Source organism: Lissotriton vulgaris, chromosome 7, assembly GCF_964263255.1.
Source record: "Lissotriton vulgaris chromosome 7, aLisVul1.2, whole genome shotgun sequence".
Taxonomy (NCBI): Eukaryota; Metazoa; Chordata; class Amphibia; order Caudata; family Salamandridae; genus Lissotriton; species Lissotriton vulgaris.
In genome coordinates, this window is record NC_141695.1 from 213,042,206 (window position 1) to 213,618,921 (window position 576,716).

The 576,716-nt window shown below is 46.8% G+C and overlaps 2 protein-coding genes across 3 annotated transcripts; both read left to right on the forward strand.

Annotated features, from left to right (window-relative positions):
• The first annotated feature begins 57,948 nt into the window (after positions 1–57,948).
• Positions 57,949–62,600, forward strand: LOC147701230 (uncharacterized). Its single transcript, XM_086928601.1, has 2 exons — positions 57,949–59,088; positions 62,253–62,600. Exons 1-2 carry the CDS (start codon positions 57,949–57,951, stop codon positions 62,598–62,600), a joined length of 1,488 nt encoding a protein of 495 aa, XP_086784727.1.
• A 110,242-nt stretch (positions 62,601–172,842) lies between these two features.
• HAUS5 (HAUS augmin like complex subunit 5) lies at positions 172,843–481,834 on the forward strand. 2 transcript variants are annotated; one of them, XM_086929970.1, is made up of 20 exons: positions 172,843–172,928; positions 194,811–194,905; positions 208,255–208,317; positions 216,610–216,642; positions 218,689–218,704; positions 262,469–262,589; positions 263,259–263,418; positions 266,243–266,333; positions 279,805–279,884; positions 279,968–280,028; positions 281,587–281,714; positions 281,848–281,926; positions 282,422–282,579; positions 302,281–302,443; positions 321,814–321,894; positions 332,694–332,839; positions 334,636–334,750; positions 387,978–388,113; positions 416,118–416,250; positions 480,722–481,834. In XM_086929970.1, the coding sequence occupies exons 2-20, from the start codon at positions 194,814–194,816 to the stop codon at positions 480,828–480,830; spliced, it is 1,965 nt and encodes a 654-aa protein (XP_086786096.1). In that variant the 5' UTR covers positions 172,843–172,928; positions 194,811–194,813; the 3' UTR covers positions 480,831–481,834. The 2 variants fall into 2 exon arrangements, with proteins under 2 accessions (XP_086786096.1, XP_086786097.1); XM_086929971.1 differs by lacking the exon at positions 218,689–218,704 and having other exon boundaries at positions 262,456–262,589.
• The last annotated feature ends 94,882 nt before the right edge of the window (positions 481,835–576,716 follow it).

Consider the following 576,716-nt stretch of genomic DNA (forward strand, 5'->3'; position numbering starts at 1 on the left):
ATGCCAGGCCCGCAACGCCCATATGGCTCAAAAGTTTCAGCCCACCCCACTCCCCCATGTGTGTGTGTCAGCCTGGACTGAGACAGCTTCCTGGGCACACACACAGCCGCAGCCGAGTACTTAACAGGTCGTTAAAAGACCATTCACTTTTTAACGAGGCTTTATTGTATTTTCACTCCTTCTTAGAGCCCCTGCATCTCACGTCACTGAGCAAGAAGGGAAGGGGGCAAATGCGAAGAGGCAAATCACTAATTTCTTGAGCATGCTTCATTGATTGCCTGTTTTGTGTTTTTTACTATGAATGCAGTCCCAGGGAATGAACAAGCAGAGATCTCTTCTTAAGAAGAATGTTAGTTTTTCTTGGAATGAAGAGTGTACTAAGGATTTTGATTCAATTAAACATGAAGTAGCCCATGCCAGTCCACTTAAAGCATTTGATCCATGTGATAAGACCATAATTATGACAGATGATAGTCAAAAGGGTTTAGGTGCTGTTCTTTTGCCAAACAGGGATGGCAAAGATGAAGTGATTTCATTTGCATCAAGAAGTCTGCAAGGAGCTGAACCTTCCTATTCTGTAATCAAACACGAAGCTCTTGCATGCTGGTGGGGCATTATTCATTTCAAACATTACCTGTATGGCTCCAATTTCACAGTACGTGTCGATCACACACCACTTATTGATTTGTTCACTACAAAAGGGGGAGGAAAAGCAACTCCCAGAATTGCCAGGTGGCAGTTCAGGTTAATGAAATACAACTTTAATATTGAGTATGTACCTGGCAAAAAGAATCTTCTAGCTGATTGTTTATCGAGATTACCTGTTGATAACGATCAATCTGTTGAAGCAAGGGATACTTTTAATGATTTTGACTTAGTGTGTTTTTGGCCTATCTGAAGATGTAATTTTGGAAAGAGAGTGGAGAGTATCTTCCGAATCTGATAACGAATTTAAAGAAGTATCAACAATTTTGTGTCAAGTATGGTCTCACAATATAGATGAACACGATTGTGCACATAAATACAAATGTGTTTGATGAGTTATCTACAGTAAATGGTCTTTTCTACAGATCTTCATTATTAGTGGTCCCAGAAACCATGAGAAACAAGATTCTGATGTTAGCACATGAGGGTCACTTAAGTATGCGTGCCATGAAAAGGAGAGTAAGAGAGAATTTTTGGTGGCCAGCATTAGACAAACAGGTTGAACATTTTGTCAGGGATTGCATAGAATGTGCCATTAGAGATAAATCACAGGCAACATGTCCTTCTCCTGTTGAAGCTATACAAGTTCCTGATAAACCTTGGATTACAATTGGCATTGATATTATACGCCCATTGTATTTATCTGCCAATTTACATGAGTATGGGATTGTTCTCATTGGATTTTTATTGTTGTTGGCCTGAAATTAAATGGGTAAGAAGTGTTGATTCAACTTCCATCATTAAATATCTTCAATCACTTTTTGCCGGAGTGGGTGTTCCTGAAGAACTTCTCTCTGATAAGGGTCCTCTGTTTATTTCAATCCAAATTGAAAAATTTCGACATTCTGTGGGCATTAAACATGTCAAAACTTCCCTTTATCACCCAAGGAGCAATGGTGTTGTGGAACGTTTTAATAGGGTCATCAAACAGAATATGCAATTAGCTAAAGCTAGTGGATTGAATTGTAAGGCTGAAATTGAGAAACTTGTGGGCAATTTGTACCACTGCCAATTCTGATACTAATGTGTCTCCTTTTATTTTATTAAGAGGTCGCATACCCACTTCTAAACTTTTAAGGAGATGGATGGGCGAACAAAGATTTGTCTTGCCTAATGATAAAATTGATGAAGTTGGTAAGAAACGTGTTGAAGCACAGAAAAAGGTATGATCAGACATTGTCCGATCCTGTTCCCAAGCAGTTGAATGTTTGTGTAGGGGACATGGTAAGTATGAAATGTTCTAGGATTTTACCCAAAGGAGAATCAACATTTTCTACTCTCAAGCAGGTGGTTAAGGTTAACAAAGGTGCTGTCAAATTGAGTGATGGCAAGTGGTGGAACAAAGGGAAGATTTTTGTGTCGAGGATGGGTTTGAGTGTTCAACCCAACAAGAATATCAACAGTGACACCAATTCTAGGTCACAATGGGTTTAAGTGCTCAAATCAATAAGAATGTTAATGATGATACCAATTCCACTGTTCATTCTCATTCTTCTAGGGTCAATAAGTTACCTTCTAAATTGCACAATTATGTTTTGAATTCATTCCTGTGTTTTGCCACAATGAAAATTCATGTACTTAATTATTTTGTTTATCATTTTGGTTATTGTGTTGTGTTAAGGAGAAAGATGTGTTAGGTTATCTTCCATTTCCTTGATGTATGGAACTCCAGTGCGTCAAGGGAATGGAAGGAACTTTAGTGGGACCAGTATTCTGTAGGGGACAGTTGGAGGATGTGAGCTTCCAGGTCCGAGCGCACTTGATGTCCTGTTGACTTTAATAAAGATTTTATCTCATCTTATCTGCATCTGCGACTTCCTTATAATTATCTGTTAAACTATTACGAATGGCTGAGGCCGAAGAGTCTGACCTTCATCAAGGAGTCTGGTGCACATTCATGCTGTTTCCTGCCTTAAGTAGGTAGGGAGGGAAAAGCAGAGGCAGCAACAGCTGAAATGCTGACCCTCACGTCCGGTAAACATACCAGAAAGACCAGGAGACCACCTCCCTCTGCTCAAGCGGCACAAGCCGTGGCGGAACAGGGACGTATCACACGATAACATAGAAGCCTCTAAAATTCCAAATACAGCAGTACTGTCTACTACCTCAGAAGCCCTTCTAACAACAATTGTACACCTGCAGATTGCATTCTTTCTGTGTCAAAGAAGGGACTGACGTCTTGTCTAGTCAAAAGGAGTTGTAGTCATGTATTTTGTAACAATCATTTTCTTCTACAAAATCAGGGAGTGAAGACCCTATACCTCTTTGTCTGAGTGGTGCAGGTGTTGTGGGTGTTGGAGCTGGAAAGTTTCCTAGTTGTATATCTGGCTGAGCATCCTGATTTGTCAGATATGTGATAGTTTTGTTCAATAAATGTTTTGTTATGTATCATTTTACTTAAAGTTTGTTTCAAATAAAATTCTACATATATTATGAAGTTCTTTTTTGTCATCTGGTATGTCACTTTGGATAAGACTTCAAATTGCTTCATTTTACAACTTTATTTTTCTTATTGGACTTTCTGTCCAGACTCTCACCTGGGACCTTTGTCCCGGTTGTGGACTTACTGTCCAGACTCTCACCTGGGACCTTTGTCCCTGTTGTGGACTTACTGTCCAGGGTCTCACCTGGGACTTCTGTCCCCGTTGTGGACTTACCGTCCAGACTCTCACCTGGGACCTTTGTCCCAGTTGTTGACTTTCTGTCCATGCTCCTCCATCTTGTTACTGTCAATGCTCTCCATCTTGGTACTGAGATATTCCGCTCCATGTTCAGGGACAACCTTTCCTCCTCTTTGCATGACATTTATTCATATATTATTTTCCGGAACGGCCTTTGTCCAGTCCTGTTTCTTTTACCTCTGTCCCCTCGTTATATATATATAATACCAGGTAGGGCGGCAGGTCCGGATGGACTGCCGGGTGACCTACTTCTGCATGACCCTAAATTGTGGTCCGACCTCATTGCACATTTAATGAATTTAGTCATGGCTGGACACCCAGTCCCAGAATCCTGGAAAGGTGCCGAGGTCGTTACCATATATAAAAAAGGTGACAGAGAGGACCCTGCCAACTACAGACCTATAAGTTTAATTGATACAATCCAGAAGGTAGTTGGCAGGGTCATAGTTAATAGAATTGAGACATGGCTCTATGAGGATAACATTTTAACCCATTTCCAGGCGGGCTTTAGGAAAAATGTAGGCACGATGGAACAGGTTTTCAGGTTTTGTGCAGTATACTGGAAATCTGTGACCATCGCAAAGGGTAGCCTATATTTGGCCTTCATTGATTTAAAAACAGCATTTGATGTAATCCCCCGTGCTAAACTCTGGAAGGTTTTGTTGGCCATGGGGTTTCCATGTCATCTCCTGCAGTTCGTTGTTAGGCTTCATGAAGATACCTACGCCAGAATCCGGTGGGGTAGTCAAGGCCAACTTACAGAGAGGGTGCCAGTCAGCAGAGGGGTTCACCAGGGCTGTGTTATGGCTCCGACACTGTTCTCCCTTTTTATTAATGGGGTGGTAGACCATTTGAGGGAGGACTCTGCGGATGCCCCAGTCCTGGCAGGGGAGAAAACACCTACCCTCCTCTTTGCTGACGACACTCTCCTGATGTCAAAAACCTCTTCTGGTTTACAGAAACTGCTTGATCGATTCAGTGTGTTCTGCGATGAGCAAGGGCTAACCATCAACATCTTTAAAACAAAGTTGATGGTGCTAGCCTCAAAAAAGGTTAGGAAAGCCCATCTTACCCTAAATGGGGCCGCTTTGGAGGTGGTTGAAGAATTTGACTATCTGGGAGTCAGATTATGTAACAACATGAAATGGGATTCTCATTTAGCAAAAATGCTCCTGAATCTTAAAAGGGTTTCTGGAGTAATATTGAGGAACCAGCGCCTATCGATTAGCAGGCCAATAGCTCCGGCCCTCACAGTCTATGAGGAAAAGGCACTAGCCGCGGCAGTTTATGGCTCGGAACTGTGGGGAGTAGATAATACAATGGATTTGGTAAGAGGTGAGAACAAGTTTGTGAGAGACTTAGTTTCACTCCCCAATTCAACCCCTCTAAGACCCCTTTATATCGACTTGGGTAAGAGATCAATTGGAGACATAGTACGCCTCCGCCCCTTGCTGTTCTGGGTGCGCCTATGAAGGACACCAGAACTGGCTAAATACGCTTTGGTGTTGGATGAATTGATTAAATTGAATGTCTCCAATAAAATAAAATGGCTCAATAAACTAAAACAGTTGGTGATGAATCTAGGAATGACAGAATTTTGGGTTTCTCAATCACCACCTCATAAACAAATTGTCAAACAAATTTACTGGGAGTGGGTGGAGGCTAAGGAACTAATAAGTACAAAGTGGGGATCACTAACCAATCAATTTCTGGAACATACACCAACCAGGAAGTTAGAGCCACTCTTGGACTACATCCAAATTCCTAGAGACAGATCACTCTTTTTGAAAATGAGATACGGCACACTCCCGTTGAAAAAGTTCACAGCGGGGTGGAAAGGAGTGAGAGACTACGATGTTACTTGTCCAGGTTGTTCATGCAAGAAGGAGTCTCTACCTCACTTTTTGTTTGCTTGTAGGGCTTATAAGTTACCTCGAGCTAGGTGGTTAAAACCTGTGTGCAGAGAGATGGGTGTTAGAGATTTTAGGATTGCACTACGTATCCTTCTTACTGATACATCCTCCAAGTTCATTGTCTGTGGGATTGCAAAGTATCTCTCTAGCGCTTGGTTCATACGGACTAGGCTGCTAGATGCCACAAAATAGAAATCCTAACCCCATCTAGATTAATGATTCTTACTGAAAATGTATTTTAGCCTTCTGTAATTATTTTTTACTGTAAAGAGTGTTTTTTTAATCTTTTCTAAGATGAAAATGTATAATGTATGTGATACTTTTTGTATATTGATTTTATGTTTAATGAATGCTGCACTTTTATGATATGGAAATATCGAATAAAGTATTACTACTACTTGGATAAACTGAGGTTCATTAAATTGGGCAACAGTAACTTATTTGTAGTGCTTAGAAATGGAATTAGATCTCTGTGAAGTCCTAACACCAAGCTATTATTCACACGATATTTTCAAGATGGACTGACACCACTCAGATCACGATGCCTTTAAACAGTAAATAAACCCTAAACTATGAGAACCTAGCACCATCCTACTTTTCCTCACCAATATACTAAAGAAACTTTGTAAACAACCATTACTTGATGGCAGAGTACTGCCAATGAAGCCTTAGGGTATTGCAGTGTACCAGGCCTGCCCATACCTGCTGAAGGTGGAGCGGACACCCTCTTAGTGTCCACACACGCCCACGACAGGCTTCTTCATCACTACCGGGCCAATCAGTCCAGAACTATGGGCCCCCTTCCCAACTAGTCCAGGCAGAAAAGAGTTAACGCCGGGGCCTGCGGAATGCAGGGCCGGAGGGGAGGCTCGTTGCCTGGGGTCACCTGTGAGGGATTAGCCGGGCCCTGCAGACAGTTGTTTGAGAGCTGTCTGAGGGCAGGGAAGGGGATTTCTGGGTTGTATGGCGGAGGTGGGGGGTTAAAAGCCAGGTGGGGGTGCCTTCCTGTCATGCTGAGATTATACAAGCATCAGATTCCCAGGACTGTACACTGTGGCGCAAGGGCATCCAACCATGCCTAACACAGAGAAGAATGTGTGTGTGCTTACCCCTTCCCCCCGCCCCCACGCAAACATACGCCCCATGCCGGAAACAAGGGCAGGGTGAGCAGCCAATTAACCCTTCTGTCACCTGTGGCCAGTAAAATTCATGTTGTGCCCATATGCTTCTGTCAGACTGAAGAGCCAGGTCATCGTATTAAAATGATTACCAACACGAACAAACCCATAACAAGCCTTTGTAAAGCCTAAAGGGATCGCGCGGCAGCAGGAGGAGGGGGCCTGCACAATTCCCTTGCGGGAGCGTGCAACCATGTGGCGCCACCATATGGTGCCGTGCGCTTCCGCAAGGAAATCTCCACACGTGCACACGTTGCCGTTGAAGTAAGCATGGGCGAATTTTGCGGATCTCGCGTTCGCGAATTTTGCGGATTTGCGAACTCGCAATCCGCAAAATCCGCGAATTCCCGCGAATTTGCGGATTTTTTTTTTTGTGTGTTCGCAATTGTTTCTGCCAGTTCGCGAGGATTTGGTACTAGTTCGCAATTGCGAACTTACTTGTCGGCTCGCAACGGTCGCGACTATGTTGTTTCTACGTCTGGTTCATCATCACAGCCTCCCAGCACCCTCTGTTTCACCACTGGCACCCTCTCTTTGACCCATGCCACCCTCTGTTACATCAATGCCACCCTCTGGTTCATCATCACTGTAGAAGATGGGGGGGAAAAGCAAGCCCACCTGCCCTGCTTGAACTGACATGAATTAATTTGGGGTTAGTTTATTAACAACACCTGCCCTGCCCCAACTGACAATAATGAATTAGGGGCTAATTAATGTGTCACTGAAAGAATTTCAAGTTCCAGCCTGGCACCTGCTTGTCTGCTCCTTTAGCTGTAAATCAGGACCTTTGTGGCATACAGTTAAGGTCAGAGCAGGGTCACACAATAGTTGCAAGCAGGCAACCGAATTCTGGAGGGCCCCCTCAGGAAGCACTACAAAGAATCGTTACAAATCATGAGGTTGACCTTTTGCACCTGCTCATTGCTTTTGCTTTTGCTGAAATCGTTTTTCGTTTTTTTCGCGCTATTCGCGGGGCGCGGCGTCGTGCGAAACCGACCGCGGAAGCCGCCAATTCGTGCGAATGAGCATTTTATTTTTTTGCGGCTTGTTGTTTCGCGAGTTTTTTTGCAGTATTCGCGAGCCGCTTGCAGCGCAACACGCGAATTTACCCCAAGGTCGAGTACGGGCGCGGCCATTTTGTTTGCGTGACGTATTTCCGTTTCCGCCCGCTATGTATAATCTCGCGCAGTAAGCGCATTGCGAGTAGAGGTTCGCACGAGATCGCGCGGGAAATCTAGAGGTTCGCACGAGATCGCGAGGAAAATCTCGCGCAAACTTACTTTCGCGCTCGTGAACGGGCGCCGGCCATCTTGTTTTTCATTCATTTCCTGTGTCTGGGCATGGTGTTTAATCCTCTTGGTATCTTTGCCATCCTTTGCTTGTTTTCAGTTTTTTTTTTACGATTTTGCTTCTTATCTATCCCTCTCTTTTCCTAGCTGTATATTTTTGTCTTTTCTGCTATTTTTCTTTACTTTTAAACTACTTTTTTAAACTCTTTTCTTTTCTTCTTCCCTATCCTATTCTTTCTTAATTTTCTACTTCTTCCTACCTTACCTGCCCAGACCATGGTCAAGCCAGGCGCCGTGAAGCTGCCCAGGCACTTGAGGGCCGCAGCGGCGGCGGGGAGTAGTGCTGGACCCAGTGCCAGGACAGCATGCGGGAGATTGAGGGGGGAGCAGGTGACGCGACGGGAGATATTCAGCCCGGAGGAAGTGGGCGCGCTGGTCTACTTCGTCCAGCGCCGCCTGCCCAGGACCATCGCGGGAGGCGGCAGGATCGCGGCCGGCGGCTACAACATGCGGGAGCGCCGGAAGCGGTGGGAGAAGGTGTGCTGGGCCATATCCCACCTCTACGGGGTCCAGCGCACCTACAGCCAGGTCACCCATCGCTGGACGGACCTCCTGGACCGCGAGCGCGACCTGCTGGACCAGCTCGGCTTGGAGATCCCCGGGCTTGGTGAGTAGTAGTAGCCATTTAATCACTCACTACTATGATGTTTTCTCCTGCTCTGTGTTGTTGTATTGCAAATATTTGTTTTTTACATGGAGCAAGCCAATAATGCCGCTGATGACGATTACATTGTAGTTAAATTATATTTCAAAATCTTCTGTGCATTTCAGGTGCACTGCTCTCCTTCTCAGTGGCGTTGCTACTATGCTTATTTGTTTTCTATTTCGTGGTCTCATTGGCCTGAGTAACTATTATGTATGAGTGTACTTTACAGAACTGCGTAATGCTAGACACTAGGGGGCAGATTACATTTACAAGCCCCTTGCGCCACGTTTACGTTGCCTTGCGTGACGCAACAGCGGCGTAAACGTGCCGCATCCCTGCGAGTCATTTACAGCATGACGCATCTAGGGAGATGCGTCACGTTATAAAGCCATGGGCCTGCACCACAATGGGTGCATTCCTAGTATGCAGGGTGGGCGGTCCGGCGGCTGTGCGCCTCGCAAAATTGCCTGCGTGAAATCTACAAGATTTAACGCAGGCACTTCTGCGACGCTGCTACGTCAATTCAATTCCTTATGTCTGCTCGAAGCAGGCGAAAGGACTGACACAGCATGTTAAGTATTGGGTGGCCCTGAGCATTACTGGAGTTGCATTGCGTTGGCGACGTGACTCCAGCGATGCGCCGCTCTTACGTGACGAGATGCGTCACGCAAGTGCCTACCCTTGCCCCAGGGCGTGCCGCATTGTAAATGAGGCGCATCTGCCGTGTCGCAAGGGTAGTTTTGCGTGACGCATTTGATCTGGCGCATCTCTGGAGATGCGCCAGAACGGGTAAGTAAGTATGCCCCTAAGGGGCAGAATTGCAATTACCGTCGCATCCCTGCAAAGTAGCAGGGATGCGCCATTAATTGTGCGGCCCGCTACCACCACCAAACATGTTGCGCCGTATTTGCAATGCGGCGCACCATGGGCCCAAAACGTCACCGAAGCTTTACTGCTGGAGTTGCGTCACAACGATGGCGCAGCTCCAGCAATGCTCTGGGGTACCCTATCTCCCCAATGCTGGGTCAAGCCGTACGTCTGCTTCAAGCAGGTGCAGGGTTTGTGTGACGCATCATTGTCCTAAAGGTGACTGATTGAAATTTTGTAGATTTCCCTCAGCCACTATTAGGATGTGTTCCAGCGCAGGAATGCCCTCCCTTGCGCCGGAACGCCCCCTGATGGCGCAGGGCTTTATAACGGGATGCATCTCCCAAATGCGTCACGTTGTTATAATATTATACGCCGCACCATGGCGCCCTTTTTTGTTTAGCTGCTGCGTCACAAAAGTCACGCAAGAACGGCGCAAAAGAGCCGCAAGGGGCTTAAATCTGCCCCTTCCTTTGTACCCCTGACAATAAGAAAAATAGTGGCGGTGGATTGATAGTTTGACTATTTAAATGACTGGTAATGTAGCAGGCAACTGTTAGTGTTGTCACTGATCTGACTGAAATCACAATGGAGTTTGTCTGTCACTTTGCGTCTTGCCTGCGGACTGCTGCCTGCCAGTCCTAGGTGAACGTTTCAGTACTTTGTTTAGTGAGTTACGTGACTTTCGAAGTCACAGGTCCGCAAATAAATGAAAACTAACCCTAATCAATATAATTTCGCGGAAATATTTTGTTATTGTTCTTTTGAAATGTTTGATTTGGTTGACATTGACAAGCAACAATCATCCATGTTTTCTGTTCTTTCTTTCATGTTGTACGTCAGCTCCCCCCAGGGGCGAGAGGAGGACACAGGAGCAGCAGGCGGCGGATGCTGTTCAACAGGGCCAGGATCGGGCAGGCGAGGGCTCCTCTGCTGACCCCAGTAAGTTTTCATTTTAGACTAGTACCTATTTTTCCTAGCGTTCCTCATTTGACTTTTTCAAAATTGTCTTTGCTCTTCTTGTAGACTGTATCTAAATTCTTATCCTGCCTCTACTATGACTCCCTGTGGTATTACTAGATTATTCTTATTAGTCTGTCTGTGTAGCTAACTAAGATTGCACGGTTGGCGAAACTCCCATGATTCTAGTCAGCAATAGCTCTATCAACTTAGCGCAGTCCTCTGGGATTGTCCATAATGTCTTTTGAAGTGTTCTATCTGGACTCATGCTTGCAAAAATTGCAAAACCTTTCGCTCAGTCACTCTAGTCTGGACCAAAAAACACAGATTGTATTTAAGTTTAAAAGCTTTATTAAAAGTAAACACATTTATTAAAATGAAGTCATAATAAAACTAAACGTTTAACTGATAATGGAAAAGTGGTTAGTGCTGACGATTAATTGAAGACATTTCTTGTGGTCGAGCCGAGCTCTCACCTCGTTTCAACTTGATCTTGTTGTTAGAAGTCCATCTTCTGTCTGTGTGGAGAAAAATGGTGCGTGTTAAAAAAACAGCCTTCATCAGTTGTGCCAAAAAGTGCAGCAAGACAACCTTCCCTGGAAAAAGGGACATTTTTTTAAACTTTAACGTAGACAGTCACAAATTACATTGTTTTCACATGTCTTCATTCCTAGACCAAAGACTAGTGAGTGCTTTATTCTAACATTCTTAAATGTACTTTGTAGGTGGAACATCTGGTGGCGAGTGTGGAGGTGGTGGTGCTCGACACGGAGGCGGAGGGCGATTCTTCAGGGGAGGAGGCGGCGGCTGTGAGAGTTGAGACGGTGGTGGTGGCGGCCAGAGGTAAGCTCTTATATATTCCTTACTTATTGAGATTGAAGACTAGCTGGGAAGGCAAGAATATGAGATGCATGGCTGGGTGAATGATGAAGCAATGATGGGTGGAAGGACAACAGCCTGGGTGGGTGACACAGAAACTGTATGTGTCCATATACCTGGATCATGCTACTATCTGACTCTTAGATAGCATATGTGTATCTAGAGCAGGGGTACTCATAGTACGGCCCGCGGGCCGGTGGTGGCCCGGCAAGCCTTCCTTGGCGGTGCGCAGACCTTGCAGACAATCACTGCTCCCCCGGCCCCCACAGAGCAGAGGCTTTTTTGTATTTCACCTGTTAGCGCCCCTGCATCTCCACTCTGACAATCACTGCTCCCCCGGCCCCCACAGAGCAGAGTGGAGATGCAAGGCCACAAAGAGGTGAAATAGAACAAAGCCTCTGCTCTGTGGGGCCGGGCAAGCAGTGATTGTCAGGGTGGAGAAGCAGGGGCGCTACAACAAACAAAGCCTCAATAATATGTTAATGGTCTTTTAAAGACCTGTTAAGTACTTTGGTGTTGTTGTCTGTGTGTGCGCGTTGAGGAAGCGGTCTCAACCCGGGCTGAAGGCTGACACAGATAGACACACACACAGTGACATGACAGAGGGGGAGGGAGAGGGAGGGCAGGAGGGAGAGAGAGATGGAGAGGGAGGGCAGGAGGGAGAGCAGGAGGGAGAGAGATGTATGTAAATGCTGGGTCTGGTGGCTCAGTGGATGAGGGTATCTGCTGCAGGGACCTGTGTGCAACCTCATGGTCACAAGTTATCGTTTTGCTTTAGCCCCGCCCCCTCTGACTCCGCCCCCACCAGTGCGGCCCTCGGCCCCAAACTACACTGTAAATGTAGCCCCTGAGAGAAAGTTTGTGAGTACCCATGATCTAGAGAGAGTAGACGGTCAGTGGATGAACTAAGTGTAACTTTGAAGAGCATGTAACACTGCACCCGCACGTCCGTTCCAGTGTAGGAAAGGCAAGGAAAAGAACTTTTAATTTTGTCCAAATACTACCATCAATAGTAGCAGTAGTTTGTATTGCAAGCACTGCATAGATCCGGTTATTACGGTGGCCACTCCCTACCTCTCTTAATAAGTTTAGTAGTACTCAGTCATTCATGTGTGGATGTATCACTGGTCACTCAATAAAAAGCAAAGCACCTAAAGTCATCCCATATATAAGCAAAAACATCCCATGTGAAGTGATAGATAATCAGATTATTTATCTTCTTCAATTTTCCATTTCTAGTACTCATTTCCACTGTAGGGTGAAAGTTAAATTAATTAAGCAGTAGCCCTTGAGTTGTAACAGAGTATTCTCAGTGCCACCCGTAATAGAAAAGTAAGAGCTTCACCACCTGCATGTACTGGACGGGTACAGTAACGCAACGCAAGTCTAGGTCACTCCTCATGGCGTGCGTCTCTTTTTCTCGGGTGCAAGTTTACTGCGCTGCCATTATGCCGGCTTGCAGAAGATAACTTACCAATTTTCCAAAACAAGAGACAAGAAGAAGAATAAGACTGGTGTACTTTCATAGTCGACTCCAATGGAAGTCCATAGTGCTCGTAGAATTTGTTCCTTAAACTCCCACTAATGTTAGAGCAAGGATGAAGAAGTGTGAGGTTAGATAGATACTGGCCTCAATAGTTATGTAATGCGTTTGCAAGTTGCTAGTTGTAGTGCAACACAAATTTCTGCTGAATGATTGAGTTAATCTTAAAGAGCATTGGTTACAGACTATGTCTTTCTTTCTTCATATAGGTTCTCCTTCCAAACGAACAAGGAGGAAGGAGCTGGCTAGAGCGGCCCGGCAACGGCGGATCGATGCCACTGTGGCCGAATATCGGCGGCTGGTGGCCCTGGAGGACGAAGAAAGTGTGCAGTCGACCACAACAACTACGTCGTCTGCATCGGCCTCCGTTCCCCCACGGGCTACCAGTGCCACCCAGCACAGTGGTCCACCCAGACTGAGCCGGGCTGCCAAAGCCAAACGCCACCGCCGAGTAGCAAGGACAACAGCTACAGCTTCCTCTCACAGCCGTTGCACCTACAAGGCATTGAAGGCACGCCTGCGCCGCAGTACCCTGATGGTGTCCCGCCTCCAGCAGGAGCTCCACCACTTTTCCAACCAGTTGGAGGGGCTCCGCGTAGAGCACGCCTTGCTCCGCCAGGAGCATGATGCCCTGGCCCAAAAAGTTGACAGCATCCACCCATAGTGTCCCTTGCCCCTTTTTTAGAGACTTTTGGGGGGTGGGAATTGGGAGTTGGGTTTTTGGGGACTTTTGAAGGACAATCGTTGGGGTTAGGGAGGGTCTTGCGGGAGATTATTTTGTTAGGGATATAAATATACTTTTTCAAACTTTATCTGAGCATACCCGTTTCTTACTGCTTGCCTGGCGGGTGGGGGTTTAACAGTGACTTTGTTTTCCTGAAAGTTTAGTTCCATTTTCTTCCTTTAAGTGTAAATGCCCAAATGTTTTCAACACTAAGTGCCTCTCACAGACTAAGTGAAGTGAATCCAAGAGTCCTAGGACTTTAGTAGTACTACCTTCAGTCTCTCGTCTCTCGTACTAATACTCCATTATACCCCCAAACCACCAAACGCTTATCTTACCTGTAATTTGTGTTTGAAAGTAGGGCTAGACCCAGGGCTGGCTCCACGGGAAACAGCGAATAAGGTTGGCAATCTTGGTCGGATAAAATTTCCTCATAGCGGTGGTACTAGTGGTGTGACACAGTGGCAGTTGCATGCCTATGAAAAAAAAGAAAATGAAATCTGGTTTGTCCTCCTGAGCAATTCAACGGTACAACTGAGAATATAGCAGGTGACAGAAGTACAGTAGAACAGTGCCACATTGTAGCCTAACAAATGTTAATGTATAACTACTAATTCGGTTGAAGTTCTTTCACATTAGCAATGGTTCTTTGTCAAGCAGAGTAAGAATATATCCTCGGATTTCTTCACCAGCCTGTTGCTATCACCTTATCCTCCCCAGCAAGTGTGTGGATTTATTGCTGTAATTTAGTCACACATCAATCAAAACCACACAGCCCGGGGGAAGAGGGTTAGGGTTTGAAAAATGGATGGGTACGGGGGTTTTTGGGAAAGGTTTTGGGAGACAAGAAAAAATAGCACAGCATAGACAAAGAATTGTGAACATAAACAAATCTTAGGGTACAAACCTATCCATCAATCTTTGAAAGTGCATGCACTACTGCATGCATGTCAGTGAAAAGTAAGTAGTACATTCGACAACTGTGGAAGAAAGAATGCGACAGTACAGGGCCTGTGTGGAATTATTGATAACGATATTCAACATAAGGTCTCTGTAGCCAGATACCCGAGAGCCTTGCTGGTCACTATAAATCCATTCACAACAACACTCAGTGGGGTTGGTCTGGAAGGTATAGTAGATAGAAAAGGAGAAATTGCTTTTTTTATAGGTGTCCCCTCACTCACCAGGGTTGCCCCTTGGTGACATGCTTCATCATTGGGGCCATCCCAGTCCTCTACGGCCTGGGGCGTGCTGCGACTTGCGAATTACGTAGGAGCACTTACAAATGACTATGTGTGGTGCAGATGTGATAGTGGAGTGGACTAAGTGATGTGTTAAGGGATCAATTTAGAAGCAGAGAGAGATCCAAGAAATGCAGTCACAGTCAGAGAAAAAGGCAAGGGATACTGTATCTATGTGGTTGTAGTGGTCCTGTTGGAAGTGGTAAGTCAGTTGCCTGCAGAAAAAAAATCCTCCTATTAGCGGCACTCCTCCATTGCAGCCGACGCTTCGTCCATCGATGTTGGTCACCAGAAGACACCCTGTAAAAAAAAGCACAGCATAGACAAACAATTGAACATAAACAAATCTTTGGGTACAAACCTATCCATCAATCTTTGAAAGTGCATGCACTACTGCATGCATGTCAGTGAAAAGTAAGTAGTACATTCGACAACTGTGGAAGAAAGAATGCGACAGTACAGGGCCTGTGTGGAATTATTGATAACGATATTCAACATAAGGTCTCTGTAGCCAGATACCCGAGAGCCTTGCTGGTCACTATAAATCCATTCACAACAACACTCAGTGGGGTTGGTCTGGAAGGTATAGTAGATAGAAAAGGAGAAATTGCTTTTTTTCTAGGTGTCCCCTCACTCACCAGGGTTGCCCCTTGGTGACATGCTTCATCATTGGGGCCATCCCAGTCCTCTACGGCCTGAGGCGTGCTGCGACTTGCGAATTACGTAGGAGCACTTACAAATGACTATGTGTGGTGCAGATGTGATAGTGGAGTGGACTAAGTGATGTGTTAAGGGATCAATTTAGAAGCAGAGAGAGATCCAAGAAATGCAGTCACAGTCAGAGAAAAAGGCAAGGGATACTGTATCTATGTGGTTGTAGTGGTCCTGTTGGAAGTGGTAAGTCAGTTGCCTGCAGAAAAAAAATCCTCCTATTAGCGGCACTCCTCCATTGCAGCCGACGCTTCGTCCATCGATGTTGGTCACCAGAAGACACCCTGTAAAAAAAAGCACAGCATAGACAAACAATTGAACATAAACAAATCTTTGGGTACAAACCTATCCATCAATCTTTGAAAGTGCATGCACTACTGCATGCATGTCAGTGAAAAGTAAGTAGTACATTCGACAACTATGGAAGAAAGAATGCGACAGTACAGGGCCTGTGTGGAATTATTGATAACGATATTCAACATAAGGTCTCTGTAGCCAGATACCCGAGAGCCTTGCTGGTCACTATAAATCCATTCACAACAACACTCAGTGGGGTTGGTCTGGAAGGTATAGTAGATAGAAAAGGAGAAATTGCTTTTTTTCTAGGTGTCCCCTCACTCACCAGGGTTGCCCCTTGGTGACATGCTTCATCATTGGGGCCATCCCAGTCCTCTACGGCCTGGGGCGTGCTGCGACTTGCGAATTACGTAGGAGCACTTACAAATGACTATGTGTGGTGCAGATGTGATAGTGGAGTGGACTAAGTGATGTGTTAAGGGATCAATTTAGAAGCAGAGAGAGATCCAAGAAATGCAGTCACAGACAGAGAAAAAGGCAAGGGATACTGTATCTATGTGGTTGTAGTTGTCCTGTTGGAAGTGGTAAGTAAGTTGCCTGCAGAAAAAAAATCCTCTTATTAGCGGCATTCCTCCATTGCAGCCGACGCTTCGTCCATCGATGTTGGTCACCAGAAGACACCCTGTCCACTGCCTGCCTGATGCTGAATTGTGGCTCGCTACTGTGAAGCCTGACTCCATCCTTTTTTCCCCATTACAGAGACTGAAACCCGGCCTGTAATTATTCAACGAAAAACAGGAAGTGATATAATATTACAACACCACTGATAAATAAATATAAGGTATGTAGGCTGTGGAGTGCAAAAAGTCACAATTTGATTTTCCTAGTAGACAGTACAATATTTTTGAAAGTGCGTACTCTGTCTGAGTCACCTTTTGAAGGATAAATAAGTATGGGCAAATTAATGTAGCGGATCTTTACCCTCAAGCTAGGTGTACTGTAAAGTGTTTTTTAGAACAAAATTAGATCTTCCTAGCAGTGCTCCCACCCGGACCCTTACTAAAGCCAGTCGCAAAAATGTAGAAGACCCCCAATCAAATCTCAAAAAACGAGGCCTAGCAGAAAACTGGTGACAAAACTTACTTTGAAAGTAACAGTAGGCCGAAGTACCCCCTTCCTAATTACCCCTTACCCACCGTGGATTGCATTCAAACCACTTGCAAGCAACCAAGCAAAAGTAGCCATAGCCAGCATCGCTCCAAGACTCGAAATCCCCCCCACTCAAACACATGCAATAGAAATACTGCTAACCCTAACGAACCCTAAGTTAAGAATAGTGGCAAAGGCTTTCTTTAACTATGCCAAATCCCCCCTTTCCCACCATGGATTTTCTTCAAATGACTTGCAACCAAAATTACACATTCTCACGAGTGCTCTAAGACCCCAGAACTCAGTTGCAAAAATCTAGAACACCCCGAAACACATGCAATCCTGCTGCTAGGGCTAACCCTAACGAACCCTAAGTTACAAAAAGTGCCAAAAGGCTTTTCCGCCTGGATTTTGTCCCAACCACTTCTACCCGGTATTAGACCTTCCCAGGAATGCCCCAAGACCCGCCAACCCACCCGCCAAGAAGCATAACACCCCCAAACAGGCCAAAAGCAAAATCTCACACTTGCAATATTTCTCGGCCTTCGGTCCAAACGCGCTGCGTAGCTAGGCCATAAGTCGGGGTTGCCACGACGGATTTCCTGAAAAGCAAATGCAATCAAGATTAGAGTGTCCCAGCAGTGCTTCCAGAGCACGAAACTCACCCACAAACAGACGGAACCCCCCCTAAGAGCACCTCAAAGGCAAGCAAGTCATCAAAAACACTAAAAATTTTCCGCCTGGGATTTGGTCCAAAACACTTTTATCCGGTATTAGAGCTTCCCAGCAATGGCCCCAGAGCCGTCAACTCACCTGCAAAGAGGTACAACAACACCCCCACAAGTGCTGAGTCTTTCTTCATTGGGCGTAAACCAGCCCCCTGGTTTGATGGAAATAGGAGTCTGGAGGAGGAGGATAGAGGAGCATGTTCTTCTGAAATTGTGAACCTGAGGAATGCAGACTGCGGCAACTTCAAATCAATTAGCAAACCAGTGAAGACAGTTCTGCTGATGGGCTTGATTTTGTGATTATCTGATTAAAGTTTGTAATATATTAACTGTGCACAACAAAGAAAGACAGACAGACAGGAATAAAAGTGAATAGGGACGAAAAAGAAAGTTATTGATTCGTTGTCTCATTTTCAGGGCTCGGTATCACGGTCCAGGAATAAGAATAAGGCTTCGTCATCATACTCTGCGAATTCAGGCAGGGTGAGCTCAGTGTCACCTGACAGAGTAGAAATTCCCTCATCTATGTTGCTGGCCACCTCCTCTTCATCCGGCACGCTTTCTCGTACTCTGAAATCTGGTGGTATGAGGTGCTGATTCATCTTGATCATTGTTAACCTCTCCACATTTTTGGGCGAGAGGCGGCTCCGTTTGGGAGTTACAATGCCACCAGCAGCACTGAAAACCCGTTCAGAAGACACGCTTGCGAGTGGGCAAGACAAGTAGTTTAAAGCCAGGTTGGTGAGCTGTGGCCACAATTCTTTTTTCCCATGCCAATACGCCAATGGGTCAGAATTAACATAGACCTCTGTTGAGTCATTCAGATAGTCCTTCACCATCGACTCAAGGTCCTCTTCCAAGGTTCCTCCACTTTGCTTAGCTCTTGCTGTGCCTCTGACCTTTTGAGAACCAAACCCACGCAGAGCTAGCCAATCCTCTTCAGCCTCCAATATTCCTGTTGTGTCTCGTGCAGATGATCCGGTTGCCGGTGTCTTTAACGGCTGAGAGGTCACTTGTGCCACAGCCACAGGTGCAGAAGTGGATTGTTTTGACTGGGGATGGCCTGCTGATGTACTGCCATTTCCTTCAATTTTCAGCCGTTCTGTTTCAAACTTCTTGGCTGACAAGGCTAGCCAACGTTTGTACTTTGGAACATGTTCATCATCAAAAGGAAAGAATGCTTGGCCTGCCAGCGCCTTTTTGTAGCGTGGATCCAGAATAGTAGCACAAATGTAATGCTGTTCTGAGTGGATCTTTTTAAGACGTTCATCACCTTGTAGGAGCTCTAATAATTGCTCAGCCAGAAGCAAAGAGTCTTGGTTTTTGTCATCTTTTTCAAACACAGAACACACCTCCTTCAGTTGGTCCTCCAGCATGTACAACAATGGGATAGCTTTTCCCAAATTAGAGTCCTCCTTGCTGACTGCACGCGTGAAGAACTCAAAAGGACGAAGCATGCGTGTCAGGCCTTGAACTATGTTCCATTGCGGCCCACCCATCCTCAGCTCCTCTGTACCCTCTGTAAGGAAATATTGATCGAGTTCCATATACTGCTCATACAGACGCTCAAGCATGTAGAAGGTTGAGTTCCAACGTGTTACCACCTCCTGGATGAGTGCTTTCACTGGCATTTTACGTTGATATAGCAGGCTCCTCAGCTGCTTCCGGGCCTTAAAAGAATGGCTGAAATGCTTGCACATTTTTCAGCAGGTGTCCAATACACTGTACGCTGCACTGGCTTTATTAGCCAAGAATTTTTGGACAACCAGGTTTATACAGTGCGCCAAACACGGCACTCTGAAATAGTAACCGTCCCTCATGGCCTTAACTATATTGGCGCCATTGTCCGTGGAAACATAACCAACCTGGCGTTTTAGTGGGGACAGCCAGTTAAGGACCTTTGTGTTAAAGACATCCAAAATGTTTTCTGCTGTGTGACGTTTCTCCAAACCAAACATGGCTAGTGTTGCATGTTTCCGAGCAGCTTTAAAAACAATGTCCGTGTCAACACCTGCGTTTAGCTTTGCTTTAGCCCCTGAAAAAGAGACCCAGTGTGCAGTGATGCACATGTAATCAGCGCCTGCGCCACTGGTCCACATGTCTGTTGTCAGATGTATAGTGTGAACAGCACTCTTCTGCAAAGCTGCCCCAATCACCTTCAGAACATCTTCATGTAGTGCTGGAACCGCAACTCGGGCAAAATAGAACCGGCTAGGAACCTTCCATTTAGGGCAGAGCGCTGCCACTAATTCTAGAAAACCAACCCCTTCTACAAAAGAAAAAGGGAGAAGGTCCAGAGCTAGCATTTTAGCCAGCTTAGTGTTATACAGACGCGTCATTGGGTGGTTGCGTTCATATTGCGCTTCTGTAAACAACATCTTTTTAATGTTGCCCTGGACCAAGGATTTACGGGATGATGATGATCTCTTCGACCCAGTTACGCTCGCTGATGTACTTTTCCGCATTGATGTCTCACTCTCTCCCACACTCTTAGTGTGGCTCACATGGGGTGTGCTGCTGACAGGGGTACTGGGTGTAAGTGAAGTGTTTGAATCGTCTTCTTCCTCCTCGTCATCATCAGATGAAAAATCAACGTTTTCATTACGTGCAATTCTGGCTTGCATAAACGCCTCTAGGTGCGGAAGCCATTGGACAGGGTGCGCTCTCTTAAGATGACCTCTCTGGCCTCCGGTACCATAGTTAGAACCAAGCTTACCACGACCAACTCGAACCTTACAAAGGCTACAAATGGCTACGTTTTCCATTTTTGGGCAAACACTAAAGAAGTCCCAAACTGGAGACTTGAAATGTCTTTGGGGGCCGGAGGAGGCGGCGATACTGGTGGTGGTGGTCCTGCTGCTAATGCCAGATGAAGTGGAGGATGTGGATTGCCGAACTTCAGTACGTTTTGCACTTTCACCACCACGAATTGAGGTCGAGGACGAGGTGGGTACCTTCTTGCGAGGAAGAAATATGGAAGCGGTAGGTTTTGGTGTACTACTTAACTCCAAATCTAATGATTCCATTTCCATTGCCTCCTCGCCGACATCATCATCACGCTCAGCAGCTTCTCGGGATAGGGTCAAAATGTCTCTTTGCTGCATGCCCGGTGGGGCTGCAGTGACCTTTGTGATGACTGGCTCGTCGTCATCGTGAGAGGCTTCATCACCAGCAGTATCTGTCACTTCTTGTTGAGCCTCATCACACTCCATAGGTTTGAGTTTTTGGACGACCTTCCTTTTACGCTTAGGTACCTGTGTCAGATCATGGTGTGCCTCACTGTCAGACCGCAGTTGTGGTTCCCAAGACAGATCACTTGCATCAGAACGAGGTGGGCTTGAAGAAGATGTAGACACCCCCCTTGATCTTTTCCTTGCTAGGGATGTGGAAGACAATGAATGATCATCAGGAGGAGTGGCTTCCAATGATACCTCGGCTTCATTGTCGATTTCCTGATGTGCCCCTACTTCGGGAGGAACAACCATTGTGGGCACTTGTGAACCTCCATGCACCTTTGCTTGCGCATCTCCTTTTGCTGCCTCTCCTTCCACATGTACTTGGGCGTGTACTTGCACATGGTGTTGTTGTTGCGGCTGTGGTTGTTCAACACTTGCCAGATGAGTTACAACAACCTGTGTTGATTCAGGGACATTGCTGCTACTTTCTTGCGATGAGCCAACATCACTGGTCGATGGTGATTGGAGAAGTACACTGACTGCCTCTGAAGCACTCAAGGGCTTTGACTTAAGTTGGCGTGGTGGTGGAGGCACTGAACCCAATGGAGCAGGGGTGCTGCTCCCAGCTTGGTCCCCAGCAGATCCTGCTGCTGCAGGCGTACTTTTTTTTTTCTCCCAAAAAACGTGGCGGGTGGCACACCAGCCTCCTTGGTAACTTGCTTCTTCTGCTCCTTACTAGCAACTTTCTTGCTAGAGGAGCTACGGAGACCTTTCTTTGGGGCCATCTTCTTCAGAGCAGGTCAGACAGCAGGCCGCAGTTGCACGAATTGTAGAGTTGTCTGAGGCCAGACGTGACGTCGCGTGAAGTTATGCTGCACACACACACCGCTGCAGGACTTCTTCCTGGCACTGGTGGTTCTCTTGAGTCTTGTGCACCTAAAAAAAATGGAAGACAGAGGAACATCAGTTCAGTTATACAGCACAAAAAAATCGAAAAACACTGCAAAATCAGCACAATCCCAATCCATCCATGCCCTCCATAATGTTTAAATTCAAGACAACCCACAGAAAGACTAGGCCCATGCAAGACTCACTACCCCTGGGCATAAATAAAGGTTGAAAAGTAGTCAAAATGGTTGGAGGCCTAACAACAAAGCCTGCATTAAAAATGGCCACTTGCCTGCCAGCACATGGCCAGTGCCTGTAGCTGCACTCAAAATGGCCACCAGCCACATGGCCTGTCCCTCCCCATGAACACCCCCAAAAATCGAAAAACACTGCAAAATCAGCACAATCCCATTCCATCCATGCCCTCCATGATGTTTAAGTTCAAGACAGCCCACAGAAAGACTAGGCCCATGCTAGACTCAAATACCCCTGGTGAAAAGGCCACAAGTACAGGCCCAAAAAACGAAAATCACTGAAAAATCAGCACAATCCCATTCCATCCATGGCCTCCATGATGTTTAAATTCAAGACAACCCACAGAAAGACTAGGCCCATGCAAGACTCACTACCCCTGGGCATAAATAAAGGTTGAAAAGTAGGCAAAATGGTTGGAGGCCTAACAACAAAGCCTGCATTCAAAATGGCCACTTGCCTGCCAGCACATGGCCAGTGCCTGTAGCTGCACTCAAAATGGCCACCAGCCACATGGCCTGTCCCTCCCCATGAACACCCCCAAAAATCGAAAAACACTGCAAAATCAGCACAATCCCATTCCATCCATGGCCTCCATGATGTTTAAATTCAAGACAACCCACAGAAAGACTAGGCCCATGCAAGACTCACTACCCCTGGGCATAAATAAAGGTTGAAAAGTAGGCAAAATGGTTGGAGGCCTAACAACAAAGCCTGCATTCAAAATGGCCACTTGCCTGCCAGCACATGGCCAGTGCCTGTAGCTGCACTCAAAATGGCCACCAGCCACATGGCCTGTCCCTCCCCATGAACACCCCCAAAAATCGAAAAACACTGCAAAATCAGCACAATCCCATTCCATCCATGGCCTCCATGATGTTTAAATTCAAGACAACCCACAGAAAGACTAGGCCCATGCAAGACTCACTACCCCTGGGCATAAATAAAGGTTGAAAAGTAGGCAAAATGGTTGGAGGCCTAACAACAAAGCCTGCATTCAAAATGGCCACTTGCCTGCCAGCACATGGCCAGTGCCTGTAGCTGCACTCAAAATGGCCACCAGCCACATGGCCTGTCCCTCCCCATGAACACCCCCAAAAATCGAAAAACACTGCAAAATCAGCACAATCCCATTCCATCCATGGCCTCCATGATGTTTAAATTCAAGACAACCCACAGAAAGACTAGGCCCATGCAAGACTCACTACCCCTGGGCATAAATAAAGGTTGAAAAGTAGGCAAAATGGTTGGAGGCCTAACAACAAAGCCTGCATTCAAAATGGCCACTTGCCTGCCAGCACATGGCCAGTGCCTGTAGCTGCACTCAAAATGGCCACCAGCCACATGGCCTGTCCCTCCCCATGAACACCCCCAAAAATCGAAAAACACTGCAAAATCAGCACAATCCCATTCCATCCATGCCCTCCATGATGTTTAAGTTCAAGACAGCCCACAGAAAGACTAGGCCCATGCTAGACTCAAATACCCCTGGTGAAAAGGCCACAAGTACAGGCCCAAAAAACGAAAATCACTGAAAAATCAGCACAATCCCATTCCATCCATGGCCTCCATGATGTTTAAATTCAAGACAACCCACAGAAAGACTAGGCCCATGCAAGACTCACTACCCCTGGGCATAAATAAAGGTTGAAAAGTAGGCAAAATGGTTGGAGGCCTAACAACAAAGCCTGCATTCAAAATGGCCACTTGCCTGCCAGCACATGGCCAGTGCCTGTAGCTGCACTCAAAATGGCCACCAGCCACATGGCCTGTCCCTCCCCATGAACACCCCCAAAAATCGAAAAACACTGCAAAATCAGCACAATCCCATTCCATCCATGGCCTCCATGATGTTTAAATTCAAGACAACCCACAGAAAGACTAGGCCCATGCAAGACTCACTACCCCTGGGCATAAATAAAGGTTGAAAAGTAGGCAAAATGGTTGGAGGCCTAACAACAAAGCCTGCATTCAAAATGGCCACTTGCCTGCCAGCACATGGCCAGTGCCTGTAGCTGCACTCAAAATGGCCACCAGCCACATGGCCTGTCCCTCCCCATGAACACCCCCAAAAATTGAAAAACACTGCAAAATCAGCACAATCCCATTCCATCCATGCCCTCCATGATGTTTAAGTTCAAGACAGCCCACAGAAAGACTAGGCCCATGCTAGACTCAAATACCCCTGGTGAAAAGGCCACAAGTACAGGCCCAAAAAACGAAAATCACTGAAAAATCAGCACAATCCCATTCCATCCATGCCCTCCATGATGTTTAAATTCAAGACAACCTACAGAAAGACTAGGCCCATGCTAGACTCAAATACCCCTGGTGAAAAGGCCACAAGTACAGCCCCAAAAAACGAAAATCACTGAAAAATCAGCACAATCCCAATCCATCCATGGCCTCCATGATGTTTAAGTTCAAGACAACCCACAGAAAGACTCAGTCCACCCACCACTGAGTACCCCTGGGCAAAAGGCCCCAAAACAGCCCAAAAATCGAAAATTCCAAAATTTTAATTGCAGCAACTGTAATGCCCCAAACAAACTTACTTGTAAAATTTCTAATCCAACAGTGATCCAAAGAAAGTCAAAAAGGCCTCAAATCCAAATATCCAGCAGCATCCACAAAAAGTAAACCTTCCAGCTCCAGACCCAAATGAAAAGTGACCAGGAGATGGACAAAGCACTGGGAGGAGCCTGCTGAACAGGAACAGGAAGTTTAAGACTGTGGGGCACTTCCTTCCTCCCACCCCCCTGCCCCCCTCCCCAAAATGGACTCCTCGCTAAAAAAGTGCAGGCAAATGTCAAACTAAGGAGTTATTCAGATAAAAATCATCATTTCTAGAAGGTTTATGCTGCTTGCTGGTGGATTTCTTGTGCAGAATTGCAAATTTTATATTTTCGCTCGCCGCATCTCACATCTCGCAATTGCGAAGTACCGCGAGACGTGATCTCGCCGTACTCGCGTTGACAAACTATCGCTGGCAAGCCGCGATGACGTAATCGCGCTCGCCAATTCCCGCGGGATCACACAGCAAGATCCAAAATGGCGCAGCACTCGCAAACTATCGAGAAAAACAACTCGGCAAACGATGATAAACGCCGCGCGCCGCAAAAATTGTATCACCAACGCCGCGCGCCGCAAAAAAAATCCGCTGCGTGCGAATTTGCGGATTTTGCGGGAAATTCGCAAATCTCGCGGATTGCGAATTTCCCAAAAATCCGCAAAATCCGCGAGCGTAACGGATTTTCCGCCCATGCTTACGTTGAAGGCAATTGAACGCATGCACATGTTTGGCTGAAAAGCCGAAGCAATGGGAATAGGTCATTTTGCCTATGCAGCGTATGCTCGCTGCGTAGGCGTGACCTAAAAAGCACACCTTTACCATGGGAACGTTTTGCACAAATTGGTGCAGTCGAAAAGGCCAGTGGCACGGATATGACTGACTGATGTTGATGACGGACCGCCTTCGTGGCTGTGGCTACAGCTGTTTGGTTATTGGGGTTGAAGATCTGCACCACAGCAGTAGTTTCCCCCCGCAGTAGCTGGTGCTGATGTCTATGTGTTGTAAATAACATTAAGCAGGCAGCAGGACACAACTTCTTGTAGTTAGGGGTATTTATTAAGTTACAAGATAAGTTAAGACACAGAGCAGAGAAACCCCACAGCTGGCCAGACCAACTGCCAGGGCTGGAATCCACAACACCACAAATAGAACACAGACAGGTGACATGGGAGATAGAGAGGGTAGGAACACTAAGAAAGGACTTTACAACACATCTCCTTCCCTTACAAACAAAACACAAAACAAAGACTCAAGAAATAAGATGAAGATCACTATGAACAGAAATAAGAAATACAATAAGATAGTAGATATTTATACTACACACTCCATCCCCCTCCCTTGGTTAAACCAAAAACATGGTTTGGAAGAATGAAAATCAATTCAACAAGGAAAGGAGTTCACGCCCACAACCTCCCCAAGCACAGGTACACCATAGGGTAGGTACACTTTCCACAATGACCCCCAAAACACACAACAGGTGTAGACACAAACCCTTGGGAGAAACACGCCATATGGGTACACTATTGGGTAAAAGACACCGCCCTAGGAAAGTACAGCCACAACAGCTCTTTTACACTTTCCACAATGACCCCCAAAACACACAAGTTCACACCCTGGAACTAAAACTACAACATACCCTACATAGGGTATACCATGGGTACAAATAGGCCCCACACCCTCCCCAAAGAAGGGTACACCATTTGGTAAGAGACACCGCCCTAGGAAAGTACATCCACTCTTCTTACACTTTCCACAATGACCCCCAAAACACACAAGTTCACACCCTGGAACTAAAACTACAACATACCCTACATAGGGTATACCATGGGTACCAACTGGCCCCACACCCTCCCCAAAGAAGGGTACACCATTGGGTAAAAGACATCGCCCTAGGAAAGTACATCCACAAAAGCATTCAATACACTTTCCACAAAGACCCCCAAAACACACAAAAGGTTAAACAAACCAGGAAACATTATAAAAGCTCTCCTAGATAGCGTACATCAGGGATATTGACCCTTAAAACTAGAATAAAGCACTGAATGTTAGCACAACCCCTCCATGAAGAAAACTAACGGAGAACAGACCCTTGAAACAGGACGAAGAGGGAATAGCTCATACAACCTCCCCTAAGCAAATGTTTATCACCCTAACAAACTGTGCAACTTCCCTTAAATGCAAGAACAAACTGGATTGAGACAGAAACTGTCCACACTTGTCCCCTTAAAAAGGGTACCCATAGAGAAAATTACCATAGATAAACAAACAAAGGGAAAGAACCTGAACTTCGATTGAACGGCCCCTCACTAGAAGTAAACACTAATACAAAACTGCATCAAAGGTCGTTCTATGTAGCTCTATGTGGCTACATGAAGGTCGTCCTCCACCAATATCAACAAGTCAACTCAACCACTGACACAAGTATTGTGACCTGTAGCAGGTAAGACCAATCTAGTCTCATAAGTGACCTTGAAACAGTCAACATGTACCTGGTGTTAATCTAGTACGAGCACACTCATACCTCATTCATGCACCACTTACCAACACACTTGGTGACATAATCACCTACAACACAACCAAACAGGCATGACCATAAACAACACAACCCCCCATACACAAACCAATGAGTTGCCTAACAACAACACACACACACACAACATTTGTAGTGAGGCAGCTCTTGGTGACTTAATCGCCCACAACCAAACAACACAACCAAGGGGTGACCATAAACAACATAGCCCCCTCATAGACAAAATGATGAGTTGCTTAACAACTAGACACAACTCACACACAACATTTGTTGTGGGACAAATCGTAATCCTAGTTCCTCTCAGAACCTCTCCGTCACAACTCTCTGTCGTGAATCTGGGACCTTAAACCTGGTACTACTGTAAACCCCCACTGTCACAATCTTCCTCATGCTTCTGGAACCTTCTTCTTAATTCAGTCGAAAACTTCTCAGTCACGATCGCTCAGACGCTCAATCCTCTCCTAGATTCTTTGACTTGCTTCTTGGCTCACCGTCACATTTCAGATCTTATTTAAGTTTTGGAGTCACCAGACCAACAGTCATTACCCTTTACATTCTCAGTCCTGGATATAGGTTCTAGACTCTACACCGATCACTGACCAAGTTCAGAACTCACTGTTCTAGTTTCCGAGTCTCTAGACTCCACGCCACTATTCAGGTGTAAAGGTTCTGAGTCTATTCCACGGGATGTAAGCCCCTTGTTTTTTTGTTTTTTTTAAACTTTCAAAATTCCTTTAAAATTTCATTACTCTTGCGGACATCTTGCTTCAATCCTAAATCTGGAACTTTTGTCCCCTTCCAGACCAGAGACATTCAACTGTCCCCACCCAACACTCGGCTCAGCGGGTCCTGGAATATACACATTTCCCTTCCAGTCCAGAGACTTCTTCTGTCCCCACCCATCTCTAGGTTCAACGGGTCCTGGAAATTATTTTTGAATTTGCCTTGTTCACTACCAGTCCAGGGACTTTTCCTTGTCCCCACCCACCTCTTGGTTTAGCGAGTCCTGGAATTTGCACAGTTCTCTACCAGTCCAGGGACATTTTCCCGTCCCCACCCATCACTTGGTCTAGCGGGTCCTGGAATTTGCTTTGTTCTCTACCAGTCCAGGAACATTTTCCTGTCCTCACCCATCTCTTGGTTCAGCGGATCCTGGTATTTGTTTTGCTTCTCTACCAGTCCAAGGACATCTTTCTGTCCCCACCCATCACTTGGTTCAACGGGTGCTGGAATTTGCTTTGTCGTCTCTCTTTATTTATTTATTTTTTTAAGAACCTTTGTCCCCTAAACACAGGAGCCACCACCTAGATCCAGGGACAAATTGTTGTGACACTAGAGCGTTCGCCCACAGCAATTGTCCCCCTCAGATACCGATTGGTCATTTTTCTCCACTACTGGTTCTCGACCCTTAGATGGTTTCTATAAGTCCTGAGATAAACTTTGTAGTGATTCTGCAGGAGTTATGGTCCTGTCACATAAGACTAGAGATTCTTTACAGTCAAATACTGGACTTGCCAAATGCCACATTCCGCCATCCATCTTCTTATTGCACAACACTTTTACTGCATGAGTTTTGTGCCGGTTTTGACACTTAACTAACAAAATGGATGATGCAATACCTAAACGATCCACTTGATGGCACTCTTGCAAAGGATAGGAAGCCTTCAATCTCAACACGTTCGTTTTTCTCAAGCGATTACGAACACCTAGACGTTTGTCTGGTCCCTGAATAAAAGATTTTATTTGCTTAATAGCACGAAGCGCAAACGGTACAGGCTCCCTCAAAAATTAGGCACCAGTATTTAAAATACGTGCGGTCGCTTACCTTCACAATAGGAAAGTTGACTCTATGACAACACACAATTATTATGAGGAGCGCACATGCAAGAGTTTTGCTTTGCACAAGCCTGTTACCCCGCGTTGTGCTCCGGTAAGCCGTTGCCATGTAAACCAAAGTCCAACTGTGAAAACAAAATGGATGCTTACGTCGCGCAGTGACGTTTCACGCTGCACGGCTTTCCCTCAGCCCTCTTCCACACACTGCGATGACACTGATCAGAGAATGCTCCTCCAATGAGTCATGGAGCAATACGACAAAGTCATCATTGAAGAAAAAGGCACGGTGAAGAGCGGATCAGGTCGAGACAAACAACGGTAGGCATCAAACAGTGTCCAGAATCATATGAAAGTGTAATCACGTGGAGAAGTGTGGCTCACTGGTTAGAGCAGGCAGACCCTGAAGCAGAGGTCAGACCCGGGACCAGGGTTCAATTCCCGACGCGGCAGGATCTTGAGCTCAAATGTCCATGGACTCGATAATTCTCGCTTCGGTGCCTGACCTAATCATGGGTTCACACTTTGCAACTCTGGGCATTAAGCTTGCTTAATCTCCACAACGGCCCCCTGTGGGGGGATGCCTGGCTTTCACCTTGGGGATGCCCTGTAGGGGCTATCTCACAGGGAAAAACCAGGACGGGTTCCCAAGGCAAGCGCGGAGATACCCCTCGGGGGTCGATTCTGGCGCTATATAAGAAATGTAATAATAATAATAACAATAATAATAGACTCACTGTGGATGAACTTAAATGTTTTTCTTCATTTCCCTCCACTGTTAGTGTCTCTAATCCACTCGTTTTTTAAAGATTTTTACATTTAACATGTGTCCATCCGATTCACTTGACTTTCCCAGCAGATGCGCTTTGTACATTAAAGTACTTAATTTAAAACCTTGCTATTTCGGTGTCTAACGCTACATTGGTAGTATCACATAGAGCAAGGAGCAATATTTCAAGCGTTGCTGGTTTCTTCTCATTAACAGTTCTGGTTCAAATCACTAAGCATTTCAAAGATTCCTGGCAATTTGACAGCTCAGTTACTTGACAGATTAACCTTCGTTGGCACAACATTCTTACTACAGTGTTATGACGTCTTCTTTAAATTTCATAGCCACTCACAGCTTTACGTTAAATTTTCTCGTCAAATTTCTGTATTACTCACAGTTGATTAAAGGTTAATTTCACGCGTTTCAGAGGATTAACTTGCAGCCTGTCTTGATGATTTACCTTGACACTTATGTTTAAATTATTTAAACAGCAACTGGGAAATTCTTTTCAAATTTTAAAAATGTAATAACAGTCTCTTTATCCAGAGTCACTAGTCTCTTTACTTAAAGAAGCTTCTCTTCAATATGATGGTTTAATCACCTCAAAGTCGTTACTGCAATAATATAAAGTCTTTTGAAGTCATCTTAAAACACTGTTACTCACAGTTGCTTGTTGCATATGCTTAAATACACGCGTTTACAAACTTGCGGCTTGTTTTGTTGACTTTCACATGTAAATTCCGGTTAAATTCATCAAACCTTCTTTCTTAGGCCTGTTTCAATTTTTCTTCTTGTTTCTTGCCGCAGTTTGATGAGTTCTTTTTTTTGGTGAGGTACTGCTCTGGTCTTCCTGGTCTTCTCTTTTGGTCTGCCTCTGGTCTGGTCAGCTCCAAACGTCGCCAAAATGTTGTAAATAACATTAAGCAGGCAGCTTGTAGTTAGGGGTATTTATTAAGTTACAAGATAAGTTAAGACACAGAGCAGAGAAACCCCACAGCTGACCAGACCAACTGCCAGGGCTGGAATCCACAACACCACAAATAGAACACAGACAGGTGACATGGGAGATAGAGAGGGTAGGAACACTAAGAAAGGACTATACAACACTATGCTGGACTGGAAAGGAAATCCAGCAACCTCCGCAACGCCCATATGGCTCAAAAGTTTCAGCCCACCCCACTCCCCCATGTGTGTGTGTCAGCCTGGACTGAGACAGCTTCCTGGGCACACACACAGCCGCAGCCGAGTACTTAACAGGCCGTTAAAAGACCATTCACTTTTTAACGAGGCTTTATTGTATTTTCACTCCTTCTTAGAGCCCCTGCATCTCACGTCACTGAGCAAGAAGGGAAGGGGGCAAATGCGAAGAGGCAAATCACTAATTTCTTGAGCATACTTCTTTGATTGCCTTTTTGTGTTTTTTACTATGAATGCGGTCCCAGGGAATGAACAAGCAGAGATCTCTTCTTAAGAAGAATGTTAGTTTTTCTTGGAATAAAGAGTGTACTAAGGATTTTGATTCAATTAAACATGAAGTAGCCCATGCCAGTCCACTTAAAGCATTTGATCCATGTGATAAGACCATAATTATGACAGATGATAGTCAAAAGGGTTTAGGTGCTGTTCTTTCGCCAAACAGGGATGGCAAAGATGAAGTGATTTCATTTGCATCAAGAAGTCTGCAAGGAGCTGAACCTTCCTATTCTGTAATCAAACACGAAGCTCTTGCATGCTGGTGGGGCATTATTCATTTCAAACATTACCTGTATGGCTCCAATTTCACAGTACGTGTCGATCACACACCACTTATTGATTTGTTCACTACAAAAGGGGGAGGAAAAGCAACTCCCAGAATTGCCAGGTGGCAGTTCAGGTTAATGAAATACAACTTTAATATTGAGTATGTACCTGGCAAAAAGAATCTTCTAGCTGATTGTTTATCGAGATTACCTGTTGATAACGATCAATCTGTTGAAGCAAGGGATACTTTTAATGATTTTGACTTAGTGTGTTTTTGGCCTATCTGAAGATGTAATTTTGGAAAGAGAGTGGAGAGTATCTTCCGAATCTGATAACGAATTTAAAGAAGTATCAACAATTTTGTGTCAAGTATGGTCTCACAATATAGATGAACACTATTGTGCACATAAATACAAATGTGTTTGATGAGTTATCTACAGTAAATGGTCTTTTCTACAGATCTTCATTATTAGTGGTCCCAGAAACCATGAGAAACAAGATTCTGATGTTAGCACATGAGTGTCACTTAAGTATGCGTGCCATGAAAAGGAGAGTAAGAGAGAATTTTTGGTGGCCAGCATTAGACAAACTGGTTGAACATTTTATCAGGGATTGCATAGAATGTGCCATTAGAGATAAATCACAGGCAACATGTCCTTCTCCTGTTGAAGCTTTACAAGTTCCTGATAAACCTTGGATTACAATTGGCATTGATAATATACGCCCATTGTATTTATCTGCCAATTTACATGAGTATGGGATTGTTCTCATTGGATTTTTATTGTTGTTGGCCTGAAATTAAATGGGTAAGAAGTGTTGATTCAACTTCCATCATTAAATATCTTCAATCACTTTTTGCCGGAGTGGGCGTTCCTGAAGAACTTCTCTCTGATAAGGGTCCTCAGTTTATTTCAATCCAAATTGAAAATTTTCTACATTCTGTGGGCATTAAACATGTCAAAACTTCCCTTTATCACCCAAGGAGCAATGGTGTTGTGGAACGTTTTAATAGGGTCATCAAACAGAATATGCAATTAGCTAAAGCTAGTGGATTGAATTGTAAGGCTGAAATTGAGAAACTTGTGGGCAATTTGTACCACTGCCAATTCTGATACTAATGTGTCTCCTTTTATTTTATTAAGAGGTCGCATACCCACTTCTAAACTTTTAAGGAGATGGATGGGCGAACAAAGATTTGTCTTGCCTAATGATAAAATTGATGAAGTTGGTAAGAAACGTGTTGAAGCACAGAAAAAGGTATGATCAGACATTGTCCGATCCTGTTCCCAAGCAGTTGAATGTTTGTGTAGGGGACATGGTAAGTATGAAATGTTCTAGGATTTTACCCAAAGGAGAATCAACATTTTCTACTCTCAAGCAGGTGGTTAAGGTTAACAAAGGTGCTGTCAAATTGAGTGATGGCAAGTGGTGGAACAAAGGGAAGATTTTTGTGTCGAGGATGGGTTTGAGTGTTCAACCCAACAAGAATATCAACAGTGACACCAATTCTAGGTCACAATGGGTTTAAGTGCTCAAATCAATAAGAATGTTAATGATGATATCAATTCCACTGTTCATTCTCATTCTTCTAGGGTCAATAAGTTACCTTCTAAATTGCACAATTATGTTTTGAATTCATTCCTGTGTTTTGCCACAATGAAAATGTATTCCTTATTCATGTACTTAATTATTTCGTTTATCATTTTGGTTATTGTGTTGTGTTAAGGAGAAAGATGTGTTAGGTTCTCTTCCATTTCCTTGGTGTATGGAACTCCAGTGCATCAAGGGAATGGAAGGAACTTTAGTGGGACCAGTATTCTGTAGGGGACAGTTGGAGGATGTGAGCTTCCAGGTCAGAGCGCACTTGATGTCCTGTTGACTTTAATAAAGATTTTATCTCATCTTATCTGCATCTGCAACTTCCTTATAATTATCTGTTAAACTATTACGAATGGCTGAGGCCGAAGAGTCTGACCTTCATCAAGGAGTCCGGTGCACATTCATGCCGTTTCCTGCCTTAAGTAGGTAGGGAGGGAAAAGCAGAGGCAGCAACAGCTGAAATGCTGACCCTCACGTCCGGTAAACATACCAGAAAGACCAGGAGACCACCTCCCTCTGCTCAAGCGGCACAAGCCGTGGCGGAACAGGGACGTATCACACGATAACATAGAAGCCTCTAAAATTCCAAATACAGCAGTACTGTCTACTACCTCAGAAACCCTTCTAACAACAATTGTACACCTGCAGATTGCATTCTTTTTGTGTCAAAGAAGGGACTGACGTCTTGTCTAGTCAAAAGGAGTTGTAGTCATGTATTTTGTAACAATCATTTTCTTCTACAAAATCAGGGAGTGAAGACCCTATACCTCTTTGTCTGAGTGGTGCAGGTGTTGTGGGTGTTGGAGCTGGAAAGTTTCCTAGTTGTATATCTGGCTGAGCATCCTGATTTGTCAGATATGTGATAGTTTTGTTCAATAAATGTTTTGTTATGTATCATTTTACTTAAAGTTTGTTTCAAATAAAATTCTACATATATTATGAAGTTCTTTTTTGTCATCTGGTATGTCACTTTGGATAAGACTTCAAAATGCTTCATTTTACAACTTTATTTTTCTTATTGGACTTTCTGTCCAGACTCTCACCTGGGACCTTTGTCCCGGTTGTGGACTTACTGGCCAGACTCTCACCTGGGACCTTTGTCCCTGTTGTTGACTTTCTGTCCATGCTCCTCCATCTTGTTACTGTCAATGCTCTCCATCTTGGTACTGAGATATTCCGCTCCATGTTCAGGGACAACCTTTCCTCCTCTTTGCATGACAATTATTCATATATTATTTTCCGGAACGGCCTTTGTCCAGTCCTGTTTCTTTTACCTCTGTCCCCTCGTTTCTTAGGCTCAATTATGGACTAATTTCGCCCTGCTCTTTGACTTTCCGAGAATTCCTTGCACCGATAGTTATTGGACATTTGTCCATAGATTCTCTGTCAAACCAAAGTCTCCTTGATGCTTCTCTGCAATGCATTAGTATTAATTACAGCTGTAAAGCACTAGTCGAGATTATGAGGGACATGTCATGTGGCTCATGAAGAATAAAATTGTAGCTTTCTCACTGTAAAGTTTATTTTGCTTTGTTCTAGGCACTCTGACTCGTTTCTAGATTATTCCCAGATCTCTGTTAAAATAACGGAAAAAATTCACTAGATGGCACTGTTACACTGTCTTAATACTAGTCACTTTATCCTTTCACAAATCTGCTATAAACAACAGGATGACGTATTGCTTCGTCTTCAGACAGCATGAAACTAACAATGTTGAATTTCGATCATAGGAAAACAAAATGCAGTCCCACAAGTAAGTGATTACCGGCACACAACCATCTAAAGAAAAACACACACAAATAAAGAACACACCTTACACTTCTCTCACCATCCGATTATCACCTGCGTGTGACAGTTCTTTCCGGTTGGCGTCACGTTTAGGGCAGGATAGACATCTAGAGCCTCATTACTTGTTGAGAGTTGATGCACGTGAAGCTCCAAATTGGCCGCTTGACGTCGCAAAGTGACGTTACACGTTGCGCACCATACGTGATGATGTACCCAGCTTGGAAACGAAGAAGGAGGTTTCCCTACTCTGAGATGACGCTGTCAGCTGTGTCCTACAATAAATCTACATGTAATCAACTAGAAGTATCCCGTAATCTATCACCATCTTATTTACAACATAGATATACAACTACAAGTCCCATAATGCTTCGGTGAGCTGATGATCATTTGTGGGCTAGAGTGGATTTAATTTCAAAGGTAATTATACATTTCTAATAGTATTACTTTTTACCTAAAACATTTTTATATGTAGCAAAAACATAGGGCCCGATTCACAGAATGAACTTAAGACTAAATCCTAAACTTACTACAATTTGGTATTCACAGAATGCACTTACTACTTTCGGGATTCCCAGAGTGAACTTACTACTTTCGTGATTCACAGAATGAACTTACTACTTTCGGTATTCACAGAATAGATTTAAGACTACTAACTTTACGTCCGCACTCGGGCCGGAAATTCCGGCTCGGAGGCTGAGCTTCCGGCTTGGGGGCGGAGCGTGCGGCCTGGGGGCGGAGTTTCCGGCCCAGAGGTGGGGCTTGTGGCTTGGAGGCGGAGCTTCCGTCTCTCAAGTTGGGATTTAGCCATGGCTGAAATCTCCACCTCTGGGCCAGAATTTCCGGCTAGGTGGATAGCCCTTCGTCTGTTCGCCGTGCCTATGCAAGTCTGCTGCCACGTTTTCTTCCGTATTTGTACGAAGAACATACCAGCGCTTGCAAATTTCTTCAAAAGAGCACTGTGTTACACCAATGGCACTCATCTTCGCCTGGAGTTGCTCCCAGATTTTGCACTGCTCACTTTTTGGAACTTGCAGTGAGCTCTTTCCAAAAACCTTATCATCGTGTTGTACACACTCTTCAGTGAGCACCTCAAGTTCTTTTTTGCTGAATTTCAGCATTCTCTTGCGCTTTCCTGTATCCCTAACATTGTCATCTGCGGCCATGGTGAGTAGATTACTCCAAACACACCACCACAGAAGATCACGGTTTCTCTGCTGACACAGCCTTTCAAAGCCGTGAGCTACATGTTTAGAATCAAAACAGGTACGGCCCCCAAATACCTGCAGTCCCTAGTTCACCCCTATGTGCCTTCTCATTGTCTCCGCTCGTCCACCCAAGGGACATTTTCTGTGCCTAGAGTCAATAATCTTTAAGCTGGTATCTAGTCTGTGGGCTGGCCGGTGCTGGGAAACCCTTTTTGGGTAGCTGTTGTGCCTCATAAATTAAATTATAATAATATATTAACAGCCTGCCTTCTCCTATGGAGCTGGGTTCTGTAAAAAGCATGGGATGCTTTACCTATTTAGGGAATTGCAATTTGGTGATTGCTAAATTGCGATTGCGAATCCTAAAGGAATCACAAAATCTATATCGCTGACTATGACACATTAGTAATTGCGATTTACAAATTGAGATTAGGTAAAAATCGCTATTTGGCATATGGACCTTTGTCTTTTTCATAGACTTTTTCTTTTTTAACATTTCCTTATTAGAGTAATTGTGCAGCATTGGGGAGGTTGCGGGACCTGAACAGGAACCAATTACATTAACTATCAATGCTTTCGGCGTGGTATGTATGATTAACACAATGGATCTAGAGCAGTCCCTTCCTGCAGGATGATACCATGGGGCGGGTGTCATACCTCTATAACAGTGATAGGGCTCGGGATGTTAATTTGGAGGAACGGCAGAGGGAGGTTAAAGTCTCAATGTGGAGGCGGCTTCCCAGCCTTAAAATCTTATTGTCTGTCACTGTGTCACATGTCAAACATGGGGAGCACATCTGAGCGTGTTCAGCCCCAATCACGTATTTGTAAGGAAGAGATTTAGAGGGCAAAATGGCGTGAGTAGGATGTAGGCCAGTGACTCTTCTGCCCAGGATGCCTAGTCTACAATTAAGGGTCAGGGGGCCAGAGAGTGAGTTAACAGGAGTTGTGAGTCCTGGCGATAGTCCCTACAAGTGTCCTGGAATTTATGATTTTCATAGGCTTTTTAGGTGCCTATTCTATTAGATTTGGGAAATTAAAGAAAACAAGATAATATGTCTAAACATCCTTATTATAGACTATTCTAATACATAGAATTTGCAACAATAATGAGAGCATTAGCAAAGGCAAACAACGCAAAACTAAAAAATTGAACATTGTGTGAAAACCAGTCTAACACAATCTTACAATATGTTGAGCTGTAGAATGTACCCAACCCCACATACCTCAACCTGGGACCTGCAATATATGCAGACCTCGCTTTGTCACGAATCCAAGTTCATAGGCATGTCATAGTTTTGACCACGGAAAGGCTCAGCTTCAGCATTATCCTTTTTCACTATTGGCTAAAACAAATAGGAGTCTGTAGTATCTTAGCTTTAGTGTTGTTCATTTCATCCACTGCTCCACCAGTGGAACACTGTGGAGATGATGTAATATGGAATGTTGATCTCTGGTAACCACAGTTGGAGAAGGGCGGAGCGCCTGGCTGGTTGCTCCTGGTGGGGCTGTACTACTGCTGTATTAATGATCTTGTAACCAACTTGAATAAATCATCTTGAATCACTTCTACTTGCATGGTCTTGATTACCACAATTTTGTGGCGATGAGGACCTCAATGGACCATGAGTGTGTACCTTCCAAGACCTCCATCTTCAAGTGGGGAGCATCTGCTAACCTTCTCTCTAGCTGAAGCAACTACAGTAACTACTGCTGCGGTTAGTCTACTACTGGCACACATCAGCCCCATCAGTGACCTCCCACCGGTCGCACTCTACGCAAAAGTGCCAGTTCCAGTCTCTACGCAGCTCAAGCCTCTGCCTGCTGTTCCTACAGCATCTCAATAGGTGAGCCCAAGCTTCTTTCACTGTGCCAGAGGCTAGAGGACATATTTCAACTTTCGGACTACGCTAGCAGTGGGGGTATGCAGTGAGCAACAGTGTCCTCTCAACCCTCAAAAGGTCAGTTTCTGCTGCCCCTATCAACAAGCAAGGTACTGTCTTGTTTTGTGTTTTTCGTCTGCACATTGTCCATTTTTAGTGCCCACTCAGTACACTGCGCACACCATGCCTTTCATCATACTGCTTCTCTCAACGTACGCTTAAGTCTACAAACTGCGCACTTAACAAACTCTCTTCAAGCATCTACCGTCAAACCGTGCCCTATTATGTTCTTTTCCACATCAATGGCACATTCATGAAAGAAAGCTGTTGTTCACATTTCTTAAAGGTGCGTTTTAAGTTTGGCGATAATTTCAAAGTGTGAGACATTTTGACTTTCATTATTGGGATCGTTTGAGCAACTAACCTTTCACCTGGCTTGTGTTTGTTTTCAAATGGAGGCGCGTGTCTCTTCAGCTTGTTCACAGTTAACTGCATTGTTGTCTCGTGCGAAGCCATTCTTCGTTTTCAAGGTTCTCTTGCCAGGAACACAGGAGCTCTTCTGTGGACATTTTGGATCATGCTTACTTCGAGAGCCACCCAGCGCGACGTAGGATACGTCCCGCCATCTTTGACTCGGAGGGTGCAGTTGCCTGTTACGAGTCAGGATTCTTGTTTCCTGGTGCCATCTGCCAACCACGACGCTACGCTTAAGGACAGCCTTTCCCTTTATCGTGGTTTGATGATTGTTTTATTCATCATCAAAGCAACGTTCCACAAGCAGACTAAATGGCTGATTCTGTGTTTGGATGGTGGTTGCGTGTCTTTAACGGCCTCGGGGCATCCCAACAGACTGGACTGTGGTGGCACTACGCTTTTGGTTCATAACTAAAACCTTGGTCGCCTGTGGTCTCCAGTCAGCGTTTCTATGGATCTACTTGGTCTGAAGCTTCGTTGAGACATTCTTTCGCATGTCTCACTTGTCCTAGTGATATTTTCTCTTGTGACAAATGGTTTTCTTGAGCCGTGTACTATGTATGACATGTTATGTTATCTTCAGAGCCGTGTACTATGTATGACATGTTATGTTATCTTCACAATACAACATTGTTCTCCATGCATTTTTTGTCCACTGAACCAGTTAGGTTACAGTATTTTAGACCTGCACAAGGTTTTGCTGGATATTTCTCTTTCATAGCACTTTTGTTTGTGCACTGGTCTAGACGTACTTTTCTCATAATATTGCCCTACACAGGGTGTTGTGTGATTTGGTTCACATCTCTTGAGTACATAACGTTTTTGCCTCTATCCAAGTATGTCTTTACTCTATTTACAGAACAATATTTTTAGTATTGTACGGTGCAGAATATTTTTACCCTTACACAGTGCACAATGTCTAGGTTTCAGCCCTGTGTGTTTCTTCTCATTACAGTGCACAACAATCTGACACTCACCCATGGTCGTCGGTTCTTGTTTTGTCACCTTACATAGGGTGTCTAGGGTGTGTTTTTGGGTTCTTCGCCTATATTTTACAGTGCGCAACAACAGACCATGACTCAAGGTCGCCGTTTCTTGTTTGTTTCCCTACACAGGGTGTGTTACAGAATGTCCTTACATGGGGTGTATCGCAGGGGTTTTAGTCATGTTTTTACTGTGCACATTGTTTTTACCTCTTCACAAGGTGTTTCACGTGAGTTGTATTCCCACGACACTAGTGCACAACATTGGCCTCTTCACGAGGTATGTGTCTTTTATTACAGTGCACATTGTTTTTACCTCTTCACCGGGTGTTTCACATGGGTTGTATTTCCACTACTCTAGTGCACAACATTGACCTCTCCACGAGGTATGTCTCTTTTGTTTTAGTGAACATTTTTACCTCAAGTTTCACACATTGTGAGGACTGTTGTCCCGCACAAACATGCACATTTCTTGACCTCTCTGCGAGGTGTGTTTTTGGGGTTTTCCCTTTTTCTTTGTGCATATCTATAGACCTCCAGTTGAGATATATTTCAAGGTCTTACACCTTCACTACTTAGTGCAATGTATAGACCCCTCTTGTGGTTTCCTCTGCACGCTCCTTTTGTTACCCACATGGGTTTATAGTTTGGTTCTTGTCTATTAATTATAGTGCATTGGTTCACGTTAGACTGGGCGTTTTTGTCTCTCTACTCTGTTTTCTTTTTCATTCTCAACACTGTAGCCCAGTTCTTTTCTATTTTGTTTTAAATCAAATGTTTATTATAATATGGAGAAGTATGAGTTATATCAACTATTTCTCTTCTTCTCTGTCATCTTCTATACTCCTGATGTGGATTGCTCTCTCGAATACTTACCTGGCCAGTTGGTGTACAGAGAGTAGTCATTTATGGTTTTCTCTTTCTTTTCTTTATTTCTTTTTATCGTTTATAGAAAGGAGGATGGGAAACAGGTTATATTTATCTGTTTCTTCAAGATTCTTGGTTGTTTTCTTTCTCTCTATATTGGCCTTGTTTCTTTCCAGTACTCTCCTCTCAATTTTGCTCTTCTAGCTTCTACATCTTATCTATATTTCTCTTTTCTGTTTTCCTTCTGGAAGAAAGGAGAATATGTAGTAACTTAGCTTTAGTGTTGTTCATGTCATCCACTGCTCCACCAGTGGAACACTGTGGAGATGATGGAATATGGAATGTTGGTCTCTGGTAACCACAGTTGGAGAAGGGCTGAGCGCCTTGCTGGCTGCTCCTGGCGGGGCTGTACTCCTGCTGTATTACTGATTTTGTAACCAACTTGAATAAATCATCTTGAATCACTTCTACTTGCATGAACTTGATTACCACAGAGTCTTATACAATTTTACACCTAAAAAAAACCCTGCAAACACGTATTCCAGCTTACTCAGGATGTACATAAAAACAAATTGTGAGACTTAAACCTGAATGGGAGGCGATGATACCAATTCTGTTTCACAATGCAGACTACAGACATTATTGCTAATCAAAATCAATAATGATGATGAGACACACATATGTGAATTATGCAAGCATATAGGAAGGATCATTAACCTGCAGCCATTCATAACACAAGAATAATGGCAAGGCACATATTGTGACATCCTACTAAATTATTATTATTAATTCATTCTTTTTTTTTCTTTTTTTTTTATTCTTTTATTTTAGAAAGCAAAAAACAACAGTGGTGAGTGTCACAGTTAATCATTACAATATATACCGTTGTACCTTCAGACATCAGGGCATTTTGCCAATTATTAATTCATTCTTGATAGAGCGCATGGCTACCCTTAGGCATCCCAGCACTATGTGTGACAACGAAATGGTTCCAGTCTTACTGCAATTTCTGGAAGAGCCATGTTTTTAATTGCTTCCTAAACGCCAGATGCTGAGTCATTGATCTGAGCTGGATCAGGAGTGTATTCCAGAGAATGGATACATTGTATGAAAACATACGCCAACCCGACCGTGTTCTAGTGATTTTAGGGACCTTTACTTGGAACAGGCTGGCCGATCTAAGGCTGTGAGGTGGTCGATGAAAGGACATTAGTGAGCGGTTCATTTTCTGACCTGTGCCCCAGAGGGTTTTATGCGCAATGCAGAGTGGCTTGAATACTATGCGCTCTGAGACGGATAGCCAGTGAAATGCGTTCAATGCTGGTTTGGCTAAGTGTATTGTAGCGGTGTTGTGTAGCAGTCTGGCTGGGCAGTTCTGCACCACCTGAAGTCTACTTGTGGTGGTCTTCAGGGTGCCCAGGTAAAGTGAGTTACAGTAGTCCAGTCAAAGCAGTATCAATGCTTGTACCATGACTCTGCGTGCTGTTTCCGGGAGCAGAGCAAACTTTCCTTAATTGTCTTCGTATTCCAAAGCATATAGCTGCCACTTGAACTCCTTTGTGGTCTTGTTTTAGTGACCTGTCTAGCCAGATACCTAGGCTTTTGATCCTTTCTTTGGGGTTTGGAGCTGGTCCCAGGCAGTTCGGCCAATTCTGTTTTGGAGGAGTCCTCATGACATTAATAGGGATCATTAGCTCCGTCTTCTCCCCATTAAGCTTAAGGTATGATTGGTCCATCCAAGTGGCTACCTTTCCCAGGCACGATTCAAGGTCGACTACACTCTTCCTGGGGTCGTTGAGAGCTACTACTAGCTGAGTGTCATCCATGTAGGTCACTAGCCAGGCCGCAAATTGAATCACTATCTCGGCCAGGGGTCTCAAATACACATTAAAAAGGGTAGGGCTCAGCGATGAGCCCTGGTGAACCCCGCAGGTTAGGGGGATCTCTCATGAGGTATGCCCACCTTCAAATACCTGGAATGTTCTATCTGTTAAGAAGGACTCAAGCCAGGAGAGTGTTTTGCCTGTAACTCCCACCTCCTTAAGTCTATCCAGTAGGATACTATGATTTACAGTGTCAAATGCAGCACTCAAATCTAGCAGGATGATTGCCACTGTGCCTCTAAAATCAAGCACTTTCCGTGATTCCTCCATGACTGTAAGTAGTGCTGTTTCTATGCCATGGTTAGGTCTAAATCCTGTCTGGGAGGTATGTAAAATATAGTGGGACTCAAGGAAGTGAGTGAGGGTCTTCTTTACATGTTTTACTAAGATTTTACTAGTCAAAGGGAGTAGCGATACCGGCCTGTAGTTGCTCCATACCTCCGGGTTGATGTTAGGCTTTTATATAAGTGGTTTGGCCTTTGTGTGTTTCCAGGTTATTGGTACTATTGCAGTGCTTATGGACGAGTTGAGCACTTCCAGTAAGACTGGTAGTATCAGGATGTGCAGGGTGGGGGGTTGTAATATGCGGGAAACTGACGATTTCAGGTAAGTAATGGAAAAAAAACTAATTATGTTGCGCGCGCTGCATCGCATTTGGCGATGCAGCGCGTGCGACGAAAATTAGGTTGTTTTTTTCGCTACTTACCTGAAATCACCTGTTTCCTGCATATTACAACACCCCACTCTACCCCTCCCCCGCCCCAAGTCACAGCCCCATGGCATGCCCTACACTGGCCGTGGCTGTTTAACATGTGTTGGGCTGTTGACTTTTGGGTGAGTTGTAAGGCCTGCAGGTTTTGTGTAAGGTTAAGAGCCTCACCTTTATTGGGTTCCTCTAAATGCAGATTTAAATCCCCTAAAATAGTAAAATTAGGAGGAGTTTGCCCTGGTTGCAGCTGAGTCTGTGAGGAATTCGATAAATGTCCAACACGGGCCTGTGGGTCGATATAATGAGATTCCTGATAATGAGCTTGTAGGGGAGAAGGTGAGAATGAATCCCATGCTCTCACACTCCTGAATGCTTTCAGGTTCCATGCGTCCCATTACGTGCTCTTTCATGATGATGGCAATCCCCCCTCCTTTCCCTGATCTTCTGTCTTTCTTAAGTATATGGTATCCTGGGGGTAGTGTTTGTACCGCATCTGGTTCTGCGTCTTTATGCAGCCATGTTTCTGTAAGAAACAGTGCCTCCGTCTGCTGTTCACGGAGTAGGATGTTAATTTCAGGGCTGTGTTTTTCACAACCATAGGCATTTCTTTGATGGAGAAGATGTATCTTCCTGCTGAGACATCAGGGTGCCCTTGACTCATTATGCTTTGTGAGACTGGAGTACTATTTTCCATCTTCTCTTACATAGTGTATGTCTGATTTTAAAGATGTTATTTGAGGAAAACTGCTGACATTGAACAGCTGGTGGCAGTTCAGGACCCCTTTGGTCTGCCAAAACCTTGAGGTTTAAGATATTTATTTTTTGGGGAGCAGCATTGTCATGCCTTGTAGTAGGGATTGTTTTCGTGTCCAAAATAGATTTTCATTCTTCTACAGCTCTTTAAGACTTTTCAACTCTTTCATTGCCAAATCCTTTCAATCTCTTTCGTCCCTGCTGATAACCCATTGCCATAAATAGTTCTTATCCTAACTTTGTGGGTTTTAAGAGGAGCTCTTTGTCTACAAAGGTACTCAGGTTCATCATAAGATACATCTATCCCCCAATAGATGTGTTTTTAGGTTTGAGATTATTGTAATTTTAGTATGCCTGCATGACACTAAGGGTCTGAATATGAGTTCCTCCTAATTTTGTGAACCATGCATAAACTTCTCTTTACCCAAGGTATTTAACATATCCGATAATTACCGAATACGTTAAATAACTGAATTTTTTGGTAAATTTCAGCAGGTCAAACCTGTCGAAATTTAACAGGTGAAAACATATAGTATTTACGGTAGCATTTAATTTGGGTGTGCTAAACACCAAAAATCTTATGTTATTCCCATAAACTCATAATAGATGCTATTTATCGCATGCGATAAATAATGTACTCTATGATGTTGTTATTTATCAGCAGCGCTAAACAACAACTTAGCTCGTATTCATGGCCTAAGAGGGTTATTAAGAGTTTGACAGATGTGGACATGTGCCAAACGTGAGTAGATACCACAACAGAGCGATGTGCTGTTCTTCTCCTGCCTGTTCCATGCGTGCTCATATGTGACTGTTTCCTGGAAATCGGTCTTGAAATCCTTTTCAACCATTTTGAGACATGTTACGTATCTCAGTAGAGGAAGTGGCATCAGTTTCCTGATGGTGGTTGTAGCAACGTCAATTCTATGTCAGGACAGAGGCGGGGATTATGCATATCTTTCTTCACTTTATTTGCATAGCAGGTTAATGATTATAAAACAAAACACCAGTCAACATTACAGACTACACATCTCATGAACCATAGGGGAGTAGTCTCCATGGTAACCATGGTCCAATCAACTAACAGTCCATAATATATAATCTTCTGACATCCCTTCCGCTTCCTCTTTCTTCACTAGACGTCAGTTAAGTGACAGTCCTTTCATTCTACGCTTACCTCAGGTTTATTGTTGTCTGCTTAGCGGTTTTACGAGTTTTTGACTGTTGTATCTTGCTTTAATTCATTGAGTCTTTGCGCAGCAGGCTTTTGCCCAAGTGTGTTCGCCCTCAACAAACGCGGACCTCCCAGTGCACGCTTCGCGGTGTCTGTCAGGCGCGTCAAGACCCAGCGAGGCAGCTTTGTCGAGTGCTCCCGCTGGCTTTGACGTGCGTTTAGGAATTCGGACGCTGAGCTAGAAGCCGGTCTGATTCCTGACCAACTCTCTCCATTTGGCACGGCTTCCGGTGATTCTCCTCTAACGCGATCTGCTTGCAGCGCCACTTGGCGGTGACTGTTATATCTCCTTCAGGGGACGAATCTGAAAGCTTTAAGCAATTCAAGCTGTTTGAGCACCGGAGAGGGGGTTACCTGGCATATAATTAAGGTGTTTTTTGGTTTTTTTGGTGCTCACACCCTCTATGATCATGTCTTCTTTTGAGGACCACTTTTATTCCACTGTCCAGGAAGAGGAGGCGGAACGGCCCGACCAGCAGCTTCCACCCGATGTGGACCAAGCTCTTTCCCAGGCCATTTCTAGGGTGCTGGCCCCCGTACAGGATAAAGTGGATCAGTTGGCGAAAAGCATCGCAGGGGTGTTCAGCGACCCCGATTATGCGGGACGGGTCCCAGTGGCTCGCAGGCGGGACATAGAAAGGCCATGAAGCGTCACACATGGCACTTGGAAGGGTTTGACAGACTTAGAGAAACCTTACTTAAGAGTGCGCGAACGCTCAAAAATGCTGGGAATAGGAGGGGACCGGAGAAATCTGCAACACTGTCGCCCCAAATTTGGACCCCGACGGCGGTCTTTCCCTTGAGGGGAGGGTGAATCGGAAGAAGATCTCTCCTCCAATGAGGCTAAGGACTCGGGTAGTCCTTGGTGCCCAGGGTCCCACTCCTCTGAGTCCCAGGAAGGGAACTGGGGACCCTCCGACATGTTCAAACCTAGTTAGATTTATCAACCTAGGTCGGCAGAGTGGATCCCTGATGCCAAGGTGGCAGAGTATGTGGTGGCTAAAATCTGTCAATCTCTGGAGAGGGAAGTTAGGACAATTATGAGGGGAGAATGTCCCAGGCCCTCGCTTAAAGGGAAAATGGCAGATACTCCAGAAATTGATGAGAAGCTCTGTACTCCTTTCTTAAAATATATGAGAGACTCCAAAAAAGGAATAGACAGATCCTGGAGAAATTTCCAGGATAAACTCCTGGATGTGGTGGGTCCCGTCACCCAAATCATCCAATTGGCGGAACGTTCAAAAGAATATGGATCCCCTTTGTCTACGGACATAGTCACTGGTTGGACACAGCGAGCGATATGCCTTCTCGGCAATGCAAATTGTGCCCTGGCAGCCGAGAGAAGAAGATCCCTCCTCATAAAGATCGACCCCAAATTGGGGGACTTAGCTACCTCTGAAGCGGGTCACATAGTTCAGGGTAAACTTTTTGGTGAACCTTTCGTTAAAGAACTGAACAAATTTGTTACCACATTATCAGCCCTGGATAAGGCTCAGGCCTCCATAAAAAATATTTTTCCAGGGCGGGTTTTTTCCAGGGCCGGACGAGGTTGGGGACGCTCCTCCGGCCGCGTCTCTCAGCAAGGCTCCTCCAACAGATGTCAACAATGAAGAAGTAATGTCTGGAACGACGGCCGCCAAGGAACCTTTTATCCCAGCAGAGGTTCCGGAAGAAGGAAAGGACAGAACAACAGAGGAGGCGCCAACGATCCTGGAGGACCCTCTGGTAAGAATTATCCTTTCTTCCCCTCAAGATCTGGGGGGGAGGCTCCTACTCTTCTCACACAATTGGCGAAAGATAACGTCAGACCCGTGGATGCTGCAGACCGTAAGGGGATTTATTTAATTTATTTGGAAATTTTATAAAGCGCAACAGATGCCTCAGCGAAGGGGCGTCCCGGTGCTTCAGGTCATGCCAACAGAGTGCAGAAGCTAGGCCCTAGGAGAGGAGGCTAGGCCCTGGGAAATAAGAAAGTTTTAATAGCTTTACGGAAGGACAGAAGCCAGTCTAAATGGCGGATATGCACAGGGAGATTCCACATAAAGTTCTACTGTGCCTCCACTCAAGTGGCGCGGCCACGTCCCCTGGTGTTTTCGGCATAAGAGGAGAGTCTGATAGAGTCTGAAATTTCAGAACTCTTAAAGAAAGGCGCTATTTGCATGTCGGTACTACACCCAAAAGGTTTCTCAGAAATTTCTTCCTAGTACAGAAAAAGGATGAGGGTTTCAGACCTGTCATAAATTTAAAGGAGCTCAACGAGTGGCTGGTCTTTCGTCACTTCAAGATGGAGGGGATACTCCTACCACAGGACATCCTTCTACCGGGAGATTGGATGGTCAGACTAGACCTGAAAGATACGTACCTGACTGTTCCCATTTTCCCTCCCCACAGGAGATTCCTCCAGTTTGCTTGGAAGGACCAGGTTTTCGAGTTTCAATATCTACCCTTCTGACTCTCATCAGTCCTGTGGTGCTTCACAAAGGTGTTGCATCCGGTAGTGGAGCTGCTCCGCGAGAGGGGGGTAAGAATGATCATCTACCTGGATGATATCTTAATCATGGGTCAGTCTTTGGTACATCTCTCCCGCAACGGGAACATGACTATTTTGTTACTCCAGGACCTGGGTGTTGTCATCAACGCACGGAAGTCGGAGCTGCGCCCATCGCAACAGATGATCTTCCTGGGCTTTCTCATAGATTCCGCCTAGGCCTCCCTGAGCTTGCCAGCGTCAAAGGTGAACAAGATACGGAAGGAACTCTCGCAGGTTCTCCGGAGGGACAGAATCTCGCTGCGCAAACTAGCCAGGATCGTGGGACTTTTCTAATCTTTGATCCCGATTTTCCCGGGCCCTTCAGAGATTGAAAGCTCAGCACCTATGGAGGGGTCTTACCTACTCAGAGGTCATCTCCCTGACAGAGGAGGCCAGGACGGAACTCCAGTGGTGGATCGAACACATGGCAGCCTGGAATGGACGGGCGATATTTGGATCGACTCCGGATCTGGTGATAGAATCGGGCGCCAGCTGATCGGGCTGGGGACCCCTATGTGGAGAGATCTCGATGGGAGGCAGATGGTCGGAGGAGTTACAGTTGCACATCAACTGTCTGGAGTTACTGGCAGGATCCTTTGGGGTGAAATCACTTACCAAGGACAGGGTCTCCTGTTGCATCCTGCTGAGGATGGACAACATTTCGGCGGTACAATACATCAATCACCTGGGCGGCCCTCGATCACGGATCTTATCCAACCTATTGAAGGATTTATGGCACTATTGCCTCCAGAAACAGATCTCAGTAACGGTGGAATACCTTCCCGGCCTGAAAAACACGGTAGCAGATTGGAATTCCAGGAACTTCTCCCACTACAGCGATTGGCAACTAGATCGGGCAGTCTTCCTGGCTTTGATGAACAGATGGGGACCAAGCAGCATAGACCTTTTTGCTTCACGACTGAACCATCAACTTCCGCGATTCGTGAGCTGGAGACCGGATCCGGAAGCAGTGGCAGTGGAAGCCTTTCTCCAGGACTGGTCAAGGGAACACCATATGCTTTTCCCCCTTTCATGATTCCCAGAGTAGCGGCCCAAGTACGACAGCAGGCAGTGTCCATAGTGTTGATCACGCCGATTTGGAGGGCTGAAGCCTGGTTCCGTCAGGATTCGCGTCCATGGGCGCCTACCTGGTGTTTAGACTACATCTCCCATGAGCCTTAGAGTTGTGGGAGGTACTTAATGAGGAGACGCGCTGAGGCGGATGCGGGTAATTCTGTTTTCCTGTTGCTGTCTCTGCTTCCAGTTTTGCCTTGCCTCTTGGTTTTCATGCGGCCCCCTGTCAGCGGCTTTGCGTGGAGTTCCCTGCCTTTTGCCCGATGTCCTCGGAGCGGTAAGTCTGTATAGCACGGCTGCGCATATTGTAAAGAACGGAAAGCTGTGTGTCGGCCGACCACGCGTTACCGTTCCGAACTCCTTCCTGCATATTTTGTTTATACTGCGGAGCATAGTAGTTTTCGGCTACGTGTTGCCGTAGCGGATTGTGGATCTCTGTGAATTAAGTTGTGGAGCGCAGTGTGTGTGCTGGCCACGCGCTACCGTTACCTGAGGTATTCTTTATCGTTTCGTAACGCGGAGCTATGAGAGTCTGGAGGCCACTTGCTGCAGTGTTTTCCTTGCCAATTACTTGTGTGTGTATACAGCGGAGTTCTGTAGTGGTTACTACGTACTACTGTGTGTTTGAAAAGACATTGTACTATTGACTTGGATATTCATACCAGGACTCCAAAGGATTATGATTATACAATACTCCTGGAGCCAAACAGATTCCTGGGGGTGTATAGAGATTTAAGAAGTCATGTAAATCTCTGCTACTCGTTTGATTGTATTGCGAGTTCCTACCCAGTATAAAAAGCCTTGTTCTCTTATTACTTGGTTGGGATTATGCTTGGTTGCTTTCTGACACAATCTAAGTGTTGATTACTCCGATGGAGGTGTACTTCTGGTTCCTTTCAGGTATTTCATTATCTTAGTGAGACTATATGAGAGTAGCATTTTGGTTATATGTGGTGTATAACTGTGTTTCTATGCTTATGTCATTTCAGAGGCTTTTATCACAGCAGTTCCTTCCCCTTCCCTTTTCCCCTCGCCTAATGGTTTGAACTCCCTGTTACTTAAAGTCAGGGTGTTGGTAACATTTGGAGGTGGACACCTATGAGCAACAATCGGATCCTGTGGAGCGTAATCCTGACAGGTTCCCAACGTTGATGGAATTGTTGTGGGATTGTCTGATACAACTGCTCTCATTTTCTTCCATTCTCAAAGATCCCCAAGGGGGCCTTCACCCTCTGGTGCTTCAGGGGCATTTGCAACTCATGGCATGAAAGATTTCAGGGGATGCTGGCAGGCCAAACAACTTTCATTTGACGCTGCAAACCTCTGCCAACAGGCATGGGCATCGGATACAGTCAAGGGGTATCACTCGGCTTGGAGATGATGGCATCGTTGGTGTCTGGAGAGGCATGTGGATCCCATGGGGGAACGGTTACATACATTCTGAATTTTTTAGCAGAGTTATCCCATGATGGTCTGGCCTATCGAATGATTAACTCCTTTCGTTCGGCCATCTCTGCAGGGCTTTGTGAGATTGACGGCAAAACGGCAGGGGAGCATCCCTGGGTTCGTAAGTTGATGCGAGGCATCCAACTGTCTAGACCACCTGAGCCTAAACATTCGGGACTGAGGTACGTTAATCAAGTGCTGAGCCTTATTCTGGGTTGGCAGGATAACCAATATCTGTCCCGCAAAGAACTGCAGGCTAAGCTGGCTATCCTCCTATGCCTCATATCGTGTAAACGAGTTTCAGATGTCAGAGCTCTGGACATCACGGCACAAATTTATACCACGGAAGGGGTCACCTTTACCATTTCACGAAGAACAAAGACTAATACCAGGTAAGTATCTTATCCGTCTTTTCCGGAGCATCCTAAGTTGTGTGTGGTGAGGTGCATTAAGGCATACGAGGAGATGACCTCAGAGCTCCGGACACCGGGAGAGAGGCAATTACTAATCGCCATGCAGAAACCTTTTAAGGAGGTTTCCTCCCCTTCTATTGCCAGGTGGGTACGCTGGATCATGTCTGAGGTAGGTGTGGATGTTAGTAAATTTGGTGCACATTCCACAAGAGGTGCTATGGCATCTAAGAGGTTTTACTTCAAACCTATTTCGGAAGTGGCGTCTCTGGTCGTAAGTAAGCTTTGAACATGCATACCAATGTTGATCTCATTGAAAATTGGTTCTGTTGCTATCAATAGGTTATTGTTTCCAGCTTTATTAGGGTGGAGGAAATGGCAAGATTATTGAATTTTGGTATTGTCGAGAGGTTGCTTTTCTGCGTAAATCCTGTGACTCATGAACATTGTGACGATATTAGCATACTGAGGAATGGGATAACGGAATTGTCTCTATGTTATAGAGAATGACCAAAAGTTTGAATGAAGCCGTAATCCCAGCTTAACATCTTCCAGTGAAGAAGAGGAAGCGGACGGGACATCACACGATTATATATTATAGACCGTTAGTTGATTGGACTATGGTTATCATGGAAGCTACTCCCCAATGGTTCATGGGATGTGCAGTCTGTAATGTTGACTGGTGTTTTGGTTCATGTTCTTTTAACCTGCTATGCCAATAAAGTCAAGAAAGATATGCATAATCCCTGCCTCCTTGTCCTTGATAGAATTGAAGCTTTCCTTCTCATTAGCTAGGACATTTTTCACCCTGACATCTTCCCAGCGCCCTTGCAACAGTTTCCTGGCAGCCAGTGTTGTGCGGTGCGACGTCCATTTCCGCAGTGTTTGCGCTTCACCATGCCCTGGCAACTGGCAATGCCTATTTGTCTGCAGTCATCATTGTAGAAGGATTCCTCACTTTAGGGAGCGTCATTTCCTGGTGGCGTATTTGAAACGCTTGTACTTGTGTTTCGGTGATACGCACATCAAGGGTACTGTGACTTTGCTTCAAGTGCATGCACTTTTCGGTTATATGCACAACTTTTACTGTTAATTTGCAAATGTGCGTATCTGTGATACGCACACCAAAGGTCTTGTGAGTTTGATTCAAGTGTGTGCACTTTTCGGTGATATGCACACCTTTGCTGTTTAATTTGCATATGTGTATATTTGCATGTTGGTCCACTGTATTGGTGGGTGGTCATGATATCTGGGCACCTTTGCCAAATACCCCATATTCTTCAAACATCCCCCTAAATGTCTCTCCATGGTCTTTTGCGGTGAATCCTTACAGAGAACAGTTTCATCCTCTGACCAATCAAGGTTCAATGTCTCAATCCAGCACACAGCACTTCATAGACTCTAAACAAAGATATTTCTCCACATGCTAAAATCTTTCCCATGTGGTAAAAAGAGGAATAAATTAGATGTAAGCCACTGCATTTATTATAACACTAAACCTACGGATTGTTGTCAACCTAGACAGTGTGCAGGAGTGCAAGTAAGGACAAAAGGAGTATATTGGGCATCGCCAAGCTTACTCGAGATCCTACGTTTTCTTGAAACAGGCATTGTAACGCACAAGCCCTCACTGCAGTGCTTAGCTTTTGTGAAGGCTTACATCTTTCACAAGGATGCTGAGCACACAAGACACTCTTATGGCTCTTGAAATTGGGGTTGGGCAGGGCTTCATTCCAGCATTTCATACTGAGGATGTTTCTGTCTCTGAGATGCCACCCACCTCAAAAGCAAGACAGGAACAGAAACCGAGCCCACAGGATCCTTCTACCACAGCAGCAACGGTGACTACTTTCATTATTTTATTTTGTTGTTTTGGGAAATGTGGATGACACAGAGACTACTTTTGTTATGTGGTCTTTTTTAAATATTTTGGATTCACTGCATTATGAGGGAATCTCTTATATTTTGTGCTTTCTCTAGGAAAGTGCAGTAGTATTTTGAATTAATGAGGGAAAATAACCTGGACACGCTTTTACACAGTCTCTGGTGCAACGCCTGCATCAATGATTTCCACAATTTTGACCATCATTCACTGCTCATATCTAGATTTGGGTTCTTATTTCATTTAAGTTCATTGTTGTCATTTGCTTCATTTACTTCTTAAACTCATGGCTACTACACAGAATGTAATGCAACCACTTCCATTTTTACAAAGACCTGGTAAGCAGAAAATAAAGCAGAGACAATGGCTAGGTATCTTTGAGAAGTATTTAGCTGCCCTTGATGGTCCTACATATAATCCTATCAGGAGACTTGCCTTACCTTTGTATTATTTGGGGGTAGCTGGCCAAAATGTTTTTGATTATCTCTCTACAATACCAAATAAATGCTGGAAAGCTGTCTTACTTGTAGGAATCCTTTACTTTCCGAAGTTATTGGTATCACTAAAAGTATTCAAAGGTCAATTGTCTCAACTCAAGCATTAGCCAATCAGGAAGGACATTCTCCTCTGTCCTTCATATCTGAGGACTATACCATAGCCATTATCAAGGCTGGGAAGAATAATAGGTTGCAGACCAGGTGTTATAGCTGTGGCTCTAGAACTCATTTTGGCAACACATCATTCTTTCTGTCTATTGGGAAAAAATGAGGGAATTGCAGGAAAATTAGAATTTTTCAGGCTGTCTGTAGAGCTGAAAATAGTGGTACTCATTTTAGAACACATAATCCAGGTCCACAGACAAGTACCGGTAATGTTAACATAAATGAAACTGATGTTCAGTATTTCTCTAGTAAATTTGATATCCATGGCGTTGCGGGAAAGGTCAACATGCTTGAAACTGATGTTCAGAACTGTTCTAGGAAATTTTCCAATGTAATGTTTCCTGTGAACTGTAACGAAAAAGGTTTAGAGGTGGAAGGTCCCGAATGGCAAGCCGTGAGAGGTGGAAATATCATCCAAGTTATGGCAGACTCTTGTGTACCGGTCACTGTCCTGTCAGATAACATTTTATTTTCTCTTTGACCTGTTTCCTTTAAACTGGAAGCTCCTAAGCTCCTGATATTTCTCCTAAAGTGTTTGGGGACAAGGAAATTGAGTTGCTAGATTTTTTTCACTCTGATGTGGAAATATTAGGAAGTAGCGTATGTACAAACGTGTATGTTGCTGCCAAAGGTAAGGATTTGATAAGATGGATCGAGCTAGCTAAATTGGGAATCCTTTTAAAACCTGGTCACTAAAGCCCTAGTGTCCTTGGGGAAATCCCTGATGAGTGTAGAGTACGTTTATTGCTCCTCCCTCTACCTAGTGTGCCTTGGCACACTGTTGCTTTGGATTTTGCTGGCCAATTCAAATTTTTACCTTCTTGCGACAAGTTTTTATTGTTATTGATCAATCAAAACTCTAAATAGATTCATTATGGTTTTGGGGATTCTATTTGTACTCATTCCGTTCAGCATTTCCTTCAGGATGTTTTTAGTTTAGGAGGAACTCCCAAAGAAATTCTGACGACTTTAGCACTCATTTTGTTCTTAGGAATTTTCTTGACAAACATGACATTAGACATTCTCAAGTGGCACTGCATGGTAACTCTAAAGGTCTGGTAAAAAGAGCAATCTGCTTTCTGAAGGAGGGCATTAGTTCCGCTGTTTCTGCTGGTGCTGATTTGAAGGATATCCTATGTCAGGTTTCACCCCTTTTAAGCTGTTGAGAGGGAGGATTGTAGAACAAATGTTTTTGCTAATTACTTGATTTCCATGACCGGAAATTTAGAATCAGATTCTATCTTTCAAGAGGAGGTGTAGCCGAAACATATAAGACAAAAACCTTATTTTGATGCTTCTTGCCATATCGCCAAGGGAGATTTTGCTATTGGAAGTGGGTCCTCATTAGGAATTTGTTCGAAGTTAGGTAGCCAAAATCTGTTTTGAAGATTGAACGTGTTGGGAAGAATGCTGTCTTATTACACTGTAGGGGTTGGTGGAATAAGAGCAGGTTGGTTCCGATTTCTGATGCATGGGGTCAACCTGCCCTTGATGAAAAAATAAATTTTTATGGCTCAAACACTCACTCAGGTAATGACACGGCTACACTTTGTTTGTCAAAAAATGACTCATCCTCTGATACTTCCAAGGTACTGGATACAGAATTTTCTCAGGAGGGTTTACAAGACATTGGTGGAAAATTACATATCAGAACAAAACACTGTGTTTCTAACAAAGACTTTTCTTCTGATGTTTCTAGTGTGCAAGGTACTCTATGCACTCAGGGGCTTGTGCAGGATGCGGTTGGGAAAGTTGGTAATCCAGAATGTAACCAGACTAGTTACAGGTACCAAACGAAATTTGCACATATCCCCAGTACTAAACTCTCTTAAATGGTTGCCCTACGAAGCTCGAATACAGTTAAAGATTGCCGTTCTGGCGCACAAAGCCCTCCACTTGAAAACTCCCTGGTACCTTGCTTAAAAACGTGACCTATCTTGTGGGGGTGGGGCCTCAAGAAGCACTAACACTTTCCTCCTGAAACCACAAATCTTTAGAAAAAATGTAACTTGCCAGCAAGCCTTCTCCAGCGCCGACCCAAAGATATGAAACTCTCTTCCTCCGGAAATACGCAGAATCTCCTCAACAATTGCTTTCAAACTGGAATTCAAAAGATTTTTAATGAACAAATTCCTACCTTAATTGGGCTAGGTTCACATGCTCAAGATCATCGATCCTACAACCATTGGACCATCATTAGATGCTGCTCCTCTTTATCTCATAGTGTGCCCCCAGTGTAACCCTCTATGTACCTGCTTATTGTATTCCTCTCCTTTGACCCATGCGTCTTGTAATTATGTGATTCATCTTGTTTTTATTCCTACCTAATGTCGATATTGTAGGTGTTACCCTCCTTCCATCTTTTTTGTAAAGCGCTCTGATATCCTTTGGGATCTGTTTGCGATATATAAAACTTTATAAATAAATATTCCAAATATTGATCTTTCGACCGCTGGTCCAACTGTGAAGGATAATAAATGCTTTCAGGGAATGTAGCAAGATGTTATAGGAACCATTAGTCTTTATAACACTGACATTTTTTTACAGTGTTCATATTATACTGGATACAGAATGTGCCCTAGGACTGCAGCAGGATATTGTTGAGAAACTCACTGGTTCCAAATTTCCTGTTCCTATGTTGCCACATTTCCATTTTACTGCAGGATTGGGTTGCGCTGCAAGAAAGTTAGCCAGAGTACTTGCTATGTTTAGAGATTGTATTTAACACCTTCAATGCTTCTGACAAGGTCAACTCGTCATGGGTGTTACCTGCGCTGTAAGAAAGTTATCCAGAGTACTTGCTATGTTTAGAGATTGTATTTAACACCTTCAATGCTTGTGACAAGGTCAACTCGTCATGGGTGTTACCTGCGCTGTAAGAAAGTTATCCAGAGTACTTGCTATGTTTAGAGATTGTATTTAACACCTTCAATGCTTGTGACAAGGTCAACTCGTCATGGGTGTTACCTGCGCTGTAAGAAAGTTATCCAGAGTACTTGCTATGTTTAGAGATTGTATTTAACACCTTCAATGCTTGTGACAAGGTCAACTCGTCATGGGTGTTACCTGCGCTGTGCGTTTGATGAGTTGACCTTGTCACAAACAATGGGATTTTGAAAATTGCAGCGCAGTACGGGAATATATGATAGCAATGATGCGGTTAACTTAGTTTGTTTTTTCATAGAGGGAACGTGATGTAGTGTTTACTGTTTTCTTTTCTTCCACTGTTTTTATATTTCGTCTATATTTATGCAAAGTTATAGTTTCTGTGACCACGACATAGCATTGTAATACTATGATGTGGTCATTTTTTGTCTTGTAGAATGTCCAGCTTTGGTTGCTAGGGTGAGAGTCAGTTGTTAACTGGTTACTCATCCAGGCAGGCAGAGGTGACCGTGATTTGTTCTTCTTTTTATTTACTTAATAAACCTTCTCAATCCATCTTCCCGAGGACATCTCATTTGAGTGTGATTATCGGTTACTACGCCAGGCAATAGCAGCCAAAGCTCTCACTTTGGACTGAGACACATTCAAGCTACATGGTGTTGAGGGAAAGCTGACAAGTCCCCTGTAAAACAGTGAAAGCAATTACGGTCATAACGAAGATACCCAGTATGAACGGGAAGCAACCTTTACAATGCAGTCATTACATCGCTCTACCTTTACATAGCAGTCATTACATCACAACACCCTTTACATAGCATGTCATTACAACGCATGTCACTACAACGCAGGCATTACATTGCAAGTCAGTACAACGTATACCATTACAACACATAGTACCCTTACACTATCCAACACTTACCCTACTGTTACACTCACTGGAGTTAGAATAGTAATTTTTACTCCTACACTATCCAACACTTACCCTACTGTTGCACTCGCTGGAGTTACAATAGTACATTTTTCCCTTACACTATCCAACGCTTACCCTACTGTTGCACTCACTGAAGTTAGAATAGTAATTATTACCCCAATACTATCCAACACTTACCTTAAATGCAAAATATTGGTATGCATTGTAATGGTATGCGTTGTAAAGGTATAATGCGATGTAATGGAATGCGTTGTAAAGGTAGTTTCTGAAAATGCGATGTAATGGCATGCGAAGTAAAATAATGTGTTTAAAGGATGTTGCTATGTAAAAACTGCATTGTAAAGGCATGCATTGTAAATGTGTGCATTGTAACATCATACATTCGAAACACTATAAGGCTCACTGTGATCCCCAGCCATGAAGAGCAGGCTGCAGCAGAGTCTGTTGGTGGAAGAGCCATCCCAGCTGAACAGTGCCGTAAGTGTCACGTGTCTCCTAGTAGTCTGAGGCAACTACAGCAAGTCAAGACCTCCTGTTGACTCAAACAGTGACTGTACTTCTGTCATGGTGGTGGCAGGCAGAAAGGGTCTGCAAGTAAGGGGTACCCATTATATGTCCCTTACACCCCTCCTTTATTCTCGCGTGACAGGGAAGCGTGTGTGTTTGTAGGACTATGTCTCTGTGACGGGGCACGGGTGTCGGAACCTCAGACTACTGCAGAATGGTGGACAGCCACACCTCTTTTACCGTGCCCCTTGTCCCCACAGAATACTCCTTCGTCATGGACCGAAGAGGACGAGTCAGGCTGGATTCCGATCAGTAATTCAGACGGTCCCTTTAAGACTTCGGACCAAGGAAACGAGTCTCCACCCCCTGAGAGCGTAACGGCGTCAAAAGCCGGAAGGACAGAGACCTCAACGGACGGCGTTTCCCCAGGAGTGGAGGTACACGTGGAAGACGACGGGAGTTACCAGGACTCGGACCAGAAGGAGAACGACACGCCTGGAGGCCAACGGTTCCACGCTTCGCCCCGCCACGTTCCCACGGGAGGAGCGTGGCTCCAAGAGGTACGGGGCCGGGTAGTGGTTGGGTCGGGCGGAGGAAACAGCAGTGATTCTTTTCTGTAGCAAAAGCCCTAAACCCTCTGCCCCTTCACGAGCACTTCCTTTCCCCACCTTTAGGGGTAGATTTAATTAGTGCACCAGCTCACGGCGGTTCTTCCCTCACTCCCGGTCCCTTGAGAAGTATCAGTCCATTTCTTTGTCCTTACCCCCGTTTTCCTTTTCTTTGCCGGTACCGGAGTGGAACTAAGAAGACGAGGCCCGGTGTAGAATACGGCCACCCGAAGTCCCGAAGCCAAAGAATCGACGCAAGAGAAAAACACATTTTCTTTGCTTAATTTTCCAGGACTGTGTTTCATGAAAAAAACTTACGTCCCAATAAAGCCTTCGTTAAAACCGCTACTGAAGGCACCTGTGTTCCTCTTTTCACCAGCTCCAACTGTAGAACCGACAGTACCCAGTTCAAATCCCAACGTTCCGACCCCCTCGGGACAACTGGTGTCAGAAGTGGGATCACCATCCGTCTGTAAAGAAAAGATGGAGGCCCTAATTGACCATATCATTAAAGGACAGGAGAAATTGGAAAAAGCGATGGAAAATCAAATGTCGTCCGCACAGGCAGACCGGGATATGTTCACAACAACGATAACCGCACAACTGGAAAGCCTGAAGAGTATAACACCTTCGCCACAGGTCGTCCAAGGGGAGGTTAGAGTACATACCCCCCATCCCCCAGGTGTGGCCCTACAGAAATACGTTTCAGGTGAAGATCCGGACGCATTCCTTGTAAACTTTGAAAGGGTGGCCCGCGCACTGAGTTGGCCAGAAGAGAAATGGCCGTTCTTTCTAGCACCTCTTCTCACAGGCGAAGCCCAGTCAGCCTATCAGGCTGCTAACCCCCTCGGCACAACTCCTTATGCCACCATCAAAATGGTGATCCTGGATCATTTGGGTTTGGATCAGGAGGCCTATCGTGTGCGATTCAGGAAAGAAAGAGGCATCCAAGGTGAGAACCCAAAGACTCTCTTTTTTAGGTTAAAAATGTCAGCAGACAAATGGTTGCGCCCGGACGTGTGCAGCAAAGAAGACATACTAAAGAAAATATATCTAGAGCAGTTCATGGAAGCCTTGCCTTACGCTACACAGCGCTGGTTGCGTCAACATGTGGGACTTACTGTAGAACACGCGATCGAAATGGCTTCCCAATATGCTAGAGCTCAACCAAAAACCCTTACTTGGGAGCCAGAAAAAGTTCAGAAAGTGGTTCCCCCGCCCAAGATGGAGAAAAAACCTAAGGGAGGAGCAGAGCTGCCTCGGCTGCTACGCCCCACAAGTATGATCCTTCCACCAAACAAAGGACCCCAGTGCTTCGAATGCGGAGAGTGGGGCCATATCGCGAGAATGTGTCCCAAACGTAAGCCACCGGAGGAACCGATGGAGGTCGGCTATCTCCCAAGGACAGTGATGTACTCCGCAGAAATGGGCAGCACCTTCTACGTGAGTATGAGGATGAATGGTTACACGGTAAGAGCCTTGCTAGATTCAGGGTGCAGGCAATCAGTAATTCAAACCCGGTTTGTTAAGCCAGAACAGATGAATCCAAAAGGGTCCGTTTATATAAGGTGTGTACATGGAGATGTAAAACCGTACCCTGTAGCATCTATTACTATAGCCCTTCCAAATAGGGAACCCTGTACAGTTTGGGTAGGGGTGGTGGACTCCCTTCCTGAAGACATGATCTTAGGAACAGACAACCCTGAGTTTTTGTCCCTTTTTAAAGAGACCCTATCCCAATCAAAACAGAGTAATAGTCTTCCTTCATACCTGTCCCCCGAGCCTTGGGTTATTGATCGAAGCTTTCGTTTTGCTCAGAGTGAGGACAGGACTTTGGTCAATGCATGGGAAGCTGCTCATGCTACTGGTGATCTAGCATCTCCCTCTTTTCCTCGCTTTCTGATTAAAAACGATCTACTGTATAGACAAAACAGAGCGGAAGGAGAATTACAACTGCTTGTACCCCAGTCCTTTAGAGAGCAGGTTCTTTTCTTTGCTCATGCCCATCTGACGGCTAGTCACGCAGGGAAAGAAAAAACTACGGATAGCATAACCAGACATTTCTTTTGGCCAGGGATCTATAAAGACCTGCAGGACTATTGTGCGAAATGTGAAGTTTGTCAATGACAAAATACACGTCGACCATCCATGGCCCCGTTACAAAAGATGCCCATTATTGGAGTGCCGTTCGAAAGGGTCGGCATGGATATCATAGGCCCCTTGCCCAAGTCGAGTCGAGGATACCTGTATGCCCTTGTGATAGTCGACTACGCCACCAGGTTTGTGGAAGCCTTTCCGTTGCGAACCACCACAACTGCAGCCATCGCTGAAAAATTTGTGGAATTGTTTTCAAGAGTAGGATTCCCTAAAGAAGTGCTGACTGATCAGGGAACTCCGTTCACTTCAAAGTTGATGAAAGAGGTCGTGCTTCCCTTGATATTAAACACCTGAAGACCTCGGTGTACCATCCACAGACCGATGGTCTAGTGGAACGGTATAATCAAACCCTCAAAGCAACACTGAAGAAAATGCTGTCAGCCGAGGGACCCACCTGGGACAGACTTTTGCCCATAGCCCTATATGTAATTAGGGCCAAGAAACAAAGTAGTCTGGGGTGTTCCTCCTTTGAGCTCCTATATGGAAGGATACCACGTTCCTTGTTGGAAATCACCAAAGACATGTGGGAGAATGAAGAAGCAGAAGAACAGAAGACAATGTTAGAATACACGACCCAATTAAGAACCAAACTAGGGAAGCTGCAAGAGCTAGCATATTCTAACTTGGAAGTCCAGCAGAATAGGTACAAACGAACCTACGATAAAGGAAAGAAGTTGAGAAAACTGGAAAAAGGAAGCTGGGCTCTCGTGCTATTACCTTCTAGCATGAACAAGCAGAAACATGAATGGCAAGGGCCATTTCAGATAATTGATACCATTGGACTGACGACCTATAGGCTACGCCTGTCCCCGTCCAAGACCCAAACATACCACATCAACATGCTCAAAGAATGGCTGGGACCAGCGCCTCGGAAGGGACATTTCGTAGGACAGACGGCTGTGGCACGGACTTCAACCCTGGACCATCTGGTGGTGAATACAGAGCTGTCCACTCAAGAAAAGGAGGAGTTATCCGAGATGCTGAAACCCTTTGCTGACGTCTTCTCCGACCTACCCGGAAGAACTACTCTAGCTGAACACCGTATAGAGACCTTGCCCGGTAAAGTCGTGAAACAAAGACCGTACAGGATCCCGGCTGCCCGAAAAGATGCGGTCCGAAAGGAAGTCCAAGATATGCTACAACTAGGGGTCATACGGCCCTCCCAGAACCATTGGTCGTCACCCATAGTGATGATCCCCAAACCGGATGGGTCCAAATGGTTTTGTATGGACTTCCGTGCTTTAAACGCGGTGTCGCATTTCGATACCTACCCTATCCCAAGGGTTGATGATTTGATCGAGAAGATAGGTGATGCCCGTTATATAACAACTATCGACCTCACAAAGGGGGATTGGCAAGTGCCCCTTCGGGAAGAAGATCGGAAAAAAACGGCCTTTGTGACAGATGATGGGGCTTACGAATTTATGGTTCTGCCCTTTGGGTTACATGAGGCCCTAGCGACTTTTCAACGCTTAATGAACCTAGTGTTACAGCCCTACACTGCATTCAGCTCGGCCTACTTGGACGATATAGTTATTTACAGCCGAGATTGGAAAGAACATCTATTGCATCTGACAACCATCCTCTCTGCATTAAGGAAAGCGGGACTTCACATTAATGCAAAAAAATCAAGAGCCGCTTTTCACACTGTAAACTACCTGGGATATGTCTTGGCAGAAGGATCCATAGCTCCTCAAAGTGAGAAAGTACGAGCGATAGCAGCCGTCCCTTTTCCATCTAACAAAAGAGATCTACGAGCTTTTCTAGGACTGGTGGGGTACTACCGTAGGTTCATACCTCACTTTGCTGAGATAGCAGCCCCTTTGACTGACCTCCTCAGAAAAGACACAAAACCCAGTGAATTTAAGCAACCCTCACCAGAGTCCTTAAAAGCCTTTCAGTTCCTAAAAACCACCATGACTACGGCACCAATATTGACCTCTCCTGACCATTCTAAACCTTACATTCTAGCCACAGATGCCTCCAACGTGGGCATCGGTGCTGTACTGTCCCAAGTCAGCAAAGATGGAATTGAGCACCCGGTTTTGTATGTAAGTAGGAAGCTGTTTCCGAGAGAATGCAGGTATTCCACTATTGAAAGGGAGGCCCTGGCCATAAAGTGGGCTGTAGAAAAGCTTAGATATTACCTGAAGGGAAAACCATTCATCCTTCATACAGACCACGCGCCCCTGAAGTGGATACATCAAAACAGTAGCCATAACCCCAGAGTCTTGAGGTGGTTCCTGTCCCTACAACCGTATTCCTTTACCGTACAACATCGTAAAGGAAAAGACAATGGTAACGCGGACTTTCTTTCGAGGGTATTCCCTCTCCCCGAACGGGAGAAGCCAGGGGGGGAGGAATGTGACAGGGCACGGGTGTCGGAACCTCAGACTACTGCAGAATGGTGGACAGCCACACCTCTTTTACCGTGCCCCTTGTCCCCACAGAATACTCCTTCGTCATGGACCGAAGAGGACGAGTCAGGCTGGATTCCGATCAGTAATTCAGACGGTCCCCTTAAGACTTCGGACCAAGGAAACGAGTCTCCACCCCCTGAGAGCGTAACGGCGTCAAAAGCCGGAAGGACAGAGACCTCAACGGACGGCGTTTCCCCAGGAGTGGAGGTACACGTGGAAGACGACGGGAGTTACCAGGACTCGGACCAGAAGGAGAACGACACGCCTGGAGGCCAACGGTTCCACGCTTCGCCCCGCCACGTTCCCACGGGAGGAGCGTGGCTCCAAGAGGTACGGGGCCGGGTAGCGGGTTGGGTCGGGCAGAGGAAACAGCAGTGATTCTTTCCTGTAGCAAAAGCCCTAAACCCTCTGCCCCTTCACGAGCACTTCCTTTCCCCACCTTTAGGGGTAGATTTAATTAGTGCACCAGCTCACGGCGGTTCTTCCCTCACTCCCGGTCCCTTGAGAAGTATCAGTCCATTTCTTTGTCCTGACCCCCGTTTTCCTTTTCTTTGCCGGTACCGGAGTGGAACCAAGAAGACGACGCCCGGTGTACAATATGGCCACCCGAAGTCCCGAAGCCAAAGAATCGACGCAAGAGAAAAACACATTTTCTTTGCTTAATTTTCCAGGACTGTGTTTCATGAAAAAAACTTACGTCCTAATAAAGCCTTCGTTAAAACCGCTACTGAAGGCACCTGTGTTCCTCTTTTCACCAGCTCCAACTGTAGAACCGACAGTACCCAGTTCAAATCCCAACGTTCCGACCCCCTCGGGACAGTCTCCCAGCTGCCGGAGGGATTGTAGACAGGAAGGAGTTTTCAGAAGGGCTGGATATAAGCCCAACCTCTGCACAGGGCACAGGGCAGGTGCTTGACAATCAAGAGGTTTGTGTTTGTTCCAGTGCTCTGGGTTCCCTGTTTGCCTAGCACCTCCTAATCATCTGGATGTTGTGTATTGTATTATGTAGTGGAGCGTGGCGTAGAGCGTGGCATGGAATGCATGCTGTGTTCTACTGCAGGTTCCAGTCCAGGGCATATGTTACGACGGATGTCTTGAAGTGAAAGTCGTGCTGCCTGGTTCTTGCCTGTTTCACCTATCTGCTAATAAAACTTTATCCGGAAACTACTTTGGAGTGCCTTATACATAACAATTGGTAACGATTTGGATTGTGAACTTATGCGAACAGTGGCATAATATTGCGGACAGTGGCATGAATTTGAGATTTTTTTCCCAAAATTGTAGAAGAGGATTTATTTGGATTATCCTCCACCACGTCAAATTTCTATGTTTGGGTATTGACACGCTGCTGAGGAAGAAATTTGTGTGATTTCAAGTACCCGGCGAATTGAAGTTTTGGGATAAGACAAGCTTACTTGATTTTCAAACCGTTGGGGCGAACGTCCACCGACCGCATCTTTCGAGCGGCGGCAGTGTTCTGAATGCGTGTCCATTCTGGCTTTGACGACTTCTTCTTGTGACATAAGAGTAGAGTGCAATACCTCATCACGTGAGGTCACGTTGCGTGACCTTGCATGGCAGCCATTTTGGGTTTCAATTTAACATCGGAGCTGTGTCGGAATTAGAGCTGCCCCCCTCCTTCCTCTGTTCTTTTCTACATCGGAGGCAAGCATTGCAAGACTTTAATGCTGTTAAAAGACTTATGAAACAGGTGAGATAGTCGGGAGATGGCTATTCTAGTTGTTTTTTTTTATTGGTTCTCGTTTTACAACTAGTTGGACCACAGTTTTTATTTGGCAAAAATAACTGTCTTCTACTTGCTTAACATTTATCTTCTGAGACTTTTAAAGTTAAGCATATTCTTTATCCTTCAAGGGAGTGACTTAAAAGAATAAGGAGAGTGATACAAATATAATTCTAATCTGTTTGATCAAGGCAGTGCATGGAACAAGGAGATCAGGAAGTTGAAAGAGTCATGGCAAAGCAAAGTTTTACAATCATCCCTCCACATACGTTTTGGGCAGCAAGACCACAACCGACGATAAAATGGCTAGAATGGAAGGAATATTTTGTAAATTACATTAAGGCTGTTGATTAAGCCAGATAAGATGAAACCTGATCAAATGAAAAGGCACTTATTACACTCTCTAGGGCCAGTTGGATTAAAGACATGTACTAGCATGCCTCAGATCACCACTAGTGAAAATGTAAATGTGTTTGACGCAGCCCTGAAAGACCTAGATAAATATTTTGCCCCTAAAGTATGCATTGGTGTGGTACATTACACATCTTTTCAAAGGAAACAAAAGAAAAGAGAGCGTGTGGATGAGTACATTGATGATCTTAAAAAGTTAGCTATTGATTGTAAGTTCGAAGATTTACATGATGACTTCATACGTGATTAATTAGTCATGCACAATAACAATTGATACAAGACCGTTAATGGGTCAATGGGGATGCACCATTGGAAGATGTGTTATCTATTGTTAGGAAGGCTGAGATGTCTGGGAGACGCTCCAATGAACTAAAAGAATCCAATAAAGATTCTGGGGGAGTTTTCAAAGTACAAAACATGGGCAGAAATCAATACCAACAAAGCATGGGCTGTGTTCAGAGTCACCTACAGAGGAACACATGGAGAGAGAAGAAACCTGAGGAAAGAAGATGTTATTGTTGTGATAGCAAGGAACATATGGCGTTTAGCAAATATTGTCCTGCAGCAAAAAAGAAATGCAGTATTTTTGGTTTAATTGGTCATTTCAGTAAAATGTGTACGAGAAAGAAAGACAATGTTGAGTATGTGTGGGATGAAGAGAGTTGTACAGAGGGTGAGGGGGAGAATGAAAATCCTACATGGGATTGTGTGAAGAGTTTGCAAGGGTATTTTGTGTTGAATGTCTCTGATGACTCAGTAAAAGGGAAGCCTGTATGTGACATATCTATAGGGGGTGTTTCAGTCAAGATGTTTGCAGCCTCAGGTTCACTTTATACTATCATAAGTGAAGAGTTCTGGAAAGAGAAATTTGTAAATAACATTGGACACCATTTGTTTTCCATCGATGTCAACCCCATAACTATTAATGGTGAGAAAATTAATATGTTAATTTTTCAGATGGATGACATTTCTATTTAAAGGAAGGTCAGCAATAAGGAACTTTATGTGGCTAAATCAGGGCTATCAGTTCTTAGTTGGATGGATCAGAAAAATGTACCTATCATTTTAGTTCCTAACAGTGAAGAGAAAGTACTTTTTGTAGATGAGGTCAGTAAGATGGAAGAAGTTTTGGTTAAAAGATTTCCCAAAGTTTTTGGAAAGAAATTGGAAGCTATTAACCATTGTACTTAAAAAAGGATGCAGAACCTAAAGTTCACAAAGGAAGGTCAATTCCTATATTAATAAGAGATGAAGGGCCATATGTAGGAAGCTGTTTTGCGTTCGCAAACACTGTAAATCGCAAAACATCAGGGTGTATGAGATTGCAAAACAGACTGTTCCTATGTAGGAATGGTTTCCGCAGCGCAAAAAAGGGAATTGCTAACTTAGCGATGATCATTTTTGCATACCAACATTTCTGCGAATAATATTGCGATTTCGCAGTCTGCAGCACAGTATTTGCGATAATGGCAAATACTGTTCCTGCTAAATACGAATTCGCAAATTGAGATGTAGATAAAAAATTGCAAATTGCGATTTTACGAAAATCGCAATTTTGCACTTCTCAATTACCACCAACTCTGAGCAGGTGGTAACCAGGTGCTACCTATTTAAACAGGCCCACAATGCCACTGGGACTTCCCACCATGGCTGGCCTGTATGTGATAGCCAGGAGGCTGCGTATCAGAGATGCTGCACAGAGAAGGTTACGCCAGGAAAGGATCTAGAGAGCACGCATCACCCTCTTCCTGCAGACAGAGGACATCCATGTGAACTACAGGCTGCACCCAAACAGCATCCTGGATTTGATAGAGGAGCTGACACCCATACTTGAAGACCCCACACACAGGGCACACACCATTCCCATCCATGTCCAGGTTCTGTGCTCCCTGCACCTCCTCGCATCAGGGAGTTTTCAGGGGGTGATAGCCTCAGCAGGAGGGGTATCTCAGAGTGCACTTTTGCGCTTCTTCCACGCTTTCCTTGATGCAATGGTTCAGAGGCTGCATCACCACATCCAATTTCCCAGCACACAGCAGGCACTAGATCAGACCAATCAAGAATTCTACAAAATAGCCAAATTCCCCCACGTCATTGGCTGCGTAGATGGGACCTATGTCTCACTGTCACCCCCATCACAGAATGAGTATGTGTTCAGGAACAGAAAGTCATATCATTCCCTGAACATCCAGGTAGTGTGCAGCGTAAAACATATAATCACAGATATTGTGGCAAAATACCCAGGAAGTACACACGACTCATTCATGTTTCGCCACTGTGGATTAAATCGCAGACTCACAAACGGCGAGTTTGGAGAGGGCTACCTGCTAGGTAATTGCATGGCTCACAAACACACAACCAGTAAAGGTTTGAACTGGTAGGACAGTGTTTAACATAAAGCTACTTTTACCCTGCATGTCACAGTGCGTATGCTGTACGTGACTACATCCTCACACCGTACCTGAATCCAGCCACAGCAGCTGAGCGGAGGTACAACAGCGCCCACAGAGCCACACTCTGTGCCATTGAGAGGACCTTTGGAATCCTTAAGAGCCGTTTCCGCTGCCTCCATAAGAGTGGAGGTGCGCTACAGTACAGCCCTGAGTAAGCATGGGCGGAAAATCCGTTCCGCTCGCGGATTTTGCGGATTTTCGGTAAATTTGCAATCCGCGAACGCTCGCGAATTTACCGAAAATCCGCAAATTCGCACACAGCGGATTTTTTTTTCTTGGTGATACAATTTTGCGGCGTGCAGTGTAAGTTCGCAATAGCGAACATGTAGGTGCGGCGGGCAGCAACAATCTCGCACTCGCAAAATTACAAAAATTGCAATTCTGCACAAGAAATCCACGAGCAAGCAGCATAGACCTTCTGAAAATGATGATTTTTATGAGAATAACTCCTCAGGTTGACATTTGCCTGCACTTTTTGGGATTTGAGGCCTTTTGACTTTCTTTGGATCACTTTTGGATTAGAAATCAACTTTCACAAGTAAGATTGTTTGGGGCATTACAGTTGCTGTAATGCTGTTCTGCAGAAAAACGAGTTTTGCTAAACTGAAAGCACTCAGCAGCAGGTGCAAAAGTTCAAATTCATCATTAGTAACCATTCCCTGTAGTGCTTCCTGACTGGGGCCCCTCCAGAGTTCAGTTGCTAGTTGCAACAATTGTATGACCCTGCTCTGACCCTCACAGCCGGATCATAGAATCGCTACAAGTAGGCCACAAAGGTCCTGGGAAAAAAAATTGCACTGCAACAGAAAGCAAATTACAGATAAGGAAGCAGGTGCCAGACTGGAATTTTAAAACAGTGACACATTAATAAATCAACCCCAAATTAATTCATGTCAGTTGAAGCAGGGCAGGTGTGCTTGCTTTTTCCCCCATAATCTGCAGTGATGATGAACCAGAGGGTGGCATTGATGTACCAGAGGGTGGCATGGGTGAGACAGAGGGTGGCAGGGGTGAAACAGAGGGTGCTGGGAACCTGTGATGATGAACCAGACATAGAAACAACATAATCGCGACCGTTGCGAGCCGACATGTAAGTTCGCAATTGCGAACTGGTACAAAACCCTCGCGAACTGTCAGAAATCCTTGCGAACACACAAAAAAAATCTGCAAATTCGCGAGAATTCGCGGATTTTGCGGATTGCGTGTTCGCAAATTCGCAAAATTCGCGAACGCCAGATTTGCAAAATTCGCCATGCTTAGCCCTGAGACATGTTGCAAAATCGTCGTTGCCAGTGCAATGCTACACAACATCGTTACCAAGAAGGGCACCCCAGTGGATCTGACAGATTCAGACACATCAGATGAGGAGGAACCAGCTCCACAACGCAGACCAGCAGAAGGTGCCCGGGCGGCTGCCGGGGGCCTGAGACGAGATGAGATCACACAGAACTACTTCTAGGTGAGTAATGAGTACACAATGCCACAGAGTGGTGCTTAACTGTGATGTTTATTTCCTTTACTTCAGGAATACATATGTCATACAGCATGACTTTATTGTTAATGTTTGCACATGTTTGTGCCACAGTGCTAGAATTGCCATCAGTCAATGAGTCCATATGGAATGTGCTGCTTCACACATACCATGAGTCCCTGCTGTCTCTTCACCTCCTACGTGCATGCCCTGTTGCCCCTCGCTCAGGCTGCACACTGACCTCACTGGAGTCATCACCTACTCTCCCCTGGAGCGCACTCCGGCGTCTGTCTGCTGGAAGTGGTGGAGTGATGCTGCTCCTGCTGGACTGTTCGTCCGTATCCAATGTGCCAAGTGTCCCTATGCTACCTTTGGCAGCTGCGCGCATCTGGTCCACGGCATGTGTCATCTGCACCAGGCCCCTAACCACATCCTGGCAGCAGTGGGGCATTTCATGCTGCATCCTGACACATCTTCGGGCCAGCAGGGATGTGGCGGTTGACTGGCAGATTACAGCTTTTGTGTTCAAGTCCAGCCGGGTGTGAAGACGATGTTTCTCCCTGTGCCTAGCTGCATTGTCTCTCCTTATCTCCCTGCACAGTCCTTCCAATGCACTTTTCATGGCCATTACATCAAGCTGCAACTCTGCCATGTTGTGATTGTGTGCTGCTAGTTGGCACTGTATTGACCTTATACCTTTCACTTGCAGACGCTGTGCTTTCAGCATGCTGCCTTCAAGGCCAGAGAACACTGTGTCTTCATCGACAGAAGCATTGCTGGTGGAGGGCCGTGCCCTGCGTCTTGACCCACTCCCATCTCTGGGTTGCACAGGGGACTTTGGTGTCTGCTGTCCTAAACGCTGCCTCTTGACTGGCTGTGCGTCTCCTGCTGTGTCTGTTGCCTCTGCCTCCAGCAGTGGTAGTGGTGATACTATGTGGCGCCGACTGCCTGGCACAGGGTCTGCTTGTCTTGCTGCGCCCTGCTCCTCCTGCCCTGTCCTCATTTTCTGGTGTGTCCACCCCTTCTGCCAGGGTTTCCTGTGTTGGTGGTGGTACTGTGCATTTAATTGCACACATTAATTCTGTCCCCTGTTTTGCATTTGGTATGCATTAAAGTTTACAATTTTCTATTCACATTAGTACTATCTGTCTGTTTTATCCATTTCCTGAATGAGTCATCCCTATTGCCCCTTGCTATGTCTCACTGGTCCCTGTATCAGTGCATACTGATACCTCTCCCATAATGCAATTCTGGGTGTGCTTGTGGACATGTACTGGAGTTGCACTCAGGTTGGGTGTCTGGGGGTGTGAGTGGGTTGGGTATGTATCGGGGTTTTGGCATGTATCTTACCTTGTCTGGTGTCTGTGTGTTCAGAGCTGTCCAAGTCAGCCACGCCACTGGCACTTTCAGGCTGAAGGTTGCCCTCCACCAGCTCCTCTAGGATCGCGGGGTCTGGTGCTGTCGACGTCCCACCTCCGGTCTTTTTGGCCTCGGCCAATCTTGTAGCCACCCTCTCCTTTGATCTTTGCTGCATGCCGTACCACCTTTTTCTGAGGTCTTCGACTGTGCGTTGTGTGACGCCAATTGCATTCACTTTTTCCTGGATGTCACTCCATATTTTAATTTTTCTCGCCTCTGTCATACGTAGTGAATTTTTTCCAAATAGGAGGTCATGGCTGCTGACTATTTCCTGGGTGAGGACCTCCAGCTCCCTCTCACTGATTTTTTTCTTCCTCTTTCTGGGATTTTCTTCATGCTGCTTCTCAGTCCCCTCGGACTCCATTACTCCTGCTTTCAGTTGCTGAGCACAAACCTCCAACCCTCCTCACAGGCTCTCACTCTGCTTCTGGCTCTAACTCAGCTGCTGGCAATCAGGTGCAGCATGGGCAGTCACACTTCCTAGTTGTGATGTCATCATTCTGCACCTGAATTGCTGATTCTCTGAATTGCGATTCCTTAATAGCGATTATGCAATTAAGGAATCGCAATTTGAGTAATCGTTATGTGATTCTGCGAATTTTTGGAAATTGCAATTTTTTTGCAATATTTTACCTACATCGGAATTTGCGATTCTGAAAATGCGATTAGCAGAAAATAGCAATTTCAGATTTGCTAATTCTTTTTTACCTGCATATGGCCTGTAGTGGCTAAAGAGTTAGAAGGCTTAGTTGGAAAGGACGTGATTAAAGAGGTGGAGAGTTCTGAATGGATTTCTCTGGTGGTGATAGCACGCAAGAGCAATGGAAAAATCTGTTTGTGCATTGATTTACGCCACCTATATAATAATATTGTCGTTTAAATGTTTCCTGTGCCTAAAATCAATTAAATGGTGTTGTCTCTTAAGGGAACAACATGGTTTTCCACCATTGACTTATCAGCAGCATCCCATCAAGTGATACTTACACGCGAGTCAAGGAAACTCACAGATTTTATAACGCCGTTTGGGTGTTAGCAATTCAGGCGAAAGCGTTTCGGTCTTGCTTTGGCAGCCGCAGTATTTCAGCGATTGATGCATAGTCTGTTTGATAAAATGAGTGGTGTAAGTTTTTTTCAGGATGATATTTTAGTCTCAGCACGGCAGCACGGTGCAAGGAAGAACATGAACGCATTTTGTATGATGTTTTGGATGTGTTACAAGAGGTTGGTTTGACTAAGGAATTAAGCAAGTGCAAATTTGCACAGAGGAATGTGTCTTATTTGGGACATGTAGTAAGTGAAAAAGGTGTAAAACCCAAACCTTCATTGGTCAACTCCATTGTGGATTCGCCAGCTCCAACCTCTAAAGATGAAGTGAGGTCCTTTTTGGGTATGGCCGAGTACTGTGCAAAGTTCAGCCCAAATTTTGCCAGCAAAGTTTATAATATACGTTCACTTTTGAAAAAGAATTCAAAATTTGAATGGACTGCAGAATGTGAGGCAGAGTTTTGTCGAGTCAAATCTGATTTAGGTAAAGTGAACGCGTTGACTAGTTTTGACCCGAATTCCGAATGTTATTTGACAACTGATGCGAGTGCCAAAGGTGTAGGAGCGATTTTATCTCAAAATAGCACCGATGGCTGTGAGAAAATCATTTTATGTGCATCTAGATCATTATCCCCTACTGAATATAAATATCCTAAAATTGAAAGAGAAGCGTTAGCTTGCGCTTGGGCTCTAGAGCACTTTCATGCTTTTGTCTGGGGCAAACCTATCACTATTCGCACTGATCACCGACCTTTAGTGAAAATTTTGACTACAGAGGAGAGTGTTGGAGCTTCGGCCAGGTTGGCAAGAATTTCTATGAGAATGAAAGAGTACGTGTGCAAGTTAATGTGCCGAGCAAGGAGAATGTTGTGGCCGATTGCTTGTCAAGATTGCCAATCCCTATGGAAGAATATATGGACAACCCTTTGGGAAATTTCAGTATTGCATTTATTCATGATTCAGGAGTACCAGCTATTACAAAAGCTGAGTGGATAGAGCAACAAATTAAAGCCATTAATTTACAGGTGGTGTCATACCATATATGCAAGGGTTGGCCCAAGAAGAATAGTATACCTGAAGATTTAAAACCTTTTTGGGTTGCAATCGTGTCACGAAGGTCATTTTGGAGTTGTGAGGCCCAAGATTGTGGTCAAAGGTATTTTCTGGTGGCCATGAGTGGACAAGGAGGTGGAGAGATTTGTTAGAGTATGTCATGTAAGTTGTTCTCCAGACAAATGTTTGAAGACCTTAAAACCTCTTATAAGTGAGGGTTAATTTCTTAGTTTACCGTGGGAAGTTGTGGCAGTGGAAATTTTTAGACCAGAAGGTGAGTTTAAAGAGTATGGTTTGGTTGCCACTAATTTATTTTCAAAATAGACAGTTGTGGAAATTTTGGAAAGGGTAGACACTAATACAGTTCATGAATTTCTTGACAGACTCGTTGTGATGGAAGTTTTACCTGTTGCCCTTTTAAGTGATAATGGGGTGCAATTTACTTCCAGAAGTGCTAAGAGATATTTTGAGAAAAGTGGTGTTAAACACAAGACTACAGCTCTTTACAACCCTAGTTGCAATGGCACTGTAGAACGGTCTAACCGTGTATTGAAGGGTGTTATTCAAGTGCCCATGTGTAAGCAAATGGATTGGAAGTTGGAACTACAAAAAGCTGTTTGGCCATATAGGGTGACCACTCATAGTGCCACCGATTTATCTCCTTTTGTCATCATGAGAGGTAGGAAACCCAGGTGTAAGTTTAGTCCCAGTTGGCTTTCTGATAGTATGGTGGAGCAATGGTCTGCTACTGATGTCACGAACAATTTGGAGGTTGTGCACAGTAAAAGTAATATCTACTATGATAAGAGTCATGGTGCAAAGGAGGTAGTGGTGAAAGTTGGTGAATTGGTTTGAGTTAAGAGACCTGGTAAAATTCCCAAAGGTGAGAATCAGTTTGCTGCGCCACCAGAAGTGGCGTAGGTCTTGCGCAATGCGGTGAGATTGAAAGATGGTTGGGTCTGGAATCTTAAAAGCATTGCTTTAGGTTTTGGACAGAATGTTGGTCTTATGAGATGAGTTACAGATGGCCGACTGGTAGGAGCTCTGTGAAAGAGCTCCGTGCACTTGGGATCCCTTAATCGGAAAATCCCCTTTAGTGCTAGCTACAAATGGCACGGAACTGAACTGTTAATGAGGGGAAGAAACCAAGCGCAACAGGATTATTACTAAACGATTGTGAAGATTTGAAGCCGGAAAACGACACTCACCGGAATTTCCTTGGGAGCTGCAAATCCCGACGGGCAGAGCTGACCCTCATGTCTGGCAGTCGAAGCGCGATAGTGAAGGTAGGTGATCCTCGGCAGACACACGCACAGACGCTTGGCTGATGGAGTGCGACCCTCAATCCCAACTCGAGAGGGAGCGTGGATCGGTGGAGGCTGCGAGCTCGCTCCTATCGGCTCACAAGTGGTCTCTGGAGTGAACGGGTATGGCAGGTCCCGCCGACCTGCAGGGGCGGCTCTAGGCTCATGGAGGCCCTGGGCAGGGAGCGTAGGTAGGGGTCCCCGTAATAGGGGGTCTGGGCGGGGCAGAGCGCGTAGGCCAGTGAAGAGGGGGGTGTCAGGGTGTTTGGAAGGGGAAAAGAGCCAGAGGCCGCCAAATACCTGCCAGGGGCCACCACGCAAATATGTATCCATCCCCAGAGGATTATTATATTAAGGATATATATTGGCGTGGTGGCCCCTGGGGTTTGGTGGCTCTGTGCAGGTGCACAGCTTGCACATGCCTAAAGCCGGCCCTGCGACCTGTAATCTCCCGGCGGCCGCACGCCTAAATACAGCCACACGCCTAAAAGCATACGAGACCGGCAGCTGCAAAGACGCTGGGAGCTGCCCCTGCCTCGAGGGGACCGCATTGCTCGTGTCTGCTCTCACGCCGGTCCTCTCATGTGCTGATGTGGGTGGAATGTCGCTGAGGCACAGTGAGGGACCGCGACCATAGAAGCATTGGGGAGCCAAGCCCTGACTGGAAATTAAATCGGGCAAAGCCCGGAGAAGGCTGCCGTTTAGCCCCGCCCCCCCCTCCGATCCGTTCTGGAACATGGCAGAGAGCGCTCACTGAAATTAGATAACAGCGAGCTGGGGCACCGCGAACCTTTCATGTTGGTCTAGAAAGTTGCTTCTTATATTGCTTCTTTATTTTTTACCTTCGCTGCAATGGCACATCAAAATGGCACATCAAAATGGCACATCAAAATGGCAGCAATGGATGGGTGAAGTGAAAAAGTACAAAATAACGAGGGTGAGAGGCGCATACCACCTCCTTGGGTAAACATAATCCTCAGACCGTCACCTTCCCAGGCCAAACACCAACTACTGCAACTGAAATAGGACAAGTGCTCAGACCAAAAAACAAGACTACAACTAGCAGCCCTCAATCAATGAAAAAAGAAATAGGACTACACTGTTGAACAGGAGGCTTGGTACAAATAAGGCGGTCATATTGGAAAAGCACCACCACAAGGATATTTTTCGCTTCCTTCGCCAGCCGATTATAAAATCCAGCCTAAACAGGTCAGAATATCCATGTAACGCCTTTAACACCCCACCAATGGACCTTATCATCCATTATTTTATCTCAATAGCTGTCGGCCTGCTGTTCCTTTTTGCCTACACTATTTTATCTCAATAGCTGTCGGCCTGCTATTCCTTTTCGCCTACACTATTTTTCACCCTGCAGATCTGTTACCTCTCATCTTACCAACAGACCTTATACTCCATTACTTTATATCCCATTATTTTAGCTTTTTACTCATTACCACTATACCTCATGCCCTACCTCATACCCACTCACCTCCTCAGGCCTGACCCCCCATATCCCTCTCCCACACCCAGTTTAGTACCTCCCCCACTCCCAGATATCCATCCACCTCCTTAAGCCTGACCCCTCACATCCCTCCCCCACACCCAGATTAATTCCTAGCCACCTCTACAGCCGACACCCTCCATCATTTCCTCCCACCTCCCTAAACTTGAACCCATCTCCCTAAGACACTCTCCACACAATATAACACGGACTGCGTACAGAAACCCACTCACTAACTATTCTATACTTATGATGGAGCTCACAGGCACACACACTTACAGCATCACCTACCCCCCCCCGCCAAACTCTCTAAAAACGCAGCTAAACGCTTCAAACACAATCTTATAAAACATCATCCTGAAACACCCATAGCGGATCCCTATTGCTCAATACACAACTGACATATAACTAATTATATCATTTACCATACGAAGCGAAGAGTGCAATGGAGAAATGCATTTCTAACCCTATTTACACTCTCCGCCACCAGGAAAATACCACATGGTCTAGTTATCTATATCACCCCCACCCAATGTTTCCATGCGACGGCAACCATCACTATTAATAATAATGAAACCATCCTCATGCAATCTACAGATCGTAATCTAAGCCTCTTAGACAACATCTTCCCAATCAACAAGGAGCAAGTGTCTAAACCCCATATAGCCACTCAGGCCACCCCTTCCGCTAATACTCAACATACCACACGTCCTATCCTTACCGAAACAATGCTACTTCATTCCGACCTTTACCTGCCAACACACGTCAACCCACCACACTGAACCCCCAACTCAACATAGCCGAAGCTACCTACGCACCCCCAGCAAACACTGTACACTGCTTAACCACTAAAACTGATGCCCCTTTGGATAACCCCCGCTCATCCCTCACTAACACTCTTGCCTCTGCAACCTTCCCAAACACCGTCACCCATAGTACCACTCCCCCACGCTAAACCACAACCCTTACTTCAGCTGTTAGACCACAGTAAGACACCCCACCCAGAGGACTTAGAGGACACATGGCCCTCCGTTATCACCTTGCCCCCGAGCATACTTCCTAAACCCACATCCCAGCCATCCACTCTCACAATCCACCCACCGCCATACATAACTCTACCCACTCCATCAGCCCAGCTATCCTCCCCCACATTACAGACATCCACTCCCACAGGCCACCCACCATCATCCATAACTCTACCCGTACCATCAGTCCAGCCATCCTCCCCATAGACCACCTAACACACACATTCACACCTACAACACCCCTACCTTATTTTATTTTATTTTAATTTCTTCTATAGCGCAGGAATCAATCCCGTAAGGGTATCTCCGCGCTTTGCCAGCTAAGAAGGTATTAGGTAGAGCAGCCTAAGGTTTATGTGGATGGAAATGCTTCTAGGAAAAGAAGGGTTTTTAATGCCTTTCTGAAGGACAAGTGATTTATGGTGGTTCTTAGGTTAATGGGGAGATTGTTCCAGAGGGCAGGACCAACAGCGGAGAAAGCATGGTCTCCATGCCTAGTCTTCTTTGTGTTGGGAGGTTTTAACAGGGCTTGGTTGCAGGAGCGGAGGGACCTGCTGCGCTGGTACAGTTCAAGAGACTGGGCTAGATATTTAGGACTTGCTCCATACAGACATTTATGTACCGTGCAACAGATCTTGAAGTGGATGCGCTGTTGTATGGGAAGCCAGTGCAGTTCTTTCAGCAAGGGCTTAGAAGGAGTCCTGGCAGGTGCACCCATGACCACTCTAGCTGCCGTATTCTGGACCACCTGTAAACGGCCTACTGCATCCGTATTGGCTAATGTCAGCAGGCCGTTACAGTAGTCCAGGCGGCTGGTTACCAAGGCCTGTACAAGTGTCTTTCTACATGTGGCAGGAAGAAAAGGGAAGACACGCCTGAGTAGACCAATGGTGTGGAAACATAGACCCGCGATGTAGTTGGTGTGTTCTTTCATGGTCAGTTTTTGATCCAACTTCACTCCAAGATTTTTAACATGTGATTTGGGTACAGGTACTGGGCCAAGGTCGAGTGGCCACCAGTCAGGGGTCTAAAGGATACTTGCTTTGCCAAAGAGCAAGACCTCAGTCTTTGTTACATTACACTGGAGGCAGTTCCTCGCCATCCAGTGTGACACCGCTCTCATACCCTCAGCAAAATTCCCCTTGATTTTAGGGTCAAGGGAGCTGAAAGGGTAGAGGAGCTGAGTGTCGTCAGCGTAGGAGACCGGTATGAACCCGTATTTCCGCACAATCTCAGCAAGGGGGGCCACATAGACATTGAACAATGTAGGGCTAAGGCATGAGCCCTGTGGCACCCCCTTCGTGAGCCCCCTTGAGATGGAACGAAAGGGGCCCAGGCTGATAGATTGTGATCTCCCGGTGAGGAAACTCTCCAACCAAGATAGTGCTACGCCTCCGATTCCTACTCCCTGCAACCGGTTCAGTAGGGTGTTATGAGACACGGTATCGAAGGCTGCGGACAGGTCCAACAGCACTAGAATCATGGAGCCCCCTCTGTCTTGTGACATTTTGATCTGGTCTGTCACAGAGAGGAGGGCTGATTCAGTGCTGTGGTTGGGCCTGAATCCAGATTGGGATTGGTCCAGGCCCCCTGTCGCTTCAATGAAATTGGAGAGGGTGGTGTTGACGTGCTTCTCTGCCAGTTTGCTGATGAAAGGAAGGAGAGAAATCGGGCGAAGGTTGGAGAGTGTAGACCAGGGCAAGGTGGAATTTTTGCGAATAGGGTTCACTACCGCTTCCTTCCAGGCAGATGGGAGTTGGCCTTTGGCAAAAGACAGGTTAAGTAGGTTCTGAATATGAGGACCCAGTATCTCGATTAGCGGGGAGATGAATTTAGCTGGTATCAGATCAGTGGGAGAACCAGATTTAGTACCTTCCCCGCACACAGTAGCCCCATACCACACACCAAGCCAGTCCCCAGTGCCTACATCTATACCCTCAACACAGACACACTCCCCACTCTTAGCCACCCCCACAGCCCACCCAACACACACACTCCCACCCGCAGCACCCCTCCCATCCACACTCACACACACAACAAACTATACACCAGCCCAGACCCCACTGCATGCATCCAAACCCGCATCCAAACCCACACCCATAACACAGCCACATACCACACGCCCGCCTGCACATAACCCCAGACTTGATGAGATCATAATTTCATTGAACCAAATCAAAGGAGAACTTCAAGCTCTCAATGATCATTTAGCGAAACAACCATGGGGTATTAGAGCAACTAGACACCCCAAAATCAGCTGGCCCAGAAACAAAATTACCATTAACATGAATCCCTACTGTCCCAACTGGTCCTCTGTCCCCTCCTACAACAACTCATCTCGACCAATTAGAATCACCAATCTGCTCTCAGAGAGCGATTTATTCTCCCTGGTGAGCTCATACGATCCCGCTCCTATGAAGCTTACCACACCGGCATCATCGTTAATTCCTACTATCCCCCCTAATCCCCATAGGACTACTAAAGCAAACACTAGAGGCGTCACAAACACCAACCTTAGAAGAATCCCTATCACACAGGAACCCTCTTCAACCATCAGCGCGCCCAAACTCAAATGTATTCTCCTAAACTGCAGTTCGGCCGCTAGACATGCAGCGGACATTGCTGACCTCATCCTCACACATGAGCCAGACCTGATAATGGTAACCGAGACCTGGCTAAAAGAATCCTCCACACCAATCATTGACATTTTAGTTCCACCCAATTACAACATTATCAGATTTGACAGAGCTAGAGCCGACAAGTCGGGGGAGGCATAGCCTGCATACATTGTAGCAATATCTCTGCAAGCAGAGCCATCTCCCCATTATTCCAGTCATGCAAATACATGTGCCTTAACATCACTAGCAAGGGTAAACCTGTCTGCTCTCTGCATATCATCTATCACCCACCAGGTGAGAACCTCGCCTTCACCGAATACTTCATGGACATGGTATCATCATACACGGGGCGACAAAATACCCAAATATTTCTCAGAGACTTCAATCTCCATTGGGATGATACATCAGTGAACAGTCTTAAGAATTTCCTTGCTGACCTAGACCTAACGCAATTCTGCAACATCCCAACACACGACAAAGGATCGATTCTGGACTTATTAATCTCTAAAACAGGCTCCATTCAGCTAGAGTCGATCCTACCCTGCGGCTGGTCAGACCATCACATCATCACTTTCACCAGTAAGGAAACGGTGAAACTGAACTCAGCCCAATCCACAAGACCAAAAGTGTGGAAAAGAGATCTGAAAAAACTTAATCCCAACACCATGCCTACCTCCTGTTCCAACCTACTGTTGCTGCCCGCAGGATCTTCCACAGTTCACGATCTCACCAGCCACTACCTCTCGACCATGACATCAATAATAGACGAAGTAGCACCTCTGCTACTAAAAAGAGACTCTCTGAAAGATTCTAAACCTGGGTATAACGGTATACTCAACGAGGACAGGCGCTCACTCAGAACTGCAGAACGGGTCTGGAGATCAATACCATCAACCAACCACCTCAAGATTCTCAGGACAAAGAGAAACGCATATTTCCGTAAGATCAAGCGCATCAAAGCCGATTTTTTCAGCCTTCAACTTTACCAGGCAAGAAACCGTCCTAAAAAACTCTTTGATCTGATCAAAACCCAATCTAAGGAGGCACCTCATCGTCCACATGATATTGAATGTGAAGAATTCTCCACCTTCTTTTTTTTTTTTTTAAACCTTTATTGAGGCAATTATAAATTACACAGCTGTTTCGCCTACATCCTGCAAAGTCAGGCCGGCAGCTATTACAGTTTCCGCAATACAAATTGTTCATTGAGGGGGTTCATTTCTGACACAGCAAGCCACCTACAACCCATCATGGCCGGCCGCGTTAAGGACTATAGGGAGCTGTGTGAGGCAGCATTCAGTAGTGATGGAGATGACAATGTACATAGAGCAGAGAATGCATGAGGTTTTCGATTTTTTTGTTTTTTGTTTTTTATTGCCAACATTCAACTTCGACTTAGCTATGTGGTCCGACAACCCGGTGGGTCTAGTGTGTCTGGTCTTCCCTCCATGTACCCAAATTCTCCACCTTCTTCACCTTGAAGACCGACACCATCAAGAACGACCTACTAAAGGATATAACCTTATACGTGAGACCGAATACACTAACCTCTCCTGCTCCCAGAACCACGCCATGCCAACTCCCATCAAAGTCCAACCCAAAAAATAATGCAGACTGGTCATCCTTTTCCTCCTACTCCGAAGATGCTTTAGGCAAAATTCTCAGTGCATTGAACCCAGCCAACCCCGCTTCTGACCCACTTCCGGCAAATGCAGTCAAAGACCTAACTCCACTGCTTCTACCTCTCTGGTCCAAGATCATAAACAGTTCATTTCAACAAGGATGCATCCCAGATACCCTCAAAGTAGGCCAGGTTTCACCCATTCTAAAGAAGCCCACGGCAGACCCCACGCACCTAAACAACTATTGCCCTATCTCCAATATCCCTACCTTAGCCAAGCTGCTGGAAAAATGTGTGCATCTACAGCTAACGAAACATATTTATCACTTTGACCTTCTCAACAAACACCAATCAGGTTTCCGTGCTGGCCATAGCACAGAATCAGCCATGACACACATCATTGAGGATGCGCTGCAAATACTTGACCAAAATAGATCCTGTCTACTCATCGACCTTGCCTCTGCCTTTGATACGGTCAAGCATGAGAACCTGTTAGACCGCCTGAAACACAGAATGGGCCTATCTGGGGCAGTGCTAAGCTCGTTCACTTCATTTCTCCAAAATCGGACACAACAATTCACAGTCAATAACACCCTATCCAAGCCCGTCCCAGTAATCTTGGGGGTACCGCAAGGATCCGTACTATCCCCAACACTGTTTAATCTCTTCCTGGAACCTCTCACCGAAATTCTACAAACCTCTAGCGTGCAATATCACATGTACGCAGATGACACACAGCTATACCTCAAGATACACACCCTAGAGGACATCAAACTACTTAATACAGCTCTTAGGAATACCCAAACTTGGCTGGCAGAAAATCATCTTAAATTGAAGGTCCTAAAGACTGAATTCCTACTAATAGCTCCACCGGCTCAAATCCCGAAAATGCAAGATTGGATCAAACATATCACAGCATTCAACATACAACCTACCATTGTGGACTCAGCGAAGTCACTTGGAATAACTTTAGACAGTAACCTCAACATGCAAAAACATATCAACAATGCTACAAAGGGAGCCAACTTCCAGATAAACACATTGAGGAAACTGAAACCCTTCCTACCCCACAATGACTTCAAGCAGGCAGTACAAGCTCTGGTTATACCCAGAGTGGAATACGGTTGTGTCTCCCTCTGTGGCCTACCCAAAGCATCAACTGCACCTCTTAGAGCCTCAAACAACGTCGCAGCAAGACTCATAACTGGATCTAAATGTAGCTCCCACTCCTCCCAATTCAGTTGAAAATTGCGTGCATGACGCACAGAGCCTTACATCAAAAGACACCCAGTTACCTGGCACAGAAACTGATGATCTCTGGTGGGTCCAGATCCTCAAGAAACGCAGAAAAATTACTACTGAAACTACAAAAATTCCATAAGAAAAAAAGTTATAACAGATCCTTCTCTGGGATGGGATCCAGAATTTGAAATGCCTTATCCCCAGAAACCAGACTTAACCCGTCCACTACTTCTTTTAAAAAGTAAGTTAAATCCATCCTCATGGCCAAATTCACATGAGCAGGGTCTGCTGAAATCCTGTGACGAGATGCATTTGCGCTCCCAACCACTAGACACTTATTGATGCTAAAGCTAACTATGCTGTTTTTTCTACTATATTCTTTGTACATTTGTTTGGATCTGCTCTTATTCTCTGTATAAGTAACATTTACTGTTTGTATAGCGCTCTGATATCCGCTAGGATCTTGTTTGCGCTTGATAAAACTTTCAAAATAAAATAAATAAATAAATGTGTGGTGAAGCTTTACAAGAAGAAGGTAATAGGGACTTTGACTGGTTGGAAGATTACTTTGATTTGAGTGCCAATCAATCTAGGTTAGCTACAGACATAGTTCATGATAATGTAATGATTGAAGGAGGTGCGATGGGAAGCCAGGAGACTTCTTAAAACTCAGAGGAATCTGTAGATGGCACTGTTGCTGTGGAGGGGTGTGTTTGGAAAGAGTGAGGAGGTGCAGTCTGGAATAGCTGAACCAGTTGGAGGAGATGTGGAGGTTTGTGACTATGAAAAAAGGAAAAGGGTTCTTCAGCGATGGCTGAAATAATATGTAATGTGATTTCTAATTTTCTCATGTTCTTTATATCCTATCCATTTTGTTATTTACATTTCTGTGTTTGTTGTTGTTTATTTATTGTGTTGTGTATTGAATTATGTTGTGGAGCTTGGCATAGAGCGTGGCAAAGAATGCATGCTGTGTTCTACTGCGGGTTCCAGTCCAGGGCATCAGTTACTATGTCTTGGAGTGGAAGCCGTGCTTCCTGGCTCTCACCTGTTTCACCTATCTGCTAATAAAACGTTATCCTTGAGAGTTTTGTGTTTGTTCCGGTGTGCTGGGTTCCCTGTTTGCCTAGCACCTCCTAATCATCTGGACCCTTTGATTTTCCTTGCTGATTCTGAAACGCTCTCTTTGAGCGTTGTGGCATCTTGAGCATCTTGGTTATGCAGACTGTTGCCAGGTTGCCACATGCATTAGAATGCTCTGTACAGATTCTGTAGTTGTGATGTTTAGAGTATCTAGGCAGTTGAGCTTGGACCTTGCTACTGGTGACTCTTTATCCTGTGGATGGGATCCTATTCTACAATAAATACTTATTTCACCTATAATCCACGTTTGAACTTCTTTACATTGGCGACGGGACAGGATTTGTGAAGAAAAGAAGAAAGGATCTCAAGCAGTTGAGCTTGGACCTTGCTACTTGTGACTCTTTATCCTGTGGATGGGATCCTATTCTACAATAAATACTTATTTCACCTATAATCCACGTTTGAACTTCTTTTCAAGCGTGTTCGGTGCTGAGCCAGTCAGCAGCACCACCATTGTTGCTGCGGCTGCCTCTCTTGCCGCATGTCCCCTGCTTGGGTTCGGTGGAGATTCCCACAGCCGCAAGCCCCCTTGTTCCTTTCTTATCCCATCCGGCAACCTGTGGTTACCGGATTCTCGTTACCGGCCGCATAATTTACGGATTCCACTGCTATACGGTTACAGTAAGTAATACAAGGGCGCTGAGGCAAGCGTCCCTTGTAAATCATTGACTTCTGAAATTCTGCGTGCTCCTGTGATGGATCAGTGACCTTGGTCCCGCGACAAGTATTCACATAAGTGGTGGAGGCCTTCATCCCTGATTTATTTTTTCTTAACATTTTCTCACCTGTGTGGTACTGTTGTGTTTGGCATTCGCTATTATTCGGATTCTCCTGGAGGAGGGTGTATATTGTTCATCCTGGACTATTTCACACTTAGGTGCTTCTTGTCTTTGCACCCCAGCCTTCTGGAGGGCAACGCCCCTTGGACTGAACTTCTGGGGGATCATTAACCCGTCATTGTTCGCTGTTTGAGTTCTGGATGCAAGTACAATTGAAAGATATGGTATGCGGTATAGAGAGTAGTATTTATGTTTGAATTCCTTCTACATATCTGTTTACTCTCTTTCACACAGGACCTGCCCCTCAAGGTTGATGGTTCCCTGACAGCCTAGATGCCTGCTTATACAGGAGGGGCTCTAGAACCGCGAAATCCAGAAGCCCACTGCAGCCTTCATTATTTTTTGCCATTCCCATTTTTCCTGGTACGTTCTCTGACGAAGTAGTGATTGTAAACACTCTTTTGGTGGGAAAGTAGAAGGGAATAGTTGAACTCACTTCTCATCATCATCCCCGCAGGATGGCTTCCAAAGTAAGTGGTGCCCTGTCCCTCAGTGTGGGAGAGACGATATGCGGGCAGCACAAAAAGCGTGGCACTAGTACCTCACCAGGAATGGCAAGACCGAAGGTGGGCCCAGCACAGCAACAGTAGGGCATGCCCCTAGCTGTGAGCTGCAGCCTAGAAGAGAAAATAACGGACATTTCATTGGCGTAGAAAGTAGAGATTAGCCAAGAATGCTCCTGGTGGCTGCCTGGTGTTTGCAGAGGAGAGACTCCGAACCCCTCCAAGGCAAGTGCCCTAAAAAGCCCACAGTTGTCTCAAGCACCACTCAGAATATTTGATTCACAGATAACAGAAAGCTGCAGGCATATGGGCCGGGGGAGGGGAGAGGGGGCAGAGGTAAAATAGGGAGAATACTTACATTTCCTGATAAGGAGAGATGGAAGCATTTCCCACCCCTCAGCAGCTGTCTGCTGCCACCACGGGTGGGGAGCATCATGGGCAGCACACGCCCCACAGTGGCTGACTGACGCCACCATAAGAGAAAACCAGGAATGCAAGGAGCCAGCTGATTTCACCATCTCAAGGGGCTTAGAGACACTGCAAACCTGCACAATAAAGCCTCCAGAGAGAAGAGGCAATGCCAGCCAGCTGCCCCAGCACCGACTGGCCACTGTTGTCCCTGTGACATGCGCACCGTCATTGCGCATGTCACAGGGAGCGGCCGACTCTGTCAAGCATGTCCCCACTTAGGCAGGACCAAGTGCTGCAAAGGCGTAGCCTAGAGGCGCTCACTGTAGGCCCATAGTGAAGGAGAAGACGAGGTGAAAGAAGAAAGGTAACTCTCAATCCAGGGTGCGGAGTGTCAAGAAGATCCCTGAGATCTGTAAAAGGTCCATTTAGGTAGTGAAAGAGCGAAGTCCTTTCGACAGGACCGGGCCGGTGAGAGGCCACAATGAAGGGAGAGAAACAGTCCTATGAACAGGACTTGACCTGGGGGAACCCTATGAAGAGAGTACCACAGGCAGAGGCCTGGTCAGGAGACCAGATGAGAGTGACACTGCAAATTCATTGAAGAGTCAAGGAGAACAGTGTGGCAAGATGACACGTAGTGGAATAGTCAAGGAGAAGAGTGTGGCAAGATGTACCATTGCCACATCGCAAAGAAGATGAAAGAAGAGCAAGATGTGTGATAGACCTGTCACACGGAAGAGCATGGACAGTTTTTAGTGATTGTCATCATTGCCAAGGGCATCACTAGAAACACCTCGAGAGCACCATACATGGAGCACCATGCCTGCAAAACATACATAGAGTAACAAGGGAACCCTTGCACGGTGGGAGGCTGGCCACCCAGAAATCATCTGTGAGACCTAGTGAACCTGAGACCTGCTGAAGAGAGCATGCTCCACCATTATACCATAAACCCTTGTGGCTGCATGAGCGACTTGGACGTGGCCCTGTTGGGAGTTCAGCAGCTACCGCTTTGCATGGTCTGAGTGAGGCACCGTACACCCCATGCAGTACTGTGGCAATCCCGGGGCAAGGGCCTCAAGGGAATTCCGGCGTGATATAATCCCAGCATGGGAGATGCATCTGCAGCCATTCCATGACAGGCACCTGGATGCATTGAGGTTGCAGAGAGAAACTGTCATCCAAGGACTATTTGGTGGATGCCCGTGCAACTGAGTCCTGATGGCAAGAGTGTACAGACCACAAGACAACAACCGTTTGTGGCTGAATGAGCAACTGGGATATGATCATGTTGGAGATTCCTCAGCGACCCCTATGTGAGGCCACACATATCCCAGACAGTCCCACAGCCCAGCCAAAAGGGCCTCAAGAAAGTTTCCATGTGAGGGAGTACTGGCATGAGAGAGAAGCCTGAAGCTGGAAGACTGAAGCTGTTTCACCAATGGATATCAGGAAGCATCAAGGCATCCGAGGAAGGCTACCACACATCGTAAAGTTGTACTAAGTCTTTGAGGGGTTGCTACCCATGGAGCCCGGGGGCCTTCAAAGAAATCTCTAAAGTGGACTTCACTGTCACTCCGGATGCACTCCCCATGTTAAACTGTTCGAATCACTCCAACACTGTGAGTGCAGTTGGAATCAAACAACGCCACATAGAGGGACTGTGACCCCAAGAAAGAGGGATTTAGAGAAGGACAGACTTCGTCCGTGTTGCTTTTGTGCACAGAGTAATCTGGTGATTAAGTATAGGCAAATTTTGCGAATCTGGCGTTCGCGAATTTGCGTATTTGCGAACTCGCAATCCGCAAAATCTGCGAATTCTCGCAAATTTGCGGATTTTTGGGGGTTTGTTTGTGTTCGCAAGGGTTTCTGCCAGTTCGCGAGGGTTTTGTACCAGTTCGCAATTGCGAACTTACTTGTCGGCACGCAACGGTCGCGACTATGTTGTTTCTACGTCTGGTTCATCATCACAGGTTCACAGCACCCTCTGTTTCAACACTGCCACCCTCTGTTTCTCACATGCCACCCTCTGGTACATCAATGCCACCCTCTGGTTCATCATCATCACTGTAGATTATGGGGGGGAAAAGCAAGCACACCTGCCCTGCTTCAACTGACATGAATTAATTTGGGGTTGATTTATTAATGTGTCACTGTTTAAAATTCCAGTCTGGCACCTGCTTCCTTATCTGTAATTTGCTTTCTGTTGCAGTGCAATTTTTTTTCCAGGACCTTTGTGGCCTACTTGTAGCTATTCTATGAGCCTGCTGTGAGGGTCAGAGCAGGGTCATACAATTGTTGCAACTAGCAACTGAACTCTGGAGGGGCCCCAGTCAGGAGGCACTACAGGGAATGGTTACTAATGATGAGTTTGAACTTTTGCACCTGCTGAGTGCTTTCAGTTTTGCAAAACTCGTTTTTCTGCAGAACAGCAACTGTAATGCCCCAAACAAACATAGGCAACTGAACTCTGGAGGGGCCCCTCAGGAAGTACTACAGGGAATGGTTACTAATGATGAGTGAACTTTTGCACCTGCTGAGTGCTTTCAGTTTTGCAAAACTCGTTTTTCTGCAGAACAGCAACTGTAATGCCCCAAACAAACTTACTTGTGAAAGTTGATTTCTAATCAAAAAGTGATCCAAAGAAAGTCAAAAGGCCTCAAATCCCAAAAAGTGCAGGCAAATGTCAACCTGAGGAGTTATTCTGATCAAAATCATCATTTTCAGAAGGTCTATGCTGCTTGCTAGTGGATTTCTTGTGCAGAATTGCAAATTTTGTAATTTCGCGAGTGCGAGATTGTTGCTGCCCGCCGCACCTACATGTTCGCAATTACAAACTCTCGCGATGCGTCGCCAAACTCCCGCGGGATCCCGCAGCAAGATCCAAAATGGCACAGCACTCGCAAAATATCGAGAAAAACAACTCGGCAAACGCTGAATGACGGTAAGTGAACGCCGCACGCCGCAAAATTGTATACCAAGAAAAAAAAAAAAAAATCGGTAAATTCGCGAGAGTTTGCGGATTGCGAATTTACTGAAAATCCGCAAAATCCGCGAGCGGAACGGGTTTTCCGCCCATGCTTACTGGTGATATCAAGGGTGTGAGCCATGATGCCAGGTGCTCCCAGCTGCAGCTATTGGCGGATCCTGTATTGTCCTGCACACTGCCTGAAGGGACTCAGGGTTGTTTAGTTGGTTTTCCACTCACACCGTTTGGATTTTGTTTGTTTCTTTTCAATAATGTTTTGGTGGGATGTAGTGTTCTGTGGAACACGTTCTGCATGCCCTGGGACAGTTCCAGATACGGTAACTCTGTGTCATCCTTCTAGCTACACAAGGACCAGGCTCAAAGCCACCACGATATTCATTACATCTAGATGGGTTGTGAAATGTTGCCGTTTTAAAAAGCGGGTAGGGGTTCAATAAAATTTGGGAAGCACACGGTGGTAAAAGTGGGCGGGATCGCCAGAGCATGGCGTGCCCCTACTTCTCTACTTTCATAGAGTCCGTTCCCCAACTTTATTATTTGAAACAACATACCTCCCAGAAAGCAGAAATTGCAGAGGCCAATAGTTAAACCTCAGCTTTTGGGGACGGGCAGAGAAGGAAAAGGACTCTGTTTTTTCCTTTGTGCCCTGAGAAGACGAGAACAGTGTCCAGTTCCCCTGCTACAGCTGCCCCCCCACCCCCTCTCCGTGTTCCCCCTCTTCACTCTCTTTTTTCTAGCTCCTCCTCATTTAGCGAAAACCGAGACTTCGAGAAACAGGTATTAGCTTCTCTTTCCTCCTTTTATTTGCTCCCCTGTGAAATGGATCTAAAAAAGAAAAACAGTTTTGCTGGAAACGGTGTCTTTTACTGACATTTTTCAATTTCCACGTGCAGCCTGGGGGCGGAGAGAAATAAAACATTCAGAATATGAAAAATAAGCAACTAACGAAAGCAAGACAGAGTGGTTGCAAGGTGGCCACATTGATTTTTTTCACACTTAAACACTCTAGCGCCACTTTACAGTGTTTGCCAGAGAAGAGCTACATTTGTTTTCTCCTCTCTTTGAACAATATTGTTTTCCCTGGGTGAGAAAGTGCACCTTTCCTGGAGGTACTGAAATACCTGCTTGACTTGGATTGGAGAAAATGTGTACAGCGGCTGTGAGTTCATAAATATGGTCTTTTTAAACCAGACTGCCTATTTTTTGTAAGGATATAAAAAATGGACACTGAATCGGGTCCTTTCGGGGTCCTTTGGTCATGACCTTAACTTCTTAGGCAAAAGCACTCACTCATTTCTGAATAATGAGTTTAAAAGGAACAAGCATTGGCATAGCCAATAGGTCTCACTTTTGGGACCTTATAAGTATTTAGTTATGCAGCACAATAGCCCACATGCATCAAAGTCCCGTTTTGCGTTTCCAAATTTGCGAATTTTACCGAATCGCAAATATGGATTCGCAAAACGGGATGCATCATGGAAAGTGCAAAATATTTCCGAGTCGGTAAAATTCGCAATTTTTACCGACTCGCAAATATTTTTGTGACTTCTAAATTGCGAATTCGCAATTCCCATTGATTCCTATGGGCCAAAAGGCCCATAGGAATCAATGGAAATTGCGAATGGCACTTAGAAAATTTCATGGGTGCAGGGGGGGGTCCAAAGGACCCCCCCCTGCACCCCCGAAATGTAATTTGAAATGGATGTTTCACACACACATGTCCTAAGGACATGTGTGTCTGTAACATGACATCGTTTAAAATGTAAATTAGTACATTTTAAAAAAAATTCGCAATTTACCACGAGGGTCAACCTCGTGGTAATTTGCACTTCCAAACCTTGTTCTCGCAATTTCATTTCTGAATGATGCATTGCATTTAAGGAATCGCAAATTTGCGATTCCTTAAATGCATTCGCATTCTGGAAAGTCGCAAAATCAGCGAATTCCAGTCAGAAATGATGATGCATCTGAAAAAGCACTTTTGCATTCGCAAACGGCCGATTTTAAGGAATCGCACCGTTTGCGAATGCAAAAGTGCTTGATGCATGTGGGCAAATATCCTTGGTGCAACAACCTCAACTGTTGCATGGGTAAACACTTATAAGGTCCCAAAGGCGAGACCTACTGTCTATGTCAATGCTTGTTTTCTGTTTCCTTTGGTGTGTGTAGCCTGCTTGTTTTGGTAGGCAGGGGAAAACCGACGCTGGGCGCTTTATGGAATGTTTGTCTTGCGATTATCATTTTTCTTTATTAATACTTTGTTGCTACATTGGTGCACCGAAACGAAACACATGTGCTGAAGGCATATACAATTTATTTGAAACTTGCATTTTTCGTTTTCTTAACACTTTGTTGCTGCATTGGTGCACTGAAACTAAACTCGCTTGCTGAAAGCATTTACACTTTATTTGAAACCTTGCTTACCTCGCAAGATTAGTTACGGCTTGTTTTCTATTTCTTGGTTGGTAATGTGGGTTATGAGCATCTAAAAGGTAGCGTGTGTTTTCATTTCAATTGATGCTTTGAAATTGAAAACATTATGTATGAAGGCATACTGTTTAAACAGTGTACTTGCCTACCTAAGTTATGCATGCAAATTACAAATATAGATAACAACTAAAAGACATGCTGCCTTTCACATGCCCCTAATGGACATTAACTATATGTGCGTATCGCTTGTTTTATTTTATCCAGGGTTGTACCACATTGGGAAACTATCTATCCAGTGTTTACAGCCGTGTCAGCAAATATTTACATTATTATTATTATTATTATGTTTCTTATATAGCGCCTGAATCGACCCCCGAAGGGGTATCTCCGCGCTTGCCTTGGGAACCCGTCCTGGCTTTTCCCTGTGAGATAGCCCCTACAGGGCATCCCCAAGGTGAAAGCCAGGCATCCCGCCGCGGGGGGGACCGTTGTGGAGATTAAGCAAGCTTAATGCCCAGAGTTGCAGAGTGTGAACCCATGATTAGGTCAGGCACCGAAGCGAGAATTATCGAGTCCATGGACATTTGAGCTCAAGACCCTGCCGCGTCGGGAATTGAACCCTGGTCCCGGGTCTGACCTCTGCTTCAGGGTCTGCCTGCTCTAACCAGTGAGCCACACTTCTCCTCCCCATGCCACACAAGGCCCATATGTTGTGTAGAAAATGCAATGAAATGAATTTGTACTTGTAAAGCGCACTTATACTCCAACCAGGGTTTCCTGGCGCTGTACGCATACCGCTGTGTAACCCTTCCTGGCTTTTCCCTGTGAAATATCCACTCCTGGGCACCCCCAAGGTGAAGCCAGGCATTCAAGCGCTACTGGGGCCTTTGTAAAGATTAAGCAAGCTATTGGCCAGAGTTGCAGAGTGGGACCCATGATTAGAATAGGCACCGAGGCTAGAATTATCAGGTCCGAGGAAATTGAGCCCCAGACCCACCGAGGCGGGAATTGAACTCTGGTCCCAGGCCAGACCTCTGAATCAGGGTCTGCCACTCTAACCCATTGAGCCACACTTCTCTATAGAAGAGCGATAGCAATCTTTACAGCTATGCATCTGCTTTCAGTTCTTAACCAGAGCCTGGGCATCTCTTCCATTACTTCTCCCTACTTGTTTCACCCTTTTCACTGCCAAGACAATAAGGTGCCAGCCCTTACTAAACAGCTTGCATGCTGGCAGCCTGTCTCATTTCCCCGAGTGCGACATTTACGAAATAAATACATAGCAACAAACTCACAAGCACCTTCTCCTTGATATGTTGCACAAGCATATTACTAAAAAGCATAACAAAAAAACACGCAGTGTTTCAGTCGCACACAACCATATACAAACTCAGTTGCAATAAAAAGAGATGCTGTCTTGTTGACAGCACTTAACACAAATGCGGCATCCAGGATACACTTTTGTGATCAGGTGCATATTTTAAGGCCTACTTCTCTGTTTAAAGGTGGGGAATGTTCCAGAAGCAAGGCAGGTATGTAATAACGTAACCAAATGCCCCCTCTTTACCATACAAATGCATAAATAATCACTGGACCATCTTATTTTTAGAAATTAGTACACAGTTAAGGTGCAATAAAACAGTCTGCCCTTAAACTCACTATGAGCACACAAACTGAATGCGGACCATTTCGTCACCCTAACCTGCCACGCGTTTTTTTTTTAACAATTCAGTCACTGTGTGCATATAAGGTATTCACTTGTTCCAGACAGCTGCGACACTTTGATGCACCTCAATTTTTATTCTCTATTTCTCTAAAGAAAATATACAATATTGCTGTATTTTGGCTTTTTTCCCAGTTCCTTCTAGGAGACTCCACAAATCCTGGTTACCGTATTTTCCGGCGTATAAGACGACCCGGCGTATAAGACGACCCCCTACTTTGCTTGATAAAATTTAGGTTTCAAGCTATACTCGCCGTATAAGACTACCCCCAATTCCAGCGCAGTCCAACTTTCTATCTCCATGGACTGAGGAGATCACGTGGTACTGACACTCCCCTCCTTCCGATGAGCATGAGATTTCTGGAAGGAGAGAGAGATCAGCACATGTGGAACACAGTGGGGGCCGCCATCTTCAGAGCTGCCCGTTATATTTCAGGACCTCCTGCTGCCTCATCTGCCTGGGGATGTGGAGACACGTGTGCAGGTCAGTCTAGGCACTTTTGATCCATGTAACTTAACGTTTGCTTTTTCTAATTTGTTCATTTTGTACTATTACCTATTACCGGTATATGCTCGTAGTTTGGGTTTATGAAATAAACGGTTCCGCTCCACGGTAGTTGTGCCTGCAGAAACGCCTGTGGTATCCCCGGCTGCAATCTTTAGATGGTATGCGATTTTATATAGCGCGGACTTTACCCGTTTGTGTCGGATTGCGGATTAGAGCCCCCCTCACCCCCCCGCTGGGTCGGAAGCGTTGGCGGGAAATGGTGCAGCTCGAACTCGCATCCAAGAGTAGTCCGCGCTATTGAAAAACCCATAAAAACAAAGGGTCTAATTTGGCATCCGGCGTATAAGACGACCCCCGACTTTCCAAAACATTTTCAGGGGTTCAAAAGTCGTCTTATATGCCGGAAAATACAGTACCTTTAGGGTCCCCAGTATGGGGACAATAAAGGACGGAAGAAAACCTTATGAAGGCTTAATTCAACTCACAGGGCCCCAAATATTTAACCAAAAAAGGCTCAGCAGGGTGGGGGGGGGGGCGAAGCCTCAATTCTGAGAGGTTAAAGCTCTAAAAAGAGATCTGTATTTGACTCATAAAAAGGAAGCGCAGAGAGTTAATGTGCCTACTGCTAAGAACATGTACCGTGCAGATCACAAAGTGCACTTAAAGTAAATAGGTCAGTGGGTTACTGCTTTTGTCAGAGAAACCTTATTGTTACTTGCAGTTAATAAGTTAAAATCCTAACATATAACTGTGAGATATTAACTGTCATGTAAGAGCTGCATGCAAACTGCAAGGTATAAATTAATGTGTTATGGTTTTTTCCCCAGTCTTTGATTATCCTAATGTTGCAAAAAAGGGTTAATTTGGGTACAAATCAATTCTGATTTCTAAAGAGAACTATGGTATTACGTTTTGAATTCTGAGTTTGTGTTTCTCCAGACCAATCACTGTTAAACTTTCTGCCTACTAGTATGGTTGTCATGTGACTCCTACACCTTGTAGTCCTTTGTCTTATATAACATTTCCTATACAGTGATTTACACACGTATGAATGATTGTCTCTGTGTAATATGTATGATGAAAGTGCTCTGACACCCTACACTGTTATAAGTGGTGCTGTACATTTTCTGATACTTTATTTTGACATTTTTACACATGCTAACAGTCTCCAAGATGTTTCCTCATTAGTGCAAGTGGAACATACAACTGCTGTAGTGAGAAAGGTGATCAGTCAACTTTTGCAAAGGGCCATCCACTTAACAGCAGCACAAGTCAAATTTTTTAGTAACCTTTGATCCGTTTGAGCTATAAACAATGTATTAGTTAAAACGTCAGATTATGCAGCAGATGATGTATTATGTGGCAAATATGGCACAGCCATAATTATGTGCAAAACATTTGCAAACTAGGATATTTTGCCATTCATGTTTGAGCTGCTTTTGTGGAGAAAGGGAGGAGAAGTGCTGTTGACAAAAACTCCCTGGCTGGGAGTGTAAAAGGGGGCAGATTCAATATGTAACCTTCAAGCGTTAGTCGCCTCTCATACCACTCGATAATTATCAAACAAAGAGGCAGGCGCTGGAGATTGGAAGGCAGGAAACAAGTTTTTATTCCGTCGGAGCAGAACACATCAGATCGGACAACAAGGTATCATTTCGAGGTGCTCTAACAACGTCTCTGAGGCCAGGCCTCTTATACACAATTTTATGGTTTTATTGCACAAAACACATTCTTGTTAATACTTTGATGTACGTAAAGACATCCCCGGAATTCCCATTTCAGGCCCGTTACCACACATATCTACAGTAGGAGTTCCCACCCCAATCACAGTAGGTGATGGCTATCACGCAGCTGGACATTCCGCTGGTTCCCGGAATGCGTGCGACTGATCACATCTCATGAGGTGGGGGCTTTGATCAATCGTAGCTCCTTGGAAGAGGGGCGACTTCTTACAGTAGGGGGCAATAAACTGCATCCACAGGACTAGGTGATGGCCTGGGATCGGCTCGGACAATCGGGCACAGAGGAAGGGGGTTTATCAAAGGATGCGCGATCATGAAAGGGATGGAGGGAGGTGTCGGTTGGGCACGGGATGTGGTTCAGAGGCAAAGTCGCGCAGGAGGAGAAGTTTTATGGCCCGAGCATGAGAGAGCGGGGGCGGTCAGCGCGCAGGGGGGATGCTTGCGGTGCCGCAGGGACGTGCTGATGATCGGCAATGGGCAGAGAGAGGCCATGGTGCTTAAAATGGCTGCTGTGCGCTTTTACGTACAAGGTTGGGGAAGAGGCAAGATGGCGCAGATAATGTTCAGTTACAAACTAAATTTCGACAGGAGAGAAATGGCTTGTGATTCCGCTTTTAAGGATATTTGTGACATTGTGTGATTGGAACCATATCCCACTTTGTGAATTTACTTTAATGTCAATAACTCATATTAAACCTTAAATAAACATGTGTATCTATTGGTTAAGTTAAATAACATACTAAGCTGTAACCGGTTAGTGAAATGGGAAACAAATACTAATAAGCATTTGCAATGCAATAGGTCTCGCATTTGCAAGAGTTTGAGCTATTGGCATTGTAAATGACAATGTCCTTTATTTATGTGTTTTGAAAACCTGTAATGTGGTGCGTAAACCCAAATTCTTAACGACACGCATGGCTGGCAGTAACTGAGTTTTTTTTACAGCCAGCCTGGCTTCTGGTAAGCATAGACTACAAGTACAAAGAGGCACAGTTACTGCCAGCCTTGTGTGTCGTAAGAAACACCTATAAGTACAAAGTGCGTGTTCACACAATACTTGCAGGTTTTCAAAATACATAAATAAAATTCATTTGCATTTACAATTGCAAAAGCTCAAACTAGCGCAAATGTGAGACCTATTGCATTGCAAATGCTTCTTGCATATTCAGGTTAAATAACTAAATACATACAAGCTAACAGGTTATTTTCTGGGGTTTTTTGTGTTAAACAATAATCAGTAAAAAGTACAAATTGTGTCTCAAATATTTCTTACCTGAATCGAGAACGATTTAACCACCTCCAACAGGGAATTGTTGTCTCCTGAGCCCCACCAGCCACTGGGGAGTCAAGGAAACCTTGAGAGTGTTTGCTAACTACATTCCGTGATCAGCAGAATGGGACAAAGGACAGGGAGGTGAAAAGACAGGGTTACCAAGGGTGATACTAACCAGTACTGCCCACTTGCCGCAGAGTAGGCCCGACAGGCAGCAAGAGCAGTGTAAATGTACAGAGCGAAATAAGGGAAAAGAGAGAAGCGTTGAAGGTAGGAGACAAGATAAACGTGGAGAGGGAGGAAGGGAGAGAGAGAGAGAATATGAACTGAAAACAAGCAGGAGTAAGACATAACAAAACAGAAGTAAGGAAGAGAGCAGGGACGTAACGCATGCCCCTGTAGACACTGAGGTGCGGGGTTACTCCTTCAGGTGCTCCCAAACACTTCAGTGGGGCCACATCCTTCCCAAGCCGAATTAATGATTTCAGAGCTGGGAGCCTCATAAACCCTCTTTATATTTTGCATTGGTTGGGGGGCATCATTTTGTATGTATGGGTATGTATCGCGTATTTGTATAGCGCTAAACTGTCACCCAAAGGATATCCTGGCGCTTTGACTCTTTAAGACCGTACGCGATGTTACACTGCCACAATGTTTAAATTTTCCTAGGAAAAAGATAAGTTTTTAATCCTTTTTAAAATAAGGAAAATTACCCAACGCTTCTAAGGGACAAAGGTAAAGAATTCCACAGTTTGGCTGCAGTGAATCCAAAAGAGCGTCCGCCCATCCGAATCCTCAAAATCTTGGGAACTACCACCAGGCATGCCGACAAGGATCGCAGAGGTCTAGCTGGCGTATACCAAGAAAACAGCTCCTGCAGCGGAACAGGCCCCTGACCATGAAGGGCCCTAAAAACTAAGCATAATGCTTTAAAATAGATGCGCTGGTGGATTGGCAACCAGTGAAGGTCCATAAGCGCCAGAGAAGAGGAGTCAGATCGCAGCCGAGAGAGAGCCAGCTTAGCAGTCATGTTCTGTATTCGCTGCAGTTACGTGGTTACCCTCTGCACTCGAATAACAGTAGAACAGTATGTTAAGTAACATTCAAACGTAAAGTACAAAAAACAAAGCAACAGAAGATTCTCGGAAACTCCAGAGGGAGAGTAGTCCGTAGGGGTCCTTTATTGCGTTAAACAGCCAGCCAACACGTGTTTCATCGATTTTGCGAATCCTCAGGGCTGAAACAAACAAATAAGCAACAATGGAGCATTCTTCGTGTGAGAGTACAGTTACAGAAAGGCCGTGTAACACGGTCTAATCACACTTAACATAGCTTCCACTAGTGAACACCTGTAGTGTTAAAACTTGTTACATTGTAGTGCAACCAAAAGACATTTGTGTCGAAAGTGAATCTACGCAGTCAACTAAATGACCATGCTGGTGATCAGTTGAACCAGTGAAAGTAAGTGAGGAGTTCTTGAATCAACCTTACTTGAGATAAACAGCGCGTCCTATGGAAATTCAGTACAACCGCAAGTGCTATTGTATGTGCACGATTCATTCACACTGCATGCCCTGTGATATGTGATTAAAGTCACATAAGATTGTGACTCTGGGTGGAAAAGGGCACATACCTATAATGGCTGTGGCTTAACCAGAAGGTCTGTGCGTAGAAACAAAATTGGAAAAAAGGGGGGAGGAAAAACTCATCACTAATTAGTCATTTGTTGGATTCTGGGCAATGAAGAACGAAGTGTAAGTACGGAAACATTAAAACAAGTTAAATTAAAACAACAGTTAAGTTGTAAGCTCAACGCGCAGCTAGTGAAAATTCCAACCCAGCCGGGCCCATGACCATCAAGGTAGAGAAGAGAACAGGGGACTCGTCTCCAAGCTAGGAGGGGGCCAAACAATGTCAATAGCGCTTCATTAGAAGTCATGTTATATGAAAAAGGGCTAGCCCTTTTTCATATTTGTTTGTTTCAGCCCTGAGGATTCGCAACAGCGACGAAACACGTGTCGGCTGGCTGTTTAACGCAATAAAGGACTCCAACGGACTACTCTCCCTCTGGAGTTTCCGAGAATCTTCTGTTGTTTGTTTTTTGTACTTTACGTTTGAATGTTACTTAACATACTCTTCTACTGTTATTCGAGTGCATAGGGTAACTACGTAATTCTAGAATTAGTAGCCCAGTCTACTTAATTGGAGTGGTTCCAAGGGCTCTCCACTCACCCAATTGCACCACCTGATAATAGCATACTTCCATCCAGTGCGCTCACATAGGCTGTGCACCTGGTTGCTCTCTGACTAAAAGCCTTGCGGGATCCTTACTGTATTCGCTGCAGCTTACCAATCAGGGTGTCTGGCGCACCCAGAAGTAGTGCGTTGCAGTAATCAAGCCTGCTTAAGATGATACTACGCACTACCTCTGGTCGGGCATGGGCCGGAAGCATGGGAAGGATCTTGTGAAACGTGCGAAGCAGCATCATACAAGTAGCCACTGTTTTATTCACGAACGCATCCAGCTGTAAGTTAGATCTAAACATGACACCCAGATTCCGAACAGAATCTGCCGCCACAATGGTACCCTGGGAGGAGGTAGGCCAAAAGTCCGTCGGCAAGGGCCGTGGGGTGCAGTCCGTGGAACAATGCAATATCTCAGTTTTTGAGCTATTGAATTGCAGAGAGTTTTGACGCAGCCATTCTGCAGTGGCCGTCATGCAGCAGTGGAAAGTCTCCTGAGACACAGCATCACTACCCTCAAAAGAGAAGATTAGCTGCGTGTCATCAGCGTAATTGATGACCGCAATACCAAAAGACTTAATCAGCCTGACCAGAGGACGGAGATACAGATTAAATAAAATAGGGCTGATAGCCGACCCTTGGGGTACAGCCTGGCCTACTTTCCTGATGTCAGATCTGTAGGGCGGCAAGGTACCACCTGGTGTCTGTCACCAAGATAGGAGACCAGCCAGTCCCGAGCCAGGCCGGCCACCCCGATTTCCTCCAGTCAGCTGACCAGAATGGCATGACTGACTGTATCGAACGCGGCCGACATATCGAGCAGCACTAAAAAGGCTGCCCGACCAGAGTCGACTCGTGAAAGTAGGTCGTCCAGAACGACCACCAGTGCGGACTAAGTAGCATGAGCTGGCCTGAAGCCAAACTGAGCCACATCCAGGCAGATATTAGTCTCCATGAAGCTGGACAGGTATTTAGTGACCAGTTTCTCCAAGATCTTAATAGGAAAAGGAAGCAACGAAATAGGCCTATAGTTCACCGAACAGGTGGGATCTAGCGTTGCCTTCTTCAAAAGAGGAGAAACCACAGCCAATTTCCAGCATTCAGGGACTCTGGCGGTGCTGAGGGACTGGCAACAGATAGCATGAAGAGGGGGAAAGAGCTCCTCCTGAAACGTTTTCCAAAATTTATGAGGTAGCGGGTCCAGGGGAGAGCCTGACGACACACCGTTGGCCAAAGAGCAAAAATCATCAAAGGAAGGGAGGTGAAAACTATCTAGCTGTGCCTGCCTTCCGGCTTCCCCACAGGTCTCAGAGGTGGATACAGGTGCTGGATCAGGCAAACTCTGGGGACAGGGGGTGGCCGGAACACAAATAATGCTCAGAATAGTTGCAATCTTGTCCTCGAAGGCCTTTGCCAGGGAGTTGCATAAAGATTGAGAGGCCGGGATGTCATTGGTAGCACAGGCAGGACGAGAGAGATCCTTAATGATTTTAAACATGCATAATGCATAATGCACATGCATAATGATACTGGAAAGAGGAGAGTACTGAAAGGAACATTGTAAGTTGAAAACAGAAGGGAGGGGAGCAAGGGGGACCACTTCCGTGGGAATATCCTAGCGAGCTGCAGGGGGTGCATTTAACATCGGAGCTGGACTGAAAGGAGAACCAGCAAAAAAAGCAACTCGTCAGATGAAACCCACCAGTAGGCCGTTGCCAATTCTGCGGAATCTGAAAAGCCTTGGCAATATTACCAAACCCCTGCGAGGTCAATAATGCTTGTAAATACACAATGGCATAAACAATAAAAGTGAACTAATTCTCAATGGAAAACAGGAAGGTTTTGGGGGGAGAGCGTGGGCTCATGGGAAGGTTGGGAGAGTACGCGAGAACGTATAAAAAGTCCACAAAAACACAGGGCGCCGAAGGAAGGGAGTTGGTGGGCAGTATAAGACAGAGTGGGTCAGAGAGAGAAATGGGGTCCTGACAGGAGGGCGGAGAGTAGACAGCAAGAGACACGAATGAGGAGGAGGGGGGGCGTGGAAAGTTAGAGCAACAAGAGGAGAAGAAAGGGGGAAGCGGCCATGGACCTCTGCCATGTAGGACTGGCGCCTCCCGGGACGTTGTAATCAACCCCAAATTGAGACTCTAATGTTAAATTTTTCTGTACACGGGTGATTTGCTTTGTCACCAATTACCAAGTTTAAAACAAATATATCCACACCCACCCCCCGAATGAACTATGTGCCTGTTTCAGATAGCCAAAAAAAGCAACACTAGAAAAGGGGAGAAGATGCATTTTGAACCTGCCCATCGGGTAAACATGGACATTTTAAAATTACCCAATTCAAATCCGAAATAAAGACTCTAGATACTTACAGGTTTGTTGTGTCTGCTGCGTTTCTGCTTGCCAATAAGATAATCCGTACCCACTCGTCGTTGTCTGTGGATTGACTGTTTGTCAGCCAATTGTCCGTAACAGCCATAGCTCTGCTGGCCATCCTGTGGTTGGCTTGTTGCAAATACCCGACCCGGCTGGGAAGGATAAGCCCCGTAACTGAGCAGCCGCACCTCTATGGCTGCCACAAACAGCAACATAACGGCCAGCGGGAGGGAGGCGGGGACAAACGTAACGGTAAAAAAAAAGGAATAAAACTCACCCCAGAGCAGCCGCACCGCCACAAGCCTCAAGACAACAGACAGCGGGAGGGGTGCGGGTACTAAGGGAACGGGGACGCGGACCACAGGAAAGGGGGCGGAAAGATGGACAACACGGCCAACGGGAGGGGGCAGGGAAGCAAGACAACGGACAGCGGGAGGGGGGTGGGAACAAAGGGAACGGGGACACGGTCAACAGGAAAGGGGGCGGGAAGATGGACAACACGGTCAAGGGGAGGGGGCGGGGAAGCAAGACAACAGACAACGGGAGGGGGGCGGGAACAAAGGGAACGGGGACATGGTCAACAGGAAAGGGGGCGGGAAGATGGACAAGACAGCCAACGGGAGGGGGGCGGGAACAGGAAACTAAACAGTCAACACTTCCAAACTCGGCAGCTAGTGGTGAACAGCGGTGGAAAATAAACAAGAAAGTAGTCCCTAAATGAGTAGATAATGCTGAGCAGTGGAAGGAAACTGTAGTTGGTCGGTGCTGCTTCCTGCAAAATGGATGCTAAAGGGAAGTGACGTTTCGGACCACCAGCCAATGAATGAGCTCCATAAAAAGAGCAATGCAAGATTTAACCAATGGGAAGCTAAAAAACAAATATACACGCAATGGGCGGAGGTTCACCACTAATACTAACTACGTGATGCCTCGTAGAGGCAGCGCATGCGCTGCCTATGCTAGACCTAAAAATTGGAATATTTTGCTCTTTCTGCCACACCTCTGACTCCACCCACTGACGCCAATTTAAGCGTTACTCCAGCCCTCTGATTTTCACACAGTTCCCCTACTTTTTTTCCCTCACTTCGACCACTGGAAGCACAGCTGTAGAGGTAATAATAACAACCCGGGCCACCTGCAGTGACTGCCTATAAGAGCAGGGAAGCGTACACAGACCAGCAGTAGACCGACCCAAACGCCTTTGGGAACGAGGCCGAATGTCAGGAGAAATCCATGTAATTTAAAGATCTTAAGACTCATTCAGAAGAGGGCCGCGTGGAACTGAACCGCAAAAGTGCACTCAGCGACAGGTCTGCCCCTTCAAATAAATGTCTGGTATTGGCTCAGTGCACACATGTTTCCGCAAAGGCAGTGTTTTCCAAAGCCACAATCTAAAGTTGTCCTTCCTAACACACACAAGCTAAGGGGCTAGAATAGTGCAGGCATAGCAGCTTGGCGTGCGAATCATCATTAAATAAAGCAAAAAAAATACTAGCTTCTTTGAAAGGCTGTGAGGTGTTTAAACTCCGTTCGCACAGACGGATTCTCCGAGGAATACACTGGTACTCATGAAAATGCAGAAAAACGAAATCCAGAACACCCTTTCTTAATGCTTGTGCTTTTATTCATTTCCATTTTGTGCTGTTTACTGGAGCTCAGTTGTGGACATTTCGTGTAGTTTGTGACATAGCTGAACAGTACCTCGCAAAAGATAAGGCCGCATGCATTTGAACACCTGAAAACAAAGCAGCACAGCATAGGGCCTGCAGGCAATGACTTGCGCTCCTGTTTACAGGTTGTCGTGAAATGTTGACAATGTATGGTATTGGTTTCGAGTATCTTTGGAGGAGTCCTATTTAAACATAATGAATTAAGGGCTATATAAAGACTGTCAAAATGAAACCAGCGAGAGGAATGAATGGGCTTGGGGTGCAACTGGATGACGTAGGGGTCTGGAGCACTGCGAATCGATACTGCTCAGCAAACATGCTGCATGCATGTTGGTTTATTTTGAGGGCTCGACACAGACAAAACACACTCCCAAACAAACACACATAGATACACACATAACCTCTTCTGTAGCATCGGATCGGGAGGAAGGCTCGGCTCGTTAACGGCTCGAGAGCCTCGGGGTCCTCCAGCTGAGCTAGAGCCAGGCCTCGGTTCGGCCTGAAGCACGCACTTGTAATATCCTGAAAGCCGAAGATAAACGAATGCCGGAACTAGCCACTAGATGGCAGAGCAGTCCTATAATACAAGCTTAAACTCTTCAACCTTTATCGGTGAATTACTAATGACTTTATTTACGTCTCGAAGTGAACTCAAGTAAAACAAGCATTTACAATGCAATGGTCTCGGCATCATTAAAGGTAGAGCCTTTGGCATTGCTCATGACATTTCTTTTTTTTTTTTAAATCATCAATAAATGGCATTGTCATTTACGTTGCCAATAGCTACACCCTACACAGAGGCACCCTCACACAGACAGAGCCAACCACACATAGAGCCACCTACAAAAAAAAAAATGGCATTGTCATTTACATTGCCAATAGCACAATCAGGGGGGCAGAGGCAAGAAAAATGGCACAATTAGGGGAGCAGAGGCAAGAAAAACTAGTGCAATCAGGGGCAGAAGGCAAGAAAAACGAGTGCAATCAGGGGGAAGAAGGCAAGAAAATGAGCACAATCAGGGGGGCAAAGGCAAGAAAAGCGGCACAAACAGGGGGGCAGAGGTAAGAAAAACGGCGAAAACAGATGGGCAGAGGCAAGAAAAACAGCACAAACAGGGTGGCAGAGGCAAGAAAGATGGCACAGGGGAGCAGAGGCAAGAAAAATGAGTGCAATCAGGGGGCAGAAGGCAAGGGTTCAAAGTCTCACTAACTGGGTGTGCAGGGGAGTGTTTACTTAATCACTGCCGTTTGCACGCAAGCATCACACTACACGTCTACCACGAAGCAAGCACAACCCAAGATAGCAGATTACAGACCTATAATTCTGGGCAGCACTGTAATTCGTAAACTTTAGTCTTTAGACATCTATGCAGCAGTTTAATTACCTTCACGACCAGTCTTACACGCAGAGCACCAGATATGAAACAGTCAGCGGGCTCAAAAGGCCACGAGTCTTACATACAGCCTGTGGAGAGCTTCTGCCTGTACGCATTTCAAGTACAATGCAGATCGCGCCTCAAATGCGCTTCTTTCTCATGCACTTGGTTTCACATAGCGCCGCTAAAATTGATCTGTCAGTGTTTTGTTCAATGCTGCTTGTTTTTTTACCTTATGTATGCAATAAAACTTTAATAAAAACAAAAAAAGTCACCCACAAGAAGCACAATTTCTGTATTTTCTACTTTTCAATATAAGTACAGACCGAAAACACACATTTTTTTCTGTCTGTATTTTTCTGTCACATTCAGTAAAAGCGGAAAACTAGGAGCCTTAATTATGCTGCATAGTTCAAGTCAACACATAGCAACCCCACAAGGTCAAATCCATATTTTACTATAACTGTTTTTAATGTGTAGTACGTTCTGTCCCAGTTTAGACTAGCAGCTCTCCAAGCAAAAGTTTGTTGTTGCCCGTCTTTTGATACCACCCTCCAATGAAAGAACTGAATTTCTGGACCGACACATGCTTACACACTGAGGTGTATTACAGTAGGGACTGCGTGCTGTACCCAGAGCCGAGCGACATTCTTACCTTGCCATCCATTGCCTTCTGTTAACTCATGGTTACATTGAGCGTACTTCTTCTAAATCGAGCTTTTGCGGAGTAGGGGACAACTGTTTCCATCTCGGGCATTTGAAATCTGGATAAAGTACCAGATGGAGCACTGCTGCTGAGCCGAGGCTGTGCCCTTTAGGCCTTTACTTGGCCAGCTGTGACAACTTCCACACAGAGGATTTCGTTGAGTACAGCCATCGCGCTGAACGCCATTAACTCAATTTAATCTAAACAAAAACTCCTGCGTACAGTACCTGGTATTATGCAAATGTTTTGGTTGTTTCCCCTCTTCTCCTTACTTAAAAGTATCGTCCTCAGAGAGGGACCCCATGTTATATACAGCACCCGGTACTTCCGCAAGGTCTCCCATCCAAGTACTAACCGGGCCCAAACCTGCTTAGCCTCCGATATCGGAAGCATTCAGTGTGATTTGGACCTAGGCTGCAAAGCTAAAGAATAACTTGGTTCGGTGATTGCAAACACATTGCCCCGTGTTTTCTTGAAATAAAGCAGGCTATGCTAGCTTTAGTAAATCCACAGCCATCTTGCGCGAGTGGCCACAGGCGTCGGACAATTAAGTGGCAGGCTGATCGCAGGAACGTAAAATCCCAGGTTTTCATCCCCCACTGCGTAGCCCGTACGTTAGTCCCCGCGAACCCTGTACTACAACAGGGTCAGGAATGTGCATTTTTGCATAGCTAGTACGCGGCGTCAGCGCTCAGCTGTGACCAGTGCTCCTTGTTTTATCGACCCTGGAAGGATGATTGGCAGCCTGGCGGGACCTATTTCCCGTAGGTTACACAGAAATCAATCAGCTAGTCGCATCTGCGGGGGTTTGAACCAGGTCTCTACAGCATATACACACCTCTGTACTGCACACGCTTAACCCTGTTATGGATATCCTAGCAGCTGACCAGTGATATCCGGATCCCAAAAAGACGCGCCATCAATGCTGCGTAAAAAAGAGTTAATAAATTGCTGGCACGAGCCTCGACCCTGCAGGTCATGCACTGATTCAGCTGTGTTTGTCCTCTGTGCACCAGGTGCTTATGGTAACCCAGTAGACCTCAATTACATCTTTTTATTTATTTTCGTACATCAACTATCCTGGCTTGTACTTTGCAGATTTATCTTGCGTAGACTCGGCCCATAACATACTTGTGACCCCCTTAGAAGAATCTGAGTGCTTCACAGGTGCACCAGCCATTTTACTCAGGGCCTATTCCTGCAGATCCAGCCCTTAGGCATCCGAGTGCTTTGCGCAAGCATCAGCTACGTTACGCCAGCCTTATTTTTTCCCCACTAGGCCCGGGGAGATTAAGTGATTGAAGAATACAGCTAGCAGCCTTAAAGCAGTGTAGAGGGAAAGGGTAGTCCCAGCATGGCTCTATCTGAGCACGCCTGCCCACCGTGCCCAAGGGCCGAGTCTGAGGCACAAAGACCTGGTCCTCCTGTACTACAGGCAATTATATTCACAGTAACTCATGTTGGCTCGCTGGTGCGGCTATTCTTAGCCTCACACCCAGTCAAGGAGTCTGCAACAGGGTGTGCCTGTATTTAAAATGTCCTCATAAAATCTCTGCGTGTCATTCACTATATGTCTACAATCCCTCTATTCAAGCTATGCTTGTGCAACCCCATGTGTGGATGCTGGAAGGGAAAGGTCCAGTTAAATCAAAACAAGATCAAGAAAAAGAAAAAATGTGTGGTGGATGGGAAGGTACCTCACGGGAGCAACCACCAGGGAACTACTGACAGGTTCTCGTCAGTGTGTTCCACTTCTCATCATTGGCTCCTTCCCATCGTAAATAAACAAAATGAAAAGTAGGAAAAAAGGAAATTCAGTTAGCTCAACAGTGTATTTCCCTACCCTAACCATGTGCCTATACCCCCATAGACATCAACACCGCTACTCAGTGTGATCCTGCTTTAAAAATGGAGTTAGAAGTCCCTAGCTTTTTGAACACCTTTATTCTGCGCTGTTTCTACTTCCACTAAAACCAACACTCTACCGTTGTGCTTCGTTTTATATTATATGAAGCCAACATGTTTCATTGCCTGTGTGAATATCATCGGCAATTTCATCAGGGCTGGGGGTGTTTTCTCCACACACCGCCGGTCACCGCCGGCGACGAAATCTGTGTCTATTACGTGGCTCAGGTACCTGGGGTTGCAAGTTCCTCTATTTTTAGTGTGTGGTACTGTTCCACCTGTCAAGGTTTCTTGGGTCGCTAGTCGTTGACCGTCTTATTCTGAAGACGCTTCCTCTCGTCGGGGGCGGGGCTCCCGTTCCCGCCCAATAAATTAAATACAGGCACACCTTGTTGCAGACTCCTTGACTGGGTGTGAGGTTAAGAATAGCCGCACCAGCGAGCCAACATGAGGTACTGTGAATATAATTGCCTGTAGTACAGTAGGACCAGGTCTTTGTGTATAAAATGTTGTGAGTTGAGGGTACCTGAGTCTGGATATTTCCCTCTGTGCTCCTTTTGTGAATGGACCGAGTCTGAGGCAGACATTCGCCCGGGGCCATACCAATCCCCTCTGCTTTGAGACACATACCTTGAATGTTCGGCTTGGGGGCTGTTGATTACATGCAGCGTGGCCTATGCTACACATCCTACCAGGAGCTCTTACCCTTGCAGCTACGGCTGTTCTGTACCGGCGGATCACCTCCGGCCCGACAGCCTCTTCCTCCTTCACCGCTGCATGGGGAGGTGGGGTCATCTGCACGCCTCATGTCCACAAGCTGGTTCACCTCCAGCCAGACAGCCTTTTCCTCCTTCACCGCAGCATGGGGAGGTGGGGGTCACCTGCACGCCTCATGTCCACAAGCTGGTTCACCTCTGGCCCGAGAGCCTCTTCCTCCTTCACCGCTGCATGGGGAGGTGGGGTCACCTGCACGCCTCATGTCCACAAGCTGGTTCACCTCTGGCTCGACAGCCTCTTCCTCCTTCACCGCTCCATGGGGAGGTGGGGTCACTTAGAGCCCGACCGAGAGCGGCCGACGTCATCAGCGGGAGGGGGCGGGAACAAAGACACGGACAGCGGGAGGGGGCGGGAAAAAGACACGGCGGGGAAAGAGAACACCAGCGGCCAACCTAATGAGTGGGAGGAGGGCGGGAACAAAGACAAGGACAGAGGGAGGGGGGCGGAAAAAAGACATGGCGGGGAACGACGACAGCAGCGGCCTACCTCATCTTAAGGAGCAGGAAAATGGCGGCTGCAAAGCTCCGAGCATTTTCGGATTCAGGGGCGTGTTTTAGCATTCTGAGTGACGGATGATGTCACAGGTGGAAAGAACACCAAAAACACGCCCCCAGTCCGAAAGAGACGGGGCTTGTTTGGAGTGACGCCTCTCTCCTCCAATGGCTGGCCTCCGTTTAGGAAGCCAGCCAATGGAGGAGAGATGGAGGAGAGAGGCGGGTTCAAGCCCCGTCTAAAAAACATAAAATCTCCGACCGGAGACTGTGCAAGCGCAGCCTTTAGGTCCTCGACCTAAAAACATTTTGCAACTCATGCGAAGAGTTAAGCTTATTTAATATAGAAAAGTCTAAACGTTTGCTCTTCCGATTCCCCCATCGCACCCTGAACGGGTGGTAGTGGAAGGGAGTACAGATTACTGCTCCATGCCAGAATTGGCCACGCCTTCATGCCACTCCTCTCCACTTTAAGTGTGTAACCTGCCCGTACACCAACAGCAGCTTCAGCGAGTTATACAGTAAAATGTAGAAATAATCTGTAGACCAATGTGTGAAAAAAGGTTTTCTATATTTTTTGAGGTACAAAACATAGCTGCCAAGGTTTCAGATTGCTATGTGTGACATTTTCAAATTTTCTGTGTAATTATGAGAGACATTTCAACAACTATGAGTGACATCAAGTAATGAAGACCAGGGAAATAAATATCAGAAATAACAGACATGCCGAGCGGCTCCCCCCACACACAGATGTACCCGGTGGTTAACTTTAAAGGTATTGGTAAGGTTTTCCAAACCCAGCGTTATAAGCAACAGCTTTTACCTTTAATTGACTGCATTATGTGACCAGCTAAATTGAAGAACTGTACTTTTCAATTCAACATTAAACTCAAAATTATGAAGTCGCAAGCGTGACTGGAAAAATCAATAAATATTTTTGCACCAGACACAAGATAATATAAGCTGCTCCCTCAGTTGAGCCAGATGCACTCTCAAAGCCAAGGTTACCAAACGTACATCAAACATCTCATGAAAGAAAGTACTTCTTCGGACATCCTGCCCCTGTGGTAGCTTCACGCTTTTCCGACAGGGCTCGTTAAGCAGTTAATTAAATCAATAGCTGCGCACTGCCCCGTGGTCTCTGGTGTGCAGCCTCCCGCTATGTTTACTACCACCGCAAAATTGCCAGGCAAACGTTACAGCAATAAAATAACAGCACAACATGTGTTAACTATTGAAAGAAACAAATACTGCCGCTCACTCCGACAACGCTGCACTTACTGATGATTCAGGCGCCAAGGTCCAGTGGGCTAGGGTCAGTTGCATGGCCAGGGTGGGATCCATTCTAGGTCATCCAACCACCGGTCGCGGAGACGACAATGAGCACTCTGCTCTCAACCTAATCTCCTTTCCCCGCACCCGCCGCTTTTGATTCTCACCCCCCACTGACCTTAACCTAATTAACTCCGAAAACTTGTTAGAAGAACGGAGACTCCCCAATGCCTCAAAATGACACACTGAGTGGCTCAGCACCTTAGGGAGAGGCGGCAGCCGTCAGAGCGGCCCGTTTAGGCGCTTGCACAGTGTTGGCCAGGACGTGAGGTAATCGCGCCAGGCGCTGCACGGGAAGCAAGTAAATGCACGACTTGTGTCTGAGAGGGCAGGCCCCAGGATCCCGGTAATTTTAATTGGGCAGGGGTGAGTCATGATGTCACATGATGTGGTCGAGACGGAAATCAGTCCGCACTCTGCAGTTTTGCGACATTGTAGCTAGTAGAAGCAACCATGAATGAAGCATTTGGGCACGCACGGGCTGTCAGAGCAGGATCCGATGTCAATTACTGTCTCCTGGAGTCTGCGGGGAGCGAGAGTTTTCAGTGTACACTCAGCAGAGCAGCCACCCCCCCTCCGGCGCACACAGCAGATCAGAGGCACCACTACCAGCCAGCCAGGCATCCCGCGCTAGCAGCACCCTGGCTTTAATTTAGCCAATTTCAGCGCCGCTGCAGGTCAGCATAGAGTCAGGAGCAAATGCGTGACAATGCATTTCAGTGCGGTGATGCGGAACACCACACTGAAATGCGTTAGCGTCACACCCGAGGCGTGACACTTGGCAGGACTGACAAAATGTGTCTCCAGAGTAAACCCAAGAATGCTTTGGACACGATGGTCAACATATATACTATTAATGCTGAATTTAATGGCACAAATATTTTTTTTAACGATATATGACTGCATCCAGTGTATTTCTCAATATTCCAAATTTTTTACAATGTAATCTTGTTGAAATATGCCAGGTCATCGCCCATATGTGAATCTTATCATTGATGGTTTCTGCCCCCACTTTGAAACTATTATGTTCTGCTCCTACATGATGATGGCATTAAAATATGAATATAGACAACAAACGCTTTATAAAGAATGCCAAATTGTGTATTATTTACACTTATTAAATGGTTTGATTAATTCAGGAGACCGCCAATATATACACAACTGTCTCAGGTTTCTGTAAATATGTCGATGGGTTTACAAAGCATTAAAAAGTCTACCAAAGTATGTATCCTGACTGTCCTATGATGTCCTACCAAAGAAAAGTGAAAATCAAGAAAAAGTGAAGGATACCCTGATCGCAATGTGATCTGAAAAGGATACCCATCAGTCTCCACACGGAACCGCCCTCCATCATTTGGGATTTCTTAGAGACCAACCATTTGGAGAACTACCGGTAACCGAGGAAGCCTTGGTCAAATCACCTCCAAACACCGGGTAGTTGCCAGTATGGTCTAAGTATGGATGATGACAACTTATAAGTGGATATGAGACTGATTTGCAGTGCATGTGAGAGAGAATGTGAGTAGTGGTGAAAATAAAATTGGGTGAGGGAGCAATGTGGAATTTTATTCTAGTTCTGCTCACTCCTCCAATATTAAAAAAGCAGCAATAGCATTTTTAACAAATAACTGCCTGGATGTAAAAAGTGGTCGACATGTTTCAGCAAATATGTTGGACACCTGTGTCCATTGCCTTCATCAGGACCTAGATATACCTTATGCTACTGCAGGGTGAAATTGCAAAAATAGATAAGATAAAGTGTCTGCATAAATATCTTGCTATGACAAGGAAAAAGATCACCTGATATCCTAGGTGTCTTCTTAGCCTAATACGGTTGAGTCTGCATGTCACTGATAGGAAAACAAACAAACACAGACACACAGTAAGTGTACATACAAGTAACAATGGTAGACAGTGTAAAATAAAGCTGTAGTTTCTAACCATACTTTACTATAAAATGAGTATATCATAGGCAAAATCAAAGTTTGTTGTCATTTTGATACACAAAGGTATTGAGTTTTCATTCCTACATGTGAAACAAACTCCATCTTACCCAAGTCATAAGAGTTGAGGACCTCACCCCGCCTGGCAGCGGCTAAGGCAATGCGGGAAGCACCGCTCTGGTTAAAAAGGAAGCAAAAAACACAGGGATATGTGATTGCTTAGCCACGGTCTATTAGTGCCTATGTCGATCTCAGTAGACTTCTTGGTTTGGGGACATAGTAGTCATTGATGAATATTTCGGCTTTCTTTTGGTGGAAGACCTATCTTCAACAACCCATGACAAGGTCATAGAATGACTGGATGACATTTTTGTAACAACGGGTATCCCTGAAACCCTCAAATCTGATAATGGCCTGCCCTTTAATAGCAAACAGTTCAAATAATTTCTTGTCCGGCTCAACGTCAAACATCAAAAGAGTACTTGCCAGGGGCGCCGCGGCACGATGTGGGCAACATGCAGAGTGGAGCTGCAGGGGCTCTTAGACAGGGTAAAAACAGCAAGGCCTCATTAGCACGCAAATGGTCTTTTAAAGACCTGGAAGCGTTTGGGTGCGGCTGTGTGTGCACCCGGGATGCTGTCTCATCCTGGGCTGCCACACACGAAGGGGAGGCGGAGGGGGGGGAGGGGAGCAAGGGGCCTTGTTGCTCCTCGCCAATGTCACAGTGATTGTTCCTTTCTTGTGCAACAGCACACAAACCAGCATGCCAACCCCACCAGCTCAGCGACAAAATGCGGGTTTTAGTCCAAGTTATCCTTCCTGTTTCTTTTCCCAGGTCATCTTAAAGCCCCTCATCTGATTTTTTTTAATGCGTATTTCACACCAGGTTTGGGGCTTTCATCCCACCCCAGTATTAACGTAACTCAGCTTTTCTAACCTCCAACACGTCCCTCTCTCCTTTGTGTGGCCAACGTTGAAGTCCCTTCTGGGTACACCTGCCAGGTGCCTCTTTCCTTGGCATCGCAGTTACCCTTCCCACCCCATCTGATACTGCAGTTGCTCCTCTCATCCCAGGGTAATTTCCCCCCTGTGCTGGTAGGTCTCCGTTCTCCACAACCTCTATATTAGCTTAACTGGTGCCTCTCACCTGTCTGCTCCTATATCAGAAGCAAAGCCCACAGCGGGGTGCCCTCTAACACTGTTAAAGCAGTGACATTGAAATATCCTTGGAGTAGACGGACTGGACTGCAGGGGTGCAGGAGGCATCGTACACCCTCGCTGAACTGAATCACACCTATTTCAGGGATCAAATTCGAAAAGGACATCGTCTCCTGGGGTTTGACCGATCGCATCCCTTCCTGCTGAATAGCAGACATGATGTCAACCCCATTCAAACACGCCGAATCTGTAAAACACAGCCTCGACACTAAATGCCTTCTGTCATAGCTCCCTCCTCTTCCTACCCAAATGGATCCCAGCCCCATGAAAAACTTGGCACAGTCCATATCCAGTTTCTAAGCTGCCAGCTTCACAGATTGACACCCGGGGAAGGGGGGACGATGTCGGGGGCTGAAGCCCTGTGAGTCCAATGGGTGTTGCGCACCTGAGTCTGAGGGCACAAAGACAACAGGCATGGAATAATGGATAGAGGGCTGGATAGAGGGCACAAACACGAAGGGAGCAGACATGGAGGAAAGGGGCAGTCTCAGGGCATGAAGGGAGCAGGCATGGAGGAAAGGGGCAGTCTCAGGGCACAAAGGGAGCAGGCATGGAGGAAAGGGGCAGGTCAGGGCACAAATGTAGCAGGCATGGAGGAAAGGGGCAGTCTCAGGGCATAAAGGGAGCAGGCATGGAGGAAAGGGGCAGTCTCAGGGCACGAAGGGAGCAGGCATGGAGGAAAGGGGCAGGTCAGGGCACAAATGTAGCAGGCATGGAGGAAAGGGGCAGTCTCAGGGCATAAAGGGAGCAGGCATGGAGGAAAGGGGCAGTCTCAGGGCACGAAGGGAGCAGGCATGGAGGAAAGGGGCAGTCTAAGGGCACAAAGGGAGCGAGCATGGAGGAAAGGCGCAGTCTGAGGGCACGAAGGGAGCAGACATGGAGGAAAGGGGCAGTCTCAGGGCACGAAGGGAGCAGGCATGGAGGAAAGGGGCAGTCTTTGGGCACGAAGGGAGCAGGCATGGAGGAAAGGGGCAGTCTCAGGGCACGAAGGGAGAAGGCATGGAGGAAAGGTATGGACATACGAAGTAGTCTGAGAGCACGAAGGGGGCTGGGATGGACAGAAGGGGAAGTCTGAAAGCACAGTGGGAGCAGGCATTGCCAGACGGGTCAATCAGGGGTACAAATGGAGCAGTCATGGATACAAGGAGCAGACTGAGTGCACGAAGAAAGGAGGGATGCACAGAAGGGGCAGTCTGAGGGCGCGGGGGCTGGCATGGACAGAGGGGGCAGTCAGAGTGCACAGGGGCAGGTATGGACAGAAGGGGTAGTCAGGGGTATGGGGGCAGGCACGGACAGAAGGGTAGTCTGAGGGCACAACGGAAGCAGGCAAAACAACAGGAAGTACTCCCGAGGTCGGGCTTACATCCCCACCCATCCGTCCACCGGTAAAAAAATGGGGGGGAGCCACGGCCAACTGCCAATTAGATCAAGGGAGCCACGGGTCAAAAAAGTTTGGGAACCACTGCCTTAAAGGACCAAAAATTGCAAATGTGGCAGGCTTCACCTCCTTCTCGACTCACTCATCTAGCCGAGGGAACCCCACTAGATCTCTTAGGGCACTTTGGTGGCTACGATACAACAGTGTACTTCATGGGCATCTCGATGACCTCCTGTCTTAGGCTTTCAGATGTGATGATTCTTGCGCCTCTCAGTGTTACACCTTCTTGGATGACTGCTAACTCATCCTGTATGTTTTTGAAATTTTGGAACTCAACATCATCTGCAAGGGGACGGGTACGTCTTCACCATGATTGCGTAGCAATAATTTCTTTGATGACGATCATATCTTCATCGGTATTGATGGCAGCAAGGATTTGTTCCAATGACAGAGCCGTTGGTGTGCTGGATCCCACGATAAAGTTCAGATATGCTTCAGCTGTCTTAGATGTTGAACTAGGATGCTGTAGCGGCACTCATGAAAAATAATTTGCTCGGTTTTGATCTTTCCCTGGTTTGTGCACAATCTCATAGTCATACTTTTGAAGTCTTAACCCTCACCTCTCAGTTCGAGGGGGCATCTTGGCCTTGGGGTTTCCAAAACTTGTGAGAAACGTCTGGTGGTCATGACAACAGTTATCGTTTTCCGTAGAGGAATGCATGAAAATGTTTGCAGGCTCACACCACAGCCAGTCTATCCTTCTCTGGCAGAGAGTAGGCACATTCTGTCTCAGACAGGTTCTGACTGGCATTGGCTACAATGTATCTCTGAGCATTTAGATGGCTATTATGTTGAGCAAAGATTACTCCTAGCCCTACCTGGCTAGTATAAACTGGTATTTTGGTATGTAAATTTTGGGTTGCATTCGCAGTCGCATATTTAATGTCTCGGAAACTTCTGTCTTATTCCAGAGACCATTGAAACCATATATTTCGCTATGTCAAGTCTCTTCTTTTCAGAACGGTTTATTGAAAGGTTGAAATGGTAAATCAAAGCATAAGGACATAGAACAGGCATTACACTAGAGTACATTTTGCATTGAAGGCTACATAAGTATGATGGCAACGTAACATTATGTAAATGTAAATGTACAGGAATTTATATAGCGCAAATCACCGAGCGGTTTCTAAGCGCTTGCTTAGGGAACCCGTCCTGGTATTCCCCTGTGAGATGACCCCGGCAGGGTATCCGCAAGGTGAAAGCCAGGCATCCCGCCGCGAGGGGCCGTTGTGGAGATTAAGCAAGCTATTGCCCAGAGTCGCAGAGTGTGAACCCGTGAATCGAGTAGGCACCGGAGCGAGAATTGTCGAGTCCATGGACATTTTAGGACTCAAGACCCCGCCGAGCCGGGAATTGAATCCTGGTCCCGGGCTGACCTCTCCTTCCAGGTCTGCCTCCTCTAACCAGTGAGCCACACTTCTCCTATGCATCACGTTTCTGATATCATATCGGCTAGAAGAGTAACCGTGCCTTGCTAGAGGCCGCTAGCGGTGGTGATCGAGAGGTGGAAAGGAACAATAAAAGATGAGGAAAAAAAGAAGGGGGGGAGAGAGCCAAGCGGAAAAGGGGAGGCCGGGGGCGCCATCCTGAGAGAGGATCAACAAGGATCCCTGTAGGGGGTAAGGGGTGGGTATCAAGCCCTTCGTAGCATAAGACTAGAGACTTTCCCGCAAGGTTTCAACACCCGGGGTGAGTGACAGGTCTTCAAAAAGTTGAGAGCATGGAGTCGAGGAGTGGCGAAACATGTGTGTTCCAATTTGGAAAAGTGGTCTATCAGTGGCTGCCAAATACATGTAAATGTAGGTTCTGTATGAGTCACCCAGCACAAAAGCAGTTACATCACCATAACATGCCAGAGGCAAGTGAACCATAGGCCGATTTAGGGTGCAGCGGGCTTCTTCCAATGGAAGGCTTGTAGCAGTTTAGCGGTGCCAAGCAAATGTGAGATAAGATGTCAAGCAGAGGGGGTTATGGCGGTGAATGCTAAGAGCCAGACTCCCAATATAACCACAAGGCATGTATTCCGTATGGGGAAGCCAATGGTATCTTTGATGTGGCACTGAGATTCTTTCTAGTAGAGAGTCAGCGATGGGCAGGACCACCAGATATATGTCCACAGGCAGGCCGAGAAAAGATATAGAATTTCACCATGGGAGTGGGGTTCTTTTTAATTTAGAGCTGTATAAAAAGAGTAGAACACTTGTTTGTCACGCTTCAATATGCCCCAGGTGCCCTCTACACTTTGAGATGTGTGCTTTCGCTACTCGCCAGTGTAGTCAATGGGCAAGGACTTACCCCACTTTATCTCCTCCTTCACAGTACCTCTGCTTCAGTGCCAACAGTATCAGCTCCGCCTTGTTTGTCCCATGCCCCCTCACTTGACCTCGGAGCTAGTCTTTTAGTAAGTATTAAGAGAGAGGTCCTGCATTTGGTTAGAGGCATAGACATTGAGCAAGGTGAGGAGCAGTGTGTTATGTTGTATCACGATTTAAAAAACCTGCCTTCCCTGTCCATTACCACCCTTGAGCCCCCGAGGTGAAGTCCCGCTTTGCATAGAATTTCGATTCCAGCATTCTTGGTTGGGGAAGATGCCCATGCATTGTGTGTCGGATTGCAAGAGGTGAGTCTCCTGTAGAAAGATAATATCTGGGTCTTGAATGAGTAAGTAGTGCCAGAACTTTTGCTTTTTGTTAGCATCATTGAGACCCCTCACATTAAGGAAGAGAAATTTGATTCAAGAGGTGGGGCCCATTATCAAAAGTAAGGAGGGCAATCGCTACAATAAGATTGGGATGTGGAAGTTTTGTTTCCGGGGGCCAACATGTGTGTTCCAGGAGCAGCCACAGACAGGTGTGGCAGGGATGCAGAATTTCTATCGTCAGACGCCAGAGACATGGAGCAGGGGCAAGAAGTTTTCATTTATTTTTGTCCGTTAGACAAGCAGGCCTTAAATTAAAATTAACATTTAATGAGCTGCAGCACGCTCGTGCTAACAGCCAATCAGAATCACTAATATATATATCTCATCAATGTGAAATATGTGATGGCCTGCGGTTGGCCAAAAAATTGTTCCTGCACTCTTAGCTGGGATTGGTTGTGAAGCTCACCCCCAAGTAAAACATAGCGTACTGTAGGTAAACAGCCCAGGAGTGGGTTTAGCAGCACTGTGCAGAAAAAGAAGAATGTCCGTGTATTTCCCAAAGGCATGAAATGGAGGCCATCCTAATGCCTTAGAAAAGCTGCCCCAGAAGGAGCAGAAGAACACTGCTCCCCTGCAACGCACCTTCCAGCATTCTCTGGTAAGCGGCTGGGATGGGATGATGTTAGAGGTGGGGGAGGAGAGTGCCTTTAACTCCTGTAATTTCGCAGTCTGCCCTTTGTACTTTACTCCGGTGCATTCCTCATTCTAGTATATAGGATCATGTGAGTACTTGTCTCACCCAGGCCCCTCATTCCTCTCCAGGTGGGCTTGTCCTCAGACATCTCAGTCCTGGCAGGCACTCTCTGCAGTGCTCTGTGGTCATAAGTACATGCGGCAAGCTCCTTGGTATGCGTGTGGAGCCATATGTATAGACTTAAATATATGACAGGGGGCATGAGGTTGCGGCCACTGCAGCACAGCGTACAATGGCCAGCCTGCTAGTCTAAAGCTACCATATGCTCGCCTACCCCTCAGGCCTTGGTGTTCCTGGATTTATCAGCCGCGTTTGACACGGTTGACCACAGGATACTGGGGGGCCGTGTCCGACAGGCTGGTATCCAGGGCCATGCCCTAGACTGGATCGAATCCTTTTTAGAGGGCCGCACACAAGCAGTACGCCTGGCTAATTTCACAGCACCTAAGTTGATCACTACATGTGGGGTCCCTCAGGGTTCCTCTCTATCCCCTCACCTATTTAATCTGTACCTCCTTCCTTTAATTAAGTCTTTAAAAGATAGGAATGTGACAACATTCAACTATGCGTATGATTTACAGCTTACATTCACTATAGACAATTCCCCTAATTCAATCACTAATTTTCAGGAAACTATGTAACACATCCGCCATTGGATGGATCACAATCACTTGAAGCTTAATCCTGGTAAGACCGAGGTGCTACTGATAGGGGGAAGCCATGTCTTCTGGGGCCCTCACTATTGTCCAGCAGAGCTTGCCCCCCCCCCCCCAAGCCCTCTACCTCTGTGAAAAGTCTTGGGGTGACCATAGACAGAGACTTATCTCTGAAGACCCAAATAGGGACAGTGGTTTCTACCTGCTTCTTTCAATTGTGAAAGATCCGTAAGATCCATCACCTGCTTACCCATGCAGCACTAATACAGGTGGTGATAGGTTTGGTATTATCCCACCTGGATTATGCCAACTTAATCTACTTAGGGTTACCATCCTGCCGGACTAAGCGACTCCAGCTGGTGCAGAACCAGGCAGCAAGATTGATCCACTAGCAACCCAGGTGGCAATCTGCCAGACCTCTCTTAATAAAACTACACTGGCTTCCACTGCCTCAACGCTCTGCTTTTAAGACAGGCTGCTTAATCTTTAAATCCCTAAACTGCCACAGTCCCATATTAATTAACAATCTGCTATCCCTTCCACCTGCTAGTCACTCCTAAATTCAACCTGAAACGACATGGAGGCTGTCGTTTTGCATATCTGGCCTCACTTTTGTGGAAGTCATTCCCCTTGGAGATACGGTCCTGCACAGAACTATTGCGGTTCAGGAAACTTCTCAAAACATGGTTATTCAAACAAGCACACGACTAATACTTGCCTTAGCCGCGACCTGTTCAGAATAGCGCCTTGAAACCTTGGTGTACGTGCGCTTTATAAATCTGTTATAACATAACATAACATAACATACCACACATCTGCAGCATACGAACACACAGCACCTGAGAAAAGAAGCAAATTCAGCATGGTTTGATAGGCCAATGTAATTGAGGATGACAGGGTCGCAAAGCGGCAGTGTCAATATGCAGGAAGCAGGAGCAGTTGTAAATTATGAACTACTCATGCATTTATTGGTAAAGAGAAAAAAATGGGGGTCTATGATGCAGGCAGCCGGGGCTCCGGCGATTCACAGCAGCTCAGAAGCAGTGTGATTAATCAGCAGTATGCAGGCACACTGATGGCAAACACCCAGCTGCAGGCGGCCAGACAGAGTCAACCGGGACTAGTCACCAGCCACAGCTCCCTCGGCTGTCCTGCTCCATTCACTCATGGCCAGCAAAGCAGCTATCATCTATTTGTAGACAACAATGTTTGTGCGGCAAACTCTGCAGAGACTCCACGTGTTCCATCCCAGCAGCAGGAGCAACAGGGGTCGGTGGTTCGTCTCTGCGGTCGATTCTCCTCGTGATCAGAGTTCCTCGATCATGGTAGGATGGCTGGTGCTGGGAGGCCTCAGCGGCATGCGGAGGAGCAGGCGCTCAGCAACGGGTTCAACCCGTCATCTTCCTTTACGTTTCTCAGTAGGTGTTTGTTTCTTAGGTAAAGTACATAAATAAAGGGGACGTTACTGTTGTGGTATTGTCCGTGGATTGTATATAATTGGTATAATGATTTGGGACATATTTTAATGTCCCATCCATCATCCATGTTTCACATTGTTGAGGTTTAAATAAGTTTGTGGGTGTTGCAAAGTCAATAATTATTTTATCATTACATTTATTGTCATAAAGTAGGAATTGTTCTTCTTTGAGAGTCATTGATAGTTCGGGTGGTATTTGGACTTCACTGAACGTTTTAGGGGTAGGTGGGTATGGCTTGAAGCTTTATTGGTTCTGCTAATTCATCTTTTTAAAGTTGGGAGGGCAGGTAACTACCAGTTACCTGCTCAGGAATATGGGGTAGAATATCTTTTAGAATTTTTGTTGTGGGTTTCTGAGAGCTGGAATTAGCTTGCTTAATTATTTACAAAACATCTCTGACTTCTGCTTCTGTTACGTTAGGGAAGTGGTTATGCTCTTTAACATTTATTACAGTTGTTGCCCTCCCATAACATGCATTGGAATAGTATTTGGTGCATTGTTTAGGTTTTCCTTTCTGTGAAGTAATTCATTTTGAACTCTCTGTCATTTTTTTATTTGGACTGTAATTAAATATACATGTTGGAAATGTAAAATATTTATTATGTACAATTTTTAAACAATAAAAAATATCTTAATACACTTACATATTTGGGTGCTTTGATATATATATATATATTTTTTTTAAATATTCAGTTCTTAGGTGTTGGTGGTTGGGGTTGTTCTGTTGAAGAAAAAAAATATTTCGTAAAATAATACTTTTTTATGCGGTGGATAGGTTGTGGGGGATTGATTTGTATTTTAAGCTAGTGGGTTAGTTTTTATTTAAAGTATATATACATTATTTAGTGGTTTGAATTTGGGTTTGTTTGTAGTTAGTTTGATCTTAGTTGGGAAGAGAGGAGACAACGTATTGAAAGAACATATAAGTTATTTCATTTATTTCTAATTGCATTTACTTGTATTTTGTTTAATTTTGAAATAAAGTAGATAATATACTTGCTTTGAAAGGTTGTTGTTGAAAGTGTATAATTAAAGGTCTGGCGTTCAGGTAGAAATCAGAGATTCAGCCTGTTCTGATAGTTACAGTTACAAAGGTAGATTATATCTAAAATTTTTGTCTTATATAGTGTTTATTTATTTGTTGGTAGATTTTAATTGGTTGCTGGTGTTGGTAGTTTATTTCATTGGATTTTAAAGCATCCGTTTAAATTCTTTTGACAGTTATATACTTATTTGGAAAATGCTAATTCTTTTTAATTAAAGGTATATTTGGATGTAAACATTAATTTAGTGATGTATAAGTATACTTTTATTAAGCAATTAATGTATTATATGTGAAAAATATGTATTTATTTAGGTTGCATTTTTGTACGATATTTAATTTTTGGTGAAGAAAGTAATTTAAAAAAATGTGGAGCAGTGTTTTATATAAGTATAAATTTAGTTTATATAGCGATTATAATTATGTTTGTGTGTTTAATAATTTCTATGTTGGTTGTTATGAGATTTGTTATTTTTTTAAATGGCTACTATATTTGGGTTTGTACAATAGTAATGTAGTTGATATTTTTAGCTTCAATATTTGTATGTTCTATGTTTATTTAATGTTTACAATATTTTTGTTTCCTATATATTTGTTTTCAATATTGGGTGTTTCGATGTATTTTATGACGAAATTTTGATATCGATATTTGTTTTTGTTTGGTTGTTTAAGCTTTATTCGACAAAATTTGTCATAAAAGCTATAGATAAAAAATGCATTATTTTCTTAAAAAGGGAAAAACAAACATGTAGCATCTTGGGCTTATATAAACAGGCAGTACCACGGAATGGTCAATTAAGCCCTTGATGTGATAATACATATATCATATTCAGATGGTTAAAAAGTAATACAACAATGACAAATACACAATAAGTCGAAAGCAAATCTACGATAAAACAAAGGTAAAAACAGTCAGTGCTTCATCAAAATAATGGATCGATAATATACTGAAAAATGTTGAGTTTTCGCTGACATAGCAGCAAAGGTTTAGTAGGTAAAGTGCTTGTGCAAAATAGTTCAAGCAAATTTAGTATTAGGACGTGTATTTGTTGCTACCATATCCGAATTAAAACTATGCCATTCTTGACAGATATTTCCACCTTATAAGACATGCTTGTCCCAAAAACTTTGCTACACAACATGCAAAAAGGGGCCTGGGATCGGACCTAAGGATACGCAGTCCTGTGTGGTGGTCCCATGTGCCCAATTGCTGGCAAAACAGGCTAAATGAGAGCCATTTAGCCTGTGATGAATTATATGCCGGGCAGACGAATATTACATGGGCAATACTTTCTGACGGGGCTTTACAGCATGAGCAGACTTTTCCATTGCTTGTACGCCATTTCACTGTCATCTTGCAAATAGGGCGAGTGCCAAACCTAAAATGTAGTTACAACATTCTGTCCCTGGGTACCTGAATTATGTCAATGTCTGATTTGTTTGTGAGAATAGAATTCTGTTGTTAGTTTGCCCACATTAGGTTTGCAATTCTCCTGTTGGTCCAGCCATTCCCAATATAGGCGTTTAAGCTCTTCTCTCCTTGGAGGTTCCTGGCTATCCCAGCAGGCTCGGAGTCCAATGGCATCAACATTTTTTTAATGTTGGAAATCCAGTCTATTTTGCAGCCAGTGTTTAGTCGGATAATCTCAGCGAGGGCTTCAGCATAGGAAAAAAGCTCAGGGGTTTGCCTAATGCGAGCCTAAAAGAGTAGTGGTCGTAACCTGCCTACTTCGCCGAGCGACCGCCTGCCCATGTCCAACAGTAGAGGGATAAGGGGAACAAATTTGGGTACCATAACTAGATCTCTTAAGAATGTATGCTCCGATCTACAGAGCTCATCTAGCTTATCAAAGCCCCAAACTTCTGCCCTTTAGAGAGTGTAGATTACTGCTTTTGCAACATAAACTTGGAGGGCGGGCGCTACCGGCCGAGTGTGTGAAAGGCGTTGTTCTTTCCCTATTCCTCCAGCCACTCGCTTGTGTCCCAAGTCTTACACCTAGGTAATCAAAAGCATCTACCCTTTCAAGAGGTACTCCAGCCAGCAAAGGGCCATTCCTAAATGACTTATGGCAATTTAAAGCCATACATTTATTTTTTGAGCTGTTTATGACCAATCCCCGATTGTCGCAGAAGAGTTGAGATCTGTCAATGAGGTGCTGCAACCCCGCTGGGGTCTTGGATATCAGCAGGGTGTTGTCGGCAAACAACAAGGATGGCATCTTAGTGCCCCCCAGAATGGGCGAGTCTGCAGGCACCTCCTGGAGGAAATCAACTACCCCATTCACATACAGGGAGAACAAGGTTGGGCCCAGAACACAGCCCTGTTGGACTCCTCTATTGACAGGGATGCATACTGTTAATTGACCCTGCTCCCCCACCTGACCTAGGCAAAATTTCCCTCGCGGAGTCGGATCAGTAGTTTAAGGATGAAGAGGGGGGGATGCCCATCCCGTCAAGCGTCATCCACAGCGTGGGTCTGGGGCCAATGTCAAAGGCAGTCTTCAGGTCGATGAACATGAGGTAAAGACTGCCCTTGCCTAGCACCACTACCTTCCAATAAATGAGGAGGAGTCTAAACACTTGATCCAATGTCCCAATCTTTGGCCTAAATCTGTCCTGAAACTTGGAAAGGATGGCTTCCTCCTCCGTCCATGACTGTATCCTATGTAGAAGCACCCGACCGAAGACCTTCTGCATAGCATCAATCAGGCTGAGTGGTCATGCCAAGCCTGTCCAGTGATGTAATTTGGAGGTGAGCATGCACCTGATTTGCTTCCCCAGGTGACCAATTTCCAAAACTGATTGGTGTCTTTAGATTAGCATGCCTTCTTGAGTTGCAGCCAACGGGATTCATCCAATTCTATCTTTGCCTCCTGCTAGGCTGCTTTGTAGGAATTTCTAGCGTTTTTTATGAGCAGCTAGTTTTTCTCTTTAATAGCTGCAACCAGGATCGATCTTTTTTGCCTGCACTCTTTGGTGTACCACGAGTATGGGTCCTTGGTATTATTACTAAATTTTTTGCCCGGATTGGGAACTTGAAAGTATGTGTTGAATTGGGCAACAATATATGTATGGACCCTAGAAATGTCCGCTAGGCTTGTTGCGCTGTGGGACGCCGTGTGGAGCCCTAATGGACCTGCAATTAGGTCATGTTAAATGCCAGCAATCTTTGTGTCATTCAAAGCTACCTTCTTCAACTTCAAAAAGTTTTTGCAGTTTGATGGAACAATCAGCCTGATTCATCAAAGACCAGTTTTGCGAGTCTATAATAGTGAATCATAAGGAATCGCTATTACAGACTCGCAAAACGAGATTCATGTAGGAATCGCAAAAAGAATTGCGATTCCTACACATTCCTTATTTGCGATTAGCAAATTGCTAATCGCAAATAAGGAATAACTCCCCATTCATTCCTATGGGCCAAAAGGCCCATAGGAATGAATGGGGAGTATTCCTTATTTGCGATTAGCAATTAGCTAATCGCAAATAAGATAGCGATTTAAAGGGTGCCAGGGGTGTCCAAAGGACACCCTGTAGCACCCCTTAAATGCAAATTGAAACAGGTGTTGCGCACACACATGTCCAAAGGACATGTGTGTGTGCAACATGCAACTTAGAAAAATGCTTTTAAAAGCATTTTTCTAAGTTGTCGCTATTTACCACGAGGTTTGACCTTGCGGTAAATAGCGGGCCGAAATTGCGAATTCGCAATTTTTAAATGGATGATGAATTGCATTTCAGGAATCTTAAATAGAGATTCCTTAAATGTAATTCCACGCAAAATAGCGAAATCACTATTACCGATTTTTGCATTTGGGATGATGAATCCCAAATTCAAAAATAGCGCTCGCAAAGGGCCAGATTCTCAGAATCTGGCCCTTTGCGAGCCGATTTCGGCTTGATGAATCAGGCTGTATTTCCCTAGTGGCTTTCTGGGGTAGGTTACCCAGCTGATAATAAGATGCCTCCCACGAAGGCTTCAGAGTTAAGCATAAGGGATTGTGGTCGCTCTCTGTGGTCGAGCCCACTGTCATGTCAACCAGATTCCCCCACAATTTCACATCAAGGAGGATGTAATCTATCTGGGACGGGCAGCTGGTTCTGTTGTAGGTGTTAGCACCTTGCTTATCTGAAGGTGATCTGCCATTAACTGCCCTCAGCCCATACTCTATAGTGATGGCATTAAGTTGGAGTACCTGTTGTGTCCATCTTTTGACTACGGGGAGATCGAGTTGAGAGACTGCCCATCTATTATCTTGTTCTTCTACTCCCGTTAGGTCCTCTATGGCCAAGGGTTCAAAGATGCAGTTAAAGTCTCCTGCAACCGCCACTACTGCATGGGGTGAGCAGTTAGCTAGACATTCATCCAGTGCTGAGATGGTGTGTGAGGGCCTGCCTCCTTTTGTCCCTCTTGCATAGACATTACAAACTTAAATTGTGGGTTCACCCCTTGGCCCCCTGATGCTTAACCATAGGATGTCTGGGCTTGAGCTTGTTTAGAGAGCGATTTGGCAGTCAAGGGCACTATTTATCCAGACAACAAGCCCCGGGATGGACGTCCTCTCCCTATGGAAGTTGAGGGTGAGTGAAAGAAGGTGTAACCAGCTTTATATAGTGGGACTAGATTCCACATCTCCTGAAAAATGCAAACGTCTAAGCCTTCCACTAGTTGGTTCCAATGAGGGAGTGGGAGTTTGCTACTTAAACCCGCCATATTCCATTACACTATCTTCAGCTGTTGATGAGGTGTGGGCCCAAAAAGGACACTTTGTGTGAGAATGTGGGTATTGCTTGGCGGATAGGTTGGTGTTTGCGAGGCTGGGCGTGTGAAAGTGCCAAAGGCTGACTCTTTTTCTACATGGATGGGGGGGAAGTCTGCTTATGTTAGCCCTACGCTGAGAACTACCCTTGTTACAGTTTGGGATGTTATGAGGAGTCGGAGTTGCAAAGAGGCTAGCTGTATGGTTAGGGCTGGGTGGTATAGTTGATAGGTCAAAATGATGAGGAGCCAGATCCTGTAGTCAGTCATTAACCTCAAGCAAGGAAGTGCCTGCCAGATGTGATAATGGCTGAAAAGCAGGTGTTCTGTCTTTCTCATATATTGGGGTGTGCCTAAATTGAATGGAGGACTCATCAGGGGGGCAAGTGCCTTATCTTGGTATTCTCACATAACACGGAAATTGTTAATATTGGTGCTGGTCTTCCACCATCCGGACACGCTTTTTAGTTTCCTTGCCCGGCACTCTTGTTGAAAACACCTATTGGCTGTATCTATCAATCGTCTCCATTAAGACATAAATGTGTGGAGTCAGTGCTAATTCGGGCGTGATACTCCTATGCACTCTTGTGTGCAAGCCTCTTTCATTCCGTCTAAAGGATAACCGGACTGGCCTTAGAAACTCATATTGTTCGACATGTTTGGTTGAACTTTTTTTATTTAAAGTCTACATTTATTTGAAGGGTCAACAATTATTCACTATAGTCCTGAAGATGGTCTAACGGACAAATGCCACAATAGACCGAAACGTCGACAACTGCACCTTTTTCTTGATTGCTTTGTAAATAACTAAAGGAACTGTTACTAGGAAGTACACTTAAGTCTTTATAACGAAAACTTCTGGTTTCATTGTGTTATTTAATGATTTTGGACACTTATAAAACGTTTTTTACTACCATAAAGCTCTCTTTTGAACATATACACCTGTGTATCTAATATGTTTTTTTTTTTAAAAAGATATTTTTATTAAGGAAACAGAGAAACAGAAACAATAGAAAAGAAAAAGGGGGATGGAGACACATGAATTGCAAATCAAAGATGCACCCACGCAGGGGTCAATGCAAGAAGACCAAGCAGCAATAAACGTTATGAAAAGTTACGCAATGTCAACACACAGGGCAGGACACAATGGTGCAAATAAAAAGAAAAAGATCCAGAAAAGCAGCTCGGGAGAGTGTCAAGTCCCCTGGGGAGTCCGGAGGGGGAGGCCCGCATGGCTCGGGCAAGTCAATGCAATTGAGAGGCTAGGTCGATCAAGTTCGTGTACGCCTCTCCGCTGTGCGGCCACAAGGAAATCAGCGTGGTGTGCAATATCATAAAAAGCAAGTCATCCATATCCCCTGTCAGAAAGGAAAAACAAACCCAAAGACCCCCCTTCCCCAGAGGCTCCAACCTCCCCAGTGCACCAACCCCTCCCGACCATTCACACAGACACGGATCACACTTGAAACAGATGTAAGGCACGTATAGTGGGCGGGCATACCGCTGACGGCAGCCCACGAGAAAGAAAGCAGACCAGCGGGCCCCATCTGAAAGCAAAATTCTTAAAGTTGTTCCTGAAGATATCTGCCATCCGTTCCACACTCAGCAACCTCCACAGTCTAGCAAACCAAAGGGCGAGAGCTGGGGCCTCCCTCTTTTTCCAAGAAGCAGCCAGAGTCAATTTGGCCGCTCCCCGGCAGAGCCAAAGGATGTGCTTATCGGCCCTGGTCTGGTGCTCCAGAAGCGGGTCCCGAAGGCCAAGGAGCACAAAGCCAATGGAATCTGGAACCGGGTAGCCCAGGATCTCCCTAATATGAGACAGTATCTCCTCCCAATAGGGGCGTATGATGGGGCAGTCCCACCAAATATGGCGGAAGTCCCCCAGGAGTCCCCAGCCCCGCCAACATCTATCAGATGCTGAAGGAAAAATCCTTTTCAATCTGGTCGGGTACAGATACCAATCTAGCATGGTCTTCATGTGTGCTTCCCTAAGATCAATCGAATGATTAAATGTATGTAGATCGCGCCAAAGATGCGACCACTCTACGTCGGAAATGTCTCTCCCCAGGTGCTCCTCCCATAACCCCATGTATCTAGGGCGAGGCGAAACAGCCGTGGTTAACAGGAAATCAGAGAGAAAGGAAATCACCCCCTTCATGGAGGACGTGCGAGTAATGTAGGTCTCGAAAGCTGTGGGAGGCCTAGTCGCAGCGTCCCGCACCTCAGGAGATAGCGCCCAATGCAGCAGCTGAGCATGTCGGTAGCGTTCAGTAGGTAGCAGACCATAATCGCGCATGCAATTGTGGAAGGTGAGCGGCTCAAAGCCATGAAACAGGTGTGTAAGAGCATGGCAGCCCCCAGCCCTCCACCCATCGAAGGGCCCCTCAACTAGTGCCGGAGGGAATGCAGGATTAAAGTGAATAGGTGTGAAGTGGGAAGGAAAGGAAGTCCATCGCTTGTCATGAGAGACCGAGTCCCAGACCTTCAGAGTAGTGCTGGTAGGGGTGCTAATGTATGCGTTGCGAGGCCGATCCGCCTTCACCTTCCAAACCAGGTCCCAAATAGAGCGCCCCGCCACACTCCTGTCCATGTGCAACCAATGTTTCTCTGATTCCATCTGGGACCATTCAGCCAGCACCCGGAGTTGTGCCGCTTTGTAGTAAAGGAGCATGTCCGGTAGGCCAGCCCCACCCTTCCTCTGAGGTCGGCGAAGCGTGAGAAAGGAAAGTCTGGCACGACCCCCCTGCCAGACGTAGCGCAGGATCATAGTTTTCAGTCGCCGAAAGAACCCCCCGTCCAAGGGAATGGGGAGGGCTTGGAACAAGTACAGAAGCTTGGGGAGCAGCGTCATCTTAACGGCATGTACTCGCCCAAGCCAGGAAATAAACATAGGCTTCCAGCGATTCAGCTCAGCCTGTATCTGAGACAGCAGAGGAGGGAAGTTAGCTGCATATAGGGCGGCGATGGGAGAGGTCAGCTGGACCCCAAGATACTGAATGGAGAAGCCCGCCCAGGCCAGGGGAGTGAGCGGCCGAATGCGCTCTACTTCAGAGGGCGGAAGCGTGAGATTAAGTATGTATGACTTGCCGGAGTTCACCCGAAACCCTGCCACCGCTTCGAACTGGGACAGCACATTCTGTACCCGCGGAAGGGAAGTCCCGGGGTCAGCTAGCGACAGAAGGACATCGTCAGCAAACAAAGATATTTTATGCTGTTCCCCCGAAAAGGGGAGGCCCACAATATCCGGATCCTCACGAACCCTAATAGCAAGAGGCTCTATGCTGAGTGCAAAGAGTGAAGGGGATAGGGGGCAGCCCTGCCTCGTCCCTCGCGAATGAGCAAAAAACGGTGAGACATGGCCGTTCACCATGACTCTCGAGCGCGGGTCGTGATAGTTGGCCCAAAGCATAGTTATAAATGTAGGGGAGAAGCCAAAAGCACGTAAGGTGCCAAAGAGAAAGGTCCAGTCCACCCGGTCGAATGCCTTTTCAGCGTCAAGGCCAAGCAAGACAGCTGGGATCCGAAAGCGTTCGGCCTTCTCAATCAGGTGAACCAGACGTCTAGTGTTATCGTGGGTCTGGCGACCCTTTATAAAGCCCGATTGATCCGGGTGAATGAGAGCGGGCATAAGGTCCTTAAGTCGGGCGGCTAAGATAGAGGAATACAATTTAGCATCAATATTCAAGAGAGCAATGGGTCGATAGGATTCACACATGGTGGGGTCCTTCCCCGCCTTGGGAATGATCGAAATCATAGCTTCCGCCATGGTACCCGAGGTGTGGCCCTCGTCCCTCATGGTGTTGAAGAGGAGCACCAAATGGTCTACCAAGTCGGATGCGAACGTCTGGTAAAAGGAGGCTGTATAGCCGTCCGGGCCCGGTGCTTTGTGCGGCTTGAGAGACCGAATGGCAGAGAGCACCTCTTCCCTAGTAATCGGGGCCTCAAGAAGTTCATTCCATTCCTTGGAGACCTGCGGTAGTGCTAGGTCCTCCAGATACGCTTGTTGAGCGGATGGCACTAAGTGATCCGCCGAGTACAGAGCAGCATAGAAGTCACCAAAGAGCCCTGCCTTAGCCGCGTCTCTGTGTTCCACTACCCCGGAGGGGCTCCGAATACCACCCACATATTCTCTTTCACGCTTGTCACAGAGCTGCCGTGCTAAGTGCTTCCCCACTTTGTTGCCCTGGGCGTAGGAGAGGCGCCGCAAGCGCAGCAGGGTATATTCTGCTCGGTTATTATAATGTGCCCTGAGCTTCCCTCGTACCGCCGCCAGAGGGCGGAGCGTCCTTCTAGAAGGATTCTGCTTATGTGCAGTTTCCAACGTGGTCAGTTCCGCCTCCAGCGCCTCCCACTCTTCCCGCCGAAGCCTATTCAGGGCGGAGTTCAAAGCAATGCACGTACCACGTGTCGACGCCTTGAAGGCGTCCCATTGGGTAAAGATTGAGGTGTCGCCAGTCCTATTCAGCTCAAAGAACTCCCCAATGGCCGCCCGAAGCTTCTTGCAGGATACCTCATCCCGCGTGAGGGATGCTGGAAAATACCATTTGCGATGAGGGGACGAGTCAGGGGCCCAGATCAAGCATGTCGCCAAAAGGCTATGATCCGAAACTTAAAGTGGAAAAATGTTGCTGTTGCGCAGGTCACCTTGTAAAGATTGATGCACAAAAATATGATCGAGACGGGAATATGTGTGGTGAACATGTGAATAGAACGTGTAGTCCCTAGTGCGGGGGTGGAGGGAGCGCCAGCTATCAATAAGGCCCAGACTTAGCAAAGTATCACGCAGCTCCGGGGAAAAGAGACCCGTCTCAGTCCTCTGTTGATGTGAACAATCAAAATCTTTATCCCAAACCAAGTTGAAATCCCCCATCACAATCAACGCTCCCTCCCCAAAGTCCCCAATCACATTCAGAAGAGTCTCAAGAAACCCATGCTGCCCTGTATTCGGAGCATAGACCACCAACCACGTGCAAAGTTTACCCATGAGCACCCCCTTCACCATCAACCACCTCCCCTCTTTGTCCCCCCGCACCCCCACAGGTTGAAACTGAAGGGCAGATCGGAACAAGAGTGCTACCCCACGGTGCTTGGTGGCGGCAGAGGATTTATAAATCAGAGGATACTGCCTGTGTTTGAGCCTGGATTCATCTTTGCGAGCCAAATGAGTCTCCTGCAGGCCCACCACATCCAGTTGGTGATCTAGAATATATTTCCAAATCTTTTGACGCTTCTGAGGCGAGTTAAGGCCTTTCACGTTCCAAGAGCCTATCGTAACAGGCAACATCGAGACCAACCTCCCCTCCCAGCGCTTCCATTAATGCAGCCCAACTCTAAAGACAAATCAAACATACCACAGCCATACCAGATCCCAATCCACCACCACCTGGGTCCATCCCCAACAACCTCGCCGGAGCCCCCAGGAGCCTCAAGAACAAACCATAGAGAGGGGAAAACGAAAAGTAGAAAAAGAACAATGAAAGTCAGACATGACCGTAAGGGTCAGGGGTAGAAGACCCAGGTAATGCCCCCCCCCCCGAGTCCAGGGCCGGGGTAACCCTCCATTGGAGAAATGTCCCACAGAGTACCTGAGGTGGTAGAGCCCCCCGGCTCCCACGGGCCGCTGAAAATGGGGTCTAAGCCGCCGAGGAGCTGACCACTCGGCTCGATTCAGTCACCTGGGCCACCGAGGCCAAAGCTTCTCCCCTCTCAGTCTGGCTCGCCGACGGGGAAGGCCCCTCCGCTGCGCCCTGTCGTCCCACTCTCTGCCAAGGCGGGAAACGGGAACGGCGACGTCTTCTCGGTGAGGCGCTAGCGTCCGCCGGAGCAGATGCTTCCTCCATTCCAAGCAATTCCCTGGCGGCTGCCACAGTTCGCACTTGCACCAGTCTATTTTGCCATCGAAAGATAAGCCGAAAGGGGTGACCCCAGGAGTAGGACACCCCGTGTTCCCTCAGGAAAGCCGTGACTGGGCGAAAGTCCCGTCGCTTCTGTAGGGTGGTGGCTGCCAGGTCCTGAAAGAGTAGGGGGCTGTGTCCGCGAAAAAGCAAATTGTTAGTGTCCCTCGCCTTCCGCAGGATCATCTCCTTCAGCTGAAAGTCGTGGACACAGACCAAAATGTCGGGGGGTGGTAAGCGAGCGCCACGCGACAGGCCCACCCGGTGTACCCTGTCCAGCTTGATTTCATCGCGATCGTCTTCTGCCAAGATGTGCAGAAAGAGAGCCTCCACATATTCCCGCAGATTACCACCGTCTCCATCTGAAGGCACCGCTCTAATTCGGATGTTATTGCGACGGGACCTGTTTTCCAGGTCCTCGCAGTGGGTCTGAAGATCCAGATTTTGCTCACGAAGCTGGAGCAGGTCTTGCTGTAGCTGATGGACATCCCCACTGAGGCCCAAGTCATGTTCCTCCAGGGTAGCTACACGCTCGCCAATGCCATCCACATCGCGGCGAACTTCACGGAGGTCGGAGGCCAGTTGCGCTTTCAGTTCCGTGATATCCTCCTTGATGGAGGAGAAAAGCTCGATCAGGAAGGCCTTCGTGACCGGGCCGTCAGCGTCGTCTTTGGTCGGCGACTTGCTAGGGCCAGGAGGTGAACCAGACACCCCCTTCCTGGGACCCTCCTTCCCCGGTTTATTCAGTCGAGTCCTTGTCGACATGGTGCGACGGCCCACTGCCGATGATAGAAGGCAAGATGGCACCACTACTCCGACCGTCCGCTGATGACGCTGTCCAGCAAGGCCCCAGACAGGATGGCGCCTCTCCGTCACCTCTGTACGGCGATAAGTGCCAGCTAGGCCACAGGAACCACAGGCGGGCTCGTCACAGCGCCAATGTGGGGGACTCGCACAGTAGAGCTTCACTCGGTCACCAGGCAAAGTCCCGAGTCCCCTCTTGCAAAGAGTCGAAGCCGCCCAGATAAAGCCCCGTAGGCCGCTCCGGAGCCAGTGCGCCACCAAAGTAACACCTCGGCTAAGTCCGCCGTCCCGCGTCGTAGCTCGACGGGGGAAGGGACAAACCAGTGCGGAGCGCCCCAGTAGCCCCAGGAGAGTCAAAGCCGAGGCTGAAAACGCCCCAAAACCGCTAAACAAGGCTATGAAGGGCTCGGGGTGCCGGAGGAGCTCGCAGGCACGTCCTACTCCGTCGCCATCTTGGCCACGCCCCCCCTCTAATATGTTTTTAAGATATCTTCCTATAAGAGATTGATTCATGTGTGAATAACTCTAATGACCTTGAAAAATATTCATTTACAAGCAAATCGAGATAGCTTGTCGATTATTTGAATTCATTAAAAAATCTTTTGATTTAAATATATCACTTGTAGGCACTCTTACTCGCTAATATTACTTGCCCAAGCCATCAAGGGTACTTTAGGTTCCCCATTGTTGTTGATGTTCAGTACCTCGCAAAGCAGTCTTTGATGGTTGACAAAATCCTGGATGCAAATAGAAAAGGGTGGTCCTGCCCTGCCTCTTCCTGGTAAGTGGTAGAAAGAAGAGGGGCCCCTTACAACCAAAGGGCTGGGGCACTATACGGTGACAAAAATTAATTAGGGTAACTTGTTCCACTCTTAGTCCACAATCAAGCTGTCACATGCAGACCAAACATACCCCTCACTTAACTCACTTATCCTTCTTCGAAGTGATTGAACCATATAAAACAAGGAATAACACAAACCTCTATACTTTAAAAAAAATTCTTGCATTCATTTATTCATCTTAAAAAGGGTTTTGGGTTCCAGAAGGGAGTACAATCCATATACAATACAGCACATATAGATTAAACAAAGGGTTTTCTTTAACAAATAAAAAAAGATCAATCAAAAACACATCATAAAACAGAGAGTATGAGAAAAATAGACAGATACAATGTGTCTTCAAATATTACACATCCATCATGTGACAAAATCCAGGGCACGTAGTTCAGTAATTGTACATTGATACTCTACACCGTGCTTTGTGTTGATGGATTGCTTATAGGTATTAAGGCATCGACGCTTTTCGATGGTCAAAAACTATTATATATCCATCTTTGTCAAGACAACAGATAATACTCTCTATATCAGGTAAAGTGATTTGCCTTTGTCACCTTATATTTAGAGGAGAGAAACACCTTTCTTATGATTTCTTTTTTAGTTGCCAGCACGTCTGGTTTATATTAAAACCCAGGGCATAACTTCTGGAATTTCCTTTTTCAAAGTCTGTCTCAGGCGGAAATGGAATCTACCCTTTGGGGGAAGCACTGATGGTTTGATGCTAATATTTGCGTTTTTCTTATTGCAAATTATTGATATCCTCTCAGTCAATTATTGAGGTCACGTGTCTTTGTCCTCCCCGTGGAATTTGGGGTAGAATTATTTTAATGTGCAGCGTGGTCCCGCATAGATCTTCTCGACACCAAAATCCGGCGTTTCAGTCTGCCGAAATGCCGGATTTTGGTGTTGAGAAGATCTATGCGGGACCGCGCTACACGTAAAAATATTTCCACGGGGATGAGGAATTATTTATCAAGGGGTTCAGGAGGAGGAGGTCTTCCAACCGGACTGAAGAATGGAAGTTTTTAACTACTAGCGGTCAACTTAATTCGAGTTTGCAACATTTCTGAGGTGAGAATTATACTAAGTACTTGTGATTAAGCCACAACCATGTTCTATCTAATATGAAGTAAGTTTCTGAGGGTGGTTTTTATCTATCCCTGTAGGCAAGCGCAGGTTTTTATGCTTTGCTGACCTCGATCAATCAATCCTGCCAGAATGCGTGGTACAATAATAGTCGAGTCAAGGTATTGGCCGCATATGTGTTTCAACATATTAAAATGTGGCTTTGTGACTCGTCAATCAGGCATCACCGCTATATTTTTGGTGATTATTATTTGAATGTCAATAATGAACGGTTGTTGTCAAAATAAATAATAATAACAATATGGTTTGATATACAACTGTGACATAGTGGGGATGTTAACTCCTTTGTGGTATTGGAACACCTCTATAGGAGACATATAGAACCACCAGGTGGTGGTTGTATTTCAGAGACATCTATTGGGATGTTGTTTTAGGGGGGTAGACTTTCTGGACTGTTATGTAATGTGCTGTTAAGTCTACTATTCTATATTGTATTATGCTGTTAGGATAGATCACAATGTATAAAGTGACTATTAACACCTCAAGTATGTTATTATTGTTTTTTTAATTGTTTTTATGTTTGTTTTGTTAGATATACAGTTTGAATTGAAGGAAGGAGAATTATATTGTTTTCAAGTCCAGAAAAAGGTGGCATTATCAAGTTGGCACCACCGAAACGCGTCGATGTATTGTATAGGTGTTAAATTTGAATCGGGACAAGCCACATAGAGGCCAGATTTTACTGTCCCTTGAGTTGTCTACAATTATTTCAAATTAACCTCATAAAGGCATAGTTAGTTTGCCTCCTTTATTATGCTTCCATGCAATATCTAGATTTTGTTATCTTCATGAATTGTTTTATTTAGGATATGTTGTTTTGAATATATGTATGTCCTTCACTATTAGAGTGAGGTTTTTATGATGTATTGAATTTAACTATGTGATATTGTGATTTTTTTTATCTTGAAGCTACATTAAATGTATATTTTTTTAATTCTTTGTTTCACTTTATTCCTTATGGAGGTGTTTCATGTACACAATATATGTATTTGATATTGATGTGACTATATGGAGTGAATTGGTATTGGTGTGTCCAAAGGGAAATTTCTTTTTTTGCTTGTCAAAATAGGTGCTCTGTCTCTTTGGATGTTTTGAGCACCTCCCCTTGTTTTCAAGGTTGATTTTAGTGTGACGATCATTTTGTAGCTCGCTATTAGTAGTGTCAATATTATGTCAGTGAACCGTATGTATTGCATTGCACCACATAACTTGTGTTTTCTTGACACATAATTTTTCATTCCTGCTGCATAACCTGGTCCCGCACTTCGCATAATTCTATGCGTACCACATATTATGTTTTTATACAACCATGAATATTATAATTCAACCTGATATTCTAGGTATTTGCAACAGTTTTCATAAACTATGCAATAAACTTTTAAATAAATTAGTAGATATAGCTTACTGAGGCACTATTTTAAGCAAGAGGAAATTAAGAGAGAACTACTAGATCATGCCATTGATTGTATTGTATTATATTTGGATTTATATAGTGTTTTTTTACCACTGACGAGGCACTGAATGCTTTTTGCTGGGTGGCACGCTATACAGTAACCCAGAGTTAGTGATTAATCCAGTAGTTACTAGCAGGGCCATTGGAATTACACAACTTTGCAGTCATGGTATTTCCTGCATATTTATGGATTTGCAACATTTGCCACAAAATCCATCATCTGCTGCATAATTCACAGATTTTAAGAAAAAAATGTGTTTCTACGTCAAATGGATCAAAAGTTACTAAAAACCTGGCGATGCATGTCGACACATAGTAGAATGCCCTACTCAAATGTCTACAGGTCACGTTCTGTTGTTTATTGCTGTATTTGTGTGGTAAATAGGTACTAATGAAATAAAACCTTTGACCAGACTGTGATAACGTGACAGAATAGTGAAGTAATACTTTAACACGAGGTGCCACATTATGCCACATAATTTGCCACTTCTTGACACACAATTTAGTCAACCCTTGACCGTCCGTATTATACACACACACCCAGATAAGGTGAAGTAGATCATCTTCCTCATTGATCATTTTATCAAATGGGAACAAAATAAATTTCCCTGATACCAATAGCCATAGTGTTATTGTTGGAAAGTGGATTATTGGTAGGGGCAAATGTAGGTCTGCCACTGGCGATAAGGCCACTAACACAGAATAGGGCTCAGAATAGGTCTTAGAAAATTATTCCTATGCTCAACCCTTGGTAACGTGGCTGCGAGCAGTCAGGCTTAACTTCAAAGACAGGTATGTAGACCATTTAAAAACACCAATTAAGTAAATATTTAAGACACAACACATAATAAAAATCCAACACCAATTTATGAAAATAGTAATATTTGTATCTTAAAAATGAAACCAAAATGACAAATATCCAATGTAGGGAACCAGAGATATGATTTTTCAAAGATTTAGCATTATATAGCACTTAGAAATATATTGCACCATATTGGGACATCTGGTTGTGATCGACCGGCTCAAAGTCAAAATTTCAGGCCAAACCGCGATGGAGCCCTGAGCGGCTACCCCTCGCGGTAGGTCCCGGTCACATTTTGTAGCTTCGGACTTAGAAACTTTTCTGGAGCTTTTTCTGGCGGGGTCCCTCGATACGCTCCACCAGGTCGGATTCGGTGAAGGTTCACCGGATTCGGATTTCTTCTACTCCCGGTCAAACTCTGGAAGTCAGACCTACGGAGCTTTCAGCGGGACGAACCTGGATGGCTTGGCTGACCAGGTTGAGTCGGTCCCCCTATGGAGCTTTTTTCCAAAGTTGCTCCAAAGTTTTCCAAACTCTTGGAACTTCTTCCTGAAGTTCCCCAAGGGGTCCCAAAGTGTGTCAAACTCACTCCAAGGGTCGGGAAGCTCTAAGATGGTCCTTGAAAGTTGAGGACTTCCGTTCCCACAATCCACTTGGACAAAACCCTTACAAATCCACTGGTAGTTCTCCAGGTTGAGGATCCTTGGTGGTGATGTTCCAGATGAGCTCTGTTAACCTGTAGCTTGCAGGGAGTCGACTATTTAGTTCTTTAGTAGCAAGGCAATCCAGAGGGCTGTATTTTCAGCTGGTGCAGTTTTCAGATCGCAGGCATTAGAATTTGCACCCCAACTTCTCAGCAGAGCAAAATCTTGCTTTCTTAGGTTTCAAGCAGCAGATCGGAGAGACTCTGCCCCTTTTAGATACTTATTCCAAGTTCTCTGGGTCAAGAAGGAGGTCGCACCTGACCAATGGGAGCAGGGCAACTCCCCAATGGTATGACCACATCCTGTAGAGTGTGCCATTATTTTGTCCCAGAGTGCACAAATTCCTCCAAATTCATTATGACTGATTTTCCAGCAGGGAGGTAAGAGCTGGCTAAACACGCCTCTAGGATGGCTACTTTCCAAAGAATCTCTCCCTTGCATCTGTGCATTCCTTCCATAAGCCTAGCTCTGGCTTTGGGTCAAGAGAGTGAATTTGTAACTGACACTGAGGCCTCCCCTTTTGTTTGAAGACCATGGTTTATGACTCCTCCCCCTGCTCTGGCATTCCTGTGAAGCAGCACACTGCCTTCCCAGCAGAGCTGGTTAACCCCAGGGGCTCTTTATCACCGCTTCAAATCCACTTAACTCTGACCAATCAGTACAGACCACTGGAAGGCTTAATCTGGACTTACAAACAAGTAAATCTTATAGCTTCTTGTCTGTACACTTTAGGAGAAATTCAACAATATCATAGTGTTGGATTATTCACTACCATTCTGGGAAGTCTTTGAATGGAAGTTCTATCATTCTTCTATCAGGAGTTATTAGTGAATACCTTCTTGCCATGTTAACCTATGTGGCATGGGATTTGCATTGGGAAAATGACCTGGGCCATTTTTTTCAGCACTAGAGCTTATAAAAACATATTTTATAAGTACGTTGCTTATAGCTACAGGACCCCCACTCCATGGGACAACTAGGGGAGACTTTAGGGGCTTTGAATCAGTAAATATATTGCAAATCCTATCCCCACAGTGTTCCTAGCATCAAAGTCGAATTTTGGCAGCATTTTATCACAAAGTGGGGAGTGAAATGTGAAATTTCACTTAACCCAGGGCATATAAAACTCATTTTATAAGGGTCTACCTTATAAATACATGACCCACCACCACTGGGACACCTAGGAGGGACCCTGGGGGTTCCTAATATGCCAAAGCATTGTAGGTTATCCCTTTTTAAGTGCCTCAAACACCAAAGTCGAGTTTGGGCACAATTTACTTTTTAAAAGCAGTTCTGCCACCCAGGGCTACTTTTAAACTGACCTCAGGCTTCAGCAGTGCACACATGAAGTACAGAAAAAGCTGATGGCCTCTACACTGCCATTCCCTATTGTGGACTAGGGACTTCTAGGTAGTTGTAATCCCCATGTCCTAATATTTAAAGGGGGCTGATAGGGTAGGTCATGCCAATCATAGGGGTACCCCATACAATAGTGTACCCTAGTGTATGTAAGTGTTTTCACTGCATTCTTAATGTGTCTCTTTCAGCATAGCACTGGCCCTGAGCCTGGTTAGGCAGAGCCCAGGGTCAGTCAGAGTCAGTTACTACCAGTACCATTCAGCAAAACGTTGGGGGGTGCCCTGGGCACAGGATGACTTTGCAACACAACGCCCCCCTCCTCCAAATGCCCAAATGAAAGGTGATGGGTTACTAACCAACACCCTGGAAGTCCTCATCAGCTAAGTGGAAAAACTTGGAAAGTCCCTCTGCATTTGCATGGGCAACCCCAGGTCTGTGTTCCACTGTAAAGTCCATTCCCTGTAGGGAAATGGACCACCTTAACAGCTTGGGATTCTCCCTCCCCCTCTCATCTGAATGGGCCATCTGAGAGGCCTGTGGTCAGTTTGAACATGAAAGTGAGTCCCAAGCAAATATGGTCTCAACTTTTTCAGGGTCCAAACCACAGCAAAAGCCTCTCTCTCAATGGCACTCCACCTCTGCTCTCTGGGAAGAAGCCTCTTGCTAAAAAAGGCAACTGCCTGATCAAGGCCCTCTTCATTTAGCCGTGACAACACTGCCCGAATCCCTTGCTCTGAAGCATCTGTCTGAACCACAAATTATTTTGTGTAGTCAAGGTCCAGCAGGACTGGTGCTGAACACATAGCAGATTTCAGAGTGTCAAAAATCCTTATGACAATCTGGGGTCCAATCCACCTTCTTGAGCCTCTTTTTAGAAGTCAGTTCTGTTAGGGGCCCCACAATGGTCCCATAATTTTGAATAAACCTTCCATAATACCCTGTCAGTCCAAGGAATGCCCTGACCTGAGCCTGGGTAACAGGAGCAATCTAATCCAAAATTGTTTGAATTTTAGCTTGGAGAGGCTGTACATGGCCCCGACCTACCATGTGGCCTATGTGCACCACAGAACTCTGCCCTATCTGCCTGCTGCATGGCCTGAAGCACTTCCCTTAGGTGGCTTAAGTGATCCCCCCAGGTAGAACTGTATACAGCTATAGCATCCAGGTAAGCTGCTCTGAACTGTTCCAACCCAGACAAGACCCTGTTCACCAACCTTTGGAAGGTGGCAGGTGCATTCATTAAGCCAAAGGGCATTACCTTAAACTGATAATGTCCCTCTGGTGTGGAGAATGCTGAACTCTCCTTTGCTCCATCAGTGAGGACAATCTGCCAGTAACCTGAAGTCAAATAAAAAGTACTCAGGTACTTAGCAGTCCCTAACCTATCAATGAGCTCATCAGCTCTAGGTATAGGGCGAGCGTCAGTCTTTGTGACTGCGTTCAATCCTCTGTAGTCCACACAGAACCTTAACTCCTTGTTTCCCCCCTGAGGATCAGTTTTAGGTACCAGCACAACTGTATTCTAAATGTGTCTCTTTCAGCAAAGCACTGGCCCTGCGCTTAGTTAGGAAGAGGCCAGGGTCTGTCAGAGTCAGTTACCACCAGTACCATTCAGCAAAATGTTGGGGGTGTCCAGGGCACAGGATGCTTTTGCAACATTTATTAATCTTTTGAAAGGTCTTTCCTCAAGGAATGGCTTTCCCTCGGAATTACTAAATCTATGATGGTACAGTTCTTGCAGGAATGTGAATTTACACATAAGTCTCACTTTGCTCTCTTCCGGCCAATGGCCATGTCAAATGGATGAATAGAACAACAGTGCAATGTATTTGGTGAGTGTGAGTTGTGTGCGAACAACCTATGAATGTTTTTCTCAGTTATCTTACTTTGTACAGCAACATGCCTGACACAGGTATGGGTTAAACTCCGCTCCAAATGCTTTGCATGAATCAGGGCTTGTGTTGACAGCAAGCTGGACATGAGATTAAATTAGTGTAATCCCTGCAATATAAGCATGCACAAGTTGGGGTACACACAGGTACAGGGCGTCCATCCACTCTTTTCACAGTGTGGATGCCGTCCCCCCTGCCAAGAAGTTGGGCCCCACAGAAATATACTGAACTTGTCCCGGTGTCATTGTCAGACACTGGGACACATCCAGCAGCGCCTGCATGTTGTCTGCTTTCGATTCCCAGCCGCAACGTGCAGACAACAATGGAGCTTTTTTTCACCTCCAGCTGGGCCGAAGTTAAGGGCCATCGGGCCTTCTTTTGTTTGACTACCCTGACTGGAGGCGACCTGGAACCTCACACTTAAATGTAAATGCCACTGAGGGGAAACAAATGCACACAGTTTGTTATCTTTTCACATGTACTTGAGAGCCAGCTTTTGCCTTTGTTCAGTCCCTGTATATAATACAAGCATTCGCTGTAAAAATGTCAGGTGTGTTGTTCTGTCCCAGTATTTACACATTTAATAATTTCAATAGCACTATTTTATTTCTTTTATAGTGCTATGCAACCTAGTGCAGGGTGTCAGAGCTCTTTACCTAACATGCACATTATAAATTGACAATAAATCATGTACATGTGTAAATCAATGTACAAGATTAATTCATCAGACAGTGAGGGTTACAAGGTGTAGGAGTCACATGTCCTTTATACCTCACTGTGGTCTTTTAGAAGGAGTAAAATGTATGAACTGCAGGTAACAAAAGGTTCTCTGTGTTAAAAGCTGTATCCCACTTTACTCCCTACAACAACAACAAAATCTGTCATCTGCGTGTTAGATGATGTGCTTTGCAGGAGACACATTTACCTTCTCTACTACTTGGATTAAAATCTGGGACATTACAAAACACAGATCTCTCCAGCAAGTGCATTAACAACCAGGTATCTCACCCTTATTACTATTCCCTGAGATTTACTGGGCAGCTTCACAGCAGATGCCTTAACTCAATCAAATATTTTAAAATGTAGACTTTGCAACCAATTAAGCATAACAGATCTCGGGTTGCCAATTTCTTTGTGGCAGTGTTTAAAAAAAATGTATTAGTTGAAGCCTGTTGTGTCCTGCTGGACACAGTCTAGAGTTTCTGCTAGCTGCTCCCCCGAGGGCTGGCCCACACAGACACCCTCATTCACCCATCCAACAAGGGCATCACCAGTCAGGTGACCCTGCAAATAAAAGAGCCCGAGTGCACGTGCTTGTGGCTAGTTTCCAGTAGCACATTCCAGTGTCTGTGTCGTCCTTCCTACACCATGTGGGCCTAGGGCCCAGAACATAAAGCCCTGATTTTGCGTCTGGATTGCGCCACTTTTTTTGGCACAACCCCAAGTTTAATTTGTTAAATCTCATAATGCGCTTAAATGTACTCATGATATACCTGATAAACATATCTGTGAGGTCTTAATATCTGATGTCACTTCTTGTGATGTCACTTTCAGTGATGTCACATGCAATGTTACGCGTTGGGACATCATGGCCTGTGATGGCATGAGTAATGATTTCACTTGCATACTGCCTAACCTGGTTAGACCCCCCACTTCTTTTTTTAGGTCTCGCCAGAGATGGAGAGACATTTAGTGAGTGGGCTTTAAAAAGTCAACCACAGCTATTTGAGTGGCATAGAGCGTGAGGTTACTTACACAATGATGAGCAGAAGCGCCATCTGGCTTTCCTCTCACGTCATGGTGCTCGCACATTGCATAGCTCGCGGTATCCTTGCAGCCCGCAATCACTTTCTTACTATCATTTTCGTCCTGTCGCCGCGTCACTTTTATTTTCTTCCATACCTATTGCACTTGTTTACTTGCCCTGATGGCCATGACACGGTACCCATCTCGCCTCTGCAGCTTGCTCGGTCTTCCTCGATTTCGCTTTTCCCTTCGCTCCATGTACCCCTCTGGAGACCACCTCCTTACTCTCTGCCTTCCCTGTTTCAATCCGATCTGACACCTCAGGCACTCTCTCCCACTGCTCCTGTCTGTGATATTAAAGCACCTGCATGCTGAAGACTCCTGGGAGGAGCTGTCATCCGTCAGGATTCCTGTCAGATACCAGACAAAAACATTGCAAGGAAGTTGATGGAGCGAGATTTAAACTCGTAAAGTTAAACTTCCATAACATGATAATAGTACTAATGGCATGGGTTGATTAACTAATCAACTTAGTTTTAAAGTTGCACACATAACACGTGGGATTAATATGCTTTTATGTTGCACTTGCAAGTATGTGGAAAATAATAATAAACTAACCTTGTCTTTTGTTTTGTCAGTATTAAATGCGGCTGTTTAATTAATGGCATGTGCTTTATTATTTATGTGCAAAGTGTTTTGTCGTGTTTTTTCTGTGGCAAAGGCTCATGGAGATTCCTGATGGCTTCAAAGAAAAAGGTTTTTATATTGCTGCTTTTTGTGCTTCAGCTAGTTAACATAATTAACCTGGTTAATATTTAGAAGAGGGGTGGGTAACAGAATGGGTCTCAATTCTCTAATTAATTACTGTCTTGTGTTTGTTTAAATACTAGTTCCCTGAGAGGCCTTTTGGGCCTTCGCAAAAGATGGCGTTTTTGAAACCTGTCCAGAGAGGAGCTTGCACGCATGAAAAAGTGGAAAGTTTTACCACATTGTAAGAAATAACTATGAAATGAAGACGTGCATATTGAGCTCATGGTGTTCTAGTCAAGGACAGGAAATGGCAGGATTGCCATTGTGAGGAAGCCATGAGGCTTTTACTCGGATGAACATTGATATTGCAACATTCGCGAGGAAGTTAAGTTTCATGAACAATAGGGCTAAAGAAGAGCCCGTTCCTACTTCGAAACCAATGATGACATGGATTGTCCGACATTTGTCAGCCAATGGGAATGCAGTTGTCAACGAAAAGTGACATTTTTACTAGTAGATTAGTCAGTTAGAACGGTATAAAATCTGACCCTTCTGGCAGGAGGGGGCTCTTGCTTCCCGATTCCAGAGTGACGTGCTGTTGGACTGCATTTACACATAAGGACAGGTGACTTATTGATTAATTCTTTAGGTGAAGTGAGTTAGTTAGGGAAATAGAACTTAGGCAATGGAAACTTTATTTTGCTTTAATTCATGCTGAATGATTTTCCCTTTAAAATGTCAGACTAATGTGCCTTCCTTGAATAATGCTTTCATATTGCTAAATAAAATAATAATGATTTCTGAATAAAGATTGCTCTTTCCTGAATATAATAAAGTTAATAAAAATTAGATTTTTGAAATGACAAGCTGGTCTTGTTTATTCATGGTCTAGTTATCATTATTAGATCCATTCGCCTTACTGAATTAATTAAAAGACGTCAGAATAAAAACCATGGTGATGTTTAATAATCTGCAGATGTATATATCTTTGCAAATAGTCAACAAAAGAATCACCTTCCGCCTCCTCACCCACGCACACAAAGCCCTACATGACCAAGGCCCGAGCTACCTCAACAGCCGAGTCAACTTCTACGCACCCAAACGCCACCTCCGATCAGCCGACCACGCCCTCGCCGCCGTCCCCCGCATCCGAAGAGCGACTACAGGAGGAAGGTCCTTCTCCTACCTGGCCGCCAAGACCTGGAACTCCCTCCCGACCGACCTGCGCCTGACCCAAGACCACCTCTCCTTCAGGAAGAAGCTGAAGACCTGGCTGTTCGAGCAGTAGCGGCACCCCCCCTACCCCCCAGCGCCTTGAGACCCTACGGGTATGTAGCGCGCTTTATAAGTGTCAATGATTGATGATTAGTGTGCTTAATTAGGTCACATGATTCAGTCGCTCAAAATTGTCTCTTCAGTTTATGGGCCTTAGTAGTGATTCATGATTAATGGTGAGTATTGTGAAGATGACCAGTGATATTGAGACAGATTTTCATTAGGGGCGCTGGATCAATTACTTGGTAGCAGAGTTACGGTTACCATGGTAACGGACATGCTACATGGTAGATACATAGGATATATGTCTAAAACATGTTAAGTTTTGTTCACTTGTTACATGTAGTCGAAAGTTTTTTTTTCCAGTAGTGTGAAAATTCCTGGTTTGCCGGCAAAGAGTTAAGTGTGACAAGTAAAGTTACACTGTGCATTTGTTCTGTTTCAAAAGTGGTATTGTTACATATATCACAAATGTTGTGGACGTACAGCACAAGGTTAGGGATCTTAGGCGTGATAGGTTGAATGTATAGTGAGGATTGTATATTTAATTCTAGCTTTTGAGTATAGGGACAAATGTCCTGCTTTAAAACTCACTGCGAAAAGAGTAGTAGAATTTATCTAAGCTTGAGTGAAGGGTAAGGTAGCGTTGTCTATTCTTATTGACAAGTGAGGATTTTTCTTGGCGGGTTAAAGTCCTACCAAAAATTTCATGTATGAATGGTTAGGGATTCTTTCCGTTTGATCGCGTGTGCAAGAAGGGTAGAACAAGGCTACTTGTTTCTATCAACGAATTTAAATATTCTGTGAAAATAGCGTCGTCTATTTCACGCGAAAGGATACTTGTTTGTTTGAAAAGCTATCTCTTTATTTTAGCGAAACAGGCAAATGGTTTGCTTTATGTGAAGTTACTAACTGTATTTCATTGAAAGATTTGTAAAAATATGGCGCTGTGAAAATATGAAAATATTTTGTGAAGGAGGGTCAGTTCAAGGAGTGGAACCGAGACAGTGAAGCTGCAGCGGCAGCATACGTCACAGGGTTCGCGTTGTGATTGGCTAGCATACGTCACAGTATTCGCGCACTGATTGGCTCATGTGACTTGGTAGGCTCGTACCTGATTGCCTCATTCTGAAATTCAGTAATTCTATTGGTCGAACAGAGTAATGACGTGGATTAACCTGATTGGCTTGTTGGTGAGTTTCGCGCACGGATTGGCTGAAATAGCGGAACAACAAGAAAATATTTACGATCTTCTTGAATTAAGCGGATTTGTTTAAAATGAGTTATTATTATTATATGTATGATGAAAAGAAGCCTTCATGGTTTCAGAAATTAAAGAATATTTTTAAAAGTGACAAGAAAATTGAAACGCGAGGTGGAAAATTACTTCATAAGTATAAAACACCCGCAGCTTATATGGAAGGTGAATTTGGTTATCTTACTTTTCTTTGGATAGAAAATTGGATGGAATACACTAAAGATGATGGTGTTCTGGCATGGCCGGAAGACAGGTCTTTTAATATGAAAGTAATGAAAAACTTGAGAGAAAAAATGATGTCTCTCGTACCAAACCCCAGACCTACACAATTTGAGGCTTCAGCTGAATGGGAGGATGAAATGTTTGAGTTAGAACGAGAAATTAGAGGTGAAACAAGAGGCACTAGAATGAATATTAATCGAGAAACTCATGAAGATAGAATGCGACGTTGGAGAAAAGCAGATTTGTGTAATGGTTTGTACCCAGCAAGATTTAGTGAGGAAACAAGTCAAAAGAATGCTGCTAAGAAAAATAATATTGCCGAAGATAGCGAAGCAGAAGATCCAGTTTAGAAGAGATTTATATTACAAAGACAAAACACCCGCCACCTTATCAACCAGTTTGTTCATGGTCTACCCCGAGAATTCCTCAAGGAAATTCTCCAAGTGCTCCTCCTCCTGGAGAAATTGATGATGAATCCCCATATAGAGGAAATCCGAATAATGTAAAATTTTCTGAAAGAGTAGGAACAAGAACGAATTCTAGTTCATCTGGAGAAAGTAGAAATTATGCTGAAACTCCAGTTCAGGGAACTGAAATCCCAAGAGAGATAAAAAGAACAGGAAGACTTGAGGATATTCAGGATATTTCAGAATACCTCAGATCTAAAGAAGAGCTAATACAACAGTTAACTAAAGGCATGGAAGCAGTAACGGTTCCAGTAACAATTGGACCTGTTGTTCCAGTCTTCGATCAAAAATAAATTAGACATTCAGGTATAACTGTCCCTTTAAACGCAGAAATTCAGAAAGTAGCTGAAAAATTTTATTCAGATTTATCAGAAATTAATCGAGAGAAAAGAATGCCAGATTTAACTTTTAATCAAAAATGTTCAAATGATCAAACCCCATCTGTTGCAGGTTCTGATTCTGGTTCACCAGAAAAGAGCATAAGTAAAATAGATTCATCTCGAACCCCACAGCCACCAGAATTTAAATTACTTGATGTTGCAAAACTGAAAGCAGATTTAGAGGAATTATTTATTGGCACAATTGGACCTGACAGTTTAAAATGATATCAGGATGATGAATTGTTATTCATTTGCAAAAGCATACAATGGAAAACGAAAAACAAATACGATCTTTTAGAAGAAATGGCTGCTGAATTAGAAGTAGATCTAAGTAGACAGAAAAATTTGCAGAAACATTACAGGGTGGATTTCTCTGAAAAAGATATTGAGAACATGAACACCACAGGAAGGATAACTCATGTAAAAGAATTAATAGTGTTTCTAAAAAGGCTAGGTGAATTAAGTAAATGGAGAGTGCAATGGACAAAGAAAAGAGAGTAAGAAAAAAGAGAAAGAGTGGTAGTCGCAACTGAGTTTCCCATGAGAGAAATAGCTGGTGGATGGTTTGTTCATTTTCCTTGGACAAGGCAGGATATTTTGCTGTTTACAAATGATTTTCCCAGATTGAGAGAAAAACCTGTGGAATGGTATCGACAGGTAGAGAGATTTGTTAAGGTCTCAAAAGTTCTGTGGATTGATCTTAGTGGGTTCTTTGACATTGTCGTGCCTTCAGATCTTTGGACAGAATGTAAAATGTCTATAGATTGGCCCAAAGAAGAACCTGCTCGAGATAAAGTAACAGGTGCACCTTCACCTGATGTTACAAACCTGTATGATAAAGTGATTGTGTGGTTGAAAAACAAGATTCCCCCAAAAGAAGTAGATTGTGTTAAAATTGACAGAACAAATCAGGAGCCAAAAGAATCAGTACATTCCTTCTATGAAAGATTACTGCTGGTATTTAAACTATACAGTGGTTATGAGAAGCTGAGTGAGAAAGTTATGAGCCATTTTATATACAGATTAGTATATGGCCTGAAACCTGAAATTGGTGAAATGATCAGATCAGGAATAGTTGGTTGGCAATCTCTTTCAGTTGATGAAATTCTGAGAAAAGCAAATTACTGCAGTGATGAGATAGATGCTAAGCAGAAAAAGCTGAAGGAAAAAGCAATGTGGGCACAGGTGAAAGTAGCTGAACAACAAATTGCAACTTTTGAAAATAAAAATATTAATCAGAATCAAGGGAAATTTAAGGGTAATTTTAACAAACCAAAGTTAACAGGTAATATTGAGGAACTTAAGCAGAAACTCCCATCTTTTAATTGCGGCGAAATTGGACACTGGAAGCGTGAGTGTAAAAATCCGCCCAGAAATTTAAAAAATACATCATTAAATCCACAGATGCAGAATGAGATAAATCAGCAGCAACAGCTACAGCGACAGTTAAACGAAATAAATCAGCAGCAACAGCTACAGCGACAGTTAGTAAATCAGCAGAGTCAGATTCCACAACCGCCTCTCCCAAATTGTGTTAATACGCAGAGATACAATTCTGAAACAGGATTCTGCGGAGGTGAACAGGTAAACAGATCACCAAGAGTGAATGTGTTGAATGTTTCCCAACAATATTGGTTGAAAGAAAATGATGGGAATGAGTCTGATGATTACTTATGATGGTGCCTGAGAGAGGAGGAAGAGTGTGTGCTTGGAGCCACTCTTGAGGTAGATCAGTCCGGTCCATTTGTTAATGGTAAAGTGAATGATGTAGAAATCACTTTTCTTGTGGACACTGGTGCTACCCGTTCTACTGTTAGATCAGTGGAAATAGAAAACCTGCCTCTCTCTGGTGACACTATCCAAGTAGTTAGCAAGCTAATCAACAGATTAAAACAGATTTAACAGAACCAATTAAAGTTGAAATTGGAAAATTTAAAGATAAACACAGATGTGTAGTCTGTGACAGCAGTCCTGTAAACTTGTTAGGGAGGGACATCCTTTGTAAGATGCAATGCAAAATATATTGCTCACCTGATGGCATTGAGCTTCAAACTCCGGAAGAGGAGGATGGCCTTTATAAATTAACAATTTTAATGGTTGAAGCAGAAGAAAGTAAATTATTTCCTGCTTTTGATAAAAAAGATTTACCTGAAGAATTAAAAGAAACAGTCAACACTAAAATTTGGGATTTAACTGGAGACGAGATGGGTTTGATGAAACATGTAGACCCAGTACAAATTACAGTAAAACAAGGAGCAGATTATCCAAACATTCCGCAGTATAAAATGAAGGCAGAGACAATTGAGGGTGTCATACCAGTAATTGAAAAATTTATAAACCAAAGTGTTTAGAAAGAAATCGAGAGTAGCCCATGTAATTCACCGATTATGGGAATCAAAAAGCCAAACGGAACTTACAGAATTGTTCAGGACCTGAGAAAAGTTAATCAAATAGTTGTTCCATGTTACCCGGTTGTACCAAACCCAGCGGTAATTCTTTACCAGATTCCGCATGAGGCAGAATGGTATACAGTTATAGATCTCTGTAATGCATTCTTTACTGTTCCATTGCATCCAGAGAGCCAACAAATTTTTGCATTCAGATTCCAAGAGCGTATATTAGCATGGTGTCGTATCCCTCAAGGGTATACAGAGAGTCCATCTATTTTTAATCAGTTGTTAAAGAAATCCCTGGAAAATTTAGATTTGCCTGGTAAATCGACATTAGTGCAGTATATTGATGACCTCCTTTGTGCTGCAAAAACACAAGACAATTGTGTGTCAGATACCATTCCTCTTTTGAATCATTTGGCAGATGAGGGACATAAAGTGTCACCTGCAAAATTACAGTTTTGTAAACAGGAAGTAAAATATCTTGGTCACAGGATTGCAAAGGGAATCAGACAAGTAACGATTGAAAGAATAAAAATGATTCAAGCAATGCAACCTCCAAAAACACAGAGACAAGTCAGAATGTTTCTTGGAATGGTAGGTTATTGTCGTCAATGGATTAGTGGTTTTTCGGTAATTGCAAAACCATTACAGAGACTGACAAAAGCAGACATAAAAGACCCGATTACCTTAACAGAAACAGAGTTAGAAGCTTTTGAGCTTTTAAAAAGAAGTTTGTGTGAAGCTCCAGCATTGGGAATGCCGGTCTACGAAAAGGAATTTGAGCTGTATTGCAGTGAAAGGGAAGGTTGTGCATTGTCAGTTTTGATTCAGAGGCATGGAAAAATGAGAAAGCCAATTGCTTACTTCTCAGCAGTTCTTGACCCTGTTGCAAAAGCATTGCCAGGTTGCTTAAAAACAGTGGCTGCAACCAGTGTGAGTCTGGAGCAAAGTGAAGGAATAATAATGGGGTTTCCTGTAAAAGTGTATGTTCCCCGTTCAGTTGAGATTCTTCTTACCAGAAGCAAGACTCAACATTTGACAAGCAACAGATTGACTAAATATGAAAAAATTATTCTGGGATCAGATAATGTGTCAATCGCAAGATGTGTGAATTTAAATCCTTCCACATTGTTGCCTGACGGTACTGTGTCAGAAATCAGAAATGAGAATGAATTGATCATGAGTGTCTGGATGTTTTAGAATACTGCACCAAACCTAGACAGGACATAAAAGATGTTCCTTTGCCTGAGTCTGATTTTGTTTACTTTGTTGATGGCTCATGCTTGAGGACAGAGCAGGGTGTTCTGAGTGCAGCATATTCTGTCTGTACAGTTGCAGATGTGGTGGAAGCCTCTTGTCTTAAAGGAATTCGTTCAGCTCAAATAGCGGAATTGATTGCTTTAATTCGTGCATGTGAAAAAGCAACCGGATTGAAAATTACCATAGTGACTGATAGTCAGTATGGGTATGGCTTAGTCCATGACTATGGCCAGCTCTGGTCTCAAAGGGGTTATTTAACCTCTGCAGGAACACCTATCAGGAATGCAAAATTGATCAAAAGACTAATTGATGGCATTCAGCTGCCAGAGAAAATTGCTGTAGTAAAATGTACTGCGCACCAAAAAGGTAACGATTATATGACCAAGGGTAATGCATACGCAGTCGAAATTGCGAAGTTCTGCGCGAAAAATATTATGTCCATTAATCGGGAGAAAAATTATGAACATGCTTTGAACTCACTTATGCTAATATCTGTAGTTGATACATGGCAAGGAGTAAAGGATTTACAAGACGAGGCAGACGATAAGGAAAAAGACACATGGTTAAAAGCAGGTTGCAGACAGCGAGAGGAAGATGGCATTTGGGTTTACAAAGATGACAGACCAATAATGCCAAACTGCATGATTGCTGACATGGCCAGAATGTATCATGGGGAGCCTTGCTGAACCTCGAGCATACCGGGCAGAGAAGTGCAGAAAGCGCCATCGGGCTGAGCCGTGAGGGGAACGGCTGTGTTGTGCACAGAATAGGAGCGCCGCCAGTCACCATTGGACTACAGTCCCCAGCAGCACCAGGGGCGACGCGCCCGTGACGCGGAGGGAGCGCCAGGAGACGCCACAGCGAGCTCTGAGGAGCCTTGCTGAACCTCGAGCATACCGGGCAGAGAAGTGCAGAAAGCGCCATCGGGCTGAGCCGTGAGGGGAACGGCTGTGTTGTGCACAGAATAGGAGCGCCGCCAGTCACCATTGGACTACAGTCCCCAGCAGCACCAGGGGCGATGCGCCCGTGACGCGGAGGGAGCGCCAGGAGGCGCTGAAAAGGAGACGCCACAGCGAGCTCTGGGGAGCCTTGCTGAACCTCGAGCATACCGGGCAGAGAAGTGCAGAAAGCGCCATCGGGCTGAGCCGTGAGGGGAACGGCTGTGTTGTGCACAGAATAGGAGCGCCGCCAGTCACCATTGGACTACAGTCCCCAGCAGCACCAGGGGCGACGCGCCCGTGACACGGAGGGAGCGCCAGGAGGCGCTGAAAAGGAGACGCCACAGCGAGCTCTGGGGAGCCTTGCTGAACCTCGAGCATACCGGGCAGAGAAGTGCAGAAAGCGCCATCGGGCTGAGCCGTGAGGGGAACGACTGTGTTGTGCACAGAATAGGAGCGCCGCCAGTCACCATTGGACTACAGTCCCCAGCAGCACCAGGGGCGACGCGCCCGTGACGCGGAGGGAGCGCCAGGAGGCGCTGAAAAGGAGACGCCACAGCGAGCTCTGGGGAGCCTTGCTGAACCTCGAGCATACCGGGCAGAGAAGTGCAGAAAGCGCCATCGGGCTGAGCCGTGAGGGGAACGGCTGTGTTGTGCACAGAATAGGAGCGCCGCCAGTCACCATTGGACTACAGTCCCCAGCAGCACCAGGGGCGACGCGCCCGTGACGCGGAGGGAGCGCCAGGAGGCGCTGAAAAGGAGACGCCCCCTCTCGCCCCGCGAGTTGCGCGCGGGAAACGCCCGGGAGAAGCCCGGGACAAGGGCGGGACAGTCTTAGACAGTCCTAGACTGGTCGGGACTGGACTGGGCCACCCCCCTTTCGCCCGCAAGCAAGTAAGAAAATATCCTATTACTATCTATTCCTCTGTGTGATTGTAGAGCGGAGTATCGCACCTTTTGTGTACGATTGTATGCATCAGCATTAGTGCCTTGGTCAAGTCATTTTTGCTGAAAGCTATTCTGCAATTTGATCTTACCTGAGACCCCAGTTGCCTCTATAAGACTGTAAAGTAAGGGTCTACGCTTATTATTCTCTCTGCTAAACGGGGAAATTAACAACACAGCCTTTTACATGCCAAAAAATATGTAAAAAAAACAGCCTCCACCTAATACAAAGACTATAGACAACTACATGGTCCAGGTGGTTGCTAAAATTAACAGCGAAAGAAGACAGTCACTGGGTCTAAGCCAGTCTCCCAATTTACAGCTATTAAGCCCAACCCAAAGCCCCCACCAGTCACTCTCTATAGCACCTGATGTTTCCACTGATCTGATAGACATTACGGTCCATTCAAATCACAATCTAAATGACCAAGACAGTCTCATACTGGACGATGTAGCAAATACAGTGCCACCAGAATTAGAAATCAACACCGACTTCGACCATGAGAGTTTGGCCCATAAATCTGATGAACTTTCATCCCCCAAACAGGAAACCCGGCCTGCGAGAACACGCAGAAAAACTGAGCAAAAACGCTCAGGGTTACGCTCGGGAAATAGGAAAAAAAAGCAACACCCACAGGGAAAAATAAGGCAAAAACCACTGAGGACGGAGATAATAACGTTCATGATAAAAGCTTTAACGATGATGATCTGCTCCAGAAGATAGCAGACATTATTGACTCTAAAATTAAAACAATTTTCAAGCCTCTAGTTGCTAAGATTGACAAATTAAATGCAGAGGTAAAAAGAATGAGTGGTCTCCAGACTAAGGCTGTGGATGGGGTTGATAAGCTAACTACGCTGGTGAAACAATTGGGAAATCCGGCTGAGACTAATGTGAGGAGTTCTACAGAAAAAGGGAGTGGTTCGACACTCCCTGTATGTCCAGCCCAAAACCTAATAAACTCTACTAACCAGCCCCTGGCTACTGTCGGTGCACCAGTGACAACAAGTATTCCGCCAGTAATATGCCAGGAAACGGACCCCCTCCAATTTATCGAAGAAGCTTCCCCAGTGGTATTGGTGTTGGCTAACGTTCCCCCACTAACGGATACACAAACAGAATCGCCAGCATCTTTGTCCAGTAAGTCACTGCATTGGTTAACAGGCAACATGCAAATGGCACCAGGAGGTAAACATCAGCTTGCATGTGAAATCAAGTCTGTGAAAAGGGTCGCTTGGATTAGAAATCGGCCGAAAGGGTTTAAAGGAGACTGTGTTATATTGACTTTTGCCATGCGGCTGTTCTACCCAATGTCTTAAACCATATCTTCCCCCCACAAAGAAGAGCTGGGTCTGTTGTTCCCCTCACCCTAAAATTTTTCTATGGAGAACAACAGAATGTAACATTTCCAAAGACCCCGGGACCTCTGTGGGACACTGTGAGAAACAACAGAGGATTAGGGGCTCCATTTAATGAATGGGGTATGGTCCTAGGAAATAGATATGAAGCTCTATCAGGGCTAAATGATTGCGATTGACTGGGTAGAAGTAACTTTGATTTTCCAACTCCCTCTGGCGATCAAGCAGAAGGGGGAATCGGAAGTCCAGTTAAATGCTGTAACAACTGATTTATTGATAAATGCAAGCAATATCCAGGGCGGCCTAGGTGATACAAATAATGATTATCATCTTATTGAACGATTTGATCACGCTGGTGAAAGTGATTTAAATGTAGATTTATCCCCAAAACTGGTTGTGATTGGGAATAACACAAGAGAATATGATCTTTCCCAGCAACAAAGGGATAGTCAATCTAGCAGTATCAAATTCACCAATGACAATGCTTTTGCTCAATATATTTTAATGTCTTGGAATGTAGCAGGCTTGAAAAGTAAAATTCCATCACAGGACTGGCTAACTTTCCTGGATTCAAAGGATATAATCCTTTTCCAGGAAACGTGGCAGCTAGATCCAGAACCTGTTCAAGATTATTTACATTTTTATGTCCCAGCTACACCGAGTCTAAGGGGAAGGCCTAAGGGTGGCCTGGTGACATGGGTCAAACAGAACGGTGACCATTCAGTTCTTCAACTGGTCACTAATAGCCCCGATATATTGTTGGTTAAGTTACAGCGACCGTTTTGTAAGGATCTTTATATCTTCAATATTTATTCAAGGGGATTACCAGGTGGCAAATCCACAGAGGCGGTTGATCAGCTTGATTCCCTTTTAAAACAATATTGCCTAAACGCTAATGTTATTGTTGGCGGTGATTTTAACTGTTGTCTTGAACCATTAGATAACCATGATGTAGACCTCACGATAGAAGAGGACTATATCTGGGACATCCCTCAGCTTTCTCTACTACCCATTAAAAAATGGTCTGAGGCTGCACTACAATTAAAAGTTTTATGTGTTGAGCATGGGTTGCGGGCCACTAATGGAAGAACGGGCTCGGATAAACAGGGTGCCCCTACTTTCTCTAACGGCACTTCACATAGTCGCATCGACTATATTTTGATTAATAAAGAGAACTGGGCCAGCGTTGTTGACATGTGGATTGTGCCAAGGGCAGAAAGCGACCATGATCCATTAATTTTGACATTCAAATTGTTTGACCTATTGAAAAAAGATGAACAGAGGGAAAATGTTCAAACAACTCTCTCAAATGACAATAGACGCATCAGATGGTCAACTTGTGCAGCTAATGAGGAAAGTATAATAGCTATGAGGGACTTAACAACCCAGGCCATCAAAGATGTAAGGAGTATAACCACTATGGATACTCCGATATCTGAAATAAGTAGGATCCATGATGAATTTTTTAATACGTTAAAATCTTTTTTTGTTAGAAAAGTTACTAAGAAGCAGCGTAGGCCAATAAGGAAGGAAGATCAGTGGTACGATAAATCCTGCAGGGTTGCCTATAGGGCCCTGTCCGATGCAGTAAAGACTAAAGATAAAAACAAGATAAGGGATGCCCGCGTCATGTATAAAAAAGTTCAAACTAGTGCAAAAGGGGACTGGGAGGAAGGATACTGAAGGGATCTCCTTAAAGCCAGTAAGGAAAGATCTATGACGCCCTTCTGGAATATAGTTAAATGGGGAAGGGGGGCCATAAGAGGTGAACCCATGAATCATGTGTCACCAGAAGCATGGGTTTCCCACTATGCGACTCAGTTCGCCGCTGAGGACGGTGATGAAGAGGAGTGCGCGGTTCCAGTAGATATCTCGACGAGCCACCTACTCTTCACCAAAGCTGATGTCTTAAAAACTTTAAATAACATACCTAAAGCCAGAGCCCCGGGCCTAGATTCTGTCCCTGCAGACTTATTTATGCATGACAAGGACCTATGGGCTACCTATATTCAGTTGTTAGCCAACGGCATTGCGAAGGGCTCGCCTATTCCTGAGACTTGGAAGGGTGCCGAGATTATCCCCATCTATAAAAAGGGGGCATGCTCGGATCCAGGTAATTATAGGCCTATTAGCCTGATCGCATGTATACAAAAAGTATTGGCAAGGCTTTTACTGCAGCGAATCCATGGTTGGATAGATGAACAGGACATATTGTCACCCCTGCAGGCAGGCTTTCGTAGTCTTACTAGTACCATTGATCCAGTTTTTAGATTTGTTTTAATATATTGGCGTGTAGTTTTCCTTGGGGGGGGGGGATGCTTTTTGCAGCTTTTGTTGATTTAAAATCGGCTTTTGATTTAGTTCCCCGCCACAAGTTGTGGAATATTCTACAAGAACAGGGTATTCCAAAAGAAATTTTGTCCTTATTAATTAGAATGCATGAAAATAATTTTGCACAAGTTCGGTGGAACCAGCAGGGCAGTGTCACTGATAAATTTCCTATTGCAAAGGGAGTACACCAAGGATGCGTGCTAGCTCCAACGCTCTTCTCGCTATACATCAACAGGGTGATCAGGTACTTCGAACATCAACCCACAGATGCCCCAAAGTTGGCAGGAAGACTGATCCGCCTGTTGATGTTCGCGGATGATACCCTGCTGATATCTAAGACCCAACAGGGACTTCAGAGGGCCATTGGAGTTTTTGAATCATTTTGCGCAGACCATGGCCTTGTTATTAATACAAGTAAAAAAAAATTTATGGTTTTGCACAAACGGAGAAACATTAGAGGGAAGGTCATTATGGACGGGGTCCAGCTTGAGCAGACCCAGGTCTTTAAGTACCTCGGTATCAACCTGTCCTATAATTTAGACTGGAAACAACATACTAATGAGTTAGCTACAAGACATGCTCAATTAACAGGAGTCCTTATCAAGGAACTATTCTCATCACATACTAAACCTATAAGACCGGTTTTAAAAATTTATAATGCAAAGGTTGGAGCGGCAGTTCTTTATGGAGCAGAACTCTGGGGGCCCAGTAATCTTACAAAGTTGACGGTAGCACAGAATAAATTTTTCCGCAACATTACTGGTTTACCAATGTCAACCCCTTTGATACCTTTAAACTATGATCTGGGATTCTATAGCTTTGAGGATATGGCCAGGTACAGATCAGTCGCCTACTGGAGGAGGTTATGGGTAACCCCAGAACTCTCCCAGTATGCCCAAGGCTTTCTAGAGGTCAGAACCCTGGATACAAGTCGCAAAATAGTGTGGATGAGAGAGGTAAAAACTATATATAGGGCGATGGGATTATCTCAATTGTGGGATGATCCTGTAAGTAATGTATTTCCACCCAAAAAAATACTTCGAGATCGATATTGGAGCATGATTGAGACTAAGTGTTTTGGAAGTCGTATTGATCGATCCTTTACTAATGACTTCCTAGAACTCAAGCATGCACCCGCCCTAGAACCCTATTGGGACTGGATTACCGTCCCAGGGGACCGGAAGAGGTATCATCAATTGAGGGTGGGGACACTACCTCTAAACGCCCTAACTGAAAAATGGCATAAGAATCAAACTTCAAGGTGCCCCTTTTGTTCTGATCATAAGGAAAATATTGGACATGTGTTGTTTGCTTGCCCTGAATATAGCGCCCCTAGACGATCATGGCTAAAACCGATTTGCGCCCAGCTAGGCTTAAGTACTGCAAACGAGGCTGCTAGGATCTTAAGAACTGATACCTCCCAGCCTGTTGGTATAGCCATGTCAAAATTCCTCCACTGGATGTGGATAATTCGGGCACGCAAAATGAGCCTGGAGTAATCCTAGGGATAGCTATTGTATGCTGCTATTTAAATTTGCACATTGTATTTAATAAGTGACAAACTACGTACACTGCACAAGTAACTGATAGTTTTGTATTTTTGTATTGATGAATTTAGCTGTTATAACTGTTTTTATAACTGTTTTTTAATAGTTTATATTTAAAAATATGTAAAAATGTAAATAGCATGAGTTAGTGTGATATCTATTCTTCTTTTTTAGACTGAAATAATTCATTGTGGATCTTGTACCTTTGCGGGGTGTGGGGGGGTATCAAAAACAACTTTTAATTGTAAAATGACTTTTTATAATTGAAAAATATCGAATAAAGACTATTTTGACTTTTGACTTTGTATCATGGTCCAGGACATTTAGGCAGAGATTCAATGATTAGGCTGTTTAGGCAGACATGGTTTAACCCAAAATTCAGAATTATTGCAGAATCTTTTTGCCAGAGGTGTTTGATCTGTCAACAGATCAATCCAAACAGGAAGACAGTTGTAAGTTTGGGAACATTAGGACGGGAGGGTGGTCCTTTCACCAGGTTGCAAATGGATTTCATTGATATGCCTCCACACAATAGACTAAGATATGTCCTTGTAATTATCTGTCTGTTTTCAAGATGGGTGGAAGCATTTCCGACTCGCCATAATGATTCAGTTACTGTGGCAAAATTGCTTTTGAGGGAGATCATACCTAGGTATGGATTTCCAGTGACAGTCGAGACAGATCGCGGCACACATTTTGAAAACAGATTGTTGCAAATGATTTGTGAAGCACCTGGTATAAAACAAAAGTTGCACTGTGCTTACAGACCGGAAGCATCAAGTGTTGTTGAGCAAGTCAATGGTACAATCAAGAATAGGCTTGCTAAAATGTGTTTGGCTACAGGAATGAAGTGGACTGATGCACTTCCACTTGTCTTAATGTCTCTGAGAAGTACCCCAGATAGAAAAACATGGTATAAGCCCTAATGAAATATTGATGGGCAGAGTAATGAGACAAGCATTTATTCCAGTAGGTAAAGTGCTTAGCATTAATGACAGTGCAATTATGGATTACTGTAAAAACCTGTCTGAAGTAGTGACTTCTGTGTTCCATCATGTAGGAACTGAAGTACTTACAAGAGAAAAGGAACAGGCTCATGATCTTTTGCCAGGAGACTGGGTGAGGACAAAAGTGCATCGGAGGAGAAACTGTCAATCAATCAATCAATCAGTGACACTTGTAAAGCGCGCTACATACCCGTAGGGTCTCAAGGCGCTGGGGGGGAGGGAGGGGGTGTGCCGCTACTGCTCGAACAGCCAGGTCTTCAGCTTCTTCCTGAAGGAGAGGTGGTCTTGGGTCAGGCGCAGGTCGGTCGGGAGGGAGTTCCAGGTCTTGGCGGCCAGGTAGGAGAAGGACCTTCCTCCTGTAGTCGCTCTTCGGATGCGGGGGACGGCGGCGAGGGCGTGGTTGGCTGATCGGAGGTGGCGTTTGGGTGCGTAGAAGTTGATCCGGCTGTTGAGGTAGCTCGGGCCTTGGTCGTGTAGGGCTTTGTGTGCGTGGGTGAGGAGGCGGAAGGTGATTCTTTTGTTGACGGGGAGCCAGTGAAGGTCTCTTAGATGTCCGGTGATGTGGCTGGTTCGTGGGATGTTGAGGATGAGTCTGGCTGAGGCGTTCTGGATCCGCTGGAGTCTCTTCTGGAGCTTGGCGGTGGTACCGGCGTAGAGGGCGTTGCCGTAGTCCAGTCGGCTGGTGACGAGGGCCTGGGTGACGGTCTTCCTGGTCTCGGTGGGGATCCACCGGAAAATCTTCCGTAGCATGCGTAGGATGTTGAAGCACGCCGAGGAGACGTTGTTGACTTGTCTGGTCATGGAGAGGGAGGAGTCCAGGATGAAGCCCAGGTTGCGTGCATGGTCTGTCGGTTTGGGTGCGGTGCCCAGGGCGGGAGGCCACCAGGAGTCGTCCCAGGCGGAGGGGGAAGAGCCCAGGATGAGGACCTCCGTCTTGTCCGAGTTCAGTTTCAGGCGGCTGGTCGTCATCCACTCGGCTACCTCTCTCATCCCTTCGTGCAGGTTGGCTCTGGCGGAGGCGGGTCGTTGGTCAGGGAGAGGATCAGCTGGGTGTCGTCGGCGTAGGAGATAATGCTGAGGTTGTGTTTGCGTACGATGGCCGCGAGGGGGCTCATGTAGACGTTGAAGAGAGTGGGGCTCAGAGATGATCCTTGAGGGACGCCGCAGATGACTTCGGAGGCCTCTGACTTGTACGGTGGTAGGCGGACTCTCTGTGTTCTTCCGTCGAGGAAGGAGATGATCCATTCCAGCGCCTTGTCCTGGATTCCGATGTTGCTGAGGCGCTGTACTAGGGTGCGGTGGCAGACCGTGTCGAAGGCCGCGGAGAGGTCTAGGAGGATGAGGGCTGCTGTTTCTCCATTGTCCATCAGGGCTCGGATGTCATCGGTGGCGGCGATGAGGGCGGTCTCGGTGCTGTGATTGGCTCGGAAGCCGGACTGTGAGGGGTCGAGGGATCCGTTCGTCTCGAGGAAGGCGGCCATCTGCTTGTTGACGGTCTTCTCGATGACTTTGGCTGGAAACGGGAGGAGCGAGATGGGGCGGTAGTTCTTGAGTTCGGTGGGGTCCGCTGTTGGTTTCTTGAGTAGAGCGCTGAGTTCGGCGTGTTTCCAGCTCTCAGGGAAGGTGGCGGTGTCGAAGGATGTGTTGATGAGGTCTCGCAGGTGGGGTGCGATGACAGCGTCGGCCTTGTTGAAGACGTGGTGAGGGCAGGGGTCGGTCGGTGATCCGGAGTGGATGGAGTTCATCGTGCGGATGGTGTCTTCGGTGCTGATCGGGGTCCAGGCGTGGAGGGTGGTGGTGGGGGGTGGTTGTTCGGTCATGGTGTGCGTTGGATGGTTGTTGAAGCTGTTGTGTATGTCTGCGATCTTGTTGTGGAAGTATGAAGCGAGGGAGTTGCAGAGGTCTTGCGATGGGGTGATGTCGTTGTTTCCTGCGCTGGGGTTGGAGAGCTCTTTCACGATGTTGAAGAGTTCCTTGCAGTTGTGTGCGTTGTTGTCCAGCCGTTTCTTGAATGCTGTTTTCTTGGCGGCGCGGATCAGCTGGTGGTGCTTCCGGGTGGCGAGCTTGAAGGAGGTCCTGTTGTCCGGTGTAGGTTCCCTTCTCCAGACTTTCTCGAGGGCTCGGCAGTTCTTCTGTCTAGTACCCAGGTGGCAGAAAGCAAGACAGGTAATTCTTGTCACAACAAATGCAGTAAAGTGTAAAGGTCTGAAAAGGTGGATCCATGCAAGTCACACCATTCGAGTGCCACCACTTGAGAATCCTGACGAAGAAAGTGACACAACAACTGATTCAGATTCTAAAGAAGAAGCTGAAAAATCCAGATCGTCGACATCTGGAAGATTCAAATGCGAATGAGGCATTGAATGGAAGTGATCTAGAAATTGTAGTGGTAGATTCTGACAAAGAAGAAGATTTACCAGAAAAAGAGTCTGAAGTGAATCAAGATCAAGAGAGTATTAAAAAGCAGATTGAAAGCTCTGGAAGAAGAGACGAAAATTCTGAAACTGGTGGTTTGGAAGTAATTCAAGAAGAAGAAGAAGACGAATTACTTAGTACCAGCTATAAGGATGATGTTCCTAACAGAGTGAAGCTGCCGAGTAAAGAAGTACCTAGATCTAGAATTCAGATCTCTGACAGTGAAACTGATAAAAGTGACGAAGAATCTCAAATAAAAGAATTCAGAAAAAGAGCGTGGAGAGCTGAGTGCAATCAATGTGAGCCTAAGAGGAAACTCTTTAGAAAATGAGATAATTGGCCAAATGAGAATGAAGGCCTAAAATTCAAATTTGTGAATAAATCGAAAGAACAGGTTGACGAAATTTCGAGTCAGAAAAGTGATTCAGAAAAGAAAAGTCAAGCAGGAAAGAAAATAGAAGTGATTAGCAGTAGAGCAAAAAGAGTGTTAAACCCTAATCAGAAGTACAAGTCCCCTGAATGGACTTATATAATAATCCCACCAGTGGTAGAAATTAGCAGTAGTAGCCAAGAAGAGGTAGATGACACAAGTGACAACGATTAAAATTGATGTTAAATTTGGTTTAGGCTGTTTAAGTGACATAAGGTCGAAAAAAATGTGTTAGGTGACACAAGGTCGAAGAAATTGTGTTAGCTGGTAAAACACATTGTTGTAAGACGAAAGGTTGAAGAAAAGCTGTTAGAGGATTCTAAAAAAAAAGAAAATAGGGGGTACATTGATTTTTTAAATTTTAGATTTTGAATTTTAAATTTTTGTTTTTGTTTTTTCTGAAAGGCTCTTGTCTCAAGTAAAAGATGCCTAGATCTAATAATAATTCAGATGTTCTATTCTAAGGAGATGTTGTAAAATGTCTTCTATTTGTGTGATTCTAATCATTTTGGTTTGGCTAATTTTAGCTGTCATTTTCCCATTTGGGATTGACAAAGAATTGTACAAAATTAACATGACTAGCAAAGTTGAATCTAAACAAGTTATTCATGATGTAGTGAGTAAGACTAACAGAGTCATTGAGCACAAACCAGAGATCCACCAAGATAGATCTGTTGGTGATTTTTCTAGAAATAACTTTTCAAGGCTGTTGACAGAGTATGTTAAGGTGATGAATGCTAAGGATTGTTATATCTGTGTAAAACTTCCTGCTTCTGTTTCAGAAGGGGTCACATATAATATGCTGCCCCTCACTTATGGTGTTACTTGTAGTGTAATAGCTAGTTTGTTTTATAAAACTGGTCGTCTGGAGTATTATTACTCAGACTATGACGAAATTTTAGCAAATTTAAAAAATGATAATAGCTTGAATAAACTAAACATGCTAAGCAGATGAGGGAATTTTTCATAGTAACTAATGAACTGACACATGAATATGCATTTAGAAACAATTTAACATGTAAATTGAGAGCAGAAGAAAAGTCTCTCTTGAATATGGTTGAAGAGAGAAGAGCGATTTACAAAAGGAATGAAATGCTGAAACAAACTAAGTCTAAGTTTTGGCAGAGTGAGGATGAAAAGCTGAATGGCAGAAATGAAGATGTGGCTATACATATAGATAACCCTGTTAGTGGAAAATTGTGCATAAGGAGAGACAACACTCAGTTTGACAATTATTTTGTAGGAGCTAGTCAATGTGAAGATACTTATCGCATCCTTGGAGGGTGGGGATTTAAAGGTGGGAAGGATCCAATTTTTCCTGGAATTTATTTTGTTTGTGGGAATAAAGCTTACTTCAGTCTTCCTGACCACTGGTACGGGACGTGTTATATTGGTTTAGTTTTTCCAAAGATTTTTCATATAGACAGAAATTCAGAAGGCTCGTTTGAGATTGGCAAACACCTGGATAGATACAAGAGGGAAAGTTTTACAGAAATTTTGGGAGATATATTTGGTGCAATCATACCTATGGTGAGAATAACCCTGAATGCAAATAAAATTCTAAAAGTGTCTACAATTGTGGACAGACTGTCAACTGATGCTGCAAGTGGTTTCAAGTTAGTTGATACTGAAATTATTGCCATGCGCTCGATGGTTATGCAAAACCGTCTTGCCCTTGACATTCTTCTTGCAAAAGAGGGAGGAGTTTGCATGTTCAGCATTGCTGCACATATATCCCAGATAAGAGGCAAAACATAGAGATGATGATTAGAAATATTACAGAATTACACTCAGAAATAGAACCCCAAGAAGAAGATGACTTTTCAGAACGTTTGAGTAAAAGATTTGCAGCAACCAGAAACTGGTTTCATGAGATTGGTAGCTCAATCATTGGTAAAATACTTTATCCTGTAATAGTTATAGTTGTAGTGATACTTTTACTAAAAATCAGTTGCATGATACATAAGAGAAAGAAATATGTGAAGGAAAAGAAGAGAATTTATAAGCTCAGAGAAGAGCAAGAGAAAGAGATAGAACTGGAAGAGATGCGTAGAGCACAATATGAGAGTTTCAGACAGACTGCTGAATCAAAGGTTTAGAAATACTAACACAGTGATGTTCAAAGCATGGTTGATATAGATAAAAATTTTCCTTAAAATTTTTGGGTGTGGTTTGGTGATTGTCAAATCACCAGATGAGGGAGTTGATGGAGCGAGATTTAAACTTGTAAAGTTAAACTTCCATAACATGATAATAGTACTAATGGCATGGGTTGATTAACTAATCAACTTAGTTTTCAAGTTGCACACATTACATGTGGGATTAATATGCTTTTATTTTGCACTTGCAAGTACGTGGAAAATATTAATAAACTAACATTGTCTTTTGTTTTGTTTTGTCAGTATTAAATGAGGCTGTTTAATTAATGGCATGTGCTTTATTATTTATGTGCAAAGTGTTTTGTCATGTTTTTTCTGTGGCAAAGGCTCATGGAGATTCCTGATGGCTTCAAAGAAGAAGGTTTTTATATTGCTGCTTTTTGTGCTTCAGCTAGTTAACATAATTAACCTGGTTAATATTTGGAAGAGGGGTGGGTAACAGAATGGGTCTCAGTTCTCTAATTAATTACTGTCTTGTGTTTGTTTAAATACTAGTTCCCTGAGAGGCCTTTTGGGCCTTCGCAAAAGATGGCGTTTTTGAAACCTGTCCAGAGAGGAGCCTTGCACGCATGAAAAAGTGGAAAGTTTTACCACATTGTAAGAAATAACTATGAAATGAAGACGTGCATATTGAGCTCATGGTGTTCTGGTCAAGGACAGGAAACGGCAGGATTGCCAATGTGAGGAAGCCATGAGGCTGTTACTCGGATGAACATTGATATTGCAACATTCCCGAGGAAGTTAAGTTTCATGAACAATAGGGCTAAAGGAGAGCCTGTTCCTACTTCGAAAGCAATGATGACATGGATGGTCCGACATTTGTCAGCCAATGGGAACGCAGTTGTCAACGAAAAGTGACATTTTTCTTAGTAGATTAGTCAGTTAGAAAGGTATAAAATCTGACCCTTCTGGCAGGAGGGGGCTCTTGCTTCCCGATTCCAGAGTGACGTGCTGTTGGACTGCATTTGCACATAAGGACAGGTGACTTATTGATTAATTCTTTAGGTGAAGTGAGTTAGTTAGGGAAATAGAACTTAGGCAATGGAAACTTTATTTTGCTTTAATTCATGCTGAATGATTTTCCCTTTAAAATGTCAGACTAATGTGCCTTCCTTGAATAATGCTTTCATATTGCTAAATAAAATAATAATGATTTCTGAATAAAGATTTCTCTTTCCTGAATATAATAAAGTTAATAAAAATTAGATTTTTGAAATGACAAGCTGGTCTTGTTTATTCATGGTCTAGTTATCATTATTAGATCCATTCACCTTAGTGACTTAATTAAAAGACGTCAGAATAAAAACCATGGTGATGTTTAATAATCTGCAGATGTATATATCTTTGTAAATAGTTTATGATTAGTGTGTTTAATTAGGTCACATGATTCAGTCGCTCAAAATTGTCTCTTCAGTTTATGGGCCTTAGTAGTGATTCATGATTAATGGTGAGTATTGTGAAGATGACCAGTGATATTGAGACAGATTTTCATTAGGGGCGCTGGATCAAAGTAAAACTCGTACAATAGACCTTCTTAGCAGTAAGATCTGTGTATTCAGCAGCAGTGCAGTGCTCACAGCTGAGCAATCTGTCTACTAGCAGTAAAAACCGTGAGATCAGAGGTTCCGCTGCCTCATTTACATAATGTATTAACCACAGAACGTAGTTCGATGTTTCAAAGTGTTGCATTTTATACCTACATCTTCTGTGGCCTTACAAGGCTCCAGGCATACCAAGGTACTGCGATAACAGAGGCGACTACTACTCATCTCCAGGGAACTCATTTCATCTTCCTCTGAAAGATAACATTCTGAGTTGAACCGTTCAGTTTACACCTGTGTTCAACCAGTCGCACAGACTGCTGTTTGCAGCATGTCCCTTAACCCACCGAACTATCCTATCCAGTTTGCTGTCTCTCCACATCTGCAAATAAAAAATCGTTTGTTTTAATTTTGTTAAATGTCAGCCCCAGATTTGTATGTAAAATGCATTCAATTGTTTATAAAAGAGTTACGTAATTTCCTAGTACAGTTTTATTAAACCAATCTTCGTGAACAGAAACTGTTCAGCATCACTCAGCACCACCACAGCATCACTATGCACTACCACTGCATTACTCTGCAGCGCAACAGCAACAATCAGCATCACCACAGTATCAGTTGGCACCACCACAGCCTCACTCGGGCCACCACAGCTTCACGCAGGGGCAGCACAGCATCACTCGGGGGCAGCACATAATCATTCAATGCCACCACTGCATAACTCAGGGCCAGCACAGCATCACTCAACAACATCACAGCATCACTCAGTGCTTCTTACACTTTTTAATTACAACTTCTCAGCATGCTGCACTGCAGCCACACTTCTGTTATCCAGTACAATATCCTTCATTAAACAACATCAAGTGTTGCATGGCTAATCACTTATAAGGTCCCAAAAGCGAGACCTATTGGCTATGCCAATGCTTGTTTAGGACTTGTGCCCTGAATATAAGTGCCACAAAAAAAACCACTAAAAGCTGGTAATACAAAAAAAATGTCAGACTTCACACACTCATGGTGAGTAACATATATGCGTTTAATGATTCAACTGCTGAAAGAAGCTAGAATGTCAGCAGAGGAATCCCCTTCAACATGCTATTTGTGGCGGTTGGTTAGCTAGTCCCACAACCCTGCTCTGTGAGTGTATGTATGACACTAGACAGTATGTGCTGCTTCACAAAGCAAAATGGTATTTTTGAGTTATGGTACAGAGATAAAAACAGGGCAGACTTAGCCTTTGATTTAGCTAACGGGAGACAACGTGTATTACTTAATTATATAACTGTAGCACGTTATTTGCAACATGAAATTCTTCTTGTTCATTTAAGTGTCCTTTAAATAAAGGTAAATGAAACGATGGTTTGGGGACTACGCTTCTACAGCTGAAGGAGGCAGGTTACACCCACAAAACGCGAGTGTTTTGAAATCCGTTCCCTCGTCTCTCCAGCACGCATCCTTCACCACCACCCATATATTCCTTGCTCAAGTAGACGTACAAGCAACTTCCTGCTTCTTTTTCTTTTCGAAACACTTTCTTAATAGCGCAGTTACAACTTTCACACTCAATTGAAACCGACTTACGTTACTAACGCCTCGTGACATTTAATTCCTCCAATCAGACCCCCCAGGATATTGTGGCATAGATTGTCAAATTTAGCGGCACAAAAATGGAAATTTTGCGGCACAAAAGTGGAAATTTAGCGGCATTATTGCGGCACCGTATTTTATTCATAATCATTCCTTTTCAGCCTTAAATCAATGTAAACTGATTCAGCAGGGTATTCCACTGTGAAACTGGCATGTTTAAAGTGTCTGCGGCTCTACGGAAGCACAGCTTCAATCTGTACCTCTTGAGAGGGGGCCCTGTTTCTCACTGGGGTGTTCTAGCACCCATGTATGTACCTCTGCCAGGGCACCGCTGCCTTCTGCACCCGTCCGTTTTAAAAAACAGTAATTTCTATCACCCTTTTTAACATTGAAAATATATCGATAATACAAATATGGCCCTTAGAGGAAGTCCTGCTTAGCTGCTGGAGCACTAGATTTACTAGAAAGTAATGCAGCGAATTTGTGAGTGGACAAAGACAAGGATATTCATTTAAAAAACTATCCTCTTTTCTGAAACTCAATGGTCTAAAAGGGGCCTTAAAATATCCCCAGCAGTTCTGAAGCACTGCTGCAGGGTACATAGCTGCCAAGGATTCAGATTGCTTATGTGTGACATTTTCATAAATTCACTGTACATATGAGTGACATATGTGTAACATTCAATGACTATGAGTGACAATTTCTCCTGAACAAAATCAAGCAATGAAGCCTAGGGAAACCGATAAATATCAGATATTACCCCAATTTGAGCAAGTAGAAACTCTAAGAATATCTTGCAACTGCAGCAAAGAGATACACACCGGGGGCCTGCTGCTTTCCTCCTTGATGGCTTGCCTCTAGGTCCTCTAACTCCCAAACCCCGCGAACCACCCGTAAAACCTCGATGTAGCGGAGACTACTTTCTTGCAGATCTTCAGTAAGTTTTCTATTCTTGATCGTAACCTGTATTCCTTTTATTTTCAATTTAAACCAGCAACGCTAATGCGATGTTTGGAAAACAGCCTTACCAATGTGATTCCGATTTCCTTTCATTTTCCCTTCCGTGTTGTTTACCCGTCACTAAACAGGTGTTTTCATTTTGTCACACTGATCTAGTACAGATCAGACTCCGTACCCTCTGGTTTATGAACTGACCACTGTCATTCTGATTTTGTTTGAAAGTTAGAATTTAGACATTGTAAATTCCTTCATTATATATGCTTGAAATATCGCATTTTTGGTAAAATGTGAAATGTGTTCAATGTGAGTGTTTGCTAAGGTCCTGTATTTATTCATTTTACAGGCCCCTGACGAAGGGTCATTTATACCGACCCGAAATGCATTGGGCGGAAGATTAATTTCTAAATATGAATCTGTAAATGAAATGATGAAATATCCTTATGACTGATAATAAGGAAAAGGAAAAAGAAGTGAATAAAGACATTTGAAATGACTCTCAAAACATTTGTTGATATCAATTCATTGAAAATGCGAAAATAAATGGAGGAGAAACAGTTCAGTTTCTTGTTGAACATCAGCGCACTTTTAAGTGAAAGGCGATCTTTCCTTCACACATTAGTTTCTATATGGTCCAGGCACGATTAGGCATCGTGTAACAATTGTTTGTGCATAAAAAAACAATAAAACAAGTTGACTTGATAAAAAAAGAGTGCACAGGGACCAAAAGCTATACCAAAAACTATTTTAATATTTTGCCTCTAGGTCCCACATATCAAGGGCAGGAGTGAGTGGCATGCACACAGAGGTCCGTGAAATAACAGTTAAACAGATGCTGACTCAGACACACGCTGCCCAGTGTTAAAAGCTGGTAGTAAAATAAATCCCCTGATACAATGCTGCCTATAGGTGGCTGGATTGTTAGTTTTGCATGAGTGTCACTTGAAGAAAGGTGGGTCTTGTGCAGTAAATACCACAGTAAGTCGGTGTCTTTGGGTGGACGTTTTTAAAAGATTTGTTTTGCTTGTAAAAACATTTTAAACATATGTAGTATTTACATAACAGTACGTCAGTTGATTGAATGGCAATTTTATTAAATGGAACACGTTTTGTTACATTTAAAAGCTACACTTATAGGTCTAATAATGCTTCCTTCAAAAAAGCATTTTGGTGACCTCCGACCAGAAAGAGGTATGTAGCTGAAGTAGCAGTGGTAAGAAAGCCCTGCAATAAAAAGTCTTCTACGGTTCTCAGACTTAATCTCCTGTCTCCGTGTATTTGCCAAACTCATGCCTTTTGACTTGATATATCCATGTTGTTAATTACTGCTTGAAGAAACGCTGAAGGGTGAAAGAGGGGGATCCGAAGACCTAAGTGTTTAGCATTTTGAAATGAAAGTCTTGTCTAGACTAAAACACTATCCATATTAATTTCTTTAAGGTTCCGAAGTGCATCTGACATTGCAACTACCTACACTAACTTTCAGCTTCGACATATTTTTCCTGGCTCACTTTAAAATCTTAGCCCTTTCCTACCTTGCGAAGAAGGCCAATATGAGGAACAAACCGCCCCTGTTCTGCTGTTTCATAGACTACTCCACAGCCTTTGATCGAGTGAACAGGGGCCGGCTCTGGGCAAAACTCGACTCGTGGGGGCTACCACAGGCTCTACTAAAAGCTATAAAAGCGCTCTATGAGGGCACCTGGGTCAAGGTGAAGCTAAGCCCTACAATAACAACTGCAAGAATTGAAACCAACTCGGGCCTCAAGCAGGGGTGCGTCTTGGCCCCCATGCTTTTCAACTTGTATACTGCGGACATGGGGACAGCTCTGAAAGATGCCAACTTAGCACCTCCAAAACTGGGGAGGCTCGTCTTGGGAACACTCCAGTATGCAGACGACACGGTGATCATGGACCACACTAGGGTGGGGCTCCAAAGAGCCTTAAGCAGTTTGGCATTATACAATAAGTCAAATGACTTACGGATCAATGTGGGCAAGACCAAAATTGTCATTTTTGGCAAATACCCCCACAAAAAAGAAGCTTCATGGTCCCTGGGGGAGCACCGTATCGTCACTGCCCCATCCTACAACTATCTGGGCACCTGGGTCTCTGAGAGTGCCTCTGCAGCCAAACATCTGAAGGAGCTTAAACCTAAAATTGACAAAACCATTCTGTCGCTAAGACGCTTATGCCACCGCTTGGACAGTCCCTCAGCAGAACCAATGTTGACAGTGCTCAGGGCAAAACTGATCCCTGCCATTGCATATGGGCACATAGCCTACCCTGGTGCATTTGACAAAGTGGTCAACGCAGCCCAGGCGAAAGCCTACAAGTTGGTGCTACAGGCCCCTAGATATGCAAGGAACACTAGATTAAGGCTAGAAATAGGCCTTAAGCGACCGGAGCTGGTATTATTGGGGGACCTTTTAAAACTCTATATTAGAGTATTGAAAGCACCAGAACATTCGCTAAAGCACTCCCTAAAATCAATCTTTGATGAGGTGGGCTCCCCCTGGTACTCAAAGGTAGGACAAGCTATTGCAGCATTGAAAATCGAAAGAAGGAGTTTGCCCCTGCACGAAATTCCTTTCTCAGCCTGGGCCCAAGCTGTTAAGCGCCAAGTCCGGATCATCTCCTTTGGACTTGACCTTGCATCTCTTCGGCAAAATCCACTAACCCAGGCCCTGGACAAATCATATATTCCAGGTAAACCCCAACCTTACCTGCAAGATCCAGTATCCACTTACGCGAGAAAGAAAATTTTGTACTTTCGACTTTTGGCCCTCAGGATCATGGACTTCAACCCCAAATGGGCCCGTACGGATGGCACCTTGGCCTGTCGTCTATGCAATTACCGTAGAGAATCCTGGCTACACTTGCTGTGCTGCTGCACAAAGCTGGCCAATGACCGCCATCGCTTGCTGCTTCCGATTTTACGTAACACGGCCTATAGAACTTGTAGAGAGGCCTCGGACTGGTGCCTCTCAGTCTCCACGACCTGTTTGATAGCCAGAGTTGGGAAATTTATACACCAGGTAAAAATGGCACTCGACTCCCACTTAACGGCATTGTCTGCAAAGTAACTGGAAGCCTCCTGCCGCAGTTACCTAACTTGGGCTGGTTTAAAGATCCACGAAGAATCCATCTTTCGTCAACAGCCCTTGGTACATGAATTGACTCTACCGAACTTTCATGTGCCCCCCTTTATCAGCTGGGAAACACTTGTACAATCTATTCATCACTCCTTTTAAAAGAACCATGTTTAGGACAGCTAATCAGGACTAATATGTTAGTATTTTAACTTAAAGTGACTCTCACTTTTATGTTTGGATGGGACTTGAGAGTGGGGGAGTCGGGACGTTCATAAAGCTTTTTATTCTTTTTTTCACTTTTATTAGGGCTCGCCTGCTGTGCACATGTGCACAGCTGGAAGCTCTATGGGGGCTTATCCAGTCTTTATCCACCACTGGCGATTCCACTGGCGATTTCTTTGAGTGCATGTGCTTTTTAGGTCATTGCGCAAGCGCAAGCCCTAAAAAGCGCGTGCACAATGCCACCAGCCGCCTGCCTGCCTGCCTCGCATTACCACATCAAAGGCAGCTTCTCAGCCCCTAATTATTCACGGCCGGCCGGCCGTACTTTCAGTTTCACGGCCGCCGGTGCACACTCAGCTCAGGCGCCTGGATTCCTTGCTGCTTGTGGCCTGGACGAATATATTAATCTAACTCTCTCTCTCTTTCCATTTCTCTCCTCTCTCTCTGCTCTGTCTCTGATCTTTCTCTCCAACTCCATACATCTCCCTCTTTCTTTCTCTCTTGTTAAGCTGCCGGCTCTTAACGCTCTGTCTGCAGCAAGGCTGTCAACGATATGCTTCGCTCATTACATTTGCGGTGTAGGAGTGTGCTTGTTTCCGCCCCCTGCCAGCACGAAAAGAGAATCATGACCACAATGGGTTACATAAATATCAACGCGCCAGGTCAATCTTTTGAGAAAATCGCTACCATTATGATTGGTAATGGTGGCTGCAGGGCATTTGCAAAAATATAATTAAAGTTGCAAGACCGTCATGATACTGGCCAATCCTATTCCTGTATATTTACATTCCTACATTCAAGCACATTGGGCTTTACTGAGTGACGCACTAAGGGCCGGTCTCACCAGCCACTTTTCCTCCTGCCCCCCTCTCATTCCTCCTGCAGTGCCCACGCCGCTCTCTCTGCTGTCGCCATGTTGGAGTTCATAGGTCGGTGTTGGCCGTCCTAAATGCCCCAGTCACTTTTTGAATTATATTATTGTAGTTTTCATTGTGTTTTTCTTCTAGCCACTACAGTTAGCCTAGCGCCGCACCATCACCCACCTCTGCAACTCCTCCCACAACACTGCCTGCTAAGTACACAGACTGTTCGCCGGTATGTGATGCGACTGCATTTCCTCTGACAGCGCCGCAGGGAGTTGTCAGCTGCTTCAGGTTACTTTTGACAAATCAGGAGAGGATAAAAGAAACCACCAGTTTAAGCACATGCACAAGTAACTCTACGTTACGTCTGCCCCACCATCCGTTCTTGATGCAGACAGAATAGTTGCTAAACATTATGTATGTACGTACATAACTCTGCCTTATTAAAAAGAATTCCATTTTAAATAGCGCTTGTTACAGTTGTACTAATGTACCATTAGTCTAGACGTTAATTCCATTGGCACAGCTTCTGGGAGCTCGCATTCCATCATCAAAGGCATCAGCCTCGCTCTGGCCTCACTTCTCCTCCCCCCTAATTGCTCTCACTCTCCATCTCTTGCCACACGCATCAGTAGGCAGCCCACCCCCTCCCTCTCCATTTGTTTCTATGCCTACTGGTTTTGCAGCACTTGTGAAATCCTTCTGGTGGGTGATGCAAGCGAGGAACATACGTGGTGCACACTCAGCTCAGGCGCCTGGATTCCTTGCTGCTTGTGGCCTGGACGAAAATATTAATTCTCCCATCTGGTAGTTATTGTTTGCTGTTCATTTTTTGGGGGGTAATGGGCTACGACACAGTGGACTTCTCTCTCTTTTTTTTTAAGGTATTAAATGAGAAGAAAATGTGTAGAGCAAGAATCGATCATCTAAAGGAATTTTTGCCCCAGCCGTGAACAGGAAATGCTAATTACCATACATCCCTCCAGAATCATTTGCGCACAAAACATCGTGTTTGGGAGGCTGACAGGTAATAGAGTACAGTTCGGAGTTTTGTTCCTGCTTTCTTATTGCCCATTGACACTGTGGTTTGCACACTCTGTCAATTTGTTTTTTATTCTACCACTGGGCAAAGTACCATTAGATGTGTGCTTAAAAATATCAGCAGTACTTATTCACTCGTGCACGGCTCGCTCTTGGATTTATTTTTATTGGCCATTAACTCTGTGGTTTGCGCACTCTGTCAATTTTTTATATTCTCCCATTAGGCAAAGTAACATGTGCTGTGGGCTTAAAAATATCAGCATTTGTTAATCACTCGTGCATGGCTTACTTTTTTTTATCACTTGTGTTTTTTTGTTTCTCTCTCTCTCTCTCTCTCTCTCTCTCTCTCTCTCTCTCTCTCTCCCTCCCCCCCTCTCTCTCTCTCTCTCTCTCTCTCCTTCCCTTCCCTTCCCTTCATTTACTCTCTCTCTCTCTCTCTCTCTCTCTCTCTCTCCTTCCCTTCCCTTCCCTTCATTTACTCTCTCTCTCTCTCTCTCTCTCCTTCCCTTCCCTTTCCTTCCCTTCCCTTCATTTACTCTATCTCCCCTTATTCCCTCTCTCTCTTTGACTCCCCTTCATTCACTCTCTATCACCTTTATTCTTTTTCCTCTTGCTCTCTTTTCTCTCACTCATTCCCACACTTGACAGGACCAACAGTGGGCGCTTCTTACATACAGGTACAACAGAGCGCGCATCTCACACAGACAGGAACAGGGGCCACATCTCACACAGACAGGAACAGAGGATGCTTCTCACACAGACAGGAGCAACAGAGGGAGCATCTCACAGACAGGAACAACAGGGGGCGCATCTCACATAGACCGGTACAGGGGGCGCATCTCACACAGGCAGGAACAGGGGGCACAACTCACACACACAGGACCAACAGGGGGCGCATCTCACAGACAGGAACAACAGACATCTATCTATCGCCCTCACTCTATCGCCCTCACTCTATCTATTTATCTATCGCCCTCACTCTATCCATCTATCTATCGCCCTCACTCTATCTATCTATCTATCTATCTATCTATCTATCTATCTATCTATCTGACTCTATCTATCGGACTCTATCTATCTATCTGACTCTATCTATCGGACTCTATCTATCTATCTGACTCACTCTATCTATGTATCTATCTATCTATCGCCACTCACTCTATCTATCTATCGCCACTCACTCTATCTATGTATCTATCTATCTATCGCCACTCACTCTATCTATCGCCACTCACTCTATCTATCTATCGCCACTCACTCTATCTATCTATCGCCACTCACTCTATCTATCACCCTCACAGCATCACTCTGTGCAACTATTCAACAACAACTGGTTCAAATATGTTCTCTCAATGTTTCAAGCTTTATTACAATTGTCATAAAAATGTTAATATTTCACCTCTGTTCTTGGATTTTCGACACAATAAAATACACTGAACATAAGTCTAAGTCACGTACATACAAAACATGTTGCATTACAAATGCTATAGGTGTCACATTTGCAAAAGTTAAAAGTATTGGCATTGTTAATGACAAAGCTATTCATTTTGCTATTTTCAAGACCAACACATAAAAATAAAATTGTCATTTACAAAACCAATAGATCCAACTTTTCTAATGCGAGACCTATTGCATTTCCAATGCTTGTACTGTAAAGATTTTAAGTAATCATGCAGTTTATTAATAAAAAATTGTCAAATTGTCTTTAAAATGTGTTACACTGTGTGAGAATATTGGTGAAGAACTACCTGCTTGGCACAGTCCTTTACCCACAAGAGGCGAGGGGGAGTAAGGGGGGAGGTGTGAGGGGGAAGACACAATAAACGCCGTCAAAATAGCCAATGTCCAATCCAACTAGGCTGCCACCAGAACCGCTAAGGCTGCAGCTCCAGCGCTCCAATGCTGACGGCGGCGGAAAGCAAACACGTCCTAGATTTATTTTACTAATTACAACAATACAATTCATCCCAGAACAAAAGTGCACTCTCGGAGCTTAGAATCCACAATTTGTTGCCTACTACACGTGTTGGTAAAGGCAACAATAACAGAATGATACTGACTGGCTGAATACATGTAGTTCTGCTTTTCCATACTGTAGTATTTTTTCATGCTGAAGCGTCAGCCGCCAGTGTCAGAATAACAGACAAGCAAGGATCTTGGACAGGCGGAAGCAGGGATTCGACGGCTGGACGGCGGCACGTAGTGACGTGTGCGAGCACAGCCTATTATGGGGCATACTCCGCCTGCTCTGGGAGGGTTAAGAACTTCCTTTCCCAGATTGCTCTGCTCGTGTGACGTAGCCAACGCGCCCAGGGTTTGAGCGGAGGTGGCGGGAGCCCGGCACGGAAAGTAAGTGAAGATTAACCGTACAGTATTAATTATCAGGCTGCTGCGAGATGGTGTCTGGTCTCGAGCGAAGTCAGCTGCTAACTAGAACCGCTGGGACCCGGTCTGTGGTCACGAACGGTTGAGCTGCTGGTGTTAGACACTGATTTCTTCTTGTAGTGTGAAGAATTTATAAAGGGGGTTGCATATACTTTTTTTTTTCTCTGACATGTCATTCATTACTGCGGTAACCTGCCTTTCTTCTCTCCGATGACATCAAGGAACGTTATGTGTTGGAAGTTCCATATTGCCTGTTTCTGGCAGTTAGACCTACGATGATTATGAAATGGGTGTGAAACTCTGGCAGATGTGAAGCCATGTACAATTTAGTTGAGATCGATGACAGACACCGAGGTGGAAGATAAAAAATACATATTACTGCAAAAGCTTGAGTACATTCTCAACATCTCCCTTTCCCATATGAAACATAGTCATTCGTACACATAATCCTCAAAACGTTTAGGCATCCTGATTTCCCTTCCAGACCTAGTTTGAGGGAGAATGGTAATGGACCTTTTGTTACAAATGTTTTGACCAATCCTGTACTCTTCCATGCAAGTGGGCCTAGTTTGGTCACTGGTGCTGGGTACAGTGGCGTCACTAGGGTTGGTGTCACCTAGTACGATAACTCATGGTGTCTCCTCCTCACGACTTACCCCATGATGGACCTCCTCCGAGTCCGCCAGTGCCAAATAACGCTCTAGCACCAGGGCTCGAGTCAGGGTACCACGCGGGTGGATAGCGTCCCCTGACTTATTTTACCGGGAGCTCGATAACTGGAGCAAATGGAGCCACACATTCACTCTATGGCCTCTCTGGGGCGAGATCGGAGCTCATTCAGAACGCCGCTCATGCGCTGGATTCTCTGATGCAATATCTTCTAAGGGGTGAGCTAGGGGAGGCAATGAGTCTGAAAATGCAAGCCACCTTTCATGACATCACTTCCCGTTGTGACATCAGCGTCCCCCCTGCTCCACTTTTTAGGTCTCGTGACCTACAATGCGCGCAAGCGCATTGAGGGATCGAGAATTCAAGTGCTCGAAATCCTCGTCAAACCAAGGTCTTCATTCCTGCGGTTTTCTTGAAGTTCACGTGAATCACGTAAGCAAACAAGCACGCGCATTCACGGCCAGCCCAGCACATCAAAGGGCTTCTCCTCCCCTAATTATTCATGGCCGGCCGCAGGCCGGCCGTACTTTCATGCTGCAATCCCCCTTACCCGTTTGATTTTCCCTCTATGTGTCACTATTTATCTCCTCTGCTCTGTCTGTCTTACTTCACACCCCCCTTCTCTCTCTTGCTCCCACCTACTCTTTCTTTCTGCAGTCTCAGCCTCTGTCGCTTCTTTCTCTATCCGTCTCCTACATGTCGCCCTTGCACAGTCCCTCTGCTTCTTTCACCCCCTCCTTCTCTCTCCCTCTTTTTCTCTTCTTTCTGCCGTGTTCTGCTGAAGTCCAACAGCCCCCATTTTATGCATTCAGTGAAACCAATTGTGCATCGTTGTACAGCTTTTGAGGGAGCGCGAGCAGCATTTTAAAAATGGCATGCATTGTAACATTTTGTTTCTCATTCTCAGCTTGTCTTACAAAGGCATCACCCCCTGTGAGGAAAGTGATGGGTATTTGTTGGCACAATCATCTTGTAGAGTCAGCTGACACACAGAGATCGAAACATCCTTCTCCCCGTGTGGGTGAAATGTGGGTCCAGTTTTAGGAGCACGACTGAAGATGCTATATCCACATGTCGACACTGCACTCGATCCTAGAGGCCCCGGTATCAGACCGCAGCGCTATCCCGAGATGACAGGGTCACGCAGCACAAAATCTCCCCACTGCACTCATCTTGAATCGCAGGCCCCAGACAGCAGAGCTATTGCTAGACGCAGCCTACGTTGCACGATAAGTAGTTTTCATCCACAGAGGCGTAGCCAGGGTGCCATGACCAACCCACAAGATAGGAAAATTGTCCCCTTCCATCAGCTCTAGTTGGGGCACAATCGCCCCCCTCCACACGCCCCTTTCCCCACCCCCTAGCCCCCGGTGCAACTACTGTAGTTATTATAGCTAACCCTTGTGCATCAGAGACACCAGATAGAGGGGTGTGAGGAAACGACCACTGAACTCCCGCGCGTGCTTCCTTAGTACAAAGATGAGTGACTGACAGTGACCCCATGCTCTTAGGAGAGACTTCCCCCCCTGCCCCCCCACACACACACATCTCCCCCACGCCGCCGCCACAGATTGGATAAAATATCAAGCCAGCCTCATCTTGACTCCACCTCAGGCCTCTTCAATCCACCGCTAGACACTTCCTGCCTCTTTATCTGACTCTTGTAGGTTCTTTTTCACCCCTGCTTCTCTCGGTGTCACGGGTCTATCTTTCTCTCCCTCCTCCTTTTTTTCCATATGCATGCGATGTATTAAATGCAAAGCCCTAAATGAAGTCCAGACATGGGGCGCATAGATCACAGTGACATACCATTCGCCATATGCAATGACACAGTTACATGCGTGGTAAGCAGAAAAGGGGCAAAATGCTTCGCCACACTCATGAATTCCCACGAGGCTCTATATGAAGCATTTTACTTTCATATTAACAGGACTTTTGCCCTCTCTAGCACAAAGCATGGCATGGCACAAAGATGAAAAAAAGTCCAGTGACTTAACACCTTTCATAGAAGGTAAACGTATCCGGCAAACCACCATTGCTATGTTGCCCCCCGTGATATTGCGCACATTTATTAATTAATTCATTTCAGTTGGGTTTGAGCTCTGGGCTGCTGCACTGTGCTGGTGAGGCCCAGATTTTGATAGCCCACTTTCATTAGCTTTGTAATTGGCTGGACGGCAGCGCGTGCCTCAGTGGTGGCTAAAGAGATTTAAAAGTGGCAGGGCGTAAAAGTTAAAAAAGGGAGCATGCATGCATTACTATTTTTTGTATATATTTTGCAAACTTGCTCTCTGAAACGTTTTGATGGTTTCTTTTTACTGTCACTCTCCAAACATAAATACTTAGCTCTAGCCGCTTTTCGGTTCTCCCCATCCCCCAGACCTGTCTATAGGTACTGAATGTGTCCCCCTTGCCGGTCTGTATGTTTGCGTGCTTTCCTTCTTTCTTGGCTCACGTCTCTCTCCCTGCTTTTAATTTCTCTTCCTTTCTTCGAATTACTCATCCGTTTATTATTTACCTATCTGCTGCCACTCTGTCTGCTTCTCCATTGCTTCCTTGCTACAACTATCCCCTCAGATGCTATTTTCTTTCCTACAGTATGGTAGTCCCTCCTGCGCGGGGGATTTTGGGAGCTGCAGCTGCAGGGACTGCTTCCTCTGCTGCAGGAGAGGGCGGGTTCAGATTCACATCCCTTCCTCTCTGCAGCTACACAGGAAGATCGGCGGGGAAGGAAATCTGTTGTACACAGAATAAACAAAGGCTTTTGTAGGAGGGGTTTTGTTTGCTGCACATAGCGTGTATTTAAAAAAGAAAAACTATGGATTCATACAACTTCAAATACAGAAGTCCTCGAAGCCTCCACGTGGCTCAGGGTGTCACCCCATGTGATGGTGTCACCCAGGTGCGGTTCGCACCCCCCTAGTGACGCCACTGGCCTGGTATCTCCTCAACAACAGTATCCCCATTAGCATCTCTACTTTCTCTCTCGCCTTCATTAGTAGACATGCTCAAACTTCTACTTAAGCCCAATTAACTTTGGTTACCTGACACTTCTTCTTCCCATTCTAGTATACTATCATCTGGGCCTCCACCTCGTTCAACTCTCCCTTTCATTATAATTGTTTCTTGCCCTTTCTTCAATTTAACGGCATCTTTGCTTCGCCATCCTTTCCCTTCTATACAAACTGCACCTCTGGATGCTTCTCGTACACGAACAGGATCACTAAATACTGACTCTTTCTTCGCCACCTTGAATGGTTTCTTTACAATTACCCCAATCACCTCGTGCTATTCCCTTCTCTTTTGCTCTGTTTGTCATGTCAGAATATTTTTTCGTTCTCTCCTGCTTAGAAACAATACTCTCCCTGAGTTTGACTACATCATCCCTTACTTCATCTGTTATCGCATCATCTTTGTACCATTTGTTGTACTTGGGGGTATGCTCGTTGTTACACTTCCCTCCCCTCATCAAGTAGAATGGAGTGTGTTTAGTTGCATCGTTTGGGGTGTTCTTGTATGTGCTTATTTTTTCACGTATGAACTCTTTGACATTCAAATTAGACGCAACAGCTAATTGGATACCTTCCTTTATAAACGCATTCATTCTCTCCACCTGTCCATTACTTTTTGGACTATATAATGGCGTCTTTTCCTGCCTAATGCCCAAATCACTAAAAAAACTGTCATTTGTTTAGACACCAGTTGCGTACCATTGTCTGAGACAATAATTTTTGGTTGACCTTCTATAGTGAGAATTTTCTTAAGGAACTGTATGACATGTTCCGTAGTCCCTGCACGCACACATTTATAATGTACCCACTTAGAATAATAATCAGATAGTACAATTATATACTTGCAATCATCTTGTAATACATTAAATGGTCTGGCAAAATCTATCGCAATTTTTGACCAAGGTCCATTTGGTATATCTACCATCTGCAGCTCCCCTTTGCTTACTTTCCAATGTTTGTCCGCTTTTAGGCACCCTTCGCATTTGTCAATGTAATTGCTCACATCGCTGTTCATTCCTGGCCACCAGTAGTGCATTTTCAAAATGTTTTTCGTGGCGTTGCTTCCTGGGTGACCCTTGTGAGCAATTTTTATAAGTTTTAATCTTAACTTTGCGGGTGGTATGAACAGGTCATATCTTTTTAAGAATCTGCTTTCAATTGTTAGTTCCTCACTTATCTGTTGGTAGCTTTTCAATTCATTTTGAAGATTTCTGATGGGGGGCCATTTTGTTCTTATGTGGTTCATCACCTTTTCCATTATCCTGTCCTCATTTTAGCTGTTTAACCATTCCTCTTCTGATATTGACACCACTACACATCACAGTGGCATCTATTAAAGCTACCACACATTCCGTATCCTCTAGGGAACCTTCCGCTTGCTCACTCACAGGTAGGCGTGACAAACAGTCTGCTCTGCTGTTTTGGCCTCCTTTTATATGCCGTATAGTGAAGGTATACTCCTATAACTTGGATAATAGTCTTATTAGCCTGGAACTTGCCTTACCATTTTCACAACCTTTTCCATCCATCATGTACACTAAGGGCTTATGGTCTGTGACTATCTCGAATTCCTTGCCCCACAGATAGTTTTTTAGTTTTTGCACAGCCCAAACACACGCAAGTGTCTCCCGTTCGATAGTACTGTAGTTTACCTCCGTCACACTTAACCTTCTGGATATGAATGCAATTGTATTCTCTTTTTTCCCTTGAGTTTGGCAGAACACTGCTCCTATTCCTTTTGCGCTAGCGTCTATAGTGACAATGTTTTTCAAATCTGGGTCATACGGTTGTAGAGCAGGTGCCACTGTAATATCACTCTTGATGGTTTCAAAAGCATGGTTTTGTTCGTCAGTCTAAAGATATTTCACGTTTTTGCGTAACAACTTTCTCAATAGCTCAACTTTGCTTGCATACCCTTGTATGAATTTAAGAGTAATATTCGCTTAGGCCCAGGAATGACTTTAAAGTTTCTTTGTTATTTGGTTTTAGGGCATCTCTTATTGCTTCCACCAGGTCGTCCTTTGGTGTTGTTCCCTCTGAGCACAAGACATGACCTAAATACTCTATTTTGTTCTCCATGAACTTGCACTTTTCTTTAGAAACTGTCATTCCTCTGCTTTCTAATATTCCTAACACCTTACTAAGTATTTCAAGATGTTCCTGTCTGGATTTTGAATGTATCAAGATGTCATCCTGGAATGCCTCAACACCTTTTATTTCACCGAACAGGATGTCCATTAATTTCTGAAATACTCCTGATGCAGAGGCAAGTCTGAATGGTAGTCTGACATACCTGTACGCTCCAAATGGCATTATGAATGTAGTTAATTTTTTGGACTCTTCCGTTAAACACACCTGGTGGTATGCCGACTTTAAGTCTGTTAAGGTAAAGTACCTTGAACCAGCAATGGATGTTAAGATTTCCTATATTCTTGGAAGCGGATGGCAATTTATCAAGATGTTATTATTCAGCGACCGGAGATCTACACATAGTCTTATATCTCCTGTTTTCTTTTTTTTAGAAACTACAATAGCAGATACCCACTCCGATGCATCAGTCTCTTCAATTACTCCTTCTTTGTTTAATCTGTCTAGTACTTGTTTCAATTAATTTTTAACTGATAATGGTAGTCCTTACCTTATGCTTCACAGGTTCTGCACCTTCTTTTAACTTTATTTCATGCATAAATCCTTTTACACATCCTATCTCATTTTTGAAAACTTCTCCAAACATTTCTAATACCTTTTCCAACCCTTCCTGATTTTCTTCCACGCATATATAATTCACAAATTCTTCTTTTAGTATTATTTGGTCTTTTGCCCCTGGTTGCAAAATCACTCCTAATTTCACCAGATCTTTCCATCCCACCAAGTTTCGGTCTCTCTCTGCGACATATATCTTTGTATAAATTATCCTTCCTTTAAATGTGAGGGTATCACAAAAATAACCGACCGTATCTATATCTTGTTCCTCAAATTCCTTTGTGTTTACATCTGTTTCACTCCATTCCATATTATGCCACTTCTCCTCAAACAGTTTATCAGATATTATTGTTATTGGGGACCCAGAATCGGCTGTAAATTGTAACTCTACATCTCCAATCATTACTGTTCCTATTGGTCCTTTTATCTTGCCATCAACGATGTCAACTGACAATATAATATTGGCACACATTTCTTCATCATAATCACTTACAGCATTTATTCTTACTCCCCATCGGTTTTTTTGTTTTGTAGTGTTGAGTAGTGACCATTTTTTGCACTTCATGCACTTTTTACCAAGAGCAGGGCATGTTTTACAGTCTGCTATATGCTCCTGTGATCCGCATCTGAAACAACTCAAATTTTTTCCTCCTACCTTTTTGTCGTTCCAACCCTTTTCAAAACTTTTATGGTCACCTTTTCTTTTATCCTGCAAATAAAACACGTTCGAATTACTACTAGTACATGATAATTCTTTTGTTGATATTAGCGACCTTTCTATGCCTTTAGCAATGTCCACTACTTCTTGCAGTGTGGGATTCCTACATGGTAATAACCTCTCCTGAACCTTCTTAGAATAACAGTAAAATACCACTTGGTCTCTTATATATACATCAGTAATTTCGTCAAATTCTCATTCCTTACCTTAAACTCGCAAACATGCTATGTATTCTTCAACTGTTTCTCCTTCTTGCTTCCTCAATGCGAATTTGTGTCTTCCTACCATAATATTGCTTTCTTCCGAGTACTGTTTTTCAAGTCTTTTAATAGCCTCTTGGTACTCATTCAGCGGTATGAAAACCCCTGATGGGCTTTCATACTCCGGAAGGCTGTCAAATACTCCTTGTCCTGCTTTCCCTAGAAGACAAAATAAAAGCGCTTTTTTCCTTTCGTACCCTTTGCCATCAATTGACACATGTAATTCTCAAAGGCTCTCAGCCAACTCTTCCACTTCATAACAGGTTTCCCAGGTTCTTCAAGGAAAAGAGATGGCACACATATGTTATTACTTTGTGCCATACTTAAATTATTGCTTATTTTCTTTGTTAATTTTATTTTTTGCTTATTTGATTTATATGCAGGTCGAATTGTGTATATTTTCCTTTATACTCCATTATTTTTTACTTTACTAGTATGCTGAACACTTCCTTTCTTTTCTGTGGTTTGAGCTATTCCTCCCCCAAAAGACGTTTATTTGTTCATGTGCTAGCTTTTTTTTTTCAGATCTCCTCATCAGCTTCCTTTGCGCTAGCATTTATTCCTTATAATGTACTCCACTCAACTTCCTTGTTAACTTCCTACGCGTGCACTGAGCGCGTGTATCCTTTTTTACTTTAAGCAATTGCATATATAGCTTACAGTTCCTTTACTTTGTCGATCTCCTCAGTTAGCTTCCTGCGCGCTCTTCATTCCTGTCAGGCAGTATTTATTTTTTTATCCCAAAATGGCTTCACGCATACTGCGTCGGTCCGATGTGTCCGGGTCTAGTCATTCAGAAAGTGAGCCTACCTCATTCCCGACATGTAGTACGCGTGATCTGACAAGATTTTTTTATCGCCGGATGATCTGTAATTTTCGCAGCATGCAGTGTAATTATTAACCTACTTCTCTGCCGGTTTTATGCTTAGTTTTTCTTCCCATGCTTTACATAGTTCACCGCTGGTTTCCGCATATCTTCCCTGCGTGTTTAGTCTTATTTGCCTCAAGTTCAGTTTTGCGAGCCCTTTGCTGTTTCCCTCCTCACCAAATTGTTGAGATCGATGACGGACACCGAGGTGGAAGATAAAGAACCTTTATTATATAAAGTACAAGAGCCCACGAGAGGCCAGAAGAAAACTAAGCGTTCCGGACAGAGCGAAGACGGCATCTGCCAGGCGCCTTGGGTGACGTCACCTAAATACTCTCCGAACATTCGGAGATGACTATGTGATGTAGTACAACAAACATAAACAACATACTTCCATTTGCTTAACAGAATACATATTACTGCAAAAGCTTTAGTACATTCTCAACAATTTTCTTCACTTGTTTGTATTTTATTTTGTTAATGTTGTGCTTCTTGTTCTTCATGTAAACTTACTACTACGGTTTTTCGCACAAATCTAATTTATTGACCTTTTCACTGTAGTTTGGTTGTGACTTACGTTGGGGAGACCTAAATATTTGCAGAGTATACATTTACATTTGTTTGCATTTCATTTTGTAGTCTCAAGGCTGGCCAGTTGCAGGTTAACTAAGTCAAGGGTACTCCATCTATTTCATCAGAATGAGATGCTCAGCCAATCAATCCTGCTGAGAGTCAAGCATATGACACATTTGTTTCGGCAACCGGTGCATTAACCACCAGCAATGTCTCAACAAGCTAGGCATAACACATACGTTTAATGCACTATTTATCACTTGCCATAGCTCGTTTCGCAGCAAACGTTACATAAGAAATAGAGTAGCAGTTTTCTACATTCATCCATCTGCTCCGCTCTGCAGTCAAGATTCAATATCCACCGGTTCGGTTGTGGCACATGTTTACATATTTTTTTTCCACTGTAGTTTAATAGCGCAGGCAAAGCACTGTCCTCCTGATTAGAATATGTTGACCTCCGAACAAACGACTCAGAAGCAGATCGAGGTACTGATGGACAGAGCGGGGCTCATTTCCTGAGTTGTAACCGGGGAGGCGAGGCTGTTTCCTTGTGCATTATAGCTGCCACCGGAGGTGCTCCGCTCCTGGAGCAATCGACGAGGGATTTTCCGCCTGCGGGGACCGGGACGGGACTGCGAGACCCAGCATCCACAGCGCATTGAAGACCAACACTCCCTACTTAGCTCCACCTTCCCCGCGGAGCGCGGGACGCGCGCGGGGGACGCAAACCGGGGCGAAGACCGGGCAAAGAGCGGGCCGTTTGAGGCCGTTCGAGTACGGGAGAGTCCGGTCCGGGCCCCCTCTCTTTGCCTGCCCCACCAAGACCACTGACACTTTGAACAATGTGCACACGGGAAACAAGAAGTAAAACATCTTCCCTTGCTGCAGTTGGAGCGGTCAAAGGCCCAATCGACACTTACTTTGCCAAGGCTGGCTCACTCCTGATTGAGGAGATCCAAGTCCTGGAGCGAAGAATTTCACAAGAAATTGATTGGGTAAGGAGATCTTCTATGGGACCGATGGCACTAGCTAGAACGCCTGAAAATAGTTCGGGTAGGCCTATCATGCATAGTTCCGATCAGACATTATTTCACCCTACGGACACCCTAACAAACAGCCCAGAAATCACTATTGATGTTCCAAGCGATCTAGAGGACATGAGCCTAATGGTGTTACCCAATACTCAAAACACCCAACCTATACCACCACAGAATACTGAGGTAGCTCCGATCGTAGAATCCAATAGCGATAACAATAAGGGAGCTAGAGAGGGAGCGATTCCTAAGAAAAAGCAAGGGCCACAAAACCAAGAAGAACCTAGGTCCAAAACCCCCAAATCTAAACAAACTAGAGGTAAGGGGAGGAAATTAAATGCCCTTGCCCCAATGGGGGTCAGATTAGGAACTCCATCCACTCCCAGACCACCCAAATCAACCCCATCCGTACAATCTACTGACAATCTCCCATTAGACACCTCCTCGGATGACATCACTCTGGAGGACATAGGTTCACTGCTCAGGTCTCTATTAAGCCCATTAGAGGCGAGACTGATTAAGATCGAAGCAAGATTAGTGAGCATCGAAAAGGCAACGGTGCAACTCGCTGATGCTAGGAAAACCGACAGCAATATAACTAAGACATTAAAGGAGGGTACAGGCTCTAATTCTGCTAAAAACAACAACCTGCAGGCTGTATCAAACTCCAAACCATCAGACCCAAAACTTAGATCCACACAACCTGTAAAAAACAATGCATCAAAACCTACTGTTACACTTACAGTCCCGACACCCTCACAACAACCTAATACCACTACTCCCAAACCGGCCCCTTCATCAAAACCAAACCCAACTCCTCTGACTAAAACCAAGGACAACCCCCCACTTGAGGGAGAGAAGCCACACTTCAAACGAAAACTACAGTTTGTAAACCTCCCACCAGAAGCCGCCCCCTACACTGTAGTTTTGGCTGGGGTACCAGAACTTGACCCCCCCACATTTGAATCATACACCTCACTCAAGAATAAAGTAATAAACTGGCTCTCGGTTAATAGACCACTACCGAGAGGTACTGCGAGTGACATATCCACGACAAAGAGAGTAGCATGGGTGGGGCATACTAGGAAGTCCATCAGAGGAGATTGCATTTTGGTCTCTTTTAGAGACCCTAACACAGCTGCATATATTTGCTCCTGTGCTACTGATGAGGACTTCGGCAATACCATCCAAACACTTCCCCACTCATTTTTCTACCCCTCCAATCTTTATGACTCTGAGGATCACAGGTGGGGGCACCACCAAGAGTTATTGGAGGGTTGGGAAACTTGTCACAGAGACATTAACATTTATCCTCCATATAGGGGGAGACCAACTGAGTATATCTCTGGTTACGGGGATGAGGCGGGGTGGGAAACCGTCACCAGGAGGAGGAGGGGGGGAGGTGGTCATAGGAGGGGAATACCTGGACCATATAGAACGCACTACCCTGCCTATCTACCAACACAGAACCGATACAGCAACTTAGATATGGTAGATTGACAGACGGTTGGAGAGGGGAACGTTGCTCCTGCAACCTACCCAACCACCACTAATACACCTGCAGTTTCCATATGCGACATAAACTCACATACACTGGCGGGTACATTAATAACAAGTTTAGGTGAATCGACCCAGACGCCAGCCATGGTGAACCCTCCCTCACTCATTGCCACTAGTCCATTGGACATCACACATCCATCCTCAACTCATAGGGCCCACCAAGAGCCCACTAATATTGCTGCGAGTTCGCCACGCGCCCAAACACCACACATAACAGTAATTTCGTGGAATGTAGCAGGGCTCTCTAGTAAATTAGACTGTCTAGAATGGGCCTCCTACATTAGATCTAAGAATCTAATACTCCTGCAAGAAACCTGGGCGCGAGAAACAATAGACATAACTGGCTTTGCTTCCTTCTCCAAATTAGCCAAGTGGGGGGGAAAGGGGAGACCATCTGGGGGATTAATGATAGGGGTAGCAACGGATCTAGGTTGCCAAGCCTCCGATATAGAGACCGCTTCCGACGATCTGTTGGCTGTCCTACTAGAATGGCCGGACTCAACAAAGCTATTAGTCATCAATATCTACTCTAGGCAGACCCAAATGCATAAAGAGTCGCCTACCATAGATGAGTTAGCTAGATTCCTGGAGGGCATTCCGTGCGATCTCGCCTGTCTGGTCGGGGGCGATTTTAATTCCCACTATGAACCCCTGCCCGGATTACGCGACGGCCCTTCCCTAGATGAAGATTCCTGCTGGCTTATACCTGAGACGGCGGCGCCACCGCCAAGGGCCTGGACTCCCCTAGCCCTACAAATAAACGCCCTTACTCTTAATTTCGGTCTTAGGGCATGTAATGGCCGTTGTAGCTCGGATATACCTAGTAACCCGACCTACAACAAATCTGGTAGTGAATCTAGACTCGACTACATCATGGTCAAAACCTCTATGTGGCCAGCAATAGTTGACTTTAAAGTGTGCCCAAGAAACGATAGTGATCATAACTCCCTGGAACTGACATACTCCCTTCCCGGTAGTAAGGACACATCACAGGGATCTGGGATCGATAAGTCGGGTCTCCTACTTGAAACTAACCGTAGGAAAGTGAAGTGGGAGAAGCTGGCTAGCAGTACAGACAAACTACCCCGCCTCTATGAAAGGTTAGTTCCCTTACTAGAGAGTGCCTTTGATCTGGGCATCAAAAACCCAGACGAAGACACCAGAAGGGAACTAGCAATAATTCACAAAAATATCACAGATTCCCTCGAACAAGACCTGTTTATAACTTCCATGGAAAGGAAGGGCTATAAGCCAAAGACCTCTTGGTATAATGCTACATGTAGGAAGGCTAAGGCTCATTTGCTATCTGCTATAAAGGGACGCCTTAGCAGGGAAGTAATCCGCGAGAGAAGAAATAAGTACAAGTCCCTCCTAGTGAATGCTAGGGCGGAATGGGACTACGACTATTGGGAGAATCTCGTGAAGGCATTATCAACCAGAGACTCACGCAAATTTTGGCGTGTAGTAGCGAATGGTACGGGTGAGTTATCATCGGCAATAGAACCTAACATAGCCGCCTCGGTGTGGCAGGCCCACTTTGAAGCACTATACGCTGAGAGAGGTCAGGATTCTTGCACCGTGAGTCTTCTGCCCGCACCTACCCCTTCGGGGGCTGTATTTACTGAAAAAGAGGTAAGGGAGGCCATTAAAGGTCTAGCTGCTGGAAAAGCCCCGGGATTGGACGGGGTCCCGGGGGACCTGTTCAAACAGGAACCAGGGATCTGGGCACCGTACCTCACACTAATATTTAATGCCATCCAGGAGGGAATGACTGTGCCTGATACTTGGACGGGAGCAGAGGTAGTCCCAATCTATAAAAAGGGATCCCCCCTGCTCCCGTCCAACTATCGACCTATCAGTCTGATAGATATTTCTCAAAAACCTTTTGGCAGACTGATCTTAAATCGTTTGCAAGCGTGGATCCAAGAAATGGATATCCTGTCCCCATACCAGGCAGGATTCCGGGAGGGTGTATCCACCACAGACCAAATATTTAGGTTATAACTGCTCTATTGGAGAACAGCGATAATCGAAGGCGGTAGTCTCTATACCATCTTTGTAGACCTACGTGCCGCCTTCGATTTGGTGCCTAGAGCTAGGCTGTGGAATGTCATGAAAGAACTCAATGTCCCCGCCGATATCTTGGCAATCCTGATAAGACTCCATACTAATAACTATGCCCGCGTTAGGTGTGGCAAAGGTGGAAAACTAACTGAGCGGTTCCCCGTTCGCAGAGGTGTAAGACAGGGTTGTGTACTTGCACCCACCCTGTTTTGCATCTTCGTGAACGGGGTAATTGCCCACCTTAACAGGATTGCCAACTCGGACGCCCCCAAGTTGACTGGCAACAGGGTGCCTGCAATTATGTTTGCAGACGACACCCTGTTGCTGTCTAAATCCCCTATGGGGATTCAGCGCATTTTGGACGGCTTCCTTAACTTCTGCTCCGACCGGGGACTGGAAGTCAATCCTCAAAAAACAAAATTCATGATTTTAAATCCCAACTCCCGAAATAGAACCCCTCCCAAGCTAGGCATGGTTCAATTAGAACGGGTGCATAATATCGAATACCTGGGGATCACTATAAACGAACACTTAACTTGGTCAACCCACCAGGCCAAAGTGACCATCAAACTGGCACAGTTGGCGGGTGGCACTTTGCGTCTGGCAAATAAATCTAGCTATCGACCATTCACCCCAGTTATTCACATATACAAAACACAAGCTAGGGCAGGGGTCACTTACGGGGGAGAGTTGTGGGGATACACCCAGTACCCCAAGTTACAGACCACGGAGAACAAGTTTTTGAGACAGGTAGCTGCCCTCCCCCAGAGCACCCCACTACTACCACTCAGGTTGGATTTGGGAATCAGACCCATTACAGAGGAGCTAGGACTAAAACCCCTAAAATTCTGGAGGCGTTTGTGGTCTAGCCCAGATCTCGCAAGCTATAGAGAAGAACTACAAGAATTCCTGGAACTACGGAGCATAAAGAGGATTCCTTGGTTGACTTACGTCAAGGGAAGGTGCGAGGAAATGGGATTCCCGGAACTATGGACAGACCCTCTTAATTCCTGTACCAAGATCCCAAAAAAGGCACTCGCGAATACCTACTACGCCATGATGCTTACCAGAGCCTCTAATGATACTCGTGAGGGGTCTCTGACAAATTTATTCTTGAAAATAAAAGATACCTATTCCCTTGAAAAAACTCTAGATGAGATTTCCCCTGCATTAACCAGGAAACTGTTTTTACAATGGCGTTATGGATGCCTCCCTCTAGCTTCGTTCACAGCATCTTGGTCAGCCTGCTCCACTACATCAATTTGCCCAATGTGTGCACACCCGAAGGAGGACGACATGCATGCGGTCCTTTTCTGCAAGGGCTACGAGCGGAGCAGGAAATATTGGCTTGTTCCGATGCTCAGGAACTTGGGTTTTAGATCTCACCAAACCGCTTATAGAGTCCTAAAATCTGATCTCTCCCCTCCTATCGTTTTTGCACTGTCAAAATTTTTAACTTCACTGTGGTTCACCCGTAGCCGAATGATGCAAAGTCTGGTATAAATGGACATGACCAGCGGCTTTCCACAAATGTCTTATCTACATTTTAACTACCTCTTATAAATTTGGATCACATTATGTTTAATAAGTTTTTAAATGTATGTATTGTTCTGCATCTTTTATGATCTGTGATCGAAATAAAGATTAATGAAATGAATATGTTCAAGAAAGATTACCAAAAGATTCCGCAGTGTCCATCTTTTTTTTAACTTTATTATTCTAACCAGTGTTATCTGTCAAAGTTCGCTGCAGGGTAAAGGTAGCAGACATTGTATGCACACTGTGCTAGAGTAAAGACTGTTGGACTAAGGGTGCACCCACACAATTCCACAACTAACAATTCCAATACAACCCACATAATTCCACTCCACACTACATACTCCCACTCCATAACTCCTGGGTAAAAGACATTGTCATTTTCAGCGCCAATAGTTCTAACTCTTTGCTTTTTCCTTAGCTCTGGAATCCTCGACAAGCTTTTCCGAGGCTTCTTACACAAGCACATTCATGTGGCAATTTGCAAACTTTAAAAAAATTGTTATGTTGCTAAGTACAAATCAGCAATCTTGGAAATGTAAATAAAACTTTTCAAATAATATGCTAAAATAGCAGCCACTACATAACACTATAGGTTCACACAAAGGCACACATACGCCATGTACACCATCGATTTTCTTAAAGATCTGGAGCTTAAATTGTTGACTGTGAAGCCAGTAGACTTGGGTTTTAATCCTGAACCTCTAACTTGACTACATTGTTTAATTCTTGGGCAAATCTGTAATCTTCAATAATATGAATACTGTTTGAAGAAGAAGCAAAATAAACAGATTTGCTCCACTCACCTGGGTACCTTGTGGCATACCTGGATGTTTAGTGTGACATACAACACCACATAATTCCTCACCACACAAATCACTGCCACACAATTCAACACCAACCAACATAATTACACTCAACATTCTTCTACTCAATGTAAAATAATTTCATTCTGATCAGTACCACATAAATGCACCCCACGTAAAACCACTCTGTCACATAGCAACAGTCCGCATAAATAACCTCCCCGACGGCTTGGATGACCGTCTGAGGTACCGACGGAGAGAGCGGTGCCTCCTTTGTACTGAGCTTGTTGCCAGGTGGGGTGAGGTTTTTCCTCCATACTCTTGAGATTTTCCAAGAGGCTCGAGAAATGTTGGCTGTGAGAAGATTGCTTCACAGTGTATACTTTATGTTGTTTATTGTTTTGAGTTTATATCACTTTTATTCACTTCAATTTTAGAATTTACACCACACTTTTGCACTGCACTTTTCTCCCATACTCTCAACAAATTAAACCCGCTAACAACTTTGAAAACATCCTTGGGCTCCTCCATCATTAGGGTGGAGTGTTAGCCCTGTCAAAGGCGACCCAGATGATGAAGCATGTCACCTGGAATGGTGAGTGATGGGAATCCATACACATTTTGTGTATTTTTAAAGAGTCTTGGTTAGTTTTGGTATTCTTTGTTCTTCTTCATTAGACTTCAGGGTATATATTGTGTATTGACGCATAAATACACTCCACACCATGCCGCATAATTCCAATCAGCATAATTGTGCTAAACGCCACACATTTCAACTCCTCACATTTCCATTCCACACCACATAATTCAACAACAAACCTCATAATTCAACTCAACAACACAGCACACCACATATCCAAACCACACAATCGAATTCCACATCATGCCAAAAAATTGAGTAGCTCATCACATAATTGAAACTCCACTACATATCACAACACAATTCCAATACACATAATTACCATCCACATAATTACACTCCGCACTCAATCCCACATCATTACTATGCACATAATTGCACTGCACACCATGCCACATAATTGCACTCCACAAATCCACTCCACACATCACTATTCCACACCACACAATTCCACAACTAACAGTTCCAATCCAACCCACATAATTCCACACCACATACATCCTCTCCAATCCGTAACAAATGGGTAAAAGACATTGCCTAAAAGTAAACATTGGCGTTGTTAATGACCGAGGCAGCCTACATCCCACACAGCTCCTCTGTTGGTCCCCTAACTCCTGGTTGCTGCTACAGCTCCTGCGTTTGTCTTCTTAATTATGTTTTACTGCCCAACCCCTATCTACCCACCATGCCACTTAATTCCACTACACAAATCCACTCCACACCACACAATTTCACCCTACACAATTCCAAAACTAAGAATTCCAATCCAACCCACATAATTCCTCTTCAAACCAAATACATCCTCATCACTCCAAAGCAAAACACATGGGTAAAAGACATTGTAATATACAAGGCCAATAGCTCTAACTCTTGTTTATTAAGCGTTCAACCATTGAGAAGTTCTGAAAGTCAGCGCTCTGCACACTACACATCAGAGTGTTTAAGGTACAGTGTCTGTTCATCACACTGCATACAGCGAACACAAGTTGAGAGCAAAAGGGCCCCCTTGGGAATAGGAAGTGCAGAGCCATCTCCCACCATTGGGGCTGTAGGCGAATCCAATGCGCCCCGTCCTAATGCATTAACAGTGGCCCACCTCAAAGTCTGGTTGGTTGAGTTTTGTCATTGAAACATCTGTCAGTTTCTGAGTTGCTTATTTGCCTTTTTTGTTGCCCCCTAAATTCAAAAAGGTACTCGGAATGCAGGTTGACCCATGCCTTCTGCATCATTCAGAATACGTAATAAGCCTCCAAAGCGCAACACAAATTTTGTGGCATATTGTGGAAATTAAACAGCACACCACATAATTCAAATCCACAACATGCCACTCCACAACACCATTGCACATAACTCCATACCACACAATCACGCTCCACATATTTTCAACAACAGTTAATGCCATTTAATTACTATTCACATAATTGAAAAAAACACACCATACCACATATTTCCACTACACAACTCCACACCACACAATTCTACAACACAAAATTCCACAACAAACAAGTCCAATATAACCCATCTCTACCTCACACTTCCACCAAACCTATCTCTCCCCCACACTCCCACTGCACCTCTGATCTCTCCCTCACTGTCCCACTACCCCATCTCTTCTCACAATTAAACTGCCTCCTCTCATCTCTTCTTCACACTCCCTCTCTCCTCGTTAAACCCCCAGCTCACACATACTACCTTCTTGTACCTCTCGCCTCTCCCTTCTCATTGTCCCTCCGACTCATTTATTTATTTATTTTAAAGTTTTGTAGAGCGCGTAGTCACCACGAGGGTATCCCAGCGCTAGGACCTTGTAACTCATGGGGGGGGGAGCGGGTAGGTAAGAGACCGGTTTAGGGGAAGAGGAGAGTTTTGAGGGTTTTTCTGAACCGGAGTAGATCAGGCTCTGTTCTGAGGTTCAGGGGGAGTGCGTTCCACTTGAGTCCGGTGTTTACCGAGAAGCGGCGGCCCCCTATCCGGGCCTTTTTCACCTTGGGGATCGTGATAAGGTTTCCGTGCTCTGAGCGGAGCGCTCTCGTGGGTCTGTAGGGGGTGATCCAATTGTTTAGTATGGGGGGGCCGGTGTTATGGAGAGCCTTGTGGGCCAGGCAGAGGGCCTTGAACGTGACCCTTTCTTTGATCGGGAGCCAGTGTAGCTTCCTAAGAGCGGGTTTGGCCGATGATCTGGCCGGGGTGCTTGTTAGGAGTCTGGCGGCGGCGTTTTGAGCCTTTTGCAGAATTTGGAAGGTGGATTCCGGGGCGCCCAGGTAGATGGCGTTGCTATAATCCAGCCTGGATAGGATTAAGCCCCGGATCAGCATAAGGCGCGACTGGAGGGGTAGGAGAGGGATTACTTTCCTGCAAGATTTAAGTAACCCGTAGCAGGTTCCAGCAGTCTTTCTGGCCTGGGTCCGGAAGGTAAGGTCGGTCTCCAGCCACACACCGAGGCTCTTGACCTCCTTTTTGGGAGTGGGAGGTTCGCCCATGCAGGCGGGCCAGAAGTTGGAAGGGATGTTGATAGTTTTTTGTCCAAGGACCAGGATCTCTGTCTTGGAGCCATTGAGCTTCAAGGCGGAGTCGCTCATCCACTGGTATACGCTGGAGAGGCAGTCGTGGAGGTTGGAGGGCTCGAGTTTGGGGTGGGAGAGTGTAACCACCAGTTGTGTGTCGTCGGCGTAGCTGACGATAGTGACTCCGAAGGATGAGACAAGTTCCTCCAGTGGGGCCATATAAACGTTAAATAACGTAGGGCTCAGAGAGGAGCCCTGTGGCACACCGCACTGGAGGGGGATGGAAGATGAGCGGCTTTCGCCTTCCCATACTTGATAAGAGCGTCGGGAGAGAAAGGACGAGAGCCACATCAGGGCTTTGCCCTTGACCCCGACAGTCCCGAGGCGGTGGATTAGGACCTGGTGGCTGACCGTATCAAAGGCCGCACTCAGGTCTAGGAGGACCACTGCCACTGATCCTCCTGAGTCGATAATTTCCCTGGTTCTTTCCACTGCCACAAGGAGTGCAGTGTCTGTGCCTTGGCCAGGTCTGAAGCCAGTCTGCGAGTCGTTGAGAAGATGGTTTGACTCGAGGTATTGTGACAACTTTTTGTTAACTAATTTTTCGGCGACTTTGCCTATCCAGGGGAGAAGTGAAATGGGTCTGTAGTTGGAGAGGTCGGTAGGGTCAAGCGACGGTTTCTTGAGAAGCGCTTTGACTACGGCTTCCTTCCAGGTGGAAGGGACCACTCCTTGCTCCAGTGAGATATTGATCAGGGCAGTTAGTTGAGGGACTATAGTCTGCACGATGATTTTTGCGAAGCGTATGGGGACCGGGTCGCTAGGGGCTCCGCTCTTGGTTGAGGTAAATGTGATTCTAACTTCCTCTTCTGAAACTGGGCCAAGCGACTCTAGAAAGGGTTTGTCTACGGGAGGCGCTTTGTCTACGAGAGGCGCCAGCTCTTTGGCTCTTTCTGAGATGTTGGAGTTGGCAGGTGGGAGGGAGGAGAGTATTTTTTTTATTTTTTCATCGAAGAAGGAGGCCAACATGGCACATTTTTCCTCTGCTTCTTTGGGGTCCATGGGTTTCTGGGGGGGGGCAGGGACACGGAGGAGTTCTTTAAAAATGGAGAAGGTCTCCTTGGATGAGCAGGCAGAATTTTTTATCTTTTCTTCAAAATAAGTCTTTTTAGCGTCATGTAGGGCTTGTTTATAAGCTTTCATGGAGCAGAGGTAGGCGCTTTTCTCCTCAGCTGATTTGTATTTTCTCCATCGGCGTTCTGTCTTTTTGCAATGTTTTTTGAGGGAGGCAAGGGCGGGTGTGTACCAGGGGGAGGGACTGATTCTTTTCATGTGTTTTAGCGAGGTGGTTAGTGGAATGGAGCTATCTAGGGGTTGAACTAGCCAATCCATGAGTTCTCTGTCCGCGGTATTGGGGTCCGTGGATAAAGAGGGGATGGTATTGCGTAGTTTGGCTTCCCATACCTCTGGAACTAATTTATGCCATCGTCTGGTTTGTACCCTGGTTTTATGAGAGGGCCCTGGTGATGTATCGAGTGACCAGTGCATTGGTATCAGCATGTGGTCTGTCCAGGGCAGGGGGGTGGGGTCCTGGGCGTACAGGTTCGCAATGTTAGAGAAAATGGGGTCTAGGAGTTGACCCTTCTCGTGGGTGGCTTTAGGATTTTGCAGGAGGAGGTCAGCTGTGGTGAGATCTGCAAGCAGGTTAGCTGCGGTATTATACGTGGGGTCCAAAAAATGAATATTAAAGTCCCCTAGGAGGAGGAAATTAGAGACCGAGATGGACTTGAGTAAGATATGGTCCATCAGAGTGCTGGTAAATTCCCCTAGGGATCCTGGGGGTCGGTACACAAGTAATCCGGAAAGGGAGGTGGAAGGAGAGATCTGGATAGTGAAGTAGCAGTTCTCACAATCTTTAACAGATCCGGTCTCGATTCTGCATTTAAGGTGATCTTTAAAAAGTATGGCTAGGTCTCCGCCTCTACCGATTGGCCTATTTAGGCAGCATATTTGGTAGCCGGGGGGAGTTGCATTGGCCACCGAAGTCGTTGTGCGGGGTTAGCCAAGTTTCTGTCAAAAATAGCAGATCTAGCCGTGAGTCCTGGACAAGGATGTTGATTTCATGGGCATGCTTTACCAAGGATCTGCAATTCAGAAGACCAAGCCGGAGACCTGGGTGGCTCATCCCTCTCCCACTCTCTTGTACTCTCTCACACCTCTCTCTTGCTCTCTGACACACTCTTCCCGCTTCTCTCATATTGGTTCACTACAGTTTCTATCCTGTGCTTTTTCAACATTTATGTCCCTCAAACCCACGCAGTATGTGTCTGTGACCTGTTCTCCCCTTCTTTCTCACCTTCTCACACACTCTGCTCTTGTGTCTGGACTTCATACACCACTTTGTGCACAAACTACCTATCCCTCTCTTTCTATTAATTATGTCCCTCTCTCACCCCAACTGTTCACCATGATGCATAATTCCACTACACAAGTACACTACACACCATAACAATCCCACCCCACACAGTTCCACAACTAACAATTCCAATACAACCCACATAATTCACTCCAAACCACATACATCCACTCCACTCCAAACCAAAACCCATGGTGAAAAGACATTTTCATTTACAATGCCGATAGCTCTAACTCTCGCAAATGCGAGACCTGTTGCATTGCAAATGCTTTTTGTTTCTGGTTAGTAAATTAACCTTGGAATTTTGTCCCATATCCTTCTTACGGAAAATGTCCTCACCCTGTTGCATTGCACCTATTTTGGCATGATTTTTTTCTCTTGATGTGATTATTCTTCCCTATTTGTACGTTCAGGGCCTTAGTAAAAGCACTTTATATTTTCAATAAAATTGAAATAATATTCTTTTGTTTTTTCACGTTTCTAGAGTATGGAGGGCTTGCACAATGAGTTAAGGGAATGGGCGGCGAATGAGATGGGCCTCTCACCTCAGCATGTTCCATCTGTTTCTGCATCCAAGAAGTATGTAAATATGTATAATTGTATGCTTTGACCCACATCTCGAATTTGTGCCTTGCCTACACTTTAGAACATGACAGTGTAGACCATTGCTTCCTAAATGTTTTAGAACCACAGTCCAATGTTTAGAGCAACAAACGTTTGTGACCCAACTAGCTTTAACCAACACGATGTAGGTGCAATTTGTTTTAATGTAGTAGTAGTTGTAGACAGGCTTTCAAAATACTGTGAATTACCAAAATAACGTACTCTGTTCCTCTAACAGCAATTATTCCTAAATGTCACTACATTGACCACTCACTTTGATTTGTCTTTCTTGGACTGTGGCCAGGGTATTGATCTGCACATAAGTGACGGATGATGAACACCACTGGAACTGAAATCTTTTCAGAGTGGAATGCTGGCCTACTGCATATGTTCACTAAATTCACAAGGCTTTTAGAATTTGTTTTAGGTAATACCAGTGATTTTTAGTAAATTGTGAAAAAAGCAGAGTATGGGGTAAGGCCTTGCCTCCATTTTTGAGTTAAAATGAGGACCAGTGGTGCAGTTTGGACTGGACTTGGATATGGATATATATATATATATATATATATATATATATATATATATATATATATATACTGGGTGCTCCCTTGTGTCTGGACAAAGCTATACCTCTCTGAAGAGCTCTAATTAGAGTGCAACACTGTGTCAGGGGTTGCTTTTGCTCATTTCAGGTTGGCTTGAGTTGGTATTTCACTAATTCAAAGCTGTAATATTGTGTCTGGAGTGAGAAATGGCTTTTGCAATTTTATAGCTCGGCAAGGACAGCACTGTACTAGTCCTATGCGTAAAGACTTTGCTGTATAAATTGCAAAAACTTTGTCATTTTCAATCTCGGCGTGGATAGCACTGTGCTAATCCTATGCTTAAAAACTTTGATAGAAAAACAGACATTTGAGGTGAGCAGATCTAGAGTGTCGCTGGTGTTGAGAGTGCTCTAACAGGAGCTGCTTTCCACCTAAACTTGAGAACTACCCAGAGTTCTCTCCTTCTTTTTTGCATAATTTATGCGTCACTCTACGCCTGAAAGGGTTTTGTTTTGAGATATATTGCAGTTGTATGTAGTATGAAAACTATCACACTGGCCAAGCTCATTGGAACTTGTACATGATAACCAGATTACATTACATATGGTCAGCCTAATTTTTTTTCCCCAAGCACAGGAGATTAAGTGATTTGGCCAATGCCAGGACTCGAACCTGGTTCCTCAGATCCAAAGTTGTCTGCTCTGGCCGTTAGGTTAAATCCATATCAATTTATGTTTGGAAGTCATACGGAAGTGGGATGGTTGTGTATGATTACATATAGGGAACACATTCTCTGTTGACATGGATTTTGAAGTAAAAAACACAGCAACAAAAAATGCTGAAAGGTTCCCTCTGAATCCTGTTTGGGATTACTTGCAAGGGTTGGTTTTAAAACTGTATTTAGGGACATAGTTCAGCACCTTTGCACTAGTGATGCTGGAACATTTTTCAGAGTGAGGGTCCTGACATCCGTGTCTTAAGGATTGTGAAATATATTCTAGCTTCACACAGTGTGGCAAATGTATTCAGCAGGAGAGTGGCAAGAGTGTAGTATGTAACTGGTATGTAACCACCAGTTACATACTACACTCTTGCCACTCTGGAGCACACTGTTGCAAATATATCACTAAAGTATTGTGCCGCCACGCACTGTCATTTCCATATAGCACATTTACGATTGAAATGACCACTAAAGTTGCACAGACATACAGTTTTACTGATAACACTATCTAGCACTTAAATAAGATGTGTGGAAATGTAAAATTTCCTAGCTTTCGTTACGGAAAGTTTCAGTTCTATTAAGGTCATGGAGGTGAGGATTTTGCTCATTTTTCTTCCTTTATTTTTAACTACAGCAACCTTAAACACTTGATAGAAAACCACCTTTCCGAATAACCGCCGGCATAGGAAATAAACAATTTCAACCTATCAGATTAAAGAGTATTTCATACTAAGCCCTGTCTTTATTTAATCTCCCTCTTTCTTCATCCGACAGCAGCCCAAGAATCTTGTTTTGTTATTCCCCTTTGGAATTGTCCACACCTGGAACAAAAAAACGTACATCTGTAACCAAATCTTCAAACCAAGATCTCATCATCATAAAGTCAAACTCAACTTTAAGAATAATCCTCTTAAGTAAAACTCTAACTGTGATAACGTATTTTCATTAGGTATACCTTATGGAGGGAACCTGAATGCGTAACCAGAAGTATAAGATTTAAATAGACCCTGTAACAATCCAGGGTAGGGAACGTTCTCTGAAACCTTGGCTGGGAATATTACTATCCTCCGTGTACTTAATAGAATTGAAACTTTCTGTTACAAAGCCAGGAAATGTTACATTCTATGTCTGGACCAGAGGCGAGAATTATGCTTGTTCAAAGCTTGTCCACCACCTAAGATGCCATATGCAGGACTGGTTTAAAGTAGAATCTTTTAAACCTGGATTCCCAAGACCAGTCTACTGCTTTGCTTATGTCTTCTGGCCTTGCATCCCGAGAAAAAACCTTAGAGGCCATGGCCCCTCTAACTCAGTGGGCTTCAAATTGTGACACGTCAATCCCTGCCTCTTGCAAAGTTCATCATACCCATCTAGTGATATAAGGATTTGCTGTTCATCGCACCCTCTAGCGATATAAGGGTTTGCTGTTCCCCAGGAGGCCAATGCTCCTCCGTCCTATTTTCATATTCCTTAAAGCACCGTACCACGCACAATTTTTGGAATATTATAAAAATCTGGCTAGGACACCATTCTAGAGTTGCATTTTGTCCTGGAGATGTGGAATCTGACCCCATAAATACTTTACCTGAGCTATCTAATGTTCGAATGTCTGAGACTGCGGCAATAAATAAGACCGCAACATCACCATTTTGCTGAACAGCTCCTTGCGAGATAGATATTCATTACTCTGCCATGACAGGAACAGATTTAAGATCTGTTAATGTCCCAAAAGGATGAGTATCTTAGATCCAGTGGAATCAATAGTTAGATGTCCCTCATTAACTTACTTACCAGAGGGTGTTCTCCTACTGGGCATCCCTGCAAAGGGATATGTCCTGCTGAAATAGCCGACCTGAAGGTATTGACTATCCTGTAAGCCAGACCCTCTGAAGCCAGCGAAGATAGGCAGTTCATGTCTTGGACAATATCGTACCCTATGGAATCCTCCTTCTTTTGCTGACTCCTACGAATCCCTCCCGACCATGTGGACTTGTAGCATTTGACAGTGCTGTCAGTTTACACTTTAGCCAATAATTTTTCTGCCTCCTGTGAAAGTCCAGGGACTCTTCCTCTCCCTGTAATCCTCAAAACCTTAAGAACATATTGCCCTACTGGATTTACTGGTGAAGGTTATTAAGCGGGTCCTGGAGGAGAAACTGAGAGTGGGCTAGATTGATTGGAAAATCCCAAGCAAGTTCTAGAAGAACTGTGATCCATACTTGGCGATTTCCAAATCCGTGTGATCAGCACTATGTTCACCCTTTGCCTCCTTATGTGGGCTGACCGCCTCATAATTATCGCAGGACACATAACCCACTTCCTGGGTCCAATCTTGGAGGAATGTATCTATTGCCACCATGCGGATTCTGTCTCCAGCAGAAATATTGCATCAGCTGATGGCCCTATCGTGATGCAAAGAGGTTCACTGTAAATCTGTTCTCTATCTCCACAGGCTCATATCCCCCCATTTTCTGGAGCAACAGTCTACTACCTTCTTGGATATGCCTGGGAGATATTCTCCCATGACTGATACATTGTTGGTTATACAAACTGCCCCGAACTCCTTGGTTAGAACCCCTAGAACCTTCGACCTGTAGCCTCCCTGGTGATTGATATGAGACCACCGAGATGTTTTCCATCTTTAGGAGGACACCACATTTTACCTTCTGGGTCGAATCCGAAGATTGCCGTCCCGTTCCATACCTCTCATATGAGTGACCCAACATTACATTTCCTCTTTCACTTCTTCCGACAGGGGAACCACTTCCGAGTAATTTAGGCCCCTGCGAAGATGAAATGCCTTGAGTCTCTGAAGTGCCGCATATTGTAGCAGACTCCGGAATATTGCCTGTTTGGAGGAGTGCCAGAGAAACACGACGCAGGCAATTTGGCGCAGAGATGTCTATTTGTTTTGACAGAATTGTCTTCAACTCTCGCTGAGGGACGGTTTAGTGTATTTTCCAATGAGTTGATGACAAAGCCTAGAAATGTTGTCTGCCTAGTCTGAGTCGAGCGATTTGTTCTCATTGATGACAAAACCCAGGCTCTCGAGCAGCTGAATTATTTGGAGATGTTCTATCAGTCTCTTGGGGCATTTATCCAATAACAGGAGATTGCCCAGGTATACAATCATACGGAAGTCGTGAGCACGCAGGACTTCCACCACCTTGGTGAAAAACCACAATGCCTACGAGAGGCTGAATGGCAGGGTCTTTAACTTGAACATCTGTCCCTTCCATAGAAACTGTAGAAGCCTGCAATGGGGGGTGGCGGGGCGCTTAGATAGAGACTGTGAGGTATGTGTCCTTGAGTTCCAATCCCATCCAGTCGTCAGGCCTCAGAAGGTCCCTCAAAAGATGGATACCTTCCATCTTGAAGTGGCGGTAAACCAACAACTCATTGAACTCCAGGAGGTTTATGACGGGCCGTTGGTCTCCATCCCATTTTTTCATGAGGAAAATGTTGCTTAGAAATCCAGACGGGTAGAGACAAGTCATGGATATTGCATCTGTTTGTAGCAGATCGTCTTCTTGTTGATCAATGGGGATATGGTGCACCTTTGAAAGGACAAGAGGATACGGGCGGCAGTGCTGCATTGGAGAACCATAAAACTAGATGTGGAAACCCTGCACAGTCTGCAGAACCAAAGCGTCAATGGTCGGGGACCTCTAGTTACACAGGAATAGTGCTAAATGAACCCCCAACACTTGTTTGGAAGAAAGATGAATGCTCACCTGTATTAGTTCTTTGGAACTGTCCTCGGGAGGCTCCTCGTGCACCACAAGTCTTATGGACTTCTTTGGATTGGAAGAAGCCCCTGAACCTGGAATGATCCTGCCTGTGTCCATGACGGTAGACCTGCCCTCAGAGAGGGCATTGGAAGAGGGCACAGCTGGTAGAGCGTCCCTGCAACAACCGGCCCACCAACATTTTTAGGGCTGAAGATCCTTTTCATGGAAGCCTGTCCCTTGTCCAGGGAGGTGAACGTGGAGACAAATTTCCCAATCTATACTACTATTATAAAGGAAGAACTTTGAACGTTTGAGGCGGGTAAACTCGGGAACCACAGCGCCAATCCACACACCCGATACATCGTTGTAATCGTCAGGGTGTGCAGATGGACATAGGCTATATAAACGTAATAAATATACGTTATTTAAAAAATGTACCGAAAAAAAAGTAGTCCCTTGGAAGAAGTGCCGGCCGCGACGTGCGTGCTGACGTGAGGAGCGCGGGGAGGAGCGGCGTCCAGGAGCGCAAGGAGGACCGGCGGACATAGCGTGGGGAGGAGGGGCGGACAGGCGGTGAGGAGCGGCGGACAGGCGTTGAGGATCGGCGGACAGGCAGGGAGGAGCAGTGAGCGGCGGATGAAGTAGGTTATTTATTTATTTATTTATTTATTTAGTTAGGAGCGGTGAGCGGCGGAAAAATGAAGCAAAAATGACAATAGTGAGCAAGAGGAAGCAAACGGAGCATTACAAAAGTGAGCCAAATGGAGCATTACAGGAGGAAAAAGTTACGTGTGCAGATTACAAAAGCGTAGAAAGTAAACCGAGGTATAGGAGGAAAAAGTGACGTGTGCAGGTAGCAAGAGGAAGCAAACGGAGCATTACAAAAGTGAGCCAAACGGTGCATTACAGGAGGAAAAAGTTACGTGTGCAGGTTACAAAAGCGTAGAAAGTAAACATAGAGGTATAGGAGAAAAAAGTGACGTTTGCTGGTTACAAAAGCGTACAAAGTAAACATAAAGGTATAAACTGCAATATATGGAGGAAGGCTCCGGGGGACCTACGGACAACGTCGGGGCGGGCGGGGGCCCTGAAGCCTAATTGCTCCCGGACAACGTCGGGACGGGCTGCTAGTTCCTTAATAAAAGGCTCACAGAGCAGCAGCCCCCCTTGCACCCGCGTCCGTAAAAGTGTAGTCCCCTAGTTATGGGTTCACTTTGATAAGGAGAGAGCAGCGCATTGTCTTGGAAAATTACGGCCCACTTGGCCAACCCTGAAAGGACATCTGGAGGAATGGGGGCACCAGATTGCTTTGCCTCCTCAGCCATATCTAGAATCTTTGTGAGGGGGCCCATGACGTTGGAGTTTATCCTGACAAGATTGCCAAAGTTTATCCTAACAAGATCGCAAGGAATGGTCTATGTCCTTTTTAGGGTCACAGACCTATTTCCCCAAGAAAGTGGCCATTTTCTTATCTATGTCCGTGTTGAGGGCTACTCTTCCCACCAAAGAGGGGCGTGGGCACTCCGTTTCAAGACAAGCTTTCACCTCTTTCTCCAGAGGCTTACGTAAGCAGTTGGCCACATAGCTAGCTACCTTGTCTGACGGCAACCACTCGGCGGAACGAGGGTGCACAAGGTCTTCAGTGTCCAGCATATCCGAGAGTTAGATTGTGGTGTCATGGGAAGTGCATCTGGAAGAGGGCATCAGGGCCTAGTAGGGCCCACTTTGTCATTTGAGTCTCAGTGGGAGTCATCATCGTCCCCTTCTGGGGTGAATGATGGGATAACCCAGGGCCTATTGGTTCCCCGTCCCCCAAATGGGGCCTGTGCATGACAAAAAAGCTTTCTTCTATCTTTCAAAAGCACTCCTCCTCATTTATTCTTCTTCCATCCCCTGTGTGATGTAAAAGTAGGAATGTGTTAGTACTTGCCTTGCAACGATAGTCAGGCTTTACTGTGGCCCAGGAGTGATCCCAGCTAATATGTGTGTGTCCAAGAGACCCGAGATGGGTCAAACCCAGGACAATACACCCTTAAACGCTAAGAGGATTTATTGTGGCCTGGGCCTTGGCCTGCACTAGTTACAGCTGTAAGGTTTGTGGGAGAATGAGGAGTTGTGACCCGATCTTGTTGGGCATCGGCTCTGCTGTTTTAAAATTAATACAGACCCCCTGCTGGGGCGTTGAGGCCTCCAGATAGATGGGAGAGGCACAGACTCTGCTGTGGCATGGGGATTTACTAATCCCTTCGAAATAGTCGGCCCACTGGGGAGCAGCAAAATGCGCACTCGTCTAATTTTGACCTGGAATGCCCTCTCATGGGTGGAGAGCCCAACTCACTTGCGCGGTCCAGTCAAATCAGCCACTTCGCGAAAGGAGTGCTGAGACGCGTTCTCTTTGCTGTGGCTAAGAAAAACAATAGCCATTAAAAATTAAGCATGCAATATCCATCTACATTCGAAATTAAGTAGAAAAAACTCATTTGTTGGCTGCTGGAGCAGGAAAGATAGAGGGAGCTTAAAGGAAGGACATGGCTTATTATGGGGCACTTTTTGTTCTGAATAGTTGTAGTTGTATTTTCCCTGTCCAGTTGGTTATTGGGAAAGGAAGTTTTCTATCAAGTGTTAAAGACTGCTGGAGTTGAAAAATAATGGAAAAAAGATGAGAATAATCCTTGCCTCCGGTCCTGACATAGAATCGGTTGCTGTGAATATTATTTGCGCATCACCAAGTAAAAGTGCTTTGATTTGTTTTGATCCTATTAGCATCTTAGTTTCCATCGCACTTCAGAATTTCTAGCTGCTGGTAGATTCTGATACATGTGCACAGCTCATTTACATATATTTACATTTTGCAATGTTAAAAAAAACAACAGAGATTCTACAACCTTTCATTTCACACTCCTGTTAGACCTGACATCATTGGTGTGAGTCTCCCTTCCATTTTTGACGGATTGCCTCATCTGTTTTAATATGATTTTGTTGGATTGATGCTTTGGGCACTGTGCCACTGCTAATCGGTGCCACAGTGCAAGTGCTCCCCATGTTAAATTGATATACCGATTGGATTCCATGATTGGGTTATTTGATTCATCTGTCAGCCCCTAGAACAGTGCACCACGTGTACCAAGGGCTTGTAAATCAAATGCTGCTGGTGGGCTTGCAGCCCTGGTTGTGCCATCCACAGAAGCAGCTTGTAAAGTGTGTCTCAGGCCTACCATTGCAAGGCCTGTGTGCAGTCTAGCACTGCCATGTCAACTTGGCCAAGTGCACCCTCTGGCCAGTCCCTAAACCTTCCCTTTGCTTCATATTAGTCACCCCTATGGTGACTAATATGAAGGGCAGGGTGCATTGCAAGTATAAGGGAGGACATGCTCTGATGTGTGTAGCATGTTCTAATAGTGAATTACAGCCATCTTCGTTTTTTAGGTTTTGCCTGCAAATGCTCACGTAGTGAGCATTCGCTAAAAAACCTATTGAGTTCTATATATGATCGATGACCCGCCTCTGCCTCTGATTGGCTAGCTCCATAAATGGAGGCTAGCCATTGGGAGACAGAGGCTGTCAATCGCGCTTTCTCTCAAACGCGATTCGGGGGCGTTTCTGGTGCTTTTTTTAAGCCCCGCCCCTTTGTCCCGGGCCGCGCTGCGATTGGCTGCCGGCCCGGGACACCCCCGTGACGTCATTCCCGGGCCGCGCTGTGATTGGCTGGCCGGCCCGGGACCTGACTTGTTTTTCAAATGTTTCGTGGTTTCTTGTTTATTTAATGAATGTGCTTGGGCGCCGCGATGCCTACCACAGTGCCCAGTTTTAATATTTGTATGTTAACGTAACCTCATACTCTCCCCGCACCTTTACATCTCCCCGGAAACCACATGACAGACTCTGCTCTTTTGCAAGCCCCCTCTCCGGACTGCGATATAGCCCTCCCTCGCAAAACATAAATCTGAAACCACATCCTCCTTCGTGTACACATGTGCCCCTCCTCCCGCTGCAGCCCCTACGCGGAAACAGCCCTGCTTACATGTATTATCAGTCCGTAATTAGCTCGATTTAGATCACCAGCCAGTTGTGCCCCCCACCCATTTTGCCAGTCAGCAGACAGAAGGCGGTTCGAAGGCAATGTTTACATACCATAGAAGCACATGCGGCATGAAGAACCAATGAGCGCTCCCATATATTGTGCAGCGTACTAGGATTGGACGAAGTGTCGCCAGCGTTCCAATCCCAGGTCACCGTACATATTACCAGCCCCTCCGATTTCCAGAACACTATCAGGCATGGCATTGGCTATTATGCGACCCGGAAGTGCTGTCTTTACGGACAACGGACATTGTGCTGAATGTACGTGCGGTCCGTGTTAGTGGTGGCCATGTGGTTATCCTGATTGGACTCCAAGTATAGCTTCGTATTCGGGACTTTCCCACTGAAGCATACCCTTTCATTACCAATCGTGCAATACAGCTTGCGTAGGCGCTCGTAAATGTTTTTAGTTAGGCAAAACGGAAGCCGCGGTGTTTAGTATTAGCTAAGCTTGGCTATGGCTAGGCTGCTCAAGCGAGTACTCGGCCAACAGGAACGGGCGTCTCCGGAGGACCGACCCTGCCTCTTGTTTTGTAATTGACCTTTACCAGGTTTGAAAAATGTTGCCAGCTCTTTCTGACGAACAGCGGGTAAGGGGTTTGTCATTTAACAGCATGTTACCCTAAACTATTTTTTTCACATACGAGTTTAATTTAAAATTGCTTTTCATATGGTCATGTTGATGAACTGCAGTGCAGTGACAACGTTTACATTTATTGCAGCCTTTCATGTGACCGCTAATGTTTTTTCTGTCCATTAACAAATATAGTCGAATTGTCTGTTCCATCTTTACTGAGCAATTTGAACTGTGATGTAAAGAAAAGCATATGTTGTTTTCTCGCGACTCTTCAGAAGAGTGCCGTAAATTTCCAGTGTAGAGGCGTTCATGGTCTCAGTACAGTTATATCGCTATTGCTGGAGGGGGGTAACCGTTTTGAACTATTTAATCAGTGATGAACGGCCTCCTTGAGAGGGTGTTAAGGGCAAACATGCTCTATAGCGACGTTGAGCAGAGCAGTAGCAAGAGCGTAGTAAACTTCCCGAAATATGTTTTGCTTTTTCATTGAACCATAGATGTAGCAAAGTTGACATCTGTGACAGCTACTGAATTGACATGACTGCACCAGTGTCCTTTATAACTGGCCGTTGAGCTTTTTTTTTTCTTCTTTTTTTCCCTTTTCTTTAACCACTCTTTCTTGAAAAATCGAATCTACAGCACGTGATTGATAACCGAATCAAAAACTCGCAAAAGACTTGAGGCAAATCTCGCAAAAGAGTTGAGGCAAGTCTTCCTCAAAAATCAATCTCCTTACATAACACTGTTTTCGTCACGCAACATAGGGGTAATAATTGTTACTGACAAATGATCAACTTGCCCCCACATTTGATCACTTCCTGGTGACCTCCTATGCAGCGGATTAGCAGCAGTGTTTTTTTTTTTTAACTGATGTGTAATACCTTGAAGTTCAAGAAATCGAGTGTTAATATGATTTTACATCAACACGTTCGATGACACTAAGGTAGGATTTTGATGTTCTCTTTCTGACTGCAAGTGACTAAGTAAATATCTTTAAAAGCCTAAAAAATTCACCAACTAAAATTTTGGTCAAATCGAATATTTTAGCAAAATGTATATGGACATCGGCATGAGCAGGGGTGTCAGGCTGGAGCACTCATTTAAAGTAGTCGAGACATTCCCAGAACGCAGACCACAGGATGATGGACTAGGGTTTGGGGCATAGCAGAGGACTTACGTTGGATAAAATGAAGCAAGAATTTTGAGGTGGTAGACATAGAATTGATGGTCTTTTTAAAAAAAAAAAAAAAAAACATTTTTATTGAAGAAACAAAGCAATTTTGATACAGTATTATTGGCATAAATAAAAAGTTTGTCATTCACGATGCCAATAGCTCAAACTTTTCCAAAGGCGAAACCGTTGCATTGTAAATGCTTGTTACTATTGAAGGCTACCTGTTCTCATAGGCCAGAATGGGCAGTTAATATTATTACATTCTTATAATCCTAACTGACTCAGGGAACATGGTAGAAATTCGAATTTAGTATGCCTGAACTCCAAAATAATAAAATTAATTTTTTAGTAAAGTTTATTTTAATATTCTGTGGTGGCAAATACCACTTTTAGAAAGTCGGTATTTGCTTGCCTAACCATTTGAGCCTGTCTCTGCTGGGCTGTGTATTCCTTGTCTGGGTTTGTGAGTGACAGGGCTGGGGAATTCCAGGAGGCAGGCTGGGGCTGCCCAGTGGTGAATGGAGAGATCTGCATCTAGATGGGAGGGAGGAGTTTCACCTGGGACCTGAATAGGCCTGGGCCTTCCCTCTACAATGCTGGCTCCACCCCCTGTGGCTTGTCTGATGTCTCTGCCCTGCACTGTGAAAGGAGAGGAGGAATCATGTCAACAGAGTGCTCCAGAGCTGTATCTTCCCTCCCCTGTACTGGCTCCACCTCCTCTGGGGCGGCTGATGTGTCTGCCCTGCACCGTGAAAGGAAGAAGAGAGTCATCTAAACAAAGTGCTCAGGAACTGGTTTGGACTAGGAAGAGGCCTCTCTGCCTTCAGAGATCAAAGGATTTTGGGGTATAAATATTGGAACCCTGATCCCAAGAAATTAGTTCACTTCTGGAACAAGAAACCTTTCTGCCAAGGAAAAGAACCAAGGAAGCTGCAGGAGTTTGGACTGCCCCTCTGCCAGTGTGCTGTTTGGTGGGTTGGCCTGCAGTGGTTGCTTCATTGCCAAGGGAAAGGAGGAGGAACTTTGTAAAAACTTTCATCTACAGAATATTCTCCAAGGGCTTGAACTGTGCTTGCCTCCTGCTGAAGTCTCGGGGACAAAAGACTTCACCCCCAACTCCCGCCTGAATTTCCTTGATGGGAATTCTGACTCCAGTCACTTTCGTGCCGCTGGGAGCTGAAAGCGCGACGCATCGGGAAGAAGCGTGTCGCTGCCGCAGCTGAAATCATTGCAACGCTGGAGAAGCGGGCCTTCGTCGCATCTCCCTGGAAGCGTGTGTTCATCGAAGCTGTCTGCTGACGCATCACCGGAGAAGCGTGACGCCATCGTGAGAGTCGCCATCACATCACCGGAGAAACGTGTCGCAGAGCATGTCGCGGCTCCAAAGTAGTGAGTTGTCGCAAGGCTGCCAGGGCGTCATCGCATCGCCGCTTCAAGGGCGCCAACTTCTTGCATCGCAACCTGATCATTCATCGCATCAAGGCACCCTCTTGCGCACCGCAATGGGCCCGCAGGCCGAGAATCTGCGCATCACCTCCGCACTGGTAAGGCTCACGGCGAGTCCCCTACTCTGCGCAAGCATTGAGGGAGGACCCAACCGTTCCCCCGGGTCTCGGAACAGGCGCATCTCCCCTTTTGCAAGCCTTTTGTTCACTTTGCGTTACGCATTCAGGTACTTTGTTGAGAATTGTCGCATTTACCATCAACTTGAACTAAGAGACTTTAATCATCTTTTAAGTAATCTTAAGTGTAGTATTGTGGATTTTTGTCATTTGTGGACTTGTGTTTAAGTCTATATAAAGAATACTTATTTTTATAAAACCTGTGTTGTGTCCATCTGTAGTGTTATCACTGTATTACTGTGTATATTCACAAATGCTTAACACACTGCCTCTGAGATAAGCCTGTCTGCTTGTGCCAAGCTACCAAGCGGGTGAGCAGGGGTTATTAAGGAGTGTAACCCCCCTTATCCTGACTCAGTAGTAAGGGTCCCTATTTGGACAAAGGTGATAACCATTGCCATAGAGACCCCCAGATCTAACAACTCCCATATACCCCAGCAAGATTGTCATGAAGTTCACTTTAAAGACTCAGTTTACTTTTCAGTCCAAGAAAAGTAAACGCCAGTCCCCATGTTAAAAGGATGAGCAGCAGTTTTTCAGATTTAGCCTGACATTTTAACTGTCTTTAAAGCACAGCAAATGTGACAAGGTAAATAAAAAATGTAAAGGCATCTATATGTATTGTTCTTTCGCGCATCAGAAATATGCTGGTGACCCATCAGTGGGTCTTGATCAATCATTTGAAAGACACTGATCTAGACTATTTGCTAGGCCTACAGCTCTGCAGTGCACTCGGTCTTCAATAAGTTCGATGCTTATGGCATAGCTGTGAGTGCATGATGTTTTGTTGCTTCTTTGGGTGAGATTCTTTTCAGCTGATATGTGGGCATCTTTAGTTGAGGATGATAATGTTTGTTTTTTGTTCTTTTTCTTAGACTTTGTGTCCGCCAATGTGCTGATATCTGGAGATTTGTCATAAGCCATGTCCGCAGCCACAAGTAAGAATTTTCTCTTCTGAGAAGGGTATTAGAATGGTCATCTTGTCTACTTTTACGTGTTAATTTGTTAGTCCTGTCATTGTGTTTACAAAGTTGGAATTGACTTTCTTAGATTTCCCCCTTAAGGGAATGATGGAGCCTGCCTGGTGGCTTTGCTGAGAAGACTAAAGACCCTGACCCATGACTCGCCCATGGAGATCATGTCTTAGAGATCCTCTTGTCGCAGTGCATACAATGGGTTCTAGTATTAGCTCTGGTAGTTACACAGAGGTCATCTTTTATCTTTGCAGGTTTGAACAAGAACAGGCAGTAGGAGAGACAATCTCTCTATTCTCAGAGGTGGCAACTAGCTCCATGTAATGAAGGGGTCTGCCAGATAATCCTTCATGCTTTTTACTTTTTATAAATACATGTCCGAGTCCCAGCATGCGTATCACTAATTCCTGCTAATCAAACAATTAAAAAATCCTTCTCATGTCATAGTGTTAATGGACTGAAAAGTCTTCTTGGTAGCATTGAGATGCATACAGACACTCGGTGAAGAAGACCTCCTAGAAATGTTTGGTCTTCAAGAATGCCTACATGGAGCTAATCTTTGCTCTTCCCTTAAACCTCCGTCTTCCATTGGCTGCATCTTACCATTGCTTCTACACAAGTCCTAGCTTTTTCTTCACTTGTTTCCCCACACACCTTTGACGTCTTCTTATCTCATCCTCCGTAGTGTCCCTTTCAGATCAGCGGCATCATTTAGGCTCAACTCGGACCGTCATTTTTGCCACTTTTGGTATCATTATTTGACCTCATCTTTCCTAATTTTCATCTGATCTTCACTCTGTCATCTGTTCCATTGTTCTTCTCACCCCACCTTCCTTTCTGCATCATTTTTTCCTTTCCTGTTTTTTCTTGCACGTCTATCCTCTCATTTTCTCAAGCTATTTTTATTTTTCTTACTACTTTCTTGTGTCTAACTCTTTACCTTTCCTTGCTTGACTTCTTACCTATTTTACTTATTCCATTTAGATTATTTTACATTTTTGTCTCAAAGCAAACTCACCTCTGCATTTATTGTTCCTCCTTTGTCCCCAATGCAATTAGTTGAACATATCCTGGAGCGAGGGCCCTGTACACTGGCACCATCCCAGTGGCGTCCCCCTCCCGTCACCTCAACAAGCATAAAACGGGGATACACCTACCTCGGTGACACATGACCCTGACTAAGCATCTCCTACTGACCCTAAAGTATACACCTCTACAGCTTAAGGGCCAACAGTCTGGGGTCTTCACCTAAGCGCAGCAGCAAGACTACATGTATACGCACACTTTAGAATGACAGTACTCGGCACATTTGGATATCGGTAAACATGCATTGCAATTACAGCCCCTAAAGGCATCACAGATGATAACAGGATTACGTTGTAAATACCGTCCGGTAGCCTTGCAGTAGTGTCTAGCCACTTAAATCCACTTTGCTTGTGACATCACCTTACACTAGTACTTCACATGGAACATCAGTCCCTCTAAAAGAAACAACCATTAATAAATGCATTTTAGTGCAATTACACCATTTCTGCTCCAGGGGATGCCCTTCGAGACATCTCGAACTCAGCCCTTCAATCTTTGATGCACTTCTCAATGAACCCCCAGCTGTAAAACAAAAGTTCCAGCCTATGCGGTGATGCAATCTTCGCTGAGCTTTGAGGGGTTATTCTTTTTAAATCCTCAAGAAACTTTGGGTGGGACTCTGCTTTGTGCTGGGGGCGAGACTGCGCTTCTCCAGCAGCTCCCCCCAGCACCTTTTCACACTCAAGGCCACCAAAACGGCAAAAACAATCCATTCCCCATGCCTTGCAAGGCATTATGGGGCGCTTCAAGCTCCTGCTGCTGAATAATAGATGAGCGGCTCCCCCGCTGTGCCGGGGAGAGCCACGCTGGCGCTTCGCCACTTTCTGGGGCCTCAGTGGGGGGCCCGGTCCCACCCGGACCCCTGGCTGCTCCTTCCTTGTCCGGGGCCCCGGTCCCATCCAGGACCCCCGCAGGTTCTCCACATTGGAGGGCAGTCTTTACGGGGATCGCCGTCACGCTCCCCGGCTTGATCTTCTCTCCGTGGGTGGGGGGGGGGCCAGGGTGGGCTCCTGGCACCCCTGTCTGGCATAATTTCACGGGGAGTGCGACAGCGCTCCCCTGCCTTTACGTCAGGTGGGGCAGCCCCTGGGACCTGACCCACCCCGGGAGCCTTTTCTGGACCAGCAGCGGAGCCTCACGCGCTTCGCTGTCAGGGGGCCACAGGTCAAAGGTCGCTCACCTTCTGGGGGCCATATCTCAGCCCCTGGATGTTCGATCTGCCCCATTTTCGCGTCTTCTTGCTCCTGGCGGTGCCCCCAAACACTAGGAGCACTCTCCTTCACTCTCTGGGTCTCCAAGAGGGTGCATTCTGCAATGAGCCATCTGCACTGGCTCCCTGCACCAGTCTTTTGCCTGGCTCTCCTCCTGCGCCTCTCTTCTCCCTGCGAGAGGCCCCTGCTACTGCGCATCGGTCCTGGGCGCTTCTTCTGCTGCTGTTAGGGGCCTGGGTGACAGTCAGGGGGGTCTCTCCTTCCAACTGCCCATCGCCAGGCTCCAGCACCTTCCACCTCAGCAGACCACACCCCAGGGAGCTTTTCTTCCTGCGCAAGTACTTTTTAAAAGTTGAGTAGGGGGCTGGTAGGAAGTCTCTGTGTGTCCAATCAAACAGCGACACCACTTCCCTGCCACCCCCTCCCTTCTTCTTGTCCAGCCTCTGTTGTTCATAAGGAAGTCGTCCAGTGTCCCTGGCCACATGGCCTCTGAAACCCAACTCCTTCCCCCCTCACAGCCTTTACTGTGGTTCTGCTTGGTGCCTGGCACCCAGCGACAGCGGTTGATGGATTGGCTTGTAGCTCCACCTATCTCCCTTCCTTGGAGGGAAGATCTTTGCTCAGGGAACAAAGGGCATTAATCTAACCTGCCAGGGCCAGACCCGAGCCAGGGACCCACAGAAATATGGCATTTCTGGACGACACAAAAGCAGTACAAATATGACTTTGGACTCTGCAGAATACTCATTTTCACATCCGCTACACTGGACTGTAGTGCATGTCTGGAATCTGTAGGCTTTGTGGAAGTCATTTTTGCCATGGGCCCCACATCCCCATAGGGGAATAATGAAGTGAAAACACAGTAAAACCCGCTGACTTTCCCTGGCATGATCCTTTCCAGGGTATAAAACCTATTCCATGTCACCACCCAATTCTGCATAAGTCCTGCCACACCATTCACTCTGTAGCTGCTCCTGGACTTAGCACGCTAGGAATCTCCCCTGCGCAGCCCCTACACGTGTGCACACGCATGCACACCCGTGTCTGCATGTAACCAGCACAGTGTCCCATACTCCAGCTGCTGCGCAGCGGCCTAGTCAAGCTAGGCGGGCACCAGTAAAATCTCCATGCAGTCTCCTTCATTCTGAGTTCACTGTGGATGAGTCTCAGATTATGAGGCTCCCCCACAGTAAAAGCTCAACAATTAGGTGCTCAAAAAGCGAAGAATCCGGGCGGCCCTTAGTGTCAGAACCACCTTCTAACACCGACCCAGAAAATAAGACCCCAACAACAGATCCGATCAGGGAAAAGAACATTTTGAAACAGAGGGCTCATCGCAACTCTTCTTAGAAAGGTGGACCAATATACCTTATCTTTTGGCTGATACAGCCCTTACTATTGTACTCAAACTTGAAAGACTTGGATCCTTTTATGATATTGTGTGATATCCTGGGACTATATTGACGATCCCTGGGCATGGTGAAATGTCTAGGTTGTGTGTGTTGCAAATATTTTCTGATGGATATGTCTAAAAGCAGCTCCCTTACAATACTCTTAGATTCTGACGTCTTTCTACCCAGGTAGTGACGAACAGAGGCACATAAAATCACCACCTCTGCACGCTGACATTGGTACCTTTCTTTCTGCACCTTTGTAGGTGGATCCAGCCGACATCAATGCCGCTGGCACCACAGGATGCTCTGTTCCTATCGTCCTCTCTGACCTGAATCCTTCTCTGCCTCTTCCAAGGTCACGTCTTAAAGCCATACTGATTCACTTGGCCCCATTCCATTCAGACAGAGCCATGCCTTTATCTCAGAGCCGTAGCCCATCACTCCACCAACCTTTTGGTTCGAACTCTGACCAAAAGCAACCTTCCTTTAGGGCTGCTAATGGTGATGAGGGAAGGTTATTTCCCGCAACAAAATGGGATGACCATTTTTATCTGGACTTACTAGATACCACTTGGTTTTACACTTTCCTGTACACTGGTCCAGCCCAAAGTTATGAAGAAGATCCGGAGTGACTGAGCCCATTTCATCCTAAAGGCTCTGGATTGGGCAAGTTGTCTGCTACTCCAAACTCCTGGTCATGAGCATCTGTCCTCTGATCAGGCTACCACTTCAGGAGGACCTTCTGACGCATCAGCAGGGCAGGGTCCTGCACCCAAACCTGCACAATCTTCACCTCCATGTGTAGAGATGTAGTTGCAGTAGTTGACTGCATTTGATGTTCCTGAAGTCGTGGATGTCATCCTGTCTGACTGCTTCCTCCTTCTAAGTTTGCATACTCTGGACACAAACAAGTTTGTAGACTGGTGTGGAACCGAATTACTGATCCATTGTAGGTCAACTGCCAGATGTGGCCCAGCAAGGACTTGCGTTGGGCACAGTTAATGGTTATCTTTCGGCAATTTTGGCATTTCTTCGTTTACCAGCCCAACCCTCCTTGTTCAAATTACCCACTGTGATAAGGTTTTGGAAAGGTTAAAATCACTTTTTCCCCCCAAATCTTTGTGATGCAACAGTGCCATCTTAATTTGGTTTTCACTTACCTCATGTGCACGTAGTTTGAACCCATGCACATGTGCCTATTTCGTCTTCTGACTTTGTAGACCTTGTTTCTAGTCGTGGTAACCTTGTCTCATCACATGAGCGAACTCCGAGGTCTCACAAAACAGTTTCCTTATACCACCTTCTCTCCGGCCAAAGGGATACTGCGTCCAGAGGGACCTTCTTGCCTAAAGTGATCACGGCTTTCCACATTGTACAGTCCATCACTCTTCCAACACTCTTTGCCCTCTCTCACTCCCTGAAAGAGGAGGAGATACTCTACTGGCGGAATCCTAAAGGAGCTTCTATCTTGATTGCACAAAAGAATAACACATGGACGATCAGGTCTTTGTTGGGGTTCTCTGTGGCAAATAAGGTAAAGGCAATGTAGAAACTGACTTTGTCAATTTGGATAGTCCTCTGTATCAAGATCTGCTACGTGCTGGACAAAAAGCAGCTATTGGATGGTTGAGGGCCCATTCTGTCAGAGCTAAATGTGCTACCATGTGCTAGCACACAGAGTGCCTGTACCTGACATGTCAAGCTGTAACTTGGGCATCAGTCCAAACCTGCAGGAAGCACTGGTACCTTGACAGCCCCGTCTGACAGGAAGGACATTTCGCCTGCTCGGTTCGGCAAGACCTTTTCATCTGATCCAACTCCCAGACCCACAACTTTGTTCTGCTGTTGAATCTAAAGGTGAGCCCTTGGTAACGCTTTATCTCATGGATACTTTATCTAACCTCAGATTCCTCACCACCTACCTCCTCCTCCTCCTCCTCCTCCCTACTTGCTCGGGGGAACAATGCTTATAAATCTTAAGGATCCAGCCAGGTGCCAGGGCATACTCTAAAGGTGAGGAATCTTCAGTTAAATATCAGTCAAAGCTTTAACCGAAGGTAAGAAACTTGTTCATATGTGAAATACCTATAATTTAAACACCCTTCAGAAATATTGAAGGCATCAGTCTGATAACTAGACCCATCACACTCCTCTCTTCAAATCTTGTTTCTTCATTAATATTTCTTCATTTATCATCTTCCTCGCTCTTAATCTTTCACTGCTTTTCTTTCTCTCCTTGTCCACCATTTCTCATGTTTTATTCAGCTTTTAACAGTTTCAACTTCATCCATCTGTCCTTCATTTTATTTCCGTTTCTTTTCTGTCTCTTGTAAAGCATAGCCTTCCTTGTTCTGAGAATGGCACAACGAAGCAAGGAATTTAGAAAGTAGTGGGATCAGCTACTGTTAGTTTTACTTTTTCCTTCTCTTTTTTCATGTTTTTCTTTTCTCCAAATTTTTGTTATCCCTTGCTTTCTTTTCCTCTCTCTTGCCTTTTATCATCTGTTTACATCTTTCTTATCCCTTCCCCTGTTGTGATATTCGTAGCACTTAGTGCCTTTACTCCTAGTTTGCTTTTGATTCTTTTTTTCTTACTCTTTACATTTGCTTTGATTACTGTTGTTTATCTTTACATAATTACTTTCTTAATTAGGCCTCAGCAGTCATGGATCACATTCTAGGAATTCAATCTTCCCAAGTAGTTTAGAACTTCAGAAGTCTGATAGGTTTCCATATAAATGTCTTGGTGGATAGTATGGAAACGATGTCATGGCACCACTGGTTATGACCACTCTTGATATAAGAGTTCACTGAATGTCGTTAATCATTTAATTTGTTGATCATTAAGGAGTAGGACGCTTTAAGGCCCTTTCTTAGTGACAGTCTGGTGGAGCTGGGCTTGACATGAGTTGGAAACATGGTCGCTGCTTCCCTTCCTGTGGTTTTTGCCTAGCTAGTCACTTGTTTACTAAATGGGAAGGAAATGTTTAATGTTGGTTGTAAGGTGTGATTTCATCTGTGTAGGTGAAGGGGCAGTTGCATTAAAACTCTTGCATATGAGGCATAGTATTTTGAAGTGAACTTGGGTTTTATTGGGGTGACAGCGAGTGACTGCAAAAATTGGGAAACCTATATAGATTGATCAAGGTTTGGTCATCGGCTTCATTTGTTCAATCCAGTGGTTTCTTCAGCCGTGACTTTTTGGTCTTTGTATAGCATGTTTATTTGCTATTATGTTGAGCCAAAGTACAAGCCAAAACTTAGTCTGGCTTGGACTTTCCAAATGTGCCAAGGACGTTTCAATGCGTATTTGGTCCAATGTAGAGAAAATGCTTGAAAGCATTTAGTTTTTCTGCTCCAGTTTGAGTAGACGTGGGAAGAAGCCTTTTTTGGAAGCACATATTGGATGGGTAATTCAGAGAAGGGGGTTGTGGTAGTAGGTGTGCAGTTGACTGCTCTATTGGCTTATTGAGTTTTGATTCTGTTCATCAGATCCTCAGTGGTATTGAGGTAATGGGGCTGTTCTAAAAGTAGTGGCTGAAGCTATAGACTGATGTACAATTGGCTGTCATCCAGGCAGGAGTGGAATATGGGTCTGTGGCCTGTTCGGCTTGTCATGTGTACTTGAAAGTATTCTAATGGATGACTGAGGGGAATCAATTAATTCTGCTCGACTGGCTTAGAGGGCCCGCTATTGATGTAGATTGAGCGTGCTTGTAGTGCAGTGTAGAGTAAGGTGCTTACCACTGGTATATGACATTATTCTGTCACTTTTTACATCGTAAGGACCAGTTTTGATGGCCTGCTGAGAGGTCCAGGATAGAGTTTAATGTCTTGATGTCAGGTTGAGCTCAGACCTCTTTCCAGGCGCTGAGGAATGTGGGCTCCCTGCGTAGGAAGGAAACTGGATTGGTACAGGGCAAATTGTTTGTCTCGAAGATTATAGTTGTCCCCACTTTTTTCTGGACTATAAAGACCAGCGAAGTAATTAGCTCGTTTGAGGGCTGCCAGGTTTTTTTTTTTTCTTCTTCTTAAGTTTGAGAGGAATGAGTGAGGAAGGATTGTCTTGGAAGCGGGCGGTTGATATCCTGGAGTACAAAAGGTGGAACCTCCGCTTTTAGTTAAGGTGGTTGGAATGGTTTTGTTGGGGGCAGGGTGTAGCCTCTGTAAAAAATACGGTTGTTTGTTCAGGAAGGGTGAAAGAATAGGAAGCACGAGCTCTTTGTGTTGGGGAGGGCACTGAGGGATCCGGCAGCATGTTAGATTTGTGTTGTGGTAAACAAAAGTGATCTAGTTTCTGGGCTGGATTGGGCAGAGCGAGATGCAGGGGCAAGAGCTAGAGTGGAAGATGATTTTGTGCCAGAGTTGGATTAGTGATAGTTTTAAGGCCTGCGAAATGGTATATAATTGGAAGTGATTATGTATACACCCTTATTCGAAATCTGCAGAAATGTATGGCGAGGAAGAGGAAGTGGAGGACAGATGACATTAAATCATTACATAGTGTCTCCCTTTGCTAGTTCTCCAGGTGCTGATTCACTTTCTTGGTCTCGTTTTATTTTTCAGGAATGCAAAGATAATAGACGGCAACGTGCTTTGGTATCCTTTTTGTTTTTTGCACGGTAATTGCAAAGCTGTACTAAATACATGTCAGTTCTCATATGCGCCTTAATGTGTACTGCTACGTTTTGGTATCATCATTCCCTATTTATAACAGCCCAAAGAACACTTCAACCTTGATATTTATGCTCAGTTACTCATTATTTTAAATGTACTGCAACCATTTACCTTCATTTTTTACGACTGAAAGCTATACTAAACTGGCTCAATAGGGCATAGCCTTATTCTGAGGTTGGCACAACAAAGCAAGGATTTCTAGAAAGTACTGGGGTCAGCTACTGTTAGTGTTATTTTTTGCATAATGTCAAGGACTTCAGGTTTCTTCCCACGAGATGATCCCTGCACTTTTTCATTAGCCATCATATCTACACTCTTGTTTTGTCATGTGCTCTCTATCAAATTGCACGGAGAGAAAATGTATCTATAAAGTCTTATGGCAAACGCAATTTTATAAAAATTGTCTTCAATTGTCATGTTCAGTCTTGCTCTTTATGAGTGCTTTATTCCATTTCGTGTTTAGCCAACACATGTTTTGTCGTAATAACGACTTCATCAGGGTTCAATATCTGAGCAGTCTGCATATGTCGATAGTACTGCAGATTTAAAGTCCCATAACGCAATATTCAGTCGGTCTGTTTAGGCACTGTCCCAGTGGGGTATGTACCTGTCTGTGAAATCGTCGAGTACACACCGCTGGAGACCACTTTTTGTGCATGGGAACGTTATGCAGTTGTAATCTGTACTTGAACGAAAGGTTCATACCGCAACTGTGCAGATTGCGCTAATATTGAGAGCTGATGAAGTAATGATTATGACAAAACATATGTTGGCTAAATGCAAACTGGAATAAGGCACTCATAAAGCGCAAGACTGAACACTGTGATTACGTGCGCCATGAGGCTGTACAGATGTTTATATAGAACCTTCCTTTGGGTTCTGCTTATGGATGTTGGGTGGTAAACCCCCCCCCCCCTCCTTTGTTGTGAGCCGCTTTATTGACCAATGTGTACTTATAAGTGTAATATTCAAGTGAGCCCTTGGGAACCAGACTCCCCTATTTGAGTTAATGAGAGAAATGTATATGATTGAAATAAAATCTTATGACTTTTTACAACTATATGTTCAAACTAATTAAGCTCTAGTCCTTGAAGCTGCAATTGTCTGTATGTGTTGCTTGCTTATTGACCGTTTTGCATTAAACCCATGTTAGACTTTATAGGCTATCCAGAGTGCTGCGTTTTCCGGCTATTACTGATGACACATGTCCTATCACTGCGCAGCTTTCAATGCACACATCCCTTCATACCTCCATGCTGCCTTCCATCGGTTTAGGGGCCGCATGTGGAGCTGTTGTCATTGTGAAGCTTTGTGCATGTACAGTGTAATTTTCATCCGCAACTGGCAACTCTTTTGTGGACAATTGCTCTTCTGTTGGGATGTAGACCAGTCACCTTTGGAGATGGGCATCATTTGATTGCGCATGCACACTAGTGTGTGGGAGGTGAGCTCTTGCTCTGCTTACATATGCAAACTATCCAGTTGCAGTATATCCCACTTGGTGCCAATTTGTTTGACTGCCTAACCATGATTTGGAAGAGGTCTTGCTCTCATAACCTGGGGAGGGGAGAAGATGAAGTTCTGCACTCTTGCTTTGCAGGTGTCTGATTGAAAATCCATTGATGCAATGATTGTTTTGCTGTCTTGTGCCCCTTCAGTGTATGTGTTGCAATAAGTAGCAGCTGCAGGTTGCCTGTAAACATGGGCATCCGCATGGCTGTTGCTGCACTGCTCTAGAGGTGAAGATGGTTGTGTGTTTGTGTGAGTGCTGTTAGATAGCAGGCATTTGCATTTATGCTCTACAAAATGTATTGCATACCTGTTTTCTTGGAATGGATGTTGTAATAGCTTGTGCATGTGCTTCTTCTGGTGTCGCTCGATCGTTTCCCGTGTGGTGGTGCGTTTAATCTTAACGCGTCCGCTTCATTCTGTTGTTCAGTTGATTATCCTTAACAGAGACACTATCAGGTATGGCAGTAGAAAGGTAAGCTTACTCTCCTTTTTGTGTTTTCTTGCATCCTCTTTCTTCCCCTCTGTGCTCTTCCGTCTTTCCATCCCTCCCTCTCATTCCTAGCCTCTCTCTCTCCCTTTCTCCACTATTCTCCCTCCCTCGCTCCACTTTTCTTCATCCCTCTCCTTCTTCCTCTCACATCTCCTTGCAGTTTGCCTCCTGCTCTCTTTGATAAAACCATTTAAAACAGAATCACTATTTAACATTTGATCTATCAAATTGTCAGAATGTTGTAAAAGCAACTTTCCATTTCAGATGTTCCTAATTTACACGTACGTGTGTGTGTGTGTGTGTGTAAATATAGTCCAATAACAATGGGCAAATTTAGCCGGGGATTTTCACTGTATTGTTGCTTTGAAGTAATGTAATTTATTAATGCGCTAAATTTATTGACGGCAAAGCAATGATTATATTTATTTATTTATATATATATATCTCCCTTCATGGCATCTACACAGATGTTAATGAATACTACACGGTACCTATACATGAGTCTTCAGCACCTTACAAAAAATATCTTTTTGCTCTTTGTGAAAATAAAGATAGGTATTATTGTACTTTGTAAATTCTTGTACGCTGTATTTCTGAAACTCGCAGGACTACAATTATGTAAACAGTCTGAAAGTTACTGTTCAACGTTGAACAGATCTAGAAACCCAATCGGTTGTTTCCTAAATATTTACAAATTGCTTTCTTTCCAAAGCATTAGAGGTAATCTGTTTAAGTTCTTAAGTTCCTGACCTCAAAAACCAAGGTCACTAATAAACCCGCCCCTCCCCCACATTTGACTTTTGGAATGTAAGTAAAAGATGGTTGCTTAGAGTTGAAATTCTCTTCGTTAGATTTGGGGGTCTCTAGTTGGCACAGGTAGGTACTTGTGACCAATAGGGACCCTCTCCTATAGTCAGGACAAGGGGATTACACTCCTAAAATAACCCCTGCTCACCCTCTAGGCTGCGTGGCGCAAGCAGTCAAGGCTTACTTCAGAGGTGTTGTAAGTTTAGCAATTGTGACCACATACAGTAACCCAGTGACAACACTGCAAATGGACACCACACAGGTTTTATATAAAAATAAGTAGTCTTTATATAGAGTTACTACAAGACCATAAACGACAAAAGTACACACTATGATTACTTTAAAATGAAAGATTTAATCTTAGTTCAGTTCAGTTCTTAGATGCAACAATGTACCTTAAGTTGCGTTGCGCTTCCATGACAGGCAATGTCGCAGCGATGTGAAATGCGGCATAGTCAGGTGCAATGAAATAAAGACGTGAAGATCTTCCAGATGCGGCACGCTTCTCGGGGATGCGAGAAGTCCTCGGTTCGATGCGTGGACTGCAACGGCGACACCGTTACGATGCAACGGCAACAGCTCCAGTGGCGACGCTCTTCACCACGATGCGTGAAGCTTCCGATCGATGCGACAACTACAGCGGCGACATCCAAGATGCAACGGCAGCAGCTCCGACGGCGGTGCGCTTCTCGGGGATGCAAGGGTCTCTTGATTGGTGCAATGCGACCGTTCCAGCGGCGACACCCTCCTGCTTTGGAGTTGCGACGGCAGGCACAGCGACACGCTTCTTCTCGTTGAGTCGCGCTTCCAGCTCCTTGTGACACGCAGTTCCTCATAAGGCCCAAAACAGCAGCAGGCACTTCCAAAAGAATTCTGAGGAGCTGTAGGGTGAAGTCTGTTGTCCCTGAGATTTCAGCAGGAGGCAAGCTCTTTTTTCCAAGCCCTTGGAGATCCTTCACAAGTTGAAAGCAAAGTACACAAAGTTCCTTTCTCCTTCCTTTGGCAGTAAGGAAACCACTGCAGGCCAATCCCCCCATGCAGCACTTCAGCTTGGGAATAGTCTCTCCTCAGTTTCTTCCGGTTCCTTTCCTCCGTACAGGTTTCTTCTTGTAGTTCAAAGTGATTTAATTTCATGGGATCAGGGTCCCAATATTTATGCCCCAAAATCCTTTGTTCTCTGAGGGGAGAGGGGCCTTTGCCCAGTCCAAACCAGTTCTGAAGCACTCTGTTTACCAGACATCTCCTTTCCTTTCACAGTGCATGGCATGCACATCAGGCGCCCCACAGGAGGTGGAGCCAGCATTGTGGAAGGCAAGTACAGTCCTGGAGCACTTTGTTTACAGGACTCCTTCTCTTCTTTCAGTGTGCAGGGCAGAGACATCATCCGCTCCCCAGGGGGTGGAGCCAGCATTGTGCAAGGCTGGCACAGCCCTGTTCAAGGTTCAAGTGCACCTCCTCCCTCCCATCTAGATGCAGATCTCTCTATTCACCACTGGGTGACTCAGCCTGTCTCCTGGAATTCCCCAGCCCTGTCACTATCAAAAACCAGACATGGGAATACCCAACCTAGCAGAGGCAGGTTTGAATGGTTAGACAAGCAAATAGCAACTTTCTATAAGTGGTATTTGCAAACACAGAATATTAAAATAAACTTTACTAAAAGATGTATTTTATTATTCTGAGTTCAGGCATGCTAAACTCTAATTTCTACCATGTTCTCTGAGACAGTTAGGATTATAAAATGTAATAATTCTAACAGCCCATTCAGGCCTATGGAGAACAGGTAGCCTTACGATAGTGAAAAACGAAAATGGCTGTAATTTACTATTAGGACATGCCACACACATCAGGGCTTGTCCTACCTTATACTTACAATGCACCCTGCCCTTGGGCCTACCATAGGGGTGACTGATATGAAGAAAAGGGAAGGTTTAGGGACTGGCAAGGGGGTGCACCTGCCCAGTCAGTATGACAGTACCAGACTGCACGCATGCTCTGCAATGGCAGACCTTAGACACATTTTACAAGGCTGCTTCTGTGGGTGGCACAACCAGTGCTGCAGGCCCACCAGCAACATTTGGATTACACGCCCTGGCACACTCAGTGCACTAGACTAGGGTCTGACAAGTAAACCAAAATAGCCAAACATGGAATCACTAATCCATACATCAATTTATAATAGGGAGAACTTGCACTGTGCCACTGGTTAGCAGTGGCACAGTGCCCAAAGCATACAAAAATACATGAGGCAACAGCAAAAATGGAAGGGAGACCCACGCCAATAGTGCCAGGTCTAACACTCAACAAGACGTCAAGAAGTGTTATTCAGGTCATTTGTGTAACTCACAGTTGAGCAAGATTCTTCTACATACTAGTAACTAGTGTAAAGAGTTCAGAACCAAAGCAACAAGATTTCTAGGGCCCAAAACAATTATTTAAGCAGTTGTATCGTGAACATGCTGTAAACAGGACAGTCCGCAGGTACATACTGTTTATAAGCTTGTCTTGTTTTGAGCTGAACCATTTGTCATAAAGCTTCAAATTACTGGAATGAATTGCAAAATTAATTCTAACGGTCTAATTGGAATAGCTTATCTTAGGTTGCATGACTGACCTTGGTGTCCAAATATCAATAATCATAATAATAATAATAATGAGTGTAGCGGGTAACTACTTCAAGTGAAGTGTCCCAGCTATAATAGCATACAGTAGAATGCCCAGATATATTGTTCAGATTATTAGGTCCTAAAAGTGTAGTCTTGTATGTTCAGTGGTGTGGTTTCTAGAGAGGCATATGTTTGCTTGGCAGCAGAACCGCCATTTTAGTAAGGGCTATTTTCAGAAAATATATCCAACACCTGATCTTTAAAAGTTTAACTTAAGAGATTTATTTTAAAACCTTATTCGTGGCCACGGCATGATATTATTTATGGTTATCAAAAATATCCAATCCTTTGGACACACGTTGTTGTACATTATTTAGGACATGGGGGAATCAAAACATGTCTCTTAGGTGGATTGTTTGGACTGCCTTAGATGTCTGTGAAACCTCTTGCTACCAATACTTTTTACAAGTGCCATCTGAACAGCACTAGTATAGAGCAAGTGGACTTTGGGTAAGCCTGCTTCCGCCCTTAGCTTTCATGTGTTTTTCATGGTTTGCCATTGCGTAGATTATCTGTCCATCAGAGCCATGGCACTTCATGAACTGTTGCTTTGTAATATTTGTGTTTCCATTGGTGACTGTAATCAAGAAGTCATTACAAAAATGGGGTTACCCAATTATGGTCATGGACCTGGGTTCAGTGCGATACAGAATACAATGGTGGTTACCCATTAATGTTAATCGACCTGGGTTGGTTACCCAATCATGGTCATGGACCTTGGTAATCAAGAAGTCATTTTGTTAGACTACAGAAGCAATATGTGTAGCTTGTAATTACTGTGGGGATGATTACGATGGCATGTTGTGGGAACGTTACCGGCTGACCGGTAGTTGGTGGACCTGCTTGCCATATTACGATCTGACCGCAGTGTAGGCGGCCCAAAACTTGCCTTTTGCCTTTGAGGCTTGTGCTGCGGCCCAGAAAAAGGCTCAGCACAAGCCCCAAGGGCAAAAAGCATGTTTACAAACATCCCTACACCTCGTGCCATGCTCCCCGTGGTGCCCTGCACAAAGGGCATGGATGTTTGGGCAAGCACCACAGGTGCCCCTTGGGCTTCATAGGGAATACCCAGGGGGACAGTAGGGGCCACTAAGTCCATTTCTGACTGCCTTTCTACGGCGATCGGCCCGCCTTTGAAAGGCTGTTGGAAATGGACATCATAATCCCTACAGCGGTGCCTGAGCAGGCACTGCTTCTATTGTAGGGACTGTGATCCTTCCAACTGGAAGCGTCAGGCAGTCTCTCCTACCAAGGCGGTCCGACCGACCGCATCGTAATCGTCGGACCGCTCAGCTGGATGGTGGTGGGAACGCCATTGACTGCCTGTCTGTGGCGGTCCCTCCGACATCCTTAGCAACCCCTGTATGCTCTCTAATGTATTTACCTTACTGACATGAATACCTTTTAATTGTTGATTTACCATTTTTGTTTAGGAAGTTCTACCTGTTTGTCATCATGTCATGCAAAAGCAGTTTACTAATCACTCTTGAAAGTATTCTGCAACCTTGTTGATGTTGGGCTTACAGCTTTCTCACATGCGCTTACTTACAGCTGTGCAGAAAATACTAACCTTTTTCAAATGGACTATGAAGGATTTTGCGGTTTGTGCCTTTTAAGATCACCACTTACAATGCAACTGACTTCTTACTAAAACTCTTCTGAGAGGGTACATCTTAACTCTGCTAGTGCCGTCTGTTCAGGAAAGGAGCTCTACTCACACCTTTCATACTGTCGGTGCCCAAGTGATTGCTTCATTATGCAATCTTCTTTTTATGACAACTTGGAATAGCACACAAAATAACAACCAAATACTTTCTCTATTGCTTCTCCATTGCATGTTTAAGAAAAGTGAGAGCTATTTGCTTTGCCAATGCTTGCCTTTTGAAGGAACCTGTGATAGACCGCTATTTTTGTATCTCATTTCTTTATTAGATGCATTGCCTAAGATATTTAGGTGTGTATTCTTGCTGAATCATGAAGAATGTGCACCGCCTTTACACCTTATTTCAAAAAGTATGTTGGGTTTAGACCCAACTGAAGTACAATGCATCCTATCTTCTTGTTATGGTCAATTGCGCAGAAGTCCACTTTTGAAGGTTACTGCTGCATTTTTTGTGAATTTCCGTGTGGTGTTTGATCTGGGTGGTTGGTGTACTTTGTGAAGCAAATTCAAGCACTGGTTATCTATCATTCGTCCTATTGTTGATTTAAATTACTTCCTTCTCGAACTAAGGTGCAGTTTGGGGAATACGTTTTTGCTTTTGTTCTTGCTCACTTAATATTTAAACTCTATCTTGGCTCACAGTTTTTCCTCCTAATTTGGTTACATATTAATGTACTTCTATCCCCTGACAATTTAGTAACGTTGATTGGACTGCATTGTCGGTTGTCTGCACTTAACTTATATTGTAGCAGAAATAAGACTGCCATTAACACTATGGAAGCGCCAATTGTAATTTTTGGGAAAAATGTATGAATGGAGGATGAAGGTTTTGAAAACTTCTGTGCATATCTATTATAAATATTGGAGTTTTTAGGATAATTTTAATTGTCCTGTGCTTGACGATGATGCAGGGCTCGAAAAATCTGAAAAATTGTACTAGTCCTTTAGGTCTAGTACTTTAAAAAAAAAAACTCCTCAACCTAACAGTAACCTACTTGACCTCCATCTATGAAAGCGAAGCAGATGTGACAAGATAACAAGATTTAAAGGCATCTTTATTGCTCATTTGCTTTGTGAGCTATAAAAAGGCCTTTAAATCTTGTTATCTTGTCACATTTGCTCCGTTTTCAAAGACTGAGAACAAAAGTTAGTATGTTTTTCCTACTCGCCAGAAAGGGCGAGTAGGACCTAAAAATAGCTCGACCTCATAAAATTTACCTCGCAAATGCGAGCGGTCGAGTGGATTTATCGAGCCCTGTGATGCCATAACTAATACTCTTAAAGCCATGAATGGCTTGACTCAATTTAACGTTAGGTTTTATAGGTATATCTGGTAAACCATTATCAAAGGCTTGTAGCCAAATGAATGCTCCAGGTTCGACCCTTTAATTGATGAAAGATGTAGAAAACTGGTATCGGCAAACGGAGCGATTCACAACTTTGCTCGTAGATTGGGGTGGTGGTCTCCAGTGCAAGTGATGAACTTGTATGTAGCGGTTAGCACTGCAAAAGCTTTATATGGAGCGGAGGTCTGGGGCTTCAACGATGCGAAGCTCTTACAACTGGAGGAGGATAAATTCTTGAGAAGAATTCTGAAAGTACCACAGGGCACCCCAGCAGGAATAACACACACAGAACTGGGGATACCTTACATCACTGATCTGGTAAAGATAAGGCCTGTAATGACATGGCTCAGGCTATGGGTAAATCCTGTAGCAGAATTAAGCAGGCAAATAATCAGCGATTGCCTGCTTAAAGTCAATCACCTCCATATTCCGTGGTTAAGGTACATTAAAGAGACCTTGGAAGCCATTAACCCCTTCCATGCTGATGACGAACCCCAGCCGTCATGCACTACAGTGCTCGTGTGCTGATGACGGCTGGGGTTCGTCATGGCCCGCCCGTGTTCGGCCGGCGGCCGCACACGGGAAAAATCGCGGCCGCATCGAAGGGGTTAACCACCCATCACTTTTTAGCGACCCGACTTCCATTACCCCTACATGCAAACATCAAATTAAAAGAGAACTATTAGATCAATTTGAAGCAGAAAGATTAAGCTCCGATTTATTAAAGAAATCAGTGGTGGCACATTGCCAAGTGAGAAATTGGGCGGGTATGGAACCTTATTTATTTTTAATGTTTAATCATCAGGCTAGATTTTTAATGTGTTGTTTTAGGCTTAACCTGTTACATCATATTTTAGCTTATCCCTCAGGTTTTACAGTGACAGTTGAGCAGAAGGGTGCCTGCGGCTGCGACGATAGGTCTCCGCAGGACACCCTTCATTTTGTACTTCTATGTTCCTTTTATCAAATGCCCCGTCGGAGATTTCTGGTTGATATTTTAAAGGAGGCTAAAATCCGCCAAGCCAAGACTGCCCTGAACTTTTTACAAATGGCTGCTGATACCCTTACTTTGTGCTCAATTATAAAATTTTTGAGAGTAACAGTAAGACTTAGGAAAACCCATGACTGAATAATGATAATTTTGAAATATTCTTTTTAACACTTTTAACAACCCCCCTGTGCAATATGTTTTTAAATCTTATGGTTCAGTCTCACAATGAATGTATATTTTTTGTATAATGCATCATTTGTATTATGTACTTTTTATGATGAACTTTTCATTGAAATAAAGATTTTACTGAACTGAACTGAATGCTCCAGGTGCCCTTTACATAGTAATGCCTGTAGTAGTCGAAAAATATTTAGCTCTTAAAATACTTCAATGTAAAAGTCTGAAAAATACAGCATATTCCACTTTCTGATAATATCGAAGCTCATGAATTAGGGCTTGAATTTTGGGATCTCGCTAGAGACCATTCCAGCTATGTGTTGGAAGGCAGCTTTGCATACAGTACTCCACAAGGCCAAATCTTACTCAAGATTGGATTGCTTTGGATTCCTCTCCGCCCCCTTGCACCTGCTTTCCTCCCTTTCTGTGTTTGACCCACCTACATGTTTTTTATGGTCGATCCTGCGAGCACATGCGCTCATTTGCAACACTGTTGTGTTCTGTAAAGGACTTGCAGCCCTCCCTTGCTTACCATCTATTGGTTCCAGCGTCAGTCTCCTTTTCTGCCTCCAAAATTAACCAGCGCAACCCAAACGTCTGTTCTGTTTGCCTTGATGGAGCAGGGACCAAGCACAGATTAATCAAACTTAATAAGTGACTGACTGCTGCTCCCGAAATGATTGAGGTGCTATTTCTCCAACACCCTTCCCACACACCACCCCTATCTTTTACCCTCCCCTTGTTTCCCAGCTGCTGTTATAAACTGATTGCAGTGTGTTCGTTTAAGAGGGTGTGTTTGGACAGGAGAATCAGGCAGTGCAATGCACATAAATATCACTCGAAATGTGCGTGAATTGGGATGAAAATGAGTGGCCCAAGTACTGTACTTCAGGGGCTGCCCACCATCCTCCGTCTCCCTCTGCCATCCCTGTGGCCACCTCTGACTTCCCAGTTTCCAGCAGCTGGTCTTGTCGGTTGGCAGGATTCCCACCTGGACAGGAATGTAACATTTCAACAATGGCATTTAATTGCAGTCATCGACAGTGGGCTGCCTGACTGTGTCTTATTCAAACAGGGCTATTACATTCTATCTTGTTTGAATTCTTTAATCTCTTAACACTCTGCAAAGGGATCTTAAGTGGATTTATTCAGGCACATTGCCGGTTAGATGATGTTTTCAGCTGATCATCCTCAGCACATGAAAGCACTGCAATGAACACGTAATCACAACTGCTGTGTGCCACTTTTCTAAAATCACATGCTCTCTTGCAAAGATTCTCTTTAGTAATTGTATTTCATTAGGGAAAGATGTGGCGTTACAGCCAAGGTGCCACCATGGTGCTGGGGAACCAGGTTCAAGTCTCTACGTCGGCTCAACATCCTGAGATTCTGGGATAGTCACTTCATATCCGAATGACTTCATATTAGTACTTTTGAGTTGATTTTGCTCTGTTTAAAACTGCACAAAACATTTTTGTGATGCAGAAACCCCGCTGAGGAAACAACAAAAGGCTTATAAACTTGCTCTAATGGCTTTCCTCAGAACCTCCCAGTGAAAACCAAAGAGAGCAAATCGCCTAAAAGGAAGTTCCACAAAGCCAATTGCAGCACATTTTTATTAAAAGCCATGGAAAGAACCAATAACAATAAATACACAGGGCATCCGCCGTGTTATATTTTTTGCGGTATAAACATTTATTAGTGAGCGTGGCTCGATTTTTGTTTTCCTCACACTGAGCTTGCTATTATTCAAGCAGTTCACCATTCACTCACCCCCTCCTCTGTTCCCACAGCCACGGAAAGCCTTTGCCCAGCTCCAGCCCACCTACGCTTCAATGGGCACTCGATCTCTGACGTATACACAGCTAAATAGAGAGGCTAATGATTCAATGCAGTCTGACTGTATTGGGGCTGCTTATAAATCCATCTAGCAGTAAACATCATCTGAAGCCAATTCAAGCTTTTGTCTTTTACATTTCTTGTATGTTTGTGTGAATCCTGATCATTCAGGGAATTGTGTAATTCAGAAATGGACCTCTTTCAGACATCATTTTGACTTTTTTTAAGGTTTTGCTTGAGATATACTCTACAATGACCAGCCGTACCATACAATGACAGCCTGTAACATACCATGCAATGACAGCCTATACCACCGAAGACAGGCCATACCATACCATATCATGCAATATTGTACTATACAATAACAGACCACATTCTACTTATCTCTACAATGGCAGAATATACCATACTATACAATGACCGGTCATACCATACCTTACTAAACTCTACCGTGACCAGCCATAACAAACATACCATACATTGACATGCCATACCATACTATGCTATACAGTGGCTGGCCATACCATACCATACCATACCATACCAAACTAAACTCTACAATGACAGACCTGACCATACTATAGAATGACAGGCCATACCACACCATAGTATACAGTGACCGGCCATACCATACGTCAAGTCAAAAAATAACTTTATTTGGTTTTTACAAACCATAAAGCATATACAACATATTTCATATAAAAAACTTTTTCAGTTCATAAAAATTCTACTTAGTTCCTTTGTGGCACCGAGCCATCAGTCTTTGCCCATTTTTATAAGTAAGCTTTCTACCCCTATCATAAATGTTATCCCCCCTACATATTAAAATGTTTGATGCGGCGCCCATCCAACTTGTCGCCGCCTGTCTGCAGGTGCGGATATTTAAATCATTAAAAACCCTTCTCAGCAGTTTCCTTCTTTCTGATTTCACAGATTCGCAGACACACAGCTGGTGGGTCAAAGTTTTAATGTGATAACCGCATAAACGGCATGCCTTTGTTTGATGCTTATTTTTCCAGGTGGGCGCCAAGTCTAATGAACAATGATCTCCAAATCTGTATGCCATGAATCTTTTTTCAAAGACATACATACCTCTTATGACAGGCCATACCAAATTAAACTCTATAATGACATACCATACCATGCTATACAATGACCTGCAATACCATAACGTGCCATACTATACTATGCAATGGCAGGCCATACCATACCACACTAAGCTGTTAAAGAACATACCATACCATTCTATACAATGACAGGCCAAATCATATCATAACATACTAAACTCTGACAGGCCATACCATACTATACAATGACTTATGATACCATGCTATGCAATGACCGGTCATACTATACCATCCCATTCAATGACTGCTGTAACATAACATACAAAGCCAGGCCACATCATACAATGTAAGGCCATACCATAACATACTTTACTTTATTCAACAACAAGGGAACGAGCAACTGGATGCTTATAAACTGCAGATCTGCAACCAAACACGCAACAGAGCTGGCAGAAACCATCCTGAACCATGACATTGATATCACGTTCATCACAAAAACTTGGTTGAATAAATCCTCCTACCGAATCATTGACATGCTATTGCCCCCGGGGTTCTCAATCCTCACGAAAGACAAAGAATCATCGTGGTGGGGGCATTGCAATCCTCCACAAGAACAGCATTCCCATCACTGAAACAGACACCCTCACCTATAACACATTTGAATATCTAACCGCCACCGTTATGGCAAAAGACAACAAAAAGCTATACTGTCATCTCCTCTACCATCCACCAGGCAACACACTCTGATTCGGAGAACACCTATCCGACCTGATAACACACTGCTCACTCTTGGACTCCAACAACATAATACTAGGTGACCTCAACCTTCATTGGATAGACTAAAACAATACTCTGACCCAATTCTTAAACAAACGTTTTCTCAATAATAATCTTATCCAGCGCTGCAAAGAGTAAGCTCATAACAGAGGCTCAATTCTTGATGCAATTATAGCTCATGAAGATACAGTTAATATCGACCACATCCTTCCTGTCGACTGGTCAGACCACCACATCATTCTATTTCACATTAACAAAACTCCTCCTCCCCTACCTTGTACACAGGAATTCCTTCATTGGGCGAGACATTTAAGACAGATTCCCCTTGCTGACCTGGAGGAAAGGGTGAGGACACCACTCCTCCCCCACCCCCCAACTGCAAATGACCTCTTTACAACCGAACGTAATACACACTGAAATGAAAAGAAGACCACCATACTAGACCAAGAAGCTCCTTTAAAACAAAAAAGAGTATGGAACTCCCAATCGAGATCCTGGTTCAATACAGCCCTAAACTCTTAAATAAGACAACTCCGAGCTGCTGAAAGACTTTGGCGGAATAACCCTTCCGTAACCCACCTGAACAGCTCAAACCAGAACTTAAGAAACCTAAAAAACATATCCGGAATGAAAAAGCTACCTACTTCCGCAGCGCATTAGACCATGCTAAAAACCATCCCAAAACACTTTTCAATATCATTAAACATCAAACATCCAAGTCACCCACAATAACCGTGCAGGCTTCCTAAGAACTATGTAACAACTTAGCCAATTTCTTTAATGAGAAAATCGCCAAGATTGAGCGCTCCCTTGACGACCACATCCTGCCACTCGTTGAAAGTCTGCCCTCGTGTAAGGAAGGAAACATCTCCCCCCCCCCCCACACACACACACTCCCCACAGGTGATAGAAGACATTAAACCCCATCTACGAAGCAGACATCACTTAAATGATTCTTGTTATTATCAAAGGCTCCTTGAACTCTAAGTGGTTCAATTCCTGGGACAGGGAAAAAACATATGCGATAAACATTTCCTAGGCAACTGCGAATCTTATAGACAACAATATGTGGAGGACTCAACAGAGACAGTAAACTAAAAGTCTATAAAACTTTTTTTTTATTCAATATTATGAATATTCATATTATTAAAAAAAGGGTTGTTTTTGTTCAGCGGAACAACAAATTATTACAATAAATCCATACATTCAAGATACATGTCATATGGTCAGCGTTACAAAACAATACATTGCAATTTCAAAGAACACTTTTATAAAAAAAAGAGTAGTAATTATCACTTAAATCATTAACGGGTCCAAACCCTCCTTCCATATAGCTGACCCTATTCCCGCTCACCTGGCAAAAAAGCTGAACCACGCCCTAGCCCCTCTCTGGTCCAAGATTATAAATAGCTCCCTGAGAACGGGAGTCATGCCAGACTGTCTTAAAAACGGCCAAGTAACGCCATTACTAAAAAAAAAAAAAAAAAAAAAAATGAGCACAGACCCAAACAACCCCAACAACTGTAGGCCCGTCTCCAACCTTCCCTTCTTAGCCAAAATACTTGTAAGATGTGTTCTCCTCCAACGCAACCAACACATGGACAGCAACAACCTTCTGGACACTCATCAATCGGGCTTCAGAAAAGGGTGCAGCACTGACACGGTGATCCTGAATGTTATAGATGTATACAAATCACTCGATGTAGACAGATGCTGCCTACTCATAATCTATGACCTATCGGCAACCTTTGACACGGTTGACCACAAACTTTTCATAAACGCACTCCAAGAAAGGATCGGAGCAGACGACGTAGTCCTTCCTACAAAACTGCTCTCAACAAATAAAAATGAACAATTCCACTTCTGACCAAGCCCCATAACCCGGGGTGTCCCACAAGGGTCAGTTCTCTCCCCATTACTGTTCAACATCTAAATGGAGCCCCTCACCGCCATACTCAAAAAAGCCAACATCCCCTTCAACTTCTGTGCGGACGATGCCCAGATCTACCTAGAAACATCCTGAATTGGAGACATACAGAGACTAAATGACAATCTAAGAGAAGTCCAGCACTGGCTATCACACAACCACCTAAAACTCAACTAAGATAAGACATAAATCCTTCTCATATCCAACAATGAGCAGACCCTTCCCCAAGTCTCAGAATGGCTAAAATCCATTGATGATCTTTATTGCAATCTTACCCTGGCTGACTCTGTAAAATCCCTGGGAATCACTCTGGACCCACCTTTAAACATGAGCAAACATATTAAGAGCACTGCGAAGAGCGCATTCTATAACCTAAAACTACTCTACAAAATCAAACCCTTCATCCCTCCTGTTAGAACTGGGGTTCTCTAGTTGGCAGAGGTAGGTACCACTGTCCAAATAGGGACCCTTGCTTCTAGTCCGGGTAAGGAGAATACACTTTTTGATAACCTCTGCTCACCCTCTGGTTAGCTTGGCACGAGAAGTCAAGGCTTATCGAAGGCAATGTGTAAAGTATTTGTACCAACACTCACAGTAACACAGTGAAAACACCACAAACTGACTCCACAACAGTTAAGACAAATAAAGGTATTTAATCTAAACTACACAAGACCAAAACAACAAAAATCCAACATACACAGTTTAAGAATATGGTTTCAACAAAGTTCTTACGGTTGCATTAAAATAATCCACAGTTGCGCCACGTTTTAGCCAACAGTACCTTTAGATGCGACAAAAGTTCCAAGTGAAAGCTGCAGCGTTGAAAAGAAAGCGATGCGTCACTCCTGAAACCCTGGGGAGGCGATGCGACAACCCCGCTGGATGCAGCGGGCGTGTTGTGGTGACTCCGGTCTGTATGGGGAGGGATGTGATACCTTGCGTTCATTCCGGTGCACAGGTTTCAGCGGGTACACAGGTTTCAGTGGGAGCGGCTCGCAAAAGGTACGATGCGACGATCTCCGCTGCGGCGACGATGTGCGGCTCAGCGTCAATCTTCTCCTCTCGCGGCCCCTTGATGCGGTCTCTCTGCGACGACTCTCGCAGTGACGTGATGCGGTCCGCAAGCAAGCGGTGCGACGATCTCACCCAGTGACGATAGGCTTTCCGACGATACTCGCAGCGATGGTAATCTTCCCGCACCAGACTGGTGCGTCCCGCAAGTGAAGGATGCGACGACTCTGGCAGCGGCAACAGGCGCTGCGACTATCTCGGCCTTCGCGGCGGCGGGAATTTCCTCTCACTGTGCTCCGCAAGCGAACGATGCGTTGAAACTTGCAGAAAGTCTTTAAAATCTTGGTTTCCAGCTTCCCAACACAGGTACAACTTCTAGAGGCACTACAACTGGCCCAAGCACTCTAGGAAGGACAGTACTCTCTCAGCAGAGTTAGTTCAGGGAAGCTGGGGGTAAAGTCCTTTTGTTCCTGGTACTTCTTAACAGAGAGCCAGCTCTTCTTCAGGCCCTTGGAAATTCCTACAAGCAAGGGGACACAGCACAAAGCAAAGTCCTTCCCCTCTCTTTGGCAGCACAGCAACTGCAGATCAGTCCAGCAAAGCAACAGCAGGACAGTCTTCCTTCTTCAGTCTTCCAGCTTTCTCCTTGGCAGAGGTTCCTTCTTGATTCCAGGATGATCTAAAGTTCAGTGGTCTGGGGTCCTGTACTTATACCCCAAAAAGTATTTGTTCCCTTTGTGCAGGAGGGCTCTGAGCCCAGTCTGAAGCAGTTAAGGGTGTTCCTTGAGCACTTTGTTTTCCTGGCCTCTCCTTTCCTTTCAGAGAGAGAGGCAGTGTCGTCGGCCACCCAGCAGGAGGTGGAGCCAGCATTGTGGAGGGAAAGCACAGCCCTGGAGCACCTTGTTGACATGATTCCGTCTCTCCATTCACAGTGCAGGGTAGAGACATCAGACACACCACAGGGGGTGGAGCCAGCACTATGGGGGCGGGCACAGTCCTATTCAGGTCCCAGGTGCAACTCCTCACTCCCATCTAGATGCAGATCTCTCTATTCACCACTAGGCGGACTCATTCTGTCTCCTGGAATCCCCCAGCCCTGTCACTCACAAACCAGACAGTCAATTCACAAAGAGCCAAAGCACACAGAAAGGTCAGACAAGAGAACAGCTACTTTCTAAAAGTGCTGTTCTCAAACACATGATTTAAAAACCACCTTTCCTAAAAGATGTGTGATTAAATTCTGAGCTCAGGGATACCAGACTTTTATGTCCTATCTTGCTCCTATGGGGAAATATGCTGGTAGCCACTGTAGCCAGCATTCCCTATGATAGCCTATGGGCAAGATAGCCTTACAATAGTGAAAAACTAAAATGGCTGTAATTCACTACCAGAGCATGTCACCTGCACCAGTACATGCTCTACCTTTCACATACACTGCACTCTGCCCAAGGGGTACCTTGGGCCTTCCATAGGGGTGACCAATGTGCACAGAAAGGGAAGGGTTAGGCCTGGTCAGTGGGGACACTGACCAGGAGGACATGGAAGATCTCAGACTGCACACAGGCACTGCAGTGGCAGGCCTGAGACACCATTTTAGGGCTACTCATGTGGGTGGCACAATCAGTGCTGCAGGCTCACTAGTAAATGTAAATGTAGTATACTTGTAAAGCGCACAGCGGCCCCAGCAACGGGGCATCCCGGTGCTGTATAACGCTGTGGAACCCTTCCTGGCTCTCCCTGTGAGATGCCCCTCCTGGGCACCCCCAAGGTGAAGCCAGGCATCCCAGCGTTGTAGGGGCCGTTGTGGAGATTAAGCAAGCTATTGTCCAGAGTTGCAGCTTGGGACCCATGATTAGAGTAGACGCCGAGGCGAGAGAATTATCGAGTCCGCAAACATTAAGCCCAAGACCCTGCCGCGTCGGGAATTGAACCCTGGTCCCGGGCCTGATCTCTGCTTCAGGGTCTGCCGCTTCTAACCAGTGAGCCACACTTCTCCACTAGTAGCATTCGTATCACCAGCCCTGGCACACTCCGTACACTTTACTAGGGACTTCTGGGGGATACAAATATGCCAATCATGGATAACCAATTACAATCACAATTTACACAGAGAGCATATGCACTTTAGCGCTGATCAGCAGTGGTAAAGTGCCCAGAGTCCTATTGCCAACAACCACAGGTCAGGAAAAACAAGGGAGGAAGAAGCAAAAAGTTTGGGGATAACCCTGTAAAAAGGGCCATTTCCAACACCTCCCAATGACTTTAAACAGGCCACACAATCTTTGGGTCTGTCCAGATTGGACTATGGGAATGCAACCCTCACAGGCACAGCTAAATCTCACTTAGCCACCCTCCGAACAACTGTAAATGCAGCTGCTAGGATGGTCACCGGAGTAAAGAAATACAACCACATCTCTCCCTCTCTAAGAGAACTAAAATGGCTCCCGATTGAAGTCCGCTCCAACTTCAGAAATGCATGTCTCACTCACAAAGCTCTTCACAACGGTAAACCTGCCTACCTGGCATCCAGACTCCAATAGGTAGGCCACAAACACACTACTTCTCATTCCTTCCAAAACTCGCAAACAAAAAACCTTCTCACGCTCCTTCTCTGGAAACCCTCCTAAAATTTGGAATTCCACCCCAGTCCATTTCAGGACCAACTCGTCCTTCATAAACTTCAAAGGACAACTCAAAGACCTCTTCCTCAACCAAACTCTGTTAGTTGAAACGTGTGTCCGTTTGAATCATGATAAATGTTGTAAAGTGCTCTGATACCTTTGGGTCTGGCCAGAGCTATATAAGACTAAATATATTGACAGGCCTTACCATCCCACACTAACCACTACAATGAAAGGCCATATTATGACCGGCCATACCATGCTATACTATACAATGATAGGCAATACCATACCATACTATATTTTACAATGAAAGGCCATACTGGTCTAAACTATACAATGACAAGCCATATCATACAGTGGTGGGCCATACCAAACTATACTATACAATGACAGGCCATACCATACAATACAATGACCGCCTGTACCATAACATACAAAGATATTTATTTATTTATGTATTCAAAGTTTTATATAGCGCGAACAAGATCTTTGCAGATATCAGAGCGTTTACAGAGACAGGGGTAGGGGCAACAGGAGGGTGATTAAATACACTATTGGGTACAATATGGTAGCATAGTAGAATAGGATAGCAATCAAGTACATATATGAAACCAGTAAACGACCAAGTAACTAATAATACAAAAACGGTGCAGAGTCTTAGATCCAGCAACAATAGAGATCAGGTGAACTTAGGCCAAACGGATGGCTTTTACCTCTTTCTTAAAGCTTGCAGGAACAAGGGGTAGGGGCAACAAGAAGGTAGTTGGAACCAACTATTAGGAACAATATAGTAGTTGGTTGTAAGTGAAATAGCATAATAGGATATCAGTCATGTACAAATATAATACCAATAGACGATCAGGTAACCAGTACTGCAGCAACGCTGCAGAAGTCTCTGTTCCAGCAGCAGAAGAGTTCAGGTGAACTTGGCCATAAGGATGGCTTTTACCTCTTTCTTAAAAAGTGCTGTGGAGGAGATAAGCCTGGTTTCACGAGGGAGTGCATTCCATATCCTGGGAGCCATTCCTGAGAAGGAGTGTTTGCATGTTTTTTCCTTCCGGAATCTACGAGGTTTCAGGAGTAGATTTTTTTGTACTTCTATTGGATCTTGAGCCTCCAGATATAGTCAACTTTTGGGTGAGGTAGCTGGGTGACTTGTGGTGAACGGCCGAGTGTGTCATAACGGCTATTTTCAGCTGTATTCTGGCCTCAAAGGGCAGCCAGTTCAGGGATTTTAAATCAGGGGATATATGCGAATGTTTCCTTGAACCAGTGATGAGTCTCGCGGCAGCGTTCAAGGAGGCTCTTAGGGGTGCGGTTGTTGAAAGGGGGAGTCCGCTAAGGGCCACAATTCCGTAGTCCATGCGAGGGATGACTAGGGCCTGTACAGCAGTTTGGAAGTCCTTAGCTGGGAGGAAGGGTTTAAGTTTCCTCAAAGTGTTGATTCGGAAGTTAGCTCCTTTAGTAGCTTTGCTAATGTGCTGCTGCATGTTGAGCTTGGCGTCAAGTGTAATGCCTAAGGATTTCGCAGATTCCACAATGGTGGGTTGGACATTGAGCGCAGTTAGGTGATTAAGCCAGGTTTGGGTGATGGCAATTTTCGTGGGAGGTGAGATCAGAAGGAACTCAGTTTTCAGAGCATTTAGTTTGAGGTGATTATCGGCCAACCATGATTGGGTGTTTCTGAGTGTGGAGTTCAGAAGCTTGATGTCTTCCGGGGATTGTAGCTTGAGGTAAAGTTGAGTGTCATCGGCGTACATATGGAAGTGTACATTAGATGCTTGAAGCAAGGTGGTGAGTGGTTCCATGACGAGGTTGAACAATGTGGGGGATAGGGAGGAGCCTTGTGGGACGCCTAAAGTTACAGGCACAGGTGAAGACAGCACGTTGTTGATCTTGAACTTCTGAGACCGGTTATGTAGGAAGGAAGTGAACCATTTGAGAACAGTCCTGGATAGACCCATTCTGGTATTTAGCAGCTCCAGTAGGTTCTCATGTTTGACAGTATCAAAATCTGAGGAGAGGTCAAGAAGGATGAGGAGGCAGGAATCGTTGCGATCAAGGATTTGGAGGGCGTCATCAATTATGTGCGTCATAGCCGTTTCCGTGCTGTGTTTCGCTCTGAAGCCTGATTGACGAGGGTTGAGGAGGTCAAACTGATCAATGTGTTTTGTCAGTTGGAGTTGTACACATTTTTCCAGTAGCTTGGCCAAGGTGGGGATATTGGTGACAGGGCGATAGTTGTTCAGGTCAGCTGTAGGTTTCTTGAGTATAGGTGTGACTTGCCCCACCTTGAGGGAGTCTGGGATGAGACCTTGTGAAGGGAGCTGTTAATGATTTTGGTCCAGAGTGGGAGGAGCAGGGGGTGAAGTCTTTCACAGCATTAGCAGGTAGGGGGTCTGTGAAGTGATTAGAGGGCTTCAAGGTGCCGAGCAGTTTGTGAATTGCTTCTTCAGTGTAGGTGTCGAATGACGTCCATGATGCGTTGTTTTTAGGGTGAGTGGTAGTCATGCTGATGGGGCTGGAGTATCTGCTTACATCATTGAGGAGGTCACTTCTTATGTTGTCGGTCTTTAGCTTAAAGAATGCAGAAAAGTCTTCACAGTGTGGAATATCGCTTGTTGCGCTGTTTGATTGTAAAGGTTGCATCTTGGTTTGAGTTTTGACTAGTTCGAACAGTTTTCTTGGTCGGTTCTTTGCTTGGTCCAGCTGGAGGCTAAAGAAGTCAGATATCGAATGCTTGATTTTCCTAAAGTAGGCATTTCTCTTGTTCTTCAGCGTTTTTAGTTGCAGTGCTGAGGGGTCAGATCTCCAGGTGCGCTCTGCCATTCGCATAGCACGTCTGTCTTCATTGAGTCTGCCATCATACCAAGGGTTCGAATTCTTGGTGGAGACTCTCTTCAGTTGTAGGGGGGCAGCTTCGTTGATTATTGAGTTCATAGAATCGAGGTAGAGGTCAGTCAGTGATTGAACATCAGGGGCGCCCGCAGGGGGAAGGAGGAGACTGCAAGTGTGAGAAGGCAGGGAGTTAGGGTTGAGATTCTCCATGTCCCTTTTCCAGATCTTGGATTTGGTGGGTTGAGCCGTGTTAGGTTTAACTTTTTCGTTGATGAAGAAAGTGATAATGTGGTGGGCTGACCAGTCACAGGGTTGGATCGACCCCAATTGGGTAGAGTCCTCTTTGGCGATGATAAGGTCGAGGATCGAGCCTTTGTCGTGTGTTGGGCTGTTGCAGATTTGGGTGAGGTCAAGCGCATTGAGGAAAGTTTTGAGACTATTCACCACTGCGTCTTTCTGATCGTTCCAATGGAGATTGAAGTCACCCAGGTAAATTTGAGTGATCTGCCGACCGGCATTGGATGAGATCGTGTCCATGAGTTGTTGGGTGAAGGTGAAGTTGTCCCCGGGCGGGTGGTAGATGACATGTAAAGAGCATACAGGTTTGCTCTCGCTGGAGATATCGAGGCAGAAGAGTTCACAGGAAGTGAGGGAGGGGGAGGTGACTTTGGTAACAGAGAGGTTGCGCCTAAAAATGCATGCAATTCCACCGCCCATCTTGCCGGTCCTGTCGAGCATAATGATGTGGTAGTTGGGGGGGACTAGTATGTCCATTATAGGTGTAGAAGTTTCAGTTAGCCACGTTTCAGTCAGAATGGCTAGGTCGAGGTCCATTGCTATGATAAGATCCGCGATGTCGGAGGAGTGTCTCGGGGCCGATCTACAGTTGAGTAAGATGCATTTGAGTCTGGGGGAGAGAAGGGTGATCGAGTGTCCTAGAGAGAGGGGGACTTTTCTGAGATTATTGGGGACGGAACTTCTGTTGCTTAGAGTGGGGGGCCTAAGGGGATTTGAGAGGATTGTGGGAATGGGGAGGTGTGTAGAGGTTGTGTGTTTTAAGGGACCAGGGCCAAATGAGCCAAGGAGGGTGTATAAGTCGTGGTCCGAAAGGGAGTTGAGGGCGCAACGGGGGCGGTGGGTGTGATTGTGAGCGGGGATAGAGGGCCAACGCGGGGAGTATGGCTTGAGAGGGTATGTGGGGTGGATGGGGGACTTGTTGGGTGAGGAGGCGGTGGTAGGTAGGGGTTGTCTGATGTGTGTGGTAAGAAGATCTTTGATGGTGTGGAGATCTTCTTTGACTTGTAAGAGGGTGGATATAATCATGTCCAGAGGTGGGTTGGGGATGGTGTAGGGGATGGGAGCCGTGGGCGAGTTGTTGATTAGGGAGCTGGAAAGGGGACTGGCTAGGGGGGTGGGGGGGATATGCTAGCGTTGGTGCAGGGCTCTGCGGTAATAGTGAGTGGGGTGTCATTCGATGGGTGAGAGAGATTGTGGGTGAGGGGTGTGGATAGGGAAGGGGGGAGGTTGGAGGCATAGGTGGGGGTGCTGGGGGGCGGCGCAGGTGAGTTCAGGGATGGGGGAGGCTGGAGACAGTAGGGGTGTGAGGAGGGTATTGGGGGCTGAGAATGGGGGGGGGGGCGAGGAGGAGGGGTTGAGGTAGGGGAGGTGGTGTGTTCTGCGAGCCTGGTTTGGAGAGTGGGGTAGTGGGGAGTAAGCATGGGAGGGAAGATAGGGTGGGAGATGGACCTGCCGCGGGGCGGGGGAGATAAGTTCCGTCCAATGGAGGGTTCTGCGAGACTCATAGGATGTGAGAGGTGGGGGGTAGGGAAGGAGGGGGTATGGAGGATGTATGAGGGGGAGAAATCTCCGCCATTGGGTGAGGGGTGTGGAGAGGTTATATCAGGTGGGTGACTGACTACAGTGCTGGGGGGATGGGAGAGGTGTGTGCCGTTCAGCTGTTGTGCTAGGTTAGGCAAGTTAGATTGAAGATTGGAAGTGGAAGTGGAGGGGGTTGTGTAGCTTGAGAAGTTAGGAAAGGAGGTGTGCCGGTTGGAGATGTGTTTGAGGAAGGTGGGGAACAGGTTGTCGAGCAGGTCCAGGTTCCTATCAGTGGATTGGAATAGGATGGTACCGTTGTTGTAGATGGTGATGGTGGCTCTACCTGGGAAAACTTGGGATGGTGTGATAGTAAGTGTTAGGCCAGGTGCGGATTTTCTGGTGGTGGAGATAGTGAGAATGGAGAGGAGGGCTTTCCTCCACTGTGCTCTACGTAGAGTGTAGAGAATGATATCGGTGCTCGTGGCACCATTGATTAGTGAAAAGTAGGTGTCCACAAACGGGGTTTCAAGGTGGGCCTTCAGGAAGTTGTGTTTGAAGCGTTTGGCTTTTTTTTTGATAACTCGGGTAGGTAGTTAATTTTGTATGTGTGCTTGCCCATGCGTTCCATGATAGAAGAGGAGTAGGTAGGTAGGTAGAAGAGGGGGGGGGGTGTGCGTAGTTGAGTGTGTGAGGTTATAGGCGTGTAGGCCTGAAAAGAAAAGAGAAATTGAAGATAGTCTTAGGTGTGGGCAGTTGATGAGGATGACTAGTCTAAGATGGCCACCAAAGTGGAGGACTAGTCAAAGATGGCCGCCAGAGTAGCATATACAGAGACAAGAGTCCTTTGTAGTAGTCCTTTGTCTGTTGTTGATGTGTTTTAGAGAGTTTAGTTTCCCTTTCTACTCTAGGGCAGGTCGAGTTAGTCCATCATCTATGTTGCTTGGTGGGGAGGAGAGTACAGCTTCTGTGTTGCATGGAGGTGAGGAGAGAGACTTATCTCTGTTTTGGTGACCCCTGAACGCATTGGTATGTAGCCTCATGGTCATCTGGTGGGCAGTGGAGGCGATTTATGGCTCCTGTTTAAGGCCCCCGCCATTTTAGACAATGGAAAGTGCAGGGACAGCTGTGTCCGCAAAAATAATTTTGCATGCAGCTACCACTATAGGAATCCGTCCAGATTGTTCAAAATAAAAATTTTGCATGCAGATACCTTCAGGAGCATCGTGATCATCATGGTCACCTGGCTGCACCAATGTTGTTCAAATCAGGCGCTTCAAGGCAGTGTTGCGTTGAAGCTGTCCGATCACCCAAGCAGAGCACACCGGGGACGCCCTGATTGCCCAGCTCGCCTGTGTAGAAGCGGGCAGTTGGGGGCAGACTCTATTCTCGCGGCTCCTTTATTGAGGGGGGGGGGCCGGGGGGGGGGGGGGGGGGCGGTGACGGAAAGGGCATCCGGCTGAAAAAAGACGTGAGCGAATGTTCCTCATTCCCACGAGAGTCTCCACGGGGGTGGGGTCGCCCTCGCTCGCCTGCGCTGGGTCAGTCCGCGCTGCCTCTCATCTGCTTGGATCCCGATCGTGGCTCCCCGATACCGCTAGGGGTGGGGTGGGGGGGGGGACGCCGAGCTCACCCTGGCAGCAGGGCGCCAGCTTCCTCTGGTGTCGCCGTGGTGCGCAGAACTCAGCCCCGGAGCGAACAGACAAGCACACAGCTCACCGGGCAGGACAGGGTGAACACTCCCAACGTGAGCGGGACACCGGGGTGGTCTCGGCGGTGATTGCAGGCGGGCAGGAACAACTCCGCAGTGGGGTTCCCGTCGTCCGTCCGGCACCAGCAGTGATCCAGGTCCGGGTCCACTTCCACGAAGTCCGGCGCTAGCGGCGGTGATTTCAGGCGGGTCGGACACCTCCGGTGGACCGCCACAGCTCGACTCGCAGGCAACCTCAACGTGCACCAGTCGTCCACAGCGGGCTCCAGGAAACAAGCTTCCGTGCCGTGCTCCGCATGTGGCCAGGGAGAGCCCAGGGTCCGAAGAAGAAGGTGGGGGTGACTCGGTCTTCTCCTGCGAAGCTCAGCCTCCGGGCAGGTCGGGGATCCTCAGAAGGTTTCGTCCTCCGCCAGGCAGGTAAGGAAGATATTGTTCAAATCCAGTTACTTGTTCAAATCCAGTTACTTGTTCAATCCAGTTACTTGCGTGTTGCTTTGCTCGAAACGGTGGAGATGCTGCTGGGTGCTAACAGGGATAAAATCCCAAAAATGGGATCCCCAGCACTTGGAGCTCTTACCAAGAGCTCCTACCCGGCGGCAGACATGACTAAGGGCAGTTTTATGTGTGACCATACTATAAAATGTCACACCACACCATACCCTAGTTCTAGGACACCCCCGCGCCGCACGGCCACCAGCTGCTGCGTGTGCCCCCTCTCCTTGTGCCTCGCTGCCCCGCCGCGTGACCACGCCCCCTGCCATCGAGCGGCGTGGTCTGTGCTAGCTTCCTGTGCTGTCTCTGTTTTTGTCAATTTGCTTTGTAAGTTTTTTCAGTTGTATTGTAATTTCGCCCCATTTGTGCCGTTTTTTGCCTTCCTTGTGCCGCCCTCGTCGCATCCCTCCCCGCTCCCCGCTTCCCGCCATCACCGCTAACCCCGCCCCTTTTCTTTCTGTACCCTCCCCGCTCCCGCCTCCCAGCTGCTCCGACCACCCGCGCACTTGGCCATATATGGCGACCGTGCGACGCAGGTGAGTGTGACCTAGTTCTAGGACACCCCCGCGCCGCACGGCCACCAGCTGCTGCGTGTGCCCCCTCTCCTTGTGCCTCGCTGCCCCGGCTCCGCCGCGTGACCACGCCCCCTGCCATCGAGCGGCGTGGTCTGTGCTAGCTTCCTGCCCTGTCTCTGTTTTTGTCAATTTGCTTTGTAAGTTTTTTCAGTTGTATTGTAATTTCGCCCCATTTGTGCCGTTTTTTGCCTTCCTTGTGACGCCCTCGTCGCATCCCTCCCCGCTTCCCGCCATCACCGCTAACCCCGCCCCTTCTCTTTCTGTACCCTCCCCGCTCCCGCCTCCCAGCTGCTCCGCCCACCCGCGCACTTCGCCATATATGGCGACCGTGCGAACGCGCAGCGGTCACGCGCAGCGGGCGCGCCGATTGTGCGCCGAAGGCGCGCCAAAGGTAAGCCTGTCTACGCCCGTCCGCGCCTGGACCGCGCCCGGTGCCAGGACCCCTGGCCCACGAGGACCCCGACCGACCCGCCTGACGTACACCGCCGCCACCCTCATCGCTCTCAACACCGGCCGAACCCCAGGATGCTACCGAGCCACCCCACGTCGCTCCCACGGACCCTTTAGCTGTCACGCCTGCAAGTTCACCTGCACCCGGACCTGCCCTGCACCAGCACCCGCCAAGCCGAACACCAGCAGCAACCACCTCAAGTGCATCCTGCTCAACACCCGCTCCGTCCACAGACACGCCATCGAACTCTGGAACCTCCTCGACACCACAGCCCCTGACGTCGCCTTCCTCACGGAGACCTGGATGAACGCCTCTTCAGCACCCGACATCGCCATCGCCATCCCAGAGGGCTACAAGATCACACGGAGGGACCGCACCGCCAACCAGGTGGGAGGAGGCATCGCCATCATCCACAGGAACACCATCCGTATCACGACCAGCACCGACAACACCCTAACCACCGCCGAACACCTGCATTTCCAGATCCACACCGACCCGAAGACCACCCTCAGAGGCACCCTGATCTACCGACCCCCGGGGCCACGCACTCAATTCAGCGAGGACATCGCCGAATTCATCAGCCCGCACGCCCTCCCCTCCGCTGACTACATCCTCCTGGGGGACCTCAACTTCCACCTGGAGAACAACAACGACCGCAACACCAGCACCCTGCTCGACAACCTCGACAACCTTGGACTCAAGCAACTGGTGAGCACCCCCACCCACCTCGCCGGACACACACTCGACGCCGTCTTCTCATCCAGCAAAGACATCGCCTTCAGCCACGCCACAGAACTCCACTGGACGGACCACAGCTGTGTCCACTTCACCTTCGAAAGAACGACGACCCACCACCACCACCAGCAACAGGTTGCCCGTAGAAGCTGGAACAAGATCACCGCCGACCAGCTCGCCGCCTCCCTGAGCCAGCACCCTCCGGCCAGCTCAGCGAACCCCAGCCAGGCCGCCGACAACCTCACGAAGTGGATCAGCAACTGCGCGGACTAACTCGCCCCACTGAGGACCCCGCCCAGCAGACCCGGCAGCAAGAAGGCCCCATGGTTCACCGACGAACTCAAGAGCTCCAAGAAGAATTGCAGAGCCCTCGAGAAAGTCTGGAGAAAGGAGCCCACACCGGACAACAGGACCACCCTCAAGCTCGCCACCCGGAAGCACCACCAACTGATCCGGGCCGCCAAGAAAACGGCTTTCAAGAACCGACTGGACAACAACGCACACAACTGCAAGGAACTCTTCAACATCGTGAAAGAGCTCTCCAACCCCTACGCCGGAAACAAAGACATCACCCCATCGCAAGACCTCTGCAACTCCCTCGTCTCCTACTTCCACAACAAGATCGCGGACATACACAACAGCTTCAGCACTCAACCGACCCACGCCACGACCACAGCAACGCCGCCCACCACCACCCTCCGAGCCTGGACTCCGATCAGCACAGAAGACACCGTCCGCATGATGAACTCCGTCCACTCCGGATCTCCGACCGACCCCTGCCCTCACCACGTCTTCAACAAAGCCGACGCCATCATCGCACCCCACCTGCGGGACATTATCAACACCTCCTTCGACACCGCCACCTTCCCCGAGAGCTGGAAGCACGCCGAACTCAGCGCTCTACTCAAGAAACCCACAGCAGACCCCACCGAACTCAAGAATTACCGCCCCATCTCGCTACTCCCGTTTCCAGCCAAAGTCATCGAGAAGACCGTCAACAAACAGCTGGCCGCCTTCCTCGAGACGAACGGATCCCTCGACCCCTCACAGTCCGGCTTCCGAGCCAACCACAGCACCGAGACCGCCCTCATCGCCGCCACCGACGACATCCGAGCCCTGATGGACAACGGAGAAACAGCGGCCCTCATCCTCCTAGACCTCTCCGCAGCTTTCGACACGGTCTGCCACCGCACCCTAGTGCAGCGCCTCAGCAACGTCGGAATCCAGGAGAAGGCACTGGAATGGATCGTCTCCTTCCTCGACGGAAGAACGCAGAGAGTCCGCCTACCACCGTACAAGTCAGAGGCCACCAAAGTCATCTGCGGCGTCCCTCAAGGATCCTCGCTGAGCCCTACCCTCTTCAACGTCTACATGAGCCCCCTCGCGGCCATCGCACGCCAACACAACCTCAACATAATCTCCTACGCCGACGACACCCAGCTGATCCTCTCCCTGACCAACGACCCCGCCGCCGCCAGAGCCAACCTGCACGAAGGGATGAAAGAAGTAGCCGAGTGGATGACGACCAGCCGCCTGAAACTGAACTCAGACAAGACGGAGGTCCTCATCCTGGGCTCCTCTCCCTCCGCCTGGGACGACTCCTGGTGGCCCCCCGCCCTGGGCACCGCACCCAAACCGATGAACCACGCACGCAACCTGGGCTTCATCCTGGACTCCTCCCTCTCCATGACCAGGCAAGTCAACGCCGTCTCCTCGTCGTGCTTCAACATCCTGCGCATGCTTCGGAAGATCTTCTGGTGGATCCCCACGGAGACCAGGAAGACCGTCACCCAGGCCCTTGTCACCAGCCGACTGGACTACGGCAACGCCCTCTACGCCGGAACCACCACCAAGCTCCAGAAGAGACTCCAGCGGATCCAGAACGCCTCAGCCAGACTCATCCTCGACATCCCACGAAACAGCCACATCTCCGGACACCTGAGACCTGCACTGGCTCCCCGTCAACAAAAGAATCACCTTCCGGCTCCTCACCCACGCACACAAAGCCCTACACGATCAAGGCCCGAGCTACCTCAACAACCGAATCAACTTCTACGCTCCCAAACGCCACCTCCGATCAGCCAGCCACGCCCTCGCCGCCGTCCCACGCATCCGTAGAGCGACAACAGGAGGAAGGTCCTTCTCCTACCTGGCCGCCAAGACCTTGAACTCCCTCCCAGCTGACCTGCGCCTGACCCAAGACCACCTCGCCTTCAGGAAGAAGCTCAAGGCCTGGCTGTTCGAGCAGTAACGGCACCCCCCCCCCCACCCCCCCCACCCCTTAGCGCCTTGAGACCCTACGGGTAGGTAGTGCGCTCTATAAATGTCTTTGATTGATTGATACCATGTAAATGTTGGACTGCTTGTATAGCGCCCGAATCACCCCACATGGGGTCTCTGGCGCTTGTACGAATACCGCTGTGGAACCCTTCCTGGCTTTTTCCCTGTGAGGCGCCCACTCCTGGGCACCCCCAAGGTGCAGCCAGGCATTTTAGTGCTGTTGGGGCCGTTGTGGAGATTAACCAAACTATTGCCCAGAGTTGCAGAGTGGGGCCCATGATTAGAATAGGCACTGAGGCGAGAATTATCCGGTCCGAGGAAATGGAGCCCAAGACCCGCCGAGGCGGGAATTGAACCCTGGTCCCGGGTCATACCTCTGCATCAGGGTCTGCCGCTCTAACCATTGAGCCACACTTCTCCATACTATACTATACTACTATATATTGACAGCCCATACTATACACGACCGGCCAAGCCATACCATACTATACAATAACAGGCCATACCATACAATGACAGCCTGTCCCATACCATACAAAGACATGCCATACTGCACCATACAATGACCGACCATGCCATACTATACTATCCAATATAATGACAGGCCTTAATATACCATAATAAACTCTACGACAGGCCATACCATACCATACTATAAAATGACTGGCCATACCACACCATGCTATACTATATATACAATGACATACCATACTGTACAACAGGCTATACCATAACATCCAATTCAACGACAAGCCATACCTTACTATATAATATCAGGTCATACCTGACTATCCAATAGCAGGGCACACCATTCCGTACCAGACAATACGATGACAGGCCATATCATACTACACAATAACCATCCATACCTTAGCATGCCATAATATGACAGGCCATACCAAACTGTGCAATGAGAAGCCATACCCTGTCATACCATACCATTAAATAACAGGCTATACTGTACCATACTACCGAATGACAGGCCATACCATACTATACTATAGAATAACCGGGCTTACCATACAACACTATGGAATGACTGGCCATTGCGTACCACAACAAAGCACACCACTAAAAAACACTCTCAAAGCCAGTATATCCCGCATAGGCGAGATCTATTGGCTTTGCCATTGCTTGTTTATTTCGCCATTCCTAGAGCCGTCATTCGTTGTGCTGCACTGCATCTCAGAGAGCCACGTTTGCTGCCTTTCAGTGCCACCTAGTGGTTACTGGAAAAACTACAGCAGAAATGTTTGTAAACTACAACTTCGATGGTGGCAGACATTGGAGACTTAACAAGCGTCGCCGATGTCACTCGTTCTTGCTTGGATATCAAGGGAAGCGATACCGATTAGCTTGCCGATACTTTTTGGGGGGGCGGGTGGGGGGTATTGTTTTTGGTCTGGAATCACGAACCTACAGTTTATTATTGTGCTGTCCATAGAAATGTCTCCCTTTTGTTTGATGGTCATTTTAAGCGTAAACTGCTTGTAAGCTGCTTGACTGCTCAAGAGTGAGGGGAAATGAGCGCATGTTCTTAAGTTTTCTTAGGGCCGATTTCTCAGAAATGTTTTGCTACTTTGAGAGCCAGATTGCCGCCCGTCTTCGCAAACTGAGCCCTTCATTATTTACCTTGGCAATTGATCCTTGATTCGCTAACCTGCTAACGCTGGTGGTAAATTACTGTCAATTGTTTGTATTTTAGTTTTTTTATGATAAAATTTTGAACGTTTTCTGCATGTTTGACAGTTTATATGGACTTCTCTGTCTTACTAAAGTTAAGTTTGGAAATTATATTACCTGGAAATCTCACGAACGTGGTATTAATAACGAAGTCCAGGCTAATTCAGCGCTTATCCTTGAAAGCTTGCTCTGGGTGACAGCTGCCTACCGCTTTGGCATCTTAGATGTCGGTCTTTGTGGTAGAAGTAAAACGCAGGGGGCCCTCCGTGTGCTGTTTGTTGTCTCTGCTTCTCAAAGTTGTGCAGGTGACTTACAATCCTTCTGCTCGCTCATCCCTAGTATCTGATGCTGCTGTATAGTCCCCATGGAAGGCAAGTTAGTAAACTCCATGTGCTGCTAGTTACTTGGGCACAAGGGCTAGTATTTCAATAAGCCAGTAACATAGGTGCTGTTAGTTTCTGCTGTAATGTTTGGTTCTGTATTTTATGCAGTAAGATGAGTCCTTGTAGTCCAAATGTTTTATATGTTGGTCAGTTAAATAAACATCGCTATTTGATCACGATTGCAATTGTATGACAAAGTTTGGTTTTTACAATGTTTTCTAAGCATGGTGTAAATGTGTGTGTGTGTGTGTGTGTGTGTGTGTGTGTGTGTGTGTGTGCGTGTTTTTGTGTATGTATGTATTATATATATATATATATATGCCCTACCCACACCACTCTGTGTTGCACAGGACACAATGGGCTATTAAGCACTACCGCAATTGTGCACTGCCCCTCCACCGCGCCCCTCTTGCTCTCCAGTGAGCTAGTGTTTGTATCCCGAGGGTTGCCTGCCACTGGGCTGCAACCATCTCACGCTTTGAATAGGGTGTACTTTGATTTTCACCATCCATAAAGCTATCATGATGCACTTTCTATATGTTATTGTTTAAATAACCATTATTTTTAAGTGTTGTTACCATGACATGCTTTTTAAATTGCTCACCAGATTTATCAAGAATGAATTGATAAAGTTTGGTGTGAGTGTTTTTTTCCTACAGACCACACAGAACAAGCAAACAGTAAATGCATATGTTTTCTAAGTCCATTGTATATACTGAAAATGCTCTAAAAAGACATGGCCTCCCTTTGGTCTTTGTATGACTTTTTGCCAAAGGCCGTGCTGTCGAAACGTGTCAAGTCAATAAATACATTCCTGCAACTAAGAAATCCTGTGTGCGACTTTCCTTGTGCCTCAGCAGTGCGAGACATTTGTGTGTGTGTGTGTGTGTATATGTATATATATGTGTGTGTGTCATTTCATTTGTCTGAATAAAATCTTGAACTTTGACAGTGAATAAAGTTGAATCTGTTGTCAGGATAAATAATCCTGTATGGAAATACAAGCTCTTATCTGTAGTCACAAGTCCAAGCCCTACCTTCCACCTCACATTATCTGGCCCTACTCTCGTCACAATGTACAATCACTTTTATACTAAACGCAGTATACCAGAAGACAACATTGTTAGTAGCATTCTCCAGAGCCTCGAGCCATAATCCCTTCAACACTTGGTTGAAACCAAACCACACCGTTCATGCAGAAGACATATTCTTACTGAAGTCATTACATCATAGGCATAAAAACAGGCATTGCCTCAGTGGGACAGAGGATTCACCATCCTACACTCGGCCTACGAACACACAAGATGTCATTGGGCCTTTAAGCGTCAAAGATATTACAAAGGAAACTTGCTGCTCCCGAATGCCAAAACCGCAGAATAAACATTTGGCTCTCATTCAGTGCTGCTTGCAGAATTTCTTTTTAAGGTCACATGACTAAGTTGGGTAGCTGATCTTCAGATTGCACGTGTGTTGTGGGTTCAATGCAAAATGTATGACAATTTGAAGAAAGTCATGGCCAGCCTGTAAAGTAGTAGTTATCAAGTAAGTGTTAAAGGCAACTGAACCCCGCTGCAGGTGGCTACAAATATGTCTTCCTTTCAGTTGCTTAATCGATCTTTTTATTTTTCTTTCTGCTTGGGGATTATTGGTGTAATTGCGGTCTTATCTCAAGTTACTTTCCTTGCTTTAAAATGTTTAATTTTGTTTCAGCCTTGCCTAAAACATTACATCATCTGGCTATATGGTTTAGGAGTTGGATGTGCGTCCAGTTTGCCTGTTTACCTTTCACTCTTGCCGTGCAGACACTGCTGCGGGATGTCTTTGTCCAAAATGTTTGCCTGTTACTGCATGGCATCCTCTCCTATATTATATCCTCATTGTATGGGAGAAAATAAGGATGATTTATTAACTTAGAGTAAGGAGTCAACTTCCCAAATTACATATAGCCGTAATACAGGGACCTCAGCTTCTCAAAATGTTGACATTTTATGAAAACCGCTTCGGTATTTGAGGACATGTCACTTTCATCTTTAAAAACACAAGGTGGCATGCTTAATCATTGGGCCACTCCTCGCGCACGAAAAAAGTTCTGGTTATTGAGCCTCGTCTAAATGTGCTCCAAAGTCCTGTGTGTCTCTGGAGTTCTTTTCTGTCCTTTTATCTAAGAGGACCTTGGTATTCATAAGGGCTATAAGCCCACGGCCAGCTTAGCAAATTCGATCTTCTGTCAAAGAAAAAGTACACATGAAATGAACAACATATAGTAATCTCTTTAAATTATGGTAGTGTCATTAAAAAGACAAGTTCATTCATTCTAACGGGAGGGGGGGCATTATTTAAAAAAAATTAGCATAATTGGAGAACAGGCTTTAGCGCGATTTCTGCTCTAATTATGTATACAAGCGATTTTTTTGAATTTATAACCCAAACACATAAGACTGTATCAAACACAATGGAGTGCCGGATCTGGGAGGTAAAGGGCATATCCTTCCACCTGACTCACTCCGTCACCTGGCACATTAGCAAGCTCAAATAACAACATGCAGTGTAGGAATATTCTAAATTCACCAGTCTTCCACTTCTAATTTAGACACTGGGTTGGGGGAAATGCAACTGCAGATTATGCTTTCAGTCGGCATGTCGCCGTATAGCAGTCAAAAGCATTCATACAATACATAAGTAACAGTATTGAAAGTTTTCAGTTATGCCTGTTCTTTTTTTTCTCCATTGAAATAGCTGGATAGGGCTGATTGCCTGCCACAAAACATATGTCCGCAATATCGATATGCATCCTTAACTCTGCAAGTTCCATATAGAAGCATGTTTATGAATTTGTTATGTTACCTTGTGGTTTCCCAGGCGCATGACCTCACATGTGCTTGTATGGCGTATGCAATATCACGTAAGGGTGTGTGACATGCAACAGTTGTCTGAAGGCTAAAGAAAGTGTGTCTGCATCATATGAACGTAGATTAAAGATAGGAAACTGTAGTATCCCCAGGTCACGTCATTATCTTCTCTGTACCTCGCTGCTCAGCCAGTGTGAGTGTTCCGGTTAGAATGTTAGTCTGAGTGGAATGCTTGGGTTCCTGGTGTGAGTGTGGTCAGTTGGGAGATGGGCTGAGCAGCTTGGAGGCTGCTCCTGGTGGGGCTTGCTGTAACTACTTCTAAGAACTCCATAAACGTCATCCACTTTTACCTGGCCACGTCTACAGCATCTGCCTGTGCCTCCTACACACGTGGGGCCAACCCACTACATTTTGGCGACTATCTTCATGGGATTTTTCTTCAACTCAACGTGCCAAATATCAAGAGTGTTAAGATAAAGCTGATGGGACCAAGAAGCAAGGACTTTGAAACCTGTAACAAGCAACTCCAGTATCAGAAACTGATCAAGCACGCCTGACTACCCCACCAGTGTCCACTCCACGGGATAGCCCAAGCCCAGGCGTGCTGTGTTTACATCCGTGTACTTTCATCACCTGGTAATAAGTTATCAAAGCTGCCTACGTCTTTGCCTCGTCTATAAAGCCACAACAAAAGCCTATGCTGCAACTACAAACATTTACAGTGCCTCAGAAAATATCTACAGTGCCTCATGAACTAGTAACCGCTGGCTATCTCAGTTTTTGCCTCCAGAGCGAAGTGCAGTCTTTCTGTTGTCAGTAAGGCTCATTTGTGACTGTGTTAAGGTGCAAGAGTTTGCCTTTCTAATGGATGGGATGTGTGACATTTTTAACACTTCTCCCTGCCAGTGCGGCACCAGTGTGTACCCATTCGTCCTGTTTTAATTTTCAACTACTGCTCTTTGGTGTTTTCGTCGGTTCTCCTTGCCTGCTGCAAGTGTGGAGACCTGCACGGTGCGCAAAGTGTATTTTCAACTTTGTTTTTTGTTAGTGTTTGTTGTCCCTACTACGAGGCCAGTAATAAATAACAGTTGTGCTTTCATTTAAAACTCAATCGGCTCGCGCACTCTACCTTGTCCTTTGTGCCACGCGGATCCGCTCCAAAGCCATTCATGACGTCTTCGTTCCCTGCTGACCAGAGTCCTCTGTGATGTCCAAATTCAGAGTTGCCTTTGGACGTTTTTCAGCAGGAGCATGCCTGGAGCCACTCGTCTCCTGTGCGTCACGCCATCTTGGAGTTGGCGTATACAATCATTTTATATTGCCTGTTATTGTCAGTGTGTAGGTGTTCTCAAGCAACCTGCCAATCATTGTTCATGTTTAATAACATTTCTTTCGGAGTTCATTTGGATCGTCTTCAGCATCGCAGTGTGTGGAGACAAGCTTTTCGTTATGAGGAGAAATGCAGCGGGACTAGCATCAACAGCACCGGACTGTTTGTACAGCACATGTTGATCTACAATATGCTCATGGAGGACGATATTGAGTGCGTGGTATCAGTTGCCCAAGACAAGGACTTCAATACAGGTGGGACAAGGACACTGTACTTTGCTGTCAGGCCGCGTGGCGAGTCCTAATTGTTAACGTGACTAGGTGTTCTTCACAAACTGAGCATCCCCTCTCTTCATCATTTTTAAGTTCTTACTCAAGTCTTGTGTGTTGTTTATTTGGACCGCCTGTCCCAGAAGATCGTGGTGACAGGCACACCATTGACATTGTTGAATAACAAATTTGTTGTCCATCTCTACAAGATCTAACGAATGAATGTTCTCAATTCACAGGCAATAAACATTCACGTATTTACAGTGATTTGTTTTGCTTTGTGCCAACATTGTGTTTTGCTTTTCACATGTTGATTTTTTTTCTGTAGGGGAGAGGTGTGGCGCGGCGGCCAGGGCGACTGGCGCTGGGGATCACTGTTCGATCCCCAGCTCTGGTAGCAGCAGGGCACAAGTCCTAAAAAAAGAAGTGGGGGGACTCTCCAAGGTAGACGTGGTCACAGGAAGTGACATCACGACAGGAAGTGACATCACGACAGGAAGTGACATCACGACAGGAAGTGACATCACGACAGGAAGTGACATCACATGTAAGGCAGATCTATCATTTGCATATAATGCAAGATTTAACAATTGAAGCTGCTTGGTACTTAAGCCTGTGACTTAAAGTCCCTGTATGGAGGAATTAGCAGCCCAAATGTGGATGAAGTTTGGCGAAGGTGACATCAACACATTTTCAAAACACTACAGGAAAGTTTGACTGCAAAATTTTGTACACATTACAGGTTCCCAGAGAGGCTGCTTCCCACACTCGACAATGACTATTACACACACACTAGGGCTCCATATTCACGTTATTCTATCGATGAGTGTTATATGTTATCTCCCCACCTATTGTAAACTAGCGACTCTGTATTACATAGTTTTGTCCCAGCTGCCTCTCTCTAGCTGTGGCTAGATTTATTTATTTTATTTATAAAGTTTTATATAGCGCGAACTTGATCCTGAAGGATATCAGAACGCTTTACAATTTGCAGCAAAGGTAACAAATCAGAACATTAGTCTAACATTGGGAATCTTGGTTGAAGACAATGGAGCTGCCGGGGCATTTACTTGGGTCAATGCCTAAATTTTAGATATATTAACTGGCCATTGTATTTATTTTAGCAGATTTATTTATTTCTATTTATTTTAGGAAATGTATTTAGTTTTGGTATATTTTAGTTTGACTTATTTGCCTTCATTTACTTCAGTGCAACAAAATATAAACATTGCTTTACTTTGTATTAATACTGTTTATTTTTGTGATAGTTCCTAAAAAAAGGGCCGATTATGACTCATGCATTGTAATGGTTGTTTCCCCCTTTACAGAGACTACTTACTATAAAATTGGGGTGGGCCTAGCTCATGATGTCATTTTGTGGGGACCTCTTGAAGAAAGCGGGCAGAACCTTTGCAAAACTTTGTGCCCCCCTATCCAGTAGTGCAATTATCCAAACACTGACAGGATTGAGCCTAAATTAAAAATATACTGACATACGTAATGCCAAGTCAGACGTCATCATGGAGTCATGTTTAAATGAACAATCCAGCGCCATCCTACACCTCCCCATTCCACAAAATTATACAATTCAGACCGACAACACAAACTAGAAGGGGGCGTTGCTGTCATCATTAAACATTCCATGTGGAAACAGCGACACACGGAAGAACACACAAGGGTACACCATCATACTACTTACATTTTGTAGCCTGGTGTCAATTGTTCAATGCAGGGCTTAATTTGTGCCAGTGCTTAGCGCCGGCACTTAATTGGCAGGGCCGGGTCTAGTGGTACTCTGATTCTACACGCACGAGGCGCACAGTGCATGTAAACTGTTTTAATTTAACTTACAGCACACTTGCTAGTACTAATACTTAATTAACTCCTCAAGTCTCGTGCAGCCGCATCGCATTGTGTTTAGTTTTTCACATCTCAGTTTACCCTTAATTGTTCACGATCACTTGAATAATGAAATATTCTGAGTGGGAGAGCTCTTTGGCAGCACTCTGCCAGGTTTCTCTCTCGTCACTCTCATGCTGCTGTGTTAAAGAGCCTCGGTTCTACCGCACAAAGAATTAGGGTGACCAACTGGCATTGGTGCAAATTCAGGACGGTGAGTGTAAAAATTCAGGACAAAGGTCAAAATTCAGGACACAAATTCAGGACAGGAGGTCAAAATTTAGGACAAAACTTCAGGACAATAGGTACGTTTTACAGACACATCAGAGGTCGCGCAATAGTATATAAGTAAGCCCAGCCATTTCCAAAAGTATTCAACCATTTGCAAACCTATCCATCATGTATCCTCCCATGTATCATTTCACTCATCCATCCCTTCATCCATCCCCTCATCCATCCTTTCACTCATCTCCATTATCCATCCATCTATCCACCCTTTCACCCTATCCATCTGTACACTTATCCATCCACTCTTCATCCCATCCATCCATTCACTCATCCATTCAGCCATTTACCCTTTCACCAATCCAGCCATCCTTTCACTTACTAATCCTTCCACCCATCCACTCTTTTAGTCATCCATCCATCCTCCCTTTCTCTCTCCATAGACCCTTTCACTTAGCCTTCCTTCCATCCATCCATCCACCCACCCATCCATCTACTCATCCACTCATGAATCCATCCATTGCCCCTATCACTCATCCATCTATCATTTCACTCCTTCACACATCTATTCATCCTTTTTTCCATCTACCCTCCCTTTCACTCACTCATCCATCCTTACACCCACCCTTTCACTCATATGTCCATTCATTCACCCTTGCACTTATCAATCCATCAATCCATCCATCATTTCACTCATCCACCTACCCCCCATCATCCACCCACCATCCACGCACCCACTCATCCATCCTTTCACCCACCCACCGTCCAATCCACTGATCCATCCTTTCACCCATCCACCATCCACCCACCCACTCATCCATCCATCCTTTCACCCACCGACTCATCATCCATCCATCCATCCTTTCACCCATCACTCATCATCCATCCATCCATCCTTTCACCCACTTATCCATCCATCCATCCCTTCACCCACTCTCCATCCATCCTTTCACCCACCTATCCATCCCTTCACCCACTCTCCATCCATCCATCCTTTCACCCACGCATCATCCATCCATCCATCCATCTGTCCTTCCCTTCATCATCCATCCATCCTTCCCCTCATCATCCGTCCATCCTTTTCCCTCATCATCCATCCACCCTTTTCCCTCATCATCCATCCATCCTTCCCCTCATCATCCATCCATCCTTTTCCCTCATCATCCATCCATCCATCTGTCCTTCCCCTCATCATCCATCTGTCCTTCCCCTCATCATCCATCCATCCTTCCCCTCATCATCCATCCATCCATCCTTCCCCTCATCATCCATCCATCCTTCCCCTCATCATCCATCCATCCATCCTTCCCCTCATCATCCATCCATCCATCCTTTCACCCACCCCCTCATCATCCATCCATTCCCTCATCATCCATCCATCCATCCCCTCATCATCCATCCATCCACCCTTCCCCTCATCATCCATCCTTTCCCGTCATCCATCCTTCCTTTCATCCATCCTTCCCCTCACCCATCCATCCCATCCATTTATCCTGCCCTTCATCCATCCATCCTTCCCCTCCATCCATCCATCCTTCTCCTCATCTATCATCCTTCCCCTCACCCATCCATCCATCCTGCCCCTCATCCATCCATCATCCTTCCCCTCATCCATCCTTCCTTTCATCCATCCTTCCCCTCACCCATCCATCCCATCCATTTATCCTGCCCTTCATCCATCCATCCTTCCCCTCCATCCATCCATCCTTCCCCTCATCCATTTATCCTTCCCCTCATCCATCCATCCTTTCCCTCCGTCCCTCATCCTTCCCCTCATCCATCTTTCCCCTCATCAATCATCCAGCTACCCTTCCACCCATACATCCAGCTATTTACATTTTCTCTCCATCCTTCCCCTCACTCATCAATCCATCTATCCTCTCTCATTATCCATTTATTCAATCTTTCATTCATCCATTCACCCTTTCACTAATTCATCCAGCCATTCACACATCCCTTCACTTACTTACTCGCCCACCTTTCCATATTAATTTTGAGCTGAGCCCTTTTGAGAAGAGGCCCATCAAGAACTTCACCCTCACTGCAGGGGCCGTTCCAGGACTGGGATAGAAGCCACCCAGGGCGGAGACAGGATCCACCACAGGGGGGGACAGGAGCCATCACAGGTGGGGGTGGACTGGAGCCACAACATGGGGGGACAGGTGCCATCACTGAGGGGAGGGCAGGAGCCATCACAGGAGAGGGAACACAGGGGTGGGCATGCAGTATTCTAGTATCATATTGGGCTCCTCTCCTGCACAAGACAACGAGAAGACAGGCTCTCTGTCCAAAATGCCATCCCCCACTGTGATGTACTGTATTTACAGGAGATACTCCGAGAGAACTGATTGAACTGATTGTCCTCCATACTTTGTTATTCAGTGTGGGTGCGATTGTGCCATTTCTTTATTGTATTACATTATGCATGTTTGAAGAACCGAGGTTTGCTTACAATTTAGTGACAGTAATTAAGCTATGTGAAGAGAACCACGTGGTGCCTGGGTGTAATCCGGGGTGTAATCTGGCCGAGTCTCGGATGTTTGGGGCCCTGGGTGGAAATGGAATGTGTGAGCCCCCCTCTAAATTGCAGATACAAGACGCTTTCAGGGTTGTTTGCATGTGAATGGATGCCTGCTGCTCCGAAGCTGCCGCCCTCCCTCTGTCACCTTCGAGCACCTTTTAACAGCTCATCAAGGGCTGGAGGTGTGAGGGTAGCCATCCCGCTGTGCCTCTACAGTGCTGCTGGGGGTCTGAGCTTCTAAACAGCATCGGAGTCAAGAAGGGAGGTGGGGGCAAGCTGTGGCCGTTTAAAATTACGGACAAATGCGGGAATGCTTTATTTACTTTGTGCGCGCCGCGCTCCCGTTTTTTAATGGTGGACGTGGTTTTTATTTAGCAGGGTGGACGGCGTCCACCCTGAACAACCCTCGGAAATAAGTGGGGGGATGCCGTCCACCCGCGTGGTACCCCGGCTCGTGCCCTGGGTAGCAGGGTCTGCCCAGCACCATGCGACTCCGGGCAATAGCTCGCTTAATCTTCCCAAAGGCCCTCAGTGCCAAGAGACCCCTTCAGGGGTGATTCGTGCGCTATACAAGTACTGGATTTTTATATTCTGAAATTGTATCTCTGTCTATGGGATGGGAGTGGGTCTTAGTCCCATGTCCTTACTTAACGTAAAGATCACGTATTTGAGTCTAACAGGCTTTGCCTTAAGGGCTGCATACCCTTGCTAAGTTTGGTATGGGTGTCGGCGCCATATTTATGTCATTAGTCTCTATAGGTTTGCTCTTAACCCTCTCGCTGTTTGGGTTATGGGGTGCTTTCCCCATTTACGTATGTTGGACAGTTCTTTGTTTTTTGGGTGTGTTTTGGGTGTCAGTCCCACCACATCGTTCTACGTCATGTTGTGTGTGTAAGTCGTCCTGCGCCTCACCTTGCTGTGTTCAGTGTGTAAGCCGCCCTGCGCCTCACTTTTCTTAGTCGTGAGTAATTCGTCCTGCGCCTCACTTTGTCTTGTGTGTGTAAGCCGCCTCACACATCACCTTGTATTCTTACATTGTCTTGTGTGTGTTAGTCACCCTGTGCTTCACCTTGACATTATGTGTGTGTGTGCCACACTGTGCTGCATCAGTATTCTCATGCTGCACAAGTCCTTGGGTGTTAGACCCATGCGACGTAACCTGTACATGTGGGTGTTCGTCCCATCCAATGTTTACCGTTTCACTTGGGTGTCAGTCCCATGCTGCATTACGTGATACGCTGCTTCTGTCATGGTCCGTGTCCCTCACTTGAAGACTGTTTACATCTCTAGCTCATTATTGTGTATAGTTATTTTCATTTTAGTTTGGTTCTTTTTATTTTTCAGTATAAAAGGGATAGGATATGTAGTATCCCCAGGTCATGTCATTATGTTCTCTGTACCTAGTTGCTCAGCCAGTGTGTGTTCCGGTTAGAATGTTAGTCTAAGTGGAATGCTTGGGTTCCTGGTGTGAGTGTTGTCAGTTGGGAGATGGGCTGAGCAGCTAGGAGGCTGCTCCTGGTGGGGCTTGCTGTAACTACTTCTAAGAACTTAATAAACTTCATCTACTTTTAAATGGCCACGTCTACAGCGTCTACCTGTGCACCCTACACACGTGGGGCCAGCCCACTACAGAAACTTAGTTTGTTAAATTTTCTTGCCAGATGTTTTATTTCAATGACTACAGCTCAGTGTATATGCTGTGTATCTTTAGTCAGTATTGACCTGGCCAAGCAGTCTAAATTGTGCCCCATTGTAAACCAGATGACTACTGAGAAATTACTTTTGGTCCCATTTATTAGGGCTTGTGGCATTGCCAAAAAGTATTGAAAATGTTTTGAGATCTTGTTTCGACTGACCCTAGCACCCGACTGACTGCTTTGTATTTGGAGCCTAGGTATAAAGCCCATTTCTGATATCGAGAGAGCAGTCTTAAAACAATGGGTATCACATGTCTCAACTACTCTTGTAGACATGGATCTCCGCCAGCTGTGGAATAATCCTGCTGCTTTTAGTTCCAAAACTGTCAATTTAATTCAGGAAGAATTTCAGCCCAGAAGCATAGGAAAACAGTTAACTAGGCCTGTTTGGCTCACGGTTTTCGAATTTTCTTAATAATGATCACATTGGTTAGAGCCATACTTCTATTAATTTTTTTCCAGCGGTATTCTACACCTTCTATTTAAAATCGGGTTGGATACTCTTCAAAATATTTTATAGAGCAAACCGGATTAAGGCCTTACTGAGTAATGATACTTATGACTGCAGTCTTGAAGCAAAGGTAAAGTTTTGCATCTTATGTCGTTTTTGCGTTAAGCTTAGTAAATTGCCCTTGCTATCATGTGTAACATTTCACTTTGCGTATACTCAGCAAGCTTAAACTTAAACTTTGTTACAAAATTGATTGTTCCTTAATTTTACTCTGTAGCATCTTGCATATTGCCAGGCTGGCGTACCAGGAGGAAGGTAGACCGTGAAGTATTGTACTTAAAGGGGTATGTTCTTTCTAAGGCATTATATGTTAGAATATTCATTTTTCTTTTAAATCTGGTCTCTTGATATCGTCAGTTGACACTCCCTGGATTGAGCCAGGTTCTTTTAGTCCTAGGTTTACTCTAACATTTATATTGTATACTTTAAAGGTGTTATTTTATATTTCTACTAGTCGGTAGATCAAATGGACCTACGGAAGTAAGCGGCTTGTGTAATTATTTTAAAGTGCGCGCCTGTAGCTGAGAACAATAAAAGTATGTTGCTGTAAAAGTCCAGAATATATGATGCTGGAGTTTTGTTTTTTTTTGTTGAAAAACAAATAATTGGCCCCTACACGTGGGGTGTTGGGGGTGGTTTCAGACAGAAAACAAATTCATCAGTCAGTCTTCTCTAAATAGGGTGGTCAGCCTGATGTCCATATTCCAACATCCGCTACAACATTGAAGTAAGCATTCTTATGGCGTAATCAGTGAAGGCATCACCATTGGAAAGGTGGTCAGCTCGACTCCTAAATGAGCGTGCAGACCATGGGTTAGATGGATAGTGTACTGTGCCACATTTGTGGAAGTGTACCCTGTCTATCATGCTCTAAATCTGGCCCTAAGTGGCAAAACTGAATTGGTGTGTACAAACGGAATGGGCAAAGTGGTTTTCAGATATTAGCCTAGGGTAACAACAATGTGAACTACTGCCGGTTGCAACCATTCATGTGCAGGCTATGCTGGTTTGAGACAGAGTGGACATGTGGTTTAGTGTGGTTTTACTTGTGTTGTACAACATCTGGGTGTGTAAACAATGATTGAGAGTACTGTACATATGTTGCTTATGACTGGGTCCTTATACAAACCTCTATTATTTGATCATACTGCATACTAGGGAAAAGCCAATTCATGTAAATGTCAAACATTGTAATCAGTCATTGAAGTATAATGAGCCTTGTAGAGCGCAAGCAATGGCCGTAGCTCAAGGCTGAGTACTTAAACCATAGGCCGAGTTCTATGATGAATGGTCCATGACGCTGTGACTCTGCGCGTTGATGGGATTTCTTCTGATTGGGATCTACCATGATCACCTTTGCTTACTGATGTAAGGACCCACAGTTTATATTCTTGTGTGGTGCAGTTTACCATAATATATTGGACTTCATATATGAAATTACGCTTTACGAAGTCTGCCGTGATTGACTTTAAGCCCAGGATAGAGATTATACCTCCAACTACAGGACTGTGGATTTGTTTAGTTCTGTGGCTTTTTTTTGCTTTTATTGTTGGAACAAAGGCCCTTTGAAGTTGGAGTTTCATTTTTGACCTATGAAGCTATATCCGTACTTTAGAAAGATGATTGTTCTATGATAAGATAGCTTGAAACATGATATTGGGCACAAGTTAATAAGAAATTGAAATAGAGAAATTGGGATTATTATGTCCTTGTTGAGCACTCTGGGACTATTCTAGGAACCCAGTTATTCATCAATTTTTGCCCTGAGGAAGTTCCTTGCATAGGTATGAAACGCGTTGGCTGTTGTCAAGTGTTTCTATCAAGAAGAATAAAAGAACTTGTTTCATAAAAAGTGACCAATTTGTGACTTCATCCCTTGTGCTGTCTCCACTTTTGCATTGCATCTTAAACCATAGGTGTGTAGGTGTGTACAGCGTCAACTGCTGCTCTTTGGTTTGTTGGTGCTAACTATTATGCTTAATACATCCATCCAATGAAGTCATTAAGGCCCTTCAAATGCATGGTCAGGATATCCAGTTCTGTTCCTTGGAATGTTTCAATGCGAAGGTTCTTTTTGCATTTTGTCCAAGTCAAATCATCTGGTAAATGAGGCATCATTTGGAAATGTTGTACCAGGTTGATCGTCAATCTTGAGCACCTAATGTGTTGTTTTCTGGTCCTAGGAATACTGTTCTGATTTAAGATCTTGTGTTCTGTGCTGTATTTTGTTTCTGGAGCTTCCATGGGTCCATCAGATGCTGAGTGTCCCCAATTATCCAGTCTTTACATCCTGAAGTTTGCAGCGTTTTACCCATGTATTTTGTAAATTGAATGTTACTATGTGTCCTGTTCAGAAATGTGCCAGGGAGGAGAGGCCATTCCAGACTGTTAGAGTAAAGGCTAACTGTGTATATATGTTCATCTTCTAAAGGTCTGGCTTGAATCAGAAATGTGTGCAATGGTAAAAACCTATTTCTTTCTACTGGGATACGTCTCCCTGCGTTCTGTATGGTTTCTGTTGGTCACCATTACCGATTGCTGCTATCCGCCCTGTACTTGAGTTTTTACTTTCAGTTTTGAACTGCAGGAATCTGCTGACAGCCATAAAGAGAAGAACATAATTATGGAAGAGATTTCTGAATTAAAGTCTAAGCTGCAGCATGATGAAATGAAACTAAAGCGGCAGCTGCCAGAGTTGACCGCAAGCTGTAAGTACATGCGACCATATGCAGTACCCCCAAGGACACAGTAACCCTAATTTACTTTAGGGATGCAAAATGTAAAGTAAAGGCAAGGATAAAACATGGGTAAACATGAGTGTCCTTGGTTATAAGTGTTTTTGCATTCTTTTACAGGCAGAATAGTAAAGGCTGGCATAGGGTCATATATAAATGTTACCATACAGTTTAATACAGTTCAGTATAAGCAGGGGAAGGAACCACATTTTTTGTGCTGGAACCATGCACAAAGCTCAGTATTGGTAAGGACAGAGACTTTTGTAGTAAATTGGAGACACAAAAATGCAATTTAACCGAGTATACCTCAAGTAGTACTGCAGGTTGAACTATTATTCTTTGTAAATTGGTGAAAAATTGGCATGGGTAGAAAGTGAGTTTTTATCTAAGACTTTGCCACGCATCATGGAGTAAGAATATGTTGGTTCAACAAATTAAATGCTTTTTGGTGGCATTTATTTGTGATCTTAAGGGCACAAGTGCAAATCTTGGCTGGGCACACGCAGCCTTTCTCCATTCTGAGATGGATTCAGTGCCATTTAATTGAGTTATAATAAGTTATTTTGAAAGCTAAGAAATGGCTAAAGTGTGGTATTAAGAACTATGCATATAATTAACTAACATCTCTTTCCTGACAAGTAGTGTCCACAATGGAATCCAATTATGAAAAGTTGAGAGATGTCCAGCGCAGAAGTCTGCTGCTTACGGCATACCTGCGGAAGAAAGAGCGGGAGCGGGCCAAAGTGGAAGAGACAAATAATCGTATAGAACGTCATATCTCTGCCTTTGAAGAGATCGAGAGGTGAGTTTCAAAGGAGGTTATAGTTTCAGCAGTTTCTTGTCCTACTTCTTTGAGATATTCTTGGGGAGGTTTATGGGGAATATATGTCTCTGATGTCGCATTGATCCTTCGGGAGATATACTGTTGAGGTTAATGGGGCCTTCATTCTCACCATGCACATAGATTGCTTCCATGAGTCTGAGGGTGCTCCCAGATCGGACTTGACTTGCACAGGTTGTGCTGTTGACGTTGTATGGGGTTTTCAGGATTAGCTTTCAAATGGTATGCTTCCATCTAATATTCATGGGGCTCTTTAAGATAGTCCTTCAGTTGAATTGCTACAGATGAGTCTCTAAGGATGTTTTAGGATCAGGCTGTACATCATCTGATTCCAGGAGTCCTTTAGGTAGGTGTCATGGTTAGGGTGTTTAAGGATCAGACTTCGGAAGGAAAGCTTCCGGAAGCCCTCCAGGTGTGGGTCATGGAGTGTAACAGCTTTCACAAGAGTTGCTTCACGGTGCCTTCAAGCTAAGGTTTATGGGCCCTTCAGGATCAGCCTTTTCAAGAATTGCTTACAGAAAATGTGAGTAAGAGTTCAGAGCCTTCTTTACATATGATTCCAGACACCCTCTAGATGTGGTCCATGGAGTGTTTAATAATTTGCCTTCTCTAGTAATGCTTCCAGGAGATTTACAGTTGGGTTTCATCTACCTTTCAGGAGTCTTCCAAAGGAATCTTTGAGTGTGAATCCACATAGGCCTTCACTTAAAATGCTTCCACAGGCAAATCACGGCATTCAGGCGGTTCGAGGGAGGGCTTCTTAAGCAAGGGTGACACCATATGCCTGCTTCCACTGAGACGGCACCACCCCATCAGTGAGAGATTGATTGCAAATCAAACGAAGCGTGGGGAGCAAAACTGCTCTAAATTCTTTCCAGATCTTACAAGGCAGTGGATCCAGGGGAGAGCCAGATGCAATACCATCAGCTAGCCTACACAAATCCTCAGGCTCCAAGGATGGAAACTCAGAAAGAGAGCCCAAGGTAGCCCCCTCCAGGTTGACATCGCCAGCCACAGTGTGACTGTCCTCCAAGTCAGGCAGTGACGCAGTCACCCCAGCCGGGGAATGGGGGACCCCGCCCAGATCCATGATAATGCCATTGACTTTACCATGGAAAAAACTAGCAAGATCATCACAAAGACTTTGGGAGAGAGAAATCAGGTTTTTGACGCAGTCTAGGTTGGTGAGGCTGTTAAGAATGTTAAAAATGCTTCTAGCGCTATTGGGGGCATTAAGTATCAAGGTGGCATAATGGTCGGCTTTAGACCTGTTAATTCTCTTCCTATATACTGCAATTTTTAATCTCCAGGACAGCTTGTCCACATCCTGGTAACCATGCCTCCATTTCCTCTCAGCCCGTTTACATTCATGTTTCATGGTTTTCAGCTCCTCGCTGAACCAAAGGGCAGAGGGTCTACCCCTGCTCCGAAGGTTCTTTAGGGGAGCACGAGAGTGGAGAGCCAGGGTAATTTTCCTGCAGAAGGCGGAATAGTTCTCTTCCACTTGAACTTCCGAGGAGAAACAATCCTCCACCTGAAACACCGGATTCTGGCCTCTTTTATTCAGGCAGGCAGCAGGCAGTCTCCCTCTCCTCTTTCCAATCTGGTTTTACTAGTGTCCCGCTTGGCGTGCCACAGGGTTCGGCCCTGTTTTGTTCAATATCTACTTAAAACTCTTGATGACTGTCATCAAGCGTCATAATATTGAGATTGTTAATGATGCGGATGACACGCAATGAATTCTCTCTTTGGAGGAAGCCCAGTCAACCTATCTTGATGAGTTTCACAGTTGCATGCGAGATACAACATTGTGGCTGAGAGATAACTTGCTGCAATTTAATGCGTCCAAGACGGAGCTGCTTTACTGCTCCCCGGAAAGGATTCCTCCCGGGTTGCCCAGTAATTTTTAGCCCTCTGATCCCTCCAAATTGGTTCAGCCTGTTAAGTCAGTCCGCAACCTGGGAGTGATAGCTCGGAGCACTGTAGTTAGCAGGGTTGATTACTGTAATGCCCTCCTCCTTGAGTCACCAAAGTTTCTACATGCTAGGATGCAGAGGCTGCAGTCAACTGCAGCTAAATTAGTACTAGGTTGGTCTAGAAGGTCCTCCACCTCTTTGGCTCTGGCGGAGCTGCACTGGCTTCCTGTGAAACAAAGAATCCAGTTCAAATCACTTTGCCTGGTATTTAAGGCCTTGCATGGAATGGGTCCCACCTCTTTTCAAAGTAAGTTTGAGTGGTATGTTCCTGCTTGAACATTACTCTCATCTGAGGCAAAACTGATAAAAATCCCTAGATTTAAAAAAGTTAGAGCAGGTGATAGATCCTTTGAGGTCGCTGCTGTAAAGCTCTGGAACACCCTGCCTTTTGAGCCGAGACTAATCTGTGATCTTCTGCTATTTAGAAGGAATTTAAAAAACATGGTTATTTCCTAAGATCTAGGGGTGAGCCTCAGTAGGTTCGAGGAGGTAGGCTATGTTAATTCACTATTAGCGCCAGGATGCCTGATAGGTGACAGTGTGCTCTAGAAATGCGATAAATAAATAAATAAATCCTACAGATGCTCAGCAGTAGTCTACTTTTTTTTGTTAATTCAGAATATACATGACTCATAGCTATAATTATGTGAAGTTCTTTTCATATATGGCAGATAACACTTCAGTCATAACTGTATCATGTCTTTCGCTAAATGGTTCTGCAATATGCAATGTCCAGTGCACATCTCTGACTGATTGTTCTGTTTCTTGCGGTTTTGCTTTCTTCTCTCATAAATGATCTTTTTTTGTAGGAAATCTAATGTGAAAATCAACTTAGATTTGTCCCAGTCTGAATCCATTCTAACTGGCGCATCCTTGCCTGCCCTCGAGCCTGCAGTGCTGGTACGTAGTGGTTCTTCCTCCTATCCACTCTCCACAGGTTTAAAGGAACAAGTGTTACCTCATTCTAATCTTGCCATAACTTACTTGGTGCATGGTTGGTTGGGGAGTTCATTGTTTTGTTTAATTCTGATAACCTATTTGACTTGTCTCCTCTTGACTAGTTTTAATTACCACATTGTTTTCAATTTGTGTCAATCGCTCCTCTCACACCAGGCTGCTGTTTTCTTTTGATCTTTGTGCTCAGCTCTTTTGCTCCTCAGCACACTATTGCTGTTTTTCCATGCACGAGTCAATCGCATTCCCCTCCTCTGTGCTTTGTCCAACCACTTACTCTACTATCCTTCCTTTTCGGCTCATTCTGTTATTTCGCCAAACCCCCCCAAGGAAAAGATGTGGGACAGTCTAACGAAAAAATTAAAGCGTCTTTTAAAGGTCCCTAAATGCCTGTTTAGGAGGTTGGGCCCGAGACACTTCACAGTGCAAGGGTGTGACCATGGTAAGAATTGGGATCGCAAACAGGCTTGATGTTTCAATTGTAAAGCCAATGGACACTGAACTGGGGACTCCTCCTGTCCCAACAAGGCTTCCACTAGTGCACTCCAGTTACTACTTGGGTGGAAACTCTTCAGATGGCATTCTTGGTGTGCCCTGACCAGGAGAGCACACTACATCTACGTTTATCTCGGATGGTGGGGTGGATGTACCTGCCCTGGTTGTCTGGCCCTGTCAATTGGAAAAATACAATCTCCACATATTAGGATGGGTAGAGTGGAAGCGCTGAGGGATACATGTGCAAGTGTCATTATTGTAACTGAAAAATGAATATCCTGGAGCTGTGTATGACTGGCAAAACCTATCCAGTCTTCAATACTGATAACCAGACTAAGGCTCATCCCATGGCATCATTAGAATGAAGAGTGGTTACTGGCCAAAAGAAGATGGTTGTCGCCTGCAATTCCCGTAGAGTGTCTACTAGGGAATGATCTGGAGTCCTCAGCATGGGCTGAGGTAGAGCTCAAATTCCATGCAGCCATACTGAGAGTGCCTGAATTAGTGCTTGTAAAAACCAGAGCGTAAAGCACAGGGTGAAAAAGATGATTTAGAGCCTAGAATAATGGCCCATCCCTCCAAGAGAAAAGGCAAGTCATATGGGAAACCAACTTCTAAACAGCCACCAGCTCAGGTCCCCTCTCCTCAGGGCGAAGACCTGTCCGCCCCAGAGGGAACTGAGTCCCAGGAACTTGGACCTTACACGACAGATCTCTTAGGGCCAGCGGGACCCCCTTAGGGAAGAGCTATGCCAAGGACAGAGGACCTGCCCCACTATTGAGAGCCTGAGACAGCAAGCTGCTGCACAGGAAAAGAAAGATATCAGTGGCTCCCACAGGATCTATTTGGAGGAAGGGCTCCTGTATACTGAAGCCTGGGATCCCAAACCTGGTGCCACCAGGAGAGTGGTAGTGCCTCAGCAGTAGAGATTTCTTACTCTCTAGCAGACAAAGACTTGAAGTAGGTTGGTCTCCTTCTTCTACTGGTCTGGTATGTCCCAGAAGGTAAAGGAGTTTTGCAACTCCTGTGTTACCTGCCAGTGGCAAGACTCTTAATCAAGGCCCTCTTAATTCCACTTCCAGTGTTTCGAAGGTTCCCTTTTGAAAGGGTAGGGATTGACATAGTCGGTCTGTTACCCTTTACCCTCCAACAGCATCAGGAAACCGATTTATGCTGGTTCTAGTGGTTTATTGCACCAGGTATACTGAGGCAATTTCTCTAAGGACTGTCGCTGTTCCAGCAGTTGGAAACACAAGGAGATTATGAAAAGAGTGCTGAAACTTTTCAGACATTCACCCCCCAGTCGCAGATCTGGGTTGAATCCATCATCTTTCTTTAACTCATTTCGCCACCCCCAGTTCAGACCCAGCCATATGCAAATCAGTCTTGACCCTGTTCCGGGAACATTCTAGCCCGAACTGCCTAGCCAGGTCTTCCCTGGACTAGAAACTAGCATCCTGGGACCGGTTTCTGGGTAAGACCCTCCTCATCATCCAGGCTAGCTTGAATCCAGTGGCAAAGTGAGCAAGGGACCCACGTCTGGGCATTCCCTGCCATCTTCGGGCGAACAAAGGAAACACTGATGCTTGTTCCGGTCCAAGGAAACCTGGCTTGGCTAAAGAACAATGATGGATTCAACCCAGATCTGTGACTGGGGGTGAGTGTCTGAAAAGTTTCAGCGCTCCGTCCATAATCTCCTTGTGTTTGATTTGTTCTCCCTATGTTTAAAGGGTGTGCCCAGACGTTGCCAAGGCCCTTATTATCTTTACTAGAGTGAGCTTTTCTAAGGAGGTGGGCTGAATGTGAGGTGACATACACCATATCGCCCACAAACCATTGGCCTGGTTGAGAGATTCAACAGCACAATGAAAGCTATGATTATGGGTCTTCCTGAAAAACTCAGAAAGAGATGGGTTGTCCTTTTACCATGCCTGCTTTTCACCTACAAAGAAGTGCCACAGAAGGCAGTGGGCTTTAGTACCTTTGAACTTCTGTTTGGTCATCCTGTAAGGGTACCACTATGCCCAGCGAAGGAAGGCTAGGAGAGACCTCTCAAAGAACCTAAGCAAGACATTGTGGACTATATGCTTGGTCTGTGTTCAAGGATTGCTGAATACTTTGGTAAATCAACCAAAAACCTTGAAGCAAGTCAAGAGCTTCTGTAGCTTTGGTATGACCAAAAGGCTGCACTGGTGAAGTACTTAGGGCCCTCCAGAACAAGTGAAGTGATCCCTACCCTTTCCTTGAGACGAAAGGAGAGGTCACCTACCTGGTTAACCTAGGCATTTGCAGGAGCCCTCAGCGTCATCCATTTAAGCCGCCTGTATCCTTCTTATGACAGGGCTGATGTGGCCATGCCGATGCTCACTGATAAGTATCAAGAAGCAGAGGGTGAACCTCTCCCTGACCACCTCTCCTACAGCCCAAAAGATGAGTCGGTGGAATGAGTTTTATTCAGACATCCTCTCTGCTGGCTTCTTTTCCATAACCCCTGGTCAGACACACAAGTGTACTTATGATGTGGACACTGAATACATCTCTCCTGTCAAGAACAAAATCTACAGACAGTCTGACCAAGTTTAGAAAATCAGGTCTAAAATCAGGAAGGTGCTGGAGTTGGGGATGATTGAGCCATTTGACAGTCCTTGGGTTAGCCCAGTGGTCTTAGTCCCCAAGCCTCTTTCCAAGTGTGGGAAATCAGAGCTGAGGTTTTGTGTGGACTATAGAGGTCTCAATGCTGTCACCAAGACTGATGCACACCCTATACCTAGAGCTGATGAGTTGATTGACTGGGGGCAGCCATATTTCTCAGTGCCTTTGATTTTGGATCAGATTCCTGGCAGATTGTTCTGACCCCAGGGCAAAAGAAAAGACCGCCTTCTCGACCCCAGAAGGACATTTCTTATTCACTGTTATTGCCATTTGGGTTAAAGAATGCCCTGCTACCTTCCAAAGGTTAGTGAATAAAGTCCTTTCTGGGTTGGAAATGGATGATATTGTTGTCTATAGTTCTACTTGGCAGGATCGCCTAATCTACTTTGGAAAAGTCCTTGCGGCTTTGCAAGCTGCAGGCCTTGCTGTTAAGGCAAGAAGTGCCAGATAGGGCAGGGCACAGTTGTATACTCGGGCCACCTTGTTAGATGGAGGCCAAGTTCAACTTTAACAGCCCAAGATCCAGACCATTCTGGACTGGGAAGCTTCAGCAATCCAGACAACTATAAGGGCATTCCTTGGCTTGACTGGGCACTACAATACAGGAGGTTTGTGAAGATGTATGTTACTGTTATGGCACCTCTCATAGAACTTACCTCCAAGCAGCAACCAAAGAAGGTAAACTGGACGGTGAGCTGTCAAAACGCTTTTGACTCGCTGAATGAGGCAATGTGCTCAGCACCTATTCTCAAAGCTCCAGGTGACTCCAAGCGGCTCATAGTGCAGACTGATGCCTCTGAACATGGGATAGGAGCGTTCCTATCCCATACCAACGATGATGGCCATGACCAGCCTGTTCCTTTCAGTAGCAGTAGGTTACGCCCCAGGGACAGCGTTGGAGTGCCATTGAGAAGGAAGCCTTTGCTGTGGTTTGGTCCCTGAAGAAGCGGAGATCATACTTGTTTGGTACTCACTTCCTTGTGCAAACTGACCACAGGTCTCTCGGATACGGATGCAAATGTAAGGTGAAACCCCCAAACTGTTGAGGTGCTCCATCTCCCTAGAGGGAATAACTTCACAATGGGGCACAGACCTGGGACTGAGCATGCCAGTGCAGAGGTCCTTTTCACGTTTTTCCACTTAGACAGTGAGGATTCTTTTGGGAAAGGTTCGTCTCATCCTCTTTCGTTGTGGAGCAGGGGGAGGCTGTGTAGGAAAGTTCCCCTTTTTGACATGTTCACCCCCCATTTTTTGTCTGGTATTTGATGCAACTTTGTCTGAAGTGCACTGAGTACCTTCTTACTAGGTCCCCAGTGTCCGTGTTCTTCCCCCAAAATCTAGGTAGTTATTTCCTTGTTTCACAATTGGTAAGACCTTAAGCGCCCCTGTAAGTCCCAAGTAAATGGTACCCCAGGTACTTAAGGCATGGGTCCTGAAGCCGGTCACTAAGGGCTGTAGCATGTATTTTGTAACCCTAAGGGACCCTCGACCAAACTCATGTAGACTCTTATAGCAGCCTACATGAAAGTTAAAACATGACATGGCGCACATGGTACCATCCCTACTGACACTGCATGCAATATTTGTTAGCCACCCATACAGCAGGCCTTACAGCTCTATGGCAGGGTGCATTGTATTGCATGTGAGGACATATCTGCTTAATCAGATATGCCCCTGTGCTGTGTAGCCCAATTGCTAGATAGTACAAGTAAACAGGGAAGCCATCTGGAGTACATGTACTGGGCTCTGGTCATTGCGACTTTCCCAGGTACATGATGGCTTTACTGAAACTTATGGTGTTTGGTATCAAACAACTTGTCTTAATAAATCTGTACTGATGCCAGTACTAGGTATATTTTGACAGGCACTCAGAGGTGCTCCATGAAAACCTACCAATCCCTAGTGTGCTGGCTGACTGGTCTTGACCAGCCCGTCACCACAGACTCTTTTCTGAACCCATGGTGGTAGAGCCCGTGCTCTCTGAGGACAGAAACAATGCCTGCTCTGGCCGGAGAGGCTGCCCACTCCTCCAAGCTGGATGGCTAGTAATCCGTGTCTTAAGGAAGGAGGCTTTGAAGGCCTCTGCCGCTCTTGATATGCAACCAGTCTTCCCACAAACAGGGGATTTGCCACCCCCACCCAGTGCCCATTTGGTACTAGTACAAGTGGGAAAATTAGCTAGTTGGGAGGCGTGTTCAATATCAGGCTAGTTACTCGCCTTAGGTGGGCTACCTGAAGTAAACACTAAAAGTAGAATTCCAGCATTTTGGATTTTGGTGAAATTAGATTCCCTGGGTCAGGGTTATGCCCACTCCCCACATGAAGTGGTCATAAAGGGGTGTAGGTACCCCAAAGGCAAATAGCCCATTGGCTACTACCTTACACTCCCCTTTGCCCTTCAAATTTGAGTATTTAGGTAACACCCCTGATACCAGGAACTCCGTTTTGACTGACTCAAGAAGAAGAGGACAAAGAGCAAAGAAGTGAGAACTGAGGACCTGCTGTGGACTTTTTGTGCCAAACCCTGCCTGCACCTGTCCCGACAGTTGTGACAAACCTACTCGTCCTGCCGCTGACAGTCTGCAGGGGTTCTTAGCAGATCCAAGAATCCCTGTAGACTGCCAGCACTTTGCATATTGCCAGCAATCTCTCTTGGAATAGGGGAGCTACTCTCTTGCAGGCACTAAAACAGAAAAGTTTGGTCCACCGTTCTGCCGCTCCCCCCAGCACCACTAATACATCAGTCACCCAGAAAAAGCTCTCCGTGCTCCAGAAGATCAGATCCCTCTCCCCACCGAGTGAGTAGACACCAGGACCAACCGGAGCTGCACAGCACCAATACCTGGGATTCCAGATCCTTGCAGCAACCAAAGCCTTTTTTAGTCCAATCCAGACTCCAAGACCTAGCAGCCTTTTTCAGGGATATCAGCACCGCAGAGACCCAATTCGAGAGTGGCCCGGCTGCCCTAATTTTGTCCCTTTGACCGACAACCGTGAGTCCCCATGATGCATAAGCCAGCAAACCTAAACACTCTGTACCCAAGCGCCCCAGCCCGTGTTCCCAAGAACAGACTGTGCTTGTAAATGTATAGGCATTTATATAGCGCACTACTTACCCGTAGGGTCCCAAGGCGCTTCGACCGCTGCGAAACCCTTCCTGGCTTCCCTGAGAGATGGTCCCTTAATGGGTATCTCCAGGGTGAGACCAGGCATCCCCGGCGGTCTGGTGGGGCCGTTAGTGAAGATGAGGCAAGCTAATGCCCAGAGTTGCCGAGTGTGATCGCTGATCAGAGTGGGCACCGAGGCGAGAGAATTATCGAGTCCGCTGACCCTGGTCCAGAAACCTGCCGCGCCGGGAATCGAACCCTGGTCCCGGGCCGTCCTCTGCTCTCGGGTCTGCCGCCTCTAACCAGTGAGCCTAACGACCCGAGCCCCCTCTTGGGAGCTACCAGACTTGTTTCCCACTGCGGCCCATTTCTAGGTCCTTTACCCTCCCCCACTACTTCGGTGTAGCTTGCAAATCAACCAACCCTACCAGCACCTCTGCACCCAGAAACTCCAGGTCCGGTAAAGACGAACTGCTTGCGATTCTTTAGACCTTTGCCCCCTACCACCTTAAGTCCTGAAGGGGAGCACTGGAAACCTATTGCAAGTAACTGTGTGTGGTATATTTCTTTTTTCCCCCAAATAATGATGTATTTAAGTGAATGTTAGAAATGGGATTTCTGGTTGTCTAGGGCTTCTGCCTAAGACCGGCAGAAACCACCACTCTAGTCAGGGCAAGGGAGTTACACGCTGAAGATAACCCCTGCTCTCCCCCTTGGTAGCTTGGCACGAGTAGTCCGGCTTATCCCAGAAGCAATGTGTAAGGCGTTTGTGCAACACACACACACACACACACACACGCAACACACACACACACGCAACACACGCAACACACGCAACACACGCAACACACGCAACACACGCAACACACGCAACACACGCAACACACGCAACACACGCAACACACGCAACACACACACGCAACACACGCACGCAACACACGCACCAGCAACACACTAGGCACACTACAAAAGAGACTCCACACAAGGTTATGCAAAAATAGCCTTTGTATTATCCAAAACACATTGGAATCGTTATCACACTTATACACTGTGCCAACTGGTACCAAGCAATAATTTACAGGGGATTATATACATGACCAGGCCAATCGGGCTACTGTCAGAACCATTAGAAAGCACAAGTAGTAAAAATAACACAACCAGTAACTACTGGTAAGATACTGTACTCTGGAAACACATTATGCATAAACATCATAGCATGACATTAGGCATCATCATGAGCATAAATCACATTTAGGAATGCACCATTGTAACACTCCCCAGGTACATAGATCACCTTTAGCATAACTGCATTATGCATTCCCTTAGGGCCTTGCGCCCTACCAGTACACACAGGTACTCCAAATGACCCCAGGCCAACTGGCCTTCTCAGGGGCTCAAATGCCCTCTGTCCCAAAAGTCTGGGTTCAATTATAGGACCCTCCACAGGCCCTCTGGCTGCCTTGGCAGCAAAAGCAATGTGTGGAGCGCACTGGGGCAGGGGGTGCAACCTACCCATTCCTCATCATCACCAAAATAAATGCAGCTGCCCGTAGTCATGGCAGCAGCAACACAATCAGCTTGGGCATCACTGTGCCACTTAAGTCCCACTCCGGGACTTCAATACAATGTGCCCCATTCACCTGGCTCTTCCAGTGCTACTTATGGCACCACAAATACTTTGGGGAACCCCTCTCACCGGGGCTCCTCTTGCCAATAGTTTCATGGCACCGGTCGGCCCAGACAGTGTTCCTCTCCCAGCCCTCACTCACCAGGGTTGTTCTTTGACTCCTCGCCGGGACAGCGGGACTCTGTCAGGGAGCCCACGAGGCTCCGGTCTCCTCTTCCTGGGGTCCGGTGAGCCCGCAGGGCTCCACTTCCATTTGCAGGCACACAGGGATCCCTCAGCACGCAGCGGAGTCTCAGTGAATCCCCTTCGATACGGCCACAGGCGGGGCTCCCACCAGCACACGGGGCCCCTCCCACCTCCAGGCTCACTCGGGCCTGACTTCGGATGGGAACTTCCTCTTCTGGGCCTGCCCACAACCAGGCAGCTTCCCTGACTTCAGAACCTCTGATCTCGACAGCGGCTTCACTTTAGGACTACCACAGTGCTGGGTGGGCTCTCTCTTCGTCCTAGGAAGCACCAAAATGCGGGGTAGACTCCTGCTCCCCCCCTGGAGGCACGGAATGCGGGGTAGGCTGCCGCTTACCTTGCAGGTAGCACAGGGGAATCCCACACGCTGGGATTCCCTCGGAGCACGTCGCAGCCTAGCGCTGCAGGACACATGGGCTCCTCTTTCCCTGGCATTAAGATATAGTTCTCATGAGGCGCTAGGACCGGAGTTCCACATTTATGGATTAGATCCCCGTATTCCTTCTCAGGAGTCAGTAGATAGCACCAGGACGCCCTTGGGTATAAGCACGCTTTATAAGCTCCTAAATAAATACATATAAATAAATAAAGCAAAGGTGTGCCCAGGCAGGCCAGCTCACGGGCCCTCCAGCATAGAGGCAGTCCCTCCTGGCGGTTCCTCCTGGGGCCCAGCAGGCACAAGTAGCACCCACAACAGCATAAGGAACCACACTTTTGTGTGGTCACAGCCCCAGTGTATATACACACTCCATTTTCCTTTCTTCTGCCCTGGCACAGGACTTGGGGAACCAGTCTCAACTGGTTCTGGGGGGTTGAAGCACTCTGATTACCAGGCGTCCACCCTCCTTGGTCCGGTGGGGGCTCGGTCCTCCGACACACCACAGGGGGGCGGAGCCAGCATTCACCTAGGCAGGCACAGACCACATCAGGGTCAGGGGACTACTCCTCCCACTACTCCAAATGCAGATATGATCATTCAGCCTAGTGCTGACTCGCCCTGCCCTACCTGGAGCCACACACCTCACCAGCCCTTGTCACTCCAGAGCCAGACATGCCATACACATCAGGCAGGCAGACACATTGCACGTGAAAATGCCAACTTCTAAAAGTGGCATTTCTAAAATAGTGAGAATACATCTGCGCACACCATCACACTGCATTTATTATCACTATTCGAAACATACCAAACTTGACCACGCTGCTGCTCTCATATCCGGAATTACCACTGAAAGACTTATCAAAGAATCCCCAATGCATTCCCATGAGAGGGCAGCCTCACAGCAGTGAGAAACAAAAATGGCTGTTTGTCACTACCAGTACATGTCACACACTTAAGGTACATGTCCTACCTTTTACCTACAATGCACCCTGCCCATAGGGCTAGCTAGGGCCTACCTTAGGGATGTCTGACATGCAGGAAAAGGGGTGTCACAGACGTGGCGCACAATTTAGGCACCACGTCACAGCGGCAGTAACACTGAGCGCACAGGCCCTGTCAATGGCAGAGGACTGAGACCGGTTTGAAAGGCTACTTTGGTGGATGGCGCAATCCGCGCTGCAAGCCCACCAGTAGCTTTTAATTTACTGGCCCGGGGTATTTGAGATACCACTTTACAAGGGACTGACAGGTAAATTAAAGATGCCAAACAGGTGTAGACCAATCTTGCCATGTTTACCACAGAGAGCGCACACACTGTACTCTGGACAGCGGTGCTAAAGTGCCCAGAGTCCTAAAACCTCCAACACAATGTCAGAAAAAAGTCTAGGAGGAAGGCAAAAAGTTCAGGGGTGACCCTGCAAAAAGGGCCAAGCCCAAGAGTGAACACTTTACTTACCTGTAAAAATCAACAAATTTCTTGGTGTTGAAATTTATTTAAAAACATGTTATTTTTCTAAATTGATCTTGGATTTATTCTGGAGTGTGTGTCTCATTGTCACCTCTGTGATGCTTACCATTTCCCTCTGATAAGCCTAAACTACTTGCTCACTCTACCACAAAAGATAACAATTGGTATTATTACTTGTGCCTCTGTAAACCAATAGGGGTTGCCTGGACTCTCTCTCAACAGTGTACCTTGTTTTGGTGCATTATATATAGAGCCAGCTTCCTACAGTAGCCTCTAGAACCTACCTCTGGTTCCTCTCCTTTGCCAGAGCTGACTTTGATTCTGGCACCAAAATCCAAGTTGGTCCCTGCGACTTCAACCCAACGCTCCAGTGCTGGAGCAGAATTCCGTTCCTATAGCCCCGTCTAACTTCAAAGTGAATCCATCTCAACCATGACCGGGGTCACATCTTGACGCCTTACCAATACTCTTGGTCGCAGTTCATTCCGACCTGAATAAAAAAATCTTTGTCAAGGAGCCTCACCCCAAGCGCTTCAACAATTTAATTTCAGACTCTGAACTAAGCCACCCAGCTTTTGAGAATGACGACCAAGATGAGGGGTGTTATTTTCCCCTATGATGAGGGCAATTTATTTGTGGACTTTCAGGTGGCCAGTGGGTTGGCCATTACCCCGGACACTGGGTTATGTTCTTACCCTGCAAGGGTGGGTGGGGTTTGGTTTAGATGGGAAGTTTTTATAATGTTCACGTTTACCTATAAAATGACAAGTCATTGTGTTGGCATTGTAACCGTACTGCACATATTTTACGATTGATTTGTCGGGTCTTCACTGCAATGTTTGGGTTTCCCTCCGACAAGATATACTGCCTTACGAGTATGTTGTGATTATGCCTATCATTTGTTTTTATATACGAGGAAGGGGTAAAATCGGAAAAGGCTGTGTGATTTATGTCTGTGGCGCTATCATTATCATTTCTGCAGTCGACAATAAAGTGTGTTTAAAAAAACATTTCTTACCCTGCACCACCAATGGAGTAGATTGCCTCCTTTGCCATGGCAAAGAGACATGAGTCAGTGGTGTTGGATTTGCAGTAATGTTTTTCACCTAGAACAAACTTCATCAAACCCCTTACTTACATTGAATGAAACCCTGACTGACACCCTTAAGGTGACATTATATATACCCTGATTGTGTCCACCAGTGAAAAGGCAGGTTGCCAGACACCAAAGGTCGGCATCAAGTTACCCTGCTTGCTTGACACAGCATCCTACACCAGAATGTTTGGTTGTTCAACCTCCCATCAGTAGGGTAAACTTCACTTATTTCCCAACAACTCTTCCTAACAAAGTAGATCACATTGCTGCTTTCTGTAAGCAGGTTTTCTCCCCTGATATTCTAGCCCTCCTGTCAGTCAATGCTAGTTGTTTGCTTGGGAGGTTTACCTATATTTTATGGAACATTGTTGGTGAGATCTTGCCGGCAGTTCTCTTGCAAATTGAGCTGAATTAATCCAGTACAGTTGAGAAGCTGCAAAGTAGATCACCCGCCCTGGACTGCACTAGACAGAGCAGTTGGCACTAGCGTGGTACTTCTGTGGCAAACTTTGATTAGCATGATCCTTTGGCTTTTCTACCACTACAAGACAGTATTGTAAACAGTTTTGTCCTCTTTGGGTCTATTTCAGGGGATTGGCGTGCCACCAACTTTTTAAGGCACACTAACCATACAACATGCACCCCAGCCCTTTCAGGGTTTGGGACCTAGCAGGCTACTTCCAGGCCACCCATGTCAACAAACTTCCACCCTACCCCCTACGGCAGCAATTTTCAAACTGCTTTAGTTTTCCTTTGGTGGGACATGACCACCCTCTTCGAGTTTCTTCTGATGATCATAACTTGGGTCATGTCGGTGTTCAGTTTGAGACATTTGGTTTCTATCCAAGTGGAAAATCTGGTCCAGATGTGAGGTATTTTTTCTGAGACGGAGAGTATTAGCTGCGTGTCGTCAGCATAATATAAGACGTTGATTATCTGTGCATGGATGATACTGGAAAGCGGGATCAAGTAGGCATTGAAGAGAGACATGCCAAGTGATGAGCTTTGCTGTACTCCGATATGGTTGCGGGCATCTGAGCAGAAGAGTACCACGCTTACCGACTGGGTTTGACCAGTCAGGAAGGAGCATGACAACTGGAGAGTGGGTCCATGGATGCTGGTTTTGTGTAGTAATTTGAGGATTGGGTGGTGTTTGGTGTAGAAGGCTACAGAGAGGTCCAGGAGGATGAGGGCAACAGTGTCTCATCTACCCGTCTCATCCCTTGATAGAAGAGGATAGGCTTCATCGTCGGTACCCTAAAAAGAGCTTTAAGCTTTTGCATCAATCGCACAAAAGATCGAGTGGAAGATCAGCTCCTTTTGTGAGTTTCTGGGGCAAGAAAACGTAAGTCAGTGCAGAAAATGAGTTTGTCGATGTGGATAGCCCTCTTCATCAAGATCTGCAATGCACTCCCCAGGAAGGCCTATTCCACCAGGGCCAAGACTTCTGACATTGTGCTGCAATGGGGGAGTAAATACACATGTTCACGCAGCACCACTGCCTTAACTGCAGAGTCTGAAGGGAATAGAGTTTTGCCTGTTAGATCCTGCAGCACTTTTTTGTATGAGCCATTCTACAGATCCACCAATGTGGGAGGTACTGCTATGTTCTAAAGGTGAGTAATCTGTGGCTAGAAAAATCCATCAGAAGAATAAGTTACTTATCTTCGGTTCTTTCTGGCGAATACGCTATCTAACCACAGCCTGCTCACTGTGTCCCTCCTTCCCGTTCTGTGGAATGGCCTCTATTTTCTCACCTAAATAGGTCCCAAAGTAGAGATCTGCATATTGTACCTCTGATTATTATTGGGCTCTGCTTCCTAAGGCGCAGGCAAAGTTCAGAAAGAACCAGATGTGTATGCACCGGGGTGGCACTTACATGCGGCGCCATCATCAGATCAGTGGCGGAACAAAGTGCGTAGCTTCATGGCACCACCTACAAGCTCTCATTAGCAATGCGGTTACATTTTCCAGATCCAGTCTGGTGTCGGGAAATTCTAAAAGTGTGAAATCTGGGGTTAGAGCATCCACGAGAAAGCGTTCTAGATGGTAGGTAACTTGTTCCTGAGAAACTAATTCTAGGGTTTACCACCAGCCTAACTGAGAGCAGTAAGCCATAGGGCCTGCTTAGCTTGTTCTCCTACATCATGTACTCTCACCCAAATATCTTCTGTACATCAGTTTCCCCTCCCATAACGTCATAGTTCTCCTTTCTGTTACCTGTCCCATTGTATTCCTCTTAATCTCTTACTGCTTTTGCTACCCTTATCTCCTTTACACTCTCTTCACATTCAGTGTAACATTTCGATCTCATTGCCTGTCCTTTCCATTTTTGTTTTCTACCTAGCGGGATGTGAAAAAAGCCACTCTCATGCGCTACGAGTTCCTGAAATCCCTTGCCCATGATAGCATCTCTGACTCGGTCAGGTTAGTGTGTAAATTTCCCCCTTTTTGCCAGCTTTTTGGAGACTATTTCTATGGTCTTAACACATCTGCTTTAATTGTTACAGAGCTGCAGATAAGGAGGAGCAGCGTCAAGCGTCACACCAACACTGGTTGAGTATGGTGGAGGTAAAATTATCTTGGAATCTTGTCTGTCTCTATTGGTAATATCAGCTTTAAAGGATTTAGCTTGATCTTGTAATCCTTGTGTTTAGCGTAATGTCGCACTGTGTGCAGGTGAGAATAAAAAAAATATATTATGAAGAAGCAACACAAACTTACTAATCTGGTGTTAACCCTTTAGTGGTGGTATGTGATACTTTGTGCATATCGATGAAGGGGTATAGAAACGCAATGTGCCTGCACTGGCATTGGCCTATTTGGTGCTTTTAAGCCTGCCGTCGACCCTGTCCTCTTGTACAACTTCACTGATGTGGACAAGTTTGGAAGCAAGAGAATTGAGTGAGAGTTGGGATAATTTCGTCCTCTCAATGATTTATCCTGAGTGGAGAAAAATCAGAAAGAAATTTAAATTCTGGGGTCCACAAATCTCTTATGCCTGCACCCATAATTTTTTAAGGAGAATGTAGGCAACCGTTTTTGGGGTAACTAGATCCTTCAAACCTTCTCCATTGGATCTCCGAAGAGAATTGCAGAGTGATAGTGTTTTACCTTATGTGCTTGTGCTGTCTTCTACTACAGCTTGTGTATTATGATTGTTGGTCTCCCTCTCTTGTTCCACTCTCTACCTATAAGAATATACGTGATGTGAGCTAATTAAGCGGTTTATGACCTTCAGTTTCGTGATCTGTGAGGTGCTGCGTAGTGGGACAGTGGAGTGTGTGACCCTCCTATGGTTGGCGTAGTGCAGACCACTGAAGTGACACATCTGTCCTGTCCAGCCCCTCCCAAGGTCAATGTGATGCTGGAGAGTGAGGTCCCGTATGTGTGTCTCTCACCTTCATGCCTTCTGAAGGTCTTTGTAGTGTGGTCCAGTGCAACACGACTGGGCCTCACTTGATTTTTATGAGGGCCTCCTTGAAACAGACTTACATGAGGTATAAGTGTACTTGTTACTTAATACTTTCTTGTCTCTTGAAACTTATGTTATGTGTACAGTGAGAGAGCATGAGCAGGGATGTCTTCATTGTTCTTGGAGATATATATACCAAAGTTTGTGGGCATATTTCTCACCCTTGTACCCTAAAACGGCTCCTGATGCTGTGAATCAAGATGTTTGGTTGCATTTCATTCAGTCGCATGGGGGCGTTGGCACAATTTGCCTATCGGAGACCGATCACACTGTTTTTGAGTCTTTTGGTGTGGCTGTGTTTGTGTGTAGTGATGACCACTGAGGCCCGTTTGGTTCGGAAAGGGAGCAGTTAGTCATGAAGTAGAAACTGACTTAGTGATGGGCTACTTGGATTCTTAGAACCCAGCTACACCTCAAATTACTCGTTGAGCGAAACTTGGCTTTTGAGTTTGTACCGCATTCTTCTGCCGTTTGGCTAGGTTTGTGTATTCGAAATTACACCTGAATACATAAATACATTCTTGAACTCAGTTTGTGTGATATGGAATGTGTGAGATTTTACCTTTTGACAGAAATGCATCTTCTAATTGGTTTAGGATTTATAAATGAGCCCTAGCAGATTGTTTCATGGTGCTCTTGGTGTTTTTCATGTAGAATGTGCTGACCTCCCACCCTGCCAATCACATCTTGTCTGCCCTTGAACATCTGGCCCAGCAGAATACCCAGAACCTGAAACAACTTACTGCCAGCACAGACATCCACAATGAGATTGAAGGCCTCAAGTAGGTGCCTACACAGGCTGCAATAGGTGGGGTGTATAGGGTGCTCTGGACGGGAAGGGTTCGATTTTGAGGATTCACTGATAGTCTAAGTGCCTATAAGGAGTCGGTTGTACCCATTTTCTCTTTTAATAAGGTTTCGTTTTGGGAAGTCACACCTGGAAGATGTGTCTGAGGCAAAAAACATGCTTCCCTCCGTCCAGGTTCTGATGCAGGTCTGTTTAATAGATGCATATCTCTCTCCTTTGTCTGACTCTTGCTGTCATTCACATTCACTATTTTCCTCTCTTTTGTTAATTTTCCTCTCCATCTTTCCCTCTGTCTTGAAGCTTTTTCTCACTGTTCCCAAAATCTTTAATTGACTCCCAACTGTTTCCTCCAACTCCAGTTATCCCCTTTTCCTGTTTCTTCTCATCTCCCTTTCACCTTTCTGTTCCCTCCTGTTGCTTTTTCTCGCTTTATTTTTATTCCACTCTACAACTTTTGTCCTGGCTTTTTTTCCATCTCCCTATTTTTGTCCCCTTTCCCTTGCTCTCTGTTACCTTCTACTTCATTCTGACTCACTCTATTAACCTGTTGTTCCTCATGCTCTTGCTCCACCTCCTCCTCCTCTCTTTCTCCTTCATACATATCTTATTTAACAATATTCCTGCCTGTCTAGCCATCTTCATACTATGCAATTTAAACTGAACTCTCTGGTACTTTGGCAGGAAGGTTGGGGAGAGTGTGAGGAACTGTGGGTGCAGCAGATTCCCTTGCGTGCACGAGTGAAACATCGCTTTGATCGTCTAACATCATTTGTGAAGGAGTTTTTCCAGCAGCTCTCTGAAAACAGTGATTTGTCTAAAGAAAAATGTCAGCTTGACAGGTACAGTCCTCAATTTTTTCACACTAAAGTGAGACTAATCCTGAAGTTTTGAATTATGAATTTCTCCTGTGATCTTGGCTGAACGATAACTTCCTGCTACTTGAGTACTTTTTAGGTAACTTCTGAGATTTAATATTTAATACCTTTAGGCCTCCGTTGTATGCATCCTTTTTCCCAGGTTTCATACGTTGTATTTAAAAAAAAATTTTTTTAAATCAAGGTGAAAACTTCCCACTTTTTCAAATTGAAGTATTAGTATTTGACTCAAGGCATTTTAGATTATTTACCAATATTAAATAAGTCCTTCTAGACATGGCTTTTGTTGAAAATTACTGGGCAGCCTATTGTAAAGTTTTCCTACTTAAAATCTCTTTATTTGTCTTTAATCCGGCTATTCCAAAGCATTTGTTGTCTTTATTAGTTATAGATTCCTTACCTTAGATTTACTCCCAGGCGTCAGACTGGATTCGGAGAATTTTCTTCAGCAGTACACCTGCACGTCGGTAGGTGGCGTCGGTCTACTCCGCATTCGTCGTTGGCATTGTGATCACTGGAATGACATTGCGGTATCTATTTAGACGCCGCCTCTACGCGCTGACATCTGTTCTTTCTTTTTCCGCACCAGCCAGCACAGATCCCGAGAGAGCGGTCACTTTTTGACTAAAGTTTTTTTTAACTTTTGTCGACCTCTTTTCGGAGTCATTTGACTCCCGGTGCATGTAGGGATGTCCCATCGACGTACCGGCTTTAAACCTTGTGACTCCTGTCACAAATTTATGTCAGTGACGGACTCACACCTCATGTGCCTCTGGTGTCTGGAGCACGACCACAACACGAAATCGTGCTCCGACTGCCTGGCCATGAACCCGAAGTCTTTGCAAGAGCGGTCCCGAAAGCTTCTAGAGGCCCGGCACTCCGCTCCGCACCGCTCGAGATCTTTGTCATGAGGGAGGTCACGGGACTGGTCGCCGAGTCCCCACCACCACTCATCGTCGAAGTCTTCATCTTCGTGTAATCAAAGCACAAGAAGAAGGCGAAGAAGCACGGTTGCTCTTCGCCTTCTCCCCTTCCGTCGGCTGACGCAATGCAGGACGCGGAAGGTAGTCATCCTTCGGCTCCACCCGCGGAGCCAACTGGGGCGGCTCCTACCTTCCCGAGAGCGCCCCCTGCCCAGCTTCCTGTATTTTACGAAGCTCTCCACTCCATCTTTGGGCAGCCCAACTCTGCCGGCGTGCCTTCAGGCCCCGCGAACTAGACTTTAACGGGTAGAGGCTACCTTCGCGACTAGCACCTCTGCACCCAGACACCTCGAGGCAGACAGCATTGTACTGCTTATAGTTTCTTGGACCTTGGCCCCTACTTCCCTTAAGTCCAGAAGAACAGCCCTATAAGTTGCTTGTAAGTTACCCTATGCAGGGAATGTTTCTCCCATAGGATAACATTACTATGTTTGAAGCTCATGCCTCCAATCTGACAGCTGTCATTTTCTACTGTTTCTACTGTAAAATTTGATAATGTCTAAAGTACTTACCGAAATATGAAGATCTTGGTATTTAAAATTCTATTAAAAATTATTTTTCTAAATTGGTCTTATGTATGTCTATGTGTACAACAAATGCTTAAAGCTACCCTCTGATGAGCCTAAACTGCTCACCCACACTACCACAAAAGAGCATCAGAGAATATTAATTTAAGCAGTTCAGCGTTGTCTGGACTTTCTACATAGTGTACCTTATTTTGCTACACTACATAAAAAGCGGTACAAAAGGGGGTGGTGATGGACGGAGCATCTGAACCAATCAAACACTCACACCCAGTCAACAGATCTGGGTTTAATCCATCACCGTTCTTTAGCCCACTCTGCCACCCCAGTTCAGACATGGCCATATGCAAATCAGTCTGACCCTGTGCCTCATGGGAACAGTCCAGGATGCTTGATTCCGGTCCAGGAAAGACATGGCTTGGCAGTTCGGGCTGGACTGTTCCCATGAGGCACAGGGTCAAGGCTGATTTGCATATGGCCATGTCTGAACTGGGGTGGTGTGGAGTGCAAAAAAAGATGGATTTAGGCCCAGATCTCTGTACTGGGGTGAATGTATGACATTGTTCTGCATTCTGTCCATAAACTGTTGTTTTTACACTACATAAAAAGCCAGCTTCCTACAGTTTTAATCTTGGCCTAGAAAAAATGAAAAAAATCACAATGGTCTAGGATGTCAATGGGTAGTGGACACCTAGCTATTGTATGACACTGCACAAAAACAAGTCCTTATTTCGTGGCTGATCGCCAATGTTAGAAATTGAATTTCTGGTTGGCTGCCTGTCCAAGCAGGAACCACAATCCTAGTCACGTTATGTCACAACACAATCTGAATTATCCTGTGGTCACTCTCTGGTAGCTTGGCACCCAGCAGTCAGGCTTAACTTAAGAGGCAAGTTAAGCAACTCTTCTTACAACAACACAGTGAAAACACCACTAAAAGACTCAAATCAGGTTCGAAAAATAGATAATGATTTCATAAATAAAACAAGACCAAAATGTCAAAAATCCATCCAGTAGAAGTCGAGAGATTAATTTTTAAACATTAAATGCAAAATATAGTGCTTTGAAGCCACCAGTCCCTAAAGAGTTAATTGGTTATGCTGGACCAGGACAAAGTCAAGAGTTCAGGCTGACCATGATGGTGCTCGGGCCGAATACATGACCACAGCCGTCCCCGGAGCAAAAGGACCTTGATCCTGGTCGTAACAGTTAAATGCGTAGGTGATCTCCACTCAGGTGAGTTGTTGCACTGAATTTCTCAAAGCAACTGCGGTGAGCGTATCGTCTGTTTCGAAGTGCGGCGGTTCTGAAGTCGAAGCACCGAGTTTCTTCACGCTGTTGGGGCAATGAGTCTATGTTCTTATGTTCTCTGTGCAGTGGCAGTGATGCGTCTGTTCCGAAACGATGTTTCTGAGTGCAGTGAGGCGGTTCAGAGTAGAGAGTGGCGGTTCTGAGTGTTAGACATTTTGGTACCCCCAGCAGCGGTGGTGTGTGTATTCTGTTTTTGCAGTAGAGAATGCATTAGTTCGACTGGAGCAAACCCCTAGGTCCACTTCCAAGGGCCTGAGATAGGGGTGGGACCCCTTGGCAGGGCAGACTCACAAGCAGCTGAGCCCAGTTGTTGGAACAGGAAGTCTTGTGTCCCTAAAACTAAGGCAACAGAGGCAAGGCTTTGGAGTCACTCTGGGCTCAAGTGATGCAGGTCCTGTCCTTCTCACCCAGGGGAGAGAGGGAGAGGAGGAGAAGGGAGGGAGGGGGGGAGAGGGAGAGGGAGAGGGAGAGGGGAAAGAAAGAAAAACGCAGGGCATCACAGCAAGGCAAGAGTTTGGCAAACAGCAGTTTCAGCAGAGTGGCAGCCCTGAACAGCACAGCAGATCCTCTTCTTCCTGGCAGAGTGGTCACAGGTCCAGAAGTGTACTGATTTGATAGTGTCATAGGTCCTGTACTTGTATTCACTGATGCCTTTGAAGTGGGGTAGACTTCAGAGAAGGCTTTGAAATGCACACAGGCTCTCCTTTTCCGCCCTGGCTCCAGACTCACTGCAGGGGGGTAATCAATGCTTTGTGTGTGGACAGGACACAGCCCTTTCAGGTGTAAGTGTCAGCTCTTTTTTCCCATTCTGCTCGAGATGGGCCTTCTGCATGCAAATGACCACTCATTCACACCTACCCTTCCTTTGTGTGTGACTGTCTGAAGGGAATGCAGGAATACAGCTGTTACCCACCCCAGACGTGTATTCCAGAGACCAGCAGAAGGCACCAAATGGCTAAAGCAAATGCCAACTTTCTAAAAGTCGTATTTGCTGAACTGCAATTTGTAATCCAACTTCACCTTAAGTTGTGATTTTAAAATTTTAGTTCAGTGACACTAAACTTGAAAAATTGATCTATTCACACTTGGGAGTTACACTTAAAGATGTAATAAGGTAATCCCAATGTTATCCTATCGGAGAGATAGGCCTTACAATATTGAAAAACAAAATTGGGAGTTTTTCACTACTTAGACATGTACAGTTTAAAGTACAGGTCCTGCCTTTAAAATACCCTGCCCTGTCAGTTATACAGGGCCTACTTTAGGGTTGACTTATATGTATATAAAGGGAATGTTTAGGCTTGGCAAGAGGGTGTCCTTGCCAGGTCGATATGGCAGTGTGAAACTGCATGCACAGGCTCTGCAGGGACATGGTGAAGGGGCTACTTATGTGGGTGGCACAATCAGTGCTGCAGGCCTACTAGTAGCATTTAATCTATAGGCTCTAGGCACATGTATTGCAATTTCTAGGGACTTCTAAGTAAATTAAATATGGCAATGAGGATAAGCCAATGTTACCATGTTTAGTGGAGAGAGCACAAGCACCTTAGCACTGGTCAGAAAGTGTGCAGAGTCCTAAAACCAGAAGTGAGTTCAGAAGAATGGAGGGAGGCAAGCAAACAGCTTGACAGAAGACCACCCTAGGGCTGTCAGGTCTAACAAACATGAAAGTTCAGGTTGTTGAGCTCCACACAACCCCACTGAACACTCTAGTTGATGTGATGTGTGTGATTTCTAATTTACCAATGTTCACGTTTAAGGTTTCAGGGGTGAAAAGGTAATTCAAACCCAATTGTGATATTTAGAATATCAAACAAGTACTCCGTTAAGAAAAAGACACTTTGTGGTTAAAGTATTTTTTTCAAACCTTCTAATTCTGTTGCCTAGCAGATTTGAAATAACTGCACCGAGATTGATTGATCGAGTAGTGATTCATGTACCCAACAATGAAAACAATATGAACAATTCTAACACAGTGAGGAAGTAAGTCATTGAACAACCTAATACCGTAAAACCTATTTCTGTAGTAGGGGATCTCTGTGTATAGGCATAATCTTGTGAATAGTCCTGCCCATGTGCGTGGACCCCGGAGCAATCAAAATAGTCTCTTAAGTCGTCTTCTTCTGCAGTCCTGCATAGACACGTAAGAGAAAATCAGACATATAATGCAGCCTAAAACTACAAGGCTACATTGGCCAGCACTTCATCTTGAAGTGAACAATGATAGCCAAATAATACTAAATATTTACACATTTTGCTAAGTTTCACACTTAGAGAAACTCCCCTTCACAAAAATCCTTGTCATGATAGAGAGGAAGGGTTGGACAGACAAGCCCCCATAGGCTGCCATTATGTGTCTGGAAAAAAATTACCGTGCCTTTAAGGAACTCTCCAGAGACCCTCGGTATCCCAGGATGCACAGCCAAAGGCCTATTACTTTCAGTTCTTTTTTCCGGCTCCTGCCAGCAGGACCCCGGAGCATTGAGCTCTACCTTTTTGGGTATTTCTTCAATTTTTGGAGCTTTTCCAGTGATTTTAGAGTTTCACTCGACGTCTGGGGTCTTCCTCTTCCAGTTGCTGCCCTTTTTGTCTAGTTTTGCCACCTCTATATTGTCGAAATGCCAGCTTTATTCGACAAGTGCCCTGAGTATGGTAGGAAGAAGGCTAAGTCTGACCCCCACAGAGTGTGCATACTCTGTCTCCCTTCTACCCATGTCCCTGACTCCTGTGAGATTTGCCACTCTTTCTCCAGGAGGACCCTGTGTGACGGGGGGAAAATTTGTCTCCAAGTCCTGGAGCATAGGAGACATCAAGAACAAGGTGGGACTTCTGGCCATGGAGGGACTCTTTCATCGTCCTCTGCCCATGCATCCGCCTCTGGGGGGCTCCCCAGTCAAGAACAGGCCCGGAAACGGCACCGGTCCCGTTCGACGTCGATGAGGTATGTTCCCCGTAGACCCAGGGCTCTGGGTCGAAGCGACGTCGACGTTCGGCGTCCAGGGGCAGGACGTCGAGACCTCAGACGAGGTCGGCGTCGAGGACTTCACCGGCGTCGACACACCATCGACGTCGTGCTGAGTCCCGAAGAGGCAGGCTCTCGCCATCGAGGCGACACCACCGTGCACCGTCGACGCGACGGTCGACGACTAAAAAGTCGATGTTGAAGAGGAAGTCGACGCCCAGAACGGTGTCTAGTGCCTCTGTGGTTAGCCTCTCCTCATCATCCGCGAGTCCCCGGTCACGGCGGCGGCGGCGCTCGTCCTCAGAACGGTCTACCTCTAGAGCATCCTCTCCGAGGCATGCTCGTAAGAAGAAGAGAGTTGTTAGGTCTTTGGACTCTGAATATTCCTGGACCTACTTGCCCTCAAGACCTAGGACGCCTACGCCTCCTGCCCTTCCACAACTACCTCTGCCTCCTCCACCGCCTCCTCCTCGTCCTCGTCCTCTTCCTCCTCCACCTCCTCCTCTTCCTCCTCCACCTCCTCCTCCGCCTCCTTCTCCTCATCGGCCGCCACAACCGAGGCCTTTGGTTCCGGCTCAGCCTCCTTCTCGTCCGCAGCCTCCTGTGCCGGTGGTTCCGGCGAGGCCCAGAAAGTCAAGGTCCAGATCACAGGGGAGGCATCGCTCTCGCAGTGAGCGTAGATCTCAACCAGATCATGTCATTGTCAAAGGAGGGAATGATTGCGGTCCAGGCAATACACGGACTCCTCCAGTGACAGGAGGTATTCTCCTACTTTGTCAGACTCTCCTCCTACTAGAGTGTCGACAGTGGATGACATTGTGATGTTTCAGGATGTGCTGCTCAGGGGAGCAGCGAAGTTGGGGATCACACGGACGGTGCCCACCCCTTCTACCTCTGTCATATTCGAAACGTTGCAGCATAAGCACCTCTCTCGCCCTTTGCTACCTTTGGTGCCAGGGGTGTAGGAACCGGTCATGGAGCTGTTTATGACGCCGGCCTCGGTGAAGTCTGCTCCATCCTGACTTCAGAAGAAGTACGGGCCCCTTGATCCGGATCCAGCGTTCTTAAGATCAGATCCGGTCCCGGATACTGTCATTGTGACAGCGGCCAAGAAGCAGCATTCTACTGCTCCTTCGTCTACTGTCCGTCCAGACAAGGAGAGCCGTCACATGGATTTGGCAGGGCCTCTATGAAAGCTGCAAGTTCAACAGGGCTTTTGGGTCGGTATGATCGCTCCTTCTGGGAGTCCCTGCAGCAATTCATTAAGCTCCTCCCGAGGGACAGGAGGGAAGATTTTCAGGAAATATTGAATGAGGGCATGATGGTCTCCAACCAAGTCATCAGTTCGGTGGCGGACGCCTCTCTCCTGGCAGCTCACGAGTACTCATATATCATAAACAAACCGTTGAGAGGTGGTCAAAGGGATTCAAAGTTTAAAGACCCATACCTGGTTAATATCCCCAGCTACACTACATATACAACACAAGAACACAGGGAGTCTGTTAGCCAAATAATCTGGCTAGGCCGCCAGTCCGAACTAATAAAGTCTCTGGGTGCTCACGAGTACTGCCATGGCATAAACTTGAGACGCCACTCCTGGTTGCGCCTTACCTCTCTTAAGCCGGAAGCGCAGCAGCGCATTGCCAACTTACCCTTTTCGGGCTCTACCCTTTTCAGGACGCATGCGGATGAGGATCATGAAAGCAGAAGTAGAAACTCTGAAAGCTGTAGGGTTGGAGAAACCGAAGGACCAGGCGGAAGTCGTTCCGTCCCTTTCAGAGGCGTTACTCCTCCCAGAGGTTCCAGAGAGGGCAAGGTTCCAGAAGTGTCAGAGGGGCAGAGGCGGCCAGCAGCCCTCTTTGGGGAATAAGGGCCCGGCCGGGTCTAAGCTCTGAGGGATTACTTCCCCCTCGTTCATTACCCACTCCGGTGGGGGGAAGCATACAGAATTACTTGGCAGAATGGAGAGAAATTATTCGGGACAAGTGGGTGCTGAATATTGTTTGCAATGGATACAGTCTTTGTTTTGTCAGCCCTCCTCCAGCTATTCCACTGGTTCGTTCGCAATACCAGCTGCACAAACTTCAAGCGGAGGCCGATACCCTGTTAAGAAAAAAGGGCGATAGAAGACATCCCTCTGTCTCAAAGGGGAAAGGGTCTATACTCAAGGTTCTTTCTGGTACGCAAAAAGGACAAAAACAAGTTAAGGCCCATTCTGGATTTGCGACAAGCAAACAAATGGATTCGCAGGGAGAAATTTCGCATGCTTCATTGCACCAGATCTACCCTCAGTTGCATCGAGGAGACTGGCTTTGCGCGATAGAGCTGCAGGATGCGTACTTCCATGTGCTCATTGCACAGAAGCATCGGAAGTTCTTGCGCTTCCTAGTAGGCACCAATCACTATCCGTACACTGTACTCTCGTTTGGACTGAAGTCTGCTCCCAGGACTTTCTCAAAATGCATGGCAGTGGTGGCAGCGCACCTGAGGAAGAACAAGGTATTCGTATACCCGTACCTGGACGACTGGTTGATCAAAGCCTCCACCTTCCAGGAATCGCAATTGCATTTCAACAGGACGGCTGTTCTGTTGAGCCAGCTGGGTTTGCACATCAACATGTCCAAGTCCGTTCCAACTCCTGTTCAGTGTCTGCAGTACTTGGGAGCCTCCATCAATACTCTCAGAGCAAGCATGTGTCCTTTGGAGGAGCGACACTTATCGATCCTTCGGAAGGCTCAAGCATTCATGTCCGTTCCATCAACGAATGTGAGGACGGGGTCTTCTCTTCTGGGGTTGATGGTCTCTTGCATCTTCCTCATACCACATGCGCGACTCCACATTAGACCACTGCAGGAATGTCTGGAGGACAGCGGCAAGACGCCTCGGCATAAGAGCGCTTTATAAGTACCTTCAGTCAGTCAGTCAGAGGATCAATGGGACTAGAAACGAGGGAGCTGGGAAGACAGGATCCAGCTGTCTCTACATGCTCAGCAGTCCCGGAAATGGTGGTGTTCAGCAGAGAATCTCCTCAAGGGAGTTCCGTTCCACAAGGACATTCCCGTACATACCATTGTGACGGATGCTTCTCTCTTGGGCGGGGGAGCACATTCAGACCATCTACAGATCCAAGGAACGTGGTCCCAGGCGGAATCCACATATCACATCAATTTTCTGGAACTCAGAGCTGTTCATTTGACGCTGAAAGCCTTTCATTCGCCCTTACGGACCGACTCCCTGCTTGTACAGACAGACAATATGACTACAATGTATTACCTCAACAAGCAGGGGGGCTCGAGATCGCGCACACTGTGAGAAGTTGGCCTGATATATGATGCTCACTAGTTCTAGTGATCACCTTGTATCAGTCCAAACAACCCTTATGGTGATTGGTTGTAAGTCAACCTTATAGATCAGCTATCCTAATGGTAGCACGGACAGAGCAGTCTTAGGCTAAACTCTTTTGGCATATGAAGCCAGCTGTTTTACCACATATAACCCCTTGAATACCAGATGAAAGGACACCACACAGGTTGTTATGAAAATAAACAATATATTTATTACTAACAAACACCTCTGAACTCTTTATGAGATCAGAGGGGTAAGCACATAACAATACTCTTAAGAAAAATACAGAAAGTCGCACAATTACAATGGTGCCCTAGGGGCACGATAAACCATATACTAAGTAAATGGGTTAAATTGAACAATAGAAGAAATGAGTATGCCCAGAGGCTGTAGAATCGCTGGGGCTACACTAACCTAACCTTAGGTAAGGAGCAGGAGGCCCACGGGACGCGTGTGCAGTGCTAGAGCACACACGCGGGTTTCAATGCAAAGTCAATGAGCATGAACAATTTACAAAATATGGAAGTAAGGACAGTTCTGACTGGTTGAGACTAAAACTACAGGATACCTGGACACTAGGAGAGTCAATCAACCTATGAGCACCGAAATGCTCTTGTTACCTCACCCACGGGCTGCGGGTGCGGATGCATAGGTGTGAAAGTGTGTCGGGTTTCCTCGTTTAAGTCAATGGAGGCTGGGAGAAAAGATGCTGCAGACGACCAGTAGGAAGGTGTCCGGAGTGATCCAAGGGAGGATCGAAGAAGATGGAGACCTGAAAGCAGAGGGGACAGTGTTCAAAGTCACTAGCCAGTGACCGGAGTGGAACCAGGAAGGAGCCAGATGATGTCGTTGCGATCAGGTGAAGAGGTGACGCTTGACTCTGCAGCCATGTGAACCAGGAGGCGTTGTCTACTACCAGGATGGAGGCACGAGCTGTCCTGCGCAGGCTCTAGCTGTCGGCGGTGTCGGTTCCAGTGTCGGAGTCAACAGGCCTTGGCAAATGCAACCCACGCGGCGAGTAAAGATGGCGTCTAGTGCGGACCAGGAGGGTCCGGGGTACTCCTCCTTTGTAGGGAAACAAGGGCCAGTCTGGAGCAACCAGACCAGCAGCGTAGTTTCAAGATTTCGTCGTCTAAGAGGCCACTAGCCAGCCGGCAAGTGACCAGACAACGCGTCGAGTAGCAACCAAGCAAAAGGGCCCCAGGCAGATCTTGTGGATGCTGGAGGGCTGGTCTTCGGTGCAGGAGCTACTCTGGGCTAGGGCTTCTCAATCCCCAAAGCACTCTCGAGGGTGCCTCAGAGGTCGTTCTGGAAGCGAAGTGCAGTTTCTTCAAGATGGCCGGTCCCACGTGTCTCGTCGCACCCACGGATCTCAGCTGTGCTGCAGATGTGGGATGTCGGAGAGGTCTGGAAGTCCGGGTCTCGTCGGGCTCTGAAGTCTGGTTCTGCCAGGAAGGACGACAAAGTGAACCGCTAGGACGCTTGATGGTGCCTGCGGTTGCAGGGTGGTCACTCCTTGGCCACAAGGTAGATTTCTTCAGTCTTCTGTGGAGCAGAATGTCGAAGTCCAGAGTTTCTTCTTTGTAGAGTTGTTCAGGATAATCTAATTTGGAATGGGACCAGCTCCTACCTTTATCCTGCTAAAGGGGGCTGTACTAGCGACTAGGTCCCTCCCATGGGTGGGGCCAGGAAGGGGGGCAGTTACACCCCCTATCCTTTGTCAGGTTTCGCGCCAGAGCTGGGGCTGGAGTGCCCCAGCAACTGGTTTGAACCGGGGTATGCACAGGGACACCTTGTGTGCCCCAGGCATGTCTGATTCCTTTCAGTGTTTCCTATCTGGATACACAAAGTCCTGTCTGGGGTGGTGCTGGCACCTCCCCAGGCAGTAAACCCTTTGTCCAGGCCTCCCTTGCTGGAAGGACTCCCAGCAGCAGTAGGTCAGACTTGTCTGTGGCAGCAGCATTCATTTTGTGATGCTGAGGCTCTGGTTAACTTTAACCGGGGTTCTAGTTCTGTACATGTCGTGTCCCTCTAAAAGGGTGGAATGCTACCCCCCGTCGCCAGAACTGGCAAAGGGGGTTGTATTCCAAATCGTATGACACCTTACTCGTCATGTTTTGATAATGCCAAACCAAAGTTAGCAATAACCGCGAGGATTATAATGCACTTAAGAGTATATGGTATGGCACCATCATGGAAACAGCTAAAGGACATGGTTCCGAAAGCTGCAGACAGGCTCAGCTCATGCTAGAGCACCATCTCACATATTTCCAAGCACTCTACCTTCAGGATTGATAAGGCCTGCCATAGGAGTGACTTATAGGAATATATGTGTCCATTTTGGGTTAGATATAGGTATACTATATTTACAGCAAAGGGTGATTACACCACCTTGTCCCAGCTGTGTTACCAGCCAGTTGTATCTGTTTAGATGGCCAGCCAGGGGTGGCATAAGATATGCTGCAGCCCCTGGTAGGCCTTGGATGCACCTATGCCCTGGGTACATATAGTACACTGTACTGGGGCTGATAAGGTGACCCAATATCCAATTGGAGAAGTACCTAAGGTACATGGAGTCCATTTTACAGAGAGAGCAGATAGCCTGGGGCCCTGATTAGCAGGGCCCCATGCCAACTAAGTCGAAAACCAGCTAAACACTAGGCAAAAAATCTGGGGTAACCATAGTCAGGTATCCACCTTCCTACACACACTCTCTCCGGAAGCGCAAGCATTCTGGCACTGGCTCCTAGCCAGAGGACTGACCATTACGGCTACCCATCTACCAGGTGTGCAGAATGCTCAAGTGGACGCACTCAGCAGGCGCGTCCAGGAAAACCACGAGTGGGTCCTAAACGACGAGGAGCTAGAAAACATCTTCGAAAGATGGGGCACTCCAGAAATAGATCTGTTCGCCACCGCCGAAAACAGAAAATGCAGAGACTTCACCACCAGGTTTTACCAACCGGGGACTCTGGGGAATGCGCTATGGATCAGCTGGTCGAACAGCTTTCTGTACGCTTTTCCACCCATTCCCCTGATTCGGGAAGTGCTCATCAAGCTGTCTCAATCCTGAGCGCGAATGATCCTCATTGCTTCTGAGTGGCCTCAACAGTGGTGGTTCACAGACCTGCTCCAACGGTCTCTCCAACCCCATCTGCGACTTCCATGTCGGCCGGACCTTCTAACGAAGTACGGGTGGTAGATGGTGCACCCCAACCTCTCATCGTTGAGTTTGGCGACTTGGCTCCTGAAATAGTACAGTATGGACACTTGAACCTACCTGACAACTGCAAGGAAATACTTAAGGAGGCTAAAAGGCCATCCACCAGGACTTCCTATGCCTACAAGTGGAAAAGGTTCTGCATCTGGCGCGCATCCAAGAACGCTGACCCTACCTCCTGTAAGGAAGATGTCATCCTTCCATACCTCTTGCATTTGGCTCAATCTGTCCTTAATTTCCACTCTATTAAGGTTCACCTCGCAGCTTTAACTGCATTTAGGAAATGCCCTTCACAAACATCCTTTTTTCAGATTCCTGTAAATAAAGATTTTTTGGAAGGATTGAAGAAGGTATTTCCCCCTGTTAGGCGTCCTTCGCCTTCATGGGAGCTGAATGTGGTGCTGTCAAGGTTGATGAAGGAGCCTTTTGAGCCTATTCATAAGGCTTCTGTACAGCATTTATCTTGGAAGGCGGCCTTCCTTGTGACTATAACATCGGCCCGCAGGGTGAGTGAGATCCAGGCTTTGTGTTGCCAAGAGCCGTATACTGTATTTCATGCATCTAAGATTGTCATGAGGACTCACCCTAAGTTCCTTCCGAAAGTAATTTCTGATTTCCATGTTAATCAGACGATAAGTTTACCTACGTTTTTCCAACATCCTTCCTCTACGGCGGTGAGGTCTCTTCATTCCCTGGATGTAAGAAGGGTGTTGAAATTCTATTTGGATAAGACAAAGAACATTCGTAGGTCAGACCAATTGTTTGTCAATTACGGTTCGGTCAGGACTGGTCTTGCCACTTCTAAACAGTCCATTTCTAGGTGGATTGTGTTCTGTATCCAGCTATGTTACCAGAAGGGTAACAAGACCTTAGAGGGTAAGACTAAGGCTCATTCCACCAGCGGCAAAGCGGCTACAACAACTTTGCTCCGTATTGTTCCCATTGCAGATATCTATAGATTTGCCACTTGGAAGTCGGTCCATACCTTTGCCAAACACTACTGCCTGGATTCTGATGCCAGGGCAGAGGCTCAGGTTGGGCAGGCTTCATTGAGAAATCGGTTTGCACAGTAGTGGTTTTGTCTGTTTCCTCCACTGCTGGTTGGTTTGTTAGGATGGGATTTGCCATTCTATTCACAAGATGACTATACAGAGATCCCCTACTACTTTCTTACCTGTAACTCCAGTTGTGTAGTAGGGGTATCTCTGTGATAGTCATAAGCGACCCGCCCTCCTCCCCAGTGGACGAAACAATAATATACTGAATGCTACAGGCCTGGCTTTATACACCTTCAAAAAGAACTGAAAGTAAAAGGCCTTTGGCTGTGCATCCTGGGATACCAAGGCTCTCTGGAGAGTTCCTTAAAGGCACGGTATCCCTTTTCCAGACACATATTAGCAGCCTATGGGGGCTTGTCTGTCCAACAATTCCTCTCTATCATGACAAGGATTTTTGTGAAGGGGAGTTTCTCTATGTGTGAAACTTAGTAACATTTGTAAATTTTTGGTATTATTTGGCTATCCTTGTTCACTTCAAGATGAAGTGCTGGCCAATGTAGCCTTGTAGTTTTAGGCTGCATTATTTGTCTTTGATTTTCTCTTAAGTGTCTATGCAGGACTGCAGAAGAAGACAACTTAAGAGAGTTTTTCGATTGCTCCGGGGTCCAAGCACATGGGTGGGACTATTCACAAGATTGACTATCACAGAGATACCCCTACTACAGAACTGGAGTTACAGGTAAGAAACTACTCATTCTTTGCACTTTACTTTGAGAACATGGATTAGGTTAAATTGCATCAGGAGTTTCTTGGGGTATGACGGACAGCATACCTATTTACAGTAAACACTAGTAATCAGGAGGGACAGGAAAGTGTGTTCTTTAAACAGAACACACCCCAGCTGGGCTCAGCTCCTCTCCTCTCTGGATCGACTCATTATCAGTGTTCAGTTTGGGACTGGAGGCTGCAGCAGTACGCCGGTCTGGCAGTCTTCGGTCAGGATCTTGTGAGGCGGAGGGAGGATGGGAGGTTATGGGGTGGTATCTGTTGTGAAGATCACTTCAAGTTGATAGAGATTTTACTAGGATTTTATAGTATTATCTACCCATCTTCTCTCTCTCTCAAGGAATGTCTTGACATAATCGTATACATCAGATATTAGTCCTAAAATGCACTAATGCGTCAATACAGACTATATTATTGGTTGTTATTTGACTTTGAAAAATGGCACCTACACTAGACTGATGTCGCACTAGGTGTTTTTGTTTAGGTCATTGACGGGAGGATGTGACACCTTCATATGTCAGTGTCAAGACGAACTTACACATTAATAGGTACCTAGGATGACAGGGGCTGTCATTTTCTACACAGGCCTATGACTAGGCAAAGTGCACAAAATGTAGTCTGTACAAAAAATTAAGATGACCTATAGAGTTCATATGACCATATCATAGGTGCTAAAGGGAACGCGCAGCCGGACGCCGTGTCTTGCCGGAGTCTTGCCGGAGTCTTGCCGGAGTCTTGCCGGAGTCTTGCCGGAGTCTTGCCGGAGTCTTGCCAGAGTCTTGCCAGAGTCTTGCCAGAGTCTTGCCAGAGTCTTGCCAGAGTCTTGCCAGAGTCTTGCCAGAGTCTTGCCAGAGTCTTGCCAGAGTCTTGCCAGAGTCTTGCCAGTCCGCGCAAGGGAGACGCAGGACGCGGCAGGACGCTATCGTGCTGCAAATATGATTTATCAGTATTCCAGTCAGGCTCTTCATTTGATCAGACGATGTCTGCCCTCTTGTTCGCACTCGGCTCAGCATCCCCTGTGCAGCCCTCATACTTGCCCATGCGGATGGTGGAAACTATTGGCACCGACGATGGCCCCTAGCCAGGTACTGCCGCATCGTAAGAAGGAACCTTCACCCTCTAGTGCCGTTAAACTTTGGCACCATAATGTCAGATCTCTGTCGAAACATCATCGAGATATTTATGAACTGATCTCCTTAGAAGGTCCTGATGTCTTCTTCATGACGGAGACCTGGCTAGGTGATGAGGATACGGCCATTATTAATCTGGCCCTCCCTCCGGGCTACGCAATTCATACACTAAATCGCAAGGGGAGAGGCGGAGGCATAGCCGTGGCTTTTAAAACTTGCTTCACTTGCACCTGGAAGCCTATGGACTTGGCTGGCGCAGAGTGTGCCCATTTTTCCATCAGCATTAGTCAGCATCAAACATTGTCAGGTCTTCTGATTTACCGTTCTCCAGGGAGTGACAGTGCTTTCAGGAAAGCCCTTCCTGGGCTGGTAAGCTCTCTCTCTCTGCTCTCCTCCAACATTACCATCATCGGCGATCTTAATATACACTTCGATGCCATGGAGATACCAGCGGTTAGAGGTCTGCTGGACGACCTTGAAGCAGTACAGCTACTCCAACTGGTCCGTCATCCGACCCATGAGGGAGGTCATATCCTCGATCCGGTCTTTACTAACCTTCAACTGGCCGAGGTCTCACCCCCTAAACCCATGGGATGGAGTGATCATTACCTCATTGAGCTTTCTGTCACAATGGTGACACAATCTATTGGGAAGCCTGATAAAACATCTTTCAGGCGGCCCTGGAAAAAGCTAAAATTGGAGGACTTCCATCGTCTCCTGATCACCACACCTCTGGCTCACACGGATGACGTTGCAACTGGGTATACGATCTTTTGCGCTTGGATTGTTAAAGTCCTTGACGCATTAATCCCAGCCGGCTGGAGTAGGAATCGACATTCTCCGCCTAATCCCTGGTACACGGAGGCACTCGGGTGTATTAAAGCTAGCTGCCGACAAGCCGAAAGAGCATGGAGGAAGAATTATGATAAAGACCTGAAAGTATGCTACCTGGCCAAGGTAAAGACATACCACAGAGCTGTCTGCCGGGCCCGAGCTGACTACTATGCACAGGAGTTCCAGGCGAGCTCTAATCCGTCCAAACTGGTTTTCAAAGTCTTGAAGGAGCTCACAGTGAACAGACTCCCTACTACGGAGATCTGTTCCCTTGCCCACTGTGAGTCGTTAGCCAGCCTCTTTGTGGAAAAGGTAAATGCCATCTACCGCTTTTTTCCCAAAGCTGACCCTGACAGTACGACCTTGACATTGCGTACTTCTCAGTGCTTGGCCTCTCTCTCTATACCATCGGAGCAGGAGTTTAATCTCTTAGCGGCCAAGGTCAAGTCTGGCTCACCGGATGACCCTTTGAGACCTGCCCAGTTTATGGACTCGGCGTCCTTTTGCCTTCCTCCTATCCGCCATCTGGTGGAGCAATCCCTTACCATCGGTTCAGTTCCGCCTAGTTGGAAGGCTGCCTGCGTCATGCCCATCATAAAGAAGCCTGGATTGGATCCGTTGAAGCCGGAGAGTTATCGACCCATCTCCCTCCTTCCCTGGGTGGCAAAAATTACAGAGGCCCATGTGAATAACATCTTAAACAAACCATCTGGAATCTGCACATCTTCTAGATCCTACACAGAATGGTTTTAGATCTGGACATAGTACAGAGACGGCACTTCTATTCATGGTTGAACATCTCCGCTCTGTACTAGATGCAGGTCAAACGGCGGCACTGGTCCTCTTGGACCTCAGTGCCTCCTTTGACACTGTATCTCACACCATTCTTATTCGAAGGCTTGGTGAGGCTGGTATTTCAGGCAGGGCGTTGGATTGGTTTCAATCGTTCCTTTCGGAACGATCCTTTCAGGTTTTAGTGCCACCGTTCAGATCTAAGCCCCACGCCATCACTCAAGGAGTCCCGCAGGGCTCGGCGTTGAGCCCCACTCTCTTCAACCTCTACGTTCAACCTTTGGCGGAGGTTGCGAAGAGTTGGGGTCTCACTATGGTATCATACGCCGATGATGCCCAGTTGGCGGTGGCTCTTAACGGGGACTCTGACCAACTGGCATCGAACTTTGCGGATGGTTTGAGGGCCGTTGCTAGTTGGCTTACGTCCAATTGTTTACAACTCAACACCCTCAAAACTGAGGTGATGGTGCTTGGGAAACATCCTGATCTGTGGGGTGCTAGCTGGTGGCCTAAGGAGCTGGGACCTCCCCCTAAACCTGTCTCCGAACTCAAAAATCTTGGCGTCTGGTTGGATTCCAAACTAACCTTCTCGTTCCACACTAAGAAGGTGGCATCCATGTGCTTCGGCATTTTGCGTGGCTTGAGGCCTATCCTCAAATTTTTTGATGCCCCCACCCGCCAGATGGTGATCCAAGCTAGCGTACTATCGAGGCTCGATTACGCGAGCTCACTGCTCTTGGGCGCCAACCAGGCTGAAGTCTTGCGACTTCAACGGGTGCAGAATGCGGCAGCTAGGGCCCTGGTGGGCCTGCCACACTCCTGCTCAGCCCGTAGCACAATTTTCAATCTGCACTGGCTGCCAGTAATCAGGCGGATAGAGTTCAAGGCCCTCTGCTTTGCGTTCAAAATTCTTAAATTTAACACCCCTATCATCCTTCAGCACCTTTTGTCCTCGTACACCCCTTCGCGCAGCCTTCGCTCTGCTGGCCAAAATCTGGCACTTGTCCCCCGATTTCAAAAATGTAGATTGGGTGGCCGATCGTTTACGGTCGTGGCCTCTAAACTATGGAACGCACTTCCTGCCTACATTCGCTCTTTGGATGACCTTCTTGCTTTCAGGAAAGCTGTCAAAACCTATTTCTTTCCTCTGTCTTATTAATCACTCCCTACTTTTTCTGTGTTATTAGTTATGTTACTTTTTCCAGTTACAGCGCCGGGACGCCCCTTAGCTGGGGCAGCTGTGCGCTTAAAAAATCCAAATAACATAACATAACATAACACTTGGGCACCAAGAAGCAGCACTAACACAGAGATCCTAATAAGCTGCCATCGGTTGAGACCGGATGCAATAGCACTGCAAATTGGTGATCTGCACAGTTCCTCGCTAACTATCCACTGGATCTCAGGCACTGTGAAGAAGTTCATATGTGGAATTTTGGTTTGTAATATGGATTTGGAATTTTCTCCATTTAGACTTCAGAAGATCCTAGGTCTGTGGTGCAATGTTGGGTCAGTTTGTGTCCATTATGCTATAGACTACATACAACCACAAGTGGCAGTTGTCATAATTGCACTGCTTCTATAGCATGGGAATCTTTACAGAACAGAGCTCCCTCATGCCTTCTGTACTTGACTCCCTCAAGCACAGTAAAGAGATTTTAACTCTAACTATGACTAAGTCTGCAACTTCCTAGATCCTCAAGAAGTGTAGCTCAAACGCCAGGCCAGCAGCCAAGGGTGAAGAGTTACCAGTCTGAATGTTGTTATAGCCATCCGTCAAGGAAATCAAGAAGCTAGATGTTGGGAAGGAAGACATGTGAAGCATGTGCCAGAAGAATAAAGATGTTAAGCTTCATTGCCTTGCTGGGTTGCTATGAGCAGTCTCTGTCAAAGCGAAATTAGGGGCCTTCATGTTAGGGCTAAGAGGCAGGACTTCATGGAGGTAGTGCACACAGTCCTATTGGTGTCCATGATTTCACCGAGCCACAGGGGATGTTAAAGAATTATCACCTGTGATCCTGGCCATAATTTCAGTGCACAGATCCTTGTGTCTGAGACTAACAGAAAGCAATTGGTATTTTTGGCTCGCATGTCAACAATGAGGTTACATAGTGTAGCTGTTGGCTGGTATTGTAAGCTGCATAGACAGAGACAAAGAAAAAATAATAATAATTCAGTTTGCAATATATGCTCATTGGAAGAAGGGGCTACCACCATGTATGTGTTCATCAGCATTCTGGCTGCAATCTTAGTGTTAAATCACCAAAGTACCATCAAAGATGAGCATAGGGAGGAAGAGGAGGCCAAGAACAATGAAGCTGGATCCAGAGGTAAGAAAGCCTCTTGCTGCAGTGAAATGATAATTTTTGACCCCCTGCTAGGGAGTGTAATCTGAATGCATGGATGAAAGGGGAAAAATAGAAAGTTGCATGAAGTGTTATCTAATTAGAGGAGTGGCTATTCAGAGTTTCAAATTTCCTTATCCATCAAGGTCCAAACAATTTCTGCTTTGAAACCTCTAATTGACTGTTCATGTTTAGTGGACAAAGGCTTTGGTTTGATGTTAGAGATCAGCAAATCTTAATCCCCTCTGTTCAGAAAGGCCTTTTTTCTCTGGATTTACCAAATTATAGATTCCGGTCAAGGAAAGCACTTTCCTATTGTTGGGCGTTTAGTTATCTAGTAGTTGGAATCGGCATGTGGCTGGCTGTCATTGTCAACTCTCTGATGTTTACTTGGCCATTAGCTAGAATCCTCAGTGTGCTCTTTCTTCTGAACAGGGAGGCATTTGACCTGGAGCTGAAACATGTGCTTCTGAAGGCCTTTCTAGACACCCTCCTGAAGCAGTGCCGTGCTTTGGAAGATGAAAACTCCACGAAGACCAAGCAGAAATGTGCATTGAAAGAGAAGCAGCTCCAGATCAAGCAGTTTCGGAAGCTGGTGGCAAGTCCATTTTATGTTAAATAATGTTGTTGGGACCCGTTGAACATGTTGTTCTTCATGCCAGAATGCAGGTGTTGGAAAGGGGCCTTGTTGTTCACCGCTTATAGGTTGATTGCAGTTGTACCTCTTCCAGAGTCACAATTTTGTTAGCCCTTCGCAGAAAGTGTGCGTTGCTGCATTAACAACCCAGTCCTGCGTGCATTTGAAGTGTATGTTTTTGGAGACTTTGATATTGAGATTTCACTGTGATGTGATGAATAGGAGCATAATATTTTGTGTATCTGCCCGTTCATTCATAATTTTAACTTGTGGTATGTTATAGTTCCAGATCTGCATTCCTTGTGCAGCAATGAAAACTTTAGACACCGCTACAGCCAAAACATCTGAATGGAGTTACATAAAATGTGTCACAAAGCTAGAACTCTATCCAGAAAGCATACTTTTTGTGATTTGATGCAAATCTTTTCAGTAGTTTTTAAGGTTCAAAATGTACAGCTATTTCAGTCCACGTTATTACTGTGTGACCGACCGATTAAAAATAAGATCTGATTGGCTACCGTCAACATCTGCAAAGTTGCTTGGCACCCATTTTAGGACTCTGGGTTTGCATCCCTGTGTCATAGGAAGACCAGAGAAAAAGATTATTGAGGGAAGACATGAAATACCCTGTCCGCCTATGTCAAAAAATGAACAAATACATTACTGCAGTAGTTCTGCAGTACAATAAAAAAAGGTAGTTCCCTTTTAAGAAAAAGTGAAAACCATGCACTGAGCTCCCCACACACCACTGAGGTGTGTGTACCAGCCACCTCCTGTAACCACCTAATGTCCCTGGTGAACACACCCCCTGGAGCCCTATGATTTCTTTATTTATTTGGGAAGGGCGCGTGGGGCCCCCCTCTCCCTAAGCTTTGTAATGTCCTCTTGGATCCCCATCTCCAGGGGCATGTTGCAGATCTGTTTACAAGGGATATGGAGCACTGCTTCTCAAGCCTCATAAAGCCTGCTCTCTTGGGCAGGAAACATTGGTTTGTTACTGGCTGGTGGGAGAAAGAACAAAAGCTGCTCCTGCTGGACAGGATCAACCCAGTGCAGCACGTTCCAGACGGCACCCATCTTGAGTGCAGCCCGTGAAATTGGCTGGGCATGGGGGGCATGGGCCTCTCCCCTACTGACCTTAACTACTGCCAATGTTGTGGATCCCTCAGGTGGGACTGGGGTTCCCTTGTTTAAAAAAAGATTGCCTTTACCCAGGAAGGGTGCTGACTGGGAAGTAGGCAAGGCCTAGGGGGGCATCGGCCTTACCCCGCAGCCTCCAACATTGGTAATAGTTGTTGGGTGCTCCGGGTAGGACCGGGGCACCCAAAGTAAAAAAAAATAAAAGGTTGGCATGCACCTTCTGTAGTAGGGGATCTCTGTGTATAGTCATAATCTAGTGAATAGTCCCGCCCATGTGCGTGGACCCCGGTAATCAAAAATAATCTCTTAAGTTGTCAAAATAATGCAGAAACTGCAAAGACACTTAAGAGAGAATTTAAAGACAAATAATGCAGCCTATATCCACAGGCTACACTGTCCAGTACTTCAACTAGAAATTCCACCAAAAATCACCACACACAGCCCAGCCTGCTAGTTTCTACCATAGAGAAACCTGCCTCCCCCAGTCAAAGACTCAGGAATGATAGAGAGGAAGGTAGGGACAGACAAGCCCCATAGGCTGCCATTATGTGGCTTAAATAGGATACTGTGCCTTTAAGAGAACTTTCCAGACTTCTCCCAGTATCCCAGAATGCATAGCAGGTCCAACTTACTTTCAGTTCTTTTTTCCGGCTCCTGCTTACAGGACCCTGGCATTGAGCTCTCCCTTTTTCAAGGGTTTATTGAATTCGTTTTTGCACTTTTGACTTTTAAAAGTGTTGCAGTTACTGCTTGGTGTTCTCTTCTCACTTTTGTGCTGTTTTTTAGGCGTTTTGGGGCTCCGAAATGCCTGGCCTTTTTGTTAAGTGCCCAGCATGTGAGAGGAAGAAGGCCAAAAGCGACCCCCATGATGTCTGCATCGTGTGCCTTCCAGAAGATCATGGCCCTGAGGAGTGTGTTATCTGCCAGCAACTTTCTGCTAGGACCCTCAGGGACAGATTGAAGATCAGGCTGGCTGGCCTGGAGGATAGGCGTCAACGTGCTGCAGGTGGGTCTGGGCAGCCTGGGAGGGATCCCTCTGCCTCTGCTGAGGCCCCTGGGGGGCTCCCCGGGGGCAGGAAGTCCAGCCAACGATCCCATTCTCCGTCGACGTCTAGGGCTTCGACGACGGCGTCGAGAGGGATGACGACGGCGTGCTCCCCGTCTCCCCGGGGCTCCGGGTCGAGACGGCGTGACGGCTGGACGGCGAAGGAGAAGCCAACGTCGAAGCCGCCGTCGACGTCATCGTCTTCGTCGACGTCGAGGTCTTCATACCGACGCCGAAGGCGCAGGGACGTGTATCGACCTCGTGTGTCGAGGCGACACCGTCGGTCGTCGTCGAGGCGACACCGTCGATCGTCGTCGAGGCGACACACGAGGTCGAGACACCGCCATAGGAGGCGCGAATCTCGCTCTCGCACGAGATCATCTGGGACCAGGGACTATTCACCTACACTATCGGGGTCGCCGGACACCAGAGTGTCCCCGATAGATGACCTGGTTGCCTTTCAGGACGTCCTGTTGAGGGGCGCGGCGAAGCTAGGCATTACACTGACAGTGCCTACTCCGAAGACGTCCGTCATTTTCGAGACTCTACATCAGAGGCACATGTCTCGTCCCCTCCTGCCCTTGGTGCCGGGCCTGGAAGAACCGGCTATGGCGCTGTTTCTCACCCCGGCGGTGACGAGAGCGGCCACGTCCAGATTACTAAAGAAATACCGGGCTCCCGACTCGGATCCGGCCTTTTTGAGAGCGGAGCCTCCGCCTGACTCCGTCATCGTCACGGCGGCCCGCAAGCAGCATGCCACCACTCCGACCTCCACGGTTCCCCCGGACAAGGAGTCTAGGTGGATGGACTCGGCGGGGCGAAAAATCTGTGGGACTTCCGCGACATCTATGAAAGCGGCGAGTGCCACGGCTCTGTTGGGGCGTTACGACCGCGCCCTCTGGGACTCCCTCGAGCGCTTTGCGGAGCATTTACCTCTGGAGCAGCGTGAAGACTTCATGGAAGTCCTGAGTTAGGGGATGCTGGTGGCCAACCAGATAATCAGCGCGGCTGCGGACTCTTCCCTGTTGGCTGCTCACGGGTTCTGCCACGGGATCAACCAACGGCGCCACGCATGGCTCCGGCTGACGTCCCTGAAACCGGACGCACAGCAGAGGGTGGCCAATCTGCCGTTTTCCGGGGAGACCCTCTTCGGGAAGCACGCAGATGATGAAATGGCCCGCATGAAGGCGGAGGCCGAAACGCTGACGGCTGTGGGCCTGGAAAAGCCCAAGGAGACCAAGAAGCAGTACCGCCCTTTCCAACGGCAGTTCGGAGGACAAGGCCGAGGACGGGGACAGGCTTCGGGGCACTCGCAACAGCAGCAGCCGTTCCGTAAGCCGTTCCAGAAGCGGCAGAAGGGCAGAGGAGGCCAGCAGTCGGCTCCGGCGCCCAAGGGCCAGGCGGGGTCTGGGCCCTAGGAACTTACTTCCCCCGGATCCGTTACCCACTCCGGTAGGGGGAAGCATCCAACTTTTTCTGGCAGAGTGGAGAAAAATTACTCAGGACAAGTGGGTGCTGAATATTGTTTGCAATGGATACAGTCTTCGGTTCACCAGCCCTCCTCCAGCGATTCCCCCGGTCAGCTCGCAGTTTCAGCTGCGCGAGCTTCAGGCGGAAGCAGATATCCTGTTAAGGAAAAGGGTGATAGAAGACGTACCTCTGTCTCAGAGAGGAAGAGGTCTGTACTCCCGGTTCTTTCTGGTTCGCAAGAAGGACAAGAACGAGTTCAGGCCCATTCTGGATTTGCGACAGGCAAACAAGTGGATTCGCAGAGAAAAGTTCCGCATGCTGTCGTTGCACCAGATCTACCCTCAGTTGCAACGGGGAGACTGGCTTTGCGCTATAGACCTACAGGATGCTTACTTCCATGTGCCCATTGCACACAAACACAGGAAGTTCCTGAGGTTCCAAGTCGGCACCAATCACTATCAATACACAGTACTCCCATTCGGACTGAAGTCTGCGCCAAGGACATTCTCGAAGTGCATGGCGGTGGTAGCGGCACACCTGAGGAGGAACAAGGTGTTCGTCTACCCTTACTTGGACGATTGGCTGATCAAGGCATCCTCCTTCTCGGAAGCGCGAGCACACTTCCAGAAGACGTGCGTTCTCTTGAACAAACTGGGGTTGCACATCAACATGGCCAAGTCTGTCCCGACTCCGGTCCAATGCATACAGTACTTGGGAGCCTCCATCAATACGCTGTCAGCAAGCGTGTCTCCTTCGGAAGAGCGACGATTATCACTCCTTCGGAAGGCTCAGGCTCTTATGACGACTCCATCTACAACAGTGAGGACGGTGTCTTCTCTACTGGGATCGATGGCCTCTTGTATCTTCCTGACGCCACACGCACGGCTGCACATGAGACCGTTGCAGGAGTGCTTGGAGGACCAGTGGGATCAGAGGAAAGGATCTTGGGACGACAAGATTCGCCTATCGCTGCATGCTCTTCAGTCCCTGAAGTGGTGGTGTTCGGCGGAGAATCTCCTCAGAGGGGTTCCCTTTCACAAGGACATTCCCACGCAGACTGTCGTGACGGATGCGTCTCTTCTGGGATGGGGAGCGCACTCCGGGACTCTGCAGATTCAAGGCACGTGGTCACCGATGGAGGCCACGTATCACATCAATTTCCTGGAACTCAGAGCTGTTCGCTTGGCGCTGAAGGCCTTTCTTCCGTCCTTCCGGACCAACTCTCTGCTTGTACAGACGGACAATACCACCACGATGTATTACCTCAACAAGCAGGGGGGGTCTAGATCGCGCACTCTGTCACAGGAGGCGCAGACGATCTGGCACTGGCTCCTGGCCAGAGGACTGACGATAACGGCCACCCATCTACCAGGTGTGCAGAATGTTCAGGCAGACGCACTGAGCAGACTGCTTCAGGAAAACCACGAATGGGTCATAAACGACGAAGTAGTAGGAGAAGTCTTCGCAAGGTGGGGAACTCCAGACGTAGATTTGTTCGCCACCGCCGAAAACAGCAAGTGCAGAGACTTCGCCTCCAGGTACTTCCAGCAAGGGACGCTGGGGAATGCGTTATGGATCGACTGGACGAACAACTTTCTGTACGCCTTTCCTCCCATTCCCCTGATTCCGGCGGTGCTCATCAAGCTGGCCCGGTCCAGGGCTCGGATGATACTCATCGCCCCGGAGTGGCCCAGGCAGTGGTGGTTCACGGACCTACTTCACCGGTCTCTCCTTCCTCACATTCGGTTGCCGTGCAGGCCGGACCTTCTCACGAAGTTCGGGGGACGGATGTTACACCCCAACCTCTCGTCTTTGAGTTTGGCGGTATGGCTCCTGAGATAGTGCAGTATGGCCATCTTAATCTGCCCTATGATTGCATGGACATTCTGAAGGAGTCCAAGAGACCTTCCACTAGGACTTCATATGCTTACAAGTGGAAGAGGTTTTGTATCTGGTGCCAGTCTAAGAACCATGATCCTACGACCTGTAAGGAGGATGTCATCCTTCCTTACCTTTTACATTTGGCGCAGTCTGGCCTTAATGTGCATTCCATTAAGGTTCATCTGGCTGCATTGACTGCCTACAGGAAATGCCCTTCACAGACTTCCTTTTTCCAGATCCCCGTGATCAAAGATTTTCTGGAAGGATTGAAGAAAGTATTCCCTCCTGTCAGGCTTCCCTCGCCTTCATGGGAATTGAATGTGGTGCTGTCCAGATTGATGAAGGAACCTTTTGAACCTATTCATAAGGCTTCGTTGCAGCACCTGTCCTGGAAGGCGGCGTTCCTCGTGGCCATTACATCGGCCCGCAGGGTGAGTGAAATTCAGGCGTTGTGTTGTAATGAACCTTATACTGTATTTCATGCTGCTAAGGTTGTTATGCGTACTCACCCTAAATTTCTTCCCAAGGTTATTTCTGACTTTCATGTCAACCAGACTATAACTTTACCTACGTTCTTTCAGAACCCTTCATCCCCAGCGGAGAGGTCTCTCCATTCTCTGGATGTTAGGAGGGTGTTCAAATTTTATCTGGATAAAACCAAAGATATTCGTAGGTCTGACCAGTTGTTTATCAATTATGGATCGGTCAGGACAGGTCTTGCGACCTCTAAGCAGTCCATCTCTAGGTGGATTGTGTCCTGCATACAATTGTGTTATCAGAAGGCTAATAAGACCTTAGGAGGTAAGCCTAAGGCTCATTCCACCAGGGGCAAAGCTGCCACGACGGCTCTGCTCCGTAACGTGCCGATTGCTGAAATCTGCAAGGCAGCCACTTGGAAGTCGGTTCATACCTTTGCTAAGCATTACTGCCTGGACACTGACGCCAGGGCAGATGCTCAGGTTGGACAGGCTTCGCTGCGGAATTTGTTCGCACAATAGTGGCATTATGTAATTACTCTCCACCGCCGCTTAGTTGTGGGGATGGGCTTGCCATTCTATTCACTAGATTATGACTATACACAGAGATCCCCTACTACAGAAGGAGTAGTTTCTGTCCTGTAACTCCAGTTCTGTAGTAGGGGTATCTCTGTTATAGTCATAAGCGCCCTCCCTCCTCCCCGGTGGAGAATTCTTCATGTAAACAATGCTGCAGGTCTGGCGTTGTATACGCCTTCAAAAAGAACTGAAAGTAAGTTGGACCTGCTATGCATTCTGGGATACTGGGAGAAGTCTGGAAAGTTCTCTTAAAGGCACAGTATCCTATTTAAGCCACATAATGGCAGCCTATGGGGCTTGTCTGTCCCTACCTTCCTCTCTATCATTCCTGAGTCTTTGACTGGGGGAGGCAGGTTTCTCTATGGTAGAAACTAGCAGGCTGGGCTGTGTGTGGTGATTTTTGGTGGAATTTCTAGTTGAAGTACTGGACAGTGTAGCCTGTGGATATAGGCTGCATTATTTGTCTTTAAATTCTCTCTTAAGTGTCTTTGCAGTTTCTGCATTATTTTGACAACTTAAGAGATTATTTTTGATTACCGGGGTCCACGCACATGGGCGGGACTATTCACTAGATTATGACTATAACAGAGATACCCCTACTACAGAACTGGAGTTACAGGACAGAAACTACTCCTTATCGCACACGTCTGCAGCCAGATGGGCTACAGGCGGCAGGACTCCCCTTCCCCCTCCTCCCCTTCCACCCCCAAAGTTTGAAATAATTGTTGGGTGAACCGGGTGGGACCAGGGCACACAAACGAGAAAATAAACAGACAACAATATGAAATGAGTGGAGTAGCAGCTCATTCCATATTTATTTCTCCCTACAGGGAGTGCCTCACAATGCCCTACAAGGGTTCCCAAACTTTTCCAACCTGCGGCTCCCTTTATCTATCGACTGTTGGCCGCGGCTCCCCATTACGATACCTTTTGTGGTGGGTGGTGAATGTAAGCCCATTCTCTGGAGTACTTTCATGTTTTTCCCTAAAAATAATTGGGATGAAGCTGAAGGTATTATAAAAAACAGATGTAATCCTATCCTAGCCACTGCAGAGCCCCATGCTGTATCAACAACTGATTGGACTAATTGGAGGGACGTAGTGTTCTCAGAGAAGTGAACTGTAAATGCACGTCAGTGTGCATGCCTGAAACACATTGGCGTGTGCACTGCAGACTGTTTGACACACTGTGAGTTTCATCAGACGAAACCCTGACAAGATTTATTCACCTCAAATCAGGGCATGCCATGTTTCTTAGCCATTTACAAATTCTGAAAAAGACAGCGGGTGAGGGATTCACAAAGAATTACCAACACGTTATGAGAAACAAAATAAGCCATAGCTTGCGTAACTAAATATTCACTTTTGCAAACAAATATACATTGGATGATACTATTAATAGTGACCGCTGTTCTCTGGCTGTTTATTCCAATTTTCTTTTAAATATAATGTGCAAACGAGGACAATGGAAAAAAAGAATTGAAACAAACATGATCTAGACACATTCAAACACAATCAAGGTTTGGAGTAAGTCTGCAGCAATGTTTGGCAAACAGAAAAGGCAAACAAAAAACATTAGATTGGGCACTGGCATTGCACGTGGTTTTCCTGCAATTTAATATTCTCATTTGATTTGATGGTCACAGGTGATTCTGTTTGCTAGGCTCCTGGGTTCTAGATTCAGGAAAGAGAATAAGAAAGGCAGAAAAGGGAGCTAAAGCGGAGGCGTGATTACAAATTGTTTACTTACAATAATATGTCAGACTGTAAAGGCGTACACCTGAAACTTATTTTCTAAAGTGAATAAGCAGATTTTTAGACCTAAAAATAAATAAAACCTAAAGCAGCCTTGGAATTTACACACATGGATTTTAACCCTGGCTTCTATCAGGTCAAAAATCCTGCAATTGTGGACAAACTTCTGTGTTTTTATGCTCCCTAAATTGTAAATATTTGTGATTTTTTTAAAAAAGCAGTGTAAAAACAAATATTATATTGTGGTGTTCGCTACTGTCCCGTTAACCCTAAAGGCTACTACTGGCATTTGCACTTGTGACCTGCAGATCTGTTGCTTGCATATGACTGCAGCAGACTCTCACCCCTCTGAATTATGTTACTGAGATTGGAGCCTGGTTTTTGTATACTGTAAGTCGCACTGTTTCATATCCCCTGCTCCCCAACCCTCACCCCCACCTTTTTCCGAATAAGTTTGTAAATAATACATATCCCTCCTTGCAAAGAAATACTTTCTCTTACCGCCTATCTCTGACTAAGGCCTCAGCAGCCGCTTTAACATTTTGAAAGACCTCAAAACCCAGACCTCAAAAGTCTGGGTTGAGCTATTCTGCAATTCCGGCCAAAGACCCTCTAGAGTAGAACAGAAAAAGGAGAAAAACAGCGTGCCATTATGTAAAAGGGAGAGACAGTCCGCCGCCTTTGCTGCCTGCTGCGAACTCAGCAAGAAACTAGTGCAGGACCGAATTTGTGGGCAATTTAACTCGGTGGAACTCTTGGAATGCGGACAAGCACGTTTTTACCACTACCATTTTGGTAAAGGGAGCTTGAACTTCTTTTTCAGCCTGTCGACTGCAGCTCAATGAAGACAGCTGACGCCCACTCTATGTACATGCATTACTTGGTGCAAAAAGACCCACAGGCTGTCTGATGTGGTCAGGTCAGACAGCGGACTTCACCTGACCGGACAGCATGAAAGCAAATACATTGAAACATCCTCGCTTCCCTCCTGTTCTGATAGTAGATGCCATGAAAGTGAGATTACACTGCCCTCTCATGGCCCAGGGCAACCACTGCAGGCCTGACCACACGGAGCAGTGTTGAATTTAGATGCACATACGTGAAACATACTATTTATTAGTGATTCCCAAACTGTGTGAGCATCTGTTCGTGGCGCCCTTGGCTAGTTTTCATGGCACACCGGAGCGCTGCGGCGCACTGATTGGGAACCACTGGGCTAAATAATTGATATTTTTGGGTCTTCATGGTGCTCCTACCAGGGGCACAACTAAGCTTTAAAACAATGGTTTAGGGGCTGCAGGGAGCGCTCTTTTTTGGGTAACTTTTTGTCGATGTCTTTTTCGAGTCATAGACTCCATGTGAGTCGTACGTCCCAGCGAAGGACCGGCTTCAAGCCCTACAGTTCCTGTCACCGGATCAGGTCTGTGACCGATCCGCACCTTGTGTGCCCCTGGTGTCTTCAGGGCAACCACAACCCGAAGTCGTGCTCTGAGTGCCGGGCCATGAACCTCAAAGGCTTTGCAGGAAAGTTCCGAAAGCTGGCGGAGGCCCGCCGCTTGCCTCTGCGTCGCTCTCGTTCTAGGGGAAGGTCTCGATTGGTCGCGGAGCCCACACTCCTCGCACTCGAAGTCCCTAGGGAGATCTTTGAGTAAGTCAGGGCAGGGAAGCACAAGAAGATGTCGAAGCACAGACGTTCTTGAACTTCTTCCATCGGTTGCTGACGTGACGCAACGATAGATCCTGAGCGTCGTTGATCAATAGCTCCTTCTCTGGACCCTACTTCTGGGACTGCTCCTCACCTTTCTCCCTTTCCGGGAGCCAGAGCACCTCCTACCCAGATTCAGAAGTTCTATGCGGCCTTGTACCTCATCTTTGGGAAGCCCGGCTCTTCTTGGCTCCCTGGGGTCGGTCGGGGGCTCTGGGACTTTGACGCACTGCGGCTTCTGCCCCTGATACGGAGGGTCCCCGTGGATCCAGACCTTGGTCCGGATTGACACTGGTTGATCTCACTCGACCACCCAGATGCCGATCCAGACTCAGACGTTCCCGTCGTCGACTGTGCCCCGGGTCGGCGCCGACCCAATCTTCATCACCGAAGTGGACGCCGAGCCGGACCGACGTCTATTCTGATGCCGGAAGGGACTTTAGTTCCTGTGTTTATTTCTGGTGCTTCTTTTGGGCCAGAAGGTAAGGAGGAGGACTGGGAGGGGCCGCTGGACTCTTTAACTGACCAGCTTGAGGAACCGGACTGGCAAATGGACCTGAGTGATGCCAATGTTCTCCAGTATTAGGGGTGTCTTTCATAGATTCACATGCTTGAATAATTCCCCGTCATCGAAGTGGGAGTCCCACGGTACATAACATAGTAGTAAGAAGCATATATACATATATATATATATACATAATATATACATATATACACATAAAATAATATTCCATAATATTATAATATTATATTCTTTAGAAAAAATAAAGTCTTGAAGTACCATAGAACAAAATAGGCCCATAGAAAGCATTGAGGGAGAGCTCACTTTAGTAACAGCTCAAGCCCTCAGATTTACGTGGCGAGCAAGATCCTGCCCACCCTTCCTGAGGAGTTTGATCACACTTTGGCACAGGTGATGCAAGATGGTCAGAGTGCGGCCACATACATCTTACTCGCCTTTGTCTACATTGCTGTCTGCATTGGCTGTGCCGAGGACACCCGTATTGTTGTCTGCCTTGCTTGGATGCGTGCCACTGGCTTCTTCAAGACTTTCACGCGTCCTTGATGGACATGACGTTTGAAGGGCTCATTCAACAGAAAGCAGACTCAATCCTGGAGTGCTCCGTCCATCATCTCCTTGATATTTTGATATTTGATATTTGAGGGGGTATTTCTAAAGCGCAGCGGTCTCTCCGAAGGGAGCATCATGGCGCTGAAAAATCCTGAAGGCCTAGTCATGTTAGCGGAAGGAGGGCTAGATGGCAGCTTTAGTCCAGTCGTCGAGGAGGTTAAAGATCCAGGTCTTGAGAAGTTTCCTGAAAGGTTTCTCAAGGACCTGTTGTCTCAAGTGTTTGGGCATGTTGTTCCAGGCTTTGATGGCCAGGGAATTTAAAGTTTTTCCACCTTTAGTCTTCAAGTTGTAACTGGCGGGAGACATGAGATTGTCTTGGGCAGAACGGAGGGAACGACTCGGTTTGTAGTGGGGGAAGCGTTTGGTAAGGTATTTAGGACCAGTCTTGTTGAACGCCCGAAAGGCGATGGTAAGTATTTTGAAAGAATTCTTTTATGGAGGGGGAGCCAATGCAGGGATTTTAGGGCTGCAGAGACAGAAGATTTGCGGGGTAATTTCAGGACCAGTCGGGTAGCCGTGTGAAGGACGCTTTGGAGTTTGGTTTGTGTGGACTTTTTTGTCCCTACCAAGAGGCCGTTACAGTAATCAAGGCGTGAAATTATGAGGGCCACTGTTACTGTTTTTCTGGCCTCAAGGGGGAGAAAGTAAAAAAACTTTCTGAGTGATTTTATTATGCCGAAGCATCTGCCGGCAACATTCTTGGCGTGCTGGTCGAATGATGGGTCCGATTCAAATGTTACACCGAGGTTTCTAGCTGTTGTTACTGTCTGCGGAGGGGCAACAGAGTTGTCTGGCCACCAGAGGGCTGGGCAGAAGGAGGTGTTCTTTCCGATGGGGAGAATCTCTGTTTTGCTGGAGTTACATCTGAGATGGTTATGTCCATCCAGTGGAAGACCGCAGTTAAACAGTTTTTGAGATTGAGCTCAGCTTTGGTTGAGTTATCCTCAAGGGGTACAATCAACTGCATATCATCGGCATACGAGGTTACTGGTATGCCGTATGATTCAATCAGGGAAAGGAGTGGGATAAGGTAAATATTAAAAAGGAGGGGACTTAGGATGGACCCTTGGGGTACTCCGGAGGAGACCTTTTTTTCTTTGGACTGAAAAGGACCAAGAGCGACAGTTTGGAATCTGTCGCTGAGGAATGATTTTATCCATAATAGGGCCGTATCAGAAATCCCTATGTCCATCAGTCGGTTGATAAGGATAGAGTGGGAAATGGTGTCGAACGCTGCTGTGAGGTCGAGAAGTATGAGAATAGCCTTCTTCCTCTGGTCTTGCAGCGTTTTTATGGTATCTGACAGTTCGATCAGAGCGGTCTCGGTTGAGTGTTTGGGACGGAAACCAGACTGTTGGGGGTGAAGTATGTTGTGGGCTTCCAAGTGGATCTTAAGTTCTTTGTAGACCAGCTGTTCTGTTATTTTACCCAAGGCAGGGAGAAGGGTGATCGGGCGGAGATTGGTCAGGTCCTCCGGAGATTTGTTAGCTTTCTTCATGAGCGGTTTGACTATGCCCCTTTTCCATATGCGAGGGACAGATCCGGTGCTAAGTGACGAGTTGACTATGTCATTGATGACAGGGTTAGCAATGTCAATGAGTTGGTGAAGAATCTTGGGAGGGCATGGGTCAGAGGGGGAGCCGGACTTACAAGATAGAATGACTTCTCTGGTTTGGGCTAGAGTGACAGGGGTGAAATGTTTGAGACTCCCAACTGGGGGTTCTGATTTGTCAGGGATAGGGGGCCCTTGATGGGTTTGTGGAGGGGGGAAGTTCATTTGGATGGAGGCGATTTTTTTCGTCAAAATAGTCTGAAATTTTATCGCAGAGATCTTGGGATGGGGGGATTTCGGGTTGGAGTGCTTTGGGCTGGGTAAACTTGTATTTGCTTTGTTCGCCCTAAGTTGGCAGGGTAGGCCCGGACGTGGGTCCCTTGCTCACTTTGCCACTGGATTCAAGCTTTCTTGGCAGATAAAGGGTGTTACCCAGAAACCGGTCCCAGGATGCTTGTTTCCTGTTCAGGGAAGACATAGCTTCGCAGTTCGGGCTGGACTGTTCCCATGAGACACAGGGTCAAGACTAATTTGCATATAGCGGAGTCTGAACCGAGGTGGCGAAGTGAGCTAAAGAATGATGATGGATTCAACCCAGATCTCTGACTGGGGGTGAGTGGCTGAAAAGTTTCTTTTCTCCGTCCATCATCTCGTTGTGTATGCTTTTAGGACAGCTGGGCCAGTGCCTTCACCTGCCCTCCAATTTCACTACCAGTATTGTATTGTCCAGGGTTTTTCTCGGGGCTTACTGCCTACTGACAGAGATATACCTCCCAGCCTCCTCAACAGGCTTCCCAACTTTTTTGCTGCTCCAAAATTAGAGGCAGAGATCATGCCAGAGGAAGTTAAAACCAGCCGATGCAGTAGTCGTCCTCTTCACCTGCTGTGACCGCCGTCAAGCAGCTTCAGTTCTCCTGAGCACTTGAAGCCAGTAGGGGCAGGATTATTTTTTGTCTGCCTGGAGGGCACGCACTTATAGTAGATCAATGGGTCTCTCCGTTTTTCATTTGGTTATACCCTCCTCAGGTCCTTCCAGGTTGTGACCATGTTGCATTGACAAAGAAGCTGAGACACTTAAGGGGGACAGTTGCTGACGAGTCGGAGACTGATCTTGATCCTCAGAAAGGACAAGTTTAAGATGATGACTTTGGCCCTTATCTTGTCTGCTTTGGACCCAGCTATTGGACCTGCAGGACACCTGCTTACATGTACTTGTCCCAAGGGGGTTTTCTCTGGTTTATTGCAGGGTTCAGTCACTAGTAATTAACAGTCCTGCCCTTCAGTGTCACCTTACCCCCCCCCCCCCCCCCCCCCCCCCCCCAAATGTTCATGATCGGTTTCAGTCCATCACTGCAGGTCAGAGATGCATGTGTTCAGCGCCTCAACGATTCACTGCTGAAAGCAGATTCACCTTGGTTAGTTGCAGACCATCTACAGATGGCTGCTTTGGTGCTGTCAACCCTGTGGTACTTAATCAACCAACTGAAATCCCATCTTTGGCCCATTTAGGATTCAATTTTTGGACTGTACTCAACACCGTGGTATGAAAACCTTTCTGCCCTTTCAATGAGCCCTGGATAGTCTGTCTGTGATCCTGCTATGGTCACATGCTGGCTCTGCTGTGCAAACTGCGCCTTTAGCGGGTTGAACACAGGGGGTGCCTCTTGGACAACAACTCTGACAAGACTGCCAGGACTTTCAGAGGTGGAGAAGTGTGGCTCAGGGGTTAGAGGAGGCAGACCCGGAAGCTGAGATCGGTCCTGGACCAGGGTTCAATTCCCCGCCTCGGCGGGTCTTGGGCTCAAAAATTCCACGGACTCGATAATTCTCGTTCCGGTGCCTACTCGACTCACGGGTTCACACTCTGCGACTCTGGGCAATAGCTTGCTTAATCTCCACTACGGCCCCTCGCGGCGGGATGCCTGGCTTTCACCTTGTGGATACCCTGCCGGGGTTATCTCACAGTGGAATACCAGGACGGGTTCCCAAGGCAAGCGCCTTGATGCCTTCGGGTGATACGCGCGCTATATAAATCGCAATACATTTACATTTACATTTACAATGACATATACCAGTTTAACTTGCGACAGATCGATTTCCTTGCTCCATCCAGAGGTGATGGTCTGGGGCTACATCTCTGGGCTGGGGGAGGAAAAATGGAAGAGGTGGGAATCTCAGAACTCTCGTTGCAGCTGAAACAATAAATCACTCTCCTGGAGCTGCATGCCATTCTGCTGGCCCTCAAAGCCTGCCTACCTTCCATTATGGGCAGGTCTTTTCAAGTTCTGAAAGACAAACCAACCACCATGCAGTTCTGTAACAAACTGGGCAGCATTACGACTCATGTTTTGTGTCTGGAGGCCTTGAGACTCTGGCAGTAGCTAGAACGTCATGGGATAGCCTCGACGGTGAATCACTTGGTTGGCTCTCTCAGTATTAGAGCAAATGAGCTCAGCTTGCATCCTCTTGCTGACTGCAATCGGCGTCTGCACCTTGAAGTGGTTCAACACATCTTGTCACACTGTTCTACGAATTTACTAGGACTGTGGTTTGGATCAACAAAACTTCATTATACAGGGCCTGTTTCTTCTCTTATCAGTACATGTTGGTCCGGCTTGCTCACAGTTCCACATCTAAACTCCTAAACCTCCAAAGTTATAAATGCTATTGTCGGCATCAAACCTGACCATCCTTTTTCCTAAGGAATGTGTGAAAACATATCTAACCCTTTTGTATGTCACTTTTGCATTCCCAGGGTTTCACAAAGAGAAGAAACAATAGCAAATTTCTAAATGTTTATTGAAAAGATCTAATCCTTGTAATTAAAACATGAACTGCGATTATTAGACAGAAGAGGCACATAATGGTTATAAGCACAGTTCCCTCTAGGGCGCGCCCGCACCTCCCCTGATGTCAGCACGCACCACCTCGCGTGGAGCGCGCACACAGGACGTCGCTAGAGAGAGTTGCGCCGCCGGCCGCTTTAAAGAAGCGAGCGGCGCGAACATGAGACGCATGAGGAGTGCAGGTATGGAGGTGGTGGGGCTAGTGGGGATTGTGGGGCTTCTGGCTATGTGGGAGCGCGGGGCAGACTGTGGCCTTTTGTTTAAGTATTGCTGTCAATCAGAAGCCTCTTCAAGGGCTCCGATTAACAGCAATACTTAAACAAAAGGCCACAGTCTGCCCTGCGCTTTACTAACAAAAGTGTAATCCGTTTCCAAACACAGCGCGTACTTTAGCACACGCTGTGTTTGGAAACTGTCTCTACGCTTTTTGGCACAAAAAAACGAGTGGAACAGAGGGCACAAAAAACGAGGGGAAAAACGAGTGGAACAGAGGGCAGAAAGGCACAAAAAACTAGTTGAACAGAGGGCAGAAAGGCAAAAAAACTAGTGGAACAGAGGGCAGAAAGGCACAAAAAACGAGTGGAAGAGAGTAGAAGGGCACTAAAAACAAGAGGAAACCGAAGTGGAACAGAGGTCAGAAAGGCTCAAAAAAATGAGTAGAACTTTAAGGATGAAAGGCACAAAAAACGAGTGGAACTGAGGGCAGAAAGGCACAAAAAACGAGGGGAACGGAGGGCAGAAGGGCACAAAAAACGAGGGAAAAACGAGTGGAACACAGGACAGAAAGGCACAAACAACAAGTGGAACAGAGGGCCGAAGGGCACAAAAAACGAGGGACAAACGAGTGGAACCGAGGGCAGAAAGGCAAAAACACGAGTGCAACAGGGCAGAAGGGCACAAAAAACGAGGGAAAAACGAGTGGAACAGAGGGCAGAAAGGCAAAAACACGAGTGCAACAGGGCAGAAGGGCACAAAAAACGAGGGAAAAACGAGTGGAACAGAGGTCAGAAAGGCACAAACAGGGTAAAACGAAAGGAACAGAAGGCAAAAGGGGCACAAAAACGAGTGGCACAGAGGGCAGACTGGCACACAAAACTAATGGCACAGAGGCAAAATACAGAAATATAGGGACAGCAAAGAACAGAGGGCAGAGGGGCACGGGGGCAGCGAGGGGAAAAGAAGGGAAAACTGGGCAGAGACACTGGCAGCGAGGGGTACAGAAGGAAAGACCGGGCAGAGAGCGCGGGGACAGCGAGGGGTACAGAGGGAAGAAAAAGGGGCACGGACCACGTACAGGCAGCGGGGAAGACAGACAACAGCAGTCAGACACAACAATGAAAATACAGGCAATACAATACATTTGCTCTGAAGACCCTTATTGTGGCTCTGTATGTGTGAAAATACACCATCTTTTCACTTTTTAAAGTAAACATTTTGAGTGCCATTTGGCGCCGCAGACACAAGCTGTTTTGTTCCTGGCGCACATAGCCATGGTTGCAGCGCACAGAGACCCTCCACTGCCGCACACAGAGGAAAAAAATTAGAGGGAACATTGATTATAAGCATTATTAAAATGGTGGATAATACAAATAATGCAACCATGTTGATTATTCTTAAAACTACTACTGTCTATCACTAATACCCCTACACTAGTGAGAGTGTAGTGGGAGTACCCGTCAGCCAGACCCAGTTGGAATGAGCTAACCCCCATACCTTGGTGTAATGTCTCAGGAAGCCGGCCTCAGTGCCTTGACAGAGCCCACACACCTCTGCCCACACAGATATCTTCCTTTCTCATAATGTATGTTTGGGCTTTGGGATCTTCATCTCATTTACAGCTCTCTGCAACATCCATGATAACTCCGGTGTGAAGTGCCTCTCGCCTGAATTCTAAAGGGATGGTGTTTAAGTAATAAAATACCAGCCTTCTCTCATTGTGCAAGAGACACAAGACAACAGCTATACTAAGTCTGAGGAAAAGAGTCCTCTAATTTCACAAAATGAAGCAAGGACATTGCGTTTTAAGATGTGTCCCTGAAACTAACAGTGCAGACAACAGAATAACTGTGTCTAACTTTAATACATTTGTGCATGGCATGCTGTTGTGTTATTGAAAAACATGTTCAAGCCACCAGTTCAAAAAGGTGCTAAGTTAGAAGGGAAAACTAAAATGGAGGCAAAATCTAATCCATATAACATTGTTTACCCATCAGAGGATCCGGTGTCCTAGCAATATAGAAGAGGTAGGCATTGGAACCTCCACACACTATTCCTCTGTGTCGGGATTGAGCAGAACCAACATGATTTTGGTTTGGCCTGCGGTCAGAAATGGTAGATGTGACTGACTGCTGGGCCCATTTATTCTAGCTGTGTGGCTAAGTTTGTTCCCTGGTGTGGTGACAAGACGCATTGACTCAATTTCGACTTTGTTTTCTGATGTGCTTTTTGTTTTGCCCTTATCACAGTAAGGTTTTCCTGTGGGCGCTATTAAAGGTTACCTGTCTGCCCTGTTGACATTTCTACATTTGCCTTCAGCCATCTGTATTCAAGTCAAATGCGTGGGGTTTTTTCCATTTCATTTTCAGTGCTCAAGCGTATATTTATGCCTGTACTTTTCATTGTGCTTCAATGTGACCTTCATTTGATTCTTACCTTTTTGATGCACATGCCTCAGCACATACATAGTTTTACCATGAAATTAATCTTAAAACTGCCTTCTTTGTTGTAATCACTTAGGCACATTGCGTCTGAGAACTGCAAAGTGGTGCTTAGGGCTAAGATATTCTTCTTCCTAAAGATAGTGTTTCCCTTCTATGTCAATTATGCTTAATGTGTTTTTTTTCTTACCATATTACCTCTAACGATTAGTAAAGGCCTCACTAGTTAGATTCTATTCCAGTCCTTAGTTTCTACATTGATATGAGCACAAGCGCCACATGGATTACCAACTCTTGTTGAACTTGCTGGCGCCAGGAAGGTATTGTTCTGTATGTCACACCTTGGCCAGGAAAAAGCTGTCTTGCCTAGGCACCTTCCTGAGTTGATGATATAGAAAGTCATCAATCTGCATCTGCCCATACTTTCACCAGGTACTGTCTGGATTCTCAAGTCTGAAAAGAGGGTCATTTGGGCGTTGGGTCCTGCAGAAAGCCCACTCCCCAGACTCGCATCTTGGTGTGGGTAGTGTCTTTTTACTGATTCAAAAGGAATCCATTGTTAGGAGTATACATCAGAACAAGTAGAGTATTTATGGTGAATATACCCTGTCTGGTACTCTATTTGTCAATCTATCAGCAAGTGAGAGCCCAGCAGTTGCTTGTGAAACTGACATTAGCATATAGGTATTGAACCTTAATGTGACTCTGCATAATCACTTCTGGAGGTGGGACTGCGCCTCCTTCAAACACTCAGCTGTTGAATGAAAAATGTCTGGATCAAGTGGAGGTCTGAGTGATTCAAAAGGTGAAGAGTCTGCAGTAAGATAGAGTATCCAAGAAAAAAAGTATTACTGAAAGTATGTAACTAGTTCATTTTGAAATACCCCTTGCAGTGAGTGGTGTTAGATTAATGACGGTAGCAGTAAATCGCAGTGAGTCTGGTTCTTTTGTTGTGGGTTTGGCACATAGTGTTCTTGGATTGTATTTGGGTTGGAAGTTTGGAAGGTTGATTTGTAGTGGGTGTTTACAATAGTCAGTGGCTGGGATTGTGCTTGCTTTAAAACTAGTTTATTTGTTTGCTTTTTATGTCCCAGGCTAGAAAACAGGAGCAGATTCAGATCCTTATTGCAGGAAACTCTTGCAGCAAAGCGGAACTCAAGAAGAGCCAAGTAGAGGTGAGGTTTTTTTATTTCACATTGTAATTGACGTGTGTAGAAAAGTAGGATCTGCTTTTATCGTTACCCCACCTATTGCCTGGTGTTATGCTGTTTCTGACTAGTTTGGCTGGGATCCTCCTAACCAGGACCCCAGCCTCTCTGCTTTCTCCCCTAAATTGGACAAGGTGAGTACTTGGGTGCACTCCAGATTGGCTTCTGGTATACCCTTCTGTTAGAAATTAGATTTATGGTTGGCTAGGGCATGTGCCTAAGCCAAGCAGAAACCACCACTCTAGTCAGGGCAAGAGAGTTACACACTGAAGATGACCCCTGCTCACCCCCTTGGTAGCTTGGCACAAGCAGTCAGGCTTATCCCAGAGGCAATGTGTAAAGTGTTTGTGCAACGCACACAGCAGCAACACACTAGGCCCACCACAAAAGAAACTCCACACAAGGTGGTTCAACACCTGGCAGGCTCTCTGAATGCCAGGGCGGACGAACTCAGCCGTCGGTACATGATGGATAACTAATGGCATCTGAACTCGGACGTGGCGCAAGGCCTCTTTCAGCAATGGGGAGAGCCTTGGTTAGATCTATTCGCCACAGAAGAGAACGCGCAATGTCATCAGTTCTGTGCGTTGGAATTTCCAAGGCGGCACTCGCTCGGAGACGCTTTTCGTCGCGAGTGGAGTTGCGGTCTATTGAACGCCTTTCCGCCTATACCACTTCTGCCCAGAGTGCTGAAGAAGATAAGGCGCGACCGGGCCCAGGTTATCCTTGTGGCTCCGGTCTGGGCACGAAGATACTTGTATCCCGAGCTACTCAGCATGTCAGTCGATCCCCCGATTCGTCTGCCTCTTCGGGAGGACCTTCTGTCGCAGCAGCAGGGGACGGTCCTGCACCCGAACCTGTCCAGTCTCCACCTACAAGCTTGGAGATTGAGCGGCGGCAGTTGAGGCCATTCGACTTGCCTCCCGAAGTCTGTGATATCATTCTGGCAGCCAGGCGTCCCTCCACAAAGTCGGTATACGCCTGCAGGTGGAACAGATTTGTGGCATGGTGCACAAGGCTGTGGACCCTCTCTCTGCACCCCTTTCTGAAGTTCTACTCTTCCTTCTTTCCCTTACCGAGCAGGGCTCTGCTCTGGGCACTCTTAAGGGGTACCTTTCTGCTCTTTCCGCCTTCTTACGGCTACCTGATCAGCCTTCCTTATTCAAGTCCCCCATTGTAAATAGATTTCTGAAGGGCATTACACACATGTTCCCTCCTGTTCCCTTCGTGATGCCCCAGTGGGACTTGAATCTTGTACTCACTTATCTAATGTGTGCTCCCTTTGAGCCACTACATAACTGTCCTCTCCGTCTTCTCACCCTGAAGACTGCTTTCCTGGTTGCCATCACCTCTGCCAGGAGAGTGAGTGAGTTCCAGGCTCTTTCTTCTACTCCACCTTTCCTCTCTGTTCATCCGGGCAAGGTGGTGTTGCGTACACGACCTTCCTTTCTGCCCAAGGTTGTCACGGCCTTCCACATCGGGCAGTCCATTACCTTGCCCACCTTCTTTCCGCCTCCGCATCCCTCGAAGGAGGAAGAGAGGCTCCACCGTCTGGACCCAAAACGTGCTCTCATATTACCTAGATCGCACACGCCAGTTCCGGGTGGATGACCAACTCTTTGTTGGTTACGTGGGCGCGAAGAAGGGAAAGGCGGCACACAAGAGGACCATTTCGCTGTGGATCATCTTGTGTATTCAGGCATGCTACTCCATGGCCAAAAAGGAGCCCCCTGCTGGATTGCGGGCTCATTCCACTCGAGCCACGGCAACAACTACTGCCTTGGGCCGAGGAGTCCCCTTACAGGACATTTGCCAGGCAGCTACGTGGGCCTCGCTGCACACATTCGCAAGACACTGCTGCCTGGACAGTCAATTCCGGAGGGATGGCTTCTTTGGCCGTTCCGTCCTCTAGGACTTTCTGGTGTGATATTGGTGCGCAGACCCACCACCGGGGTTGGTATTGCTGGGGTATCTATTCTAAGGTAAGGAATCTATCACTAACTTGTCTCTTTCAGATGCACAAGTTACTACTTGTGTAACGATATATCTGTAAGAGACATTAGTTAGTGATAGATTCCTTACCGACCCACCCATCCTCCCCGTTCTGCGGACCGATATCTAGGGTTAAGGTCATCCCCTTTCAGGGCCCTAGTTTCATGGCACCAGTGTTGGTTCTATCATGGCTCTGCGTATCTGGCGCGGAAAAGCTGTGTATCAGAACTGACGTCCACGCGCATGGGCGGCGTCTAAGTACTCCGGCGCTAACGACGCCGACGACGGACGCGGAGCCGCAGACGACGCCTACCGACACGCAGGGGTATTGCTACGCAAAAATTTCCGGATCCAGTCCGAATCCTGGGGATATTCTAAGATAAGGAATCTATCACTAACTAATGTCTCTTACAGATATATCGTTACACAAGTAGTAACTTGTGCGTCCTGGCCAATAAGGTCAGAGTGCCCACGAGGCGCTGGATTTCCAAAAGGTCCAAGCCCTCAAGGCATTTCCTCCTGGGCCCCCAGCAGCAGTAAGCCCCCCCGGTAAGCACAGGAACAGTACTAAAAAACATGGGGTCACAGCCCCTACATTTACACTACATATTTACTTTGTCTGCCCTGGCACAGGGCTTGGGGGAACCAGCCAAAACTGGTTCAGGGGGGAATTGGAGCACTTTGTTTATAAGGCTCCTCTTTCTCTTTGTCAGGTGGGGGCTCGTCCTCAGACACACCACAGGGGTGCGGAGCCAGCATTCACAAGGGCAGGCACAATCCTATTCCTATTCATGGTCAGGGGACTACTACTCCAAATGCAGATGGCCTATTCAGCCTTGTGCTGACTCACCCTACCCCTCACGGACGGACGGACGGACGGACGGACGGACGGACGGACGGACGGACGGACGGACGGACGGACGGACGGACGGACGGACGGACGGACGGACGCACGCACGCACGCACGCACACACACACACACACACACACACACACACACACACACACACACACACACACACACACACACACACACACACACACACACACACACACACACACACACACACACACACACACACACACACACACACACACACACACACTGCACATCAAGCAGGCAGATACATAGCACACACACACACACATGCCAGACATGCACTGCACATCAAGCAGGCAGATACATAGCACACACACACACACATGCCAGACATGCACTGCACATCAAGCAGGCAGATACATAGCACACACACACACACACACACACACACACACACACACACACACACACACACACTGCACATCAAGCAGGCAGATACATAGCACACACACACACACATGCCAGACATGCACTGCACATCAAGCAGGCAGATACATAGCACACACACACACACATGCCAGACATGCACTGCACATCAAGCAGGCAGATACATAGCACACACACACACACACACACACACACCCACCCCTCACTAGCCCATGCCACTCAAATGCCAGACATGCACTGCACATCAAGCAGGCAGATACATAGCACACACACACACACACACACACACACCCACCCCTCACTAGCCCATGCCACTCAAATGCCAGACATGCACTGCACATCAAGCAGGCAGATACATAGCACACACACACACACACACACACACACACCCACCCCTCACTAGCCCATGCCACTCAAATGCCAGACATGCACTGCACATCAAGCAGGCAGATACATAGCACACACACACACACACACACACACCCACCCCTCACTAGCCCATGCCACTCAAATGCCAGACATGCACTGCACATCAAGCAGGCAGATACATAGCACACACACACACACACACACACACACACCCACCCCTCACTAGCCCATGCCACTCAAATGCCAGACATGCACTGCACATCAAGCAGGCAGATACATAGCACACACACACACACACACACACACACACCCACCCCTCACTAGCCCATGCCACTCAAATGCCAGACATGCACTGCACATCAAGCAGGCAGATACATAGCACACAGAAATGGTAACTTCTAAAAGTGGCATTTCTAAAATAGTTATAATAAATCTGCGCCACCATTGTTTAGCATTTATTATCACTATTCCAAATATACCAAACGTGACCACGCAGCTCCTCTCATATCCGGAATTACCACTGAAACTCTTATCCGGGAATCCCCAATGCATTCATATGGGAGGGCAGCCTCACAGTAGTGAGAAACCAAAATGGTGGATTGTGACTACCCGGACATGTCACACACTTAAGGTACATGTCCTACCTTTTACTTACAATGCACCCTACCCATAGGGCTAGCAAGGGCCTTCCTTAGGGGTGACTGACGGGTAGTAAAAGGGGGGTCACACACATGGCACTCACTTTAGGTGCAACGTGACAGTGGCAGTAACACTGCGTGGACAGCCCCTGCAATTGCAGAGGCCTGTGATAGGTTTGAAAGGCTACTTTGATGGGTGACTCAATCAGCGCTGCAAGCCCAGCAGTAGCATTTCATTCACCAGCCCTGGGTATATGAGATACCACTTTACAAGGGACTGACCGGTAAATTAAATAGGCCAAACAGGTGTTGTCCAATCTTACCAGAAGTAACACAGAGAGCATACGCACTTTACACTGAACAGCAGTGCTAAAGTGCCCAGAGTCCGAGAACCACCAACACCATGTCAGAAAAAAGGCTAGGAGAAAGGCAAAAAGTTTAGGGATGACCCTGCAAAAAGGGCCAAGTCCAACACCTTCTAAGTCCCTAGTATATGGTTCCCAGGTTTCAGGGCATAGGTACACCAGGTGTCTCCCATGGGCTGAATCATGTATTATACCAACCATGAGAGGCCACTTACAAATTATGACTACAGGCCTGCCATAGCAGCCTGTGTGAACTGGTGCTAGCACCACTTAAAACAGATATAGGTATCCTTATATCTGAGGTCACTGCACTTAAAACCTATGTCACCCCTAAGGCAGACCTTTCAATCCTGAAGGCAAGGTGCTCGGTTCTAAGTGTGAGGGTGTCGCTGCATGAGCGTGGCACCCCAACAGCCTTCGGAGTCCATTCTCCCAGGTTGTAAGTGCATTAGCCATCACAACATATAGAGTGGTCATGGGTCATTACGCGATGCCCATCTCTAAACTGGTTGTAATGAACCCGTAAACGGTGTGGGAGGTATGATTCCATGCACTGTAAAGGTCCTCCGGGAGAACCTTAATGCTCCTGGCAAGCTAGGGTTGTTGCCGACCAGATACCCGATTCTGCCCTGCTGCTGCTGAGCCTAACTCGGGCAGGGGAAGGCAGAAGAATAGGTATCCTTTCACAGAGAGGAGTGACCAGACAGGATTTAGTGTATTGGGACAGGGTGGGGGCGTGTGCCAGCGCCACTGAGACTGCTTGAGAGGCACATTTGCTGCCCTCCTTGCAAACTCCAGTTAAAACCAGATATGGGAGACGTTGACTCCAGCTCTGGTGCGAAACTGCACACAGGGCATGGGAGTATCTTCTCCACTCTCAAGCCCCTCCTCTTAGAGGGACCCCTGAGTGTGGCTCAATGGTTAGAGCGGCAGACCCTGATGCAGAGGTCTAGCCCGGGACCAGGGTTCAATTCCCCGCCTCGGCGGGTCTTGGGCTCAAAATTCCACGGACCTGATAATTCTCGCCTCAGTGCCTATTCCAATCATGGAGTCCCACTCTGCAACTCTGGGCAATAGCTTGCTTAATCTCCACAACGACCCCCACAACGCTAAGGATGACTGGCCTCCACCTTGGGGGTGCCCAGGAGTGGACGCCTCACAGAGAAACGTCACAAGAAACGTCATAAGTGGGTGGAGGTATAGAGAAAGTTTGCAGGGTCAGCAGAAACCTATGACCTGGATGCGCGCGCAGCTAGCATGACGTGTAACTGGGGAGAGCTGGGGGCTTTGACTTTAGTTCTAGTGGAAGAGTCTCGATGTCTGGGATGTCAGGACGACCTATACCTATAACCTATCTGATATCTCATGTTTGGGGGATGTCGTGTCTGGAGTGAAAGGGGCCATACATTACTGAATGTTAGGGAGTGCATACATGTCTTGGTACAAGGCGCGGGGCCATGGGCCTACCATGGTAACGGGTGCTGTAAATTACTTGCATGGAGACAGGAAGGCAGGGCTTTGGGCGTACGCTGTAATGCTATTTCTCTGAGTGTCAATCGCTTTACTTGAGGCGGGGTGACAGGCTGACCTCCTACGGCGCCTCCTGAAGCAGAAGCGTAACCTCAACTAGATGTGTTGATACTACGGGTGTCATAGCATGAAAAGTAGGTGCAGGTAATGTAGGCAGACCCTGAGTTGCATGTGTAGAAAAAGGATTAGTAGAAGCAATAGCAGGAGGAACAGTAGCAGTAGTAGTGACAGTAGTGACAGGATGGGAAGCGGCAACGGGGGGGGGGGGGGAGTCGGGCCTTGAGGAAGTGGTAACGTATCTTGAACAGGTTGATGTACGTTCTGAATAGGCTGCTGTACATTATTAGCGGGTGGTACGCGTACAGTGGTATATGCTGGAGCTACATCATCTAAATAAGAAGAAAGGAAAATATCCGCTGCGGTCTGTTTGTGACGGAGTTTAGTCGGGACCAATGGTGGCGGTAAATTACAAGATACTTCCGGGGTCGCCCTGGGCAGGCCCTCGGCAAGAACAGGATACATGCCTGTAATGAGTGCATTTCTTTGTCGTCTAATCGTTCTAATCTGACTCGTTCTCCTTCTTCTAGTAACTCTTTTTCCCTGGCTTTTTCAGATTCCTCTCTACTCTTTTCCGCTTTTCTGATTTCTTTCTCTGTTCTCCTATGCGCTTCTTTATGCCATAATTCTATGGCATCTTTCTGGGATTGTCTGGCTTTCTTTTTCCATAGTGCTTCTTCTACTCTCATGATGCAATCAGCATCCCATGTCCCTGAGACAGGCCATCTATACTTTTCTTCCAGATCCTTTGTATAGTCCACCCACAAATCTAGGTACAGTATGGCATCTAAGCCATGTTTATGGTACATAAAATGTCCGGTAGTGTCCCTAGGCGGGACGGGAACTGCTTCTTCGAGTATCCCTTTTCTAGTTCCTATCTGACGTAACTTTGAGAACAGCGGCATTTTTGAATTGACTTGAACGCGAACACAATGAACCCAGTAATGAATAGCAAACAATCATTCATACCACGACATTAAACACATTTAAAACATTTCAGACTGATATTACCTGGAACATAGAAAACACAAAATCTCGAGAAACAATACTGGAATACTGGAGTACTAGATTACTAGATGCACTGCTAAAACAGTACAGACCGGTCCCATTAAGAGACACGTCATACCGCGCTCACCTAAGTGAACACGTCCGGACCAGGTCTGTGTACCCAGACCTGTCTTGACCGGGCACAAATTAATGAACCCGTCTAGATGCGTTCCCAGCAACGGTACTCACCGGGAAGCAGAAACTGAAGGCCTCGGAAACTGGACTGGACTGGACCACGTCAGACTGCGATTTCCTACGCATGCGCTTCGGAACAGGTGGGCCTCTGGATACCTCGGACCTTGCTCTCTCGACTTGGGGCTCTGGTCGGGATCCTCCGCATTCCTCACCGCCTCGTCTGGATGCCGGACCACAGTCTCCGTCTCCTCCGTGGGCCCGAGGGAGATAGCAGGAAATCCTGCGGATGCGCGCAGTGTCCGTCGCGGCTGTAGAAGGGGTCAAGGCCTGCGTAACATCGCCGGCGAGTGGGGAAGGGGGGGGTCCCTATTCGGGCGCCAGATTATGTGGTAAATAAAATTTACCGGACCATGTTTCATGCATTAAATAAACAAGAAGGATAGCTCAATCAAATGAGAGGCAGAGTCCGTGGTATCTGAGTCATACAGGCTTTAATGGGATGCCTCGAGGCAGGGGACATCGGGTTCCATCACCACTAAGGTTCAGGAAGGGACAGTCTCATAGTTTATTAACATCACACAATATATATAGTAAAACAGTATTGCATTGAATACAGTAGGCGTGACAAGTGAAAAGTAAGAGATAAGAACACGTGCGTAGCAGGGGGCGTGTAAGAAGGCGTACACGTGAGCGTGCACTTAACTTGTCAGAGAAACGTCACGAGAAACGTCAGCAGAAACCTATGACCTGGATGCGCGCGCAGCTAGCATGACGTGTAACTGGGGAGAGCTGGGGGCTTTGACTTTAGTTCTAGTGGAAGAGTCTCGATGTCTGGGATGTCAGGACGACCTATACCTATAACCTATCTGATATCTCATGTTTGGAGGATGTAGTGTCTGGAGTGAAAGGTCTCTCGAGCAGGGGCCATACATTACTGAATGTTAGGGAGTGCATACATGTCTTGGTACAAGGCGCGGGGCCATGGGCCTACCATGTTAACGGGTGCTGTAAATTACTTGCATGGAGACAGGAAGGCAGGGCCCTTTACTCTGCAGCCGGGAATATGTTTACCTACTTCACTAGACTGGAATGTGTTTTCGAGGAGGCTGAGCAGATAACTTGTAGGCAAAATACGATCTTGGCAGGCAGGCAGGCCAGGCCAGGCCGGGCACCGCTTCGCTGGGCAGGAAGTGAGGCAGAGGTCAGGGATGCATACCAGAACGGCAGCTTTCAGAAACAGAAGAGACTTCGGAGCCTCAATTCAGGGCCTAACTCGGCAGAGCCAGGAAAACATGGCTTCGCGGTAAAAGTGCACCATGTAAAGACGTTGGCAACATAGGTTTAGAAACCAGATTAATGTTGCTTTCTTGGAGAACTTGGTAGATAACATGTTAACGTTGGACGCAAATGTATTCGCGTCTTCATTTTCGGCCATGGAGGGAAAATGCACGGAGGTCATGCATGTACTTGGGACGTTGGGGTACACGATAGGGGACATACCTGGTCATATAAAATTCGATTTACCTCACAAGGTCGGGCATCTTCGCCGAAATGACGAAAACAAACACATTGAGAAAAAAAAACGAAACAAACTCCGCGATGACTATCGGAGAGGGAAGAAATCGCGGGAACGCCCACGAATCCTTGACGGACAGATCCGGCTTCCAATGGCTAGCCTCCATTTATGGAGCTAGCCAATGGGAGCCGGGGGACGTTCCTATATCCCATATTGTAAACATTAGATTTCGTCTGCGCGAACTGCTTGCGCAGTAACGCCAGGCGAAACCTAAAAATGACCTTACTCGGATCGCTAATATTATGGCTACACCAGTCTGCGTTAGCAGCTTACCTCCAAGTGAGCTCTAAGACTGTTATTTGCCAGAAATGGCACCAATTGCAGATGAAAAAAGACTAAACAGAAAGATAGGAAAAGGAGGAAGGACTGTTGGTCATATGTCCAGACTCGTGTGGACTCAGGAGGGTGACAGTGGCTCAACATGAGACACTTACATATGAATGTATCAGGGAGTTCCCGGCTAATCAGGAATTGTGGGTCTTGCAGGCATCGTTTTAAGGTGATCTGCAACAGCAGGTACTTCTTATCTTAAATCCCCCTTGAGGTTCCAACAGACACTTTCACCTTCTTTGTCAGCGGCTTCTTTATGAATTCCTCCATAGGGTTCGATGGCAGTTTCTGATGTCGCTTCGCACCTATGCACCTGGCTTCCCTGGTGTAAGTATCCTGCTTCCTAAGAGTGGGGTGACCCTCCAACCTTCTATCTTCCACAGGGTTTCCTCAGTGTCTACTGGGAAGGGTCCTTCTTTAAAATTGCAACTGCGACTTACCCATCGACTTAAATTGAGTACGCGGTCGTGTTCTCACTCTGCACTTGACCTCCGTGGGGTTCCTAGATACTCACCTTCGGTGGTTCCTTGGGTCCCCGGCTCTTCTACACCTTCTGGGTCAACTCTAGTCTTGAGTCGTGGTTTGCATTTCACTATTGTAATATATGGTTTGGTTTCCCCCTGTAAACCATTGTGTATTTGTGCTGCTTATCTGTTTTATTTGCGAAGTATCATGTGCATTGTGTAATATCTCAGTGTAGGAGATATTGGTATGTGTTAGTGAGTGTCTTAAAATAAATACCTATTTTTATAAATACTCTGTGGTTCTTTTTCACTTAACCTATGCCAATAAGATTAAGTTCTGGTGAAACGAGCTGCTTTACACTCCTTCTGGACTAAGCCTGGCGGCTGCTCTCCACAGCTACCACTTAGAGAGCTTTCTAAGGTTGTCTAAGACCTATAAAATCACCATAAGGGTTGTCTGTATTAGTGCATGGTGCGACACTTCTATAATTGAGCACCATATACTAAGCCACCCTCCTACAACGTGCATGGCATTATTTGTGATCACTTAAGACGATACAAGGGTTGTGGATTGACTGCTGAGGGGAAATGGCACACTTGTAAACATATAAAATCCTGATAAAAGTAAGGGCCATGCTTGTAGGGAGACACCTTTTAATGGAATTAGGAGGCAGGATGATACCTACAGTTGAGGAGGTGAGGATGTCGATGGGTACTATGATGAGAGTATTTATATAAAGATGTGCTCTCATTAGGTCGGGTGGAGTTCTGTGCTGGTTTAAGATGGATGTTGGGGAAGATTCTTCTTAGTCGGTGGGTAGGAAGGAATGACAAGTCATTAGGTGGGTGTGTAGACTGTTGACTGGGGCGCAAAGGAGGTGTGGTTGGTGCGGTTTACAAAAAGTGAATCCATAGTCTGTTTCTGAAAAGCATTTTCTTTTAGTGATTTCCTTCACTTCTGCTTAAATATCACTCATATCCACTCCCAAACGTCAGGTCCAACAATTTGTACAGATGAAGGTGGTGCTGCCAGTGAATGAAATGAAGCCCAAGGTTTCTATCCTGTATGAAGCAGTGGATCAAGAAGTACAGCAATTTAGAAATATAAATCTTCCCTCTCTCCAACGCGTGACGCTGGATGAGTAAGTTCCATTTTATCCTGTTCCTGCTGTCTGAGAATTCCTTGAGTTTGCATGCTGAATCCATTACATGGTTGAGGACATGAAGTGATGTCAGTGTCCCAGTGTTTATTTGGTTGGAAGGTCACTGCTTCAGGTGATGTAATAGTTGTGTGTGTGTGTGAATGAAGCTTGCACTACTGCTGCCCATGATCTGTGGAATGTGTGACATTTGGCGTGTGCGTGCTATACTTGTTCTGTGTTCTTGGGTGCCAGACCTGCTGATGCCTATGCTATAAATTACTGTATCTTTTTCTGTATGCAGGAGCGGATTGCATTTTATTGGAGTAGGCATTCGCACAGTATATTGCACAAACGTTTGTCCATCTGAAATGCCTTGTGACCTGTCTGATGTGTTTCTTGCTGGGGTGTGTGCGCATAGTTTGTGTGTGACCTTTGTGGGAATCGTTAGGTGATGAGCACTCCTTGGGTTAGCAGACACTGGTCTTGTCACCATGGTGCTGAACCTGTGCATAGATTCACTTATAATCTTAGAGGAGTGTAATAGTTAATAAAGTGCCCTTTAATAGTACCCATCTCAATCCAGCTGTCCTTGGGTAGCAATACTTTTTGTTCCCTTCCTACTTTTCAGTGTGCCAAAAAGCTGTGATTCTTCTAATATTTGTATGCTGAACCTGGCAAGCATCTGATTGGTAGTTGTGGCATGCTATTGGTCCTATGTCAGGGGAAAGCGGGACAGGAACAATTACTATAGCTTTCATGAATTAAAGGTAACTTGGAGTTTTTCAGATCAGGAGGGTGGGCCAGACCTTGGCAATCTATACCAAAAAAGAGAATTGGTAACACATTAAGTCTTGGAAATGATATATTCATGCAGATTTAACTTGACGATTCTGTCCTAAAGGCTGTAGAATGCTTTACAGAAACAAGCATTAGTAATGTCAGTAGGTTTTACCCTTTTAATGCAAGTGCCAAGATTTCCTGCTTTGCCAATGCTTGCATTGTTGAAAATGTAAAATAAAAAAAATACTGGGGGCAAAATATACATATCTTAAGGTATTTCAAAACATTACATTGTATTCAAATGTTTCAGTCTTTAGAAATGGCCTGCTTTACTTTACAAATATCTTTTACTCTAAACCTGATTTAAAAACAAAAAGCAAGTGTCCGAGTTTAAGGGAAAATGCTTGCCAATGCCTAACTTACTATAGTCCTCAGAGGTGAAACGTGCACCAGCCATTTGCTCCTCTATAGTAGCTAAGTGAGCAGATTTATGGGCCCCAGGGAGAAGACCGCTCAATCTCAGTCATTCTAGCTACACCTTCCTTCAGTCTCAAATACCAGCAGAGTTTGGGGTTCCGAAGAACTCCAGGACACCAGAAGCGAAAGACCCCAGTTGTTAGATTTAGGGCCCAATAACTTCTGATTGCCCTGAGGCTATCTGACCCGGATTACTCGCATGGCCATTGTGCTGTTATCTTGTAATTGACCTGCCAAAGCTGACTGAATGAGTCATTTCAACCAGTAACTTTACTGTGCATTAAAGCATCTGCTTTTGGAGACAGCTAATGCTTTGATATGTTGAGTTATAAGAGATCAAAACTTTCCACTTTTCCTCAGAGCATTAATGTTTGTTGAGTTGGAGATGACTGGTGTGTGTGGGAGGAATCAGTGAGATTTTGAGAGAATCCTAGTTGCATCAAAGACATTTTGGATGCCCTAGACTGATGCTGCTGGTCCATGTTGCAGTTTCCTGGTTGTTGGCACTATGTTTTCTATTCCTTATGTTTTTTGTGCAGGCTGCATCGTGTCCCAATACAAGAGCTGTCCATTTACAGATTTGGCAGCCGTCCAGCCCCAGGAGTCTATGACCTACAGGAGGTCTGTCAGATAGTTCAATTTCCTCCATATAAGGTTAGTATGTGAGATGCTTCATCCAGCTGTGAGTATCGTCCTTTTACTTGGTAATTAAGTCCTATCTAATGTTTCTCAGCAGTGTTTACGTATTAGGGAGAATGCATTACGAGTCCATCATATACTAGAAAATGTCAGAAAATTTCATAGGCTCCTTACCAAAGTTAGCCTCTAAGAATGTTATTCTCTCCCCATTTCTCAGCTTAGTCCTAGGGCGATTCTTATACAGTTAGTTCCCTTCCTTTGATTAGTATTTGAGGGCATCAGTTGGGGATGGCACTCTTCATGTAGTGGTACATTGTCTGGGCATACACTTTGTGCGCATTTGTCTGTTTTAGGGGCTGTCTGTTTTGGCAGTCCTCCTTTTCTGCAAGGGCTCCACATGAAATGTTGCAGTCACAACATATCTTCAGTCATGTGGTCCCTTTGATGGCTTTTTGTTAGGACCCACTCTGTGGTTTGAGTTGATTTTACAGGGCAGCTCAATCTCATATTAGTGTATCATCTACCTTTTTGTTATTTTGTGTTGTCCCATGAATATAAACTAGACAACTGGGTGCTTCCATCAGAAGCTTATTTTTTTATGAGACGCTCTCCGTTTAAATCCTTTCCAATTATTTATTTGGATCACTCCTTGTATCCTGCGAGATTACTTGCTTTAACCCTCTGTGCAAACTAGTCATTAGACGTTTTCATACTTTAATTGCTCCATAATAATCGGTTTTCATGAAAATTTGAAGTTTAAATAATTTTTTTAACAGAAAGGACTTGTAGTTATAACTTCCAGTTTGTAGATTGTGTACAATATGCTGCGTTGTTCCTACGAAAGGTGGGCGAGGTGTAGAACTTTGATTTTAAAGGCTGTCGACCTCTTGTGAGATTTGAATATCACAGGACATTAAATGGTTCCAGCATGGCGCTTAATGTGATCATATCTCTGCAACAAGATAAGTGTTGATATTCTGAATTAGCACTTATGGCATTCCTAAAGTATAGGCCACTTTTGCGGGTGCATTGGGTAGGTTTCCTAGTCTACTCTGGTACTATGAGAGGTTTATAAGCTCTCACACCACATGTACAACTAGTGTTTTACTTTTTCCTGCGATTAGAAAATCACAGGATATTTACATCTCCAAGATGACACTTGGATACATCCGAACTCCAGAACAGGAAAGACCAATACATTCTGAACCTGTTATTCCTGGTGTTTTATAGCAAACACAAAGCTGAGAGGCCATGCAGGTGTTGAGATTAGCAGTGTATTCATCTATAGTAGGTAAGCGCTAAAATAATGCATGGTACACAAGGGCATTCAACATTTTATTCTCTAATGTCCTATGCAAGACTGTCAGACTCTTTAGGCTGCATTGGATTTCTTATGCTATTCAAGCATTGCCCTTGCGACATCTTATGTTCACAAGCATGTGGTCATTAGTCACAGCATGCATTTTAACCACATATTTTTGATGACTTACCACATGTTTATGATTAGGTGATATGAGTTTATGGTTTGAGGATTACCATTGCACACAGACTCTGTAGCATTCCCACAGCACCTAGTGGCACATGAACTATTTCTAAGATAATAGAAGGAAGGGCGGCTATCCATTTCTTATAAATATGAATGTTTACATTAAATTGAATGTATCTGGAGTTGTATTTGTTTAGATTAACATTCAATATGTGAAGCTAGGAGTTCACCCAGTGTCCTAATCATAGTTTATTTTTCATTTCCATTTCAATTTTGTTTGCAAATTAAGGCAGTACTCGGTGAGATTTGTAGTATACATTTATTTTTGTTTCAGGCGATTTACTTTAAATTCCCTGACGAAGGGCTCTTTCTGCCCCAAAATGCATTTGGGGAAACAGAAATTCACATTTGTTCAAGGAACACAATTGTTTAGAAGCCTTATTGAATTAGTACACTTTTAACAAATTCATATGTGAAAAAGAAATATGGCATCCAAAGAAATAAATATGTAGTTGAAGGTTTTGTGGATATCAACATGGTATGGAGCAAGAATACATGTTACATGAACATGAGTGCAGTTCACCAAAAGGGGAAACTAACCAGCAATTGGGATGTGCTCTTGGTATTGAGGTTTGGGACTACACGACCAGAGTGGTTCACCCTTGGATGCACAGCATAACTAAATAACATGCTTAATTTCAGATAGAACTCATGAGTACTGACATTTAAAAAGAATCGTTCAAGGGATCATTCTACATGCATACAGATTGATCTCCCACCCTTGCCTCTGCACCCACAACACAATATTGCATGTTTTCACGCTGTTGCTTGCAAACGTTTTCAGTTTTGTCATTGTCACAGAGACTTACTGCTTCCTTTGACTTTTGGGAGCTGGCAAGAATTGCTGTAAAATCCATTCCAATCAAAGATCCTATTTGGGAATAAGGGCTAAAAACTATACAGGCACTCATTAGACTAACAGAGAGTATGATCATTCCTGAGGCGGAAGCCAGGAATGCAACATAGCGCTACCATCATTTTAATTTTTTTTATCTTTTATCTTGCTTTACTCTGCACTGACCTGCATTTTTAAACCCACTTGCACTGATAGTATGCTCCTCGCCCCCACCGCAGCCGATTAGGTGCTGTCCGGGGGTCTCCTCAGCCACCATCTTAGGTGAGGAATAGTGCTACCGGACCAGTTGCTCGGCCCTCCCGCCCTCATTGGCATAAAATGGCCCCACCCTCTCAGGTGCGCAGCGGGCGCGCCAAAGGCAAGCCCGTCTGCGCCCCTCCACGCCTGGATGGGCCCTTGGCCCTATCTCCCTGCCCAAATGATCACGTATTCCTCGGAGGACTTATGAACATTATACCAGGCCACACTTCCACTCTGACCTATCATTTCGGACTACCTGAATCAGCTCGATATCCTTCGCGACTCTACCAATATACTCGTGCCTTTGCCTGTTATCTCCCGTCAAAGCCATAGTTCCATTTCAACCACGGTTCCCAACCTAGAACTTAATATTTTGTATCTTAACACCCGCTCCTTGGTTAAACACCAGTTGGACATTTTTTTGCTTCTCCTCGATGATAAACCTGACATATTTTTCATCAGGGAAACTTGGCTTAGCAGCGACTCCCCCGGGCATCCTGGCAGCCCTTCCAGATTCATATTACATCTTACATGTTGATCGGGCTCCAGGAAAGACGGCTGGGGGAGTAGCTGCAATTATCAAAAAAGAGCATGTCTTTACTTCTTTGTCCGCCCTAATTCTTCCGGGAGTAGATAATTTAATCATTATCTAATCTAAGTCTGGCCCACTCATCTGTGTTCTAGTTTACAGACCCCCTCAATATATGGCCTCTCTACCCTTGTCCCTGTGTGAACAATTGGCTACCGTGGTCACAGACTACACTAAAATACTCCTGCTTGGAGATTTTAACTACTGGTGTAATGATGAGCTAGGTTGCCCTCAGGCATCCAAACTCATGGAACTTCTCTCTGGTCTTAATTTCTGCCATCACATCACATCTGCCACGCATTTTAAGGGCCATACTCTCGATCGGGTGTGGAGTAATAATCTTACCATCTCCACTCCCACCATAAGCCCCTACGTATGGTCAGACCACTCTTTGATAAAATTTACCATTTTCATTGTAATGGACAGTAAACCCCCTGCAATGGCAGGAGGTCTCATCGGAAATGGAGCACTCTTAATAAACCAGCCTTTTTAGACAGCTTAGCGAGCACCATCCCAGCCGATAATTTGGATCTTGAGCAGGCTGAAATAAACATCTCTCACTGGCTGTTAGCAGCAAGCAACGTACATGCCCCATTGAAGAAATTTAAAACCAGTCGCCGTCCGGACTCCCAGAAGTGGTTTTTTGAGGACTTGAGGGCAAAAAAACTCGACATCCGCCAAAAGGAACGTAAATGGAGGAGCAACTATGATCCCCATGTAAAAACTATTTACATAGCTGCCCGTACTGCCTACAAGCAAGCTATTATCCAAACCAAGGCATTATATTTTTCTGACATAACTCATTCGGGAAATAAGTCCAAGGACATCTTTGCCATTGTCAATAAATTATCAAATATGGAGAGAGCTCTCCCAAAACCTACTGTGACTCAAGATCTATGCAACTCCCTTAATTTATTCTTCCGGGATAAAATCTCTGCAATAAAAGCCAGCATTTCAGCTACTGCCCCTAAACCGAATGCTATTCCCCTGATCCCTAGTGATCACATTTTTGACCACTTCCCATCCCTCCTTACGTACCTTAACTACAAGGGTAAAATCTGGCTCCCCTAGGGATTGCTGTCCTCCGTATATTCTAAAAGAAATTCTTTCAGCCAATCCCGCCCCTTTTTTGACCCTTCTCAATGCCTCCCTCTCACAGGGCGTGGTCCCCAAAGCCTTCAAAGAGGCAGCGAGTGTACCCCTTTTAAAAAAACAAGTGCAGACTCCACAGTCCTCTCTAATTTTAGGCCAATTTCTCTTCTTCCTTATCTGGCCAAAATTCTTGAAGCTCATGTTACCAGCCACCTCTCCAACTTTATTGAACACTCTAACCATCTGGATCCCCATCAGGCTGGGTTCCGGCCTGCTCATTCCTCCGAGACTGTCATTACTGCTGTCATGGACTCTCTCCACGCCAATGCAGACAAAGCAATACCTCAGGCTTTGGTCTTATTAGACCTGTCTGCCGTGTTTGACACGGTCGATCATGCCATCCTGCTCGACCGTGTCGAACAAGCTTGCATTCGGAGTTCAGCTTACAGTTGGATCAGCTCTTTTCTCAGTGACCGCACTCAAGCGGTCCGCCTGGGCCCTTTTACTGCCCCTAAACTCCCGATCACCTGCGGGGTTCCTCAGGGCTCTTCACTGTTCCCTCTTCTGTTTAATCTATATCTAGTCCCTTTGATCCAATCTCTGAGAAAGTTTAAGGCCGCCACATTGAACTATACGGACGACCTTCAGCTTATTTTCACTATAGACAGCTCTCCCGAGTCTATCAGGGAATTTCAAGAGATCATGCTACATATCTGTCGCTGGATGGACTCGAATCATTTAACACTGAATCCGGGCAAGACAGAAATTATCCTTAACAGAAAAAGCCAAATATTCTGGGGCCCATATTACTGGCCCCCTGAATTAGGTCTCCCGCCCACTCCCTCTGCATCGGTTAAGAGCCTGGGAGTGATCGACAGTGATCTGTCATTGAAGGCCCAGGTGGGCTCGGTGGTATCCTCCTGCTTTTACCAGCTCCGCAGTATAAGGAAAATCAGTCAGATGTTGACCCAGTCGGCCTTGATCCAGGTGGTGATAGCACTTGTACTGTCCCATCTGGATTATGCAAATTCCATCTACCTGGGCCTCCCTCTTTACCTGGGCAAACGTCTTCAACTGGCTCAGAACCAGGCTGCCAGACTGATTCACTGGCAGCCCCGCTGGCAGTCAGCTAGGCCCCTGCTAAAACAACTCCACTGGCTTCCTCTTGCTCAGCGAGTAAAATTCAAAACAGCCTGTATGGTCTTCAAATCTCTCCATGTCCGTAGCCCTCAATTTATCCAGTATTTGGGTGTCTTTCATAGATTCACATGCCTGAATCATTCCCCGTCGTCGAGACGGGAGCCTCCGGTACATAAAAAAGTAATGTCCTAAGACATACATAAAGAGGATAGGTCCAAGGGTCTAACCTTAGTAACCTATCTAGGTCCTTATGCAGGAAGGACCAAACAGAGCAGGCTCCAGGGTCCCACCTTGGTAGCCTATCTGTGTCCTTTTGTAAAAAAGGACCAAAACAAAAGGAACAACCAATCAGCTACTACCTCCCTCTAGAACCTTCCTGTGAGGAGCCTCAGTCTCTCAGATTTTCTACCGCACGTTGTGCTAGGGAGTCTCCACCTGAGTTCTCCTCAGGAATATCGAATTTTCTCCAAACTTCACAGCTTTTTCGACTTTCTACTATGGCTGACGTCAAGAAAAGAGCACTTTTCCGTCCCTGTGCCTCCTGTGGTAAACTAAGGCTCCACGTGGACGACGAACATGAGGAATGCCTGTATTGCCTCTACCCTCACCACAAGACCATAGACTGCAAGATTTGCCGTAAGTTCTCCGTCAAAACCCAGAAAGACCGGGAAGGGAGACTTCTTATCTGGCTGAACAGGCTCAAAGACAAACCGACCGACCTCATTTCCGAGGGTGGGAGCATGTCGGTCGCCTCACAACTTTCCCTGAAGAGGCCTAGGGCTTCCTCGCCTGGCCACTCAGCGACCCCTCCTAAGAAGTCTAAAAAGTCTTCAGAGGGCAAGCCTGCCGTATCTAGCAAGGACCTTCCTGTCCCCAGGAAGCAACCACTGCTTACGGTGACGACGGCGCAATCGGCGACCACCTCATCGCCTAAAACCGTCTCAACATCGACGACGACAGTATCGACGACGATGGCATCGTCGGCGTCCTCCTCATCGACGACTCTAACTTACTCGTCGTCAGCAGGACGACCGATTTCATCCTCCGCACCGTCGACGACAAGACCGTCGACGAGGACATCGACGACGGCACCGTCGACGAAGACGTCGACGACGACACCGTCGACGAAAGTCACACCGTCGACGAAGCCGTCGACGAGGGACACTCCGTCGACGAAGGGCGCTCCGTCGACGACGGCGCCGACGACGAAGCAGTCGACGAAGGAAACGCTGCATAAGGCATCGTCGACGAGAGGGTCGTCGACGGATGCACCGTCGACGAAGACTATACCGACGGCTGCTGGTACCTGGAAAGAATCCGAGCTCCTGTCACACGCAATGGACGCTCAGACTTCCCACGTCTCCATTAGGATCACCAAAAGACAGATCACTCCGGAGATGACCTCGCCTAGCAAGGTCCAACAGCTGACGCCATCCTGCTTCTTACAGGACCAGGAGCCGGAGGAGGAGGAGGAGGAGTTTACCCAAGCCACTAGTCCTTCAGACCTAATTGTCAAGTGCCAGAGTACGGACGAAGAGCAGGAGGTTGAGGAATCGACTCCTCCAGTAGTGTCTACCCAAGTCCACACCCAGGTGACCCCAATGGTGTGCTTGCCGGCCTCATTGGTTGCAGACTTGAGCTTTCTCGTTCAAGACTACAAACTGCGGTTTCCGCAGAAAGCCACCCCTACTGTCCCACCAACCCCGCAGCCATCTGTGACCGTTCCTGCGCAAGGGACAAGACCCAGGCCCCCTCCACTGGTCCTTCCTAGGACACAGGACCCTGCTCAAGACCCTATCTCGTCCGAGGAAGAGGACAGAGAACATGAAGAAGGGGAAGTCCGAGATGATGATACGGACGTGGATGCAGACCAGGACTATGTCACTCACTCTCCAGCCTCTCCGGAGCCGCAATCCTCTGAGTCTCCACCTGCTGATATTGGAGGTTTCCATAACCTCATGGAAAGGGCTGCCAAAAGGTTCCATATGTCAATGGAATCTCAGGAAACTGAATGTTTCCTCTATGACTTTAAAGAACCAACTAAGAAAACTACTAGATCGATTCCGATCATTGATTATCTACTCAAACAGGGCAAGCAGCTCATGCAATCTCCAGCTTCCCTACAGGTAATCGTACCCAAACTGGATAAAAAGTACAGAGCTACGTCGTCAGCTCCAGCATGCCTCACGGGTCATCCCAAGGCGGACTCTGTGGTCACCCAGGCGGCGCAGAAGAACTCGCGTAACCCTGCATCACCTTTATCGACACCACCAGATAAAGAAGGCAGGAAGTTAGATGCAGTTGGGAAACGCTTTTCCACTACCTCTGCGACAACGGTGAAAATTGCCAATTCCATCGCCCTTCTTGGGCGTTACAACCGCCAACTCTGGGCGGATATCGCGCCCTACATTGCCGACCTGCCAGAAGATGCTAAAGCGGAGGCACACTCGCTCCTCCTTGAGGGCCAAACATCGGCCTCAGAACTGATAGACTGCGCCATCGACGTGGCCATGACTGGATTCAGACAGCTGGCGGGAGCCGCTGTCCTACGACGCCAAGGCTGGCTTAAGGCCACCTCCTTCAGACAGGAGGTCCAGACCAAAATCTTAGATATGCCCTATGATGGCGATCATCTATTCGGCGAGAAGATTGATGAAGCCCTCACTGCAATTAAAAAGGACACTGACACAGCCAGAGCCCTGGGCACTCTGCAATCTCGCACTCAGTCCTTTCGTGCCAACAGGGGGAGGGGACAATCCTCCTATAGAGGATCTTATCAAAACAAGTCCTCTTACTCTTACTCTCAGGGTAAGACGCAATTTCAACAGCGTCAAAACCAGTCGGGACGTCAGTCCTCCTTCAATAAATCGTCCTACAGAGGAAAAGGACAGAAGAGACCAGCAGGCAATCGCCAATGACTTTTCCAATTGGCCAGCCCCTCCACCATCGCTTCCCTTGCGACTTGGAGGGAAGCTTTCCTTTTACCTTCAAAACTGGCGGCAAATAACGACAGACCGGTGGGTTCTACAACTCCTTCAATTCGGCCACTCTCTAGAATTCCTCTCAAACCCTCCTCAGACACCACCTGTCAAGCGTCCTCACAGACACCTACGGCTGCTTCGGCAAGAACTAACATCCATGCTCCAGAAAGGCGCAATAGAAAAAGTTCCACACGCCCAGATTGGGGAGGGCTTCTATTCCCACTTCTTCCTCATCCACAAGAAGGGGAAGAAATGGCGTCCAATTCTCGACTTAAGAGCCCTCAACGTGTTTCTAAAGAAGCAGTCGTTTCGAATGGTCACGCTACAGGAGATCCTGGGACTCCTGGAAAAAGGCGATTACATGACATCACTCGACCTACAGGACGCCTATTATCACATCCCTATCCTCAAGGGACACAGAAAGTTCCTAAGGTTTGCAGTCGCAGGGATACACTACCAATTCCGCGTACTCCCCTTCGGCCTCAAATCTGCTCCAAGGATCTTTACGAAATGCCTTTCTCCCGTCGCAGCCTATCTCCGCCAGCAGGGACACCAGGTCTTCCCTTACCTGGACGACTGGCTGGTAAAAGCTCCGTCGAGAGCAGCCGCAGCTGCATCTTCCAGCGCCTGTCTGCATCTTTTCCGCCGCCTCGGCCTGACCCTCAACAGGGAAAAGTCATCCCTGACACCAGCCCGAGTCATCACCTTCCTAGGAGCGACCCTGGACACGGATTGCACGAAGGCCTTTCCATCACAGGAGAGAAAGTCGAAACTCATCTCCTTAACCAAGTCAGTGGCATCCAAGAAGACTGACCGTCCGCCTCTTCAAATCGCTCCTTGGCATGATGTCGTCATGTATCCTACTCATCCCTCACTGCCGCCTAAAAATGCGCCCCCTTCAGGAAGAACTGTCAAAACAGTGGACACAAGCGAAGGGATCCTTCGAGGACCGCTTACGAGTCACTCAACCTCTAATCAACAGTCTACAATGGTGGACATCAGACAAACACCTGTCGCAAGGACTACCGTTCCTGCTTCCGGCGCAACCACATATCATCACCACGGATGCATCCTTGGAGGGCTGGGGTGCAGTCCTACAAGAACTGCAGACCAACGGAAAATGGTCGCCACAGGAGTCCAAACTCCACATCAACATTCTAGAGCTACGGGCGGTCTTCCTGGCGCTCCAATCGATCCTCCCGCGCATCAGAAACTCCCCAGTGCTAGTCAGGACGGACAACACCACGACTATGCACTACCTGAACAAACAGGGTGGGACGCGCTCGCTATCTCTCTCTCGAATCTCAGAGGGTTTGGAACTGGCTTCTACAACATGGCATCACCCTCAAAGCCGAATACGTTCCAGGCAAGGACAACGTCCTGGCGGACGCCCTCAGCAGAGAACAGTCCCTATCCCACGAATGGGAGTTAGACGAGAGTGCATTGAACCACATCTTCACGAAGTGGGGGACACCACAGATAGACCTCTTCGCCACCAGGGAGAACGCCAGATGCCCAAGCTTCGCAAGCAGGCTTCCCCAACCAGGAACTCTAGGGAATGCATTTTCAATAGCTTGGCAGAACGTGTTTGCTTACGCCTTTCCGCCATTCCCACTGATACCCAGGGTAATCAGGAAAATGAAATCGGAGCCCTGCACTCTAATCCTCATCGCCCCATCCTGGCCGAGGCAGCACTGGTACACGGAGCTCCACCGTCTATCCGTCCACCCACCTCTTCGTCTTCACAGTCACCCAACCCTACTCACGATGTCTCACGGGCAGGTTCTCCACCCGAACCTGGGCCCTCTGAAATTGTCAGCCTGGCTCCTGACTACCGTGAGTTCAGCCATCTAAACATCCCACAAGAGTGCAAAGATGTCCTGTCAAACGCCAGAGCTAACAGCACAAAAAAGACTTATACTCTCAAGTGGAAACGCTTCTGCATCTGGTGCGAAAAGGAGGGTCTACACCCCTTCCGGGTCACTCCCCAACAACTCCTGCCATACCTTCTACACCTGGCGCACTCAGGCCTGGCCCATGCGTCCATCAAGGTCCACTTGGCAGCGATTTCTAGGTTCACTCGAACTTCTAGGGGCCCCTCTCTGTGGGCGGACAGACTCATTAAGCAATTTCTGAAAGGCCTCTTTAGGTCCTTCCCTAGACCAAAACCTGTCCCTCCAACGTGGCAGCTCAACATAGTTCTTCACCAGCTGATGAAACATCCCTTCGAGCCTATCCACAAGTCTGACATAAAATTCCTGTCGTGGAAGACAGCCCTCCTACTCGCTCTGACCTCGGCCAGAAGAGTAGGCGAGCTACAGGCCCTTTCCATCCAGGACCCATTCCTTCAATTCAAGGAGGACAGAGTCATCCTGCGTACCAACCCACGATTCATACCCAAAGTCCCTTCGGACTTCCATCTTAATGAGCCCGTGGTTCTTAAATCACTCTTTCCGAACCCATCTACCCCGGCTGAGAGATCACTGCACTCTTTAGACCTTCAAAGATGCCTAAAATTCTATCTTGATAGAACGAGACAATTCAGGAAGTCATCCCAACTCTTTGTCGCATTCAGCAGGCCTAGGAAAGGCATGCCCTTAACTAAACAGAGCATATCAAGATGGATCTCCTCAGCCATAACTCTCTGCCACGAGAAGGCAGGACGACCTCTGGACTCACGGGCCAAAGCCCACTCCACCAGAGCCATGTCTACGTCTGCGGCTCTATTTGCTGGAGTGCCACTCCTAGACATCTGTAGAGCGGCGACCTGGAAGTCCCCGCATACCTTCACCAGGCACTACTGCTTGGACGCTGAGCTGACGAAAGACGCAGCAGTGGGCAGAGCAGTGCTTCGCCATCTATTCCAGTGAGGTGAGCCCTCCTGCTTCCCACCATCCTTGACTGGTATGCACATTTCTTTGTTTCTAGATTCTGCATGACATTGTATGCTGTTGTTTTTTGCCTACAGTCACAAATGTTCATTTCTTGCAGTTGTATACTTTCTGTATCCCCACAGAATGTGCATATTGTATTGCTTGCTACTCTGATTCAGGCATGTGAATCTATGAAAGACACCCAAATACTGGATAAGAAATGCGTTACTTACCTGTAACTGCAGTTATCCAGTATTAGTGTCTTTCATAGATTCACATGCACCCTCCCGCCTCCCCTGGAAGGACTCACCTCTCTCTACAGGTTACACCTATCCAACTTGGTGCGTACGAAAATCTGAGAGACTGAGGCTCCTCACAGGAAGGTTCTAGAGGGAGGTAGTAGCTGATTGGTTGTTCCTTTTGTTTTGGTCCTTTTTTACAAAAGGACACAGATAGGCTACCAAGGTGGGACCCTGGAGCCTGCTCTGTTTGGTCCTTCCTGCATAAGGACCTAGATAGGTTACTAAGGTTAGACCCTTGGACCTATCCTCTTTATGTATGTCTTAGGACATTACTTTTTTATGTACCGGAGGCTCCCGTCTCGACGACGGGGAATGATTCAGGCATGTGAATCTATGAAAGACACTAATACTGGATAACTGCAGTTACAGGTAAGTAACGCATTTCTTATCAACATCCTCCTGCCCAAGTATATTCCTTCCCGTAATCTTCGGTCTGCTAATTTCCATCTTCTGGTCACACCAACATTCAAACTGCAACATCAGGGTGGGCGCAGGTTCGCCACTCTTGCATCCGGACTTTGGAATTCCCTCCCTCTGGGGATGCGTTCCTGCACTGACCTCCTAGCATTTAGGAAACAGCTTAAGACCTGGCTCTTTTCATCGGCTTAGGCACTCTCCCCTTTCCATCTGGACTCTGTCAGTTAGCGCCATGAAGCCCCTGGGTGTACGTGCGCTTTATAAAAAACTATTAACATAACATTTAGCACCAAGATTTGAGAAGTATAAGACACCAAGCTGGGTTGTGTAGTAGGCCACACCAGAGCATACTTGGTCATTCAAGTGGCCCGGGAAAGATGACATAATCCAACATCTCTATACACTTCATCACTGGACAGCAAAGAGGGAAAAATTGGTAATTTTAGGCAAATGTGTATGCTCCCTGGTGGATATGTCCATTACAGCAGCAAATACATTTGCCTTTATCAGCTTCTATGACAGACAGACAGGGTCGCACAACATACCGAATATTTATCTTATTCCGGGTGACAAGAGGCGAAGGCAATTCTGATTAAGGGGGGAGAGAGAGACACCTCAACTGTGGTAGATGCCGCTATTGGACATTGTAACTACAAGCTTCTCCCAGGAGTCCTCTGGTGTCGTGGATGGTTAAGGTGTGCATTCTTCTGGACAGGAATACATGCAATAAGGTTAAAAATGGTAGCCTTTCAGAGTGAGCAACAATGCACAAGATGTTAACAGCTTGAAGACCTGACTACTTCAAACCAATTCTCCATCTCACAGGGTCCATTTAGCGATGGCAGTACGCACTGTTTTCCATTATGGCAGTTTCTATTAGTAGCCTGGTTGTGTCGTGGATGTGTTTTGTTGGCCACTCATTGGAATGAATCTAAAAACCTCCACAGTGCTCGCCAAAAAGTATGGTGCATCAGCTTATTTTCCTCTTACTGTCAGAAATACTACCTGTGGAGAAAAAGTAGGTCTTCGAGTCTCACCCAGATCCCAATGCAATAAAATAATTCTACCTCAATTTGTTACCTGTTCAGCAAGAAATTTGGATAATGAATGCATTTTCAGGCAACTGAACGAGTTCCTTCCCAAGCAGTTATTTCGGGTAAGCATGTTGCAGGCAATTCTGTTTCTGATTAAGGCAGGAGAATTTCTGGTGTCTACAACTCTCCAAGGTGCAGACCTCCCCATCTTTTCCAGCCCCAGTGCCGCAAATCACCTTCAGTTCAAGGAGCTGGATGCCACTATCCAGGCTAAAAGTGGCACCATTAATTTTCATCTAGCGCATGACTGCAGGTGCAGCCTCCTTATAGTGACCGGCTCCAGGTATTTCTGTAACTGAAAAACTGGTTGATCAAAGGCAACTCTTATTTAACGTTCGTGAAATCCACCAAACACCTGCCTTAGCCCATTTCACAAACTGGGATGTTCTCTAAATTAAAGTTGAGTGATTATTTCAGTGGATATTGATTTCTATTAGTTATTGTTGGTTATTGAAATTAGTTGTATGCTCTCAAGGAACTATTTCATGCATTTACTCCAGTTTCCTTTTTTGGTAGATTAAATTATTAAGTCCCAGATGTGACCATTAGTGTGAGTTCATGCACATGATTGGTGGGATGAATAGATGAGATTAGTTATTGTTAGTTTGCAGGGATACAGTTTCAAAGGAGAATTTGTGATTTATGAGTTGAGGGCAATTTGAAGTAATTCATTGATAGAGCATAACGGAAATAGGTAGTAGACTACACTCCGATTGGAGCAGTAAGGCATGCCGAGGGTGGAGGCTAAGGAGAGAGACATTCTATAGAAAGGAATGACCGAGGACACCTGTTTCGTGTAAGTCTCCAGGCCAGCTTACCCAAAGTTACGCTGCTCATGGTTGTAGGAAACTGGGCTTTTGTTGCAGTTGTCCCCCCACTTTTTGAACCTTTTTTAGCTACTTGCTAGATGTTTTTTTTTCTTTACTGACCGTGCACTAAGACCTGCTAACCAGACCTCCGTGCCAGTACTCCTTTAAAACAAGGTAAAGTCTAATAGTGCTAAAATTGGCTAAAGGCTTTAGCTTCACTGTAGGTCCCTAGTAAATGGTATGGTACCCCATGCACCTAGGGTGTGGGTGTTAAAGAGGGTCCCTAAGGGCTGCAGCATATCTTATGCCGCCTTAAGGGACCCCCATACAAATTCCACACAGACTTCAATTGTAGTGTGCGTGACATGGTGAAACCATTAGTGAAAACATGACCTGAGACACTCCTGTGTGTCATACCAAAGTCACTGCATCTAATATATGTAAGTTACTCCTACAGCAGGCCTTTGGGCCCTAAAGTGGGGTGCATTATATTTTATGTGATTACATATCTGCATGAGCAGATATGCTCCTCTGATTTCTAGTTCTATTACTAGATACTGTAAGTGAGCTGGTCTGAACTTGGCACTGGTCAAAACGAGTTACCCCGCTACATAATGGCTTCACTGAAACCTATTGTGTTTGCTATCAAACACCCCATATTAATAAACCACATTGATTCAAATGATTGATGTATTCATACATGCACCCAGAGGGGACCTTAGAGTTACCCCTTAACCCTAGTCCTCTAGTGTGCATGCTGACTGGTCCGGTCCAGCCTGCCACCACAGACTAGTTTCTGACCCCCCAAGGAGGTGAGAGCCCCACTCTCTGAGGACAGAGACAATGCCTTCTCTGGCAGGAGGTGTTTACACCTCCTCCAAGCAGGATAGCCAGTGATCTGCATATCAAGGCAAGAATCTTCAAAGGGCTCTGCTGCTTTTGATAAGCAGCCCAAGGCTTTCCCAGATGGGGGAAATGCCTTCCCCTGTCCTTGGCCCATCTGGCATCAGGAGAGGTGGAAAATGTAGGTACACAGGAGGCGTTTTGCACTGCCAGGCTGGACACACCTTTGGGTTGAACAGCCTGAAGTGAACAGGACGTTAGAAATTCCACCATCTTGTCTGTGGTTAAATTAGGAATCCTGGGACATGGCGATGCCCACTTCTTCCCAAAGAAAGTGGTCATCTAGGGGGTGTAGTGACCCCAGGGGTAAGTAGCCCATTGACTACTATCCCTCACTCACCTTAACACCCCTAAATTGAGTCTTTAGAGGGGACCCTGATACTAGGACTTCAGATTTGACGGACCAAAAGAAGTGGACTGAAACGTTTGCTGACCTGAGAACAGAGGAGCGTAACTGACTTGGCGCCAACCCTGCCTGCCTGCCTGCTACACTGACCCTCGTGGAGAAACCACCTCGTCCTGCCACTGTGCAGACTTCAAGAACCCAAGGGTTGCCAGTGCTTCACCAATTGCCAAAGAAACTCCTGTGGAGTAGAGTAAAACTGCTCCACTGCAGCTGCAGTCACCAAAGAAGCAAGGTCTGACTTACCGTCCTGCCACCTACCGATAGACGCAGCTGCCCAGGAAGAGGTCACTAGGCTCCTAGAGGTCAGATTCGTCCTCTCTCCCAAATGTGGGGATGCCAGGACCTAACAGAGCTTCATAGTACCAACACTTGAAGTACCGGACCCCTTGCAGCAACCAAGGCTTGCTGTGTCCAGTGCGGACACCAACTCTGGGGAAAACCAACCTGCAACAAAGAAGTGAGCCTCCAACTGCTGCCAGTCAACACCTTAAAGTGCCTCTGTATCTGAGTCCGAGAGAGGTGACGCACGGTGTCCTGAGACCCACTGTCTGCAGCCTTTTTCTGCAGGCCACCTCCAACTGCGAGAGACTCCAGCACTGAACCAGACGCCAAAACACACCACTGCACCTGATCCCCACAGCCTGAGGAGAAGTGGACCACTGATGTCCCTATGTGCCCGACCATCTCTGGAGTCTAAGCCCCCCTCTGTGGGTTCCCCTGGGCTGGGGCCCCAGTCCCAGCTTGCAGGTTCTTTCTGACCTGAGTGTTCCTCATTGAAGTGAACGGGACCCCAATGCCGCACCACACCTCTGCACCTGGACACCCAAGAGGCTCCGAGGTGACCTGTTGGTATGGCCTTGGACCTTGCCCCATACTCTTCTTAAGTACAGAAGAACAGTCCAGTAAGTCACTGTTAAGTGACTGAATGCCGTACATGTTTTCCCCCCACAGATTGACATAACCGCTTCCAAACATTGCACTGCTAACTTATAAAAAAAAACTGTACAAATTCATAACTTTGGAAAGTACTTACTGATTCAAATTATCTTGGTATCTAAATTCATATAAAAGCGTGTGCTATTTTTATAACTTGGTGTCTCGAATATGCCTAACTGCTGTGTGTTTCTCGGATATGCCTAACTGCTTGCCCACACTACCACAAAAGAGAACATTTGGCATGTCATTTGTGCCTCTGTTAACCAGCTAGGGTGTGATTGGACTCATTTTGGTCCCCTGTATAGAGAGCTAGCTTTCTACAACGGCAAACCCTGAGTCCTTGAACCAAGATCCAGTGTGCTTTAGCATGTGCTAGTGGAGTAGTGTGTGGTACATGGGTGTATGAGTGAGCCATAGTAGCACAGACCTGTGGGTTCCATTTTGGAAGCCATTGGTCTGTTCATGGGCACAAGATGAAGGTGAGGTTACTTTCCCAGGCAGTGAAAGTGTATTGCTGACACTCCTGAAACTGGACAGAGAGAACCCAGACACTGAAATGAGGACGGAGGAGACAGGCGTCCCCATAGAAATTGGATTTGAGCCATCCTGGTATGCAAGGCTGCCGATTAGTCTTCCTGGAACTTCCATTTGGTTGGTGGGAGGACGATATTGCACTATCTGTTGTCATGGTGTGAAGGGTCCTTAGGCCCTGATCACTGTTAGAGGTGGCTGTTGATAGTTAAGGTGCAGACTCCTCACCTCTTTCAGCCTTTTTTGTGGGTGTTCCAGCTCGGACATAACTCTGTTGTGATGAGCATCACTCAAGGAAAAGACTGAGTCTCGAAGGCAGCCTATGAAGGACATATAAAAAAGTACCAACTTGCTTAGTTCTGAAAAGGCAGGCAGGGAATCCACATCACCTGTCCTCTGTGTAAAAGTGGACTTGTTCTAGATTGAACTTCTCTTCAACCAAGAAGGATTACTCCTCCGAATAGTCGGAGGACCAATGCATAACCAAGGGCTGATGTGTGACAGACAGGCACTTCCCCAGGGGTGAGGGGACACCACCCGGAATCAAATTTTAAGTAACAGTTGCTCAATTGTATTGAGATCCAAGGAGCCATGCCTCAGTGAGAGCAAAGCAAAGCCCCAACCCAGCAGGAGGGGTAGACTGTTTATAGTGAATGTAGCAGTTTACCCTGTTGCAGAAGTCTATCCAACAGAGTGTTATAACCTTAGAAGTACTGATTAACATGAGCAGCTATGTCTGTGGAATCACATTACTGCCAAAGTTTGTCAGGCGGTCTCCGTGTACGCTCCCCGTCAAGGTGATGGTGCTTGTTTGTCCAATTGTCTGGCATGACTAAATCAGGAATTGGTATCCGCCTGTGGCACCTGTTGTATGACTGTGACAGGGGGGCGGTGTGACCGTAGTACACCAGTCCTGACCACTCGAAGGAAGTAGACTGCAATTCAGAGGTGCCCACCCAGTATACCCCTCTGACTAGGGAACCTAGCACTGGAGCAAGCCCTATTCCGAAGGTCAGAGGCTGTTGCCTTGTGGCAGTGTGTGCTGAAGGTAGCTCCTTCCAGGCATGAAGCTTTAGATGTCCACGCCCTATTGGGCTACTGCTGCTATGACCCAGGACTTTGCCAGGATGTGTGTTGCCAGTGCCCACTGCATGTGAAGAGGACTGCCAATTGCCTTCATCCAGTGAGGACTCCACATGACTAACCAAAGACTCACTGGAATGACCGGACCTAAAGGTTCCTTGAGGCCCTCCTGGACTGAATGATATTTGGAGCCCAGCTGCTCACCTCCAATGGGACTGTCCCGTGCAAAAAGGCCCTGCCCACCACTGCTACTCCTCCAAGCGCTGCTAGGTTGAAGGCGATTCCCCATGCAGTACCACCACTGATGTGTGAAATTTAAATGAGCCTAGATCCCTGTGTGCTGAGAGAAGTGAAGGGAGAGTGCTGCATCCACACTGCAGATTTCTCATAAGCCCAGAGACAAATGGAAGAGTGGGAGAGTGTCTGGAGGCGATGAAGTCCACTTTGAAGTCCTGTAACTCAGATATTTTAGCATTATTGTAGTGTGTAGTTTCTAATGGATACCTCTGCCTGGAGATTCCTCACCTGAGAATATTTACCAGGTGCCAGATCTGGATCCAGAGTGTTTAGTTGCAGTGCTTCCTTGCACAGCTTGGTAGAGTTGAACGTTCTTGTGCTTTCTCCATACCACCCAAGAAGTGACAGAGCTGAGCCCCATATAAGCACCCCCTCTGCTCACTGATATCGGTTTCTTTCTAGCCATGTCTTCTGAACACTGACCTGGAGCATGGCATCCACTGTGGTGTAGTTCCTACTAATCTGCAGGATCTGCACGTTTGTTGGACAACATAAACTAGGGGATTGGTGCCTAGACTGATTCCAGACACCTCTGCAGGATATGTTTGCCTAGAGATCAGCTATCTCACAGTGCCACAGTAAGCCCCCCTAACCTTACTAGGGAGCGAATGGTTCCTGGCAACCACTGAACAAGACAACCCTGACCCCTCAGGGGTCGTGGAAACTGTACAGAACCTTTCTCTCAGAGTATACACAATAGGACGTTTTCAATATATTTCTTGAACCAACGTTATTCTTGTATAAAGTGTGTGCTGCAACAATTAATAGACAGAAGCAGATAAAAGTGATTACGAGCACCAAAATGTTAAATAGTTGATATAGCTTCACTATGGTGCTAAAACAGTGTAAATGTGAAGGCATATTAAGCAAGGTAGTAATCGAGGGTGCTCCTACTATACGAACCCTACTCTACATGTACCTAGAGTGTGTGTACAAGTGGATCCCCCCTATGAACGACCCAACCCCATTACCTGATGGGAGAGAATGAAGGACCCAGTCTTGGTCATGAACTGGACACCCCTCACGAGATGTCAGACCACTGCTTAGTGAAGTCTCAGCATGCAAGGACCCTTGATGTAAGCGGAGTGCCTTCTCTACTAATCTATCGTGATGCTAATCTTTTATTCGGGAAGCAACTAAAAACATGGCTCTTCTAGAACCTGCCGTGAGATTGTAGTCCTCTAGTTGTTGCTACCAGCGCTGGGATTCCTAAGGGTAGCCATACTCTATATCAAGAATGAATTAATAATAACAGAAAGCAGCCTTGCGATATGCAGACAAAATAGTGATGTTATGGATATGTAGATAGCCTTGTCGCCCCGTGTATGAAGATAGAGATAACATTTGTACATAGTGCGAAGAGACCTTGCACATGATGTTCAGGGCATTGTGATAATGTTGTACAAAGCTAGATGTATATTCAAGTTTACTTTCAGAGAAACTAATCCAACATTGTTGGGCACGCAAATATTTGCAAAGGTTCACGGCTGAAATGTTATTGTCAAGTCAATATGAAAGTCAGCTGCCTCACCACAAGGGGCCTAACCCGGGAATATAACACCACCTTGTCAGCCTTCCGATGACTCCTAATTGACTGTCAAATTGCTTGGGAATGATGTGCCCGCCATAAGTGACCGGATTTAAGCTGTGCCTTGACTGCAGGAAGCATATGTTGGTCACAAATCTGCACAAGACCTTTCTCTTGTGTCTGGGCTCCTAGCACATTTCTAAGTTATTAGTTAATCTGTCCTCATGCACCTGAAGGTTATTCAAGACCGGGAGGCAAAGTTGTATGTCACTGAGCACAAGAAGTGATTGCTGTCTTCACGCTGGTCCCACTCCTGCTGCAAGTCATAGGCCTGGGTCTCAAGACCGTTCCCATGACTACCCTACTTTGTGTTCAATGTCTTTGAGTAATTCAAAATCCAATAATAAGAATAAGAAAGGAAAGCAGAACTCAAACCCTTACATCCACTCTGACTCCTAAGAGAAGATGTCACCAGCCATGAACCCAATTCTTTGTGGTCCCACCGCGCCTGACGTTCCTGAGCTGTTGTCAGCCCTGCAGCAGAACAAGTATTCAGAGAGACCAAGCAGCACATCTTTAGAGAGTGGCTAACTTCCTCTTGTGTGATTTCTTGAGCCTCCTGTGGATTACCACCAGTGAGTCCTACCCCTGAACCATCTATCCCATTGGAAACGTGTTATTGGGCCCCATACTGACTCTGGTACAAGATCCATGCTGGTCCCTATCATCCAAATTCAGAGTGATGTTCTCGTATCGGACCTTGAACCGATGTCTGATGAAGCTCGACCAACGTTGCGCTATAGAATTACAAAAGCTCGACCAGTTATGATACAGCCTTATTTTGCGATTTACGTTCACCAAAAAATCATCCTAAATTTGCCACAAATTAAAGTCTTCGTTCTCCATAGAGCCTATTGAACATCTTGTAGACTACATTATCAGAATATTAAAGAGGATAACAAATACTGGAGTTGCCAGTCAAATACTGGTGATCTAGCTCATATGTTTTTCGAGTGCCTATTGAAAACCTTTTGGGAAACATTTTTTTAAACCATTACATATTTTTGATTGCCATCCTCCAAAGAGTTTTCCATATATGGTACTAAGTCCCTTTTCATGGTATCTGTCATCCAGAATGATCAAGTCAGTTACACTATTAGACCTAGTGCTCACAAAATGATCCTCAACAATTGGTAAGTCCTAGCAAGGCTTCTAGCAATGCGGGTAGGAATGGCTAAGGTTCTTTAGAGGTGCACAAAACAATATGGCACAATACTACCCTTGGATCTCATTGTTCTGAACAATGCGGGACAAATTAGTTGAGAATTAAACCTCCTTTAAAAAATTGCACATCATTAGGTACCCACTGCACTCATATTGTATTCCTCCTCTTATGCATAAACCTTTTAATTGGTTCCCAAAGTCGATGATGCTGCAGAGCATGGCAGCACACACACCTTGTGCTAGTCTCTTCTTAGATTGTTTCTTTTATCACCCTCTTCTCACAAAACCTGATTGATCTCTGTTTATGCTATCCCCTGATGCTACTGTATCTAACTCAAATTGTGCTCAAAGTCCGAATTCAAAGTTTAAATTTAATTTAACCATGATTCTTAGCACAACAATATAGGACGCTGGCTCTCTATATAATGCACTAAAACTTAGTACACTCTGTAGAGAGTCCAGCCAACCGTAGAGAGTCCAGCCAACCCTTATTGGTTTACAGGGCTTTCTTCAAAAATCACAAGTGCTCTGTTTTGTGGTAGTGTGGTCAAGCAGCTCAGGCTAGTCGGAGGGGAGTGTTAAGCATTTGTTGTACACACACAGTTAATAAATGGGACACACCCTCAATAAAGAAATCCGACATCAATTTCTAAAAATTCCCCAGGGTTTTATATTATTTTAGGCACCAAGGGCCAGATGTGGGACTCCAAATACCGGTCCTTACCGACCGGTATTTAGTGTTTGATATGTAGGGGGCCTAAAATTTACAGAATATGTCAATTTACCGATTCAGTAAATTTACTGATTCAGTAAAATGCTGAATCTGTAAATTTACCGAATCGGTAAATCTAGATGTATGTGGCACTGAAAACCGTGCCACAGGCCCTTATGAATTCGTTATTTACCACGAAATAATATTTCGTGGTAAATAACGAATTCCAGTGTACATGCTCATCTGTGCATGTACACCTGTGCCATGTGGCACACATACATGCCCTAAGGGCACACAAGCCAGAATCAGGGGTGCAACTGGGTGTCAAAGTGACACCCTGTCTCCCTTGACCGAATCATACCGATTCGGTAAAAATTACAGAATTATTTCCTACATCTCATTTACCAAATCTAGAATACCGAATTGGTAAAATTCGGTATTCTAGAGTCTGTAAATGAGATTTACCTACATCAGGCCCCAAATTCTTACTGATACAGTAAGTACTTTTTAAGATAGGTTTCAGCATGTAAATAGACAATACTGTATTTGCGGTGATGTTAATCTATGGGGAAAAAATACACTACATAGAACCATTTGTCAATGGCTTAACAGGACTGTACTTCAGGACTTAAGGTAAGGAGGGGCCATGGTCCAGGACAGCACCAACAAGTCACCTCGGTCAGCTCTGGGGCGTCCGGGTACAGAGGTGCTTTTTGGTGTCAGGCAGCCCATGGAAGTCAATAGAAATAGATACCTGTAAAAAGTAGCTGGGAGTGGGGGGGGCCAGTCAGTTCGATCTCAAAGGGGAGCTCGGGTCTTTAGGTTCTCTGAAGCCAGAATGAACTGTGATCTGCACTATGGGTTTGGGCGTGGGGCTTGTGCGTGGTGGTCTTTGGTCCGGTGGATCGCAGCAGTCTGAGGTACTCTGTTTAAGTGAGCCCGCAGAAAGAGGCTACATACAGGGGCTGGGGACCAGTCCGGTAGGACTCAAAGGTGAGATCAGATCTTGAGGGGGTCTTTGGGTGCTAGAGACACTGTTGATTTATTCGGACTCAGGTTGTGGAGCTCAGGTGCAGACATGCTTTGAGGTATCTAGTTGCGATTGAAGCCTTTGCTTCAGGTGATGGCCTGGAGATGGGGACACAATAGGACAACTGGGCCATTGTGGTTGATGGCTTCTGCGATGCTGATGTCCCTCGTCGGCTGGTCTATCTCTGTGGGGTTGGTGTCCGGATTGGACCACCAACAAATCTTGGCAGCTGCAAGGGGTCTGGTACCATGGTTATTGGTGCTAGAGGTTTGCTGCAGGGTTTAGCATCTCGTTACTCACTGGGGAGATGGGGCTGACCTGTTTGAGAACGGAACACCTCCCCCTGAGTGGCTACTCAGTCTCTGAGGCATGAGTCAGCAGTTCTGTAAACCATTGCTTGTGTTTCGGTGCCTGCAGGATGAAGCGAAGTAGGTCTGCTACTCCATAAGAGATGCTGTCTTTTTTGCGAAGCGCTGACAGCCCTCCCAGGCTTTTGGAGGCTAAACAGCTGTAGTGCGGGTAGTCTTTGTCGTAATTGTCAGAGACGGTCGCTAAGCTGGCCGGGTTTGCGCCAAGTCAATTGCTGCTCCTTCGTTCTTGCGGCTCTTCGCTGTTCTTTTTCTTCTTGAGTGAGTCGATTCTAATTTCCTGGTACCAGGGGCTCCCCTAAATAGTAGATTTAGCGGCGTTAAGGGGAATGAAGGATAGTAGCCAATGTGCTACCTAACCCTTGGGGGTCACTACATCCCCTATATGACCACTTCCTGTGAGGAGTGGGTATAACCCTATCCCAGTGTTCATGATTCCACCAATATCAAGATGGTGGAATCCTCCTTTCATGGGTCACATCGGGCAGCCCACCTTAGGGGTGCAACTGGCCTGGTATTGCACCACACCTTTCTACATATCTAATTTTCCACCCTGTCCTGGTGCCAAATGGGCCTCAAGGCAGGAGTTGGCATCTCCCATGTCTCTGGAAGCAGGGGTCGCATATCAAAGACGGCAGGGACTTGAAGTCCCTAGCCATCCTGCTGGAGGAGGTGTGGACACCTTCCTCCAGAGTAAGCATTGTTTCTGGCCTCAGAGAGCGTGGGCTCTCACCTTCAGGGGTCAGAAACAAGTCTGTGGTGGCATGCTGGACTATACCAGAGGCTATTAGGTGCCCCCTGGGTGCATTTCATAATAAATCCAATACTGCAATCAGTATGGATGTATTAAGAAAAGGTGTTAGATACCAAACATCATAGTTTTCAATAAAGCCATTTTGTAGCTTCGTAACATCTAATGACCAGTGCCCATTACATACCTTAACATGGCTTCCTTGTTCACTTACAATATCTAGTAATCTGGACTAGACATCACAGGGCATAAAATATAATGCTGTAAGGCTACTTTAGGGGTGACTTGCATATATTTTATGCAGTGACTTGAGCGTGGCACACACGGGTGTGTGCCAAGTCATGTTTTGTCCATGGTTTGCACCATGTCACGCATTCTACAATGGCAGTCTGCATGCAGTTAGTATGTGTGTCCTTTACCATGGCAAAAGACATACTGTAGCCCTTAGGGACCCATGCCCTAGGTACCATTTACTAGGGACTTAGGGGGTGCTACAGTGTATGCCAATTGTATCACAATTATATATTTTACCTTGTTTAGGGAAAGATAATTGGCACTGGTGCCTGGTTGAGAGGCTTCCAGTCGAAAACCTCAGTATTGGTGACCAAAATGTAGGGGTGACCATCACAAAGCGGGGTACTTTCCTACAATAAAGATATTAAAATGTTGAAATTATACTCCATGCTTAATCATTACAATGGGTATCTGTACCACAGGGTTATTTGCTTGATAGTCAGTCTGTTAGTACTGGCTCTCTTCTATTATGTTTTTATTTCTTTGTTCTTATATGATTATAAAACAATGAACATCTGTGAAATCTTTGATAGAGCTTACTCAGTCCAATATATAGAACGTTTAGGCACCCAAATCAAAAGGGGACTTATTGGTTAGATCTCCAAATGATTTGTGCATAAGCTACTAGATCTACCTCATTTGGCAAGATGGTTAGAAAAGATGACCAGATCTATTACAATGGAGATTATCAAGACCATTTCATTAAAACATTGTGCAACTATTGTTTCATTATAAACAAAAACGCACAAGATTGTGAGATAATAGAGTTTATTTACCCCACAAAGATTACATTCATGGAATCTCCAAGTTGATTCAAAGTGTTTTCAATGTCTAAACCAGAAACTGGTAAATTGCAAATATAGAGGCTATTGGACACACTTTTTTTCAGGAATTGGGCTGAAGTGTTCATCATCTAATACAAGTGTCTGAGAAACAAGTACTGCTTTGGTATTTTTCCTAACTAAATATGAAACCTATTTTTGGCAGTAGAAATAATGCGGAAAAAAAGACTTCATGTGCATGACCCTCGTAAGGACTGTCTCTATTGCCTGTACACTCAGCACAAGGTCAATTAATGTAAAGTTTGCCTCACTTTTTCGTCAACAAGCAAGAAACAGGGAGGGGAGGCTTCTTCCGTGGCTTCAGAAAGCCAAGACACAGAAACCTCCATCTTCAGAGGAAGACAGTGATAACTTTGCGAGGTCTCACAAAAGAGAAAGGACCCATGACCAAGGGACCTCTGCGGTAAGCAGGAAGTCCCTTAAAACGTCCCACCATAGGTCGGCCAAGGAAGCTTTGAAAAAAAGACAAATCTCGTCAGAGGCTGCTTCATCTGAGCCCAGCATAGCAGCTAACAGGGCTGGGGATGGCACATAACTCATCTTAGAGCACCATTGCGGTCGACAGAATTATAGTCAACAACAATGGTTATTATTGTCTTGACGATGACATCTTCCACGTTCACTGCAATGATTCCCTCGACGAGAATTAAATTGTCAAGGAAGACTGCAGTAGACCATGACGACCCCACCGATGAGGGATGTAACGAAACCAAAAACCTCAAGGCAGCCACAGACTTTCATGCCTACGACCATCACCTCTACAGCGCCAACAATTACAAAAATGTCCTTGCGGCCTGAACTAACTTCCCCTTTGCAAGGTCTCTTCTCTTACCCCACTTAATCTGCTGGACCTGGAGGAGTCCACGATAAGGGCTCTTTTGGAGCAGCACACAGCCCTTCAGAGCTCCAAGTTAAATATCAGGACGATGAGGAAGAGAATCATTATAGACATTACTATAATCCACATGCAAAACACACATTTTGATCTACATTATCAGTACTTTACTGACCCACCTTCTAGACCGAGTGATATTCAAGTGCCTATGTCACATTTCGAGATATGCAGGCCATGCTACAAGACTATTGTAAAAGGTTTCCGGAACCTCCAGAGGAGTCGCCAGTGTTTCCATCGCAGCCTACTGTTCTACAACTCCCAGGCTTATCCCTCTACTTAAAGCACCTAGTGCTTCCAACAAAGCAGCGCCCCTAAGAGAAGACCCATTGTCATCAGATGCGTAGTTCTGGACCCTCCACAAATCAAGGCCCGCGACAAAAAGACCCACCCAGAGTCGAGACACTGCCACAAACAGTGACTTCACTCAGGTGCTGGCTATCTCCACTTCTTCCCTTCCTGTGGGTGCGAACGTTACCAACTATCTCCATCAATGGTGGTAAATAACTTCAGAAAGATGGGTATTGGATCTCAACACCTATGGCCAAACCCTATAGTTTATCAAGAGACCACCAAACAATCTACCAAGGGTCACGCACTCCCTCGTCTTCATTTACTGAAAAAAGGAGCCCTCATTATTCTTGCCAAGGAAGCAATTGAAAAGTTCCTTTTTTTCCCAGAAGGGCATGGCTTTCTACTCCTGTTTTTTTTCCTCATCAAAAAGAAATCTGGGAATGGAGACCAATCCTAGACCTCAGGAAGTTAAACACATTTTTGCCTGAGCAATCCTTACACATGGTCACTCTTGCCGACATACAGCAATTTCAAAACCATACGAACTATATGACCAGTTTGGACTTACAGAATACATATTTCCACATCCCCATACATCCCAAACACTACAAATCTTCTCTTAACTGTAGCCAGCACCAATTACTAGTTCACAGGCCTCTCATTCGGCCTCAAGTCAGCTGCCTGCATCTTCACCAAATGTCTTGTCCCGGGAGCAGCCACTCTCTGGAAGGAAGACATTCGGTATTCCCATACCTGGATAACTGGCTGCTAAATGCGCCAACAGCATTGCAAGCACCCAAAGCTACAAAGGCTTTCCTCACATTGTTGCGTAAACTGGGTCTCACCATGATTCTTCAGAAGTCACCACCAGTTCCAGCGCAGAGAATGTTTCTAGTTTCCAACCTGGATACTATCCAAAACAAAGCCTTTCTCTCCCAGGACAGACAACAAAGGCAAAAAAATCTAGCTATCAAACTCTTCAGAAAAAAGTTAGTTTCACTGCAACTGTGCAAGTCAATGCTGGGCATGATGTCCTCTGCAATCAACCTAGTCCCTCTTGCACGCCTGAAAATTAGACCATTACAAGAGGAGCTTCAAAGATGATAGGCGTCCGAGAGAAGAGTCATTCAAGGACCTGATGAGCATCACCCCAAGGATGGTGAAAACACTAGAGTGGTGGTCTCAGATCTCCCATCTTTCGAAGGGTCTCCCATTTTTCCCTCTAATACTTGACTTCGTCATAACTCTGGTCCCTAGAGGGCTGGGGCATCCTTCTGCAGGACCTGGAAATTTTATGGCAGTGTTCTATGCTTCTGAAGCCCATGCATATCAACCGCCTGGAGCTCAAAGCCATCTTTCTTACCCTACATGCTTTTCTAAACAAGTAAACAAACAAGATCGCTAATGTTCTCCCAAAAAGCCCAAGAGCTTTAGAGCTGGCTTCCAACTCACAAGATCTCTCTGATGGACGAACATGTATCCAGAACACTTAAAATGTGGAGGGACAAGTGCAACAAAATTCCAGTTTCGTACAGTCTGCACCTACACTGAAGGCTTTCTTCCTCTATGTAGTGAACGCCATAGTCTGTATCTCAGTAGTACGAATACTTTTTTTAGGTATCATATAACATTTTAGTGTGCTGAAAGTGCTTCTCTTAAAAGCACTGTGCTAGACAATCTGTTTATTACACCTATTGTTTGATAGGTTGAGCTTTGAGTCTCTACCTCCAACATTACCTTCCAGAGACACCTTGGACTACTTGCCCTTGCTGCCTTGAGAGTCAAACGCAGTAGGGGTGTTCTTGATCCAGTTTGCAGTGCCATATTAGGACAGAGCCCAGAATTCAATTGACATATTGCCTAAACCATCATGGGTGAGTCTCTGCTTCAACTGTGGCCTCCTCAAACAAGTTCGGGCAGCTTCCTCATTTAAATACCTCTGTCTTTTGGAGCTAACACTTCTACAGAAGAATGAACAAAGAACTGGGTAAGGACGGTGTGCATTTCAAAGGGACCTTCTGTCATTTTTCCACTACACCCTAAAGTGTAGTCACTACAAAGTGCCTCAGAAATCATTTGGATAAGTGTTCTATTCTTATGACTCTTCTCACGCTCCTCCATCTTAGAATCCACTTGTTTGCTTGATTTCAAAATGGATTCTTGGGTCCCACAGTCATGTAGAGCACATATCCTACACACGTCCTGTTGCACATAATAACAGTAACTAAAGCAGCTCCATCCATGTGCCTCATGGATTGACCAAAGGACTCGGTTGTAGTGGACAGACCAGTTAAAAACTGGAGTAGCCAGTAGGCAAATCTCCTTGCCAGGTGACATGTGAAAAAGGCTCTTCTTTCACTAGAATTGGTTACGTATGTGTCTGTTCCACACATCCTAGTGAAATGGCGGTAGTTTCACTCAGAAAAGAAGTGCACATGAAGTTCCTATGCAGGCCACACAGCTAAACTCAGGCTGCATTACGTGTAATGCAAGAAAAGAGCACAGGTATACATAATTAATGTATGCAGGATATTTTAACTGCTGATGCACAAGTGTAGCGCTCAGGGATCATGTCACACTGAACCATTGCCTGGCATCAAAATCCCACCAACCGCAAAGTGCTAGCATTTACCTAACTTAAACCCGCCCCGCCTCCCAGCTGAGCCGCCCTCCCACAGACTACTTCCAGCGCTCCAATTCCACTAAGCGCTGTGACTCGCTCTCAGCTCTCGAGCCGAGTGGTCGCTCCCCTGTGACTGGTATCGTTGTGCAGCGCTTCCTCGCTTTCATTGCCTGCAATCTGCCTCGCTTGCCGCTTTTCACATTGCTGCATTTAAACGCGCCGCTTTTGCTCTGTTTTGATTTGCATAATATTGTGCCAGTGTAACTTTGTCTGTGTTAGCGCGTTATCCCCCAGCGCTCCGCTGCCATTTTGTTTGTTGTTGTGCTGCTCATTGTAAACCCGCCCCGCCTCCCAGCTGAGCCGCCCTCGCCCCACCCCCTCCACTTTCCATATATGACAGCTGTTCCCGCGCGCAGCGTTTACGCGCAGCGTTCGTGCCCAATTCGCGCCAAAGGTAAGCCCGTCTACGCCCGACCGCGCCCAGCGCCAGATCCCCTGGCCCTTGCATTTCCCAGCCCTCCCGCATTACCTACGATGCCACCACCCTCCTAGCCCTTAACCCCGGCCCCTCTCCCAACTGCGTCCAAGCCGCTCCTGGACACACCCATGGACCTTTCTCATGCTACTCCTGCAAATTCATCGGCACCGACAACAACTCCGCTACGATCACACCTCAGATTCCCGACACCAACCACCTACAATGCATCTTGCTCAACACCCGCTCGGTCCATAGGCACGCCATTGACCTATGGAATCTACTAGACACCATCTCTCCGGACGTCGCCTTCCTAACAGAAACATGGATGAACGCCTCCTCAGCCCCAGACATCACCATTGCCATCCCAGAAGATTATAAGATCATACGCAAGGACCGTACCGGCCACACAGGAGGAGGAATCGCTATCGTCCATAAGAAATCCATCCATATCTCAACCAGCTCTGACGTCAACCTCGCCAACTCTGAACACCTTCACTTCCAGATCCACATCGACCCCAAGACCACACTCAGAGGCACCCTCCTCTACAGGCCCCCAGGACCCCGCGCACAATTTAGTGAGGACATCACGGACTTCATCACTCCACACGCGCTCCCCTCCAAAGATTACATCCTTCTAGGAGACCTCAACTTTCACCTTGAAAAGAACAACGACCGCAACTCCACCACCCTGCTGGACAACCTCGCCAACCTCGGACTTAAACAACTGGTCACTTCCCCCACCCACATCGCAGGTCACACCCTCGACCCTATCTTCACCTCCAGCAATCATGTCTCCTTCAGCCACACCACAAAGCTCCTTTGGACTGACCACAGCTGCGTTCACTTCACCAACAACAAGCCCAAACCCAACAACCACCCCCAAATAACTCTGCAAAGAAACTGGAACAAAATCACCATCGACCAGATCTCCTCATCGCTTCTGCTAAACCCCCCGCCCATTCATCTAACCCCGACCAAGCCGCCACCAACCTCACCCTTTGGCTATCCAACAGCGCCGACATCCTAGCACCACTGAAAAAACGACAAAGCAAACTTGGCAGCAAGAAGGCCTCATGGTTCAACGATGATCTTAAGAAATCCAAGAAACTCTGCCGCTCCCTTGAGAAGGCCTGGAAAAAAGACCCAACCACCAGCACCAAGGACGACTTCAAAAACGCCACCCGCATACACCATCAACTGATCCGAAAGGCCAAGAAAACCGCCTTCAAGGAACGACTAGATAACAACGCCCACAACAGCAAGGAACTTTTCAACATCGTCAAGGAATTCACCAATCCCTCGGCCAACTCCAACGACATCACCCCCTCTCAAGCCCTCTGCGACTCCCTAGCCTCATTCTTCCACAACAAAATTGCAGACATCCACAACAGCTTCGACAACCAACCCGGAGACCAACCCACCCAACCATCTGCTGGACCTTCACCACCCTCGAACATCCTTAATGACTGGAACCCAATCTCCACTGAGGACACTATCCGCCTGATGAACTCCATCCACTCAGGATCCCCCACAGACCCATGCCCTCACCACATCTTCAACAAAGCAGACTCCATCATAGCACCACACCTCCGAGACGTCATCAACTGCTCCCTCAACTCCGCCACCTTCCCGGAGAGCTGGAAACACGCTGAACTCAGCGCCCTTCTGAAAAAACCCACAGCGGACCCCACCGAACTCAAAAACTACCGTCCCATTTCGCTCCTTCCATTCCCGGCCAAAGTCATCGAGAAAGCTGTCAACAACCAGCTCGCCGCCTTCCTCGAAGCCAACAACTCCCTCGACTCCTCACAGTCCGGCTTCCGAGCCAAACACAGCACTGAAACCGCCCTCATCGCAGCAACAGACGACATTCGAACTCTACTGGACAATGGAGACACAGTCGCCCTCATCCTCCTCGACCTCTCCGCAGCCTTCGACACAGTCTGCCATAACACCCTCCTACAGCGCCTCAGAAACATTGGAATCCAAGGAAAAGCACTAGAATGGATCACCTCGTTCCTCACCGGAAGAACCCAGAGAGTCCGCCGTCCACCATTCAAGTCAGAGGCCACTGAAGTCATCTGCGGCGTACCACAAGGATCTTCACTCAGCCCCACCCTTTTCAACGTATACATGAGCCCCCTCGCGGCCATCGCCCGCCAACACAACCTAAACATCATCTCCTACGCGGATGACACTCAACTGATCCTATCACTCACCAATGACCCTAGCACCGCCAAAACCAACCTACATGAAGGAATGAAAGAAGTAGCCGAATGGATGAAACACAGCCGTCTGAAACTGAACTCTGATAAAACAGAAGTCCTCATCTTAGGTTCCTCCCCCTCCGCTTGGGACGACTCTTGGTGGCCAGAAGCCCTTGGTAAAGCACCCATCCCAACAGACCACGCACGGAACCTAGGCGTCATCCTGGATTCCTCACTTTCAATGAACAGACAAGTCAACGCCGTCTCCTCATCCTGCTTCAACGTTCTTCGCATGCTCAAAAAAACATTTCGTTGGATCCCCACCGAAACTAGAAAAACGGTCACCCACGCACTGGTCACGAGCCGCCTGGACTACGGAAACACCCTATACGCCGGGACTACCGCTAAACTCCAGAAAAAACTCCAACGAATCCAAAACGCCTCTGCCAGGCTCATATTAGACATCCCGCGTAAAGAACATATCTCTGGCCACCTGAAAAACCTCCACTGGCTTCCCGTCAATAAGAGGATCACTTTCCGGCTCCTAACCCACGCACACAAAGCACTCTACGAAATCGGACCAGAATGCCTCAACTCACGGCTGTCCTTCTACACCTCCTCCCGCCAACTTCGTTCTTCCACCCAAGCCCTTGCCACTGTTCCTCGCATCAACAAGACCACCATGGGAGGTAGATCCTTCTCCTACCTGGCAGCTAAAACCTGGAACTCTCTTCCCACTTACCTTCGCCTTACCCAGAACCACCTAGCATTCAGAAAGCAACTTAAAACGTGGATATTTGACAAGTAACTCCCCACCCCTTCTTAAGCGCCTTGAGACCCTCTGGGTATGTAGTGCGCTATATAAATTCTTTGACTTGACTTGACTTAGGAGGACATGCAGCATGTAGTAAATCTTAAACAGTTGATAGAAAACAATTCCTGTGCCTTCAATCCAAACAGACATATTAGATAAAATAAAGAAGATATGTACATAGTTCCTAGCTTAATAGACAATAACTACAGAACCAAATACATTCTGTGCAAAAACGTGCAATACCCATATTATCAACAACCAATATCCAGATCTTAAAAATGTCTCAAAGTACTATAAACATGCAGTTGCTTAGGATGTAAAGTGCTTTAAGTGTGCAGCTATCTGATTACATAAGCCTTCCAGCCATATTATAAGGGGACTCCATAAGGTATTAGACCACTAGCCTGCTGACAGTACTGTAATTTATCCAATCTGAAAGGGCCTCCCAGATGTTCTTACCCTTCTGCCTGGCTTTCCTTCTTTACGCTCCTAGAGCGCAGACTCAAGATAAAACCATGCAGACACAACATACTGCCATACCAATGAAAGTAAAGATTTTTCACCTCTCCCCACCCTTCCAAAAGAGTCAGTTGAACCTTGCAACCCTAAAAGCATTATTTGAGGGGTCAATAGCAAATTATGTTTAGAGCATCTCCCTAAAATTTGGAGATCTCTGGCATAAGTGAGTCTAGCCATGGGCATATACAAAACATGTAGATCAAATCCTCTTCAAGGGCTCAACAGCGTGGACAATGTATCCAATCTGTCCTGCCATTTAGGAATTTTCACAGGAGTAAAATATATATCAAAAATAGTTTTGTAGTGCTGAGCCTGTAGTTTTGACAAGCAGAGTACTGTGTGGCTCGATGGTTAGAGCGACAGACCCTGATGCAGAGGTCTAGCCCGGGACCAGGGTTCAATTCCCCGCCTCGTTGGGTCTTGGGCTCAAAATTCCACGGACCTGATAATTCTCGCCTCGGTGCCTATTATAATCATAGAGTCCCACTCTGCAACTCTGGGCAATAGCTTGCTTAATCTCCAAAACGGCCCACACAACGCTAAGGATGCCTGGCCTTCACTCTGGGGGTGCCCAGGAGTGGACGTCTCACAGGGAAAGCCAGGACGGGTTCCACAGCGGTATTCGTACAAGCGCCTTGAGACCCTTGCGGGCGAGTAGTGCGCTATACAAGTATCAATTTACAATTTACAGGGACTGGTCAAATCTGATGTCACTGGAGTCCAGTTTCTGCTGCCACTTGCTGGTATGTTTATCAGGTCATCCAATATAGGAGTGCACAAGATTATGCCAATCGAACTGATCTACAGTACTTAGAACCTAATAAACTATCCAGGAGCGATACCTTAGAAAATCCAACAAGACCTCCTGGTTTTCTTTTGTATACAATCATGAATTTGCAAAAAAAATTAAAAATTCCCTGCGACCCGGGTCAAATCCAACTTAGAACCCCTTGAATGACTCGGCCCTTGGAGAAAATCCCCAAATTTTAAAAGCCCCTGCCTCTCCTTTCTCAGCAAGTAGGTATCCTGAAATAAGTCTGTCAGTAGCTGATTCCTCTGTACTGGACTATACCAGTTCGATCTCGGTAGTCCTGCCTTCTTCCGGAAGGCATACACAAGGAGATGATGGACGGAGCGCAGATTCTTTTCAGACATTCACCCCCACTCACAGATCTGGGTTGAATCCATCATCATTCTTTAGCTCACTCCTCCACCTCAGTTCAGACCCAGCTATATGCAAATCCGTCTTGACCCTGTGCCTCATGGCAACAGTCCAGCCTGAACTGCCAAGCCAGGTCTTCCCTGAACTGAAAACAATTGTCCTGGGACCGGCTTCTGGGTAACACCCTTTATCAGCCAGGCTAGCTTAAATCTGCTGTTTCATCCCCTCTGTCGGCGAAATCACCGCCAAGAACATCGGGGCATTGATCGTCGTCGAAATCTTCACATCTACATCCTGCTTCAATGTCGAATCCTCTGTTGCCACCATTCTCCGTTAGTGCCAACTCCTCTCCCAACGTCAAGACATCACTCTCAGCCGTCGCTCCGGCATTAGACATCAAACAAAGTCCTCTGTTGCCGTCAACAAGGCAGCGGTCTGTGTCGTGGCCTCGATCAACCAAGACTGCGTCCAGAAGAGGGTCGACCTGAAGAAGATGCTCCCCATCCCCTTCTTCCCACGCTGTTGAGGCTTTTGTCTCCGTTGGCCAGTCTACTCCCGACATCAAAGCACCAGTCTCTGTCGGCGGGGCATCGATTGGCCGAAGTCTCTCTCAATGTCAGCACTTCAGTCTCCGATGGCGACTCACCTCCCGACGTCGAAAACTAAAGTTCCTTCAGTGGCGTCTCAAGTCTTGGTACCGCATAGCTGCTCGCCGTCGAGACACTCCCATCTGTCAACATCGAAGCACCGCTCGCCATTAGTGAGGCAACGCTCCACGTCAGGGGCTATCAGAGACTTCAGTTTCGTAGGCAGGTTCTCCTCAAATACCGCTCTCCTCGTCGAGAAGCTCTGCTTCTCCGTCTCCTGAGTGGCAAGCAAAGAAGAGCACTCTGCAGGCTACTGCTCCTCCTGTGCAACTGGAAGGACGAAAATCTTCTTCCTTTCATCTATTTCCCAGATGGCTCCTTCCAGTACACCACTGGCAAAAATCTACCTCTGCGCAGATCCAACAGCCTCTGAACTGTCCTAGCCCTCTCCACAGATCTCCTCTGGCTTGTTTGGTGCAGGGAGTGGATCGTTCCCCTACCACTCCTTCCAGGGGTCGACAACGGGACCAGACTACATCTCCATCAGGTCAGAGGTCCACTTCACATAGCCACCTGTCAGAAGTACCTGAGTCTCCACGGAAGCAGGATGGACGCTAATTTTCTAACGCCCTTTCACCAGTGCCGTCACGAAGTTATAATGGTAACGCCCACCAGCAAGGGGGAAAGAGGAGTGGGATAGAGAAGAGACAGCTTCAGGATGGTGAAAACCCTCTGGATAATTGGAACCTTCACTGGGGAACTTCTTCTTATGCAGCTACCAGTATAGATCCCAGGAAGAGGAATCACCTAATGCACAAAGGAGAAAGAATACAATAAACAAACTACTTACGGACTTCTAGCATAGATGCAGTCCAAACTCCAGTCACAGCTCGATGGAGGAGAGTGTACAAACTCTAAAAGGGATGGCTAAATTCATGGAAACACTTCCGGTCAAGCGAGGATAAACTAGAGACTGCTAAGTCAGCGGTTTGCTGAGCCAGAAGTACTGAGGTGCAGGAATTCACCAATACATTGACGGAACTCCACTCAATGCCGCCCGGAATAATGAGGGCAAAGGAAGAAAGGAATTTATCCCTTGACTAAGGGTTACTCCACAATTAGTCTGCCTCCCACTCAGAAGAGGAGTGGACAGAAAAACAAACTTCTCACACTGAATTCTAAATTGAAGTGCGCAGTGAAGAGCGCGTGCACTCCTTTTGAGCCGAACACTTCAGTACATGTAAAAACTCTGGTAAATCCAGCGACCATCTTGAAATATCTCAATTCGTGTAAGTCTACAGATCACTTCAAAGATTGATCATTTGGTAGGGTGACCAGATGTCCCGGTTTTCACCATACGGTCCCGGTTTTTGGGGCAGAGTCCTGGTGTCCCGACATTTTGCTCCAAATTAAAGAAATGTCCCGGTTTTTGCGTAGTGCTCGGGTTAAACAGATAAATGTCCCGTTTTTTAAATAGCATTGACAAAGCCAATAGTCCAGGATTGTTCTAGGTGTGATGTTACTTTTTATATTATTTATGTGGATACAGTGACGAATGCAGCACGTTTTTCAGGTGGGACGCTATGCTAAGTACAGATTTTTTTACCTTATGTGTTTTAAGCCAGTCCTAAATTACATCGACCACGGCCCCTGAGAGACTCCCTCCCCCCTGTTTTTCCATCCCACTTAAAGCCATGTGTACTTCTGTCAGTCCTACTTCTATATCCGACACCTGTCCCGGTCTTTTGTTTTGAGAATCTGGTTACCCTATCATATGGGGCGTTACCAGGATTCTTCTTTTCAGCCTCCTCAACTCTCCCTGGATTATCGACGCAACATTTGCCTGATTCCTGACACCACCATAGGAGGCCTAAATCACCTTCTTGGTCGTACTCCTCTACACACTCTTCCAATCTCCAACACTAACTGACCGTACCCCCTTCAGAATAACGCCAGTGGATGACATTAATACTTTTCATGATGTACTGGCGAAATGTCTGGCCCTCAGGAATCGACTTCAGTCATCTTTGAGACTCTTAACCAAAGATCAGTATCAAGACCTCTACTGTGTTTGGTTCCGGCCCTTCTACCGCCGGTCATGGATACTTTTGTCACCCCAGTATCGCTAAAATCTGCTCCCACAAGGATCGTAAAGAAGTACGCACCATCTGAGCAGGATCCTCTCTTCCTCAGGGCAGATCCTTTGCGGACTCTGTAATCATTGCTGCTGCGAAGAATACTCACGCAGTAGCCCCTTCTTCAACTGTTCCTCCAGGCAAGGAGAACAGAGTACAGGATGTATGGGGAAGTGGGCTTGTGGCTCTGTAGCTGCATTCTTGAAGAAAGCTAGTGCTGCAGAGCTATTGGGGCATTGCAACAGGGCATTGTGGAATTCATTTGAGCACTTCAAGGATGAATTGCCCAAGAAAGACTGCCAGGGTTTCGGAGAGTCCTCCAGGAGGGAGCTGTGGTGGCCAACCAGATGATCAGTGCGGCAGCAGACTGAGCATCCCTGGCTGCAAACTCTTCCATGACCTCTGTGTCAGAAGATCCTCTGGGTTGTGTCTTACAGCCCTGAAACTGGAAGCCAGGCGGAGCATTTTTAACCTTCCGTTTTCAGGAGATTCCCTTTTTGGCTCCCATACAGATAAGGAGATGACCAGAATGAAATGAAACGGGACACTGTAAAGGCATTGGGGCTAGAGAGGAAGAAGGCATTCTGGTGCCAGTACAGGCCTTAGTGGGTTCAAACCCCTCAGTGGTCTCAGAAGTAGTATCACCAGACCAAAACCAACTACCAAGGGAGTCGGCCATCCCGTGGTAGAGGTACCCTCCTCCACCACCAAGAACACTGCCAAGCAATAAGCAATTGCTTTCACTGCAGTGGGGAGATACGTGCTATGTTTCCGCCTTCCACTGTAACCCACTCCTCTGGTAAAAACGAGTGGTCTACAAAGGTCTGTTACAATAAGAGGTTTCCACTCCCTTACAAAAAGCTGCCATAGAAGAAGTACCTCCCTCACAACTCCAGATACTTCCTAGTACGCAAGAAAGGCCACAAAGCACAATTCAGACCTATACTGGATCTTCGCATCCTCAACAAAACCATCCAAAGAGAACATTTGTATGCTGGCACGCCATCAAATATACCTTCATCTCCAACTAGAAGAATAGATGTGCTTGATATACCTTCAGGGGGAGTACTTCCCATATTTCAATCACCTTGTGCCACCGGAACTTCCTACGCTTCATGGTAGAGACTAAACTCTACCAGTACAAGGCCCTTCCTTTTGAACTGAAGTCAGCCGGAATGTTCACCAAGTACATGGCCATAGTAGCAGATGCTCAATCCTGTCAAGGACTGTTTATCTATCCGTACCTTGGCGATTGTCTCATATAGAGCTCATCCCCTCAGAGTGTGAAAGACCACTATCATATCTGTCTAGATTTGCTAAACCGGCTGGGTCTTCAGGTCAATCTAGAGAAATCAGTTCATCAGCCCACTCAAAAGAATACAGTACCTAGGTGCTACTCCAGAGTCCAGCACAGTAAGAGTGTATCCTTCGAACGAGAGACTATTATCAATCACGCAGAAATGCCATTGTCTGCTTCAGGCTCACCAGCCCTCAGTTCGGCAGGTTGCATCTCTCCTGGGGTCTATGGCATCTTGTATTTTCCTGGTCCTCAGCGCCAGGCTGAGGATGAGGCCGCTTCAGCAGGACCTACAAGACAAATAGGATCAGAAAACCACTCGATGGGACAACAAGATTCTACTTTCCCATTCTGTGAGATCATCCATCCTATGGTGGACTCATTGGAAAAAAACTTCTGGTGGGAATCCCCTTCTACCAAATTCCGCCAACACAATCTCGGATTACAGAAGCATCCCTTCAGTGTTTGGGAGCACACATTGGCCCTCTACAAACTTGGGCCAGAGGTCGAACAGGGAACAAGCAAATCACATCAACATGGTTGTGCTACGGGCAGTGCATTCAGCCCTCAAAGCCTTCTATCCGTCCATACAGGCCCAGTCCATATTGGTACAAACGGGCAATATGACCACAATGTACTACCTAAATAAGAAGGGAGGGACCCGCTCTTGCCCCTTGTCCCTGTAGTCTCAAGCGATCTGGCATTGCCTCCTGGCCAGGCAGCTTTCAATCATAGCAGTCCATCTGCCAGGAGAGCAAAACATTCAAGTGATCTAAGTTGTCACTTCGAAGATCAGCAAGACTGGGTTCTGCATGACGAAGTGGTGGCAGACGTTTTTCAACAATGGGATCAGCCAAGCATAAATTTCTTTGCAGACGACGCAAACAAAAAATGCCACAACTTCGCGTCACGTTTTTACCGTCCAAAGTCGAAAGGGAATGCCCTTTTGATCAACTGGTCAGAAGACTTTGTGTATGCTTTTCCTTCTCTTCCTCTCATCCCGAAAGTCATATCCCAGTCCAGAGCGAGGATGATACTGATGTTATGTTATGTTATGTTACATTTTCTTGCATAGCGCGGCGGCTGCCCCAGCGAAGGGGCGTCCCGGAGCTGGACTAGACAGGAGAAGGCACAACATACAAATAGGCTAACAGGTCGACTCAGCAGAACAGGTGGGTTTTCAGTGCCTTTCTAAAGGCCAGAAGATCATTTATATTTCGGATCCACAGAGGTAGTGCGTTCCATAATTTGGCAGCCATGTATTGAAAGGAACGTCCTTCAGTGCAGGCGAGTCTGACACGAGGAATCGTGACCAGATTTTTTCCTTCTGATCCAAGGGCTCTATTTGGAGTGTACTGTGTTATCAAATGGCATAGCATGGGGGGAGAAGATTTTTTCAGAATCTTAAAGGCCAAACACAGGGCCTTGAAGCTAATTATCTTTTCCACCGGTAACCAGTGCAGTTTCACCAGGGTCTTGGTTACAGACTCGAACCGGGGAAGTCCTGTTAGGGCCCGTGCTGCTGCATTTTGGACATGCTGTAGACGTTTTTTTTCTGCTTGATTGGCTCCCAGAAGGAGGGAGTTAGCATAGTCTAAGCGGGAAAGGATTGTGGCTTGGATAATTACCTGACGTGTGGAGGGGTCAAAGAATTTTAGTATAGGTCGTAAGTTACGTAGGATACCAAAGCTTGTGGCAGCTACTTTTTTTGTGTGGTCAACAAAACTCAAGGTTGAGTCGAACCACACCCCCAAGTTTTTTACCTCTGCTTTGGGGTCGGGGGGGCCAAGAATATTGGGCCACCAGTCTTTCCCCCACGCTTCGTGATAGCACCAGACTGGCCACAGCAGTGGTGGTACCCGGACCTTCTACATCTCTCGGGGTATCCATACAGGAGGCTTCCATGCAGACCAGACCTGCTGTCATGAACGGGAACATCCATCACCCCAATCTTCCCTTGCTAAGCTTAATAGCATGGCTCCTGAGGTCCTCCAGTGTGGACACCTAGGTATTTTTCAGGACAGCATGAACATCTTGAGTCTTGAAGGCCTTCCACAAATGCTTTTAAATGGAAACGGTTCCATGTCCCATGGGTACAAAGTGGTTTCTGACCAACCAAAGAGCAAGAGGAGGTAATTTTACCGTAGGTCCTACAATTGGCTAAGTTGGATTTTAAATTTGCTTCCATAAAGGTGCACCTTGCCGCCATTACGGCATACAGAAAGTCTACTACTCAACATTCTTTCTTTCAGCTTCAAGTGGTTAAGGATTTCGCACAGGGGTTAAAGAGTTTTTTCCCCAGTCCGTCCTCCTTCGCCTCCCTGGGAGCAAAACCAGGTCCTTTCCAAGCTCATGGGTCCCCCACCTTTGAGCTAATTCATAAAGCTATCCTTCATCACCTTACATGGAAAGCCGCTTTTTAGTGGTAGTCCCTTCAACTCGTAGGGTCAGCGAGATTCTGGCGCTCTGTTCTAAGGAACCTTATACTGTTTTTCACCTTAACAGTGGTCCTGAGAACCCATCCCTCCCTCCCTCCTTCCTTCCTCCTGAAGGTGATGTCAGATTTTCATGTTAATCAAATCATCTCACTGTCTACTTTCTTTCCCAATCCCTCTGCACCAGTTGAGAGGTCTCTCCATTCCTTAGATCCAAAAAGAGTTTGAAGATTCTATTTAGACCTGTCAAGGCTTTCAGAAAGTCAGATTACTTGTTTGCAAACTATGATTCCATTAGGACATGGTTCCCAGCCTCAAAGTGTTCAATCTCCAGATGGATAGTGTCCTGTATCAAGCTGGTTTACCAATTGGCAAATAAATCCCCTTTGTCTTCTCTGACGGCTCATTCCACTAGGGGAAAGCCAGCTATGTCCGCTTTCTTCCAGGATGTACTGATTGCTGCGATCTGCAAAGCTGCCACTTGGAAGTCGCTACATACGTTCACGAGACATTGTCTCGACTCTGATACTAGAGCAGACACTCAAATAGGCCAGGCCTCCTTGAGTTTATTTAAATGCTTATTATTTGATGTTATTTTCAATGCTAATCATTTGCGATTGTGATTTGCCCGCAGAAGTAGAGGATGGGCTTGCTATTTGATTCAGTGCTTGACTATTGATGAGGATCCCCAGGAAGAGAGGGATAAGTTACTTACCTGTAATCCTTGTTCTCTTCCAGGGTTATCCTCATCAAAGTCATGAGAATCCCACCCACCTCCCAGGGCAAATGAGCCAATATTACTATTATTATGTCCTCTTTGTGCCCTGACCTTTGGTTCTCAGCAAAGAAAAGCTGACCAAACTGTTACCCCCGAGGCATGATGGGAAGCTGGGGGTCATGGCTGCCTTAAAGGCACAGTGCCAGTTTATGCTTGCTATTGCTTTCATTTTCTATGCTGCTGAGTTTTCAATGCAGCCAATGGGTTAACCATGCTTTCTGTTTTGCACGGCAGCTCTCTACTGTTCATCAGAGTTGACAGATGTATCCTTGTCCTCTTTTCTTTCTATCTTCGGTGCAAAAGTGGAATTCAAGTGCATTGGTTAGCTTTTGATTTTTTTTATCATTGGGCTGCATTGTTTATAATATTATATACTAGCGGCATCCACGTGTGAACGCGCACAGACAGGACCACGGACACGAATAATGCTGTTGCCAATGTTAGGTGCTTTATTTAATCAATAACGAAGGTGCAGTCTCCAGACGCGTTTCGGACACAGACTGTGTCCTTGTTCACTTGAAGACACATTGCAAAACCGGGAAATTTAAAGAACAAAGCACTTCCAGTTCACGTGATCAGCATACGGATAGACATGGAAAAGTTACTCCACATAGTAAGTATCCACTCAGAGGAAATCTCTGTATATACATTACTCAGCTAAAAATTAATAGTAAAAATACTGGATGCACATTATAGATAATAAATGTTCAAATACACTACAAAACAGCCCATTGAGAATTTTCAATCTAAAAATCTTGTCATGTCGATTTTGTAATAAAAACACATAGGCATAACTAGAAACCTGCGATTAAATATTCCTGTACTCAATGGTATACCATCGATCTAAAATGTACAAATACGCTATTATACATAATACAGGTAAAAACAATTATATATGCCTGAATAAACTGTGGTAATAATATACGAATGTGCAGAACTGGTGGCAGCGTTCTAGCTGGGGGAGAGAGGACACAGCATAAAATTAGCATGCCTGCAACAGCGCGCAGCGGTCGCGCATGGCGGGCGCGCCTTAGGCGCGCCGAAGGTAAGCCAAAGGTCAGCCCGTCTGCGCCCGTTCGCGCCTCGGACGTGGCCGACGCAGGGCAGGCTGTCATGCAGGCGCACACCTTGATTACAACTAAGATTAGATACACGCGGTCGATTTGATGGCCTTACGCCCATCATTAGATAAAGGATTAAAATGTGTTGATATTGACCCTGTAAGGCTCAACTCTTGCTCTGCCTGCGGCTTTGCATGCTGTACCAACAATATCACTCCATCAAATTTTATCTGTGACTTAGTTTCTATTTCAGCGGCTTTAATAAATGTTTAATATTTCACCCATTTACACTATGGAGAGTTTTATTCCACCTTCAGTTGATGATACCTTGGTGGCAATTAAATCGTTAAAATCCGGTGCCCCTGGTGATACCTGCCCGGCCAGGGTGTTGGCTAAAGTGGCAGAAGTAGTGGCACCTGAGGTTTCTCAAATAATGGGCTTATCTTTTACAACAGCTAGGGTTCCTAACGAATGGAAACAGGCTAAGCTGCTTCCCCTGTTGAAGACAGGTGCAGATCCAACTGTGCCTAGTAACTACAGACCCATATCTCTACTCCCAGCTATGGCAAAAATTGGCGAGAAACTTGCATTTGCTCAGTTGAATGCCTTTGTAGAATCCTCGGAGGTTTTACATCCTGCTCAGTCTGGCTTCCGAGCAGCTTATAGCACGGAGTCGGCTTTGGTGGAGATTACTGAGGCAATCCGGGAGTGCCTGGACAGTGGCGGCAGAGCAGCTCTGATTTTATTGGACCTCTCTGCCGCCTTTGACACTGTCCCGCACTCACTCCTCCTGACTCGTTTGGCTGAGATTGGTGTACTGGTTTCAGCATTGGAATGGGTGAAGTCTTTTCTATCGGATAGGTCTCAGCAGGTTTGGATCCCACCTTTCTCTTCCTCAATTAGGCCCCTTACTACCGGGGTTCCTCAGGGATCTACATTGAGCCCCCTGCTTTTTAATATATACCTTACCCCTCTTATTGTGCTGGCCGAACAAATGGGAGCTAAAATCATAGCGTATGCAGACGATACGCAGCTTTTATTTACTTGGCAGGATGCAGCAACTAACACAGAGGTTGTCCGTTCGTACCTTTCCGCTGTGTTTAACTGGCTAGCAGTGGCACAGCTGAAGTGCAACAAAGACAAAACTGAAATTTTGTTGTACGGCCAATTTCCGCCCAATTTTAGAGAACTCTTGTGGCCGTCTGATTTTCCCCAACCAGGCTCAGTTACTATCTCTGCAAAGAATTTGGGAGTTTGGTTTGGAGAGGATCTGAGATTCGAGGCACACATAAAAAACTCACAGGGGTGTGCTTCGGATGCCTTAAAGCCATGAGAAAGTTCTTTCCTTATTTGCCATCTTCAGCTAGAGTCGGTTGCAAGGGCTTTAATTTTATCTCTGCTCGACTACGCCAACTCTCTTTTTAGCGGAACTCCGGCCTTTTTAGTTGCTCGACTGCAGATTATCCAAAATGCGACGGCACGTTTGTTGTGCAAAGTCCCAAGTAGAGAAAGTGTGCGAATACATATGAAGGAACTACATTGGCTGCCGATTGCGCAAAGGATAATTTTTAAAATCCTTACTTTGGCATTCAAGGCAGTCAATGACCTTGGGCCTTCTTACCTGAGGAAGAGATTTAGCCGCTATGTCCCCACTCGGTCTCTACGCTCATCTAACTGTAATTTCTTGAGAGTACCCCGCTTTCAGCGAGTACGTCTGGGAGGCCAGTCGCTTGCTGTTGTCGCAGCTCGGACTTGGAACACCTTACCTCTACCCTTGAGATCGATTGAAAATTTCGTTCCTTTTAAGAAGGCACTCAAAACTTATCTTTTCAGGATTGCCTATTAGCTATTATAATTCTTTTCCGATGGCCACTTGCTTGTTTTCTTTTTCGCGCCAGGATACTCTGGTAGTAATAGAGCGCGCTATAAAACAGCTAAATAAATAATAAACAAATACGTTAATGTAAACATTCCCAGGGGATGATGGAACATGTCAGGTCATGTGCAAATAAGCTACACAGTACAACAATGTGTACCAGATATAGATACGCTGTTACTGAAATACATCAATATGTGACAATAAAAAACACTTAATACTGGAGTCCTTAAAATCTATGTGTAGTTCAACTGTTAGCAACAACACATCCTATTTTCTCCTGTCAACAGGTCCAGATGGTATATGACTAGAGTATCGTAGTAAATGTGCAAATACGCAAAATTCAAATTGATTAGCCCGAGGAAAACTAAGCTATCCTGCCATCACGTTATCAAGAAAGTGCTTTACGTGCTAAGGGTGTGAATAATAATATATGTGCAAAACAGTGCCTGAAAGTAAAAAAGCAAACCCAAAGGTGGGTTGGGCAGCAGATGTCATTGTGAACTGGAGTCTGTCAAAAAACATGCAATCTCAAATATTATAGTAGAAATACTGAATATAGATATGCATAAAAAGTGTGGCTCCAGTAAAATTCATTGCCATCTTGCATATATATGTATGTTTTTTTATATATTTTTTAATATATTCTGGGGTCCACGCACATGGGCGGAAATGTTCAGTGCTTATGACTTTGATGAGGATACCCCTATAAGAGCATTAGGATTACAGGAAAGTAACTTATCCTTTCTAGCTATCGCTTGTTAGCTGTATCAATTTGTGCTTTTTGGAGACACTAAATATCTTCCCTCAGGACTCTCAACTCCTCAGTTTCCCTTCTTCTTTTACTCCCATCGTGAAGGCAACAAATGTTTACAGTAGCAATACGTAAATAAGACATACTTGTTCCAGAACAGCCTACCGCTGAACTGCCCCATAGTAATCAATCCTGCCTCATATGCCCTAGTAAATAGCACATACAATCGAGCTATCTTTCTCAACAATCTTCTGTGTGTCAATTCATCTTCTCTGTCATGCTTGTTTGTTCTCTCCTTTGTTTTCACCGTTACTATGCCCTTACCCACCTTCTCTGCCATTCCACCTCCTGTGACCTACCCAGACCCCCTTGACCCATCCCTAGTCCCTCACCACAACCCCTTCTCGACCCACACACTCCCAACCCTCTGCCAACTACCACAATGGGCAATCAGGCCACCCATAGCCTGAGTGGTAGCCTCCGTTTCCACCTCTGCAGGCCCTCCTCCCCTAACCCCCCTGCCCCTCTCAGGGTATAAATCCAAACATATCTTTCGGGCAAGAACGAGTAACGCTGTTGCAGGCCGTCTCCTCAATGAGCTCCATACGGATGGTAGTTCGAGAGGCGGGCTGTGGCTCTCCTGTTGTTTGGAGTCATGTGAGGGAGCTCCTGCTTTCTCTCCGGCAACAAGATTATTCAACTGGCATGGCTCGAACTGGCGATCCAGACTGTGTGTTTACCTGATATGGCTGCTCTTTGGGTGAGTAACGTTCCCGCCCAGTCTGTGATGTTGGAGCCTGCTGCTAACAGCCTGGTGGAAGATTGGAAAACCTGTGGTTCAGGCTTTGAGGGGAGTTTTGCTAACATAGATCCTGTAACAGGACAAGCTGCAGGCAGGAGCGGCTGAGTATATGAGCTATCTTTAAGCATGGGGGGTTCTAACACTCTGAGTCTTTAAAGCAAAGAGGATTAAGCTCTATTAATTGGTGAAGGTACTATTGCGCTAACTCAGGATAAGTTGGACAAGGGAGACTTGTTCGCCCACAGAGAGAAGGGCACACATCTTTCAGGACTGCAGAGTTAAGGTGATAATGATCCCAGAGGGTACAATTCAAGAAATAACCAGAACCTGGACCTTTCTACAGGCCTCAGCCCCAGATTGAGCAAATATGAAGTCTGTTCCTCTGTCTGATTCTTGTGAAAGCAGCTTCTCCATGGCACCGGGGGTGGGTGGGGTGGGGGGGGAGGGGCACAGTGAAACATTGGAAATAGCAGAAAAGCAAGAACCCTTGCCGAGCGCCTGAGAGCCTGGCTTGCTATTAAACAATCGCAAGGCACGCTAAAGTTGGTGTCTAAATATTGTGCGGGGATTGGGGAAAACTCAACCCCATAGAGGAAAGAGCAATGCTAGTAGAAACTGATGTGGGGTTCCTTAAGGGACAGATTGAAACTCTGCAAGGACAGATCTGATATTCTGTGAAAGATCGAAGACTTGAGGATTGTCAAGAACGATTCCTATCTGAGAGCTTCCTATTATGAGGAGAAGCTGAAGATAATGGCGCGTAGAGAGCCGCGTCTGGATAATGGGAAAACTCGGAACATAGGTCCGTCTTTCGGTATCTTTAGGCAGGTTAGATACACCCAGGGGGATCTCAAAGGGCGTCAAAAGGACTCGTATCCAGAACGCGGGAATACATCGTCTGGGATTCCGTTCAGGAAAGCGGAGAACCCGGGACCGGGAAGCTCTCAGATCGTAACTCCTCCTTGACCGACCGTGAATGTCTGATGTGGACCACCTGCCTGCCGTCTCACCAGCGTGATTCCTGTATTCCCTGAACCTCGGATTTACGCTGACAAAATCCCTGACTTTCCAGAAGGACTTTGCCTTCCAGACCCACGGCCCCTGCTAATCACAGCTAGTGTGTTCCCCTCCCCCCTCATCTCTGCCAGCCCTGACGAAGGTGCCTCACACCGAAACGCGCGTTGGCGTTACTACGGCGTTACTACCAAGAACGGCAACAGTATTTCACCTACTTGCCCTCCCCAAGTTGCACCCACGTCCATGCAACCCTAATTCCATCTTCTTTGTTGCAGGCAAAACGAGATTTACCCTTGTGAAGTGATTGAACATGTTAGAGTATGAATGACCCCTGTTAGATATGAGTGTCTGTTGAGCCCCCTGTAAATCCTCCGGAGTCAGTGGAACACCTAATTTCCCCAAGAATACTCTTCCCCCTATGAAATGACGAACAGTATTGATGGTTTTATTAATTTTTGAACCTGTTATCCTTTGATTTTTTTCTACTTGCAATCTTCTGAAACTACAGTGGCAACAACCACAATGAACACTAGAGGAGGTATCCACAGGCAAGGAATAACTGCAAACAAGAAACGTGTGTTCCACACTGAACAACTACGACATCATCAAAGAAGAAATAAGTCTTTCTCACGAAACCAAAGAAGACAACAAGAAACAAGTAAGGATGAAGCCCTACGCCTTTCAGCCCCACCAGTGTCCACTCCACCGGACAGCCCTGCCCAGGCGTGTTGTGCTTGTCTACACTTCATACTTTTCACCGTGATTTTATAACAAGCGGTGAGAAGATGCTGTTACTTAACAGTAAGCCTTCCTACTACATTGAGCTGTGTGATCCTGAGCACCTGCTGCCTACGCTATGTGACCTTGTGCTCATCTACATGACTTACTTTGAACATTCTCTGGATAAACCGTTTCTGTAGGAGTCATCAAGCCCACCTATTTACTCCTGTAAAGTCATTTGGGTTATTGGGCATGAATCAATTCTACATGGTTGAAATTACACGAGCGAGAAATTTGACACGCTTCGCCTATGCGTTTCCTCAAGATATGGTCTTTCTTGTCACGTTTGCATCGTGCTGTCTTCGTTTGTGGCTGTCACCATGGGCATCTGTTTGTCTGGCCTTTTTCCTGACTAAGCAGCAAAGTTTGTTGGGTTTTTTCCATCGACTGCTGTGGGGCACATGACACATTTATGGCAGCGTGTTTTTTATCCAGGCTACATGGCATTTTAGGATCTAAATTTGATATGACCACTGTGCCTTTAACTAGGCCGGGTCACCCCGCCTGCTGCCAACACCTTCCTGCCTGCTGCCGCTGAGCCGAGCGACCCAGCCGATTTCCCGCCGCTGCCTCCCTGCGGCCCGCCCACCACCAGCCCATTGGCCGCCCGCTCCCGCCTCCCAGCTGACCCGCCCTCCCGGCTCCAGATATATGACGCCCCCAGAGCGACCGCGCAGCGGACGCGCGCAGCGGGAGCACCGATTGAGCGCCGAAGGTGCGCCAAAGGTAAGCCTGTCTGCGCCTGGACCGCGCCCAGTGCCAGGACCCCTGGCCCCCACAGACCCCAGCCCACCCGCCGGACGTACGACGCCGCCACCCTCAACGCACTGAACGCCGGCCGATTCCCGGGCTGCTACCGAGCCACCCCGAGACGCACCCACGGACCCTTCTGCTGCAACTCCTGCAAGTTCACCTGCATCCGGACCTGCACTACTCCAGCACCAACCAAGACGAGCAACAGCAGCAGCCATCTGAAATGCATCCTGCTCAACACCCGCTCCGTCCACAGGCACGCCATCGAGATCTGGAACCTGCTCGACACCAAAGCCCCAGACGTCGCTTTCTTCACGGAAACCTGGATGAACGCCTCTTCAGCGCCCGACATCGCCATCGCCATCCCAGGAGGCTACAATATCATCCGAAGGGACCGCATCAACCACACCGGAAGAGGCATTGCCATCATCCACAGGAACACCATCCGCATCACGACCAACACCGACGACACCCTCGCACCCGCCGAGCACCTGCACTTCCAGGTCCACATCAACCCCAAGACCACCCTCAGAGGCACCCTCATCTACACACCCCCGGGACCACGCACACAATTCAGCTAATACATCGCCGACTTCATCAGCCCGCATGCCCTCTGCTCTGCTGATTACATCCTCCTCGGGGACCTCAACTTCCACCTGGAGAACAACAACGACCGCAACATCACCACCCTGCTGGACAACCTCGCTAACCTCGCTAGCAGCTGGTCACCACCCCCACCCACTACGCCGGACACACACTCGACCCCGTCTTCTCATCCAGCAAGGACATCGCCTTCAGCCACGCCACCGGACTCCACTGGACGGACCACAGCTGTGTCTACTTCAGCTTCGGAAGGACCACGATCCACCAGCAACAGGTTGCATGCAGAAGCTGGAACAAGATCACAGCCGACCAGCTTGCGACCTCCCTGAGCATGAACCCTCCCACCAGCACAACGAACCCAAGCCAGGCGGCCACCAACCTCACGAAGTAGATCAGCGACTGCGCAGACGACCTCGCCCCCCTGAGGACCCCGCCTAGCAGACCCGGTAGCAAGAAAGCCCCATGGTTCACCGACGAACTCAAGAGCTCCAAGAAGAACTGCCGAGCCCTCGAGAGAACCTGGCGCAGAGACCCAACTCCGGACAACATGGCTGCCCTCAAGCTCGCCACCCGAAAGCACCACCAACTCATCCACGCCACCAAAAAAAACGCATTCAAGGAACGACTGGACAACAACGCACACAACAGCAAGTCGTCAAAGAGCTCTCCAACCCCAACGCCGGAAACAACGACATCACCCCTTCGCAAGACCTCTGCAACTCCCTCGCCTCCTACTTCCACAACAAGATCGCGGACATACACAACAGCTTCAGCACTCAACCGACGCACGCCACGACCGAACCTCCGCCCCCACCACCACCTTCCGCGCCTGGACTCCGATCAGCACCGAAGACACCGTCCGTACGATGAACTCCATCCACTCCGGATCTCCGACCTACCCCTGCCCTCACCATGTCTTCAACAAGGCCGACGCTGTCATCGCATCCCACCTGCGGGACATCATCAACACCTCCTTCGACACCGCTACCTTCCCGGAGAGCTGGAAGCACGCCGAACTCAGCGCCCTGCTCAAGAAGCCATCAGCCGACTTCACAAATGGATCCCTCAACCCCTCGCAGTCTGGCTTCCGGGCCAACCACAGCACCGAGACCGCCCTGATCGCAGCCACCGATGACATCCGAGCTCTGCTCGACAACGGAGAAACAGCGGCCCTCATCCTCCTAGACCTCTCCGCGGCCTTCAACACTGTCTGCCACCGTACCCTAGTACAGCGCCTCAGCAACGTCTGAGTCCAGGAGAAGGCACTGGAGTGGATCATCTCCTTCCTCGCCGGAAGGACACAGAGTCCGCCTCCCTCCGTTCAGATCTGAAGCCACCGAAGTCATCTGCGGTGTTCCTCAAGGCTCCTCGCTCAGTCCAACCCTCTTCAACGTCTACATGAGCCCCCTCGCAGACATCGCACGCCAGCACAACCTCAACATCATCTCCTACGCCGAAGACACCCAGCTGATCCTCTCCCTCACCAACGACCCCGCCAGAGCCAGCCTACATGAAGGGATGAAAGAGGTAGCCGAATGGATGAAGAACAGCCGCCTGAAACTGAACTCGGACAAGACTGAAGTCCTCATCCTGGGATCCTCACCCTCCGCCTGGGACGACTCCTGGTGGGCCCCCGCCCTAGGCAGCGCACCCAAACCAACAGACCACGCACGCAACCTGGGCTTCATCCTGGACTCCTCCCTCTCCATGACCAGACAAGTCAACGCCGTCTCCTCGTCGTGCTTCAACATCCTGCGCATGCTACGTAAGATCTTCCGGTGGATCCCCACCGAGACCAGGAAGACGGTCACCAAGGCCCTCGTCACCACCCGTCTGGACTACGGCAACTCCCTCTACGCCGGAACCACCGCCAAACTCCAGAAGAGACTCCAGCGGATCCAGAACGCCTCAGCACGACTCATCCTGGACATCCCCCGTCGCAGCCACATCTCCGGACACCTGAGAGACCTGCACTGGCTCCCGGTCAACAAGAGAATCACCTTCCGACTCCTCACCCACGCACACAAAGCCCTACACAACCAAGGCCCAGGATACCTCAACAGCCGCCTCAACTTCTACGCTCCCAAACGCCAGCTTCGATCGACCGGCCACGCCCTCGCCGCCGTCCCTCGCATCCGAAGAGCCACCACAGGGGGACGGTCCTTTTCCTACCTCGCCGCCAAGACATGGAACTCCCTCCCGACCCACCTCCGCCTGACCCAGGAGCACCTCGCCTTCAGGAAGCTACTCAAGACCTGGCTGTTCGAGCAGTAGCGGACCCCCTCCCCTAGCGCCTTGAGACCCTCTGGGTGAGTAGTGCGCTATATAAATGCTTTGATTGATTGATTGACCGGGAAATGTATGACGCTTGTATACATATGGACCGTCTCAATCTGTGGTGATGTACTCTACATTTTGGTAGTTCCGTCATCTCCTTCTGCTGGTATGCTTAAACTGTGGACGTTAAACTGTCATTCTTAGACTGTTCAATGCACGTGTGCAGCTTACCTCTTTTGTTGCGCCCGTAATTAGAGGATCCTTTGTGACGTCGTGGGCTCCCTTTAGTCACACTCCTGTGTGTCTCTGTTTGGCGCACCGCCATCCGGCGTTGCGCATCCTACGTGCCGCCATGTTGTGATTGAATCCAGCGCTCAAGCGTTTGGTTTACTCTGACAAATTGTGTGCCATCCACGTTCATTTTAAGCCTACACAGGATGTCCCTAGTTCCAAGTGCTCTGCTTCACAGTATTTCATTTCGGACACTTCAATAATTGGTTTTGGTAATCCAACTGCTCCCGGCGATTTTCTTATCAAAATTAAGAGTTTGACTTTGTTTGTCTTTCTGTTTTGGGCAACGCATGTAGCTCTTGAACTCTGGTATACCCGAGGAACATCTTCAAGCTTGTGTTACATTACGCTTTACTGGGTGCATCCGCCACATGTTAATCAACTTGTGTCTTCTCATAACAGCTTACAGTCATACATCTTATTATGGTCAGTAAGGTATTTAATGTTTACATATGTCAGTACATCCTGAGGGTATCTCTTTGTATTGTGGTTTGTCATTTTACCCACTGTCTTTTGGTGCACACCTCCAGGGATTAACTTTTTCTCTATTTTGTTTTACTATGTTTCTCTACATTGTGATGGCAATGGGTTCTAGCCCCATTAGCTCACACACATTTGCCTACTTGCTATGTGTTTATTACACTTCCCTTCACAGGAATGGCAATGGGTTCTATCTAGCCCCATTAGCCCACACACATTTGCCTACTTGCTATGTGTTTATTACACTTCCCTTCACAGGAATGGCAATGGGTTCTATCTAGCCCCATTTGCCTACTTTCACCTGCCTACATAACGTTTTCACCCTTACACAGGGCACAGTTTCATAGGTCTTAGTCCCATTCACAGTGCTCCTAACACTCCTGCCTAGGGTAGAGGACGGTCAAGGGTTTTAGTCCCATCAGCTGATTTTGTCTTTCTACATTGTCACATTGCTGTTTTTACAACGCAATGTTACTCTCGTAATTGATTTGTATTGCCTTTTTGAGGTCCACACAGGTAGGCTGTAATTAAAGATGATTTATTCAGGTAGTTAACAAGTAGTATAGTTCTAGACGGAAAGTAGTTAAGTTGTGAAGGAAAGCCCCACCAGGAGCAGCCTGTAAGCTGCTCAGCCCATATCCAATTGTCTCTTCACCTCTGTGTCCCAACTCTCAGAGACTCAAGACTTCAACATTCTATTGGGCACAGAGCACAGGCACTGGCTGATTAGGAGGTGTAGAATGCATTTCATTACAAATGCAGGCTACTACAAACTTTTCTTCACTTCCCTTAAAGTGCTCCTCTCAGCCACAGTGGGCATACACTAGGGGCCATATGGGGAGAAGCTTCTTCAGTACACCAGTCTTCAAAAGATTCCAAGAGGAATCAAAGTGAGGATGTGTCCTAACGGCTAGAGCAGTCGACCGCGAAGCTGGGGAACCGGGTTCGAATCTCGGCAGGGACGCTCAACATCCTGTGATTCTGGACAAATCACTTAATCTCCCCGTGCCTACCAGAAAAATGAATGTCAGTCAGTGACATAACTGGTGCTCATTTAAAGTGCTCGGATACTTTTATGTTGAGTTTGCGCTATATAAACCCGCCCTCCCCCCAAAAGGTCCGCGTCCCTGCGCTTCTGGAATTTAAATGTTATACTAATAACACTAAAAAAATATCCCTATCCTTAGATGTAGCTCAAATACTAGATGGTCTTCTTGATAGTCAATGCGAATTAGTAAATTAAAGGTAATCATAACAGAGGAACCCTGCCTGCAGATTGCCTGCAATTAAGACAAACCCATACTTCCTCCCAAAGATCTTCTCACACTTCCACATCAATCAAGCCTTTCAATTTTCTGAGTTTTTTTCTTAATCTCCCTCATTATCTCTCCAGTCACCATTTTGCCTTCCCACATGCACTCCAGTCTCAGGTCAGAGTTATACTATTACTCATTGAATAATCTTTTTTTCTTTTTCTTTCCAGGCGGCAGACAAGATGTTGATGCATATATCTGATCTGAAGGCAGAGCAGATGAGGTTGCAGCAGCAAGTTATGTACTGTACTGAGAAAGTGAACAATCTAAAGCAGCAGATATTGTCCCAGCAGCCAGAGGCACAGGGTAAGGACCCTATGACTAACAACTGTGCAAACAGCTTTTTCCAGGAGCTGTGATGCAGTCAAGTGTGTTATCTATAGTGCACTCACTAGCAAGTTTTTCCATTCTCCCCAGCATACATGGTAATGGGTTTTCAAGCTAAGGATGCTCTTTAACTTACACTTTCCATCAGTCTAAAACCCACAAAAGTCCTTCCACTAACACAAACTGCCATATAATTACAGCATGAGACTGCCTTCCTCTAACACACAGTCAAGCAGCTATAATGATGAGTGAGCAAGATACTAGCAGTCTCCTGCTAGCACTTTAAGATACAAATTCTTAACCTTAAGTAGAGAGTCTAGAAATTATTTGTTTCTGTGTGAAAATAACCTCTTTAGACACACTAGCGCAACGGAAATCAAAAACAGATTAAATTGCACTCTAGTGCTCAAAAGACTTTCATGGAAGTAAATTCCATGTTAAATAATGAGTGACACGATTGAGGCAAACACACTTGCATGACTCTTTCACACTTATACAGTAAGGAAGAAAAACATAAAATCAACCAAAAATGTTGAATTACTCTATTTGCAAAAGCAAACTAAACTGCTTGTAAGAGATCACAAACTCAATTTTACAGCTAAGAATTGAGTAACCCATTCCTCTACGATCAACTTGTGTTTTATCAAAAAACCTTGCAATATTTTTGTTTTGCCACCCCAAGGCCAGGTCTTTACTGTGTGTGTGTGTGTGTGTGCCACCTGGTCTCTCCTGTGACTCCCACAAAGTGTCAACGTGCATCCAGGGTAACCGAATGCCCACCACCCTGGCCATCATCCCAGCAACACCTGCGAAATATCTTTGAATCTAAGGACATGCCCAGATTATGTGAAAAAAGGTGCCTGTCTCCCCACACCCCATGGCCCAAAGGTCTGTGTCAGATCTGTCTATTCTATGTTTGAGTGATCTGGCAGTGAATATCTTGAATCTTGCCGTTATGGCTACCTCCCTAGGACTCTGGATTGCTTCCTGCCAATCATCCTCTTCCAGCAGTCCCATGTCCGATTCCAAGGCTTCTCTTAGTTTGCCCATGGAGTCTGGCAGATTGTTCATTAACTTCCGGTATGTGAGGGAAACTGTTCTGTCAGTCATGGGGTCCAGTAGTAACCGATCTTCCAGTGGGGAGTAGTCTGGCATTGAATTCCCCCCTCAGGGACATGGCATCGTAGGGCATGCCTCAATTGTATATATAGAAACTGCCATTTGATACTCTGTCAGGAGATCCGCAAATGTGACCATGGCCCCGTTCCGTCATATAGCCCCCAGGGTGTCAATGCCAATAAGGCTCCTTCCACGGAATCCCTGTAAGCATCCCACCTTGTCCAGTGCATCACTTACCCATCGTGGCGTTTGTTGTGTCAATTTAGAGTCCCACCTCACTAGCTTAGTGGCTACGTGCCATGCTTCGACGACCATTTGAGTATGCCAGTTCAGCATAAGGTGCGAAAGCCCAACCATTCACGTTAATTAGCTGGGCCGCCAGGTAGTAGCTACAAATGTCTGCGACCGCCAATCCACCCTCATAGACTCCCCGTTGAAGTTTGCGTAAGGCCACACATGACTTGCCTCCCTCCCACAGGAGGTTGCGCTGTTCCCCTCTGTTAGACCTGGCATCATTGGCTTGAGTCTCTCCTCCATTTTTTCTGTTTGCCTCCACTGTTTTACGATGCTTTTGCTGGTATAATGCTTTGGGCACTGTGCCACTGCTGATCAGTGCCACAGTGCAAGTGCTCCCTATGTAAAATTGCTGTATTGATTGAATTCCATGATTGGCTTATTTGGTTTACTGTCAGTCCCTAGTCTAGTGCACCAGGAGTGCCAGGGCTTGTAAATACAAATGCTGCTCGTGGGCCTGCAGCACATGTTGTGCCACCCACAAGAGCGGCCTAGTAAAATTATGACTACAGGTCTGCCATTGCTAGACCTACGTGCAGTCTAGTACTGTCACGCTGACTGCGCAAGTACACCTACTTGCCAGTCCCTAAACCTTCCCTTAACTTCATGTTATTCACCCCTATGGTAGGCCCACGGGCAGGGTGCATTGTAAGTATAAGGTAGGACATGCCTGACCAAGTTGGCATGTCCTAATAGAGAATTACAGCCATATTCGTTTTTCACTATTGCGAGGTAACCTGCTCTCCATTAGTTAGAATGGGCTGCCAGGATTATTAATGCTATAATCCTAGCTGGCTCGGGGAGCATGGTGCAATGTCGAGTTTGGTATCCCTGAACTCGGGGTTTAATCACGCATCCATTGGTGTGGATGGTTTTTGGACTCTGGGTTTGAAAATAGCACTTTTAGAAAGTAGCTATTTTCTTGTCTAACTATTTCTGGTTTCTGCTGGTTTGGTGTGTGTGTGACAGGAGCTGGGTGGCTCCAGAGGTCTGAATGAGTCAGTGTGGGATGAGTGGGACATTTGCGTTGAGAGTAGGGGGAGAGTAGTTGCTCATAGCCTGCCCTGCCTGATACAATGCTGGCTCCACCTCCTGCCAGGCGACTGATGGCTCTGTGCCTGCCATGGACGATCCTGGCCCCACCTCCTGCCAGGAGGCCGATAGCTCTGCTCCTGCCAGTGACAATGCTGGCTCCACCTCCTGCTGGGCGTCTGAAGACCCAGCCCTGCTCAGTGAATAGGCCAGGTGCCTCTGCCTGGCTACACCCACAACAGACACAGGATGTTGGGAAATTCCCCTGCATGGACAAAGGGATCAAAGTCAAAAAGGGGTATAAGAGAAGGACCCCTGAACCAAGAATTTAGATCACTTCTGACAAGGAACCCTGAAACCAAGGACAAGAAGCCTGCTGATCCAAGGACGTGCCTACCCCTTCTGCCAGTGTGCTGTTTGCTGGGGGGAATCCTGCATTGCTTCTTTATTTTTGCCAAGGAACCAGGAGAGAGGAACTGTGTGTGTACTATCAAACTTTGCTAAGAAAATCTCCAAGGGCTGGAAGAGTGCCAGCCTCCTGTTGAAGTCACAGGGCTAAAGGACTTCATCTGCTTAAAGTGCTGTTTGCTGGAACTTGTGAATCCAGCACCTCTGAAAGAACCCAGCAATCTCGACGCCGACGGACGCCGCCGAATCCAGCTCGACATTGTGAGTAACGGCTCCAGTGTCCCGCTTCCTCGACGCCGGCCGCCGGGCCCGATCGACGCCAGCAGCAACGCCAGTGAGTAGTGAGTTCGGCTCCAGCTCCAAGGGACCTCGTGTCTGCACCGATGCTGATCGCATTGACTTCGTGCCCTCTCGACGCCGTGGGCGCTGCTCACTCTTGCAACTTCATCATCGACGACGACGCCGTATTCTGCTTCACCTCGTGAGCGCTGCTCCTGCCTGACATCTGTCGACGCCGCTGCAGGTCGCCCAGACTCCGAGGCCGGATCGACGCCGCTGATCATCGGGTGCTTCGCTTTTCCAAGGTACTGTGTTGTGGGGGTCTGTGCGACTCCGGGCTCGACGTAGCGCTCCTCGCGGTCGACGCCGAACCCTTTGGATTAACTTTGCCTCAACGTCGTATGACTCCCGTGTGGGTTACATTGTTGCCAAGAACTGTGTTTTAAAGAAGAAGAGTTGCTTTTGATACTAAAGACTTTGTGCTAAGAAGAAACTACACTTGAACTATTATTTTTCCTTCCAAGAGTATTTATTAAGATTGTGGTATATTTTTGTCGTTATTTGGTCTTGTGCTAAGCCTTATATAAATATCCTTATTTGTATAATACTACTGTGTCGTGTCCATTTGTAGTGTATTCACTTTATTACTGTATGTGGTCATAAATGCTTAACACACAGCCTCTGAGATAAGCCTGTCTGCTCTGCCAAGCTACCATGGGGGTGAGCAGGGGTTATCAAATGGTGTGATCCCCTTGCCCTAACTAGAAAAGGTGTGTCCCTATTTGTCAGAAGTGCATACCTCTGCCAACTAGAGACAGCCGGTTCTAACATTGGACGCAGCAGTGAGGATTTGAACCCTGCATTTATGACCCATGTGCAGTGATTAGTGTGCGCTACGTAGTGAAAGCAGACCATAGCGTAGCCACAATCTACTTGGTAGGATTCCATTTTTGTTCTCCGCTTTTCTGAAACTTGATTTTTTGAACACTGCCAGTTTTGACCATGAGTGACACCAGAGTCACTGCCCCTGTTGTTGTTGTGGAGGAATTTGACAGAGCAAAGATAAACGACTACGGCTTAAAGGAGCTGAAATCCTTTTGCAAGCAGTTGAAAGTTCCTACCAAGGGCTGCAAAAACAAAACGGAATATCTCAAAGCATTGCAGGCCTGGTTAGAGTCCAGAGATTCCACTGATCCGGTGGTGGTACCGCCAGTGGAAGGGGCTGAGGAGGTGCCAGTGAATGGAACCGTGTCCTCTCCCGGTAGCAGTGTTTCCTCCAAAGGTCTTTCCCCTGAAGAAAGAGAAGAAAGGGCGAAGGAGCGTGCATACAACATGGAAATGGCAAGGCTAAATATAAATGGGCAGTTGGAATTAGAAAATGCAAGAGGTAGGAGAGAAGCTGATTTGGAGACCAAAAGGTTGGATTTTGAAAGAGAGAAGTTAGCTTTGGAGCATGATACCAAGTTGAGGGAATTGGACATCCAAGCTAAGAAGTTAGAATTGAATCCCTCTGGTGGCAGCATCCCATCTGTGCCTGCAGAAAGCAGGTTTTATTTTCCCAAAGATGTGATCAAAGATTATCATAGGAATGAAGATATTGGTCAGTGGTTTAAAGCGTATGAGTTAGCATTGTTGGCCCACCGGGTCCCTGAGAAAGATTGAGGAGCGGAGTTGTGGGGTCGCTTTGTGAATGAGGGAAGAGATACCCTGTTAGACATGCCTGTTGAGTATAGGATGTTGTATGCTCATATGAAAGATGCTTTAATGTTGAGGTATGGCCTAACCCCAGAAAAGTACAGACAAGCTTTTAGAGAATGCAAGAAGTTGCCTGGTACGAAGTGGGTTGAATATGTGTCTTTTTTTTTTTTGCAGAGCCATGGATGGTTGGGTAAAGGGCAGCAACGTGGAAAGTTATGAAGCTCTTTATGATTTGTTTGCTTGGGAGCATTTGTCTAATAACTGTTTTCGCGAGCTGCGCCAGCACCTTATTGATAGCAAGATATCTAACCCTAGAAAACTTGCTGAGGAGGCGGACCGCTGGGTCAGTACCAGGGTCCACAAGAGTCCAGTGGGAGACTCAGCCAAAGGTGGGCAGGGTCCCCAGCAGAAGAGTGGGGGGGACAAGGGTAAACAGAAGGAGTCCCCGAAAGGGCCCCCAAAGTAATCCCCAAGGGAACCAAGGGAAAGGTTCCCAGCCTCCCCCTGAGAAGAAGCCCGGGGCCCGACAGGTAAACCTGTTCATAGGGGCCCCCTGACCTGCTACGTTTGTGGGCAGGTGGGACACCGGTATTATGACCCCCAGTGTCCCATGAAGAATTTGAATGCACCGCCGCGTGCACCCCCCGTCAGTTGGCGAGTGTAGCCCTGGGAGGGGAGGAGATGGTTGTCCCTGGTGGGAGGGGTCCCGCAGAAATGTCCCTGGTCTCGCTGGGAGACATAGAAATGGTCCCTCCACCCCCTCTGCCTAGTAACATTAGTAAATATAGGCAGTGGGTGACCATTAATGGCCATAGAGTGGAAGCTCTCAGAGACACCGGAGCGAGTGTGACAGCTGTCAAGTGTCACTTGGTGTCCAGAGAGCAGGTGGTTCCCCACGCATTCTACCCCGTGATAGCTGCTGACAACTCCCAGAAAGAGTGTGAGGTAGCTCAAGTTTCCTTTGAATGGGGGGGAGTTTCGGGTACTCTTCAGGTTCCTGTGAGGCCCGCCATGCCTGTTGATTGTCTCCTGGGCAATGATTTAGAAGACTCCCCTTGGGCTAAGGTGGAGAGGGAGACACATTTGAAAATGTTGGGTGTGCCAGAGTGGGTGTGTGCAACCACTCGATCCATGACAGCGAGTAAGGGTGTTGATGGGGTCCCGGAGCCTGAAAGTATGGCCCAGGACCCAGCTGTGAAGAGAAGAGGCAGGAGGCGCGGGAAACCGGTTCCCGTGGTCCAGGAGGAGGTAGACCCTGAGGGGGATGCCCTGGAGCCCACAGGGGAACAAATTGCTGAACTGGGAGACCTGCCCGAGCTGACCCATTGGCAGCAGGATGGTGGTCCCTCCAGAATTTTGTGCCGAACAAAAAGTGTGCCCTTCTCTTGTAGATATGAGGCAGCAGGCCTCAGACCAAACCTCAGGTGATCAGTCCGGGTCGCATTTTGTTTACTGGGAGAACGACCTCCTGTATAGCAAGCCTAAGGCTGCTGAGCCTGATTCAGCCCGTGTGCTGGTGGTACCCCAGCGCTTCAGAGCCTTCCTACTGGGTTTGGCTCATGACGTTCCTTTAGCTGGACATCTGGGGCAGGACAAGACCTATGACAGGGTTGTCACCCATTTTTATTGGCCCCAGATGCGAAGGGATGTAGACATCCATTGTAAGACTTGTCACACTTGCCAGGCAAGTGGGAAAAGCGGAAGGAAGCAGAAGGCTCCCCTCCAACCTTTTCCAGTGGTCAGTACCCCCTTTGACCGGGTGGGGATTGACATTGTTGGGCCCCTGGACCCCAAGACCGCCCTGGGCAACAGGTTTATCCTGGTCTTGGTGGACCATGCCACACGGTACCCGGAAGCCATCCCTCTCCGAACAGTGACGGCCCCCGTGGTGGGACGGGCACTGATGGGTGTTTTCTCCCGCATGGGGTTCCCCAGAGAGGTGGTGTCCGACCGGGGCACCAACTTCATTTCCAACTATATGAAGTCTCATTGGAAGGAGTGTGGGGTAACCTACAAGTTCACCACTCCTTACCACCCTCAAGGAAATGGGCTGGTTGAGAGATTCAACCGGACCCTTAAAGGCATGATCATGGGTCTTGAAGAACCAATGAGGCGGAAATGGGACGTCCTCTTGCCATGCCTGTTGTTTGCTTACCGAGAGGTGCCGCAGAAGTCTCTAGGGTTCAGCCCCTTTGAGCTTTTGTATGGTCACCCGGTAAGAGGACCTTTGAGTCTGGTCAAAGAAGGCTGGGAGCAATCTCCCAGGAAACCTCCCCAGGATGGATACAGTTACATGCTGGCCTTTAGGAACTAGACTCAGCGCTTCAGAGATCTTGCTCAGGCAAATCTGGAGGCCAGCCAGGAGGAGATGAAGCGTTGGTACGACCGGAATGCCACTCTGGTAGAGCTTCAGCCTGGTCAAGAAGTTTGGGTCATGTCCCCTGTGGATCCTTGTGCGCTCAAGGACAGGTGGACTGGACCGTTTAAGGTTGTGGAGAAGAGCGATGTCACCTACTTGGTGGACTTGAAATCTCCCAGGAACCCCTTGAGGGTCCTGCATGTCAACCGTTTGAAGCGCCACTTAGAAAGGTCCGAAGTGGGCATGCTCCTAGCTTCAGATGCTGGAATGGAGGAGGAGAGTGAGCCTCTTCCTGACCTCCTGTGTGCTAAAGAGCAAGATGGGTCAGTGGATGGTGTTGTCCTCTCTGACACACTGACCCTTGAGCAGAAGCAGGATTGTCGCCAACTGTTGGGACAATTCCCTTATCTGTTTTCCTTGGTTCCGGGTGTCACTCATTGGTGTGTCCATGATGTTGACACCGGAGACAGCCCTCCTGTGAAGCACAAGGCTTACAGGGTGACTGACAAGGTCAGAGCATACATTAAGGAGGAGGTCTCCAAAATGTTTGACTTAGGGGTGGTTGAGTCCTCTAGCAGTCCTTGGGCCAGCCCAGTGGTCTTGGTCCTGAAGGCTGCAGCGCCTGGTGCTTCACCAGAACTTCGGTTCTGTGTGGATTACCGAGGACTCAATTCAGTCACGAAGACTGACGCGCACCCCATCCCCAGAGCTGATGAGCTCATAGATCGGTTGGGGGCTGCCCGGTACCTTAGTACATTTGATCTAACGTCTGGGTAGTGGCAGATCGCCTTGACTGATGGGGCAAAGGAGAGGTCAGCATTCTCCACATCAGATGGGCTCTACCAGTTCCGGGTGATGCCCTTTGGGATGTAGAATGCCCCTGCCACCTTCCAGAGGTTGGTCAACCAGGTCTTGGCTGGACTGGAGGATTTCAGTGCCGCCTACCTGGACGACATCACAGTGTTCAGCGCCAGCTGGGAGGAACACTTGCGCCTCCTCCAGGAAGTGTTGTTGGCCCTGCGCAGAGCAGGCCTCACAATCAAAGCCAATAAGTGCCAGATTGGGCAGAGTTCTGTGGTGTACTTGGGGCACCAAGTAGGGAGCGGCAAGGTGGCCCACCTGCAACCCAAGATTGATACCATCCTGGCATGGGCACCACCCAAAACCCAAACTCAGGTGAGAGCCGCCTTAGGTCTCACGGGTTACTACAGGAGGTTTGTCAAGGATTACGGTAACATTGTGCACCCATTGACTTCGCTGACTTCCAGGAAGCAGCCACGAAATGTGATTTGGACTGACGCCTGTCAAACGGCATTTGACACCCTGAAAGCTGCAATGTGCACAGCACCTATACTCCAGGCACCCGACTTTTCTAAAGAATTTATTGTCCAGACGGACGCTTCAGAGCATGGCGTGGGGGCTGTTCTAGCTCAGGTGAATGAAGAGGGCTGAGACTTGCCTGTAGCCTTCATCAGCCGGAGGTTACTTCCCAGGGAAACAAGGTGGAGTGCGATAGAGCGAGAAGCATTTGCTGTGGTCTGGGCGCTGAAGAAGCTAAGACCCTACCTGTTTGGGACTCACTTCCGGGTTCAGACAGACCACAGGCCCCTCAGATGGTTGATGCAGATGAGGGGTGAGAATCCAAAACTGTTGAGGTGGTCCATTTCCCTACAGGGGATGGACTTCACGGTGGAATACCGCCCTGGTACGGATCACGCCAATGCTGATGGTCTGTCCAGATTTTTCCGCCTTAGTGATGAGGACTCCCTAGGTCAAGGGTAGTTCTCCCCACATTTCAGCTGGAGGGGACACGTGTTAGACCTGGCATCATTGGCTTGAGTCTCTCCTCCATTTTTTCTGTTTGCCTCCACTGTTTTACGATGCTTTTCCTGGTATAATGCTTTGGGCACTGTGCCACTGCTGATCAGTGCCACAGTGCAAGTGCTTCCTATGTAAAATTGCTGTATTGATTGAATTCCATGATTGGCTTATTTGGTTTACTGTCAGTCCCTAGTCTACTGCACTAGGAGTGCCAGGGCTTGTAATACAAATGCTGCTCGTGGACCTGCAGCACATGTTGTGCCACCCACAAGAGCGACCTAGTAAAATTATGACTACAGGTCTGCTATTGCTAGACCTACATGCAGTCTAGTACTGTCACGCTGACTGCGCAAGTACACCTTCTTGCCAGTCCCTAAACCTTCCCTTAACTTCATGTTAGTCACCCCAATGGTAGGCCCACGGGCAGGGTGCATTGTAAGTATAAGGTAGGACAGGCCTGACCAAGTTGGCATGTCCTAATAGTGAATTACAGCCGTATTCGTTTTTCACTATTGCGAGGTAACCTTCTCTCCGTTAGTTAGAATGGGCTGCCAGGATTATTAATGCTATAATCCTAGCTGGCTCGGGGAGCATGGTGCAATGTCGAGTTTGGTATCCCTGAACTCCGGGTTTAATCACGCATCCATTGGTGTGGATGGTTTTTGGACTCTGGGTTTGAAAATAGCACTTTTAGAAAGTGGCTATTTTCTTGTCTAACTATTTCAGGTTTCTGCTGGTTTGGTGTGTGTGTGACAGGAGCTGGGTGGCTCCAGAGGTCTGAATGAGTCAGTGTGGGATGAGTGGGACATTTGCGTTGAGAGTAGGGGGAGAGTAGTTGCTGATAGCCTGCCCTGCCTGATACAATGCTGGCTCCACCTCCTGCTAGGCGACTGATGGCTCTGTGCCTGCCATGGACGATCCTGGCCCCACCTCCTGCCAGGAGGCCGATAGCTCTGCTCCTGCCAGTGACAATGCTGGCTCCACCTCCTGCTGGGCGTCAGAGGACCCAGCCCTGCTCAGTGAATAGGCCAGGTGCCTCTGCCTGGCTACACCCACAACAGACCCAGGATGTTGGGAAATTCCCCTGCATGGACAAAGGGATCAAAGCCAAAAAATGGGTATAAGAAGGACCCCTGAACCAAGAATTTAGATCACTTCTGACAAGGAACCCTGAAACCAAGGACAAGAAGCCTGCTGATCCAAGGACGTGCCTACCCCTTCTGCCAGTGTGCTGTTTGCTGGGGGGAATCCTGCATTGCTTCTTTATTTTTGCCAAGGAACTAGGAGAGAGGAACTGTGTGTGTACTCTCAAACTTTGCTAAGAAAATCTCCAAGTGCTGGAAGAGTGCCAGCCTCCTGTTGAAGTCACAGGGCTAAAGGACTTCATCTGCTTAAAGTGCTGTTTGCTGGAACTTGTGAATCCAGCACCTCTGAAAGAACACAGCAATCTCGACGCTGCCGAATCCAGCTCGACATCGTGAGTAACGACTCCAGTGTCCCGCTTCCTCGACGCCGGGCCCGATCGACGCCAGCAGCAACGCCAGTGAGTAGTGAGTTCGGCTCCAGCTCTAAGGGACCTCGTGTCTGCACCGCTGCTGATCGCATCGACTTCGTGCCCTCTCGACGCCGTGGGCGCTGCTCACTCATGCAACTTCATCATCGACGACGACGCCGTATCCTGCTTCATCTCGTGAGCGCTGCTCCTGCCTGACATCTGTCGACGCCGCTGCAGGTCGCCCAGACTCTGAGGCCGGATCGACGCCGGAGACGCGACGCCGGACATCTCGACGCCGCTGATCATCGGGTGCTTCGCTTTTCCAAGGTACTGTGTTGTGGGGGTCTGTGCGACTCCGGGCTCGACGTAGCGCTCCTTGCGGTCGACGCCGAACCCTTTGGATTAACTTTGCCTCGACGTCGTGTGACTCCCGTGTGGGTTACATTGTTGCCAAGAATTGTGTTTTAAAGAAGAAGAGTTGCTTTTGATACTAAAGACTTTGTGCTAAGAAGAAACTACACTTGAACTATTATTTTTCCTTCCGAGAGTATTAAGATTGTGGTATATTTTTGTCGTTATTTGGTCTTGTGCTAAGCCTTATATAAAAATCCTTATTTTTATAATACTACTGTGTCGTGTCCATTTGTAGTGTATTCACTTTATTACTGTATGTGGTCATAAATGCTTAACACACAGCCTCTGAGATAAGCCTGTCTGCTCTGCCAAGCTACCAAGGGGGTGAGCAGGGGTTATCAAAGGGTGTGATCCCCTTGCCCTGACTAGAAAAGGTGTGTCCCTATTTGTCAGAAGTGCATACCTCTGCCAACTAGAGACAGCTTTTAACACCCTCGATTGCCGAGAAAAAGGGGTAACCCAAATCTTGTGGGGGGTGTTCTGCAGTATATAAATTAATCGCGGTAGGGCCATAATTTTAAACAAGACTACCCTGCCCATGAGGAATATTGGTAGCCGCCACCAGTGTGCCACATCTCTCCACAGTCTCGTCAGCTGAGAGTGGATATTTAATGTTAGGAAGTCTTCTGTCGACTTCTTGCCATATGCCTAAGTATTTAAATTCCCATCAGGTGGGGGAGATGAGATGAAGCCCACTCGTCCGTGCCCTCCATTTTGCAGATGGCAGACACTCTCCAATCAGGATTAGGGATTGTGCTCACTCCTCCACATGGGGTGAGCACACAGAGGGTCTGGTCACCCTAAGGTCTTGGCTTCTGACCTCGAGACCCCTAAAATGGTCCCTAAATACAGTATTCAGGGGCAGCCCTGAAACAGGATGCAAGAACAAGGACAAAAGAAGACACCCAGCAGAGGAGACTATAGAGAGGAACTGACTTGGCCCCAGTCCTACTGGCCCGTCTGCAGTTTTCCAGAGAACCTGCGCCAAAAGTCTCCTTGTCCTGCAGCCAGCGACCTCTGACTGTCTTCACCAAAGACCAGATCTCCTGCATCTCTGTTCAAAATAAACTCCAAAGACAGACTTGGAGTCTGCTGAGGACAAAGAAACCCGACACCTGGAACCACCACTGCACTCGTTGCCTACAGCCCGAGTTTGAGTGGGCCCCTCTCCCCCCGAGGTCCCCCAGCACTCCAGAGTCAGAGTTCGCCATGGGTTGACCCCTCCGGACTCCCTGGCTTCGCCTGCAGCCTCTGCACGGAGATCTCACCAACCGCGAGTGGCCGGATAAGGTGAAATCAGACCTCAAAGACACCCCTGCATCCAGCCACTCTAAGCCCTGACGAAAAGAACCTGAGGTGCACCTACGTCCCCGAGCCCTCCAACTTACCTGCCCAGCTGTTGGTTCCTCATGGAAGTCTGCCTGGACCGAGCCTGCAGCCAAAATCCAAAACCGTTTGAAACAGGGCACCCTATGCCAAAATTGCACTCTGCACCCTGCCACCACTGCAGGTGCACTTTGTGTGCTAAACCGGATCCCCCTTTGCCCTGAACCTTACACCAGGAGCTTTACTCCCACAACCTTGTGGCCTGCTCGTGAGCGGCCACCAACCGGAGGATCCTATCCGCCATTGGATAAAATTGGGCTTCAGCACTCTGCATCCGGCTGCTGAGGGTGTTTTGAGAGTGCATCCTCGACTTTGGGGGAACCCTGGTTCTAACTCCAGAATACCAACTCCCACAACAAAGTACTTACCTGTTAACTGATAACTTCATTTCTCTCGTTAGGAATACAGTGACTGTTTTTCCTTCAAAAATATTATGTGTGGAGTTGGTTTTGTATTGAACTTTGAAAAACTGCAAAGAACTAAAAATAGTTGACTTACCATTTCTCTAGGAAATGTCCCAGTGTGATATCTAGGTGTATTGCACGGAGTAAAAAAGTAATCCAGAAGCTAATCTGGAAAGTAATTCAGAGTGATCGAACAGTAATTTCCACAGTTTTGAAAGCATTTACAAACCTGCAACAAAGTCATTTTCATTCAGCTTGCTTGTATTGTTCAACCTGCTTTGAAAATGATCAAATCCCCTTACCTGTGCCAGGCTTGCTTGGTTCTAGGAAATAAATAACAACTAAATAATACTTTTATACAAACAAATTGACTGAGTGCAGTCTTTGAGTGTGTGACATCATTTGCTGATTGAGTGAGTTTTATACAAATGCTTAAAACTACCCTATAACGCCTTACTGCTCGCCCACACTAACAGAAATAGAGAGTAAGGTGCTATCTACTTTTACCTCTCCCTACCTTAGGGGTTCCACTGGACTCTGTACACACTATACCTCACAATGGTATTGTTTATACAGAGCCAGCTTCCTACATTGGTAGATCAGCGGCCGGAAATACAACTTTGCATTTGTTACAATGTGTGTGTGTCTATATGTATGTATGTGTGTATATATATATATATATATATATATATATATATATATATATATATATATATATATATGTGTGTGTGCACGTGTGTGTGTGTATATATCTGTGTGTATATATATATATATATATATATATATATATATATATGTATGTATGTGTGAGGGGGGGTTGTATATGTATATATGTGTGGGTGTGTATATAGTCAAGGGTGCAGCCTCTGTGGCTGATCCGTGGGTGATTAGAGTTGTGATTTCCTAATGGTCCGCCCACCCAACTAGTCGAACAGTACGGTTTAACAAAGTGTGTAGAGAAGGTGGGTGGTGGATATTTTTTTGCTGTTTTTGGCACAAGATCCAGATCAAGTGTTGAAGATTTCAGAGGGAGTGTATTGCTGTAGGACAAGTACTGTTTTTTTTCTGAGCTGTGGGGTGGCAGTAGTTGTGGTTGTGGGGGAGAGTGAATCACAAGGAGACGTATTAACCCCTCTGGAGGTAGGGGGGGAAGCGCAGATCAGGTCTCGGGGGTACTGTTGGAGCGGGTTAAGCTGGGGGAGCTTTGACAGTTTGGTTACTTGTTTAGGTGAGATGGCTGTGGAAAGAAGAGTTGTGCGATTAGATAGGAAAAATGTGCGTGTGGCTTCACTGATGTGTTTGGGATAGGTTTGGCATTTTGTGAGAGTGGGACTGTAAGGGAGGAGTGATAGCCTGGTTGTTCATGATCTATTAGTAAGGCTTTGGAATACTTTATTGCATTGAAATGTCGATTTGACTGCAGACCTGTCCTAATAAATTGGGGCCTTTCTCATTATATGGTGGTCTGTGGATGTGTGCAACCCTGTCCTACAGGAGTGATTGAGACACTAAAGACCACTACCCCTTCCACAGGCCCAACTAATGTATAATTCCCAGTCTCAATTTCAGAATCGAAACATTTTAAATATTTATTTAACCAAAGTCATTATTGTTTCTCATTTCTCTTAAAGAGCTAACAACCATTGACAAAGCAAATAGCCCTCATTGGTTTTAAATATATTATAGCTTTTGTGTTATATATCTGGCTACGATAATAAAAAGTTTGGATACCTATCAAAATGCAAGCCGGGCGGTGCAGTGTGGAAATTGCAAAAATAAATGTTTCTTTTTAAACCACACCCTGAATTACATTGGTGACGCCCCTTTAGAGAGGCCCCCTACTTTTTACATCCCACTTAAAGACTTGAATAAGGAGACAGCCAGGTTCCAGAGGAGGGAAGCAGGGATTTGTCATTCTCCAGAACCCTACGTTTCAAAAACCCCAAGCCTGAGCCAGGTACCTCCATCTGGTATATCTACCTCCTTGTGGTTCCTTAAACTTTTGCACTTGCAGTGATTAAATCATAATTATATTCCTTCTACCAATGCTACAAGGAAAGTTTCATTACGTCATTTGTGAAAAACTGGGTTCAAGGCAGGATGTGTTCACTTAGTGGAGAATATCAAAATCAACTGTCCAACCTGCTGAGCACCCATTGCAGATCCGCTGCATCAAACCATGTATATTATGAATGGCAGCTCCGGAATGTGATTTTCCAGTTGGCAGTACTCTCGAGTCATAAGCAGGTGAGCCTGGTTCAAGTACAGACATCAAAAGAAAACCAGCAATGAAAATGCAATAGGTCTCGCCTTTGATTAAGTTAAAGCCATTTGCTTTGCTAATGGTATTGTATAGCAAAGCAAATGGCTTTTACTAGACCTATTGCATTTTTAATGCTTCTTTGGTCCTTTTACCACCTCTAACTAAAGTCCACGGTTGTGTCACAAAAAGCCCAGTCCCCTTGATATGAAAAGAGACTTTCTAACTTGCATGCAATCTCTTCCAAATTCCGGTCTAGAACTAAAGTGTCACCAAAACATATCCAGGAACCCAACACCTCCCGGGAAGAGAAAATGTCCCCCAATGTGCAAAGAAATGCCTGTCTTCTCCAATGTTCTTGGAATTGAGCAAACTTTTGAGAATGAGAGGTGCATTCAAGGTATAAGAAATTGCACCCAGAAGCTTCATTGCCCACGTGTACTCAAAGCGCTTGTGGAAATCAATTTGCGGAGTTGAGATTTCTACCAACCCATGGGCCTTTTTGATCAAAATAAACATTTTATTCTCCGCTATTAAATTGCATGCCTGGTGTCAGATGATTACACTGTTCTGGCATAGAATTAGTATTATCGCAGCCTGGCACCGTTACTGTGTCCTTTTCTAGGAAAAGTGATGTGGTGTGCCGTGAAAATATTTGTGTGCCCATCACATTTTCGTGTCATAAACAAGTAGGCTGTGGTGACCGCGTGTTAGGAGCTGTATAACACAACGAAACGGCTTTCAACAGAAATATTTTCAAACCTCTCACTTCTTAAACCTGTCTGCTACTATGACGCAATGCTTCTGGCTAAACTATTTTCTGAAATAAATCTGTAATAAATGAGTGACATTTGAAAGCTGAATGTTGAAAAACTCTAAACAACCTTCTGTTGGCCAGGGCAACGTTCTCACACGTTTTGTTTTTGTCGAAAAATGTGTGGATAGTGAGCTAATCGGAGGTACGACTAAGAATGTCGGGAACGGGCGAGGGCCACCGCGCACAACTGACTGGACTCTGAACTTCTCCTGTTTGCACGCTAGCTGGCAAATGCTGCAAAACACGGATCATAGCGCATTGAAGGGATACACCAATATCATAAAACTGTAAAAAAAAAAAAAATCTAATTATTATCAATACCTGCTTCGGTGTAGGTCTGGTTCCCACCCATGCTGCCTTTCTTCCTGTAGTAATGAATCTCCTATATTTGTAGCTCGTAAATGTGTTTAGCAAGATGCAGCTATCGATAGGGGTCCAATCCCCACCTCCCACCTCCTCCCCTCGGAGCCAAGAGTTGTTTCACCTCATTAAGCCTTTGTGCAGAGAAGTTGCCCAAATCCTGGGGTTTTGCTTAGTCACTATGCAAAGTCCCAGCTGAGCTAGGTTTGACGTGCAAAGGCTTGAGTGCATTACAGCGCTTTCTGCTCATCCCGCCTGTCTGAGAGCTATGCTGTGCAGTGAGGATGAGCAACTGCGGACACCAAGGGCTGCGAATGGAGGGTCTGTCCTGGCTGCGCACGTCATCCTGCCGCAATTGTAAAACAAAAAAGCTTTTGCAAAGTGTCAGCAATGATTAGGGCAGAAAAACCATACATAAATGTGCCAACATCAGAAATAATTAAATATTTGTAAAATTCGCATTATGAAAGGCATAAACACGGCAAACAAGCTCAGTATCCGGGCTGCGAGGAGACCTGGGAGGGCGGGGGCTGCCCGCGCATGCGCGCCATTCATAACTTTCGTTGTGAGGAGCGAGCCCGGAGCCAAAGCGAAGTGCGGGAACCGTAGTCCCGGGTCCCAGGAGGGGGCCCGAGTTGAAGACCAGCGGATAGCACGGATGGGCTCCCATGCCTTAGGGGAGAGCCCCGCGTCGTGCTGGCAGTGGAGCTGGAGTGCAGAGATGACAGCAGCGCAGAAGAGCCCGGTGAGGTAAGGGGGGGCATGTGTGTGTGTGTGTGTGTGTGTGTGTGTGTGTGTGTGTGTATGCGTGAGTGTGGCTGTGTGGTTGTGCGCGCGCGCGATTGAGAGAGGCGAGAGGCTGACTTGCGGTGAGTGTTGAACAGGAGATGTGCACGGCGCCGGGCTGGGCGTGCGCGCCCACGAGATGAAATCGCCGAGGGAAAGCGCGTACCCTTCCCCTGTCCAACATTCCCGGCAAGTGCACAACATAAGGTCTTTCGCTGGAAGCAGCGCTTCGCGAGACCTAAAAAATGGAACAAGTCAATAGTGCCTTCAAACCTTGCCATTCTGATCATCCCAAGAGGTCAGACTTGAGCAGGAGGAATAAAGATACAGATTTCCTTTATTATTCACTTTATACTTTGAACTTTCAAATGACAAAAGTGCACAGCTACTGTGGGTAACCACTTGGAGCCAACATTCCTCAAATGTCTGTGGGCTTCATCAAGGCCGTGACATATCAGTTGAATCTTTTAGTCACATGATGCATACAGATGTTGCCCATTGTTAAACAAGACCAAGGTGTGCAGCCTGTTACGAAAAGGTGGCTGTATTAGACCGTCTACAAATGTATTTCTACTTTTTCATACACTACATTTCACTCCACATGCCATAATCATAGAGCATCTTTATCGCGGACCCCTCTGTGTTTGGAAATAAGACTGTAGCAAACTATGTCTGGGGCAAAAGTAAAACTTTGGTTGTGAAGCCTTGGCTCTCAGGTATGCTGGTTCTGTACATTCCTGTTAATTAACAAAATCCTATGTAAAAATATACCAACATCACAAAATAAAATGATGGACGAAGGATGCTTTTTTTCTGGTCCAGACATGACCTGGCTTTGCAATTTGGGCTGGACTTTTCCATGTGAATGGTTCTAAACTGGTGAGCAAAAGAATGATGGATGTTTCCCAAATCCCTTCTCTTGACTGTGGGTGAATGTTTGATTCATTCAGCATTCCGTCCAGCATTTGTTTGCATAGCACTATTCGGCCTAAGTAGGATGGGTATGCCCAAATGTGGGTCCCTTGCTCGCTGTGCCACTGGATTCAAACTAGCCTGGCTGGTTGAAGAGGTTTCATACCACGAAACAAGTTACAGGATGCTTGTTTCCGGTCCAGAGAGGACCTGCCTTGGCAGTGCCGGATAGACTTTTCCCAATAGGAGCAGGGTAAAGCTTGATTTCCATATGACTGGTTTTAAACAGGTGTGGCAGGTTTAGCAAAAGAACAATGCATTTAATCCAGATCTCTTTACTGATGTGAATGTTTCATTTGTTCCTCTTTCCTACCATCCTCTATGTGCCTTTATGTAAAAATATAGAAAGAATTAAATATAAACGAATAAAACCCTCTCTTTCTTCATTCTGTACACATTCTTTGTGTTTCTTGTTGTCCTATAGATTTGTGATGGTCATAACACTATGTAGCCGTGAGAATTGGAAAATAAGCCACTTACCACTTGGTATTAACTGTGAGTTGCAATGCACAATATTGTTGGAACATTGGAAACTCTTCACTGCAGCCATGGAAATACAAAACAACATTGCTTATATTATGACTGCATAGCTGAGAGCTCAAGGGGGAGTATTTCTTCCTTGCGAGGGGATTACAAATTTGCAAAAAGGGCATAACCTGAACAAGAACTGAACAAATATTGAACAAGCATTTACAATGCAATAGGTTTGCCAATTGCGAGTTTTTGAGCTATTGGCATTGTAAATGGCATTGCCTTTTATAAAAAATTAAAAGGCATTGTGATTTACAATACCAAAAGCAACACCTATTGCATTGCAGAGCGCGGTGTCCGTGAAGCGGGTGCTACGCTCATTAAAGTAAAAAGGAAAAAAGGGCACGGTGTCCCAGAAGGGGGCGCTGCGCTCTTTACTTAAGTTAACAAAAAAAACAATGAAACCGAGAGCGGTGTCCCTGAAGTGGGCGCCACGCTCGGTATTAAATTACACATGAAAAATAAATGAACAGAGCGCGATGTCCCTGAAGCGGGAGCCACCCTTCGGTATTAAATATATTATAACAATAATAATAAACATAGCACTGTGTCCCTAAAGCGGGAGCCGCGCTCAGCAGACTAGTACAAAAACAAAAAAAAGCAGCCGCCGTTGTCCCCATCAGTGTCCTAAAACAAAATAGTGCTCACCCACTAGATAAAGCAGACCATGTAACAAGGCAAGTAAAAGGTCCAATTGTTATGGCCGGTAACAAATGCAGACAAGGCGGGACTAACAAGCCTATTTACGTGTCAGAAGGCACTATTTAAGAAGGACAATGACACAAAGCCAATGACCAATGTGGACGGAGAGTGGGCGGGGCTGCTAGGGCATACTCTAATACAGCATGCCTCGCAGAGAGAGCAGCGCAGGCGCGCTGCCGCTAGGCTCAACCTAAAAAGGCAGCAAGTGCCGAAATGTGTTTCTATTGGTTGTATGGTGGTGATATTTTATTAAAGAACTGTGTCCAATGACTGAGTGCCAGGTCTCTTTTGGATTAAAAGGAGTCCGTGGTTTTATGTAGGCACTTAGCGGTGATTCCATTCCCGAGCTACACCTGCATTTTCGCGCCAGCTAGCAACTGCGAGCTGGGAGTGAAGATGTTAACACTTGTTCTATATATTTTAAGGTCTCGCCTAGCGTTGCAGCTCATGCGTTGCTCGCTTTGTGAGGCATGCAGTATACAGTATAGCGGGGAAAGCTCTGCCCACTTTCCGCCTAACTTTTTCATTGGCTGAAATTATAAATGCTGCATTCTGATTGGTTTTCGGCAAGTTAGTCTCACCTCCTGACAGCCATGTCATAATTTTTGTCCTTCCATGGCTAACGCCCCTTTACTATAAAAACTGTTTTGTTCCCCTGCCTCCCCCGTTCCCCTCCTGCAGTCCGTGACTTCCCTACCCTCCACCACACCCCCCCCCCCTCCCGTTCGTGCCTTCTTCGACTCCCACACTTCCATTCGAATGCAAAAGGTCTTGTGTAAATACGAGTTCTATTGCATTTTAAATGCTTGTTTCTCCTGGGATTGGCTGGGTGAATTTGCACTCTATTTTGCCTGACCTGTCCAGAACACAAGCGCAATACAGATGGCTATCTTAAGCATGCGTCCAGCAGCCGCCATGGATTTCCAATCACTCTTGCGCACCCCTTAGTTAATGGCCTTAAGATCATTTTTTTTTTTATTTAAACTTTCTTTATTGCAATTTTCTTATCAGACTTGACACATGGAAACGGGTACCTCATCTGGACCATCCCATACAACAAGTATTACATTCCCCCATCCGAACCATTACGGGGGGTCACTGAGGCGCTCATCGAACCAGTCAATCATTGAAGGCCGCATGCATATGAATCACGGTATTCGTGTGTAGAACTTGTAAACAAACACCCCCCCTCCCCCAACCCGGTTCACCCATCTCAAGGTCCAGTTAGTCAACATTCAGGTCGGGGCGTCCCCCCCTCTGCCTGGGGGGGGCTCTGTTCCCTTCAGACTATCTCCCGTGGTCGTCGTCTGTGTAGAACCAGGATCATTCCCTTCTATTTCCTGGACCATTAACCCCCATGCCTGTAACACCTCCGGGAGTTTGGCATCCCTCCTAGTACTACGCATGTGCCCCTCCTCCGCCAATGCCCATTCTTTCAGGTCCTTTTTCCAGCGTGTTGGTAGTGGCCCCTGTGGCGTCAGCCAGTGGATTGCTATTCGTCGCCTGGCCGTCACCAGTCCCAATACTAGGAACTTCCGACTGGTTTTGCCATTAGGGTCTTGGGGAATTAATCCCAGGATGCAAGTGCGGACCTCCAAAGCCACCCTCCACCCCGTTATCCTGTGCAGGTCCTCTAGGATTGCAACCCAAAATCCCTGAATCGTCGGAAACGACCAAACCATGTGTGCAAAATCTGCCTGGCCATAGTGGCATATGGGGCAACGTGGGTCCCTTGAACTGTCTATGGTGTGTAGGCGTTTGGGTGATCGATACGTCATATGGACCATATTGTATTGAATTTGTTTGAATCTATTTGAGACCGCCACCTCGCGGACCCCCTCGTGGATCTTCTCCCACGGCGTTACCTCCTGTTTGCTCACTTCCTGCCAATTACCCTCCACCCCAAGAGGTGCACCCTTCCTGTCCGCCCTGAGAGTCCTATACAGGTGTGTGACATGCTTCCGCCCGTCCGCCATAGTAATCAACGTGACCCGGGTGTGTGAGTGCTCCGGGGCGTCCGGGAACGTAGGCCATAGCTGTTGCACCATTGCTGCTATCTTAGTGTACTGTAGGAATTGCCCCGGACCTAGTTTAAAGGATTGCACTGCTTCCTGGTACATAATGAACCGCTGTTCAGGGTAGAGATCCAACAGCATAAGACAGCCCCCCGCCTTTCATTTCTCTACGGACATGACGTGCTTGATAACGCGCGAAAGGTGGCAGCAGCCAGATAACGCGCGAAAGGTGGCAGCAGCCAGAAATCCGCCTCCGGGGCGAACGGCTTCTCCTTGATAATTCTCTTAACCACCTTGGCCCAGATGGCCGCCAACAAACCACCCAGTGGGGGGCCCTGCCTCTGGAGTGCCATAAAAGTTCGCCCAGCTGTTGGCCCCCATAGGTGTCGGCTAGAAGTGAACGTTCCCACGAGGGGTCTGTGTCCAGCCAAACCACTGCGTGCTGTAATTGGGACGCAAAATAATAAAGTTGTAGATCAGGGATTTCTAGGCCGCCTCTACCCCAGGTGCGTTTCATGACCTCCAGGCGCACCCGACAGCGTTTGCTGTTCCAGAGTAATCGCAGGAGTAGTGAATCCAGGTCTCTGAAAACCTGATGCGGAGTTCGAAGAAGGAGCCCTGCATTGTGTAAAGACATCGGGGCAATATCACCATTTTAATAAGGGCAATCTTCCCCATCAGTGAAAGTGGGAGCGTATTCCAGAAATATATACTGCCCCGGAGACCTCTGAGGATCCTCCCCCTATTATGCTGGTAAAAAACGTCCCTGTCCCTGCTTACCCAGATCCCTAAGTAGCGCAACACATCCGGCACCCAGGGGATCCCCATCTCGGGGAGTTGGACTCCGCACCGTTCAGTCTCAGACCCCACCAGATACAGTTGGGATTTGGTCTTGTTGACAGGTAGTCCAGAGACCTCAGCAAATTGGCCCAAAGCCGCCATCAGTAGCAGGAGTGAATGTGTTGGTTCCCGCAGATAAATCAGCACGTCATCTGCGTACAGTGAGACAACTTGTTCCACAGCTCCAACCTTAATACCCCTCCCCTGGAGAACCCCACCAAGATAGCATGCCAATGAATCCATCGCCAGGGCGAACAGCAGGCGGGAAAGTGGACACCCCTGCCGCGTCCCCCAAGCCACCGGAATGGCATCCGAGACATAACGTCCCGTACGGACCCTCGCCACCGGTCTAGTATAGAGGAGTTTTACCCAGTTCACAAACCCCTCGCTGATCCCCATTTTAACAATACCTGCCAAGGATATTCCCATCTGAGCGAATCGAACGCCTGTTCGATGTCCAGGAATACCAGGGTATTCTGCTCCGCTCCCCCTTCTAGGGACTGCATCACATGGGCCAGGCTACGGATATTCCGAAGCGTATTCCTGCCTGGAATAAACCCAGACTGGTCGACGTGTACCAGTCTTCGAAGTTATAGGAGCAGTCTGTTCGCCAGAACCTGACTTATAATTTTCAGGTCGACATTGAGCATCAATATCGGCCTATAAGAGGCCGGAAGCAGGGATCCCTGTCTCTGCTTGGGGATCATCACAATCAGGTCTTCACACATGGAGGCGGGCAGAATACCTGTCTCCCCAGCCTCCAGAACCATATCCAGGAGCCGAGGAATCAGGGTTCCCCCAAATTCCTTGTCTAGCTCCGCTGCCAGGCGGTCCGCGCCGGGTGATTTAGCCGTCTTCAAGTGTGCGATCGCCGCTTTCACCCCCAGGGACTCCCGACTCTCCGGGTCCAGATAGGGGAGGTCCACCTCGACGAGATGTGCCTCCAGAGATTGCGGTGTGGCCGCGGGCTCGAAATATATTTGTCGGAGGTGCGCGGCAAAGACCCTGTTGATCTCCTGCTGGGTATAGACCAACCGGATCCAAGGGCTAGTATTGGGGTAGGCTGAGTCTCTTCCCTGATAAGGCGTGCCAGTAGGCGCCCCGCCTTGTCCCCCTCTGTGTACCAACGGCGTCTGCTAGTGGACCTGTTCTATTTGCCCAGTGTCTCCCAAAGCTCCCCTATCCAATGTCGTTGTTCCGTCCATTTAGTCGGTCCTTCGGGGTCCGTGGGAAGAGCTGCCTCTAGAACCTTTAGGCGGTCCTCCTGGTGTGTTAGGTCCCGCTCCAACACTCTCTTCACTCCCACCTCTGTGGCCACACATATTCCCCTTGATACAGAAAAGGGGGTGGTGATGAACAGAGTGTCTGAATTAAGCAGACCACTCTTACCCAGTCAAGAGATCAGGGCTTAATCCATCACCGTTTTTTAGCTCACTGCATCACCCCAGTTCAGAACCTGGCTATATGCAAATTAGCTCGACCCCTGTGCCTCATGGGAACAGGGCAGACCAAACTACCAAGCCAATTCTTCACTGGTAAGGAGACAAGCTTCCGGGGACCGGTTTCTGGCATTTCAGCCGTCGTTTTGTCCACCATAAGCGTGGAAGGGTATACTCCGTTGTGAGTCCCTTGCTCACTGCACCATCAGGATTCAAGCAAGCCGGGCCGAAGACGGCTGAAATGCCAGAAACCGGTCCCCGGAAGCTTGTTTCCTTCCCAGTATAAGAATTGGCTTGGTAGTTTGGTCTGCCCTGTTCCCATGATGCACTGGGCCAGGGACAGACTAATTTGCATGTAGCCAGGTTCTGAGCTGGGATGGTGCAGTGAGCTAAAAAACGGTGATGGATCAAGCCCTGATCTTTGGACTGGGTAGGAGTGTTCTGCTTAATTCAGACACTCTGTCCATCACCACCCCCTTTTCTGAATCGTTTTGTCTACCATAAGCGTGGAAGGGTATACTCAGATGTGAGTCCCTAGCTCACTGCACCATCAGGATTCAAGCAAGCCGGGCCGAAGACGGCTGAAATGCCAGAAACCGGTCCCCGGAAGCTTGTTTCCTTCCCAGTATAAGAATTGGCTTGGTAGTTTGGTCTGCCCTGTTCCCATGATGCACTTGGCCAGGTACAGACTAATTTGCATGTAGCCAGGTTCTGAGCTGGGATGGGGCAGTGAGCTAAAAAAACGGTGATGGATCAAGCCCTGATCTTTGGACTGGGTAGGAGTGTTCTGCTTAATTCAGATACTCTGTCCATCACCACCCCCTTTTCTGACACATATTCCCCTCAGCACCACTTTCATTGCATCCCATTTAAATGTCCCCAAGCTAGCCGTGTTCCAGTTGTCCTCAAAGTAGCTGTCCAACCCTGCCTTGATTGATTCCTTAAAAACCGGGTCTGTCAGCGCTTCCGTATTAAGACGCCACAACTGTATTTTTTAACGCTGGTGGCCCAAAGTACAGGCCACTAGCAGGGGGGAGTGGTCAGACAGATAGCGGGCCAGGTACTGTGTTTCTAAGATCCGACCAGCCGCCGCCTCCGGCACACAGCAATAATCCAGTCTACTATATGTATTAGCCGCTGGGGTAAAACAAGAATACACCCGGCTATCCGGGTGGAGGAGCCGCCAGATATCCAGCAAATGGTAGTTATTAAGCATTTGATGCATAGACGTGCGGGTCTTGGGCTTAGCATCCGGTTTTGGAGGGTGTCTGTCACAATCCCTATCAATGGGACAGTTAAAGTCTCCAGCTACTATCAGTTCCACATCAGGAGCCAAATCTAGGTTCCCCAGGACCCTGCCCAAAAATTCCCCATCATCGGCATTTGGGGCATAAACATTCACCAAGCACAGATTTCTCCCATCCAATGTCCCTTCCACCACCACATACTACCCTTCTGAGTCTGAACTACATTTCAGCATTTTGAAGGGAACCCCCGGTACCACCCACACAAGCGCCCCTCTGGCGAACCCTGAATAGGAGGTCGCAAAAAACTGGCCCCTCCACCTCCTCTGCACATAGTTCAGGCAGAGAGGCGTCTCCTGTAAAAAGGTCACACTTATCCTGTATGGCCAGAGATAGGTTGCTATCCGGATCCTTTTGATTCTGTTATTAAGCCCCCTGACATTCCACGTTATGAGTTTGTAAGCCTGCTGATCGCCCGCCATAAGTAGCAATTACTAAGCACCCAGGGCCCCCGGGGGAGACAGGGAACTAACTGTGAGGCATATCGTTGGGGGTCCTTCACCTCCCCCCACAAACTCTCCTAACCTCTGGTGACCTGGCATAAAGACATGCCCAACCAAGAAGAATAACAGCAATAAAAAAACAGTGGAAACAAACCCCCCCCCACTCCTCAACCCCAGGCAGTAGCACCTTCTTCTCACATTCCAACCATGGCCTGAAGACCCAGGACTCCGCCCCATAACCGCCACCCCCTCAAAACCCCCAGAACTGTGTATTCAACACTAACAATCAGTCAAATGTGTTACCCAGTCCTTGTCGTACAGCCAAAGTGCCTGGTGCCGCGCGGCCCCGCCCTACCAAGGGCCTAGCCAGGCCGACACAGCACACTGCAATCGGAGTGCCTAGTCTTTAGAATTACGGAATAGCACCTCACCCCCCCTCAGCGTTCTAACCCCCCCTAACCCCCCCCCTCCCCTCCACGGTCCAACCAGATGAGGATCTCCTCCTGTCATTCCACAACAAGTTCAGGCCATGCCTACTCCCCACTGGGGCCATACTCCCAGCGGCCCCAGGAGTCCTGTCGATCCACCATCCCAAAGTTAGTCGGCCACACTCTTAGAGTTAGGCGACTCAAGAACCACCTACATTCGGGTCAACAGTCCCTTCCGGTTCAACTGATTTTGAGTCTGTATGCCCCTCAACTCCTCTCTCAGGGTGCCATCTGGCCCTACCAGGATGCGACCTCCATCTGGCTCCCCCTGTGATTCGAGAAAGTGTCCTCCAGTGCGACAAGTCCGATTCCGCTGTCTGTCACTCCGCCTCCTCTGCTCCTGCCATCCATGTTGCACGTCCTGCCCCCCAGTCATAACAAGTCCAACCATTCCGCGGCCTCCTGCGGGGTATTAAAGAAATAGAGCCTGTTGGTGGGTTTTACTCGGAGCCGAGCCGGGAACATCAGGCTATATTTGATATTCAGTTCTGGCAGCCTCCGCTTAACCCTTAGAAAGTCATTTCGCATTTCTTGGACTTTTCTGGTGTTAACCGGATAGATGTGATTCTCTTGATTCTTGAACCTGGGGGCCCATTCTTGCGGATGAACTGCAGTATTGTATCCCGATCCCTGAAATTGAATAGGCGTGCGATCAGGGTCCTAGGCGGTCCTCCCGCTTTCGGGTGGGACCCAAGGATCGATGGACTTGTTCCACCGCAAACATCTTGGAGAGTCGAAGGCCCGGAGGGGCGGTGCCGATCCAGTCCTCCAAGAATAAGTCTGCCGCCGGCCCCTCCGCCTTCTCCAGAGAGCCCAAGAAGCGGAGGTTGTTCCTCCGTGAGCGCCCTTCAGCATCTTCTGCCCGATCTTCAAGGCGAGAGGCATGCTCCTGTAGAGCTGACACCATTGCCTGTAGGTGCTGGACGTCCGTCCGTAGGGAGGTCAAGTCCCCCTCCATGGTAGTAACCCGGTCTGCCACCTTCCGCAGATCCAGGCGCATATAGGATGATATTGTGATATCGGGTATCAGCCCATACCAGGAACAGCAGTTCTTTATAGACATGAACCCGGGCATAAAATGGGAGGGTTGGGGTCCTTATTCTGCCTTCATGGGGTTCAATGATACAAACCTGCACCGTACGGCGGGCTAGGAAGGAAGTAAGGGAAGTGGCTAGAAGGTGTAGTAGCATGCAGGGTGGCAGTGGCCATGGCAGGGAGTGACAGCAGAATAGATTGTTGGCATGGAGTAGCTTGGGCGTTAGTGATGTCAAGGAAGTAACATGAGCAAAGTTGCTATTACTATGGGCTGATGACTATTGACAGGGGAGTGGCGTCCGCATGAGAGGCTGTTGGCCTTAGTGCTTAGGGTGGGGATTCAGCAGGAGTGTGATTTGAACTGTTGACAAAGTATTTAGTGTGGGATTAGTAAATGGTGGTGGTGGTAGGGAAGTGACTTCAACAGGAGAGACGGTTGGCCTAATGATTTGTGGAAGATGCAGTGGTGAGTCGGACAATTGTAGCAAAAGTGGGCGATAGGTTGGCCTGACAGCGGGAGTTAGTGTTTGACAAGATGGGGTGTTTGATAGCAATGGACTTTAACTAAAAAGTGAGTGCAGGTGGTTCCATGGATAAAATGGTGCACAGCTGAATACTTATAAGGTCCCAAAGGCGCGACCAATTGCATTGCAAATGCTTGTTTGTTCTAGGATGTGGTACAATAAAAGCCTTTGGTGTGGGTATCAGCCTGCATGTCTCCGTATGTTTGATAAAATAGTGAGTAAGCGTAGGGAACTCCCAAAAACATGTCCATTCTCTGACATGAATGAATGTCTGTCTGTCCCAAAACGGGCCCTTCTTCAAGTAAGGTATCAGGAAGGGATCATGGGACGCCTGTCAGGTTCCTTCACTGTCCAAGGTAGGTAGATATACCTTCACTGCCTGGGGGCCAAGTGGGATCTACATGTGTGACCAAAAACTTCGCACCACAACAGTGTCAGGGGAGAGATGCGCCAACATCCATTGAGGGATGACTAGCCTTGGGCCATAGATTCGCAAGAAAGTTAGAGAACATCAAGACTAGAGACATTAAAAAGAAGTAGCAAGTCGCTGCCTACCATCATAGAGACAGAAAGCAAACAGAAGGGGCTAGTGTAGAGGAGAGACTATTGACCCATGGCTTGGTGCGGTATGTGTGGTTTTAGGACCGCATCCTACAAGCATAGTCTCAGTCCATTCTCTGCTTAGCAGTGGGCCTCTGAAGGGTGAGTTTCTCGTAGATGTCGCCTCCTCCCTGACCTTTTTCCCTTTCAACTTGTAGTTCTGATCCAGAGGATTCAAGAACAGGATGATGAGGAAATCAGCGATCTGGTGCCTAAAGTGAAGGGCATAACCGAAAAGTACAGAAGGAACCTGGAGCAGGCACGTGAATTACAGAGAGCCATTAAGGACTGGTGAGTACAGCTGGCCCCTCTGGTTCCGAGTGCTGTTATAAAAGCAGGGCTTTAAGTGGGCCGGGTCTCAAGGGGTCTGAGCACCGGCAGTTTTTTAAAGGGGACCTCGAAACGGGTCTCTATCGGGCTCTGTTTTGAGCCCTGCAACAGGTGGTCCGTTTTTTTCCGGACTGCGGTGACAGTGGTTTGCTGTCACTGTAGTCTGGAAAAAAGTGTCAGGGTGCAAAACAGACCGATAGAGAACCGTTTCGAGGCAGCAAGCACATCAATGTTGCCTGCCCTCACTTCTCACTAGCGGAGACGTTCCGGCATGACGTCATGCCAGGTGAGCGTTTTGGGGGAATGGAAATCCTTTAAAGAGTCATTTTCTTTATGGATTTCCTTTCTCTTTTTTGAAAGAGCAGCAACATTGTGGTAGGGTCACCAGGGCTTTAATTGGAAGCTTTTCCAATATTATATGTAACAAGCCATAGTTGCAGCTTATTTATCTTATGCAACTAATAACCATTGACAAAGCAAATAGTACTTACTTGTTGTAAGTATGATGTTACTTGTATCACATATCTGGATGCAATGACAGAAACAGCAAAATACAAGTCGGGCGGCACACTGTGCTAAACAGATTTTTTGCATAAGTGTTTTAAAACCACGCCCATTACACTGGCCACGCCCCTTTGAGAGACCCCCAGTTTTTTCATCCCACTTAAAGCCCTGTATAAAAGCTTTATTAACAGGTGTCAAATCACTTTTTCCTCTATCCTTCCTTTTCTCTTTATCTCTCTCCTTGCCTTTGTCAGTTGCTTTTTTCCCTAATGCTCTCACATGCCTCTCCCCAACTTTCTAGTTGTTGCTCTCGCTTATTTTATCTCCTCATCTAGCATTGCTGTCTTTTACCCTTGCGTCGGTCTTTGAACCTCTCCTTTGTCTCCCTCTCGCCTCTGCATGCTGCTCTGCCCTGTTTCACTCATCGTTAGCAGTTTCCATTTACCTTTCATCTATGTTATTGTTCCTTTATATTTTGTTTGTCTCTTCATTCGTGTTTTCATGTTCAGCTTTGCCTCTTCCCTCTCCTTGATGTTTTGCATGTCCTCTACCATCTCTCTTATTGCAGTTCTCCTCTTTACTCATTCCTGCTCTGCCTTGATTCTCTTCTCTCCTAATATCTGGTTGTTCCTCTTCTTTGTTTGTCGCATCTCTTACAATCTGTTTCTTCTTGTTTCCCCTGTTAGTGCTTTTCTCTGTCTTCCTCTTTTCTTTCTTTGCTGCATGCCTGGTCTCCACTTATCTCTCTCTCCATTTCAGGTTGCTGCTCATATTTGTCTATGGTGTCCTTGTTCTCTTCTCATTCCGTTCTCTCATCTGTCCGTAATGCCTTGTTTTCTCCCCATCTGCTTTCTTTTCTCCTGTTCTTGTTCTCTTTCCTCTTCTTTTGTTCATTACCCGTTTCTTTCTACAGCTCACCACCTCAAGGTTTTCCTCTGTTCTCTGCCCTTGTTCTTTCCTCCCCTTCTATCTTCATGTTACTATGCTCTGTCCTGAATGGGATGGGGGGGAAAGGAAATGGAGGCCCTTGGCACAGGACTGATTCAGAATCCATTCCAAATACAAGGTAGACTCTTTGTCCAAGGCATAGTTGTACTTTTACAAGAGGGCTGACATTTGAGTGTTACAAATGGCTGCTAATAACTGCAGATTGCGCGCCCTGTGCATACCCCTAAGCATCTGACTGCATCCGAAGCATTTCTCGTGTGTGCCTGTGCGGCTCCACGTCGGGTCCATACCAACCTGCAAGTATTATTGGGCCACAGATAATCTCAACCCTTGTGTGGCGATTTCAGTTTTTTTCTTTAAGCACTGTCCAACGCTCCCTCGATTCTGTTGTTTTTCTACCAACATTTTCAGTGTCCCCAAGGTACACATTTCCCCCTAAAGCTATAGCTTTTAAACCACACACAGATGTCAGTGCCGGGTACTCTTAAAGTCTGTCTCTGGTGTCTGGGCTCCTCGCATGTCTTGAAACCGTGCAGTGAATGTGCTCGGATGAATACATCAGAAAGACATTTAATACCACAAGGCCAAATTCAACAAGGCCAAATTCAAGCTCTAGTGCTGAGCTCTGGTGGCCTCTGGGGCGAGTACAGTTAAGAACCTTACAATCTCTGTGGCTGCCTAACAGATCAAACAAAGGGGTAGATGGGCCTGCGATGGGCAGCATTGAATCGGTGTATTCGGACACTGCGGATTTAGCATTTTCCTTTGCCATTCCCTAGCTTCATGACTGGGGTCAATTAACAATGTGATTATATGAAACATCAATGTTGTGAACTGTAGGTAAATAATGTTTTCTGTAATTGAGTCCCATAATTGGGTAATAGTAATATCTGTTATTTACAAATCTTAGAAACAGCAGCAGTGCAATCTTACGCGCTATATAAAAGCAAGTTATTACCACTAGAGTCCCAAGGCCTTTGGGTGCCATTGAACTGCTCATTGGATGGTAGCTGTTCATATTTCATTTGTGAATCTTCAGTGGATATAATGGTCAAGCGGGCAAGGCTAATTTAGGAGCTGCTGAGGATGTGAAACTCTAGTATGATATCCCAGAGCGTAGTAGCAGTGAAGGTCATTGTCCAGTCACCGCTATATGATTTAACAAGACTGATATAACCCTCTGTAAGGACATTGTATGGCCCTAAATGTTAATATACCGCTTGCTTGGTTAGGCCTTATAAATATGTGATCATCTGCATTTGTGCATGGAGAGAAATAGTGAACACTCTGCAGTCTTGGAACTTCGCCTGATAGGGACGTGTTGCCATGAAACTCTGTGGTTTTTTAAATTATGTGGTGTGTAATGAAAATGTGTAGAGTTGAATTATGAGGGGTTGAGTGAACTAAATTGAGTACCGTATTGTCTGGCGTATAAGACGACTTTTTATACCTTGAAAATCTTTTCAAAAGTTGGGGGTCGTCTTATACGCCGGGGTCATTTTAAAAGCAAGCGAATATAGCCCAAACCCCATATACGCCCAGTCGTCTTATATGCCCAGTTGTCTTATATGCTAGAAAATACGGTAGCACTATGGCATGGCATGGAGTGGATTTATGTGGAGTGTTGCAACGTGGCACACACTGGAGTATATAGAGTATATTTATGTAGCATGGAGCAGTGTAATTATGTAGAGTTGAATTATGTGGTGTTAAGTGGTATTCTGTAGAGTGTAAGCATGTTGTCTGGTGAAATGTGAGGGGTTGAATTGTGGAATTGTGTGGCGTTGGTTGGAATGATGTGGCATGGCATGGTGTGGTGTATAATTGTGTGGAGTGCAATTATGTGGCATGTTGTGAAGTTGTATTTTTGTGGAGTGTAATTATGTGTGTTAAAGTTGAATTTAAGTATGTGGCGTGAAGTGTAATTATGTAGGTTGAAATGGAATGTATAGTTGACTTTTTGGATTTGTGTTGTGTGAATTGTAACTATGTGGTTTTGAGTGGTATTCCTTTTGAAGAACGCTAAAGCAACAACCTCACCTTGTGCTGCTGGTGGGATTGTCTCCTCGTTGCCACTGTTTGCCGCTGCTCCTTGCCGGACCCGCTTCGCGGGTCCCGCTGCGCGGCCGACAGCCTTGCCACTGCTACTCTCACCTTCCAGGGGATTTGGGCGTTGTTACTGACCGGCAGGGCTGCGAGCTGTTAGCGGGAGACTCCGAGGTCCAGGAGTCCCCGCGCGCCCGTCACCACCTGGGCTGCTCTCCCTGCCGGCTCCACCCCCAACCTGCTTTGAAAATCGGCGGCTCAACCACGGACAAGCGGATTCCTTTTGAAGAACGCTAAAGCAACAACCTCACCTTGTGCTGCTGGTGGGATTGTCTCCTCGTTGCCACTGTTTGCCGCTGCGCGGCCGACAGCCTTGCCACTGCTACTCTCACCTTCCAGGGGATTTGGGCGTTGTTACTGACCGGCAGGGCTGCGAGCTGTTAGCGGGAGACTCCGAGGTCCAGGAGTCCCCGCGCGCCCGTCACCACCTGGGCTGCTCTCCCTGCCGGCTCCACCCCCAACCTGCTTTGAAAATCGGCGGCTCAACCACGGACAAGCGGATTCCTTTTGAAGAACGCTAAAGCAACAACCTCACCTTGTGCTGCTGGTGGGATTGTCTCCTCGTTGCCACTGTTTGCCGCTGCGCGGCCGACAGCCTTGCCACTGCTACTCTCACCTTCCAGGGGATTTGGGCGTTGTTACTGACCGGCAGGGCTGCGAGCTGTTAGCGGGAGACTCCGAGGTCCAGGAGTCCCCGCGCGCCCGTCACCACCTGGGCTGCTCTCCCTGCCGGCTCCACCCCCTTATCCACCAGTCTTACAGGCATAAAAGCACAGTATCGCCCCCGCACCGCGGGAGCGCGCGGGAGGGCGCCGGGAGAAGCCCGGGACAAGGGCGGGACCGTTTGAGGCCGTTCGAGGTCTGAGAGGACTGGACTGGGCCAGCCCTCTAAGCCCCCATAAACGGCCTCTCCCCTGCAATCACAAGGAACTATGTCATCTCGTGAGTATAAGGAAAGGGCGGCCAAATCCAAATTAAAAAACGGAACCCTAGATGACTTCATTACTAAAACACACTCTGCAATAGACAATGAGATCGCCAAAATGCAGCGTCGAGTTTCATCCGAACTGGACGCTGCAAGGAGGCTGTCACAGGAGATAGCTGCGGCAAAAAAATCCTCCCTAGGTGCTTTTGCCTTTGCCAAAACCCCTGACCGTTCTATTGCCCAACCTTTAAAACTAATTGAAACAACTGTAGACATCCATCATCAAACGGTGCCTATCACACACACCTCAAAAGAAACTTTACAATCACCCTCATTATTATCCGATGACCCTTTACAAACATCTAAACTTGGGGTAATGGAGGAGATAAATGAGTGTAACAGAGATGTGCCAGTATTAGGCTTAAAATCAATTTCTGTAAATCAGGTTGTGGGAGTTCCTAAAAATAAACAGCAGGGGACATACACCAAAAGGAAACGTGCTAATCAAACATCATACGCTAGGAAAAAAGTAAAGGTTGCAAAGTCACAACTATCTACCAAGTTGCCATCCCCGTCTCCAGCAATTAATACTCAACCTGCTGACCCCACAGCAGAGGCAGTTGTGGATTCGCTAGAGATAATCCAAGATAGGGATAGATTGACAATAGTGAAGGAGAATAATGAAGTACCACTATGTGTTATAAATGGGGGAGATGTTGAATTTCTGACCGTAGTTTGGGAAACTCTTAAAAAGCTTTTAAACCCCTTTGAGGACAGATTATTGCAGATAGGATCCCAACTCTCTAATATTGATAAAAAGTTTTCACATTCAGGGAAACACCCCGGTAAGGAAGACAAAAATTTATTGGTCGGTGTTGAGAAACTTATAAAAAATTTACTGAACCCCTTGATGGAGAAAACTCAAATAATAAATTCAAAATTAGATCAATTGGAGTTTTTAACATCTAAGAACACCACTTTACTGGAAAGCCTGGTAGGAAATAAAAAACAACCCCCCACTACTGTTGGTAAGACTAGTGATAACACCAGCTCAGGGAAAAAGGGCTTTAAGCCTAACTTGATATCGCAACCTCTATCTAGCGGTACCACTTCCAGCACTACCCCCTCCTTAGTACCAACACCATTAATAAAAATCAAACAGGTGAATACAGCGGGCCAAAAGCCAAATAATCCTCTGGTGGTAACTACACCAGTCAATACATCTGCACCGGCCCAAATTAATAAGGAAGTGAAAGAAACACCGTCAAGTAAATCTCAGGCACCCAGTAAAACCCCATTACAGGGTAGGGAGATCTACATAAATATACCCCCAGAGTCCGCGCCTTACATGGCCATCCTGACAGGCGTTCAACCCATCCGAGAGAATAAATATGAGAAAAATGAGGACCTCCTAAATAAAACAAAATTTTGGCTAAACACAAATAGGCCATTGACCGAGGACACTGTCACAAAAATCCTCAGTGTTCGTAGGGTTCCCTGGGTTGGACCAAGCAAAAAAGACCTGGAGGGTGATTGCATTCTGATAAACTTTAGAGATAGTTGGGTTAAGGATATCATCTGTAGTAAGGCCAGGTTTGGGAGGATGGGGGATATCCAGTGTATTGGTCTCGAATACTTTTATCCCAAACTCTGTCAGTCTAACCCTGAGCAAAACCCTTTTCACCAAGGACAGCGTACAAAGGGTGGATACCAAACGGGTTGGACACGCAATTTAAATATGAATCAAGACCCGTTCCACCATTATACTCCTTGGCAAGAGACAGTTCCCTTTATGGGGCCGCCTATCATGGGTGATTTTACACAAGTTCCTTACAACCCACGACGATCTAGGTTTAGGGGCCCAGAATACCCTGGCTGGTTTCCAAATATTAACAACTATAACAACAACATCCCATTGAGGAATCGCTTTGACCCTTTTATGAACTTGGATGAGGTTGATTGACCACCACTTAGGATTAAAGGGACAATATCTACAATACCAGGTGGGGGAACGAAAGAAGATCAAGGTATATGCACTAATGATGTTGAGCCTGTGAAAGTAACATGTGAGGGTAATAACATGAGCGCTGGATACCTACAGATGGGCTCCGCTGATATGCCAATGGTCAGCTTAGATAATGGCCACGAACAGAATATGTCACCAACGCTCAACGCCAATACCACTGTCGTAACAGATGCCTTGGGAAATAGTCACGGACTACAAGGGTCCTCATCATCATCATCATCAGCACTAATATCTCTATTATCCTGGAATATCTCTGGAATAGTGAACAAATTAGATGATGAGATATGGTTAGATTTTGTGGAAACCCATGGAATCTTGTGTCTTCAAGAGACTTGGTCTAGGACTACCTGCAATATAGAGGGCTTTCAATCACTTGCTGTCTCGGCTGTCCCATCTACATCGGGGAGGGCAAAAGGTGGTATATTGACAGCATTGTCAACAACACTACAGAACCTTCATACCACGACACTGGTAGAGACAAATTGGTACCAAGTATTGTTATTGGAACACCTATTCCCTGAAGCAGTGTTACTCATTAATTGGTACTACAATATCTTCAATGTATATGACACTTCGGTAATTGAAGACTTGGAGTATGCTCTAGGTAAAATCCGCTGTAAGCATCCTTCCTCGCCGATTATATGGGTTGGAGATTTCAATTGTACACTCTGCAGTCATGGGGGTTCAAATGTATGCGGTTTGGAGGATCTGAATGCCCAGCCCCTAAACCACTTTAGGCACACTCCGCAGGGGGATGCCTTGAATAATATCATCGTAACCAATGATCTATGTGTGGTAGACCCCTGGTCCCCCCCAGATACCCCGCATATTCCAAGTTTCCAGGGCTTGAGGGGAGAAATGAGTACAATTGATTTTGTTCTGGTATCAAGTACCTTTCTTAAGTATGTGGAAAAGCTGGAGGTGGTGGCAAATCCCACTAGTGACCACAACCCTTTATTATTATCTATATGGGTTCCTACACAAGAACCACCAAGGAAAAGGGAACAACCCATTGAGTACAACAAAAATAAGGGTGTAACCCTGAAATGGGGGAAGATAAATGTGCACAAGTTGGAAGAGGATATTGTTGTAAACTGTAAAAATGATATAGAATTGTGTTTAGCAGGTTCCGATTCACAAAATGTTATTGAAAGTTTTGAGAAGTTGTGCTCCTATATAGGACAGTGCCTAAAAAAGCCTACAAGAAAGGGAGGCCAAAAGGCCTTTAGATGGTTTGATTCTGTATGTTCTGCCACACACCGATCATTGAAATTAGCATTGTGTGAAAAGCCTAGAAATAAAGAGCTTGTCAGGACCAGTAGGAAGGCGTATAGAGACGCCATTACAAAAAGAAAACAGGATTTGAAAACCAGGGCTTGGGATGACCTCGAAAAGGCAGCAGAACTGAAAGATAATAGGCTATTTTGGGAGGTAATTAATCGTCCCCTTTTTAAGAGCAATAATAATGAAGCTATAGCCATCCAGGTTACCGCTGAACAATGGGTCCAACATTTTAGTAAGATTTTTAACCCTAATTCGTATTCATTAATGTTAGACAATGAGGGGACAGGGGATGTGGTGTCTTCATCTCCCTCGGCCCTGACCCTCAGCTCTTCATTCACTTTGACTGAGATTGAGGAGGCCCTAGGGAAAGGAGCACCATTAAAAGCTCCAGGCCCAGATGCTGTCCCTCTGGATCTTTTTAAATCCAAGGTTAGTTTGTGGGCACCTATTCTATTGAATGTTTTTAATGCTGTAGTGGTTGGCCGTATCCCTGGCACATGGAAAGAGGCAACGGTAGTGCCAATTTTTAAGAAAGGCAACAGATCCGATCCTTGTTGTTACCGCCCGATTTCTTTAATAGATGCCGCATGTAAAATCCTAGGTAGAGTAATCTTGGCGAGATTGGAAAGTTGGGCAGATTCTGTTGGATTGATAGTTGACTCTCAATATGGATTCAGACACGGAAAGGGGACAAATGAGCAGTGTCTTAATTTGGCACTAATCATGGGAAAGTACGTGAAGGCCAAAAAATCTATTCATCTGGCCTTCATGGACTTGACAAGCGCTTTCGATACTGTATGCAGGAACAAGTTGTGGAGGATGATGATTGACATGGGCTTTGAAGAACCTCTAGTGTCCTTGCTTCGCAGGTTGCATGAAGCAACCAATGTGTCCATCAGGTTTGGCACTGGGGGGGAAATAACGGAACCAATTCCTTCTACTGAAGGAGTGCGTCAAGGATGCATCTTGGCGCCTTTCCTCTTCTTAGTTTATACAAACGGACTTGAACAGTACCTACTAAATCAGGGCTGCGATTTCCCAAAAATTAATGGTAAAAGCGTCCCTATGCTTTCATATGCGGACGATACTGTCCTAATGACATTAACAGGAAACGGCATGCAAGTGTGTTTAGACGCATTTAATAAATTCATGCTTGATCTAGATCTAAAGGTAAACTTTGGAAAATCCTTTATAATGTCCTGTGGCCCCAAGGGGTCGTCTGTTAGGAAGTTCGTGGTAAACAACCGCACAATTGGGAAAGTGGATAATTTCAACTATCTTGGTAATCTGTTTGATAGTAAACTAAGATGGTCACCGGTAATAAAGGTTCGAGCCCAGAGTATGACAAGGGCGATAGAGGGCATTTTCCGCTTCTGTAGCAAACTGGGGCAGAAACACATAACGCATCTTAGAACTCTCTACACTTCAAAATGCCTATCTGTAGCTACCTACGGGGCAGGGGTGTGGGGGACTGAAATGCCTGCCGCAATACAGGTGGTGGAAAACAACTTTATAAAAAGAGTCTTGTCAGTCCCAAAAAGTACCTCAAACATTTTCTGTCATAATGAACTTGGCATGGTTAGTGTCTCTGATACAATCTGCTTGTCACCTTTACTGTTATGGGGCAAAATCTGGCAGTCAGAAGACCTGCAATTAACCAAAGAAATTATTACTGACTGCATGGCTTTAGATAACTCAAAGCAGATACCCTGGTTGTCCTATGTTTGTAACATGTTGAACAAAATCGATCTTGGTTCCTATTTTTATAGTCCCGGGAAAATCGAGGGAAATTACAAAATGGACATAAAGGCGAAGTATTTGATGTCTGTGAACCAGCTTTGCAGGGACAACATAATTGATAATGATACTATCCGTATCTGTAAACCCCAACCCCAGTATTATTTAATATTTACCCATAATGTGCAATGGCGATTCCTTTTAACAAGGTTTAGACTGGAGACCCTACACTATCAATTTGCCTTTCCTAAACAAGGGGGTTGGGGTGAGAGACTGCCCCCTTGTCCCTGTAATAATAGGGACAGACAAAGTACCTTACATTTGGTTCTTTTTTGTTCATTGTATAAAGAGCCAAGACTCCGGTTTATTAAACCAATTTTGAAGGGCAGGCAACCTTGCACCTATAGGGAAGGCTATGAATTTTTGTTATCACTAACTTCTGTGGAAATCTGTTGTGCAATGTTAAACTTCATCAGAATCTCACTAAAGATTAGGAAGATCTATGGGTAGCACAATCTGTATTGAAATTTTACAAAATTTGAGAATGTAGATGTTTTTGTTATTACTATTGTCATTTTTTAGGTCTTTTTCCTAAATTCTTGTGTAAGTTTTTGTTTTAATTTAGCTTTTAAAGGAAAGATGAATTACATGTATGTTAGTTCAATACTTTTATGATTCATTTTATGTTTCGAATAAAGTTTTTGAATACGAATACGAGTGGTATTAAGTTGTGTGGAGGGCTATTATGTGAAGCATAATTATGTGGAATGGAGTGAAATAGAAATGTGGTTTTTAATTTTTAGGATTGTAATTATGTGGTTTGAAATGTTGTGGAGTGGAATTAATTATAGTTGAATTGTGTGGCATGATATTATGAGATGTTTAAAGGTGCTGTGTGTGGTAGAATTATGTGGTGTGTTTTTGGAAATGGCTTGCACTCCATGGCTTTTATGTCATGGGGTATCAAGTTGTCCATTTGTTGGAAAAGGACTTGTTTCGAACAACTAAAATGCAAGCCTAAACCGTATAATTGTTCCCAGAAAGATTCACCTGAAACCGTTTCTTTGTATGTTGTGGTTAGCGCAAGAGTTTGTTCCCATTTTATGAAAAAAGTGCATGAGGCACACACTATAGCTTTTGGATACAATGTGTGCATTGGATGTTTTTGGCCTTTTTAATTGTAAATGAACAGTAAAAGGATGTTGTTTTCTTAAGAGACGCGTACAGCGGTTTCCTCCCCCTTTGTGAAAGTCTTCTGAAACTACTAGAGAGCACTTGCAAAGGAGTCGACATCGGCAAGTGTTCTCTAATGTAAGCATCCCACTTGCTTTTCAGCTGTGAAACACTATTCCCTAGAGTGGTGTACATGGCAATAAAAACAAGCATTTACAATGCAATGGTCTCTGCATTATTAAAGGTAGAGCTATTGGCATTGCTCATGACATTTTTTTTAAAAACATAAAAAAATGGCATTGTCATTTACAATGCCAATAGCTTAATCGCTCGCAAATGCATGACCTATTGCATTTACACCCACACAGAGCCACACTCACAAAGCCACACACACACACACACACAGAGCCATGCACACACACAGAGCCATGCACACACACAGAGCCATGCACACACACAGAGCCACGCACACACACAGAGCCACGCACACACACAGAGCCACGCACACACACACAGACAGAGCCACACACCCAGACAGACAGAGCCGCGCACACAGACAGAGCCACACACACACAGCCACACACACACACACACACAGTCACGCGCCGACACACACACAGAGCCACGCGCACACACACACACAGAGCCACGCGCACACACACACAGAGACACACACACACAGAGCCACGCGCGCACACACACAGAGCCACGCGCGCACACACACACAGAGCCACGCGCGCACACACACACAGAGCCACGCGCACACACACAGAGCCACGCGCGCACACACACACAGAGCCACGCGCACACACACACAGAGCCACGCGCACACACACACAGAGCCACGCGCACACACACACAGAGCCACGCGCACACACACACAGAGCCACGCGCACACACACACAGAGCCACGCGCACACACACACAGAGCCACGCGCACACACACACAGAGCCACGCGCACACACACACACAGCCACGCGCGCACACAGAGCCACGCGCGCACACAGAGCCACGCGCGCACACAGAGCCACGCGCGCACACAGAGCCAAGCACGCACACACAGACAGAGCCACACACACACACACAGACAGAGCCAAGCACACACACACAGAGCCACGCACGCACACACAGACAGAACCACGCTCACACACACAGACAGAACCACGCTCACACACACACACACAGACAGAGCCACGAATAACTGAGCGAGTCTAGCTTTTCCCATTCAATTCAGTCAGTGGTAGGACTCCTTTAGCTCTGTAAAAACAATCAGAAGCAATCAGGTCAAAGGTAGTGTCAAATTGTAATGCTTGCTTGAGTACTAAACCAGGGTTATAGTGGAAGATACTAAAGACAACAGATGCAGATCAAAGGATTGGCTACATTTTGGCACTTGATGAGAACACGGCTGTGAAATGTGGTAGGTGTATTGATAACAGATTTTAAATGATGTATTTTTATTGTTTAATTTAACTTGACTTTTATGGGTTTTTGCAAAAGCCGAATAAAATCTTACTGACTCCAGTGCTTGCTTCACATGTGCTCTTCACATTGCTGAAAAATGCCCTTGTCATGTTTATCACCTATGTCTTTAGTGAACAACACTTCCCGTGCTAGGAAACATTAGTTACCCAGTCCGTAATAGAGTTAGCTGAAACAAAAGTACCAGAATTGAAAGTCCTGCAGACGTACATTCAGAACTTGGCAGTACGTGTGTAAATACTATGTGGGCACCTGAACCTCTGTCTTCAGACTCAAGACACGCCTGGCCTCAGATCACCTATGCACGTGTGCGGTCTAGATTCCGCTGCATGCATCGTGGTATTATTAGCACATGAACTTATCATAAAAAGCTAAGGCTTTAAACTCATGGTTTCAGAGACCCTAGAAAAACAGCTCGGTGATACCCGTGGCCATATAGAAAAGCGCAGAGGAATGAGTAAGGTCTACTTACAGCATCCAGCGTCGTAGAGCCTAGACGTTGCATTGGAAACAGTTGCCATGAACAACTGCTACGCAGGATGATGACGTAACAGCACTGAGCGAAAACAAAAGCTATATACATATTCTGGAAGGCATAGATGTTTTGTTAAATCTCGATTCACAGCTGGTATTTTAAGCACCTTATTAACCACGTTGAAGTTACCACGTTAACAAAAAAGTGCGAGCGTCTGCCTTAATAAATCGACTTGTCCCAAAACAATACACAGCAAATCCATCTTGATCGCAAACGCCCGTTGCGCACCCTAGGATCTGCACTGTTAAATACGGCTCTTAATCCAACAAGCGTTGTCAGAGCCGCCCCCGTGGGAGCACAGAGAGGAGACTGCGAGCGAGCGGTGGGCGCCTTCCGGGCCTAGGGTGGGGAAAGAGAGCGGGCGGCTGGTGCTTTACGAGACTGGGCGGGAGAGGCGGCTGCGGGGTTCTGGGCGCGGGCTGCAGGGGCCTTGCGGGCCGGCGGCGGAGACTTTGGTGCCGCTGCAGGATCCTTCGGCGGGGACTGGGAGCGAGCGGCCGCTGGCTTCAGAGGGGACCGGGCCTGGGACAGAGCTGGCAGAGTGACGAAAAAACAGCCCTGAAGAAAAAATAAGTAAATGCCCACAATGGCCCACCTCTGCATGACGGAAAAAGAGTTGGGGCTTAAAAAAAAAGACTGAAACGCCCACGAATCTGCTCAGCGGGGAATAGACTGATTGACACACATCTCTTCCAATGGCTAGCCTCCATTTATGGAGCTAGCCAATAGAAGAAAAGGCGGGTTCAAGCCCCAGTACTGGGGAAACATAAGATCTCGGCTGTGCGACACTGCTGCGCAGTGTACGCTAGGCCGAGCCCTAAAAACCACAAATGGCACCTTCAAGCCTACACTGCTCCCGACACAAATCTTGCAGCACTCACAAACCGCTTCTCAGCGGGCAACCAACAGAACAAATAGTCTGTCTTTCACGGAATCCCTAATTTAAGTATTCTCTAAAGTAGCCTTGTTGTGTGGTGACCTGGCTTAACAATTTCATTATTTATAGGCTCTGCTAAAAACATTTACCAATTTGTGAGAGAAGCACAGACACTGTCTTATTTTAAGGTCGAGCCTAGCAGCAGCGCGCATTCTCTGCTCGCTGTGTGAGACTGCTGTAGTAGAGTATGGGTGCGAAGCTACGCCCACTCTCCTCCCATATTTTTCATTGGCTTATGTCATTGTCTTTCGTAAATGCTGCCTTCAGATTCGTTAATAGGCCTGTTAGTCCCTCCTTAGTACAGCCTTGCCTTCATTTGTACCTTCCCATGGCGACTGGCCCTTTTATTTCCGTTGTTACACAGTACCTGTTTTTTAATCTGTAAGCACTGTATACTTTAATGAGTTTCCCTTACTGCAGTCCGGGCATGCGCTGCTTCAGCTGAAACCGCTTGTGTTTTTTTAAGCAGCACAGCCGCCCCTTAACACGGGCGCCAACTTTCAATCACTTTAACCCGGCATTATCTTGTCTGTTTCAACCTCCCCAGTAAAATGGATTTTGAAATTATTAGCAAATTAAGTCATGTGAATTGCAGGTAGCACATAAACCTGTGCTAATGGGCTGAAGCTGACACCAGCACACCTGTGTTGCATGTCATCTGTACTAAAGCCACATGACTGGTTGTTTTCAAAAGCCTGTGGCCTTTATTATACAGACACAAAATCTGAAGTGAGAGTTACATATGATCCGAGCTATAAAACCTAACAAAGCGCTCCAACACCTTTCGCTCTGTGATTGCACTGTCGTGGCTCAGGTGGAAGAGTGGGAGCGGGGGCTATTTCCTGCCCTCTCTGTATTTTGAGTGTGCTGTGTGGCATTGCGTAACGTTATTGCTATCTTTGGCCGAATAAAAATCACTCCAGCTGTAGTAGGGCCCTGGCTTCACCTCCTGGTGCAGGACCGGCTACGCTTTGTCAGGCATGGAGGGAGGGATGGTCTCGGCTGCAGCTCCGGCCTCGTACAGTGCCCCTGCTATTACTAGTGAGCGAGAAGTGCTGTTGTGGTGGTATTGGTGGTGGCGGTATTGGTATTGGTGGTGGTATTGGTGGTGGTACTGATATTGGTAGTGGGGGTATTAGTGGTGGTACTGGTATTGGTGGAGGTGGTATTGGTAGTGGTGGTAGTATTGGTCGTGGTGGTGGTATTGGTTGTGGTAGTGTTATTGGTAGTGTTGGTGGTATTGGTTGAGGTGGTGGTATTAATGGAGGTGGTGGGGGTGGTATTGGTGGTGATGCTGGTATTGGTGGTGGTAGTATTGGTTGTATTGGTGGTGGTATTGGTGATGTTGGTGCTGCTTGTGGTGATTTTGGTGGTGGGGTATTGGTGGTGGTGGTAATATTAGCAGTGGTGGTTGTATTGGTGGTGGTTTTGTTGGTGGTATTGCTGGTGGTGGTGGTGTTGGTGGTGGGGATATTGGTAGTGTCATTGGTGGTGGTGATATTGGTGGAGGTGGTGGTATTGATGGTAGTGATAGTATTTGTATGGTGGTGGTGGTAGTATTGCTGGTATTGGTGGTGGTGTTAATGAAACAGGCTTTTGAAAACAACCCGTCAGGTGGTTTTAGTACAGATGACATGTAAAGCAGATGTGCTTTTGTCAGCTTCAGCCCATTAGCAGAGGCTTATGTGCTACCTGGAATTCATATGACTTAATTCGCTAAGCATTTCTAAATTCATTTTACTAGAGGTGGGGGGTTTAAAACAAACTTAAGATAATGCCTGGTTAAAGTGATTGAAAGCAGGGGCCCGTGTTATGGGGGCGGCCATACTGCTTAAAAAAAACACAAGCGGTTTCAGCTGAAGCAGCGCATGTCTGGCCTGCAGTAACAGAACTCCATAAATAAATAGTGCTTAGAGACTAAATAGCCGGTTCCCTGAAACAACCAAAGTAAAGGGACCAGTCGCCATAGGAGGGTACAAATGAAGACAGATGTACTAAGGAGAGACTGACAAGCCTATTAACTAATCCGAAGGCAGCATTTACGAAAGACAATGACACAAGCCAATGAAAAATATGGGAGGAGAGTGGGTGCAGCTTCTCTCTCATTCTCTACTACAGCAGTCTCGCAGAGCGAGAAGCCTGTGCACGCTGCCGCTAGACTCGACCTAAAAAGTTACTTAACAGATGGTAAAATAGAAACAAGTGGTTGCACCAGAAAGTATCCTGCCTGCAACAGTCAGTAGGCAATAGTCCTTTAACCCGTTCCGCACTGAGTGAATTTTCTCGCTGTGTGGGGGTTTTATTGAGTGGGTGGAATTCGGACGGCCCCTGGCCGTCGTCAGCCTTGTGTGCTTCGGATGGGTGGGGCCATCCAAAGCACACAAGGGGTTAAGAAAATAGTGCCCTCAGACTGGTAATAAATCCTATGGAGTTACAACACTAGTGAAAGGGCTTGTCCTCGTGGGAGGTTACAAAAGTAGAAAAGGCGGTACTAAGGTGGGACTACTAAGCCTATTTACAAATAGAAAGCAACCATTTAGAAAGGACAGTAACAGGAGCCAATTGGAAATATGGGAGGAGCTTCAAGTCCATGCCTGAATACAGCATGTCTGAAAGAGAGAGCACAAACGCTGCCTATGCGAGTCCTAAACACAGCATCAACACGTTAAAAGGCAATAAAAAATAGCACCACTACTTCAAGGTTTAAATATATATATATTTGTGTGTGTGTGTGTGTGTGTGCGAACACAAGCCTACATATGTTTATATAAACACACATATATAATTAAAAATAATATTTTACATTATATTGTTTTTTGTTTAATTCTTTAAATTTACTAAAAAAGCACATTATTTATATTTTTTCACTGAAAAAAACCAAAGGTTACAGGGACGTTATAGTTAGGCTCAGATTTCACTTGTACAAAACCATTGAACTTCAGCAGTTATAGTTAACCTGAGATAACTATAACATATTCCCCTGCGATGCACTGCATATGACCCCACACATTACATCACTCATGACATGGTCTGTGACATCACTGATGTCATCACATATGTCACGATTTCACAGAATTTAAAAAAAAATGTATTAATGCTTTTTGCCCTGGTGGGGGGTTGGCAGCAAATCAGATATCAGCATGGGGACTGTCGGATCCTCGGAGGACTAATTTGTATTTTTTTTAATAACTCTAAAGCTACTGAATGCATTTACACCAAATAGCAAAAAGCACTCTTTCAGGATCAAGAGCTAGTTTTCTGCAAAATGTGCTGTAAATCGGTCCAGCAGTTTGAGCTGTTGTCATGTTCAAAATCCATTTTTTATGACTCCCTTTTTAGCGGTCTCAACTTGACGGATTGCCCTGAAACTTTTCATGCCCAACTAGAATTAGCAGCGCACTTTTTCTGATGGATATATATCTATATATTCATCAGAAAAAGTATTAACCATTCAATTCCTAATCATAAATTACCAAACAAATAAAATAAACATATTTACAAAATATATTCTAAAAATGTAAAAACAAACATATAAACCAATACTACAACATTATAATTGAATACAAATATTAATAAAAAATATATTTAGCCAATATTAGGAAATGTACAGGATAATAGATCTACTATTCCTACTCCAGTTTATGCAACAGTAGAGACATTTTAGAACTTCAAATGGGATAAAAATATTACCACTCCAAACAGTGCAACAGTAGGGAACGTTTTGGACTTCGGAAGGGTTAAATTTACTATCCCAACTCTAGTCTAATCAACAGTACGTAAACTACTTCACTTCAGACACATTACATATTTAAGTAGCCCGAGTAATTTAGAAAAATAGAAAACTCTAAATATAAACATTATTGCTTAATATAAAAATGTGCATTGCATAATGTACATAATTGATCAATTTAATAATTAATATTCATCATTGATAGTTAATTTTTACTTAAGTAACTTCCCACTCTTAACCCCTACAATCCCAGCAGCACCCTGCACCTTAACCTTAAGTATGGTAAAGCGATATTGCATAATATAAATAATTAATATCAATCAGATACTTAAGAATTTTAATAATTATTACTTAATAAACTTCCCACCCAATCCCCCTACAAACCCAGCAACCTGCTACACTATAAATTACTATTACAAATTACATTTAAAAAGTCTACATCACTTAAAATGTAAACCTATATTTAAAAATGAATAACAATTATGCGAACAATGCAAACCTAATATTGATGTAGAAACTAAAACACATTAAATTTATAAGAAAACTATGTTCTTTACAGCTATATTATGGAAAACTATATTTACAATATTCTTAACAATGAGATTTCTTACCTGACAAAACGATATTCTTGACAACGATATTTCTGCATCGTGATATTTTCTTATCACTATTTTTTTCCTGATAATTCTGTCTCCCAAAATGTACAGCTCCATATTTTGACCAATTTCCTTTAATGAACCTTCATAATTGATAGGCTATTGTTGCTGAACCAGCAAGATCCCAGGACTCGTACGCAGGGTAGTAGGTGGTGGTGTTTACGGTCAAAGCCCTCCGTATCCAAAGGACTCTGCACAATACTTTTTGAGTTGTAGTTTGAAGTTTTCACTAGAATCCCTGAACATTGGCTGTTCTTTGGGCTTTATTTTTTTACAATAAACTGCTCTGTTGCCCCTGTGTGTTTCTTTCTGAAGTTTTCCTTCTGTCTCTTTCTGTCTTCTGACAGTGCATCTCTTTTCAAGGAACTTTCCAACTGTGGATGGAAGATCTGCGCGGCTAATTGACACTAGAGCTGACCAAGTCTCTAAAAACCTTAGTTGGCTCGCTGTGCCTCTGGCAAAAGGGTCTGAACAAGCACAGGGATTTGAGAATATTTGGTGAGGGCTAGTGGCAGTGGATGAAACAGTTTTCAACTTAGTCCATAAATATCTTGTGCTTTGTGTCATTGGTGTAGAGGAACCCCTCTGGCGTAGGTTAATACTTCTCGATGGGGAAGGAATTTGAATTGGCTTATTCTGAAGAAGTGTCTTGTTCCTCACTGTTTAGGAGAGAGAGTGTGAGTTAGTCTTTTAGTAGTAACCTACTGTCAGTTGCACAGTTCATGTGATATAACTAATTTGGTAAGCTCTTTGATTGGCTTATTAGATCTTCTTAAGAATTTTAGCATCTCCTGCATCTGCAATCCGCACTGTGCCATCATGGCCATTTGATCGACGTAAAATGACAGCTCCCTTACTTAGAACTTCTTTCCTGGTGTGGATAGTTGTATTACTTTATAATGCACCATGGACTTTGTAGGTGTGGTTCTGCTCCTGCCCAGAACAGTATATAATATGCACAATTCTTTTATGGATACTTCTAAATGCAGATTCCTCACCTTTAGAATACGCCCAGTTGTCCGACTGAATCCGAAAATTATACAAAGCATTATTCCTGTGCCCTACCAGGTGGCTCCATGTGGCACTGCTTTGGCTTGTTACCGCCCCGTAAACAAAGTGGCGGCACATATAAGAGCCATATATGTGACACCCCTGAGCGCTGATGTCAGTTCATTTACTTCTGTGCCTTTACCCATAAATAAGAAGCACCGCTCCCTTTTTCAAATCGAAATCCAGTGTGCAAGGGAACAATGTCCCCACCCTAAAACCACAGGGTTAACACCATGCCGGGACTGTTGAAAATAGATGCCAGTAACAGACCAGCAAGAGATGTGCCTTTGGTGTTTAAGCTCAGGGCACAACTCCAAGACGGACAAAGAGTGTGCCTTCATGCACCCGAAGGCGATCCAGGACCATAAAGTGAAGCTGTGCGTAGCCGGACAGACATCGCATAAGTCCCACTCCAAGTTGATAGAACCCGCTCTCAAGGCCCTTCCCGCGACAGGTGGTCTTTGCAATCAGTCCTCCGGTAAGTCAAAAGTTTACATCAAAGAGGAGATGTAAAAAGCTGAAGCAGGACTCCTCCCCACCCTGCCACTCTCTATCTAAAGAGAAGTTCCAAGGGTGTTTAGAGGCCACTCTATCCTGCTTCCGATCCTCAATTAAGGAGCTGATTCAACAATTGATCCTGATGCACCCCTAGTTCCTTGGGCAATCACCAAATCTGCAGCAGGTTAAGGCCTTTAAGGAGGCTAAGCTGCATATTTTTGGTGCATTCCTGCCTCCCTCCCTCTGGCTCACTTTCAGACCCCTGCAGCCCAGGGGCCTCCAGTTGGGTTACGGTCAGCTGCAGATCTGTCCCTTGCGCCTTCCGAACTCCTAGAGCCCTCTTCTGCTTTTGCACTGCCTCAGTGCCAACTCACTTTCCAGTGCTAAGAAGTGCTGGTGCCTCCATTATCGGCACTGGTCCTTACTGCGCTAAGAGGGGTGCCTACTTCATTGTCCGACCCTCCGAGCCAAATTAGTTTCAACCCCAACCAAGGTTGTTCTCCAACTCCACTTCAAGGCAGCCTTTTCTAGCAAAGCCCGATTCTATACCACAAACTGCTCAGAGACTCCATCATCTCTTTGATTACAATTCTGACCAGAGTTTTCCTCTACCTTGAGATGGCGAGGAAGATTATGGGGATGATTTAACTTCATATTATGGTGATGACAGTTTATGCATTAACTTACAAGCGGCCAGTGGGCCACACTCTGCCCCCTGATGCAGGATTGATTGTCTTCATTGGACTGCAAACGGAAGAGAGTGCTTCCGTTGCTGTGGTAATATGATGTGGTGCTGAGGTCCTGGAACTGCAACCTAGTCTGTTGTAATTAAGACAAACATTCTTACGGAAGTCCTAAAACATGGGCCTGCTTTCTCTGAGTTATTGCCTCCATTCAACAATTTCGCAGTCGGTCAAACACTTGCTCTTGCCCACCAGTGAACAGGCAGGTGTCCATACCCCACAGACCAGTGTCTGACAACTCTGATTTTCTTACCTGGCATCTTACTCATGACCGTAAAACATATGCACCTTACTCCCCTCCCCCCCCCCCCCCTCCCCCAAGGATTTTCAAAGGATTGAGGTATTTAGAAAACTAATGTTCTCTTTGACTAACCAGACCTTGGGATTGGTCAACGGGCTTGCCTTTTAGGCTGATGTATGCACACCCTCTGGGATATGGTCAGCGAAATCTTGCTTGCAGTCCAAGAAGAATTTAGGGCCTCCCTGGTTCAAACCATCCAAGATGGTCAGGATCTGGCCAAATAAGCGTGCTGGCTTGGACACTACTGATTTCTTAGGGTGAGCAGTATGCACTAGTGTGGTGCTTCGTTGACATGCGTGTATGGGTATCCCTTGTGGGTGTGTCCTATGATGGATTCTGCCTCTTCGGCGAAAAAGCGGTCTTTGCTTTAGTACGCTTTCAGGAAAGCTTGACCATGGTGTGTTCTTTGGGCCTGTCCATCTCTGCCAGGCAGTTTCCCCTATAATTTTCAGCCCTATAGAGACTACCTCAGAGGCTTAGCCTACAGACAACGCCTGGGCCCTCTGCCCCCAGTGAGTCAACCTGTCCTTTCGTGGTTGGGGCGACAATCTTGCAGGCACTGTGCAGGTCACCAGGGGCATTGAGCTCCCCAGTCCCCTGTAGCGCCAGCATCCAAGCCACTTTAGTTCACCCTTCGCAGTACACAACAAGCCTGTGGCAGGCAGGATCCAACACACTCTCCCAGGGTTGCAGACCATCACATGGGACCGACCAGTCCGAATCGTTCAGCTTGGCAAACCCCTTCTGATTCTTTCTGACCTGCCACAGATCCCTTCCACAAAAGAGTGGCTTTGAGGAGCACCTGCCCATCTTACTGCAAGAGGTATGAGCTTAACTGTCCAAAGGGGCAATCAAGAGGGTTTCCGGACTTGGGAGTAGGGGCGGGTTGTTACTCCTGCTGTTTTCTCATACTGAAAATGGATGGAGGCCTTTGTCTTATTTTAAATCTTCTCCCATTAAATGCTTTCAAGCAGAACAACAAATTCAAAAATACTCACTGGTCCAAGTGTTGTCTGCCCTGAATCTGGGTGACTGGATGGTAGCCGAGGACCTGCTTGGTCCTTGGCCAAAAACATTTTAGGCTTACTGTGCCCCCTTCGGCCTTTACAGCACCCCTCGAGTGTTCACAAAAGTGTTATCCGTGGTTCCCCATCTTCGAAGGTTGAGGATACCAGTGTTCCCTTACCTTGGTGACTGGGCGCTGAAGACGAGCCAGCCACAGTCCGTTGTAGACGACCTTCAGGTGACTGCAAGCCTCCCGACATTGTTGTGGTTCTCGATCGAGTCAGTCACACCTGACTCCTTCACAGAGACTTCCTTTTATACGAGCTGTCTTGAACACTGCTGTTTAGGCCTTTACTCCGGGCATTCGGGCAATGATCTCTCTGTTTTAGCCTCTGTCCTGGATCTTGGTGACAGCAGCTCTGAGACTTCTTTACCTGCGAGTCTCATGCATCCAGCTTGTCCATTCCGCCATGTGGGCCCCGAAGTGGGATTTGAAGTTTCAGTGGATCCGGCACTAAGAAAATCTGTTGATTGTCCTCCAGGTATCAGAAACAACTGAACAATGTCTGAAGTGGCGTCTGCTCGACCGCTTCCTGACCAGCTGCAGACCCCTCTCGCTTCTACACCCAGAGCTGACAGTTGTGACGGATAAGTCGCTGCTGCTTTTGAAAGTTCACCTGGAAGAGTTGGAGATCTGGTCTCTATTGGAAACCCAGGTCTGTATCAGTCAGATGGAGTTGCGTGACATATGTTCAGCATTAAAGGCCTTCCTACCATCCATCAAGGGGAGGCAGATACCCACCAGAACCATTTGCAAAAGACCTTTTGAAAAGGCCAGTGACCAATATCATCAAAGCGCTTAACAAATATTTCTCTCTCACTTGCAGATAAACCGTATAATGCATCTTTTTGCTTGCCACCCTTAAAACACCACCAATAGGAATGCAGAGTTGAGCAATTTTATCTATTTATTTATTTATGTATTTAACATAAAACCATTATTGAAGTCTAAAGTATTGGGACGCTCATGTGCAATGAAAGTTGGCTTAAAAAAAAGACAAAGGAAGCGAGTACACCGAAACATGCAAAATAAGAACATTTGTAGCCAACACACAAAACAGAAAGACATCAATTTAAATCCAAAGCCTGCGGAGGCCCCGTGCACAATAAAATATTGTTCAAGATGGTAAAACGCAAAGTTGTACACGTAAACATCTGGTACTAGCGCTGAAGATGGAAAATACAAAGGAATAATTTGACTTTATCGCAGAAATCAAAAAGAATTTCTGGAAGACAGCAAGTTTAACAAAAAAAAAATAAACAGCCTTAAAATGCATCATGAAGCCAAGCAATCACTCATGAAAGGCGCCACGGCAAAACGCAACATTGAATTACATATGTACTTTTCGATTGATGTGTAAAACATAAACGTGCAGTTGTAGTCTAAAACCTGGAAACGCCATGCATTGTAAACGTATAGCTCATTCAGAGACGCGGAGCTAGTTGCCCTGTTGAGTTGGAAGTCATTGCCACGCCGCACACATTCCAAACTGCTTAAATGGAAATAAAAGCATTGGCAATGGTCATGCAAAAAGCAAACCCAACATTAAAACAAAATAGTCATCCCCTACAGAGCAGTTAAAACCTATAGACACTCCACAAACGGCAGGCAAGCAGCAAGCCATATAAAGTGAGAAAAATGATTGTAGTGAGCACAAAACGAATGCGCCACAATTTCTGTAAACGTGGTGATCACAGCCACTTTTTAGGTCGAGCAGCTAAAGGCTGCGCTTGCGCAGTCTGGGGAGGAGATTTAATGATTCTTAGTACGGCTTTAGAACCCGCCTCTCGGCCCGTCTCTCCTCCATTGGCTGGCTTCCTAAACAGAGGCCAGCCATTGGAGGAGAGAGCCGTCCCTCCAAATAAGCTCTGTCTTTTTCGGATTTGGGGGCGTACGTTTTGCTGGTCTGTCACTCAAAACAGCGAAACATGCCCCCAAATCCGAAAATTTTCAGAGTTGCCGGCCGCCATTTTGCTGCTCGAGCAGCGTCTACCGAGGACATGAGGTAAGCCTCTGCCCCCCTGTTTGTGCCGTTCTTAGCGGCACCGCACTCCAGCCACCTCGCGCTGCTTTCCTCCCTCCTCACCCTCTGGCTGGGCTCTGATCGGCTGTAACGCTCCTGCGCCCCGGCACAATCCGCCCGCAGCTGCTGCTGTTCCTTTGGCTCTTCTGGCTTGCGGCAGGTATGTGTACGCAGGGGCCGACACATGATCCATTACAGTCCCAGCCGGTAGTGTTTTTCTCATGTCCGGGTGATGTCCGAGTGGCGGGGTGTTGGAGCAGAGTTGGGGTGGTGGCCTCAGAGGTCGGATGTCCATCCAGGGAATGAGACTAGGGAGAATAGTTTTTTCGTTTAGGCCACTGCATCAAAAGTACTTTCCCTAAGTGCTGAAATGGCTACTACATAAAGATCGCACTGAAATGCGCCTCTTCCCCAGAGCAGTCAAAATCCATTCTGATAACTTATAATGAAGCCCCCCCTATTGTTCCGCTCATATTCTCCTCCCAACCCCCAGTGTCTTCCTGCCCCCCCTCCCCCGCCTCTCGCTATGCTCTTATTGTTGTATCATTACGATGCTCTGCCGTTGATGCAAGGCAAAGACCACGGTTGCACAAAAGATACGCACTGGCCTCTCTACAGCAACGCTGCCCTTTCACCTAGGAAACCATTGATCACAGGTGATGTATTTTGGTCGCACGGGGACAATTTGTTCTTGATTGGCAGCTCACAGCAGGTCACTGGCGGTGGACGGGAAGCCCGCGCCCACTCTTGAATCAGGGCCTGAAGAAAAACAGACAGAAGCACTCCACTTCCGTCAGAGAGCCGGGTTGAACGCGTCCCGCACCACCTCCAGAGCAGAGATCCGGAACCACCGCCGGTAAGAGCGCTTGGATAGAAATTAAGAGAACCACTTTCCTACTATACCTTTAATTACAAAGCCCAATTTTTTTGAACCAGCCTAATAGAAATTTCCAGCATTGATGAAATCTGTCAGTTTTAAGGAGACACATTTTTCTGTAGCTTTGCTTAGCCAAGAGAGGCTGCATGAAGGCCATTAGATTGTTGACAACTTCGGGTTGAGGTTAGATTTTTTTTTAGGATAGGAGCGATTTGGGTGTGCGTTAGGAAGTCTGGAGATGTTCTCTGGCTTAGGGATGGGTTGACGATTTTGCATTATATTATCAAAGTAGGAACAATTTGAATTGATGATCTTGGTTGGTATGACGTCACTGAAGTAGGCAGCTGTGTTTTTTTTGTGGCAATGATGAGGTCTGCCTGGTAGACCAGTTTGAAGAGATACCATGCATTTGTCGTCGTGGGTTTCACCTATATAAGACTACTCCTGGGAGTAGTGGAGACATGAATGGAAAGGATTTTGCTGATGAAGTAGTCCAGCAATATTTTGCATTTATTGGGTGAGAGATTTTAGATGGCTTTGGGAGCAGGGGAGATACTGGCATGAATGGACTGGAATAGTGATCTGGCTGGGTTAGCAGACTGCTGAAATAGGGACAGTAGAACCAGATTTGGCAGCAGAGAATGTTAGCCAACCTCTTCCAAGTAGAATTCGTCCCTAAAGCACTACAGCTGAATGAGTTGATTAAGTGAAACCCTCAACACATTCTTTGACTCACTTATGCAGTGATCAGCTAGCACATACACATTGCATTTATGTTGTCATCAGGCCACTGCTGGGACAGCACTCAACACTTAGGCTGTCTGACTAGCATATGGAAAGTCATGCCATGATCACTAGATCTCTTGAAGTTTGACCAACAGAGTCCACCTGCTCAGTTGATTGCCTGGACAAAAACATTTCATGTGCTCGTGATTCGTGATTTGCGCAACAATCCTAATGTATGTCCAAAAAGGTTGTGCTGTAATCATGATTTCTACAGGTAATGTTTTGGGGGAAATGCATAAGAAGGTGGTCTAGCTGGCCACACTGCCTTAAAGTGCAGGAGACTTGTGCCACCAATTAAATCTTTTGTTTTTGAATGGTGCTATCATTACCACTGCACTAGACAGAGGTTTAAAATGTGTACACAAAGTCTATATTGTTGAACTGCTGCTCCCTAATTTATTTTGCCTCCAATAAGTTGGCAAGAAGAGGGCAGTCTCTTTAGTATCCCCCAAAAAATTTGTTTCCTTAACACACAGAAGTGTTTCACCTTAGTACATCAGAATATTTCGCTACATTGAGAAAAATGAAAAGCGATGGTTTTCAAGCATGATCGTAGTGTGTGGCTCTGCGTGTGTGTGTGTGTGTGTGGCTCTGCGTGTGTCTCTGTGTTTGGCCCTATGTGTGTGTGGTTCTGTGTGTGTGTGGAGCTGTGTGTGTGGGGCAGTATGTGTGTGTGGGGCTCTGTGTGTGTGTGGGGGGGGGCTCTGTGTGTGTGTGTGGGGGGGCTCTGTGTGTGTGTGGGATCAGAATATTTCGCTACATTGAGAAAAATGAAAAGCGATGGTTTTCAAGCATGATCGTAGTGTGTGGCTCTGCGTGTGTGTGTGTGTGTCTCTGTGTGTGTCTCTGTGTTTGGCTCTATGTGTGTGTGGTTCTGTGTGTGTGGAGCTGTGTGTGTGGGGCAGTATGTGTGTGTGGGGCTGTGTGTGTGTGTGTGTGGGGCTGTGTGTGGGGCTCTGTGTGTGTGTGTGGGCTCTGTGTGTGTGTGTGGGGGGGCTCTGTGTGTGTGTGGGGGGCTGTGTGTGTGTGTAATGTAAATGTAAATTGATACTTGTATAGCGCACTACTCACCCGCAAGGGTCTCAAGGCGCTTGTATGAATACCGCTGTGGAACCCATCTTGGCTTTCCCTGTGAGGCGTCCACTCCTGGGAACCACCAAGGTGGAGGCCAGGCATCCTTAGCGTTGTGGGGGCCGTTGTGGAGATTAGGCAAGCTATTGCCCAGAGTTGCAAAGTGGGACTCCATGATTGGAATAGGCACCGAGGCGAGAATTTTCAGGTCCGTGGAATTTTGAGCCCAAGACCCGCCGAGGCGGGGAATTGAACCCTGGTCCCAGGCTAGACCTCTGCATCAGGGTCTGCCGCTCTAACCATTGAGCCACACTTCTCCTCTGTGTGTGTGTGGCTGTGTGTCTGTGTGGGGCTCTGTGTGTGTGTGTGTGTGTGTGTGTGGGGGGCTCTGTGTGTGTGTGTGTGTGTGGGGGGGGGCTCTGTGTGTGTGGGGGGGGGGGCTCTGTGTGTGTGGTGCTGTGTGTGTGTGGGAGGGGGGCTCTGTGTGTGTGTGTGTGGCTCTGTGTCCGCGAATACTCTCTACTACTCTCTAATGCTCACCTATTGCCATTGTAAATGACAATACCATTTATTTGTTTGTTTTTTTAAAAAGAAAAAAATGTCATGCGCAATGCCAAAAGCTCTACCTTTAATAATGCAGAGACCATTGCATTGTAAATGCTTGTTTCATATAGACACAAAAAGCCTCATTTAGTGCCGCCGAGTCTGCCATTCCTGGCGCCGGAGAGCACTGTATGTTTGTGGGTGTACCCATGGGTAAGGGTCAGAGCCAGTGATTGAAGCGGGTTGAGCAATTAGTCTTTGCTGTCTGTTGTGGTGGGTGCCATCAAAATGTGACTATCAGGTTAACAAACCAATGGATGAAGACAACGATCCCAAAACCAATTTTTGCATATATATAAATGATTGTATGATTTTTTTTCTTCGTAATACAATAGTCTGGCAAATCAACTAAAGCTCTCTCTAGGACCGACCTTAAAAGAAAAGCAAGACCTGCTGATCAGGCGGATGATTCTGAGCAGAAAGCATCTGCAAGTGATGTCGCACCTCCTTGTCTCTCTGAAGACAGTGGGTTCAAATAGGCATTGTCTAGGGCTGTTATCAAGCGGCATACACATAATGGAGCGTTTCCATCCCTTGTTGGCAATCTCAGCTAGTGAGGCCTATAATTGTGTGGGGACGATGCTCCTACCCGCAACATCCTTTACACTGACCGCTCACTGGTGAGCCGTGGGGGAAGCAAATAGCCCTCCTCAGCAGGGTTCCATACGTGGTAAAGTCACAGGATTAGTAGTTCACAGTAGTCCTGTTATAGCTTTAATGTGGTAGAACCCGAACTTCTAAGCACGCATGCTGCACTTTCAAAGGAACATTCCCTATACTTTTCAGTTGAGGCAGCCACATTATTTCCCAGAACAGCTTTTTTTTTTCTTGGCTGAAATGCTTTTTCGCACATCCCAAAGGGCTGCTATAGTTGTAATAACTCAGTACCAGCACTAGCTGGCAGTCGCTTCTAAAAGGCTTTATTTGAACAAGCATAATATGAACCTTTTTGCCTACTAGACCCAGAATTGCATTGTCAAAAGATTTGACTGTGTAGGACGTCCGCTTGCAGTCTTCCCAAGCCAGCACCCTAAATTATCTTTCCCATGCTGTGTAAGTGACTGACTGTTCAAACTTTACACAAAAGGGCAGAGGGAAAGTTAAACAAACCTGTTTGGTTCATAGTGCGAGCTACATCACATAAAAGTGAAACTAAAAAAGTACCTTGACATTAAAAACAGACCAGCATTCGCACAGCCAATAGGTTTTACATTTGGGCCCTGCTGGCTTTGCCAAAGTCTTTTGGCGGTGAAGTGTAGTTGTGGTTCTTAACCTTTTGACTTCTGAGAACCCCCACGTAATCATTACTGTAAGCTGGGGACTCTCACTGAATCATGATTGAAATACAGGGACCGCAACTGAATCAATATTGATATACAGGTGCCCCCAATTTCAATATTGGAGTACAGGGACCCCCACCGCAACATTATTGGACTACATGGACCCCCAGTGAGTCATTATTGGAATTCAGGGACCCCCACTGAATCGTTACTAAAAATACTGGGAGCCCAACTGAATCATTATTAAAATACAGGAACCCCCCCACTGAATTATCATTGGAGTACAGGGACCCCCAATGAGTCATTATTGTAATACAGGGACCCCCCCACTGAATCATCATTGGACTACAGGGACCCCCAATGAGTCATTATTGGAATACAGGACCCAACTGAATAATTTTCAACTACAGGCACTCCCACACAGTCATTATTTATTTTACAAAAATTATTTAGTCCTCATTTGAAAAATAGAAAAAACTCTGGGGCCCCCCTTGACCAGCTCCAACCAGAAATGTTTGTTTAAAACCATGGTTAGTACAAGTCGCATAGCACCTCTCCTACCGTAGTCTGCTCTGATCAAAAGGCCGCCTGCAAACCTCTCCGGAGATGTAGAAAGGACCAATAGTGAAAAAGCACAATCATTGGACTAGGATCTATCCCAGACAGAGTCCTTTTCAATCAGAGATTTTCTAGCCAATTAGGAAGGGGGACCAGAATGCATTTCTTTTTTGTTTCCAACACTCTGTCCAAACTGATGGTATATTTAAGGGACTTAACTCAGTCTGCTTCAGTCGGAGGTAGTTTGCTTGTCCTGTTCTTACAGATCTCTCTCCGAGCTAGAAGAATCCGATAAACCCCTAGCTTTTTCACATCAATTGACAAGCTCACATGCTGTGAAAGAACCCCCAAAAATACAAGGGCTGGGTCTTCCTGAAGAGCTACGCCAAGTATAGTTGACATATATCTGCTCACGTCATCCCAGAAAAGTTGAATCGCAGGAAACTCCAAAACATATGGATGTTATCTACCTTCTCTTGGGTGCGTTGTGTACACCTCGGTGTTGGTCCTTTCCCCAATTTAGATAACTTTAGGGGTATCCAATATACTCTATGAAGACAAAAGATGTGGTTCCTCCTCAAGTTTGCAGGGTATACCATGGAGTACAAAATGTTAAAAGATACTTGCCATAGATCTTCAAGATGCATCCCCGGCAAGCTCTTTACCCACAGTTCAGTAGGTAGACTGAAGTCGCCATCCGTCAGGTCCACCAGTAGCCAGTACCATATAGCTACCTTTCTTGGCACATCGCTGGCCACTTCGTATTCCAGATCATTTGAAGATCCTATCTCCACCACAGATGACTTGTACCTGCTTTTGATTTGGAGATATTTAAACCTCAATAGTTTATTTTTTGTTATGTCTGACCACTTGGCCCAAAGGATCAACTCCCCATCTTCCACCAGCTGTTCCCATCTTACCACCCCTGCCTCCCTCAAGGGGGCTGCCACGCAGTCCTTCGTCCACTCAGGGGAGCCTGGGGTGTTCCATATTGGAACCAGCCCACTATTACAGGTGAGTTTTGTGTCTTTTTTCTAATTTTATACCATGTTTATACAATGTAATTGCTAGGCTCTGTAGGGTCTTGAGACGCACTTTTTGAAAATATCTGGGATCTTCAAATTTATACAGGAAGCCATGTTCTCCTCCAGCAATATTTGATAGCATCGCTTTTAACATTTTCCCAATATCGGAGCCATCTGGTTTGTATAAAAGCATCTTCCTGTTTCTTAACAAAAATAACTATGCGTAGTAGGACAGATCTGGCAAACACAAATCCCTCTCATCTTTCTTCCTTTGAAGCTTTTTCCAGGCAATCCGAGAACCCTTTGAAGTCCAAATAAAATTGCTAATATCTGGTAGAGACTTCTAGCTGCAGATTCCTTACCTTTGAATTTCCCAGGCATCAGGCTGGATCCGGAAACTTTTGCGTGACTGTTTCGGTAATGACAATGCGGTGCCTATATTGGCACCACCCAGGCGCGCGGACATCAGGTCTTTTCTTTCCACGCCAGTTAAACGCCTATCCGAAAAGAGCTACTCCCCTGCCGCTTTTGGGCAGGCTATTTCTCGACCTCTGTCGAAATTTTTTAGATATGACTTCGTATGCAGGGGATGTCTGGTAGGAAGACCGGTTTTAAACCTTGCAAGACTTGTTCCAGCATGATGTTGGTCACTGATCCCCACCGCACATGTCTGTGTCTTGAATGCGTCCACGATTCGAAGTCGTGTTCAGACTGTCGGACGATGATACCGAGGACCTTCAGGGAGCGAGCAATAAAGTTGCTCGCGGCCCGGCAGTTGACACGTCAAGCGAGACTCCGAGGAGGTCATGGTCCTGTTCGAGGAAGAGGAGGTCGCGGTACTGCTCACGGAACCTAAAGTCCTCTTCCTCTCATTCGAGGTCATCTGGACACTCTGGGAAGAGGCACAAGAAGAAAAAGTCAAAGCGGACTTAGTCTTAACCTCAGTTGGCGTCCGTCATCGAGAAAGGTAAGGAGCACTGACACAGAGCCAGAATGGCATTGAGCGATGCTGATTCTGACATCGACATTCCAGGGGTTCTGTGTTGTCGTCTGAGCACTTTGTGGACGTGCTGGGCTCAGGAGAGGAATGGGAGGAGTCTGGAGACCCTCTAAAGAACTAGAATGTCTGAGGAGACAATGGATTGGTATGGGGAACCTGGAGAAGCCAGTGGTCTGGATACTTCCCCACACACTGGCATGCTCTTTCCGCCTACAGTGGCTACGGCGGAGGGGACGTCCTATGCCATGGTGGTTAGGAGGGCAGCTGAGGTCCTTGGACTGGAGCTGCCCTCACTGATCTCAGTGCAATCTCTTGACCGAAGTGCTTCAGCCTGGGGCTTCTGCCTCTGAACTTTTGTTGCCCTTTAATAAGGCACCTACGGACGTCCTTCTAGGAACATGGTCCAAGCCTAGTAATGGGGCTCCTCTGAATAGGACAATTGCACATCGCCATCGCCCATCTCTGGGAAACCCAAAGTTCCTCAGCTACACCCCACCCCAGAAAGTTAGGTGGTGCAGGCCTCTACTTCCAAGGGCGCATTCCCTTCCGCCCCTCCAAATAGGGAATTCAAGAGGTTGGACTCATTTGGGAAGAAAATGTTTTCTTCCTCCAGTCTGGCATTGCGGTTGGTGAATCGCACATGCTTATTGGGCCGTTACCCCCAATCTCTTTGGGAGATGGTTGTGCAGGTGCTGCCACAAGTCCCGGAGGAGGCCCGGGCTGTGCTCTCCCCAGCTGTCAAGGACTGAAGAGATGCAGCAAAATTTGCCATACTGTGTGTATTAGATACGACTGCTTCGCTAGGTAGGTCTATTTCAACGATGGTGACCTTGAAACGCCACGCATGGCTTCGTACAACTGTCTACTTGGTGAGGTCCAAGCCAATTTGATGGACATGCCTTTTGATGGAACCCACCTTTTTGGAGAAAAGGCCAACTCGGCCTTCGTCAGGTTCAAGGACTCTCGAGCTACGGAGAGATACTTGGGCCTCTCCTCCACTCCTCGTGGCCAGTCTTCCTTTCGTCCCTTTCCTGGCAACGGAAGGGGTTTCCAGCTGCGTCAGCCCTATCCCAGCCACCGTCCCGCACAGACTACCCAAGCCGTGCGTGGACGTGGATGCAGTATATTCCATCCTAGGAATGGAGGCCAGAAGTCGTCTACCACACAGCCCTCAGCAGCCGCAGCCTCCAAGCACTCCTAGGCTAATTCTGTAGGACCACACTACTCCAGTGGGTGGGAGAATTTGTTTTCATCTCCCCCCCCCCCTCCCCCCATCCCCCCCCCCGCCCCTGGAGATCTACACCATCAAACAAGTGGATCTTGTAGATCGTCCAGGAGGGCTATTCTATTCTCTTCTCTTCCTTTCTTTTCATCCTACTATTCTGCCAGGTTAGGAATGGCTGGCGGAGGATCATTTAAAGCCGCTCCAAATGGAAGTTGCAGCTCTTTTGGCCAAAGGAGCAATAGAAAGGGTTCCAGTTTCAGAAGTAGGCAGTGGCTGTTATTCCCGCTACTTTCTGATTCCGAACAAGGACAAGGGGCGGAGGCCCATTTTGGATCTTCGGACCGTCAATCTCTTCCTCAAAATGGAGAAATTCAAAATGCTCACTATGGTTCAGGTCTTGTCTGCCCTAGACCAAGAGAACTGGATGGTAGCGATGGACCTGCAGGATGCGTATTTTCATATTCCCATCCTGCCGGGCCACAGGTGTTACCTGCAGTTCAAGGTAGGCCGCAAGCGCTTTCAGTTTACTGTGCTCCTCTTCAGCTTTACCAGTGCCCCGTGGGGTGCTCACCAAGGTGATGCCGGTGGTTGCAGTGCAGGTTAGAGTCCCCTACCTCGACGACTGGCTGTTGAAGGCAGCCTCGCCTAAGACCGTCGTCTCCCACCTTTAGACTACAGCAAACCTCCTGCATTCGCTGGGGTTCTCTGTGAATGTGCCGAAATCTCACCGATGTGGTTCAGATCTCGGAAGGAACTGCGAAGGATTTGCAAAGGTGGTTAACGAACCGCAATTGAGGCAACCGCAGACCTCTCTCCCACCGCAACCAGATTTAACAGTTGTGACAGATGCGTCATTTCTGGGATGGGGCGGCCACATGGGAGAGGTGGAGCTCAGGTGTTCATTGGTCTCCGGCAGAGACAGGGCTCCACATAAAGTTGTTGGAGCTCTGAGCGATTCGCTTGGCATTGAAAGCATTTCTTCCCTCTGTCAAGGGGAAGTTGGTGCAGTTGTTCATGGACAACACCATGTGGTACTGCAACAAGCAGGGTGGGGTGGGGTTGTGGACCCTTTGCGTCTCTGAACATGGCTGGAATAGCAGGGCATCATTACCCTGGTGATTCAACACTTGGTAGGTTCTCTGAACGCCAGGGCAGACAATCTCAGCCGCCAATGCCTGCCGGATCACGAATGCAATCTCCAGTCGGAGGTGACACAAGGTCTCTTTTAACAGTGGGGAGAACCTTGGTTAGATTTGGTCGTCTCCGAAGAGAATGCGCAATGTCAGCAGTATGCGCACTGGAGTTTCCAAAGCGGCTATCACTTGGTGATACGTTTCATCGCGAGTGGAGCTCAGGCCTGTTGTATGCCTTTCCGCCCATACCACTCCTGCCTAGAGCTCAGAAGAAGATAGGAGCGATCGGGACCAAGTCATTCTTGTGGCTCCGGACTGGGCAAGCACAGTTTGGTATCCAGAGCTTCTGAACACTAGTATCGATCCTCCGATCAGCTGCCCCTTCCAGAGGATCTTCTGTCGCAGCAGCAGGGCAGGGTTCTCCACCCGAACCGGTCATCCCTGCGCCTCCATGAGTGGAGATTGAGCGGCGGCAGTCGATGGTTTTTGACCTTCTTCCTGAAGTCTGTAATGTTATTCTGGTGGCCATGCATCCCTCCACTAAGTCGGTATAAGCCTGCCGTTGGCAGAAATTTGTATTCTACTGTACAGAAAGGTCCATTGACCCTCTTTCTGCTCCTCTTTTTACTTCTAAATTTGGCCAGCAGAGCTCAGCCTTGGGAACTCTTAAGGGTTACACCTCTGCTCTGTCTGCTTTTTTGCAGCTGCCAGACCAACCTTCTCTCTTTAAATCTCCTATTGTAAATAGATTTCTAAAAGGGCTGGCTCACTTATTTCTACCGATGCCCTTTATTATGCCACAATGGTCCTCACTTACCTGATGTGCACTCCTTTCGTGCCTTTGCACAATTGTCCCCTCTGGCTGTTGACCATCAAAACAGCCTTCTTAGTAACGATTACATCAGCCCAGAGAGTGAGTGAATTGCAGGCGTTATCCAGCTTGCCTCCTTATTTTATGTTCTTTCCAGACAAATTGGTGCATTGCACCAGGGCATTATTTTAAAAAAGGTTGTGACCCCATTTCATCTGGGCCAATCTATTACTTTGCCCACCTTCTTTGCTCCCCCACATCCCTCTAAGGAAGAGGAGCGTCTCCACTGACTGGACCCAAAAAGAGCGTTGTCGTTCTAACTTGACTGCACAAAAGAGTTCCGGGTGGATGACCAACTCTTTTTGTGGGGTATGTGGGAGCAAAGAAGGGATAGGCAGTGCAGAAAAGAACCATCTCTCGCTGGGTTGTTCTCTGCATTAAAATCTGTCAACGCCTTGGCGAAGAAGCAGCCCCCTGAGGGATTAAGGGCTCATTCCACCAGGGGAAAGGCTGCAACTACGGCCTTGGTTCGGGGTGTCCCAGTCTAATACATCTGTCAGGCACCGACATGGGCATCATTGCTCACGTTCGCAAAACATTATTGCCTTGATGGTCAAGTGTGCTGGGATGCGCACTTTGCCCGTTCAGTCCTGCAAGACTTATTAGTCTAGGTCTTGAGTCCGCAAGCCACTGCCAGAATGGTACGGCTCGGGTATCTGATTAAAAGGTAAGGAATCTGCAGCTAGAAGTCTCTATTAGATGAACAAGTTAATTACGCATCATCTGGTAGAGACTCTATCTAGCTGCAGATTGCTTACAGTCCCACCCATGCCTCCCCGCTTTGCGGACTAATGTAGTAGGACTAGGGATACTTCTTTTTTAGGGCCCTAGTTTTGCACACGATTATGTCAGTAATTTCGTGGCTCTGTGCTTCAGGCATGGAAAAAATAAAAAGTACCGACATCCGCGCGCCTGTGGGGTGCCTATATAGGCACTGCAACGTCATAACCGATGCTGACAACGAAGGAGCCGAATTGAGCCACCTGAAATTGCGCGCAAGGGGTATTGCTCAGCAAAAGTTTCCGGATCCAGCCTGACGCCTGGGAAATTCAAAGGTAAGGAATCGGCAGCTAGATAGTCTCTATCAGATAATGTGTTACCGAAAGTAACTTGTTCTTTAGCCTGCATTTTTGTTTAATCCACTCCTCTTTGAAACTCAGAGGAATCGTCTGAAATAGAAATGCGAATTTAGGTAGGATTGAGATTTTCACCAGGTTCACTCTTCTAAGGATTGTCAACGGTAAGTGTAACCAAATTAACATTAAATTATATGTTTCCTTCAATACGCTAAAGAAGTTCACTTTCTAGATGTGCTAATTATCCTGTATGACCCTAATGCCTAAATATCTCATCTCTCTCTTAACAGTGTCCTGATTCACCTCTGAGCTCCAGGCCATTATCTCTGTGTTATCCTTATTTAATGCATATCCTGTAATACGACCAAAATGTAAGGCTAAGTTGTTCATCAGTGGAACAGAAGCTTGCAGGTGTATACCGTGAAATCATCTGCATACAGGGCCACCTTTTTCTCCCAGCCTTCATACCTAAAGAGGGGTGTTACATTCTCATTCCTGAACTTCATTACCATTGGTTTAATGTACAAATTGAAAAGCAGTGGGGATAGAGGACATCCCTGTCTGGTTCCCCTTGAGATGTTATAAGGCGTAGACCGATTGCCATTCACCAAAACCCTGGCTCTTGGTTCTCAGTATATTATTGCTAGGGTCCTGCAGAAATTCTCACCAAGGTTACACATCTTTATTATTATCTGAAGGTAGGCCCAGTTAATTCTGTCAAAACCCTTAGGGGTGTCTAGTGTAATGACTGCAAGGAGAACCTTGTTAAGAGTGGCTATATGAATTGCCCCAATTAAATTGTATGTTCATGGATCCCCCTTCCCCTCACGAAACCTTTCTGATCATCGTGTAGGAGGCCCCCATCACACCATTTAGCCACTCTGATAATATTTTGGCACAGTTTTTATAATCTCAATTTAATAGCGAAATGGGTCCGTAAGACTCGCATGAATTTAGGGGCTTTCTTGATTTGGGGATCAGCATTACTGTAGCCTCATTCAAAGATGCTGGCATTTCTACCCCTTCTCAAAAATACCCGTAAACAGCTTTAACATGACTGGCAATAAAACCTCTTCCAATATTTTATAGATTTCTGCTGGCAGACCGTCCGGGCCTGCTGCTTTGCCTGACTTCCCTGCTGCAATTGCATTCCTGATCTTAATCAGAGTAATAGTACTATTCATTTATTTATTGCTACTCTAGCTAACCCTGCAGGGAACATCTTGATCCGACCAAGCCTTTACTTCCTCTTAAGGGACTACCAATTCCTCCTGGTACATTTCCTGAAAATGTCTATAAAATGCTTACTTTATTTCTTTGCTGCCTGTGAGGCGTCTACTTGGAGTCTCACAACAAATTCCTTTTATGTACCCTCTTGCTTGTTCACCCTTAGCTTTCCAGGCTAGAACATTTCCACAACCCTCTCTATATTTGAAGTGCCACCTTGTCTTTAACCTGTTTTCTACTACTCCCAAGAGTTCTGTCCTTAAGGTATGAACGGAGGTTTGTAATTCTTATAACTCTTTCCTCTACGGCAGCCAACAGCTGCTGTTCGAACAGCTGGATATTACTTTCCAACTTACCAACCTCTGCTTTAAACGTTTTCCTTTTAAAGGCTTGAAAGGAAGTTATTTTCTCTCAAAATAGCCTTTGTATGGATCCCATACTACCCCCGGTGGGGCGCTGTCAGCATTTATTACGAAGAACTCCTCAGCCTCTAATCTAAGCTAACTCCCTCATCTAATAATAGGGCACGATCCATCGTTCATCTCCTCTGTGTCAAATTGGTAGTTAAAGAGAGAACCAATGTAACCGCAGAATGATCTTACAGATGGGCTCCAACATGCTTAATGTCCTGTACCTATTCTTTAATCTCTTGATCTATTAGAAAGAAATCAACTCTCGATTGGTGCCCTTCTTTTTTATTACTATAGGTGAACCCCTTTCTCACAGCCATCTTCTCCCTCAATATATTACTCCATCCTAGCTGTTTAATCGAAGCTTTAATTAAAGGCAGCATCCTATTTTTTGCCCCAGCTTTACTATTAACCGAGCGGTCCAAAACGCTGTCTAAAATCACATTGAAATCTCCGGCCAATATGACTGGATCCGGGAAATTCAACAGTTCTGTCAGCAATCTTCTAAATGGACTAGGGTTGTCTATGTTTGGGCCATAATATTCAACCACTGTAAATGTTTGGTAATTACATTTTATTTTAGCATTGACCAGTCTGCCCGCCCTGTGTACTCTACTATACTTTATGGCAGAGGTGTTGAAACTTTTTTCCTTTGAGCCCATTCAAAGCAAAATATTTTGAGGTCAGACCCCTGCCCTAATCTTGATGAAAAAAATTGGGGGAGCGGGAGTGACTTGGCGGTGTGCAGGGCATATGAGATTATTTCTGGAGTACTTTTTCCATAGCTTATAAACCGCACTAAATGTGAGACTTCTAAAACATTAAATGTATCAAACAAAAAGATGCATTATCCCAAACATACCGCTCCTCATAATTGGTTTGTTGTGAGCCCCTCACACTCTTGGACCCCAATGCAACTACACCTGCTGCACTAGTGATAACCGCACTCCTGAGTAACAGGCTATCTCCTCTGCATCTTTTACCTCGTCCCCACCATGATGGATCATCACCTCGGTCTGAATGCTAGAAAGGAAAATGAGCTCCCATGCACCTTTTTAAAGGTAGACAGTCATAATTGTGATGCAGTAGGCCCCTCAAACCCCTGGGGCCCCGTCCTGCTGCATCAGCTTCCTTAACTCCATGGCTGCTATGCGTTTTCCCCTCCTGTGCTGGAGATTGCTCTATTTCATTGTTTTATGACGAGCTGGGCTCGTCATCAGTGTTTGAGGAGGCTACACCATGACGAGCCCAGCTCGTCATGAGTGTGGAAGGGGTTAATGATGACCAGCAGTGTCCACTTGCACACATGGCAGCAGTACCAACTTCCCTAATGAATGGCCCTTAAAAAAAAGCGCTTATATTGTCCTCTTCTTTGGGGTACCTCTCTGAAGAAGCTGTCTTTGGCCATTTGTAAACGTGTAAATGAATGAGTCCCACTACAGTGCTCCCTATTCTGGGCCTTTTCTGTGACAATATCTATGAATTCGCTCCTTTCCTCGGTCTCCTGGACCATTGCTGTGAGGCCTCTGGGGTCGAAAGGATTAGGGCTCTGCATCTGAATGCAACCCTGATGGCCTTCTACCTGCCACCCAATGGACTCCGCTTCCACTCAAAAAATCTGCCCCTGAATGGTCAATGCTGACTTTGAGGTGCCTCTGCCTGAAAGCAAAAGGTGTGTTGGTAGTACAGAAAGTTAGAAAAGAAACCAGCCTTCTTAACAGCTGTTAATTGATTGAGTTACTTAAAGCCAGGGCCACTTGAATAATGGGTTTCCACAGCAGCAGCGTTTTCCACATAGTTATGAGTTTGCCGCATAATCTGCTGCATAATCAGCAGTTTTCAACAACAAAAAATTTGATTCTAGCTCAAACGTGGCAAAGTGTTCCGGAGCAGTGGAAGAGACTTTGCAAAGATTGACTGGTGATCTTGTCGTTGCTTACTGCTATATTTGGGTGTTAAACTGGTACTAATGAGGTGAAATATTTCCCCTGACAGCGTTACCTTGAGATAAAATGTCAAAATAATTAAGTAATGCTAACCACAAAATGTGCCACATAATTTACCTTTTCTTGCTGCATCTTATAGTCAACTCTGCCGCATTATCTGGTTCTCTCCTGCTGAATAATTCAAGTGGCTCTGCTTAAAGCTTCATGGTGGCAAAGATTTATTCTTTTTGAGATGTTATGAGCTGAGATCTGGAATAATGGAGACACAACAGTGTCTGCATTACATACAGTTTGATTGCTTATTACTAAAAAGTATATTTTCTTAGACTTGTTTTATCTCAATCACTGCATCATTTTGCAGCAGCCTCGCTTAGACTATGTAAATACAATTTTAAAATAATGACTCATATTCACAGTGCTTTCTGCCACAGGCTAGGACCTTGTAGCACTATAAACAGTGCCACTGGATTTTTGGCAGAAGAAGGCCAAATTATGCAGCCGGATTGACTAAATTATGCAGCAAGCATAGGTAAATTATGCTGCATAATGCTGCATATTTTGTAATTTTTACACTTGTTAACACTGCTGGCGTATATTGCCCCTCATAAGTACCAGTTTAACACCCACATAGAGCAATAAGCAACAGAAATGCAGCCAGTCAACCTTTACAAAAGGGTAACATGGGTTGCTGCATTTTTTGTGACTTTTGAACCGTTTGAGTTGGAAACAATATTTTTTGTTAAAATCTGCAAATTATGCAGCAGATTCTGGATTATGTGGCAAACGCGATAAATACAGAACAATGAAAACGCTCAAAAGCCAAAATTGTATAACTATAAATGCAACGGTCACTGTGCCTCTGCACCAACTACAGTTCAATTATGTGTCACTCAGCTTTAATGCACACAGACATCTTCAGTGATGGTAGTTGCTAACTGAGGTTTCACAACCTAAAAGAGTACATTAATCACTGGTTAGTTTTACTTGCATGTATTTTTCAATTGAACTGTTGTGCAATATTTTATACAAACTTACATGACTGTGAACACATAAAGGCACTTAGACGTTTGTATTTTTTTACGTTGAGCCTGGGCAGCACATGCGCTGCTCTGCGAGCCATGTTGTATTGAGTTAGGGATTTGAAGATCCTCCCACTCTCCGCTAATATTTTTCATTGGCTTGTGTCCTTGTCCTTTGTGAATGCTGGTTTCTGATTCCTTAATCGCCAAGTTAGTCCCTCTTTAGTACTGCCCTATCTTCATTTGAAACCTCCCATGGCCCTTTTACTTCTGTTGGTACACGATATGTTTTGTCTGGTCTGTAAGCACTATTTTCTTTAATGGGTTTTGCCCTCCTGCAGGCTCAACGTGTTTTCCTTACATTCAGCGCGCCATGCATTCCAAGTAGCTGGGACAATTACCCATTGTCTGCATAGGCGATTTCACTGCCTGTGAGCACAGCGGGGGTCGCATGTGATCGCTTCCGGGCATCACCACTTACTTAAATTTGTGCTCCAAAGTCTGTGTGCTTGTTGTATGAGAAGCAGTCAAGTCACATCAGGAAACAAGCATTTGTACTACAGTAGGTCTCGCATTTGCGTGGGTTCGAGCTATTGGCATTGTAAATGACAATGCCTTTTATTTATGTTTCGGTTTTTAACCCCTTCGCTGCGGCGGGAATTCCGCCGCAGCGCTAAGGAGCGGGGGGGTTGAGCGGCGCTCGCATACTCGTGACGGAGCCGCTCCGTCACGAGCCGCGGTTGAGCTGTGCTTGTGACTGAGCGGTTCCGTCACGAACGCGCCTGCTCAATGGAACGCTCAGCGCAGGCGCGAAATTCGTGCCGCGCAGGCGCGCCGAGCGGCCCATGACGGAACCGCTCCGTCGTGAGCACAGCTCAACCGAGGCTCATGACTGAGCAGCTCCGTCATGAGCATAGAACGGGTTAAAACATAAACAAAAGGCATTGCCATTTACAATGCTAATAGCTTAAACTCTTGCAAAAGCGAGACCTATTGCATTGTAAATGCTTGTATTTACTTAAACACAGTGTATACACCTACCTGACACTCTGAATCAACACTTTTATCATATGCATGTGTCTGTTGTCTGTTTGCACCCCTTGCAGAGTGTTTGCTTCCTTCATGTCTCCATTGTCTGATGGTCTCAGTTAATGTGAGGCTACCAGCTCTCCAGGTAATGGGGAGTCCAGGGAATGCACCAGAACAAACTCTACAAAGACCAGCGGGATTGTAAACCATTGTCGACTCATCATCACTGAACCTGTCAAATAAACAATCACCCGCATTTTACAGGTTCTTTTCTCCTGGAAAACAGAGGTTTCTCTTTACTCAATCTGAGCCCGAGAAAACAGGAGTACAAGGAGCAGTTCTATTGCTTTCCACCCAATTCCAGCCATATTAAAACCATGTCCATCTCAATAGTCAAAAACACTGCTTACAGTTGGTGCAAAATCAATCGGCAAGGCTGATTTCCCGTCAGCCTATACGAGATCATGTCAAACCCCTGTTGAAGAATCTACACTGGCTCCCAGTGGCCAAACGCTGTGCCTTTAAGCTACGATGTACCATCTTTAAAGCCTTAGCCGGGAATGTCCCCGATTTTATTTCTTCGAGGATCCAGCACTATATTCCTTCTCGGGATCTATGCTCCTCCAACTCAAATCTTTTTATTATCCCCTCATTTAAAGGCAAAAAACATTGGGGTCTCAGATTTGCAGTCTTGGCTCCGCTATTTTGGAATTCGCTCCCTATGGAAGTGAGGTTGTCAACCCCTTATGAGCAATTTAGGGATTAGCTGAAGACTTTTCTATTTTCTTAGTCATATCAGTAAGCCTTTCATGTTGTAAATGCCGCTTTCTCTTTGATCTCAGGGCCATGAAACTGCCTGGTGTACGTGCGCTTTACAAGCATTTTTAACAACATTTAACATTACACAGAAGTAAGAGTGGTGTGATTACATTATTTGCTTTTTGCCCTAATAGATGTAGAAAGCCTTCCCTTCTAACCCAAAATATATCAAAGTAACGGCAGCAAAACCTATGATCACAAAAGTATGGTCCGTGGATGGAGTTAGGCATGCAGAGCCATATACACCCTGAGCATCAGTGGGGAGTAGCAGTAGTTTAAACTAGCTCAATAGGCCCCCAAAGATATTTGGGATAAAAGAGCTAAAAGGTGTATGTTTACTCTTTTCTGGAATAGTGCATTTATTGAACGTAACACGATCTCACAAATGAGAGACCTACTGCATTGCAAATGCTTGTCTTTAAAGCAACCTCTTTGACCCTGCCAGCAAACTCACTGGCCCCCACGGCACTCCGAGTAAATGAACACAGCCTAGAAATGCAGCCAGTAAACATCGCTGCACTTCCTGGCCATATTCATTTGCACGTAATTGCAGATGTGTTTGCGCCCACACTGGGCACCCATCCACGGCCCTTCCCCAGGGGGGCGTGCCCCACAGTTTTAAGACCTCTGCTCTATGGTACTTTATGGCTTTTTTTTAACCAGGCTAGCCACCCTCTTTATAGTCAACTATGGAGTGGTATAGACAACTTTTTGAACCCATCCTCTAGACTTAAAAAGTTCCCCCATTTCCCTGTCATTCAGGTGTGTCTCCTGTAAAATATTAATCTGGGCGGGGCATCTATCAAGTATTGCAAAATCTTTTCCCTTCTAGCTTTTACTCTTAGACCATTTACATTCCATGATATGATCTCAACATGAACACTCTGACCACCACTCCTCCTTTGTTTCCTAATCTAACAACATGGGGGTGCCAGTAGCTATTTTTACTCGAAGAGGGCACGTTTTTAAAATATTTTATCTCAATGCTCCCCATCCTGTGACCAACCTTGGAGAACCCTTCTTCTTCTCCTTTCTTTATGGCCTGAGCCTATAGGGTCCCCGAAGTCGAGGGGGGGGGGGGGGGGGGGGGGGGGTAAAAAGAAAAACCAGCTTAAAAGTGCCACTAATAGTGTTCCGCTCTTATAAACCTCCTAAGCAACCAGGGTGCAGAATACACTAAATACAATGAGAAAAAAAAAAAGAATATACTGGATAAAAATAGAAGAACAGGGGGGGAATACAGCAGGAAGAGAGGGTGAATTATACGGGGGGTAATCTGTCTTTTGAACCTGAAGCTAACTCACCACTCCCTCCAACCTGATGCCCTCTCCATACCTCATCCCTTTGTAACTGATCCCAGCTTTAGAGATGGTTTTTATAAATTCCTCCACTTCCACCACCGGCCGAAAGTTCTGTATTTTGTTCTCATGCATCACTCGCAGTGTGGCAGTGAATTTCAATTGCACCGTAGCACCTAACTTCCTCAATGGTTCTAGCAGTTTCCCTAACTCCCATTGTTTATTTGCGGTAATCTGTGATACGTCTGACCTTATTTCAATGCTTACTACATCCACCTTAAGCATCTTCAGCTTTAACGCCTTAAAGAGGATTTCTTCTTTTAATTTGTATGTTTAAAAGTGAACCAGAATTTTCTTTGGCTTCGTTCTATTAGGGGTTAATTTGAACGTCTGTCTATGTACCCTCTGAATGTCTTTGATAAGATCCTGTTCTGAACAGTCCACTTGGGTTCCGACTTTAATTAGCCTTGCTATAAAGTTTTTTATATTATTCCCTTCTGCCCCTTCCAGTACTTTTAACAAGTGCAAGTTGTTTCTTTTTTGGTTATTTTCCAAGGATTCCAGTTGATCTTGTATGCCAGCCCCACTCTCCTTCAGAAATCTGAGACCTTCCTTGTTTGCCTCTGTTTGAAGAGTTAACTCAGTGACTGATGCTTCCAGTGCAATGGTTCAACTGTTAACTCAACATACTTTTTTCCAACTTATCACAAGCTGATTGTGAGAAAGTGCCATCTTTCTTGCACTGGTATACCCCCACTTTTTTCTGAACTGCTGATGTACTTTGACTGAGTGTGCCCTGGGTTCCTGCCAACAAGGTACCCAGGGCCTGTGTTACTTCCCTAAATACTGTGTTGAAACTAAATCCCAATTGGCATCTCTGGCCCCTATCAGCCCCTAGTAAATGGTACCCTAGGTACCCATGGCATGGTGAAAAGAGAAGACCCCTGAAGACTGCAGCACTTATTGTGCCACCCTCAGGGGTCCTGTACCCTGGCAACCACACACTGCCTTTGCAGGCTGAGTGTCTAAGTACAAAACTAAACGAAGAGTCGACATCGCACACATCCCTGTGTGCCATGCCCATAGAACCCACTGCCCTGGCATCCTTCAGTTACCCCTCTAGCTGGGTGCCCTGTGCCAGAGGTGTGGCCACAGGTGCATGAGCCCTATGCCCCTACAGTACCCAGGGCCATTCCTGGGCACTGTAAGTGCAGTGATGCCATTAAGAGTATATTGTGCTGGGAGGTTGTCATTACGAACTCCACAGCACCATAATGGCTACAACTGAAGACTGACCAGTTTGGTACCAAACGTCTCGGCACATTAAACTTGCACTGATGCCAGTGTGGGATTTAATGGAAAATGCACCAGAGGGCATCTTGGAGATGCCCCCTGAAAACCTAGCCTACAATCCACGTCTGGGCTGAGTGGCTGCAGAGGCTGCCACACAGCAGACATGGTACTGGACCCCTGGGTGGAGAGCCCCCCCGCTCTCCTGGGCCTGCAACAATGCACATCCTGGGCGATGTGTAGGTCTCCTCCCCCAGGATGGGCAGGGTGACGCTTCAAAGGCATGCCGCCTCTGTGAGCTTCTCCAGACCATTTGCTGTACCCAGCAACTGGCCCCCACCAGTTCTGACCCCTACTCTGGCTGGAAGACTGGCGGGAAAAACTACGTCAGGAAGGGGGGGTGCCAGCCTGTGCCAACCCCACCCCTCAGGTGGGGGAGACGAGGTGAAGCACGACCCCGGCCATCTTGAAGATGGGGAGCCCTGCCCAATCACAGCTAGGCTCCTGCCCCCCTGCCACAGGTGAGGAGCAGGCTAGGGAGTGTACCCACCCAGGACAGGGACCTATTGGTCCCTGCCCTCGCCCTACCTGTAACACCCCTAAATTCAGTATTTTAGGGGCTCCCTGAACCTTCCTTCTTCAGATCCCGAAAAGAAAAGAAGAAAGAAGACTAAGACAGAGGACCCGCCATGCAGCTGCTAACAACAGATCGACAACAACTGACTTGGCCCCAGCCCTACCGGCCTGTTGATCCTGGAACCTGCTCCTGCCTAAAACCCGGCGACAGCAATCTTGGGACACCCAGAGGACCTGCTTGCCTTGACCCTCTTAAAGCCTTGGACTCCCATCAGCAGAGGCTCTGCTGCAACAACCCCCCATGGTGCCAGCCAGGAACCTCCGGACCAGACCACTCTGCACCCACCGAGCCCGGCCCGTGCCCGAGTGATCCAAGACCAGGAGGACGTCACCCCGGCGGCTGGGACCCGAAGTCCAGTGCCCAAAGACCCTCCTCAATGAACCAGACGGCGCCTGCAGACTCAGAACCAGGCCGCCCCCTCCCCCAACTGCGACCAGCTGAGGGAAAGCTTTTCCAACACCCAAAGACACCCCTGCACCCGGTGCCCAACACCCCCCTGTGCCTCCCTTTGGGGTACCTACCTGTGCTCCAAGATCCCAACTTACCTCTCGACGTGCTGGTCGCCCCTGCAGAGTCTCCGCCCCTGAGCCTGCAGCCTTTGTTCCCTTTTTACCTTTTTGATTGGATAACATTGAGCGCCCGACGGCTCAAAAGCACCCTGCACCCAGCCGCCCGAGTACCGCTGGCTGTGCCACCTTTGTCCTATCCTGCTTCCCCCTTTGTCCTAAGCAAGTGACCAGGAGCCCAGCTCCCACAACCGCGTGGCCTGCTAGCCAGCAGCCACCAACCAGAGGACCCCCGTCCCACATTGCATAACATTGGGCCTAACTACCTCTGCACCCAACTGCCCCTGCGCCGCTGAGGGTGAACCAACTGTATCTACCTGACACTGGGGGACCCCTGAGTCTATGTCCAGAACCACATCTTCAACCGTCGAGTACTCACCAGGAAACCGGTAACTCACTTACCTGCCATTGAATAACATTGACTGGTTTGACTTGAAAAATCTTCCAAGTGTCTACTTTTGAAAACGTAAAATATTCATATGAAAATCATCCGAATTCCGAAATACTCACCTGTGATCAGGAGAGGAGCCAGTACTGTACCCTGTAGCCCAGTACTGAACCGCAAAAGTAATCCCTAGCGGGTTTACTAGTAACTTGTATTTTCTCCATAGGAATCCATTGTCTACTTTTCTATGAAATTTCTTCTATCTACTTTTGAAAACTAGAAATATTCTTTAAAAATCATACGAAATACTGAAACATAATTACTTACCTGTTTTAAGTTGATATCCCAGTGCTGGCCCCAGGGGCCTACTACTGTATTACAAAAGTAACGAGATCGTACTTTACCTGCAACCTGAATTTTCTCCCATTGGATAACATTGGCAGATTTCTGTTGAAAAGTTTCTAAGTGCGAACTTTTAAAATAGCTTTTTATTCCTGAAAAATCACTACAATACCTAAAACGTTTTTGCTAAACTGTTTTCAGCTTAGACCCCAGGACTGAACCTAGGAGCCAGTCCTGAAATTACCAAAGTAATCAACTGTGTTTATATAAGGAAATCCATTGAGCTCAGTGCTAAATTGTGTGTAGAATTGTGTTGCCTACTGCAACCCCTGTACCTATTGTATTTACAAAGTTTAATGGCTTTCTGCAAAGTACTCATCTGAGACCTCTCATACTGAGAATAGTATATTTTGATACCTGTTGGTTCTAGAAATAAAACAACTATATATTTTGATATAAAAACAATTGACCTGGAGTTCAGTCTTTGAGTGATTGAAACCTTTTTCTGACTTATGTGGAAAAGTGTGGCTCACTGGTTAGAGGAGGCAGTCCCTGGTGCAGAGGTCAGACCTGGGACCAGGGTTCAATCCCCGAACGCGGCAGGGTCTTGAGCTCAAAATATCCACGGACTCGATAATTCTCGCCTCGGTGCCTACTCGAATCGTGGGTTCACACTCTGCAACTCTGGGCAATAGCTTGCTTAATCTCCACTACGGCCCCACCGCGATGGGATGCCTGATCTTCACCCTGGAGATGCCCAGTAGGGGTAATCTCGCAGGGAAAGGCCAGGACGGGTTCCCAAAGTAAGCGCCTTGAGACCTTACTGTGAAAAGGCGCTATATAAGAACATATGATTTACGATTTATTTACAACAAATGCTTTACACTGTCCTCTGGTACTGCCTTACTGCTCGACCAAGCTACCACTTCAGAGAGTAAGGTCACACCTGGCTTTAATCTCGGTTATACCTCTAGGGTTTGTGGACTCTATACACACTGTACCTTATTCTGGTCCAGTATATATGGAGCCACTTTCTCACACCGATCTTCTCTCCTTTTGATTTGTCTCAAAGGTATTCACCTACGTTTTCACCTTTTTTTCATCCATGACACCAGAGTAAAGCTCCCGACTTCGGGAGTCCCCGCGATTCGCCTCTAGCCAGCCGCCATGTTCTCCCCATCCATGATTCCTTGAAATAAAGGTGCCCCAACTAGATTATTATTGAAATGCAGGGAGCCACACTGAATCGTTATTTGACTACAGGGACCCCCAATGAGTCATTATTGGACTACAGGCACCCCAATGAGGAGGTCACACTTTTGCCCTTGAAATTTCAAATGTGGAAAGGTAAGTACTACATCACGATATTGCAGTCTGGCATGAGGGTTGTAATTTCGTTGCTGTCCATCATCCTTGTTCATATGTCCACATACGTGTACACATACATACAACACACGTACACAGATGCACCAGCTGAACAGGGAATCCTAAACTCATCTTTGTGCAGCTGTGGGGTGATACCAGATCTCACAGAGAGCACAGGCACAAGTGTGACGCCATTGTTGTGCATTCATCGTTATGTGCATATGTGTGCAAACATACATACGCACACACACCTGAAACATGCACTCATCTCAATGCAGCCACAGCACAACAGTAAAGCATCAAAATAGATGTGATATTCCATGATTTTACACATACACCTCTTGTTTCAAATGTTGAATGGTTACATTTTAACATATCACTTAAAGATAAATTCTCTTGGATTTCGTATATATACCCGCCAAGACAGATAAATACTCGCACATTCTGTCTGACCGCCTTTTATGCAGACACTGACGCCAAACCTCATCGAACAGAATGCAATGATTGCAGATCTCAGGAACCCTTGGAATGAGAGGCAGGTCATGTTTTCACAATGGCTTTACAATCTGTTTTGGTGCATCTGCCTCCCAAACATGCATTACATTCCCTTGTCTCACCACGGCCTCTGCAGCACATGCTACAGGACATTTGAACTTGTTGAGAGTTTTCTGACTACCATTTGCTTTTTTTTTTTTATTTCTAATTACTGAAGCATGGTGGGGGTGTCCCTACGCCCACCCCTCAATCCCCCTCATCCCTCCCTCCCCACCAAATTTCCCATGGGCTGCGTGGTCAGCATGTGTTCTCCCTGCCCTGTGCTTTAGGTCCAGCCTGGGCAGCGCATGCGCTGCTCTGCGAGGCATGCTGTATTCGAGTATGTACTTGAAGCCCCACCCACTCCGCCCATATTTGTCATTGGCTTGTGTCATTGCCCTTTGTAAATCTTTGTTTCTGATTCGTAAATAGGCTTGTTATTCCCTTCTTGTATTCATTTGTAACCTCCCATGAGGACCGGCCCTTTAACTTCGGTTGTTGCACGGTACATCTTATTTAGTCTGTAAGCACTATTTTCTTTAATGGATCTGCATTCCCGGGACAGATGCTGGAGGGCCTCCGAAAATGAGAAGAGATCATGTCCAGCGCCTCTCCTGGAAACGGTGGTTCCCTTCGGTTTCTACAGCCCGTGCACACCTTTGTGACAGGTTCCAGGCCACACCAGCTGCACTACACAGTGTGCCAAACTGACGTTCCAATTTTTAATTATTCTTTTGTTTCATTTACAAAAATGCTATTTTGTTTTCTCGTTTCTCTCCCATCTCCTTCTATTCTGTAAAGAGGATGTCTTCTGACAGCTGTCTGCCGCACCCTTACGTTAGAAGTCACAAGGTGCCTTTACAAAATCCTTTTATCAGTGCCACACAACGAGGGGGCGGGGTTTGAAATATAGTTGACCTGTTCATCAGAAGAGTTGCATGTTGTTTGGAAAACCGGTTTTATGCATTATGCTGAAAAGCATTTCGTGTGCTCTCTGATGAGGGTGTAGATATCATACTGAAAAGAACATTCTGCATTTTTAAGGTCTGAGATATGTTAGACATCAATATATAAGTGTGTGAATATGCGATTGGTAGCTACAAAGTAATCCACAGAATGTTCCACAACAGAGCATGTGCTTGCATAACATGTTACATAATTAGCTTTCCAAGGCCGCTGAATTCAACCAGCTCTGCAACATGATTTGATTCTGCACCCCCTCAGGAACGCGCAGCTCCCGCTCATGACGTAGAAATGCACGCGCCTGCGTGTAAGATGTCTGTCAGTGAAGGTCTCTCACGCATACACACTCACTGCTGCCCTCTACTTCCCAATCCCGGTCTCTCTCTTAAATACACACTTTCTCTCTGCAGCTGTTCCCTACTCTCCACATATCTGACAAAGATACTTCCTCTCCTTCTGTCTCTTTCTTCCTTTGTATCCCTCCTCTCCCACACAGGCGTGCTCCCTCCCTCTCTCTCACTCTCTCTCTCTCTCTCTCTCTCCTTCTCTCTCTCTTTCTTTCTCTCTCTCTATCTCTCTCCCCCTCTCTCTCTCTTCATCTCTCTCCCTCTCTACCTCCCTTTCTCTCTGTGTACCTCTCAAGAGCGCTCTGGTCTGCTACCTGCAGAAATCTTGCCGTCCCCTAATTCAACATGCATTTGCAATGTAATAGGTCTCACATTACTGAAAGTTCAATCAATCAATCAGCAGATTTGTAAAGCGCGCTACTCACCCGCGAGGGTCTCAAGGCGCTGGGGGCAGGGGGAGTCGCTACTGCTCGAACAGCCAGTTCTTGAGTTGTTTCCTGAAGGAGAGATGATCCTGGGTCAGCCGTAGGTGGGTGGGGAGGGAGTTCCATGTTTTGGCTGCCAGGTTGGAGAAGGATCTTCCGGCGGTGGATCTGCGAATTCGTGGGACGGTGGCGAGGGCGAGGCTGGCGGATCGGAGCTGGCGGGTGGGTGTGTAGAATGCGAGGCAGCTGTTGAGGTATTTTTTGGGCCCGTGTCGTGGAGAGCCTTGTGTGCGTGGGAGAGGAGTCTGAACGTGATCCTCTTGCTGACGGGGAGCCAGTGCAGGTCTCTCGGGTGGTCAGAGATATGGCTGTGACGGGGGATGTACAGGATGAGTCGTGCAGATGCGTTCTGTATGCGCTGGAGTCTTTTCTGGAGTTTGGCTGTGGTTCCAGCGTAGAGGGTGTTCCCGTAGTCCAGACGGCTGGTGACGAGGGCCTGGGTGACCGTTTAAGCTATTGGCGTTGCATTATTATTTGCAACGCCGATAGGTCTAATTTTCAGTAATGCTAGAACTTTTACTCTACAAATGCTTGTTCCAAATTGTTTTTAGGGCTCCCCCGACCAATCAGAAGAGCCTTTTTTTTTTTTGGGGGGTACTGCGGGAGAACCGCAAGCGCAAACAGCCATATATCTCTAACTGTTTCAGAGGGTTAACCCATTCATGTCCATTATTTTCTCAAACGGCTGAACAGATTCATACCAAATCCCGGAAAACATGCTTTTACTTTTTGCCAAATTTAGTATGATTCCATTGAGCCGTTTCTCTCTATCAGAGAACAAAGTTTCCCATGGAAAATCGCAAGTTGGAGCCCCCTTCTTTGCTTGCTCCCTGTCTGATCAGTAGAAGTTTCATACAGATTCATCAAACTGCCAAAGATTTAAAAAACATGCCTTTCCAATCGAAGTTCTGATGCCAGTTGCTGCAGCAGTTGTACGGTCATGTTGACACCCCTGTAGAATCCTGGTGTGAGGCCTAGCCCAGCAAACACGAAGGCACACAACTCGCTTACTGTAGTGGCCGGCAACTAACTGGCCACGCCCAGGGACCCCGGGCTATTTATTCAGTTATATACATGCTGACCGAGTGTACGCTGGGCCAGCCTACTTCTATTGCGTAACCTGGTCAGAGGGGACGGCACCCCTCTCACTGGGGTGATATGGGCCAGTCCAACGGGGACAAAATTACATTCCTCCTCTACCCAAAGAACAAAACATCAACACATGACATTGAAAAACAAAATATCAATTGTCACAACAATGTTCGTGGAACAGTCTTACTTGATCTGCTGGTACCCCTGCGTCTCCCGTCGGGAGGTCGATATCAGGCAACAAGTCTTGGTACTTCTGAGACGGCTTTGGTTGAGGCCGCAGGCTGTATCGACTCTGGCTGCTCCTGACTGGGGGCGACGGGCCTGCTTTGGCTTGCTGGTCATTATCTCGTGTTGGCTGATTACTCTGCAGGTCCTGCTCGTGGGCTTGAGCGGGAGCATTTCGACCAGCCCTCTCATTGATGGCTGCGGGGCCGTTGTCACTCCCTCCGGGCCGGTGATGGTTGCTCGGTTCTCCCGTCGCTGGTTCGTCAGGAAGTGGAAACTCCTCCGCATCATCATTAGGGATCTTTCAGAAGAACGATACATTGCGGGTTACCTTCTCGGACCCACAGGATGCGGTCATCAGAGTGCCTTTGATGTGGGTTACAGTCCAAGGGTCCAGTTCGAACGGCATCCTGAACTTTCCGCCCAGGGTGGCGGTCCCGCACAAGCACTCTTTCACCAATGACGATTGGGCTTTCCGTTGCATTCCGCCTCTGGAATGCTTCCTGGTTGGTCTTTGTCCTCCGTGTCAGTGATTGGTTCGGGGGATTCAGAGCTTCTGCCCACGATGGATGGGTCGGGGGGGGGGGGGTCATCGGTCACCACTCGACCGAAACACAGGCTGCTCGGAGAGATACCGATAGTGCAGTGGGGCATGAGGCGATACTCTCGGAGGAACTGGTACAACGCTTGTTCTAGGATGTGGCCATCAGCTAAGGCTATTTGGATCGTCTTGTTTAGAGTCCACATCAGCCGTTCCATTTCCCCATTCGCCTGGGGCCACCTGGGGGTCACCCGGCGGTGCTTGATCCGGTGGGACGATAGGTACTCAAGTTGTTCAGCACTGGTGAATGGCGGGCCGTTGTCTGTCCGAAGTTCTCCAATTAAACCATGGGTTGTCATGTATTTTTCTAGTTTGGGGATGACTTCTCCAGCTGCTGTGGAGGAGACCATTTCGATCTCCGGATAGCGGGAGAAGTCGTCCACTACCACCAACATGTATTTTCCTCCCGGTAGGCTGCCAAAGTCTGCACTGTCTTTTTCCCATAGGCTATTGGGGCCCGCTTCTGTAATGACCAGCGCCGGTCTGCAGAGCAGGCTGGTTGCTAGACAAACTGGACAGCGCTGGATAATTGACTCGACTTGTTGGTCTAGGCCAGGGAACCAGACCTTGCTCCTGAGACGGTTCTTCGACCTCACTATCCCCTGGTGCGCTCCATGTGCAAGGAGGGCGGCTTGATGAGTCAGGTGCTCCGGCAGGACGAGGCGGGGACCTCTTAGGAGGCAGACATCGATGGATACGGACATCTCGTGGCGCACTGGGTGTTGAGCTGTTAGCGTGGCTTGGGCTTCGGTGTTGCAAAATGGTATCGGGTTTTGCAACGGTCTCCAGAGGTGACCGCCTGGATGACGATTTGAAGGCAATCGTCCTCTCGTGTGGCTTGTATTACTTCCTCTAGCGAGATGGGGAGCGGTCTGGATCGTTCAATGATCAACTGCACATATTCTTCGGTGGCTGCTGCTTCAGTAGCTTCTGGCTCAGTCACTGGCCTGGCGTGCCTGGACAGGAAGTCTGCTGGGTTGCGGGTGCCTGGCCTGTGTTCCACAGTGAACTGGAACTCTTGGAGCTGCCACACCCACTTCTCTATCCGTGGGGGAGGACGCGACGAAGACCCTTGAAAGAGCGGGATGAGGGGTTTGTGGTCGGTCACAACCATGAACGGGTGTCCATACAGGAAAATGTGGAAGTGGCGGCAAACCCACAGAATCGCCATAGACTCCTTCTCGATTTGAGAATAGCGCTGCACCGTGGGTGTGAGGGTCCTGCTGGCGTATGCGACAGGGGCCCATTCTCCGCAAGTCTGTGAGGCCAGAACAGCTCTTAGGCCTGTGGGGCTGGCATCCACCTCCAGCTGGGACTCATTTCGGGGGTCAAAGTACACCAGCGTTGTGTCTGCGGTTAGGGCAGCTTTTGTGAGTCAGAACGCTTCTTCTTGATCAGCTTCCCATACCCAGTGGCTGGTGGCTTTGGTGAGGTCTCGGAGAGGTCTGGTCAGATCAGATAGATTTTTGATGAAACTGCCACAGTACGTAACCATGCCCAGGAAACTGTGGACCCCGGACACTGACGTCGGTGCAGGGGCATTTTGCACATCCTTTACTTTATCTGGGTCCGTACCAATGGCCTTGTCGGAGAAGCGATAGCCAAAGAAGCTGATGTCTTTTCTCCAAAAAATTTGCACTTTTCACGCCGTGGAAGCGCTGGACATGTTTCTCCAGGGTGGATGCGTGCACCAGAATGTTGTCGCTTACGTTCAGTACGCCTTCCAGTCCCTGGAGAATGTTCTTGACTATATTTTGGAACACTTCGGCAGCGCTGGAGATTCCGAAGTTGAGGCGAGTGTAGCGCCAAAGGCCTGCATGGGTGGAAAATGTAGTGATGGGGCTGGAGTCCGGTTGGAGTGGGATCTGGTGGTAGACGAAGTGAAGGTCCATCTTTGAGAACCATTAAGAGCCAGCTAGCTCTCCAATGATATCGTCGACAGTCTGGATTAGGTGGTGCTCGAGTTTGATGACGAGGATTGGAATCCTCATATCCACACAGATGCGGACCGCTTCTGGTTGCTTTGGTTTCTTTGCGACGACAATGGGTGATTCCCAGGGGGTGGGGCCACACACCCATTCGATGATTCCCGCCTTTTCCAGCAGGCGCAGTTCTGCTTCCACTTAAGGGCAGAGGTGAAAGGCGATCCTCCTGTGCCGGAGGGCAACTGGGGCGACATACTTGTCAATGTGTAGTCGGACCGCTAGACCTTTCGGCATCCGATTCCTTCAAATAGCTCTCCGAAATCTTGCAGCAGGTGTTCTAGGCCGTTGGCATGTACAGTAAATGCAAAGTGGATCAGGTTGAGATCTTGTGCAGTCCGGCAGCCCAGCAGAAACCCTGAGCCTTCTTGCGACACACAGACTTTGGCACGTTGGTGTGTCAATTCGTGAGAGAGGTTGGCTTGGAATACTCTGCATAGCTTGAATGGATACTTGGTGTCGTTGGCATAGACCTGTACCCTGGTGGAGCGCAGTGTTGGAGGGTTCGGAAAACCTTTGTAGATGCTGGCAGCCATGAGTTTGATAGTAGCTCCTGTGTTGATGAGGGCATCTGCCGCATGTTCCTGTACTTTGACATTGCACATGGGTGTAGCCTGTTGAGTGACCGATAGAACGTTCAGCATTCTGACCACGTGGAAGCATCAGCTTCATCATCATCCATGTCACTGCTAGCTGGACCATCGGGGTGGTTCAAATGCGCGAACTCGCCGCGGCGGGCCGTATTGCCTCTTCCTTGGTGTCCAGCGGCATACTTTGGAGAAGTGATTTACCTTTCCGCAGGCGCTGCAAGTCTTGCCCTGCGCCGGGCATGCTCCGTTGGAGGTGATTGATCTCCACCCCACACGCACAGGTGCCTATGCGGGCTTTGCTGGGGCAGCGTATTCTTGGGCTTTGTATGGATGGCGCACACCGGTTCTTCCTTGACAGTGGCGGCCGCCTTGGGGTCCATATGCGCAACTCTGGCTTTAGACAATTCTTTGGAGCAGCCCAGCGTCAAGATGTCCCTCATTGACATGTTCTGTTCTTGCAAGACCCGTTCTCGCAACTTGGACGATGCGCAGCCTTAAATGAACTGGGCCCGGATCTCGTCGTCCTCGCCGGGGAGGGTGCAGGTGCTCGCCAGTTCCTTTAGTCTTGCATAGAAGACATCTACTGACTCTTCAGGTAGTTGGCAGGCCTGGCGGAGCAGAAACCGCTCGTAGTCTGCGTTGGCAAACTGCTCGAAGTAGGTCGTGATTGCATTGCGCATTGAGGCGTAGTTTCTTGGGGGTCCCGCCTCTTGCATTGTTTGGAAATTTTGTGGATTTCCGCCCCTCCAATGGGAAGGAGCATGGGCCTCTGCCGTGGCGCCGGGATGTCTGCGGCTTAGAAGTAGTTTTCCAAGCATTCAACCCATGCCTTCCAGCGAGCAGCCTGGGAGGGTGGGGGGCAGTGATGGTAAACGGCTCAATAGGAGGAACCGTCGCCATATGGACACAGCAGTGTGCGTGATAGGGGTGGCAGGGTCCTTGTTGTGAGGCTTAGGTGGGCAGAGCATGTGGCTCGAGGTGGCTTGGAGTGTGGCGCTGTGTGGCTGCATCGTCCCTCTGAATGCCGCAGCGTGGGCGAGGTGTGGCCGGTGAGCACACACGGACACTGGGTGGCGCTGTAGCGTGGGTTAGGCAGGCTTAGTTCAGGCACTGTGTAGCTGTGCCAGGCGGACGCATGCACTCTTGATGTGCTCCTTGATTACGGGCATGGCTGGCAGGCAGTTTTCCTGTGGGCGGTGGGGTGGGCTGAACCAAACATGTGGTATGCCCCAGAAGCATGTGGCCAGGATAGCGCTGTGAAGAGGTGGACACAGAGCGAGCGCTGATGCTCTTACCGGGCTCGAGAGATGTCTGAGGTCCGCAATGCCAAGGATCCAGGGCCGGCGGGCGCTGAAAGAGGCCGCGTGTGCGTGTGCACGGCCTGCAGGGCTGCTGGAGCCTGGAGAGAGAGACCGCTGGCCGCCGGTGTCTGGCTCCGTGGAGGTGGCGGCAGGAACACGATCGGGCGCTCGAGGAGGCAGGCAGGCGGTGCGGAAGGCGCGGCAGGGGCGGCGTCACACAGCCAGTGTGAGCGGCAGGCTGAGTGGCGACTGGGTGGGAAGACCACCTCGTCGCCTATGTAGAATCCTGGTGCGTGGCCTAGCCCAGCAAACACATGGAGGCACAACACTTGCTTACTGTAGTGGCCGGCAACTAACTGGCCACGCCCAGAGACACCGGGCTATTTATTCAGTTATATATGTGCTGGCCGAGCGTACGCTGGGCCAGCCTACTACTATTACGTAGCCGGGTCAGAGGGGACTGCACCCCTCTCACTGGGGTGATATGGACCAGTCCAACGGGGACAACATTACAACCACCGCCCCTTCCCCTCCGTGCCCAGAGACTTGTAGGAAGTTTTAGAGGCAGGTGTTTGCTGTGGATGAACACTGGCCTCGGATAGTGGAGGGGGCGGAGAATCAAGCACAGGGCTGACCCATGGTAAAGAAGGGAAGCCCCACCAGCTTGCATGGACATGGTGTGTGTCTGACCATAGCTTTCTGTTGATGCTCTTTTGTTTGCGCATAAAGTTGCTCACCACTTACCTGTCTTAGGAGAATTTCTCATTTTTTTGCAGTTTTCTACCCACATGCCGGACACAGCTGCCTTTCAGACAAATACAAGTGTACCCAAGTTATACAGTAACGCTATATATGACGTAATTTAAAAAGAAAAACATAGAAAATAATCAACTTAACACACACAAAACTGAATGATCACTGGTAAATTTTCTAAAAAGCAGTGGACCTCATCTATAACTAAAAGCATAAAAAGCCCTAGTCCTAACTAGATGCATAGGGCAGGGCCAGCATGGACCCCTTTCCTGAACCGTAATCCTGTTTTAGGAGAGCGAAGCTGCTCTATCCATTCTGACATGGACAAGCCTATTTGTAAGACTACAGTGACCTCTAGTGTCAGAATAATATATTTCACAGGAGCGAAATTCCAATGCAGTCTTCTAACACGGTTCCACCTTATGTACTTTGGATTTGTAGTAATGCCTTACGAGGCCAATTTTAGTTTACATCGTACATCACAATAGATGGGCCACATGCAGCATTTAGAAAATGTTCTTCATCTTTACCGTTGATAGCAAGAAGCAATAGACTTCTGTTAAGATAGCTCCCTGGGCGGAGAGAAATTTGACGCCCTTGTTGATAGCAGTAAATAAAATTAGGCAGCAGGGGCCAGGGGTCCCTTTTGTGTTCATTGGTCAGTACCTGGATGAGCAGCAACAGGCCCCTGACCACAAACATCCCCGGACCACCATCCAGCTCACCTTAATCCCCGATAGCTGAGCTGCCTCGCGCAGAGGATGGTTTTGTTGATGTGGGCCAGCAGGGGTCAGAGGGTGAAGGAAGAGCAAGAAAAATGGCTAAAGGGGTGTTAAAAATATCGCTCGCCATATGATAATGAAGGACTTTAAATTGGCAAATCGGACAAAAAGGAACAGGCAGGGACAAGGCTGGCCAAGATTGCAGGGACTCTGCCGCCTACTTGACCGTAATGCACACAGGTCTATGTGGCCCTCTGAGTATTGGTGCCCTGGGCCCAGCTCATTCATGCTAAAGGCAGGCCCTGGACACCTGCGATAAAATGACCTTAGATCAGTAGGCAACAGACCAGCAGTGATACTGATAGGTGTGATTTCACTTTGATTTTAAGTCTAGATGTAGTGTAGGCAGGGCTTTAAGTGGGCCGGTGCTGAGCACCAGCAGTTTTTTAAAGGGATCCTCGAAACAAGTCTCTATCGGGCTCTATTTTGTGCCCTGGCGGTCAGTTTTTTCCGGAGGCAGGCGACAGCAGGCCTGCTCACTTCTCACTAGTGGAGAAGTTACGGCATGGCGTCATGGCAGGTGAGCGTTGTAGGGGAAGGGAAATCCTTTAAAGAGTGTCATTTTCTGTCTGGATTTCCCTTTTCTTTTTGAAATTCAGGAGCAGCAACATTGTCCTGGTGTCATCAGTTCTTGAAGTGGAAGCTTTTTCAATATTCTATACGAGCCATAGTTGCTGCTTATCTTATGCAACTAACAACCATTGACAAAGCCAATAGTCCTGACTTGTTGTAGGTATGCTGTTACTTGTTGTATCGTATATCTGGATGCAATGACAGAAACAGCAAAATACAAGTCGGGCGGCACACTTTGCTATGCACAGATTTTTAGCTTACGTGTTTTTAAGCCCCGCTCTTAATTACATTGGCCACGCCTCTTTGAGAGACCCCATCCCTCCAGGTTTTTCATCCCACTTAAAGCCCTGAGTGTAGGATTAGGGAATGTGAAAGGGTGTGGATGCATGGGGGAAACTGCATTAAATAGATTAGCTTTTACTATTTTAGTGTTTGTTCTATAAATGTGGCCAGCATAATTTATAAGATGGTCAGATGTATGGGTTTTGCGCTAATGCTTTTTGAGGTGGCTGTTGGCTCTCTCCTGAGTCGCTCTGGTCCTAAGAGCAGCATGGCGCAGATGGATTTTAATAAGAAATGATGTTTGTTTGTTTTTATGTAGCATTTTATTGTGGTTCCTAAGGTTGTAGGAAGAGGAGTTACTATAACCAAATTTTTGGTACTCTGTTTACTGTCCTCATGAGGATGGATGGCTGAGCTGGGCTTGCTGGCATTCGAACTCATGGCTTGCAGATTACCACACCAGTCAGCAGTGAGTGTGAATTGTGGATGGTGACAAGTTAGCTGTATGCTTTTTCAGGTATCTGTCATTTGGAAGGTGAGTAAAGTAAGGGCATTGTAGTTATGTGGCAGCAGGCTGTCCTGGGAGTTGTTTGTAGCAGCTGAGAAGCGCAGGGTGTGGTTTGCTCGCTTGTTAAGAGTGGTTTGGCCTAGACTGCAGCTAGGTATGGCTAACTCCCAGCAGCACAGCCTGATCTGTAGGACATTAACGAAATTGAGCATGTTTCTCGTTGCGGCTTAGAATCCTTCAGGACTGACTGAGATATGCAGCAGTTAGAAAAACAGCAAGAGTGGGCTTCCATGAATTTGTTTTTATTTATATTGCACAGTTACTTAAAACCATGCAATGCAGCTTACATACAATTAAAAGGAAAGTTGGAACCATCATTGTTTAAAAAAGTATTCATAGAAAAAAGAGAAGAAAAAAGAGCGTTTACATAAAGCACTATCAAAACATAATAAAAGGATGAATGTATACATTAAGTTCTGACGGTGCATAAGCATACCGGGAAAGCAACAAATCAGGTGTAGCAGAGATTCATGTTGGAAGTTGCAGATTCTACATCTGATTTTGTGTTCAAGGGACTTCCACCCAGGGTTTAATTCTTTAATTGGGAGGGGCACTAATCTGACCCATATAATGTTTTTGAGTGCTTTCCTTCCCATAGCTTGATTAAAATAGAGTTGGATTTTATGCCCTGCATATGATGTTAACAGCCGTGGTGGACCTCTTCCTGTTACATGTACCGCTAGGTCATTTATATGCGGCAGTTGGAAACATTGTTCATTAATTGAATTTTTAATGGACAGATAATTTATCGACCCTTCATGCCAGTTTTCAAGTGCCAAACATATATTTCCACTGCTTTTTTCCATGTAACCTGGAGAAGTGTGGCTCACTGGTTAGAGACGGCAGACCCTGAAGCAGAGATCAGGCCCGGGACCAGGGTTCAATTCCCGACGCCGCAGGGTCTAGGATCAATGTCCATCGGACTCGATAATTCTCGCTTCGGCGCCTTCTCTAATCGTGGGCCCCACGCTGCAACTCTGGGCAATAGCTTGCTTAATCTCTACAAAGGCCCCACCAGCGCTGGGATGCCTGGCTCTGCCCCTCACAGGGAGATCCAGGAAGGGTTCCACAGCCTAGGCGCCGAGATACCCTCATGGGTGATTCAGCGCTATATAAATCAATAACTATAACCTTGCCATGGGTTGATTGACCCTCCAAGGAAGGGCTTCATCATGCTCTTTAAGCTTCCGGCTGGGGCTGTTGAAACTTGATAGTAGTACTGTGGGTGCATTCCCAGGCATTCTTTACTTTGTTGCTTCAGTCCGAATTCCAAACGAATTAGGCTGTTGTGAGTGTATTTAGGGAGTTTGACAATGCGTTTTGTAGGCCAGGCATTGTGCTTTTTCCAGCATGCTTCCATTTTGCTTGGAAATGCCTGCTGTGCATAACCTGCAGTTGCCCTAATTTTTGCTTGTATTACTTTTCTGATTGGGGCTGTTGTTGGACTATGCATTCTCATTAGTTTGCAAAGGGAAAAAGTTGTTGACTGTGCTCTGGCCTTCAATTTGTGCAGATGTAATGCTGCTTTACTGGTTTCACTTAGCCAGCACCCAAGGTAGTTGTACGATCTTGTGGTAGTGATGATTTCTTTGCCCACATACCATTTCAGTAAAGCTTTTTTTGGAAAATGACAGAAAATAACTACTTTAGTTGTTTGAGCGTTTATTATAAGCTCATTTCTTTCATTATACTTATTGAGGGTGTCTAGGCCCCTTTGTAGCCCGATTTTTGTGTGGTCCATTACCACTAAGTCGTCTGCATATTGTTGTAATTGCAGTTTATTGGTCCCAATTTTCGGGGTTACAAGACTGGCATTATGAAGCTTCTTCCCCAGGTCAGCGGTGTATAGGTTAAACAATGTGGGGGCAAGTACACATCCCTGTTTTAGTCCGCGATTTGTCAAGCACTTCTTCGTTATGGTGTTATCTGCTAACATCACTTTGATCTAGGTTTTGCTGTATAATGAAATTATGGCATTGAGAAGACCTACTGGGATATGCCAGTTACGCAATTTATCCCAGAGCTTATGTCTGGGCACCCCATCAAAGGCAGCGGAGTAGTCCATGAAGCATGCACAGACTGGTTTATTATTAGAGTGGGCTTCCATAGTTAGTGTCGTGCAAATCTTTATCTTCTCTCTCATAGCTGTCCTCCTTTGTCCCCGTCTTTCTTGTCCCTTCCCCATTTCGCCTTATTTATCATTATTGCCACTCTAAGGCTGTGTGCTCTTCCATTCCATCTGTCTACTCCTTCATGGCTGCTCATGTTTGTTTCTCTTTTCCCAAATATTCTCTCTTTGGTCCCCACTCTCCAACTGTAGCTTTCCTAGGTCTCCTCCTTCAGATTATTGCTCCACCTTCGACCTCTTTGCTGGCTCTATTTTTGTTGCCCACCTCTGCCACATTTCCTTTCTCCATTTTTTTTTCTTTTTCTTCTTTTCTTTTTTACATCCCCTCATTCTCTTTCCGATCTTTGTTTTCCCCTCTTCTTTCCCTTTCCTCATTTTTGACCTTTTTATTTTTATTTATCCTTGTCTTTTCTCTTAGACATTCTCCTTTCATTCTAATTTGTCTACTTTGGTTCTGTTCGCATGTCTCCTCTATTTGCCCATCTCTTATCTCTTTGGCCGTCTCCTTATCGGACTGTCTCCTTATCTTGTTGCCAGTCTCCTTTCTCTTTACCCTACTCCTTTCTTTTTGCTTTCCTTCTTTCTTTGTTTTGTTTTTATTTGTCTTTGCCTTTGTTATTTCTCTGAGACCTTATGTCATTCTAATTTTTCCAGTCATTTTATCTTTTCTGAGTCTTTCGCTTTTCTCAGGCCCTTCTCTTTGCATTTGCCCTTGCCCTTTGTCTGAGACTTTCTCCTTTCATTCTCATCTTTTTACTTTCCTCCTGCTTTCTCGGAGCTCATTTTGGGATCCTTTTTTCATGGCTTTTACTTTTTCTTTGCCTTTCTCCTTTTTTAAAATTTGTCTCCTTTCTTTGTGTTTTTTTTAGTTTTTGCCCTTGTCTTTTCTATAAGAAGACATAATGGGAACATGCTGAAAGTTTAACTAGGAATTAATTCTGTCCATCGCTTGCCATTGGCTTTTGCAACTCACGTTTGCTTGTGTTCTGTATGCTGGCTTCATTTGTTGTAAACCATCCAATGCGTCTTTGTTCCTCCTGGGAAACGTAGCCTTATTATCTTTCTATAATACTGATTCTACTTATTTCTGGCACTACGAGTTAATCAATCACTCATGCCTGTGACCATGGTGGAGTTCAGAAGGCAAATGAGGAATAAAGTCCTTTAAATTGTGTTCTTATTTTGACACATTTGCTGTACTTTCGAAGACTGAGGTCAAATGTCAGTCTATGCTTTCTGGCAGATTGCTGTAATATCTTTAAAGGGGGTGTTGGTGTTTACTTTTCGTTCTCTGAATGCAAAGCGAATGGATTTTGTGTAAAGTGAACTAAGCAACAAACGTGCTGGGTACAGGGAGTACGAAAGAAACGGCTGCAGGATGTCATTTTTGTCAAACACGTTAAATTAAAATACCAGTAAATGAACTGTACATATTTTTCATAATATATTAGCAGTAGGAAAGTAAAAAGTTAAACACATTGTAATTCTGAAGTGTGGTGGAATCAAAGATGTTATTAGGAACAGAATAAATTAATACACTTCGTGATGCCCAAATTAAATATTAGCTGAGACCAAATTTCTACAAATGGTTTGCTCAAAAATTTACCCCAGCTATATACTACACCCTTGCCACTCTCCTACTGAATGAATACATGTGCTGCGCTTGTTGTTTGTGTGACCATTATCATGAATGGGGTAACCCAAAAACGGTCCGGGACCTGGGTACAATGCGTTAACAAAAACAATGGTCCTTGACCTAATTCAATTCAGTGATTTTATCACAAAAATATTCCTTAATTTGCTAACTTTGAGCCCAAATTAATTTTGCTCCTTGAATAAAATCCAGAATTATTCATACAAACACAGAGCCCAACAATTGTATTGTATTTCTAGAAAAATAGTACACTTTATTTATACCAAACAGTGTATTTGCCCTTTTATAATTCAAAGGTTCAAAGTACAGTTTTTTACAATATTTACAATGTACGAGATTCAGGGTGCTCATAGACGTGCATAGAATTAGTGCTCGAGAAAAGGCGCGTGTGATTGAAAGAAAAAGAAGGGATAGAGATTGGTGACAATTTATACAGATGTATATACTGGTTCGATAATTTCAAACAGTATAAGCCTGTCCACAATCAAAATTCAGAGTATAGTGTCAGAATCTGATTCATTTATTTAACACGTTTCACACTAGAATTCTAACTGGTCCAGGGGTTTTTTTGTAGGGGTGTCGACGTTTCGACCCGACTTAATGCGTATGGGGTGGCTGATGACCTCTGCTTGCGGGTCTTCTTCAGGACTAGGGAGCACCCTCCGTACCTGACGTGTAAAAGTACCCTGATAGTGATTCAGGTAGTCGTCATCAGTAATCGACCAAGGATCTATGTATCCGTGTCCCAGAATTTGTTGCACCGTAAGAATTTAATCCACAAGTTTGTGTGAAGCATGGATTTTTCACAATCCCTAGTTCTTTGATGTAGCAGCGCCCCCACTCTGAAAATTGTTCCAGCACCAGTAATGCATGCCAGCTGTAAAATGTTATTAGTACATGAGTCCATGTTGGTACACTTTTCAATGATCCAATTTCTATTCAGGTCTTGAAGGAAGCAGCATCTGTAATTTCAATAGCATTTGCTCAAATATCTGGTGTGTACTTCTCAGCTTTTATACTTCTGAATTAAATGTTAACACACACGTACCGAAAAAAACTAGTCATCAGTGAAGCATTGATGTATTACAATCTATAATTCACATCTCTTCAAAACATTGTAACGGATGTTAATAGAACCTGTATAAAACCGTGCAGAGAATGTTTCACAAAATTCTAAAAATACACAGTAATATTATCAGAAGCAGAAAAGAAAGCGCGTTTACGGACATTACAAACAACAGTTTGAAGAACCACCCAATATACTCTTTACCAGCTACACATATAATGCAAGTCTCGACATAGTGAAGGTTCTTTGTCAACAAGCATTTATAGCACCTGCTACCTTACCTGAGCCTGTTTCTCTGCATTCTTAAAGTTTACAGATAAGGGACTAAAGAAATAGGGATATGTTGAGGCCTAAGATTGTATTTCATTCCAATTCATAAGCAAGTTACTTCCTTTGCACACTTGACTCACTAAAGGTAGCGATAGCAAGCTCAGAAGGCTTACTCCAGGGTTCACGGTAGATCAACATCGACTAACCTACACAATACCACAGTATTGTCAAAGCTGTGTCTCTTTTGGAGACTACTAGCTTAATTTAGAAGGCAGTATGGAATGAAACGATCAAGATAACTCCATGAATCACAGTCCACACCATGTATGTTTTTTGCTCCACCTACGCCCACTATACATCGAACTCTCACCTAAGCCCCACCCTGCTGTTATCAATGTGACCCCCCCCCCACCACACCATAAACTACCCTTTTTGGCCACTGGGAAAATGTTTGCAAGTACAAATGATGCACAGTTTCCCTAAAACCATTTGTAAAGCTAATAGGTCCCAAAGGCGAGCCTATTGCCTTTGCCAGTGCTTGTTTCATCACGGCTCTCATTGGTACTTCCTTGCTGGCGTGTTTTGACCTCCTGTGTTTCTGTTTTCTACCTATCACCTGTCTCTTCTACATCTGGCTTCCATTCAGTCACTGTGTTTTTATTTTTCTCCCCAGGTGGGACCAGCCAGCTCAGTTTGCGCTTCCTGATGAGAGGCGCTATGGCCTCAACATGAGAGACTGGCAGGACCGATGGCTTGTTGTGATGAAGAACAATTGGGCGTGAGGAGCTCGCCCAGATGCGTTACTACTATCTGCTCTTCCACCTTATCGTTCTGCTCGTAGTGTGACCCTTGGGCTGCCGAGGGGCAGTGTAGTGTGCTGGACTATCGAAAAGGGTTACTGTCTGGACTCTAAACTCTATAAACTAACATTAAAACATTATATTGATTGGGGCTGGTTTGGTTTGCGTGTATACACTACCCTTGACGGACTGCAGAGTCTGCTGTGGTGGGCAGCTCCATCATAGGGGAGGTATTTAGTCAATATTATATGGCCAAGTTAGCAACTGTATTGTCCCTTCTGAGTTGTATGGACAACGACTCCCCTTTGAATGAGTAGAAATTACAACCCCACACTTGCCCCTATGTGAATTGCAGTTTCTGTGGTAAATTTTAAGTATAATTAGTTCTTATATTCTACATTTTTCTTCGAAGAAGCAGTTGAGCCATTTATTCTCAGGGACTAGGCAAGCTGCTAGGGCCTTTTAGCCTGACTCCCAATCGTGTGCCGTCCCAACAGCCCCAGGCCCTTTGTTCCAACCTTTGCAGCCTGTGTTCTCAGTGCATTGTGGTGGGGAGGGGGCAGAGATAATAGTAGGTAAAGTGAGAAAGAAAACCACTACTAACGGTGATAGGGAAAGCAGGGCTTGACCACGTGGCCAGGGATGTACCGCATTCTCTACGCTCTTCTCCACAGCCTTCGTATGCGGGGGGGGGGGGTTTGGGGCAGGAACGTGGTCACAGGCTTCCCATCCTAAAAAAATAAATTTCAGTTTGAAGTGTGGAACTCATGATTTTGACACATCCTTCTTTAAGAGCCTGTGGGTTCTGGAAGTAGATAGACTTAAGGTCCTACTCATCAAATCCTTGTGCACAGTTGTCCGGAGTCTAAGAGAAGTTTTTATCTGGGCAGTGGGCCAGTCATGATGCTTTCAAACCGTCGAGCTGAAAATTACCGTAACTGAAGAACTATCTGGTTTTGTAAATAAAAGGAAACATGAAATGGAAATTGTGATTGGATGAGTCATTTGATACACGTGCAAGCAGTAGCAGTGGGTAGTTACATAGGTTCAACTCAATAGAATTCTTTATTTACACCATTCTAAAATCTCTATGCTTTAGGCTTAAATTTCACCCGAGTGCAGCGTCTCTGACTTTCACAGATGAAAACTGGTGAAACTGAGTCAGGAGTGCAAATGGACCGCCTGGTCATGTCTCTGCCCCAGGTTTGGGAGATGAAGGTCTCGGACCAGGATTGGAGCACTGGTTCAAGATCAGGAGTATGGGTGCACTGACTAAACCGCACAGATGAAGCAGTATGAGATTCTGCATTTGTGGACCGGGTGCAGGGACTTGTTAATGTTTGGAAGGGAAATGTGGCGCGGCACAGCATGCGCTGAGGTTACAGGCTCGCCCTTCAGGAACAGAGCAGTAACATGCAAGTATGGTTTCTGGTTTGCCACTATAATGACTGGAATGCTGGCTTGAAAGTGAGGTCTTTGGCGTATTGCCTCAGAGTATGTACCTGGGATTGTGGAACATGTGATCTCCGGTCAAGCTTTTAAGAAAAGCCTTGGTTCACTGAACTCATCTGTTGATACCGGTTCCACTGACCACAGGCAGCAAGGTAGTTATTCCTCAGTTGGCGTGTGCAGAAACCGCACACCGGTTGTACATTGTAAAGACATGGATTGACAGTCCACTTTTATCTCCGAGACATCTAGACGCTGATTCTTTACCTTGAAAGTATCCCCTGACATCAGACTGGATACAAATATTTTTCATGAACATTACTCCTGCGCGCCGGTACGTAGTATCGTTTGGCTCTGTGTTAGAAATGGCGATTTCTGGTTGGCTACGGCTTGCGCCAAAGTCAGGCAGAAACCACCATTCTAAGTCAGGGCAAGGAAGTCACCCGCCAAGATAACCCCTGCTCACCCTCTTGGTAGCTTGGCACGAGCACTCAGGCTTATCCCAGAGGCAATGTGTAAAGCATTTGCCCACGCACCCACCAGCAACAACATCCCAGGCCACCCACAAAAGGAACTCCACACAAGGTCATATCAAAAATAGCCTTTGTATTATACCAAACACATTAGATAATAAACACACAATTTACACTGTGCCCTTGGCACGGGCGCAATTTGAAGGGGATTATATACACAGGACAGGGCCACATGGACCACTGTCAAGAATAAGCACTTGGTAGAACTAGCACTTTGTGGAATTAGCACTTTGTAGAACATAGAATAAGTGTAGCACAAAAGAGCAAATGTAGCACACAACCAGTAACCACTGGTAAAAGGTAAGTGCACACTACGCAGTCCTAACCACCTTAGGCATATATCACGCAGGGAACCATGAACTCACGAGCATAACCTATACTAGGAAAAAAAACAACCTCCTATGCAGAAATCATATCTAGAGGCATGAAACACAGGGTGCGCAAAACATCCAACACACTGTACATTTCCTAACACCCAAAGAATTAGCACATAATCACATTTAGCGCATAACTCACATTTAACAAAACTGAGACAGGGTCTCTCTCCCCCATCCTCCCCCCCCCCCCCCCCCCCCCCCCCCAAAATCCCCGATCTCCAGACACAGGCGGCGGTAGCGGAGCTCTCCCGATCCCTGGGAGCCCTGCCCGACTGCGCCCTTGTTCACCCGGTCCATCTCGGTACCGCGAGTCGGAGTGGAGCCTGTGCGGCTCGGCGGCTTCGCGGGCCTTCCTCCTTCCCGCGCTCACCCAATCAGAGCGCGGCTGCGGGCGGGACTTCCCTTTAAAGTCGGAAGTCCCGACTACGGTGCCTGAGTTCCTGTGTGCGGCGCGAGGGACGCAGCGGTTATTTTCAGGGCACAGAGAGGGGTAGGCAACCTCGAGGTTTAATATAAAAGTAGAAACGGGGTGGGCACCCGTTAAGGTGCCTATAAAAAGGGGTGGCACCCTTAAATAAAAATATAACTGTGGCCATAATCGGGGTAGGCACCCGAATTTAAAAATGCAAATGCGGGCATAATGTAGGGTAGGCTCCTGCCTGCAAAATATATCATATAGCGGGGTGGGCACCCGCCAGGCAGGATCACAGGGGAATCCCTCACCAGGGGATTCCTCCTAAAGGGTTAAAAAGACCAGGACAAGCACAGCGCTCCTAGGACACTAAAAGAGGCAGCAAGGTCCTGGGGCAAAGAAAGGGAGCAACCAGCTCCTCAGCAAAGGGGAGTCCTCCAGGAAAGGCAGAAGGGTCCCAGAGATAAGTCATCCAGCAACAAAGTCCATCAGGCATCCTGGGGCTGGGCAGGGCCCAGGGAGGCTAACCTTCCCCTGGGCCCCAGCAGCAGCACGCCCCTGGTAGATTCTAGTCCGTAAAACAAGAACATTTAACATGAGGTCACAGCCTTTTTATACACAAAATCCCTTTGTCTCTAGGGTGCAGGGTGGGGGAAAAACCAGACTCATCAGGTTTTGGAGCACTCTGTTGCTCAGCCCCTCTCCCCATTCACTGGCCAGGCTAGGGTCTGCAGTCGCACCACAGGTGGCAGAGCCAGCATTGTGTAGGGAAAGCCAGCCCTATTCAGGTCCCAGGTGCACCCCTCCCTCACATCAACATGCGGATCTCTCCATTCACCACCGGTGCAGACCCATCCTGACTCCTGGAGCCAGGCACACCAGCCAGCTCATCACAAGCCAATCACAAGCCAGGCTGTCATTTCACCTTTACTGCACAGGCAGGCCAACTTCTAGAAGTGGCACTTCTACACTAGACACATGAACGCAGCTCACATCATCGCGCAGCATTCAATCTCACGAGTTCGCACATACCAAACTCGAGCCTGCACTCCCCACACATCAGGAACTATCATGGACACACCTATCCCCCATGCATTCCTATGGAAGGGCAGGCCAATCTCACCCACGCACTCAGAGCGCACGCACTTTACACTGCGCAAAAACCAGAAATCACTATAATGAGGTAGCCTTACAAGGCAAAAAGTTCAGTGGTGAACCTGCCAGGAGGGCCAAGTCCAACACTCTGCCTGGTGTCGATAGCGCCAGAGGTGATGATCAGATGATCACAATGCCTATATAATTGCCATTCCAGCATGCAGACACCAGTTATTTACTTTTCAAGCCAGTCCGCGCAGATCCAGCGAGAGCTACCCCCAGTCATATTTTGACTAACCTTTTTAGACTTTTTGTCAATTTATTTTAGATCTTTCTTCTGGTGTGGCACGGCTGTCCACTAAGAAAGCTGGCTTCAAACCCTGGGGCACCTGTCACTGAAAGATGTCTGTGACTGACCCTCAGCAAGCTTGCCTCTGATGCCTTGAGTGAGACCATGAAGTGAAGACCTGCGTCGACTGCAGCGCCATGCACCGCATGGCATTGAGGAAGTGGTCCCTCAAGCTCCTTACTGCTCAACGCCGCAGCGGTCTTGATCTTGATCGAGAGGAAGGTACTGGGATGGGTTGCGGAGTCATTGACACAGTTGTTCAGGCATTTGGGTAAGTCCCACAAGAAGAAGGAGTAAGAAGTTGATGAGCGTCCTCATTCAAGGCCTGGCTCTGCGGTTGAGCATGAACCTAAACCGGCTCCTCCCCTCCCTGAGTTTCCGGAGCGACTCCTGCCCAACTTCGTAAAATTTTTTAGGCCAGGCACCTCATATTTGGGCGGCCCATTCCCACTGGCACACCTTTGTACCATGCTGATTCAAGAGGGACCCCTGGTGGTTCCCCGCCAGCGTGCTCACCCCCGATTCCAGTCTGGGCCCTTGGATCCACAGATGGATCCAGGCTGGTTCCTGTCATACCATGTTGACATTCTCAGATGCCAACGCACCCTACGGCGCCATCCCGGTTCTCATCCCCGACTCCGACACAGAGCCAGAGGAGCATCGTCTGACGCCATCTCCAGCGCCATGTGGACCTTATTCCTACGTACTGGGACTTGGGGAGGATTGGGAGGGGCCACTAGACCCTGAGGAATACCGGCCCCTAGACCTCTCATACCAGGGGCCCGCCCTATATGCACAGTGCCAGAGGGGGCACCCTGGAGCTCGGGGTGGTGAGGGAGAGGGCCCTGGGCCACGAGGGCTAATGTTTCACCTCTACATTCACTGCATTAAAATCTGCTACACACTGGCTAAAAGGCAATCCCCTGAGGGTTTTCATGCTCATTCCACCAGAGCCAAGGCTACTTGTCCTGGACATCTGCCAGGCAGCAACATGGACTTTTCTGCACATGTTCACCAAGCACTACTGCCTGGACAGTCAGGTCTGTCTGGATGGGCACTTTGCCTGTTCGGTCCTGCAGGACTTTCTAGTGTGACTTTGTTTCGCAGACCCACCTCTGGCTTGGTATTGCTTGGATATCTATTCTAAGGTAATGAATCTGCAGCTAGAAGTCTCGATCAGATGAACAAGTTACTTAACTTCTATAGAGCCTTATCTGGTAGTGTTGTGTTCTAATCTAGGACCCCGATCAATATTGTGACCTTATGCCCTTACACGGCTTTAATCCATCCATACCCCTATAATGGCATAAACGATCTATAAACGAGCTATATTTCAGAAACTCGTCTCTGGCCTAAAACGATCAGAGCCATATTTCCGAATCTCGCCTCTGCAGCTCATTACAGTAGATGACACAGCAGAAACCACTATCTTAGATTCCTAGATTACACTCCGAGTTCTTCAACAAGATAAAACACCCAACAACCTGGGAAAGCCCCGCTTGCTTTGTTTTTATTAATAATAGAACTCTAATGAGCACTGTAAGAACGACCAGTTCCGGTGACATCTTTATTGACGTCTTATGTCCAACAACTTACGTCAAAAAAGGCACCTTTCAGGTATAAATATTACCAACGTTGCCTTAGGCAGGCGCGATAATGTGGTGAATACAGGAGCAGAACAGCTGTCCCTTGCAGAGCCCAGCAGATGCGAGAAGCCCACGGACGCTGCCCCTCCTCCTCCTTGACGCGCTGAGAAAGACGCTGTCTTTTCTCCTGCCGAGAAAATCCAGCTCCGGCGTTTCCAGCCTACCCTTGCGGGTGACTGGAATATCGAGTCCTGAAAGGAGATACTAGCCCTCCAACTTTCTATTCCAGAGGTATGGTGCTGATTAAACCCTTAGTGAGAATTCTTGAAGCAAACCCTTGGCAAAACCAACTTAACTAAACTGCTACTTACTTACTCCCTCCCAAGTATTAGGCTTAGGTCAGGTACACTGGGGTAGGCGTAATTAGAAGCACCAGTTGAGTACGTTAGTCAAATGTATATATGAATGTATATATTTTATTCATTTTAACCATTGTATGGCTAAGAAACCATATCAATGCTTTTACAGTATTATTTCGCAATCCTCCTTTTACTGTACGCACTTTTTATAATAACAAGTCTTGCAATTGTGGCAATTCATTTCTCTTGTATGAGCAGAAAGACTGTTCAATAAATAATACCTTTTATTGAAAACGCCCGTCTCTCTATTCTCTGCATCTTGGTGAAAGTAATCTGCACAACTGACTGAGTGAAATAGCTGTTTATTGTTTCACACGACTCTAGAGATTGACTCTTATTCTAAGGAGCAAAGTTGTCATGTTTATGCGGTTGTTGGAAAACTGAATCCCTTCTTGGCTGTACCAGGGAAGCTGATCATTTCCTATTCAGTCAAGAAAGTTTCTAGTGACCTCTGAGCTAGTTGATACAAACCCAATTAAGTTTAGCATAGTCAGTAGAGACCTGGAAGACCGCACTTCTACGCTGCTGTTTGTTATTCCAATGCGCAGGGCCTATAGGGAAAATAGGAACTACACTACATGGAGCCCAACGTTTGGTAAGGCGATAAAACTAACGCAAGACGTTAGAGTAACTCAGTCGTGCTTTTTCACACAGACCCTTTCTACCGTAAATACTCCAATAGACGTCTGGAGTGGGTGAAAGGTTAAAATCTGCCCGAACTTAGTAGGAAGAGATTCCTATGTAAAGCTCTGGTTTATTCAACGTTGAAGGATACAGTGTTCCAAAATATTGTGCACCTAATCTTTTTCTCCTTGGAGACCAGCTCTGAAAAACTTTCATTTATACAATGTCAGTACTAGACAACGGGACCGCTGAAGCCGCAGTAGATGCAAATCAACGGGACGCCGGTGTTAATGAACCGGGTGCGATTATCATCCCGGTCAACATAAGAAAAACTATAACGTTAAAACTTATAGAAAATGGACTGACCACACAAGGTGGCACAGTCGTCTTCGTGATAGAGGCACACGAATATCGGCAGACAGAGGTATTCTATTCATGGATAAAATTTCCAGCGGCAAACGCTGCAACAAACGAGTTCCACTGTTACAAAATAGGGGAACCACCGGATGAGTACGCTCCTTTCGAGGAGATTAAAATCCCATTAAAATACCAAGTGCACCTGCTCTGGTTTAAAGGTGCCCTAAAACACAATGATCATATTACCAGGCTCGGTCCACTAGGTAGACCAGGAGCAACATGGCCGCTTCTAGCCAGCTACACACCACATCCGGACATTGCAAAAATGTCAAAAGAAGAACTTTTAGCACAGCTAAAAACATTAATTAAAATACATAGACAATTAGTCCAATATGTAATGCGGACTGCAACAGTCCAAACAGCTGTAAATGTACCACAGCTGACCCCTCATTAGGGGAACACAAATAAAATTACACCACAGAACATACAATCATGTCTTGGTAAAACACCCATAAAACGGAAACAAATTCCTTTCTGGTTAGCGCAGAAAATTACTCAAATAGAGGCAGTATTTCCAAATACTACCCCTATTAGAAACACAGAATTCTGACTATCTGCCTTCCAATGGGGGTCGCACCACAAGTAGAGGACTGTGACACTTGGGGTACAGTCTTTGCTTCCATTTACACAAAAACACATGGTGTTCCGTCAATGGCGGTAATACCAGATGTGCTGAAACAGATTCAGAATGAATACGGTCCAGAACCTGCTTTAACTCTTGGTATGAAATTACTGAAAGACTTCAAGCAGGTCTCGGCTATACTACTAGCCAATATAAAAGGAGAAGCAGCATCTGTGGCGATCCGCCAGAAATTGAAGGAAACAGATATAACAGATCAGCCAATTGAGCTTGCCAGAATTATAGAAACATTTTATGAAGAATTAGATAGAGACAGCTTGGGTGGGAAACCAGTAAAACCCCAACTACTCGAAAATCCTGAAAAATTATTTATTAAAAATAATTCAAACACTCCTAAAAAGAGCTGGGATGGAAATAAACAATCCACTCCAAAGGAAATGTTTTCCAGTCCAGAGGAAGGTCTCCTTGACGGAGGGAAAGAACTCCGACTCGAGAACACCAGTCTCCCCAGAGGGAGCCCTCTGAGAAAAGATATACCCTTAGAAATAGGGATAACTTGAAGAAGCCTGATAGATATCAAAGTATTGATACACGTCCCTCTCGATCTTTTTCACAGAAATCGGAAAGAAGAGGACGGTCAGACCCAGGAGAGCACACCAAGTCCAAAGACAAGGCTGCTCAAAGTAAAAAGTTACAATTTCCGAAAGAAAAAGGTAGCCAGTATTAGAGTAATCGAGCATGCCGAGAATACTGAGGACACAGCTGAAAAACGGGGAGTGGGCACAGACAATGCTAGACAGTGCAGCAGAAATCACCATAGCTCGCAAGATCCTGATGAGTCATCTAGAGACAGTGAACACGAATGAATACATTCAAGTAGAAACTGCCGACACCAGAGTTAGCGAACCTCATAAAATATACGAAATAACACTGCGTATAGAGGGGGATAAGACCAGAAAAATAAGGGGTCTATTTTGGGATAAACTCTCAAAAGGCTATGACCTCCTGACTTTGACATCAAAGATCGTTTGGCTGTTTTACAGGACTTGAATGAAACAAGAAAATCCTTAATCAGCATAAAGTTAAAGCAACAGCCAACTACCACTGAAGAGGCACCACCAGCCCCAGCAAGACCTGTCTGGATTCCAAAGATTGGGGATCTAGTCAGAGAAAAAATAGCGGTGAAGAAGGAATTTGGGCCTTCTTACAGAAAAGCAGTACCTGTCTTAGAAATCAACGGAACAAGATCAGTAGTACTACTGCCTCTTGCTGGTAAAAAGGAGAACCGAGTTGTATCAATCGACCTGGTAAAACCACAGTCATGTGGCCTATAATCAACAGTAGGCCAAGTGGACTCCCAAGAAACAGAATACCCAAATTTGCAACAATCCAAGAGGTCCAAACTGAAAGACTAATCACATTTGATAAACCTGCAGTGCACAGAGAGGGACTAAGCAATAATGCCATGGAACTCGTGCCTCTTGAAACACAGATTGAAACAGTTCGTCATGAAACACCAGTCTACAATGATGTGGCATCAAAATGTGCTACCGAAAAACAAATTGAGAAAACAATTCCAACAATTGACAGAACTGCCTCTGGCTACTTCATCAACTTCAATACCTTTTCTGAAGATCAAAACGACCATGAAGTGAGACCAGAAACAAAGACTTTTAAAGAAAAAGCAACAGAACTCTTTCATCAACTCAAGGAAGCATTTCTGAATGCACCACTGTTTGAGCATTGAATTAGGGGTACTTATATTCCTATTAGGCCTAATATTGGTTTTAATTTTAGGAAAGTTTATTACAGTTCAATGGACACAGCAAGTCAGAACATCAACTTAGTCCTAAAACCACACAAATCATCCCACGTGAAGAAAAGAGGACTATCAGTAAATGTCACAGCCATTCCAATACCCGGCGGGGTAGTATGGGACAAAACTGACTATGAAGTATATGGCCCGGTCAAAATCCTTAAATATCCTCACCAGTTCAAGGTTTCCTTAAGTGACTTTATAAAACCAAGTACATTTTCTGATGATTGGGATTTTGAAAGTATAAATAATATGATGTCTGATTTAGTGTTGTCAGCAAGATTTACAGAACATGATTATTTACAAGGTTCGTCTAATTATAAACAGATGTACTGCTTCACACATTATGGTGACCATTACTTACATAAATCTGCACAACCTAGAAATGTTTTAAAATATAACCAATGGGAACATTGTGCTACTCCACCTAAAAGCAGTTGTTCGAAAACATTCTATGAGAAATTCCAGTACTTCTCAGGGTTTAATACGAGTAATGCAGAAACGTTTTAATATAAACTGTTAGATAAAACAGGATTGAAAACTATGCTGACAAATACTAAATTGATATATTCAGAAGCATTTTATGAAAAAATTATGACATTTGGATTTGATTTTTGGAAAAATAACATTGAAACAAAAACCATCTGGGGTACAAAAGAATGGCAGGTACAAGGCATAGAAGCATTATTTCGAGCCTGCATGATCCCAGAACAAATAATGTTCTTAAATGACACAATTCACCAAATATCCTGTCTTGGCCTAGCTAAGATTAAAGACCTTAATAAACCGTCTATTCCAAAGCCAATACCTGATAATGTAACCACAGATATTGTAATAGACGTATCTCAAATTTTACATCTAAACAGAACACATCCTGATTGGAAAAAGTGGTTAATCTGGCCTACTGACACGAATAACTGTCAAGATAGATTCCTGAACAAAACATAGGGGTTAACAATGACCAGACCAGACCCTAGATACTCCCAGAGACAACATCCAGGGATAGTAACAACATACAGTGTAGGGAGGCTGTGCCTTGAATGGCTAGAAACATCCACACTGGTAGAAATTAAGCAACACTTATCTTTACTTAAAGATGGTGCTGATTTGCGCGATTTTATTATGGGACCATGCAAACAGCGTCAAACGCTTCATAGCGGCCAGCATCTATGCGGCATACAACGAGGCTTGGAAAGTAACTCAAATTGAAACAGCTGAAAAAATACGAGAAATTGATCGCATTAATTTGGAAAAATCACTTTCTGTTGTGGACAATGGGTTAATGACTCTGTCCTACAGAATATATTCACTGGACAGTATTGTATCATGTGCCATCGATATAATAGATACAGACTTGCTAATGTTACAGCATGGCCAGTCGCAATTGCGTTCTATTGTACAGCTAGGCTGGACGCTGCAAAATCTTCGTTCAGGCTATGTGCCATGGCGTTTAATCAACACAACGTCATTGTTTTCCATTTTTAACCTTACTGATAAACAAATCAGCTTGGCACAGAAAGGAGCAGACTATACAATCTTGAGCATCGAAAAACTTGAGTGATTACCATTGACCATGTCAGAAAGACCTGTCATTGAATGGATAATACACGGGATTATCACAATTCCGATAACAACTTTCCAATTTAAAAAGTGCCTTGAATATATACCGACTGGCCAGTATGAACGATTGGGTAAAGGGTACATTAAGTCAGCATGGAAATTACCATATACACACACATGCTTTAGTGACAGCAACAAAAATGTATTTCTTAGTGGTCAAAATTGCAAACATTCACTAAGCGGTATACTTTTGTGCCAGGGTATTAATTTACACGGGGCCTGTGAAGGAACTTCAAACAACCTTTCATGCCACCAACATGTCACACCTGCATCGCAGATAGAGCCTTTCTTTAAGCAACTCTCTAACAGGAGTTACATTCTAATAACGGATCACAGCTGTTGTGGCCTCATGCCAGGGAAAGCATATCTCTTAGGCGTAACTTCCATGGTCACTTGCTGTATGCAAGCATTGTTTACAAACGGCCCTGGAGACTCCGAGACTCCCATTTGGCCTCGTTTGAATGTCTTCTATACGAATTGATACTTTAAGCAGAATGAAGTCTGTGCTTTTACAGACAACAGTGCCCATCACGTCATCAAAAGAGACGTATGATCTCCAAGTTGCAAGGACAGCTTCGGAGATACATGACCTTTTATCAACAAATTGCCCTGTGCATTTCACAGAAATGCTTAGCCAAATTCTAAATATGTCAAGTGCCGTAGGTATCCCAGGCGTATTTAAGACCAGTTTTTTCGGGACTGTTAACACCATTCAAAGCAATCCTAGGAATTATTCCTAATTTTGTCCATTCAGTCTTTGGCGGCATACCCCTAATTTTGGGACTTGTAGCAGGCATTTTATTTTTGACCCTCCTGCTCAAAGAAGGGTCAAAAATGGTGGAAGAAACGATCCTAGCAGTACGCTACCGGGACCGCATAACTAGAGTCCTTGGATTGGCCAGGCTGAGAGATCTGAACATGACCTGGTTTCTTTCATTCAGACCTATATGGCAGACCTGCATCTTACCTGTGCTTCGATGTATGCTATGCGGAGAGGAATGCGTGTTGGACACCTGTCTTGCACTTCCATCAGCAGTACCAATGGATATCGATACTTTGCTAAGTCCTGTAACGGCTCATGCATTGTGTTGTCCCCAGCGGCTACCAATCCTGATGACGGCATTCGTTGAGACTCCTGTGCTACGACTAGGTGGCGACAGTGGAGCGAGAAATAAAAGCAACATCACCCAGGTACGACCTTCTGTGAGCATTGCTGATCCAAACATCGATGATAGCAATCATTCTCTCACCTGCCAAGTTACAGCATTATCGAACTTGGTCGAACTATCACCTGATTTTGTAGACCAATTCTTTGAGAGCCTGTCTGATATGATGTTCTCCCCTGAACAGAAATAATGATTTTTGAAAATTACGACGCACAGCCTTCCAATGAACTCTGAATTTGGCCTTCAGTTTTGATCAACAAAAACTACTAGAACTCTATTCCCCCGTTCACCATGCAAAAAAATTTGGGGGGAATTGAACACTTTTTCAAAATATTTACTTTTTCTGGCACAAAAACCTTTGCTTAAAGTAGAACTATTCATAAAGAACAGAACTTCTATTTTTAGGTACATCTAGAGACATAATAACTTTACCTCAGCCTCTAGCAACATGTTACAGGAAATGCATTTATGTGTGATGGAATATTCTCGCCCTTCTTTTCTGTATAAAGAGATATTTCATGTGTAATTCTTTATTTTTCGCAAAATCGTTCAACTGTTTACATATGCTATAATTTTTTAATGATTTCTTTGCTTAAAGACGTACAGTACCTATATTTTCATGTATTTCAAATACACCATTTCAAATGCAAATATGTATTTTGGGGTGGGTAATGTTACACGCGCATCTTATTGCTTTAGTTTTTAGTAATTTGATGGACATAAATTTGTGGAGTGGGTGTCGTGTTCTAATCTAGGACCCCGATCAATATTGTGACCTTATGACCCTATATGGCTATAATCCATCCATAACCCTATAATGGCATAAACGATCAAGAGCTATATTTCAGAAACTCGTCTCTGGCCTAAAACGATCAAAGCCATATTTCATAATCTCGCCTCTGCAGCTCATTACAGTAGATGACACAGCAGAAACCACTATCTTAGATTCCTAGATTACACTACGAGTTCTTCAACAAGATAAAACCCCCAACAACCTGGGAAAGCCCCGCTTGCTTTGTTTTTATTAGTAATAGAACTCTAATGAGCACTGTAAGAACGACCAGTTCCGGTGACATCTTTATTGACGTCTTATGTCCAAAAACTTACGTCAAACAAGGCACCTTTCAGGTATAAATATTACCAACGTTGCCTTAGGCAGGCGTGATGGTGTGGTAAATACAGGAGCAGAACAGCTGTCCCTTGCCAAGCCCAGCAGATGCGAGAAGCCCACGGACGCTGCCCCTCCTCCTCCTTGACGCGCTGAGAAAGACGCTGTCTTTTCTCCTGCCGAGAAAATCCATCTCCAGCGTTTCCAGCCTACCCTTGCGGGTGACTGGAATATCGAGTCCTGAAAGGAGATACCAGCCCTCCAACATTCTATTCCAGAGGTATGGTGCGGACTAAACCCTTAGAGAGAATTCTTGAAGCAAACCCTTGGCAAAACCAACTTAACTAAACTGCTACTTACTTACTCCCTCCCAAGTATTAGGCTTAGGTCAGGTACACTGGGGTAGGCGTAGTTAGAAGCACCAGTTGAGTACGTTAGTCAAATGTATATATGAATGTATACATTTTATTCATTTTAACCATTGTATGGCTAAGAAACCATATCAATGCTTTTACAGAATTATTACGCAATCCTCCTTTTACTGTACGCACTTTTTATAATAACAAGTCTTGCAATTGTGGCAATTCATTTCTCTTGTATGAGAAGAAAGACTGTTCAATAAATAATACCTTTTATTGAAAACGCCCGTCTCTCTATTCTCTGCATCTTGGTGAAAGTAATCTGCACAACTGACTGAGTGAAATAGCTGTCTATTGTTTCACACGACTCTAGAGATTGACTCTTATTCTAAAGGAGCAAAGTTGTCATGTTTATGCGGTTGTTGGAAAACTGAATCCCTTCTTGTCTGTACCAGAGAAGCTGATCACTTCCTATTCAGTCAAGAAAGTTTCCAGTGACCTCTGAGCTAGTTGGTACAAACCCAATTAAGTTTAGCATAGTCAGTAGAGACCTGGAAGACCGCACTTCTACGTTTACACTGCTGTTTGTTATTCCAATGTGCAGGGCCTATAGGGAAAATAGGAACTACACTACAGTAGAGACTGTAGCTGACCGCAGATTCCTTTCTGGCCCACCCATTCTCCCTGCTTTGCAAATGGATTTCTAGGGACAGGGCTGTACCTGTTTCAGGGTCCTAGTCTTCCACACCAGTTGTCCCTTGTTTTCGTGGCTCTGTATTCCTGACATGGAAAGCCGCAAAAAGAAAGTGATGTCAGTGCACTGGAGTGGTGCCTATATAGGCACTGCGCACGTCACTTCTGGTACGGACGCCATGAAGAGCAGAACACCACCACCTACCAGCGCCCCGGGGTACTGATAACAATAAAGTTCCAGGTCCAGTCTGATGGCTGGCTACAATTCTACAGTTAAGGAAACTTGTGGCTAGATAGTCTCCACCAGATACAGCATCGCCAAAGGGAAGTCATTTTTTTGTCTTGTCCTGTGAAAGGAGAAGGACCTTTCTATATACAAACTTCTAACTACACATCCTTCTGCTGGGATTGCAGAGGCAGCATGGACCATTCAGTCCCTCATACCCATAGAACCTCTACCATGATGTTGAATATCCTGTGGTGATTGGTTGGACCCAAGGGGAAAAGGTCAGGACCAAACAATAGACTTAAATAAGAACGTAAAATAAATAACAGTAAAACATTGTGTGACTTTGTATAGAAAAAGATGAAGTTGCAATCACCCAAATTGTATCAACTACATTCCTCCTTGTCCTGTTTGATAAGGTCAATTTCCTACTTGGATTTTCAGCCTAATTTTCAGGATGGAGTACATGGATGAGTACCCAAGGCTTTAACTGTTTAGGATAAGGGATTTCTTTTTTTAATGCAGAAAGCTGTTCTGCAGTTTTTCATTGCCTAGACCAAGATTATTCCACAGAGATCCTCATGACTTTCACTCTTTTGCCATATGGAATGTCCTATCCCTGGATATTTACCCAACAGAGGTCTTCAGACCCATAAACCAACTAATACTAGAATATTTTACAATCTGCAGCTGTTCTCCACCTTTAAACTTTACATAAGTTGACCATTCAAAACTTTTTACACTACATTGTTTTTCCCACCTTCAATTATAAGAACAAACAGGCAAAACCAATACACTTGCTATTGTTCCTCATGCGTGCCTACAAAGCCCTCCACTACCTTGGACCTGCCTACCTCAACCATTGACTGAACTTCCACCAACCCGCTAGACACCTGCGCTCCTCTTCACTCGCACACCCCCGGCATCTGTCGCAGCCACAGCGGTGGCCGCTCCTCCTCCTACATCACTGGCAAGACCTGAGGCGACCTTTCTCCCCCAGTTCCGTACAGCCCCGACGCAGTGTCCAGATACCCGTAGGGGTGACATTGCTGCTCTCTACAAATGCTGATTCATTGTATCTGATAGAGAAAGCTGCAGATTCCTTACCTTTGAACTGCCAGGCTTCAGGCTGGATCCAGAAGATTTTTTCTTAGCAGTACCCCTGTGCACTGGTAGGTGGCATTGGTCAAATCCACGTGATGGCATTGTGTTCGTCGTCATGACGTCCGCTGCATCAATATAACTGCCACCCTTGTGCGCTGACGTTAGTTCTTTTCTTTCAGCGCCACCCAGAGAGCTACACCCTTTTTTATAGACTTTTTTTCAAACTTTTGTTGACTTCTTTTGGTGTTTAGGACATGTCAAGTAAAAATAGACTTCGGGATTCAAGCCGTGTGGTGCCTGTCACCGCGCAATGTCGGTCACGGACCCCCACTTGATGTGTCTCTGGAGCTCAATCATGACTCGAAGTCATGCTCCGACTGCTGGGCCATGGCGCCGAAGTCTTTGATGGAGCAGTCCTTAAACCTGCTCGAATCCCAGCATCCGGCACCACGAAGGTCGCCTCGTCGGTCTTGGTCTCGGTCGAGAGGAAATTCCAAGCACGGCTCCGGTGAATAGAAGTCAGTTAAGCGTGCTTCCACTTCACCCCAACAGTCTTGTGATACGGCGGAGAAACATCTGCATTCTTCGTCCGCAGGCTCGGAAGATGGAGGGGCCCCAGTGGTTCCCACGCCTGCAGGTCCGGCCCCCAATTGGACCCGTTCCTGGGTCTGGACAGACACCGGCCGCAGATCCAGAGCGCACACCAGCAGAACCTCCCAGTCCCTCATACCTGACGACACAGAGCCATTCGTGCATCCTTTGAGACAAGCGCCAACTGAGCCATACGGCTCCATGCCGTTGAACCTTCCTTATTCTGAAAGGTTGGGGATGGAGGAAGAGGATTGGGAGGGGGAGCAGGATTCCTTAGAAATCACGCACCCACAAGATATGGACCTCTATGAGGAACTTGGTGATGCCAGTGGTTTGGACACCTCCCCAGACTCTGGTATGCTATATCCCCCTAACCTGGCTATGGAGAAGGGAGCATCATTTGCTATGCTGGTGCATAGTGCTGCAGAGGTTCTGGGCCTGCAGCTCCCTACAGTAGTAGTCAAGTCTAACTTCTTGAAAGAAGTCCTGCAGCCTACGGTCTCCAGCTTGGAACCCTTACTGCCTTTTAATGAGGTCATAAGACGTCCTTCGGGGAACCTGGTCCAAACCCAACACAGGGGCTCCTATGAATAGGATGGTTGCCTGCCTCACTGCCCTGCACCGGGTGACCTAATTTTCCTCACCGCTCACCCCGCTCCACAAAGCTTGATGGTCCAGGCTTCCTCTTCCAGTGGTGCGTTCCCTTCAGCATCCCTGGACAGGGAGTACAAGAGACGGAAGAGTTTTGGGAAGAAATGTTTTTCTTTCTCCAGTCTAGCTTTGCGGTCGGTAAACATTGCATGCCTTTTGGGTCGTTATTCCCATTCTATATCGGACATGGTTGCGCAGGTGCTGCCCAGAGTCTAGGAGTAGAACCAGGCTCTACTCTCCCAAGCTATTTCAGACAGGAGAAATGCAGCATAGTTTGCCATCAGATGTGGCTTGGACACACCCAACTCACTGTGCAGAGTGATTTACACGACGGTGGCCGCACCTCGACAGGCCTGGCTGCGGACATCTGGTTTTTCGGGTGAAGTCCAAGTTAACCTCATGGACATGCCCTTTGATGGCTCCCATCTCTTTAAAGACAAAGCAGACACTGCTTTTGAGCTCTTCAAGGACTTGTGGGCCACGGCCAAGTCCTTGGGCTTCACTACAACTTCCTGGGTCGCATCTGCTTTTCGCTCATTTCGTCGCTAAGAAAGGGGCTATCAACTGTGCGAACCCTATTCTGGCCAGTGGGCCCCCCAAGTTCAGTAGCCTCTGCAGGGCTGTGGACACAGTTCACCTGACCCCCATGGGTCGGGAGGTCAGAATTTGAGTCAAGCCATGATCCCCTACTCCATTTGATAAACCTTCCTAGTCTGATTTCCCTCAGGAACATTCTCTGCTAGTCGGCCGCTGAGTGCTCCATCATCTCCATCACTGGCGGAACATCACATTGGACAAGTGGCTTTTGCACATATTCCAGAGGGGCTATTCCCTTCCCTTCAAGACTACCCCTCCATCTATGCCTCCAGTGTGCGATCGGCTGACTGAGGATCACCTTGCCCTGCTCTGTGAGGTAGTCAACACTCTCTTGGCCAAGGCTGCTATAGAGAGGGTCCTCGGGCCAGAAATATGCCATGGTGGTTGTTTTCACTTTTTCTGGTCCCAAAGAAGGACAGAGGCCTTTGTCCTATCCTAGATCTCGGAGCCTTCAACTACTTCCTCTAAAAGGCGCAGTTCAAGATGCTCACTCTAGCTCAGGCCCGTCTGCCCAAGAGACTGGATGGTAGTGTCGGACTTGCAGAATGCCTATTTTCATATTCCTGTCCTGCCTGCCCATCAGCGCTATCTGCGGATCTCGGTGGACCACGAGAACTTTCAATTTGTGGTGCTCTTTTTTGGCCTCACCGTTGCCCCTCGGGTGTTCACAAAGGTGATGGTGGTGGTCACAGCTCATTTGCGGAAATAAGGGGTTCCAGTCTTATCTTATCTCGCCGACTGGTTGTTGAAGGCAGGCTTGTCCCAAACAGTTGTCTCCCACCTCCAGACTACGGCGAACCTCCTGCACAGGCCTATCCTCTCAAACGGCGACTCCAGGATATTCAGGCTATGATACCGATGTTTCGGCCTCTATCCTGGATTTTGGTGAGAATGACTCTGAGGCTGTTGACCCTCATGGCCTCCTGCATCCTGCTAGTGACCCATGCACGGTGGCACATACGGGCTCTGCAGTGGGACCTGAAGTTCCAATGGGCACAGCATCAAGGAAAAATCACTGACCTGGTTTCAGATTCCAGAGGGCACTGCGAGAGACCTTTCAGTGGTGGCTAACAGAGAACGATTGGTTCAAGGGCAGACCCCTCTCCCTTCCCCACCCAGATCTCACAGTAGTGACGGATGGGTCCCTTCTGAGTTGGGGTGGCTATCTGTGGGAGGTGGAGATCAAGGGACTTTAGTCTCTGGCGGAAGCCAAGCTTCATATCAATCTGTCGATAAAGGGACGTCTTATACAGTTGTTTCACGTACAACACTACCGCCATGTGGTACTGCAACAAACAGGGCGGAGTGTGGTTGTGGACTCTTTGTCAAGAGGCCCTGCATCTCTGGACTGGGCTTGAACAACAGGGCATTTCCCTGGTGGTTCAACACCTGGCAGGTTCTCTGAAAGCCGTGGCGGATGGGCTCAGCTGAAGGTGCCTAGCGGATCACTAGTGGCATCTCCGTTCGGAGGTGGCACAAGATATTTCAGCGGTGGGGAGAGCCTTAGTTACATCTGTTCGCCTCAGAAGAGAACGCGGAATGTCAGCAGTTTTGCACATTGGAGTTTCCAAGGCGGCTCTTGTTCGGCAACGCTTTTTGCCAGGAGTGGAGCTCAGGCCTCCTTTCCGCCCATACCGCACCTGTCCATAGTGCTCAAGATGATAAATAGCGACTGGGCACAAGTTATTCTTGTGGCTCCGGACTGGGCACGGAGAGTTTGGTATCCCGAGCTTCTAGACATGAGAATCGATACTCCGGTCAGGTTGCACCTTCAGGAGGTTCTTCTGTCGCAGCAGGGAATGGTCCTCCACCTGAACCTGTCCACTCTCCGCCTCCCCGCGTGGAGATTGAGCAGCGACAGTTGACAGCTTATGACCTCCCTCCCAAAGTCTGTGAGGTTATCTTGGCTACCAGGCATCCCTCTATTAAATATGTACACGCCTACCAATGGAACAGATTTTGTAAATATTGTACAGACCATTCTATTGACCATCTATCTGCATCTCTGATGTCCTTCTGTTTATGCTTTCTTTGGCCTGGCAGGGGTCTGCTCTGGGCACCTTGAAGAGCTATCTTTCAGCCTTTTCCTCTTTTCTTCCAGATCAGCCTTCTCTTTTCAAATCACCTCTGGTACAGAGATTCTTGAAGGGGTTAACGCACTTGTTTCCCCCTTCACTCTATATTATGCCGTGGTGGGACCTTAATTTGGTTCTCAATTTTTTTATGTGCGCACTGTTTGATCCTCTGCACAATTGCCCTCTATGGCTGCTCACCATCGAAACAGCCTTCTTAATGGCAATGGCATCTTCCAGGAGGGCGAGCGAACTGAAGGCATAGTCATCACAGCCTCCTTACTTGACAGTCTTCTAGGACAAAGTGGTGCTCCGCACAAGGGCATCCTTTCTCCCTAGGATGATGACACCCTTTCACATGGGACAGTTAGTTACTATTCCCAACTTATATGCATCACCTCACCCTTCCAAGGAAGAGTAGGATCTCCATCATCTGGACACAAAAAGAGCGTGATCGTTCTATCTCGATCGAACTAAAGAGTTCCGGGTGGATGACCAACTCTATAGAGTACGTAAGTGCAAAAAAAGAGCAAGCTGTTCAAAAGAGGACTAGATCCCGCTGGGTTATCCTCTGTATCAAAATGTGCTCTGCCATAGTGAAGAAAGATCCCCCGGAATGGCTTAGGCCCATTTCACCAGGGCAAAAGCGGCCACCACGGCCCTCCAGCGTGGTGTTCCCTTTTCTGATATCTGCCAAGCAGCCAAGTGGGCATCGCTGCACACTTTTGCCAGACACTACCGCCTAGATTCACAGGTTTGCAGAGAAGGCCCGTTTGGTCGCTCTGTTTTACATGATTTTCTGGTCTAAACCTTTCCGCAGTCCCTCCTCCAGGATGGAATTGCTTGGGTATCTGTTCAAAGGTAAGAAATCTGTGGCTAGGTGTCTCTATCAGACGTCAGCGCGCCGGAGTGGCGGGTATATTGACGACACAGATGTCACGACGACGTCACGTGGAGTCGGCCGCTGCGCAGGGGTACTGCTAAGAAAGATCTTCCGGATGCAGCCTGGCGCTTGGAAGTTCAAAGGTAAGGAATCTGCAACTAACTTGTCTGTTTATTAAATCAAACACAATAGCTGTTTGTACAACTAGTATTCTGAACTTGCATATTTGAAAGTACTTTCATACACGATAATGAAGAAAAAAAGTTTAGGTGCAATAAAATATTCACCTAAGACCACACAATTAAGTGGGGAAGCCACAATTTATCCAGGTTTCTGGTTTCACTTTGTAAAAATCAGCCTCTAGATGGGTATTTGTCTTATCTTTTTGTACTAATGCTTTGTTTTTACCTCTTTTGTGCATTTTTCTGCAGTTTTTGTATATAGCGCAAACATGAAGGTTTTGGGGCACTTTACATGAGCACCAGTTACATAACACACTTTTTTTGGGGTTGTTCACTGTTCAGACATCATCCCTGTGAATCCAAGCTCAGTCTTCCTGGGCCTTGTACAGTTCTGCCTTCACCTCCATACACCTGGGTGAATGGAAGACGTTGCATCCAATCAATTGTGCAAGACAGCAAAGGTGACGCCAGCCAGATCTCTTTCTGGCTCCCAAAATATATTCAAGGAATCATAGACTTTGTCAGTCGTTCTTCGTACCCATCACTTTCTCCCTTCTAGTAGGAAGTCATATTTGCGTCTCTCGTCGACACAGATTTCGACGTCTTAGGACTTCCCTGATCTGAAGCTGTGCCCAGTGCTTCCACACCTGCTCGAAGCACCTGGAGCTGACCCCTCAAGTGGTGTTCAGCCTGGTGTTGCTGCTTAGGCTCTGCCCCTCTAATCTAATCTGGTACACCTTCATACGCCAAAGAGCTTCATAGCCCATGGTATACCTCTTGTCTCTACCCTTGTCCCTGTCTGCTTTGTTCAGAAGATTGGCTCCATCCCGATTCTGCCTAATTTTGCTGTCTGACCAATGGCGTTCTGTGGCTGGTTCAGACGCAGAACCCACACCTGGTTTTCCAGGTGTCACACGTTCCATGGGTTGAAGATGGCCAGAGGCCTAGGGTGATCCTGACGTCATGTGGTCTTGTCGTCTTGTGGCTTGCAATCACTTTCCCCAAAACCCCAGGTACTCTCTTTATTCTTCTGGGTCTTCTACTTACTCTATTGTTTAATCAAAAAAGGTGAGTGAGAATTTAAGTCAATTATTTTTTTTACTTTCTCCTCTTTAAACTTTCAAGAAGATTTCTATGTGCCAGTGGAGTCCAAGCCTGAGGTTGATCTTGGATGGGTACCAAATCATCACTTGGAGAAAATTTCCTCTTCAGATACTGAGCATAGCTGCAGAAGTCTTGATTTTTCAGTTGCCCATCACACAGGAAAAACTACTTTGATGATGTAAATTACTCTGGTCTGGCACTGATGGGACCCATTAAGTATATTTTGGATAGACCGATCTGCTCCAGTTTTCTGGAATAGAGTTGCACAGTGTTAATGTTAATGTTAAAAGGGGTGCTTCTATAGCGCACGGCTACTCCGAGAAGTGTCCCGGCGCTGACAGAGCCTCAGCAAGTCCAGAGAGGAAAAAGACAGGCGAGTGACGGGGGCATAGCTCAACAGGCGGTGTTATTGCAGGAAAAGGAAGGTCTTCAAGTCTTTCCTGAAGGCCAAAAGATTGGGGCTGGATCTGAGAGAGAGAGGAAGATCATTCCATAGCTGCGGGGCGAGGTATTTAAAAGAGCGCCCACCACAGCGAGCACGACGGATCATGGGAGTGACTGCCTTGGCCTGGGAAGAAGAGCGCAAGGATCTGGATGGAAAGTAAAAGCAGACCCATTTCTGAAGGTAGCGGGCACCTGTACCATGCAAGGCTTTAAACGCGATGGTCAGGGCCTTAAAGATGAAACGCTTCTTCATGGGAAGCCAGTGAAGAGTCTTGAGAAGCTCACTGGCCCTTGCTCTTCTGGGGAGGCCGAAGATGGCGCGGGCCGCCGAGTTCTGCACCACCTGAAGACGCGATAGGAAGTAGTCAGGCAGACCAGGGTAGAGAATTTTAGAATAGTCCAGCCTAGAACCGATCAGGGCCTGGACAGTAATCTTCCTGTGTTCCAAAGATAGAAGCGGCAGGAACTTTCTCAGCATCTTTAGGATGGCAAAGCATTTGCCGACTAGTCCCGACACCTGAGCCCCAAAGGAGAGGCAGTTATCAACCTGAATGCCCAGGTTTTTTGCAGCCCCTGAGTCACCGGTGGGAGGGAACATGGCCGCCGGCCACCAATCTTTCCATTTGGGATCCGCGGGGCAACCGAAGAAAAGAACCTCGGATTTGTTGGAGTTGCACTTGAGGCTGTGCCGACTAAACCAGCCCCAAGGCAACCCCGGATAGATGCCCCATCGAATTCCTGTCCCCTGTCGCAGGTGAACAGGAGTTGTGTGTTGTCAGCGTACGACACGATCTGAGCCCCAAAATCCTCCGCAAGTGCCGCCAGAGGGGTCATATAGATATTAAAGAGTGAGGGGCTCAGAATAGAGCCCTGCGGCACTCCGACCTCCAGAGGCGGCATTGCGGCAGAAAAAGGTGGGGCCCAGATCGTTTGCTGACGGCCAGTGAGGAATGACCTAAACCATCTGAACACCGGCCCCCTTAGACCTATCTCCCAGAGTCTAGATAGGAGACAGTCATGGGGGACGGTGTCGAAGGCCGCAGATAGGTCAAGCATCACCAGCATAGCTTTTCCTCCCCTGTCCAGGGTTTCTCTAATCACTTCAGTGACCTCAAGCAGAGCTGTTTCAGTGCTCAGATTTGAGCGGAAGCCAGATTGGGATTTGTGCAAGATGTCATTGGATTCTAAAAAGTGGGACAGGGTGAAATGGACATGTTTTTCGGCCACTTTCGCCAGAGCTGGCAAAAGGGAAATGGGTCTATAGTTGGAATGAAGTTCCGGATTCAGATTGGCTTTCTTCAAAAGGGGCAAAATGAGGGCCTGCTTCCAAGCTTGAGGTACTTCACCAGTGTTAAGCGAGAGGTTAAGAATAGGGTTAATGAGATGATTAAGGGTAGTGGCCATGAGTGCCAGGAATTTGGCAGGGCACGGGTCTAGAGGGGAGCCAGGTTTTAATTTGGAGAGGAGGTCAAGGGAGGACTGGAGAGCTAATGGAGGAAAGTTCCAGAGGGAGGGAGTGGTCAGGGTCTGGGGAGGGTCAAGAGATCTTGCGAGGGGAGGGGAATCCTGAGTAGTGGTCCCGAAGGAGACCTGAATAGTCCTAATTTTGTTGGTGAAAAAGTCTGCCAATTCGGAGATCCAGGACTCAGAATGAGTCAGTTTAGGGGTGGACCAGGGAGGGGAGATGAAATCTTTAACTATCTTTCAGGAGTTGGAGGCGCCATCAATTTTGCTGGCCAGATAAGATTTTTTACAAGCTGCGATATCATGATGATAGTCCCTGATCAATGCCCTGTAGGTTTCTTTGGCGCTGGCGTCATAGAGTTTGCGCCAGGTCTGTTCGGCTTGTTTGCATTGTCGTCGTTTAGCGGCCAGAGCCGGAGAAAACCAAGGGGCAGAGGATCTGACTGAGCGCGGCTTTGGCGCAATAAGGGGGGGCGAGGATGGCTAATTGTTGCGTCAGCCAGTCCTGAAGAAGATCGAGATCGGTAACAAGCGATCCTGTTAGTAGGCAAGGGTGGGTTTCAAGGGCCTTGGACAGCATGACTGGAGAGATATGCTGAAAAGCCCTGGAGGGAAGCGCGTCACGCCAGTGTCCGTTAGCAACTTTCTTAATAGTAAGTGGGATCTCAAAGTCCGCTAGAAAGTGGTCTGACCACAAAACAGGGGCAAGGGAAGTCAGGACGATAGGGACAGGGGAGAAAATTTGATCCAAAATATGTCCTTTGCAGTGAGTGGGTGAGCGAAGGTAAGGCAGGAACTGTAAGGCAGATGTGATATAGTTAAGCTTAATACTGTCCGGGTCGTCCTCCTTATCCATATGGATATTGAAATCGCCCAATAACAGACAATGGTCAGATCTAAGGCACAATGTGGAGATCAATGAGTGGAGTTCTTCGAGGAAGGTGCCCATAGGACCAGGGGGTCTGTAGACCAGCAGACCAGTACAGGATTGATGAGGGGAGAAGGAGAGTGAGAAGGCAAGAACTCCACAGCCTGTGATGTTGTCCACTGGAATAATAGAGCAAGCAATACTCCTATCAATAACCAGGGCGACACCACCTCCCTTCCCCTTAACTCTATCTTTCCTGTAATTAGCATGGCTCGGGGGAATGGCGCTAGCAAAGTCAGGGCCCGCGCCCTCACCCAGCCAGATTTCAGTCAGAAATAGACAGTGAGGTCTGGAGTCTGTCAGAAGGTTGTGGATATCAACCGCATGCTTGCTTAAAGATCTAGTGTTAACCAATAGACAACTAGTACTAGGAGAGGGAGGGTTCGAGAAGCAATGCGGCGATCGCCAGGTTGCCAGCCACAGGCCGGACACCTGTTGTTCGACCGATGCGACTTAGGAAAGACCGCAGAACATGAGTCATTCGGATGTCTCAGAGCAAAAAGCTCACCCCTTGTGAAAGTAATCATCCTAAAGAGCACCCAGCCAGTAGGGCCCGCACCCGGCCGCCTCCGGGACGCTGACGGGCGCAGACGGGCTTTCCTTCGGCGCTCCTTAGGCGCCTCCGCAGCGCGCCTCCGCTGCGCGGAGAGGAGCGCACTTAGTTTTAAGGCGTCGCTGGCCGTCCGGTGCGAAGCTGCACCACTAGACTGCCGCCCGTGCAACTGCCTACCACCACGATGGCCGCCACCAAATGCGCGTCAGCAGGTCCCAAGGACTCCCTGAGCACTTCTATGTCACGTCAGGAAGGCTGGCAAGGCTGCAGGCAGGGCAGTGCGGCGCAGAAATGAAGAGATGCAGGTAAGGAAGAAGGATTTTAAAAATATAGAAAGCTCTAAGGTCACCCGGCTTCCGCCTCAGGCGCCTGAAGGTGCGAGGTGCGGAGCAAATAACAAGATAACATAGAAGCTAGTAGTTAGCTTTAGAGACTGTGCAAAATAGCATCACAACACAGCGTGAAGGAAACAGTTAAAAACAAGTGCATCTATAGTATTAAAATAGCTAGTATGTCAGCGCTAAACGAGTCACTCACACCCGGCTTCCGCCTCAGGTGAAATGAAGCAAGCGAGGGTCTAACCAGGGCACTGCCGGCTCGCAGTTTTTAAGCCGTCGCTGGCCGTCCGGTGTGAAGCTGCACCACTAGACTGCCGCCCGTGCAACTGCCTACCCCCAAGATGGCTGCCACCAAATGCGCTTCAGCAGGTCCCAGGGACTCCCTGAGCACCTCTATGTGCCGTCAGGAAGGCTGGGAAGGCTGCAGGCAGGGCAGCGCGGCGCAGAAATGAAGAGATGCAGGTAAGGAAGAAGGATTTTAAAAGTATAGAAAGCTCTAAGGTCTCCCGGCTTCCGCCTCAGGCGCCTGAAAGTGCGAGATGCAGGGCAAATAACAAGATAACACAGAAGCTAGTAGTCAGCTTTAGAGACTGTGCAAAATAGCATCACAACACAGCGTGAAGGAAACATTTAAAAACAAGTGCATCTATAATGTTACTGTTTGGATCATGGTGACCTGGGTTGTCGTTCTTCTAATACTGAGTCTGACAGTCAGTAAGGCAGATATCACTCTATCTCAGTATTGTACACAATGCCCCCACCCTCCCTCCTCTATCTTCATCCATCCGCTGGATGTAGATTGGAAGAAGTTGTCTCACAATGTAATCTGGCCCTTTGTTTGGTAATGCTATATGCCTTTTGGCCCACTACCCCATGCTCTTAGGGAGCTGGCACAGATGGTGGTTCTGCTCCTTCCAGTTGATGTGAGCAGTTTTTTTTGCAGATATAATTTATGGTGCATTAGGCGTTGCTAAACAACTGCTTAGGTCTGCTTTGAAGTTAAATTCAGGGGTGCAGATACAGATTGTAGCTGATTCAGAATGTCCATGCACCATATTGATGAGGAGACCTGGTAGAAACATTTCTCAGGGTGTTAGGTGAACAAATACTACCTTCTGGTGTTAAACTGGAAAGCTTAAGTGGCTACACAATTCCTATGATATGTTATAACACACAAGATTAATACAATTTAAGTACCTAATCCCCACAATAAGCATCTTGGGATACACGCCCCCTCACTCCTACCCTCTTTTGCTATCCCTGTTTCTAACTTACACTTTAAAATCCATTCTATTCTTCTTTCACATGGTAAGTACATCACCACCAAAACATGGAAGCTAACCATGGCAGCTAGATTAACCAATTAACTTCACTCATTTGCTCTTCAGTGCCGCCACATTCTGTATTTGATCTACAACTGTCTTTTATTGGCTTTATTTATTGCACGACATACCACAGCACTTTTTACTTCTCGTACCTATTTTTATTGCATTTCTGTAATGTTTTCTAATGATAATGTTCAATGAAATGTTAAAATAGCATTTCTAAAAATGATTGTTAAGAATACGAAAAGAGCTGCACTGATATTGTTCATCGACATACAATTAGCATAGACGGACGTATTTGCGTTTTTTTTGGGACAAAATAAACAAACGCAAGCCCTTTAATAGGGCAAATCAGAGCCCTTAAATAGGGATAATCATTAATGGGTCGGACAATCTCTTTGTGTCTAATGGGCCAAGCAGCGTAGAGAAATTTAGATATCACAGACTCTATCATGCTTGTAAAATCGCTTTTACAACTTCTAAAAGCATTTGTGCAATTTGTAAATCTTAGGAGACAAAACAGAGGCACAATCCACCTAGCTCTTGGTCTGAAATATTTTGGGCAAAAGAATAGCAAATTTTCCTAGGTCTCATCAGAAAGCATGCATGACTGTCACAAGGTAGGCCTTGCCTGTGAGGAGACCCATGTTGATGTAAACACAGCATCTGAAAGAAACAGGTTAGTGTTAGATTCCTTACCTTAGAATATCCCCAGGCGTCAGACTGGATCCGGAAAGTTTTGCGTAGCAGTACCCCTGCGTGTCGGTAGGCGTCGTCTGCGGCTCCGTGTCTGTCGTTGGCACCAGGATGACGTCATCGGAGTACTTAAACACCGCCCTTGTGTGCTGATGTCAGTTTTTCTATTTTCCGCGCAAGCAAGCGCAGATCCGGAAAAAGCAGTACTCCGTAGTCTTTTTTTGACTAACTTTTTTGATCTTTTTGATCCTATTTCGTGTCGTCAGACTATCTATGCCGGTAGCGATGCCTGGGTTCAAGCCCTGTGCCGATTGCAACTGACTGATGTTGGTTACCGACCTCCATCGCCGGTGCCTGTATGGCCTTGGGGACGACCATGACGACAAATCGTGCCCCGACTTCCGGGCCTTGACGTCGAAGTCTAGGTGGGAGCGGTCCCGTAAGCCCCACGAGCTCCGGCAGTCGGCCTCGCGCCGTTTACGGTCCAGGTCGAGGAGGAGGTTGAAGGACCAGTCGCGGGGCCACAGTCATCGCAGCTCGGCGAGTCGACACCATTCGTCGGGCTCCAAGTCCTCAGGTAAGAGGCACAAGAAGTCGAAGAGTCTGCATTGCTCTTCCGACTTCCGACTCTTCCCCCCCATGCCACCCCCGACGCTCGCACGATGCGGCCCGGGGTTCGGGCGACACCGCCCACGCGGAGCCACAGGCGCCGCTGCCAGCTCCATACCCGCTGGTCCCTGGGCTGAACGCGACGCCGGAGGAGATCGATGACTTCCTCATCGCCATGAGGTCGCTCTCTCTCCTCTGTCGGGTCCCACTGTGGCACCTTCGGGCCCCGCGTTACCGGCTGGGGCCGGGTGCTTCGGTCCCTGCGCCGTTGGGTGCTTCGGCCCCAGCGCCGTCGACGACTCCTGTCCCGACACCACAGGGCTCCACTGGATCCGGGTTGCCGCTCGTCGACCTTATGACCCCGGCACCGACCCCCAGGGTGTCGCCCGCGACGCCGTCCCTGGACGACGTCGTTCCCGGTCCCTCCCTAGGTCCGGATCCGACGTCGGACCAGCATCACTCGACGCCGCATTCGATGCAGAGAGAAGAGCAATTCTTCTATGATCCGGCCCCAACTTTTGCACCTGACTATCAGGAGATGGGACATGAGGAGGATCGGGAGGGGTCTGAGGACCCTCTGGCACGAGTCCCAGCCGTATCAGGACTGGGCAGTGGATCTAGGGGAGGCCAGTGGTTTGGACACTTCGCCCGACACTGGCGTGGTCTCCCCTCCTACAGTGACTAAAGAGGAGGGGGCTGCTAACAGCGTGGTGCTGACGAGGGCGGCCAAGGCCTTGGGTCTTGAGCTCCCCGTCGCGTCCGTGAGGACTAACCTCCTCACCAATGTCCTTAAACCGCAGGCAAGCACTTCGGAGGCTCTACTGCCGTTTAATGAGGAAGTTACTGACGTTCTGTTGGGCACTTGGTCCAGGCCCGCTACAGGTCCCCCTATAGATTGGATCGTGGCCAGGCACCACCGCCTGGCCCCGGGCGACCCTAGCTTCCTGTCCACCCACCTCACCCTGAGAGCCTGGTTATCCAGGCCTTTAACTCCCAGACCGCATACCTGACTGCCCCACCTGATCGGGAATCCAAAAGGTATGAGCAGTTCGGTAAGAAGCTGTTCTCCTCACTCAGTTTGGGGTTGCGGTCGGTCAACACCTCTTGCCTTTTGGGCCGTTAAACCCACTCTCTGTGAGACACGGTCGCGGACGTGCTGCCAGGTTGCCCGGAGGAGGCCCGGGTAAAACTCGCTCAAGCCCTTGCGGAAGGGCGAGATGCAGCACCGTACTCTATCCGATGTGAGCTAGATACCACGGACTTGCTGGGCAGGGCGATTCCCACGACGGTGGTGGTTCACCGCCACGCCTGGGTGAGGCCTGCCAACTTTTCGGCTGATGTCCAGAATTCATGGACATGCCGTTTGATGGCCGTCGCCTCTTTGGCGACAAGGCAGACAGTGCGCCTGAACGTTCCAAGGACTCCAGGGCTACGGCCAAGTCCTTGGGCCTGTCAGGCCAGCACCAGCAAACTTCTGCCTTTCGCTCCTTTCGTAGCCAAGGAAGGGGCGCCCCTCACGACCTGCCAGCCACGGTCCGCAGACTAACATCCAGCGCGGCGTGGACGTGGTAACCTCAGAGGCGGTGCCAGGGGACAGCGGCGAGGCCAGTCCACATCCACCCCCACAGCATCCGCCTCAAAACCCTCCTAGTCTGAGCTTTCAGGCCCATTTGACGCCAGTGGGGGGCAGGGTTCGCCATCACCTCCTACACTGGTGAACCATCACGGCGGACAAGTGGGTGCTGAAATCGTCCGAAGGCGCTACTCCCTCCCCTTCGAGGCGACCCCTCCAGCCATGCCACCGCAGTACCACAGCATGTCGGGGGAATCAATTGCAACTTCTGCAAGAGGAAGTTACAGCCCTCTTGGCCAAGGGGCATTGAGTGCGTTCCTGGGCCAGAAGTAGGGTGTGGTTGTTACTCCCACTACTTTCTGGTTCCCAAGAAGGGCAAAGGGGGCCTATGCCCTATCTTGGACCTGCGGAACGTCAACGGCTTCCTCCGGAAGGAGACGTTCAAGATGCTGAATTTGGCTCAGGTCATAGCTGCCCTAGACCCTGGAGACTGGATGGTGGCGATGGACTTGCAGGACGCGTATTTTTACATCCCCGTCCTGCCGTCCCACCGGTGCTACCTGCGGTTCACGGTAAGCCACAAGCACTTTCAGTTTACCGTGCTCCCCTTCGGCCTTACCAGCGCCCCCCTGGGTGTTCACGAAAGTGATAGAGGTCGTCGCAGCTCCTCTGCGCAGATTTGGGGTGCCAGTCTTCCCCTAACTCGACGACTGGTTGTTGAAGGCGGGCTCGTCCCAGACAGTCATCAGCCACCTCCATACTACGGCTGACCTCCTGCACCTGCTGGGGTTCTCCATCAATGTGCCAAAGTCACACCTGTGTCCCTCTCAGAAACTTCTCTTCATCGGTGCGCTTCTGGACTCGGCGCAATTTCGGGTTTATCAGACTTTGATTCCGATCTTTCAGCCTTTATCCCGGGTCTCGGTCAGGTTGACGCTGCGGCTTCTGGGGTTGATGTCCTCCTGCATCCTTCTGATACGTCATGCCTGGTGGCGGATATGGGCTCTGCAGTGGGACCTGAAGTTTCAGTGGGCCCAGCATCAGGGCAACCTGTCCGACCACGTCCTGATCTCGGAGGGCACTGCGAGACAATTGCAGTGGTGGGTCACTGACCGCGATTGGGTCAGCGGCAGATCCCTCTCCCTACCCCAACCGGAGCACGTAGTCTTGATGGATGTGTCCCTCCTGGGCTAGGGGGGCCACATGGGAGAGGCGAAGATCAGATGCCTCTGGTCTCCTGCGGAGTCCCGGCTTCACATCAACCTTCTGGAACTACGTGCGATCCGGCTTGCACTGAAAGCATTCCTCCCCTCTGTCTGGGGGAGTGTAGTGCCGGTGTTCACGGACAACACCACCGCCATGTGGTACTCCAACAAACAGGGCGGGGTGGGGTCGTGGACCCTGTGTCAGGAGGCTCTGCGCCTCTGGCAATGGCTGGAACATCAGGGCGTGACCCTGGTGGTTCAACACCTGGCAGTTCCCTGAACGCCAGGGCGGACAAACTCAGCCGTCGGTGCATGATGGATCACTAATGGCGTCTGAACTCTGACGTGGCGCAAGGTCTCTTTCAGCAGTGGGGAGAGCCTTGGTTAGATCTATTCGCCACCGAAGAGAACGCGCAATGTCATCAGTGCTGCGCGTTGGAATTTCCAAGGCGGCACTCGCTCGGTGATGCTTTTCGTCGCAAGTGGAGCTGAGGTCTGTTGTACGCCTTTCCGCCTATACCACTTTTGACCAGAGTGCTAAAGAAGATCAGGCGAGACCGGGCCCAAGTCATCCTTGTGGCTCCGGACTGGGCACGAAGATACTGGTATCCCGAGCTACTCAGTCAAGTCAAGTCAAGTCAAAAGATTTGTATAGCGCGCTACATACCCAGAGGGTCTCAAGGCGCTTGAAGAAGGGTGGGGAGTTACTTGTCGAATATCCATGTTTTGAGTTGCTTTCTGAATGATAGGTGGTTCTGAGTAAGGCGAAGGTGAGTGGGAAGTGAGTTCCAAGTTTTAGCTGCTAGGTAGGAAAAGGATCTACCTCCCATGGTGGTTTTGTTGATGCGAGGTACAGTGGCAAGGGCTTGGTTGGAGGATCGTAGCTGGCGGGAGGGGGTGTAGAAGGATAGTCGTGTGTTGAGGCATTCGGGTCCGATTTCGTAGAGTGCTTTGTGTGCGTGGGTTAGGAGCTGGAAAGTGATTCTCTTATTGACGGGGAGCCAGTGGAGGTTTTTCAGGTGATCAGAGATGTGTTCTTTACGCGGGATGTCTAATATGAGCCTGGCTGAGGCGTTCTGGATGCGTTGTAGTTTTTTCTGGAGTTTTGCGGTGGTGCCGGCGTAGAGGGTGTTTCCGTAGTCCAGTCGGCTCGTGACCAGAGCGTGGGTGACTGTTTTTCTAGTTTCGGTAGGGATCCAGCGAAATGTTTTTTTGAGCATGCGAAGAATGTTGAAGCAAGATGAAGAGACGTCGTTGACTTGTCTGTTCATCGAGAGTGAGGAATCCAGGATGACGCCCAGGTTCCGTGCGTGGTCCGTCGGGATGGGTGCTTTTCCAAGGGCCTCTGGCCACCAAGAGTCTTCCCAGGCGGAGGGGGAGGTACCTAGGATGAGGACTTCTGTTTTGTCCGAGTTCAGTTTCAGACGGCTGTGCTTCATCCATTCGGCTACTTCTTTCATTCCTTCGTGTAGGTTGGTTTTGGCTGTGTTAGGGTCTCTGGTGAGTGATAGGATCAGTTGAGTGTCGTCGGCGTAGGAGATGATGTTGAGGTTATGTTGGCGTGCGATGGTCGCGAGGGGGCTCATGTAAACGTTGAAGAGGGTGGGACTGAGTGAGGACCCTTGAGGTACGCCGCAGATGACTTCAGTAGCCTCTGACTTGAATGGTGGAAGGCGGACTCTCTGGGTTCTTCCGGTGAGGAACGAGGTGATCCATTCCAGTGCTTTTCCTTGGATTCCGACGTTTCTGAGGCGCTGTAAAAGGGTGCTATGACAGACTGTGTCGAAGGCTGCGGAGAGGTCGAGGAGGATGAGGGCGACTGTGTCTCCATTGTCCAGTAGAGTCCGAATGTCGTCTGTTGCTGCGATGAGGGCGGTTTCGGTGCTGTGCTTGGCTCGGAAGCCGGATTGTGAGGAGTCGAGGGATTTGTTGGTTTCGAGGAAGGCGGCGAGCTGGTTGTTGACAGCTTTCTCGATGACTTTGTCCGGGAATGGAAGGAGTGAGATAGGGCGATAGTTTTTGAGTTCGGTGGGGTCAGCTGTGGGTTTCTTCGGGAGGGCGCTGAGTTCGGCATGTTTCCAACTTTCCGGGAAGGTTGCGGAGTTGAGGGAGCAGTTGATGACGTCTCGGAGGTGCGGTGCAATAATGGAGTCTGCTTTGTTAAAGATGTAGTGAGGGCAAGGGTCTGTGGGGGATCCTGAGTCGATAGAGTTCATCAGACGGATGGTGTCCTCGGTAGAGATTGGCTTCCAGTCATTGAGGATGTTCAAGGGGGGTGGAGGTCCTGCAGAGGGTTGGGTGGGTTGGTCTTCGGGTTGGTTGTCGAAGCTGTTGTGGATGTCTGCGATCTTGTTGTGGAAGAATGAAGCTAGGGAGTTGCAGAGGGCTTGAGAGGGGGTGATGTCGTTGGAGTTGGCTGATGGGTTGGTAAATTCCTTGACGATGTTGAATAATTCCTTGCTGTTGTGGGCGTTGTTATCTAGACGGTCCTTGAAGGCTGCTTTCTTGGCATTTCGGATTAGTTGGTGGTGTATGCGGGTGGCGTTTTTGAAGGCGTCCTTGGTGCTGGTGGTTGGGTCTTTTTTCCAGGCCTTCTCGAGGGAGCGACAGAATTTCTTGAATTTCTTAAGGTCATCGTTGAACCAGGAGGCCTTCTTGCTGCCTAGTTTGATTTGTCGTTTTTTCAGTGGTGCTAGGATGTCGGCGCTGTTGGATAGCCATTGGGTGAGGTTGGTGGCTGCTTGGTCGGGGTTAGAGGATTGGGCGGGGGGCTTTTGAAGAAGCGATGAGGAGATCTGGTCGATGGTGATTTTGTTCCAGTTTCTTTGCAGTGTGGGTCGGGGGTGGTTGTTGGATGTAGGCTTGTTGTAGGTGAAGTGAACGCAGCTGTGGTCAGTCCAAAGGAGAGTTGTGCTGTGGCTGAAGGAAACATGCTTGCTGGAGGTGAAGATGGGGTCGAGTGTGTGACCTGCGATGTGGGTGGGGGTAGTGACAAGTTGTTTAAGTCCGAGGTTTGCGAGGTTGTCCAAAAGGGTGGTGGTGTTGCGGTCGTTGTTCTTTTCAAGGTGAAAGTTGAGGTCTCCCAAAAGGATGTAGTCCTCGGAGGGGAGCGCGTGTGGAGTGATGAAGTCTGTGATGTCTTCACTAAATTGTGCGCGGGGTCCTGGTGGCCTGTAAAGGAGGGTGCCTCTGAGTGTGGTCTTGGGGTCGATGTGGATCTGGAAGTGAAGGTGTTCAGAGTTGGCGAGATTGACGTCTGAGCTGGTTGAGATGCGGATGGATTTCTTATGGACGATAGCGATGCCTCCTGTGTGGCCGGTGCGGTCCTTGCAAATGATCTTATAGCCTTCCGGGATGGCAATGGTGATGTCTGGGGCTGAAGAGGTATTCATCCATGTTTCTGTTAGGAAGGCGACGTCCGGAGAGATGGTGTCGAGTAGATTCCAGGGGTCAATGGCGTGTCTGTGGACCGAGCGGGTGTTGAGCAGGATGCATTGTAGGTGGTTGGGATCGGATATCTGTTGTGTGTTCGTGGATGAGGAGTTGTTCTTGGTGCCGTCGAACTTGCAGGAGTAGCAGGAAAAGGGTCCATGGGTGTGTCCAGGAGCGGCTTGGACGCAGTTGGGGGAATGGCCGGGGTTGAGGGCTAGGAGGGTGGTGGCATCGTAAGTAATGCGGGAGGGGTGGGCATTACGAGGACCAGGGGCTCTGGCGCTGGTCGCGGTCCAGGCACGGACGGGCGTAGACGGGCTTACCTTTGGCGCACCTTCGGCGCGGCCGTAGCGCGTGGAGGCATTGGTCATAAATGGATGTTGAAGGGGGCGGAGCGTGGGAGGGGCAGCAGCTGGGAGGCGGTAGCGGGGAGGAGGGGCGGGCCAGGGAACTGCAACAAAGAAAATGGAGGGTGAAAGTGAAAGTGAGGCAGGGGCAGCAAATGGACCAGCAGGTCGGTTTACAATCTCTCAAAGAACGAGCTGCCAAGCGGGCTAACGCAGCGCTATACAGGGGGAACACAGTTAAAGAGCACAGCGCTAGTCAATTCCAGAAGCTTTCAGCTGTTGGTGATCACGCACAGCGCTAGTCAATGTCAGACGCTCTTGGGAAATAAACACTGCGTCAGCACACAAGCACAGCGCTAGTCAGTATCGGAAGCTTATGGGAAATAAACACAGCGTCCGCACACAAGCACAGCGCTAGACAGTATTGGAAGCTTATGGGAAATAAACACAGCGTCAGCACACAAGCACAGCGCTAGTCAATATCGGAAGCTTATAGGAAATAAACACAGCGTGTTAGACCTGTCTGCTTCTGGGAAGACTCTAACCACCATGATTTATTTTTGTCCCCCTTGGCCTCCCAGAGTTTCTATTTTTATTTTTACATGTGTCCATCAGGAGTTTTTTTATGCTGTCAGGGGGCTAGGTGTTCCTTGGCGATGACGCCATTTTTCCCTCATCACTTGTGAGGCCTAGTCACCCCCTTGAAACCTTAGGGATCTCCAGGGACCTAAAATGGTGTCCACCAACTGTCATAACGGACACTACTGGAGGATAGGTCCATAGGATAGCATTAAGGAACTTTCTAGAACCTACTGGAGACTTCTGCAGGTCTCAGGCCAACCTATATAAGGCCAGTGACCAGCAGCCATTTTGTGCTGACCCCAGAGTAGAGGAGTGAGGCAGTGGTGAGAGGAGGTGGACACACTGAGAGCAGCTAGTTTGTCACTGAGGCTGACAGTTACTTCAGAGGATTGTTCCCCCTTCAGCCTTTGACCGATCGCTCTACCAAGACATCAATTATTGACCAATGAATCGAGCTACGTGAGAAGAAAGACCCTTCTGGATCAGCATTCCTGTAAAAACTGACAGGACCTGCTTCCTGAAACTCAGTCCCATATCCCCTGCCCAGCGCTGCACCTACCAGGGTGTCGAGTCATTTGTGGACCCCTTGAAGCGCCTTGAGGTGGTTGGGGAACTGCGGAGCCTGAAACACCTGGAGGAGCGAGTGCCCGATCAGGGAGGTACTTCCTCTGGAGCCGGGTGAGGAAAGTGACAGCGTGTGAGGAGCGGCGCTGTGTGGTCCGTCTGCGGGACCCCGGGGGCACCAAGCGCGTCAGGAGAAGCGAGGAAACGCTTTCGCGCATGCCCTGAGCGCGCCCGCTATCAAAAGCAGGAGGGGCCTAGGGTCGGGCAGGCCCAGGAGAGCAGCGGCGACGTGAGGAGCAGCGTCCTTCCTGACAGCGAGTGCAGAGGCGGGAGAGGGACGAGAGCGTCTGCGCATGCCCGGAGGATCAGCGCGACTGCCGGCTTAGCTGAGGAGGCGCCGGAAGATCTTCAAGAGCACCGCCTCGTCTTCATTACCCTTCCCTGCGTGTGAGCGATACCAGCGAGGCCAGCGCACGTGAGAAAGACTGACCGGCCAGCCCTAGCGTCCCAGTGGTAAACGGACCATCGGGCCGAACTACAACAAAGCCTCGGAGGCGGGCACCAAGTACAGACCGGTGAACTGTGGCACTAGCCGCCAAGACAGTAAGGAGAGTGGGGGGTTAAGAAGGAAGAGAGCTAAAGCTTCCTTGGTGTAGCGCTAGTATCATAAATCACAGCGCCTGACCAAGTGATCGGTTATCCTAGCAACGTTGAATCTTACACTGTGACAGAATAAGCGAGGGGGGAAAAGAAAAAGAGTTACATAACCCCAACCTCATTTCTGTAGGCTCTGATAAGTGGCTATTAAGCTAGAAATTAGTAGGGAACTTAAATTAATGTCAGAAGAGCGCTGACAGGTCTGGTTAGAAGGGAGCTTCCTTCAGAAACTCCTAACAACTGTTGTGAGAAGCTGTAAAACCAGTGGTATTCTTACAGATCCCCCTGTGTGTGTAAGCTAGCACAGAGTTAAGGTGCAGATAAAGAGATCAAGGGCATTGTCTGGCAGGTTATAAACTAATCCGTGAATTGGTAAACTGTATTGATGAAGTATTGCTGACATGATGTATTAATGTAAGTAATCCTGCATAGGGTGAAACTAATGGGTTTCCCATGAATTATCAAACGAGTTACTTTTATACCTTGCTGAACCCTTGTTAATTGAATGTGGTTTACTGTCTTTTTCCACAGCTGGAAGAGTGAAAATTAACTTCCATGGTAAAAGTGTATATTCATTCCTACAAGCAATTGATGTTATAACCTGTATGATTTCAAATCCAAAGAGCCATATTATTTTTATAAAAGGTAACGGTATTTTTGCAAACAGAGGTGTTGTGTCTTTATTTTAGTGGTTCATCACTGTGTTACTGTGGGTAAGCTGTGTAAGTACTTAGCCAACGCCTGGAGTTAGCTGTAGACCACTACTGTGCCAAGCTACCATATGTAGGCTTGGGGAATCTAGGTCCAACATAATTGGTGTGGCAGCGGTGGGATAGCGGATCTGTACTTACACTTACTTATTAGTAACGCAGTGACAACCACGAGACCCCACCTGGAGTTTTCTCCCTGCGGCCCTCCTAATTTACATTTTTGGTTTTTCTAAATTGACTTCTGGCGGTGGGTGGAGGTTGACCTCAGGTCACTCTGTGGATTTCTCTTGTGTAGCATTTTATACTTCAAACAAGAATGGAGATAAATGTGGAAGAGCTAGACAATTATACTGTGCCTCAATTGAAAGAATGGTGTCAGCAGCAGGGGGTGTTTTTCAAGAAAGGCGCCAGGAAAGTTGAGCTGCTGACCAGTATTCGGGCATGGGTAGAGGCTCATTCCGGGGAGGAGGTAGATCCTGAAGAGAGTGACAAGGACACTGTCCTGGAGACCACAACACTGTACCAGGCGGGAGGGGAGAACCTTGTAACAGGTCCTAGAACACCTTCTAGAGTGGGCAGTAGTGTGTCAGAGAGGGGCCTGACCGACGCCGAGTTAGAAGACAGGAGGGAGGAGAGGAGGATGAGAATAGAACTAGCCAGGATGGACATGGTGAGGGAGGAAAAGAGGTTGGAGCATGAGCGGACCATCAAGGAGATGGATTTGCAAGCCCTAAACTTACGTACCCCCAAACCAGAGAATGGTGGCAGCGATAACCAAACCAACACCCGAGAACCTAGACCGTACCTACCAAAAGACATTATGGCTTGTTATGTACCCAGCGACGACATTGCTAAATGGTTAGCCGCCTACGAGGTCTCGCTGAGGGCCCATGGGATTCTGGAAGTCCACTGGGGAGGTGGGTTATACAAATACATGCCCCCCACTGGCAGGGATACTTTGTTGGCCCTTGACACGAGTGAACAGACCTATTATCCGGCTATGAAATCAGCGCTGCTCAAGAAGTTTGGGTTGACCCCTGAGAAATATAGACAAAAGTTTCGGGGCAGCTACAAGCTGGGCACGCAAAACTGGGTAGATTTCTTGGACTACTCCAGGAAGGCCCTGGAGGGTTGGGTAAGAGGCAGCGAAGTAGGGGACTATGAGGGACTATATGACCTCATACTCAAGGAACACCTACTCGAGAAGTGTCTTCCCGAGCTAAGACAGCATCTGGTGGACAGCAAGCTGACCAGCCCCAGGAAGCTTGCTGAGGAGGCGGACATCTGGGTTAGTACCCGGGTGTCGACTAAGGGGACTGGAGGGAATTCCCAGAAGCCAGGACAGGGCGCCCCCCAGAAGAAAGAGGGAGGGGAAACTAAGAGGGAGTTCTCAAAAGGGCCACAAAATACTTCGCAAGGAAGGGGCAGAGGATTCATCCCTAAGAGTAACCCCCCTCGCAACCCTACCCCTGGCCAAAGCCAGCAGCCAAGGGTTGTTCATTGTTTTGAGTGTGGTGGTGTGGGACACTATAAAGGAGATGTGAGATGCCCAAAAAGACCACCCCCTCCCACTGGAGGAAAAGCCCCGGGAATCACTAGTGTAGTGCTCGGGGAGGAGATGCCTTTGGTTAATGGAGGGGAGCGGGCGGGTGTCACTTTAGTGTCCCTGGGAGATAAGGAGATGGTTCCCAAGACCCAGCTGCCTTCCAATACTATTAAGTATGAGCAGTGGGTCACCATCAATGGCCGTAGAGGGGAGGCTCTGAGAGACACAGGAGCCAGCATGACTATGGTAAGGAGTCAGCTGGTGTCTCCAGAGCAGGTCATCCCAGATGTACTCCATCCCGCCGTAATGGCTGACGGCAGATTGGGCCACTACCCTGTGGCTGAGGTTCCCTTTGAGTGGGGAGGGGTTGCAGGTCCACTTCGAGTTGCCGTAAGCCCTGCCGTGCCTGTTGACTGCCTGTTAGGGAATGATATGGAGCACAATGCTTGGAGGAGGGTGGAGTACCAGACTCACTCTGAGATGCTGGGACCCCCTGACTGGACTTGTGTCAGCACAAGGTCAGCAACTGCCCGAAGGGAAAAGTTGCTTACGCTGGAGCCTGGAACAATGGCCCAGCCGGCTGCCAGAGAGGAGAAGGACAAGAGGCCGGAGGACCCTGCCTCGACATCTCCACCTCGTGAGACAGCTGGACCACCTGCGGAGGTGGATCTGGAGTCCACAGGGGAGAATGTTGCTTCCTTGGAGAACCTACCCATCCCTACTGAATGGCATGTGGAGGGAGGTCCTTCCAGGGAGGAATTCTGTGAAGCTCAGAAAGAGTGTCCTACTCTCGAGGGGCTGCGGCAACAGGCCAACGCCCAGGCAGCAGGAAACATTGAAGGGAGTTACCGGATTTACTGGGAGGATGGACTCCTCTACAGTGAGCCCAAGGCACCTGGCCATGGTTCAGCCAGAGCCTTGGTGGTCCCTCAATGCTTTAGAGCCTTTCTACTGGAACTGGCTCATGAGATACCATTGGCAGGGCATCTAGGACAGGACAAGACCTTTGCCCGGCTTGTCCACCACTTCTATTGGCCTCGAATGAAAGTGGCGTCTGACACATACTGTCGGACGTGTGTGTCCTGCCAAGCTAGTGGGAAAACAGGAGTGAAGCTTAAAGCTCCCCTGGAACCACTACCTGTCGTTAGCACCCCCTTTGAGAGGGTGGGCATCGACATTGTAGGGCCATTGGATCCACCAACGTCAGCTGGTCACCGGTTCATACTGGTTTTGGTGGATCATGCCACACGGTACCCAGAGGCCATACCTCTGAGGACCATCACTGCACCTGTGGTGGCAAGGGCCCTGATGGGGATCTTTACCCGAGTGGGTTTCCCCAAGGAGGTTGTGTCCGACAGGGGGACTAACTTCCTTTCAGCGTACATGCGGGCTATGTGGAAGGAGTGTGGAGTTACCTATCGGTTTACCACTCCTTATCACCCACAAACCAATGGTCTTGTGGAAAGGTTTAACAAAACCTTGAAAGGTATGATCAGGAGTCTACCTGAGAGCCTGCGGAGGAAATGGGACATCCTCCTACCCTGTCTCTTGTTTTCTTACAGGGAAGTGCCACAAAAGGGAGTGGGCTTCAGCCCCTTCGAACTTTTGTACGGGCACCCTGTACGGGGACCTCTCAGCCTGGTGAAGGACGGATGGGAACGGACTCCCAGAAAACTTCCCCAGGACGTGGTGAGCTACATGCTGGCCTTCCGGAGCCAAATGGCTAAGTTGTGGAAGCAAGCTTCAGACAACTTGGAGGCCAGCCAAGCAGTAATGAAAGAGTGGTATGACCACAACGCTCACCCAGTGGAACTGGAGCCTGGACAGAAGGTGTGGGTGATGGAACCTGGAGAGCTAAATGCCCTCCAGGACCGTTGGACAGGCCCCTTTGAGGTGTTGGAAAGGAAGGGGAAGTCCACCTACTTGGTGGATCTTAAAGCCCCAAGGCAGCCCCACAGGGTGCTGCATGCCAATCGCCTCAAGCCACATCATGAGAGGCCCGCGGTTGTCTTGATGATGGTAACCGATGGAGCAGAGGAAGAAGAAAGCGAACCTCTCCCTGATCTTCTCTCGTCCCAAGAAAAGGATGGGTCGGTGGAGGGAGTAATTCTCTCACCATCCCTAACTCCTGAACAGCAGGGTGATTGCCGCCAGATCCTGGAGCAATTTTCTTCTCTGTTCTCCCTTGTCCCGGGTAGGACCCACCTGTGTACCCATGACGTGGACACAGGAGACAGCCCACCTGTGAAGTCTAAAATCTACCGGCTGTCGGACAAGGTGAAGGCCAGCATCAAGGGTGAAGTCGCCAAGATGCTGGAGCTGGGAGTGATTGAACCTTCTGGAAGCCCTTGGTCTAGCCCGGTGGTTTTGGTACCAAAGGCTGCCCCACCAGGCACCACACCTGAATTGAGATTCTGTGTGGACTACCGAGGCTTGAACTCAGTGACCAAAACTGATGCCCATCCTATCCCACGGGCGGATGAGCTGATTGACCGGCTGGGAGCTGCTCAATACTTAAGTACCTTTGACCTAACTTCAGGGTACTGGCAGATTTCCCTTACCGAGGAGGCGAAGGAAAGGTCAGCCTTCTCTACACCTGAGGGACACTACCAATTTCGCGTGATGCCCTTTGGGCTCAAGAATGCCCCTGCCACTTTTCAGCGGCTGGTGAACAGAGTCCTTTCTGGAATGGAAGCTTTTTCTGCTGCATACCTGGACGACATTGCTGTCTTCAGTAGCAGCTGGGAGGACCATTTGCAGCATCTGCAAGCTGTTCTTCATGCCCTGCAACAGACTGGATTGACCATCAAGGCCAGCAAGTGTCAGATCGGACAGGGGTCGGTGGTGTACCTAGGCCACTTGGTGGGCAGAGGGACGGTGCAGCCCCTCCAAGCAAAGATTGAGGCTATCATCGCCTGGGAGCCCCCCAAGACTCAAACAGAGGTCCGAGCCTTCCTGGGCCTCACTGGATATTACCGTCGCTTCGTGAAGGGGTATGGCACTATCGTGGCCCCTCTCACTGAGCTTACTTCCAAAAAGCAACCCCGACGGGTAGTCTGGACGGAGGCTTGCCAGCGAGCCTTCCTGACCTTGAAACAAGCATTGTGTTCCGCTCCCATTCTCAAGGCCCCTGATTTTGCTAGAGAATTCATTGTCCAAACAGATGCGTCAGAACATGGCATTGGGGCAGTGTTATCGCAGCTAAATGATGAGGGCTTGGATCAACCCGTGGTCTTCCTGTCCAGGAGGCTACTTCCCAGGGAAAGGAGGTGGAGTACAATTGAGAGAGAAGCCTTTGCGGTGGTTTGGGCTCTGAAGAAGCTGCGACCATACCTGTTTGGTTCGCACTTCCTGGTTCAGACTGACCATCGCCCCCTTCGTTGGCTGATGCAAATGAAGGGGGAGAATCCCAAGTTGCTAAGGTGGTCCATCTCCCTACAGGGAATGGACTTCAGGGTGGAACATCGACCTGGGGCAGACCATGCCAACGCAGACGGTCTATCCAGGTATTTCCGCCTTAGTGATGAGGACTCCCAAGGGGTTGGGTAGTTCTCCCCACTTTCTTTTTTTTTTTTTTTTTTTTTTTTTTTTGAAAACCTTTATTTGTTAAATGCACAATACACAGCGTCTGCCTACAACCCCTCGGGGCCGGCCGCTATGACATATTGGAAAAGGATATAAGAAAAAAAACAATAGGGCAGAACGCCGTTAAAGCAGTCTCTGAGCGAAAAGTATCGTGTAGAACATAGAACCGTAATGCCAGGATAGGAAAAGGTTTAATTTTATGGTTTTGTCAAGTACAATTTAGAGAACTACACAGGAAGTCGAAGCTAATCACCGACCAGGATAGCCGTCATCGTTCAAGGAGCACCCAGAAGGAGGCGTATAGAGGAAAGTGTTCGTCAGGAAACAGGTGGCCACCGTCAAGGAACTAAGACCAAACGCTATGCCAGAGAATGTTACAACACAATAAGCTCCCTACTAACACTGAACCCCGACCCCAAGGACAACAAGGAAATATAGAAGAAATAGAGACAGAAGAAGAAGAGAAAAAGAAAGAGAAAGGGGCCATAGAGACAAAGAGAAAACACAAAACACATCCCATCCCCCCACCCTGCATACCAGCGGAAGGCCACGGCCCACCCCCCCCCAATAGCCATGCCTGTCGCCCCAAAAGAACCCCAAGTGGGAAAGAGAGTATTGAGAGTGAGAATGACCATCTCAATCTCCGACTCTCTGAACAGAAGCAAGAGAAGCAGGATATGGAGACACATATGACCGGAGGAGGGCCAAATAGACGTTCAAAAAAAAAAAAAACAGCGTTGTAACCCTCGGCCACCCTTCCCCGGACCCCGACCCAGTACCTGACCAACATTTAACTCCCAAAATGTCCGTTACAGTCCCAGCAAAGCACACATCAGGATACAGCCAAAAAAGAGAAGCATCCTTATCCTTGTCCCCTGCGATCCAGCGAGGCGACGGAGTCCAGATCTAAAGCAGCCACCGTTGACGAAGAAAGCAAAGGTGAGGTCCACTGCAGCACAGGATGCCAGCCACTAAAGTCACACCGCCACAGAACCAGACGGTGAGCGTCTATCCAGAAAGTGGCAACGCACAATCGCAACGCGTGAAGGGCCGCCAGCAAGAACAGCAGTTGCAACTCCAGGATGGACCAGTGGGACCCGCAAGGAAGCCCCGAAACAATCGTGAGGTAAGGCGCCCAGACACAAGTCCCCAGTGTCCGCCAAGGACCGAGATCTCCACACACCCCTGCAACAATACTGGATAGCTCGGCAGCAGCGATATCACTCTCGTCCAGCACCATCAAGTCCGTCTGAGCAGGTTGGCAGTCACAGACAAGCACCGGGTGTGGCGAAGTGCACAGCACAGAGGGCGCGGTATGTCCATCCAAGGGTTCCGCGTTAACGGAGATTTCCGGTTGGCATTGAAGGTTAAGGACCATGGCACGCATAGTTCCACGGAGGTCTGTCAGGGCAAGCATAACATCCGCGAGGCTGAGGGATACCGCAGGAGGCGAGGGAGCTGCAGTCTCACGCGCCCCGGGCTCAGGATCACGTCGTAACCCTCGAGATTGGAAGCCTTCGGCCATCACTTCAGCCGCTTACCAGTAGCCGGTCCCCAAGTGTTGTCGCTTCGGGAGCACAGCAGCAAGACGGTGCCCTTCGCTCAGTCCCCGGCGTCAGTGCAGCACTGTCCACTAGGCGCACGCCGAATGGCCGCCGAGCGGCCAGCACAAGATGGCTCCCGGCTCAGTCTAGAATGGCAAGAAGATGTCCGGAGCCGTCCACTGGCCGAGGGGAGGGTGAAGCCTGTCGATCACGGTGATAAATCGAGTCCGGCGCCAGGGAATGCAGGACAGGGCGGCACGCTGCAGCTGGGAAAGCAGTAAGGCCAGAGATTCCAATCAGCCGACCCCGTCCTGATACAATGCCAGCTGTAGCCGCAACGAGGAACGGCAGCCTCCGGAGAACAAAGACTCGGCCGCAGCGCTGCAACACTGTAGCAGGGATCGGGACTCCTCGCCGTCTCTGCCACCAGGATCGCGCTGAAAAGAACACCGCTGGACTCAGGAGCGCTTCGCGGATCCAGGACTCCGACAAGCGGGCAGGATGGTGAACAGGATCTTCGGCGTTTCGGGAGATGAACGGAAGGGTCGGCGGAGCCGAAGGATCAGGCGGCCATCTTGGTCGCAGGCTAGGCTCCTCTCCGTTCTCCCCACTTTCAGCTGGGGGGGACGCGTGTTAGACCTGTCTGCTTCTGGGAAGACTCTAACCACCATGATTTATTTTTGTCCCCCTTGGCCTCCCAGAGTTTCTATTTTTATTTTTACATGTGTCCATCAGGAGTTTTTTTATGCTGTCAGGGGGCTAGGTGTTCCTTGGCGATGACGCCATTTTTCCCTCATCACTTGTGAGGCCTAGTCACCCCCTTGAAACCTTAGGGATCTCCAGGGATCTAAAATGGTGTCCACCAACTGTCATAACGGACACTACTGGAGGATAGGTCCATAGGATAGCATTAAGGAACTTTCTAGAACCTACTGGAGACTTCTGCAGGTCTCAGGCCAACCTATATAAGGCCAGTGACCAGCAGCCATTTTGTGCTGACCCCAGAGTAGAGGAGTGAGGCAGTGGTGAGAGGAGGTGGACACACTGAGAGCAGCTAGTTTGTCACTGAGGCTGACAGTTACTTCAGAGGATTGTTCCCCCTTCAGCCTTTGACCGATCCCTCTACCAAGACATCAATTATTGACCAATGAATCGAGCTACGTGAGAAGAAAGACCCTTCTGGATCAGCATTCCTGTAAAAACTGACAGGACCTGCTTCCTGAAACTCAGTCCCATATCCCCTGCCCAGCGCTGCACCTACCAGGGTGTCGAGTCATTTGTGGACCCCTTGAAGCGCCTTGAGGTGGTTGGGGAACTGCGGAGCCTGAAACACCTGGAGGAGCGAGTGCCCGATCAGGGAGGTACTTCCTCTGGAGCCGGGTGAGGAAAGTGACAGCGTGTGAGGAGCGGCGCTGTGTGGTCCGTCTGCGGGACCCCGGGGGCACCAAGCGCGTCAGGAGAAGCGAGGAAACGCTTTCGCGCATGCCCTGAGCGCGCCCGCTATCAAAAGCAGGAGGGGCCTAGGGTCGGGCAGGCCCAGGAGAGCAGCGGCGACGTGAGGAGCAGCGTCCTTCCTGACAGCGAGTGCGGAGGCGGGAGAGGGACGAGAGCGTCTGCGCATGCCCGGAGGATCAGCGCGACTGCCGGCTTAGCTGAGGAGGCGCCGGAAGATCTTCAAGAGCACCGCCTCGTCTTCATTACCCTTCCCTGCGTGTGAGCGATACCGGCGAGGCCAGCGCACGTGAGAAAGACTGACCGGCCAGCCCTAGCGTCCCAGTGGTAAACGGACCATCGGGCCGAACTACAACAAAGCCTCGGAGGCGGGCACCAAGTACAGACCGGTGAACTGTGGCACTAGCCGCCAAGACAGTAAGGAGAGTGGGGGGTTAAGAAGGAAGAGAGCTAAAGCTTCCTTGGTGTAGCGCTAGTATCATAAATCACAGCGCCTGACCAAGTGATCTTACACTGTGACAGAATAAGCGAGGGGGGAAAAGAAAAAGAGTTACATAACCCCAACCTCATTTCTGTAGGCTCTGATAAGTGGCTATTAAGCTAGAAATTAGTAGGGAACTTAAATTAATGTCAGAAGAGCGCTGACAGGTCTGGTTAGAAGGGAGCTTCCTTCAGAAACTCCTAACAACTGTTGTGAGAAGCTGTAAAACCAGTGGTATTCTTACAGATCCCCCTGTGTGTGTAAGCTAGCACAGAGTTAAGGTGCAGATAAAGAGATCAAGGGCATTGTCTGGCAGGTTATAAACTAATCCGTGAATTGGTAAACTGTATTGATGAAGTATTGCTGACATGATGTATTAATGTAAGTAATCCTGCATAGGGTGAAACTAATGGGTTTCCCATGAATTATCAAACGAGTTACTTTTATACCTTGCTGAACCCTTGTTAATTGAATGTGGTTTACTGTCTTTTTCCACAGCTGGAAGAGTGAAAATTAACTTCCATGATAAAAGTGTATATTCATTCCTACAAGCAATTGATGTTATAACCTGTATGATTTCAAATCCAAAGAGCCATATTATTTTTATAAAAGGTAACGGTATTTTTGCAAACAGAGGTGTTGTGTCTTTATTTTAGTGGTTCATCACTGTGTTACTGTGGGTAAGCTGTGTAAGTACTTAGCCAACGCCTGGAGTTAGCTGTAGACCACTACTGTGCCAAGCTACCATATGTAGGCTTGGGGAATCTAGGTCCAACACAGCGTCAGTCACTTTCAGAATCTTTCACTGCGCAAGTAACGATACCCAATTTAGAACTGCAGCGCCCACAGTGCGTGAGACCAGCGAGGGAGGGAGGGAGGGAGGGAGCGACCGTTCAGGAACAGGTCCAGGCGGTCCCCTGATGCGTCTGCCTCTTCAGGAGGACCTTCTGTCACAGCAGCAGGGGACGGTCCTCCACCCGAACCTGTCCAGCCTCCACCTCCATGCGTGGAGATTGAGTGGCGGCAGTTGAGGCCCTTTCACTTGCCTCCTGAAGTCTGTGATGTGATTCTGGCAGCCAGGCGTCCCTCCACGAAATCGGTATACGCCTGCAGGTGGAACAAATTTGTGGCATGGTGCACAGCAAAGCCTGTGGATCCCCTTTCTGCCCCCCTTTCAGAGGTTCTCCTCTTTCCTCTTGCCTAGCAGGGCTCTGCTCTGGGCACTATCAAGGGCCACCTCTCTGCCATTTCAGCCTGTTTAAGGCTACCTGATCAGCCTCCCCTTTTCAAGTCCCCTGTTGTGCATAGATTCTTGAAGAGCATCACTCACATGTTTCCTCCTGTTCCTTGATACCTTAGTGGGACTTGATCTTGTTCTTACTTATTTGATGTGCGCTCCTTTCGAGCCACATCACAATTGCCCTCTTCGTTTTCTCACTCTTAAGACTACCTTCCTGGTTGCCATCACCTCTGCCAGGAGAGTGAGTGAGCTCCAGGCTCTTTCTTCCAAACCTCCTTTCCTTTCTGTCCATCCGGTCAAAGTTGTCTTGAGAATGCATCCCTCTTTCCTGCCCAAGGTAGTCACAGCCTTCCACATCGGGCAGTCCATCACCTTGCCCACCTTCTTTCCGCCTCCGCATCCCTCGAAAGAGGAAGAGAGGCTCCACCGTCTGGACCCAAAACGTGTGCTCTCATTCTATCTGGACCGCACACGCCAGTTCCAGGTGGACGACCAACTCTTTGTTGGTTACGTGGGCTATAAGAAGGGACCATCTCTCGTGGGTCGTGTTGTGTATCAAGATATGCTACTCTTTGGCTAAAAAGGAGGCTCCTGTTGGGCTGAGGGCCCATTCCACTCTGCCCACAGCGGCTACTACTGCACTGGGTCAGGGAGCCCCCTTGCAGGACATCTGTCAGGCAGCTACGTGGGCCTTGCTGCACACGTTCGCTAGACACTACTGCCTGGACAGCCAAGTCTGGAGAGACGGCTTTTATGGCCGTTCTGTTCTCCAGGACTTTCTGGTGTGATCATTGGTACGCAGACCCACCACCGGGGTTGGTATTGCTGGGGTATCTATTCTAAGGTAAGGAATCTAACACTAACCTGTTTCTTTCAGAAGAACAAGTTACTTACCTTCGGTAACGATATATCTGTAAGAAACAGTAGTTATTGTTTAATTCCTTACAGCCCATGACGACTGACGCGGAGCCGCAGACGACGCCTACCGATGGGCAGGGTACTGCTACGCAAAACTTTCCGGATCCAGTCTGATTCCTGGAAATATTCTAAGGTAAGGAATCTAACACTAACTACTGTTTCTGACAGATATATCGTTACCGAAGATAAGTAACTTGTGCAACTGCAGAAAACGTGGACTTGCATGTGCTGGGCGTATGGAATTTTAAAATTCCTCTGCTCTTTTATGCAGTAAAAATGACTTAGTAGAGCAGCCAGTGGAAATAGACAACTCATTCTGGGCCGCAACTCTCTCCCAACATCTTGATTTGACCGCAATAATCGCAGTAGACTTGAAGGAAGAAGACACTACCCAAATATTGCCTCAATCCAGGTCTTAGAATGATTTTTTTAACATAGACCAGTGTAAGTGGCTTGCTTAGTATATGGTGCTCACTTATTTAAGTGTAGCACCCTGCACGTATCCAGACAACCCTTATGGTGATTTTAGTGGTCCTGGACCTCTTAGTGGTTTCTGTGGAGAGCAGCCTTCAGGCTCAGTCCAGGATTGTAAAGCAGCTTGTTTTACCAGATCTTATTGGTATAGGTTAGTTGAAAAAGAACCACACAGTGAGTGTCTTATAATAAATACCTATTTTTATAAATACACTAACACTTAATGTCATGTCATGTCCAAGAATTTTATATAGCGCAACTTTTCACCGTAAGGTCTCAAGGCGCTTGCAGCATAGGAAACCAGATGGTGCTGGCAATGTCAAGGTAAAGATAGAGACGGCTAGTGAAAGGGGGCCACTGCTTAGGGAAGAGCCAGGTTTTCAAGGCTTTACGGAATGGCTGGTGCTCTACAATGGAAAGAAGATGAGGGGGCAGTTTGTTCCAGAGTAACGGGGCAAGGTAGGAGAATGAGCGCTGCCCTACCTAGAGGTGCACGTGCAGGGTTAAGTCAATAGAGACTTATTACTGGATCTTAGGGACCTCTTAGAGGCATACCAGTGAGTTTTTTTTTGGAAATACCGAGGTCCTTTGTTGTACATAGAATTATGAGTTAAGCACAGGATCTTGAATTGGCTTCTTTGCCGAATGGGGAGCCAGTGCAATTTTTTCAGACATGGCGATGAAGCAGTTCTGGGAGGCAGGTCCAGCACTAGTCTAGCCGCAGCGTTCTGCAGAGTCTGCAGCTTTGTTAATAGGTCCTCATTCAGGCCATAGTACATGGCATTGCCATAATCGAGATGGCTAATGATGAGGCCCTGGACCAAAGGTTTTCTGGCTTCAATGGGAAGCCATCTGAAGATCTTTCTGAGGCTGCGCATTATGCCGTAGCAAGTGCCAGTCACCTTAGCGACATGATTTTTCATTGACAGAGTGCTGTCTATTATAATTCCTAAGTTACGGACCGCCAGCTTGGGGTCTGGGCAAACTCCCAATTCAGCGGGCCACCACTCCTGTGTCCAGCGCCTCTCTGCCTTCCCGAACTAGATAATTTCTGTCTTGCCAGCGTTCAATTGGAGTTTGTTCAACCTCATCCAGCTGCTGTTCTCAACCATACAGTTTTTAAAGCGTGCGCAGGTGTCAGCGGGGTCTACACTACACGTGATCAGCAGCTGGGTGTCATCGGCATATGACACCGTTTCAAAACCAAAGGAGTTAATGATTTTAGCCAAGGGTGTCAAGTACAGGTTGAAGAATCGACCCCTGGAGTACCCCCACAGTTACAGGACGACTGCCGCAGACCAAAGTGTTGACTCGAACGGTGGTGAGGCGGCCTGTGAGGTAGTCCTCAATCCAGCCCAGGGCCCCTCCTCTGACACCTATCTCCCACAGCCGATGTTTCAAGATAACGTGGGAGATGGTGTCAAATGCAGCGGAGAGGTCGAGGAGGATGATAATGGCTGGTTCGCCCCTATCCACCGCGAGTCTGATGTTATCCACAATCTCTGTACTGTGGGCGGCCCCAAAGCCGGACTGAGAGGGATCAAGTACTCCACATGCTTCTATATAGGCTGTCAGCCAATTGTTCATAAGAAGTTCTAGCACTTTCCCAAAAAAAGGCAACAGAGATAATGGCCAGTAATGGGATGACAGGGGCGGGTCGTCTGAAGGTTTCTTTAAAATTGCTTCACTTGAGCATGCTTCCACTTCGAGGGAACACGGGCCTGCTCAAGTGAAGCATTGAATATGGACGTGAGAGTCGCCTAACAAGGGCATAATTTTAGTGCAATGGCGTGGTGGAAATGGGTCCATAGGGGATCCCGATTTTATTTGGCTTAAGCCCTCCAGAGTTTCCTTGAGAGTAATCGGGGCGAATTCCGTCAAATAAAAGGCTTGACTATGGTCCCCCCCTTGTGGCAGGGTTCCCAGACTGCTGTCTAGAGAGGGCTGATCGGGGTCTGTAATGGAGAAGGCAGAGTATATTAATTTAATTTTACTCTAAAAAAACTCAGCCATTGATTCAACCCATTATTGAGAGGGACTAAACAGAGATTGTTCGGCGCTAGGGGACGTAAATTCTTTCAATATTTTATATAGTACCTTAGTGGAACTAGCAGAAGTATTTATACGCTTGGTCAAATAGGCCTTCTTGGCCGTTTTGATATTTTTCACATATCTCGAGTGTAATAATTTATACTCTGCTCTATCCTCCTCCGTTTTAGGTTTCCGCCAGTGTCACTCTGCTACTCTGCTGGCTTGTTTGTCTTTCTTTAGGTCAGTCGTGAACCATGGGGGGGGGCCGCCGCCTTAGCTTTGACGGTGGTTTCAGGGATGACTCGATCTAAGGTTTGTAAAATGGAGGACTCCAAATTGGTTACCCTTTGTTCTAAGGAAAAGGCCAGGCTATTTACAGGTTTAAAATGGGCCAGAAATGCTTCTGATGTAAGTTTGCGCTATGGGTGAATCCACACTTTTCTGACACTCATGCGTTTGGTCGAGGTCTGACTAGGGAGACTAAACTTTAAAAGATAGTGATCAGTCCAGATCATAGGGAGAGGGTCTTCCGTACTGAGTTTGGAGGAACTGGTTAAAATTAGATCAAGGGTATGGCCCGCACAATGGGTGGGGCCCATAACTCTTTGAGTGAGCCCGAGGCTTTCCATAGTTCTAATTAGGAGGCATATTTCTGGGTCTGAGGAAAGCCCCGCCTGATAATTGAAATCGCCAAGTAGAATGAAGTTCTCAGTTGCCAGGGCATGGGCGACTATTGTTTCTAATAGTAGATCAACAAAACCTGTTTTAATGCCCGTCGGACTGTACACAGGCGCTCCTCGCCAGCTGTCAGACCGGGAAAGTTGCATGACTTCAAGCGTTGGACTGGACAAGGATTCCAGTAGCTTGATCTCAATGGGGGTTCTAGCTGAAATCGCTATACCGCCACCCCTCCGCAATTCCCTGTCCACCCTTGTTACAAGATATTCCGGGGGAAAGGAGGACACTATGTCTGATGACGCCTGACTATGCAGCCAGGTTTCTGTAAAAAAAACAGCTATCCGGTTTGTCTGCTTCAAGCAGGCTCCATACCTCCGGAGCATGCTTAGGTATTGATCGTGCATTTAGGAACAGCGCAGTAATGATCTCATCTTTTACTGGGCTATTCCTGACCGGTATGGTTGGCGTGCTTGTTAACAAGGTTGACTTCGCTCTGCCCTTTGTCTTGGCAGGGGGGAGATTTCTGGGTGCCGCAATCTGGGGTATCACAAAGGGAAGCGTTAACGGCTGAGTCGACTGGGAAATTGATTGCAACTCTACTGTTCTACCCGGATTCAAGAGTTTCAGTTCCACGCTGGAATAGGTTAACATTGTAACGCAGCTTACCTCGGAATTCGTACTGAGGACAAGGGAGGACACAGGTAGGGGTCCGAGCAGCAGACAGCGTCCAGGCGTGTCCGTAGTGTGACGCTGGCCAACCAGAACATCGATTGGCTACTCCTACATTCCTTGTCCCTCCGCTCAAACGGCACACGCCGCAGCGGAACGGGGGGAATGGCTATTGATGAGGTTAAACAAGTTTTGCAGGTAACACACAATAAAATTCAATGCTAAGAAAAGATGCGGGGAAAGTGATTTTAAAAACAGCCTCTAAATCAGGCACACAGCAAATCTGGCTCGTGGTTACAACTGCTGACCCCAGACGCTAGCGCAACAGCGAGAAATAAGACAAACAAATGCCGGTTCTTAGCTGCGCGCGTCCGCGCCACGAGGGTCTTTAAGTGGGGAGGGGGGCGTGTCCGTGGTGTGACGCTGGCCAATCAGAACATCGAATTGGCTACTCCTACATTCCTTGTCCCTCCTCTCAAACGGCACACGCCGCAGCAGAACAGGGACCGGAATGGCTATTGATGAGGTTAAACAAGTTTTGCCGGTAACACACAATAAAATACAATGCTAAGAAAAGATGCGGGGAAAGTGATTTTAAAAACAGCCTCTAAATCCGGCACACAGCAAATCTGTCTCGTGGTTACAACTACTGACCCCAGAATGCTAGCGCAACAGCGAGAAATAAGATAAACAAATGCTGGTTCTTAGCTGAAATATAACACAAAATACTTTACAATAGAAAAAGGTAAGTAGCACGAATACACATTGGTAGCCTGGGGAGACCAAACCATATACTAAAATAGTGGAATGCAAAGCACGACCTAAGTCGAGACTATATGCGGAAGTGCTGGGGACCAAAGGAACCACCTGAGGTAAGTATCCAGAAAACCCATGCAGGCAGTGTGCAGAGTGGGAACACATCCGAGTGCTCAATTCAAGTCAATGGGTAAGCTGCGTTTGCAATTTTAAAGAAGGCCCCTTCCCAGTGGACACTGAAGAAACCCTGTGGAAGACAGAAGGTTGGAGAGCCACCCCACCCATGGATACCCTAGGAACCAGGATGCCTACACCAGGGAAGCTGGGTGCATAGGTGTGAAGTGGCATAGGAAACCGCAATCTAACTCAATGGAGAACTTCAGGAAGATGATGCTTTTGAGGAAGGTGAAAGTGTCCAGTGGAATTCAAAGATGGATTCAAGTTGAAAAGTACCTGCTAGCAGAGGGGACAAAGTGTATGCCAGTCAGGAGTGGCCAGGAGGCACGGGAGACGAATGCACACCGATGTTGGCGATGCAGGTGAGGTTGATGGTGCCCTTAAAGTTGCAGCTGTGCGAACCAGGCAAGATGTAAAAGACCAGGAGTCGGTCACGAGCTGTCCCACGTCGGATGTCGAGGGCCAAGGGGTTAGAGTCCGTCAGAGGCACCAACGAGCTTTGGCAGCAGCAAACAACGTGGTTGACGAAAAAGGTGCAGTGTCGGGATTAGCAAGGTCCAAGTGATAAGCAGGTAAGTTGGAGCAGGCCCGAGTAAGCAGGGGAGCCCACTGAAGCCAAAGAAGACCCTCAGGAGGACCCACAGGCTAAAGCCATAGGAGTCTCGAGAGGAACTTGCGCAGCTCACCAATGAAGACGGCCCACAGTGCAGAGGAAGCGGTGAGGGTGAAGATCTTGGCTGGAAGAGTTGCTTGAGGTTGGAGCTTCTTGCCCTGGGTACCTTAGTACAATATACTAGGGACTGACAAGGGTACCCCAGTAGCCAGTCTGGAGGGTACCTAGGTACTCACCATGTCCAATTTAGGGTAGGAGCACAGAGACTGAGGTCCTGATCAGCAGGATTTCGGTCAGACTAGTCAGGAAACCTTAATAACACCAGCAAAAAGTGGGGGTGACCATGAAAGCAGATCCTACTTTCTTACAACCAGCCACTTGATCATCTTAGAACTGAGAGCTGCGTAGATTAAGGATATCAATAAGACCCTCTCCATAGGGTCTCAATTCCTCAATGGCCCCTATGCAACCCCATCAATTAACCACCTGAGCTTGGCAATGCAGAAAGAGCTAAAGTTCAAGGTTCAGGGGAGTTGCAGGGGTGACTCTCCCCATGCCTGTGAGGGCTCTTATGAAGATATTTTCACTAGTCCTCAGAAGACCAGTAGGGCAGTTTCACACGAATTCTGCGACATACAGTGCTGCCCTCCGTGGGCTTTGTAAATCCATTGCGTGTAGAATAATATACCAGGGGGCCTGCTTGGTAAATCTAAGAATGTCTGAAGCTCTGTAGGTTAAGAAAAATGAAAGTTTGTGAAATCTGTTGGGCTCTTGATCCAGAATCAACCAAGCAAATACTTCCTTTCCCAAGTATATGGTACCCCGTCCCATCTTCCCCTTGCAATAAGTAATCTGCTTGGTTTTAGATTGACCATAAAGTGTAAAAACAGATTAGCAGAAGAGTATCATCAGCGTAGAAGAGGGCTGGAACTGTCTGGCCTACTAGTAAGGGGGAATCACTGGCACAGCTAGTCAAGAACTAAACACCGGTATTAATATATTCAAGAAAAAGAGTAGGGTCTAGGACACAACCCTGGCAGATACCCTTACCAATAGCAATTTCCTGGGTTAGTTCGCCATTCACACCAAAACGAATCCTAATGAAGTTCCCTTCATAGAGATGCACATTAATATTTAACAGATAACTGGAAATTCTCAGTCCAAGGAGTACCTCTCAAAGTTTCTTCCTGGGGACCAAGTCAAAGGCAGTGCTCCCACAACAACATCCACAGTCTTTCACTTGACCATCAGGAGGTCGAAAACCTAGTCAATGGAACTGTTTTTAGATCTAAATCCTGCCTGAAGGGTTGGTAAAAAAATATTATTTTTATCAATCCAATTTAGTAATCTCTCCAAGGCTTGCTTGAAAATGCCTTTTTGCACACTGTCAAGAAGACTGGTTGGTCTTTAGTTGATGGAATATTATGACTTCCTTTTTTAAAGACTGGGTTAATCTCTGCCCCTTTCCACACGGCAGGTATCGCTGCACTGGCTGAAATCCCAATAGGAACAGCATTGATGTAAGGGACCCAGACTCTTTTGTAAGATTTAAAGAGATCCGCTGGAATCTTGACCATTCCTGGGACCTTACCATGCTTCTGGGAGGAGACCGTTGCTGCTGTCTCAGCTAAAGAGAAAACAGCTGGAGGATATTGCCTGGAATCTTGTCCAGTCCTAAGGCCTTACCATGCTTCCAGGACGAGACAGTGGCTGTTGTCTCAGTTAACAGTTGACCACAGGACTGGGAGAGTTTCGATGAAACACGAAGGATCAAGTCTTCACAGTTAGGACGAAAGGGTTGTGGTCTCTTCGTCTCTGACTGTCATATCCTCCATCAATCGCCATATATTGACATCCACGATAATATAATCAATGTGGCTTGAATAATTACCTCTTCAGAAGGTAGGTATGGGAATAGCATCAGGGGGTGAGCGTCTATTGCAGACCCTATGCAAATGAAGGCTCTATCATTTAATGGGCGGCCCTTGGCAGATTGCACCTTGCTGGAGATGTTAGTTCTGGATTACACACACGGTCTTCTTTGTGGCAAAGGTCCTGGGCAATACCATTTAGTTTGTAAGTTGAGTTCAGGTCATCTGCCACAATGACATAGTGGGACTTGGAATGTAGAGTTAGAATCTCGTCCAAGAGATTGACACTCCTTCCAATTTCCAAGGCTCCGATTGTAAATATTAATCTGTCTGAGAGGGGTTCCCTTGGTCATGGTGATAATTAACCCTTACATGTCGCATAACACAGTGCAGAGATCTCCTATATGGAGCAAGGCAACACAGCATTCACCCAAGCAATCAATCCACTTGATGGATGTCCTGCTGAGGACCTAATGACAGGAACAAAGTAACTCTTGAGGTCACTTTTAAAAGAAATTTTCGCTCACCCATATTTTCTGGAAAAGGGAAAGCACATGGTCATCTATAAATTGACCCCACTCTAGATCTTCTAGTCTTTCATTTATCGCAACAATGTTCCATCTGATAACTCCTGTGGAATTTAATGCCAGAATCGAAGGGGAAGGATGATTAGGAGAGGTCTATTGGTTATAAACAGGAGGAGATTAGTAGGCCTGGTCGACATTGTGTGAGGATGCAGCAGCAGAAGATACTTGCGGATCATCAGCATGAATCCTAGTGGGGGATTCTAGGGTTGTACCAAGGGGTGGAGGTAACAGAACTCTAATGGAATCTGCATGGACTTGGTTAGAACCCAACATGGGGGGCCTATGCATCAAAATAAAACAGTCTGGGGCAAGAGAAAACAAAGAGGCCTTGGTGTTTCGATCCAACTCCGGTCACTCAACTTTAGTGAGAGTGGAACGCACCAGATGGCAGGTTGTGATTAAACTACTTGAACAGGGAGGCTAAAATTGATATGCAGCTGCAAGTGCTGGTAAAAGAATCCCAATGGTAGAAGAGTGATAGTAGTTTGTGAACCATGGGTAGGTTGGCAGTTGCACAACAATTTCTGCGCAATAGCTGGATATCTAATGTTAATAATCACACAATTGCCTGTTAGACTCTTTTCCAAAAGATGTAACCATCAAAATATCAGACGCGGATGAACCTCATTTTTTAATTGGACAAAGGATTCAACACTTTTTAGCGCCAGGCAAGGAACATTCGATAATGCTGCCACGTAGGAAGGTTAGTCATAGAAGTATATGATCTCTTGGGAAGGGAACATCCCATTGCCTCAACTACTCTTGCCCATCCTCCTCCCGCTCTGCCCTTCATATATTTTGCAGTGCATTCTGATTCCCTTTTGGCAACTTCCTGTGGCTAATGGTGAGATCTCAAAAGTGTTTCTGCTTTCAGACAGCCCTATCAGAACGAGGATTGTTGCTGTATGGCCACGAGGGAGGTGGGGCTTCAGCTGACTGCTGGCATGGGCCCCGAGGTGAGCGCAGATCTGCAGGGGCTGGAGGTGAGGCTGGGCCATAGAGCAGGAGGGCCCCCTGGTTGGCCTGGCATGAATGCGGAAAAGCTCCCACCCGCCAGTGCACTGGGAAGCTCCAGCAGGCAATTAACCCCCGTTGTAGCCCCAAGAACATCAGTGCACCAGCGTAACAGCACTCTGGTGCAGAACAGGCAAGTCTGATTGTCATGTAGGAGGTCAGGTGAGGGAGGGAGCTCAGCAGAGGGAGATCACACAGAGTCCCCGGTAGGGGAGGCCTCTGCCAGGGAACAGCATGAAGGACGGCGGTGGAGAACCTGACCTTATGGGCCAGGCGGCGAAGGGCACGCCTAAGATCTCCGGGTTCACCTGCTTTGGCAGACAGAGACACGTGACACTCTGTTAGGCGTAGAAAAGCAGATTTATTAGCTGCAGCTAAGCACAGTGGTCCTGTAAGTACACCAATGGTAGGTTCTCAGGAGACTGCCACTTCATTCCATGGCGCACAAACTATTATAGTACACAAGTTTACAATGCCAACTCCCAAAACATACAAAATTGACGAATAGGAATAGTTCGAAAACAAGTTATTGAATGTCTAAAACACACCCTCCTTTCAGACCCTGTGTGCTGTCCTCCCTCCAGGTTAATCAACACTAGTGCCCGTAATTCAATTTGCAGGTGGTAGAACATGTTAAATGCTACAAAGGACAGTCTATGTAACAAGAGAACACACGAAGAGAATAGTGAAGGCAGTTAAACAAAATAAAGTCAAGAAGAATGGTGGGATCCAAACAGTGGAGTGAAACATGGATTAATCAGTCTAGACATGGATTTACGAAACTCTGGAGACCATGACATCGGTTTTATAAACATAGGCAGAAGTTATTCTTTAACGGGAAGGACACGTAGCAGCTGCAAAAGCAAAAACATTGCGTTCACCATGTCCGCCGTGCTGCCTGAGTGAGGCAACACAAAATGGCGGTTGAATACAAAATGGCAGCAGGATACGAAGCGAAGTCGAAAACCACGTAACCTCAGCGGAGGCAGCTGAGCTAGGTCTTGGTGCATCCTGCCGTCCAGTGCCCTCCTACGTTGTTTGATCTGCCATAGCTGCCGTCAACTATGTACTCCCCAAGCTAACTCCCATCCCACCACTGACCAAAAACTCATTACTGTGGGGATCCCCTACACCTCTTCTTAACTCGCCCACCTGCCTGAGCATCTTACTCCAGGCTCAGCCCCCTTCAGGCTGGAAAACAAGACCGCAATTAGACAGCGTGCCCGTGCGTCCCTCACGCTCAATAAGGCTACAAGATCCTACAGAAGCCTACAGCGAGGAGAGACAGCTCTGATCTGGCTGCTACCTACATTAAAGAACCAGGCATTCACCATATTCCAAGATAAACTACTTCTAATAATTAACTATGAAAACATATATATATATATATATATATATATATATATATATATATATATATATATATATATATATATTAACAACAATAGCAAAAGGGGGGGCAAAGAAAACAAAAGGGAAAGAAACGAGGAAACCAAATTTTAAAAAGCAACTGAGAGAAGACCTGAGTAAGCGCATCAGTCAGCCAACTTAAGGCAAGCAGAGCATTGAAGTACCAAATCAAGGGAACTGTAAAACATCAAAATAAAAATAAAAGAGAAAGGGGAACATATTTATGACGCATAACAAGGGGTGACCAAAAGCTCAATCTCCATGAGGTCAGGGATGGCAAGGGGACCACCACCTTTGTGGGAAGGGCAAACTGAAAGAAGACTCGCTGCAAAAAGCAGGGGGCAACTGCAGCAATCCGTCCCACTAGTAACATTTAGCTCAGGCCCACAGGACATGGACATGCAGGGCCAGCCCACGAAACAGTTGGCGGCCTACGTCAAGAGAAGCTTGACTTGCTCCTTTTAACCAAAACTCCTGTCAAACTTTTGCTTTTTGAAAGACGCCATCTCCGCCATCTTCTCATCCGGCAGTGAAATCCAAGGCCTGCAGCCACCACTCGAGCCCCTACAGTCTGCCAACAATCAAAAAGCAAGTGATCAGGCAGACAAGGGTCTTCTGAACCCCTAAATACCTTACGTCTTACAACAACCCACAGGCATCTACCAGGAAGGGCAGTATGCCAACACTGGCACAAGTTATCCAGCCAAGGCAGTTGAGTTGACCCAAGAGTGCCAAGAACATCAAGAGGTCTTTCACACTATAGGAAACTGTTGGACTTGGGCCTTTTTGGCAGGTTCACCCCTCAACTTTTTGCCTTTAGCCTCTGGCATAGTGGTATTGATTTTAGGCCTCTGCGCACTTTGGTACTGTGGCCCAGTGTAAAGTGCGTGCGCACAGAGTGTGTGTGCTGAAATGGCCTGCCCTCCCATAGGAATGCAAGAGGGATATGTGTGTCCATGGTAGTTCCTGATGTGTGGGGAGTGTAGGATCGAGTTTGGTATGTGCGAACTCGTGAGATTAAATGCTGCACGATGATGTGTGCAGATCTATTTTGTCTAGTGTAGAAGTGCCACTTTTAGACGTTGGCATGTCTATGCAGTGAATGTGAATTGACTGTCTGGCTTGTGATTGCCTGGAGCTGGCTGGTGTGTCTGGCTCCAGGAGTCAGGATGGGTCTGCCCCGGTGGTGAATGGAGAGATCTGCATGTTGATGGGAGGGAGGAGTGCACCTGGGACCTGAATAGGGCTGGGCCTTCCCTCCACAATGCTGGCTCCACCCCCTGTGGTGTGTCTGTTGTCCCTGGCCTGTCCTGTGAATAGGGAGAGGGGATGAGCAAAACAAAGTGCTCAAGAACCAGTTGCATCTGGTTCTCCCCTTGCCTACAATGCTACATCAAAGGATTTGTGTGTATTAAAGAGGGGCTGTGACCCCAAGTAAATGTTCTTGTTTGCAGACTTGAAACTACCAGGGGCCTGCTGCTGCTGGGGTTCAGAGGAAAGCTTACCTCCCTGGGCTCTGCCCTGCCCCTGGATGCTCTGAAGACTTTGATTCCCTTGGTATCCTACTGCTTTGCCCAAGGATCCCTGCTTTATCTTTAAGGACCTTTTTCCTGTCCCAGCACATTGAGAGCGCTTTATTTTTAGTGGCCTCCGCTGTGCTGCGATGTGTCCTAAAGGGATTCCCCCTGCCTGGGGATTCCCCCCTCCTTGTGCTCCTAGTGGGTGCCCACCCCGCTTATTTTAAATACTCCTTTGCAGTTGCCCACCCTGCATTTTTTTCCGCTCGTTCATAATTACGGGTGCCCACCCCGTGGGGTTGCCATTTATTTAATAATTTCTAATGCGGGTGCCCACCCCGCTTATGTTTATATTTATCTGCGCGGGTGCCCACCCGCGACTTTGCCCGAATTCCTGTTTGAAAGGGGAGCGGGTGCCACTCCGCATCTCACCGCTGCGGCCCGAGCCGCGAGAGAACTTTTCCCCCAGTGACTGTCGCTGCCTTTTGCAGCGCGCCCTGACTTTGTGGACAGAGGGCATTTGAGCCCCTTATAGATGGCCAGTTGGCCCTGGGGTACATTATTTATTTTAATGAGCCCCGTGTGGCTCCACCGCCTTGCACATTTGTTTAGAGGGCCAGTGAGAGCCCCTGCCGCATTTTGCTTATTTACAGCTGCCCAGCAAGTAGTAGGCAGCTGCACCGTTTAGGTTCTTCTTTATTTTAGGGGGACATGTCTTTTTAATCCTTGAGTGAGACGTATTCCTTAATCCCTACCTTGGCCTGCACAGCTCTGCAGATCTTAGTGCCAGCTGCAACGTTTAGGCCTTCATTAAGCTTCCCAGCTGCCCAGCAAGTAGTGGGCAGCTGTCACGTTTAGGTTTGCACCAAGTGCGCCCCAGTGACTGTCGCTGCCTTTTGCAGCGCACCCTGACTTTGTGGACAGTGGGCATTTGAGCCCCTTATAGATGGCCAGTTGGCACAGGGGACTCTTGGGTTTATAGGGCGCAAGGCCCTAATGTCATTTTTATGTAGGTGCTAGGAAATGTAATGTTGGTAGAATTATTTATGCACCTTGATTTATGATGATAGATGTGCTGTTATGCTCATTAGGTTTTACCTACTGTCTTATGCTTTATTTTGATTTTTTACTGTGGTCTAGGTTTGATTTATTCCCTACTGCAGGTTATGCTATTTAGTGTATTGCCTGATGTTTAGGAGATTATGGGTTAGCCTATTTTAGCTTATAAGGTTGGCGAAGAATAGAGTTCTTGCCTTATGTGATACTGTACCTGTTATGATTTATATGACGCTGAGTGTCTGCCCGTGATTACTGGCTGTGTTCTAAGTTCATATATATTCTTACTTTTACTATTCTTTACCAAGTGCTAATTCTGACAGTGGCCCACGTGGCCCTGTCATGTATAAATAATCCCTTGTAAATATTGCCTCTGCCAGTTGGCACAGTGTACATTGTGTGATTACTATCTGATGTGTTATTATTATAATACAAAGGCTATTATTATATAACATTGTGTGGAGTTCCTTTTGTGGTGTGCCTAGTGTGTTGTTACTGTGTGTGTTGTGCAAATGCTTTACACATTGCCACCGAGATAAGCCTAGCTGCTCGTGCCAAGCTACTGAGGGGGTGAGCAGGGATTATCTTTGGCGTGTAACCCCCTTTCCCTGACTAGAGTGGTGGTCTCTGCCTGGCTTTGGCGCAAGCCTTAGCCAACCAGAGATTCCCATTTCTAACAGAAACCAAGGGGCAGCGCTGGAGTCGACAGACTGGACTACCCAGGCTCGACACCAGATACGCCACTGGTAAGATCTGCGTACATCCTCTTACGACTGCAGCAGGGCCAATGCACAGGAGATCATCATCAAACAAGACGTCAGTCTAAATGCCCACAAACCTTCTCCGGATCCAACTTCTAATAATGCCGCCTCAAACATGCCTCCATCTGAACTCCAAGAACAGCACAGGGTCCAGGATAACCTGTCTGGAGTGGGCAGAAATGCTGGTCTCCTACAAATTGGATTTCCCCATAGAGAGCTTCCCACTCTGTCGCCGCCCAGGTCCTCAAAGCAGGCTCAGAATCGCACACCAGGAAGAGTGTCGCCCCAAGAAGCACAGCTGCACCACAGATGGGTAATGTATGGGCATCCCTGCTAAATACCATGCAACAGTCCGTTGAAGCCCTCCTGTAAAACAAGATGAACATTCAGTTGACCGTACTCAACACCCTGGCTCTCAACGTCGACCAATAGATGAGAACCTGGTTGATCTAAATTAATTGGTTAAGCAGACACAGCTGGAGGGAAGGTGTTATGCAGCTGTGGCTCTTTCGTGAATAAACTGTCAACTCCCCCACCTGTGCTCAACAACATCTTAAACGAGCTCAAGAAGCAGCACTCTGCCAGGGAAAGCATCCCTGTCACAAGAGCACCAAATCATAGGTCAACTTGCTTGGCGGCACCAGCACAGACCAACACTCAGAAAACCAAACACTGGCAGCCTGTCCAAGGGTCCAGCCTATTTTTCTGTGACAGACCATTAAGGAACCCCCCACTACAGCACTCCCACCTACTGAGGCAGCCCAGGCACTAAACAAAAAGAAGAATACAAAACAAAGGCGCAAGCAGAGGAGGAAGGCCCGGAACAGTCATAAATCATTCAGCTGTGTATCCCCTCTTCTTCCCACAACAAACCCTTTCGGAGGTCAACCCCTCCTGCCCTGCACCTCACCCACTGGTCCCCCTGGAAATCCCAAATCAGCCCACCAAAGAGGACTCTCTCTTGTTCTCGCTCTCTCTCTACGGCACAAACTTGGAAGGGCAGATACCCGGGAAGAAAATGAAACTGCATCACCCAAGGAAAAGAATATCACCACACTCGTGCACAGGGATCACTCGATCTCCACCAGACATTCTTCGGGGATCACTGACAGCTCTTACATGCCCCGCAGTATGACAACAGCCCTGGCGCCACTCCAAAATTATACACAGGAGGGTATCCTCGACAGGAACCAGGCAAAAGCTAGAGGAATAACCAGATCAGTGGCTAGGCCCATCAATGAGCCTCAGGCAGCACAGGAAGTTGGTACCAACTACCGCATCTCAACAGAAGGCATCTCCGTCTCGGGCTCAGGACCATTTATACTGCCTGGAAACAATCCGAGCCTTCTATCAAAGGTCGCCAGCTGAGAGGATCTGAATGGCCAAGAGCTAGCTCGCGCCGGGCCCCTAAATGCCATTCACCATCCCTTACCTGTAAGGTCAGTCAAGTCAAGTCATAAAATTTGTATAGCGCACTACATACCCAGAGGGTTTCAAGGTGCTTAGGAAGGGGAGGAGGATTATTTGTCAAATATCCACGTTTTAAGCTGCTTTCTGAACGCTAGGTGGTTCTGGGTGAGGCGAAGGTAAGCGGGGAGTGAGTTCCATGTTTTAGCAGCCAGGTATGAAAAGGATCTGCCTCCCATGGTGGTCTTGTTGATGCGAGGTACAGTGGCGAGGGCTTGGCTGGAAGAACGTAGTTGGCGGGAGGGGGTGTAGAAGGACAGTCGAGAGTTGAGGCAATCTGGTCCGATGTCGTAGAGTGATTTGTGTGCGTGGGTAAGCAGTCGGAAGGTGATCCTCTTATTGACGGGTAGCCAGTGGAGGTCTTTAAGGTGACCAGAGATGTGTTCGTTGCGTGGGATGTCTAGTATGATCCTGGCTGAGGCGTTCTGGATTCGTTGGAGTTTCTTCTGGAGTTTGGCGGTGGTACCTGCGTAGAGGGTGTTTCCGTAGTCCAGTCGGCTCGTGACCAGAGCGTGGGTGACTGTTTTCCTTGTTTCGGAGGGGATCCAGCGAAATGTTTTTCTGAGCATGCGGAGAATGTTGAAGCAGGAAGAGGATACGGCGTTGACTTGTCTGTTCATTGAGAGTGAAGAATCCAGGATAACGCCTAGGTTCCGTGCGTGGTCTGTCGGGATGGGTGCTTTTCCGAGGGCTTCCGGCCACCAGGAGTCGTCCCAAGCAGAGGGGGATGTACCTAAGATGAGGACTTCTGTTTTGTCTGAGTTCAGTTTCAGACGGCTTTGTTTCATCCATTCGGCAACTTCTTTCATTCCTTCGTGTAGGTTAGTTTTGGCGGTGCTGGGGTCATTGGTGAGAGAAAGGATCAGTTGAGTGTCGTCCGCGTAAGAGATGATGTTGAGGTTGTGTTGGCGTGCGATGGCCGCGAGGGGGGTCATGTATACGTTGAAGAGGGTGGGACTGAGTGAGGATCCTTGTGGTACGCCACAGATGACTTCAGTGGCCTCGGACTTGAATGGTGGGAGGCGGACTCTCTGTGTTCTTCCGGAGAGGAAGGAGGTGATCCAATCAAGTGCTTTTCCTTGTATTCCGATGTTTCTGAGGCGCTGTAGAAGGGTGCTGTGGCAGACTGTATCGAATGCTGCAGAGAGGTCGAGGAGGATGAGGGCGACTGTGTCTCCATTGTCCAGTAGAGTTCGAATGTCGTCAGTTGCTGCGATGAGGGCGGTCTCAGTGCTGTGTTTTGCTCTGAATCCCGATTGTGAGGGGTCGAGGGATTTGTTGGCTTCGAGGAAGGCGGCGAGCTGGTTGTTGACGGCTTTCTCGATGACTTTGGCCGGGAATGGAAGAAGCGAGATGGAGCGGTAATTTTTGAGTTCGGTGGGGTCCGCTGTTGGTTTTTTCAGAAGGGCGGTGAGTTCAGCGTGTTTCCAGTTTTCTGGGAAGGTAGCGGAGTTGAAGGAGCAGTTGATGACGTCTCGGAGGTGCGGTGCTATGACGGAGTCTGCTTTGTTGAAGATGTGGTGAGGGCATGGGTCTGTGGGGGATCCTGAGTGGATGGAATTCATCAGGCGGATGGTGTCCTCAGTGGAAATTGGATTCCAGGCGTGAAGGGTGTTCACGGGGGGAAGATGGTCAGCAGATGGTAGGGTGGGTTGGTTTCCGGGTAGGTTGTCAAAGCTGTTGTGGATGTCTGCAATCTTGTTGTGGAAAAAAGAGGCTAGGGAGTCACAGAGGGTTTGAGAGGGGGTGATGTCGTTGGAGTTGGCCGAGGGATTGGAGAATTCCTTGACGATGTTGAAAAGTTCCTTGCTGTTGTGGGCGTTGTTGTCAAGTCGATCCTTGAATGCTGTTTTCTTGGCTTTTCGGATCAGTTGGTGGTGAGTGCGGGTGGCGCTTTTGAAGGCGTCCTTGGTGCTGGTGGTTGGGTCTTTTTTCCAGGCCTTTTCAAGGGAGCGGCAGAGTTTCTTGGACTTCTTGAGATCATCGTTGAACCATGAGGCTTTCTTGCTGCCAGGTTTTCTTTGACGTTTTTTCAGTGGTGCCAAGGTGTCGGCGGTGTTGGATAACCATAGGGTGAGGTTGGTGGCGGCTTCGTTGGCGTTAGAAGAGAGGGCTGGGGAGTTTCGAAGGAGCGATGCGGAGATTTGGTCCGTGGTGATTTTGTTCCAGTTTCTTTGCAGGGTAGGTTGGGGGTGGTTGATGGGTTTCGGCTTGTTGTAGGTGAAGTGAACGCAGCTGTGGTCGGTCCAGAGGAGGTCCGTAGTGTGGCTGAAGGAGACATGGTTGCTGGATGTGAAGATGGGGTCGAGTGTGTGACCTGCGATGTGGGTGGGGGAAGTGACTAGTTGTTTAAGTCCGAGGTTGGCGAGGTTGTCCACGAGGGTGGCGGTGTTGTGGTCGTTGATCTTTTCGAGGTGAAAGTTGAGGTCTCCCAGAAGGATGTAGTCTTTGGAGGGGAGCGCGTGAGGAGTGATGAAGTCCGTGATGTCTTCACTGAATTTTGCGCGGGGTCCTGGTGGTCTGTAGAGGAGGGTGCCTCTGAGTGTGGTGTTGGGGTCGATGTGGATCTGGAAGTGAAGGTGTTCGGAGTTGGCGAGGTTGGCGTCAGAGCTGGTAGAGATTCGGATGGAATTCTTATGGACGATAGCGATTCCTCCTCCTGTGTGGCCGGTACGGTCCTTGCGAGTGATCTTATAGTCTTCCGGGATGGCAATGGTGATGTCTGGGGCGGAGGAAGCGTTCATCCATGTTTCTGTTAGGAAGGCGACGTCTGGAGAGATGGTGTCTAGTAGATTCCATAGGTCAATGGCGTGCCTGTGGACTGATCGGGTGTTGAGAAGGATGCATTGTAGGTGGTTGGGGTCGGGAATCTGTGGTGTGGTCGTGGCGGAGATGTTGTCGGTGCCGCTGAATTTGCAGGAGTAGCAGGAGAAAGGTCCATGGGTTTGGCCAGGGGTGGCTTGGACGCAGTTGGGAGCGCGACCGGGGTTAAGGGCTAGGAGGGTGGCGGCATCGTAGGTAATGCGGGGGGGCTGGGAGGGACGGGGGACAGGGGGTCTGGCGCTGGGCGCGGTCCAGGCGCGGACGGGCGTAGACGGGCTTACCTTTGGCGCACCTTCGGCGCGGATTGGGCGCGGACGCTGCGCGTGGACGCTGCACGCGGGAGTAACTGTCATATATGGATAGTGGAGGGGGAGGGGCGAGGGCGTCTCAGCTGGGAGGCGGGGCGGGCACACGAGGACGACGACCACAACAAACAAACAAAATGGAGGCGGAGGGGGGGAACAGAGCGGAGCACAACGCGCAAACCACGATAAAACAGCAGAAACTATCACAACACAGCGCCAATGAGTCCAATAGCAACTGGGCACAAGCAGGCAAGACAAAAAGCAACTTTGCAGGCAATGAGCGGAGCGCTGAAGGCTGATGCGCAAATCACGTTAAACACAGCACAGTCAAATAAAATACAGCGTCAAAGATAGTTAGCGCTAGCTAGGCACAGGCAGGCAGGTGAAAAGCAGCTTATGAGGCAATGCAGCGCTACGATACCAGGTCTCAGCAGGGGCACTGGGAGCGACCACTCGGCTCGTCAGAGAGGAGCGAGTCACGGTGAGCGAAGGGTGAGGAGCGCTACTTCTAGTCAGTGGGAGGGCGTCTCAGCTGGGAGGCGGGGCGGGCACACGAGGACGACGACCACAACAAACAAACAAAATGGAGGCGGAGGGGGGGAACAGAGCGGAGCACAACGCGCAAACCACGATAAAACAGCAGAAACTATCACAACACAGCGCCAATGAGTCCAATAGCAACTGGGCACAAGCAGGCAAGACAAAAAGCAACTTTGCAGGCAATGAGCGGAGCGCTGAAGGCTGATGCGCAAATCACGTTAAACACAGCACAGTCAAATAAAATACAGCGTCAAAGATATTTAGCGCTAGCTAGGCACAGGCAGGCAGGTGAAAAGCAGCTTATGAGGCAATGCAGCGCTACGATACCAGGTCTCAGCAGGGGCACTGGGAGCGACCACTCGGCTCGTCAGAGAGGAGCGAGGCAAATCATTGCAACTGAATGGGAGCAAATCCTGCCAACAGTGCCAGCCTCAACCAGTCAGCACCAAGGTGGCAGGGTCACAGCACCCCCCGTCATTAACTCACAGGTGGACTCCTGCATCCTACTCTTCAAGCCCGAGTACATCAAGAGGCAATTGTGATGTGCTAAATAGGGGTAACATTATATTGCGGATGGCAATTATTCCGAACCGAGCGGACTTAAGATCCACTGACTTGCTTTGAATTGCGCTCATCAAACCAGGAATCACCTCTGCTCACAAAGTCGACATGGAGAACATCATCAGTTGACCAAAAAGTGCTATCGGAGCAACAAACATTCAAGGCATGGGGCATAAACATCAATTTACAATACAATAGGCTACCCATCTTCACTACTCACAAACATGGGAAATGAAACCCATGCTGCAGCAAAAAACACCTGCTCTGTTCTTAGGGGAGCCCAGGGTGAGTCGCCCATAGGTAGGTGGGCGAAAATGATGAGCAATTCTGACACAGTATCCACCACAGACATTAAATCTGCTTTCAGACCATAGGTGGATATTCAGAACCATCAACCCACACCCAATGGCCAGACCCACATCGACCAGTAGCATTCTGGAATACCAATCCCATCCTCTGCTTGTGCATGTACAACTTCAGTGATCTAGCAAGCAAAATCATGGCTCCAGACTTTCTGCTCTACGTCAAATCTTTTGCCAGCAAAATTCCAGATCAAGACTTTCTGCTCTACGTCAAATCCTTTGATATAATGTTTGTTAGATGTGGTCCTTTTTTGCAGATTTATCCAAAATCTGTTTGCCTTTTGCCTCCCATTTTTCTTAGCCTGTTTTTTTTTGCCAATAGGATTCTAGGCACTTGACCATTGCTGAATAGTGCTAAAGTGCATATGTTCTCTGTGAAAATAATGATTCTGATTGTTCATCCATGATTGACATATTTGATCTATTGGTAAGTCACTAGTAAATTGCGCAGTGTTTGCCAGGGCCTGTAAATCAGTGGGCTTGCAGCACTGGTTGTGCCACCCACATGAATAGCCCTCTAAATGTACCTCAGACCTGCCACTGTAGTGTCTGCGCATATGGTTTTAAACTGCCATGTTGACCCGACAAGTGCACCCACATGCCAGGCACAAACCTTCCCATTTCTTACAATAAAGGCACCTCTCAGGTTGGCCTATGGTACACCCATAGGCAGGGTGTAGTGTTATGAAAGGGAGAACATGTACTGGTGTGTTTTACATGCCCTAATTATGAAATACTCTGCATTTCCTTTTTCACTATTGAAAGGCTGTCTGTCCCATAGGATAGGATGGTAGCTGCACTGTAACATCTTACAAGTGTAACTTTCGATTGGGTCAATATAGAGGAATGGAGTTTAGGCTCTCTTAACTCAGAATTTAATAACATCTTTCAGTAAAGATGGTTTTTTAATTGTGTGTTTGCAAATGCCACTTTTAGAAAGTAGGCGTTTTCTTGTTCAACCATTCTGTGTGCCATAGTCTATTTGTGTGTACACTGTCTGGTTTTGGAGTGTCAGGAGCTGGGGATGTTCATTCAGTCTAGACAGTCGAAAGGAGGATTGAGGTGTGTCTTGCGTTGCCTGGGTGACTTATCTCTGGCTGAATATACCTGGTTTGCATTTAGAGTGGTGGGAGGAGTTTCACTAGCACCGGAATACGCTGTGTCACCTTTTCACAACCCTGTCCCCACCTCCTGTAGTCATGCTGGACCTGGGAGGCCAGGACTGGTTTGGATTGAGCCCAGAGACCTTTGCCACAAAGACAAAATGGGGTAAAAGTATGAAACCTAAGACCCAAGGACTTTACATTACTTCAAGAAACAAGAGGACCCTGCCAAGAATACGAGCGGAAGGATTGTGTGGGGAGCACTGCCTTTTCTGTGTGAGGGCTGGTTTGGCCTGCAGTGCTGCTTCTGTCTTTGGTGGAGGAAAAGGACTGACTCTTTTTGCCGTGCTGTGGTATCCTGCTATGGGAAGAATCTCCAAGGCTTGTGCGTGCTTGCCTACTGTTGGAAGTCCCAGAGAAATCAAAGCCTTCAAACCACGTAAGCTGCCTGGGAGGAGAGCTGGAGAAATTGTGTGGGGAGCGCTGCCTCTCATTTTTTTATTTTTTTAAGTTCCTCATGTGTGTGAGAAAGGACAGGCCTGCAGTTGCTGCTTCTCTCTAGAGCAGAAGAAGGACTGGACAGTTCTTCACCCTGTTACTCGAAAACGTGAAAGGAGCACTGTATTCTTTGTCAGCTCAGCACAGGGGTAGTGCTCGTCTTTGCCCCTGACCTCTGTGGAAATAATAGTGCTGTGCTTCCAAGTCTAGTTCGTGTGGAGAGCTTTGTCGATGGGAAGCGCTACATTATGCAAGTCCATTGTTTTCTACAAACTAGCACATAACGATCGCTTTAAAGTCATCTGTTCGAGGCATAGGCTCACTCGGCGACAAAGAGAGAATGAAGCACTGGCGGCTCTCCTCCGCACCGCACCACGCAAACTCTCTTCAGAGCAGCCCCCGTAAGGGAACTGCGATGTGGAGATGAAGAGACAAAGGAAGACGCCAATTCCCCCAGCCCTGAGGTCACACCTTGGGAACCTCCCTAAGTGCAGCCCCAGTACGCCAGAGTGATCAAGACCAACAGAAGCTGCCGCCGTTGGTTAGTGGGCGCCTCACAGTGAGCAATACGGCCAGACGTGGTCCCGTCCCAACCTGCCCGCAGCTTCTGTGGTGAGTGGGGCTGGAGGAAGCCCTGAAGCGGACGGTGGCTGCCCCAAAGCCAGTGGTTCCTGCCACACCACTTCCCATGTGAGAGTCCCAGAGAGACAGGCTCTCCCCTTTAGGAGAAGGCACTGCCCCAGCGGCGTTCTTTTGAGGAAGATCCTGGGTAGGAACACTGTCCAGGACTGGTCCACAGCAAGAGGCTTCCATGGGTGTCTCGCAGTTGCACCACGCTCGCAGTGGGCGTATTTGCCTAGTCTACACGCAAAGGGGGTAGAGCCAGCACAGTCTCCCTGCAGATCTTTGCAGGGTGTGCATGCGCCCTCCCCCTGAAATACAGTGGGGGGGACTTTCTTGCCTCCTGACCAGTTGATACCTCAACGGTGGACCCAATCAGCTGCAGGATACGTGTCCTGTTTGCAACACCTAAAGTTACTGTATTATTTCTAGTAGGTGCGCAGATGCTTCTGTGCCCCACATGTTGCTCTAATGCACTCATTTCAATTGGGCCCATAACAGTCTACTACTGTATCTTTACTTATGGGAGGATCAATGGGCCTAGGTCTGTGTTTTCCATAATGTTTCTATGACATGTACAACTTATAAGTATTGGCTTTATTGCACTAAATGTGATGTTATGACAGTTGCCTAGTTGGCAAAGGGATTTATGTGAGTGTGGTCTGTGTTTCATATACAATATATGAGATATTTTAATATAACCTTGTGTGTAGTCTTTTTTGTGGTGTGCCTAGTGTGTCACTGGTGTGTGTGTTGTGCAAACGCTTTACACATTGCCTCTGTGATAAGCCTGACTCCTCTGCCAAGCTACCAAGGGGATGAGCAATGGTTATCTTGCGTGTGTAACTCCCTTACCCTGACTAGAGTGCTGGGTTCTGCTGGCTTAGGTGCATACCCTAGCCAACCAGAAACCCCATTTCAAATAATCTTGTTCCAGGAAACCTGGCTAGCCGACCCACCCCAACTATAGGACTTTGTGCCCTTTTCCACCCGAGCAGTTGAGTGTTCTCAATGTGGTCTCCCATCAGGGGGCTTGGCAGCGATGTGTCATTAACCCATACAACAAAGGCAGAGAGTACCATCTACCTCAACAGCCATCATAGCAGTCAAGATCAGTCTTAAATTCAATAGGCACAAGGCCTAGGTAATCACCTATATAGACCCAAAACATAATACACATGATCTGGAACACCCCGTGGATCAGCTCCTGGCACACATAAGTAATCAGAACGCCCTAAACCTCATCCTCACTGAGGATCTGAATTTACATCACCTACGCTCCTCAGAGGAAGACTAATTAACAGGACAGTCCTCATACTGGAATATTCCGGGTACAAAGCAGGAGTCCCTATAGTAGAGCAAGCAAAACAGCCAGACACCTATTGGAAGATTTGGAGCACATTAACCTCAGGGCACTAAACTGAATATTTCCTCAGGACTTCTTTTATTCTGCATTCACCTATTCGATTTGAGACTGTATGTTCATCTTGCTTTCATTATTTCAGTGTCTCCGCATTCCGCCTAGGGTACAAAGGAGATAGCGACCATAGGCCACAGCAGAGGTGCCTGAATTGGAACTGTCAGTAGAAGTTCCACACTCTGATTTTTTGACCAATTTTAAGAGAATTAAAACTGCTCTGGCAAACACAGAGGAGATTCTTCAATCGTCAAAGGCTCTATTTCAAGCACACGAAATGTCAGCAGATAGCTTTACTGACAGATAGGAAAGGTTTACTGTAAACCTAACTTACTCTTTTTCCACAACAGCCTAAGCAAGATTCCACAAAATATTAGGGAAGCAGGTTGGAAATCCATTGCTTACTGTAATCCACTGAAACAACTCAAAACAGTCATAAACAGAACATTGAAATTGCAGAGATTCAAACCTGGGGACTCTCACCTCAACATTACTCCATGAACAAAGGAGATTGTTTAGGACTCTGAAATGGAACGTGTATAGAACCCAAGAAAATGACTTCTGGGCTCAACTATTCTCAGATATCCAATCAAATAACAGCATACGATTCTGGGGAACGGTAAACAAGATAATGAGCCTAGCCCAGGAGGGCGTGACATCTCACATTCCAGTAGATTTGGGTAGGCTTTCTTAGGGCCCACTTCAACTGTCAGTCCTTGAGCCAGCCAATAGGAACAGTGAGGACGCGTCCCCCGATTATGGACCGACAAGGCAGCAGAATCGCTTCTCTAAACAACTGCAATCAGCATGACTCAAGAGCCTCTCGCATCACTACCATTAAGCGACAAACAACCAAAGGCAAAACAGAGGAGGCCCCGGGACCTAAAAGGATTCCTCCGGCTCTCTTCAGGCAGGATGAAGATTACTGGGAAGAAACCCTAGATTCCCTATTCTGTGTGGTTAAATCGCCGGGAAAACTCCCCGCCTCCTTGAAAGGCTCAGTTATTTCCCCAATCGATAAAAGTGATGACAAAGCTATGCCAAAAAACCTACTGTCGGGTCGCTTTCATTAACAATGAGGCAAAGTACTTCGCAGGCACCCTATCAGATGAACTCCAAGCCTGGGAATCAGCAATACCATCATGCCACTCAATCAAACCGTTTTTTCAAATTGTACGGGCACATCCACCAACACCCTGACCATGTCAATGCTCACTGACGCAGCGAGATGCTCTAAGCAGTCTCGCCATCTTTGCTTCATATATTTTATAGCAGCTTTTTATAACATAGCCCGGGCCAGTCTCTGGAGGAAATTGGCTGATTGGAAGGTCCTGCAGTCTCTGTTGGTAATGCTGATCCTACTTCATACAGACACCTGGGTGCAGGCAGTGGCGTAACGAAACTTGAGGGGGCCCCCCTGCAAACTACATGGCACCCCCCCATTCTCCGTGCCCGTCTAGAGCTCTCAGGCCAGCGACCCGCCATACTGCAGGGGATGCGGGGCGATTGTTACGCCACTGTCACCAATACAGCCGTTGTAAGTAACACTGGATGGTGGAGTTAAAGGTTGGGCTTAGTCTGCCAGCAGGCTATCATAGGTGGTGGTCCATTCATTACAGGGTCCCTGCCATCAGTACGCCGGGAAAGTTTGCCCAATTTTAGGTGGGTTTCCTGATGCAGACTCCTGTCATGATATACAACATCAGGCCCACTCATCGCTCAGTTTTGAAAAAAGTGCATCCACTGCGCCTTCTCATTTCCGTTTTAAAACCTTAGACAATGCGACAATGCAGTATTTCAAAAGCAGATGTAACTACAAAAAGCACATTTTGATAATACATTTTTATTAGTAGACAATAGCAATCTTAAGAGGCATTGCATAGCTTCATACACACTGTGACCCCAATTCCATCACAGTCTCTCTCTCTCTCTCTCTCTCGCTCAGTCAGTCAGTCTCTCTCTCTCGCTCAGTCAGTCAGTCTCTCTCTGTCAGTCAGTCAGTCTATCTCTCTCTGTCATTCAGTCTCTCTCAGTCAGTCAGTCACTGTCAGTCGGTCAGTCTGTCAGTCAGTCGGTCTCTCTCTCTCTCAGTCTCTCTCCCTGTCAGTCCCTCTGTCTGTCAGTCTCTCTCGCAGTCTCTCTCTTAGTCTCTCTCTCTGTCAGTCAGTCTTCCAGACAGTCTCTCTCTCCCTCTGTCAGTCTCTCTCAGTTAGGCATTCTCTCTCTCGCAGTCAGCCAGTGTCTTAGTCAGCCTCTCTCTCCCTTAGTCAGTGACTCTCTCTGTCAGTCAGTCTCTCTCTGCGAGTCTCTCTCAGTCAGTCTCTCCCTGTCAGTCAGTCTCTCTTTCTCTGTCAGTCTCTGTCTCTCTCTCTCTCTCTCTGTCAGTCTCTGTCAGTCAATCTCTCTCTGTCAGTCTCTCTCTCTGCCAGTCTCTCTCTCAGCCAGTAAGTCTTGCTCTCTCCCAGTCAGTCTCTCTCTCCCAGTCAGTCAGTCTCTCTCAGTCAGTCATTCTCTCTCTACCTCAGTCAGTCTCTCTCACTCCCTGTCAGTCCCCCTCTCAGTCATTCTCTCTCTCTGTCAGTCTCTCTCAGTCAGTCAGTCAGTCTCTCTCGCAGTCAATCAGTCTACCTCTCTCAGTCAGTCAGTCTCTGCCTCTCTCTCTGTCTCTCTCTCTGTCAGTATCTCTCTACCTCAGTCAGTCAGTATCTCTCTACCTGAGTCAGTCTCTCTCTCTGCCAGTCAGTCTCACTCTCAATCAGTCTCTCTCTCTCTCTGTTAGTCAGTCAGTCACTCTCTTAGTCAGTCAGTCTCGCTCTCTCTCTCTGTCAGTTTCTCAGCCAGTCAGTCTCTCAGGCAGTCAGTATTCAGTCTCTGAGTCAGTCAGTCAGTCTCTACTCTCTCTCCACTCTCTCTCTCTCCATTCTCTCTCAACTCTGTCCACTCCATCTCCACTGTCTCTCCACTGTCTCTCCACTATCTCTCTCCACTGTCTCTCTCCACTCTCTCTCCACTCTCTCGCCACCCTCTCTCCACTCTCTCCAACTCTCTCCACCTCTCTCCACTCTCTCTCTCTCTCTCTCTCCACTCTCTCTCTCTCCACTCTCTCTCTCTCCACTCTCTCTCTCCCTCTCTCCACTCTCTCTCTCTCTCCACTCTCTCTCTCTCCACTCTCTCTCTCTCCACTCTCTCTCTCTCCACTCTCTCTCCACTCTCTCTCTCTCTCCACTCTCTCTCTCTCTCTCCACTCTCTCTCTCTCTCTCTCTCTCTCCACTCTCTCTCTCCACTCTCTCTCTCTCTCTCCACTCTCTCTCTCTCTCTCCACTCTCTCTCTCTCTCCACTCTCTCTCTCTCTCCACTCTCTCTCTCCACTCTCTCTCTCTCCACTCTCTTTCTCCACTCTCTCTCACAAAGTAGTATGCGTTCCATGGGCATCCGCAGAAATGTTTCCGGGGGGGGGGCACATTTTTAACTTCATCTCCATCCCCCTTACACCCTTCTCCCCTCTGCCTTGCAGCACCCTTCTCCCCTCTGCCTTGCACCACCCTTCTCCCCTCTGCCTTGCACCCTTCTCCCCTCTGCCTTGCACCCTTCTCCCCTCTGCCTTGCACCATTCTCCCCTCTGCCTTGCACCCTTCTCCCCTCTGCCTTGCACCCTTCTCCCCTCTGCCTTGCACCCTTCTCCCCTCTGCCTTGCACCCTTCTCCCCTCTGCCTTGCATCCTACTCCCCTCTGCCTTGCATCCTACTCCCCTCTGCATTGCACCCTTCTCCTCTCTGCCTTGCACCCTTCTCCTCTCTGCCTTGCAACCTTCTACCCTCTGCCTTGCAACCTTCTACCCTCTGCCTTGCAACCTTCTACCCTTTGCCTTGCACCCTTCTACCCTCTGCCTTGCACCCTTCTCCTCTCTGCCTTGCACCCTTCTCCCCTCCCCGTTGCACCCTTCTCCTCTCCACCTTGCACCCTTCTCCCCTCCGCCTTGCACCCTTCTCCCCTGCCCCGTTGCACCATTCTCCCCTCTGCCTTGCACCCTTCTCCTCTCCACCTTTCACCCTTCTCCTCTCTGCCTTGCACGCTTCTCCCCTCTGCCTTGCACCCTTCTCCCCTCTGCCTTGCACCCTTCTCCCCTTCGCCTTGCACCCTTCTCCTCTCTGCCTTGCATCCTACTCCCCTCTGACTTGCACCCTTCTCCTCTCTGCCTTGCACCCTTCTCTACCTTGCACCCTTCTCCTCTCTGCCCTGCACCCTTCTCCTCGCTGCCCTGCACCCTTCTCCTCGCTGCCTTGCACCCTTCTCCTCTCTGCCTTGCACCCTTCTCCTCTCTGCCTTTCACCCTTCTCGCCCTCCGCCTTGCACCCTTCTCGCCCTCCGCCTTGCACCCTTCTCCTGTCTGCCTTGCACCCTTCTCCCCTCTGCTTTGCGCCCTTCTCTCCTCCGCCATGGGCCCTTCTCCCCTCCGCCATGGGCCCTTCTCCCCTCCGCCTTGGGCCCTTCTCCCCTCCGCTTTGCACCCTTCTCCCCTCCGCTTTGCACCCTTCTCCTCTCTGCCGTGCACCCTTCTCCTCTCTGCCGTGCACCCTTCTCCTCTCTGCCGTGCACCCTTCTCCTCTCTGCCGTGCACCCTTCTCCTCTCTGCCGTGCGCCCTTCTCCTCTCTGCCGTGCGCCCTTCTACTCTCTGCCGTGCGCCCTTCTCCTCTGTGCCTTGCACCCTTCTCCCCTCTGCCTTGCACCCTTCTCCCCTCCTCCTTGCACCCTTCTCCTCTCTGCCTTGCACCCTTCTCCCCTCTGCCTTGTGCCATTCTCTCCTCTGCCTTGCACCCTTCTCCCCTCCGCTTTGCATCCTTCTCCCTTCCGCGTTGCACCCTTCTCCTCTCTGCCGTGCACCCTTTCTCCTCTCTGCCTTGCACCCTTCTCCCCTCTGCCTTGCGCCATTCTCTCCTCTGCCTTGCACCCTTCTCCCCTCCGCTTTGCACCCTTCTCCCTTCCGCGTTGCGCCCTTCTCCTCTCTACCTTGCACCCTTCTCCTCTCTGCCTTGCGCCCTTCTCCTCTCTGCCTTGCGCCCTTCTCCTCTCTGCCTTGCGCCTTCTCCTCTCTGCCTTGCGCCCTTCTCCTCTCTGCCTTGCGCCCTTCTCCTCTCTGTCTTGCGCCCTTCTCCTCTCCGCCTTGCACCCTTCTCCCCTCTGCCTTGCACCCTTCTCCCCTCTGCCTTGCACCCTTCTCCCCTCTGCCTTGCACCCGTCTCCCCTCTGCCTTGCGCCCTTCTCCTGTCTGCCTTGCGCCCTTCTCCCCTCTGCCTTGCGCCATTCTCTCCTCTGCCTTGCGCCATTCTCTCCTCCGCTTTGCACCCTTCTCCCTTCCGCGTTGCGCCCTTCTCCTCTCTACCTTGCATCCTTCTCCTCTCTGCCTTGCGCCCTTCTCCCCTCTGCCTTGCACCCTTCTCCCCTCTGCCTTGCACCCTTCTCCCCTCTGCCTTGCACCCTTCTCCCCTCTGCCTTGCGCCCGTCTCCCCTCTGCCTTGCGCCCGTCTCCCCTCTGCCTTGCGCTTGTCTCCCCTTTGCCTTGCGCCCTTCTCGTCTCTGCCTTGCGCCCTTCTCCCCTCTGCCTTGCACCCGTCTCCCCTCTGCCTTGCACCCGTCTCCCCTCTGCCTTGCGCCCTTCTCCTGTCTGCCTTGCGCCCTTCTCCCCTCCGCCTTGCGCCATTCTCTCCTCTGCCTTGCACCATTCTCTCCTCCGCTTTGCACGCTTCTCCCTTCCGCGTTGCGCCCTTCTCCTCTCTACCTTGCACCCTTCTCCTCTCTGCCTTGCGCCCTTCTCCTCTCTGCCTTGAACCCTTCTTCCCTCTGCCTTGAACCCTTCTCCCCTCTGCCTTGCGCCCGTCTCCCCTCTGCCTTGTGCCATTCTCTCCTCTGCCTTGCACCCTTCTCCCCTCCGCTTTGCATCCTTCTCCCTTCCGCGTTGCACCCTTTCTCCTCTCTGCCGTGCACCCTTTCTCCTCTCTGCTTTGCACCCTTCTCCTCTCTGCCTTGCACCCTTCTCCCCTCTGCCTTGCGCCATTCTCTCCTCTGCCTTGCACCCTTCTCCCCTCCGCTTTGCACCCTTCTCCCTTCCGCGTTTCGCCCTTCTCCTCTCTACCTTGCACCCTTCTCCTCTCTGCCTTGCGCCCTTCTCCTCTCTGCCTTGCGCCCTTCTCCTCTCTGCCTTGCGCCCTTCTCCTCTCTGCCTTGCGCCCTTCTCCTCTCTGCCTTGCGCCCTTCTCCTCTCTGTCTTGCGCCCTTCTCCCCTCTGCCTTTTCACCCTTCTCCCCTCTGCCTTGCACCCTTCTCCCCTCTGCCTTGCACCCGTCTCCCCTCTGCCTTGCGCCCTTCTCCTGTCTGCCTTGCGCCCTTCTCCCCTCCGCCTTGCGCCATTCTCTCCTCTGCCTTGCGCCATTCTCTCCTCCGCTTTGCACCCTTCTCCCTTACGCGTTGCGCCCTTCTCCTCTCTACCTTGCATCCTTCTCCTCTCTGCCTTGCGCCCTTCTCCCCTCTGCCTTGCACCCTTTTCCCCTCTGCCTTGCACCCTTTTCCCCTCTGCCTTGCACCCTTCTCCCCTCTGCCTTGCACCCTTCTCCCCTCTGCCTTGCGCCCGTCTCCCCTCTGCCTTGCGCTTGTCTCCCCTTTGCCTTGCGCCCTTCTCGTCTCTGCCTTGCGCCCTTCTCGTCTCTGCCTTGCACCCTTCTCCCCTCTGCCTTGCACCCGTCTCCCCTCTGCCTTGCACCCGTCTCCCCTCTGCCTTGCGCTCTTCTCCTGTCTGCCTTGCGCCCTTCTCCCCTCCGCCTTGCGCCATTCTCTCCTCTGCCTTGCGCCATTCTCTCCTCCGCTTTGCACCCTTCTCCCTTCCGCGTTGCGCCCTTCTCCTCTCTACCTTGCACCCTTCTCCTCTCTGCCTTGCGCCCTTCTCCTCTCTGCCTTGAACCCTTCTCCCCTCTGCCTTGAACCCTTCTCCCCTCTGCCTTGCGCCCGTCTCCCCTCTGTCTTGCGCTTGTCTCCCCTCTGCCTTGCGCCCTTCTCGTCTCTGCCTTGCGCCCTTCTCCCCTCTGCCTTGCACCCGTCTCCCCTCTGCCTTGCGCCCTTCTCCTGTCTGCCTTGCGCCCTTCTCCCCTCTGCCTTGCACCCTTCTCCCCTCTGCCTTGCGCCCTTCTCCCCTCTGCCTTGCGCCCTTCTCCCGTCTGCCTTGTGCCCTTCTCCCCTCCGCCTTGCGCCATTCTCTCCTCTGCCTTGCGCCATTCTCTCCTCCGCTTTGCACCCTTCTTCCTTCTGCCTTGCGCCATTCTCCTCTCTACCTTGCACCCTTCTCCTCTCTGCCTTGAACCCTTCTCCCCTCTGTCTTGCACCATTCTCCCCTCTGCCTTGCACCCTTCTCCCCTCTGCCTTGCACCCTTCTCCCCTCTGCCTTGCGCCCTTCTCCCCTCTGCCTTGCGCCCTTCTCCCCTCTGCCTTGCGCCCTTCTCCCCTCTGCCTTGCGCCCTTCTCCCCTCTGCCTTGCGCCCTTCTCCCCTCTGCCTTGCGCCCTTCTCCCGTCTGCCTTGCGCCCTTCTCTTGTCTGCCTTGCGCCCTTCTCTTGTCTGCCTTGTGCCCTTCTCTTGTCTGCCTTGTGCCCTTCTCTTGTCTGCCTTGTGCCCTTCTCCTGTCTGCCTTGTGCCCTTCTCCTGTCTGCCTTGTGCCCTTCTCCTCTCTGCCTTGTGTCCTTCTCCTCTCTGCCTTGCACCCGTCTCCCCTCTGCCTTGCACCCTTCTCCCCTCCTCCTTGCACCCTTCTCCCCTCTGCCTTGCGTCCTTCTCCTCTCTGCCTTGCACCCTTCTCTACCTTGCACCTTCTCCCCTCTGCCTTGCACCCTTCTCCCCTCTGCCTTGCACCCTTCTCCCCTCTGCCTTGCACCCTTCTCCCCCTCCTGCTGGACTCCAAAACGTAAGCTGATCACTTTCTTCAAACAACATAATTTTGACCTAATAGACAAGCTTTTTATTTTTAGTAAATGCATGGCAGGTGCTCTACTATCAGTTTGCAGTTTTCATCCAGTATCCATATGTACTCTGGCCATACAAGGAAAGCGCCACCATCCCAACCCAAGGATACACACTAAATGCTAAGAACTACCAACAATATATCGCCCAAACAAGGGTGGGCAGAGAGCTCATCACCCTCACATGCATCCATGTTTTAATGAGGATGCTTTTCTCTCACAATAAAATTAATGTTTGTACAAATGCCATTTTGACACCTCTGTGTGCGGTACATAACGATTGTCACTGTAACTCAGCTTACCGAACTCAGAGGGAAGGTTTACTTGGTACGCCGAGAGAATAACAAATGGCTTGCAGGACTTAAACAGATGTCAGGGTGAGCGTGAAACTGACTACGATAAAGCAAGCAATTAAAATTATATTTTGTTTAAAAGAACCATGACTTGTCGAAAAACACAATTTCTATTATGTATAAAAGTTCTTAAAAATGTCACAGTGATTACAAACTATATTACACAGGCACGTATGTTGGAGAAAGGACCTACAGCAGGCTGTCTGAACAGAGATAATCTTCCCTTCCTTGCAGGCCCGTTATCCCAGTCCACTGAGACCTCTGTTTCACCTTTCAACAATAAAAAGAAACTTACTCACTGTCTCGTTCCTTGTCCCAAACTTGGTGGCTGAGGACGTGCTTCTGCAGCGTTCTTTCTAATAATTATAATTCACCATGGGCCAACCTGTGCACAAGGCACACAGCAGAACACTGCGTCTTCACCACATTTCAGCATGCCAGCTCTCCACATTTACCGAGGCCCACTCAAGAGGGGTGTGCAAATTGCTTTCACTTTCGCATGTTAGACATGCGTAGTCGAGCCGGCTGAAATCTTCCAGAAGCTTTTAAAATGCTGATGAGGAAACACAGAGCCAGCTTCAGCATTGTAATTGTGTCTTTAAACGTGTATTGGGGAGTCAGGGAAGCAGTTTATTAAGGGTGCCACAATCACATTAAGAGGTCCCCAGCCCATGTAGGCCCCCAAACTTTGACAACACCCCTTCCCCACTCCTCACCCCTCACAGCCCTGGCCTCCTCCCTTCTCAAAGGAATAGTGCCCTGAGGAGAATGCACTATCTTAGGGCCCCCAACCCCTCCTCTTTCCGGGCCTGGCTCGTGGCTTTGACTGAAGAGAAACAATGGAAGTTGATACTTTGTTTCTCTTCAGTCAAAGGTCAGCAGCGCGAGGAGCAAGGAGCAGGCTGCAGACAGCAGCAGCTGCTTTAGAGAGACAGCTCTCTACCTGAGAGCTCAGCGAGGGGCCCCCTTCATCTACTGGAGACTGGGGCCCCCCCCCGCACTGCGGGGGCTGCGGGGGTGTTTGTTACGCCCCTGGGTGCAGGGGAAGCTGGGCAAGGGCACACACGTCTCAAGGTGAGTGACAACCACCAAATGGTTAAAACAGGGGTGTGTGCTTGCCCCACTCTATTTAACCTCTACATGGAGGATCGGACGCAGATTCTCAACTCTAGTAACTTGCATAGCCCCAGGCTGGGAGGCAAACTATCCATTTTTTTTATATGCAGACGATGTAGTCCTGGCAAACCACACATAGGTGAGCATGCAACATCTCCTCAACGCAATGCAGGCATACACAGCAGAGAACTTTCTGGAAGTAAATGTTGAGAAAATGAAAACAATAACCGTCAACAGCGACATGAAGAACACCCTGTTAGGTACCCGGGGATGACACAGATCCAAAATACAACAAGCTACAAGTACCTAGGTATTTAAATCGATAAGGGGGGAACATTAGCCATGCAGAAAGAAAAGAGGTGATCAAAAGAAAAGGGATTGCGCTGACGGAACCCACCCATAGCGCACTTTTGAAGGCAACATAGGGGTCGAGAGTGGCCTTGGAGGGGGAGATTGCAGGGTTATCCATAGAGGCTAACCTGCTGAGAGCTGACCTCTGCAAAGTAGCTGACAAAGTCAACAATGTCGAGACCAACATTACTATCTTACAGACTAAAGTGAAGCAGCTAAAAAAACAGGTTGCCCCGTTGCAAACAGTCTCGAGCACCCTGGAGCAAAGAGTTGAGGATGCTGAGGGATGTTCAAGGAGAAATAATGTGCACCTGCTGGGATTTCCTGAGGGGGAAATGTCAGTCTGCTGAGCGTTTTCTGGAGAACTGGGTGAGGGACTGTGTAGTGCCCTAAACTTTTGTCAATTTTTGTTTTGATCATTGAAAGAGCACATAGGACACTTGTACTAGTCCCACCACCAAGCAACCCTCTCCTCCAAGGGCGTTTAATGCTTCAAGGATAGGGACATGAAGGAAGTGACCCAAATAGGATCATCCAGGTCACTCGTGACCACCTCTCTGCCTTGCAAACAAATGAAGAGTTGATCAGACAGTAGAGAATATAAGCACAAGTTATTTATTAGTATTGCGCTGCAGAGGAGCCCAGTCTGACCAGCCTCATGAGATGCCTGCCGAGTGACTGCCTCCCCCCAACATGACATAAGATATACATTTCCAAATCTCTAAGAACACGTCCAGGATGGAAAATTCCAGTCCAGGACCTATCCAACGAAGGAGGCACACACGGATGAACTAAATCCCTGGGACCGGGTACATGTTATCTTCACTCCAAGGCCACTTCACCCATGCCCGCCATTAGAGTGAAGGTAGGAATGAGCCTATCTAACAGCTAAGGTGTGCACCAATAGAGAGTACATTCATTAGCGCAGCTGAATTCGGCCTTGGAGAAACACGAGCAAAGGTGCATCGAGACAGTTTTCTGCTGAGGCGAGCAGTACGAGGCAGGAGCTTAGCTTCGATCATGAAACAGAATGGCGGTTACTGATAAAATGGTGCCATGAATGCTAACTTAATCAAAATAAAACACAAGCAAAGGGACAATAATATTTTCAATTCTAGCAGACGTGATCCTGGGAATGGCTAGAGAGGCACCCATTCCACTGTATGAAAATTGAAGTATAGCCATATATCCTGATTATACTCAGAAGGTTCAGGAAAAGTGCAAGTCTTTCCTTGAGGTTAAAAGGAAACTACATACTTTGAACCTACAGTATATGCCTTTATATCCAGCCAAACTCCATGTTCTTGCCTCAGGGAGGTCCTATTTTTTGAATGCGTGGAGGAGGTTTGGTGCTAGGTATACATTTCAGATATTTGCCCTGCTCGCACGTTAAGAGAGCACCTGTGCCAGCAGGACGGCTCTAGGTCCCCAACTGTGGTCCGCGAGGATGGTACGATGGCTGCTACTGAACCTGATGTGTTGCAGATTCTTGAGGCTTTGATGAGTGGAGCTGTGCAGGAGGGTCAGATGCTGTTAGCACAGTCCCAAGAAAGTGATGTTGTGCAGGGCACTGTTCCACCCTGAGGAGATGAAGTGGACATTGATTTTCTTTCTTTTTTGTGATTGACGGGGAACGAGGAACTGTTTGACTGCGGGTACCATTTGTGATGCAGGCGTTTGGGGGGGACATCGTTTTCCTCAACTGGAGGATACACGGAAGTATTTACATGATCTGTCCAGTTGTGATATGATAAGGGTGTTGGGGTGGCATACTTCCTGGTCTTGTTACTCCTCCTTGAGTTCCTTTAGAATGTGCATTATCCCAGGTGCTGGGGGTTGGTGTGGAAGTTTGTGCTTTTAGCCTTCCAGTCACAGTAGGATGCTTAGGGAGCACTTGGTTTTAGTATTGGCAGGGTGCAGGGATGTGCTTCTTGAAGGGAAAGCAAGGTGGGAGGGTGACTTGAGGAGGGGCAAATAGTGAGGCGGCAAAAATAGGCAAGAAATGGCAAGGTCAGACATACAGTGCTAATTATTCCACGTTTTCTCTTTGGGTGCCTATATGGATGGCGCCTGGGTTCCCTTCGCACTGATGTATACGGAGGCGGATGTGGAAGGGAGGTACATTCTGATTCAGGGCAGGCTTGCGGGGGGAGGAGGTGATCCTGGTCAACACTTATGGGCCTAATGTTAGCACGAGGCCTTCTAGCCGAAGGGGCAGGATAATATTGCGCCAACACTTGATACCTAAGTGCTGTGGGTTGGGTACTTTAATTGCTTGGTGGATGGGGAGCTGGGCGGGCACTCACCGAGACGGGGCACTAAATTTAGAGGACAGCAGCCTTAGGAGAGGCTGTTGTACAGTTGGGTCTCTGCGATGTTTGGCGGGCTAAGCACCCTTTGTCCGAGGATTATGCTTATTATTTACCAATGCATGGGTCTTTTAGCTGCCTTGACCACATCCTTATGATAGCTTCGCTGGGCCTGGATGTTATAGAGTTGTCGCATCTCACCTTTTACTATTCGGATCATGTTCCAGTTTACTCTGAGTTCGCATGGGGGATGGTGAGGCAGACACAGGGAATACAGAGGCAGTCCCCATAGGTTCTGCAGGACCCCGACGGGAGGGAAATCTTGTCTTATTTTTTATTTATTTAATGCGATTTTATATAGCGCAAACTTTACCCGAAGGTGTCGGAGTGCTTTACATAAGAACCAGTTGCAAAACATAAGGACTTAGGATTACATGCGTTACATACAAGATACAAACAGAAAAAATTGCAAATGTACAAAATGTAAAGTAACACAAGGAAGAGATACAAACAGAAAGAAAAATTGCAAAAGTACAAATAGTAAAGTCACTCAAGGAACAGATACAAATGGATATACTCTAAGAGTCACATAGGGTTGGTAGATAGTACAAAGGTCTACTGCATTTACTAGTGAATAGAGTTATCTCTATATACACATAGTACATTTTCTCAGGTCAAGACCCAAAAAAACAACAGAAGAGCAGAGTTCTATTAAGTGGGGTCAGAGGGGGGATGCAGTCACAGCACCGAGGGTGGGAGGGATACAAGGGTATGGCGAAAAGGCAAATCAGAAAAGGGAAGAAACATTTGAGGATCGTCAAAGGGGAAACGATGGAAAAGGGTAAAGGACGAGGGAATGGACAAGATGGCGGGTCGGGGTCCAGAGAAAAGCGGGCGAGAGCAGCAGCAAAATGGCGGCCAGAACAAAAGAAAAAGTAAAGAAGTCCATGATAGTCCGTGGAGGGACAGGCCGCTCCGATGAAGAGTGTTCTCTGGGGGCCTTGGGTGGGTATGTTCCGGAAGGGGCTGCGGTGTGCCAAGCAATATAGGTTGGGACTAGAGGGTAGGCATGTCCAAAGTTCAATCCCAAGACCGCCATCACTCACTGCAGGCTCCTGTTTCCACAGGCTCCGGTTTCCAGCCATGGATTACACCAGAGCGGTTCCTTGCAGGTTACTCGCCGCAATCACCACTCCTCCTGGTCGGAGGGGGGAGAGCCGCCAGCACAGACTCCACAGCAGCGAGGCATCTCTGCCGAAGCAGCGGCCATGTTGGTAAAGGTTCTGTGGGCGCTCCCTCCAGAAACTCGGTGGGTGCAAGCAGGCCATCTGGATCGTTCCTGGGGTCCGCAATGTGTGGATAAATGGGCGAAATCCTTGACTAGGGTGGCGGTCGGATGGGGAGAGCCACCAGCTCAAACTTTGCAGCAGTGAGGCATCTCTGCCGAACCAGCGGCCATGTTGGTAAAGGCTTCGTGTTTTCTCCCTCCAGAAACTCGGAGGGTGCAAGCAGGCCATCCGGATTGTTCCTGGGGTCCGCAATGCATGGATAAATGGGTGAAATCCTTGAGTAGGGTGGCGGCCGGATGGGGAGAGCCGCCAGCTCAAACTTTACAGCAGTGAGGCATCTCCACTGAGCCAGTGGCCATGATGGTAGAGGCTCTCCCTCAAGAAACTCTGCAGGTGTGTTGCAGGCTACCCGGATAGGTCCATGAGGGTCTGAGCAGGGGGCCCCAAAATATAACCTGACCCACGAATAATTGAGCTCAATGGGTCCATGATGTAGTCTTGAGCGACCGAATGGGAGGCGATTAAGTCAATGCTACGAGGCCGCTGTACTGGCCAGTCGTGGGTTGCAGCACACTTGGCAGTCTGAGATCATTCAGGAGGAGAATACCCTGACGCGGGCCCAGCAGTCGGCACTGAATGTCAGGTAGGGGCGCTGGGATGAGTTGCAACTTTTGAGAGCAGTGACAATCGTTAGCGATGGACTAGAGGGATTCACACTTAGATCGTATCGCCAGCTACATCATAGGGAGGGGAACAGACCTGGTGCCACTGTGGCTGGCTCCTTTAGAGGGAGGTCCCGCACTCTGCCATTTTGCACCTCCATACTTCTCAGGGTAAGGAGGTTTACACACAGGATGATATATCGGATGCACTGTGTATCTACTTGAAACAGGTGTACCGTGACCCTGCTACTTTGTGTGCACTGGTCGAGACCTTTCTAGTGTTGTTGCCGCTACTGCAGCTGGGAGACATGAAAGCCAAGAATTTGGATGCAGCCCCCATGTTGGAGGAGATTTACATGACTGGGTTGCAATGGTTTCCTCGCCGAGTTCGACCAGACTGTTTCATCGGTGCTTGCACAACAGTTATTGGAGGTGTACCTAGAGGCACGAGAGAGGGGCTTGCTTCCAGAGTCTATGAGGGAGGGCTGCATTATTATTCTGCCAAATGTAAATGTACATGTATTTATATAAATGTACATGTATTTATATAGCGCAAATCACTGACCAAGGTCGGTATCTAAGCGCTTGCTTAGGGAACCCGTCCTGGTATTCCCCTGTGAGATAACCCCGGCAGGGTATCCACAAGGTGAAAGCCAGGCATCCCACCGCGAGGGGCCGATGTGGAGATTAAGCAAGCTATTGCCCAGAGTCGCAGAATGTGAACCCGTGAGTCGAGAGGCACCGGAGCGAGAGAATTATCGAGTCCGTGGAATTTTTTTGAGCCCAAGACCCGCCGAGGCGGGGAATTGAACCCTGGTCCAGGGCCGATCTCAGCTTCCGGGTCTGCCGCCTCTAACCCCTGAGCCACACTTCTCCACCAAAGCCCGTAGGGGACCCATCGGATCTCTCGGTGTATAGGCAACTTAAAATGATTAATACAGGCACCATGCTACGTTGTAAAGTGTTTGCTCTTCGGCTGCGCCTGGTCATTACTTGACTGATTCACGCAGACCAATGCAGATTTATGCCTGGTCCCAATACCTCTATGAACCTGCGGTGACTGGTGCATGTGTTGTATGAGGTGGAGGGTCATGATGAAGAACTAGCTGTGGTGTCAATAGACCTAGCTAAAGCTTTTGATATGGTTAGGTGGCAATATCTCATGCAGGAGTGGTCTATTGTATACAAAGCCAACTGCTTGGATAAGGGTGAGACAGAGGTTCTCTGGGAGGCGGAGAAGGGCACGCGACAGGGGTGTCTGTTGTCCCCGCTCCTCTTTGCTACTGCACGAGAGACTCTTGCAGGTCAGATCTGGCAACATTTGGCAGAGTGGGAGATTGGTGTTGGGTTGGGTGAGCCACCCAATTGGTGTCCTTATATGTGGACTATACTGTTTTTTTAACCTCATCTCCTCTGCGGTCTCTGCCCATCCTGTTGTCATTTAACTGCCTTCGGGGAAATATCAGGCCACCACCTTAATCATGGAAAGTCCCTAGTGTACCCATTGGCATATTTGGCGGTTTGGGGGAATTGATGGGACCTCGACTCCTTCTGCTATCTGGAGATGGTTATTGACCATACCCCACAAAGGCGCAAGCAATGCAACATAGAGAGGGTAATTGAGGGACTGCACTCGTCGATACGATTCTGGACTTCCCTTCAGCTGTCTCTCATTGGTCACCTGACAGTGGCGAAGATGGTGTTTCTGCCCCAGTGCCTTAACGTTATCCAGCATTCCTTTGATGTGCTGCCCTGGGGGCGGTCTTTCATAGGCTGAGCTCTTTTCTGAAGTTTCTGATCTGGGCGATAAGGATGGAGTAGAGTGGCTAGGGTCCATATGACGATGTCATTGTAGGAGAGAGGACTGGCGATACCTAATCTAGATACTTCTTGGCTGCCCAAATAGAACACGCGGCACTTTGGTTGTTTGAAGAGGGCAACTGAGAGAAGTCACTGTTGGGAGATGTCGGAGAACAGTCGACCCTCGCTCAGCTCTTGATGGCGGGTGAAGGGATGTAGATAACGTCTCTTAGTTAGTCAGACACACTTCTTCACTGGGAACATGCTGTTAAGTGTTCTGGGTAGAGCCCCCTTTCCTGGTGACTTGCTCTCTAGGGATCTCCCTGCCCTTAAATTGTTGGGGGCTTTTGTGGACTTTCCTGCCTGGAAGACAGTTGGTTGTAAAGTGACGAGAGACCTGTGTGTTAATAAGTTTATAGATTTTGAGGCAGCACAGGAGTGCTTTATAGTAAGGCGGGGTCAATGTTTGCAACACGCGAGCATTGCGGCTATTTTGCAGGATATATGGCCCATGTTTCCCAGGGCTCAAAATACCTCCCATACTTTTAGATGCCTGTTGGAATTGGGCAGGAGTCATCACTTGATGTCGCACCTTTAAAAGACATAGACGGCGGACTGTAGGAGGGACACATTCCCGTCCTGGGTGGGGGAGCTGGGGGTTCCGATCGATGATGTTTCTCTGCACCTTATGCGTGCGTTGGTGAAGACAGTGTTGAGTAATGCACAAATCAAACTCCTGAATTTCCATTTCCTTCATTGTACATATTTCACACCAGTGTGCATGCATAGTATAGATCCTGGTAGGACTGAGTAGTCTCACAGATGTCGTGCACAGATGGTTTCCTTCATGCACTTAGCAAGGCCATGTCCTGAGGTGTACGACTGCTCCGGAAATGTGTTGCTTCGTGTGAGGACCGTAGTGCGGATTTCTGTGGATATGCCCCTCTGGTTTTCTTGTTAGGGGGTGTTCATCGCCTGAAGAGCCTCAAAATAGCCTTTAAATTCCCGCATTTCATATTGTTATTGGCAATGAGACCGGTTGCGATTACGTGGGTGGCTCTTGTTGGACAGAGTGAAGAACAGTGGGTGGCAAATGTGGTTGAATGGATGCATCTGAGGAGGTTCGTTTGAGGAGGTGTAGACGTGATGAGAGGGCTCAGGAGGACCTTGAGGACTGGGTGGGACTATTGGGTAGGTTTATTCATCCAGAAATGTTCTTCCACCAAGTCAGGATTATGAAGGGTCCTCGAACTCTACTGAGGTATAAAATTATCCTATCATGTATTACATTTTTTGTGCTGGGTAGGATAATACTTTGGTGGGCCTATGTAGATGTTTGCTAGACTTATCTCTGTGATGTTAAATTGATTCAACTGTGAGACGTTTACCTTTATTGTGACATGATGGACCTTTGGGAGTAGTTTGGTACCTCTTGGTGCCGGTTTGTATTTGTTAAAACTAATAAAATATTCTTTTTTTTTTTAAATTACGTTGTGAATATAGATGAGTATGCACCAATATTGAGTAATAGTAATATGTTAAGCCAAAAGAAGATTGCCAAGTACCCGGAGTGTTTTGTTCAGGTACATCAAACATGATGAGCAAAGAGGATAATAGTAAATAGTGCTACCATAAAAAGGACCCGTACAAGGGTGCGTTAAATACCACTGTGGATGGGGGAGATTGTGTTAGGATGAAGTGTTGACCTGTACATTGGTTTGGTTTACTTTTTTCCTCCTAAAGGAGAAAATATTGCATACTTCATTTAAATTGAGTGTTGAAGTTGTAAACAATATTATGAACCTTGATTATTTCTTTGTACGGACTTCATGCTCTCTTTCCCCCCCAAATGTGTTTATTTTATTTAAGAAAGGGGGAGTGGGCATAACATTCTATTATATGGGACCACTGTTTACCTGGATGGATCTCCCTATGTTATAAGATCCATTTGGGGAGAGGATGTAGCCTTGCGGCTAGAGCGGTCGACTTCGAAGCTGGGGAACTGGGTTCGATTCTCGGCTACAATGCTCAACATTCTGCGATTCTGGGCAAATCACGTAATCTCCCCGTGCCTAAGAAAAAAGAAGAAAAAAATGAATGTGTCCTTGTGCAACGAAACTGGTGCTATGTAAAGCGCTCTGATACCCGATTTATCGTGTCTAGTTTGCGCTATATAAAACTTCCCCCCCCCAAACACATAAATAAATTTAGAAGCATTTGTCAGGGAGTATCTTTGTTTTCCATCACTTGGCTGGCTGGTCCCTCCCTGAATGCCCTCGACTAATATGTGCTTCCTGTTCTGTCCCCTGTGTTAACCCCTTCGATGCTCATGACGAGCTCAGCTCGTCATGAGGCACGGTGCTCGGGTGCTCATGACGAGCTGAGCTTGTCATGACCACACCCAGTTCTATTATGGCCCAGCACCGGAGAAGAATATCTGCAGCATCGATGAGGTTAATATTATTAACAACATACGCAACAATACATGTATATTCAAAATAAAAATTTAGTCACTGTTGTCAATATCTCCCAAGATGACCTCTCCATCAACCCAAGTAAGAAATACGTGGTCAAGCAGGCCCTGCAACCTAGGCCTGAGGCTACTGATTGACAGATCACAGGTGGGGTAGCATGCAATCAGCCGGATAAACACGCAACAGGAAAAAAGCAGATTAGTCCCACAGATAGGCAGCAACACCACAATGGTCCCAGGAGATTGACCCCAAAAATGCACATGGCTGGAGGGGTGCACTTGTTCCCAAAACCATAAAGTTAGAGGCCCCGTGAAGTTAGGATTACTCAGCCGAGTAGGGCACAGTACACACAGCGGACACAGCATGCAAACCACCTGCAGCAATCACGTGCCACCATGACCAGACATCTGGACACTTCACTAACTGGCCCTCATTGTGTCTACTCAAGGTCGAGACCCACCTGCATTCATGATCAAGTGGCCCTGATTTACAGCTCCATGACTCGGCCTGATTTCCTTTCTCTAAAATAAGATCTAAATTGTATTACAGTGCTTCAAAGACTGTATATAATGGCACTCAGAACAAATGTATGTTGAGACAATCATCAGACCAGTTTCTGTGGTTGTTTTCAGGGCGACGTGTTTAATTAAACCAACTTTTCCTGTTTTGCCAAACGCCTCTATCTTTTGGTTTTTTTTCAAGGTAAATTTATATTCCAGCAACACCTGCCTTTTGAATTTATTTCAGAGATCTTGGGGATGGCTGCACTCCACAGACAGAAATAATGTCCAGCCACACAGTATAGAACGGTGAAACGCTCTGGTTTGTTGTAAGTTTACTTCCAAAGAAACGTAAACTCAATTTGAAATTTAAACCACTGCCAGCAAGTAAGCCGAATATTTCAGGGGGCTAAGAAAATCTTGTATTAACTCTCAGTAAAAAATAACATCCTAAATGCTGTTACAAACTTCAATGCTTTTTTCCGATGCTATACAGCATAGCCCGAAGGGGAGATCTCCTGGCTTTGCCAATACTTGTTGAATACTGTTTAAACCGGCACAGCCATAACCTAAGTGACACAGTAGTCAGGGCCAGCCTTTAGAATAGGCGAGCTGGGCCAAGGACGCCAATATTTTGAGGGGCGCATGGAGCTGTGTGCAATAAGGTAATGCCAATAGCAACACCAGGGGTCGAGCCGAGGGTGCAGTCTACCCACTATCATCCTTGCCAAGTGTCACGCATCAGGCATGACACCAAGGCATTTCTGGGCTGGTGCCCGCATCACCGCACAGAATGAATTAGTCACGCATAATTAGGGACCCCAACCACCCCCAGGCATGCTGAAACAAGGAGCTGCAACAGCGAGCTCACTGTGCTATAGAAAGCGTGCCTGTGTCTGACTGTGTCAGGAACTTAAATAGATGGTGAACTGGAGCGCAGCGAAGCCTGATGAAACAATAATCAACAGCACTTCCAAGTTGTCTATTGCAGCTTATCGTCGTTTTTTTCAAGGCTCGCATCCCTTGTGATTACTGCATGCAGGGTAGTTGGCCTCCTAGGAGGCGGGCGCAAGGTTTTATTTTGTTAGCTTGCCCGACTGACTAGGTAGGAGGCGGGTTTTAGTTTTCATTTTGGAGTCGACACGTGTATCGCGTCCCACCCACACTCTCAACATTCACCTATCCAGACCTTTGCATGTTGGCGCAGGGGGGGGCACTTAACTGCCCCTCGCAGGTTCATGAACATTATGATTCATCTGCTCATTTGTTGGAAGCTCTAGGGGCGCACTACAAGTCACGCCGACGGTCATGCTGGGGATTAGTTCCTGAAATTCGTGCCTTCGAGCATTTAAGAAAATAATTTAGCGTATTCGACCATCATTCATTCGTATTCTGTCCCGCCTGGTTATGACCCTGAGCATTTGAAATAGCAGTACATATATGACGAAACATCAGAGGACTCCTGGAAAAATCGAGTTGTATTCTGTGCATAAGCAGGAGTCATCTTAATACAACAGCAAATGGTGAATAATTATGCATGGGGCATTGTTTTATTTTTATTTTTCGTATTGTTTTCAACAAAAGGGTGCATTTAAATATTTGTGTCTAACGCACTACTGAAGTCTTTTCATTGTTTATATTTTGAATTGAGATTGTCAGGGTTCTGCACCATCAGGTTTAAGGTCATCATTTATTGATAATTTAGGCAGCAATCACTGTATTTTGGGCTTTCTACAATTGTTGTGATTATCACTTTTCGTTTGCATTGTGCTTGGTCTCATTTTCATGAAGTAAACATGGTGAATGGGCATAGTATAACTGAAGAGAGTCACGTATTTCTTAAATTCCTTGGCTCAGCCTGCAGTCACATGTTTCTGGATTAACTCCGCTGCATGTTTAAAATGATTGTTTCCACCTGTGTTGTTTATGGGGAGTTTGCTGACTATCACTTTGCTTGGAGGATAAATTTGTTTGTATTAGGGATGGTATAATGGGCGGCTAAATTGCAGACATTGTCCTGAATATGCTGATTTCCACACTGGCTCTTCTCTCTACACATATCGTAAGCCAAGCATTTGCTTATGTTTGGCTTACTTTTAGTTTTCATGGATGCTTTTACTCAGGCCACCACTCAGCAAGGGTGCATTGATTGGCAGAGTAGCTTGCCGTAATTTTTTGCACCCTCCTCCCCTGTTAGTGCAGTTTACTTCAATTACTTCTTAGAGTTTCTTGGTGCTCAAATGGGTGTAATTTCAGATATTTATGTTTCCCTGTATGTTTAATTGCTTGATTTTTGCTTGCGAGAAATTGTCACTCATATTCGTTGAAATGACGCTCATAATTTCACTGACATTATTAAAATGTCACACATAGCAATCTGAAACTCTGGCAGCTATGCACTATTTTCAGAGAGACACGTCTACCCTTCTGCAAAGCTGGCCACTTTCAGCCGAGTGCCACAATACTTTTCTACTTCTCCTGATATGCTGAACTCGTCCTGGTGTAATTTTCTGACACCGGGACACTTTCAGCAGTGCCTACACTTTGCCTGCTTTTGTCCGAGCAGCAAGGTGAAGGCAGGGAAGGGACTCCTCAGATTTTATCTGTGTCCATAACAAAAGCTGACGTTAAGGGGCTGTAGTGTCCCTCGTTGAATGAACACACACGGACACTGGGTCACACTTCTCAGCTTTTTTATTTGGCTCCTTCCTCGTCCTGGGCTAACGGCTAACTGCCGTTCCTATTGCCCTGCTCCTCTATTTCCGCCCACCCTCGTCCCCTCGGGCAGGTCCTAGTGACTGCCTTGTATGGACATCATTACATCTCCCCCCTCTGTAAACAAAACACAACAATAAAATCAAACACAGCAAACTGTTTACACGCCTTGTTTCACGTTGTCGACTGTCTCTGCTTACAGTTCTTCGATTAGGCGAGACGGTATTGTGATGATCCATCTGAGGCGCGACTGGGGGTCAGGACTGTCACGCTTGTGCTCGTCCGTGATTTCCATCAGTGCCTGACTGCGACTGGGCAGTGTCTCTGGTTCTCTTTTCTCCACTCTCGGTTCAGTCAGTAGTTCTTTGACATTAGGACCTCACCTTTTAAAGTACGTCAAATTCCTGGTCATTCGTCTTCCATCGATTTCTGCAGTGATCATAGTTCCTTTTTGTTGTATCACCTTCAGTGGAACCTCGTGATATCTGCAGTCAGTATTTCGGTGTTGTTCTTGCCGCGCCAGCACCCAGTCTCCTTCGTGGATTTGAGTGGGAGCAGCGTGTCGCCGTTCATCCGCGTAGTCCTTCATCTTTTCTTTATTTATTTTATCTATGGCCACCATCTCTTCATGGTCAGAGTCGGGATACTGTTCACTCGCTGCTGTATTCATCATTGGTAGCCTTGTACGCACTGGTCGTCTCAACATGAGGGTGGCAGGACACTTGCCTGTGGTGGAGTGGTGCATGTTTCGGTAAGCTCGTACAACCTCGTTTAGGGCTGTCTGAATGCTTTTCGGGTTAGTTCCGCTTTTTGAATGGCTTTCTTGATTGTGGTCATGAAGCGTTCGATCATTCCGTTCGCCTGATCTTCCGGTGTTTGAAATTGAGGTGTTGAGCGAAGTCAGCGAAGTCATGGCTATTCAAGGGAGGCCCGTTGTCGGACTTCACCACTTGAGGAATGCCCCATGCGGCGAAGACCTCCTCTAAGATCGGTATGGTGCTAGATGCTTTCGTGGACGTGCACAGTTGTGCAATGGAGAATCTGGAGTATTCGTCCATGATGACCATGACATATTGGCCCGATTTGACTGGCCCAAAGAAGTCAATGGCAATTTCTTGTCAGACACCCTCCGGTAGTGGAGACATTGGTAGCGGTGCAGGGGGACCTGGACGGCTTACCAGTTGACATTGTGGGCAATCTTTTAGCGTTGTTTCCACCATCAAGTCCAGCGTTGGAAACCAGACTCTTTCACGGAGTGCTCTTTTCGTGGCTACTATGCCCCGGTGTCCTTCATGCGCTAGATTTATGACCCTTTGTCTAAGTTGTCGTGGGACTACAATTCGGGTGTCTCTTAGGATGAGACCATTTGTCGCTATTGACAGTTCGTCGTGGACATGTTTGAATGCTGCCATCTCTTGGTCGTTTTGTTCACTGGTTCGTGAATGTCGCCAGCTGTTCGTTTGGATCCGACGTTTTACTTCTTGTAGTGTGACGTCAGCTTGAGTCGCTTCACAGATAGCTTCCAGCGGAATGGCAGGAGGTCTTGCTTGGTCTACTACAAAGTGAATGTATTCGTCCGCAATCGGTTGTTCTGATTTGCTGGACCTGGTGGGGTGTCTGGACATGTAGTCTGCGGGGTTTGCTGCTTTTCCTGACTTGTGTATGATGATATATGTGTATTCTTGTAGCCTGAGGCCCCATCGCTCTATCCATGGTGGCATTTTTGCTCGAGGGTTTCCAAAGATCATGGTCACGGCTTGATGGTCAGTGACTAAGGTGAAGTGTTTTCCAAAGATGAATATGTGGAAATGTTCACACGCCCATACAACAGCCAGGCTTTCTTTTTCTGGCTGGGTGTATGCTCTCTCTGTGTCTGTTATACTCCTGCTGGCGTATGCCACTATGTGTCGCTGGTCTTCTTCTCTGTCGTATTGTGCTAGGATGGCTCCTAGTCCTACGGGACTAGCATCTACTGTTATCTCAGTTTTCTTTTTTGGGTTGAAGTAAGCCAAGTTTTTGTCCGACTCCACAGCTCTCTTGATTTCTCTGAATGCCCCTTCACATTGGGTGGACCACTGAAATGGTTGTCCTTGTTTGGTCAGTATTCTCAGTGGGTGACTTATTGTGGCGTAATCAGGTATATATCTGGAGCAGTAGCTGGCCATGCCTAGGAACGATCATACATCGCCAACGTCATCTGGGCTCGGTGTGTCATTTAGCGCTGCTGCCTTTTCAGGGTCTGGTTTCATGCCCTCTCCAGAGAATATGTGGCCATAAAAATGCCAGTGTTGGCTTGTGGAACTCACACTTTGTCTGGTTGAGTGTGAGGTTGGCTTCCGTTAGTGCATGGTAGACCCGATCAAGCGCCCTGTCGTGTTCTTGAGTGGTTTCTCCGTATACTAGGATGTCGTCACTGTAGTTTAGTACATGGGGGATATGATGAATTGTTCTCCTGATTACTTCTTGGAATATTTCTGCTGCTGAGGACACCCCAAAACGTAGTCTTTTGTACCTGAACAGCCCTAGATGCGTCGAGAATGTCATGATATATCTTGACCGCTCATGCAGTTCTAGTTGGTGATATCCTTGGTTGAGGTTTAATTTTGAAAATATTTTAGCTCCGTTGAGTGACGTGATCATGTCACTGATGTGGGGGCCTGGATGTCTCTCTCTCTCTATTGCCGTGTTAGGCACTCTCATGTCCACACATAGACGGACTCGGCTGGCTTCTCCTTTCTTTGGGACTACCACAACCGGGGAGACCCATGGTGTTGGTCCATC

What these genes read in the sequence shown, in the direction of transcription:
- LOC147701230 (XM_086928601.1), top strand. Translation starts at nt 57,949, where the DNA reads ATGAAAAAAACTTACGTCCCAATAAAGCCTTCGTTAAAACCGCTACTG. An exon ending in AAATGGGCAGCACCTTCTAC is followed by an intron (nt 59,089 to 62,252) that starts GTGAGTATGAGG and finishes TTGTCCCCACAG; the next exon opens with AATACTCCTTCGTCATGGAC.
- HAUS5 (XM_086929970.1), top strand. Translation starts at nt 194,814, where the DNA reads ATGGAGGGCTTGCACAATGAGTTAAGGGAATGGGCGGCGAATGAGATG. An exon ending in GCCTTTGAAGAGATCGAGAG is followed by an intron (nt 263,419 to 266,242) that starts GTGAGTTTCAAA and finishes CTTTTTTTGTAG; the next exon opens with GAAATCTAATGTGAAAATCA. An exon ending in CAGAGAGCCATTAAGGACTG is followed by an intron (nt 416,251 to 480,721) that starts GTGAGTACAGCT and finishes TTTTCTCCCCAG; the next exon opens with GTGGGACCAGCCAGCTCAGT.